The sequence below is a fragment of the Cydia pomonella genome, chromosome 3 (genome assembly GCF_033807575.1).
Source record: "Cydia pomonella isolate Wapato2018A chromosome 3, ilCydPomo1, whole genome shotgun sequence".
Lineage (NCBI taxonomy): Eukaryota > Metazoa > Arthropoda > Insecta > Lepidoptera > Tortricidae > Cydia > Cydia pomonella.
In genome coordinates this window covers 23,530,652-24,078,582 of record NC_084705.1, presented here as the reverse complement: position 1 = coordinate 24,078,582, position 547,931 = coordinate 23,530,652, and the positions used below count along the sequence as shown (strand labels likewise).

The 547,931-nt window shown below is 35.5% G+C and overlaps 8 protein-coding genes and 1 long non-coding RNA gene across 11 annotated transcripts; 5 read left to right on the top strand and 4 right to left on the bottom strand.

The window, feature by feature from the left end:
• Positions 1 to 37,377: 37,377 nt before the first annotated feature.
• On the top strand, positions 37,378 to 41,262 carry LOC133516368 (glutathione S-transferase-like). The gene is made up of 4 exons (XM_061849278.1): positions 37,378 to 37,550; positions 38,356 to 38,523; positions 38,666 to 38,805; positions 41,042 to 41,262. Exons 1-4 carry the CDS (start codon positions 37,415 to 37,417, stop codon positions 41,207 to 41,209), a joined length of 612 nt encoding a protein of 203 aa, XP_061705262.1. The 5' UTR covers positions 37,378 to 37,414; the 3' UTR covers positions 41,210 to 41,262.
• Positions 41,263 to 51,673: 10,411 nt separating this feature from the next.
• Positions 51,674 to 53,475, bottom strand: LOC133516666 (uncharacterized). Its single transcript, XM_061849685.1, has 2 exons — positions 52,432 to 53,475; positions 51,674 to 52,178 (listed from the first exon to the last, which is right to left on the bottom strand). The coding sequence occupies exons 1-2, from the start codon at positions 53,473 to 53,475 to the stop codon at positions 52,146 to 52,148; spliced, it is 1,077 nt and encodes a 358-aa protein (XP_061705669.1). The 3' UTR covers positions 51,674 to 52,145.
• A 1,584-nt stretch (positions 53,476 to 55,059) lies between these two features.
• Positions 55,060 to 58,570, top strand: LOC133516703 (uncharacterized). Its single transcript, XM_061849719.1, has 4 exons — positions 55,060 to 55,178; positions 57,252 to 57,428; positions 57,947 to 58,045; positions 58,226 to 58,570. Exons 1-4 carry the CDS (start codon positions 55,106 to 55,108, stop codon positions 58,534 to 58,536), a joined length of 660 nt encoding a protein of 219 aa, XP_061705703.1. The 5' UTR covers positions 55,060 to 55,105; the 3' UTR covers positions 58,537 to 58,570.
• A 14,011-nt stretch (positions 58,571 to 72,581) lies between these two features.
• On the top strand, positions 72,582 to 359,412 carry LOC133516366 (C3 and PZP-like alpha-2-macroglobulin domain-containing protein 8). Its single transcript, XM_061849275.1, has 26 exons — positions 72,582 to 72,993; positions 160,417 to 160,520; positions 178,444 to 178,622; positions 204,580 to 204,765; positions 208,577 to 208,702; positions 216,693 to 216,916; positions 225,973 to 226,128; positions 272,399 to 272,527; positions 273,270 to 273,424; positions 285,981 to 286,098; positions 321,429 to 321,568; positions 325,284 to 325,475; positions 330,142 to 330,370; positions 335,857 to 336,007; positions 346,465 to 346,623; positions 347,092 to 347,289; positions 349,640 to 349,865; positions 350,641 to 350,929; positions 352,008 to 352,406; positions 352,611 to 352,720; positions 352,856 to 353,001; positions 353,861 to 354,053; positions 354,964 to 355,120; positions 355,827 to 355,978; positions 356,538 to 356,697; positions 356,777 to 359,412. The coding sequence occupies exons 2-26, from the start codon at positions 160,456 to 160,458 to the stop codon at positions 358,517 to 358,519; spliced, it is 5,982 nt and encodes a 1,993-aa protein (XP_061705259.1). The 5' UTR covers positions 72,582 to 72,993; positions 160,417 to 160,455; the 3' UTR covers positions 358,520 to 359,412.
• On the bottom strand, positions 254,962 to 268,641 carry LOC133516365 (uncharacterized). Its single transcript, XR_009799207.1, has 2 exons — positions 260,241 to 268,641; positions 254,962 to 260,013 (listed from the first exon to the last, which is right to left on the bottom strand). It is a non-coding gene; the product is annotated as an uncharacterized LOC133516365 (long non-coding RNA).
• A 7,608-nt stretch (positions 359,413 to 367,020) lies between the features above and the next one.
• On the bottom strand, positions 367,021 to 422,690 carry LOC133516367 (uncharacterized). Its single transcript, XM_061849277.1, has 5 exons — positions 422,589 to 422,690; positions 400,092 to 400,246; positions 380,344 to 380,460; positions 371,804 to 371,852; positions 367,021 to 367,467 (listed from the first exon to the last, which is right to left on the bottom strand). Exons 2-5 carry the CDS (start codon positions 400,241 to 400,243, stop codon positions 367,423 to 367,425), a joined length of 363 nt encoding a protein of 120 aa, XP_061705261.1. The 5' UTR covers positions 400,244 to 400,246; positions 422,589 to 422,690; the 3' UTR covers positions 367,021 to 367,422.
• A 15,643-nt stretch (positions 422,691 to 438,333) lies between these two features.
• Positions 438,334 to 448,048, top strand: LOC133516364 (protein zwilch-like). Its single transcript, XM_061849274.1, has 14 exons — positions 438,334 to 438,551; positions 438,646 to 438,703; positions 438,805 to 438,946; positions 439,375 to 439,615; positions 440,074 to 440,238; positions 440,592 to 440,737; positions 441,234 to 441,448; positions 442,632 to 442,711; positions 443,534 to 443,757; positions 444,511 to 444,730; positions 445,738 to 445,861; positions 446,537 to 446,681; positions 447,290 to 447,426; positions 447,675 to 448,048. Exons 1-14 carry the CDS (start codon positions 438,426 to 438,428, stop codon positions 447,788 to 447,790), a joined length of 2,139 nt encoding a protein of 712 aa, XP_061705258.1. The 5' UTR covers positions 438,334 to 438,425; the 3' UTR covers positions 447,791 to 448,048.
• A 31,491-nt stretch (positions 448,049 to 479,539) lies between these two features.
• On the top strand, positions 479,540 to 542,457 carry LOC133516363 (chaoptin). 3 transcript variants are annotated; one of them, XM_061849271.1, is made up of 27 exons: positions 479,541 to 479,834; positions 515,651 to 515,734; positions 521,797 to 521,886; positions 523,969 to 524,173; positions 524,886 to 525,056; positions 525,860 to 526,068; positions 526,370 to 526,524; positions 527,092 to 527,194; positions 527,681 to 527,881; positions 529,293 to 529,429; positions 529,596 to 529,815; positions 529,903 to 530,124; positions 530,457 to 530,698; positions 530,773 to 530,945; positions 531,245 to 531,280; positions 532,866 to 532,947; positions 537,420 to 537,585; positions 537,730 to 537,872; positions 538,221 to 538,362; positions 539,020 to 539,154; positions 539,420 to 539,617; positions 539,703 to 539,846; positions 540,632 to 540,772; positions 540,861 to 541,103; positions 541,190 to 541,425; positions 541,545 to 541,671; positions 541,848 to 542,457. In XM_061849271.1, exons 2-27 carry the CDS (start codon positions 515,732 to 515,734, stop codon positions 541,950 to 541,952), a joined length of 4,029 nt encoding a protein of 1,342 aa, XP_061705255.1. In that variant the 5' UTR covers positions 479,541 to 479,834; positions 515,651 to 515,731; the 3' UTR covers positions 541,953 to 542,457. The 3 variants fall into 3 exon arrangements, with proteins under 3 accessions (XP_061705257.1, XP_061705255.1, XP_061705256.1); XM_061849273.1 differs by lacking the exon at positions 539,020 to 539,154 and having other exon boundaries at positions 479,540 to 479,834; XM_061849272.1 differs by lacking the exon at positions 531,245 to 531,280.
• Positions 542,458 to 546,077: 3,620 nt separating this feature from the next.
• LOC133516362 (sodium/potassium-transporting ATPase subunit beta-1-like) lies at positions 546,078 to 547,577 on the bottom strand. Its single transcript, XM_061849270.1, has one exon. The coding sequence runs from the start codon at positions 547,382 to 547,384 to the stop codon at positions 546,449 to 546,451; it is 936 nt and encodes a 311-aa protein (XP_061705254.1). The 5' UTR covers positions 547,385 to 547,577; the 3' UTR covers positions 546,078 to 546,448.
• Between the last annotated feature and the right edge of the window lie 354 nt (positions 547,578 to 547,931).

Sequence of the window (547,931 nt, the reverse complement as noted above, 5' to 3'; positions counted from 1 at the left end):
AAACAGGTTAAAATTACCAAATGTAATATTAAATAACGCACTCAAATAAAAGGGTATAAAATTAAATAAAACAGTTTTCAAAAAAGTTACCATGTATCAAGTCATAAAACTTTAAAGTCAAACAGGTGATATACTGGTAAGTGAGAGGTAAAGATAGGTTCGACGTGTTATTACGGTACCTAATAAAAAAAGAAAATACTGGTGACTTTCAGTTTTTTAATATTCTGTTATTGTATAGTAATAAGTCCCACTGCTCGACGTGGCGTAGGTACCTGAGTAGTTAATTGGATTTGAAACCTTAAGAATTGATAAATACACTGTCCGATTCTCTATTGATGGCATTATGATTTTAATCATCGGGGCGTGTACTAGTAGGTTTAATGCTTAGTTTTATTATTTAGTAGCCGTAGTTTAATAATTCAATTTCGCTTCAAAATTGAAGTTACGACATATCTTTGTTATTTCAGACAGAAAACACAGGAGATGTCCTAAATACGCAGGCCCAAGACAAACAACGTAATAATTTTCCTGAAGTGATAATTTATATCCTTTGTTATTTGAAGTTCAGGCGACAGGCGGGCTTGATAATATTGACTTTTATTGAAATTTACGGTACGTGCTGCAACCTTGTTATAATAGTATTTAATTTTGTCTTTAAGAAGCTGCCTTATAATTATTTCCTTCAGTATCTTATTGCCTTATAAGATGCTATAGGAAATTATTAATATATTGTCAACTCTGCAGTATATAGTTACTTATTAATTGTTAAAAATAAAGATAAAATTATAACACTATAGTTACTGTTATCGGATAGTCAAGTCTGATGACAAAAACAATTTTCCGGCACTTAACGAGAATTTACAGAATTTTCGGAGATAATCTAAATTTACTAGTTATTCATAAGTTCGCTTACCGTTTGAATAAGTGCCCGCGTGATATTTACATGCTGATCTAACTAACAGGCCAATTCCAACAACCAATGTAATGTGACTAACATAGATCTGACATCAATCCAATATTAGAAGATTCCAATCTCCTTTAGAGGACCTGCTCAATGCGCATTATGTCAACTTTAAACAAAAACCGTCACTTTTGACACTGAAAGGTCAGTTTCAGATCAGTAATTGGAATAAGATCTATAAACACGTCGTTTTGACACTGATAGATCAGTATCATATAAGTATTATATTGGAATGAGATTTAATTAGTAAAACTTGAATTGGCCTGTAAATAATGCTATGCTATGCTAAATAAAATCATGGAGGTGTTCAACCGTGAATTCGTTCGGAGAAGTGTGATTTATCGATGTATGTAGATGCGATTAATTCTGTTATGTTAATTTAATTTAAACGTCTCTAGCTATTAAGTGATGCATTAAACAAAGCAATGAACATTGATTAAGTAAGTTTTATGTTTATTAGAGATAATAAAACTGTTAAATAAGTTTGATGTTTATTAGAGATAATAAACCGCAAAACATTTCCCTTATGTGTTTTTGAAAGTATAATACCTAAATAATTACCTAAGCGTAAAATGTGATACAGTGTTTGGTGCATACGAGTAAATATGTAGTGATGTTTGGGTTCCCCCAATCTGTGAATTAATTTGTATACTCTAACACTATTCAAAATGCCAAAACTCAGATCCATTTCTATTCAAATATTGTATACGGATCATGGTAAAAAAAAAAAAACAGAAAATTAGTCAAAAATGCTGCGGTCTCTGATTGAAGTGATTGGCCAACGACGGTCAAATCAAAAATGATCGTAAAATACCGATTTCCTCGGGTGAACTCGAGGATGAGTAGTTAATCCCGATTGGTGTGTATACTTATTATGAAATTACAGTTTTGTTTTAACTGAGTTTACCTCTGTCTATGTTTCAATTCTGTGACGATAAAAGGAACTCGTTTTATTTCCTGCTACTTACTGAGTTAACAAGATCATCAAGAGCATCACTATAGTACATACTTAATGCAATTAGAATCGCTGCAGTGGGATACCATACAAAGGTTGTACTATAATAAGAGTTTTGTGAAGCTTATATGTAATAAAACTTATTAAGTATTCAGTTTTAAGCGAATGTAAAACTTATTATTAAAAGGTTTTACCATACTTCCCATACAACTTATTATTTACTAAGCCAGGAAACTGATGTAAGTATAGAGTGAGCACGCTAAGTGCGACCCCACACTAAGTAGCGTCGTTTCAGCGTCGGCGTGTAGTCAGCGCAATGGAAAATGGCGTCGCTGCGCAGTTGCGTCAACGTTGCGTCGAGCAGCAGCCATAGAGTTGATTAGAAGCCGACGCGTACGGTAGTAAGGGGTGGCCCAAAGCTTTATTTCTCTATGATATAACTTCAGAGTTTCTATGTAATATGGTAGTCAACAACGGACGGATATAAGGTGTTACATTCGGCAAATAACCCCTAAAAAGCTCTAAGTGCTATATTACTTGGAAGCTTGGAAATGAATCGTGGAGTGTATAAGTACGCAATTTTGTATGCTATTGATAGTCTTTATTATTTGCTTATCTGGTAGCTCGGACTTAGCTGCAGCTACCGCCACAATATCAATATCGTAAAAATAAATAGTAATGGTGAAATCAATTTCACGTGTTATTAAAATGACCACAAGACTTTTTGAACCGTTATTACAAGAGAAAAATGAGTGACTTTTTCTTTTATTTAATTTAAATGTGAAATTACGATTAAATCATTTGTTACCCTGAAAATTGGGCGATTAACAATAGTGTTTTCTTACCTGGTTTTTATTGTAAAATGAATATTCTTCAATCCTATAGCAGCTAATTTAAAAGTTGGTATGCTCCAAGTACAAAATACCCAGATGAAATTCTCGAAGAACTATCAATCACGGTAAACATCCTTTAGCGGCCATTTGATTGTAATTTCACCCATTTCATTCAGGTAGCATTAATGCGGTCATAATCAACGTTTATTACGCCGACCCTGTATAAAAGCATCTTTATTTACTATTTAATGGGTCATTAAATATAAAATGTGAAATACGACTACAGGGCGGGAATAAGTCAATGACTGGTCGTTAAAAGGTGGACTTGAGGTGATTAGTGAAGATTAACTTTAGGTGGGTATATTTCCATGTCCATTGTCCAGGTGTACAATAAGAACTCCAGCAAACCTTTTGACTAATTTATTACTAAGTTCACAATTTGAAAATTAAATACGGAATTATAAGACATTGACTCTGAGTGGTGAGCGCGAGCGATCCATCGTCAAGTACCTATATGTATTTAGGTACATACAGTGAAAGTAACCTTAAACAAAAACAAACGTCATTAAAACAGTTTAAAATACTAACTTTTATGGTCTTCATCAGCAGTCCACTTCACCAAATATGGACATAACTGTAGTGAATTGGGTATGTTCATTTATATAAATGTGGTAAATATTTGAGTACTTAGTTGCTTCGAATTTGCTTCGAATTGACTTACTGTCAAAGAGAACTGAGTGTACATGGTAGGTATTATACCTTTTTCAATAGCAGCTGTCATAAAGTATGGTGTTTTAAAGTAAATGGAATAAATATACCATATATATAATAGAATTGAGATCACTAGTGTCAAATTCAGGTGACGCGTGGAATATACGCGAGATGTCATTCTATTTTCTATTTGTGAAATAAATATATATGGTTTTTATGTACTCAGGTAAGTCTGTGCCATATCATTTACATCCTTACGTGTTTCGTATATTCAGGTAAAACTGTTCCATATTATTCATTTTTACACCCTACTTTGTCTCGTACGAGTCAAAAATTTAAAGTTTTTAAAAATGTATTTACACTTCGGTAGCTGTTTTATGTACACTCATTATCAAAAGTTTCCTAATTGAAAGTTTTAAGATTTAAGTGATTGCAACTTCTGCGCTTTCAATTTTTTTTATTACAAAGTTGCTCCACGATTTACTACTGAAGTTTTTCGAGTGCCACCCACCGGCTTTAAATTTACGTCCCTATTCTGATATTTTGTCACTTTACCCGACTACGACGATGAAGCCAAAAGAAATGGTTTTAGAAGTCTATATAGTTATGTATGTGGTCAGATGACAAATACTATACCTATTTAAAAGAAATGTTCTATAGCTAAAATAAATTCGTAGTCTTTATGAGTTCTTAAATTTTTTTTTTGCATTATTTTGTCACTTTACAAATCTATAATTTACCTATCGGAAAGATTTTGCTGCGATAAAAATCAAAATTTCATTGATATAGAGATGGGGGTAACTTGAGAGCTAAAGCTACAGTATATATTTATTATTTATCCAGTTTTGATATAATAATTACTTCCTCTCATTATTTGTTTCTAAAAGCAATGGTTACGTGACATCATAGAAATAGGATAGTATAGAACGACTGTCAAACTTGGAAAGTGTGACCAAAAATGAAATGCAAGTGTGTGCGTAAATTGTCTATGTGCGAACAAAAATAGTGATGTCATGTTACAACATATTAATAATCTATCGATGTTTAACTGCTTTATCGACTACTTTTTCAAATGTGTTTGAAAAAGTTGAAAATGATAAAGTTGAAGTTGTTTGAAAATGTGTTCGCAAAGAGTTGACTTACCAAAGAAAAGTTGAATTTCGCGCCTTTTCCTGCTGACAACTTGGGTTGGATGTGCATACGCTGTGTACAAGTATACGCCGTCTTGTTGTTTCCTTGTGTTGGCGGCAAAGCCGTGGAAAAGTGGTTAAAATGTAAGTACTGTGTTGGAAAGTGAAGTTTAAATTTATCACTAAACATGTACACGTTCAAAAAAGGTATTATAACAATCGTTATTATTTTAAGTCGGTTATAAAGGTAATATCTTAATGATGTCTTGTGAACAACTAATTCCATATCTACTAATATACCGACAAGTTATCGATACAGTCATATGAACATTTTGTCAAGCCCTAGCGTAAAGTAACAGTTTAGGTTTTTACACAAAATATTCTAAATTATTGACTAATATGATGAAATATTAACACACAATTGAAGAAAAATTTATAATGAACTGTTAGAATTGGTTTTTTACACTTTTTATGCTGTTAATTTGATAAAATATCGTTACGAAAATTTCGCTAGGAATATCATAATTACCTGTGAAATGAGTATTTTCCTGGGTTTTTTGGCCCTGAAACACTACAACCCGGCACACAACATGACGCCATCGTCACTAAATTACTTAATGTATAATTTTCTTTATGATTCGCTTATATTTTTCACGTTAAAAAATACGGCAATATGATTTTGGCCGCCTCGGCCGCCTTCGAACTCAAAATTGGTTACGTTTTCTCATATGTAGTCTGCCTCTTTTGCACTTATGGCTTGTTCATATACGTCATGGCTTCCCTTTCGCACACTTCATCTGTCTGTCAAGCGAAGCGACTGACATGTCTCTGCGTGACATTGTGATAATGATATTCTGAATTTGAAAGATTACTTGAAGTGGCAGCGCTTTAAAAATAATCTTTAAGCGATATAGAAAAAAAAAACCGACTTCACAAAACAGTTTGAACTTCCATTTAATTATTTACAACCATAGTCCAAAGTGCATCCCATAACAATAATAATTACCTTCCAGACTTTTGAAAATCTTTTGTCGTAAAGGAGTTCCATTCTGGTCTTCATAAGCAGTTCCATTTCACCAAATAGCACTATTTAAATGCAAATGCTTTATAATATAATTATTAGATAAAAAACTAAAACCTCGCTATAAAATTTAAGAAGTTCCCTTGATTCCTCATAGATCTCATCATAAGAACTGGGTTTTGACAAAAATCGGACCAATCTGTATGTATAATACCTTCAATACTATTCTTACAAACCTATATTTGCAATCAAAAAAATATTTTCACAATCGATTGAAAAATGACGTAGTTGTGGTATGCAGTAGAAAAACATAAAAAAAAACCAAAAAAGAAACATTTAACTGAATTTAGAACCTCCGTCTCTCAGGTGACTGACGTAACCAATCTTAGCAGCGAATATGCGGACACTCGCTGTAGGTCAGCACTCCTCCGACGTAATTATATGTCATGTCATGGCCATAGGTGGTCTGGCCTTTAGCTCGTCACGCTTAGCGTCAAGTTCTGTGCGTCGCCAGGATTCGAATTCACGCACCTGCGTCTGCACAATATGCCTCCACTGTGGACGGTCATCAGCCAGAGTCTCCCATGTTGTTGATTCTATATGTGCTCTCTTCATATCTTTGACACATCTTTGAACCGCAGAAACTGGCCGCCTTGCTTTCGCTTACCATTTTGCAGTTCGCAGTAGAAGATGCGTTTCGCGAGTCTCGGTCCTGGGACAGTAACCGCACCATCGTAGCTGTCGTCTCATTAAGTAGACCTCTATTCCAGCGACATCGGCACGTTTTAGGATCTCCGTGTTCCTAACACGGTCGGACCAGTGGACACCTATAATGTCGCGGAGGCATCTCAGATGGAAGCTGTCCAAAATTCTCACAATCACAAGTATAACAGCATATCTTGTTATACCTATACATGCTGGGGCTACATTGAATAACTTTCATTAAATAATTCATTCGTGGGAGTAGGTGGACTTCGTGGCTTTAGTAATTTTATCTACTTTAAATTAAATATATCGGATACAGTACTGCCAACTAAGGTGAACGACATTTTGACATAGTATTCATACATTGAAGTATTTGTGGTACTAGTTTTGTAGGCTTATTTTTAGATGTTTTTTTTTATTCGGTCAATATGGTCATTGTCACTCGGAATACAGCCACCTCTGGTATTATGAACTTGGCGCTACCAGGCACTTTTGAAAGTAGTAAATCTCATGGGGCTCATTAATTTAATGAAATTTCGATGCCTCATTTAGATAATCTCACGTTTGTTTACTTTAATATTAGGTTAAGTTGCTAATTAAATCATAAATATTTCAATGCAATATATATTATGTATATATTAATACAAAAATATTGATACCCTTTATTTTAGAGAACACTAAAAAACAACTTTTCATATCGTATTTATGATGAAGTTAAAAACGTACACTGTGTTGTCTTATATCAAAGTTTTTATTTTATTTTAAGTCGAAATGTTGATGGAACGTGTTTTTCTAATGCTGTCATAACAATTTTGACTTTTCTACAATTCAATTGCTCTGAGCGTTCCAAAAGGTGTTGACATAATGCGCTAGAACGAAGTAAATAAAATACCTACATATCGGCCAAGGATATACTAGCCAGATTTTATTTACGACATCGAAGTGGTATGTGTGTCCTACTACATCAGTGTACAAACACTACACTGATGTAGTGTCTAGTTAGGTTTAAAAAAATAGTGTATCACCTCATTATATTTACTGAATCAACTTTTTGGGTAGATAACGTTTTGATATGCAAGCGAATAAGTTTATTGTCGCTGTTACAAGTATAACATGAACAATGAACAACTGAACATAGATGCCTAAGCCAAAGGTCGGCTTAAGCCAATTTTGCGCCAGAAAATGTGATTATCTTTATCAGCCGAGTGTGCTTAAATACTTTTAATACAGGGAAAAACACACAGGTCTAAAAGTGGTGTTTTAGTTAATTTACTTTCTTATCTTATCTCCCGAGTGGCACGTCCTTCACAAGGATTAATCCAACGTGTGCACCATGCTCTGATTAAACTTGCCAAGACTGAATATAAACATAAAAAAATAGCTGCCTCATTTGGGATTCCCCTCGGCTGCAAAATAAACTAGAGCTTTTAAAGCACCGTCTGTCGGGGGAAATATATTTTGTTGAAATTAAATGCTTCGCAGTGGACAACTTTATGTTTAACGGACAGCTAGGATTCTATACGTGAGAAATTGTAAGGGACGTTGTTCGCAAACAGTTTTTTTGTTACCTACGAGTATCAATGGAAGAAGGTATGATGTTTCCAAAGTTTTCTGAAATAAATTAGATTTTATCATAAGTGCTGGTATAAATGTTTTTTTTTTTTTTAATTTATTCAATGGACATTTGAGAACTATGTTTCGCATTGAATATTGTTATATTTCACCAAGTAATCAATTTACTAGGACTAAAGGGACAGCTGCCACCCTCACTGATTTTAGCTCTATAAACTCAAAAAAATGTTTCGAAGTCACCGAAATTCTTTTTTAATTCCAATCTTTATTTGTTCTTAATTAGTTTTAGTATAAGTATGTTTGTCTTGTCCCGTCACGCGTCGCTTATGTTGTTTATTTTCCTTAATTAATGTAATTATCCAGGGAAGAAAACGGAAAGTTAGCATGGAAAAATCATTGTTCCCTATTCTCTAAGTTTGAAAAATACAACATACAATACAATACAATACAATACTCTTTATTGAATACCTCACATAGTTGACAATAAATGTACAGAAACAAACAAAGACAATTTGATAGAGGCAACAACAGGCGGTCTTATCGCTTAAGAGCGATATCTTCCAGACAACCTTTGGGTATCGGAGACAATAAAATTAGAATATACGGTAGTTGGCACAAAGAAAAACAACAAAATAACAATAATAATTAAAAGTCGAATAGAATATACCCAAACAACACAAGACATGAATATGAATAAAACGTCTAACCATAAACATACATACATAACAAATATTTGTTAAATAACGAAACAACAGTGTAATTAATAATAAAAAAAATAATAAAAAACTATGGAAGGGAAAGATAGTATTACTTAAGGTTTGATTTGAAGGAGGTAATAGATTGAGAACGTCTTAACTCTAAAGGGAGAGAGTTCCATAGTCAAATAGCTTGGAAAGTAAATGAGCAATTATAAAATTTGGAAGAGGAAGATGGCACAGATAGGAGCAAATTTTGAGAGGATCTAACAGAATTCAGATAAGAGAAACGCTCTTTAAGATAGCGGGGAGTTGCAGGATTAAAAAGTATAGAATAAAGAAAAGAAAGTATGTGGGAGTTACGACGATGACGGGTAGGGAGCCACTTGAGTAGGGATCGGAAACTGGAAATATGGTCATATTTGCGTAACCCGAATATGAACCGAGTGCAGTGCATTTTATACGTTAGCAACTTACAGACTAGGTACTTAAAATATATTATATACATTACCTCGGATGAGAAATGAAGCTTACGTGTAAATAATAAGCTCACATGTAAATTAACGAACGACGGTGCTAATGATATAAATCAATTTCAATTTATAAATTTCTGCTAGTACCTAAGGCATAAAAAACCTGGCAGGTATATGATGCACCCGATATACCTAAGCATAAATACCTAAGTATAAATTTAATACGTGAAGTGCATATTCGAGAATGATTCCCTAGCTTTTGAATTACATAATCCCTTAAAAGCCACACATTTCACAAATTAAGCTGTGTTTCTGACTTGCTTAGTGCTTAGACTGCGGTCTGTTTGACCAGACGCTGTTTCGGCCGGGCGACTGCCAGCCGCCCGCGATCGACTGCCAACCGCCCGCGACCGACTGCCAGCCGCCCGCAACCGACGACGTCAGGTACTTGACACATGTTGAATATTATAACAAAATTTTGATAAATGGATTGAAAATGAGCCATCTATTATAAAAAAGTGGAATTTAAGAAGACATATAGAGATTATAAAAAGCTCCAGTCTTTAATTTTTTTCTTAAACTTTCAAAAAGAAAATAGTATTATTCGATTCCTTACATTTTATTGAAAAATAAATTGTATGACAACTATATGCCTACATGCAACTTTTCAGGGTCAAAATAGCACTTTTCTTGATTTTCCATACATTTAGGACAAACTAATGTAATGTGACGTCACATTACATTACAATATCATTTTGTTAGAGGCGTTTCAATCGAGTCGAGTGCGAGCGTCAGACTTTAACTCTCATTTCTGACCTTTGTGTTGCTTAAATGCCATGAGTCCTATATAGACATTCGATCCTCAGGAAAATCAAGATTGATTGACATTATTTCGAAAAAATTGTAGACAATTCTATGTGCGCGTTCTGGCTCACCCGCCACACACGATGTCCACTTGTGGCGGACCAAAGTCACCCGCCGCGGACTGCGACCGGAATTCAAAATATAGGAATAAGACGTCCACCCGCCGCGGTGTCCAAAGTAAATAATAGAGACGATTTCCAAAGAACAGATGAGCTACATACTTATGAGTTTAGTGTAATCTAACTCTGTTTGCATGATACATGGCAGTCGTCCGCCGCGGACGACGTGTGTATCCAGGTGTGTATGAGGACCGAGGAGCCTAGACAACAATGACAGTCGTTGGTAGAAAGCACCAATCGAAACTTAGATAATGTATGGTAATAGTCACGTGACTTTTCGTAGCATCCGTCATCCCGTACATTTTTCTTTTCGTTTGTGCGTTGGTCGATGTACAATTGTCATCATGGCTAGGTTACCAGGCACCCGCGGCGGGCAGCGTGTGAGTCTCTTGCGAGTTGCGACGACGTCACTGCACGTGGTCCGTCTGCTGGGGTGGCGTTTTAAGCAGACCGTAGCCTTAGGTTTGCGGCGTTGTAAATGCGACTGTGCAAATTCGTAGTGGTCCATATCCTGCAGTTTGTGAACTAGAGATAACTTTTCAATCGTTCAAAATGTAAAAATTCTCTGTCATACATTTTAGCAGCACCCTCTGCTAAGTGTCAACTAATTTAAAATAATTACTATCGCTGATATATCTTTTTTTTAATGAAAATGTCAACTAAATCTAACAATTGGTTTTGGAGATAGCTTGGAAATATGTTGAATAATGAGATTAGCTGTTATTAGATGATAAAGATCATAATGCAGTGTAGTGTGTACCTGTTATAAAAAATACCTTCGGCAATTATCCCCGTCGGCATTCGCCAGAGGTAAAGCTTATGTCCTGGCTCGTGCAGCACATACAAAGGTGATTATTTCCATCCGGTGCTGTATTTTTCACTTAGAGTGGGTGGTTTAAACCATGGGGGAAAATATGTGACCGAAAATGAAAAAAAAAAATTTACGACACCAGATTAAACCGCGTTGAAAGTCAAAATTCATGTATTTTGAAGATTGGTAATTAGCGTAATTGACTATTTTATTATCTTCAATGGCCAGTTCTGAAATTAATAAATTATTAGCTAATCGTCTTTCACTTTTGAAATAGAAAACGTACGTACGTATTTAGGAATATTTACTTTTGCTTAAAAACTTACGAGTACAAAATGGAATTTCCCAATTCCTATAATTATCAGACACACAAATTGAACTTTTCAGAGATAACTAACTATGAGGAAACAAAGGCCGAATTTGCTGCTAATGAAACTTGTTTTATCTACATCAAAATCTACCCCATGTTCAGAAACGCAAAGACAATAAAATACTTAAACAATACTAATAATAATATGTCCCGCTCGCACGCATGTGGCTGGGTTTAGAAAAAGTGAGCGCAAACAAATGTATTTTTGATATAATTTACGTATACGTACATTTGAAAATAAACTTTGTAGGTATTATCATAATTTGATTTGGTATGAATACATTACAACTATAATTTAGTAGGTGTTTTGTTGGGTGCAGAGAACTTTAGCTTTTTTATTGTTGCACTTCATTGTCATATCAAAATTAAATATGAAATACTTAAGCAAGTACATACAAAAAAATCCAAGTTTAAAAAAAAAAAAAGGTACCATCCCTACACGTAAAGTGTAGGTGTTTTTTTTTGCTTTAACCCTACAGTTGGTGGGGTATTTTTGGAAAGGTCTTTCAAAAGTAAAAGGGGTCTTCAACAAATATTTTTTGATAAAGTGAATAATATATTCGGACACAATAGCTCCGAAATTAAAACAATGGGGACACATTGTTTTAATTTCCTCTAACTTTTGAACCATAAGTCCAAAAAATTCAGAGCTTAAAAAAGACTATAGCGGACATTATAAGTTTAGCTGTTTTTGAGTTACCGCAAAAAGTCTCCCCTTCATATTAAAAAAAAACGTACATCCATGCACAGTTAAACGCTCTTACTATACTACTAGCTCTAGTTTAGCTTATTGTGACGGATGGGTAATTACGGAACCCTACACTGAGCATGACCCGACATGCTCTTGGCCGGTATTTTAACTATACAATGATACCGGTTTGGTGTGTTTCTTAATACAATAACTTGAATAACTAGTCATTCTCAAAGGGGAGCTCGAAGCCGAAGCCTAGTCGAAGATACCTACTTTGCCATGAGGTTTTTAGGGTTCCGTAGTCAACTAGGAACCCTTATAGTTTCGCCATGTCCGTCTGTCTGTCTGTCCGAGGCTTTGCTCCGTGGTCGTTAGTGCTAGAAAACTGAAATTTGGCATGGATATATAAATCATTAAAGCCGACAAAGTCGTACAATAAAATGTAAATTTTTTTTAGGGTATTTCCCCTACACGGAAAGTGGGGGTGAACATTTTTTTTTGCTTCAACCCTACAGTGTGGGATATCGTTGGAAGGGTCTTTCAAAACTAATAGGGGTCTTCAACAAACATTTCTTGATAAAGTGAATATATTCGGAGATAATTGCTCCGAAAGAAAAAGCAAATGTGACCCCCCCTCTAACTTTTGAACCATAGATCATAGAAAAAAATCTTGGAAGTAGAGCTTAAGAAAGACATTAAATGAAAACTATAGCGGATATGATCAGTTTAGCTGTTTTTGAGTTATCGCAAAAAGTTTCCCCTTCATAGTAAAAAGACGTACACCCACAGTTCATCCCTTGGTTAACAATGTAACATACTTTAAGCTCCAGTTTAGCTTATTGTGACGGAAGAGTAACTACGGAACCCTACTTTGAGCATGGTCCGACATGCTCTTGGCCGGTTTTTTATACAAGACAATGCCTAGGTGTTCTGTAAAATACCGGATTGCCAGTACAGATTGCAGTATCATGTACAATCCTACTCGTATATTTGACATCATAATACAAATGCATGTAAATAGGAACCTACTTAGGTATGTGCGTACTTATAACTTTGATTTTGTTGAAATATGAAACTTCACCTCTACTCGTGATCAATATCATTAACAGCTATCCATAGACACTAGTGCCCACTGTCCTCAGCAAGTTCGTAATATGCATCACTAACAAATACAGTTATCCACTAGCAATATCAACTTTATGGCGCTTGCTATAAAGACGGCTTAAAAGATAATAACTTAAAAGCTTCTGAAATTTATATTTGGATAAGCGAGTCGGTATTGTAAATTCGCTCTTATTTGCAAGTTGTTAGGTCCATTTGGTATTAAAGGACAATTAAATTGTCCCGATGGGTCTCAAACCGCCGACCGCAAGCACCTGCTCTGGGCTTGACACCTCAGTTACATGAGTTTGAGAAATAGTTTTACCATTTTCAATGCTTTCTCCTTTTAGAATTGTAGTGAACAATTTCTATTGGCTCCGAATGACGAACATTCTCTACGCTACGTGCGAGGAAGCTTGTGGAAAGTAATAAAGGTGCAAGTTGAAGCTTGGCCATCCTGCAAGCGCGGTCTGGTGCAATATAACGATACTCGTATTAATAAATAAATATTATAGGGCATTATTACACAAATATACTATCCCAGAGTAAGCACAATAAGGCTTGTGTTGTTGTTGTGTGGGTATATAGTAATAAATACATACGAAGGTAAATCAAAAAGGTCTTAGAAAGAGGGTCAAAAACAAACGAATATTTTATTTTTTCAATTTTCTTTATTCCTTAAAAAGAAAAACGTTTTTTCTCGGGTCTCGGAAAACTCCTCTACAGCACGCATAACCGCGCTGTCGTCGCCAAATGTAGTTCCGTGAATATACTCCTTTAATTTTGGAAATAAGTAGAAATCACTCGGAGCTAAGTCTGGCGAGTAGGGAGGATGGTCAAAGATCTCAAAACCAGCCTGACGGATAGCAGTCAGAGTCATCTGTGACCGATGAGGCAGAGCATTGTCGTGATGCAAAAGCACGCCAGCACGCAATTTTCCTAGCCGTTTTTATTATTGCCTGCCGCATTTTCGGGATTCATTCCGTGTAGTAGGCACCAGTAATTGTTCTCCCTTTTGGCAGATAATCAATGAAAAGTATTCCATCCGCATCCCAGAAAACTGAGGCCAAGACTTTACCTGCTGTCGGAAAAACTCGATTTTTTTTATTATTGGAGAAGATGGACGCTTCCAGGACATGCTTTGTTTTTTCGTTTCAGGATCGAAATGATGAACCTATGTTTCGTCCATAGTAACGAAACGGCGATAAAAAGTATCCGGGTCGGTCATCCTTGTAAATTTCAAGATTTCGCTCTTTCGAACCTCCACCACGCAAGTCTTTGTTTGGCTGGGTTAACATTCGCGGAACCCATCTTGCTGACACTTTTTTTAAACCTAAAATATCTGTTATTATTGAATGTACACTGCCAAACGAAATCTTTAGGGTCTCTGGCCTCTGCTAGATATTTGATAGTGATTCGCCTGTCTTCTAAAACCATTTTTTTTCAACGGTTTGTTCGTTAACTGAGGTAGAAGGCCGACCGGAGCGGGGGTCACCTTCACAGCTTGATCTACCTCTTCTAAACTCTGCCACCCAGTAAGCGACAGTGGAATATGGCAAAGCATCTATCATCAAAAGGCTATCGTTTGCTGAATATAAAAAAAAAAAAACCTTGGTAGACATTTTCTTCGTACACAAGTACTTTATCATGACACGTAACTCATTTTTTTCCATAACTGAACGTTTTAGTGAGCTTCTTCCACAAAAGACTCATTTACATAATGGCAGGAACAATTGAAAAAATAAACAACTATCAAAAATTATACATCATAGTGCCAGCTCAGAAAAAAAAACCTCAAGTAAAGAGGTTTTACAAATACGTAGTTCTAAGGATTTTTGATTGTAGTTAAATAGATAGAAGACGACAATAACTTAGAAACTAATGTCCATGGTTTCACACGAATGCCCTTACCAGGATGTAACCCTGGGACCATCGGCTTCATAGGCAGGGTCACTTCCCACTAGGCTAAGCAGGTTGTATCATTCCTATTTTTTTTGTTAAAATGCAACACTTGGTTTAATGCAGATTATTATATTTCCTGTGGGTGTGAGGGTAAGTTATGTCATGTGTTCCACCCACCCACTCCCATCATTATTTATGAAACAGGTTCTATTGATTTTAAGACTTTAGCAGTGCAAGCAAGCAAGATCAGAATTTCACCCGTAGAAAGCTGCCAGGCGCCTGGATGGAGCAATAAGAAGAGCAATAACAAACTTAGAAGGGTTTTGCTGCTCCCAAAATTGAATAACTTTCTCGGAAATATCTCTAAGTCTAGCCAACGGATCTATTGTCTAGATGGTAAGCGGACACTTAGCCTATAGATGCTTATAACTCCAGAGGCGTAATCTGCCTTTGCTGACGATTTACAGTTTTTACTGTATAATTAATGGCCACATAGGAATTCCTCATCATTTTTCTGTGTAAGACTATCCTATATTATTTATTTATCAATTCTGTGGTTGTTCGGAAGCTCTAGCAAACTTACGAGCATGTGCCATCAAGAAAACATCACTACATAATTATTTGCAATGTTATTCATGATAAAATAGCACGACGTTACGAACGGAGCAGACGACACAAACATTGGTATTCTACTCACACTCTTATAATCATAACCTTACTTTTTGCCGTGCCGCAATCGGGTAAACAGTTAAAATAATTAACAAGTTATCTAATGTTATCATCCGAGGTCGGATTAAATTCATAACCACGCACGTGACTTTCTTCTCACGCTCGCAGGCCACGCTGCACCGGTCGGCACAGATTACCAGTGCACCGTTATGCCTTATAACAGCTTTTTGTGCTACAAATCATATGCAATATATAACACAACTATTTTTTAAGGCATGCATGTGACTTCAATTTCTATCAGAAGCAAACAAGCGGTTAGTAGGCTTGCTTTTGTTATAATTTATAATCACTATAACACAACTGAATGTCATAATATTTTGTATCATTAATTTCAAGCATAATATTTCATACTCAGAAGTTGTATATTTTCGCGTCAATTTTAACGTCAAATTAATAGTTACATACTTATGTATCTAGGTAACAAAACCTTGCACTGGTAATAATTAAATCAGACAATTCAACCGTGGCGGGGTAATTGCTTCTTTCGTTTTAATCGCTTACCTAATAACAGTTATTCACATAGTTATTTTTATTACGATAACACGATAGCCATTCATTATAAGAGCATGTTACCTACCATTCATGCATTTGCTAATTACAATAACCTTGAATATTTCTTTTATGACCGTTCTGCTACAGATTTTTGAACCTATAAAACAGATTGACACATGAAAAATTGTCACTAAAGAGCCAATTACATTCACACTTCCCCATGTCGAGCCCGAAATCAGTCCCGATTTCGGGCCTGATAATCGTTTTCCGTTTCACGGAATATCAGCACATCGCACAGCAATCTCTAATTGCCAAGAATGTTCAATGTTTGATATTTTTGCATATGAACCATTTTTTTACATTTCAGATATTGGAAACGTTGTGCTGATATTTGGTGAAATGGAAAAATACCTACTCTCTTTCGGTCTGATATCAGGCCTGATAAAGTGTGGATGTAATTGGCACTTAAGCTAAATAAAATAGTAAATCCTTTATACACAACGGTTATAAAACGATTCACTACAGCAGCTGCTACAATCACGCCTAATACGAGATATCAGAGAGTATCCTAGTGTGAGTGTCTATATTGACTTAATAATAACTAGTGGCACTGTGAGCTGTGGATCACGCAAACTCCCATTGCTCCGCCATTTTGAAAACATTTCAAAAACTGAATCGATAAAAAATCTACTTGAAGCACTGATCATGAAGCATCAGCTAAGGTGGTGTGGCCATGTCGTGCGTATGGAGAATGAGAGACTGCCCAAAGCAATTTTTTACTCGGAGCTCTTTTGTGGAAAGCGGAAGCAGGGGGGCCAATACCTGCGATATAAAGACGTTCTCAAACGCCACCTCGTCGCTTGCGGGATACCGACTGACTGCTGGGAGGGCATTGCATTGCAAAGATCGGAATGGCGTTCTAGTGTTCACAAGAAAGTAGCTCAATTTGAGCAGCAGCGTCTGGAAGACCTAGATGCTAAGCGTCATATCCGCAAGACGCGACCTAAGCCCTCCTACACATACACCTGCAACTCGACTGGACAACTCCATTGCGCATCGTGTGACCGCATCTTCAAAACAAAGTTTGGTTTTGCGAGCCACATAAGGGCATTTCATAATCCGGATAAGAATTGTTGATGGAGTCGCCATTGCCGGATACGGCAAGGAAGGAGATGATGAATAATAACTAGTGGCACTGTGAGCTGTGGACCACGCAAACTCCCATTACTCCACCATTTTGAAAACATTTCAAAAGCTGAATCGATAAAAAATCTACTTAATTATCGATACCAAACTTCGCCAAATTTTACGAGAATCGGTTGCAAAATGCGAATTGTAGACGAGAACATCCGGAAATACGAATCAATTTTTGCCAAAGCTGAAACGGAGACCTTCGGTCAATAATCCAGTCTTTATACGTTTTAATTCTGATCACAGTTCTCCTCTCAAGCACGAGAGGGATTAGTAGCCTAATACCTAAGTACCCTCACTGACCCAAAGCGGGTTGAGTACGTCAGACACACACTGTGAATTCCTTCGCGGGTGTATGCCTATTTTCTTATTATATCTTTCTTCACCGAAAAGCTTCTTGTAAATATCAAGTGTTAATCCGTACATAAGTTCCAAAAAACTCATTGGTGCTTGCCAGGATTCGAATTCGCAGCCTTCGAATTGAAAGTCGGATACTAGGGCTATAACCGTGAAAGTCGAAGAATTGCGGGCATCTTTCTTTGTTACTCTAATTACGACTTTTTTGGAGTAAAAGATAAAGATCCCCGAATTTGCTAATTTCGGGTTTCGCCCCCTGAACTACTCACCCACCACAGCTTCATATACGACACGAACTTACGAGTACATCTACAATATTAAATTCCAAGCCAAGTCATATAGTGAGTCCATAATGAACTGACCCTGAATAAATGATTATCGACGATTCTTACCGCCTTCTTCATAAAACGGAATACTCGTATGCCTCTCAGTCAGTTAAAATAGGTTTTACGCCTCTCTCTCTAACCTTCTCTTTTTTAATAAGCACCAAATAAGCAGAAACAAATTGGAATAAATTTATAACTTAAAAGGATTTAAAAGTTGTTTATTAGCAATAGTTTTAGGTTTTTTTCCACCACACCAGCTGGTAGAGGCCCTCCTGATTGTTCAAAAATTGATGAGAAATTTGCATTTTATCTACATGTGGGCAAAGTAATCTGATGCAAATTTTGAGTTGTTTCCTTATGTTAGCTGGCAGAATTGACTTTTACATGGTGATTTTGAATAATAAATATTTAATGACGTTCATTTCGATTTGATTTGATTTTGTTTGATACTTACAACTGATATTTTCTTCGGGTTAGTGTAGTGAAATTTTTTGTGTTACACTTGGGAGAAAAGTTTGTTTAACTCTCGTGCCTTGAAACACTCCACGCTCAAGATTCCATTTTTCGAACCACTTGCTCGTGGTTCAATTTTGGAATATTTCGCTTATCAATATACGACACTTAGCACTATTGGTTAAACATTAACTTTGCCCCCTTGTAAAACAAATAACTATTTTCATCTAGTTTACCTACTCTCAAATTTTGAATATTTGACCGCCGAACATGTTGGACGTGATTTTACGCCCAATGCAACTTATTTCAATGTAATTTTCATTAACATGGCAAAAGTGTGTAGGTTTAAATTAATACCTATAGGTATGTACACTCAGATCTGATCTGACTTAAGGTCTCGTCTCTTTCAATCACATCAATTAATATCCAATTTCTGTGGGCGGTCTGTCCGGTCCGGACTGCCCGGTGTCGGGACGGCTTAGTTAATCGAAGATCGCAATGAATTTAGTAAACACCTAGGAATAGTACGGTAGACTGGATTCAAGATGAGAAATCCGTTAATATTTGAAATATTGCGTTAATATGAGTTCACTAAAATTCAACCACACTACGTCTCTCTCTTAGTTTGCGAACGTCAATCATAAGATTTTTTAAAATACAAACAGGTTTTTCATTTTGATCCGATTCGAGCTATGGAATACCGTTTAAACAATATAAAATGCACTATGAAATGTGTTCGTAATCGATAGTTAAATAAATAAAAACTTATTCTAAATACTAACTACATATAAATTGTAAATGTTGATGGTAAGTATCGCAGGCGGGGAAATTATATTTAGTCAGTATTTAGAATAAGTTTTTATTTAGGTACATATTTAACTATCGATTACGAACACATTTCATAGTGCATTTTATATATTTTTTTTTATTTATACCTCGACGGTGGCAAACAAGCAAACTGCCCGCCTGATGGTAAGCAGTCACCGCATCCTATGGACGCCTGCATTCATTTAAACGGCATGAATGCAAATTTTACACTTGCTTGGACAAATTATAATTTTTGGGAAATGATAATTTGGGTATAATAGTTTGGGAAGTAATACTTTGGAAAACGTTTTTTGGCCATTCATTAGTAAACCAAAAAGTATACTTGGCTATAAAACACAAAACGAAGTTTCAATGGCCATTGATCAAACAAATAGCTTCACAAGTTACCAAAACATTGGGAATAAGGGCGTGTCGATGGCTCATCGGGATTTATGTCAAATTACCTAGCAATGGCCTGCCCATAGCCCATTGACCTCGATCGCAGGAGCAGCGCAAGCTATGGAAACAGGAAAGTCATATTTTACTCTGTAAGATCGTAAATGAAGGGGACCCCTTATAGTATTCTGTTTTTACGTCGGTTTCCTGTTGGTAGAAGAAAATATTATTCAGGATCTATTTTATCAATGCTACTTTTAAAATTTAATATTTCTAACGCTAGCTCAATGCGGATTCGAGACTCAACACACAACTTTGTAGTTCTTTGCAGAGGTAGGTATGCCTTTATTGAATAACATTTCGTAGGTGAATGAAACTCATCATTTTTAGGAACCAGAGTTTGAATCTAGGCAATTATTGAAGATAACCAAATTACCTAAGATGATAAAAATATTGGGCAGGGAAGTACTGTAACAAATAAGTGACAAACATCTTTATAAGGGTATTATTCTGGACCGGGCACTGATTTTTCATATTTTTATAGGTTATTTGACCAAGGGTAAGAACAACAAAATGACGATTCTTAAAAAGTTCGCCTTGAGATGAACCTTTAGTAGTTTCAATCAAACTGCAAAATATAAACATTTCGCAAACGATATTCAGCTAAACAGGCAACTTCAATGAGTTTTTGACAATAACAATTCTTTGTTTAATACCATCGCCTAACGCTTATGCCTTATTCGAGTGAATATGCCAAATTCCTTTTTTCCATTTATTACGAAAGGACGATGATTTATGTAATACGCCTTAGGCTTTATTGCCCCAAGTCCGAGGGAATTTCTTTGAACAACTCTAACTTTTTTCACTTTTATCATTGTTGCTGCCGATCGTGCATAATAAAAGAGACCGAGTTAGGAACCACCAGCCACCGGGCCAGTTATGAGGCGAGAAAAATATTTTTTCAGCAAGATATCTTTTTCCTTTGTAGATAGTAAACTAATAAGCTACATTAATATTTTATTACTAAAATATAATAATGTACGACGATTAAGGTTTTCTTTAGTTAAAATCGTGTTTATAATTAATTTTACAATAACTTATTAGTTCATATTTACTTACCGAGAATTTTAAGCAATATTTTACAATCGGGCGGTGGCGCGGTAAAATTTTCCGACAATATTTACTGATTACCGGAAAAAAATGACAGCTGGCATAGGATTATGCATAAGCTGGATTTGTTATAGATATGAGATGTGACGCCTTGCGAATCGTGTCATAGTCGTATCATCAACAAAAAAATAAATTCCGGTTTTTTAAACTTTGAGTAGGCCTCCAGTAGACTTTCTAGGTACAGTAATTATCGGCATATTATTAACCGGGTAACTAAAATATTAAACGGGAACTTTCATTGGGCATATAATAATATAATTTGGCTATGTTTTAATATTTAAGTGCCAAAAAATATATATTAGCCACAAATATAAGCATCATATTACTGAAAAGCCGGCAGAAAATTCAAGCCACCAAAATATTGTATTAGGAACTTGAAATGACAGTCTGGCATCTAAAATCATAAATTGGCACCTAATATTGTAACGCGTATGATTTTTAATATTTTTTTCATATAGTTGTTAACACCTAAGTAATTTTATTGAGCACATCGTTTCAGGTGGTATTTAAGAGGCAACAGGAAGAGGAGTGGTCATATCTCCATTTGAGATACCCGTGGTGGTTTATGAAGCTAGAGTAATAATTTTTCAACACAGATTATAATTTTTAATATCTGTGTAGGACCGATTTGCTTTTTTTGATATTTTTGTTTCTTAAGGCGCTAGTGCACTTCAAATATTTGCCACCGGCCTAATTTAGTAGGCTGCAAAGAGAAGCATGGTATCCAAAACTGACTTCAATTAGCCTAAAAAGCAAAACAGTCCGACTAAGATAATTTCATTATTATTTAGATCTCAAAATTTCGTTACATTTGGTTAAGATTTGGTGGAGGAAACAGTCGAGTACGATACATCGTTTGTTGAGATTTTTACGCAGGATTTTTCGCCTAACCTGGCGTTGTCCTTATCGCACAAGTTTTAGGATCCGCTTCCAATAGTAAGACGGATACATAATATTCGCCTAAAATATTTAAATCTTAGCTCCCATACCCTCTTAATACTCTTGCTCAGGCCCGACGTTGGGCCTGATATCAGGCCTGATAAAGTGTGGATGTAATTGGCAGTTTAGAAAAGAATGCAAACCTCATACTTTGTGCGTAAAGGTGCTCCCTCATTCGTGCTACAGATTATACAGATTACCACAGAACACATACATTAAATTAATCCATTTCAAGAAGGTAAAAATGTGTAGGTACATGTTTATGAACTCGACTGTACCTAGTCTATAGTCTATCAAGGCTATATAAAAGTGATGTTTGTCGACACTAACATTCCGTTATTATTTCATGAACATCATCTTAACCACGACCATAGATAAATAAGTAAGCATAGAGTGTTCACTCCATACAAAGACAAAAACCTATTTATAAGAAGTTTAACCGAGCTTTGCTAAAACTTATCTAAGTGTAGTATGATTTAAGCTCAATAAGTATTAAGTTTTAAGCAACTTTCAAACTTATTAGCAATGTTTTACCATACCTCCCATACAGCAATTTAATAAGTACGAAAACTCATGTATGGTATGGAGTGAGCACTCTATGCTTACTTATTTCTCTATACCACGACATAATCAAACAAAAGACGAAACCCCTTTTCATACAAAAAATGTCCTCATTTTCCTCTTTGGATTAATGGACATTATTGAAAATATTTAGACACAATTTCTTGGATATGAACCACAGCTATGCACATTTAATTTAACTTCATTTTTAAATCAATAGATAGTCGTTTTCTTCTTAAAATGTGCTTTACAATTAATTTCCAATATAATAATTCAGTTGCCAAATAAATAATTGGTACTTGCCTTCAAATAAACAAAAGCTGTAACGCCGTTAAAATAATGCTTATATTAAAATATTTTACGTTTCCGCTTTTGTCGCCAAACTATTAATTTTAGTATCTATTTCTATTTTATTTTAGCTACCGAAATTTGATTACTTAGTTGCCCGGTTAAAAAAAAAGTGCCGTAATTATCCTTACGTATAAACACAGCAGCTGCGGGTCAACCGCATTAAGCGGACAATATTTCGTTTCCATAATTTGCCTTTCCATTGTCTAGACGGTTTATCTTAATTAAATAATGCTTTTGTTGGATGCTGTTCATAATGTAGGAAACGTATGCAAATGACCCGGCCTGGATTTTTAGGGATTTGGGGTGTAATTATTTCAGCATTATTATTTAATATAAGATGCTTTTATTTTACGTTATTTGCACGTTTTATACATGGAACTCGAATACTAAGGAAGTAGTATCGCTAAAACACAAATAGGATTCCATCATCCACCAATTTTCTAGTATTTACGAGTGACACACTCACATTGACCGTTATCTCTACGTATGGCCTCATCCACCAATCGGCTGCCAGTTAAGGGAACGTCAGTGCAATAATTGTTGAAAAAAAAAATAGGTACATAAAAATATCCTACATGCTCCTGTCAAATCAAAACTAATAATATTTTATTTTATCTTTTTTGAAGTCATTTTACTTTTTTTGTAAAAAGTTTTTTTTTTATTACGACGTCAGGTAACTACCTAATTCAGTTTTATTTTCCCTTCTCACACTTAATTTTATAATTTGTGAATTATTTAAAAAGACGATTTTAAAGGACCATGGGTAACTTTGTATGCAGTCTGGTCCCAAAACCAATGGAAATAAAAGTTAGATAATGAGATGCAGAACTGAGATATTTGTATTTTAGTCAAAATGTCATCAACCTTATTACCTAGGTAATAAGGGTGATGACATTTTGACTAAAATACAAATATCTCAGTTCTGCAATGGATTCCGCTTGGTGCCCTTATAACGAAATGAAGTACATAGAAATACCTAACTAATTACCTAATTCTCAGCTTTGTTGATTCTTGGACCGTTTCGACGCATATTAATGCTGTGTAAATATATCGTAATAATAATAAATAATAATAATAATAAATATTAGGTAGTCCTTTTAACTTGTTACTGCTAATAAGCCAAGAGTCAGGATTATTTTTGATTGATACGTTAATATTGCAATACTAATAACAATATAAGGTTAAATTTACCAACAATGCTGCAGTTAATGTTAAAAGGCACATTGCTATTTTATTATACCAGGGTCTTAAAAGAAAAAAGCCTTCTCCATTATTTTACATTTTTTTTAGTAATTATAGTTCAACGGCGTGTCAACATTGATTATAGGTAGTTTCAACCCTTAATTTTTAGCTTAGCGAAGCTTAATAGTATTCCAATATTCACATTACCACTATGTTTCTGTAGAAAAAGTAGAAAATTGAAAATATTGATTTAAATGATGCGTAAATAAATGCCTCAAGATAACTGGCTTACTTATTAGGCTTTTTTGTGACTTTAGTTTACCGGGTAGAAAACGACTGCGTACAGGGTTTTATTTCAATTCATGACTACGTAATCGAAATCTGCTTATTCATAATAATAGGTAGGCGTAGGGATGTGACGACCCCATCGCCCGCCGGTTTTACCAGTGCAATCAGTCAACGCAGGGCAGCTTGTGGTGAGCTGAGCACCAGAGGTGGAAGTGAAAAATTGCATAAGACGCGAGTTGGCACAGTGGCTGCTCGCAGCGCTCAAAGCGGCGTACACCTCTCGACACCCCTGAGCCGCTCACACCGGTGTTGCCCTTGAGCCATCCTAGATGTCGCTTTTTGTGGGGGTCCATCTTGTGGGGCCGAGTCACCGTCTGCCGGAAATAAAATTGAATACCGTTTTATTAGGCAGGCGTCCGGGCTAGGTGTACCCCTTACATTTCATTAAAGTGTTAAAAGGGTCTCTACGCTACGTGATGGCTTCGGCTCCGCGTACGCCTCCCAAAGGTCCGGAACACCATTGTTCCGTGGTGGGAAAGACATAATAATAATACATAGAAAATCCAGAGTACCCGTCCTACGAGGGAATCACAATAATTTTATTTGAAATGAAAAATGAATAGATAAAATTGATAAAATAAATACGATAGATTAAATAGATTTTAAATACTTTCTGCATTCTCTTTTGTTGTGTTGGTCTGTTCTTAGAATCAAATAGATTTATACATAAATTAGATAAAATAAAAAAAGAGATTTAACGTAAAATTAACGTCGACCATGAACGACGTTTTGTGATTCGCGAAAAAATCACAACAATACAAATATTGGTTACAACTTCGACTTCAACATTTATTCAAATTACCGTTACATGTTCGTCTTCTTAAAGACGGACATGATGTTTTTGTCTGTGACCTATCACAGACATACGTATGTGTACCAAATTTCAAGTTAGGGTCCAGTCGTTTCGGAGCAAATGGGCTGTGACAGACGGACAGTCAGACGCACGCACTATAAGGGTTCCATTTTTTTTCTTTTCAGATACGGAACCCTAATAAGAAAAATGTCACCCTTAGATTTAACCAACAAAACGTGTGTTTTATATAGATCCCTCATGCGCTTTATTTATGCGAATTAAATTTCAATGAGAAGACGATTAAAAATGCTTCTGTTAGCAACTTCTGCTAGCCCGAATAGATAAACAATGGTGTTTTCTTGAGCTTGCTAAAGTAAACGAATGAACATTAGGAAAGCAATTAGAACTAAACTAATTTTCGAGTCTTCGCTGCGCGCCGGGCATACCGAGTTTTACCTGTGTTTATGGAACTTCTTGGAGAGAATGTTTTTACAAACACGTGCTACGTGGTTTTAAATGAATTACTCTTTCGTTTAACGTCAAATTGTATAAGTGTTACTTAAACCTCCAGGCATACATGCATATTTCCTTAATAAACAATATTAAAGTAAAGTACGGTTCACCGAACACTTAAGACCTTGATGTACGTAATTTTTTTTTAAATGTTGTTTGTATATTTATACGAGTATGATCAATAGTATATCTCCACCTTCCGCTCGTTCCACAACGTGCGGGGTTGGTTTGAAGTTTGCCGATAGTTTATTTTGTTTTTCCATTTATTTAATATACATACACTTTTGCACCTTTTCTAAATTGCGCACAGCTATGAACCCTGTAAGGGCACTGCAAATTACAATTATTCATTTAGTCAAAGGTTGGTTACTCGTACGTAACGTGACCGTAAGATCTGTAACAACCTTACGGTCACGTTACACCGTTACATGTTACGTTACATGTGTAATCGGAGGGCTCACTTGTATCGGTTTTTGTAGCTCTTACAGAGTTCATAGATGTGTCATAATCATTTTATTTCAAATGAAAAATGAATAGATAACCTAGATAAAATAGATAAAATGGCATAAATGGATAAAATAGATAAAAAAGTTAAAATGGATAAAATGGATTTAATAGACTAGATAGATTATCCAGTGCCAAGGTGACCATAATATTTGTGGCATTTCCACACTAATACACGATAAAATGGATAAAATAAATAATATTTTTTTATTTTATCTATTTAATTTATCGTATCTATTTTTTATCAATTTTAACTTTTTTCCATTTTAATTTAATTTTATCTATTTTATCCATTTTTCTATTTTATCCGTTTTATCTATTTTATATATTTTTTTATTGTTGATAGAAAATCCATTTCTTTTATCTCCTTGTCTTCTTTCTCACATTTGTTTGTTCGTCTGTCAATAGCCAGTTAATCTATTTCATCTATATTATCTACTTTATCTTTTTAATCTACTACTTTATCTTCTTTCTCACATTTGTTTGTTCGTCGTTTGATGCCAAACCACACAATAAAAGATTTGGCGTACACATGCGCAATTATAAAAGAACCTAAGGAAGTCAATAGGCCTTGGTATATCCTCTATAGGTACCTGTTATACCTAACTGCCACTAACCCTTCGTGATTCTACCCACTAAGCTTAGACCCGCTTGAGAATTTAGAAAGGACCAATAACCCCAAACAATGGGAATACGTAAGTGCTTGGGTCGTCCCTTTCGGTAAAGTGTCCAGACAGCAAACAAATCCGTGTTTCCATAGATATTATCGCCTTTTCTACCAATTTCCCTGGTATCCTGTGAGCGGTAAAAAAATTGCTGTGCCTCCTTTATAGTTAGGGCGGCGAATAGGGGAATTTTCAGTAATACTCGAGCGTGGCAGTTTAAGATATGAGAGATACCTTAAACCTAATAGAACAACCTTGTAAAGTTTTTAGCTCTATATGTAGTGACGCGCGCCTAGGATAGACGATCAGATTAGTAAAAAAAAATCGATAGTCTGAAATACTCGAGCGCGTCAGATTAAGATATTGGGGGTTGATTTTAGTGTTTTAAGATTAAATTTAACTAATCTGACGATAAGTCCTTGACGCCGCCGAGTTATAGGGTCGCGAACTTGTAAAAAAAAAATGTTAATCCGGCATTCTCGAGCGCGATTTTTATTTTTTTTATTTTGAAGAATATAATCTAAAACTTACTAAAAATACAAAATCTGCCGGTTTCCGTATGACCGGAAGTGTGGAGGAGCCATTTCGTCTTCCGAAAAACGCGTTGCGGCATATAAGTCGCGAACGATACATTTTACAAAAAAAAGTTTAAATAAACAAAAAAGGTAATTTTATTTTACACAAAAAAGGTCTCTTTACATTTTTGTCCAAAGTTAAAACTTTTGACTTGAAGCATCATAAAAACTCAAACTCCCGGTTTTTTGAGTATATCTCGAAAACTGAGGGTGTTAAAAAAAATTGATATGAAATAACGATGATTAAATTATGTGACTTTTATTATATATCATTTTTTTTTTCTAAAGCTTCTCGACAATTTTCGTGGACTCGGAAAAAGTTACGCGTATCTGTATACAAAAGTATTATTAACATGTACAGTTTCATGTATGTATATTATTCAATAGCCTGTTGATCCTCAAATTGTTTTTTGGACGTACCGTAAGCAAAACGAAGTGAAGAGTTGAAGCAAAAAAGAGGAATTTGCCATAAACATGTAATACAGACTGAGCGCTTCGCGGAAATATGCCGTCCTACCAGTATTTTTCCTTTATTTCGCAACTGATGGTGGGGAAAGAAGCGGTAGAAGGGAATTTTCGGTACACCCTAATATATATATATATTTATATGTTTATGGTCCCCTACCGTAGACCTATGTGCCCTCAGTATGACGCCGATTGAAGAGAGAGAAAAGACCCGACGGTATGTGCTGGAAACTTTCTCCCCTGTAACCTCGCCCCGCACTCGCTGTATCTATCTTGTTCCTCGGCCATTCCTCAGTCAGCCGGCATCCGGCACACGTGTACTTATACACTTGCGTATTTCAAGCTCACAGTTTATTCATTATGTTTTTGTAGTTTATCGACTTTTGTGATAAGATTTTGGTGATGAGTGATAATCAAAGGAAGTTTTCGGTCAGATTAAGAGAACCCACCAACATTTTTGTCAGATTAAGAAAATATGCTTTCAGGATACCGAGATAAACCTCCCCTATGAAAATCTGACGCGCTCGAGTATTTCGAAAAAACTTTTTTTTTTTGTATTTTCAAAAATTCATCGTAACTTATCGTCACGCCGAAATCGTCAGTTTTTTTAAAGGGAGCTTCCTTGGGGCCTACTTAACACCCCTTCCGAAAATCTGACGCGCTCGAGTAAATTTTTTTTTTTTGCATTTTTGACTACTTTATATTCCTACTCCCACCACGCAAACCGGCAGATTAGTATACCGTTGTTATCAGAGGCACTTGGGGCATACGTAGTATGCATATCTGACGCGCTCGAGAATGCCCAAGTAACTGTTTTTTTTTTAACATTTTTGAAAAACCGTACACGCCAAACCCACCGCTAAAATGGTTTTTACCATACGAGCTTTTCTTTTCGAAATTATTTTATCTTTCGATTTTGATAGGTCTCGACGGCGCCGTTGAATTACGCCATTTAGCTACCTCGCCTCCCTAACTATTAAGTCAGTCGAGTAACTCCATCTTATTGACTTGTATTTGTTTTATCCTCTGTTCGCTTAGTAAGCAATAGAAGAAACAATATGCATAGCCATAGCAACAAAAAGCCGTGAAATCATGATTATCGTAACGATAGCGTAGTCAGGCGTTTTAAAGACCGGATCGGAACGGATCACGCATTATGCATACTTTGCATGCTTGCTTTTTACATGTTTATGTGACCAGCTGACGGTATTTCCACCGCGATACAACCGGCTGACGGTTTTTTTATATTTTAAATAGCATCAATAGTATCATCTGACACAGTATCAATCGGGAGGCGATGACTAAAAAAAAACATTTTTTTACATGTTTATGTCATCAACTGACGGTCTTTCCACAGAGGCGGTACAACCGCCTATTTTTTAATTTCATGATAACTCCAATCATTGGCTCTACCCTGACGAATATTGAGATAATAGTGGAAGAGTAAAGTACAACTTAAGATACATACTTAGACAAACAGAGCATCATCCATAACATCACAAAACATATCCTGCCCACTGATGAGTTTAATATAAACCTTAGGGCGGTTTGATCATCCATTGGAAGTTCAGAATAAGTGCAGAGTAAACCTTTTATATTCGCGGCGCAATGTATCAGGTGCCTATTATGGGGGTATCCATAGGAAACATTGCGGTGCGATACCTTGGTAGAGGGAAAAGGTGTAAGATAGAAGCTTAGGGTGCATATTTGATCGCTTCTGATGAAAGTGATTTTGTTGGCTGTTACATCTAAATCCATACAACAGACGTGAGGTTCCCAAACGAGATTCGAGAAGGATCGGGTTCCTAAATGGATTTCGTGTGATAGCTATTAATACCAAATTTGTATTAGATAAATCAGCAACGTGTAAAATAAATTTAAACGAGCACAATGTACTTAAAATACAGTTTGTTTTACGAAAAACCTTTTATTGATTTTGTAAATATCTGGCTGACGACTGGGTGTATCTACTTCGCTACCTCGCTTGTTACAGCAGATGTCCGGTCGGCATGTATTTATTAAGAAAAATCTTCTACACTAACAAAAAACATTTTATAATTTAATTTGTAATTTAATCCCGTTTGCGGGTTTATTATCATTGAAATTCCTATGAGAGTACACTAAAGACACTTTTTTCAAATAAAATAAAAATTATTGAAATCGGTTCACATGATAAATAATTATCCCTGAAAAACCAACATACATACAGATCGCACAAATCAGTTAGCCAATTTGTCCATAGATGGCGCTGTACACAAATATGTTAATAGTATAATTCTGGTCAAAAGTCTTTCGTGATTATAGTTACATGAGAAAATTGAAAGTTTGTACGGAACCCTCGGTGCGCGACGCGAGGTAAAGGAACTCGCAGTTGACCGGTTTTATTTTTTATTGTATTAGATGAACCAGAAGTTATTAAATCCCTGCTATCCCTTCTATATTATTAATATTATAAATCCGATAGTAACTCTGTCTGCTGTCGTAATTCGTTGGATCAATTTAAGCCAGCGTTCATGAATCGGTCTGTACAGACGAAAAAATGTTTCCAGGATTAAGCAATAACTGTTCTGTTTTCAGATTTTAAATATTTACAATTTTACACGGAAATGAGATACGCAGTCATTAAGTTAATTTATGATGTAGCGGAGCGTTAATATCGGTAGGACTATAAATATTCATATGATTAATGTATGTACTCGAATATACGTTACTACGTAAAGCCATATGTGAAGATAATCAAACAGGAATAAAACGCTCAATCCGGAACACCGGATGGAGTGCCAACATTTAAAGTAGCTATTTAAAGTAGGTCCATATCATCATCAGTCTGTATATATAGATTACGAGTACTGATGTTTAATTGTGTTTGTCTTAAGTCAGTACTTTTTTATTAATTTTCATCATATGTGCTCGAAACAGATCTTATTTCATGCAGGTGTACTGAAGGACAAAGCCTATATTATTCCCGCGGGAGTTATGGATTGTAAAAAAAAGCTATAGCTCCCTAGGGAGATATAGCTTTTTTTATTATGTCATTGATCATACAAACTAAGTAGCATAAATGAGTTTTATTTTTAAAATACTGACGTTTATAATTTCATTTTTTTGTTTATGTTTAAAATATTTAACTTGATTAATTTAACAGCAGTTGAGAATATTTTATCATAATTCTCAATCGTGGCTGAATGCCGAATAGGTCTGTGCCTTCGATGCCTAACCTGTCAAGAAATTACAAATGGCGGACGAATGTTTGATACCTATGTCACATGTGAATTATTTCTCTTAAAATTTTGTTTTTTCTTCGCAAGTGTGATGAAAAACATTGTACTCCGGGGGTAAGAATATTGCAAACTGGGGTATTTAATTCCCTTCAGCCTGCGGCTGTCGGGAATGACCACACTCGTGTCCAGTATTTCACTTACCCCCCCCCCCCCTTGTTGCACAATGTACTTTTTCATTTCCTTCATCTTCTGCGGTTCTGGATATTTCGCTTTAGAGTACCAATTTGTAAATAAAAGACCCTTTGCTACTATTGCCATTCGCCAATCACGAGTCCCTTGGTTTAAACTCTAGCCTCTGGAACATCACAAGAGTCTCTCATCTCAAATACTGTCATAAATGGAGTAGGGTCGATACATGCGGAGTAAATTACACACCGCGTTAGTTACACGGAGTGCGGGGTATAAACGGGACCTTTTAGTGCCGTTCCACTCGGACTGCGGTGGCAAAGAGACGGTACGGCCTCATTGCAAGCGGCATCTTCGCTTGTACTTTTCTTCCAGCTGAAAACTACTTCTTAGTCGGTAACTTTATCTGGCTATGGCTGTGTAGCTACTACAAGCGATGTTTTAGTACTTATATTGTGACAAAAAAATGTTACGATGGTGAAATGAAAAGAATCTGTCTAGTTTCACTGTTACGAAAGTATTAAGATCTTTCTTTGTTTGTAGGGTTGTTCTTGTTTGAATAGATAGACATTTGCCCTTAATTTAAATTGACTGACTATTAAACCACATTTCTCAATACCACTAATTTTCATGCAATAGGATAGCCAAAGTCATGATTCTTGATAATAAATACTAAAAGGGACAGGAAATTAAGAGACAATCAGTCCCCCACTATACGAGACTTCTTTGAGTGGCTATCGTTTACGTGTTTACTTTAGGTACACTCCTGCTAATGATACGGCGCTGATCCCGGCAAAGTTAAACTGCGGTAGATGAACGCTCTCTACCATGTAGTCATTCAACAAAAACATGAGTTCACGTCTGGATATGCATCGCGTAGTAGGAGAGGGACGGATGTTAAAGTTCACCACCATCCGCTAACACTGGCAAGCCACCATAAACGCAATAGCGACGGCAAAGAGAGAAAACCCTAGTAGGTAATTTACGATGTAGTTTGTTGCGCCTAAGGAAACACTTTATTACACAAGGGGTCTCAGAAAACTGAGCGCGGCGTCATTACACTCGTACAATTTGTTCATTCTGGAATATGAATACAGATGACCTTGTTACTACAATACCTACGTGACTATACCCCAGGTCGATCGCAAGGTAACGTCAATGCATCGACTCATTTACTTAGTGAAAGTATACAAGGTGGCCAAAAATATGTGCATACCCGTTGCCAGCGAGGTTTTCGGCTTATACTGAGCAACTTTTACTACACGGGACCAACCCCGAAGACGCGAAAAAAAAATCCGCTATTTCATATATTTTAGCTGGTCCATTTTCTATGGGAAGGTAAAAAAAATTTTCGAGATTTCGGGGTTGGTCCTATAGTAAAAGTTGCTCAGTATAATCCCAAAATCTCCCGGTTTTTGGACCCGGGTACGTCCTTAAACTACGTCCACAAGAGAGGTATGGGCATTGTGAATGTCATCTCGCTTTGTGTGGTAGGGCACAGCACAGCGGATGTCATTCCAGATCTAGAGCAGAGCCCAACTGGGAAAGTACCTCCACCTTACAGAAAACCGCAGCCAAATAACACTAGACCCTACTCATAGTGTTGGGTACCTGCCGGTGAGTAAGGTTGCCAGAGCTCAACGAGGGGCAGGATGGGGTTAGGGTCGGCAACGCGCATGTAACTCCTCTGGAGTTGCAGGCGTACATAGGCTACTTATACTGCTTAACATCAGGCGGGCCGTATGCTTGTTTGCCACCGACGTAGTATAAAAAAACAAATGTATTATTTGTATGTATGAAGATTTTCGTTAAATTCTTACGTTATGTAGGTTCTCGTCGATTTGACACATGTGAGTTTTGTTACAGGGCATCACTCACAAAATAAATTAATGAAATATAATGACATATTTGGTTTGTTAATGTTTTAGTGTCATTCACGCCAGCTTATTTATTTGCTAAGGTGTAACGAACTGTATTTTATACAACTAATTAAAGCATTTTGACTTCATTACATCATTTCCTGTTTAATGTAGATAATGCATTTTGATCACATGATAAACTGTTTGCAAAATGTTGATTCCTTGACATAGGGACAAGTCGCTATATATACGAGTAGTACGAGTATGTGCATGTGGTGGTAGTGGACCTCCATGTATTTTTATTCCATACTTAATGACTATATATACCTATGTTTTTGAGAGTAGGTACCTACATTAAAGTAAGGTCATTTCGTTCCTTGAGAATTTCAAACAGTCAAAGTTATCCACTCACTAGATAAAGGTAAATCCCCACAAGGCCTAGTTTGGCCTCTAATCTCACTGACGAAAGTGGAAAATCCGCGCAAAAAAGGCTTTTCATACAAATGTAGTCATGATTTTCCTCTCTGGATATTAACGTTATTGAAAATATTGTAACACAATTTGTTGTATATTAACCATAGCTATTCCCCTACGTTTGATTTTCAATTATTATAAGAGTTAGGAGCATTTATAATTTAGATGATATCTGTTTTTCGCTCCTGGTTTTTTACAATACCTAATCAAAAAATCGGAATAAGTCAAACGTATAATGGTATAGCTATGGTTAATATATTATATCAAATTATGTAAAAATATTTTTCATATCGTCAAAATCCAGAGAAGAAAATGTCCCCATTTTCTTCTCGTTTGTATGAAGAAGCGGCCGTCCCCTTTCCTCAGCGTGTTCTAGAATGAAAAGGCGTGGCCGCGAGGCGAAATAGTTATTTGTACAACAAGAAAGCAAAGTTTGATATTTCTTCGAGGCTTATTTTGAGTCCCGTGCAAGAGAAAGTTTCTATAATCTAATTTAGAATCTTGAGCGTAGTAAGAGACTCATAAGCGCAGAAGATGTAAATAACTTTGATCTCGTGTTGGTCACAAAACTTTTCACATCAGCAGTGAGAACAGGAAGGTAAAAAACAAGCTGAAAAAATGTAATCCTTCTTCATCACTATTTCAGTCATGTTTTCTTAAGGTATTCAGACAATTAAGTTTATTTACCGCAATAAAACAAGAGATATTTGTACAATAAAATACTTAAAATATGGTGTTTTTTATCAAATATTAAACTTTATTTCATTAACAAATTATTACGAATGAATACTTGTAGGGTCATTTGGAACGATGCGATCCGACTTATTTTGGGGTTTATTATAAACCGACAATATACCGTTGAATTATGTTTCAACTTTTTTTGTCTCTTTCTTTTTGCTAATGACGTGAAAGGGACAGAGAGAATAGAATCCAAATAGTTCGAACTTGTATTAGGCCCATACGTAAAAAATACCATTTTGCTCACTGTTTTTAAGCAGCAAACTACACTTGTTCGAGCTGCTGAGGTGCTGAAAACATTTTGTTGACTATTTATAGTTGTGAAAAACAAGTTTACCTACTTATTAAAACTTATAATTGATAAAGCAGTATCAATAACATTTTAATCGAGTCAGTGCTTATTAAATTTAATCTTCATGTTATCATTTCTGACCTTTGTGATCTATTTATTATTAGTTACGTGCACTTTTCTTTGATGTATTTATTGATCTCTTGCTGCTTTACCATTCACCGTATGATTTTACAAATAACTGAGTATAAAATTTGGAATTAACTTTTTGTTTGTTTATTTCCTCTTCACGTTTAAAGCGCTGAACCAAATCACATGAAATATGAACATAATAGTTTGAGGCTTGGGGAAGAAGGACTCATCGCTACCTCCAAAGTGTGTGGCAAGTGACCATATTATTTATGATTAAAATACCAACTTTTACCTTTTACTGAAATTTCATGCTGAATTTCGTATTAGTTTTAGAAATAAAGTAACGTATATGGATGCAACGAACTATATTTTATATACTGGAACATCGTATACTGAGGCAAGTCACTTGGGCGCGGTACAGTTAACGTGGAGGAGGTGGAGGGTAACAAGTGTTGCATACTGATACAACTCACCGGGTCGATGTGGGAAAGAAACTGATAATAACAATTTGAATTACCATTATTTGATAAATTATAAATGTTTTGATTATTAGGTACATACAATTCTACTTTGAATCAAATTTTATCCTAAAAATTTCCATATTGAGGTATACTTGGTTCCGCTACAATACGCGTATACTGGAGTATGTACGAGTGCGTATAGTATACGTATCGTATAGTGTGTTATCCGGACCTATCCGAAGAACTTCTCAACAAATTGGATCGCCTTCTCAATAACTATATTCGATTCATTTTCTGCCTCCGCAAATATGATCATATCTCGGTTTTCCGCTATTCCGTGCCCAGCTTGGCTAGCTTCCCATCCGTCAACGACGCAGTGTTCGCATGCTTTGCTATTTATACTCTGTTCTCAACGATCTACATTCTCCTGTATATCTCAAGTCACTCTTTCAGTTTTACAACATTTCTCGCGACCGTCAGCTCCGCTCTTCTGGCAATATGTCTTTATCCATTCCTTTATGTGATCTGCCTTTATGTCAAACGAGTAAATTATAGTACTAATTGTCTTTAGATTAATGATGCTGTGCGTGGTGATTCCTTAAATAATTTTGTATTATTTTATTTCCTATGGCTTAGTTGCACGCAAAGTGCTTGGTGGGAGAATCAAAAGTGATGACAGTCAGTGCACGCGGCGGGAAAAACGTGAACGTTCACCGTTTAATGGGGTTGGCAAACTGTCAAAGGTTTGCATAGATGGTGCCAGCATAGGTGCTACCAGATTCTAGTTTTGTTCTATGAGATTTGGCTTAAAGGGTAGCCAGGCCATAAAACTTCGAACAAAAAACCATAAGTCAACACAATTCTAGGGATTGACAGGAAAAATCATGCTGGCGCCATCTGTAATAGTATTTTATACAATCGTGATATAATGGAGAGCTTTTCAGTCGAGTACCGTGTTAAGGCCACGAAGCTTGGTGAGTGGCCTTATTGGGTACGAGATTGAAAAGCTTGATTATATCACTATTGTTTGACAGTACTTTTTCTACAAATCAACAAAAATAATACTTTAAACTAATAAAATCATATACCAAAAGTATACAGCTATTAAGATACGTGAGCAGCCGCGATACCTTCATACTCGTACGCGCCCCGGCTGCCGGGGCCCGGCGGGTTGATCAACGACACCCTCTCGTAACTCATGAGGCAAAGAGTAAGGACCAACTTACTCTTTGCTAAATTCAATTTTTAGACAGTTTTATTTTCGATTTTGGAACTATGAAATACCAAATGAAATCAAATCCAAATGAACGTAATAAAAAAATAATCATTCAAAATCATCATTTAAAAGTCAATTCTACTAGCTAAAATAAGGAAACAACTCAAAATTTGTATCTGATTACTTTGCCCACATGTGGATAAAATGCAACTGTCTCATTAGTTTTTGAACAATCAAGAGGGCCTTTACCACTTGGTGTGGTGAAAAAATTATTAATTTAATCTATCGTTTTGTGTTTTCCTCTCGACCGCGGCGAGCTGTGATTGGTTAATTTCATTATAGTTGACTAAACCGTTTCGAAATGAATAGTATAGTTGAGTTGGGAGCCCATACATGAAAAGTACCCAATTACAGTTTCGTATATGAAATCTTAATTCAACCATTACAGTCGACGAGTAGAAAAAATACATATTATATATTTGTCGGCCGGTTGGTTAGTTGTTATGAATATCGGGTTCCATATAGTAAGTACACTATTTGGCATATGTCAACTGTAAAGGGTGTACGGCACAGTTACATATATGTATATCCCATAGTTGTAACCAGTTGTAACAATGTTGAAATAATACAGTGGAACTTATCTGACGTTGACATGTCGTTATCGTATTCCGACCGTGACCGTGACTGCCGCCATGATTAAATATCATGACTTACAAATTATTATATTTATGAATGTTAACAAAATGGTAAACTGATAACACACGCCGTGATCACTTTGCTAAACAATCAAAAATAATATTTTTTATGTTATATTGATTGTGAATTGTAAGGGCACTTTTCCCTAACGTGACAACATATTTAATCATTTTATATCTGCTTAGTGTCCGAATCTACAAAACGTTTGTGATACCATTCGAGTTGCAAGCGTTTACAAGCTGGGCCCCTTCGAAATCATTAATAAAAGTAATAGTCATAATGGTCATTATCTTTATTTGGTTGAACTTTTAACATTTCATCAACAGCGGACGGTTATCAAACCCATTCTTATTATAAAATGGGGCGTGCTGATGTTTACGCCCGTCATTCTCAGGGGTTGAGTGCATCAAGATGTCCAAGAAACTTCACTATTTGAATGTAAACGGCATTGCCGAGTCTATCAGGTACATCCTTCACTATGGGGGGCAGAGGTTCGAGGACATTAGGTACGAGCTTTCGGAGTGGCCTATTAAGAGTGTGAAAGACTGTAAGTACCTGCATCTATTCTGATAATGTTTCCAATAATACTCTTCTTTTTTTGATGATAAAATTGATAAACTTTAAATACCTACGTTATTATATTTGTTGTAATTACATCTGCACGCTACAAGAGTTAGACCAGGTTAACTCTGCAGCGATTTTAAGCCCAAAGAAGTTTGACATTTAAAATAACACTTACACAGTCTGGGCAATTAAATTCGCTGCAGAGTTATATTGGTATAACCCTATTAAATGGTTGTGGCCATGTCAGCGTCAGCTGGTGTATTCATGACACTCGCTCGACATCTTTATATTTGCACGTCCATTACCTACCTAGGTAATTGTAAGTTTTAGTTACAGTTACTTAAATCTCACTATGATTTATTTTAAATTGTTTTCAGAATTTTAGCTAATTATAGTAAAACGGGAAACTTTTGGGAACGGGATTAAATTTGTTTCCGCCCGGCTATATGTCTTAATAAATACTCCCACTGCTGGGCACAGGCGTCATCTGCGCGTGAGAGTTTTGAGCCCCCACGGTGGTCCAATGTGGGTTGGGGACTTCACAAACATCTGTGAATTTCTTCACGGATGTATGCAGATTTTTTCACGATGTTTTCCTTCACCAAAAAGCTAGTGGTACTTAAATATCAAATCATACTCTGTACATAAGTTCCGAAAAACTGACAGGATTTGAACCCGCAACCTTCAGATTGAAGGACGTCAAAGCCACTCGGCCATGACCGCTCTATAGGTCATTCTATACCTAGAACAAAAAGATTTTTATTAATTTCATCTCCATTGTATTCCAGCACTCCCATACGGTCAGTTGCCTCTGTACCAGGAGGGCAATAGAACCCTGAACCAGTCGCTGGCGATCGCCCGCTACGTGGCCAGCCAGCTCAAGCTCCTGCCCACCGACCCCTGGGAACAGGCCGTGCTGGACGCTATCGTCTTCAACATCTATGACTTCTGGAGCAGTAAGTGTGCACCTCACCAGGATTATTATTGGACCTGCCTGCCTGGCCTGCCTATGTTTTACTTATAAACATATTTTTGTGCAACATAATGAATCATACAACCAAGATTTTTTTATTAACAACATTGTATTTCGGTCTCCAGAGATCGTCACCTTCATCAAGGAGACTGATACTACTCGGAAGGAGGCCATTAAAAGGGAAATCATCAACGAATCAGTTGATTTCTTCTTCTCTCGCTTTGAAAAGGAACTGAAAGCCAACAAAGGTTTCTTCAACGGCAAGGTAAGCTAGTCTTTAACTACAAACTGCTCGCTTTCACTTTTTTAAATGTCAACTATTTAAATTGCATCATCAAATTATTGTTTATTATAAACAATTAGCGGGTTCTCTATTGCAATAAAAATAACTGCGTCCCAGTATAAAATAACAATTAAACTTGAAAATTTATTCATTTAAACTAGCAAGCAAGCGATACTATTTTATTTACTTTAACTTAAAAATATTAATTTTAAATTAAAAAAAATAGCACAGACTGTGCAAGTATGATTTTATTCACTTAAAATGATTTAGGGGAATATTTGAAGATTTATAGAAATATGAATATAATTATAAGATATTAATAAGATATAACTACCTACCTGTAGGTAGGTTTGATAGGTTAGGTGATTTTTATAACAATGATAAAATAGCAGCCTGCTCTCTAAATATAGTTGATTTACATACCTATCACTCATACCAACCAGTCATATTGACAGATTCAATTGAGCCTACTAATAAACATAATAATAAAATACTTTAGATGTGACCTTAGGTAAGTAAGTAAATATTCTTTATTGCACCAACAATTATACATTTTACATAAGTGTAAAACTACAAATGATTTTTAAAGGAAAATAGAACCAGGTAACAACAGGCGGTCTTATCGCTAAAAAGCGATCTCTTCCAGACAACCTTTAGGTAGCAGGAAATTTCGAACTCATACAAAAGTCAACAGGTAGTGCAAGGAGCTAAATATGGAGACTATTAAATACAAACACACATACTACTTATATAAGTATTAAGGTACTTTGGCAAGCTGTATAAAAATTTAAACTTGTTGCTTGCCCGAAGATTGACTGACAGGGATTACCTTATAACATTAAATCCCTATAAAAACAAGCATAGCACAATAGTACATTACGATACAAGTACGAAAAATAGGAATTACCTAATCGCACAACGTTTTACAGTACATATGGCCCTTAATTTTTTTGACTTAGTTACGTAATCTGCTAAATTATTACACTAGTGCGGTAAAGTTGCACGATATGTACTGTAATAGTACATTATGATACAAGTGTGCTAAGTTGCCATCATTACACACGAGGCGATATTGTGCGCGCGAGCTGTAAGCGAGCGCGCAATAAGAAAACCGATGTGGGTAAAGACCAATGCACACGCGTTTCATACGACGTTTTTTCAACACACTTGGGAGGAAAAAACAAAACTTCTAAATAAGTTTCTTTTTTGTCAAAACATTAAAAAGTACAATTTTCAAAATGGTGGCTTACAGTTTTAACATCAAATAATTGCACCAAAGCGTGCTGGGCTTGTAGGCACTTATTCGACAGTTCATTGAAATAAGCTACCAACACGTTTTCCAAGAAAGACTGGGCGTTTTTGCTGATTTTCCACTGAATAAAAATTTCATATGCCGCCAATTTTATGCTGCGTCAGCGTCAATTTTATGTGTTCTTCATTTTCAATGCTTGAAAAATATGTCAATGCTTGAAAATGACATTCTTATATAAACTAAAAACAATCAATATATAAACTAAAAACATGCAAAACCATTGCAAAACTATTCCAATTTTATGACAAATACGGAAATGGCTGGCGCGTTATTTGTTTTTTACGCACGATTCCAATGCGCGCGCAAGGCAAAGGCGTGAACGAAATCGACAAACAGCCAATAAAAAAATTGTAAAAAGCTAATATTTTCGTATTTCTATTCGGCGGATGTAGATCGAATCGATAAAATGTTATGTTTATTCATTAATGTAATTTTCGAGATAATTTAATCTATACATTATGTTTTGGTATGACAAATTTCAGAATTAAATTTCCATATTATATTAGTAACTATTACCTAATATATGACTAAACCTATGTTAATAATTATTTTATAATGTAGTACATTGACTATTATGGCCATGTCGGCTACTCCAGTACTGCCAGAAAGCGCCATCTACCCTGTCCTCTAATAAAACCTCTTTGAACTAACATTTGAAATCTAAGAGTTGGTTAAAAAAATGTATTACTCGACCAAATTAACGGTCCCATGCATATTATTAGCAATCAGTACCTTCTTAACTCAGTCGGATAATATAATGAAAAAGCACGAGTGTTATAATATACTGAAAAAGCACGCGTGTTTAATATCTAGGATTATGAGTCAAAAATCGGTGGAATAAAAACGTCGTTTTGAGCAACGTGTGTGTTGAATTGAAAATATCTTTACGATCATTTTGTTTTTCAGCTGAGCTGGGCCGACTTCATCCTGGTGGGCATCGTGGAGAGCGCTAACCTGTTCCTCGGCACGGAGATCGAGAAGCAGTACCCCACCGTGAACGCGCTCGTACAGACCGTGCGTGCGCTGCCCGGCGTTAAGGAGTACCTCGCCACTAGGAAACCTTACACATTGTAATATCATAGTCAATAACTAAATTATCACGAATAAAACACATATTAGTTCCTTTGCGCGTGGGTTTTTTCATTTTTATCTTCACGGACGACATAAATATCCCGGCAGATGAATTTTGTGGCTACTTAATACTATTTTATAAATAAAAACCGACTAAGTGCGAGTCGGACTCGCGCACGAAGGGTTCCATACCAACCATTATTTATAAAAACGGCAAAAAAATTATGTTTGTTGTATGGGAGCCCCCCTTAAATATTTATTTTATTCTGTTTTTAGTATTTTGATGTTTTATCGGCAACAGAAATACATCATGTGTGAAAATTTCAACTCTCTAGCTATCACGGTTCATGAGATACAGCATGGTGACAGACGGACGGGCGGACAGCGAAGTCTCAGTATTAGGGTCCCGTTTGACCCTTTGGGTACGGAACCCTAAAAAATCGGCCAAGAGCATGTCGGGCCATGGCATGCATAGCATGCTCAATGTCGGGTTTCGTAGTTACCATTCTGTCAAAATAGGCCAAACGGGGGCTATTATAAGTATCATGTACATTACAAGCAGGGAGTACCTTTTTAGCGCTTAAAATTTGTACAATAGCTCAAAAACCACTGGAGCGATCATGTTCGCTATAGTTTTCATTGAAAGTATTTATTCAGCTTTTGTTTCACGATTTTTTCATATTTTTTGGACCCATGCTTATTTCCGAAAATATTAACCTATACAAAGTATATCCATACTATTGGGTCAAAGCAAAATAATAATAATAAACATTTTGTATGGGAGGTACACAAACACTAACGATCACGGAGCAAAGCCTCGGACAGACGGACATGGTGAAACTATAAGCGTTTCTAGGTGGCTACGAAACCCTAAAAATGGCGGATTAATGACAACAGGTACCTACAAACATTTTTGGCAGTTTGCAGTTTTGCTATTTGTTCCCTTAAATAATTGTTATAATTGTAATATACGTTAAAAACGTAATATGTAATAGTCAAAATAAGAAATAATCTTTTTTATAGATTTGTTGCAACTGTTGCAAGCTATATTTAAGCCACTTTACTCTGAAGCTACTGAACCTACTTTACTTTAAATTACATATATCTTTCTGTGTTACCTATACTTAAAATAGTGACTTACCTATCTAAATTGTATTGTAACGGTACACTAATTTACAAGTATTTTTATCATAGTAGGTAGTATAATATACTATTTAGTTAGTGTCGGCTTAAGCGCTTCCTGCTCATGAAACAATGTTACCGGAGAGACGTTGCTGGCTTAATAAGCAATCTAGTTAAGGAGAAAACTCCAGTTAAAAAATAAAACATCTCTGTCCAATGTCTATATTTTAAATAACGGAGGTTTTTAGGGAGGAAAATTAGACCCAACACAAAAAAACAAAAATTAAAGCTCAACGGGGGGGGGGGGGGGTTAGGGTCGGCAACGCGCATAGCTTATGGACGCCTGCAACTCCAGAGGAGTTGCCTACATGTGCGTTGCTGACTCTAACACTCCGCACCATCGTTGAGCTCTGGCAACCTTAGTCACCGGCAGGAACACAACACTATGAGTAGGATCTAGTGTTATTTGGCGGTTTTCTGTAAGGATATTTCCCCAGTTGGGCTCTGCTCTAGGTTTGGAATGACATCCGCTGATCTACCACACAAAGCGAGATGACATTCACAATGCCCATATCTGTCTTTTGGACGTAGTTTAAGGACATACCCGGGTCTAAAAACATCATTATTTCTGGTTGAGTAAACAAAGAATACCAACATATGAAGAATCTCAGGGTTTGGACTTACATGACTTGCACACTGCTTCTCAGCTCGTCCGAAGAACGACTATAAGCATAAGGTTGACTTAGAAACTTGGCAATTGTTGGTCGGTCGGTGTAGTTATAGTTGTTTAATTTTCCTTTGGCGCATCAACAAAGCAAAAGTCGTGACTTCATGTACATATGCTATTGTATTATTATGCGGTTACGCTAGCTTGTTTTAGGTACGGGTACTTAATAAATTTAATGCATCTAGTACGTTATTAGTCTGTTGCAAGTTTAATAATATGTTTAGTTAGGATAGGTTTTTATATACACCGTGTTTTTATTGAATTGCGTTAACTCCGGGGTTTCGGTAAGTACGTTTAAGGAAACTAAATGGCATAGTTAATTTTCAAAAAAAATATTTTTTTTGTTTTTTTTTTTTTCCTATTTTTATTTTTATAAAAAGTAACTAAATGTTGCATATAGCGTTGTTGTAACACGGGCATTACATTTAACTCAACCAAACAATTGAAAACTGTGACATATCAATGTCATTTCTAACATCGATCGTCCGAGATAGTACGTACGTTTAGTAGCAAATGTATGAACTCGCACTAAACACTAACTAATAAGTAAACAGGTCCTAAAGCAAGTGTACACGCTCGTAAGGGTCTTATAATATAAAAATTTATGATTGATTATCTCTGAAATGGAGTTAGTTAGAATATCGGTATCTTTGAGAAAGTTACTTAATTTAAGCTCAGGAATGCACCCTCGAAATTAACGCAAATCAAAAAAAACACGGTGTATAGCTTACATTGTGTCCCACAGCTGGAAAAGGCGTCCCCTGTCTTCCGCCATTCGTCACGGCTTTGTACATATAAATATAACGATATGTAATTACATGAAGTAATTGTTGAAGAAGTAAGTGCGCTTTTAGATAGTTTTGAATATTGCTCATATAAATGTTTACTATTGAGAACTTTAACCTCATGCGTTTAAACTAATGTGTAGCTAGACCTTAACAAAGTATCTTATTAATAAAAGCGAATGCCTGCGTAAGGGATTCAATATTTCACCCCCCTGCCGAGATTATCAACAGGTGCGCCAGGTCGGCTCAGAGTCTGCATTCGGTGCTAAAATATAATCTTAACTTGATATGTATGTATGTATGTATGTCTCACTGTACTCACTTTATTGCCCATAAACAGGTTAACATAAAACAGACAAAACAAAACAAAAAAAATGTTATGTACAAAGGCGAACTTATCCCTAAAAGGGATCTCTTCCAGCTAACCTTTGAGAAAATGCGAAAGGATCAAACACTAACAGGTGAAAGATACATCAATATTTACAGTAGTAATATGAGAATTTTGGATACACATAAAAGTAGCATGCGAGCAATCAATAATAATATACTAAAATAAAAAGTAGACAACCCGTAGTATGAATACGCAAACTATAACATATACATAAATCTATATACGCCTATGTATATAAGTTAAAAATTATAAATAAAATATATGTATACATAAACATATAATATATATAAAGAGACCATAAAAAAAAGTAAAGTAAGTAAAGTAGTAGTATAAATCAAAAATACTCAGTTATAATATCAGGAGTCTAATAACCATAACGTTTTCAACTTCTCCTTGAGTGAGGCAACAGATTGCGATATGCTGATATGAACCAGGAGGATAACTCAAAAAAAGGTTCCAAGCGTGTTGCATTGATTAACAACGCCAGGTTAAGCGAAAAATCTAGCGTAAAAAATACAAAAAACGATGTTTCGTACTCGAGTGTTTCGTCCTCCAAAACTAAACCTAATGTAACGAAATTTTGATATATAAATGGTTGGTTGGTGGTGGTAAAGAGGCAGAGGGAAAAAAAAAACTACATGGATGGATAACCTTAGGAGTTGGACGGGAATGGACGCTGCCACGCTGGGCAGAAAGACTGCAAATAAAGAAGAGTTCCGGACTGTGGTAGCCGACATCCTTAGAGGATATGGTACCTGAAGAAGAAGAAGAAATGGTTATAAAATTATACGTGTCGGACTGTTTTGTTTTTTAGGCTAATGGATATCAGTTTTGAATACCATGCTTCTCTTTGCGGCCTAGTAAATTAGGCCGTTTTTTCGAATATTTGAAGTGCACTAGCGCCTTAACCCTTAAATGCATAGTGTTGCCAAATGTTTACAAAGCATTAGACAGCTCACAGATTTAAAAAAAAAGGCTTATGTTCTTGAAAGCACCTTTATACCAAACGTCAAGTAGTAGTCTTTGGAAATAATAACTGGCAACAGTAAAATTTGCGCACTTTTTTAAATGTTGACATTTGAGTTGGCGGCAACGTAGTTTTTGCTAAAGTTAGCGGATCGGTAAATTTATTTTTGATTTCACGTTAGGATAAGTGTTATTTCTTCAGTGAAAAAAATGTTATTTATTTCGGTTTCGTTATACTTTTCTCATAGGCTGTGAACCAATGTATTTAGATAAAAGCGTAACAATCTTGTTATAAACATGAAAAAATAAAATTTTAAATAAACGCGTACTGTTGCGATTTGGCAACTATGTATATTTTTGTATATAAACATGTAAATATAAAAGCTGGATTTTTTTATTTTTTTTCCTAGATCATACATTCAATAAACTAAACAAAAACATTTTTTCTACCAAAGAAAAAAATCATGCATTAAGGGGTTAAGAAACAAAAATATCAAAAAAGGAAAACAGTTCGACACAGATATTAATAATAATAATCTGTATTAAAAATTTATTGCTCTAGTTTCAAAAACTACGAAAATAAACAACGTTTGTATGGAGAAATGACCACTCCTGTTGGCTCTTAAATATGTACATATCTCAAAATTTAGTGCAGTAACAAAACTAAAATATAAACTTTTTTCACAGTTGTTTTATGCGGTATGCGCATAAGATCCAATTAGCAATGTTGCAGCTGCAATGCAGTCGTATAAATTTAATACTTTAATGAAGTAGGTACGTACCTATGGTGCTTATACAATTTTTTCGCTCTGAAATTTTGACTTTTAACCCTTAATTGAACTATAAGCCATATTTATGAAAATTAAGTTCAGAATAGTCGTTAAGACTAAGAATTATTCGTGCTTCTACATTGATGAAGATAGACAGCTGTACGGCTCAGCACATTATGCAGTAGCTCTAATTCTCAATTTGAGATATTTGTGAAGATATTTTTCCTTAGAATTTACTTATCTTCTGTAATCAATGAATTTTCCATTTATGGTAAGATAAAGTACCCAATAATTTTAACGAACAGTGTTGCCACTGGTCTGATTATGTCTAGGTATGACTAACTAAGAGATTCTCAATTATGAGAATTTGATTAATTGGCATTTCAGTAGTTCATATATTCATATTATCTAAAATCGGATTATATGATTAAATTTGGTTTTGACGATAATACTGTTTGTATGTAGCTAAGTGCTTAGTAAAGAATATCTGGATTATTCCATTTAGTGTTGATGTACATAAAATACTTACTTATTATTCAAAGAAAGCAATAAATTAAGACAATAGTATTAATTATTTACGATTACAAATTAACGTTATTTAAGTATTATTTTGTTTGATTTGTATGAACCTATTTCGCGGAAATGATAAGAAATAATTTGTACAGTGTCTGAGATGCGTGTTTTTTAATATTTTGTAACCTTTACTAATCTACCGGAACAAAGATGAAATTTGAACTTCTTCCAGCATTAACGCTAAAGCGCTTGTGACAACTATAAAAAAGTTTTAAAGACGCAAACTTCCCGAAACTCGAACCCTGGCCATTCGGAAAAAATATTCGAAGAATGTTAATGCCGAACTCCAGTGAACTAGTTGGAAACTTCTTGAACAGTTTACAAGGAGAGTTCATTAAGAACGTCGTTGGTTTTGATATTGGCGTAATTTGAGGAGGCGAGCGTGTTTAGTGACCGAGATCTATTTAAGTAATTGTACCTTTTGAATTACATCGGTGCTTCTCGAACTTGTGGAACTTTTTTACCGTATAAATTATACAGGATTACATTCTGTACCTATTAAGCTGCATATTGTTTCGCTCGATTTGCCTAATGCCTAAATATTTGTCGTGCTTATTTCTTGCGCAAATTTTTCAGTTTTACCTTAGCAGATTGGAAGCGTTAGGAACCGATTATTTCTTTTTTACAAGTTTTTTTATCAGTACATGTCCTAATACTTAGCTTAATCTATATTTATTTTAGATTATTAGCCAAGACGAGCAGGCTATAATTTTTAATTAATTATTACAAGGTATTTCTTTACTATACTCTGTATCTTTATTTTTTAAAATACTAAGTGTGAGATGTTTCAACTGTGATTTTATTTATATTTATACTATATAAGGACTATGAAAATGCAAGACTGAAATAGGCCTGTTGTCCCTCACGTTCAATTGTTTTGAATAAGTATATCCCTCGGGGTGCTCGCCACAATGATGAATTGTGCACATACAATAGGCTAGATGACAAGATTTTATTTATGCTGACGTCACGATTGAGTTGAAGTCGTTTTGAAGAATGGAAAACAAGAATGGACGCTAAAATATTGCGTTTATGTACAAAGGTTGTGGTCTGTAACAGGAGCAATAAACTAAAGGCTCTACTCCTAAAACAGACAAACATTTGTTCAGCTGCTTACTTTAAAAAATAATTTGTGTTTCGATTTGATTTTTAGTACATACAAGTTTTTTCTATGACGCAATGTTTTGCGAATTTTGTTATGTTTAGAGCGTGACAAATAACGTTAACTACACTGATGATAAATAGTGTACATTGAACATAATATTATTTTTTTATGAAAAGGAGAAAATCTTTATACTTCATTTTTTTTTCTATTAAACTAGACGTTGTTATCAAATGCAATATGTGTCATCATCCTTATATCCCCATGGCCTGGCTAAGCGGCGTGGAGAAAATATATATGCTTAGCTACGTATGACATGTATGTTTATTTAATACACTTATAATCTTAGTTGTAGCTCATGGGAACCGGGAAAACGCTAGGAATATGATGGTGGTGTATTATCTTGGTCTGAAAGAAAAACTGTATTAGGGGTAGTATTAAATCCGATTATAGACCTGGGTTAACATTCTTTCCGTTGTTTGTTTTTTGTCTCCAAAAACTGTGACGTAGTGTAGCTTTATTTTTCAAGTAAAATATAATCTACAGCTATAAAGACATGTAACAGCACTCGACTTTTCTTATTTATTTGGTAGAAGCCATCAATACAAGCGTGACAGAATAGTCAGAAACAAGACAATGAAAATAATTTGACCCACCTGAGGTGAAACCTTGGCTTTGTTGGATCAGTCAAGTTCCCACATAATTAGATTGAATAGTAGATAAATAAAAGTGGTAAAATACCGTAGAAAGACCCGTTTCGTGAAGCTCTAAATTCAAAACTCTCTTAAAACCGCCCAGTTTGAAAGTCGCACAGCCGAACTACTCGGGTTAAGTACTTAACAAGTTGCATTACAGTCCATCCGATTGTATCCCAGTAAAACTTCTAAATTTAATGGCGGCTTTAAAGGTCCAAAGGCTTTCATGCCCGCTAACCGCTTATTACCACACCAATCTACGGAAGAAATACTCCACTTTCTATAAAGTAAGGAAATGAAGTTTTACCCACTCGGGACTCGTTTAGACTTGGCTGTAATTGGACTTGACTTGGCATTGTTTGACGTCAGTTTTGAAGCGTCCTCCGATTGGGACAGTATTGTTTGCGACTTCATTTGAGCTGGTTTTTGGATGAAATATTAAATTGATTTCGGATTAATAAGCTTTAGACGCTTAATCAGAGTAAGAAATTATGTGAAATGAGATAAAATATCACAGGCTAGGATGATCAAATCGCGATAAGAATGAGATTTAACATATTTAATGTATGTCGTTTTTGAATAGTCAATGGTAAAGTCATTTCATTTTATAACACCTATGAAATCTTCTCGGAACAAATTAATTACTTTCTATGAAAATATTTTAATTTACGTTTTTTTTACAAGTATACACTATTATTCAAATTATAAACAAAATTAAATGTAATATACAAAGGAAAAAAAGCACAGGAAAACATTGTCATATACCTGGAAACTTCGACCCATACCATCGAGCACAGGTGGCCGAGCGGTTCAGGCATCTGTCGCGTAAACGGAGGACGCTGGTTCGATTCCAGGGGGGCCGATTTTTGAATTTCGAGTGCTCAATTTCGTGTAATTCCCTTCAATTTATCTCCACTACTACGCATTTAAATTCTACTAATATAATTGAAAACGAGTGGTCAATACCACTAGATTCCCAATTTCTATTGCTCGTATTTCTAAAATATCAATTCGCCGTTTTCCACAGATTTTCAAGTGACGAATTCGAGCGCTCGAAATTAAAAAATCAGCCCACAGCCTTGGGCATTGGAGGCCTTAGTAATTTTTTCCTTTCTATATGATATTTATTTCGTTTATACCTATGGAATCATCATGAATGCTGGACTGTATAATCCCAGGTACCAAATATCAGATAGCTAAAAATATAAATACTGTATAATATTAAGTCATCCCGATATATTTTTTCATTTCGCTTGGCGTTTGTCGATGAACGATTGTCATCTTGGCTATGCCACCTGTCGGGCTGACGACGGTTTCGTTTTCCATTTTTAATCTTTGTGGTTTAATTATTGGGAGCGTGCACGACTGTCACGCAACCTAGTGTCCGCAAGTCTAGGGGAAAACGTCAATTCACTACATCTTATAAAACTACTCCAAAACTAAAAACTACTGAACGGATTTTCATACGACTTTCATCTATCAATAGAGTGATTCTTGAGGAAGGCTTAAAATATATAGCTTGTTAAGGTTTTGTGTAAATTGTTTGAAATATAACGATGTTGTCGGAAAGAATCACGCTGGCTAGGAGCTTTAATCGAAAACGCTGCCTAATTCGTTTAAGCTATAACAACACAATGTATGGTGGGGTTGTTCCTCATTCATAGGTCTACAAAAAAGTCCGCGATGTTAAATGTCTATCTTTTAAGGATATCTTACTATATCCATTCTTAACTTCTAGAAAAAGATCACGTAATATGTGGCATTTGCAAAGCTATTTACATGGATACATTATTAACAATTATCAAAATAAATATGTTAGTTATATTAAGCATTTCATACAGATTACAATGGTCCCTTACACCATACAATTTAAATAAATAGTTCAAGAGTAATCGTAAATCAAAGTTTCATTTCGAGCCATATAATTGTACGAAATGTTAAAGACGCTATCCGCAGTTAGTTCAAATTTTTACCACCTTATGCGCTGGGATCGCTTTACTAACCCCCACCATGCACTTCGCACGGTCCCAATAAACACAAACTAATAAAATACTTCGAAAAATGCACTTAAATTAAATATTTCAATCATTTATATAGATATATTTAAATATTAAAAAAATGAATCTTGTAAATTATAATGGTAATTACTGTGGCACTATATAGATTTATGTAAGGTTATCCCATAATGTTTATTTGTTTATTGAAATATACCGTGTATAGAACATTATTAATTATTATTTAAAGAAAATATACTGAATTAACAACAATTTTTTAGACATATTTTAATTTTATTTAGTATTAGTTTTTAGTTTTATTTAATAAATAAGTTAGTTTATTTTTATTGTGCCCTACATTTAATTACTTTAAAAAAAATTAACAACAAACTTTTATTCCACTAAACTATGTTCGTAATTATAATATGTCACGTCTAAAAATATCGATAGGGACAAAGTGACAAAAATATGTATGAACTTACTTATTATGTATGTGGGCAATAAGGTTGTGTATACATATTTTTGGCCCTTTGTCGGCATGGATATTTTTAGACGTAACTGTACATGTTTTGGGAGAGAGTCAACAGTGGTCTGATAAAAAATATATATTTTATGTTAGTGTTGCAAAATTACGAAGTACTAGTCCTTGATTTATTATTACTATAGAGAAGCCATACCAAACAATGAAATTGTCCCAATCGCAACCTGTACCACGCGCCCAAAACGTCGTAAGCGGCATAAATTCATGGCGCTTACGCGTTTAGGTCACGAGATTCACTCTCTGTTTCTATTATTTATTTATTTAAACTTTATTGCACAAAAGAAAACATATCGTACAAAAGGCGGACTTAAAGCCAAAATGCATTCTCTACCAGTTAACCTTAAGGTAAAGCAAAGAGATTGTGGGCGGTGCTACTAGCTACTACTAGGTACTATTAACAAAATAATGCTTATCTAAGATTCAACATAAATAAACAACAAAATACATAATACATACAATCAGGACACGTGCATTTATATATATATATAAATGCACGTGTCCTGACCTATCTATGGTTTAAAATACTCATGCAACAACTCATGGCTTAAAATACTGGTTTTCTGTGCCGGTTCTATACATAGTAGAAAGAGAGGAAAATGAGGACTACGTTTGTATGGAGAAGCGGCCGTGGCCGTGGCCTAAAAGACACGCAAAGTACAAGCATTTTGTAAAACCTTCGCTGGTCTCAGGTGTTGTCGAGGTGATAAATAAGAGTGGACTGTATAGTATAGACGCTGGTTTACTCCCAAAATTACAAAATACAAAAGGTGACAAAGTGAATAGTCGTTGGGGGATTGCACAATAACCGTAAGTTTTTGAAAGCTCTGTAAACTGTCAACGTTTTTGAATACAAAATTGCCATACTTAAATTTGAACATGGAGATTTGAATTATGCTTGAATTTATACATTTTATTGAATATTTTAATTACAAAATATGCAAATTGAATATAATTAATTATTAGATTATTTGTTTACATGAAATTAAAATTATATAAAAATGTACAAGGATTATTTTTTATTACACTCCGTAATTAGTTCCGTTACAACGAACAAGGATCAAAAATGGGTGCATTTTTGAACGTTTCGTAACATGCTCCCGGCCTTGAAGTCTGAGAACTTCAATTGTTGGTCTTCAAGCGAGAGGAGAGATGTTGTTGACTACCCCGTCGGGTGGCCTCCTATCTTCGTCTGTATATGCTGTGCTCCGCGTGCGGACCCGTCGCTGCCATGGATGCCTCGGATGACTCGACCGAGAGAAGGCAGTTTTATCCGTCACGACAACCAGAACGCCGTCCAAGATTTCTCCTGTCGATGAGTGCCACGAACATTGAATTGATGAAGTCCTGGAGTCAGCAATCTGTGCGTGAGGCATGAAAATTGTGGATCGCCCTATAAGGAAGTGGGAAGGAAGTAAGGGACTGAAGCTATTTGAGACGTTTGACATTGAAGTCAGCGGCCTTGAGATTGAAATTGCCTGAATTTGAATCACAAGAGTAGATATTCTTTCGTAGGTCATGTACAAAGGCGGTGTAAAAGATAACTGGATGCTTTCGGTTACCTGCGATGACGTTGATGCATTATCAGACAATATTGTCTGAATGAATGAATGCGCAATGAATCGGCGCAAGGCTGCAATATAAGCATTTTTATTAAAATCTGAATAAAGTAAGAGGTGCGCTGCTTCCGTTGCAAGACACACAGATGCTGAAATAGTACTGTTTTGGCTGGATATCTTGACCAGATCACCACGCAAGAACGCGCTGTTATAAAACTTGAATATTAAACTGAGCAACACTGGATGACTGGGCTCATAATTGTAGCTGAAGTTGCTCAGTCTTCCCCCCACACAAATGAGTTTGCCATCACCGTGAAACGGAGGAGACCGTGTGAATGTGTTTTCTGGTTGTTGATTGACAACATGAGATTGCTCTGCCATTTCTGGCAAATCAACGATGGATCCCCTATCTGGATTGCTTTCTAAGCAACGCTCTATTGAAAGAAACGCAGCTGAAGTACGCTGAAATGAGTGCCCCAGAACCGCAGGCGACTCCTTGAACTGCATGGATAGTTTGAATTGCTCGTCAGGATCAGTCTTTAAAGGCTGCTCCTCACAAACGTTTTGTTCTGACTTAATTGAATCTGACTCCCATGAACTCGGGATGTCAGTATTTGAATATGACGGTATTTCAAGTGAATTGATTTTTTGTAATTTCATGAAGTCTGAATTGTGTGCCCTGACAACGGTATTAGCAGAGCTTACCTCCGACTCATTGATGGGAAAATTACGCCTCGAATACTTTTCAATCAGCACTTGCGCAGACGACATGCTCGCGAAGTAGGTCTTCTCGAAGAGAGCCCACTCCTCTCCGATATCCCCTCCGCTTGCAGACGCAGACAAAATCTCGATGTCTGTCTGTAATGCATCAAATTCATCGTATAAAGGCTCTGTATTGTCAAATCTTAACTGTAACTCGGCAAGCTGCAAATCACTCAATTGCGGCTCGGCTGCTACATTCGAAACGAACTTCTGAAAGGCATTAAGTTTGCTTTTAATAACCCCACGCTTGTAGTTAAGTTTTTTCAATTCTTGTTCAGAAGACATTGTGAAATAATGTAAATTAATCAATGAGCCTACTCAAAATAAATTTGGAATAAAATGAAATGTCTTTTAATAGAATTTGCTATGCGAAATTTTAAGGCGCTTAACTTATATGCAATGCAGATGCGAGATGCAATAAAGTTATGTAACCACTTAATCACTTTGTTTACGCCTTCCCGGCACACTGCAGTTTACTATAAAAATTGACTGATTAACGTGTTAACGTGAAGTTATAGTTGTTTTAAGTTGAAATTAGACTAGTGAATTGATTAATTAATGAATATTGTGATTAATGAACAGTTAGATATCAAGTTGGAAGTGAAATTATGAAATGAAATCTTAATATTACTGTGCAATGTGCTAAGAGGTTATATCTGCCTACAATTATGAATACCGCTAATGAATACTTTTGAATATCTACTTGCTACTGATCAAATGATGGCAATGAAGACAATTAATCTACTTTCTGCACTAGATGGAAAAGTAGTGAATAATGGATATGGTTGAACTGAATATGGATATGGATATGGTTGAAATGTATGGATGATGCAGCTACAAAAAACAAAGGAAATGTGGATTGAATAAAAGGAAATGGAACGATCTCACTTTTTCGTGATTCTCCTAGTTCTCCTTCTGTATAGACTGCTTCTGGATCTGAATCTGGATATTGGTTGCCGTTGCTCCCCACTGGATGCACCTGGACTGGTCTGGTTGGTGCTGGATGGGCTGGATTCCGTAACTGACTCCGGTTACGGCTGGATTCCCACTGCAATGGGATGCTCCGTGTGTTCGTCGATGCTGTGTTCACTCGTCGTTGATCCTGACTGCTGGGACGCGATGAGTGTCAGCTCTGGAACTTGCACGTAGCTGGATGTGCCCTACGCCAACCTGGATGACCCACGGCTTCACTGGAACCGTTGAATATGTGGAGCACGACTCGATGCCACAATCTTGCCTTCTCGTAATTCCGAGGCTTCGTAAGGACCATGTAAAATCCAAATTACGTATATGGATTCCAAATTGCAAAAAATCAAAAAAATACAAGAAGTGGCAAAGTGAATAGTCGTTGGGGGATTGCACAATAACCGTAAGTTTTTGAAAGCTCTGTAAACTGTCAACGTTTTTGAATACAAAATTGCCATACTTAAATTTGAACATGGAGATTTGAATTATGCTTGAATTTATTCATTTTATTGAATATTTTAATTACAAAATATGCAAATTGAATATAATTAATTATTAGATTATTTGTTTACATGAAATTAAAATTATATAAAAATGTACAAGGATTATTTTTTATTACACTCCGTAATTAGTTCCGTTACAACGAACAAGGATCAAAAATGGGTGCATTTTTGAACGTTTCGTAACAATTTATTGCGTTTAGGCCAAAAAATAAGGTATGGATAACAATTTACCACATTTGGTTTACGTCATAAAATTAACTTGAGAGAGAGGCTTAGATAACGTGATCTCTGTAAGTAAACGTGTGTTTTAATTTTTTCTCGTGACGTTTCCAAGGTGAACACTTGTTACTGGAAATTAAGATTGACGAATCAATTAAAAACTAATTATACACTCGTACTGGCTGATATTGTTTCGTGTTTTCTGTGGCTGCTCATCGCGCAGCAAGATGTTTTTCAAAATAAGTTATATTTTATTTTTCTGTTGCTTAAATTTTATACGTGCACATGGAACGAAAGCAAGTATGTTATAATAAGTATTTTTTGAAATCTATGATACGGTACTAAAGCATTTCATAACAAATGTTGTGTGACGTATATACGTTGTTTACTTAATTATGGTCAAAAAAATTTAATGCATTATGTATATATTTACGTTTAGCTACATTAATTAAGGTTATATTGAATGAATAAATATTTTTAATATCAATCAATATATTGTAATATTAAATATGTGAGAGCACATTCGCAGTTACATATTTTAATACTCACATGAGTATTAAACACAAACATAGTGATTTACCTAAGCTACATAGCTTAGGTAAATCACTATGTTTGTGTTAATGATAGTTTTTATAATTAAAAACTGTAATCAAATTGATCAATTAAGAAAAGAATAACTATTTCATTTAAGTTTAAATTATGAGATTAGGTACAAGGTGCAAGTAAAGAGAGGAAATATGAAGAATATGGCATAATTATATGTACAAAATGACATTGACACAATATCTGAAATTTTGCAGATTTTAGCACACAACTGCCGATTTTAAATAGTACAATTACATATAATCGTGAGCATTTTATTTATTAAATGTTTTATGCATGTATTGTATTTAAAAAAAATGTATGGACAAAACAACATACACGAATTAAAAAAGGTAAACACGATAAGCTGGCAAACTTCTTGAGCAAAAGAACGCGACTGCGCACGTAATAGCAGAATGAAAAAACTTCTTATTTCTACGTCCTACTTTAGCAGGTTACTAGCGCCTGATTTCTCTTTAGCTATTACACCAATAAAAACTAATGCTAAGAATCGACCCACAGCTCCTCCTGCCCTGCGTAAAAGAAATGCCAATAAAAAACTGTTTAAAGAGATGTTTAAAGAGAGAAATTGAATAAAAAAATTTCAATAAATGCTCTCATGTAAAACATAATTCTTTTTATATAATTTTTTTGCTATGAGAAAAAATATTCATGGCTATTAACAAAAATACTAAAGATAATTAGTGCAAACGTAGATGTTATAAGCTAAAAAACAAGATCCAGAAAAATAACCATAAGTATTTCCGACGACCGGTCTGGCCTAGTGGGTAGTGACCCTGCCTATGAAGCCGATGGTCCTGGGTTCGAATCCCGGTAAGGGTGTTTTCTATGTATTTAAGTATTTATATATTATGTATATCGTTGCCTGGGTACCCACAATACAAGCCTTCTTGAGCTTACTGTGGGGCTTAGTCAATGTGTGTAAGAATTTCCAAAATGTATTTATGATTATTAATATCTGGGAGACCGAGCTTTGCTCGGAAAACATATAAAACTCCAATATACGCGTTTTCCCAAACATAAGACCTTCTCGCCCCCGAAAACCTCTATATAGAAAATTTCAACGAAATCGTTAGAGCCGTTTCCGAGATCCCCGAAATATATATATATATATATATATATATATTAATATATATACAAGAATTGCTTGCTTAAAGGTATAAGATTTATTATTAACCCTTGGAGTGGTAGGCCGTTGACTCTCGACCGATTACGTCATTTACATTTGAATTTTGATTAAATGAAATAAAATCAAAATTCCAACAACTCAAAAACGGCGTATGCGACATGAAACAGTTAATATCGTTTTGTAAATACTTCCTCTAAACACTTATTAGTATTTTACCTTGTTTATTTCATCTCAAAATTGCAATAAAGGCATCACCTTAGGTGCAATTTGGTTGCAGCGACCGAGGACCAAGTATCCACGAGCCCACAGCGTCGCGGTCGGACGGCGTGGTTTCGCCTGTAAATTCCCTTGCGAACCTTTGTTGTTAGTGCAACCAGTGCATATTCCTCTTTTAGAGTACTAAGAACGAGGGAACTTGCCTATGTTTGAATATAGCAATAAGTAAATTAATAAGCATGTCACTGCACCTACTGAAGACCATATCGGCTTCCGACATAATTTCATACTTAAATACGGTACCAGCCGATGCCGAATAGCGTCGTCCGACCAGAGCAGAATGATGTTATATTATCGCTCTTTTGATGAGTATGTACTAAGTAACCTCCTAAACATAAGTTGTTTTGATAGAAAAACATTTTCAGTTGACATGGACTACTTTTTGAGCTTTCTTCGCAACTCTAACTGCTCCACCAAAGAAGGACTACAATACTGCAAAGAAAATTGTCATGGAGTATCCGTACTGTGTCACAAGGGGGAGTGTTACTGTCATCAAAGTGTCGTAGATACTATAAACTCGCCAAATGTAGTGGCCAGTGTGGGTAAGGACAAGTAGCTATTAAGAAGTTAAAAAAAAAATAAGCCATTTATTGGTGAACCCATCTTTGGGTGAAGGCCTCCTCCAACTCAGTCCATTTGCTTCTGTTCAAAGCTATTTCATCCATTGCTTTCTCACAGCCTGGGTTAGGTCGTCAGCCCAACGTTGCTGCGGCTGGCCAGACCGCCACTCCCCTGGTGGTCCTCTCCATTTTGTTGTTTCAATGGTCCACCTTTTGTCAGTATAGCGTGTTGTGTGGCCAGCTCAGCGCCATTTTAGGGGTAAAGCTTGTGTGAGAGCGTCAACTACTCTGGTCTTTTGCCTAGTTTTTTATACTGTTTATTTTTTGTATCTTCCTTATTTTTAGAATGCGAGAAGCATCCATGGCTATTTGAGTTCTTATGATTCTAAGTTGTATTGTTTTTGTGTATGTCCACGTTTGGCAGCCGAAGATTAAGAAGTCACAATTGACAATTTTACATTCAAGTGCTTTACTAAAATACCACTTTTAACTCTGAGCAGATCTGATGATAGCGCCGAAAGCACCAATTCCTCCGACAAATGAAGTTCAAATAAATATATCTCCACAAATTGTCCAGAAAAGCGATGAAGAAGTACCAGGTATGATATAATTAATTCATTCTTTGTAAAATAAAATAAAATGCTGTCTATGTCTATAATGTTTTTTTGTCAAAGTAAAAAAAATATATAAAACTATAATAACATGTAATTGTTTTTACATAGTAGTTTTTGAATAGTACTATGTTTTATTTGCATTGCGTGATAGTATTTTAATTTCAGTCCAAATTTCAAGTCGGAGACATCAAATAGCCCACTTCTGCCCAAGTCTTGACATAGCCAGAAAGTGTATCAGGAAGTGCATTCAGCTCGGCAAGGCTGCGTTTTGCGGAAAGGACCACCAATGTTACTGTGGTCACAAATATAGCTCCCACGATGCACCTGACAAACAAGACGCATTGGAAGTCTATAAGGAATTCTCAGACATGTACGCTAAATACTTTGGAAACGCTGAACCTGACACGGGAAGTGATGAAAATTACGATGAGTTCTTAAAAAAGAAAAAATTGTCGAATAAGGTTACTCATCATTAATCAAATGCATGGATTAAATGTATATTCAAACGTCTTTTGTTGATTAATAACCTAAACCGATCAGTCGTATTACTTAGTACATGTTACCGTAAAAACCCGTTTTAACTTTCAAAGCTAGTTTTCCGTATCGCCTCGCTGAATACGCGTTTTCACTAGTTAAAACTAGATTTCCGTGAGGCCTTGGCGAAAACTGGTTTTAACTGGGATTATTAAGTCAAAACTAGTTTTCACAAAATCCTCTGGTGAAAACTAGTCTTTAATAGTTATTCATAATTAATTTTAGTTAAAACTATAAGTAGTTTTGACTAGGGAAAACGCGTTTTTATTAGCTGAAACTAGCCTCTGCCAGAGTCAAAAAATAGGTATGATGACGAGCGAAGCGAGGAGGAGCGTGTTAGGTAGACCGTGAGCAAGCAGCAGATGACACCGAGCGAGCGAAACGAGCGTGCTACGGCAGCACCCGGTGAGTGCCAGAACTGACTTTATTGTATGTGCTTTAATTTAAAAAAATTGGTATTTCTGTATTATGTAATCGGTTAGTCAAAACTAGTTTCCATTGATTTTTTTCTTAACAATTAGTCAAAGATGTGTGCGATTTGGTAGATTTCTTATATATGCATTATATGTCATTTATATTCTTGTTTACATATTTATTATATTTATTTCATATTCCTATAGTATTTATATTGTAGATCTACCTATCCATTAGGAAATTAAATACATGTATATGCTGTTATGTACAGTATTGATAACTACCGTCTCGAATTCTCCCTCAATTGCTCAAAGCTTAACTGGAAGAGATCCCTGTAAGGGATAAGTTCGCCTATGTCCTAATTATGTATTTTTTCCTGTTTAATGTTTCTTTTTTGTACAAAAAAATGTTTTATTTACTACCACTAGTCTTCACCAAAGCACTATGTGAAAACTAAATTTGACTGAAAAATTCCAATTAAAACTAGTTTTCAACTTTTCACCAAGGCACTTTGCGAATACTACATAGTTTTAGTGAAAACAAATTTTCAATGAGGCGATATGGAGAACTAGTTTTAACCATGGAAAACGCGTTTTCACAAAAATCGGGGTTTTACGGTAACATATAGGTACAATATATTATGTTTTTCATTTCTACTTTTACCTTATTTTAAAACAAACTATCTACCCACTTAATGAAGGGACAAAGCGAGAGACACTTGCGGCGTGTACCGATTGGTTTTCAACCAAAATCTCCTCTTCTTCTTCAAACAGCGTACGTCCTAGATTCAATTTGGAAAATTCTGTTATCCGACTAAAGCGACAGAAATTGCTTACGCACGTAATCCCAGTATCGATTCGTCGAGACTGCCACGTTGTCTTGTCTCTGATTTATATGCCGCGAACAGAGTCCGACCTCGCCTGAATTTTAATTATCACAACCCTTTTGCCAAGGAAGTAAATAGCAAGAACTGTACTGATTTAATGCAAGTAAAAAGTACTTTCTCAAACTTGTAATGAAACGTCGACATAACTTACTTCAAATTAGGTCCGGAAATACTACATATCCGGTGCGATGAGTGCAGATGAACATACCTGTAAAGCAACCTTATTTTGTTTTTAAACGTCAAATTGAGACACAACGTCTCAGCATTCAACCATCAAATAGGTAGTAGATTCGGAGTTGGTTTTAGCCGTGTAAACCTACGAATAAAACAAATTGACTACATTTTTTATTATTTCATTCCAATTTTGGGAAAAGCACTATACGAATCTCGGCGAGAAACGGGGTTGCCGGCCGCGTATCCCTATCCGTCTATATCTATTTGGACTGCAACCCTTCGTTTTCCGGCCTGTATAGTAAATGTACTACGCCACTTGGACTTCACTGTGGATAATTTAGCATAGCATAACACATCGCTAATCGGTTACTTGATTAATTGAAATAATTATATGATTACAGAAACAATATTACGTAAACAGTTAGACTCGGGTATTTCAGTTTTATTATATCACTTTTTATGTACGAGCTTAAAATTTACTGGAGTAATGAAACCCTTAAAATAATGCTAGTGCAAACCAAGTAATTGAATACCGTTTTATTAGGCAGGCGTCCGGTTTTTTATCCCATAGCCCAGTATTTAGTCCATCGCTTTCACCCAATAGCCCAGTTCATTTTAGATTCCATCAACCCTCTAATAGTCCTTACATCCTGGCGGATGCTGCCTCTGCGTGCGTCCCATGACACGGGCAAGGGCAACCTCCGCTAGGTGTACCCCTTACATTTCATTAAAGTGTCAAAAGGGCCTCTACGTGTTGGCTTCGGCTCCGCGCACGCCTCCCAAAGGTCCGGAGCACCATTGTTCCGTGATGGGAAAGACATAATAATAATAATACTTCAGCCAATATACGTCCCACTGCTGGGCAAGGACTACTCTCATGTTCGAGAGGGCTTGGACTATAGTCCCCACGCTGGCCCAATGCGGGTTGGGGACTTCACATACACCTTTGAATTTCTTCGCGGATGTGCGCAGGTTTCCTCGCAATGTTTTCCTTCACCGAAACGAGCGGTGGTGACCGAGTGGATATTACGTCCGACTTTCAATCCGAAGGTCGCGGGTTCAAATTCTGGCTCGTACAGTCAGCATCAAAAGTAGCGGATGAAACAACGCACCAAAAGTATCTGATATTTCGGATAAATTTTCTAAATGTAGGAAAATCTCTAAAATTCAAGTCATAAAGTATATTTTTTACATTCTAAATTGTTTTACATATAGAATCACCACTCTTTGTTAAGCTGTTATATAATGGTAGATACTTTTGAAGCGTTGTTTGATCCGCTACTTTTGATGCTGACTGTACCAATGAGTTCGGAACTTATGTACGGAATATCATTTGATATTCACCACTAGCTATTCGGTGAATTAATAATCACAAAAATAATATAAGTAATCTTTTGTAATACATAATTTCTTTATAAAATGATATTTTCTATTATATTAGTAATACGAATTAACAATTCATCCCGATTATGTAAGACGCATCTTATTTATTACAAGCTTTTATTTAAATTGCCCTGTTAGTATGTAAGTTTGTTAGTTAATGTGGGTCAAATATGTAAGTCGGGTGACAAGGCAATACTATGTTACCATCGAACTGATCTGATGATGAAGACAGGAGAGGAGGTGGCTATTTTAACTATGTGATGAAACAACGCAACCAAATTGTGTTTGGGGTTTTTAGGATTGTCTCGATGAGTAATGGCCTGTGGTAAGAAAAGTATAGTCAGCGATATAAGTTTGTACCAAAATTTTATTTTCTGCCAAAAATTAATTTTATTCCATTGTTTTGCAATTAGCGTTTCCAGTTTTATTTAGAGCTTTGAATATTTCCTAAACACTTTAAATTAACTTTATTAAACCATCAAAAACTTTCTACTTCGTCTAAATATTTTGGATTTGTTTGAAATAAAAATTTCAAACTGATGAAATCTTGGTTTATTCTACAAAATATATGAGCTATTTTTCTCAATTTTATGTAGGTACTTAAAGTAAATAATAATGTACAAATTATGTAGTATTAAAAAATATCGAAATTTCCTTCTTATTATTTTGTTATAGTTATAATAATTTTTCAGAAATTCACAAAGCGCTCTTGTTTGCAAATATCAATACAAAAAAAAACTATTAAGAACACATTTAAAGAAAGCTAAAAAGTGATCTCTTCCAGATCCTTTAATAAGTTAAACCAAAGTAGTTCTATAAAATTAATCAATATCTTATATAGTATATTCTTCAAAAGTACAGTCAGCAGCCAAAGTTGCTTAGCGGACGATGTGTCCAAAATTATCTTAACAATTATTCTGGATAACTTGCACGCTAAGCTACTGCTACTGACTGTACCTAACGTTATCTACTCGTCATCGTCAATTATTTAAAATCAATAACAATCAATCTTCAATTTCTTAAAATGAAATATTTAAAACTAGACGCGTTTTAAAAACGTTTAGCTTTATCGTGGTTTGGGTACATACGAGTATTAAACACATTGAATTTCAATCCATTGTATGAATGCTCGCGTCACTATCATACGCAGCTCGCACCACTTTAGAGTGAGTGAGCGCATGTAATCAAATCGTTTTGTAATATCATTTTGACTTGATATGTCAAATGCATGAAATAAATCCCTGGGGTGTTTTTTAAAAGCCAGCCTGCGTGGAGCAGCAGATGTGCTCGTGAGAAATGATGTGGGATAAGTTTAATTTATAAACAGCGATGAATAATTTCGCGTTATCCATTTAATGTGGCTGGAGTTAGAACATTTCAATCTACCAAGAATAGGTACTTTTCCAACCAAAAGCATATAGCCATCTGCTACACTACTTACGTAGCAAGTAATAGGTACTAAACACAGGTGTTTTTCGCGTGCTGTCGTCCAGAAAATGTAGAGTGCAATTGGTTTAAATCTGGAGCAAAATAGAAAAATTTGCTGTGTTAGCTACTGCAGCACAGTCTAGACATATGTACATACAGCAGTATAAACGAATACCTACATAATACATACAAAGGAAATTTTCGTACCGTAAAACCATCCAAAAATAAGGAATATTACGCAAAACTCTAAGTAGAGAGCGCCACTAGTACATACTGAGGGCCTACCGCGAAACAGAAAAATCGAAATTTCGTTCTCCCTGTCACTCTTGCATATTCGAGCGATAGAGAAGCAGATAACGAAATTTCGATGTTGGCGTTTCGTGATAGGCTCTCTGTAAACAAACCGCCTTGATGCATCAATGTCATAGTGAAAACTTCTCAAATAAAAACCGTTCAAGTGAGAGTTCGTTTTACTCGCGCACCGAGGGTTCCGTACAAACTTGGAATTATCTCGTGTAAATATAAAGGTTAGGTATTAAAGCTTGTAAAAACAGATTTACAATTTAAATAAAAGTAAAAAAAGCTGAAAAGTATGTAAGTATGACGCTAACATAAAACAGACAAAACAAAAAAAAAATGTTATGTACAAAGGCATAGGCAAAGTATTGTAGTATCGGAGCTATATTCTTGGCATAGTAAGTCCCACACAAAACCTTTAGGTAAGGGTAAACTGATTTTAATCCACCAACTTCCTGGACAACGAGTGCCGAAATTGCCTGGGAAGACATTCACAGGTTTCGCGATTTAAGATAAGTCGGTTGGAGGGACGATTTGGGCCCCATTTTGGGCCTTTATATCAATTTGTCTGCTTCAATCTGGCTGTGTGTGAGCAGGAGGGAAAAAAGATTGAAATGCAGGGTGTGGGGTTCTGGATGAAGATATTGCGGAGTAACGAGCATTTTGGATGTGTTGGATAAAAGATAAGATAAGTATTTTAAAAGATCAGCTAACATTACATTTGACAACGTGCATACTAATCATAGACAGCTTATCTATGCAGCTATGGCAACGTTTCTAATAAGGTAAAAAGTGAACCTAGATTTACTGACTTGCAGCTCGTATACGTAATTTCTGCCTTTAGTGACCACATATTTAAAGTATTATATAAAGCATTAGTTGCTTCGTTGAACCCATTTTTACTTTCACTTGGTTAGGCTACAGAGATGTCAAAACAAATGATCAATAGCATTAATTATGTATTGATCATTATGAATGCTCAATTCTTAGAAATAATGAAATGAATTAAGCTTTACTGTTTAGATATCTATTTGTGTGATATTAAATAGTAAATATATCCTTAAAAATTTCCACAGGTTTTCACACATTTTGTCACTTATTCAATTTATTATCACCATTATTGACGAATAGATTAATCTGTAATATCATATACATAGCAATTAATATTCGGTAATCGGAATATAATACAATTAGACATAGTTACATAGACGTTGACAGACAATCGCACAGATTAAACCATTGAAGATACGAATTTGAAATTGCTGCACTAAGAAAGGATTTAATTTAAACTGTCACCATATTAAATAGAGATGCTTTCCAGGTAGATTTTCATACATTGACCCTGTTGCTATCTGTATTGCACGCGCATAATTATATTGCTGTCAAACTCGCACCGTGACATTGACAACCGGCATCATGGGCGGGACTGCAATATAATTATGCGAGTGCAATAGAGACAGGCGGGTCAATGAACGAAAATCTATCTAGAAAGCGTCTCTTTTTAGTGTGATGACAGTTTAAATTTTGATGTAGATCGCTTACTCATTTCCTCAAAGGTTAACTGGAAGAGATCCCATACAGGGATAAGTTCACCTTTGTTGTATTTAATTTACTCTGTAACTGTATTTTTCGTGTTTTTATTTCTATGTACAATAAAGTATATACATACATACATACATACATATATCCTAGGTTTTGTTATTTTGAAAAAAATAATAATAATTGTGATACAGTCAGCATCAAAAGTAGCGGATGAAACAACGCGCCAAAAGTATTTGATATTCCAGATAACTTTTCCAAATATAGATAAATCTCTAAAATTCGAGTTCAAAACTATATATTTTACAGTCTTAATTGTTCTACATATAGTACCATCCCTTTTTGTTAAGCTGGTTGGACACTTTTGAATGGTAGACACTTTTGAAGCTTTGTTTGATCCGCTACTTTTGATGCTGACTGTGCGTGCTATAGTGCCCTCTTAACATTAAACTAATTTTACGGTTTGACTCGCGTATTTTTAGTCATTCACGCGCTTATTAGACTCATATTGATCTGTGGTAACACACGTCGCTACGACCTATATTGAGTTAGTATCACACGTGTGATACTAAGCCGCTCCACGGGTTACATCATTAACTTTCACTCCTCACTCACTCTCTAAATATTTATAACATCTCAAGAAAATTAATGCCTACATCCAATCTAAAGGCGTTTTGAGTAAGTCGTTAAAAATTAGTAGGAAGAGGATAAGCGTAACCCCCGGGCCCTCAATATTAGCATTAACATCGCCCTCATAAAACCGGCGAGCCCATTGTTTCGCCATACACGCAAACTTACATAAGGGACGCATGCATTAGCTTTTGTTACGACTATATAAGGTGTGTATTGTCCAATTGTAACAGCAAAATGTATGTTGGTACGGAATAGTCTCGAAACGTGAAAGCAAGTTGATTTGATTATGCATTCCTTTCTCTATTTGACGGTCCTTTGTTCTTTTCGCTCATTGTGTGTCTAAAATGTATATCATAGTGTTTTAGAATAAATATCCAGATTAGATGCAAAATCACGAGATAGCTAACTATGGCGTGTGGATAGATCTTGAAGCACTTCACTTATTAGGTATTTAATGATTAATTGATATTTTGTCACTCAGGTTGGTACAGTTAGCAAAACCATTAGCTTAGCACCCCTGTATAAACATGTGTGCCAAGGTGGTGGTGGTGTGCAGGGGTGCCCAGCGAATAGTTTGGCTGACTGTACATAGTTGAAATTGAGGCCTGTACATAAGGCGTTGAACGCAATTTCGAACTTTTTCGCTAATGCTAAATACCCCGTTGTTATTAATTGTGGCACAATGTAAAATTTTATCAATTTATACTATGTCTTGAATATTAAATATAACTCAATTAATAAGGATGAATTCGATCAGTTAATTGTTAACTGATTATCTTATTCTAATCTAACTATCTCATATGCCAAAAGCATATTGATTCTTAGTTGGTAAGATTAATCTTGTGGTAGATTAATCTTAAAACAGTTAAAAAGGTAAATTTGAATTGGACATGTTATTTTTTGCAATAGAATACAATAATTGTAAAGAAAATTTTCTCCATGACGGCGTTTCTTAATTTTTTTTTGAACATATATTGCTTTAGAGCGTTGATATTTATTGGAGTAAATTTTAAAGAAAGTCCAACTTTTACTTATATTATTCGAAATTAAGGTTGTGACCCCCACTCAAAATTCGGACTTCAGTGTCTGTACATCCCACCGCGCATGTCACTCGTGGCTGGTAAAAACAACTGAGCATCGACAAGGCTGCTGGTAATTCCATCTCGGCACAGATTACCTAAAACGCAGATCCACTGCATTGGAATTAAACACGTGTCGATTTTTTATTAAGTGCTAGCTTCTGCCCGCGACTTTTCCTGCATGAAATGATGAATATGATGATATTGATAAAATCTACTATACTATACCCTTTCTCAGAGCCTAAACTATCTCTATAACAAATTTTGCCCAATTCGGTAACGGTAACAGACAAACAAACATACACACTTTCGCATTTATAATATTAGTATGGATTTCGCGGTGGTTGTGGTAGGCAAAACAACGTCGGCCAAGATATGTGCAGGTAATTTATTTTATGTATGTCCTTGGATTTCACGGGCCTATAAATCCCGGTCTTTTGATAGGCTTGCGTGGGGATATAGATCCAACACGTAGAGGCCTCTTGGAGAGCTTTAATGTAATGTATGTTACTATTAATTAGAGCCTAGTAAAGTCGTAGATGTGGCGCTATTTGGCATTAATATTTTTTCTACGAGTGGCCCAAATAGAACTGTAACGTTTTTGCATTTTAGATAAGTGCTAGGTATACTCGTATGGTATCGAAATGTAAAACCGAATTCACCTGTTTGTCTATTTTTTTTTACGCTCTATATAGATTTAAAATTCTTGACGGATTTAAGCGTAGATATTGTTCCAATATTTGTCTTGGACAGGAAACAACGATTGTGAAAATCAATACCAGTCACATTGATAATTAGTCAACATTGTAATTATCTATTGTAATATGAAGGTAAAATAACATTAAAAATAGTGTTATAAATCAGTTTTTGTTTGAAGTAGATTATCTGCCGCACTTTATGTAATCTGTTTCGGGCCCTCGCGTATTAGCAGCTGTCTATTGCAGATGTTTTCGGATGTATTTGAGCAGAGTGTAGGGCTGCTACTTGTTTCTATATTGTTTGCGTTAGTTACATATATGTTTACTTATAAGTTGTGGTATTGTCTGTCTGTCTATTATGAAATTTCTTAAGTTAAATTCCCAATGTCTAATTGGCCCAAAATTTGGTATATTTATTTATGCTAATGCGATATATCAGTTAGGTGGCCTATTTTCTATTTGTTTACTTTATTAACTCAAGTAAAAAAGGACCGCGGTTATTTTGTTATAAAAGCCGGGCCCCTGAAGAAACTATTTGGTGACCCATGTTATAATTATCTAAAATAAAATTCTTGACCGATTATTAAGTGGTAAAAATATCAAATGAATTGCATAAAATGTAGTTTGATTACCGGATCTAAAAACGTCATATTTGTATGTTGAGTATAGAAAATCCTAACACATTATGATTTATATGTAAATCAAGGTTATATGTAAAGTATTTACCGTAGGGATACCTCATTCATTGTTGGTGCCCAAACTCGCATTAAGTAAAATATTAAAAAAATAATTTTATCAGAAATATATACATCGATTGTTGAATTTACAATAAAAAGATCTGCATAAAAATGGTATATATAATAAGGTGGGCCAAGTCACTGTCTGCTGAGTACAGGCTTGAATGTGGTGTAAGACAGGGGGGCCTTACGTCTCCGAAACTATTCAACTTGTATATGAACGACTTGATAGGCGAGCTTAGCAGCATGCATGCAGGATGCTATATTGAAAACACATGTGTTAACAATATAAGCTACGCAGATGACATGGTACTGCTAAGTCTGTCTACCGGGGCCCTTAGACAGTTAGTGGCCAAGAAGTACGCCACCGCAATGGACTCGTATAGAACGCAGCCAAGAGTAAGGTGATGTTTTATAAGGCGGGTAATATAAAACCATATTTTATACCTCCAGTGTCGCTTGGCGGGGTTGTACTTAGAGTAGTAGATTGCTTCAAATACTTGGGCCACATTATAACTAATGATCTGTGTGATGATAGTGATATCGAGAGGGAGCGAAGGGCGTTGTCGGTTAGGAGTAATATGCTGACTCGAAGATTCGCTAGATGCTCCGTGGAAGTAAAAATAACACAATTCAAAGCATATAGCCAGTCTCTTTACTCTAGCGGTCTTTGGGTTCGGTATACGAAACGAGCCTACAACGCCCTTCGCATTCAATACAACAACGCTTTCAGAATGCTGTTGAGACTTCCAAAATGGCACAGTGCATCAGGAATGTTTGCCCAAGCATCCCAACACGTTCGGCCAACTTATATATACAAAAATTGCTCGTGAAAAGGTATAAGATATGAAAATTGAGTTGAAACGAAGAGATTTCAATACCTATTATATCATTCATATCATTCTAACTGGTATGCATAAGTCTCATTTTTCCTCATAAAAAAGTGGTTGTTAATGTTAACCATCTGTTGACTGAAAAGTGTTAGTTGCCTGGATGTAAGAGCGTGCGACTTTTAATCCGGAGGTCGCGGGTTCAAACCACAGCGGGTTTAATACCAATGAGTTTTAATTTACCAGTCGCTTTTTGGTGAAGGAAAACATCGTGAGGAAACCGAATCAATATTAATAAGGACTAGATCCCCTCTGGGTTGGAAGGTCAGATGTCGGTCGCTTTCCTAAAATTACGTCAATTCTTGTAAATAGTTTCCAAGCGGACCCCAGGTCTCCATGAGCCGTGGCAATAAAGGATGACTCGCGCTAGACCGGCCCGTGCCCGGGCCGAGGTGTCTGACACGTCATTTTCTATGACGGCTGATCGGTGATCACGTGGTTCTATCCATAGAAAACGAGGGCCGAAAGCTCCGGCCCGGCTCCGGCCTAGCGTGAGTCATCCTTTACCTGGGACAAAATCCTTAAACTATGGAAGGTAGAGGCAAGGAACAGAATCTCCATATACCAAAAAGTGTCCGACATGAAGCCATAAATAGGTGGCGCTACAATACCTAGAATACTTGAGAAAAAAATCTAGTCATAGACAGCGCACTTCACTCCGTTAATAACGCCTAGGTTCTTAGCTACTCTAGCGCTACTCTGGAAAGATTTGGAACTATTATTTATAGCTGACAGCTGGACACTTTTGCAACAGTTCTGCCTTAGGAGATTCCTTGCCTCTAGGCAAGGAACAGAATCCTTCCATACCATAAACATTCAAATAAAATAAAATATTTGAACTAAATTACCGAACGAAATATACGGCTCAAGAAAATTTATTTTATTGAAAGTCGGGTAAGGAAAATCATATAATTATTATCAACAACGTTTTCCAAAGTGTATTATTTAATACAAAGTTATAAAAATATATTAAATAATGATAAAAAGGAAAATATCTTCCGCCGCGAAAAAAATATCTCTTTTGTAAAAACTTTGTCATAATGGTTTTATGTACAAAAAATGTTGACTTATTCTTATAATCTCCCATTCTGGGCCAAGGCTATCCACTTCATAAAGAACAAAGTTAAAATTGAAAATACATAGACAACATATACTTAAGTATATTCAATTTAATTTGAATATATGTTAAGAATGAGTTGAAACAATTTTTTATTTTCGTTTATCAACTTTCATTGTAACAAAATACTAAGTACATAAGGCGGACTTATCATGTCAAAATATTTATTTTCGCTAATCATGGGTAACATCGCAATAAAACGGTATTATTAAATGCAAAACTTTTTCAATCGCCCTTTCAAAGGTAAATTTATGTATATTTCAAGTGTGAATTAATTATAAAATACCTAAGGCGTACAGACGAAGTCAATTACCAAAATAAAACATTATTCATTTCAATAATTCACAGAAGAAACTTTGCCCTCATCGTTTATCCCGCTCTAGGGTATCGCCGTCTCTCAACAGAGGCACGAGCTAATTGTGTTGTCTCTCTCTAACACGCGCATCGGATTGCCCAACTTTGCTTGTTTTCTCATTTCTGTACGTCTATGTTCGTTTGGTGTGGTAAATGGCTCCACTTGAGAATAGACTAGGTATTTATTTTGTATTATTAACGTGAATATGTATGTATGTATAAACTCTTTGTTGTACAAAAGACAAAATATAAATATGGCACAGGATAAGTACAAAGGTACAGTACAAAGGCGAACTTATCCCTTTAAGGGATTTCTTCCAGTTAACCTTTGAGTAGATGAGAATTGATGAAGAATGGTAGACAAATATGATGTAGACATATATGAAGATGTCATCCAAATAAACGTTAATCTAACTGTTTTATTCCATGTACCTGCGCATAGTATGAAAGGACAATTCGCGTAACTTTTGTACCCATCCTTTATAAAAATATGTATTTACCTATATTCAGCAAAATTGTTGTTGACTTTACTTGCTGACCTATTTACGGTTCAAGCTAATTTGGTTCTCCATGCTAACGTTATGACATCTACAATGTAAAATAAGCCCTAAACGACTCCGCAATGAACGTCTGTGATTGCACCTTATATTATAGACGGCATTTATGTAAAAAACAATAGTAAGAACAATACAGTCATAATTTTTTTTTCGCACTTTCAATGTTTTAGGCAAAACATTACACACCTCAATAGTAGATTGTTCACCAAGGGATGAAATCGTGCCTTTTACCCGAGTTCAACATTCACTTTTCATTTGGAATAAGAGGAAAGTAAAATACATTGTGGATTTAAAAAAAACACGGCTAAGTATAAACTTAAGTAGTATTTCTTAAGGGTACTTTCAATTAAGAATTTAGGTAAAAATACCGTTATTTATGGAATGGAGAGTTAATTATCAGAATTTAAAACCAATTTTTTATTTGCTTATCTTAAAAAAAGAGAAGAAACTTAGAAAGTACATTGCTCTAGAGCAGAAAGGTATCATTTTCTGCACACTTTTTAGAATAACAACGACCCACTTTCAAATCATGAGAAATAAAATATCTGTTTGCACTATAGGTGCATGGTAGTATGAAAGTTACTTACCACCGTAAACAAAAACCAAATATTTGAGAGGCAAAACCATGGAAACACAGGGATGTAAAATAATATTATTTAATTATTACTACGAAGAAACTAGACATTATGAGTCAGCTTATTGGAAAGAAAATTAATTAGCTATTAAAGTATTATTATGTTTAATGGAACGTAAAAAAATTCGTGTCGAGAGCTATAAATTAATGAAGTAAGCTCAACATTTATTTTACTGATTATAAATTAATTAATTGTAATGGTTATCTGGAAGCGATTGCTGTTTAGCGATAAGACTACCTGCTGTGTAACCTCTGTCCTGTATAACGTAGTGTATTTATATCCGGCTGTTGTTATTTAAGGTTAAATAAACAATCGTGATTCAATAGAGAGCTTTTCAGTCGAGTATCGTATTTAGGGAACGAAACTTGCTGAGCTCCCTAAGTATGGTACGAAATTGAAACGCTTGATTATATATCACTCTTGTTTACAATACTTTTTCTACGAGTCATTTGAAATAATACTCTTCTTAAGTAAGGAAGTTAAATAAGTATTTCAATAGGCAAAAATGTAGTATAAAAGACATAAACGGGCGACTATTGTTGTCTTTTCTATAAGCACGTGACTAATCAATTTTTTTTTTTACAGTTGACTATAGCGTATCGAAATGACTATTATAGTTGAGGTGGGAGCCCTAATTCTTAATTCAACCATAACAGTCGATGAGTAGAAAAAAAGATTTACTATACTGTATTGTACTGTATAGAGTACAACACGAATAGTAAAATATTTTAAAATATGTATTAAAATTATTTGTATTTTGGGTACCTTAATTTTAATGGACAATGGAATAGCTATATAACATATCGATATTTTGTGGTGCTTCTTACCTTGTAATGGAATAGCGAATTATAATTTGATTTTAACTTAATAGATTTGTGGAAAATGTTTGAATCTCTGTACAAATTGGAAATTATCAGGTGGTTTTGAAATCACTAGATCCATTTTCAATCACTTGGCTAAGAATAAATCACATTTTAGACCAAAAGTAAATCAAAATTAGTTTAATTTTCACAAAAATTGACATAGGCACTAGTTTTTACAAAAGTGACCTGACCTTCCAACCTCTGAAAGATCTGAAACACTTATCGGTACAGTTTTCGCCTTATTAAAAGGGAGTAAGGTGCAAACATTTTAATATATATTTGCCGCTTACTGTATAAGCCCGAATTTGAACCCGCAGCCCCAGATTGAAAGTCGCACAGCCTTATTGCTATAAGCTCCCAACGCTCTTAGTTCTTTTTTAATTATTTTAGTCTGTTCTAAATAACGTTCAAAATATTGATGTAGAGTAAACATCCTTACAGCGCAGCCTCACTTCGATTGGCCACGGATCTCCCCGCGTAGCTCGTAGCAACGTGAGCCTCTCGTACGGGAGACGGACCACGGAGCGGACGTCTACGGCGTAGCGCTGTTCGTAGCAACCTTGACACGATTCAGCTCTCAGACCCCGCTTGAGGCTCTGCCCGCGAAATTTTAAATCTCGTGTTCTATGAAAAACTATACTTTCGTGTGTGACTTTTAGTTTTGTACTGGTGTGATTGTGTTGTGGACACTGACTGACCCACGTGGAAATTGCTGGTGAGTTACATAGAAGCATGTATAAGGATTGTTTATTGACTAATTAAATTATGCACTGTTATTTCTGCTCAATGTTTGTCACGTTTTTGACACCGAGCTTTAAAATTGGTGAAAAACCCGAATGCAAAAAAACGGAGGATACAGCTTGATTAATAGGAGGATAGCTTGTTGGTGTTTATCTACCCTTAATACATATTACCAAAATAATAATCGAAAATTAATTATTAATTGGGTAGTGTTGTGTGTATATTTATTCAGTTTTATTTATATTTGAATAATATAAATTCTAACATACTGAAATGCGGTGTCAATTAGGTAGATTTTAATAATGTATACAGAGCAGTCAATACACGATTTAAACTAATAATTTGTACATAATGTAAAGAAATATACATGGTAGTACTCAAATTAGCAAGCAGTTTAGTTGCTAAAATAACACAACATATCTAACTGTAAAACAATATTTAGTACGCACTTAATCTAATTTATTAGTAGTATATTCATGATATATCTATTTATTTATTTATAACTAGGTAGTTACTTGATATTCTTAGCCCTATTATAAATGTTGTAAATCATTGAAAATTAGGATTGACAAAAATATCTCCTATAGGGAACCCTAACATGGCCGTTGGTGCCCAACTTCGCCCATGTAAGAAATCGATTATCATTGAAATCACAGTAAATAAATCTGGGTAGTTGAACGAAGTTGGGGACGGGTTGCAAAGAAAGTTTTTTTTTTAGTTTTTTACTTTTTAACTAAAATAGTTTAAAGGTAAAAATCTAAAAAAATTAAAATACCAAATCCAATACAATTTATAGCCGAATTACGATTTCATGCTAGTTAAGGCGAAGTTATGTACTAAAGGCGAATTAAGGGTGTGTTTTTATGCCAACTCTCAATTTTAATAAGCTGCAACATTAATAACGGGGTTTGTTGATATCCACAACATACCTTTACCCTATAGATCGTGTCATTCACGTCAATCAAAGGTTATATTTGACAAATCTGTGCGTCATCGTGGATGACACAAACTACACATGGATTTTTCAACATATTTACTGAGAGATAACGTATCGGCGAACTTAGAAAAATAAGAAGAACACTTTCAGATGAAATGGACATAATTATCAGATCAAAATGAAAATAAGCAACGAGTTTTATGAAAATAGGCCAATCAGATCTAAATTATGTCGTTAGGTATCGTACGTCTCTCTCGCGCCCATACATATACGGACAAGTATGATAGAAATATACGATAACTACACGACATCATTTAGATAACATCCTGATGTTAGTGTATGTTTGAATTGTCCCGGTGATCTCTGTCTATGCAGTCTGAGCTGCACTGAAAACCAATGAAAATGGGCCAGAATGTATGAGTCGTGCAAAATTGCTCCCTAATGTTGACTATGTTTGTATGGAGTACCGGTCCTCCATTATCCTCTTAACAGAAGATAAAGTTTGTTATCTAGAGACCAGAGCTTATGGAATATTACGTTTAGTAAGGTACTGCTCTGGCTTCTCATAATTACTATAAATACTCGTACTTCCAAATAGTATTTGAAAGTTGGAGCTTGGAGTTCCAGCTTTTCAAAAAGTTCAGAGTCCAGAACAACCTCCTATTTATTCTAAAATAGGTAGAATAGAAATAATAACTGTTTCCTCGTCAGTGTTAGTTTTAACGGAAATATTTAGATACGAGTATTCCTATAGTTGTACCGTTCTCGAGAATGTTCTCCGTTTTGTATGGGGAATGTTCTCGCGGTTCACGCTTAGTAAATTGAGAATATTCTCGAGAACGGCACAACTATAAATATTCCATTCACTTGACAATAAGGTTAGCTTAGGCAGGAACTGCATACCGAAAAATAAAGGTATATAATAATACCGGTTTAATAACGGTATAAATGAAAATAGAGGTAGCGTTATTTTATACCGGTACCGTACCTTTATATTTCAATCGGTATAGTTCTACATTAAAAACAAATCGGTATCGAAAAGTAATATCGCTATCATACCGTTAAATACAGTAAAGAATTCAGACCATGTGTTAAGGTTTACTACTTCTCTATCTCAGATAAATCTACTTTATTAGGACAGGAACAATTGTTTTAGCGCTAAACAAAGGGACGTCTTAAATCAGAAAGGACAGACGAAAAGGATATCTTGCTTAAGAAAACAGGTTTCCCGGCAATTTTAAGCCGCGGACGTAATCGAACACCAACGTTACTTGAGGTGAAAGGAAATGTCTTTCTAGGACTTCAATGCCCTATCTTTCTTAGTGTAAACGAACTTAGGTTAGATACGTAATGATTTGGCCTGACTGTGGCTGAGACAAATAGTCTCAGTATCTGTTAATTAAGCTAATCATCTGCAACGCTAATCATAAATAAGATTTGAAACCCGATACGCTAAGATAGAACCACCTAAGAACCACTCTAACTGTGTAACTGTGTGTGTTCTTAGCGATAAGACCGCCTGTTGTTACCTAACTTTTACGTGTTTTTTCATTTCCTGTCTAATTTTAACTGTATGGTGCACAATAAAGAATATTTACTTACTTACTTACTTACTGTAAGGAAAATCGTTTACACGTAAAAAAAAAAAACGAATCTGTCCATCCATTTGGAAGATACCATGCCACGCCACAACCAGACATACAGACAGACATTGACGTCAAACATAACACCCATATTTTTGCGTCGGGAGTTAAGATACAAATCTTAACGTCTGCAGAAATTTCAAAAAAATAATTAAGCCTTTCTTGCAAAGACATTCATAACATTATAATGTTGCTCAGGCATTCGCAAACATTACATATGTACAGACCGGGTCCATTTCTTTGTGCAATCAAGTAGACTTTTCATTTTACTCGTGGCTTAAAGAGCGACCGGTTAAAAATTCAAAAGGCTGTGCAAGGGTGCTGTTACAGTTACAGTTTATGGTTTACATAGGGGAGGCTCTTTCGTTTCATAGCCTTAAACCTACATCAAAAGACGAATACAGTAGGGAATAAAATAAAATGAAACACCTACCAGTCGATACCGAATCCAGCTCATTTATAACATAGTATGAAATTGATTTATTCAAAATTTAAGTCTACCACAAATATTTAACAATATTGTTAAACATGTTTTTTTTTAATATTTCGGACCAGGCTTCGTTCAGGTTCCACTGAGAGCATGGTTGGTGGATAAGGAGGCCGGTGGGTTTCTGGACTTTCACCATGTGCACCTGAACGTAGCCAAGTCTCTGTTCAGAGGCAGTTTTGGTCGACGGTGTACGAGTAATGCTTTAATACAATGGGTCACATATAGACATTTGATCTTCAAATCAAACCGGATCGCCTAATACTATTAATAAAAACTTGTCATCTATTCTATTGACAAGTTAGTGTTTACAGTATTCTCTGACGTACACTACTACAGAGATAACGCAGAAATTATAGAAAAAAAGAAGTATAATTATGATGATCAAACCACAATGTTATTAAAAAGTAAACTTAAGTATTATATTTTTCTCTCTCCAAACATGTTTTGCTTGCGCTGTGACATGAAAAAGCTTATGTATGTATAAAAGAAAAACTAGTCTTAAGGAAAAAGAATAATTCTATGAGGTAATTATCTAATTTAACAGATGAAAAAAATTGTTACAAAATAATATATTTTTCCCCAATAGGTAGATTGGTCTCTTGAATTTTCGTGAATTATTGAAAACTTCGAAATCTTGAAATTTACAGAGCCTTCCCTTCCTTGCACGACCGCACTGGGTCGACTTGCCGTTAAAAAATTCAAAAGGTACCATGAATATAAACTTCCTCGGAGGACTATAAAACCGGGTGAGTTTCGGTCGAAGCCGCTAGCTTCCTATAACGGTGCAAGTGAAAAACGGTGAGATCTAGTTCGGGATTGAGGTAGATTTTCCGCTTTAGCACGTGTGCGCCACGACAGTAGTTGGTGCGTGTGATAGAATACCCAATTCTTTCTTATTAAATTACATCTAAGAAAATAATGAAAGTCTATTTCGCGCATGAGATACTGTCGCAGCGTATCGTATAAACGCCGAATATCACCCCGAATTTGAAGTTTAGAGTGGAAAAACTACACCACGTATTAGAAGTTAACCTGTTGTTTAACAATCCATATTACACTGGCAGATCTATAAGGCTGTTTTACCAGTTTGTTAGGTCAATGTCAAGCTCGTGGTAAGCGTATTAATCTAAATAGTGAAATGTCAGAAAGATGTTGTAAACTGGTGTCTAAATAAAAATACGTACTACCCTAAGCTCACAAGAACCATCGTTCACAGCGTTATCTCATAAATCTCATAATTCATAAACTTCATAATGTCCACCGATGCTTAGTCAAACATGAATATGTTTATTTATTTCCCAAACTCAGCTTTTTGCTTAATTTTTTTGTATTGCACCTAACCCATAAATCATTTAATTAAAAACAGGAAAAGTTATTGCGTGTCACAAAACAGGAAAAACAACATGATTCAATTAACACTCCCGCTGCCCCTTATAACTTATTCACGTGCCGGAGCGTTCCCCGGGGTCCACGCAGCCGTGCTCATAAGATTTCCGAACGCCCGGCGGCGTAAGGGTTATCGGCTGGTCCGAGGCGTGATTATCACCAGAAGTGCGCCCTTTTTTAGGGTTTCATAATGAAAAGGTGGACGGAAACCCTTCTGTGGGTTACTTGTTTGCTGCTCGTGAGCTGCCTTTAGGCAAAAGCGATATTTAACTTTAAAAATATAATAGAAAAAATACTAAGTGCCTCTTTCCGATTTATTGTTACGATTGAATGGAAAGCTTTTATGACAAGAAATAAAAACAGAATACAAAAGCTTTTGCGGAAAGTAAATAAGTTTTATAAATAGAACTACTTTAATGTTTTTGAATAATTTATAAAAAAAAATGTTGTTCTACATTACAGGTTAGTCTAGATACTTGTATAAATTATTTCTAAATTTAAAACGAGTATATTGGTCTGCATCTGATGTCAGCAGTTGACCACGATGCTCTGTAAAGAGTACAACGACAAAGAAGGAGAGATATTGGTTTCGATTATTAATCATTCTTTTGAACTCCTATACGATGCCATAAGATCTTAGAACCACTAAATTGCCTGCTGCCAGAACTATGTTCAAATCCTGTTCTCTAAAGTGTTCCCTAAAAATGATCACCCGCATTCAACCCCGGCGTTATTTTAGCTCCAACTATAGCAAGTTTCGCTCTTATTTTGTATGCCAAGTGCTTGACTTACATAGCATGTTGCTAGGCCAGATTGCATCGTTAAAATAAAACCGTTTCGGGAACTATTTATGATGTCACTATAAAGTTTTAATGAATAACCACCACAGTTCTTTGCATGAAAATATAGAAAATATAGCTAAATGAAATATGAAAAATACTACATTTGCTAATATCCATGTAAATTACATACCACGTAGACAATAAAATAGCTTTGTTAGGCAGTTTATACATTTAATTATGTTTTTTGTCCACTTCATATAAATACAATCAACACAAGCAGAAAAATAAAGTACCAGTTATTGTGGTTATTGTTATTATATTCTGTCAGTTCAGCAGCACATGTTTTTCCTCCCACCGAAAAGGGGAAATATGGCCAAATTGGAGTATGCCGAGCGACAGTGGGGAAAAATGCGGCGTCATCCAATCATGCCACGACGCGTGACGCGCGTGGAATTTAGGTTAGTGAGCGTATGTTAAATAATATATTCCTGAAATAAACAAAATAAAAATAGAGAACATAATATATGCAGAAGAAATTTGTGCTGATTCTAGTTATGCGACAATCGATCCTGGCCTCTGTGTTATATTGACTTATTGTTCATTTTAATACTGGTAATTCTTAAATAAAGTAGGTATCCTGTACTCGTGACGGCGTCGTAATCATTATATCTGATTTTTATCGCCAAAAGTATCCTTAAAAGATATAAATGTTTATGAAAATGCGTAACAAACCATTAAATAGATTATGCCAGTGACACTTAATTAAAAATAAAAGAAACCTACTTCAAACGAGTACATCTTAAAAGGAGAAAATAATAATAACCGCAAAAATAACTACTAATCCCCGTTTAGAAGCAAGCCTCTCTCAACAAAGGAAAAAACAAAAAAACCTCACACAGATGCGTACAAAACGGCACTCAAAGGGAACAATAGCACTTAATTAATTTTCTTTTAGGATAACATAAAGGAAGCACGAAAGAAAGGGACAGTGTACTGAATACAAACATGAGAAAAGCGGATAAAGTTTTACAAAACTGTCCCATTAACAAACAAAGAGAAATGTCCCTTGTCTTCATCTTGATAAGGGCGGCGGCACTTGCATGGCTGCGTTGGTGAATCTCATAAGGCAAATGGTAAGCTTAGGCCACTACATTGAGGATAAATGTCAGGAATACCCCTAGGGATGCTGTGCGGTGTAATTATGGAGGTGGATAAGATAATTTCTTGCGGATTTGATGGGATGCTTTGCTCGGATGATTAATAATTAAACAGAAGATAATATGAAGTGCCAGATCAAGTTAATGAGACGAGAAAAGCTTATGATGGGATGTGTATTATTTATTTATGACCACTTGACATCATAATTGGTTTTATTTGCGAATTCACAAAAACTTGTAGGTGTGTACAAGTTTTTGTAGATCAGGAGAAACTGAAGCATTCCCCGTTCAATCAAGGTGCGCTTGACTCGATCTCTGGTATTTCTCGATCTTTGTATACGTTACCGAGACATGGAGCTTGAAAAGTCGCGACTGGGTAAAAATCGACGCTTTTAAGATGTGGTGTTAGCGAAGACTCCTACGCATACTCTGGCTCTGGACGACTATGACAACCAATAAGTCCATCCTAGAGGATCTGAAAATCCCCACACGGCTTTCTACAATATGTCAAGTACGCATACTCAGCTTTTTTGGTCATATCATGCGGTCTAAAAAGCATGACCTAGAAAGGCAGGTTATCTTGGGTCAAATGGATGGCAAGCGTGCGCAAGGAAGAGCACCCACGAAATGGTCTGATGTTGTGAAGAGGGTGGTTGGTGGCAATATGCAGAGCATACAATGCAGAGCATGGTCGCGATCCTCAGTAATGAGCGAGCGAGGAAGAAGAACTTTCTACTACAAAATACTTAATGCCTAGTTAACGTATTGATGATTTAATAATGGCATAAATGCTCGTGTTTCTTTCTATATACTTACCTACGTTATATGAGGAACATTTAGTCACGATCCTTTATCATGACGCAACGAAGAAGAAATAGCAGCATAACAGTTTTAAGTTACCAACAACTCTGTAACACAAAGAGCTGGTACGTTCTGTCTAGAAGTTTTAAATCTCGATTGGGAGTAACAAATGTTGCGAGTTACGCCACAAACGACACAGTTTAGGTACGAGTAAGGCTTAAAGTACGGCTTGGTTGAAACTTTCAGTGGTCGGACAAGTTAGCGTTAGGGCTATTTCGAAAGTCACAAACAAACAAGAATAAATAATAGACGAGTATTTCGAGTTACAAATTTCAAGCAACATTCGTTCTGTAAAACTACATTACATCAAACATTTAAGAATCTCCGTGAATAGGTTACGTGAAATGTGAAACGTGAAACTCTGTTATATACATAATGAATATAATACATAATAAGTTAAAATAAAATATTGGCTGTAAAATAGATAATAATCAAAAAGTTGGTTTTAATGAATGTCGTATAAAAAAAGTAACGCTTTAGTAAAATCATGTCGGTATGGTTTATTTACAAGTTAGAAATATTAAGCACCGACAACAATGAAATCGTAACGTTCCACACAATTCACCTGGCACTTTGTCGCGGAAGCTTTGTACGTGTTACTCCGTAGTTTATACCAAACAGTTGCAATGTTGCCACCCCAAAATATAAGATGACAAAGGAAAACTTGTAAAGTGGCGGCACTGGAAGATTGAGAAGATTAGATAGTTGAAACAAAGTTGCAAACAAGGTTTAAACAGAGTGTGTCACTCTACACATCAGTATTTGTGGGTTTACACGCGTTCTCCAAATCAGACGGAAGCTACATAACTTTGCAATAGGTAATAGATTGTAATGCAAAAATAACAACAGAGTGTAAAAGACCTAAACTTAGATGGACAGACGATTAAATGCGTATGTATGACGTAATTAAAACGTGAAAATCTATTAATATTAATATCGACTAAAAAGCAGCTGTAATGTAAACTTATTACTCATGAAAAATATTTATAAATAAGTAGATATTATTTGCATGTTACTTACTAATTATGTAACTGTAATTGATTGTATCGTTGTTGTAAATTGTATGACATATAGGGCTATTATTATGATTAAAAAAGTTTTTGGGCTACTGACAAGTACTTACCTACATTGAAAAGTGTTAAAACGTTGTCGTTGTTAACACATTGAGTGCCGGGAACTCACTCAGTGGGTTCTCTGGTCTTAGTATTTTCCTCTACAAAACGAGAAAACGGTGGGATTGGCTACGATCGTATCAAAAAGTTTATCCTTTATGTCCACGTGAGAAGAAATGGGCTCCAATAAGTTGGGGACAATAAGTGTGAGTAAATAATTTAAAAACTATTCCGTATACTCGTACATAGTTATATAGTTTGTACGGGTATTGCAACAACTTTTCCTTGTAACTAGTACCTAGCTGGCTTCTAGGCAAAGTAGGTATAAACTTTGCAGCATTCATTCCTTTTTTATCTGTTTGTTTCAGCTCATAGTCGTTGTTTTAGTGAAACACTTAATGGAATTTGCGAACAATCTGTATATAAATTTCATTGAATATGTGCACAGTTTCCCATTTCCATCCGATTAAGCGTGAAATATTTTGATATTTTACTCGTATTGAATACAAAAATAAGTATGTAAGAGAACTACAATACAAAAATCACAAATGAGATGTTTGACATGATGCCAACGGTCACTTTCTATCACCGCTCGCCGTCGGCATGGTGTTCACTGTTCATCCTCACATCCTAGAACCTAAATGGTCGTGTACTGTGCGGTTTAAGAGGAATTTCCTCCCGCGGATGCTCCGGCGGTAGAATGAGCTCCCTTCCGAGGTTTTCTCGAGGGTCTACAGTATGGGGTTCTTCAAAAAAGGAGTGTACAGGTAGTTAAAGGGTCGGCAATGCGCATGTAACACCTAACAGTTGCAGGCGTTCATAGGCTGCAGTGACTGCTTACCATCAGGTGGGGCATATGCTTGCTGCCACCGTCGTGGTATAATAATAATCTTTCTTCCTTACTATCCGTTCGCTTCAAGTTGGCCGTCGGTGACCGCTAATAATAACGTCACAGGTACAATTACTCGTAAGTACTGTCGACAAAAAATAATTTCGATAAATATTATGAACAATTAAATATTTGCATAAGCACTACAATAAAAAAAAATCCACGCATCCTTTTTTAAATATTCAAAACTCTATCAAAAATCCAATAGCTAATACCAATATCCCGGCTCATTGTCTCGGATTTTAATATTTCCTTTTTCTTCCCAGGATTGCCTCCCCCGTGACGCTCTGCGAAATGTTATGGAAGAATTCTGATTGGGCAACCGCTTTCCTTTGTGAAATATTTCGGTGGTGGATAATCTTTTCCTTTATTTTTTTGCGGCTCCGAGATAATAGCTGCCTTATTGTTGTATTGGGAATAATAATAATTGCGCTTCCTATTAATAACGCAATACTTATAGACAAAATTTAAATAATAACTTATAGAAGTATTGTTCAACTTCTATTTGACTGAAATAGACGCCATATAACAATATTACTATTAAAATAAAAATATTACAAAACCCCTCCGGTTATGCCAAATAAACTATTTTATGTCAAAAACGCCTTACAATATTTGGAAAAGAACTGACACTTTTTAAACTGCAGGGGGCCGATTTTTGAATTTCGAGTGCTCGATTTCGTGTAATTCCCTTCAAATTATCTCCACTACTAGGCATTTAAATTCTACGAATATAATTGAAAACGAGTGATCAATATCACTAGATTCCCAATTTCTATTGCTCGTATTTCTAAAATATCTCTTCGCCGTTTTCCACAGATTTTCGAGTGACGAATTCGAGCGTTCGAAATAAAAAAATCAGCCCTCTGGATCGATTTATATCAAACATATATAAGAACCACCAAAGGAAACTTTCACGTAAAAAAAACGCACGACGATGCCTACACACACAGACAGACATTGGTATGAAACATATAACACCCCTCTTTTTGCGTAAAAGGTTAAAAAAGGGACCAAGCCCTCCAGAGTCCAGTGGTCGAAGCGAGAGTGGCCGCTGGAGGGTTTCACGTTTTTCATACTAAACGTTAACGCCTCCGTTATAAACAAAATGGTACATGTATATTTTGTTGCCTCTAAACTACATACGGTATGTATTTTTGGTATAAGCGCAAACTTAAACTTGACATAGATTTTATTGCTATAAAACAATTCTGAATGATTTTTTAGTTTAGTCTTAATTATTATTTTTCCAGTGGCAATTGTATTTCGTACATCATAGTAACTTGTCTGTGACAGTTCTGACGTCGCGTCATTAAATGAGACGTTCTGAGTTAATAGTCGTACAACGTAGTTATACATTGCTTGTTAAATTATTTTATATGCAAGAATAAAAGTCGTCTGTTTTTTTATGAAACCTATGAAAGTATTCTCATTAAAGTCTAAACTAACTACCCTTTGGTTATGCGGTCGTATCAAAAATAGACGCTGTTTACTTAAATATATTAATATAAAGCTTTATTAACTTTATTATTTATTCTTTCTTTATTGCATCCATGGTTTGTACAGGTGTTACATACTCGTAGTAGTTGTGAGTTTCACATGGACCCTGATAGGGTACAGCAATAGTCTTAAATCTATGTTATGTACTTAATCAAGGTTTTATAACAATGGTTAGTGGATTTTATACTATACTATTCTATACTAATTCCAATTTTAAAACTATACGTACCTACTTAAGAATAATGCTCAACGGTAACATACCTAAATCTCAACCTTCCATTTTAAAAGCTTACCAAGCATTTCCCCCACTTCCTCACGCAATGTGTTTATGTTATAAGCTTGTGCCCCACCTGTCGCCAACTAATTGGATTCTTTACATCAAAACGTTGTCCCTTTAGGTACCTGCATCAACCAATCTTATTTGGTCCGTCTATCTCCCTCTGTCTGGTCATGTAAATAGCATAATAGGGAAATCAAATTGGTCGTTGAGTGTCTATCTAATCTGGCAGCGAGCGAACGGGTTGACCCTTACGCTTACTCTGGTTAATTTAGTACCCTATATGCACGTTTTTAGCAATAATAAATGTTACAAGAATAATTTATGTGACCTTCTCAATACCTTTGATATGGCATAAAGGTATTAGGAAGGTCATGCAAATCCATATTACATTTGAATATTTGTCTAAAATTTACTTATTATAACTACTAATAGTGTTTCGGTTAATCAAATTTCAATGTTTCAATAAAGTTCATCGATAAAACTTACAAAAGCGGGTGACGTTACAAGTTGGGGCCATAAAGTTTGAAGAGTTCCGGTGTCCTGAGGAAACATCTGAGATTGTCTCGTATTTCAATTACATCACTAGATTTATGACATAATAGAACAAAAATAATGACATACATCTATATAAGTAGCTAAAATGGAAAAAATATGGAAAAATCATACAAGCAATACAAATGCATACGGTACGGCAAACTTACACGTATTAGTTTGAAGAGTCGGGTATAATGATCAAACTATCACTAAACACTTCATATGTATAAAGCACAACTCGTAATTAAAAAATGTATAAAATCGATGATGGCTTTCTGATCTCAGTTATCACTGGAAACATATGTATTTTTTAATGCAATGATATCCAGGATAATTGACACCAAAGAGTATAAGTGATTGACACCATGACGCTTACATGACAGCCACCGAACTTATGTAAATGTTACACCGAACTACTTTGTAGTTGTCATTTTTTTTAATCGAAATATTTTAGTTATAAATATGCTCATTGGGTTCCATTTGGGATCATTTAGGCAGCGGATATTTAAGGTACTATTACTCATGCTAGTTACTAGCATTGTAAGCATGCTAATATTGAGCAAATGCTACCTACTAGCATGTGTATTTAGGGCGTGCTGCTTTTAAGCATACTTTTTAGAGGCAAATAGCAAATGTTAACGGTTTATAAGCTGGTAACATTAAGCATGTCCAATTATCAAGCCTATTAGCATGCTATTAAAGAGCACGTGTAACAGTTTCTTTAGAGAAACATAAATATATAAGTCAATCTTTACGAGCATGCCACGTTAAAATAGTTTTTAATGGTTATAAGGACATCACTTGGTTGAAGTCTAAATCTATGATACATGTTCAATCACGTTATGGCAGATGATGTCAAAGGAATTTTGTTGAATCGACTCTGTTTATATAAGTTATTATTATTTTTAAGGTATTTTCAGACATTATTATTATTTGTGACAGTTGAGTAACAAAATTGTACGTACAACTTAAGGTACTTACTAGTTAAGATATTCCCCGGGTAAATATAGTATTTTGTCATTGAGTATCATTCATTATCCATGAGTATAATTAACCAATACAAACATTTGATTACAAGTGACGTAACAATACTTATACAATTGTTTGTGCGCAGTCTGAAAAACTAAAAAAAAAATTCTATCTTTTAAGGTCGTCATTTTCGAGGTATGTTTTGACACCAGTACTTACTGATGTTTCAAGAGAATAAGATAGTGTCGTCCCTTGTGTGTTTATTAAGGCACGTTACGACATTCTAATGCAGTATTTAAAAAGACATTGGACACTACACCTCAAAAAGCAATATCGCCTACCGCGTCTGTCTGTCTGTATGTTCGCGATAAACTCATAAAATACTGAATAGATTTTCATGCGGTTTTCACCTATCAATGGAGTGATTCACGAGGAACGTTTTAGTTATCATTTGTTAAGATTTTGTATAGCCCGTGCGAAGATAGTTTATTCTAAACTATACTTTTCTTTAAACTTTAAGGGTGCTCATGTCGGGAATTGGCGAAAATTCGTGATGGCGTACCTCGCTAACTACCTAAGTAAAATTAAAGAGATGCCATCACGAATATTCACTGAACACTTGCATGTCTGGCTGCTCCATTACAAGTTAAACACAGTGCGCGTGGGCAAAATGTGTTTTTGCGGGCATTGTTCACTGTTTTGATTGAATAAAAAATATTATCCCGTATCGAAAAACCACGAGTTTACCTATCATTTTCATCCTTCATACCATTTTTGGTCGATGCATGGCCAGTTTGCCACAACAACAACATCATCTTCGAAAACTACTCCCACCAAAAACATTTCCATGTAAAATATTGCCAAGATGAAACCATAAGTCTCGCACTTTCAAAAAGTTATCAGATCTCCAAGTTATCAGATATACAAGTGTAGCGAGGATTCTAACTCTACAAGCCCTAACTTTACAAACTCTACACCTTAGTAAAAATATATGGCTTGTTTACCTAATTTAAAGGGATGGGAGTGATTCATTGAGGGGGTCAGCCGCATTCGGGGGAAGCCAGTGCTGTCAAACTGGTCTAACTTGACAGACATTCAGACGTACTCTCAGAGTAAACAACAATTGAAGCGTTATCAAAATCCTGAAATACGTATATGGAGCATTTTGTATACAATCTCTTTTTTTACTGATTCCTCATACCGTGAGTGAGTCAGTAACGAAATCGATATTTTTTTAGACATGAATAAAATCGAAATTAAAAAAAGCTATGCAATTGAATTTTTTTATGCTTAATAAGTCATTTTATATTTCCAGAATTTTGTTTATCTGGTATAATCCAAACACCAGTTATGAGTCTTAAAAAAACGATGAAGCGCTTCGCGAGAAGGTAGGTAGTGCCCTTGCGCTTCGCTTTGCTTGTCTTGGCGGGGGCACCACTATGCCCTCAGATTTCGCCAGATTTCGAGTTGGTTGCTTTTATTGTTCTGGAAAACGGAAATGTGGAATGAATAGGCACTTATTACTAATTTTGATCGTATTTTTTCCCTGCTGACTGTATTTGACGACAGTGAATGATCCATTAGATTACTTATTTCATGGAATAAGAGTCAATTCATACGTTATATCAAAGTGCTATTTAATATTGTCATAAAATTATCAGAGAAAAATCACCACAAAGATAAAAAAAGAAGTGGTAATATTCGTACAAATATTATATTTTGTAACCACAGGTTAAAAGCTTACGGCAAACGTAAACAAGAGAATCCTCTTCTGATTGGGTGATTTTAAAAATGCTCGATCGGTCGGCTCAGTGGAATTAGGGGTGACTTAAAGCCCGTTCTGAAATTGAAAAGTGGGACAGTAATCCGTTATTTTTAATCCTGCCACATACGTAAATTGCTAATGGAATACTCAAATCCTATGGATTTATTTTAAATCGATTAATCCTGACTTTGGGATACGTGGAAAGTAAAATGTTATGTCACTTGGATGTGTACAGTCGCCTGCACAAATATGTTATACAACGAAGTTCGCAAAACAATCTGACACGATCTTATTTGTAGAACCATAAGAGCATGTTACATATTTACGCGTTTTTCAAAGAGTAACATATTATTGTTGGTGACTGTGACTAAGTAACTTATTATGACTAAGTAACTGATTATTTACTTATTTCACTTATTTGATTATAATGTTTCACCAGTCAAAACGAAATCAAATTATAACACTTAAACTCTCGCGTTTTGGACAATGTCATCAACGGGTCAAACACGATTCAACCAAATCGAAGGTAGATCAATTTAATTGTCTACCCTGAACATTTGTATAAACTAATATGGGGTCGTTTAGTGTTGTTTACTAATATCTTAATTGACATATTGATGAGACATCAGTCTTTCGTGACACAGCTAGTGCTACCTGGCTGAAACGTCATACTTTATAATATTGTAAAAAAATCTATTTATTTTGGTATGATCTTTATAAGCATAATTTTTGACTAAAGTTAATTGTGAACTCTTCTTTTCGAACTTATATTTCTTCCTAGATTTATCTACGCAGTTTTTCCCTAATCGGGTAAATCGTACAAATGAATGGATTGTCCAGAATTAACGCTAAAATAAATGTTTTTTGACTAATTGGTAAAACTCTGGTATCAGCTCCTTCAAATCCACTTACAGGTCATGTGATGTCCAGAGTGTACAGTTTTCTACCCTCTAGTCAAAATATCAGTCTAACTATAACGGGTAAAATAAAACTCGAACTAACAAAACATATAGCAGTTTTAACACATCCCTAAATCTAGTTACGTTTAACAATGTAGTGTAAAAAAGAAATATGTTGGTAACATTTCTCCACTAGCGGAATAATATTGTGCAAACAGTTATTTATGCAGAGCGCCAAAAGTTCGCCATTTTCTGGGCTGCGACCTATTTTTGCGGAGCAAAATATGTTTGATATGCCCAGAATGTCCGGGTGGCATGTGCCTTTTTACAGTTTTTATCCGACTGTGACAAGGAGTATGACCATTTTGGTATTCATGTCAGACTCGAAACGGCGTGACGCTTAATGATTGTTGTGTACCCGAACATTATTTGAATAATAAAATGCATACGTATCTATACCTAAAACGTGTGAAGATTTTTTATAAATTTTTTTTCTTTGCTGTCATAAATTTATAAAAAAAAAAATAAGATCTAAGTTATCATATTTTTCAGTGAGCGTCAGGATGGCGGGTGGACCTCAGCGAATTTCAACGAAATATTTATAAACATATTGTACTTTCTGTGTACCTCAGTGAACCTTTAATATAAACTAGTGTACCTCTGCCTAAAATGAGATACTTAACAAAAAAGGTCCACCCGCCATTCTGACGCCATTGTCCTTAAGTATCTCGTTTTAGGGAGAGGTACACTAGTTTCTATTAAATATACACTGAGGTATACAGAAGGTACAATACGTTTATAAATATTTCGTTGAAATTCGCTACGGTCCATCCGCCATCCTGACGCTCACTATTTTTCTCCATGTAACTAAGCTACGTTAAACATTATTTGAAGTAAGTTTTGTAATTATTTTCTTAGAACTATTAAACATATTTAATAAAATATTAATTTAAAAGGCACATATTATTCTGAATTATTTAAGGAAATATTATCTATAAAATATCACTACAGTTAAAGTTAAACTTCAATTTTAATTAAAACATGCCTTCAAACAGCTAGTTTTAATTTGAAATGAGGCCAATTAGAAAAGTGTACATTATTTTACCATATCGCTGCTTCCACATTCACTTTATTCGCGAATATCTTTAAAGCTAAAAGCCACCGGCTCTAAATGGAAAACGCAAATTTATTTAGTCAAATGCTACTCAGACCATTTCGGTTTTTGCCTCTGCAATTCGCTGGATGATGATTTTATTCACGTAATTGGTTAGGGCGAGCGTTTTGTGTAGAGATGGTTCTTGGGCTAAATTGGAGATTTATTAACATAATAAGTATGTACTAAGGTTAATGATGATATGGCATTTCATGAGGTATTTTTTTATATTGATAGATAAATCGTCGCTAAGTGTGACTTACATGCCAATTTGAATGTGTACTTGACAGGCTGACATCAAACCGATATTTGAATCATATTAGAATCTTATCGGCTAGCTGTCATTCGCGCGAGCGTCTTGCTCGCACTGGATAAGTTAGAGCAAAATGAGCGGGCGAATGACAGTTAACTGATATAATTCCAAAAGTTAGGTCAAGTGTACTACGTTCGAATTGGCCTGTGGACGGCAAAGGAAGGCATATTTAGAAACGACAGCGAATAGGTTTTTAGTTATTAAGTGTGATTTAAAGCTTAGCACTTTGTTATAAGCTAATCAGACAAAAAGATTAGCACGTTGACTAATTAAATATGCCAGAATGAATCTGCAAGTACTATATAAGGCTCCTTAAAAAGTTAAGCCAAGGACTTAGGCGACTAAAGTCGCTCAGGCCCATCAGTCGGATTGAAAAATGGCTATTAACCACACGTTTCGTCGAGCGTCTGCATAATATTAGTACGGCGTGAGTACCGCCTTAATTTTCAGGAGATTCTAAATGCAGGATGTTTCAGGAGACAAGCCTGCGTATTCAGTAAGTTATTAGCAACTGTTTCGTACCAGTATTTGTGAGATTAACGTAAATTTATTTTTTGCTGTTCAAAAAAAGTTTTAATTTACCTATTTACGACTTATAAAGGTCAAAAAATTACAAAAAAATATTGCATTTAATTTGTCACTTTTTCTGGTCCATAAAAAGTGATAAATTGAATGTCATCGGAGTCCCAACTATTGAAAAATCGTATCTCACTCAAGGGCCACATTTTTTTTTTCTTCATAATCCAAGTGCTGTCATAACGGTTAAAGAGGTTTTATCTTTGTTAATTAAGTTTTGTGGGGTGTCCATGATTGTAGATAATCAAATTTGTCCTTAACAAAAATTAAAAAAAAAAAAGCGTGATTGTTTTACTTAAATATGATGGTGAACGATTCATTAACAGATTACTTATGTAGGTTTAGTCCTGCTCATGTCTCATGAATCAACCTTTACATTAAAATATTGCAGAAAAGTTTTCTTTAATGTTGATTTTGAAACAAACTAGAGTATTATTCAGCTCTCTTCAATTAAGGTAAATTTTATAGAATACTTTCACGTTTTGGATTCATAGGTAGGTACATATTGTTGTGTCCCTGAAAGTACCTATACCATGCGTGACTGCATAAGACCATGACTCCAAGCTGTCTCTTTTCTTGAAATGCTGTTTTAAAATGTATATAAAACATGCTTGCTATTATTACAAACACTATTTGGTCAAGATCAATTTTGCATACTCGGCACGGGCTCAAGACGAGCACTGTTAGTTAAATGAATAAAAATGAATGAAAATGAAAGTGAAAAATGAATGATAATGAAAATTTATTAATAACATAAAAACGGCGATTTTTATCTACTTTTAAAATTATGGAAGGAAGATTCATGCTTGATACTTTTAAGTAGCTATGTATATATGTTGCGAGAGCTCCATTCGAAAGAGCATGAGTCATCCTTTAAGTATAGACAGCTAAAGTTCCCTTCAGATAGACCGATAACGCTAAAAGATTTATTCATAGTTACAGTGAGACCGCAATATATTCGCTCGTTCAGCTGAATCCGGTCACTCGCATCGCATTAGCATAACTAAGGGTACGATACAAAAATTCACCCCTTCACGATTTTATGGACGTGGTCCAAGTTAAGAGTTAAAGTGGGTTTTATATTGTTAATAGTATTTTTCACGTAGATTGGATACGGTGATTGCTTGACAGCAATAAATTAATAATATTTATAAGTACCTTAATATATTTTTTTGCGTCAAGGTTAAAATAAATTGTACCTTAAACATACTTTTATTTAATAATTTGTCACTGTTATGTGTTTCAGGTACGGAGGGTCTAGGAGATCAATCTCTTATGTAAATACTGTTGCTAAAGTGTCCAGCTGCTAATAATAGTTGCGGCAGCTGTAAATAATAGTTCGAAATCTCTCCGGTGGCGCTAGGGTAGCACAAGGACATGACATGAACTTAGACGTTATTGACTGAGTGAAATGCGCTGCTATTAGTGATTTGTTTATTTTTTTTAATTAAAGTCAAAAATTTGTTCGCGATGTATTGTGGCTGACCCCTGTTTCAGGTGTTAACATGGTGTATAATGTAAAAAGTAGGCATTTCATCACTTGCACATGATAATGCATGTCTCATTTTTAGGGTTCCGTACCTCGAAAGGAAAAAACGGAACCCTTATAGGGTCACTTTGTTATCCGGCCGTCCGTCTGTCTGTCTGTCAAGACCCTTTTTCTCAGGAACGCTTGTTTATATCAAATACTCGGGTCTTACTGTCCCTTGGAGCTGTGAAAAAATCAAACTTCTAAACCAACGCAATCAAAAGATACAGCCGTTTATGCCGCAAATTTTCGACACTCGCAAGGGAATTAAAACCTACAGGGTATTTCCCATGAACTTAGAATCTTGAAATTTGGTACGAAGCAACGTCTTATAGCACAGATAGGTAGGAATAAAGAAAAAAATGCGAAAACCGTAAATTTTTAGTTACATCATATAATCAAAATATTTTTAATAATGAATATGACCCGAATGTCGTGATGGGTGAACTTTTACTTATATACCTAAAGGTTTTTACGGAACCCTCGGTGAGCGAGTTTGAGTCGCACTTGGCCGGTTTTTTCCGTCCTGTCTTCCGAATTGCTTTCCAATTCAGAGGGCCTACCGCGAAGCCCGAAATTCGCAAATTGCGGCATCTTACTCTGTTACTCTTATTAAGCCTTCATTGGAGTAAAAGAGACAGAATCCTCCTATGACAGTCGCTTCTCCTCGTGCCTTACAATCGCATTGTGGCTTAGTTGACCTCTGACAGGATCGAATGGGAGATTTATAGGGGTCACCATCTAGCCTTTACTTTACACAAAGGGCAAAGTAACCCGATCGGAAATGGGTAGACACCTATTTACTTGAAAAACATTTACTTGTATGAATTTTACCATGATTTCCAATATATTTTCATAATAGTATTTTATACCTGCAACAGTCATCGATCTACATTTTAAGAACCCTTCTTGTTTTATTAAAACAGGAAGCCTTTGTTATGGTATTGCATATACCTAATAATATACCTACGAAAGTAGAAAACTTATATAAATAAAAAAATTGTGTGTATAGTGACAGAATACGGATGTTGCTGCTTCTCTTAAGGCCGAATTGTGTTCACGGCACTGTGCGGCACATGTATATTTCGCAGTACAAAAATGCTTGTGCCGCACCACTATGCGGAACACAGCAAAGGTTGAACAGATAAAAATCAGTTAAAGGATTATCATCATCATCATCATTGGCCACAGCATCTTGACAGATGATTGTTGCAGCGACAGGTTATTAAGAAAAAGAAGAAGAGGTCCGTGCGCCGTCGGAGATCTGAGGTGCGGCACATCTTTTCCTGTGACTGTATAGCCCAATCGCAGCACGGCACTTTCTGCCACAAAGATCGCAGGTGAAGCGCGAATCTGTTGATGGTTCCTGTGCAGTCCGAAGTATTTTCTGCTTTAAATCATCGAGCCAGATTTCATCATGCTTCGCTATGCCGTCATGTAGCAGGTTACGCCATTCCCCTCTTTTAAGGGCTTCCGTTTCCCAGGTGTTCGGGTCGATGCCGAAGGACAACATGTCCCGCCGGATTATAAATACTGTAATATATACAGTTTCGAAAGTAGCTAGTTAGTTATGTTATGACACCTATAAAACTCAATGTGGTAGTTTAATTTTAAATTATCTAAGTCAGTTATTTCGGACCGTTTAAACAGAAACAAACTTCTGACAATTTCATTTGCAAGGTTACTTTTTATGCTGACCGTACATACTAAATTTAATAATACACTTTCAAATGTTGTGGCAAAATGTATGCGGTCAGTAACTACCAGTGTGCTGGCCATTTTGTAATTTAAATTGAATCGCCAATCAACTGCTGCTGACGTAATGCTGATTTATATGCATTAAAAACAAAATATTATATAATCCGTTAATCATTTGCTTTTGTAATACAAATATGCTTAAACATGAAATTGTACCTAGTATAAAATCCGTCAGCAGAATCATTATTCTGCTAATTAATTTAATATGATGAATTATGGGCGTTACTATCATATGATAACAGGTTTGGTGAATTTAAATTTTATAAACCCGAATGCAAGTGATGAAGATCATTCATGCATTACAGTCAAAGTCAAAGATATTTTTACACTTGTGCACCTTACTCCTTTGTGCTAAAGCGAAAACTGACGGTACTTATATAAACCTAGGCACTTGCCATGCGTTGACTAATATAAAATGTTAATAAACTCAAACTTAGCATTTGAATTGTTGGTATAGTGTAATGATGTTTAAATAAATAAATACACAATGAAAATGGTAAAACTGTAATTTAATAGGATAAAATTATCAAATTAAAACGTACGTTTACTTTGATATAATTGTACATGAAGTATATCTGCTAAAAATATATTAAATGACTAAGTATTTTCTTGACTTAAAATTTCGTTAGGTCCATGTTTGTCAATTTAAATACAGTAACTGGTGACCAAAGAGCTGGCCGCTTCCTCGCACAATGTATCAGCATAGCGATACAACGAGGAAATGCCGCCAGCATCCTGGGTACAACGTCTCAAGGGCCTGTTTGTGATTTAAGCTAGTTATTAAATAAGTTTAGTATTTACTGTAGTACCTCTGTATACATCTTCTTCTTCTTCATATTTCAGAGCTGTCCTCTTGTCGGTGGAGCAATCTCCAACTCGTCCGGTCCTCTGCCAACTCCTTAACCTTCTGGTTTGAGACGACCTGAACCTTTTCTTTTATTTGGTTGAAATATTTTTTCTCGGTCTTCCTCTTTTTCTCTTTCCCTCTATTTTACCTTCTATGATGCTCTTAAGGAACGGATCGTGTCGTAGCAGATGTCCAATTAGTACCCCTCTTCTATTTTCTATTGCCTTTATTATATTCCTTTTCTCTTTAATCCTATCTAGAACTCTCATATTTGATATTTTTTCCGTATATATCTATTATGTAAATAAATAATTTTCCCATAAATACAGTGAAAGCTTCATTTAAAATCTCACATTTTGCTTTGTTTATAGAATCGCTTAATTTATTTGCCTCCGTAGTTCTAACAACAAAAGGAATATATATTACAATTTTAATTAAAATATCCTAAGGGTATACAACAATACGCAACAATTTTCCGGCTTAACGATCGTATTCCGTAAAGACATGAATTTCCAGTGTACCCCAATTATGTGACCCCAAAATGGATTATTACGCCACATGAGCGCTCAAGCGTATTTTCAAGTAAAAGTACATTTACATTTTTGTGCTACTGAATTATTTTTAGGGCGGTTGTCTCACAGATGTCGGAAAAGATGGAGATTCCTGGAAAAGGCCTAGATTAGAGAGGGGAAAGGTCATACACTGGTATGCCGTTATAAATAAACTCATCCCTACTAATTGTAATATATAAATAAATATTATAGAATATTATTACACAAATTTCCTAAGTCCTTAATAAGTTTAATAATATTTGTGTTGTGGCTACTTAGAGAACGATATATATAATAAATACATATTTATAAATACTAAAATACATAGAGAACACCCATGACTCCGGAACAAATATCCGTGCCCATCACACGAATACATTGCCCTTACCAGGATTTGAACCCGGGGCCATCGGCTTCATAGCCAGGGTCACTACCTACTAGGCCAGACAGATCGTCGAATTTAAAAAATATAAATGCGAAAGCAGTCTGCTAGTCTGTCGGTCACCTCATCGCGCTAAAACCACTGAACTAATTTAAATGAAATTTGGTATGGAGATAGTTTAGGTCCCGGGAATGGACATAATAGTTTTAATTTCGCTTAAATCACATGAATGTAGATATCAATTCTATAATTGGGTGATTGGCATTTTTATGTATTATTTAACTACAAATACATGTCATCATCAAATAAATTACAATGGCAACATTATGATAGTAATATTTGGGTGTTAAAAGCTTGTATATTGTTGGCCAGTTTTCCCATAAAATTGACATGAATAATAAGGAAATACGCTTTTTCTCAAAAATGAGTGCTTAAAACTCGAAAATTTAAGCGATTTCACTTTGCGTTTATAGCTTGGTTTATATGGAGAAATTGTAGAGCATATAGTACATATAAGCACGGATATAGGACATATTGTTGGCTGCATATGTGCTGCGGAGCTCAAATGGGCCATGAGATGTACTCCGTAGAGGCAACGTCTGGTAACTGCTTTCGTTGTAATATGTATCGAAAGTGCCCTTTTAAAAATAAAAATTCCCCACACAATTTAGAACCAGTTTCGGTATGTTAGCGAAGATATCCGTTTCAGCTCCGTTTCAGATGTTGTTCTCTGCAGGTTGCATTTCTTAACCGATTCTGGTGAAATGTGCAGGTTCGGTATTTAGATATAATATTACTGTCGTTTGGAAAATTTTCAAAATGGTGGAAATTGGCATAAAAAACTTAGTAGGGTCTATGGCACTTAAGTACACTAAATTAACTAACAGTGTCCCCTTTCTTTTATTTTCTGTAATATCAAAATAATTTCTGCATATCTAAAGAGTCTATGCTGCACATGGAGCATAAGGACCCTTTAGGCATGCAAAGTCACAAATACTCACCACTCGACTAAATTACTAATGCAGTCCCAACTAACCTTTAGTGACACACATAACGTAACGTAAGTAACATTTGTAAATGCGTGAGTAAAACCTTAAAATTTTAATGTTATAGATGTTCTTAATCGACATCTTTTTAGTTTTTATACAAAACAAACTTTTCTCACGTTTTTCAACTTTTTGTAACATGACGTCAACATAACAGATAGCAACACATTTAAACAAAATTTTCCGGACCTAATAATGAGGATTACGTTCATGCTTTTATGACGTCGCAATGTTATTTAATGTGCCGAGGCTCCGTTAAACTTCACTAAGTAAAATTTCAACATGATAACGTTTAGTACACGCATTCGTTTTATCACCATGTTAAAGCCAGTGGCTCATTTTACACTTATTTTTTTTTTTTCATTTTTTTTTGTGTGCCTACTTATACATACGCTAGAAGAACTTGCCTATTTACGTTGGAGTAAATCCGGTTTAAGTCCGCCACAGACGGAGCGATGATAATGTATATTAATATATAATTATATATTATTAGCTTCGTCTGTCAAATGGTAAGATCGTAAGATGCCTTGCTATAAGATATCATTTCGTATTCGGTGCGATAATGCTCCGTCTGTGACGGGTTTTAAGTAACAAATAATAATAATAAATAGATTCATTTATTCACGAGCAACTTGGATCGTTTTGTATTAGTGTCATAAATGACGGTAGTAAAACAAATAAAAAAATCCTTAGAAAGTTTTTGGCAATAAGACAATAAGGTAGAGTCTTCCCTTCCTATTAAGTCAAATAATACCTGTATAGAAGATAGTAAGTTTTCATGAGAGCGGTTATTCTTAATTTCAAAATGTTCCTTCGGTGTGCGAGCGAGATATCGCTATATACGTCCATAGCGCTCTCATGCTGATACAATGGAGCGGATAACTGCGTAAACTCGACTGTCCTCCCATTGTTCCCCCAAGATCTACCAATGCCTAAGATCTGCTGGAAATAAAACATTACCTTCAACCTCGCAGAAACAGACCCTCAATGAAATTAACCTATATAAAGTACAGTAGGTAAATAATAACAAGTGGTTAAAATTTAAAAATAAATTGTTAACAGACAGCTGTAGTATTTGGTATTTTACCTTTTTGTATTTTAATATATAAACCACTGTTAAATTCCAATGTTTGATAAACAAACTTAAATTAATACCATTGGAAGAACTGTGAAAGTTACATAACAGCTTGAACAAAAAAGTTTGAAACTTTCCCTTGTAATTGTTTCTGTTAAATTGTTATATTTTTCTTGTTACAGCAATTTAAAAGTCTTTTTCTTCTTCAAAGGAACAAACGAGTGTGTAAGTTGCTCAAATCCAATTGACGCAGTCAAGTGAAAATTTCATTTGTTTAGCGACAAGATAGACGAATTTACCTTTTGCATTCTGTATCAACTTGCCATTTATGTTTAGATATTGATTATTTAGTCAGTCATTCAATAACATCTTGAGTAAAATGTAGAACACACATAGCTGATAACTTGATTTAAATAGTCTGTTTTTTTGGTCACCTGCAATAATGTACGGGGTGAATATATAGGACCCGGGTACGTCCTTAAACTACGTCCACAAGAGAGGTATGGGCATTGTGAATTGTGAATGTCATCTCGCTTTGTGTGGTAGGGCACAGCACAGCGGATGTCATTCCAGATCTAGAGCAGAGTCCAACTGGGGAAGTACCTCCACCTTACAGAAAACCGCAGCCAAATAACACTAGACCCTACTCATAGTGTTGTGTTCCTGCCGGTGAGTAAGGTTGTCAGAGCTCAACGAGGGAGGGAGGGTTGTTAGGGTCGGCAACGCGCATGTAACTCCTCTGGAGTTGCAGGCGTACATAGGCTACGGAAACTGCTTACCATCAGGCGGGCCGTATGCTTGTTTGCCACCGACGTAGTATAAAAAAAAATAGGTCATACTGAGCAACTTTTACTATGGGACCAATCCCGAAATCGCGAAAAAATAATTGCGTGTTTCATACATTTTGGCTGTCTGACCTTGACATTTTCTATGGAAGTGTAATTTTTTTCGATTTCGCGGTTGGTCCCGTAGTAAAAGTTGCTCAGTATGACCTATATATATTCACCCCGTAAATGATTGCAGGTGACTAAATAAACATCCTATATAATATTATTTTTTTAAGTCATTGCCGAAGTACATTATGTAATCACTAGCCTCTACCTGTAAATTCATCTAACTTGTCGTTATACAAATCCCTCCCCCTACCCTCTTTGTTACTCTCTTGCTTACTTTTACCCCCTATTTTACTCCCTTAGGAAATTATTTATTACCGATTTCTTAAACGCAAATTTATTTGGAGCATTTTAGTATTAATTAAACCCAAATCTATCATTAGAAAATACGAAGTTTTAAGAAATAACACATAAGGATACTTTCATCGCATTTAGAAACTTACACAAAAGGCAAAGTTGAGTTACGACATGGCCGTCCTCCGAGGAGGCCTCTGTAAATTTTCAATCTTTTCCTCCAATTTTCGTTGATATTTTTCTTTTACGAGGACTTCAGTTGGGAGCCCCAATTTCGTTCGACCAATATTCGAGGGCTAATATAAGAATATGGAAAGGTCCCTTCCTTGAGTCCTTTTGTCCTTTTGAGAATATATTGGCTTCTAATTTCCGGATATTATTTATTTTTATCGTATCATTTATTTATTTATTTAATCTTTATTGCATAATACAAGAAGGTACAAATGGCGGACTTAAGGCATTCTCTACCAGTCAACCAATGGGTTAAACCAGAAAGATTAAGTAGGTGCAGTGTCTTTTAAAGTAAATGAATTTGTAACCGAGACTATATATGAATATAAACTATATATAGATAAACTTACAAATATACTTAATACAAATAACCATACATAATTATATTAATACATACACATAATTATACCAAGTGTGAATCATTAAGTTGATGAAGAAGGAAGTTTGTCAAGGAAATACTTGCGCAACATGCGCTTGAATGTGAATTTGGTCTGCGCTTGTCTGATAGAGAGTGGGAGAACGTTCCAAAGTCTGATTGCCTGAACAGTGAAAGAATTGGACATGAAACCCGTTCGGTGTTGGGGGACAATGAGCTTAAGACTACGGGAAGAGCGAAGATCTGTACCTGGACGTGGGGTAACAAATTAGTTAACAATTTAAAGTGTCTTCTGTTCTATTGCCTACATCAAATAAAACATCGGCAAAGAGTATGTCGGGCCATGCTCAGTGTAGGGTTCCGTAGTTACCATTCTATCAGAATAGGCTAAACTGGTATTTAGGAAAGTATCATGTTCTTACATTACAAGCGTAAGGAAACTTATCTTCGCTATAGTTTTAGTTGAAATTAATTATTAAATAATTAAATAAATAAATATTATAGGACATTATTACACAAATTGACTAAGTCCCACAGTAAGCTCAATAAGGCTTGTGTTGAGGGTACTTAGACAATTATTAAGCTTTTGTTCTACGATTTTTTCATTTTTATGGACCCATGGTTCAAAAGTTAGAGGGTTGTACATTTTTTTCTTAACGATTATATCCGAAAATGTTCACTATATCAAAAAACATGTCGTAGATCCGTATTCGTTTTTAAGACCTATCCAACGATAACTCACACCATTGGGATAAAGAGACAAGAATCTTCTGTCAGGTTAGGAAGTTTTTTTCTTGAACATATAACTAGTTATTTTAATATTCTGTATGGTTTTTTAGACTGTAATCCCTGTCAAGATTTCAGATTTGGATTCCTGCATTTATCTAGTCATGTGCCTTCAAGAAAAAAGTTCCGCATTTCGAAAACAATTTGCGTTGCTAGCGACGTCTGCAACCGCAAAGTATTTCAAGTGAGTCTACAAATTGGAAAGCAGTCACTTATTAAATTCCAAGATTTATACATGCCTTTCTTTAGCCCAGTGCAGATTGCAGAAGGATATTGCTAATTAAGTGAAATTCTCGAATAAGAATATAAGTAACTAAATACTGCCTAAAACAGGTATCCAAAATTTCTTCATTTTTGGTAAATTATTCTGCAACAACATGTCTCAAAAAGAAAAAAAAAACTATTGATATTGATTCTGCTATTTCTTTAGGCGCTGCTGGTCGCCATGGCTCCGCCATTTTGTAATGTTTTCAGAAGCTGAATAATTTAAAAATTCCATATAACTAATTACTGAACTTGGTTAGAAACTTTCACGACAATCGTTTAAGATATGCGACCTGTAGAGGAAAACAGAAAAACGAAAGCATTTTTGCCCATGCTGAACTGAAACGGAGACGATCCGTTCGCGCTTTGCGATCCCCCAATTTTATGAGATCCCCCAAGTGATTTAATCGAGCGCTTTGTGCAACACGATCCCCAGAGTGATTTTAGTGGATCAATATATCCAGTGGATTACTTTAGAAAATAATTAAAAAAATCAGGTGATCAAAGGATACATCTAGGGAATCGTGCAAGTGCTATGTGCTCTTGTGAAATCATTTTCGTAGGTTATACACCTAGGTTATGAACATTCACGTGATCTTAGTAGGTTCATCGTTATTTTAGTTTAAACTGTGCTTATTCATTTTCATTGTCCTTTTTACTGTCCAATTTGCATATAAGGTAAACCTCCTAATGCTCGGCAGCCTTATTCCAATAGTTGATAGCCCGGTTTTCACCTCTATTAATTGGATTCAGATTGAACTGCATATTTAAATAGTACCTAGCACTGGGTTGCTGGACACATGCTGGACGTTATGCTTAGTATTCAAAAAATGCCTTCATTAGGCAGTATTGGTGGCACATGAAAACTTCATCAAATGTTTTTTTTTTTCGTAAATGATTGCTGTAATCTGTTTGTCTTAAATAAACATATTATTAGTATCACATTACATTTGCAATATGGCGCAGTTTCACAAGTGTATTTAGTTTGAATAAGCACAGAAGCGTTTCATGAATGCATTTAGTTCCAATAGATTTACCCGCACGCTCCATCCAGCGTCTCGGCATATGCGCCGCTCTAAGCCTCGGGGATTTGTCCTGCACCAAACAATACTGCCGCTAAGCTGGTACGGCGCGAGGTTGCCAGCGGAGAGGAGTTTTAGGGCGGGCGTACTCGCGTTTCATCCGCTGTCATCCTGCGACAGCATATTGACAACAGGGTAGGGGAGACCATGAGAGAATTGTCTAAACGTCCTGATGTACGGTAGTGATGTGCTTATCTCATAAAAATAGGATTCAATAGTAACTACATTCGATTTTGTATTGTACCTTTACCTGTCTTATTTACAATAAAGTGTTTACATACATACTATATATACATAAAATAGTCAATAAGTACTATTGAAATATTATGTTAATGTGATATTTGTAGAATCTGGTTACGCCTATTTTAAGGGGCCACAGTACTGGCAGTAGACGGAACCCTGTCAAATTTGTATTTGTGTAGCAACGGTTCTATGAATTGTTTGTTTACTTTTATGTATGTCAGTCGGTCAATAACAGTTCTCATGTAAACACTGAATAAATTTCTAGTGGTTTAACTGTGCTATAGATCTCTGCTAAATAGTGATAGGTTCTTCCCCACAGTGGTTATGGGCCCAGCACGCTTCCACTGCGGGGAAGGACCTCGTAGGACCCATGCGGCATACGTCAATAAATGGAGCGAAATATTTCGTAACCTTTATCGACGATCATACGAGATGGTGTGAAGTATATTTTCTTAGCAAGAAAAGTGAAGTCTTCACTACATTCATGGTATATAAAAATCACGTAGAGAATCTATTCAGACGTAAAATAACTTATCTCCATACAGATAACGGAGGCGAATACTGTAATCGGGATTTCGACGAGTTCCTGAAGAAAGAAGGAATAGCAAGAAGATTGACAATTCCTGGAGTACCCCAGCAGAACTCGGTCGCGGAAAGAAAAAACAGGACCTTGTTAGAAATAGCGAGATGTATGCTGATTTCGTCAGGACTTTCTCCGGGTTTCTGGGCAGATGCTGTAGCAACAGCTTGCCATGTAAGAAATCGTTGTCCGACCAGAAGTCTTGAAGGTGAGATACCTTTTGAGAAATGGTTTGAACGACCTGTCAAGTTAGACTACTTACACAAGTTTGGATCTAAGGTACACGTCTTGGACAAGTCAACCGGGAAAGATAAGTTCGCACCAAGAAGCCTGGAAGGAATCTTTGTAGGCTATCCTAGAGATCGCAAGGGTTACAGAGTATGGATGCCAAAACAACGACAAGTTATCATGTCAAGAGATGTGAAATTTCACGAAGCAACTTTTTGCTTCACTTTTGAAGGTAAAGAAAACGTGAACCTGAAGATTGACCCCTTTGAAATCGACTTGGGAGAATCGATAAATGTTCAAAATCAACCTGTATCGGTAGATGTAGAGTTCCATCCGAATCAAACTAGTGAAAATCCGGTAATACATATCTCCAATCACGAGGATGAGTGCATCGAGTCATCGAGTAGTCGTGATCCAGAACCTGAAGGAGGAGATGATGTTCCCGTTGAAACCCGCCAAATGACAGACGATCCATATATTGTCATGGAACCATCTCAACACGATCATCATCAAGACGATGTTCATGTTGATGGGGGGAGGATAGTAAAGATAGGTCCAGGGCGACCACGACTGGAGCGAGGTCATGTTGGGCGTGCACGGAAGATATACAACATGGTTGATGTAGAGCCACAGGTTTCCACGGAAGAAGGCGTTGAGTCGACTGGAGAGTATGAAGACTGTGTGGATTTCGTTGGAGTCGCCGAAATAACTCTAAAGGAGGCCTTATCCGGTAACGAACGAAAAGGATGGAAAGACGCAATAATTTCAGAAGTTCAAAGTTTAATCAAAAACGATACTTTCGATGTTGTCAAGAAACCTATGGGTCGAAATGTTGTTGGTTGCCGATATATATTAACAAAGAAGTTGAATATCGATAGAACTGAGAAGAAGAAAGCCAGACTAGTGGCAAAAGGTTTTAGCCAACGTTACGGCATCGATTATCAGAAAACTTTTGCGCCAGTCGCTAGGCTTGACTCGATAAGACTATTAGTTGCACTTGCAGTGGAGCTGGATCTTAAAATTCATCAGTTGGACATTAATACGGCATATTTAAATGGATTATTAGAAGAGGAGATATATATGAAGGTGCCAGATCTCCTAGATGAATGTTTGCAAGATCTAACACGATTGGAGCAGCCAGGTTCACTTATACATGAAAGAGCTAGCAAGATGTTATGTGATCTGAGGTCTGGAGGCAGTGTGTGCAGGCTCAAAAGATCGCTGTACGGGCTTAAACAAGCTGGTCGACAATGGAACATCAGACTGGACGAGCAGCTGAAGTCCATGGGATTACAAGCATCTTTAAATGAGCCTTGTCTTTATTTTAAAAATATAGATTCGCAAACTAAACTCTTTGTATTAGTTTACGTGGAGTGGATGACATTCTCGTCGCTTCACAAAGAGGTGAATGCATCGAAGATTTCAAAAAGGAACTGGCCACTAAGTTTGAATTGAAAGATTATGGCATTGTAAAATATATGTTAGGCATAGAGTTTGACAGATGTGACAAAAGCATGAAATTGTCACAAGAAAAATACATTGATGATTTATTAATCAAATTTAATATGGATAAAAGTAAACCAATATCTACGCCTATGGAAGTTAAGCAAAAGATTGAAAAATCTGTAAATAAGTGCAGTGACAGTGAACAGTACCCATATCGTGAGATTATAGGTTCACTGATGTATCTCTCTACGGGAACAAGACCTGATATTACGAATACCGTGGCTGTATTGAGTCAATTCTTGGATTGCCCTAATGAGGAATGTTGGAATGCTGCAAAGCGTGTGCTGCGATACCTAAAGCATACAAAACAATATGGACCTGTTTACAAAAAGACAGGTAAATCTTTGCATGGTTACTCGGATGCTGATTGGGGAGGATGTTTGATAGATAGCCGTTCTTATTCCGGTTATGTTTTCATGTTAGGAGGTGGATGTGTGTCGTGGAAGTCGCAGAAGCAGAAATGTGTCAGCACCTCAAGCTGTCAATCAGAGTATGTAAGTCTAGCCTCATCAATGAAGGAAGCTATCTACTTGAACAGCTTACTTACTGAAGTTGGGTTACGTAAGTTTGCACCATTATCTTTACATGTAGATAATCAGGGGGCGATTTGCCTTGCGAACGATCCAATGTTTCATTCTCGGAGTAAACACATTGACATAAGGTACCACTTTGTACGAAGTGTATTAAAGGACAATAAGAGTATTGAGTTAAAGTACTTACCGACCGACTCAATGCTCGCCGACATATTAACGAAGGCTCTGCCTAGAGAAAAGCACTATATGTGCATGCGTGGTTTGGGCATTGCTTGTTAATTGTTTATTTTTTTTATAGTTGTTCTTTGATATCACTTTGATTTGTTTTTATATGTTTTATTTGTGTTACCGTTTATTTTGAATATGCACATTAAGGGGGCGTATTGAAATATTATGTTAATGTGATATTTGTAGAATCTGGTTACGCCTATTTTAAGGGGCCACAGTACTGGCAGTAGACGGAACCCTGTCAAATTTGTATTTGTGTAGCAACGGTTCTATGAATTGTTTGTTTACTTTTATGTATGTCAGTCGGTCAATAACAGTTCTCATGTAAACACTGAATAAATTTCTAGTGGTTTAACTGTGCTATAGATCTCTGCTAAATAGTGATAGGTTCTTCCCCACAAGTACATATTATAATTGTGTTTTTTCGAGGTAATTGAAACTCGTCTGTACCATTAAAAATGGTAAGTTAAATGGTAGACTTACACAACTTGCATTTAAAAAATGAAATCGGTAAATGAGATGGGCCGTTACATTAGTAATTAATTCCAGTTCTTTAATGGAAAGATTTTGGAACTTAATAAATAAATTACCTAAAAAGAAATTTACTTAAAAGTGATCAGCTTGCAAATGAAATATTATAACTCAAAAATATCTCAATATTTCATGACTTGCGCCACTCCAAAGCCTCACAATAGGAGAACTTGGGTCAATTCATGCACCTACATGAAGATTTCTTCCGAGAGATTTGCTTGGTACGCCTCAATTGAACGGTATATGAGGGGGAAGAATCTTGATGGACTTTGTGTAATCACGACTGTCTTTTTGACATGCCACCAAAACATCGCAGAAAACGCTGAGCAAACTTTTTTAGATAACAGTAGGTAATAATTTTATTCGCAATCATGAGGCCTTTTTCTAGTAACTTCTAGGATTCGAAACTTGCGTTCTTGACTTTCGCGCTATAGGAAAAAAATCACGAACATTGGTCAAACGCGCCAACAATTTTTTCACACAAATCATACTTAGTAATTAGTAGGTGTACGCTGGTGGACTGATCAAAATGTGTAAAGAATATTTTATATTCGTATCAGAATGATTGAATTTAATCCTGATTGGCAATACGAATTTGAACCTAACAAATATTAATTATACCAAACGTGTTCTTCTAATTTCAATCATTCTATTTAGCTCCAGCTCATTCGGCTAATAGACGCAACCTGATACAAGGCAACTATCGTTCAATATCAATTACTGTCGAACTTAGTATCAAGACTAAGGACAATTAGATAGATTTAGCTAGAGTTACGTGACCTCTGAAGGTGTCGCGAAAAGCTAAATATTGAAGAATCACTGAACTCTCCCGTGTGCTAGGAATCTCCAGATAATGATTATTTAATTATGAGTTTTGCTTTTTGATATTTTAATTGCTACCTTGACATAAAATATATGGACAGCGCATTAAAACAAGAGTTGATAAAAAGTGTAATGAAACGCCTCAACTCAATAATTGTTTAATACCTGGTAAATGTATATTATTCCTTGAGATTATCTTTGACCTTGAAATCAACGTAAAAAAATATGTTTCAATAGATAATGAAATAAGAAATAACCATATGAACTGACTATGAATAAATACAAGGTGCCCGTGAGCATTGCGAGAGATTTTAACGGTGCATTCCTGATGTAAACTGAAGCAAAAACATTTTGTGAAATTCGACAAAAAAATATTTTTTTTTGTTTTTTTTTTTTCCCCTTTTTGAAAACTCCTGTACATAAAACGTATTTTTTATTGATAAACACATAACCTAAAACTAACTAAAAAGTATTTTATTTTATTTGGGGATAGCCTTTCGAATACATTTATTTAATTTTTCGATGTCAATCAATAGTGTCCAGACTCAAAGTGGCAATACCGCAGTCAAAAATGTGTTTTGTACCGACTTATGGCGAAAGAATGATTTCGAAAAACATTTAATTATCTCTGAAACTAGGCCTCATCCAGAAAATATTATATGACATTTTAGTTTCTAAATATTACTAGGAATGCTTAGTTAAAATGTCCCGCAATGCTCACGGGCACCTTGTATAGTAAAATGATGCAGCGTAATCGTAAATGAAATTAAACTAAAATTAAATTTCTTACCCGTATTATGCAAACCAATATTTCATCAAATGAAATTGTAGCTAGTTAGCAAACGTTGCACACCCATTGCTTGCGCTATAATTGGGACAGACGCCCGCGACGACCCGGCCAAATTTCTCTACAGCGAAAATTGGAAAACTAGGCAACTTCATGAGAGTAGTTAAGCTAATTTTGAATTCCTACTGTTTATTTTAGTTTCTAAATCATGATGCTTAATCGAATTTAAACTGTCGTGAGTCCTACCAACACTAAGCTAATTATACGGTTTAACTCACGTAATTTTAGTTACTCGCGCGACATGTTTCGGAGAGACTAGTCTCCTTTTCCAAGCACTTACAGAACGAGTGGCGTTCGCGTTCACGATGGCCGCGTTTCGCGTACTGCTTAGTTATTGAAACATACTTAGGTATGATAGCTTGATAAGATAATATTTATTTCATTTTAAAATATCCAAAATTATAACAATCATAATCCACATAAATAGGTATCTATATATAAAAGCGAACTGACTTAAATTAATTTTATTACAATTGTTAATCTTTAATTTCATGCATTAAACTGATGACAAACATTAAAATTCAGGTTAGTCGCATTTTGCAATCAATTCGTGTACTGTCTCGAGTGGATGTGCTTGTGCAAATTTCATACAACATTCCTCACATATTATTATATTGATTCTCTGCACTGGAATCCTGGGTACTGACATTTGAGTAATATGTACCTTTATCTTCTCTTCACCTTCTTCTTTGCTTACATTTTTTTTACGTTTATTACATTTCGCTCGAGCACTTGTTTGTGCGAGTGAAAGTAAAAGCGCCGACGCGTGGGGCGCGGGAGGCCGTCGCTTGTCTATAGTATCATAATAGCAGTGTTATTATGAATATGCATACAATATAGTACAGCTGTTGTATATTTTAACTTATAGGCAAACATCTACAAACCAAATTGATTTACTATTGTATAGGTATTTACTTTGATTTTATTAATCATTAGATGTTTGCTGCTGTCTTAGAAAAAATATTATGTGCAACGGTTATAAAACTAGACGAAGACCCTTTTTATGTACCTGCTGCACAAAATAATATATTTTCACTCTGAATTCACTAAAAAACCTTTTCTTGACGATCAGTGATACCTTTCTACAATATGTTTTTCATTAAGTGTAATTAAAGTAATTTTTTGAGGCGCCATTATGAGTCGAACTATGTATCAATTGTATCATTGTTGAAATTTATTCAAAACAGATGCTGTGCCACGATAACATACCACCGAGTGAGTTAATAAAAATAAAAATATTGTTTGGTTCTCAGTCAATGTCCTAAATTAGAATTGAAATTGAATATCCAATTTTATTCCCTACAAAGACAAGACGAGACCCACAGATCACCTCAACTACTAGACGAAGTACATAAGACAATCGAGGTCACCACGCATACGCGCTTCTGTACAAATTGTGTATGGGATTGTAATCGCTTATAAAAGTTGCGCTTCAATTACGAACAGTACTCGTGTAATTTAAAAATATTAACAAAAACTTAGCTTAAGAGGTGTACCTGAGTTGTTATAGTATAAAGTGGTGTAGAATAAAACTGTTGTGTTGCTCAAAACGGAGCATTTTACAAGTAAAATTGTGCGTGGTGTTTATATGTGGTGACTTCGTGCTCTTTGTAAACGCTTTATAATGCGGTGTCGGTGTAATCTTCTGACATTTTTGACTGACTGTGTGTGAATACAAGAGGTGGAATATTTTGCAGTTATTACATTTCTTGTTTAAATGAAACACTGTCCAGTGGTAATTAAGCTCTATATAGACGTAATATTTTATGAATTTTTCGTAAATTTCAACACATTTTACAGAATTATTTGGGTTTTGTGTAAAATGATGAAACACCTTAAGTTAAATCACACCTTCCTTTGGTCGCTAGTCGGCATGACCTCCCATGACGTCCACGTTAACGATAGTATTTGGGTCATTCTCCAAAAATCTCATAGGAATTTTTAAATAGGTATAGCCAGGCGAATGAGATTGACCCATTTAGTAATTTCCTTCCGCGGACGCTCCGGCTGTGGAATGAGCTGAATGAGGGTTTACAGTATGGAGTTATTCAAAAAAGGAGTGTACAGGTTTTTAAAGGGTCGGCAACGCGCATGTCACAGCTCTGGAGTTGCAGACGTCCACAGGTTACGGTGACTGCTTACCATCAGGTGGGCCGTATGCTTGTTTGCTACCGACTTGGTATAAAAAAAGTATGCGCATAAATTACAGTCAGTCCACAAGGCAAATGTTGCCAACAGATAATTTATTATTAGAACTAATTCTCAGATAGCTTCTTGCTTTTATAATTTGAGGACATTAAGGTTAACGTCGAATATTGAAACTAAGTGATCGGTTACATTTTTTAATTTTAATTATGGTCAAAGGATAATTTATGTTCCATCCATTTATTCCCTTCCAAAAAATTATCAAATTATTAAGTTTGACGGGTCTTCGTAGTCGCAGCGAAAATGTATCCAAAATTCAAAAGGAGGCGTTCCACAGCGTAAATAATAAAAGTGGTTTGGATTTGCGGCTTTGCAGAATGTTTACGCCCGCCAAGAGAATATAGATTGGTCTAATTTAAAAGCATACGAAATGAGCCCATGTCTCGACTGCTTTGGATATGGAATATATTTTAGTTGAATGTTTTATTTCAGCATACATAAGCATTACAGTAGTGTAACAAAGCGCTTATATAATAGTTACATCACATCAGTAAGTAAGTAAATATTATTTATTGCACCAACAATTATACATTTTACATACATGTAAAACTACAAATAAATTATAAAGGAAAATAGAACCAGGTAACAACAGGTGGTCTTATCGCTAAAAAGGGTTACCTAATGATTCTCCAAAAATTAATTCGCAGATTATCGATTCGCAGACAACGATTGGCCGAATATCGTTTCGCAGAGTGATTCATTTGTAGATGTAACTTTTGGTCGACTAACGTTACGCAAACTCTTGGTTCACATACAGTTCAGTTCGCTTCTGTGTAAATTAGCAGAATTATTATTGGGCGATTTTCATTTGGCAGAGTAATCTTTTCGTTTAAGGAATGTTTAGTTGATTAACGTTTCACATTTGATACATCGTTATTTTTGAAATATATATTTTTTTTTACATAAAAAAAGGAAACAGACTTCAAAAAGGATGAAATAAAATATTATAACTTTTTAAGTTTAAGTATAAGTACAGCTGTCAGGCCATATTCATTACCGTTTCATAACAAGATTTACTATCCGAATAGGTTTTCTTAGCTTGTTGTTACTATCCTCCAAAATATTGTCACTATATTCACAAAATAATATTTGCAAGATGGTAATTTATTGTTATCGTCATTTAAGCTTTGTTTCTTCGAGAGAGAGGGCGTTACAATAAAACTAGTTCTTTACTCGGTCGTTTGGTAACGTGAGAGACATCAATTGAAAAAAGATTTAGAAGGGTCGGCCTTTAAGAGCCCTTAATCCTTGGAGCGTCCTCCGATTTCACGAAATAACGCTCGATAGATGGCGTTGGCGCTCGGTACGCGAGCGCCGGCAACGCGACGCGCGTTTCAATGCAGACTAGAATAATCTTGATAGTTTTCAATATAATTTCAAGCAACATTAATTTTAGTGTCATATGATATCATATGGGCACTCTTTATTTTATTGTATATGCACAGTAGTTTTTTTTTTATGTACACTACTACTAAGTGTACAGACTACAGAGTGTACTATAACCCTTGCTCTTTATTCTGTCTCTTTCACACCAATGGAAAATGAAGAAGTTACTAAATGACTGCAGGTATAAATAAAGTATATTAGTGCGATAGAGAGACAGATAGTGTTTCGTTGTCGTATCGTAAACGATTGGCATGTTGGCCACACACTTGCTTAGTGCCTAGCCAAAATACCAATCGTTTGCGTATATTAGTGCGATAGAGAGAGAGTAGTGTTTCGTTGTCGTATCGTAAACGATTGGTATGTTGGCTACGCACCCATGATACCTAGCCAAGAAGCCAATCGATTGCGCATATTAGTGCGATAGAGAGACAGATAGTGTTTCCTTGTCGTATCGTAAACGTTTGGCATGTTGGCTACGCACCCATGCTGCCCAGCCAAGATGCCAATCGTTTGTGCATATTAGTACGAGAGAGAGAGACAGATAGTGTTTCGTTGTCGTATCGATTGGCATGGTGGCTACGCACCCATGCTGCGTAGTCAAGATGCCAATCGTTTGCGCACATTAGTGCTATAGAGTTTCAGTGTTATTTGAAATCACGTTAGGGTTTGTATTATTATTTTTGACTCGAATGAAGTCCATCCAGGTTCTTATGATGGAGTCAGGAGTTGGTCACCAGAACTCCTAATCTACTCATTATAATTCCATCGTGCTTGGGCTCAAAAGATTTGCCCTGACGAACACCATCGATCTAGATGAGGTCCAGGGTCTCATGACGGAGTCAGGAGTTGGTCACCAGAACTCCCCAGAACTCCTAATCTACTCATCATAACTCCATCGAGTTTGGGCTCAATAGATTTACCCTGATGAGCACCATCGATCTAGATGAAGTCCAGGGTCTCATGATGGAGTCAGGAGTTGGTCACCATAATTCCTAATCTACTCATCATAACTCCATCGTGTTTGGGCTCAATAGATTTGCCCTCACGAGCACCATCAATCTAGATGATGTTCAGGGTCTCATGATGGAGTCAGGAGTTGGTCACTAGAACTCCTAATCTACTCATCATAACCTCATCGTGTTCGGGCTCAATAGATTTGCCCTGACGAGCATCATCGATCTAGATAAAGTCCAGGGTCTCATGATGGAGTCAGGAGTTGGTCACCAGAACTCGTAATCTATTTATCATAACTCCATCGTGTTTGGGCTCAATAGATTTACTCCGACAAGCACCATCAAATTACCATTATGATGAATAGATTAGGAGTTCTAGTGACCAACTACTGAGTCCATCATGAGACCCTCGACTTAATCTAGATCGATGGTACTCGTCAGGGCAAATCTTTTGAGCCCAAACACGATGGAGTTATGATGAATAGACTAGGAGTTCTGGTGATCAACTCCTGAGTCCATCATGAGACCCTGGACCTGATCTAGATTGATGGTGCTCGTCAGGGCAAGTCTATTGAGCCCATACACGATGGAGTTATGATGAGTAGATTAGGAGTTCTGGTGACCAACTCCTGACTCCATCATGAGACCCTGGACCTCATCTAGATCGATGGTGCTCGTCAGGGCAAATCTTTTGAGCCCAAACACGTTGGAATTATAATGAGTAGATTAGGAGTTCTAGTGACCAACTCCTGACTCCATCATGAGACCCTGGACTTTATCTAGATCGATGATGCTCGTCAGGGCAAATCTATTGAGCCCGAACACGATGAGGTTATGATGAGTAGATTAGGAGTTCTGGTAACCAGCTCCTGACTCCATCATGAGACCCTGGACCTCTTCTAGATTGATGGTGCTCGTCAGGGCAACTCTATTGAACCCAAACACGATGGAGTTATGATGAGTAGATTAGGAGTTCTGGTGACCAGCTCCTGACTCCATCATGAGACCCTGGATCTCATCTAGATTGAAGGTGCTCGTCAGGGCAACTCTATTGAGCCCAAACACGATGGAGTTATGATGAGTAGATTAGGAGTTCTGGTGACCAACTCCTGACTCCATCATGAGACCCTGGACCTCATCTAGATCGATGGTGCTCATCAGGGCAAATCTTTTGAGCCCAAACACGTTGGAATTATAATGAGTAGATTAGGAGTTCTAGTGACCAACTCCTGACTCCATCATGAGACCCTGGACTTTATCTAGATTGATGATGCTCGTCAGGGCAAATCTATTGAGCCCGAACACGATGAGGTTATGATGAGTAGATTAGGAGTTCTGGTGACCAACTCCTGACTCCATCATGAGACCCTGGGCCTCATCTAGATCGATGGTGTTCATCAGGGCAAATCTATTGAGCCCAAACACGATGGAGTTATGATGAGTAGATTAGGAGTTCTGGTAACCAGCTCCTGACTCCATCATGAGACCCTGGGCCTCATCTAGATCGATGGTGTTCATCAGGGCAAATCTATTGAGCCCAAACACGATGGAGTTATGATGAGTAGATTAGGAGTTCTGGTAACCAGCTCCTGACTCCATCATGAGACCCTGGACCTCATCTAGATTGATGGTGCTCGTCAGGGCAACTCTATTGAACCCAAACACGATGGAGTTATGATGAGTAGATTAGGAGTTCTGGTGACCAGCTCCTGACTCCATCATGAGACCCTGGACCTCATCTAGATTGAAGGTGCTCGTCAGGGCAACTCTATTGAGCCCAAACACGATGGAGTTATGATGAGTAGAGTAGGAGTTCTGGTGACCAACTCCTGACTCCATCATGAGACCCTGGACTTTATCTAGATTGATGATGCTCGTCAGGGCAAATCTATTGAGCCCGAACACGATGAGGTTATGATGAGTAGTTTAGGAGTTCTGGTGACCAACTCCTGACTCCATCATGAGACCTTGGGCCTCATCTAGATCGATGGTGTTCATCAGGGCAAATCTATTGAGCCCAAACACGATGGAGTTATGATGAGTAGATTAGGAGTTCTGGTGACCAGCTCCTGACTCCATCATGAGGCCCTGGACCTCATCTAGATTGATGGTGCTCGTCAGGGCAACTCTATTGAACCCAAACACGATGGAGTTATGATGAGTAGATTAGGAGTTCTCGTGACCAGCTTCTGACTCCATCATGAGACCCTGGACCTCATCTAGATTGAAGGTGCTCATCAGGGCAACTCTGTTGAGCCCAAACACGATGGAATTATAATGAGTAGATTAGGAGTTCTAGTGACCAACTCCTGACTCCATCATGAGACCCTGGACCTCATCTAGATCGATGGTGTTCGTCAGGGCAAATCTTTTGAGCCCAAACACGATGGGATAATAATTAGTAGATTAGGAGATTGATTATTTCCTTGTAAAGCGAAATAAAATCAACTGTATCAAGGACATTAAAATCATACCAGGGGAACATCTTACTTCACAGCATAGGCTCCTCGTAATCGATCTGTATATAAAAATCCATTCACTTAACAGAAAAGAACGGCTTCCGCCAAAGATACGATGGAAAATGCTAGAGAAGAATGAATGTGCCGAAAAGTTCAAAGAACGTGTGATAGATAAAATGATAGAGATGAAAGATATGGAAGGATTGAATGCGAACGAATGTTGGAAAGAAATGGCAAACTGTATACGGAGAGTAGCGAAAGATGTCTTGGGAGAATCGAAAGGCAAAGGTATCATAGATAAGGAAACGTGGTGGTGGAATGAGGAGGTGCAGGAAATATTAAAGCAAAAGAAACAAGCATTTAGAGAATGGCAAAAGGCTAAAGCTGGACAAGGAACTGAAGAAGCGATAAAAAGAACGACATATATAGAATGTAAGAAGATGGCAAAACGTGCAGTTGCTATAGCCAAAACAGCAGCACAAGACAAATTGTATGACTCCTTAGATAGTCCTAAAGGCGAAAAGCAGCTATACCGCCTTGCCAAAGCAAGAGAAAGGAGTTCCCGTGATGTATCTTATATAAAATGTGTGAAAGATGATGCAGGAAAGGTGCTAACGAAAGATGAAGTCATAAGAGAACGGTGGAAAGGCTACTTTGAAAGGTTAATGAATGAAGAAAATGATTGGAGCAGGGTACTGCATCACAAATTGATAAATATGGGTGTAGTGAGAGAAATATCCATGGATGAAGTAAGAGCGGCTGTGAGAGGTATGAAAAATGGAAAATCAGTAGGACCAGATGATATACCAGGAGAAGTATGGAAGTTATTGTGTGAGGATGGATGTAAGTGGCTGACTTTGTTCTTCAATAAGTTGTTGCATGAAGAAACCATTCCCGACGAATGGTGCGACAGTTTGCTGGTGCCCATATTTAAAAACAAAGGGGATGTGCAGGAATGCAACAACTATAGAGGAATAAAGCTCATGTCACATAGCATGAAAGTATGGGAAAAAGTGATAGAGAGACGCCTGAGAGACGAGAGTGATATAACACAAAACCAATTCGGCTTTATGCCAGGAAGAGGTACAACAGACGCCATTTTTGCACTTCGCCAACTGTGCGAAAGATATAGACGTGGAAAAAAGAACTTGCATATGGTGTTTGTGGACCTCGAAAAGGCATACGATCGAGTACCCCGAGAGGTTTTGTGGTGGGCTCTGAAAGAGAAATGCGTGCCTGGGAAGTATGTGGAGCTAATTCGGTCAATGTACAACCGTTGTTGTACACGCGTCCGGTCAACTGCTGGCACCACCGACAGATTCAGTGTCACGGTAGGCTTGCACCAGGGATCGGCTCTGAGTCCCTACCTCTTTCTACTTATTATGGACGCTCTGTCGTCGGATATACAGGAGGAGGCACCCTGGTGTATGCTTTTCGCTGATGACATTGTGCTTGTGGGTGAAGACGGACTCGAGGTACAGAGCAGACTTGAGGAGTGGCGGCGGAAACTGGAGAATGTTGGCCTGAAGATCAGCAGATCTAAAACTGAACATATGTTCTGCGACTTCGGCGGTCTCTCCGGTTTCGCTGCCATAGACCTCGATGGCGTTACATTGCCGGTCTGCTCCGATTTCAAGTACCTCGGTTCGCTCGTGCAGTGCGATGGCGATATTGACCGTGACGTGAAAAACCGGATTAGCACAGGATGGATGAAATGGCGACAGGTCACGGGAACAATTTGTGACGCCCGGATGCCCCTCCGACTGAAGGGTAAAATTTATAAAACCATTATAAGACCTGTCGTCATGTATGGATCAGAGTGTTGGGCCCTAAAAGTGACGGATGAAAAGAGATTGCATGTAGCGGAAATGAGAATGTTAAGATGGATGTGTGGTGTTACAAGAATGGATAGGATAAGGAATGAGTATATAAGAGGAAGTCTGAAAGTTGCACCCATAATAGAAAAAGTAAGGGCGAATCGCCTAGCGTGGTATGGGCATGTGATGCGGAGGGATGAAAGTCATGTGACGAGAAAGGTATTACGAATGAATGTGGAGGGATGGAACGGCAGAGGAAAACCTAGGAAACGGTGGATGGATTGTGTGAGAGATGACATGAAACGAACGCGAGTGAACGATGAGATGACGGGTGACAGAAAGATATGGAAGGAAAAGACATGCTGCGCCGACCCCAAATGAATGGGATAAGGGCAAGCGAATGATGAGGAGTTCTGGTGACCAACTCCTGACTCCATCATGAGAACTTGGACTTCATCCGGGTCAAAAATAATAATGCAAACCCTAACGTAATTTCAAGTGAAAATGCGTTTTTCAGAAAATCGCAGCCAAATAACACTAGACCTTACTCATAGTGTTGTGTTCCTGCCGGTGAGTAAGGTTGCCAGAGCTCAACGAGGGGCGGGAGGGGGTTAGGGTCGGCAACGCGCATGTTACTCCTCTGGAGTTGCAGGCGTACATATGCGGGCCGTATGCTTGTTTGCCACCGACTTAGTATTTAAAAAAAAGTAACACTGAAAATCCATCAATAAGCGAGTCTGTTAGGCATACTGTAAAAAATGAACTTTTATTAAGATTTTCTAATCGCAGTATATAGCACTTCTCGGAACTCCGTAGCTGATTACGATCGCAACGAATGCCTGACAATCGAGCACAGGTCCGTCCTCTAAGCGCGCTCCGCGCGAACTGAGAGCGGGGCGTCGCTGCTGCGTGATTTATACGTGTTTTAACAAAATATAAATTTACGGCAATGTAGGTCCCATAGTTACGATTTTTTTTTATAGGTTAACATAAAGTTACAGTTTGCTATAATATTATTTTTAAAGCAAAATATGCGTACAATTTGCGGAAATAAAATATAATAAAACCCTGTTTTCGCCAAAAAAATGAAGAAAACTCGGAAGGTATTTTATCAGTTTTTTCAAATGAATCTTCGATTGTTAATCATTCCAGCCCCTCGTACGAGATATGTTGAATCAAATTGTAGTCATTCATGTACCAAATGATTCTTGTTTATAGCAAAATTGAGAACCGAAACGCCACATCTCACTGCAAAATTTGGAAAAGACTCCCAAAAAACCTCATTAAAAAAGAGGTTTAAAAGAGAAAATGAAAATTTGAACTGTTGGAGCCCCTAGTTTAGGAAACGATTATTTAAGTACGTTATCAGTTTTTGAATAAATACTAATAGTTACGTCGTAATCTTGAATGAAAAAGGAAGCATTTTACAAAATACGCTCGTCTGTAGGAATAAGGACTCTTAAGACCGTAAACAAGTAGTACGAAGAAGCATACTCGTACAAATAATATAAAAAAGAAGAAAAAGGTAGGGATATTTAGGTACCAGCAATATTTGGTAGGTAAATATAATGTGATATATAAATAGGTTTCTCCCTGAATTTTTTTTTTCACCTAATGTTTACGGACTAGTTCCTTTCACCAAAGGGGCATTTAATCGCATAGATAGCTCGAGTTCATTTATCTTAATGTTTGAATAAATTAGTTATTCAGATTATTTTCTGATGAACCTCAAAATACCTTACTTCGAATACGGATATCAAAAAGAATTCTAAACATGTTGCGAGTAAAGCTTAGAAAATCAATGAATCGGAATTTACAGAAAATTTTAGAGTGATCCTTAAGTATTTTTTATAAGTGTTGGCTCATTAAATTATCTCAATTGGTAATGTAATAACTATTTTTGTGTGGAACATTTTGGTAATAAGTACTTTACGGTCTCTTATAACTTTTACGGTTTGAACTCTGCACTGAACATAACAACACATGGGTTGCTTGCCAGAATCAATATCGCGCGAAGTGCTAACTCCCTGTTCTTGCATTATGGATAAGTTCATTTTAAGAATAAACCTGAATATCAATTACCGTCTCGCGCAGCGGAACTGTTACTGAAATCTAAATGGAAATGTACAAAAAGTTGATATTTGTTCTAATGGAACTTTTATATGCTTCCTTTATTATTCGTAATAATAATAAACCTGTATTGGTTACAATAAAACCCCAAAAAAAGCGCTGGTGGCCTAGCGGTAAGAGCGTGCGACTTGCAATCCGGAGGTCGCGGGTTCAAACCCTGGCTCGTACCAATGAGTTTTTCGGAACTTACGTACGAAATATCATTTGATATTTACCAGTCGCTTTTCGGTGAAGGAAAACATCGTGAGGAAACCGGACTAATCCCAACAAGGCCTAGTTTACCCCTCTGGGTTGGAAGGTCAGATGGCAGTCGCTTTCGTAAAAACTAGTGCCTACGCCAAATCTTGGGATTAGTTGTCAAGCGGACCCCAGGCTCCCATGAGCCGTGGCAAAATGCCGGGACAACGCGAGGAAGAAGAAGAAGAGGTTACAATAAAACCCCGTTTTGTAAAGCTCAAGTTCACAATCAATCTTCATTTAATAAACATCTAAACAAATAAAAATTAAAACGGGTACCAAGCCAATTAGCATAATAATTACGAAATTTAAAATTATATGCATGTGATTACATAAAGGCTTATACAAGTTGTGAAGTAATTTTAATATTAAAGCGGGATGAAAACATGGCATTAAATTTATTCTGCGCACAAACTCATTAACGAGGGCTTGATTGTGTAGTAACCTTATAATCAGTGTAATCAAAATTTCTTCTATTACGATTATCGTTATGTAAATTTACAACACGAAAATCATTTATTATCCGTCGTCGGGTAGGACGGGCTCAAAGTCCGTCGGTAGATAGGCCTATATTGCCCACTAACTCCAAAATTAAATATCCATTTTGGCATGAACTGAAAACAAATGACCCTTCGCCCCGCCCTACTCCACGCTCCCATGGTGTGCATTAGTCTATTAAAAGTGGTTGCCGGTCCCCACAGGTGTCTGTAGGTGACTAAAAAATATGTATTGAAAATAATGTCAAATACGTCAAGATATGTTGATTTTAAAATTTACGTAGACCTTTTTTTGGGGAACATTATGAAAGCATGTTGTGTTGCGTAACAACAGGAACTATAATATAAACTTTTGTACGGTTTTTAAGGCTCCTTGCTTTATAAGTACCGTAAAATGGGGTGAGTAGGGACGAAACTGACATTCAAACCTCGATAAAACTTTATTTTTACACGTGGCAAACTGATTTTTGTACATTATAAATGTTCCGGTCGTTTGATATTTATAGATTTTTTTTTATGATTTTGTGTAGATTTCATAACTTCAAAGATAAATAAGAAATAGTTGGAGATCCCGGCTCACCCCGTAGTAGGGGTGAGGAAGGATTTCCTACTAAGTTGAGTTTTGAAAATTATTAGATCGACACTTTGGGATTATGAACAATTATTAGCTTGATTTGTTATTAGAATATATAATTTACTTAGCAGTAGCCTGTAAAAATAAACTCACCCCTCTGTCATCCCACCTCACCCACCCACCATTCATAACCCAATTGCCCTCGTAATCCCTACTCACTATGTATTTCAAAACTACACTTTAATATTCTTGTGATAAGTTTTGTTTTAACGCTACTTTATTGGTACTTGTTCAAATTGCTACGGCTTGAAAGATTATTGGTTTACTCGTCCAAGTGCTACTTATTAAAAACATAAAAGTATGAATGGGCATTATTAAATAAAAAGATCGTACTTACTACAAATAGTTGTAAATAAATTTAGTTACAAATAGCATATTTTAACTCTAAGATTGAATCCCTTTAGTTAGGGAGGCGAGGTAGCTAAATGGCGTAATTCAACAGCGCCGTCGAGACCTATCAAAATCGAAAGATAAAATAATTTCGAAAAGAAAAGCTCGTATGGTAAAAACCATTTTAGCGGTGGGTATGGCGTGTACGGTTTTTCAAAAATGTTAAAAAAAACAGTTACTTGGGCATTCTCGAGCGCGTCAGATATTCATACTACGTATGCCCCAAGTGCCTCTGATAACAACGGTATACTAATCTGCCGGTTTGCGTGGTGGGGGTAGGAATATAAAGTAGTCAAAAATGCAAAAAAAAAAAAAAATACTCGAGCGCGTCAGATTTTCGGAAGGGGTGTTAAGTAGGCCCCAAGGAAGCTCCCTTTAAAAAAACTGACGATTTCGGCGTGACGATAAGTTACGATGAATTTTTGAAAATGCAAAAAAAAAAAGTTTTTTTGAAATACTCGAGCGCGTCAGATTTTCATAGGGGAGGTTTATCTCGGTATCCTGAAAGCATATTTTCTTAATCTGACAAAAATGTTGGTGGGTTCTCTTAATCTGACCGAAAAAGGTTTTTTTGGTTTCTTTTTTTTCCTTTCTTTCTCCTTGATAAAACGGGGATTTTAAGAATGACAATAAAGCGATAGGCAACCAACGTAAATGTAGATGTAATATTGTTTGGATATCACAACGATCGGACCCTACATCAGCGAGCGCTTTTTGAAAGATCTCAGATTTTCTCAAAATATCAAAAGGTCTCTTTTTGCCTCGTTTATACAATGCTGGATTAAAATCGCATCCTGTTAAAGCGTGGAAAGCAGGCAGTGCGCGTGAAAGCATTGAGCCTAACTGAACTGACAGTGCCGAAACATCTATATAGCGACGTGCATTACCGACTCCAAGATCCATCCACGCTCTAACCGATTCGTTCAAATGCTCCACATTGGCCAACACAATGACCAGAATATCTGTGTCTGATGTTCGAATGATTGTTGTAGAACCTTGTGGCAATTGACAGGCAAGGAAAACTGTCTTCGTGTCGGCTTCTTCGTGACTTGAGCATGAGAGCTTATCATCGATTGTTCTCTGCACTATTCCATCGACGACTTTGAAGACGTAGCACAAGTTGTGGTTTAAATAGATTGTTTTGTTGGGAATAATAACGGCCATCTCTTGACTATTCCAATGATCAATGAAAAACTTGACTAGAGCTTCTTTGAACTTGATATTTTTCAAGTCCTTCGCAAAGTCTACTAATCGGATTTGCAGAGGACCGCTGATGTGGTAGTCCTTATCGTCATTCATTCGTATTCGTATTCATTTATTCGTATTCGAAAATTGTCGAGAAGCTTTAGAAAAAAAAATTTTTTGACATATAATAAAAGTCACATAATTTAATCATCGTTATTTCATATCAATTTTTTTTAACACACTCAGTTTTCAGATATACTCAAAAAACCGGGAGTTTGAGTTTTTATGATGCTTCAAGTCAAAAAGCTTTAACATTGGACAAAAATGTAAAGAGACCTTTTTTGTGTAAAATAAAATTACCTTTTTTGTTTATTTAAACTTTTTTTTTGTAAAATGTATCGTTCGCGACTTATATGCCGCAACGCGTTTTTCGGAAGATGAAATGGCTCCTCCACACTTCCGGTCATGCGGAAACCGGCAGATTTTGTATTTTTAGTAAGTTTTAGATTATATTCTTCAAAATAAAAAAAATAAAAATCGCGCTCGAGAATGCCGGATTAACGTTTTTTTTTTTACAAGTTCGCGACCCTATAACTCGGCGGCGTCAAGGACTTATCGTCAGATTAGTTAAATTTAGTCTTAAAACACTAAAATCAACCCCCAATATCTTAATCTGACGCGCTCGAGTATTTCAGACTATCGATTTTTTTTTACTAATCTGATCGTCTATCCTAGGCGCGCGTCACTACATATAGAGCTAAATACTTTACAAGGTTGTTCTATTAGGTCTAAGGTATCTCTCATATCTTAAACTGCCACGCTCGAGTATTACCGAAAATTCCCCTATTCGCCTCCCTAACTACTTTAATCCACTGTTATTTTTGGACCGGCATTTCACTTCGATTTTTTCGCCACCGAACAGTGAACGTGGCTATTATTTATTCATTAGCATTTGTTCAATCTCTTATTTTAAATCTGTGGCGTTAAAAGGAAATAATGGAAAAGAATGTCGAAGGGAATAAAATGTTGAAACGCATTAGGATAATGTTTTTGACCCATTTTCGAGGAGATCGAACTTAGAGAGTCCATGAAAGCGAGCGTAAAAGCTGTATAATGTCGAGATTTACTTATCCAATGATTGTGGTTTAGCTGGTGTTTACAAACACATAAAATGTGAAGTGTCCAACATGGTGCAAAAAATAATCTTACAAATGAAACAAATACGCTAGCCTAACCAAATCCGCCTGCGTGGCAAAATTCTCCTCTCAAGCACAAGAGGGATAGGGCTAGTACGATTAGGTATAGTATGTAAATATATACTTTACCTACTACATATACATATATGATAGAGGTATCACTACACTTTATGAAACAAAATCCACCGCCGCATCCGTCTGTGTCTTTTTAAAATATACTACGTATCCGTAGGTAAGCAGTCTCCGTAGGCTATGTACGTCTACAACTCCAGAGGAGTTACACGCGCATTGCCGACCCTAAACCCGCCCCCCCTCGTTGAGCTATGGCAACCTTACTCACCGGCAGGAACACAATACTATGAGTAGGGTCTAGTGTTATTTGGCTGCTGTTTTCTGTAAGGTGGAGGTACTTCCCCAGTTGGCCTCTGCTCTAGATCTGGAATGACATCCACTGGCTAATGGCTATGCCCTACCACACAAAGCGAGATGGCATTCACAATGCCCATACCGCTCTTTTGGACGTAGGTTAAGGACGTACCCGGGTCCAAACCCGGGTCAGGTGTGTATGTATGTTCGCGATAAACTCAAAAACTATAAAACGAATTTTCATGTGGTTTTCAACTATCAATAGAGTGATGCTTGAGAAAGATTTAGGTATTTATTAAGGTTTTGGGTTAGTATTTAATATAGGTATAGTACCTAATGTAACTATGTTGACCAAAATTGGGGACTTCACATACACCTGTGAGCTATATACATTTTATAGTTAATTTGCATCAAATAAGGCCTTATATTTTAAACTTGAAGTCAATTATAAATGGTTCCTAATGATGCTTTACAGATTATTTTTCTTTATGCTTTTTTTGTTTTGTAGTTTTATTATCTGTATACCTAGGAGTACACAATAATCTCGGCACATAAACCTTATTCTTTAAAAAAAAGTCGGAATGACTAGACTAAAGTAACTTCAGTATTTTTTCCCAATACAGACGCGACTATAAAAGAAACATACAGTAAATAAAAAGTACAAAACATATAAAGTGCTCGATAAATTAAAAATTATCGAATGACAATAGATGTTGAACATTAAGTACCTAACACGGAGCTGTACTCTGAACAGTTCAATACCTTGGAAACTATTTATTTTATGACCGTTGGTTAATTGGGTCTTATTTTTTGAAAATTAACTCCGCTATTAACTCCTTGAAAGAATACCTCGAATGACAAATCTGCCAATTAAAAAAAAAACTATTTAGAGGTGTCATACGCAGCGACTTCTCACAGAAATATAGTCTTACTTATTATCCTAATCCTCTATTACTTCGCCGGAGTGTAATAATTGGAAATTGGGTAACAGTTAAAATATCAGGTAACCTTAGATTAATAATAACTCACCAAGATGGAGTATATGAGCATCTCTAGTGAAGCCAGTTCAATTTTGACATAGTGCCATCCTCGTGTCATCGTTTTTAAACGGCGCCCGCAGTATTCAAAGTTGAGTAGAATTGAATTTTTTACCTCCCGTTTTTAAAAAAAATCTAGAAGATGGTTGTTGTGCGGTGAATGGGTGTTACAATTATAACAAATCAATGCACAAGAATGAATTGCCTGACATAAGATTTCAATAAATAAAAACATATAATTGATAACTCCTTATAAGGATGCTGTTAAAATTCATCTAAATAAGTAAATAAGGAAATACTGGCAACATATCTGTGTCTGCATGTTGCTGAGCGAAAATACGAGCGTCGTATGCACATATCTATCGTGTTTCGACTTCACTTTTGGCAGATTAGCCGTATGGCAGTACAGTACCCCTAGTGTAAATTTGATCGACATCATAACGTGACGAACGCGTTTGCGTTAAGTCTCATTTTGTATAGGATTTTGAGTTTCCAAAACGTCCCGCTTGGCGCGCTCTTTCTAAATCCAATACAAAATGAGACTAAACGCAAACGCGTACGTCACGTTTCGAAATCGAATTTATTTACACTAGGGGTACTGGTCTATGTGTAATATGTTTATGTAGGTAACAGTTTAGCCAGAAGGAAATTTAATACTCATGGATGGAAGTTTGGCATGTCAGTTTTGCTATGATTAAGTAGTCGTGCAAGAGGACTAACTTATTTAAACCATAATGGCAATTATGTACTCGTATTATTTTAATAAGTCATTTTTTACTAAATTTGTTTTGTGGGCATTAAAATCTGTGAGTTTCGCATATTATAGTAGTATTTACTCAGTGTATACGAGGGTCCAAGTGTTAAAGACAAATGTTTCCTCACGTTTGTTTACCTGAAAAACTTTGTCCATAAAACTACGGGTACAGATGAAGGGGGTAGCTTTTGCCCTGTTTTATTGGCATCCTCCTGATCTATGTCTCGCAACGACTGTCATAAAATAAAGATAGGGTTTATTTCGTACGCTATGTTTTTACAAGTCTTACATATCCTGAATTAATCTGAACTATCTGCAGGTCGATTGTTTCTGGAGCTTTATTTATTTATTATTATAAAAGCTTGTATAGATAGGGTCAAGGCGGAAACAGTGGCTCGGATCGAACAGTGGCTCAGTCTCCCAAATATTTATTTATTTAAACTTTATTGCACAATATAACAAATAAAGTACAAATGGCAGACTTATTGCCTAAAGGCATTCTCTACCAGTCAACCATCAGGCTAAACAGAAACAGTAGCAGGTGCAGGCATTAAACAAAAAAAAAACAGAATAAGTAACTTAAAACAAGCAATATAGGGATAAATATATTACAAATTTACATAAATATACTATAATTAAATATTCATACATCTATATTCAATATATTCATTTATGTACCCAGTGCAAAAAATACTATGACTAATTGCCTTTCTCGTGTTGATATCAACCTAAGTGAGCCACTTGACTTTTTGAGGTAGGTTAAAATCGTTTTAATTTCAGGATTTGTTTTCATAATTAAGTAAATCGCTTTTTAAAATAATAAATTTGAGTGATATAGAGATTGCTGTGCTGTGGTTGAAGTATATATTATATCTATCGCTATTGAATAGGTAAAAAAAAATATATTTTAATGTTAGAGGTATAGCCAGAACTCGGTTACAATCTCTATAGTTGGAGATTATCTTAAATAAGTTTAGCCTTAATTATATAAGTATTGTTTCCATTTAGTTAGTTAGTGCTTACATGTTATTTTAATATTAGTTGTAGCATTAATTCATGTTAATCAGTACTTTCTTAGGTGTACTCTTTATTATATTACTACTGTTTACTTTTCTGTCGCATTGATAGCTATGAAATAATCCGACACCGACTATCGTGGCCGCAGTGATCATTTCTGTATCGACTAATATCAATCTGACTCGATTCCATGGTTCTGACTCGATACTATTGGCTGGAATGGAATCCGTTTAGGCTTACTCCCTAAGCTGAATAACACTGAAGTGAATCAATTTTTTCAGTCTTATCAGCTTAAATCTTTATCAGCTTAACTAAAGCCGATATCGATGTTTTTAAACCATGAATTGTTTCCTTATCCCGATTTAACAAAAGAATTAATGACCTATTGTTTTATGCTTCTGTGTAGGTATTGTAGATAACAAACAGTATGTCTTATTCTTCCTCGCGTTGTCCTGGCATTTTACCATGGCTCATGGGAGCCTGGGGTCCGCTTGACAACTAATCCCAAGATTTGGCGTAGGCACGTTTTTACGAAAGCGACTGCCATCTGACCTTCTAACCCAGAGGGTAAACTAGGCCTTGTTGGGATTAGTCCGGTTTCCTCACGATATTTTCCTTCACCGAAAAGCGACTGGTAAATATCAAATGATATTTCGTACATAAGTTCCGAAAAACTCATTGGTACGAGCCGGGGTTTATACCGCGACCTCCGGATTGCAAGTCTCACGCTCTTACCGCTAGGCCACCAGCGCTTCTATAACAAAGAGTATGTAACTATGTAAAATATGTTCAAAGTGAATCACTTATAGCATCGCTCAGAACAATGTATGGTAAGCCATAAATTTAATGAAGAAAGAAATTCAAGTAGTAAATTAAAATATAAAAAAAGAACTTAGAGGGGATATGGTATGTGAGGCTTTTCCCATAAAGCTCATTAAAATAGAGGGCATGTAGTTGTTCACCAATGTAAATTATACAATTCAATGTCATCTCCGGGCTCATATTATTCTCACAATGATTACCAAATATTCCCTCGTTGCTGTAAAAATAATCACACAATATTTCCAGCGATAGGTACGGAAAACTCGCTTTAAAATTAACAGTTCGGGATGCATAATAAAACGAGCGGGAGATAATCGCGCCTTTAATCAAGCGCGTAGATTATTATACCATAAAACAGATATCGACTTCGATTAGTTAGCGCTGTCCCTTACTAAAGCCTATGGTTAAAGCAAGCAGGCAAGAGAAATGTCGCATGATGAAGATGTCGAATGGCTCGATAGGAGGGGGCTAGGGAGGTATGCATAATTCATAATAGGCTCTGTAGAATCACCGTTCACTTACGCTTCAAGTGATGATGTGGATGGTAATTTATAAGTTTTTATGACGCAAGATAAACAAGTTCCCGGGAAGCATCTTAGCGATATCTAAGAAGCATTTATCTTGGGAATGTTTTTAAATATGTTTTTGGTTGTGGCGATATGAATATTATATTATACAGCTTTTAGCGAAAATTTATACTCGTGGAGGATAGGTGTTTAACTGTTTAGACATTTAGCTGACAAATACGTAGAAATAAGGCACGAAAAAATAATTTTAGGAAAATCACCTTCCTTTAAAAATTGATTATGTTTCTAAAATGTTACAGTAAGTAAGTGACAGAAGTTGGCTTCTGTTTTTAATAGGTATGCAAATAAAGACAAAGACAATGAAAATAAAAGTTCATAATGTATTTACGTCACAATAAATGACAATTGCAGAAAAATATTAGTTTAGCAATTCGTATTTTTGGATTTTTTGGTTTATGGCATTAAAGGAGAAGACCCCTTCGGAATAAAATCATCACTCCATTTTAAAACACTTTCTTTTATTAACTAAAATGGATTAAAAAATGTATTTATCTAGACACATATCAACTCCTAATGATGCGTTCTAAAACCGCAATGTATCTGTATCGATCAATTCAAGTTTCGAACAGCTCTGGAAAACAAAGGAATTTTATTTGACGTGGCATCTTACGTTACTAAACACATCATAAATAGCGTATATAAAATAAGCGTATTTTTGGACATGTCTAAATTGTGAATGTATTTAATTAAGTTAAATAAATATATCTTGGATTTACATTTATAATATGTGTAGATAAAGCAGTGTATGTAACTGTACATAATTAGGCATGAACACACTAATATGATGTTTGTATGAAACTTGTTTTAGCGCGTTTCGTAAACCCACACTCGTATTTTAATGCCTTTTATTATGTAGCAACCACAAAAACTTATATTTTAAAACTAATATTCTATATTTCTTTTCAGGTAGGTACCAGTATCAGGGCAATATTCAGCACATTTTAATACGACCAAATTCAGTGAGAAGGTACCATTTTAGCAGATATCAAACTGCGAACATTTTGCTACTCGTCCAGTTTTGTCCTGATATTACTCTAGTATATTACTCGCCGATATTTGGATTATCTAAGTGCTTGCCATTTGAAAACATTAAACGATAAGGTATTATATTAGATTTTCGAAATATTACTAACATTTTATTAGAATCTAAGCATATTCCCCAACTGAGTGCGTAGGTAAATACGTATCAATAAAAATATAGCTAATAAACAAATATTGTGAATTCCTAATAAATAAATGATTGGAATATTCAGTATTCATAAATCAAAAGAACGTAATATTTGCTAGTTTAAATATCCTTTTTTGGCAGCTTGCTACATTGTAGGGTAGACCGAGGTGAATGGTATCAGATTAAAAATCTTGTGATATTTATAATATTTCTTACAATTGACGTCGTAGGCTAAGAGAAGTCACGTACGGCGAAATTTTAATGTGCTCTTATCAATGCAATATTTCAGATATCACCGAATTTCTCATCGTGATCGGATTCGTCTGTGAGGTATACATTGTAACAAAACGAAAAAAATAGAATTAATTAATACCCATTTCAAGGTTCTACGACTACACTCATAATGCATTTCAAAGCAAAGTTTGATGTTTGCAAACTGACATAGCAACTTTGCACAACGGTTGCCGTGTTCCCGTCATGTTGCGAACTACCATTAAAACAAATTTAATTGAGTACCTACCCTATGTTACAACATCCGGACGCAGGCAATGCGCCAAATAGATAGAAGTTAGTAATTGCTTAGGAACCCACTTAACGGATATGTAGCATGACGTCTACTGTGTCAATGGCTTGGTAGTATAATTTTAATACCAGCAGACGCAGCACCCCAGCTAATAGCAGCTCAGAGATAATAGTACCTTTAAAGTGCCTAAATACAGATTCTATGTTTCTTTGGAAAACATTATTGAACCATCATGCTGTGCTTTTTCGAATCGCTACCATAATCATTGTTTGTGTTAACCAGCGTACTAACAGCGTTGCACCCAGTAACCTTGTTTATTGTTGTTTATTTATTAACTAACTTACACTAACAGGTATACCAAGAGCATGTAAGTTACTATACATTGAACTTAGTTTAACAAGACAACACTATACGAAACGGATAATATTTATAAACATAACAAATTATTGTATTACTACTATATACTATATAAATGACTAATAATACTAATATTATGACGGTGTAGTCGAGGGTATGGAGATCGACTCTAAATACCTACTTATACAGGTATGTATAGGATGGCCAGGCCCAATTGCTTAACATTTTTAGTTTTTTGTTTATTATTAAATTATAAGAGCTAGGCGTGTATCGCCACACTTAATAAAACAAAGTCCCTCGCCGCGTCTGTTTGTGTGTACGGATATTCACTCATGTATGTATACTGAAAAACTACTCAACGGATTTTCATGCGGTTTTCACCTATCTTCCAATAGAGTGATTTTTGAGGAAGGTTTAAGTATATAATTTGTCTAGCTTTTGTATAACCCGTGGAAAGCCAGGACGGGTCGCTAGTTCTATACAAAATTTGAAATGCTCCTAACTCTTACAATATTAAAAAAATTGAAAAATCAAACAAAGGGGCATAGCTGTGGTTATTATACATCAAACTGCATTATGTTTTTTTTAATCATTTTAATATACAGAAAGGAAAAGGTACACTACTTTTGTATGGAAAAGCGGACACGTGACTTCGTCCTCTTGTATCATGTTAAGGCGCAGTAGGTTCAGCAACGTTCTTGAAAAATCGTAGCGCTTTTGTAGATTTACACTACAGTTGTCGAATCATTCTTGAGGCCTTTCAGTAGTAACTTAATCGATTCTAAATCTGATTTCTTGACCATCGCTATACAAGAAAATTACAAACAGGTCTAAAATGCACCTTAAAGATTAGTAAAATTTTTTGCACAAACCTAAAAATATAAAAATTGCTTCTAAAAATGCGCAATTTTGTTTTGGTCCAACTCAACGAGTATTTTATTTTGTTGAAATGCTTGCACTCAGTGAGAGTGAAAGAAGATCCGGTACCCACGGGGCTTTAATATATTATTATGATTATACATAGGTATTACACCTAGATGAATTTATACGTTTGTAGTTTTATGGGCCTAATAAATGTTCTACTTCACTATATAGCGTTTTCAGAACCATCTCCAAGGATACAATCAAGGCAACGGGCACATTGTTCAATATGTAAAACGCGTTGCGATTCGAAAGCGCCTTGAATTTGTTACGCGAACGTGTTAACGGTTTTACGTAAATTGTGGAAGAAAATCCTTAAAAACTGTTTGTCTTACGTCTGACAAATAAATCTATAGGCTAACGTTTTTTGTATTATTCAATAATTTTATATTGTTCTATATACTTTTATAGTTTCTGTGATCTTATTCAATAATATTCAAGCTGAATGTTTCCAAAAAAGCTTTGTCACAGTTTTTAGGTTATTAAAAAAAATATATCTATTGATGTCCAACACGTTGATATTTGCTGAAAAATATTTTGTGGTTTTTTACTTAACGTATATGGAATTACTTTTGTAATATTTTTATGAAGGATTTTAACTTTAAAACAAAGTAGCGGCTTAGAAAAAACCTAGTTTCCAAGTTTCGTCAATACCTCTATATATTTTACATACGGATAGACAGATAGACGGATATGACTGAACTATAAAAGTTTCGTTATAAAAGGCGTAGGTATATAGGTATTGAAGGCAAACACCAACCTTCGTTGCTAATACAATGACAATGTTTTCGATCCTTCACCATTTAATTGCTTAATGGAATCGAAATATTTTTTTTAGACAATAATCGACAATAGTAGCTGAAAAGCATATTTCCAGGTAACCAGTTGATGGCTGAATTTTTAAGATATTTTGTACTGGTCAATCCTACCGATTTCGCCAAATAATATAAGAATAAGACTAAAAATAAAAACCATTTACTCCCACACAATAAATATATATTCATGCCATGTATAGGGCGATATATGAAAAAACATATACTTTTTATGCTTATCAGTAATTACACTGTCTTTATATCAATATCATATTGCTTTTGCTTATGATTTAATCATTAGTAATTAACTTTCAATGTTAAAAAAGGAATTGTATAAAAAATCCTCAAATACATTTTGATTAATGTATGTATTAAATAATTAATTAGTGTTTGCCATATTGAATACGATAAAGAAACCACTTACCAACTTAAGACGATAGTGGACGATCGCTTCTCTATACAAACGTAGTCCCCATTTTCCTCTTCGGATATTGATATTATGGAAATTTTAGTTAATATAAAATGTGTTGTATTATATTAACGCCACGCCACTTCGTTTGACTTTTTCGAACTTTTGATTATAATAGTATGAAAGTTACCAGGGCAAACAAAATCGATACAATTTTTTAAAAGCTAACTCTTAAAACAATAAAAAAAATGTATAAAACGAAACGGAGAGTATAGTAATATACATTAAATTGAGTAAAAAAGGTTCTATAATAATGTTGGAGAGGAAAATGTCCAGAGAGGAAAATGAGGACTGCTTGTCCTCATTTCACCTCATGCGGTCACGTGACATGGTCCTGTATCCTCTTAATTTGATGCAATTTGGGGACTTTTCAAAATGATTTCATATTTATTTTTCTTTAAAAGATTTCTGTCCCCATCATAATGACATTAGTACCCCGTTACAAATAAGTGTAATTATAGCTAGGTACTTTTTATAGTAACATAGAAACCGCTAGTCAATAAAAATGTAGACCTCCTATTCATTTGGCACTTCCAATTTTTGAACTTATGTTATTCGCTAAGATCAAAAAAAAATTGGAAGTGCCAAATGAATAGGAGGTCTACATTTTTATTGACTAGCGGTTTCTATGTTACTATTAAAATAAATAAATAAAAAAAAAAAACAAAAAAAAAAGTACCTAGCTATAATTACACTTTTTTGATCTTAGGCAATTCGCTACCTAAAAAAAGCGCTGGTGGCCTAGCGGTAAGAGCGTGCGACTTGCAATCCGGAGGTCGCGGGTTCAAACCCGGCTCGTACCAATGAGTTTTTCGGAGCTTATGTACGAAATATCATTTGATATTTACCAATCGCTTTTCGGTGAAGGAAAACATCGTGAGGAAACTGGACTAATCTCAACCAGGCCTAGTTTACCCTCTGGGTTGGAAGGTCAGATGGCAGTCGCTTTCGTAAAAACTAGTGCGTACGCCAAATCTTGGGATTAGTTGTCAAGCGGACCCCAGGCTCCCATGAGCCGTGGCAAAATGCTGGGACAACGCGAGGAAGAAGGTAATTCGCTACCTGATGGTATATTCAGTTATTGCCATTATTCATAATGCCCGGGCATTATATATAATGCCCACATTCATCACTTGGTCCATGACATATATATATATATTAAACAATGGATTATCGCTTAATAGAAAAAAAAAAAACTTTTTTCGTTTTACCCTAATAGAAAAGTCCACGATAATATGTCACAACTTTATTTAGTTAGGGGTTAAAACCCTTTGCGTTAATGCCCGTTCTGTTGGACTTCAAAGGGCTTTGTTTACGCATTCAACCCATGTACCGATATCGATATGCGTAAAATATTAGTGGTAAATGTAGGGCTGTCACTTCACAATGCAATCATTTCCACGTTTTTGTTGTCCTGTGAATTTTGAAAATTATTTAAAAACATAAAAGTACTTATAGCCTTATTTATTAACTTTTGTCAAATCAGACATTTTGACATTTCTGTTTGTTACAAAGAGACACAATTTAATAAAGGACTGTAGAGTCCGACCAAGACAAGTCTCCAACAATTTTGATAGCACACGTAGTGCAAGTGTAATTTTCAACGTCAAACTTCGATGAAATTATGACGTATAAAAAAATTGCACTGCGTGCGCTATCAAAATCGTTACAGACGTGGCTCTAAGTTTTATGAATAAGGGCTGTAATTTTAGATTTCTATTTTTTATGTTTAGGCGTAAGCAAACGACCTGTAGCAAGGTCTAAGTTAAGTGAATTTTAATCAATCTTCCGTTGTAGGATTATGTTATTTATTTAATTAAACTTTATTGCACAAAAGAAAACTTATCGTCCAAAAGGCGGATTAATGCCAAAAGGCATTCTCTACCAGTCAACCTTAAGGTAAAGCAGAGTGAATGTATGTGTAAATAATTATTTGTATTTCGGAATGCGAAACGATAAATAATATTGCAGTAAAATTGCTTTAGCTTATCTTATTTTACACATAATTGGACTTGTTTTTTTTATTAGTTATAGAGAAAAAAGTAAGCTTCGAATGCTGATTCCATACATAAGTTTCCTTACTTAATAAATAAGTACCTGGGCGACCGAGCTTTGCTCGGTTATAAAACTATTTATTGTAATATGGTGGTGTATAGGTGATAATCTTAACTACATTTTTTTACTAAATTAAACTTGTCTAAAGCAATAAAAATTAAAAAATTACATATAAACATGAACATATAAAAAAAACAAAAGTTAGCCACCGGTCGAGATTCAAACCCGTAACACTGGTTTCTAGCCGTCCGCTTCTTAACCCGCTGGACCAGACGGACAGTGGCCGGCAACACGAAATTAGCGACCATATTCTGCGTCGAAAGAAAAACGCATGAAAACTCGAAAACACGCGTTTTCCCAAACATAAGACTAATCTAGATCGATTGTATACCCCCAAAAACCCCCATATACCAAATTTCAGCGAAATCGTTAGAGCCGTTTCCGAGATCACAGAAATATAAATATATATACAAGAATAGCTCGTTTAAAGGTATAAGATTAGTTGTATGGGAGGTATTGTAAAACGTATTTTTAATAAGTTTTAAACTCGCTTACAACTTAACAATTACTAAGCATACATTTTATTACAAATAAGTTTTCATAAAGTTCGCTTGAAAGTTATTATAAATGATATTTTTTTATCTATACACACACATACACACACTCGGTATACAGTAAGCAGTTGAGAACTCCAGGCTGACTTGTTTCTTAATGCTATTAGTCGAATAAAACATGATTTTATTGAAAGCGTTCTGCTTTTATTTAACAATTATTGATAATAACAAACTTGACGTTCTAATATCGAAATCAACAGAAAATTCGTGAACAAAAGCGTCAACTAGCCGTAGAATGAAGCAAACGACCCGACCATTCACTGGCAGCCCTGCGTGTCCGTTGGGAGAAGTGACGATAAATATGGATGTATTGGGTCGACAGCCTTGTGTCACCTGGGATATCGTAATTGCATTTTGGTCCCAAATTATACATACAATTTACCCGTGGTTAGAGTTATACTACAAGTTGATGGGCTTGATGTCATGGTGGGAACTTTATTAATATCTGTGGAAGGGACGGTGTGTTTGACGTCTCGGATGATTGACAATGTTTATCTCGAGTTTGGAATTCGGTTAGTTAATTCTACTGTTTGAGTTTAGTATTTAATATCTACATCATATGTATGCCCTAAGTACACTTCAAAGTCGAACTCATGGACCAACATAATGTTAATGTCTAGCCAGGCAAATAATTCTAAAATAGTTTTCTTGTGTAATCAAATTAACATGGCTGAACATACTGCTTTCGGTCTTTGGCACCCACCTAGAACAGCTAATCTTAGTTATAAAGAGAAAGCCATCATAACATAGTTGTATGCTGAGATGCTTATCTAATATCTTTGCTGAATGTAAATGAAAACTAACTAAAAATCTGTGACTTGGGCCGGATAACGGTGCATATATAAAATAACCTTAAAATAAAATAACCTACTTGTTAGTAAGGCAGTTATCACATATGTGCTTGACATGGAAACCGCATGTGTGATTACCGCCTAAACCTTTCAATCAAGTTATTAATTGTTTGATCAGAATGTAATCTCATTAAGAAATTATGTGTTCACATAATCAAATTTAACTCTTTATCAAGTAATTTCCTCTCTTCAGTACATAAATTAGCAGGGTATGAGGTAATCTTCGCGTTCTCGAGAAATAGGGCAAGGCTTGTGATTTTATTACGACATGTATGAAATTTATGATTTAATTCACTTGTGTTCCGCTCCATAATCGTCTCACTTGTAAACTGGAAATTAGAACATCTGAATTAAATACAATTATTTTTAGCTCCATATTTGCATGTTTTGAATCCCTTTACAGGCTTCACAAATCCATTACTTAAATGTATGAAATAAAGTTGAATGTCGGGCCTCGCCCTACCTTACGGTGTTAAGGACGACGTAGGCGCCCTGTATGTCAGAGGCCGCAAAGCTTACCAGGCGCCCTGTATGTAAGAGCGCGCGAATGTCGGGCCTCGCCCGAACTTGCGTTGTAAAGGGCGCCGCAGGCAAAGCAAAGCTTACCAGGTGCCATGTATGCCCATACAAACTGTATGAGATAAAGTTGAATTCCACTTCTGTAATATATTATCCGCAAGCATGCTCGGAAATGCTCGTATTTTGTTAGCAAATCAAACGAACGAACCATTTTTATAGGTAAGTCACCAAATATTGTTTGCAAGTTATTAGTTTGAGAGTTATACTATGTATATATAAGTAGAAATAGGAATTTTCGAACTGAGATCTTTTCTCAAAACTACCTCGTCAAAATGCCTTTCTTTCCATCCCTCGGCAACAATGTACTAAAAACATTCACTACACGGCTGACACATAGGCTGTTACATGTGTGTTTAATAAACTATTGTCATAACGGTTATTCAAACGGAAAACAATGCGTGACAGCCTCCCTTATGCCAAAACCAGTTCCCCTTTGTAACATAATACTCTATCGGTAGCTAGGTATCAATTTCATAACGTTGACCTTTGTTGTGCCTCGTAAAATGTTTCATCACGATGATTTTTTTCTTAGAAATCCTATTATTTTTTTGTCATTATTTTATAATGAAAACCAACCTTAAGGTTTTTATACTACTTCCAAATTGTAAAAGGATCTGTATGTTTTTCTAATATTTTTTTAGGTTTTATTTTCAGGTCGCCATGGTTTCTACACTGATAAAAATAATTATATAGTTTAAATTAAAAACCATTTCTTTCTTTCATTATTTATTTTTACATTCGTTACATTTTAATTTAGTTTTCAAAATGGAATCTATGTATTAGAATTGGACTAACATTAACGTTACTAACGTTTCAAATGTTATCCGCCAAAAAAAAATAATGAAGGATTTTCTTATAAAATCAAACCCTTTTATCAAATCAATTTGTGAAGCCCTGAAGTGGCACATTCTGAAAAATATTGGTCCACAAAATATAAGAATTTGTAGGCAAAGTTTTAATGAATACTACGTGAAAAAAGCAGTATCGCGCCGAAATAGTTTCAACTTCAATTGAATGTTACAAGTAGACAAAAGCTACCACATTTTGCATCAGCATTTCCATTTCAGTTCCCTCTAGTTATTCGACATACGATCAAAAAGTTCTGAAACGACCAACGGAAGTCGACTAAGCAGAAATTCAGTCCAATTTCCTGGTATGTCATATTTATTGGCCCTTCGCCGGTTCGTACGGAAATGCTGAGTGTAGGCATCCCGAACGATCCATGTCCCTATTCTGATCATGAGAGTTTTGTATAAATTCTCCAAATAATATCATGCCGGTAATTACATTGAATATTTACAATAACAATATAAATAATGGATGTAAACAAAGGATTACTACAACTAGTATATAATTATTTAATTTTCAAGTTTAATTGAATTGTGTTATTATTAATGTATTTTAGGAATAAGTACATTGTATACCGTTGACCGGTTGATTGTGACACTTGCTATTATAACATACTATCGTAACATCTGTACTGACATGCACAATCTGAAAATAAATTATTACCTACTTACTTACTAGCTTAAATCTAAAATAGGCCCTTTAGGCATTGTACCAAGGATGCTCGCGGCATTTCCTCGTTGTATCGCAATACTGATATGTTCTGCCGGGAAGCCGCCAGCTCTTCGGTCACCAGTTATGTCTACCAGACGTTTCGCGATTTCTGCAATAAACTTGTGTGCGCTGGGACCCCATGTACCTAGAGTTTTTTCATTACGGTTAAATTTTAATGAGGTAATTATCTGTATGTCGGGTAACAGGGGAGGTTTTTAAAATACGAAGTAAAAAAAATGTCTTAAATTTAGTCAATATTAAACCTATCTATAATTGTAAAAAAAAAATGATACACGTATGTACTAGCACTTAGTTTACAAGAAAAGTGATACAGGTAAAAACAACCAAAGTAAAAAAATATAAAATGAAATAAATCGTCTAATAATGCATAAACCATAAATGAAGTCTTGTTCCAGTCCTTTGTCAGAATTAGATGACAGTACTGAGTTAACGAACTGACAACCTTGCGGGGTTTATGTTCACTGAAAATATGCTTTTGGAATTACGAGCGATCTTTACACGCGACAGTTCATATGAAATTCTGCGCCACGTTTTTTTAAAGTTAAATAAGTAGGCTCATTTTGTTCAAAGATGAAGTTTCACTAAACAATGTGAGTAAGGGCTGTGAGTACTTTGTTTCCCAGCGACTTAAGTTTTATTATATAAGACTCATCACATTGTGGTTGACAAGTGATAAGCAACACGCATTTTTGTAAAAAAAAGTTGATGAATTTATAATGTAATAGTAAGGTGCTATCATGATATTTATAATATTATCATCGTGAAGGTCTGATTATCGTAAAATAACAATTGGTAGGTAGGTTTCTAAAATAGGTAAGTACGTCCGAATGAATAGGGGCCCATTTCTCGAACCAGTATTAGAGTAATATGTTTTATTAGTTTCTTGATGTATCTTCTAGTAATGATACACGTTGAATGTCCGATCTAATATCGAAACTGTTATATAATGAATGTAAGTTTTGGTTACAGTCTGTTTTTTTTTTTTACTATAAAGTTAAATTTTCCATGCAAGAAACAAATTTAATGAGCGTTCCATAATATTTTCTATGAGTAGTACTTTTGGTGAGTAGGTACCTATTGTAGCTTAAATTATATAAATATATGATTAAATGACATATTTTAATTGATATACATATGTAACTATAGGTATATATATGTTTTTATTGAAAATATTGCATACAATTCTAACTATTAGTAGTTTTTTTGTACAACCTGTGATTGACCTGCCTGCACCACAAAAAAAAATACAATAGACTTAAAAGAGTAGATAACAACATTAACAACATTACTAGGATTATATGTGTTTTGATAAGGAACATAATTTTTATTTTAAAGATACATACTTATTAGTGGTATTTTCTTCCAAGTCGTGATTGTTATCTAATGTCAACGACACACTTTAACGCTTTGATGGTTTTAAATATAATGGATTTCTATAAACTTTTCTCATATAAAACGAAAACCTTACAGAGTAATTGCGTAATTTTACAGCAAATAGGTACCTATTCCTTATCCAAGGCATATTTTATCCGACCCGCAAGTTTTTACCAGCAAAGATTCTGCCCGGAGCTATTGGCAATTATAGCAGCCTATCGCACCTCAAAGCGAAAGCGGCTAGATGAGACGCTTTTCACGCGCTAGTCACTCGCTAAATGATGCCCCGCAAGGGTTTGCTGTCGAAGGCGCTTTTATACTGCTTTTATACGATTACCTACGTAGATAGTCTGTCTGTTGTTGTGGTAAACATTTAATTGTGAATGCATGTTAATTAAATGTTCTTGGTCTTTGAATTAATTTGAATATTTATGTATTAGCAATGCAGACTATAATTGAAAATGATATTTCACTTTACCCGAATTTGCCATTATTTATTTACACAACCGTAGGTTATGCATAAATAATGGAAAAATAAAACCAAAAAGACGTCATTCATTGTTTCTATTTTTAATACGTCTAAAGATCTTCTTTATTTTACATTAATTATCACTTACCATTAGGTGTGTTCGTGGTCAAACGCCAAAAAAAAAAAACGCAATGAGTGATTTATACTGAATGAAAATGTATTTTTTAGGGCTAAAAAGTAAAACGGGACCCTATAACTAAGATTCCGCTGTCCATCCGTCCATCTGTCCATCTGTCACCAGGCTGTATCTGATGAACCGTGATAGCTAGACAGTTGATAGTCAGGTAGTTTCACAGATGATGCATGTCTGTGGCCGCTGTAACAACAAATACTAAAAAGTACGGAGCCCTCAGTGGGCGAGTCCGACTCGCACTTGTCCGGTTTTTTTATATTATTGATAATGATAGCAATAATATGAGAATACGTTTAAGTATCACTATTAAGGAAAATGAATAAAATATTATGCTACAATCACACAAAAATCGACATAAAGTCACAGTAAGCTCAATAAGGCTTATGTTCTGAGTGAATGAATGGGTATAAGGCCGACAATGTATATATTATATATATTATAGGACATTATTACACAAATTGACTAAAGTCCTACAGTAAGCTTAATAAGGCTTGTGTTGAGGGTACTTAGACAACGATATATATAATTTATAAATACTTAAATACATAGAAAACACTCATGACTCAGGAACAAAATATCCATGCTCATCACACAAATACATGCCCTTACCAGGATTTGAACCCGGGACCCGGGACCATCAGCTTCGTAGGCAGGGTCACTACCCACTAGGCCAAACCGGTCTTCAGTCACCGGTGACAAGCTAATTTAATATTGATGCTGGTTTTTATATTTTCGTCTAAATCAATTTACTTGCTTCGCTCACCGCTCTCAATTAGGGTTTTACTTTTGTTTAAATGCTAACAAAACCAATGGTCTAAAGGTTCTTATTATCTGAGAACAAAATGTCAGACGTAGGTCGTAGACGGGCACCTTTAAGCTTATCTAAGTGCGAGTCTTAGTGCAAGCAGTAAATTTCTTTTGTTTCGAGATAGCATCTCTTTTCATTTCATATTAGGTATTATTTGTTAACCAGAGTCGCTTGAGTTTACGAATATTTGATGTGAGAGGGACATAAAGTTTTATATCTTGAAAGAATAAAAGATACGGTAAAAGAAGTTAATTTAGTATTTTATGCAACTGTTGTTATAAGAAAGGTCAAAAAAGGCGAGTAGGCAACTTACTACAGGCTACCTACGACAGGCTACAATATTGTGAGCCGGAGCCTTTAAAATATAACATTTTAAAGGAATACGCTACGAGCATTTTTTAACCTACTTATACAACGTTGCATCAATAATTTATCTACGGCAAACTTAATTTAAAAAATACGTAATACGTCAAAATGAAAAACATTGTCTATGGAGAACTTTGTTTTTATTTGACGTTCACTAGACGGTGATCGGCGATGACATAAAAAAAAGTTTTTGTTATTCTGCAGCAATGTACTTAGTTTGGAAACTGTATATTAATTTTGATTTTGTTAGGTTGGTAGCCATTATAGTCGCAGTATCATTTTAGCTATTTTAAAGCACAAGTGCTGTTATGAGTGATAGACAATATAGACTTTTCTTTAAACCTATTATGTATGTTCTTATATTGGTGTTCATGCATAGTGTTCATAAATGGCAGATAACCAGCAGAGGAGTAGGAAAAAAACCATTATAGGACATGAATATCAGATTTTAAAATGGAGTTTGTTTTGCCTTACAAAGCAAACTAGTCCTTCAAAGCTATGTCAAAGTTTCAATCGCTTAATGAACCTAGTCAGCGTTTAACTGCATAGATAAACTAAACTGTGATAGTCCTCAGACTGCAGCGTCTCTGGGGAGCCAATCAAATGTCTAGCCAAAGTTTGCTGTGCGAGATGCGAGCTGAGTCCTCTAGAGATTTAATAAGCTCATTAACGGGCCCTAAAAAGAAACGCAGTTTTGTGAAAATCTGCGCAGACTTGTGCATTACGAGTATATATTTTATAAGATCATAAAATAGATTTGGAATAATATAAGGAGAAGAAAATGTAGGGAAAGTGGGGAAATTAAGAATGGCGGGTAATTTGGTACAGTGATAGAGTACTTCTAATTGTGCTGCACAATATTGAATAGCTTTAACACAAAATTAATTAATTAATTACTAATTGAGCTAATTACTAGTAATAATAGTTTTGTCGAGGTCTAATTTATAAATAAAAAATATTTAAACATTTGGGGACAATCGTACACAGATCGACCTATTCCCGAACTAAGCAAAGCTATACATACATAACTGTGTAGATAAATAAATACTTAGATAGGTACTTAGATAATATTCATAACTGGGAACATATAATCGTTATAAATACACAGATAAATACCCATACCGGGATTCGAACCCGGGACCTCCTGATCCGTAGGCAGGGCACCGACTAGGCTTAGAGGCCGTTGATCAATCACTCTTTTTTTGCCAAACATAATTCTCGGCACATTTATTAAATTGTCTTTTAACTGACTGACTTTCATTTTTATTTGATTAGCGTTAGAGGCCGTTTAGAGGTATTTTCTGCATCGGTCTATTTCAATTTTTGTGATAGTAAAGTTTGCGTAACTAACATACAAACCAACAGATACGTTGAGTGCTTAAACAACAAACATCTTTTCGTAATATACTCGTAATTATAAGATGTTAATGTTTTCACCGGAAATCCACGTTGATATGTGATAATATTTTATTATAGGGGATGAATCTAATAATAGCTCCTTATTATCCTCATTATTTACAGGGTTGTGGTTTGTGTTACATAACAGAATATCTATCTCATAATATATTGTGGTGATGTCAAATCTATCTTTCTTATTCATCGATAATAATTGGGGTAAGATAACTGGCAACTAAATAAAACTTGATGTGAGACTTGGTGGGCGTATTTGTTTTAGCAAAATCGATGTGTATAGTTTAACTGCCTAAAATTAGATAAAAAGTAAGAGGATGCTGAGGCAGCGGACTCTCTGACTACAAGCCTTGCCATCACTAGCGGAGCAAACAATCGGCGGCTAACGAACCCCAATTAGATCCCGGCGTAGAGCTATAAAATTGTAAGACAAGCGGCTTGTTAAGAAACATGGCTTCCTTGGATAAATTAGTGAATATAGTGACAAAATTATGAGCCATTTATGACAAACAAACATACACCTTAATGAATATGTAGGGTGTTTATAAAACAAATCCGTTATACATGCATATTTTAGTGACAGCTTTCAATATCGCTGATCAATTATCCCATTAAACCGTCATTGTACTTTCATATAAAATTGCGATATCACTAAAAGTATTGCAATTTGCGTCGATTAAATTGTTTGCTTCTGTTTTGCAAATTAACTAGTGAATAATCAATAAATACATTAATTGCAATAAATGAAAGCACGATAAAATCAATAATGCTTTAGGCTCTGAATGTTACCTGCGAATTTACCGTAACCAAAACAATAGTTGACTTTGTTCGTTCCATTTAATCGACTATAGTTTGACTTGTCTCAACTAAAGCTATCTTACATAAACATAACGTGGTCTTGGCAAACAACTCAAGGTAATCAAACACGGCAAGGGTTTCCTATTGACCCTTCACGGTTAACCGGCACTCAATGCCGCCCTTTATTGTAGACTAGGTAAATTAGTTGCCGTAATGACGTGCAATATGAAGTGTAGTTGTGTAAATGTAGGTAAAATTCAGACGGTAGGTAGATTAGCTGAACTGCATGCTCCGTTGATATTTAAAAACAAGGCTAGCTTTTTGCTGTTTGGTAAGCTATTAAAAATGAACCTATTATACTTAATATGCTTTGACAATCTGTATGTCTTCAACATTTTTTTTCGTTAAATTAGCTGCTTGTAGCTGAATATTAGATAAACGAAATGCATGGATTAAAAAGTTGTAGGGGAAACTATGAAATTATTTGAGTATGGATTTGTGTTTTAAGTGGCAATACTGATTTTCTACAACCCGCAGAAAATCAATATTGCCAAGTAAAAATAGAAGCCGGGTCGCATTCCTGAAACGTAAGTACAGAACATCGGATTTAAAAAATCGGGCTAAATTTTTTATCCAACATTTAAACTTACAAAATCCAATTTAAAAATTAACCCTTCTATCATACTTCTTTAATAACATATATGTGTTTTATCGTGATCATATAAAATGTTTCTGCTTCTTCTAAAGCTCAATTTATGTAAAACCATATTGTATGAGCTGGCTCGTGGCAACATGCTGTCAATTAAGCGCGAATCCCGTGTGAGCCGCAGTTGGAGAGGCTATGCGTAATCAACACCAGCCCGGCTTCTGACGCTTTACCTACTTCATGCCTCCAGGGAGAGGGCTAATTGAAATAGCTATTTGTACAACAAGAGAGCAAAGTTTGATATTTCTTCGAGTGCTTATTTTGAGTCCCGTGCAAGCGAAAGATTCTATAATAGATTCATGAGCGTAGCGAGTGAATCTTATTTAGAATCTTGAGCGCAGTAAGGGAGTCAAAAGCGCACGAGATGTAAATAACTTTGATCTCGTGTAGTACACAAAAAATTTCACGACAGCAGTGTGAACATATTCGAAAGGTAAAAATACAACCTGAAAAAATGTAATCCGTCTTCATCATTATTTCACTCATGTTTTCTTAAGGTATTCTAACAATTAAGGTTATACCGCAATAAAACAAAACGAAAAAAAATTCAATAAAATAATACGGAAATAATGAAGTAACGAACATCAATTGACAGTTCAATCGACAACTTTTTTTTGTAAAAAAAAGTTTGTAAGATGCGGTCCGAATTGCGAATACAACTATTTGTCAACTAACTATTTGTCAGTATAGATCGTTAAAAGTAGAATTATTTACTTTGCGTAACAATTGCGTATTTTTTTAAGTTCATTGTTTTGATTGTATAATAAAATAAGTAAAATATGGTGTTTTATTAAATTTTCAACTTTTATTTCATTCATTCATTATTACGATTGAGGACTCGGGGGTTTTTCGGGGGTCTAATATAAACCGTCAATATACCGTTGCGTTACGTATGTACTTATTTTTGTCTCTTTTTTTTTGCTAATATTTGAACTTGTATTAGGCCCCGCACGTTGAAATTACATTCGAATATAAAGGTCACTTGAATGTTATTTTGTCTCACTCAGTGAGCAAAATGCAATTTCTCTCACTGTTTTTAAGCAGCAAATTACCCTTGTTCCAGCTGCTGATGTGAAAATGATTTTTCAGTTCAGATGAAAAACCACATTTTAGTGTGTGGTGACTGACTTCACTGTGCCCTATTCTCAGAGGAGTAAATACATAATGAAGCCGCATCAATCAATTAAAATTTGATTCCACGACAACCTATTTGCAAAATAATTCCACGTGTTGTTTCCACTGCTTTAATTTGAATAGAAGACTTTGAAGCTTAGGGGAGCCATTTAATGAGTGGTTTACTTACCTTGTAGTTTGGGAACCTTACGGTGAAAAGAGTAGTATCTCACGATAAGTAGCTATCGGAAATGATGTTTAATGTATAATGTGTTGTGGGAAAATCGTGGGGTAAGGCTCGTAAACGTTTTGTAATAGCCATGAGACATGTAGACGATACCAATGTAGACTTAACGCAGAGTACGTTTTCAACCCATAATATATTGTGAGGCATATATAATTTTCACTATAGAAATAGGTAACATAAATAATCATGTTATCCCATATAAAATAACAAAATCTGCATAGCTGACTTACATGAAAAGCAATTTTTTTTCACGATTGCTCCCATGATAAAAGTCGTACCTATATATTAACTTGACAAGGTAGGGCTAAGGGTTGAAACGCGTCACTGAGATATATTATGTCTTCATATATTTTGGTTGTCATAACGGTAACTCATACAAAAAGTTTCAGGGAAAAATAGTTGAATGAAAATACAATTTGCAAAAAGAATCAGTAAAGAAAATCTACAAAATGAAAACCTATTTTCTCATCGTTTACCAACAACACTATCATAAGCGTAAAGCTAAAATTCCATCCAGAACGTATCAATACGTTATCCGTTTGACGTGAAACAGATAGTAACGAAATTTATGACTTGATAAGGGAGGCTATTCTCTTAATGGATTGCCGCGTAATACCAGAATGGCGCTGAAATAAAATAGGGGGACGGAAATGACTTTTTTCTGTGACAGGAAGTAGGGTTGTTAATTTTTTCCAATTCGCTCTTGATGTAGTCTTTATTGATTATTTAGACGTTGCTTGGTAAACTTGGCAATTTTTGAAAATTTAACTAAAAATAATGTATTCAATTGTGCAAATTCGGTAGTAATTTAAAAAAGCCGGCCAAGTGCGAGTAGGTCTCGCGCACGAAGGGTTCCGTACCATTATCTATAAAAACGGAAAAAACCATGACCTTGTCAATAGTTAATATACTTAAAAAAATTATTCATTATTTTTATAAGTTAAAATATATGTTGATTATTCATATTTCAGTGAAAACAACCTTAGTAAGAATTTTAGGTTATATGTCCGGGTAGGTGTAATGCTAAATTTGTCATATTTGTTTACATTATTTGCATTTCCACTTTAAATAAAATATTTTACTTACCTGATATATGTGCTCAGAATATGATGTACTATTTAAATTCAAAATTCGTATGTAGGTATAAGTAGATTGTAATTTAAAACATTTTTTATTTAAGCTTCGTTTAGTATTTTGGTACCTGAAAGGGTAATGGGCCAATATACGGTACGGTATATTTATATAGTTATACGGTTGTAAATACGCTTAGGTGTATTGTGAACAAGGTATATCGGAGCTCGGTAATCAGGGGTGAATCGGAAAGAGAGGTCGCACGCAGCGGAGCAGCAAGGCGCGTACTTGCGCAGTTAATCGTGTTAGAGACGCACTCGCTTTGTTCCATGTGCGCTAGTGACGAGCGATATACTCGTGATATCGATCATTTTGACGATGTTCAGTAATCAGGGGTGAATCGGAAAGAGAGATCGCACGCAGCGGAGCAACAAGGCGCGTACTTGCGCAGTTAATCGTGTTAGAGACACAATCATTTTGTTCCATCTGCGCTTGTGACGAGCGATATACTCGTGATATCGATAATTTTGACGAGGTTCGGTAATAAGGGGTGAATCGGAAAGAGAGATCGTATGCAGCGGAGCAGCAAGGCGCGTACATGCGCAGTTAATCATGTTAGAGACAAAATCATTTTGTTCCATGTGCGCTAGTGACAAGCGATATACTCGTGATATAGATCATTTTGACGATGATCTTTAATTAAAGGTGAATCGAAAAAAGAGGTTGCACGCAGCGGAGCAGCAAGCAGTAAATCTTGTTAGAGACGCAATCACTTCCATGTGCGCTAGTGACAAGTTTCGATATACGGTGTGACTGATAATTTGGAACACTATTTAAACTTATGTTTCAAAGTTAATATTCGGTTGTCGCATTGAGACGGGAGACAAATTTTATTTACCTGTATTAATTTTAGTAATAAGTTTGGTACCTACACCCTACTTTCCAATTGCTTCGTGTGACGGATTTTGATCAGTGAGAATTCATAATTATGGTCACTTACCTGGGAGCGACATAGGTTGTATAATAAATTGATTCGTTAATTTATTGCAAAAAAGCTAAAATGTATTCACATTAAAGGGTGTAGCAGGATAGCTTAGGAAAAATTGCCCCCAGTGATTTTGGGCCGAAACTGTAATCAAACGATGCCTTTTGGGGAGGTTATACTCTGCACAAAGTTTCATCCCTCTGTTACCCCCTGGGGGTGAAAATCACCCGATTAACCCCAAAACTGTTTTAATTATTTTTTCCTAAACTATGAAAGTGACGAATTTCAAATTTTGTACAAATATTAATAAGACTAAAAGGTATGTGCAAAAAAAATATTAACCCCCTAGCCATTCAAATTCTTGTAAAAAAAACAAAAATAAAAAAAGAATCACCCTGTATATCAAGTTTGGCTCATGGTACACACACCATTTTTTTTTCAAAAATGAACCAGTTTATATTCTGCATTATACAAAAGTTTCATGGACCTACTCCAGAAGGAACATTGCGAAATTAATATGTATTGGCTCTTTGGTGCGTACTATTCATTGAACTCCCACTAAGAGCCTTGCATTATTAATAAACAATGGCTTGCGATCGGACCGCTGCTCGTGCCCGATTTGAAAAAGGTGGGGATAAAGAAGTATGAATCAAACTCATTTGTATTTATAAAAACATTTTTAGGGTTCCGTAGTCAACTAGGAACCCTTATAGTTTCGCCATGTCTGTCTGTCTGTCTGTCCGAGGCTTTGCTCCGTGGTCGTTAGTGCTAGAAAGCTGAAATTCTCGGCAAGGATATACGAATCAATAAAGCCGACAAAGTCGTACAATAAAATCTAAAAATTTAATTTTTTTAGGGTACCTCCCCTACACGTAAAGTGGGGGTGAATTTTTTTTTGCTTCGATCCTACAGTGTGGGTTACCCGTTGGAAAGGTATTTCAAAACTAATAGGGGTCTTCAACAAACATTTTTTGATAAAGTGAATATATTCGGAGATAATCGCTCCGAAAGAAAAAAAATAGTCCCCCCCCCTCTAACTTTTGAACCATAGGTCCAAAAAATATGAAAAAATCGTGGAAGTAGAGCTTAAGAAAGACATTAAATGAAAACTATAGCGGACATGATCAGTTTAGCTGTTTTTGAGTTATCGCAAAAAGTTTCCCCTTCATAGTAAAAAGACTTACTTTAATTAGGTACTACCTATATATGCAAATTTGCCTATTTATTTAACTCGCGTGAAAGGTACCGTTTCATCCCTTGGTTAACAATTTACTATACTTTAAGCTCCAGTTTAGCTTATTGTGACGGAAGAGTAACTACGGAACCCTAGACTGAGCGTGGCCCGACATGCTCTTGGCAGGTTTTTTTTTAATTATTTTGGTTTCGGGACCGAGACGTTGCGTATTAAGCATGATACGAGTATAATGATTAGTGGCTACGAAATAGTACGTTTATTTTAATTTCGCAATGTTCCTTCTGGAGTAGGTCGATGAAACTTTTCTATAATGTAGAATATAAATTGGTTCATTTTTGAAAAAAAAATGGTGTGTGTACCATGAGCCAAACTTGATATACAGGGTGATTCTTTTTTTATTTTTGTTTTTTTTACAAGAATTTCAATGGTTAGGACATTCGGAAAATTGCGGGACACTTCTGGATGCGATTAGCTCAGGATCGGGACAAGTGGCGTACTGGAAGAGAGGCCTATGCTCAGCAGTGGGCGATAAAAGGCTGATATGATGATGATGATGATGATAGCTTTTAGTCTTATTAATATTTGTACAAAATTTGGAATTCGTCACTTTCATAGTTTAGGAAAAAATAATTAAAACAGTTTTGGGGTTAATCGGGTGTTTTTCACTCCCAGGGGGTAACAGAGGGATGAAACTTTGTGCAGAGTATAACCTCCCCAAAAGGCATCGTTTGATTACAATTTCGGCCCAAAATCGCTGGGGGCAATTTTTCCTAAGCTATCCTGCTACATCCTTTATCGATAATGCCCCATCCCCACGCAGCCCCACGTTTCAGTACAGGTGAGTGGTTGTAAACATGCCTCTGAAAAGTGATATTAGCCCGCCGTGTCGCGCTGCCTACATTGTGGTATAATGTAACGAAAGAATAACAGGGCCTCGCTGTATAATGAATATCCTGTGTAGATTATTTGCGTGTGACATTGGCTTAAAATGTTTCTAACCCGCTAGCGTAATTTACTATATGAATCTGACTTTTAGTAAAAAATAATACTTAGGGTATAAATACACTAATCGAACTAGGTTTATGGTAAGGTTACGGCATTTTATTTGTATCATACATATATTGTACAGGAATATTATTCAGAAACTACCTACGTAAGTATAGTAGAAGAAATTAATATTCCAAATTCTGAAATTCAATTTATTTAAATAAATAATGAATTTATTCTAATTTTTCTAGACATAAGTAAAGAAATTAGTACCAAATACTTACAAATAGCAACGAAGAAAGATTTGGTGAAGAAATATTATTTAAAGAGTAGCCAAATATTATTTTTGCGTCGAATTCCAAGCGAGAAAAATTCAATTCTGTAAGCAAACACGCCGACGTGGATTGCCAAATCCAACAGGGGCGGGGCTCGATTCAGACTAGTTGGCAAACAACTGCACTCCAATATCCAGTGAGTAAGTACTAACAGTAGGAGACATTGTCGTTTAAGTGAAATAGTTTTCTGGGTACTTTTGTAGACTATGTGTAATACGTTGACAAATGATAGGTGTTTAGCTAACAAAAGGTTTGCCTAAAAGTAAAAAGTCTGCTAACATATCACATTTCTATTATAAATATTCTGATTTTTATTTTTGGATTGGTATGCGTCTTATTCACCACACGTATAGCTACCTGAACTTCTTGTTTTGTCGCATTCATTTGACAAATCGCGCGATGCAAGAAGATGTGACTTGCTGGTCAAATCTTATTAAATGTTTGTTTTATGCGAAAGGCACTAACTAACGTTGCCAATAATTAGGTAAATAATATGTCTGTTGAATTTACGTATATAAAATAAAAATAATCTGAGGTAGGTAGAAAACGTCATTAAAAGTTCTTCAATGATGCGCTAAATGTCATCGTAATTAACTATTTGCGACACAAACCTGCAATAATAATAATAATATATAACATCACTCATACCAAAACTTTTTTTACAGCATTCATACCAAAATTTACTCTAATGGAATCAGTGCAGCTATTCAACTGTGTAGTTGTAAAACCACTCGTCAAAAACCATTAAAACTATATAATATATAATGGGAATATTTTCTAATAATTATATTCTGTGATATCAGCGTAAGAAAGACAAGTTACATAAACAAAGTAATTTAATTCAACAGTAGACCAAACACAACCTTGGTTCACCTCTAATGAAACTTCAAGAGCACCGCGTGTTACACACATTGCTGCCATTAAATCAGACGTCGACAAAAGTTAGCAGTACTCATAACAATAATATCGTCGGGTACCGCATAAAGCTCTTGGGTTTATGTGCGTATAACTCTCGTCGTCAGCGGTGCAATTGATGGGCGGCGGAGTGGCGACAACGTCTCATTAAGTGTGCCGTTAAATCGTTCTAAGATTGACTCGCGTAAACCTTATCGGCTTATCAGTGAACATTTAAGCGGCGGATTTCGTACATTTTCGTATGGAAGATTTAGTATAAGTATATAGTTGTAAGCTTGGAATTATATAAGACAATAAGACAGTGTTATATTTTCTCGCTTCGTGGCATAAACACCGTACTCGACTGAAAAGCTCTCTACTATATCACGATTGTATAAAATACTATGTTTTGAAAGTCAGGCAATACTCTATGCAAATTGTGTCTATAGTCTGTGGTTACTCTTGTCAACTATTTTGCTAGCACAATGTTGCGTTATTGTTATTGTTGTGCTAAGGCACCCCAGAGGTACAGAGGATATCCACAAGCTCGCGCTATGGCTTCCTATCTACAGCGACCCTTCCGATCTCAGTTCATTCCAGTTCAGTCCGACCGCTCATAGCTTGCCCTTGACAGACCGTCGCCAAGAGTGAGCAGGACGTCCGGCGCTACGACTTCAGTTCATCGGTTCCCAATGAAACCGAAACGGGAACCCAAAACTATGGTTGCATTATTCGTTTCCTTTCTTCGAATAGTACCTATGTCCTGTCCATCTCTATTTCCGTGTCGCGATTTTTAGGTCAATAGGTATTTGTAGATATATACTCCACAGTTTTCGTTTTGTATACTTTTTGGCCAGAAAACGCGAAGGCTGACTTGTTGACGAAGACTTGAAGTTTGGTTATTAGGCCCTTGGTCATTCTCCATGTTTCGCAACTAGGATCAGCGCAAGGAAAGTGGTACCTTGAAACTGCTTTTGAGATTCATATAATAAATATTTTATAATATATTGTTTTACTTGCGCCACACTGCAAGGCCTTTCTGTAATTGGGCACATCCTGATATCCTTGCAAAAAATGTAGACAGAACTCCAAATGGCCCCACTGAAAAATTTATACGGCCACGCTTGACGCGGGCCATGTCTCGCAGCTCCCATTTTTCCCTCCTAAATTAATGGCGGGGTATGCAATAAAAATCTTTCATCCATTTTACAATGGGATTGGATTTTTGATAACACGGAAAAGGAGTGAAGTCTCTTGTGATGTATGAGCTCGTTCCTGGAATGGAATGTTCTTGAGTGCTTGCTACTTTGGGAGTTGGTTCCCGTCCAATTTTGATGTAAACGTGATGTAACACAATTCTGTTGCATAAAATATATATAATAATAAAACAAAATAAGTACCTAACAGCATCACCTTAAATTTCATTAGTAGTAGTAGTTAGTAGGACAAAATGCACAGTGGAACACGTCTGCTAATAATATTCGAAATCTTATATTTAAATAATCACTGAATAATATTACGGCACATATATTATTATTTGCACGTATACCAAATAATACTTGTAATTACAATCAATGTACAAAAATGACAAAACGCATGAAAAGTTTTGTTTAAATATTGGATGTGAACATTTGCTTTCCCGCCAATATGTAACTAAAATATGCAACCGAATTCCTTTCAAAGGCAAATTCAATACCCAGCCCGGAACATCAGCTAAAACAATGTACATATGTCCGTAAACGTTCCCGAATCTTTTGTCAAAAAACCCCAGCTTGGATTTAATCATGCGTCAACCTATACGGGTCATAGGTCGCTCATACCTAATCGGGGTAATCCATTTGGTAGACAAGTTTCACATCATGACCATTTTATCGGGATCTGTCCCGTGTCTTCAGGTCGATACGAAAATCCATTTGATGCAGGCAGCGCAGTATACCGTCATAGCTCAACTATACGTGGTGATGTTTTATCAGGTCGTAAATTGTACGGGTATCTGGTGAACCGTCAAACCGTCCGACTGACTTAGTAGAAAATTTTAGTACAAAAACCTTTTACAGCTATTTCGTGACTACCTAGCTATATTTATTTTAGCTAATTTGTCATGGGATTTAATATCTGCCGAGATGACAAGAGTTTTTTTAATTGATTAAAATACACTTAACAGGCGCTGGAGAGTTGTTCCGTTGTTAGGTAATAACGAACGTTGGATTGTCAAAAAAAATAACAGACTATCATTATTCGATGTTCGCGACCATTATAGAACAGCAAGTTGTTTAGCATCAAGGCAACATTTCACGAATGACTCATGATGAAAATTTCAGAAATAAATGGTAACACATATTATACTTATATTCAAGATAATAAAAAGAAATATATATTTAATGCATATAATGGTGTATGTATGTTCAACGATAATATGAAATGTTGTAAAAATCCGTCTTCCACTTCACCGAGTTGGGACCTGAAGCATCTTACAAAGTCGCAATGCCGAACGGTAGATTACTGTAAAAATTAGCCTCAGTAACTCAAATACCAGCTTTCATCATATTTACAGAAATTACACAAATAACGTTGCAGGACTCACAATTCACGAGAAAGATAGATAGATAGATAGAGAGAGAGAGACAGAGAGAGATACTTTGAAATACTTGATGAAATTATGTTCGTTTGTTCTAAAATGTACGTAGAGAAGATGGTAACTTATCGCAGCACATCTTTGTTTCTACAAACTGAACCATTTCAAAAGCATATCTTTTATTCCGTTTTAATATAGCAGCGGTATCATGGTCTCATTTTTATCACCTTTCAAGTCATGCGTCACTTTCGCACTTACATACTCGTTAGAACGTGACAGGCACGGTAACAAATGATAAAGAGCCGAGTATATTAGCCCTACTGGTCACTTTAAAAATACAATATTATCTTAAATTAAAATAATATCAAGTGAGTACATAACAATACTAAACAATTAATTACTTTAAACAAGAACGTAAGAATTTAATACCAATTTGTTTAAAGCTCAAACTTGGTTCAACCCCTTTTGCCCTTCCATTTCAAAATTGGCTTCCAAACATAAATTTAACAACAAGAATTTCCTCGGCTGTATTTTACATTTGACAGATAACTTGAATTTATATAACAAGATAAAACGCCGTAGCTAGTAACATTTAATGCTAATCGTTTTCCATTGCCTACAGTAAGTTTTCTGTAATACGTAGGTTTGACAAAAAAAATCTTCATTTATTTTATAATGTTGAGATATAAAGTTCTCTTAAGGCGGGATTGCACCAGGCGGTACAAGCATATTCTTTACAAAAATGCTTGTGCCGCACAGTGCCGCATACTGGTGGAATCCCGCCTTTATTATATAGCTTATTTGTAAGTATTTTGTTATAAAACTCAAAAACATTATCGGTATTTGATTGCTACAAATTGAGGTTAATTTGTCGTTCATATATGTGAGAAAATGTGTGTTCCTTTGTAATTGTGTTGAATTGTTACTTAATTTTAATGTAAATAATTGCCTATTTTTATATTTATGCCATACGATTAAATAAATTGTGTTTAAGGCATTAGGTTTTCCTAGTAAGTAGAAATGAAAGAGACAGGGCGTATACATACTAAAATGTATACCTACTATAAATATTTCTCTAAGTACGAGACGATCTAACATAATTCATCTTTCACTAAAACTTTTAATAATTTTCATTCGCCATCCCTAACTTCTAACGGCCGCAAGCTACTTATAAATATTACTCAAATTATGCTCAGCAAAAAGTTTCGCAATGTTTTAATTACCGGACTCTTGGGGCTTTCCGACTCTTATCCGCCATAACCCAGAGGATGCTTTGCAGGTATTTCATCCTTCAAAAGGGTGTGAAAATTAGTGTGTTCCGCGGTACTAGACAGTCTAAAGTGGTGCTTATTTTCAGGAGAGTGTGCTAGGGGTAAAGTGGGTATTTGAATATACGATACGGGGTGATATTTTGGATTAATCATCACTATTGAAAGTGGAATATTATGTTTTAGAGTTTGTTTCAAACTTAAGTGATTTAACATTGTAATTGTAAGTGCAAAAAACTTTTAAATATATTACTAAAACATTTGCAAAGGTTATCTTAATTGAATTATAGCCTGATGAAGTTTCTTAATAGTATTATAAAAAGGCGAGCAATTTAAGATATTTTAGTATAACGAGGGGTAAACAACAATTTTGCCTCCTTGAGAAAAAAAAAATTGTAGTTTGATTATTTGAAAAGATTTTTACTCTAAGCTCGGTTGCATTTGGATTAACTACACAATATATAGTAGATTATTAACCAAGGGAGGAAATGGTGCTTTATAACCTCGTTAAACACTCTACTTGTCGTTTAAAATACGAAGAAACTAAATAAAAAAATGCAAAATCAATAAATAAAGTCATAGATCTGATTTTTTTGGACTTACTTGCTATCGGAGACTGCATGTCTAGGGAAGTCCCTTAGGGAAACTACAATGCACATGCAGAAATTTTGTTTAATTAGTTTGAAAATCGTAGGGTTTGCCTTGTACTTTTAATTTTTTCATCCTGCAATTGGCAACACTCAATCCCATTAGGTACTCATACATCCAACTTAACACATTCGCTACCAACGTTTTCGTAGCCCTACGCTCGTAGCCGATCCCAGCGTTTTCCCGCTTTGTAGAGGAAAGCGACTACCAACAGAGAACCCGCCGAGTGGGGTACTCAATGTGTTTGAAACTGTTTCAAGGAATTTAGATATTATATAGTAATAAAATTAGTATAGTAAGTAATTTTTATTTTATATTTTATTCAATTCACATGAATGACAAATAATGAAAAAAAAAACTATTTGATGTTGTAAAAACGTTTTAGTGTGGCCATGAGTTTTCGTCGTTTGTGGTATATTAGGGTTATTTAGAGCAATACATTGGCTTTCAATATCCAAAACGTAAGTAAATAAAACTAATATTTATCCAAAAAAACTTTACCTCCATAAGACGATCATCTGTGTCGAAGATAGAAAAATACGACAGCACTCAAAAACTTTCAAAAGCTATATCGTACAGGTTGTCGCCAGAAAAGCTTTCCGTTTTATCCCCTGTATAAGTGTAAAACTTCGAGTGTACAGCGTCAGGGGTCTATTTAGCGCTGGATTCCGTTGTAGGTACTTCTTACACTCCGGATTTCGTATTGCCATATCAAGTTTTATAACATTTGTCTATCAATTTCGTTTTTAAATGTAATTCTTATACATTTATAACATGTTGTAATAATATATGTCTGAACTAAAAAAACCTTGCTTAATGTTTGTGTAATTTTCTTATTCTTCTAATTAATTTGTGCACTACCTGTTTCTAAAAACTTACTGTTCTTTATATCCTGCTACCCTAAGGTTGTCTGGAAGAGATCGCTTACAGCGATAAGAGCGCCTGTTGCTACCTTTCTTTACATTGTAAATCTGTTTTTAAATTTGTTTTCTTTGTGGTGCAATAAAGAATATTTACTTACTTACTTTATTTTGAAAAAGATTTTATACAAAAAACTAACCTGTTTAACCGAATTTAAACTGTCGTAGGACATTAGTATTAAGTTAATTTTACGGTTTCAGTCTCGTGTTTTCAGTCACTCGCGCGAAATGTTTTAGAGAGCCTGGGTCTCCTTTCGCATGTCACGCCAGTGACTAAAAACACGTGAGTGTGAACCGTAAAATTAGTGTAACCTATTTAACCGCTAACTGTAGTTGTAGGTAATGTTTGGATATTTACATAAAATATAAACAAGGAAAGCTTACATTAATTAATATTATATAATAATTATAAGTAATTAGGTCAATACGGGTAAGTGTGGTATACGCATACAACCACACTTGTCTTAACCGTATTGACTTTATTGTATTGTATATTATGATCCTGAAAGTTAGCAGTAAGGGTTGTATTGTATCCATGTAAGTATTCGATTATAAATGAAACTTTTATTTTAGTCACTGATTAATGATATTCCGTACATAAGTTCCGAAAAACTCATTGGTAGGAGCCGGAGTTTGGACCCGCGACCTCCGGATTGCAATCGCACGCTCTCACCGCTAGGCCACCAGCGCTTCCATTACCTACATAAGTGCGAGTGATTTAATTAAATTATGTTCATGTTTTAAACTCAATCAGCCCGGTCTACTAACTTTGTAATCCTTGGCCACCACTTTTGTAATTTGTGTTTCAAAAGGGTTTCCAGAAATTTATGTTTTACCTGTCTCTTGCAGCTGAGGGAGGACCCTAATTCAAGCCCATATGGCGCCGAGTGCCAACCCTAACTGTTTAGCACCTTTGTGTGCTAAGGTTTATGTAAGGGCTCTCAAGTGGAGGGTGCCTTGTAGACGGGAAATTCGGTGTTCAAGTGTTTGATGGAAATTTAGGTTTGTGGGAAGAAAAATACGGTTTTAGTTAGAACCTGATGTTTGTTGAGTTCTATTCTTACACACATAAGAAAGTAAGTCAAAGAGTCGTTGACTATTTTTTGTATACCGGTGGCAAACAAGTACCTACAATAAATAAGTATAGCGAGCGGATTCAATTCGTTTTTTATAATATTATTAGGTATATTTAGAGCCACCCCACACTAAGCGTCTTGAGCGTCGGCGTTTAGTCAACTCTATGGCTGCTGCTCGACGCCGACGCCACGTTGGCACAACTGCGCAGCGACATACGGGTATATTAATTTAAGGTTTGAATTACTACTTTAACATAAAAAAAGTCGATTTATAATATAATCTTATGAAAATAATGCTTGTATTGTGATAGTGTTATTTAGAATACCAAAATGTATAAGAACCATTTTTTCTATTGCAAACTAGAGGTACTTTATCGACATATGTGTAAGACTATAAGTTAAAAATAAGCATGATATCTTAGGAGTATTTATACTATTTGGTCGCAAATATCATACATCTACAATATTTATCTGAACTTTTGCATTACTAAATAAAGCAATAACCGTATGAACTATTCGAACTATACTAACTCTTTAGTATGATGATAACCCAACAACCGCGGGAATTATACCTATAGTAAACCGGAGACCTGAACAGAACTGTCATTTCTAACATTGTTAAGGTACAATAGTATTGTAGAGGCCTATTGTTATCCCAGTGATACCACTGATCTGAAGTATCAAGGCTCAGATGAATGGCTTCAAGCCTCTTGGCTCGATAGACAATTAGTATCTATGTTGATAGGAGGTAGGTTTCGTAGGTAAATATCAGATTAATTAGCCGCAAACTTGTAGACATAATAAATACTCGTACATTTACACACCTAATTTATTTCACAAGTCTAATTTAATTATAAATGTAGTGACGAGTAATATAAAGGTACCTACTTTTTACTTTTCTTGTGACTTGATGCCAATGATTAAAACCGAAAAATGTGGCTTTCATAGGCTAAAATAATTTTGATAATGTTGTATGACGGGACACACCATGGATTTCATAGACCTCACGGACGGTGCTATCGATTAGGTACTTACGGAAAACTTAATTTAAGTTATAATTGGGTACTTGACACATGTTGAATATTATAACAAAATTTAGTTAAATGGATAGAAAATGAACCATCCATTATAAAAAAGTGGAATAAAAAAAAAATTGAGATTATAAAAAAATACAAATCTCAAAAAAAAAAAATTTGTCTTTCAAAAATAGAAAATAAAATGGTTCCATTCGATTCCTTACATTTTATTGAAAAATAAATTGTATGACAACTATACACATAAACGCAATATTTCAGGGTCAAAATGGCAATTTCCTTGATCTTCCATACATTTAGGACAGACTTATATGATGTGACGGCACATCAATTTTGTTAGAGGCGTTTCAATCGTCGAGTGCGAGCGTCAGACTTTAACTCTCATTTCTGATCTCTGTGTTGCTAAATGCCATGAGTCCTATATAGACATTTGATCCCCAGGAAAATCAAGATCGTTTGACATTAACGTATAAATGTAAATAACTAAAACACAGTGTAAATGTTCCATATGATACATAAATAATGGTCCGTTTCAAAATAACTTGCGTATTAATCATGGATGGAGGAGCCTTCAAGCGTTATGCGAACATCGAGTTAAAGTGTTTTATTACCCTAACAAGACCTATTTTCTAGACTAAATGTCTGACGGCAGTTGCTGTTAAAACTAGTGCTTATAGCAATTTATTCGGAGAGAAATTGTCGTAAACTGTTAAAATTCAAAACTGATGAAAATTACATTTCATAGCATTAAAGTGTTTAACGTACGTAACATAAATAATTCAATACGAGCAAATAATAATTACGCCACCACTCCTGGCTTAAGCAGCTCTTCAACTTTCCCTGTTTAATGTTACAAGGTTCGCAAGATCTCTAACAAATTGTTCTTGTGCTTTAAGAGTCTACGAGTTGTTATTATACTCGTCACGTAGTACGTCTCGTACCGAAATAATAATAAGGTCCGCGAATTGTAGCTACGGGAGATAACGTTTTTATGACCTTTGACGTTTTAGTGCCTGATATAGAATGCAGCTTACGTATGGAGTTGATATCTGGGCCCCTAGTGTAAACTTAGTCGATAGCGAAACGTGACGTACGCGTTTGCGTTAAGTCTCATTTTGTATGGGTTTTTGAACAGCGCGCCAAGCGGGACGTTTTGGAAAGTCAAAAATCTCATACAAAATGACACTTAACGCAAACGCGTACGTAACGTTTCGCTGTCGAAAATATTTACACTAGGGGTACTGATATGTTTGTGTAGCCGACAGTGACATACTTAATTGCATGTTTTCTTAAAAAAATAGGTGAGTTTACTCTTGTTAATATAAAATATGTTATGTTTTCTCTCCGGATGATAAATTAAGCTGATATTACGGCTCAACTCACGTGTTTTTAGTCACTCTTTAGTTTCGGAGAGTCTAGGTCTCCTTTTTCAAGCACTAACAAGTGCGACCATTCGCGATGGCGGCACTTTGTCGCGCTTCCTACTTTATATAACGCAAAGCGCGGCAATCGTGAACGCTCGCACTTTTAGTGCTTGAAAAAGGAGACTTAGGCTCTCCAATACATGCCGCGCAAGTGACTAAAAACACCTGAGATAAGCCGTAAAGTTAGCTTAATGTTAGTACTTATATGTCACGACAGTTTAAATTCGATTGATAAACTATATAAAATAAAACTTTGAGCGTTTTTTAACAGAATGATAGAACATGACAGGAAAACTTGTAAATATTTATTAATACCTATTAATTAGCATGATTTTTCTTTTTTAAGTCGTCATTATCTTCCAAGCTTTGTCCCGACATTTTTCTTAATAGAGTGAAATATTAATAAGATAAATAAATAAATATTGAACATTCTTAAACATATTCACTAAGCCCCGCAGTAAGCTCAAGAAGGCTTGTATTGTGGATACTCAGACGATTTATATAATATTTAAAAATATATATACTAGATCAATTTCTCTTCAGTATAGTCGAGTTCATAAATATATATATATTTCACCTTATTGCAATGGATTGTGGTGAATAAATGTATACATAATTATGAACTCGACTGTACCTCATACTTGATCAGTTTTCTGCTAAACTGGTGAAAGTTCTATGAAACCTCTATGAGAGGCCATAATAACCCGCGCTTTGGCCGTCAGGCTTACGAAGTTGTTGAATGGCTTTTATACGTTATAAATACGAACCTACCTACAAATCATTACTTTAATAAAATTATACCTACTTAAATGTATAAATTGTGCATCACTTGTCCCGTAAGTCAAATATATTTCACTATTGTATGCAATGTAGATATTTATCAGTGTAAGTAAATGTGTAATTCTTTTATGGGAAATAACTGTATCCTGAAATACAAAGATAATCTTGGTGTACCTCATATTAATTGGACAGGTCTAATGTGAATAGGTGCTTGAAAATTTTGTTTTTAATGGCAGTTAGGAACGAAGTATTTACATCATCGTAATATGGGTTTGGAAGTAAATTGGACTGGTTTTAATGATAACGCGTGACTCGGGACTGTATATAAGGTGCCCACGAGGAACCCGAGAGATTTTAACCACGCATTTCTGAGGCCATAAGAAGGAAACAATGTAATATATATATATTTAAAATTATTATAAGTATACTTTTTTATTGTTGTTTTGCACTGCCCAATAGCTTATTTCTTGCCACCGATTCGCTATCTGAATGTTGTCTGGCACATGGTACATAAAATGTAAACGCTATTTGTAAACTTGTAACTCAAAAAATACTTGAATTCTTTTTTGTAAAACCTATGTTTTGCATAATATTACTTGTCACTTTTTGACATCTAAAAATAAGGATATTTGGACTCAGCCCCATAGTGGCAACATCGCCATCAAAAAGGCGTTTTGCACTAAGTAACAATAAAAAAATGTTTTTTTTTTGGTAAGTGGCTTTAACTCTGAAATTGGGTGAATACCAAAAAAGTTTATAGGACATTTTTGTCTTTAAATATGATCAGGAATATACTGTTAAAAATGTCTCGCAATGCTCATGGGCGCCGTGTATGGTTTCTGATTTTTTTACCCTATATAGAAAATAAAATAAAATCAAATTAACATTTTTATTTGTTTATTTGCATTTCTAACCGACATGTGAAATGCTTTACAGCAAATTTTGTACCATTATTTAATTTTACTACATACTAAAACCAAGATTAGTTATTGGATAGCCAAGATTCATTTTTTCAACTAACAAAGGGACAGCTACGATATTATCGTAGCGCTACGTGGCTGCTCAGCTGTAGCATGAATTACTACTTGCTACGTACTACGCACCTACAGGTAGTGCTGGCTCTGTAGGCAAAAACTCGTAGAGCCGTAAAGACTATCAGATTACCGCTGAATAGGTAAATGCGTTATTTAATTACCTGCCAGTATTAATGATGCTCAATAAAACTGTTTGTGTTTGTTTCAGGCCGTGCTGAAATGCGCTGACGTCACGGTGGTCCGCAAGATGGCCGCCGCAGCGCTGCTGTTTGCGCTGCAGCTGGCGATCGCCAGCGCTGGCAAATGTACCACGTAAGTTTATAATATCGATTGGCTTTCAACGTAAACATATTTTTTTACAGCTTATCCCAAGATACCACAGATCTTTATTTACTTAAGCGACTAACCGATATGCTCCTATTATGCATTCTACGTATTTTTTCGTCGTCCCGCGTTGTCTATTGTGGTTGCATAGTTATAAATTGTTTCTCTTTCGAAACTATAACACGTTATGTTTTTTGTTACTGAAAAAATATTTTTCGTCGTAAAAGCTTCGTATAGGTGTTAAAGCGAATCTGAATTTTCTCACCTCGCGTAATACACAAAATACAGAGCTTAGCACTTACACGAAGAATTTACACAAAAAAGGAAACTCGACGATTGACCTTCTCAAAGCAAAAGCGTAGTGCAAAAATGAAAGCCGCGCTCCACTCATGTGTGGGAAAGGCGGGTTTTATTCGAATTCTGGGGCACGCCGCTGGAGCGAAAGTGAAAACGTGTCAAGCGTCGAGCGGTAAATACTGTGCCTATTAGTGATGTTTACTACGTCATTATGAGATGTTCGACACTCAATAACTAAGGACGTTCGGCCCCATTCGAAGAATGATTAAGCAACGTTTAAGATCTTTAAAAGATCGACATGTCAAAATTGACGTTTATTTCGATTTCGCTGTGATCCCAATAAGATCTATCTACGATATTTCTAACGTCAAAGTGACATTGGTTGCCCGAATCGAGCTGCTTCTGTTAATTATACGACATACAACAGATATCTAAATGAGAACTTATCTAAACCAGAACTTATCGTTATCGTAACTCATTCTTCGAATCTGACCGGTTGATTCGAAGCGTCCGTAATGTCGAGATGATGTTTCATGCAATGATTTTGGGCAGTAAGTCTTTCACAGAACTTATACTACTTTGTTTTTTTTTGCTTTATATTTGGGAAAGGCATATAGCTGACGAGAATTTTCAACATCTATTATATTGAGTCTTGAACAACTAAAGCACTGGAGCAGATTTCTCAATAAAGTAGAATAAATCCCTTGACAATGAACTATGTTCGTCGCCTTGAATGAGCAAATCTTATAATTATATACCTTTAAACGAGCAATTTCTTGTATATTTATGTATTTCGGGGATCTCGGAAACGGCTGTAAGGATTTGGATGAAATTTGCTATATGGGGGTTTTTGGGAGCGAAAATCTATGGGTCTTATTTCTGGGAAAATGCGCATTTTTTAGTTTTTCTCTTAGATATTATATTTATTAGATATGAAGAGTAAGATAAAAATCGTATTTGTTTTTTATACGATTGCCCAAAAAAAGGAGTGTATTGTTTTTCTCCTTTAAGATGTGTCAAAGCAACGTTTCCTTTATCCTATCTACTTCATGTCGATAACCTCGCACGTCACAGTGACAAACAGTAAAGCTGTTGTAATAGGACTCTTAATATTGTTGTCACTGTGACAAGGTAAGAAGTGGAAAAGAAACCAAATTCCTTGACCGTCCATCATACTCTCGCTGACAAAGTCAAGTAACAATCACTTATTTTGAAGCCTTTATATATTAAGCCATCTCGACGGATGGTTAACCGGTAAATAAGAGCTCACTGGGCAAGCAGAAAATGAATGAATAATAAGTTCCAGTTAGAAGGGAACTTCAATAAGGTACGACATTACTTAGTTAAAAAGTTAACGTCTGTAAACGGCTTAAAAAGTTACTGTTTTTTTCTGTCTGTCTGTCTATAATCTGGAAGTAAATTTGACGTTAGTTTTAAATGTCAGAATCCGTTATACAAGATGTAACAAAAATAGCGGAAATTCGTTTAAGGGCATATTTGGTATCCTTTTATACTTGGGAAAAAGTAGATTTTTTTAATGCTATTTTTTTCTATGGGCAGGTTGCTGAACTCTGTCAACAAAGGCCAAAAATGTTTCGCGTCAAAAAACTTTTCTTCTACTTTTTCCTAATTAGAACACGATACCAAATAGAGGATTAAAGGATCCCCACTATTTTTCTTACACCTTGTATAAACTTGCCAGGCAGAGTTAATAATTTTTGGTAAAATAAAGTGTATAATTATTATCCTTACGCAGCAGAAACGTCAAATAGACTTATTATAACGAGGGCGGTGTCATTGAGCTCTTGTCTCGAAATCATTAGGGAAGCGGTCGTCACGGGAAACGCTGACTCAGGACGTAACAAAAAGTCAGACTTGTTTCGGAATATGGATTTTCTTATGTATCATATTACAGAGGAAAGAAACGCCTTTTATAGCAGATTACAACTGTCAATAATGATGTTAATTAACCTAACTCGACTTGTTTGTTGTTCGAGAACAATTTGACGAAAAAGCAAACTACAACATAAAAAAAGTTATGTATGTAGGACGCAGTATTCATTTTTTTTAAGAACGAGGTTACTAAGAGAAACTCTACTCAGTAATCATCCAGCGGTTTCTGTTGTTTAGTTTTGTAACTTTTACTACAACTTACAATCATTTTTTTTTTAAATACAAAGCGACAAAAAATATTTGTTTAACGATAAACTATACACAATTATACGACATAATATTATAGAATAATGGTTTAAGAACTTTATTCTCATTAAGAATTTACAAAATTCACTTACATGAGAACACAATATTTTTATAAATACTTAATACTAACGTGCAGACAATGCATAATAACATTTCATTTATATTACTGTTAAACTATTCTTATACTTCTAATTAATGTGGGTAGCAATAGTTAGTTAATAATGATCGATAATTAGCATGCCTTTTTGCATGACTTTCATTTTTAGTCATATAAACAGTCACCATTTGAGTTAGGTGTATTTATTTTTGTATTCAACCACACACTGTAGAATTTAAACTTATATAAAAAGACGTTGTTTGTCATCTTCTTCACGTCGAGGGCTACGACGCCAAAAATCAATTAATCATTTTCCCCTTGGTAATAAAATTTACTACTCGACATCACTTCAGCGGAGCTTAGAAAACTCGATTTATTTTCGAAAGTCATCTATTTAATTGAAACAAGTTCACGAGTTTGCTTACAAAGGAACTTAAGACTGAGAGGGATTTAGCAGTTTCAGGGTCCCGTATCACGATCAATTTGTGGCACGAATGTATTACCTTTTGGTAGCTGTTAACTGCTGAGATGCAGGAACGACCACGTAGGCAGTGAGGAGCGAAGACAGACAAAGCTTATTTTGCCATTTGGCTAGATAAGATCCTTTGATCCCTTGATATATGATTTATGAATTGTACAAAGCCAACCCGACTGTTTGATTAACTTTTGGTTGTTTATTTTATAAGACATTTTTTTTATTTATTTACACGCTCTTCTAAATAAGTACTAAAACTGTAAAGAACCATTTAAAAAGTATTATATAAGCTACTTAAATGTGATAATCATACGTCGGGGTTTTCGGTGCGGGAATGTTTTCTTGTATTTATAACTTTGTCTATTGTAAAATAATTACCAAACTATGAATTAAAAATAGAAGGTATCTAAGCTTCAAATGCGCTTAAAAATATTAAAATAGTATTGGTTTTTATAGTTTTAACCTGTTTTTTGGCTAGTGTAAAACATTCCCGCACCGAAAACCCCGGGGTATGGTGATAATACATATTCCTAATGGCGTTGTGCACGTATATATAATTCTAACTTATATCATTTTTTGATTTCTACCTAAATAAATACTAAACTTGTACATTTCTATACACTTATCAATTTAAAAAACGGAATTGACTTTTTGTCGAAGCTGCATTGCTACTACACATTGAGTTTGAGCACCATAACAGAACCCGCGACCGCCCGACCCTTCGTGTTTTTTGCTGCAAGGGTTAGCGGTGACTTTGACTGGGTTAATGATGGCCAAACTTTTGGCCGTAAAAGTTTTTTCATAGCACTTTCCACACAAATTGTTCGTGGTGAACGCTTTGCGACTTGCGTGATGCAAAGGGGATCAAGTGATACATTACAAAAACTTCCAGATGGAATGAAGGAGAGAAGTCAGATATTTATTTTTTATAGGTACACAGTGATTTTGAACTACCGAACAGATATTAATAGCGTAATTCTAACCTCATAATGAGTAATCCTTAAAAAACTCAAAAGATTGTTGTCACTGGTGTGAAAACTATTTCTTATGCCGGGGCCAGACTAATGGGAAACGCCGCTGGAATTATCGCAATAATCAACCGCGTTTTCCGTTAGTGTGGCTCAGGTATTAGAAAGAATCAGTTGATAGTCAACTTTTATAAAATATAGATTACAAGAGTTACGTTACTCCGTTCATTTATTTTATAAAGCAGGGTTTATTTGAGTAGATAGGTATATATTTTGTTTATTTACTGCACCTTAAACCCTTCTCCATAATGTTAGAATCAGTTACAATGTATCTTAAGGCGCCGGGTAGGGCAAGGCATTCTCCATACAAACCTTGTGCAAGTTTTATTCGTTAGTTTTGGCACTATAGCATTTAATTTCATTTTTTGTTTGTATATATTGGATATGCGCAGAACTTGATGTAGAAATTTTTCTTTATTAAAAAAAAATAAAAAAATACAAAAAACTAAAATAAAAAAAATATTACATCAAGCCAGCTAACAGAAAAATAAGCATATTTACCAAAAATAACAACTGTAGCGCAAACACAAACGAAGAAAAACGCGCACAAAGTTTGTATGGAAAGAGCTTGCCCTACCCTTCGCTTTAAGTAGGTACGTTACATATTTAGACCCCGGGCTGGCCAAGCAAGCCCTGGTAAAATTCCGGAAAAACACCGGGAAGATGATGACATGCATAATAAACATTTTAATACATACATAAATAATTATACAAGGTGTTTATTTAGTGTCCTGCAATAATTTACCGGGTGAATATATAGGTCATACTGAGCAATTTTTATTTTTGGACCAAAGGACCATGGGCAATTTTGTATCGAGCTTGGCCCCAAAACCAACACAGCTGAGAGTTAGGTCGTTAAATAGGTCTTGAAATCTACTCCATTTAACTCTATGGGCACCAAGCGGAATTCCATTGCAGAACTGAGATATTTGTACTTTATTTAAAATGTCATCACCCTAATTACCTACGCAATAGAGTTCAAGAAAGTAAAGCAATTGCTGCAGGGTAGATGTTTGCGCACCGCTGCGAGCGCGGCAAATCATTCGCCGCGCTCGCCCAGCGAACGACTCAATTGTCTAGGACTCTACTGTTTAAGAGAGCCTAGGTCTCCTTTCACATGTCACGCGAGTGACTAAAAATACGTGAGTGTAAACCGTCAAATTAGTTTAATGTTAGTATGTCTCACTACAGTTTAAATTAGATATTTTAATGTTTTTTTTTTTTTATTTAAAATATATGTATTTTTTAAAAACGTATGGGAAGTAAAAAGTTTAGTTGTATATACGCCAAACCTCGCTCTTTCGCTTAGTACGCCCGTGTTTTCCACCCTAATTTCAACCCCTTAGAGAATACATTTCGGGATAGAAAATATCCATGTCATCTTTTAGGTTATAATCCACCTGTAGGTAATGTGCATTCGGGTATTTCTGAACATTTTTGCACTAGATAATGGTATGGACGTTTATAGGTAGATTTTTTGAGACCCTTAAAGAAAAATAATAAAAAATTCCTGGGTGGAATATCCTTGTATCCATTTACACGAGATTTTATAAATAACATTGGATTTATTAGATCAGTATTACGAATCTATTAGTTTTTTAGTTATTAAATTTTCATTTTAACATAACGGTAATAGATAGTGATTTATCATTCCAAATTAGCTCAGATAAATCTGAATAAAGTTAAATTACGTCCTATTTGCTTGAAACAAAACGTGCTCGTGCTTTGCTTGGAACTTTTTTTCCGTTTGTGCCTGTTGAAATAGGTACCTAAACAAGTCTTAAACAAACTTTTAGTTCGGAATTATCCGACCTGAATTCAGTATAGTGATAAATATCGACAGTACCTTATAACTTAACAAGATGAATGAAAACAAGTGTTTCTTTCATAAGTAATAGTTACTGATTTTTATATAACGTTTTTCAATCACAAGACATGTACAGATTGTTTACCTTTTTTTCTAATGCAAAAAAAACGAACTATAATATTTATCTCCATTTTTGCGCTGACCCTTGTCTCAATTTTCGGCCAGGGGCCTGACCGATTTCTATTTATAAACTGTAATGATACTATTTACTATTATACTAGAATAGTTACGAAAATTACTATTCATAGTACAATTGTTTGAGAACCATTAGCTGTTCCTATGAAATAATAAAATTGGGCAATTCCGAAACACCCTTTGATTCGGAATTCTCCAGATGATTCGGAATTCCTCAGTGTGGGTAAATCCGTAAAATTCAAAATATTCGAGCTAGAATGTTCTTAGCCCATTGAATAGTAATAAAAATCAAAAATATAGGTAGCATAAGTCAAAGGAATAAATCCATTTACTTAGCCGATTTTCTGATGTGCGGCCAAATCCAAAAGATCTTAAGATTAACTGGTAGAAAACGCCTAATGACATTAAGTCCGCTTTTTGTACTGTAAGGTTTGTTTTTTGTGCAATAATGGTCAAATAAAATGAATAAATAAAAACACAGGAAATAGCACTTGCTCACAAAAATGGCGCGCCACTTAATAGTTTTGCCGGTAGCGTTCCAAGCCTACTGAGGCGGGGGCAGTTAAAAAAAGTGTCAAGAAAAAAGTTGTCAGCGCGCATAAAGGTGTCGCGTTTAGTAGAAAATTTGCATTTTCGAAATATCTCAAAATACCCGAATAGTTAATACACCTTATGCCATATCTCATCAAAATTTTCATTCATATGATTATGTGTGGTTGTGGAACAAACATTTAAACACCTGTTTAGATGATAATTGATTAAACTTACTTTCGTAAATAATATACTTAATATTATAAGAATATGTAAATGTACGCTTCCATAAATCTTTTAAGCACGACGTACTAATATTGAAATCAATATTTAAAACAGGTGTTTAAATGATAATTGATTAAATTGATTAATATCACCGATCAAAAATAAACAGTCCATAAAAATAAACAGCTCGTTTTCTTGCGATTACCCTTCATTCGTGATATGAAGCTTCCACTCTAGGTCGCTTAATGAGATGTACTATTATACTTAGAAAATTTTCCTATCTCACGATCTCAATAATTAGTGTAGAAATGAAACCTTGCGAGATACAATATCAGTTTAGGGGTTATCGTGATTTGACGACCTCACCTACCGTTACGATTTCACGTTACAGCCCGAGGGAGGCAATAATGATAATACCTTAGAAATTAATTATACAATCTAATTAACTGTCTGCAGTGGAAATTACATAAAAGTGTCAAGTTTAATATGAAGTAATGTAATAATTAAAAATGTCAATAAAGTCGAGAGAGTTAATTAAGTGACGGCACGGCATAAAGGTCTGATTATAAAAGTGCCAATACTGTTTATTAAAATCAACGTAACGTTTATATTTAAAAAAAATGTTTGTAGATGCATTTATTCGGAAATTAAACGTATTTTCAAGATACATACATACACGGTACTACATGAGGAACCCGAAAGATTTTAACCATGTACTTCTGAGGCCAAAAGAAAGAAAAAATGTTATATGAGTTTCAGTAAATTTCGCCAAAAAAAAATTTTTTTTTGTTTTTTTTTTTCAAATTTTGAACGTATTTGTACATAAAAAGTTAATTTTATGGGATAACTGGCACTGATTTTTTTTGTAAAAACTAGTTCTTGCAAAGGTTACTTGTCACTTTTTGACATCTATCAATTAGGATATTTAGACTACGCCCCATAATGGGATCATCGCGATCAAAAAGGCGTTTTGCACTAAGTTACGATAAGATGTTTTTTTTTACATGGTTATTAAGTCTGAAACTAGGCGAAATCCAGAAAAGTTTATATGACATTTTAGTCTCTAAATGTGATCACTGTCAAAATCTTTCGGTTTCCTCATGTAGCACCGTGGCAATAGGATGTCTTTTAAAAGTAATACATTTGGAAGCACTGTATATAGCCTCTTGATCTAACACCTTCAGGTCACTGGGCTTGCTCCAAAAGTGGGTGGTGGGGGGTTGGCGGGAGAAAACTTCAGTACGCCAGTTCGTGGTGTGATTTAATGGATTGTTCGAACTTCCGCCAAGTCAATACATTCAAGTCAGCTGCTAAAATGACACCGAAACTTGAAAGTACTTAGTCAAGAACAAATGACTCTGGTATGAGTACGAATATTAGTCGATGAATTAATTTAATATTTTATACAGTTGTTGTCTTTGTATTTATGCATCTTTGGGTCAAAGTGTAATAAAGCAGCAGTTTTGAAACGCTTTGTCCGGGCGAACTACGAAATCTGTTAAACGATTTTTTGTAAAGTTGACCTGCTATACTTTACCTATATCTCCAGCAAAAGGCGGGTTGCCAGGGCTGGCAGCACATGAATAATTCAATACGGCGTAATGAGCCGCGGGCACGTCTTCAGTCATACTGTGGAGGAAATCTATGGAAGCGGGCTCAGCCCTAATGATTTTAACAAAAAAGTGTCCGCGCAAAATGGAACGTTAACGGTTGGTTACGTTGGGTTTGCTCGGCTGCCTTTTTACTTTTTGGTTGGAAATGTACGTACATTTCTGTTTTGATTCTTGTTTTCAGGTCTAATTTAGAGAATTTGTCATTTGCTTGAGAAGAAGGAAATTTAAACATATTCCAGTGTTCTTTTAAACGTTTGTAAAGTAATTAATATTCTAACCCCCTTATTCCTAAAACTTTCCAAGCCTCAATTACTTAATTTATGTTTTATCCCTTTCTTACAAATTCATAAGTCAAAGTGGCAGATTAAGACAAACGATCATAGCGATTTGAAGCTTGTAGCGCTTGTTTGTGAATAACGCCATTCAAATAAAATAGTCTTTGCATAGGGATTTTATTTACACTCTTTAGTCTGGAGATTGCAAAGTAAACTAATCCAGTATAATCAAAGTAAAATTTGTTATTTTCTTAATCCACTCAAGCAAAGTAGGTCTCGTGAGAAGTAGGTGTAAGGTCGTAGGTAGGTGTAGGTACACGTGTAAGCTGTATAAGGGATCTCGAAACAAATTTGAGGTGGCACCTCATAAATGAATAAAACTATGTAGCTATTAATAATCATTTGTTACCTATTAATGATAATCAGAATACATATTTTATGCTAAGATTCGCAATACCAAACACCTGACCTAGACTTCATAATATTAATACTATTACGATTCAGTCTACATAAATGTTCCGTCCCAATGGACGCGCAGCTTAATGAATTCCGCACTAAATTGTCGACATCGGAGTGTCATTTGATCCACAAAAAGCTTGGAAACAAACCAGATGTTCCCCGAACAATTCCCCGTTTGTATTCAAGCATCGCGGTAGTTGCGTGTTCGTTACATTGTTTTATATTGCTTTTTCATTATTTTTCCTACTCCGCATGTTTCATTTACTTACTTTATTAATATAACTACGCTTAATATAATTTTTCTTTATGAAGGATGCCGTTGAATCTATAAAATATATTATTACTAACTCATGTTAATAAACTGATAAATCTGAATTATTTTAACGCAACCTACATATAGTAATTACGACAGGGTTTTTAATTGCCAAAGTAAGCTTAGTTTTTTCTTTTGATATTAACTACGAGACTGACTATTGTAATATGTTTCACGATACGTATCATATTAACTTCAATGGACATCGTTCAATAATCCTATATAAGTATAAATAGTGCCACCTGAGAAGGTACGCCACATTTTTTGTGTTTCATTACCAATTTCAGCAATGTTTTTTCGAAACTACGGGTAGGATTCGTACGTCGCACTATATATAATATAGCGATATACGGAACATTGCAGGAAATTGAGGCTTTATTGTTTGGAGTAGTTTTTACTATTCGTTTTTTCGTTATTTATATTTACCAAATCGAAAATTGCCTAAGAAGTATTTTATATTAATCAAACCTTTTCCCAAACCCGTACGTGCCCGTGCGTGTCCCATTAGCGGCACGTTTTAGACCGACGCATAAACAGGCAGCGATACTACATTAAACCCGGCTGACAGAAGCCAATCCCGGATTCGGTTCTCACGTATCGGCCATTACCATTTTCTATTTATTTGTTGCTTGGCTCGCCCAGCCACGCTGTCGGGACAATGAAGTCACGCGCCTACACCACTTTACTGGCACTCGACCGCTGAAAATATGAGGGAGCACCTTAAAAATATATTGAGCATATGCAAATGTCTTTGAGGTTTTTTTTTTTAACTTCATAATTTGGTATTTTTATGTTTATTACCTATAGTTATAATATAACGTTATTTTGTAATATTATTTTCTAGTAATACTATACTTCAAGCACTTAATTAATAAATTCCTCTCCCCCCTAATTCCCCTCTATTCTTATTATTATGTATTTCCATGTACATTTATTCTCAGGTTGTGCAATAAAGAGGATTTGTATTCCGTAATATACCTACCTATAGTCACGTGCATCACGAGGTAGAAGTAAAAGTAAGTAATAATAGCAATTCATCCTGCCAGGTAACTTTCCGAATGTTTGTAAAGAATCCAATTTTATTTTTCAATATTTTTCTACAGCACCCAGCCCCAAATCAATATCCGAATCAAATTCTGTTTACCACCTTTCATCATGGCATCCTCAGCTATAAATTAAAGCCGCAGAAATGCAATCACATCTCAAGAGTTTATCGATCAGCGGACGCCGCAAGAGTCCACTCGTAAGCTTTTGTCGCCTGAATTTGTTCAAACGTACAATAACGTCAGTCGCATCCACGGGAATGGATGTGGACTATCTCATTATGAAGCTGAGCGTTTTAATATTATTTTGGGAGCTTTTAACTCGTACTACAGATTTCAGAATATTTAAATTTCGGGACAAAGTATGAATTTAACATGAAAATAAAGACAAAAGTATATTAAAAGAATTATTTTTGAAGCTTGTTAAAAATAGTCAACTATGACTAGCCAACTTTTATTTAGGAGAGACGATGCATTCATTTTATAACATTACCTTTACATTTTGAAGTAGCTTTTGTAATTTTGCGCTATTGTTACCTATGACATCCCGTAATGAAAAGGAAGTACCTAAAAATCGCTATTTAGATCTACAAAACACTTTCACAGTTCAAAAAGGCCTTACATTTTTTATAGGTAATATTTGAAAACAGGTATTTATGACTTTTGATGGGTAGATATTTCGTGCAACCCGTCACAACTGTGCAACCTAATAAAGATCTGGAATTGAAAATACTATGGGTCTAGAGCCGCACCACTGACTTGATGGCCAGACGACATTTGTTTAACATTTGTGACTGCGATTGGCAAGCTATTGCCAGAAATAAGAACTTTGGCATATCATTTTATCTCTTCCTTAGTACCTGCTTATATTTATTTACTTCACTTTTATGGCTGACATTGCCAGATGTATATTTATAATAATTATAATATCTATATATTTGTATTCCTAATTAACTTTATTGTATGTACAGTCGCCATCAGATATTTCTATGCATCCAAGGTGCCCAAATATATCTGAGCAATACTAAATTTCAATAAATTCTGCACACTGCAAATGCCATATTCATCTGAACTGTTGGAATGAGAAAAAAATTTGAGCATGTATTTTTTCAATAAATTCTTAGCATACTTCCAGTCAAAAATATCTGATCATGTAAAATGTCAATTGTATCTAAGCAATAACTCAATAAGAACGTTCACAAAGATCTGCGCATTAAAGCAAAACATGCCTTTAGCCTTTGTGTTAAGGTTAAATATTAGAACAATAAATGAAATTTTTGACACCTATAAATACAAAATTTGTTCAGAGTTCGGAAATCGAAATTATGCGTTTTCACTTCGTTATCGAGTGGACATAAGGGTGTTATGAGCGTGGCAAAGTAGTTTTGATTGATACTTGATAAATATGCGTGATTCCGCCAATCGTTGTCAAACTTGTCATAATCGAAATGTATTGAACGGTTTAGATAAACTACGAGTATTATTTAATGAATAATAAATAATTTATAAATGATTTACGAATAAATGGGTTCAATATTAAATACTACGAAGTTATCATCATCATCATGAGCCAAATAACGTGAACTGATGGATACAGGCCTCCTCCATGCAGTTTTATGGAGGGAAATGGCATAATCGCCGCGTTTGGCAGGCGGGTTGGCAATCGAAGTCAGATGGCTTTTGTTCCACGAAGTGTGCTGCTGCCTGCCCTCCGGTCTACAGTCCCTTAAGCCACTATTTCGCATTTCCGATTTAGGAAGCCAATTTAGAAAATTAGGATGTGAAATAGCTGATTGGGGTGAAGGAGAGGTCGAGGGAGGCAAGTTAAACCAAACCAAGGTAAAATAATAAAGAAAAAGTGGCGTGATTTTACTGAGGGCCGAGACATTAAATTACTTTACATAAAGTTAGAAAAATGTGTTTTTAATCACTGATCACAGATCATAATATTTTTCTGTGTATACTTAGACTACGGTGACTGCCTAGCTGGGCCGTGTGCTTGTTTTCCACCGTCATAGTATAGAAATCGCCAAGTTATTTTGAACGTATTTAAATCTATTTTTAGGTTCCATTTTGCAATTTATGCTACGGTACCCAAAAAACAGGAAAAGTTTGTTTCAGAAAATATGATGCTCTGGCGGGAAAGACCGAATCTGCGGTTTGCTTTTGAAAAAGCTGTTGGTATAATTTAGTTACTCAAACTCAACACGCCAAGCAGTTCTTAACAAAGACGCTAGTATTGGGAGTAGTTATTACGTTGAATGGTATGGTATATATGTGGTCAGGCAACATTGATTGGGGCAGTTTCCTGCAATTTAGACTTGTCAAAACTATGAATGTTGAAGTAGGTATTAGTTTATTTCATCCTATCTGAAAAGGCACTTGAAAATCGTGTCTAATCAACACATTTCTGCGACTATGCTCTACTATAAGTGCTACTTTAATGACACCTAAGTTTCAGCGGCCAGCATTTGACTTATACATATAGGTCCCGCTTCGCAGGGTTCACGGCAATTTTTAGTACGGATCCCTAATATTTCTCTAATTAGTTTCAATTTTAGGTGCACACAACTTAATTGTCAAATAAAAGTTAAATCGGTGGTCAGGTGTGTGACGACAATTAAGCATGAAATCTTTATGAGGGTCAACTTTATTCACGAATTTATAGTACAATAACGCATAATGTTTATGAATTAAGCACAAAAAAGTAGTTTAAGTTTAAATTTAAAGCTTAATTGTCGTCACAACACTGACCACCGATTTAACCTTTTTTTGACAGCTAAGCTAATTGGGTGACCCTGAAAGTGAAAAAGCCCTAATATGTATAGCCTATGATACTCGCAAAGAGTGTAGCTTACCAACGGTGAAAGAATTTTTCAAATTGAAATAGAAATAGAAACATTTATTGCAAACCATGGTACATACAGTAGTTACAAATATAAAAAATAGAATCACATGGCACCCTGGTAAGGTATGGCAAGTATTCTTGCTACAGTTAGTCCAGTATTTTCGGAGCCTATTCAATACAAACAAACAAATCTTTCTTCTTTCTAATATTAGTATATATAGTACAGTCGCCATTAGATATATGTGAGCTTTTTTTAGAAGTACTCATAAATATCTGAACACGTCTCTATTTCCAAAGCGTTAGAGTCCATGTTCAGATATTTATGAGCACCCTGATAGCTCACATGTATCTGATGGCGACTGTACTAGCGGCCCGTCCCGGCGTCGCACGGATCGTAGCTTTCCAATGGTGAAAGAGTTTTTGAAATCGGCACAGCAGTTTTTAAGTTTATTCATTACTAAACGTATAAAAATCTAAAAACATAAATCTAACAATTATACGACGTAAGGCGTAAATATACAGTATATTCTTCTCAAATGAACATATATTTGTGAACGCCTTTGTTGCTTAGATACGTTTGGTATTTTGTTCGATCAGATATTTTTGACTGGACGTATGCAAAGAAATTATTGAAAAACAGCATGCTCAGATGTTTATGGCATTGCAGTAGTTGCGATATAAATGGCATTTGGAGAGTGCAGAATTTATAGAAATTTAGTCTTGCTCAGAAATATTTGGACACCTTGGCCGCTCCGATATATCTGATGGCGACTGTACGTAATTAGATTATGCTACTGCCAATAGATAAATAGCCTCGGAATTTAGCGAGAAGACCGCTTGTCGTCTACTTTTAGTTCTTGATTTCTGTAAGTATTGTATTATTTTATTGAGATGTGAATAAAGGGTATCTGTAAAATAAATAGTCTTAAAATGGTTTAACTTAATGAAAATTTTATTGACCCTGTCAAATACCAAAACTTGATAGTTTCCGGATGATGTCAACACTTTAAGTTTAGCTTCGGAGATGTCAGGAGTTGTCATTAAAACGTCGAATATCGTTCTAAGTAGTAGACAAGAAGCATAAATAAGTATGGATATCATTTTGTCAACTGTCTAACGCATTGCTAGCAATAAGAAACTGTCACAAGAAAACAATATCGTCACTACACAAGTAGGTATCCAATGTAATATACATTTCGGCAAATATACAGGATGATTCAGTTCTACAGGCCTCCAAGCCAAGTCTTTGACACTTACATAATTTCTACTAAGCTTATTTCAGCTTATAATTAAAATTGTATTTTCTTTTGTTAAAAATAATACATGTGAATAAAAGATATAGGTACTGCAGTACACAATAGTTAACAAATTGATTTGTAGTTTAATAAGCCACACAAAAAAAAAAGAAAATAACATTAAAGTTAGAGCCTACCAAAAAGCTCGGCATCAGACCAGCGCCGCTAGAACTCCTTGCCATCAACTGGTTGTCAAACACGTAACGGAAGCGACTCAAGGCTTCGGAAATGTAGGCAAGGCTAGGGCTGATCAACATCGCGCATGCGGCCGAGCGATAGTGAGCTTACAGCGCCTCGCTTGTGTGGCAGCGGCGCCTAGGGGTAAACCGCGGACGCTAAATGCACTGTCCACGAGCCGACAACGAGACGCAAGTGCGGTGACAACCAGTTAAATGCACGGTTACTGCGAGGTGTCAATTCTTTTATCGCTGTCTGTACTTTTCTTTTCTCAGGCAACTAATACTTATCAAGACAATTCTAACAACCCCAAACACAATTAGGTTGCGTTGTTTTATCACAGAGTTCCTGTGGCCACCTCCGGTCTCTATCATCAGATCAGCTCCATGGTACCATAATATTGCATTGTCACCTCACCTGACTCCAAACCAAACTTACCAACATTTGTTCAGCGATTTTTGAAAATTATGAATTTTTTAGAATTCCTATTTTTCATACAAATTAAATAAATGTCATCAGTGTAATTGACGTAGATTGTCACGCTTTAAACAAAATTCGCATTACATTGCGTTTCAGAATAAATTTTAAAGTGTTCTAAAATTAAAAAATTAAATGATTTTTTAAAGTTGCTGAACAAATAAGCCTACAGTTTAATTTTTTTTCTCCTGTTACAGGCCACACCCAGCATGTATTAAATTCGGCAAAAGTAACTTGAAATAGACCCTCAGGCGGCAAGAAGCCGGGAATAGGCCGCTCTCCGACAGCAGCACATGCAGCGCCCGCCATTTTTACAAACATGGCGGGTTTGCCGTGACCCCTAGGTAGCCAAAGCCTACCCTTTGGCTACCTTGGGGTCACGGCAAACCCGCCATGTCGTAGACGTCAGTTAGTTTTTTTTTACTGCGAGTTGCTTTAAATAATATTTTTTTCAGCATTTTTGTATGGCCACTAGTAAACATTAAATTAAAAGTAGAAACTTACGCAGAACGGTCCGGTCTGATCGAACGCAGAAACTTAAAAAAAAAAATTAAAATATTGCATTGCCGCTTGAGGGGAGAGGATCGATAATTAATAAGTTTTTCCGAGCTAAAGTCGGTTGTCAATATCTACAGCAAGCAAAAATCTACTTTATGATGTAAAGTTTTTTTATTGGAAACGTTATTGAACCTGTCAGGATTGAAACAAGCAGTACCTATTTTGCATTTAAGTTTCACAAACTTTACGTGTAAAACGATTGCAATTATTAACATGTGTGCCTACTTTGAAAATAAATATGTACGTAACAAAACAGAATAATCCCCGTTCATGGGAAAGTCCCTCGTACTGTTCCATTCTGTATATAAAGCTTGAGTCGAAGGAAGAATTTTGTGCTGGATATGTGTTCGACATCGACTTGCAACCCTTATCAAATAAAGCCATTATGTGGCCATTTGTCTCGGAATTTTAGCTTAAAATAAATACTGGGTTCGGTACAATTATGTATAGATTTTACCACTTTGGAAATGTGTGTCTCGCGCAAACTATTTAGTTTAAAAAAAAATGATATTGGAAACCTCAATATCATTTTTGAAGACCCATCCATAGATACCCCACACGTATGGGTTTGATGAAAAAAAAATTGAGTTTAAATTGATGTACGGGGAACCCCCAAAATTTATTGTTTTTTTTTTCTATTTTTGTATGAAAATCTTAATGCGGTTCACATAATACATCTACTTACCAAGTTTCAACAGTATAATTCTTATAGTTTCGAAAAAAAAAGTGGCTGTGATATACGGACGGACAGACAGACAGACATGACGAATCCATAAGGGGTCTGTTTTTTGCCATTTGGCTACGGAACCCTAAAACGTGCCTCGAAATATTAAGAACACGCTCGAATAGATGGCGATATACCTTTGGCCTATACTCGAGTAGATGGCGATACCGTTTGATATTTAATACATCTCAGTGAAAGAACACGAGTCAAATAGCCCATTTCATTCTAAAAGTTTTAGTCCTGTAACGAAAGATGGCAGTAAATTTTGTTGACTACAAAATTTACTATGGCAATACGCCTCTATACTCAATCCTCTTTGATACAATGTAGTTATTAATTAATCATTTCAGAAATCGGAATGCATCTCATCATTTTTTATATTGTTACCTGGTTGTTAATTTATAGTACTTACATACGGACAGAAATGAGGTTAATAAATAGATACCTACCTATTCCAGTAGGTAGGATACTTATTAAAATTAATGGACTAAAATTAAACATGTTAATTACAGAATTTAGATCTAACTTATGTTAAATCTCTGTCAACCTTTGAATCATTATACCGTATAAGACCATAAGTTTCAACATTTGGAGATAAACCTCAAAGATTTTCCTGCATTATTTGCTCCCGCTGACTCATTATGATCATAAGCCCCGCCTCAAACTAAACACAAATAGCACTCCAGCCACAAAGCATACCTACTTAACAAATGGTTCTTGAGCTCTTTCAAGAATAAAGAGGCAAGCGGAGACACTTGCAAACAAAACAAAGCGATAGTTTCAAATGGGAATTCTAATGAAGATCCCGGTTCATTCCACAGTTTATAACTAACAAAACAGTATCAGGAAATACAAACGCTGTTTCGCAGAGACACGTTCAAACAGGAAGGAGCGCGACTGGTTCCTCCGAACTATATATTTGAGCTTGTGTAAACAGAGAGAAGCCCAAAAACGCCCGAACGTATTGCGCGTCGTGTTAACGAAGTTTTGGTCAGATTTTTCCACGGTTTAGTTTATTTTGTTGTCCGGTTTTCCATTTAGATTGACTTTTCTTAAATATTGTAATAGGAATAGTCCATTGGAATTTATTTAGCTAACCCATATACCTACACAGACAATATTTCCTAATATTTGGTATTTATCTCTCAGAAGTTTCTTTCTCATAATCCCATTTACTTTCGATTAAGCGTAAACGAGTGTCCACGAAGTAGGTAATATCTACATACCTATATAACATTTTATGATTTTTATTGAAATATTGTCTTTTTTTTCTAGTGGTTTCTCGGTGGTCGCGCCAGAGGTGGCGGTGCCGGGCAAGACCACGGCGATCCTCGTTACACTGCACGGACGCGCTGGAGACCAGCCTGACCCCCTCAACGTCACCGTGAGACTGGAGACTCAGGACGACGACAATGAGGTGAAACTTCTGACCTCGGCCAGTCAAATGATAACCGGTTAGTATAGTAGTATTTACTTATACTACGTTAAAAACAAGCACAAACATTCCTGATTTATTTACAGTAGGAGACATCATATCCTATGGGCTTAAACTTCCACTTTCATTTCGATCCGGGCTTCGTCAGGTACGGTTCCGGGCCATTGAAGCCCTGGGGGTCTAAACAAGATGACAATCGTTTGCGGCATAACGAACGAAACGCCTCTCTCCCTCCCTCTCTCTCTCTCTCTCTCTGTCTATCGTACTTATATGGAATAGCAATAGAGAGACATTAGCGTGTCGTTCGCTACGGCGCAAACGATTATCATCGAAAGTCTAGCCTTCTGGTAAGTACCTACCCGACGAAAGTCCATGAAAAAAATGGATTCGAAGAAAAAACTAGATCTTTATATACTTATATTTGAGAAAATTGTAGAGTTCCGTAATCAACTACCCTTTCCCTTCATAGTTTCATTATGTCTGTCTTTCTGCCCGTCTGTCCATCCGCGGCTTAGCCCACTGACCGTAAGTGCTATAAAGCTACAATTTGGCATAGGTAGGTATATCAATCAATCACGCCGAAATACCGGTAAAAAAAAACAATTTATGATACCACTCCTATATTGCGTAAATTAGGGATGTTTTTTTTTCGCTTTTGCACTACGGTGTGGGATACCGTTGGATAAGTCTTTCAAAAGGAATAAATATAGATGTTTAAATATTTTTTTTTGGTGAAGGCAATATTTTCTAAAATGATCAATCTGCAAGGAAAAAAAATATTCTTCCCTCTAACTTTTTAACCATGTGCCTAAAAATATGAAAAAAAAGATCATTACGTATGTAAAGCTTTAGTAAAAACTTTTAACGAAAACTGTAGTGAACATGATCGACTAAGTCGTCTACGAATTTTCGCAAAAAGTCTTCCCTTTTCTTAGTAAAAATCTTGCAATTGCTGCGAACATTTTACTTATGTACTCCATTTTGTTTGTTACTAAAATAATATTAATTAGTAGCCCCCGTTCAAAGCGGCCTATTGAGACGGATGGGTAACTATTCAGTTGTACCCTTCACTACTCGACATGCTCTTAGCCGGTTTTTATTAGATATATTTTGTGGGGTCATCATAACTAATTTTTTTCATTTATTTTCATTTAGCCTGTAAGTTCAAATTTATTGCAATAGGTACTAAGCAAATGTATACCTGGAATCGTTCGACATTGCGGTTGATGTTATTGACCAACGGACCAAGGGTCTAGATTGTTGTTGACAAGCGTAGGTACTGTAGTAAAAGACAAGATGCTTGGTCAAACACTGATTTATTTCCCTTACCCACATATGAATATATCTAACATGAAGATCTACCTACATTGTTATTGTAAATCTACAACATCTTTCTGCTCATATAAAGTTTTGTTTGACAAATTATAAATGCCATACTGACTAACAAGTATGTAAAACATATGTATTTCAACCATAGAAATATGAATATAAAATCTCAACTTTTACTTGAATATTCCCTTACCCACATATGAATATATCTGACATGATTCATAATCAATTAGTGTTAGGCTAATCAGTATTATTATGATTTTTAAATGCGTATAGCCTTTATGGATCTTGAGGGTTAAATTATACTAGGAATATCTTTAAGTTGAGATAACATGCGTTGAGTCAGCTGAAGTTACTGGCGTAGAATACGTACCTATATGTTTCCGTTGACAACGTGCCAAGTTCTTAATGGATTGCGAGATATACGATTATGTATCACATGGAAAATGTTAATATGATTAACTGGAAAAGCTGTTATTTATCTTAAATCATTAGGCTTCGATTGTGCGTTATCTCCTGTATTGATCACATCTTACGCTCTTACAGTTAAACGGATTGTACCGATTGTATGTTTCAACATACAATCGGTACAATTTACAACATAGAGGATTACGAATTAACTTTTATTCTAAGGGAAGAATACTTATTTAAATTTTCACGTTCTTGCAAAAAATGCTAATAACTTTTATTATAACATTAGCAGTAAAAATAAAATAAAAAAATATATTGAATCTGGCCAAATTAAAAATATTTCATTAGGATCGGTAATTTTCATCCATTTAGCCAAATATTTTGATATAAAACTTTGACTTTCAAATAATAATCACTCCTGAATGAATATATTTGAGTTAAATTTGGACCCTAGTTGGGAGCTTTTGAATTACATAGGTATTACGTTTCATACAATTTTTATTAAAATAACACTCCGAGCATCGCTTCATTTAAATTTATATACCTATTCATATAGGTATGTATTCATATTTGTCAAATCTAATCTAAATTTAATAATATGACAATACGAGTCAAAGCATGCGTCGTCGTGAATGACACCATCTGTATTCTCTTAAAAATTGCATTTCTAACCTTCATAAAAAAAAAACAATTTTACCCCATTAGGTAGCCCAACATATAAATAAGTATAATGTACGCATGGTTGTATTCATGCCGGCTGTTTCACATTTCCACATACTATTCATATAGCTTACATGGGTTAATCTGCACTTGTTAAAGCAGTAAATTTGGCCACGGATGTAGACAATGTGCCCGCGTATGTGGGCCGAATGCAAAGCAGTGTGAACAAATAACAGAAACTAATCGCAAACCTGTCCACCATTACTAGTTAGTTCAGGATGTTCCTGGTATCGGAGACAGCAATTTACTTTACACTACGATGCAAATATTGAATATATCAAGGATTATAATATTGCTAAATTGTATGTTAAATAATAAAACGGTTCACTCACGTTTATCACTTAGAATATTGTTGAAGTTATTGGCTCCATAACGAGAAGTTTTATTGAGAGTTTTTTTAATACATTTAATGCCTGTGTACGGGGAGTTGTTATTACATACAATAACCCATTCTTTTACTAGTCACAAAGTTTTAAAAGGAAAAACCATTCATATACTTACGTAGCTATTTTCACAAAAATATATTCTATAAATTGTAAAGTACCCGACTTCTAGACATCACAAAAGTATATTTTTCTTATGACACGCCATAAAAACTTATACAGACGAAACTTCTAAATGTAAGGAAGGATTTTGAATAAATATCAATTTAGTGCACTCCATGCCATAAAGACGATTCGCATCGCCTCGCCTGTCACGCTGAAGTTCTGCCATTACAGTATTCAAATGTAGAGGCAATACCTACGACACGAGCTATTAAAACTTTGTAAAGTGGAGGAGGCTTAGATTGTTTGCTATAGTTAACTTAAGGTACGAGTATATTCACGACCGGTCTGGCCTTGTGGGTAGTGACCCTGCGTATAAAGCCAATGGTCTTGGGTTCGAATCCCGGTAAGGCAATTTATTTGTGTGATGAGCACAGATATTTGGTCCTGAGTCTTAGGTGTGTTATATAGATCGTTATTTGAGTACCCACAACACAAACCTTCTTGAGCTAACTGTGGGGCTTATTCAATTTGTGTAAGAATTTCCTATAATATTTATTTATTTTATGGGCCATTTTTTTAGCTTAGCCCAAACGCCCAAAACAACTATATTCGAAACCTACATAAAATAATGTAAAATGAAACATGATTTTGAAATATGTCTGCGGTTCAATATAAATTGTAGCGTAATGCGACGCTAATGAACATCATTCCAAATATTGCATTAATGAGATCATTATTACTTACAGATAACAGAGATAAATGCAAACAGAATGACATCGAGTGGTAATAACAAGATTAACTTTTAAATACATGACAGGATATCATAAAAGTACAAACATACATAGTAAGTACATAGCGACAACATCAAATTTTATTTCAATGGAACTACGTAAGATCAAAAGGTAAAAAATACTTTAATACCGATGTAGCCCGTGTTACACTTTCAGGGGATTACGAGGGCTGAAAATCAATCTAGCGGAGCTTTTTTCCTAATTTCTCGTAACTTCTAAGAATGCTATTTTTATCTGTACACAGCCAGATATTTAGGTATCTTTTTTATCGAATTAAACTATGTACCTTCAAAATTTTATTGCTTAATTTTAGTTTTTTTGCCGCCTCGCAGATTAAGTATTTTTTTTTATTTAACTTAGAGTCAACCTATACTAGCATTCTATTTTCAAACTTTTTTTTCTTGGCTTAACATCGCGAGAACCGGAGAGAGATGGACTTTTGATAAGTTTCCTGGAACAATCTCTAAACATTTATCCCCGTCGCGTCGAGACAGCGTTTGTACTTCTTCTGCAATGCAGTATATCTTAATTGTTATTTAGTTCCCACAAACGCAAAATTAAATTCCATTGTACGTGCCTATTTTCTCGTTATACCTATTCACTATTATATTGAAAATTGAAAACTTGCTCAACATGACTAATACATTTTGATTTTTTCTTATATATTAATCTTCTTTGTTGTTGATTTTTTTTTATACGCTATGCTGTTTAAAGTTTAGTAATATAATTACTGGTACTAGTCTTATCCGAAAAACTTATACATTTCATATTTATGTGATAATATATCTCTTATGAAAGATTTTTACAGATATCAGTGACCTTACATTTATCATTACATAACCAAATACCAATAAAACGTATCGGTTTTCATGTTCCAATGTAACCTACAACTAGACTTCCAGCTATTTTTTAACTAAGAAATATTCTTATTTAAACGAAACGTACGATGTGTTAACGAGATATCTACGATTAGTGAAATCAACGAATCTCAATGAATTTTGAATCACCATCAATCTGATTAGTGATTAGCAACCGGTGAAGAGAAGCGAGCGTCCGGTGTTAATATCTCAAAGCACTTCAGCCCTTTCTCGTGCCCTTAATGAATCACGATCTCCGATAACTAGTGAACCAGACCGTGTTTTCGCATTCATAATCCATCGTTAACGATTCTAAAACTTCGGTGAACTAGTATAACTGGAAACTCGAGGTTTATGACAAATTAAAGGCGTACTTATACTGGTAGGTCTGTGCGTTGGCCTCATTTGCCGTACGTAAGCGGTAAGCGATTGAAACAACACCTCAGACTGCTAAGCTGTTCCGATATCGTTAAACGGGATCTGTATTTGCTGACGGAATGTTTATTTTGGCAACGTTAGACTAATTAACGCTGTATCTCGTTAATTGATGTTTATATTTTGAAATGAGAAATGTTGGCTGTTTTATTAAACGTTGCCTAATTTAAATCAATCATCGTTTGTAGTTAATATTTATCTTTTTAAGAATCAACATAAATAGGTAGATGTAGTAAAATATCCCATGGAAATTATTAAAATTGACATGATAGTACAGTCGCCATCAGATATATCGGAGCGGCCAAGGTGTCCAAATATTTCTGAGCAAGACTAAATTTCTATAAATTCTGCACTCTCCAAATGCCATTTATATCGCAACTACTGCAATGCCATAAACATCTGAGCATGCTGTTTTTCAATAATTTCTTTGCATACGTCCAGTCAAAAATATCTGATCGAACAAAATACCAAACGTATCTAAGCAACAAAGGCGTTCACAAATATATGTTCATTTGAGAAGAATATACTGTATATTTACGCCTTACGTCGTATAATTGTTAGATTTATGTTTTTAGATTTTTATACGTTTAGTAATGAATAAACTTAAAAACTGCTGTGCCGATTTCAAAAACTCTTTCACCATTGGAAAGCTACGATCCGTGCGACGCCGGGACGGGCCGCTAGTACAGTCGCCATCAGATACATGTGAGCTATCAGGGTGCTCATAAATATCTGAACATGGACTCTAACGCTTTGGAAATAGAGACGTGTTCAGATATTTATGAGTACTTCTAAAAAAAGCTCACATATATCTAATGGCGACTGTACTATATATACTAATATTAGAAAGAAGAAAGATTTGTTTGTTTGTATTGAATAGGCTCCGAAAATACTGGACTAACTGTAGCAAGAATACTTGCCATACCTTACCAGGGTGCCATGTGATTCTATTTTTTATATTTGTAACTACTGTATGTACCATGGTTTGCAATAAATGTTTCTATTTCTATTTCAATTTGAAAAATTCTTTCACCGTTGGTAAGCTACACTCTTTGCGAGTATCATAGGCTATACATATTAGGGCTTTTTCACTTTCAGGGTCACCCAATTAGCTTAGCTGTCAAAAAAAGGTTAAATCGGTGGTCAGTGTTGTGACGACAATTAAGCTTTAAATTTAAACTTAAACTACTTTTTTGTGCTTAATTCATAAACATTATGCGTTATTGTACTATAAATTCGTGAATAAAGTTGACCCTCATAAAGATTTCATGCTTAATTGTCGTCACACACCTGACCACCGATTTAACTTTTATTTGACAATTAAGTTGTGTGCACCTAAAATTGAAACTAATTAGAGAAATATTAGGGATCCGTACTAAAAATTGCCGTGAACCCTGCGAAGCGGGACCTATATGTATAAGTCAAATGCTGGCCGCTGAAACTTAGGTGTCATTAAAGTAGCACTTATAGTAGAGCATAGTCGCAGAAATGTGTTGATTAGACACGATTTTCAAGTGCCTTTTCAGATAGGATGAAATAAACTAATACCTACTTCAACATTCATAGTTTTGACAAGTCTAAATTGCAGGAAACTGCCCCAATCAATGTTGCCTGACCACATATATACCATACCATTCAACGTAATAACTACTCCCAATACTAGCGTCTTTGTTAAGAACTGCTTGGCGTGTTGAGTTTGAGTAACTAAATTATACCAACAGCTTTTTCAAAAGCAAACCGCAGATTCGGTCTTTCCCGCCAGAGCATCATATTTTCTGAAACAAACTTTTCCTGTTTTTTGGGTACCGTAGCATAAATTGCAAAATGGAACCTAAAAATAGATTTAAATACGTTCAAAATAACTTGGCGATTTCTATACTATGACGGTGGAAAACAAGCACACGGCCCAGCTAGGCAGTCACCGTAGTCTAAGTATACACAGAAAAATATTATGATCTGTGATCAGTGATTAAAAACACATTTTTCTAACTTTATGTAAAGTAATTTAATGTCTCGGCCCTCAGTAAAATCACGCCACTTTTTCTTTATTATTTTACCTTGGTTTGGTTTAACTTGCCTCCCTCGACCTCTCCTTCACCCCAATCAGCTATTTCACATCCTAATTTTCTAAATTGGCTTCCTAAATCGGAAATGCGAAATAGTGGCTTAAGGGACTGTAGACCGGAGGGCAGGCAGCAGCACACTTCGTGGAACAAAAGCCATCTGACTTCGATTGCCAACCCGCCTGCCAAACGCGGCGATTATGCCATTTCCCTCCATAAAACTGCATGGAGGAGGCCTGTATCCATCAGTTCACGTTATTTGGCTCATGATGATGATGATAACTTCGTAGTATTTAATATTGAACCCATTTATTCGTAAATCATTTATAAATTATTTATTATTCATTAAATAATACTCGTAGTTTATCTAAACCGTTCAATACATTTCGATTATGACAAGTTTGACAACGATTGGCGGAATCACGCATATTTATCAAGTATCAATCAAAACTACTTTGCCACGCTCATAACACCCTTATGTCCACTCGATAACGAAGTGAAAACGCATAATTTCGATTTCCGAACTCTGAACAAATTTTGTATTTATAGGTGTCAAAAATTTCATTTATTGTTCTAATATTTAACCTTAACACAAAGGCTAAAGGCATGTTTTGCTTTAATGCGCAGATCTTTGTGAACGTTCTTATTGAGTTATTGCTTAGATACAATTGACATTTTACATGATCAGATATTTTTGACTGGAAGTATGCTAAGAATTTATTGAAAAAATACATGCTCAAATTTTTTTCTCATTCCAACAGTTCAGATGAATATGGCATTTGCAGTGTGCAGAATTTATTGAAATTTAGTATTGCTCAGATATATTTGGGCACCTTGGATGCATAGAAATATCTGATGGCGACTGTACCATTTAATAAATACCAAATACCACTCAACACTTGACTATAATAGACAACATGTGAGAAATAATTGTCTTAGAGCGTTCTATGTTGGGAAAAGATCCAAAAAATTAAACACAGCTTTTAGCAGAAGATTCTTTGGTTTCAATGGACCATATATTTATAATAAACTTAATAAAACACAAAATATTAATCACGAAACCAAAAGGGAAAGCAAAAATATTCTTACATAATAACTTAACTATCTGTTGAACATTGCTGCATATTCATTTTCTCTCTTTGACACACACACACACACACACACACACACACACACAAAAACACACACACACACACACACACAAACACACACACACACAAACACACACACACACATGTTTAGATATATAAGTTAATTTTTCAGTTGTCAGGCCTTCTTTAGACCTTGTAATTCCTTGGCTACCTTGATAGGCTTTTGACTTTGACTAACCGTTCAGGGTATGCCCAAGGCAACGGGTCTTTCAATACGAGTATTACACATTGGTAAAGCAGAAAACAATGATACCCGTAGTTATATGTCTTTAAATTAGAAAGTCCAAAGTACTACGTTTTTAAGTTGAAAGTTTTTCTTTAGTATGCAGTACCAGTAACCGTAACAGTAAATTCGGGTATGTAAAGCTTAATACAATTATTAAAAAAAAACTATCATAGCCATTTGATATATTATTATATGTTATAATGTAATTTTTGGGTGTGTAATGCTCATATAATTATAAAAAAACTATCATACATTTGTTATAATGCCATTTGATATAATATTATATGTTATAATGTAATTTTTATTATACGTTTCTTTTGATATATTGTGTTTTCACCTAAACTGTCATTGATATAATGACTATTTATAATATAATTTTTAAGTAGTATATAGACATGTTTTATAATGACTTTTGTTATATTGTAATTTTGTATAACCTAATGCTTTATACAATTTTATCAAGTATAAATACATATATTCTCCGCACACTCACACGCACACTCCGTCACATTTTTCGGGATAAAAAACAAGAAACGAAACGAATTTTGACCCAGTTTTTAGTTTTTACGAAGTCGCAGTTGCAACCTAACCTAACCCATTTATGTCATGCAACTAATTATGCCGCACAAATAATTATATGATGTCACTTGTTAGAACAAATAATATGCTGTAGAGTATGTAATAATTATGGTAATGTATATTTGACAAAGTGTAAATATATCCTATGACCATTATACCAATAATAACAATATGTATGCCGTTAATTAGGTATTACGGTAGTATGCTATTTATTACGTTATTCAAAATAACCATATACCAAACTATAATATATGAAAAGTAATTATAAATATAGTGCACCCATTATATTTATTTTATTATATGTAATAATCAAAGTATTTGCTATTTTTATTTAATCATGAAATAACTTAAACATACCATACCTACCTATAGGTATTAAGTTATTTTAAGATAATACCCACGTACTCAACTCTATAGGTCTTATCCAAATATCTGTCCCAGCACCTTCCTGCCCGCCATTTCAATATTCAGCATCAGGTGTTAACGAATCAAAGCGATTGCTAATTCCGTCTCAAAGAAATCGGATTTGCTGCAGCGACTAACGAACCGGTGTCAGCTGCGCGCCGTCTGATGAAACGGAAAAATTAGATCTTGCCAGGCCTTCCTGCTGGTGGGATGGATATTTAAATAGTGTCACTTATACAGAGCCTTTTCAACTTCAGAAGTATTTGAGTAGTTATTCTTTTGGCTTAATGTACATCATATGGATGAGCACTCAAAACTTTGTACAAAATCATTTTTTTTTGTTTCATTTTATTGTTTTCGGTTACATTATTGATATAAACGTGGCGTTTTTAAATTTCTCATTTGCATTTCGTACATCGGTAATTGACAATTAATTACATTTTATTATAAGAAAGGTAATTTATACATATTTATTTATTTATTTATACAAGGAATTCCAACAGCTATACAAAATACATTAAACTTTTTAGATAGTAGTACAGAGCCAATTACAGGTAATTATAGGTATATTATAAAGTACTTTCGTGTACTTGCTTATTATTTTTACTAAACTATTGCTAAGCTAAGCAAGACTTAATAGAGACGGCCAGTAACTAAACTACATAAAATTATTATTATTATTCTCTTTATTTCTCTTTCTTCTTAGGTTATGTTTCTTACAATATGGATATAAAAGTAAAATATAAAAATACATCAAAAAATACTATACAAAACACATATAAACACATTGTAAAAAACTTAACCTAGTGTGCCGCCAGCAGCGGGGCAGGGCCCAAGCTGCCGGTGGTCAGGGCCGCAGAGAGAGGAACCGGCGGACTATCCGCGCCGTGTCCAAGATCACCGCCTTCTGCATCTGACCCTTGATCCAACCACCTAGCGAGAGTCTCTCAAGGTGTTGGTCGAGACTCTTCGCTATGAGACCATTCGTTGAAACGACTATCGGGACAATGATCGTCGAATCAACATCCCACATGGCGGTTATCTCGTGAGCCAAGTCTAGGTACTTACTGGATTTGTCCTTCTCGGCTTTCACGAGATTCTCATCATGGGGGATGGTGATGTCGACGAGCACGGCCCGGCGTTGCGATCGATCTATTATCACGATGTCAGGCTTATTGGCTACAATAGTCCTGTCAGTAATAATAGATCGATCCCAATAGAGCGTTATTATTATTATTATTAACTTATTCCTAACTTATTACTATTTTATTTTAAAAAAAGCTTGGTAATTAAACGTGCCAATATGGTCAGGCCAAATGCACGGGAGTAAGTAAGATAACAAATTTTGAACTGTACTACTTTACAAAATGTCCGCACAAACCATTCCGTTACATTATTAAACCCAGTTTCTCTCGGTGTACTACTGTACTAAATGTACTAAAAGACAGAATTAGTACATTTGTTAAATTGCACTATTTAAGAGCGATCATTTGAGTGAATAAACACGCACAATTCTAGAAAAAAGAAAAAGATTACCTAAGAAAGATTTGAAGCTCGCACCAATTGCTAAATTCAATACATCAAAATACAAACTCTGAAAATATATTTGTTAGTTCACACAAAGGAAGTATCCAAATCTTCTATGCAAAGGACTTCTTGCGAACAGAATATTATATTGTTGGTACTTGTATAATAATATCGCTGCTTTGTACTTATGGAAATTTCACGTCGCTCGCCACCGAAATAGGAATACTAAGTAGTCAATTTAGATATTCTTTGTCTTTTTAAAAAGTGTTTTTGTCACCAGCAAGGTTAGTTCGACAAAATATTTTTGCGTGCTAGATAAACGTAATACCTAACGTCGTCAAGAATTATGTCCTCCTTTATCAAAAACTGATTTAAACTAAGATGAAGCTTACTTAAAATTTTAGTCTGTTTATTTTTTTCTTTAGTTGTTTGTTTCTTTGTGTTAATGCAAATACACACATCTAAAACCAAAAGTCATCTATCAGAACAAATCCCATGTTAGCTTCTGGTTGGGAACATACACATAAGTAAATACTTGTCGCATTTCCACCGCTGAACTTGCAATGCACTTGTAAATCAAACATGGTAAATAAAATTTCCTGCAAAAGGTTCCAATTTTCCGGCGCACAGACAGATTGGCCTAGCATTCGTAGACTTGGCAAGCATCAAAGACTAGTGAGTAATCTTTTTCATTTTCAAGAAATGGTGGTTTTTCAATGTCAATACAGCACTTATTCAGGAATAATGTCGTAAGTATTTACTAGGTACAGCGAACTGCAAAAGTGCAGCGCTAGAAGCTGTGTGTACATAGTTACATACATGCGGATGTAATGTATTTCCTTACATTATTTAACGACTGTATGGAAATGTTGTGAGATTCCTAGCCACAATTCTGGTCACCGTATCTATTTCTAAATTATCCTATACTAAATTTAAAGTATGTTGACGGTTTGTACATTGTAATATAGTATGTAGTTAAATTACTAACGTAGCCATAAGCCACACTAACAATTTATGGATAAACTTTATCTGAAATCAAGAATTAACAATAATAATTGTACCCAAAGAGTGCCTTCAATATCCTAAACAGTCCATCTGTCTGACATTTAAAAAACTGGGCAAGTGATTTTGTAGTCGTGATAGGTAGACGGTTAACGTTTGGACATTGTAACATGCATAAGATTAGATAATTGAGATTAACAATATACAAGTAAATAACTAGTGGTACTGTGAGCTGTAGACCTCATGATAAGATTTTAAGGTTAAAAAAATACGACTAATAACATTATCCGTCGATCTCTTGAAACCATCGATGTGCCTGCTCTTCTTGAGCCGACTGGCATTATCAGGGATGATGGCAAGAGGCCTGATGGGGTGTCCTTAGTTCCGTGGAGCTTGGGACGGATGTTAGTGTGAGATGCTACTTGCGTAGACACACTGGCATCATCCCACCTCAAACGGACTAATGTAAAAGCGGGCGCAGCGGCGGAAAGCGCCGAAATTTTGAAACGTAATAAATATAAGAGCCTCGGTAGAGAGTACCATTTTTTACCATTTGGCGTTGAAACTCTAGGTCTATGGGGTCCCAGCGCGCACAAGTTTTTTGGAGAAATCGCGAAACGTCTAGTTGACGTAACTGGCGACCGAAGAGCTGGCGGCTTCGTCGCACAACGTATCAGTATTGCGATACAACGAGGAAATGCCGCCAGCATCCTTGGTACAACGCCTCAAGTCCCTATTTTAGATATAAGCTAGTTAGAGTAATCATTTATATATATCCATTGTTATTGTAAATAAAGAATCATAACACAGCTTAAAAATATATTTAAAAAAACTTCATTCAGTCATTATCGCAGCGCACTCACACTGGTTTTAAATGCCATAGAGCCTAATGGCTTTTAAGTCATTTATGCCAATTTTGAACATTTGAAAATAACGAAACGACAGAACAAACGACAAAATTATATTTAACTACTGAACCTGCTCACAAAATTTCACGAGAATCGGTTGAGAATTGCGACCTGTGGAGGAGAACATCCGGACATACGAAAGCAGATTGAGAGTCAAAACTTAGACCTTCGCTAACGCTTTGGTCAATTATAAACACACTATATTGCATGATTAACTGCTTACAAATAATAAACTTAAAATGTTGAGCGAGAAGAAAATACACATAAAAGTACATACACCTGTATCCCTGTATGTTTAAGAATCGGAAACGTTGAAATGTTTTTTTTGTTCTTCTGTGAAAGACGGCATCAGTGACTAGAAAAAAATTCAAGAACACCGAGAAACAAAATATAACTCCAAGATAAAAGTCTTATAAAATTAAAGTGAAGAAGAGATCCTTATTGATATTATATTCACTGAAAGGCGAATGAACATTTCTTAGTGTTTCAAAGGGAATAAATAAGAGTATGAATAAAGATGATTTATAAGTTACTTCTGTACCTACTTCTTGTTACTTATGTACTTGTTGTACTATTTGTTAGTTATGTAACACATCCACCTAGACAAACCTTAAATAAAATATCGATGAGGGTATTACAAAATTAGTCAACCCCTGAGAAACGGACCTATATTTTTTGCTTAATACAAAAAAGTAAAATGTAAGAGTGTACAAAACATAAACGCAAAAAAGGTACTGTATACACCGTGTTTTTATTTTTATTTTCATTAATTTCAAGGGGCATACCGGTGCTTACATGAAGTACCTAACTTTCTCAAAGACACCGGTATTCTAATTAACTCCATTTCGGAGATAATTAATAATTTATTTTTATCTAATAAGGCCCTTACAAGCGTATACAAATACCATAGGGCCTGTTTGCATATTCAGTAGTGTTTAGTACGTGTGTATCCATTTGCTACTAAATTACATGTTCGAAATTACATTGATATGTCACAGTTTTCAATAGTTTGGTTAAATTAAATGCAATGCCAGTGGTACAACAACGCTATATGCAACATTTAGTTACTTTTTATAAAACTAAAAAAATATATAAAAATTATAAAAATATATATTTTTAGCAAATTAACTATGCCACTAACTTTCTTTAAACGTACTTGCCCATATCCCGGAGTTAACGGAATTCAATAAAAACACGGTGTATAGATCGTGTCAGTCACGACGACGCGTACCTATTGTCATGATATTACGGTAAGATTTGACAAATCTGCGCGTCATCGTGGATGACTCGAATATAATTAAGAGGGAAAAATAGCTTTGCGGTCCGAGCGAAATAACGGTATGTTTTCTATGAAATTCCATTTCGGGAGAAAACGTTTTCCACTAACTAAATGTTAACAAATCACTTTGATTTTGATGTCGTTCGCTTCAGCATAGTATATTGAAGGTTAATAAGTTTCGCTTTAAAAAAAATGTTGTTTAGAAAATTTTGCAAAAAATGTCAATAAAATACTAAAAAATCATGGAGAATATTCAGAAGGGAAAAAACGTTTTCCCTTTTTACAAGCTTTTATTTAACTTGCCCTGTTAGTATGTATGGGACAAATCTTGCAAGTTAAATTTGACCCACTTCCTGGTTTCCGATGAAGCTGAAAATTTGCGTACATAATGTAAGTCGGGTGACAATGCAATATTATGGTACTATCAAGGTGATCTGATGATGGAGGTAGGAGGTAGCCATAGGAACTCTGTGATAAACCAATGCAACCTAATTGTGTTTGGGGTTTTTAGAATTGTCTCGATGAGTATTAGTTGCCTGTGGAAAAAAAAGTACAGTCAGCGTTAAAAGCTTGTACCGAAAATGAAATTTTTGCCAAAAACTTATTACATAAACGATCACGTGGTATATTTCCCACTTAAGGAGATATTAACGATTTACTGGTTTTAAGTAGTCTGTATGTACCTATGTAGGAATACATGGCTTGCTCAGAAAACAGTTTACGTTATGCAATTTGAATACCATTTCAACTTTATTATTCATACGTTTTTGAATAAGTAAAGCAACGGAAAGGATAAAAAAAAATGCCTACAAATAAAAGTGACTAATACAGATTCAAGTGTAATTAATGTAATTATCATTGAGATTAGCGTTGAGCTTAACGGCCGTGGTATAACGCCAAGGACATTACTCACAGAGACATAACATGATGATTATTTATTTGGTCCTTATCTGTAAAATAATTGTAACTATTTTTGCACAAAAGCAAATAATGAAAATTCTAAACATGCACAATTTTTATTTTATTCGATTACTTTTTTTGTTAAAACCTACATCAAAACAAAATTTAAAAACCATATCCGCGGTTCCATGCATACACATCCATTTCGCTCACGCTTATGCTCAGTGAGAGTGAGAAAAGAACACGAACCTTAAGCACAATACTCTCGGCTATTGAGTTGCGTTTTACGAGCCATTCTTTTTGCGCAATAAAAACTCCTTAACCATCCCTTTGGTTCGTTGGCAAGCGGTCTGCTCGTTCAGTCTGTAGTTTTTTTCTCAATTGAAGTACGGTCTTGAAACGCATAATGGTTTTCTTATGTCAGTTCTCGAAAGCCCGTAGCGGTTCATATTATAATTGAGGTGAGATAATCATTTTGGCTTTGATTTTAAATGTATAATTATGATATAAGTACCTATTATAAAATTTAAAAGTGTATCACCTATCAATAGGTATATGGGTGTTTGTGATTAATTTTTTTTTTCTGTAGAACAACACAATCATTACTTAAAATATTATTATTTTGAATTAATTTGATGATGCTTCACATAATACGTTATCTTCAGTAGACGTATTTCTTCATTTTACTCGTAAATCCCTTACACTTACAAGTAACCGTTTATTCATTCTTTTATTTAGAATTTTAGCTAACATTTCAGTGGTTTCTGGCCATTATGTTTGATTGTTAACAATTTATTCATCAAAATTCTTTTTTCCAATATTGAGTTAATAAAATTAGTAATTAAAAAAAAAACGACTTTCTTTTTAATTGACTTTCAAAATTACTTATTGTTAACGGTGTGACAAGAACGGGGTTACTGAATGTCTTCAAATAGTCATTAGGTAAGCAATGCGATACCCTCCGCGAAAGTTTAAATTGAATTCACCTGAAACTGAGCATCTGATACTTTTCTAATTATTTCGAGGGCAAAACAGATCCACGTGCCGTAAGAGTAGCTGAGACAAATTGGTGAGGAAGTTCGGGGAATAGGATAATGGAAGAAGTTGTAAGTGTTATAAGAAGTTATAGTTGGTTTTTAATCAAAATAATTATAATAGCTAAGCGAGCGGTGTAATGCTAAGCGCCATCTTGGGGGACTCGTTAGGTGACTAGCTCAAGGGCAAAATGCAGAATGCGAAATTCCCGAACTAGGTAGCATAGTCACGCGGCCTTTCTCTTGGTTACCTACTCGTAGATTACAGTCCAAACATATTTTTTTAGAATATTTAAGCGATTATTTCCGGTAATCTTTAGATTATGAAATCAAACTTTATAACACACATTCTACATTTACATATCTATATAGCGCTGATAATCAATTGAATATATAAGGGTCATGATCGCTCTTTGCAGCAGTTTTATTAGGTACCTAATTAGTGATTAAGTAAAAAAAATGTTTAACTATTTCTTAAATAATACTCGGTGAAATGAAATAGAAAACTTTTAGCTTTTAGAATAATAATAGTATTTTCAGAGAGTACAGACAGCTTGCAAATTTATTTTTTTCCAATAGCTTTAATGAACTATCCTTTACTGGGTGTTTTGTTATTTACTTGAACCACTCCCGCCGTGACATTAAATATTACTATATAATAGCGTTGAAACGAGTACCTACTATATTATTTCAGAACTCAAATATTTTGTTCATGCTAGTAAAACAAGTTTCAAACATGATAGATATAATTATAGGCTTTGGTTTCCACACTTTAGATTCATTGTTTGATGACTATCGGTCTAGTGGGTATCTTTGTCTAGTACCAAAGAAATAATAAATAATAACCGCTAGTCGGTCCGTTGGTCTGTGCCTGGTACCCATACCTAGTACAAGATTTGCTTAGTTTGGGGCTAGGTCGATTTGCGTATGATTATCCCCAAATATTTATTTATTTTATTGACATTCAATTGTGAGTCACATGTAGGTAACTTACGAGTAGCGTCGTTCACAAGCGACATGGGGTCTGGGGTCTCGTCAGCGGTAGAACGCAGTCGCTGTGGTCGAAAACGGCTAGGAGATGATGATGATGATGATGATGGGGTCTCGTAGGTTAAGGTGTAGGGTGTCGGTATAGTGTAGGTGTTATTTTCATAACCGTCAATTTCAATACACTGCAATACACTTTCATTTACATAGAAATTGTTAAAAAATCCATTGCGTTTTATTTCCAAATTCAGCTACAATTATCATAAAGTGAGCGAGGAATATTTTTCTCTGCTATGAAATGTGAATTTATTATTTTATTTTGCACAGTTCATAAGTTAATTTAATCTTGGCCGTTGCTGCTGGCACTAATTCTAGCATTTGAATTATAATATAAACCGCAAAAGTATAGTCTTAAGATTATTATTAGTTTTTCAAGGCGATGATGCAAATAAAGTATAAGATTTTATACTAAATGTAATAAAATAATTGAAGAAATCATAGTATCTACTTTGGTAGTATATTTTATTGCAAGTAACAATATGATATCAATTCGATACTATATAATTATTTTTATTAATACTAGTTCCAATATAAATTCTTTTTTGACTTAAGTACCTATTTAATAAATTTGATAACCACAAATAAAAATGATTAAATTAATCAAAATGCATACAAAATAAGTCAATTAAAAGTTTAATATTTTAAATAGAAATGAGCCTGATGATTAATGTTGATAATAGCTTTTCCTAGTTTATTATGAAAGTTCTGGCTGAACTTAGCCAATCTAAGTAAACATAATTTATTTGACTTAGTATATTTACTGCTAACCTGTTTTTTTTACTTCTAAGTCTAACTAGGTCATATTTCTTGTACTCGATATGCCTTCGAGATTAAAGCGCAGTGGAGCGCATTGCTACTCTAATCGAATTACCCATGCAGTGCGAAATTAACCTAGCTTCCTTTGTGCTTCATGGATATCACAGATGAACTCCAAAACACTTAGATTTTCATGGAATGCACCATTTCAGGAGTAATTATTTTATTTCAGGAGGAAGCAGACGAGGTGTTCAAAATGATTCACAAATGCCCTAATTCTCTTAAAAATAAAGTTTTTAATATCTATTTAAACATCTCGCCCGCTTAGTTACTTCTGTTACACACTATCAATCTTACTCAATCAAAAAAAAAAAGTTGCGTGTAAACAAAAATTAACTTACGATAGGTATGTTATAATTTGGAAAATCAAAACGTAGGAAAAACTACAACCCGCCTACGGATTTTTTCATAGACTTAGAACCTATTACTTTTTTATGTATTTATTTCTTATTTAATCTCTTGATATTTTATCAGAACGAATTTCTACGTTCTCATGACATTTCAAAAATATTGAAAAAATAGTGTAAATTACCTTTAGAATATTAATTAAAAAAAATTTCAAGTGCGAAACGGAGAATATGAGAAAAATTCTAGAACTATTATTTTTCAAAATAAAGTTTATAAAATCGTGGTCGCAGGTCGTAGACCCAATAGGCTAAAGTGTTGCCTGTAAATAATATATTAGACGTATATACCCCACAACAATAACTCCGCGTTTTGTTAGTTAGCAAATAGTATCTGATAATACTATTTCGAATAGTAATTCCGCAATCCTGAGAGCAAACAGGAAGATAATAATTGGCCCCGTTTCGCGGAGCAGGAATAGGTATCATTCAAGCTCCGGTGATTTTGAGAAAGCGGGTGGAATTGGTTCATCTTGGCCCAAACATTAAATATCTACAGCAATACCACTTAAATTAATTAAAATAATTGTAGCATTTCGCCACTTGCTTTTACAATCTGTTTTGTGTGTGTATTCTTATTAAAATTTAGGATCATGAGGTTCGATTCAGTTTTTTTTAATAATAATACAGTAAGCTCAATAAAGCTTGTGTTGAGGGTACTTAGACAACGATATATATAATATATAAATATTTATATAAATACTTCAATACATATAAAACACCAACAGATTTGAATTAAATGTTATGAAAAGGTTAGGATCATATCCATAACCGTTTCATAACAAGATTATAAAGTTTAAATCGCTCTCCTATAGTCTAGCATGCCTATTCAACCTTTCTTCTACCTGATGATGATTATATATCGTGCATTTCGCTCGTACTTGTTTTTACATGTATTAGCGCGAGCGAGGCGCACGATAACTAAATGACACCATTCAAAAATTATTTTGATTTCAGGGTACGTTCAGATAGGCCTGTAATTCAATTTGAATATACTATTTTTTACACACTACAAATATGCATCTCAGTTACCAATTACAATAGTTAAACAAGGGCACATTTGGCGAGTGCAATCATTTAGTTATATTTGCGTACTTTCTATAATTAAAACATTGACCTGGACCTAACTTATTTATATACTTAATTGTACCAACCTTTCTTAGCTGTTTTCTCCTCCAAGATTAAGGTAATTTACGTTCTAATGACTGGCTTCCAGTAATACTTTTGTTTTGTCACTGCGATGCTGCGTTTAATTTAGTAAGGATTTAGTTTGATTTTAATTACGTTTGGGGTTCGTGGGGTTTGGGCCGATATGGTTGGTTTTACGACCACCACACACATAGTAAAGTAACTTAGTAATTAAATTGCTTTAGAAAATCCCTACCAATTAACATTACCACTAAATATATATGATGTAAAGTGAAGTTCAATAGAAAAGGCAAATAATGTAACCAAGTATGACAGATTTTGTTAGCATTTGGAGTATAACCTAAAAGTTTTACGATGGTAGTTTTTATTGAAATATTAATAATGAACATATATTTTAACTAGTAATTCATATTAATAAAAGGTTTAAGTATACACTGTATAAACTGTTAACGAAGAATTAATAATAATCATTAAATAAATAAATAAAATTATAGGACATTATTACACAAATTGGCTGAAGTCCCACAGTAAGCTCAATAAAGCTTGTGTTGAGGGTACTTAGACAACGATATATATAACATATAAATATTTCTAAATACTTTAATACATAGAAAACGCTCATGACTGAGGAGCAAATATCCGTGCTCATCACAGGAATAAATGCCCTTACCAGGATTTTAACCCGGGACCATCGGCTTCATAGGCAGGGTCACTACCCACTAGGCCAGACCGGTCAGGCCTTCAAAATAATTGAAGGTAAATTGGTTTGTTTACTTTTTTTTCTATTGATCTCCAGTTTAAGTAGATTAATTGTATCGTTTTTACTGGCGGTAACTTCAGTCAGCTGAACTATTAGCTTATCACCCCTGCATATATTTTGTATGCAGGATTGCCAATATAATAGTTTTGGCGATATATTATTTAATTTACGGGCCAATTTCGAACGTGCACCTGTGAAACAAACTGATATTTTAATCATGTTCGCTGCGTCTCGCTCACACTAATACATGCATGGACAAGTCAGAGCAAATTAAACGCGCGAATGACAGCTAACTGATAATTATGATTACGATATGATTCTAATATCCGTTTGATGTCAGGTGCGTACTCGAATTGGCCTGTTATTCATGCGGTGCTTCGCTCGTAGCATTACGTTGTAGCATGTCACCTTATTTAGTCCTTGTGAATTAAACATTAGGTCGTTAGATTCTACATATTACCTTGTTAAATGAAAATGAGACTTAAAACGAATTGACATGTGCAATCACCATTCATTTCTATTGAAGATATTTTCATACATATGTAACCCGCTGCTGATATAAATCGTACTTAAACTTTTTCTCAAACATAAACGAAAAATAAATCTAAAGTCACTGAAATATGGAGAACATTTCATTTAAGCAGCGAATGCTATTCGATAATAAAACCACTTGGTGCATCTCCAAATGGAAAAGATGTTAAAAATATCTGCTCGATCTTGTAGCACTTAAGTGAACTAGATGCCATTAGAGGTAAGACTTATTATATTGTGGAAAGGAATACGAGTTGTTTGGTTTTTCCGTTTTAACTCAGATTAATGTTAAGCCTTTGAATATTTACTTGCATCGCGTACAAACATTGCCATTACATATATTATTATTAATATTCAATTCATTGCAATATCAAACAAGAAAATAAGTAACAAAAAAAAGCACATAAAGAATTAGCTCAAAACAACTCAAGTTGATACCTTGCTTACTTAATTTTCATAAACGTGCTATAACCTTAAACCACATTATCGTTTGTGTTAAGACTTTCAGTGCCAAGTGCCCCATTTCTAGTACAAAATAAACACATGTATTTATACGTCGTTTTGACTTATGTTTTTCTAAGAAATGGTTAAAACTTGGTACAGGTAGCCAGTATTCTTGGCGTCTACATCTCAATTGAAGTCCAGTTCCGCGGCCATTTAGAGACTAAGGCCAAACTAGCCTCGAAAAAGCTTGGTGTGCTCAACACATCGTGACAGTATTTCACACTGGCCTACCGCCTTAAGCTTTACAAGGCGCAGATTCGCCCACATATGGGATACTGTTCTCATCTGTGTGCACCGGCACCCTAGTACCAGTTTCTTTGCATTGTTGGCTGCCAGCATATATTAGATCGGCTTGACTCCTTGGCCAAGCATCGCCTTTAATTTTATATCGCATGTATAACGGGAAGTGCTCCGAGGAATTGTTCGTATTAATCCCTGCTGCTTTCCGCGATCTCTCTACGCGATAACATTTCCTTAGTCACCAATTAGATGGTTGGAAGACCTCATCTGTGCGTTTCTCCAGAAACTTCCTAGAAATCATAGCTGAACTAGCGGAACTGTGGAATGAAGTGGTATTTCTGGACCGATACACCGATCTTGAAACCTTCAATTTAAAAACGTACCATAAAATAATGAATAGAATCAGACGCTAATTTGCGGAAATCCATATAAATTAAAACAAAAAATACTACTTTGCTTATCCGCGAAAAGATAACGTGCTAGTCAATCAGTACCAATCTGTTATACTTGCTTTCGTATTTTTACATACAATTAATATTCCCACCCTCCCACCGCAAAAATACACTACCGTCAAAAGGTGACCAAACCAAAACCAAAATATGCAAATAATCAACATTTTAATGATTTTATTACGAAAATACTACTTTGCAGTAGATACCTACAATCCGAAAGAGTAAGCGTTAAATAATTTATAAATCAGAATTTATTAAAAAAAGGCATATATATACCTCATAATAAAAAGTTTCTTTCACAGTTTCTCATCGAAAAATCCTCGACGCTATGGAAGGTGGAGGTAAGGAATGAAATCTCCATGCACCAAAAAGTGTCATCAAAATACCTTAAATTGGTGGCGCTACAATACCTAGAATACATGAAAAAAAAATCAAATCATAGACAGCGCACTTCACTCCATCAATAACGCCTAGGTTCTTAGCTACTCTAGCGCTACTCTGGAGAGATTTGGAACTATTATTTATAGCTGACAGCTGGACACTTTTGCAACAGTTCTCCCATAAGAGATTTCACTCCTTTTAATTCCATACTCCATACTTCACGCTTTTCCACTACAGAGTAATCTTGACTTTCTTTCTACAAGTTTGTGTAGTAGCGTTTCTTGGATTATGGATTTCCACTCATATTGCAGTATCTCCCATAGAGTTTTTGCTGATGTCGGACATTGTTTTCGGACCCTACGGTCGAGTTCATTCCATGAAAGCTCGATCAGGTTAAGGTCTGGTGATTGCGGTGGCCGAATCATGTTTTTAACACACCTCACTGTTCTTTATTAGCTGTGTAGCCTCTATAGATCTATGCCGAATGTTTGGGATAAATGACTTCTTCAAAACAAATAGGTTACCGATCAAATGTGTTCCTGAAAATGAAACTAAAAATTGTGTTTGGTCTTAAACTTTTTGACGGTAGTGTAAATACGCAAAGAAATATGAACGCACACCACCGGGAATACAAAACTAGACACGTGTTTCGCCTCTCTAGAGGCATCCTCAGGAGATGTACATATTTTTGTTTTAAGTACCATAAATGGTGCTACTTTGCTCGACGCTGGGTAACTATGCTCTAATTCAGTAAAATTACTTAACATCTAATCTAATATATTCAAATATAATATATATGTGTATGTTATTATTTTATACTCAGATAAACGTAATTGAGTACAAGAGAGTAACTGTATGCCCCTAAATAAACTATAGGTAGGAGCAAAATACCCCAAACAATGGGTATCTTTTGCTCCTTATACATCGCTTCATATATATTAAACAATATTTTATGACGATTTACCGATAAAATTGCGTGAGATAAGATGTTCAGCTTTATATCACTGCGTCTGAATATTTAATAATAAATAGTTTAAAAATATTTAAAATTTCCTTAAAGTGGAGCAACTATTAGAGCAAAGTAGTTAGCACCATTTTACGGTAGTCCTATCTTACAAGCCGACAACGCACAACCCTCAGGCGATTCGTATGCTCGTTTTCCTCCTAATTAAATAAAAAAATCACATCAGTGTGATGAATACATGAATGCAAATAAATATAATGAGACGCCGTGAATGGCATAAATAAATGCAGAAACGAAAACTTCCCATAAAAGTTAGCAAAAAAGTCATGAATAAGTTATTGGAAAATAAGAAGCGAAGATGTTTTTCTTATATTCCAGCAGTCACCTTGGAAAGGCTTTGTGTAATCGGATGCCTTCTTTTGTAAGTAACTATAAACAAATCCATACCTAAATGAAATATTAAAATAATTTATATTTATGAAATAAGTAATTTAGTGAAATTCCTGGTAGAGATGATTTTTTACATTAGTTTCGCTGCGCGCGTGTAAATATTTCATACTCCAATGTTAACACAAATTTCTCAAATTAGCATTATTCCTATTTTATTGTTAAAATTTAAGAAAATTGAGAAAATTATGACTTCGGTACTTATTGATACTATTGAAACAAATCGACATCAGACGTACCGCGACCTGCAAAATTGTATGGACAAAAATTATGACGCCATGAATTGAATTCATTCATAAACTTACTATCAATGATATTATATAACTAAAGATGGGTTATAATCATACATAAGGAGCACAAATAATACTTCCATATTTATTTCTATACCTACGAAGAAATCTGTTATTTTTGATTAATTTTCCCATTTCGTTCATCTTTGTCATACTCGTAGTTAAACATGAGCTTATCTCTTTCTGTGTGCGGGAGCTTATTAGCACGTGCACATTTCTCGCTTGCCTAGATGCGTCTTAAGGCAACTTGTACAATATTTACAAGGTAAGCGCTTCAATTCTGGAACGCCTATGACCTATCTTTAGTTATAATATCATTGCTTACAATGCAATTTTGCGACTAGGTGTACCTAGCATAAATTATCAATTTAATATACCTATTTACTAATATGTTTGGTTGAGTGGGAATTGCAACAAGCACACTTATTACTGTATATCAAATGTGTATTATAATCTGGCTTCATACAAGGCTTTAATTTGAATTCAATTTTATTGATCCTAGTGCTTAATAACTGTCACGTTCATAATTGCCTGCCTATCATGCGTAATATACTACTTTATGCCATCAAAAACATAACTCGTAAAAAAAAAAACAAGTCTCGCAACTCAGTTCTTCTACCGTAAAAGTTGTAAGATCCATGTAATAACCAAGTCGATTAATTTATTCAGTCTCTTCTGTCTTAAGTTATTTATGTAATTAGCTTACCTAACAACATCTTATAGTGACCATATCAATATTAAAAATCTTTTTGATTGACTGCGATTGCCATCGCACTAAATAGTCTAATTTAATATAATATGTATTACTTGTGAGATTCATTGTGTTTTCATGCGATGGCCAAGTCATTCTGTTTATTTAAAACATAAAAGATTTTTAATATTGATATATGGTCACTTTAAGATGTTGTTAGGTTATCTTATTACGTAATAACTTAAGACAGAAAAGGTCACATACAACGGGACAAGTGAAACTAAATAAAAGCTTATAAAAAGATCCCAAAATCGTACAACTACTCGTAAAATGTGTACAGAAAGTGTTTGATTGATTACTTCATCCAACACTCGAGAAAGACCTTTGAACCCTCTTAACGCATCACTTGAAAACGACATGTTTTTTTATTATTCGTAGATTTCATGAAAAATGTTCGTTAGGTATCACTTTTTGACATAAATATTTCTGGTTTACGAGGGTGGTAAGTGGAAATTACTGGTACTGTTTAACTGAGGCTTAATTGTGGTCAGTTATAGACTGATTGAAGGCTTTGGTGCATGAAACTGATTTTTATAATATTCAGTATGTGAAATGATTTATATAAACCACTTAGTTTTAGATCCAATATAAAATCACTGTGCAACTTCTGTACCAACCGCCTGCAATAATGGCTAAGCATGAAGTTGTTGCAAAACGCATTTTGTTTAGCTGTTTACAAAATCATATTTTCAATCAGTTTGTTTACTTAGTTATTTTGACAACTACGTGTGATATTCTCGCAATCATCAAAACGGTGGATTTCTTTTATCAGTTATACCTATCGCGTCGAATGATGTGATGAAAGTCCGTGGACTACTCAATAAATTTACTTTTTTGAAAAATCTAGAAAAACGATGCACTATGCACGTTGGAGCGCAAAATTGCACCTGTGGTCTCGGAGAAAGACTGACAGGCCTATTCAAACGTACACTGCCATAATGATGCCTATTTGAATCGATTATTAATTGTACATTTCGCTCATAGATACATGTATTTGTTGATTTCATTGTAAGTTTTAATTGACCTGTAAGTTAACAACAATAAATAAAAAATAAGGTGCGAAACCCCCCATTACGCGTGATCCGAAAGGCACATGGTTATTTTTTCATATCAGTAACGTATTGAATTGTTTCAGGTTACGGCATCATACCGCTGAAGATACCGTTATCCCCTGCTACTCACTGCACCCTCCACACCACCGTGGGGTGCGTTGGGAACGACGAATGCACTGCGAAGAGCCACAGCGTCATTCGGCTGCTGGGCCCCGTCAGGGATGTCATCGTGCGGCCCGCTAGGCACCACTACAGGCCAGGGGAGACAAGTGAGTTTTTAGTCTACACAAAAGATATATTAATTGTAGAAGTGTTAGTTGTAAATTAAAAAAAATGTCCCAGCACGTTTGACAGCTCTATGGCGGCGTATAATATTGAAAACACGTACAAATATGTTTTGTGGTAATTGGATTGTCTAATGTCGGATTTAAGCTGTCAAATTTATCTAAGGACAGATTTATTAAAACTGATACAATCTATAACTTTATTAACTTTAACTGAGGGTGTGATACCCTCACATTTTTTACTTGTTTGACCACTTTCAAGAACGTGAAAAACAAAGTCTACAAAGTTTAGCCTTTTGCCGATAAATCCTCATCTTAAATACGTTTGTTTAATTACAGTGAACGACAAGTAGGTATGAGTACATTTTCGTAGAGACAAACAAATTAACAAATTATTTTCTTGGGCTTTTTTGGAACAATCCATAACAGATGAAATACTCACAAATACCTATTGGTATAGGCTCTATTTTTTTTTCGCTTTATTCCTTCAAAATGTTAATAAATAAATATAAGCGGACATCTTACACAGATCAACCTAGCTCCAAGTTAAGCAAAGCTTGTACAATGCGACGAAATATATAATATATGAATATAAGTATTTATTTATCTATTTGCTCTATAAAGCGCACATTACACTGTATCTGTCCCAAGTGATGCAGGTTTTGATTCATCGAGTAAGCGCGGAAACCGGAATTATTTTCCATGCATTTCATGCAAACCAATTTGAGTCTGAAACTAGGTAAATTCTCACCGCGGACCGTTCGTACGTCTTACTGAATACCTCGTTAGCTTGCATGCAAAAACGTTATCCCGCTGAAATTCCCATAATCGTTACGAAACTTGGACCTTGGTAACTTTCTGTTTATTGTCCAACTTGGGTACCTACTGGTAACTTTGTATAATTAATTATACCCCATACATTATGGAAACTGCTTTTGTACCGTTTAGTAATAAATGGTACTACGGGCGATCCGAATTTGGTATTGTGTTTTGCAACTGTAGGTACTTATATGGTTTACATGTCTATTTTAACTTATAATATGTTCATCATAAGCTTTTGTATATTTTATATTACTGTACAGCAGAGTTGTATACACATAAATATATCTAACAGTAGGTATACATACATATTAAATAAAATTAAAAACGGGTCACTCACGTATTTTAAGTCGAAAAACGCTCAACACATTTCATTCCGTACCGTATGGAGTGTGGTCAGTTGCGATGGTTCGGTTGGTTTTATTATTATAAAGAGTTATACAGGGTGTTTTTAATGCCTAGCTGTAGTTCGCGGCTCTTCTATAGAGAACATCACCATCTGATCAGCCAAATGTATAAAACAGAGTTCAGACAGTAGTTAGAAAAGTCTTATTTTACGTTTACAAATTGTGAATAGCAAATAGATGGCAATTTTTATGTGAATATAACTAATACACAAAAACAATAATTAGCGCCTCTACAACAATGAAGCACGCGGCATTATTGACACCGTGCGAAGCGCATGGTGGGTGTTAGTTAAGCGTCCCCAGCACATAAGGTGGTAAAAATTAGAACTAACTGCGGATAGCGTCTTTATCATTTCGTACAAGTTATATGGCTCGAAATGAAACTTTAATTTACGATTTCTTCTGAAATATTCATTTAAATTGTATGGTGTAAGGGACTATTGTAATGTGTATGAAATGCTTAATATAACTAACGTATTTAATTTGATAATTATTAATACTGTATCCGTGCAAATGTCACATACTACGTGATATTTTTCTAGAAATTAAGAATGGGTAAAGTAAGTTATCTTTAAAAGATAGACATTTAACATCGCGGACTTTTTTGTAGACCTATGAATGAGAAACAACCCCACCATACATTGTGTTGTTATAGCTCAAACGGATTAGGCCGTGTTTTCGATTAAAGCTCCTAGCCAGCGTGATGTTTTCCGACAACATCGTTATACACCGTGTTTTTATTGAATTGCGTTAACTCCGGGGTTTCGGTAAGTACGTTTAAGGAAACTAAATGGCATAGTTAATTTTCAAAAAAAATATTTTTTTTTGTTTTTTTTTTTACTATTTTTATTTTTATAAAAAGTAACTAAATATTGCATATAGCGTTGTTGTAACACGGGCATTACATTTAACTCAACCAAACAATTGAAAACTGTGACATATCAATGTCATTTCTAACATCGATCGTCCGAGATAGTACGTACGTTTAGTAGCAAATGTATGAACTCGCACTAAACACTAACTAATAAGTAAACAGGTCCTAAAGCAAGTGTACACGCTCGTAAGGGTCTTATAATATAAAAAATTATGATTGATTATCTCCGAAATGGAGTTAGTTAGAATATCGGTATCTTTGAGAAAGTTACTTAATTTAAGCTCAGGAATGCACCCTCGAAATTAACGCAAATCAAAAAAAACACGGTGTATTTCAACCAATTTTCACAAAACCTTAACAAGTTATATACCTAAGCTTTCCTCAAGAATCACTCTATTGATAGATCAAAGTCAATTCAAAGTAATTTTGGAGTAGTTTTATAAGATCTAGTGAATTGATGTTTTCCCCTAGACTTGCGGACGCTAGGTTGCGTTACAGTCGTGCACATAGCGAATATAAAAAACATATCAGTTAAAATAATTAACATAACGTTATCATTATTGGAATACTTAATCGTAAGAGAGCATACAAAAAAAAAAGAAAATATTTACGCCAAGTAAATGTTTAAATAATTAATTACGCCATGTAACAATCTCGAGCCACTGTTTTACGATTTACGATCTCTGAGTCATTAATTTTTGTTTTGCTTTATGTTGGTTTTACGATGTCTTTTATGTCCTGTGCAGCTCAGTTGTTTATGGGAATCCTTAAATTGATATGAGGCAAAGCTTTTCAGAGAAGAAAATAATATAGTGCTTCGCGGTTAATAAGCGGTGACATATGTAGATAAATATATTAGAAATAAGTTATTATTTTAATTTTGAGTCTGCATAAAAAAATTGCTAACAATCTTAATAATTTAAAACGCTTAAAAATAATATTTTTACTAACTTATCTTCTAAGGATAGACATGAAGAACGATTGTACTGTACCAATATTAACACATTGAGTGCCGAGAACCCGCTCCTCTACAAAGCGAGGAAACGCTAGGGTCGGCTACGAGCGTAGCGCTATGAAAACGTTGGCAGTGAATGTGTTAACACCTATCAAGGTACCATAGTAAGCGTAGCAGAGGCGTAAGATGCAAGTATTGCCAAACTTTTTACCCCCTTACTCATAAACGTGTACCTACTAAAGTTACGAGCTGATAATCGTTTGTCCCTTTCCGACGTATTGGTATGATGGAAAGGGACAAACGATGATTAGCGGCACCGTAACTTTAGTATACGTACGTTTATGAATAAGGGGGTTAGTGTTTACAATTTACTAGATATGTACTTATACATGCATATTTTGGAAATTAACCATTTTCCGAAGTTACGCTAACGCACCGTATTAAATTTATCGTATCATCGCTAAAAACCTATAAAACAAGCTCCCTTCTTCGTAATCGTATATTCTTGGCAGAGTAATCGAAGTCATGGGATCGTTTCAGAGCTCTTTGCATTGTGCCCCGCCACCTCTCTGTATGATGCGTTTCTCTCACACAAATTTAGGGGTGAACCGATGAGAACCTTTACTTGATTAAACGAATAGATATTCTAGAGGGTGCACTTTAGGTCCTTTCAGAGGCTTTAGGTACTTACTTCTACAATTTTTTGTAATATAGGGCCCTAATATTTGATTATTGTTACAGTAACTTTCTGGATTCTGGCCCTCGACCACGATTTGCGCCTGGTCCACAGAGAGCTGGCGTACGTGGCGCTGCGAGACCCGGCCGGCACCAAAGTGGCCATATGGGATCAGCTGTCCATGGATGAAGGTAAGTGTTTGTAGCTTTAAATATAAGCGATATTTTCAAACAACTAAAGAATAATATTATGTATACAGGGTGATTCAGGAGACGTGAGCAGGATCAAGCCTGCGTATTCAGTAAGTTATTAGTAACTGTTTCGTTCCAGTATTTGTGAGATTAACGTTAAATTATTTTTTTCTCTTCAAAATTTTTATTTTATTTTATTTACGACTGTTATGGTCACCCTATTTGTTTTATCCATAACAAGTGACAAATTGAATGTCATCGGAGTCTGGTTACTTTAGAAAAATCGTATCTCACTCAAGTGTGACATTTTATTTTCTTCATAATCAAAATACTGTCATAACGGGTAAAGAAGTTTTATCTTCGTTAATTAAGTGTTGTAGGGTGTCCATGATTGTAGAACATCAAATTTGTTCTTTAAAAAAAGTTAGATAACAGAAAAAAGCGTAATTGATTTACTTAAATATGACTGTGAACGATTCATTAACATTTACTGATTGTGTAGGCTTGGACCTGCTCACGTCTCATGAATCACCCTGTATACGAAATTAATTGATGTAGGCGTTGCTTTACGATATGAATTGAAACCGAAAATATACATCAGGTACTTATATATTATTTTGCGGACAGCAATATTGGAGGTCACATAGTAGCAGTGCTTACTTTTTGCATGGGCGGGCGAACTTATAGAAACCTAAAACATCTGTTATTAATTAATGTTACCACTGCTTTACGTTTGCGGACATGTTTTCGTAGTAGGTATTTAAAATGTATCTTATTTTAAAATGTAAGTGCGCTCGCAACTCCTGTTACATAAACAAGAGCTAGAGGTGATCATTCTCACACTAAAAGCGTTTTCTTGTTATACCCTATACAGCTTAGAGACCTTCCGACTTTGACAGATTCGATTTCCAGACGGCATGTTGGGATAGACTGGTCTACCGTGTGATGGTAGGAATTCAAATTACTTTGAAATTTCCTCGAATGTTCCTTTCCCAGAAAATAACTGTAAATTCCCACTATATGGCAAAAAATACATAATTGTTTTATGCTCAAAGGTATAAAATTTCTGTTTCAACCTCGTTTTACCCTACAGAGTAAAATAATTCGAATCATATACCGTAGATATAGCCGGAAGGTACCTTACTATCATTTTGTCATAGAACAATATATTTTTGGTGAGGGAAGTGAGACTAAAATTTTCTCAATTACGGACTGTAAAGTTTGAAGACAGCCGGCAAACCACTTTCGAACCATTCTTATCAGGAACTTAATTAACTTTGCCTCCTTAAATGAGCTTGCGAAGTCCAAAGTAACTATTCAAAGTAAATAGTTTTGTGTCATGTTTGAAACAAACTTTAGCGAATGGGTCTTCTGTGGATACGGTTGGCAGCGCTACTTGATAAATCAAATTCCACGAATAATTACGGAAACCGGTAGACAGGTGTAACGAGAATATAATTTAGATTTTAAACAGGAACTTACCAAGAGTATTCGTGAAATTAACAATTGTAATTTCCTATCTATAAAATTTTATAATAATAATGAAATTCTTAAAGCTCAATTAAGTCAAATATCAAATACCTATGTTGTTAAACAGTTTATAACACTCGTCGCGGTGAATGATGGTACCTACATTTAACATTTTATTTGAAATAGCTTAAAGTGATTGGAAATAGTCCATACCTTCTTACTTATTGCTAAAAATTAAAGGGAAATTATGCCTGGTACTTAAGAGATGCATTTAGCCAGGTCGATATAAAAGTAGTTAGGTTGGTGCCGTAATATTTACAGTAGAAACAATAACTCAAGTATCATTTATAACGTAAGGTGTAAAATATTAAAATTTTTCGTTATTTGTTTAGTTTACGATTGCATGGATCTGCAATTTTTTTTCGATTTGTGAAAACTAGTTTTGACTAATTGGCTGCACATAAATTGGCAAGATGGCACCTGTTTATTAATTGACAGAAAATGAACAAATTACCTTCAGATTGCATTTAGCATAGATTAAACTACGATAGATCATTTATCAAAGGCTCGACTTATACAGGTTCAGATCTGAACCGTGAACAATTCTTTCTAATTGCTTGCCAACTTTTGTTATTTGCTGCCGACTTTGAGCACGATTGAAGTTATTTAGATTCACAAATTGTGTTTGTTTTACGAGTAATACCTGCAACGAAAGTTAAATTAAAACTCTCTTTTGCCTTTATTGTGCAAGGAAGACTAAAGTGCAACGTAATCAAATGAAGTAGGTATTCATTCGGGAAACGAAAACAAGTTGTCAATTTTCTCTCATCTCAAATAGGTACTTTCACATGGTGAACTATTAGAATGTAGAAAACCTGACCTGTTTCAATTTCCAGAAATGTAATAATTTAAGTAAATTAATTTTTTAAATTAATTCACTTTCATTCATTTAGTTTTTTAAATATAACAACATGTTTATTTCGTACTCGTACCTACTCTTGTTATATAGGGTAGTTGTCATAAAGCTAGGAAATTAGAATAAAACAAAAGATTTGGCGCGCCGCGCGAAACTTGCGACAGAAGATATGGGCGTCGCGCGAATTTTTACCTTTTATCTCAATTAATAAAATATAATACTTCTACAGTTAAAAATTTTGCCTGCCAGATCCCTCGGCATATTAAGCTATTTTATGCTAAAACTATTCATTATACATATTCTCGTGTTTAAGCTTCTTGATTAAAATGTGTAAAAAATAATAATATAAACACTACATTTAAGCGTTAGGTCGCTAATAACAAAATGTAATAGTTAATTAGTTTTTTTTTTTTTGTTTCAGTGGCCCAATTTGAATATTAAGAATGATATTAGGTAATTATGATTACCTAGTGTGTTCTCATAATACCATTTAAAATTTTGTGTCTGTGTCTTAATACCATACGGATACTTGTAAATGGGCCCCTTTTTAGAAGTAAAATAACATTTTTGAATTTTCAATGCTCTAGCATTTCTCATTGAACCAGGTGACAGTCTTGCATAAAAGCCTTTCGCTGTCAACTTGGTGCCTACCCCTGTCAAATTATGATAGATTGGATTTCGCCTTGACACGCGATTGACTTGTTACTCGCAAAATCTGTTGCTTGCCAAGTAAATAAATTTGCATGGGCTTCAAAATTCAAATATAATTAATGTTTTTAAGAGCCATTTTTAAATAAAATCAACTCCAGTTTTAGAGTATTAATCACGAACAAATTGAATTGTTCTAAATATCAGTTTTGACGACCGGTTTGGCCTAGTGGGTAGTGACCCTGCCTACGAAGCTGATGGTCCCGGGTTCAAATCCTGGTAAGGGCATTTATTCGTGTGATGAGCATGGATATTTGTTCCTGAGTCATGGGTGTTTTCTATGTATTTAAGTATTTATAAATATTTATATATTATATATATCGTTGTCTAAGTACCCTCAACACAAGCCTTATTGAGCTTACTGTGGGACTTAGTCAATTTGTGTAATAAATGTCCTATAATATTTATTATTTATTTATTTATTTATTATCAGTCTTTGTTTCGGTGTATCTACTAATAAGTATAGGAACCTGACCACGTTTATAATGAGAGAGAGACATGAGGGAGCCGCAGGCTGAAGGGAATGAAATACTCGAGTTTGCAAAATTCTTACCCCCGGCGTTACACACAATGTTTTTCATCGCACTTGCGAAGAAAAAACTAAATTTTGAGCGAAATAATTATTAAATACGGTGACATATCAAACATTCGTCCGCCATTTTATAATTTCTTGGCAGGTGAGGCATCGAAGGCACGATTGGATATTATGTAAAAATATATTAAACGGCTTATAAATTAATCAAATTAAACAAAAATATTAAATTATAAACGTCAGTATTTTAAAAGTAAAACTCATTTATGCTACTTGGTTTGTATGAATAAGTGACATAATTTAAAAAAAGCTATAACTCTAGGGAGTTATAGCTTTTTTTCACAATGCATAGCTCCCGCGGGAAAAAAATTGGCCTTTGTCCTGCGGCACACCTGCATGAAATAAGATCTTTTTCGGGCAAGTGTGATGAAAATATATAAGAATGTCATGCATTCATACATTATTTAATTGGAATGAAATAGTTATATCGCTAATATATACGAACTTTCTTTTCGACTCAAATGAAATTTACATTCACTAGGTACTAGCGACGCGTAGGCTCCACAGCCACGGTAGGTACGTGACCAAAAGACGCATAACCACTGTCCAAGTTCTGGCCGACCATTATTTATAGCTCGTGACTTTTGAGAGGGTTCACAAAAGTAATTAATCAAACCCACGACTGTCGCCCGTCTAACGCGATGATAGCCTGCTATGGAGCTTCTTGCGTTACGTGTTTGGCGTCATAATTTTGAGGACCTTTAGGATTGAGTAGGGAGAAGTTGGAAATATGATCGTTGACATCTTGTAAAGCTTTATACATTTTAAAAATTACTATATATATACCTACGAAAGCCATTTGTTCGAACTGGTGGATGGAGAATTAATATACTTATGTAATTACATGCTTTTTATTAGCTTATGTATCTGTTTTGTGGCATACAATTATTACATTAATTTTTCAAGTACCATTTTTTGCACAGGGTTAAAGGTCTTTGTAACATCCTGTAAAGCTTGTTTGCATTTTTGGTTAATGACAGTGAGTCTAGAGGCAACTGATCAACATTTACGTTCTTATTGACAACGTTCATGCGGTACGTATTATGGAGGGTAGAGGTACGAAGAACAATCTATGTGTACAAAAAGTATCCATCAAAAATCCTTAAATAGGTAGCGCCACAATACACCACGATTTTTTTTTTACTTTGATAGAAAAAATCACATCGCTAATAGCGCACTTCACTCCCCGAATAACGACTAAGTTCATGTCATGTCCTTGTGCTACCCTAGTGCAACCGAAGAGATTTCGAACTATTATTTACAGCTGCCAGCTGGACAGTTTAGCAACAGTTCTCCCATAAGAGATTGTTCTCCTTACCTCTACATTCCACAGTATGTGTGTTGTTTATTTTTAACAGGCGGAAATTCAAATTTCATCGTGAGGTTTGATGCCTGTCATTCAGTTGCGATTGTAAACAAACAATAAAAGATGGTTTTAAAATACTATCAAAATATTTTTTGACCCACTGTAAAAATAGTCTGTATTGAAATAAAATAGGTAAGTACAAATCTCATATTTGTGACCTGAACATTAACGGTTTGATTAAATAGTTTTAGATTAACTAAACAAGTACTGTATATCCAGCGTTAGAACTCTTGGTTCGATGTCAAGCTTCAGATATTACCTTTTTAAACATTCAAGCTCATATTTTACACCTCATCGGATTTGCCAGGATGAAACGTTCAGTTAGAATGAATGGTCCTTAATTCTAACCGTGATTATAATACAAGATTTCTCAAGGTAAAAGACACTTCAGTAGAATACTTCATTAAATATAAGTGGAATTGTGTCTGATAATAAAACAGAATAAGTAATTAAGATTTCTTGTTTTGTTTCCCTTCTCGAGCAAGACGGAGCTGTTGCCGGAAGTATTTATAAGGTACATGTAATCATAACGGCGTAAATACGATATTTACATTTTTTTCTCGGATCGGATAAACGAAAGTAACATTTGATCCAATATGCTTGTGATAATATAATAATATTTACGACGATAACATCGATTTAATCTGTCACTAAGTATTATTCTTCTTCTTCGCGTTGTCATTCATTCTTGCCACGGCTCATGAGAGCCTGGGGTCCGCTTGACAACTAATCCCCAGAATTGGCGTAGGCACTAGTTTTTACGAAAGCGACAAGGCTTATTGGGATTAGCCATAGTAATAAATATCATATTATATTTCGTACATAAGTTCCGAAAAACTCATTGGTACGAGCCGGGGTTTGAACCCGCGACCTCCAGATTGAAACTCGCAAGTCGCACGCTCTTACCGCTAGGCCACCAGCGCTTCTCACGAAGGATTATTAATTAGTCTAATACTTAAATAGGTATTTTTCAGAAAGGATATATGTATGTATTCGACATAGTACAAGAACATATAGAATATATATGTATAACACCTTTTCATTGCGTACCTCACCTATTCACCACTTTTTTATTAAAGGTTGTCTGGAAGACATCGCTCTTTAGCGATAAGGCCGCATGTTGTCTGCGTCTATCTTTAATCATTTGTTTTTCTTTATGCTATATCTTTTACAGAGGTGTACCAATGAGGAGTATTAGGTATAATCTCACTATTTACTCCAGCTTATTAAATGCATAAGGCAATGAGCACAAACCTTTATACCTGCTAAGCACCTTTTCAGTAACAAAAAATAGATATTATTTAAAAATAAACTAAAGCACACAATATATACTTATATTAAGCCAATAACTTTATTTATAGCTTTATGACAATAGAGAATAAAAGAAATTGAATGGTAAAGGGAAATCCGGGAAAAGGTCAGGCTTGAGAGATAACAGGGGGTCGTATATTTTATTCGAGTATATTTAACGACAGTACAATAGTAATATTGTAAGGCGAGGTTCAGTCGCACTCGAGTGGCCCTTGGGCTAGCTTGATAACTACTTGTGTTATTGTTGACTATGAACTAAAGTGCTGAATGTTGACCCACTTTTATACCAGAGCTTTTATTTGACTGCGCTAGTTGGCCACTCAGTCTTTGAATTTTCAATTGTTTTAAACATCGATCGTCTTCCGCTTGGAGTAAAATTTTCAACTTTTTTTTCTGCACCTTAGTTGAATAATTCCTAGGGAATCCGGCCAGTTTTCCGTCATAATAGTTTATTTCTTATTTCCGATTATATCATTAAGGGTTACGGCTTTAGTATCAGTATCAAAGCCGTCAAGTAATAAATAATAATTATTAGAACAAGATTTGCATACATTATAAACAGTAGGTAGGCTTCCAGCGCTTCGTTTTCTATGGACAGCGCCACGTGAAGTGAACACCGATCAGCCGTTATAGAAAATGCCGTGTCGGGCGCCTCGGCCCAAGCACGGGCCGGTCTAGTGTGAGTCATCTTTAACTAGAAAAAAATACTTGTAATATTAAGAACGATAATCGATTACGATACTTTAATACGTGTGTGTTTGGTGTATTCCTTTTTGTGTTTTGTTTAAAATGTTTAACATAACACTAAATGGTGAAATTGTTCAGTTAACTAAGTATTCATGAAGTAATGTTTATTATTCTCCTAAAAACATTGAAAAAAATTAAGAAAATTGGGGGTTACATAATTTCGAATATTAATACTAAAATTCATATAGCCGCTGGCATAATGTGAATGGCTTGTAATGTCCACTCAATCCATGTAAAAAGTGGTCTGAAAATTCACATTCATATTCACATTCGCTAATGGGCCATAACATTACTCCTCTTTACCCGGGAGCTTGGTAATGTAAAAAGTTACTTGCCTCTTTTATTCCGTAAAAACTAAAAAGTATGGGCAATTTATGAAACTTAGTGTTCAAAACTGGTTGAAGTGATAAAAAGATTTAGTTTAGGATGAATTGCAAAAAAAAGTAAGAACATAAGGACCTGTAATTAGTATTAAGTAAGTTAAGTGATTCCATTATGTGTTAGCGTACACTACAAACTTATATTATGTTCATGAATTATATATGTATAATAAATACAATACAATGAAATTTATATGGTCAATTTTCTTTTCACTATGGGATCAATTAACTTAAAAATAATCACAAGTGACATTGACCATGACCTGCAGTTAATGAACTAAGCTTAATTTTATACATGTTTTTGCAATTCACCCTATAGCAAGTCGAGCCACTTTTGTCACTAGGTCAAAAATAATTAGGTAGGTACCTTCTTATGTTGAGTAGGTTTTTATTTGGAAACAAACCGATTAAATACTAGAAGTCCCAAGGACTCTCAATTGTAGCCAACGAAACCAGAAAAAACTCAACTGTCGCTTAAAGCTATTTGAATTTGTCTGTAGGTGTCCGCAAGCTCAGCGCGGCACTCGCGAGCGGCGCGCGAGCCGGTACATGGAGGATCGAGGCGCGCTGCGGCGGCAGCACCGCGCGCATCGATCTGACCGTCGGCACGGGCGCCGGGAGCTCGGCCCCCGCTGCTCCGGCCGGTGAACAGCACTACGTCGAGCTGCGGTTCGCGGACAGCATGCGGAGGAGGTACAAGCCCGGCCTTCCGTTTGTTGGGAGGGTAAGTTTTTCGTAACTATTATAATTACTACGAAAAAAATTCCTTTTTTGTACCACATTAGACTACTTGAATGTTAGCATGAACATCTCACAAATTAATAGGTGTTAAGCTGACCAACATCTAGTAAATATACTTAAAAAGATTCACATTTTTTAATTGTCATGTCTATTTATTAATCTTCTGTATGGGCCGGTAAATACAGGGTGTTAATTTAGTCACCTGGAATAATATACGGGGTGAATATATAGGTCATAGTGAGCAACTTTTACTATGGGACCAACCCCGAAATCGCGAAAAAAATTTGACGCTCCCATTAATTTTTGTTAGTTGATGTATTTTGTATGAAGAATACGAAGTATAAGTACCTATGCTGCAGTTTCCTATGTCCGAGATAGCATGTCTTTTCACTAACCTTTTTGGCTTTTGTGAAACTATTTCTTCTCACACTTTACTGTTACAGCAAGTTTTATAGAAAAAAAACGATCGCATAGGTACCTACTCTTTGACCTCGTTCGCCGCTTAGGTTCCTCGTAAATCTTTGGTAAGGTAGGTAAGTACTTAGAAGCGACGAGAAAATAATGGTAAGAAGGTAGGTAACGATTTTAGAGCAAAAATTTAAAATGAATAGATTTAGTCGTTGAAATTGTACACCTTTTGTTACGTAATATCTATTGATTTATTAAAATGAAAGAGAACAAGACGTGCTAATAGAAACCAGTACTTGTTATTTCTAATAGTTAACAAAAGGTGTACAATTTCGTGCGCTAAATCTATCAATTTGACATTTTTGCGACTAAAATCGATAACGGTCTCTTAAGTGCACCGACACCCCCTCGCTTTACTTGTATCGATTGTCTTGATCCTGAAATAAAATCGTATAGAGAATTATGCAGGTAGTTCCATTGAGTACTTCTACTTTTTTAATTTCCTTTACTTTTCTGGTTCGAATTCATGTCTACTTATATTATATATTGAATATTTATTTATTTTTATTTATATATATATGTTTGCATTATTTAATGGTTATTTTTCTATCTATGTATATTTGTATCAATGTGTAGGTATTCAAAATGTGCATTTCATTAATTTCAGTGATTGTACACTTTTGTTTGTCTGTCATTCATTCACCGTTACTTCTGTTTTACTCATTTCCTCAAAGGTTAACTGGAAGAGATCCCATACAGGGATAAGTTCGCCTTTGTTGTATTTAATTTACTATGTAACTGTGTTTTTCGTGTTTTTATTTCTACGTACAATAAAGTATATACATACATATATACTTATAACTATGTAAGTGTATACACATTACAAAAATAACGCTCTAGCAAAAAAAACCGGCTGGCTTTACGTAGCGCTAAATGTTTAATACATTCTGCAAAATTATAATTAAACAGGCAACCAATAATGTATTCAAAGAAGAAATTGTATTACAAAGAGAAACAGAGAATTTTTGTATGAGGAAAAGTATAACGTAAAGTTTAAAAGAAGAGAAGAAAATAAGACAATTCTTTTAAAAGAAAATGTTTTTCGAATGAAAGAAAAACTTAATTGAATTTTTACTATGAAAACAACTATATAGATTGTTGATCTCTACCAATTTCCCGCCTGTTTCTATCGAATAATACTGCATTTAGCTTGCCGGAGTATCAATCTTTATCAGTGCATATTCTGTCATGTGTCATGTACGTACGGCAAATGCAGCCACGGCTTTCAACATTAACCGAGAGTCACGGAACGCATAGTGTGCAAGCTCGACGCTGACGCCGACCGTCATACATTTGTTTTAATTTACATATGTGAACGTATATTTCATGGTCGAAGCGTTGAAGTTTAAATTTTTACAAATTCACCTACATCTGTCACCAGCGTGTAGATGGAACTCTAATTGTCGACGAGACGCGTTCATACAAAATAGTTGTCGCGTCAAGGTTTATAAGTGGACGATAACCTATTTATAGATACAACAACAATATTAATTCGTGTGTTGATCAAAATTATCCCAACATTTAATTTGACTCGTGTGCTGGTTCACTTTCATTCTTACGTGGGGAGTAACAAATAGTTATAATATTATTAAAACGATAAAATAATATTAGTGTACATTCACTTACGCTAACACTTGTCCAAGTGTGTAAATAAGAACCAGGAACACTAAGATTTAAATTAAATAAATAAAATTGGTTGTAGCTGAATACAAGCCCTAAGGGTGTTTTTTCGTTAAAATTGCAATCAAAAGATAAGCGGAAAGCATTCTCCACGAATGCCGGCGACCCTTCGCCCTCATTTGAATTACAAATGTTCGGTGCTGATGAATTAATCTCAGCAATAACAACAAGCAGTGTATTGAGACGTTTACATTGAAAGAATATTTTTTTACTTGTGCAGGTGCTTTTATCGTGAAGTATGAATATTGATCATATTTTTTTTTTGTTTTTCTTGATTTTATTTAATTTAAAGGGTATATTTGAATTAAAGGAGTTTACAATATAGACGCTAACTATAGTAAGTAGCTAATAATTAATGTTTTTATTATTATTATTGCATTTTTAATAACGTGTTATTATTTGACGTAATATTTTATATTAATCCAACTTATAGGGTTAATATCAAAGTATTATGTAAAGTATTATGTTAACACCAACTTTACTAGGTAATATACTGCTCAACTATAGACCAGCGTACTTAGCCAATCGTTTACGTTCCACAGCGAAGGAAACTCAACTGCCACCATCGGGGCGTCGCACTAATATGGAAGAGTGATAGACAAAGCGTTTCGTTATCGTAGCGTAAACGATTGTTGCCTTAGGCATCCAAAAGGTACCTACTACAATTTTGGTATCTACGTGCTTATTGTACTAATTATTTAATGACTAAAATCATTTTTATAATATATTTAAGGTTTATTAGGGTTCCGTAGTCAACAAGTTGTGTATAAATGGTGGACTTGAGAGCAAAACACGTATCGGAATTAGATTGAAAACATGTTGTTTTCTTGCGCTCATGTTTACATTTTTATAGCATTGGTATATTAAGTATTATTCATTGGCAATTATCAAAAAAAATTATTGTTAAATCATGCAAGATTTTACATTTGTTTACACAACCTTAAGACTACAACATAACTAAATTTATTCATTTTTATTGGTGGTTGCTGAATGCAATCCCAGAATTATTACCTTGAAATATAATACCTGGCCGCAAAACAAATATTGCATTTCAGCCTCACAATTAAAAATGGCTCTAAACTTACTAGCAAGGGCACCCACCTCCGTGTGGTACGATTAGACCCTGAGCACACGGAGTGTAAGCGTAAGCGTCGTCAGCGTATCATAAAAACGTTACGAGTACGAGACGCGTAGAGTTCTGGACATCAAGCGTGGCGTAAACGTAATTGTGTTATAAGTGAAATCCTATTAATTGAAATCATGGCGTCACTGGCGTTAGATATCTTCGGCGGATGTATCGACGATTTTACTTTCTCGTCAGATGAAGATTTTTTGATTGTTTGATGATGTCAGAAGTTTTGTTTTTTACGCCTGTATTACGTTACGCCTGTCGTAATGATAATAGAAATCTCATACGCTACGCTTCGTGTGCGGACCTATTTGAACTTGGAAGGCTCGTAGCGCTCTCGTTCTATGCGCGTATTACGATATGCTTACGCGTCTCTTACGCTTACGCGCTGTATGCTGAGTGTATGGATACGAGACTGTAATTTTTTTGCGCTAAAAATATTGAAATAATTGTGGTAAGATAAAATATCTTAAATTTAAGTATTTAACCGTTCTTAAAAGGCAACTGTACTGGCAAAATAACAAAAAAAATAGCGTTTGACGTAGTCAATGTTATGTGCAACCCATCATTTGACAATAATGCCGAAGACGAGGGTATTTTTCTCATCTCACCTACTGCCGCAGCCTCGTTTTATCATGAAAATTAACAGTGACAGTAGCGCGTCAATTACGCAGCAGAGATGCCGCAACAGTAATGCAGCTGCAGATGCCATCCGAATATCACCTTAAGAAACTTTTTTCAAAACAGTACCTATAGTTCAAACAATATAGATAGAAAATATTTTTACAGTAGATATGGGGCTACTTTATAGCACTAGTGCGAGAAGTAGCATATTACGTTACTGTGTCGAACATTTAAAGGGCCATATGTACTGTAAAACGTTGTACGATACATGTGCGAATAGGTAATTCGCAACTCGTGTCGATTTAAAACACTCCCTTCGGTCGTGTTTTAATTTATCGCCACTCGTTTCGAATTTCCTATTTTTCGCACTTGTATCGTAATGTACTATTTACTTAAAGAATAATTGCTAACGTAACATTTTACCCACATCGAATTCATTTTAAACATAGTGAACCGACAATCATAAATCATAATAGAAAAATAAAGAATTAATGTGCAATTCCTCTGTGGGTAGAATTTACTGTTAAATTTAATATCATACCAATAGGCCAATTTGAACTTATTTTTTATTTAAATCTATTTATTACTGATGTACGTCAATCTCCAAGGAAGAAAGGAATTAATCGAAAATTTAAATTTTCATATTTATTAATTATTGATGTGGTACCTATTATTGATAAATGTGTATCTCTTTTGCTCCACTAAAAATAGGGTGTAAAACAATGTTATTGTTCAAATATTTTTGTCTGCAACTCCTTAAATGGAGTACCTTTTTACACAAAATCAATAAGAGTAAAAATGGAAATATAAGACGACGACTCAGGTTTCTTTACAGTAAATATTATTTCCTCAATAACGTATTACTTAGGTACAGTTGACGTCAAAGATATGTTTACACTTTGCACCTTTGTATTAGGGCGAAAAGTGTAAATATTTCTTTGACGTCGACTGTACCACCCATACACGCACGATATATTTCCGCAATAAAACGACTTCCTGTTACTTTTATAGAAACGATTCCCGTTTCTGCGTAAAATCTTATAATAGAACTTGAAATGTTACTTTATTTACGGACAACATTAATTGAATTTTTTTTACGGATATATCGAGACAAAATCTACGCTGGTAAGAACCCTTACTATCAGTTCATTTTTCGCAGATGTTTTACTAGTCGCATTTATTCGAAAAAAATCATTATTTTAGTTTTCCATTGTAACGATTAACGCTGCCTGTTGCTGCTGAATGAAAAATACCTACATAGGTAACTAAGACTTATTCACCGATTCCTTTTATTCCTACTTTGACGAATACTTAAACGTCATCTGTACAATCCCAGTGTTGATGTATAGAACAAATGATAACAAATGTCGACTCGTTAGTCTCGGCTTCGTTCGGTGAAACTTTTGAGAGTACCTCTTTATTCGAGCTTGGAACTCCTGTAGATGTTAGTGTTGATAGGCTTTCGACACTTTTACATTTTATTTCTGGAAAATGGATGTTAGCACAGTTAATACACTATTAATAAGCCTAGAGAAGGAAAATTTTCAAAAATCAACTTGTTTCTTAAGTTCGATCCTTTAATTGAGATCGTTAGAATGCAACTTAAACAATTAAGAAATGTTGAAGGGACGAAATTTATTTAATTATTTTAGAAAATTTAAGCGATTGAAATTCAGATGAACAACATCAATGACAGGTGTAAGATAATTTGTAGCCGGGTTATCGACAATAATAGTAAGTTGGTTAGCGATATATTAATAAAAATTCAAAGGATTTTTTTTACATGTTATCGATGGGTTTCATTAACCTACGTCCGTTGTCAATTACCTGGTTACTTGTTGTCATTCACCTGGCATGGGCGTCATTCATGGGCTCATCATATAATTTTCAACGCCTGCTATGCTGAATGCAAATTTTTGTTATATTAAGTCAGAGGTCTACTAAATGACAGTTATTTAGATGCGTGAAAAATTGACGGCAGTAATATTATATGAATAAGTTAAAATGGATAACTATGAGAAGCCAGTAGACTTCATTCCTCCTTAAATTACAAGTGTTCGATAAGCTTTTCACTCATATTAACAAAAATGTTCCCATCGTTCACCTGCCAATGAGTCATTCACTTGACTTTATTAGACTGCTGAGCAAACGCAAGGCAAAATAGCAGAAAAGATCAGGCCGGTCTACGATGTAAAACTGGCTCTAGCTGAAATTGGAGCTTTCTTATGTGCGTTTATTTTTCTTATCATATCATATATCTCATGGTCATTTGCATTTTGCCAAATTTTAAGCTTAAAATGCTCTTGTTTTAGAAAAAAAGAATTTTGTAAGGCTTGTCTAGTTTTCGACTATATAAATTGGTCCCTAAATATTTTTTACTTTTTATTTGACGGTTACTGGATAGAGTGTGGCTTGCAAATTTTTGTATTTCTGCAAAAATTTACTGTTCATTTCATAATTATTAGCTACCAGCAATACAGGTGGTCATAAAACTTGCCAGCTTTTGACACAAGGAGACAAAAAGTGACTGACACGCATTTTTGTGTTTAGGTACAGTCAGCATCAAAAGTAGCGGATCAAATAACTCTTCATAAGTATCTACCATTCCGTAACAGGTTAACAAAAAGTGATGTGTTTAATATAGAACAACTAAGACTTTAAAAGATATACTTTTGAATGTGAATTTAAGAAATTCATCTATATTTGGAAAAGTTATGCGGTTTATCAGATACTTTTGGCGCGTTGTTTCATCCGCTACTTTTGATGCTGATTGTACCTATGTCAAAAAGCTTAATGTTAGCTATATATTTAAATGCAAGTAATATAGGTAAATATTGAAGGAGATCACTCATACAAACAATAGATGTAAATACGTTTCATCTGATCCGCCTTTTGATTAGTTGCCTAAGTGATCGATATTAAATGTGGTGGCCAGTTAGCAAGGTAAAAAATATTCTTCAGTTTAATTATAATCATATCATTTATTGCATTCATGTACAACATACAAAGTAATATATATATGAAAAATTAACCCTGACAGGGTGCAGCAAATTAGTTATATATATATATGAAGAAGCACCAGGAGGCTCGGCGGAACGTTTGTCATCATTTAGTAACACATCACGAGTGTTGGCATCATCGTTTTCATCATTATCAGCCATTGTCGTATAAGGATGGAGAAAACGCGGAAATAAAAGAACGTTCTACACGTTTACGGATCACTGATTTTATTTAAATACACTTTAGATTAAAATACAATACGATTGACACGATAAAATTAGATTAGGAGCCAATAGGTTAGAACACGTGCACCGCCGTGCGCAGCTATCAACAGAATGACAGCTGCCGACCGGTCGGCGCCATCTTGCTACCCTATTCGGGGGGGAAACCCGCTCCTATTTTAATGCTACCTTCAACTTTTCGTAACTATCAATGTCAACATAATTTCAAAGGTACCCTAAATTTTATAATAATCAACAATCTTAACATTTTGACGTTTAAGCAATCAAAACAAACAATTAGCTGTCAACTGTCAATATGACACTCAATCAACCACGATATTTTGACGTTTAACCAATCACAACAAGTTAGTTTAGAGAATACCCACCATTAATACCAACATTTAACTACTAACATCCTTTACCATGATTTTACGTGCTATTATTAATCAAAACAAACAACTAAATAACAATCATTTGCAAGTAATTCAAAGATAGGGACAAGTGCTGGCGCAATATCAAACGGCGCGCCGTCATATATATATATCTTAATATTACGTACTAAAGTTTTATCATGCTTTTTAAAATTCCCTCCTTAACCTAAGAAGATCACGTACTAAAACAATTTAATTTCTCTTAGTATAATCTATATTCCTCTGGCTCGTTCCACATCATTCTTTCCCACGTCTTGGCAGCCGCACAATGTAATAAATTACTAAGGTCTAACGAAGAGCTTTTATATCGACGTGATTTTCTCTGCGCCCGCATTATATCGTTCTTCCATTTTGAATTTGTGTTACTGCGGCATTACAAGTGAGCCCGTCAATGACAATACTGAGTTTTATTGATTCAGAGACAAAAGTGATAAAGACTTTTGGGCGAGTTGCAACAATTGCATAGTGACGGACTGGGGAGATAACCGATAGGTAGGTATCATCTCAAACGGTTACTTACTTACTTACTTTACCTAGCCCTTGGTTCAATATTCCTCAGACGTAATTTATTTTGACGACTTCAAAATGGTATTACTTCAATGACAAATCATTTCAATTTATTTATATGACTATAGGATTTTCACTCGAACTCTGTGCTCTAGGGATTATAAAATATAAATTGAGAATACAGGAGCAGAAAAATATTTCAGCCGATCACGTGCACTAAGACGAGAACTTTAATCAAATTGTCAAAGTATAAAGTAAATCTCGCTTTCAAGATAAGTTAATTACCGCTGTATTTAATATCGGAATCTGTCGCCGCTGGTTTTGGGCGAGAGCCAGACGGGTTGACTTAACCTAATGACTTAATTAAGATCTGACTTGCCGACACAGTTTCACAAGTGCCTAAATTGCACAAGATGACTATTTGCTTCGTTTCGGGAGAAACCTACATTGAGCGAGAACCAATTCGAAATTCAAATTCAGTTTTAATTATCATCTCATCCCACGGTAAACTACATGTTTCATCACGAATGCTAGCGGTTCAATAAATCGAATTCGACGACCGGTCTGGCCTAGTGGGTAGTGTAAAATATGCCTAAAATGGAGCTGATGGTCCCGGGTTCAATTCCTGGTAAGAGCACGGAAATCTGTTCCTGAGTAATGGGTGTTTTCTATGTATGTGTCTTAGTACCCACAACTCAAGCCTTATTGAGCTTACTGTGGGAATAGAGTCAATATGTGTACTAGTGTCCTATAATCGTAAATAATAATAAAACAATAAATACCCTTCAATTTCAAAACAAAACGAAGTGAGTCACAATACTTTACTGCTGGCCGTACATGATTACAAGGCAATTTTTATATTAAAGTTTCGTAGTTACCTAACTGAAAATTCTATTATAATTCTTCGTCTTCCCATCTTGTGTAACCAATTTCGCAAGCCAATTTCTAAAAGTGAATTAAAAATAATTGTCTGTTGCAGGTAGAAGCAATGAGTACGGAGAAAAGGGTGCGCGTACGAGTGAAGTTGTACGATGACAAGACCGACATCTACAGCCAAGACATTGACATGTCGACGGGCGAAGGAGGCTTCATCGTACCGACTGTTATGGCTGATGCTCCTTACGTTAATCTGCAGGTGAGATGGGGTTTTATACGGCGTTGGTTTCTTCTTGTATGTGTATTTTTCGATCGATAGTTTTGGTGGGCATGTAACGTATGAAATATAACAATTTTGCCCTTACATTCAAAATAAATCAAAATCGTCATTTGATATGCATTATCTGTATGTAGTTAAGTATTTATAGGTATATTATATATATCGTTGTCTAAGTACCCACAATAATACAAGCCTTATTGAGCTGAATGTGGGACTTAGTCAATTTGTTTAATATGTCCAATAATATTTATTTATTTATATATGATTTACACATTTTTTGTGAAACAATAATATATTTAACCGGGTACCCAGTTTAAAACCTTTTTTCTTGTACGAGTATGTATATCTCACACACACACAGTCAATATTACACGTATACACATAAGTATTTATATTTTTTTCGGAATAATCGAAAATAAATATACGTGCCTCTTCGTTACGGATAATATGATTAAAACTCAAAACTAAAATAGACTGGCTGCAGTGTCAAAATAATCATTAACGCACTTTAACGACTGACACTCATATAAATTAAATTAAAGAATTACGAAATAAAAAGTTTTCGGCCATTCTCTTAATGGCATTTAAAGAACGCAACGAAACGCCAAATTAAATTTTCGCACAATTCCACAGAGACCGAACAACTTGTTATGTTCGCAATGATTTCATACAATAGCCTGTAATTGTGTTTAAAAACATTAATTTAATTATTATGAAAACAGTATGATGTAAGTACGTTCGTTAAGCTTTTTAGAGTTCACAGTTTCACAGGTTCATCAACGGCATTTCATTCGACGTTAGGTATTTAGTATTAAATAATTTAAATTGCATTAGGTGGTGGTGTAGTGGAGGTAACATTCGGTGAGCTATTTTCTGAAATCATTTTCAAAATTTTGGGTTCCAATGGTAGTACCTACATTCAAATGAGTGTCTCTAAATTTATGTATGGAATGTAATTTGAAATTTACTACTAGCTTTTCGCTAAAGTAAATTATTGACACATTGCACCCAATTTATGTAGTGACACATTGCACCCAATGCAGGCGTGGCTCACTCCGTTGTACCAATTTACGTTATACCATTACAAGCACATACTTCCCTTTAAAAGTTAAATTCAGATATTTCGGATTGAAACTGCGTCAGACCTGCCATACTGTTGCTGCGTTTCTGCTGCTGCAGAAAATGATAGGTGATACTTCCTGTAGCAATGTAGTCGGCAGCAATGCTGGAGCAGTCACGTTGGTGCAGTTTCATACCGAACGCTACCTTTATTTGCTTTATTAACGCCACGTTTCGATAGGTCCAAGGTTGGTCAAGGGTTCATTTCGGTTGATTGTTGGTAAATAGGTACGTATTATGAAGCCCTATATAAATGTTTCTGAAAGAATAGTTGTGCTAACCTGCGTACTGTTTCGTTTTTATGGCCAAGTTCCAAGTTTAGCTTTCAACTTGGCACATTCCTTCACGTAACAATATCTTGTACGGGAGCCAAAATAGGAACTAGAAAATGAATGTTATTTTATGTTGTGCCCGTCCGTTGCTTTTCGAGCATAGGCAATATAAACCATCGATTTTCTTACACAATTCTTTCTTACGAGTTTTTAATAGGAACTTTCTGTTATTATTGTAGGACAAGGTGACTTTAACGAGGTAATTTCGTTTGTGGCGTTTTGATACACCGAGGGCGTTAATAACCCGAAATATTTTAACCACGCATTCCTTAGGTAATAAGGAGCAAAAAAAATTATGCGTTTTGGCCAAATTTTTTTGCCGAAAAAATTTATTTTTGCGTTTTCTCCACACGGCACGATATTTATTTCTACACCGTGGTGAAAAACAAATCATTACAACGAATAAGTAAAGTTATTTATTATTTACATTTAAAATTTCGAGTTTACTTTACGACTTTAATGTCTGTTCGAAACCAAGTCACATAGTGGCAGTGTTACATCTAAAAATATGTTTTTCTCTAAGTTATAACAGATACAATTTTTTATAAAAATTTAAAATATCTCTAAAACAAGACCAATTTCAGAAAACTTTGTATGACTATATTGCCTCTAAATGCGGTCAAGAGTACACCCTTATAATACTCGAGCCCACGGTGTTTTACATGATTCTTACAGTAAAAATTACAATGAAGGTTGCCACGTTTTACCTAGTCATTTTTTTATTTTTATTTCAGTTATTTGGACCTATTGTTTCCCAATCCATATTTCATTTTCTATCCAGTTAATATCACGAACAAACTACAAAGGTTTTCTAGTTAAATATCAAATGGATTCAGTGCACGAGCAAAATGCTTTTATGACAAGATTTAGACAAAGCCGCCATAAATGTGAACATAAAGTGCGTTAAAATGAATGAATGGCATGCTAATCTCAAGCCAGCGTTGTGTTCACATTACACGGGCCATTACTGTTTGTTCTGATTTGTCTAACGAAAGTGGCAAATATAAAGAAATATAATATGAATGCCGGTTTATATAAACGCACCTGCCCGATACTTTAGGCAGTTGTATATACATACATATTTACAGGTGCTTACAATTAATTATAATTATATTAATATTTTTCAGTTTATAATTTAAAAAGTAGTGTTTTATTTAACTTTTTTCTTGCCAGTGTATCTTACGAGATACATAATTTTACACCATCTTATTGTATTTTTTGTATAAATTTTTTTTGCTCTACTGAGCGCAGTCGAGGCACGAACTCACAGTTTCTATTTCATTGTGTCAAGACAAGGGTTAAAATAATATTAAACTAAAATAATTTCATTATTTGTACCATCGTTGAATAAGTTGTTCTAGGCTAAGCTCCATCTCGGCCCGATTGCATCATCATCATCATCATTCGCTTGCCCTTATCCCATTCATTTGGGGTCGGCGTAGCATGTCTTTTCCTTCCATATCTTTCTGTCACCCGTCATCTCATCGTTCACTCGCGTTCGTTTCATGTCATCTCTCACACAATCCATCCACCTCTGCCGAGTTTTCCTCTGCCGTTCCATCCCTCCACATTCATTCGTAATACCTTTCTCGTCACATGACTTTCATCCCTCCGCATCACATGCCCATACCACGCTAGGCGATTCGCTCTTACTTTTTCTATTATGGGTGCAACTTTCAGACTTCCTCTTATATACTCATTCCTTATCCTATCCATTCTTGTAACACCACACATCCATCTTAACATTCTCATTTCCGCTACATGCAATCTCTTTTCATCCGTCACTTTTAGGGCCCAACACTCTGATCCATACATGACGACAGGTCTTATAATGGTTTTATAAATTTTACCCTTCAGTCGGAGGGGCATCCGGGCGTCACAAATTGTTCCCGTGACCTGTCGCCATTTCATCCATCCTGTGCTAATCCGGTTTTTCACGTCACGGTCAATATCGCCATCGCACTGCACGAGCGAACCGAGGTACTTGAAATCGGAGCAGACCGGCAATGTAACGCCATCGAGGTCTATGGCAGCGAAACCGGAGAGACCGACGAAATCGCAGAACATAATTATGTTCAGTTTTAGATCTGCTGATCTTCAGGCCAACATTCTCCAGTTTCCGCCGCCACTCCTCAAGTCTGCTCTGTACCTCGAGTCCGTCTTCACCCACAAGCACAATGTCATCAGCGACATCAAAAAAATCCTAAAGATAATCCATATCAGATTGGATATATCAGTGTCAAAAGTGACGTTATTTTTAAAGAAACGTCATATTTAACACTGGCATATGTAAATTTAATCTAAGTAAAGCAATACGTATAAATGTAGACATTCATAAATACGTGTATTTGGGTAATTCCGTATACTTAAAATAGTCGGAAAGCTCCAAAAATTGATTCTAATTGAATAGAATTAAGGGTGATATTCGGAGTTACCCTATATTCTGAAGTATTCGGAGATACCCGAATACACCCTACACCAACAGTCCAACACTATTACGCGGTATGTAAGGTTTAGAAACTCGCATGATGAACTCTTAAGCCGACCGCACTCATTCTTTCCCGTCCTCAAGCGGCTAAACTACGACATCAAGCGAAACCCTCAGCCCAACAATATGTCAACAGAGCACAACTAATACGGCTCAGGCCGTCCAAACAGGCCGTTCGCGCTTCAAACCTAATTTAGTTTAATCGGCTCATTAATTGGCCCTCTAGAAACTTGTGAAACTTCAATACCCCCGGGATACTCGGAACATAGAATACAAATGGGCAGATTTAGGGCCCGCTTTGGCGCGTAGACGCTGCGTTAAGAGCCCTTAATCCTTGGAGCGTTCTCCGATTTCACGAAATAACGCTCGATAGATGGCGTTGGCGCTCGGTACGCGAGCGCCGGCAACGCGACGCGCGTTTCAATACAGACTAGAATAATCTTGATAGTTTTCAATATAATTTCAAGCAACATTAATTTTAGTGTCATATGATATCATATGGGCACTCTTTATTTTATTGTATATGCACAGTAGTTTTTTTTTTATGTACACTACTACTAAGTGTACAGACTACAGAGTGTACTATAACGCTTGCTCTTTATTCTGTCTCTTTCACACCAATGGAAAATGAAGAAGTTAGTAAATGACTGCAGGTATAAATAAAGTATATTAGTGCGATAGAGAGACAGATAGTGTTTCGTTGTCGTATCGTAAACGATTGGCATGTTGGCCACACACTTGCTTAGTGCCTAGCCAAAATACCAATCGTTTGCGTATATTAGTGCGATAGAGAGAGAGTAGTGTTTCGCTGTCGTATCGTAAACGATTGGCATGTTGGCTACGCACCCATGATACCTAGCCAAGAAGCCAATCGATTGCGCATATTAGTGCGATAGAGAGACAGATAGTGTTTCCTTGTCGTATCGTAAACGTTTGGCATGTTGGCTACGCACCCATGCTGCCCAGCCAAGATGCCAATCGTTTGTGCATATTAGTACGAGAGAGAGACAGATAGTGTTTCGTTGTCGTATCGATTGGCATGGTGGCTACTCACCCATGCTGCCTAGTCAAGATGCCAATCGTTTGCGCACATTAGTGCTATAGAGTTTCAGTGTTATTTGAAATCACGTTAGGGTTTGTATTATTATTTTTGACCCGAATGAAGTCCATCCAGGTTCTTATGATGGAGTCAGGAGTTGGTCACCAGAACTCCTAATCTACTCATTATAATTCCATCGTGCTTGGGCTCAAAAGATTTGCCCTGACGAACACCATCGATCTAGATGAGGTCCAGGATCTCATGACGGAGTCAGGAGTTGGTCACCAGAACTCCCCAGAACTCCTAATTTACTCATCATAACTCCATCGAGTTTGGGCTCAATAGATTTATCCTGATGAGCACCATCAATCTAGATGAAGTCCAGGGTCTCATGATGGAGTCAGGAGTAGGTCACTAGAACTCCTAATCTACTCATTATAATTCCATCGTATTTGAGCTCAATAGATTTGCCCTGACGAGTACCATCGATCTAAATGAAGTCCAGGGTCTCATGATGGAGTCAGGAGTTGGTCACCAGAACTCCTAATCTACTCATTATAATTCCATCGTGTTTGGGCTCAAAAGATTTGCCCTGACGAGTACCATCGATCTAGATGAAGTCCAGGGTCTCATGATGGAGTCAGGAGTTGGTCACCATAATTCCTAATCTACTCATCATAACTCCATCGTGTTTGGGCTCAATAGATTTGCCCTCACGAGCACCATCAATCTAGATGATGTTCAGGGTCTCATGATGGAGTCAGGAGTTGGTCACTAGAACTCCTAATCTACTCATTATAATTCCATCGTGTTTGGGCTCAAAAGATTTGCCCTGACGAGTACCATCGATCTAGATGAAGTCCAGGGTCTCATGATGGAGTCAGGAGTTGGTCACCAGAACTCCTAATCTACTCATTATAATTCCATCGTGTTTGGGCTCAAAAGATTTGCCCTGACGAGTATCATCGATCTAGATGAAGTCCAGGGTCTCATGATGGAGTCAGGAGTTGGTCACCATAATTCCTAATCTACTCATCATAACTCCATCGTGTTTGGGCTCAATAGATTTGCCCTCACGAGCACCATCAATCTAGATGATGTTCAGGGTCTCATGATGGAGTCAGGAGTTGGTCACTAGAACTCCTAATCTACTCATTATAATTCCATCGTGTTTGGGCTCAAAAGATTTGCTCTGACGAGTACCATCGATCTAGATGAAGTCCAGGGTCTCATGATGGAGTCAGGAGTTGGTCACCATAATTCCTAATCTACTCATCATAACTCCATCGTGTTTGGGTTCAATTGGAACGTTGGAATTATAATGAGTAGATTAGGAGTTCTAGTGACCAACTCCTGACTCCATCATGAGACCCTGGACTTTATCTAGATTGATGATGCTCGTCAGGGCAAATCTATTGAGCCCAAACACGATGAGGTTATGATGAGTAGTTTAGGAGTTCTGGTGACCAACTCCTGACTCCATCATGAGACCCTGGACCTCATCTAGATCGATGGTGTTCATCAGGGCAAATCTATTGAGCCCAAACACGATGGAGTTATGATGAGTAGATTAGGAGTTCTCGTGACCAACTCCTGACTCCATCATGAGACCCTGGACCTCATCTAGATCGATGGTGCTCATCAGGGCAAATCTTTTGAGCCCAAACACGTTGGAATTATAATGAGTAGATTAGGAGTTCTAGTGACCAACTCCTGACTCCATCATGAGACCCTGGACTTTATCTAGATTGATGATGCTCGTCAGGGCAAATCTATTGAGCCCAAACACGATGGAGTTATGATGAGTAGATTAGGAGTTCTGGTGACCAACTCCTGACTCCATCATGAGACCCTGGACCTCATCTAGATTGATGGTGCTCGTCAGGGCAACTCTATTAAACCCAAACACGATGGAGTTATGATGAGTAGATTAGGAATTATGGTGACCAACTCCTGACTCCATCATGAGACCCTGGACTTCATCTAGATTGATGGTGCTCGTCAGGGCAACTCTATTGAACCCAAACACGATGGAGTTATGATGAGTAGATTAGGAGTTCTGGTGACCAGCTCCTGACTCCATCATGAGACCCTGGACCTCATCTAGATTGAAGGTGCTCGTCAGGGCAACTCTGTTGAGCCCAAACACGATGGAATTATAATGAGTAGATTAGGAGTTCTAGTGACCAACTCCTGACTCCATCATGAGACCCTGGACCTCATCTAGATCGATGGTGTTCGTCAGGGCAAATCTTTTGAGCCCAAACACGATGGGATTATAATTATTAGATTAGGAGTTCTGGTGACCAACTCCTGACTCCATCATGAGAACTTGGACTTCATCCGGGTCAAAAATAATAATGCAAACCCTAACGTAATTTCAAGTGAAAATGCGTTTTTCAGAAAATCGCAGCCAAATAACACTAGACCTTACTCATAGTGTTGTGTTCCTGCCGGTGAGTAAGGTTGCCAGAGCTCAACGAGGGGCGGGAGGGGGTTAGGGTCGGCAACGCGCATGTAACTCCTCTGGAGTTGCAGGCGTACTTATGCGGGCCGTATGCTTGTTTGCCACCGACTTAGTATTAAAAAAAAAGTAACACTGAAAATCCATCAATAAGCGAGTCTGTTAGGCATACTGTAAAAAATGAACTTTTATTAAGATTTTCTAATCGCAGTATATAGCACTTCTCGGAACTCCGTAGGTGATTACGATCGCAACGAATGCCTGACAATCGAGCACAGGTCCGTCCTCTAAGCGCGCTCCGCGCGGACTGAGAGCGGGGCGTCGCTGCTGCGTGATTTATACGTGTTTTAAAAAAATATAAATTTACGGCAATGTAGGTCCCATAGTTACGATTTTTTTTTTATAGGTTAACATAAAGTTACAGTTTGCTATAATATTATTTTTAAAGCAAAATATGCGTACAATTTTCGGAAATAAAATATAATAAAACCCTGTTTTCGCCAAAAAAATGAAGAAAACTCGGAAGGTATTTTATCAGTTTTTTCAAAAGAATCTTCGATTGTTAATCATTCCAGCCCCTCGTACGAGATATGTTGAATCAAATTGTAGTCATTCATGTACCAAATGATTCTTGTTTATAGCAAAATTGAGAACCGAAACGCCACATCTCACTGCAAAATTTGGAAAAGACTCCCAAAAAACCTCATTAAAAAAGAGGTTTAAAAGAGAAAATGAAAATTTGAACTGTTGGAGCCCCTAGTTTAGGAAACGATTATTTAAGTACGTTATCAGTTTTTGAATAAATACTAATAGTTACGTCGTAATCTTGAATGAAAAAGGAAGCATTTTACAAAATACGCTCGTCTGTAGGAATAAGGCCTCTTAATCCGTGGCAAAGATTCGGGCGGCCGGCGATAAGATTTGCCTTTATTAAGTGAAGGGAAATGCGTAAGAACGTTACTAAAACCATTAGACATTTTAAGTTACTTACTTGTAAAACAGATAGAAGAAGCAGTCAGCCCTGAAAACATTTATTATACGTGACTGTGATGACACTGTTGGAGTAGATACTAACGTATTAGTAGGGTAAACATTGCGTGGTGTTGCGAGACATCAATAAAATGCCAACAACATTATAATTCCCTTTTGTTCCTTTAATTTTCATTTCTCCGGCGACTAATTGAATTGAATAATGCAATATTACCAAACCAATAATAGAATACTAAATTAGGCCTGTTTTAATATGCGCTATCCTAACATCGTTGCGTTGGGCAATTACATAGATTCGAAAATGGTTATGACGTCATCATGCAAATTCATCACGATGGTGAACGGAATTGGCAATCCAGCTAAAGTGCTTTTAGGCCGTGATAACTATCTTATGAATTATTATACGAGCGTAGGTACACGCGTGCCTGGCGCCACATTTCCGAGAACATTGGTGAACTGTACAAGCTGGTTTGTTGATTTTTGAGTATTAAATAGTATTCTAATTAACAAAATCATGAAAGCGGATATTAATTGCATTTACTTTACATTAAGCTGCTGCTGTTTCCAAATGGTTCAGGCGTGCATTATTCTAACCAAAGGATGTGAGTTGAATGAAACCTTTGAGTTTCTCGGAACTTAGGTATAATGGAATATCCTTTGATAGCGGAAATCGGTCTAATCTCATTCTGGCCTAGTTTCTGTTCTGGGTTGGAATTTAAAGATTCAAAGATTCAAAGAATTTATTTGCGCAGAATACACGTATATACATGCAGATCATATTGGTACAAAAAAAAAACAATGTTCCAGTGTATTCAGTCTGCGTGCAGACATGCAAAGATTATAGATTATAGAGGAGCACATTCTAACATCAAATCATAAATCAATACAAACATGATTAAAGAATAATATAATAATTAGTAAAAAATATGAAAATGTCAATGAAAAATAATTGCAAAGTCAGTTATTCAAATAATCCTTAATACTATAAAAGCATCTGTCCAAAAGCCAGCTAGTCAACTTACGCTTGAATATGTTGCCTCTGAGTATCTTTAAGTCATCAGGTAGTCTATTATAAATTAATATACACATGTTATATACATTTTTTTCATAAATCATTTTACGTCCACGTGGTTTAAAAAGTAGATTTACAAATTTCTGCCTTTTCTGCCTATGCATAACATCACTACGTTTAGAAAAAAGTGCACGGTGGTTATTAACAAATAAAGATATTTCTCTTATGTATAAGCAGGGTAAGGGAAGAATATGCAGCTTTTCAAATAAGGGAACACAAGGATCATCAGGACTAGCATGACAAATAGCCCTTACACATTTTTTCTGTATTTTAAAAACTCTCTCTACATTGACAGACCTACCCCACAGAATTAGCCCGTAGTGAAGAACAGAGGACACGTATCCATGATAAGCCGTCAGAGCAGCCCCTAATGAGACCGTGTCCCTGAGTCTTCGGAGAGCAAACACAAATCTGTTTAGCCGGTTGCAAATTTGTTCGACATGATCTTTCCAGTGCAGATGCTTATCTATGGTAAATCCTAGAAACTTGACAGTGGATACTTCATCTACTTTATCATTGTTGTACTGAGCTGTAACAGGTAAACTATTTGAATTATAAGAAGTAATTTGCATAAATTTAGTTTTGCTTATATTAATTTTTAAATCGTTCATATCCATCCAATTTATAATGTCAGTTAAAGAATTATTTACATCTTGATTAAATGTCAACCTATTATCACATTTCACCAATATTGTCGTATCATCTGCAAACATTATTACCTTGTTAGGAGTTGCATTTGGTAAGTCATTAATATAGACAATAAAGAGAAGTGGGCCCAAAATGCTTCCCTGAGGGACACCGCGGAGGTTGAGTTTGTACTGAGATTTAAATACTTTCCTGATCATTACATTATTTGATTCAGTAAATCTACTGATCTCTGTACATTGAATCCTATCTGTCAAATAACTCTTGATCCAGTCGAGCGCTCTGAGTTCAGCGCTTAAGGTCAGGTGGCAGGTATCTAATGCTTAATACTATATCTTAGGATTATGTGGCAATCTCAGGAAACATCCATGCTTGCATGATTGCATGCTGTCTGTGTTCGGAGCGGTTTTAACGGCCCGATTCGAACAATGCTTATCAGATGTTACACCGATACGATCATCAGTGTCAAAAGTGACATTTCTTCAACCAAAAACGCTGTCTTTGACACTGACAGATCGGTATCGTATCGATATGACATTTTATAAGCATTGTTCGAATTGGGCCGTAAGAACTAAACTGATTCGGGCAAGCTGCAACTAGGGAGTGCAAACATGATGCATAACAAAGCCCCTGCAAAGAAGCCAGCTTGAAGCCTGCTATTGCTCTGTGTCTCGAAGTCATACTTAGCAACTAATGGCTTTACTCATATCAAATTAGTCGGGTTATCGTTGACCGAATACGAGCATGTGGCATTTTCGTCCCAATTCAATTATAGTTCAGTTTAAAGGGATCAGCTGGAATAATTCGATAAATTACAGAAACTTCATGCGTTTAAACGTGACCAAACGTGTCGCTAATGGGGTATAATTGGATTAAAAGTTATCGAGTGATTTAGTTTCTGTGATTTGGGTTGGAACAGATCTGATTGAACCGCCTGCGTCAATGACTTCTAAGTATTCCTATCCTCTTGAATATTAAAATGTTATAAGGACATTATATTATATACTAGCCTATGTACAGTAAGCAAAACTGTTAGCATAATACCCCTGCATACAAATATGTATCCCGCGAGCTAGTCTCCTGTCTCTTCTTATTGCAGGCACTAGAGGTCTTGAGAATCTACACCGAACTATGTCATTTGCTCGCCAGATACTTGATAATATTTACCGACCATAAAGTGTTACGTACATGAGTTCCGATAAACTTTTCTGTGCGAGGCGGGCTTTGGGCACATGACCTTCTGTTTAGAATCTGCACGTCTTACGGTTTGGCTCCAGTGCGCTGTATTTTGTATAGTTCTATTTTGCAGTAATTCACAAGCTACATTGTTTTATATAAGAAAAAAAAAACATTGTAGCTATCTGATTTCTAATTAGTATTAGATATTTTTTCGAAAACTAATTATATAATTTGCTACGAGGTATAACTCAAACCAGTAAAGCTTAGCCGCTCATAATTTTTTTTAATAATATCTATCTAGTTAGTTTCATTTTGAAACTAGTTTTGATTTGACAACCCAGTTTTATCGGTTAAATTATGTCTGATATTTTCTGTCCCACTCTTAATACGCTTAGATAAATTATGCCAAGATAGAGACAAATAATCCTCCACTCCATTAAATCTGAAAAAGGGAATGCTTTTAAGAAATTAGCTAACTAATCTCTGTCTTGACTTAAAAGGGGATTATGTCGAAGAATAATGCTTGCTCTTTTTGTACTGTTCTTTTTCTACATTGATAAAAAATATATAGAAACATCTCTTAAGCACATTCATAAACTTTTTTCAAAGCTAATTGGTTTTTGTTTCTAATCAATCATTTTAATTAGCGATGTTGCTCCTTAAAAAATAAATCACTTTCATTTGTGGATTTAAATTATGGTCATTTTCTGATTCCTATTAGAAAAAACATTGTAGGTAGGCAAATTAAAGTTTCTTGGAATCTATTTCAATAAATTTATTCCGTTTGCTTACTGAAGTGGAGGTGCTACAGAGAATTAATATTGAACGCAAATTTATTTTAGCAGTAAACTTTGCTAATTTATTAACGTTTACTTATATATAGTTATTTACATTTAGGTATATTTGAGTTCCCTAAAAAAATAAATTAACAAACTAAACTTAAAACATAACTACCTAATCCTATCGAAAAAAGCTTCAAATTAAATAAAAGGTTAGGTTTGACAGTATTTTAATGTTTCTTCCGATATTAAACAACAAAGGAAGCTAATTTCAGAATGATAGGTACCAATATAAGTGCTGCTTCGTTGAACCCGTGTGTTGGAGTTAAACAATTACTCGTAGAATATGTGGTAGTGATTTCTCCAATGCGAATTATCTGTGAATTAACCAGAAAGCCCGCATTTGGTTTAACTCGTTGATTTACAACTAAGCGGGGACTAATACGTTAGTAAAAGACGTAATCCGTCAGAGCTAGGCGGAGTCGGTGAAATCCTCGTAAGTAAAGGGGATGAATTGAATTAATGTTGAAACTAGTTAGCTCGTCTGCGTTACTGAAGATCAAATCAAAAGTTGCAAGCCATTAACTACTCATTAAACTTATATTTATTTCTGAGAGAACCTGAAGAATATTTGCGTATTATATGTACTAGGTGGGTAATTTTTTTCATAAACCTGGAAAAACTACTCATGTTGCGAAGCACACGCACGTTAAATAAAATAAAAAGGTTAGTAATTCACTAATACAGCCATAATATTATTATGATTATTGATTACTAGCATTATAACTTACACAAGTAAAATTTAAAAGTATTGAAATTAATTAAATCATTTACTTGTAAATTTAGCGAGAACGCTTATACATAAATCTCCCAATAATAACTTTGAAGCGAGATTAACAGTTTACGAAATTGTCACCTGTCACTTGACAATTGTCACTGGCAAATGTCGGCGTGGTGAAATAGGTGCCAGGAAGTATATTCTAAATTAACAATTTGTTATGGTTTAGAACTGGTTTTGACACGACCTTGACGATCGTCTTGGAGATTGGCGCACATCTCACGCACGACTTTCATTTCATTCCGCATGCACAGTCAACGTGAGCAAATCTTCGTATCAAAATAAAATCAAAGCCGTAATACGTTGTTTAATCTGAATCGGACTCCAAGTACAAGCAATCCAGTGGATGACCACGATGACGCGCAGATTTATCAAATCTAACCTTTAATAACATGATATTACGAGTCAAGGCACACGTCTTCGTGACACGTTTTATATATACAATATTAATATTTCATTATTAAAATCACAGTGTCATTCAATTAGTTAATAGCATTATAGATGGACTCGTATCTTCTGGGACTTCCTTTGACGTATCGACTTTTCAAAGGCCTCATCCATCAATTGCTTGTTCTCCAGCTTTTTCAAAAACGTAAGAGTTATATTATTTATATTTTAATCAAAAGAATTATTGTCGTATGCTTAAAATTAAAATAATGTTTGCATTTGGTAGGTACTTAATTTTGTGAGGGCAAAGTTTAAAGCAAAACTAAAATAGCCAGTGATAGATAGGATTAATGAAATTAGTCTAGGGGCTGAGTGAGCGCCACTGCCTGCGGGATCTTCTAAACTAACAGCCCGCATTAACCGAGATCTCATGTTACACGATTAAGTGCTGAGTACTGAGTACTTAATTCACCTATAGTTTAAAACTCGAACATAGGCTCTTCAATTATTTTTATTCATTTTACATCAATGAGCGTCACTACAATTTTTTTTTTATTTGGATTGCTTAACAGAGCCCCTAGTGTACATTTTTTATTCGATTTCGTGACGTGACGTACGCGTTTGCGTTAAGTGTCATATAATATGGAATTTAGAAACAGCGCGCCAAGCGTGTGCACAGAAAATCAAATATATTTTCTAGTATCAAAACTATAAGCGGGACGCTTTGGAAACTCAAAATCTCATACAAAATGAGACCTAACTCAAACGCACGTCACGTTTGGCTATCGAATAAATTTACACTAGGGGTTCAAATAACTTTTTGGGTTTCTACCTCATAAAAATATAAAATTATGAGATCTTTAACAGTCCTTTTCTTTTAAATAAAAGCAATGATTTTTGGTACCCGTATAAATAGACGTTTAACAATCAAACCGTTATTTGAGTACTATTGAGTATTAGAACTAATTAAATTATTTTTATTTCAAGTAGAAACACTACTACCTATATAAATTATAAACTGAAATAAATAACATATTCTCAGAAAAAGTGGCCAAGGTCTTCAGTGCCCCAGGCTGGACTCGAACCAGCGTCCTCTGCTATCGCGGCAGGTGCCTGAGCCTTCAGTAAGAAATGCATACTTGGAAAAATTCGACCTATGCCGCCGTGACCCCGGTGGCCGCTATACCGGCCGCGACCAAGGATCCAAAGCACCTGGACCAAGGCACCTGCCGCGATTCCAGACTGAAGCACTGGAGGCCTTGGTCACTTTTTCTGAGTATATGACATTTATTTTAGTCTGTTATTTGAGTATTTTGACATATTTTTAACTGGTAATGATAAAATACGATTCTCTAATACGACTATACGAGTGATTTAAAGTGACGTTAACTACTTACATTTTCGACTTTAATATTTATAGTGTTGTATTAAATAACAAAAGAGAATCAATTATTACTAGGTCCCATCTGAACTTGAAATTTTGTTGGGTAAAATGAATATTGAGTGGGTAGAAAAACTTTGAGGCGGGTTCCATATCAATCACCCTTGTTGGGCGTGGATGTACGTACGGCGTACGGTAGATATCCAGTTTATCCAGGAACACTTTGTGTCATCAATCTTATCAAATTTCGATTGATTTTGGAGCATATTGAGAACTGTGAAATACAATTTTGTTATAATGCCCTTATGTGCGAACTCTGATTACACTCTTACACGGTGTAATCTGAGTTCTGATGTGATCATAAGTAACTTCCAATACTAGGTATAAGTAGGTATCACTACTTATTATAAAACAAAGTCCCCGGCCGCGTATGTCTGTCTGTATATCTGTATGTTCGCGATAAACCCAAAAACTTCTGAACATGCGGTTTTCACCTATCAATAAAGTGTTTCTCGAGGAAGATTTAAGTGTATAATAACGTATTAAGAATATATGTAACCCGTGCAATGCCGGGGCGGGTCGCTAGTTTATGACAGATCCAACTAAACCTAAGAAATAAACTATTTTATAGAAATACCTGGTAAATATTATAAGCTGACGTTTTTGTATTTTTTGTTATTATATTTCGTTTGATTTTTACAATTTTTTTATCAGTGACCGACAAAACTTACTGACTTGTCAGCATATCTTCTGCATAATTCACGTATAAGAAAATATTCAATGCTCATAAATAATTTTGAAGCTTATCACCGATATGCAATTGTTTAAAAGTAAAGTTAATTTGTTATAAGAATAACCACTTTTTCAGAGTGTCGGAAAGCTTACCACAGTCTGTTATAAATTTAATGAAGTTTACGTTCCAGGTCCTGGGTTCCATGCGGTTTGCGTACAAAGACACCTGCTCTTGACTTACTTAATTTCAGCATGTTAAAGCAATTAATTACCGCTTGAAATAGCTTGTTGTTAGCGCTTTTGCAGCGCTATTGCGGGCGCTCCCGCTAGTCGCATGCGGGGTCTAGACTGCAAGATTGAGATTTATAGGTACGTGGAAATTGCGAGGGTAGCTTTTACGAACGTGTTTAGCCTTGCCCCTTTATACTTTGCTGATTTTGAAATATAAACCCGTATATAAGGTGCTAACAAATTAGTTACAGATATGTTTATAGCTGGTAGTTCTCGGCTCCTGGAGTATATTTAAGTATGAAACATTGTAGGTGTTATGGTGTTTTTTTGGAGAAAATTGGAAAACAAATTTGATACGTAGAAACACATTGATAATGAGATAATTAAATGAGATCTTTTTTAACAAATTCTAGAAACTCCTATACCTAATACTTAACTGGCCACTTCACGTTGATAAATCAATCGTCAATAACATGTTGACAATGAAATTTAAGACAAATAATTGTGGTGTTTTCAGCCAAACGGGTACTTATTTTCGGTTGTCAATAACATAACAAATTGTTTCTACCGACAATATGGCCAGTCCTTTTAGTTGAAAACGTCTCAATTTTTGACATGAAAGAAAGTGTTTAACATCTTGTCAGTTAAATGCACATGATGATTATTTTTAGATAGAAATATACTTATTTATATTGTGAAATTAAAATGAAATATTTTCTTAATTTATATTTAAAGTTGTTTTAGTGTAAAGTACCATCTCTTAAAATAGCGGTAGCTAATTTGTTAGTACTTATATAATATAGGGAAGGGTCTACGCGTTGTTAAGTGATGCACAAGGTGAATGATAGTCAAGCTCTGGTCACATCTGTATTGGACAAATAACAAAACAAAACATTTACTTATTTTTTTAACTAACTATTTGACTCAAAAAAATACTATATATGGATTTTTCGGGGACTTGACGTGCCAGGGTAATGAAGTTTAATTTTTTTTTCTGTCTATTATTAATTGTTATTATATAAAAGTTGGAAAAACAGAAAAACAGAAGTCGTGCCCCAGTTTGTTTAGAAGGCAGAATAACGAAAAGAAAATATTGGTACTTTTACCATCTGGACGCGGAAAATTGGCCTTTTGAAGCATGACGATAAACCGATTTGTGACTTTTATTTCGATTAACTTATTTCTTTTGATTTGTAAAAAGTTGGCAGTTCCTAGGGCCATTACCTTACCTAATCTACCTATGTAGGTATTTATTTTTATTCTTCGACATTTTTAAACATACGAAACATTTAAAATATCAGTTTGTAATGTATACAAAATAACTTTCTAACCAACTGTCTACTTGACGACTGCTCTGTCTGGATGTACGTAACTTCGAAACTTTTATATGAGAGTCGCAATAAAACACAGTTATTGTAGTTTTATGAGAGGAATCTGCGTTTTATACCATCCGCTATGGCGGATGCTGCCATGCCAGACTACTTTAATAGTTTTTTTATTCATGCTCAACATAGCAAAGAGACTTGTCAAGAAGAATTTAAAATAATTCTACGTCCCAAATCATTACAAAGTAGTTATATATACGAAATAGTTAATATATACTACCTACGACACTTTTTAAGATAAAATAGTTATACATATAATACCAAGAACATTGCTTTATATTTTACTATGGTTATTTATTTTAATCTAGACACGCGGTAGCGTGTCCAACCAAGTTTAGGTACACATAACACAAGCAGGTACAATAATATAGATCGTGTCATTCTCGAAGATGCTTGCCTTGACTCGTAATATCAAGTTATTAAAGGTTAGATTTGAAAAACTACGAACTATATACAAATTGTTCTGAAATAATATTTGTTTTTGAAAATTATTAATTTCCAACCATTAAACCAAAGTAAAACTGAGCAAAGATATTTTCTGCTTGTATTATATTAACAATATAAAACTTTTTATTAATGTGCCGATAATATTGCATTTTATCATTCCTACGTATATTATAATGCATGTACAAAAAAAATCATATTAAAATTAAATAAAACTCACTGCGAGCGTTAATTTGCAATCTATCGAAATCCAAATAAGTTCATTGTTTACTAATCTAAATGAAGCATGAAGAATGAATCTGTAGCTCCATGTTATTTTGTTGCTCGAGCGTCGACTGCTGACAGCTTTTGGAAATTCAAATTTTAAATTAAATTTAGGTACTACTACGCTTTACGTTTACACTTTATTCGTAAGAAATATAATTGGAGATACCAGTTTCTAATTCGTAATCGTTAAGCCAGCTTAACAATAATAATATCATAAATTAGGCAGTTATAGTTCGTGTCATCCACGATGACGCGCAGATATGTCAAATCTGACCAGGCACGCGTCCTAGAGTGTATCAAATATTAAAAAATAATGAGAAAGGTGTATTTTATAGATAAGAATGGTTAGAAATCTTGACTTATTTCCACATGTGTTGATTTTAAATGATACACATTAAATACCGGTCATTTGGATTTGATTCGTAATGTTTCAAAGTTAGTATTTTCCTCGCGTTGGTCTAGTGAAAATTATTGTGTTTCACTCGGAAGCAATTAAGCTTCGTGCATTGAAACCCTAGGAACGCTCCCTTCGGCCGCGTACGCAACCAGAGGTTCGTAACCAGATGCGATCGAATACTTTTTCGGTCTTGTACGAAACCGGTTGCGATCAAAAACTAATTCCGTCTTACCCGTAACCAGTTACGATCGAACACTTCTCGTTCTTATACGAAACCAATGTCTAGGCCATCTAGCTAGTCTAGCTATAGGTTTTTTCAAAACTCAATATAACATATTTAGATTTTATATGAAACCTTTACAGTAGGTAATATAACAAATCACTGGCCACTTAAACAGTACTTCAGGTGAGTTCTAATCTGATTACTCTAGACAATGTCATTATATTGTTAGCTGTCATTAGTTATTATTCGCATATGTGCAAATAATGTATGTACGTAATAAAAATGAATGATATAAACGCTGCAATTGATTTTATTACGACAAGAAGAGGAGGGCGTTCGATGTTGTTAGCAGGACGAAGATATCATCACAAGAAATTTTATCGTAAAGGTTCGTTCTGGTTGTGCTACTACAACAATGAAAATGGATGCAAGGGAAGTGTAACATTAAACGATAGAAATGAAATAGTAAAAGAGAGAGAACATCATAGTGAATGTAAGCCTAATTTTGTTCAAAACAGAATTTGGAAGGAATTGGATAATCTTAAGGAAAGGTCAAGCACAAATTTTGATTCGATTCAGAAACAGTACGAGGCTATGGTTTTTAATCTTGAAAATGAAGGGTTGGATTTGATAGAAAATATGCCAACATACGAGGGAGTTAAAACAGGACTGAATAATGCAAGAAACAAAGTCCTGGGTGTCAAAAAAATTAGATTTTCTGCAGGAAGTGAAGTGATAATACCGAAAAAATTCCTAAACTTTCTATTAAGAGATTATGATAATGTGGAAGAGAATAAAAGAATTATTTTATTTTGTGGGGCAAAAGTTAGAACATCGATCGAAGAAGGAGGTTTTAAGCATATTTTAGCTGATGGAACATTTAAGTCGTGCCCGGTGGGGTTTAAGCAACGGTGTACAGTTGCTTAAATACATGGTCTAGACGAAGAAACCCGTTCTATAAAACCTTTAATTTTTTGTTTCCTTCCTGACAAAAAGGTAGAAACATATGAAACTATGTTGTATCTGATTAAATCAAGCTTTCCTGACTGGAAGCCGACAAAGGTTACAGTGGATTTTGAGATAGCAGCTATGCATGCATTGAGAAAAGTTTATCCAAAGATAGAGATCAAGGGATGCTTTTTCCATTTCAATAGATGCTTATTCCGAAAAGCCAAAAAGTTGAATATCTCATCACGAGTTAAAAAAAGACATGTGTCTAGATGTGCTGGACTGGCACGGCTGCCAAAGCACTTCATACAAACCGGTATGCAGTATGTAATGCGTAAGAGCCCTAAGGGCGAAGATATTAAGAAATTTAATAATTATTTTAAAAAACAGTGGTTCACAAAAACAGCCTTTTCTAAAATTTGCTGTTGTGAACAGGAGGAAATAAGAACCACCAACAATATAGAAGGGTGGCATAGCCGCATCAACAGGTTTATTGGCAAGAAATATCCGACGATGGCTCACTTATTGGACGTATTATTAAAAGAGAGCAAATCTACACGGACATTCAAATGCAACAACAAAAAGGCAAAAACTTATTTAGAAATTGATGAAGAAATTGCTAACGCTGTTAAAGATTTGAAGGCCGGATGTATGTGTGTGGGCCACTGTTTAGAAATTATATGTCCGTATGCTTTTACGTTTTAATAAGGAACAATGTACAGTCAGCATCAAAATATGTACTTATACATTTCATAACTTATGTCTGTCATATTTGACAGTCAAAATTGTAAATGTACATATTTTTGGTGCTGACCGTACCTACATATTAGAAGAAAATATAAGCGATTTTGATTTTTACTGTGTGATGAAAAGCTGTTTAGTTTATTTCAAACAAAATTACTACAAACTTTTTTATTTTTAAATAAATATTTTTTTGAACTTTAAATAGTTTTTCTTTAGCAACCTTCTATTTTGATGCTGTCGATATCGTTGTATTGTTCCATTGTTGATCATAAATTAACTACAGCAAAAGAAACGCTTAATAAATATATATGTAATTTAATTATAACAGGGTGCACCTAGTACATTAGATACTGTCGAATGAATTACAATTAATGCTTGTCGCATAACATTCACAATTTCTTGCGTATGAGCTGGACTAAACTCATCGCAAAGAGGTGCCTCCATCAAGTCCTCCCAGTTATCAGCTGATAAATGGTCGGCACATACATGAGTGTTACCTGGTATAAAAAAGTTTAAGTCACACAACATCCGTACCCTTACCATGTCGGGTATCAATAATAAATCAGTATTTGGACATCCAATAAATATGCAACTATTTATGTTCTCGTATGCTCGTACCAGACTCATGGCTAATTAATACTTTGTTTATATTGACGAGTAACAACTGTAAATGTCAAGCAAATTAAGTCATAGTAGTTACTGTCAAGGAATGTCAGTGCTTCATGTCTCTTAAGCCAGTGTCTTTTAAGGAACAAGGTTATAATATTGTATTTGCCAACAAAGTATTTGAATATTATCAGATGGTACAAATTTTGTGTTCTGATTTTTGACTGGATATATAACGTGTACAGTACTTATACTGTATAACAAGGTGTATAAAATATAATCTTAGCTGACTGAAAAACTATTTTGTTCTTTTTCGTAACCAGTTACGAACGAACACTTTTCATTGTTGTACGAAACCTTTCGACCGTTGATAAACTATAAACTTGATAGTTTCGTACAACAATGAAAAGTGTTCGTTCGTAACTGGTTACGAAAAAGAACAAAATAGTTTTTGATCGCAACCAGTTACGTACAAGACCGAAAAAGTATTCGATCGCAACTGGTTACGAAAGTCTGGTTGCGTACGCGGCCGAAGGGGGAACGCTCAAGATTCCACTTTTCACACCACTCGCTACGTTCGTTTAATTTTGGAATCTTTCTCGTGCTAGGATATAAATATTAGCACGAGCGGTTAAGGTGCAGTAGGTTTAGAAAACCGAGTTTTAAATAGTCGTAGCGCTTTTTTGGATCAAAATACGGCTGCCTTAAATATAATTAGCAATCTTGATGCCGTTTTCTAGGGGCAGTATTGATTCTACTCTTGAGTTTTTGAATTTTGCTCGATAAAAAAATCACGAACATAGGTCTAAAATGCACTTAAACTTTTCGTAACAAATTATGTACAAAAGCTAAAAATATGAAATATGCTTCTCAAAATCGGCAATATCATATTTGAGGGAACGTATTGATTACTTTTTTATTTATTTCAACTCACAAAAAAAATAAAATTAAAAAACATGATATATGCGCTCCCAGACGCGCACTTCTATCTCGCTCACGCTTACGCTCAGTGCGAGTGAGAGATAAACACAAACTTACTGGGCCTTAAATAACAACTTTGCCCCTTGTTTAAAACAAATAACTGTTGTATACGTCTGTTCTATCGGCCCGTATAAATATTTACTAAAGATATGACATGGATTAAGATATGCCAGTATCAAAAGTGACGTTTCTTTAAACAAAAACGTCACTTGTGACACTGACATATCATATCTCCTAATATGGCGCGCACTGTCAAAAAGTTATCAGATCTCATGTAGAGCCAAGCATCTAACTCCACGCGAGCTCCTGCTACAACTTTTGAACAGTGTGAACCATATGGTCTCGTCTTGTCTTGGCAACATTTTACAACAAAAATGTTTTTGCTGGGTTGTTTATTTATTCAAGTATGGAGATGGCCATGGCAAAAAAATGATTTTCCAGATGCCCTGTTGAGTAATAAAATAACAAACAAGCACACCAGAGGACTTTTATCAAACTTTTTTTTGCAAATATTGAGGATAATAAATAAGAAATCTGCGTAAAAAGTTTGCCCCGCCGAGACTGAACATGAATACTTTAAGGAAATTCGAGAATTTTGATCAATCTCATTAGACCTGACGACACTTTGCAAACTTGGCAACGTTTTTTTGATGTATTTTAAAGTATTTGCGTAAGTGTCGGATTACAAAATTAAAAACATTGTAGCCTGATTAAGGGTTTGATGCACATTTTTGGGGCGCAATTTCACGTTGTATTTTTTGTCATTAGTAACATTAGCAATTCTTACGACAACTGCATTAGTATCATAATTCATAAGATACGTTAGTATGCGTCTTTTATTTTTTTTATTTCAAAGGTTTTTTTTTTATATTTGTTGCAGATTCTCATTGTTATAATTATTTACTTCCACTTGACTCATACTCACACAAACACACACACTTACACATTTGTCATTAAACTAAGTTAACATTAACAACATCTACTTATTGGAAATTTAAGTTAGAGTAAGTAATAATTATTGCTAAAATAAAAATTGCTTAAAAAAATTCAATAGTCAAAAAGTCGTTGATTACCATTATTACCAATAGTTTTTGAACTTAATTACATCCTTTTATATTATATCCTCTATAATAGTAGAGATCCTATTAAATTAGATCCATATTGTATTATATTATAAACATAGCTTGACGCAACGGTTCCCTTAAATAAATATATTCCAGTTGGTGATTTAGTTTTTCTAAATACGGAGTTTCCCCTATGCGCTCAGTCACCAAACACATTTCCTTTGAAGTAGATTTCCAGTAAATTTAGCACGAATTTGTTCAATATCTATGATGTGACCCAAGCTACAAAACATTCTTCGTTGTTTATAAGTACACAAAATATTTTTTTTTTGTTAATGTTTCTACAATTTTATTGAACAAGTAAGTGAGAATATATACTGATATCTGGAGGAAAGCACACTTAGCAAAGTGCAAATGCAGACACACATAAAGCTCCCGACAAAAAAAAAGACGGCAACAATTTATATTAATTATGTACAAAATATTGGTGAGACGCTTATCGCTTGTACCACGTATTTTAAGGTTGATATTCATATTCACACTGCAAAAAGAGGCCTTTTTCTCTTTAATAATCGTAGTCAGTCTGATGGAAATAATTGAAAGGAACATGTCCTTTAGCATAGACTACTCGCATGCTTATTGGGAATTTTGAATCTCTCCTTATACAATGCAGCCTTTAGAAAGATACGCATTACTACTTTTTATCATCATTTAATACCAAAAAAATAACTACGAAGTAAGGACTTTGATTTCATAAATAAGTATGTGAAATTTATGTCTTTCCCACACACGGCACAAGCAAAATTGTGTTCCAACTGTCCCTAATATTTAGGACGGCCTTTCGAAAATGTGGTGAATCGTGAGGACTATACCAATACTAGTTTAAAAATTTGCTATGTGCTTTTATTTACAAGCGAGCCTTTCTGTGGCAATTAATGTTTAAAAACACTTTTAGAATTATCTAAGCGTTTTATAAACCTGTCCTCCCTAAAAAAATTACTATGTAATAGTATTTTATGCAACAGTTGTATAAGAAGGGTCAAAAAAGGCGAGTGGCGTGAGTTACAATGTGAGCCGGAGCCGAAGGCGTAGGCGAAGGCGTAGGCGAAGGCGTAGGCGAACATTGTAAAGGAATACGCCACGAGAATTTTTTGACCTACTTATACAACGTTGCATACAATATTTTTCCTACGAGTCAACAAAAATAAATCTTAATTTAGGTAAACAAATTACAGCAAAAGTATATAGCCAAGACGCGCGAGCATACCTTGTTACGCGCCCGGCCCGCCCCGGGCCGCGGCCGGCCGGTCGGCGACACCTCCTCGTAACTCATGAGGCCCTGGTACATGCTACTTGCTAAATTAATTTTTTGGACAGTTTTTTCTCAATTTTGGCCACCGTAGCCTACGGAGACTAACAAGCAACGCTAAGCGGTCTTCGTAGTCTATGGGTGTTGCTATATTACGGGTGTCACATGCGTGTTTCTGACTTATGAAGTAATTATTTTTACTATGCAACCAAATGAATATTTTGTAAGTTGGCATCAATGCACTTAGTTTAAAACTGTATTCATTTTGGTTTTGTTAGGTTGGTAGCCATTAATCGCAGTAACATTATAGCTTATAAAAGCACAAGAGCTTTTAAGAGGAATAGACAATATAGACTTTTCTTGAAATCTTTTATGTATGTTCTTATATTCGTGTTAATGAATGCATAAATGACAGATAACAGTAGAGGAGTAGGAAAAACACATAAAATATACCACCTTTTAGGAAAATCTACCCTAAGGAGAAAAAACCTATCTAATGCTTATGACATAAACACAATTCTCTTCTAGTGTACCAACTGCACCGGCAGAAAACCAGAAATTCAATAAACATAAAAATGAAATGTAATAAAGCCGCTTATCAGTCAGAAGCAGGCGAGGCAATATTCTTTTCGATCCTTGCAATAACGCCGTAAGCGACATAAAAATATATTTTTATTATTTACGCGTGTTTTATAATTTTCGTAAGCCGTCAAGCTTATCCTTTACCACGAACAGTTTTGTCGCTTTGGGTGTTCGGCTTTTCCTTAAATTATAGGGGCTCTGGGGATCCGATGAGAGAAACTGGGGGCGGATGATCTATATCGAGTACTGGACGTTTTATTCAAGTGATTCTCGAGAGAAATATTGTCTTGGAATTCTTGAAAATATACGAAAGGGTATGTTTTGAATGAATACTTAGTATGCATTATTGAACTCTGAAGGGCAACTTATTTTTCATACCTATGGATATACTATATCTTTTGTGTTGAAGCTGTACAATTTTGGTCATACATTTGTAGATTAAAATTTTGCAAAAAATCGAGGCGCCACGAATTTTTCCTGTAGTTGACTCTGTTCACCCAGCTCAAATCACCTGGGTCAATTAAGTAAACTAAAAATACACTTTATTCACCTTTACGTCATTGTCAAATTTGTGACATATTTTTCGTTTACTTTGTTCACCCAAGGTGCATTAGGTAAACTATTAGTTTACTTAATGTACTTGTGACCAACTGCAGGTGAACTAAGTTTTTTTAAAGTTTATTTGATGTATTTATGACCGAATGCAGAAGAATTAAGCCGACTTAAATTTAATGTTCACGATGAATTTTATTGCCGATGCACCAAGTATATTTTTTCTTCGATTTAGTTTTTCTAACAGGGTCAAGTATTATGTTAGTTCCTAAATATAGTAAGTTTACCTGAAATAAATATATTCAAGACAGGAAAGGACTCTGACTTCGCAGTAGAAAACTAATTTGTTTTGTTCTACTACTGAGTTCCGAATAAAATAATCCGTTAAATCCTATTGCAATGTATAAAATTTGATTAAAAATTATGAGATTAGGCCAAACGGGTCTTATAACTCTTATAATATTACCAGGAGAATGAATGCAGTGTATAATTGTTTAAATGAAACGGCCATAGCATGCTCATTGATATATTCAAAACGAAGGAATTTCAAAGAGAGCACTGATGGCCTAGCGTTAAGTACCACGTACCACAAAATGAGCAAGTAAGTAGTTTCTGAAATTACTGAAATGTTTTAAGTGCAAGAAAAACGTGTAATACTAGACACAAAAACGATTCCAGTCTATAGTTCCTTAATACTGTACAGAAATATCAGTGAGACTGCAAGTTTTCTGAATAATAAGTAATTTACAAACCGAGGAAAGGTTTATAAAAATTCCAAATGAAATGTTTAAGCTTTGTGTCCACTTTAGCTAGTGACATCTCGTATGCGATAGAAGAACTCAAACTGTAAGGTGGCGAGTAGCCGAACTAACCATAGGTATATCTGTCAATAATGTTGGCTCCACATGATAACTTTACACGCTCGAAAAAAGTATCTAAAGGACTCAGCAAGGAGGTTACATTGTTAAATACGACTAAATTACGTAGGTCGTTTTCGAGTATGTTGACGGCAAAGTAAAAACTTGTTTTTAATTTCGTCGTAATGCTTATATTCTGTCCCTCGCTCCCTGTCACGCATATAGCAATTCAATCCAGTATTTTGGTGGCATTTGTAAAATGGGACAATTTTGCCAGCGTCAAGGTTGAACGATCAAATTTATATAAAGATTTCACCATATAAAAATGTGCTCGTAAAGCATGACGTTGTACGGTGATTGCTCATAGTAAAGTGATAGCAGCGGGCTAAGCACGGTCGCATTTTTATCGCCTGTCACCATGCTTGTCACGTTCTAATAGGTATGTAAGTGCGAAAGTGACAGGCATAGTGACAAATGATAAAAATGCAACCATGCTGCCACCGCTGGACTTTACAAATTTAATAGCTACGATGGATTGCCGGGCTTCCTATAATTCCTTACTAATACCTCACTAAAACCTCTTTAGTTAATAAAACATTCATATATCATTCAGATACTTTATTTAACGTATATAAATTTGACTAACATTTGCTTGACATTAGAAAAAAATCATAACGTTTGTGTTATAAATATTACAATAATGTACTTCCCCTCCAAAGTGTGCCAGCGCCACTAGGTAAACACCACATTTTTATAGGAATATAACGCTATGGTGGCGCTTAACTCTGTCGCAGTGTGAATGCAATCAGTTTTCGTGTGCTGTCGCCATTTGTATGGTTGGTGTACACACTGTCGTGTCGGATAGAGCTAATTCTGCTTGACATTTGCAATGTCAAATTGGGCTAACATAGGTCAATCTAAAGTATGGACGGTAGAGAAAGGACGACAATCTCTTATGGCAGAACTATTGCAAAAGTGACCAGCTTTCAGCTTTAACCCTTTGAACGCCAAGAAAATAAAATAAAAGCGTCGTTATCTAGTCCACAGCGCCAAGGTAACTATAGGTGTCATGACGTACGCTGTCAAAGTAAACTTTTTTCAAGTAAGGGTTAGGTACAAAAGGTTAAATTATAGTTCCTAATAATCTCTCCAGTGGCGCTAGGTAGGCTCGTCGTAATTTGGTCGGGTTATTTGCTGCCCCTCCCCATTTCATCTCTATATTATTATAGGTATATGATTCATGTAATATCCATGAGCCTACCTAGCGCCACCGGAGAGATTAGGAACTATTATTTAACCCTTTACCAGGCTGACAGTTCAAAAATGACAATCGAATGTCAGTCTTACTCATCGAAAATAGAACACATGTTTGAAGAGCCGCATGTGGGAAATATATATTCCTTAGCCTGGTAAAGGGTAAACCTTTTCAACGCTTTCTCCCTCTTATCAAAATGTGGCATATACGCCAATATGTCAACTATTGAGAAACGAATTTAAACCTTATCTGTCAACAGTAAAATTGCTTTGACAGCGTCTGCCATGACCTCTTTAGTGGTCGTTGGCGTGGTAGGCACGACAGCACACGAGCACTTTAGTGGCTCTTGGCGTTCAAAAGGTTAAAGCTGAAAGCTGGTTACTTTTGCAATAGTTCTGTCATAAGAGATTTTCGTCCTTTCTCTACCGTCTATGGACGTAGGATGGGTGATAGGTTAGGATGAGCGAAAACGAGATATGCAGTACAGATTAACATTCTGAACGCCAAAAATACCTAAAATCGTCGTTACTTGTCGTACCCACAGCGCCAAGGACACCTATATAGGTGTTCTGGCAGACGCTGTCAAAGTAACCTTCACACTTTCGAATACCTAAGGTTTACATTGGCCCCCTTGCGCCCGGGATTTTGGTGTTTGACTGATGTTGTGTTTATGACATAAAGCATTCAAAGGGTTAATGTATGGGTATCAAAGAGAATTTGAAATAGAGGTGGATTGTAAAAAAAAAAAACTTTGTAACCACGATAAATTACTGCCATTTTCCGACACATGATTAAAACTTTTAGAACGCCATTTGACTTTGATCATTATTCTTTCACTGATATATGTTAAATTTGTTAATGAATAAATCTAATAGATCAAAAGCCAAATGCATGGCGGTATCGTTTCGAGCGATGGCGCCACAACCTTTAGCCGATGCTCGGTATGATGTTGCCACTTTTTATTCGTGCGTTCCAAAAGTTTTAATCATATGTCGAAAGATGGCAGTAACTTTACTGTGGCTACAAAATTTGCTCTTTGGTAATATGTAGTCGCCATTATATATATCGGAGCGGCCAAGATACTCACAAATATCCGAACATGCCTCTATTGTCAAGGCGTTAGAGTGCATGTTTCGATATTTTTGTGCACTTCGGCCGCTTCGTTATGAGCGGTTTCAGCCTAGCGTATACGGCCCTTACAGCGATACGAGCTTATACGCGCGTTACATTTCCCTGCATTTGCTTTTTACGGGCATACGCGCGCGTTACTTTTACCTACATTTAGTCTATACCAGCTTACGCGCGCGTACACGTACGCTTGTATAAAACGCTAATCGGAAACGGCCGTATACCTCATGGTGACACGCGACTATTAGTATATCTAAATTGACCAACGTAGACCCGATACGTACTTCGGACGTAAGTATGGAGTTCTCTACCGTCCATAGACGTAAGGTTAATGTACTAAGGGGGTTAATATTACGGCTTTGTTGATTAATGCGTTGTTTATGGTCACCAAAAACGATTTTCACGGTAGACCATCGAGGTCTACCGCGAAAATCGAAATTTCTCTATCCGCCATTGTATCGCTCGTTTATGCAAGAGTGATAGACGGATAGCAAAATTTTGATTTTCGCGGTAGGCACTTCATACTGATTTTTTTAACCCTTTGAACGCCAATAACACCTAAAGGCGTCGTCGCTCGTCGTGCCCACAGCCCCACGACGCTGTGGGCACGACTAGTAACGACGACTTTAGAAATATAATAGTGCATTCCCTTTTACCATAATTATACCTTATATAAACGATTTTGTAACGCTACTATGTAAACTAAATAAAAAAAGAGTTTAAAAATCTTGCCCTTGGTTCCACTCTAATAATAGGATGTACAGTAACGTACGTCTGAAATATACACCACCTTAATATATGGGCAATAAAGTCGTGTACACATATTTTTGGCACTTTTTTTGTATCGATATTTTCAGACGTGCCCGTACTATTATAGCAGTTTGTCATCCGTTTGCATATCTCACGTACACAGACCATTTGTCACAATTAAAGCTTTCACTACTTAAATTTATTTTTTAGGAAATTTCATGTCACCGGTGAGTGACGTTAATCAGTCCGCTAATTGCGGTTGGTGCGACTGGCCCTTAGTATCGCTTTCAGACTTCGGTTACTAGACATCTCAGTCATTCATTTTCTTCTTGGTCGAATCATCAATTACATAATCAGTTTACCTATTCTCTTTCAGCCTTTTACATTAATATATTATATTATCTATACGACTTTGTATTGTCTCGCCGACTGCATCACATTTCCTTACGATAAGTTTCCTTCCTGTCTATAAGTGATCGATATACTCGTACCACAGGCCATTTACATTATATACAGCTTATATAAGTATTACATTTTAAGTGCAATTTCCAAGGCCTATGCATGCTGCTATTATTTTTTACGGTCACCAAAAACGTACCAAGAAGTTATCTGTAACCGTACGCATTGTTATCCAATCCATTATTATAGTTAACCATCTTCTACCTGCGACTTCGTCTGCGTGGGATGATGATGATGATTGATAAAAACTATCCTATTATCTTCCTCGGGCCTCAAACTACCTCCAGAACTAATTTTATCTAAAGCGGTTTAAGCGTCAAGTGGTAACTGAGAGAGAGATAGAGAGAGAGAGAGAGAGAGAGAGAGAGAGAGAGAGAGAGAGAGAGACAGACGGACGAAAAGCCGAACCTAATATAGACATAAAACAGCTCTAGAATAGCTACATACTCGTAGTCTTAGCCTACAGGTACAGTTGACATAAAAGTGTTTAAGAGGTTCACCGAGCCACAGGTAGCTGTATTGGTCGCTATAATGCATGCTACTTGTAAGAAGTTAGTGTTACAGCTTAAAGTGAATCGTACAACCTTAACATCCATACACGCAATAAGCAGCTGCTATTTGCGTTTTCTGGGTCTAAACAGGCGTAAAAAAGTCTTTTTCCTACTCCTCTACTGTTATCTGTCATTTATGCATTCATTAACACGAATATAAGAACATACATAAAAGGTTTCAAGAAAAGTCTATATTGTCTATTCCTCATAAAAGCTCTTGTGCTTTTAATCGCTATAACGTTACTGCGATTAATGGCTACCAAAGTTTTAAACTAAGTGCATTGCTGCCAACTTACTCATTTGGTTGCATAGTAAAAATAATTACTTCATAAGTCAGAAACACGCATGTGACACCCGTAATATAGCAACACCCATAGACTACGAAGACCGCTTAGCGTTGCTTGTTAGTCTCCGTAGGCTACGGTGGCCAAAATTGAGAAAAGACTGTCCAAAATTTTAATTTAGCAAGTAGCAAGTACCAGGGCCTCATGAGTTACGAGAAGGTGTCGCTGACCGGCCGGCCGCGGCCCGGGGCGGGCCGGGCGCGTAACAAGGTATGCTCGCGCGTCTTGGCTATATACTTTTGCTGTAATTTGTTTACCTAAATTAAGATTTATTTTTGTTGACTCGTAGGAAAAATATTGTATGCAACGTTGTATAAGTAGGTCAAAAAATGCTCGTGGCGTATTCCTTTACAATGTTCGCCTACGCCTTCGGCTCCGTTCTTATACAACTGTTGCATAAAATACTATTAGAGCTCCTTATATCGGAAAAGAAAATAATACTTCACCCTTATAAGACGCTATTGTAGATCCTGTAGTTACAAACGAGTTACATCTTAATAATGATGTTACTGGAGTCTTACAAGCTAAACCTATAGCTTAGCAAGTACCTATAACGACATCCTAAGGTGACTAATTAATCAATAAATAAAATAAAAACTATACATTATAACGTAGGTACTTAACAAAAATAGATAGAATTATTACACAATATTGTCATTATGTTGGTATTTATGCACTTAGTACAGAACTTCTCGTATATTGTTTCTTCTTCTCTAAAATTTAATAAGGTGGGCAGCAAATATTAAAATGGTATACTTTATGAATTGTATATACAGATGTCAATCACAATGTAATAAATTAACTGTGATGATGAACTGTGGCCATCGTGGGACTCGAACCCACACCTCTGGATTGCCGATCCGAAATTTGTATCATACTTTTATAATAAGAGTCCCTTTAAAATATGAATAATAAAATAAGTATATAGTTATTGACAGTGTTATTAATTTCGCCGTCAAAATCTGCAGAGAACGTTATCAATGGACAACAATATTTACATTCATCTTTTCGCCATTATATTTCACTCCAAAAGGCAAGCTTGGATCACAAAAAAATGCAACCTGAGTAGATAGTAGCAAAGGAAAAAAAAATGTACAATAACCTCATCAAGTGTTACAAATGTTGTCCAAAAAAAGCTGAAAGGCTCATCTATATAGGTCTAATACTGAAGGAGTAATACTTATAGATACTTAATTTACGCTATTATAGCATGCACTCGTCTACATCTTATTTCTTCCACTAACCCTATTGTCATATCATATATGTAAGTAAGTAGAATTAAACCCTCAAAAGTACCCTAGAAGTGACTTTAATACTACATACAAGTTTAAGGTTGACATAATATATATGAGGACGATACAAGAAAAAAGGGCCTTTCTCAAATTGGTAAAAAGGAATGCTTTTCTTACTACTACTACTAAACACATACCATGGGCAATCGTCATAGTCTCAATTTATGGATCCCATGAATTAATCACACAATAAAAATGTCTGTGCATTAGAACAGAGTATATCCACAGAACGTAACATTCTGATATACCATGTCCGGATGATACTGTCTTCTAATGCACAATATAGTTGTTTTATTAGGCAATATGGAGAATTAATAATAAATAGGCAAACTTATACTAATACATTTAAGGGTAAATTGTCTTGTTTGCTTCAGGTTCGATCTTATAGGCTGGTCACACATATTGAAAGTAGATACCCGCATCTATGAAAAAGAAATTGTGCGTTTTAGTTTTGGTTACGCTTACCTAGGGTGACTGCTATGGTTATTGGCCACTCCTAACAAATCAGGAAGAAAGAAGCCAATTGAAGTCTTATTGTTATGAGTGGCCAATTCCTATGTAGTGGCCAATAACTATAGCAGTCACCCTACTTAATTTATTTTTTATACATGAAACAAGCGTTTCAAATTTAGTGCTCTCTAAATATTTTAATTTCAAATTATTTATTTTCAACCATGTACAGTCAGCGTCAAATACTTCGTAGCAGTCAAAGTAGCCAAATAGTTCGGTACACCATATATTTAGTATGGTGTACCGAACTATTTGGCCACTTTGAATGCTACGAAGTATTTGACGCTGACTGTACACAAACACATACAATACGTACCTACATAAAATAAAGTAACACACAGTCATAATACCTACAACTTTGGGAACAAATCAAATCATATTATTAAATATTTTGATTTGTGTTTTTTTTTATTAAGTAGTCACAGTAGTAAGTCGACATAGTAAGTAGTATAATATAAATTATAAACTGAAAAATACAGTCTGTGGCATGCGCAAAACTCAACGCAGTCGGCGATCATTTTAGACTGCTACTCGCTAGACCTGATCGCTTCAGTGAGTGTAAAATTAAAGGGAGTTAACAGCGACGAAAGAGCTTGTCAGACTGTCTTCTCTTATAGATGGACTTCCCGACATTGACCTTTACCGAAATTCAACAGCGTAAAACACAATAAGTCCAAATTCATTTAAATATCAGTAATTACGTACCACAAGGCAAAACGGCTCCTTGTCGATATATGTGGGCCTGGTCGCAATGGGAGGGCACAACGTGTCGTCATGGAGGCCCTCGGGAAAGACTTTCAGTAAATCTCCACGTTCACTTATTTATTACAATATGTACACAAGTACATCACATTATATTTGTTTTTCTTGATTTTATAACAATCATCTTAAAACCGTGGCATACTTTTGGATATTCTGTCATCTTGATTTATAATTAAAAAAAATAACTTTTCGCATTTTCGGGCCCAATTTTTAGCTGGTCAACTTTTTTTTGTATGAAATATTAATGTCTACCTCTATGAGTACATAATATAATTAACGGATCGTTTATTTCAATGAAATATAAAATAAAAATACATATTGTATGTGTTTGCGCCATACGACTACATATAGTTGAACCGAATTCTAAGACTGCCTCTTCGTCTTAGACGCTAAGAGTCCTGGTTGCACAATAAAGTACTTAATAAGAAAGTATCTAATAAATTAAAAAGTTACTTAAGAGAAAAATTACTGCCTTATGTAAAACGTTTCTGTTTAATAATAATTTTTAATTTCGTTGTTATGTTATGAAATGTTAAGAACGCAAACATTTGATTTATATAAACGTTATTATGAATGTCTGCCTACATGGAATGGGGTCCATTTGACTTTGAGATTAGAGAACGAGTGATGTAGCACGGTAATATTACCTATTAGGTACCACAATATGTACATATTTATTAATAAACATACCTTATGACAGCAATCTTTTTTTCAGGAGCAGTTCCGCTGAACACTTAATTCCTCTGGTTTCGTTTGCATATCATTACACAAATTTTCACTGCAAGTATTATACAATATATATTTAAGTTATCATGTTTATATACATACAAGTACATATAAGTTTTGGGTCATTATATATAACAAGTAATATTTACAAATGATAGATGTCCATTAGGATATAATACTAGCGTCTCTAATTATCGAATCTTGTAAATTACAATTGTTTATCTCGCTTTTGAATTTATTAATGATCTGCCGGTAGGGTGCAGAGTAAAATATACTAACTTTGTAAATCAGCAGCACCGTGGGTCTTGGCCTCCAGTACAGGATACGCAACTCGCGTTGTTTTGCGCGACTTCTCGCATAGCATCGTTGCTCAAAATTCGGAATCTTCCTCCAACGAAACCTGATTTAATATAAAACTGTTTTAGGTACCTATCGAAGTCTAGTTATTATTTATGTTACCCTCTTAATTAAGTAATATTATTTATATTGCATTTATTTAAGTACTAGTTTCTGCCCTCGACTTCGTACGCGTAGACGTAGAATGATGATGAATCATAGAAACTATCCTGATGTCCTTCCCCGGCTCTGAAACAATCTCCATACCAAATTTTACACAGAGTTTATTTTTTATTTTATTGATTCAAAAAATTTACACAGCATTACAGCAAACTAATACACTGTGAAATTTTTAATAGACAGTATGTATACAAACTAGGTACATGATACAGTCTAGAAAGGAAAAAGAGAACAAATGTAAGAAAGAAAAACAAATAAAAAACAGAAGATTCTCGCTTATCCATCGTCTCACAGAACTTCATACATTCTTTACACATATCCATCCTACTACTTGCAAATACATTACATTCCGGTGCTGATGCGAGGAGCGCGATATATTGTAGAGCGCGGACAAGTGGTGATTTGCCATGGGACATAGTGCGTGTTTTAGGCACCGCTAATAGGTGACGAATTCGTGGTCGGAAATTAAATTGGGCCTTAGCCACAGATGGAACGAACAGGCGTACGAGCTGTGCAACCAGTTCAGGCCAGTCTGAGTTCCACCGTAAGACGTTACATACAGTAGTCAATAGCCCGTAGTTACGTCTCACCTCTAAGGAATTAAACCCTAAAACGCCAAGCAGGAACTTTGATGGGTACAAATATGGGTAATACCCGTAAACCTTTTTATATAAGAATCGCAGAAACGCTTTCTGGATTTTTTCCATAAGCAAGACGAGTGATATAAGTTATTATCGCATTTATAATATTTATAATATATATAGTAAGAATGGTAGAAGTGTGTAGATTATCGTAAAAAAATAAACAAAATGAAATAGATATTAAACAATGGCGACGCCTTTTCGAGAGAAAGAAACCTTTTTTAATTCTGAGTTCTAAACTTTGACTAGCACTCAATTATACTTTAGGCTCCTGGGCGGAAAATGGATTACCTACACAATGATACTTGAGACCGTGTGATCGACAAGAACAAACTCATCTCCACTTTAGGAAGTTGTAAGGTAATGCCCTAATATATATTTTTTACATCTAATACCATTGGTATTGTTTCCTTGTATACCTATATACCACTGTAACTTGGAATGCGACTCGCAAAATGCTATTAGACCAACCCACTTGTGGGGCTATTTAGAATATTGATAACGGGTATCCATATTATGTAAAGCTTACCGTTTGTATTTTGTACCATCGTAATGGAAGACGGGAGTTAAATCAAAAGCGCAACTACATACATACATGCATAAGCAACATATGGATGTGTTTAATAAGATAACTTTGTCAAGTTTACATGATCAGTAAAAAACCTATTCTGGTCAATTCTATTCAGTTTGCGAAGAATGCCTATTCAGTATATATTATGTATACTTTTTTATTCACACTGATTAAATTTACGAAGTTTATTTAATTTCTAAGAGTGGCGAAAGTACGTCCAATAAAAACCTCTCAAGTCTCCACATATAAATTAGTTTTCTAACAAGGATTCGAACCCAGAGTCGCTTTTTTCTTAGCCAGGGTTTCTATCCAAAAGGCAACAGTTATCTTAGTTTCAATTCTGCTAAGTGGTGCAGTAAGTGGATTGTAACATCTATATTTTCTTACCAGGATTCGAACCTGGGACCGCCTACTTATTAGATAGGGTCGCTTAGGCTTAAATTAGGCTTAGTCTTCGTCTCAGTTTAAAGTAGTTTGTAGGGATCCTTCTTACAAATATCAACATCTTCGTCACATGTAATATACGAACACACATACATACTTAACGATATGATTCCATACTCGTACATACCTACGTGCACGGCAAATACTTCGCTTTACATTATGATACAAAATCAATAGATATAAATAAGGCTTAATTAGTACCTACAACACAAGCCTAGGTACCTACAACACAAGCCTTATTGAGCTTACTGAGGGACTTAGTCAATGTAATAATGTCCTATAATATTTATTTATTTATTTATTAGTAACATAATTAGGTACTTATTATAATGAAAGGTTTTTTTTTGCAATGTTTCAAATTGGCTAAGAGGTAGTTAGTTAAAAATATGTATTGCGTACGCGATCCAATATTCCCTTCTCATCTCCTGTAGACAGGATTTCAGGATAAAACTAACCTACATCCTATCTCCGAGGACTCCCTGAATTGAACTTCATTTGAATCAGAGTTAGATACTAATCGCATTTATAATATTAGTATGGATTTACATTTAACATTACACTTATTAGATATACCTAGTCAAATGTTCCGAACTCTACAGCCGCTACTTATACGTATAGTCAGCATCAAAAGTAGCTATCATTCTACATACATTCATACACACATTGGACATACATGCCTACGCATGTGTAGTCTTTAAGAAGCTAATACTAAGTACTATAAGTTTAAATTAAAAAAAAAAAAACAGTGATAATTACAACAATGTCACCTCACAACCATCTAAAGTCCCGGATAGACGTGCGAGTAAGTTCGCGAACTTACAGCTCGACGACCTTTTTCGCTCGTGTGTGAGCCTAAGTACGCGTACTTTACAAGCGAAAAAAGTCGTCGAGCCATAAGTTCGCGAACTTACTCGCCCGTCTATCAGCCACTTATGAACCATCGCTGGTGTATCACAAATGCTTTACATATAACTTAACCTAAAGAGATACGTCTCTATACACAAAAAACCGGCCAAGTGCGGGTTGGACTCTACGAAGGGTTCCGTACAATTATCTATAAAACGGCAAAAAAATATGTTTGTTGTATGGGAGGCCCCTTAAATATTTATTTAATTTTGTTTTTTATTAGGTATATGTATGTATGTATGTATGTATATACTTTATTGTACATAGAAATAAAAACACGAAAAACACAGATACAGAGTAAATTAAATACAACAAAGGCGAACTTATCCCTGTATGGGATCTCTTCCAGTTAACCTTTGAGGAAATGAGTAAAACAGAAGTAACGGTGAATGAATGACAAACACAAACAAAAGTGTACAATTACTGAAATTAATGAAATGCACGTATATTTTGCTATAGCGGCAACAGAAATACATTATCTGTGCAAATTTCAACTTTCTCACTATCACGGTTCATGAGATACAGCCTGGTGACAGACGGACGGACGGACAGACAGACAGACGCACGGACGGACAGACGGACAGATGGACGGACGGACAGACGGACAGACGGACGGGCGGACGGAAGGACGCACAGATGGACGGACGGACGGACGGACAGACGGGCGGACGGACGGACAGACGGACGGACGGACGAACAGACGGACGGACGGCCGGACAGCGGAGTCTAAGTAATAGGGTCCCGCTTTACCCTTTGGGTACGGAACCCTAAAAAATCAACTGCGACAAAATACTTTTGAACGCGAACTGTACAGATATATTGGAAAAGTGTTCGATGGTGGCAGATACTTTTGGCGCGTTGTTTTATCCACTATGATAGATGCTGACAGTACCACTCTGAAGATTATTTAAATAAGTATTTAGGTTAAAACTACACACCTACTTACAAAATAAAAACAAGCCAATATTGTCACCAATATAATTATAAATTATCTCCGTTTCAATTTGACAACATCGCTCCGATGATACCTGATCACCGCCGTAGCCAAACTAATGAAGAGCTTTTCGTCTAAGCAATGCAAAAAAAAAACACACACACATTAAGGTATGATGAGTTACACATTAAAGTTTCTTAGTACCTATATAAGGGAATATGACATAAAAAATATTTTATTTCTGTTACGCACGACTCATATTTGGTACCAACTATTTATGTATATTTGTAGCCATTGTACTATAGTTCTCTACCTTGACAAAAGTACTTACATTAATTTTAGGTAACAGTTCTCACATCGTAACAAAAAGGTTACCAAGGTATTTGCAAAAAACATATCAATTAAATTCCCGTACGAGGATTCGAAGCCAGGCTCGCCTACTTCATAGACAGAGTATTGGGAATACGAGTATGTACTCGTAATTAGTGGTTCTTCTCTAAGCTAACCCACAGACATAACTCGGCAATATTATGCGATTATTTTTTCTGTTTCTTGGGATATCAGTATATTTGTAATTTATTCATTTATTTAATCATATGACACTATTACAAATGTTGGTCGAATTTCAAAACAAATAAAAAAGTATCAAGGTTAATCACTCAGTGGGTTGCGTTTTCATAATGAGAAAATCGAGACTTTTCGAGGATAAATTCATATGATCTTAAATACTTAAAGAAGATATAGGCTTACATATCTTTGACTTACTTGTTACGAACATACATGCCTGCGCATGTGTAGTCTTTAAGAAGTTTAAGTTTAAATTTAAAAAAAATCGACAATTATAACAATGTCACCTCAAAACCATCTAATAACCATCGCTGGTGTATCACAAATGCTTTACATATAACTGCAACTAGATCAGTAGAACTGATTTGGAAATAATTGGGAATATACATTTCTATGTATACACAATATCTTACCATAAATGCATTGTAATGTGTCTCGGTTTCGTCAGGCATAAGTTTCCGACTGTTAAAATAAGGATCGCCCTCCACTTCTTAATTATTATAAGAAGGTAGCTCAACATGGTTGCTCTGGTCCATTCATGGTTTGTCTCCTTGTATATCCAGGCCAGTTGAAAGCAGATTTGCAGTTATGAAAATAAAAAACATTATCAGTCACAATCACTTATATTTTAACTGAAAAATACACTCACATAATTAAAGATAACTTAAATAACTTTAAGCCCCTTCTTACCCCTTAAGGGTTAAATTTCAGAAAATCCTACCTTAGGACACCTTTACACCATTTGTACTATATATGTAATGTTTTAAATTTCCTAGTTTTAACTTCAACGATTTATTAAGCTGTATGTGTTGTCTGTCAGTATATAAGTAACGAAACTGTTTTATAAATAGGTAAGTTTTTGCCAAAAAAAAAAAGTTTTTATCTTTTTTGGGTACAAACCTTTGTCGCTGACTGTACTTTTCTTACCATAGGTAACTAAATACTCATCGAGATAATTCTAAAAACCCCAAACACAATATAGTTCCGTTGTTTCATCACAGAGTTTCTATGGCCACCTCCTGTATCCGTCATCAGATCAGCTCGATGGTACCATAATATTGCATTGTCACCCGACTTATATGTTATTATGTATGCAAATCTTCAGCTTAATCGGGAATCGGGAAGTGGGTCAATTTTAGTTTCCAAGATTTGACCCACCCTAACTAACAAACTTACATACTAACAGAGCAAGTTAAATAAAAGCTTGTATGGGCTTACATAAACAAATAAAGATATCCGTGTTCATCATGCTAATAAATGCCCTTATCGGGAATCGAACCCGGGATTTGCAGTTTTGTGGGTAGAATCACCAGCAACTACTCGTAAGCTAAGCGACCGTCTTAGATTGCCGACTTGCTGTAACATTACTAAAACCTGGTGCTTATATAAATACTTTGTCAAAATTCAAAACTAGTAATTCATTTTTCATTTTCTTCTTCTGGAACTTACTTTGCATAAGTATCTAAACAATCGTTTTATAACGGTTAAGCTAATTTAATAAAATGAAACCTGTAAGTATGTGATATGAATAAACTAAACTAAACTATCGGACGGGCCGGGCCGTACGCCTGGTTGCCTCTGTAAAAAAGAGTAGCTTATACGTTTTTACTACCTACATCCTCAATGTCATTATCATTATTATACCTATATACACTCCTAGTCTAATGGCTCTAACATACAAATAGACAAACAGACAGACAGACGGACGGACGGACGGACGGACGGACAGACAAAGGACGGACAGCTGGGAACGGACGGACGGACGGCCGACGAACGAACGGACGGACGGACGGACGGCCGACGAACGAACGGACGGACGGACGGACGAACGGGCGGACGGACGGACGGATGGATCTTTATTGCCATTTTGGCTACGAAACCATTAATTCTAAATATTAGAACGTCGTGCTCGACTATAGTTAACTTATAACAAATAATGCTTATAACCTCGGAATACAACAAGTATAATAATAATAATAACTTAAGAGTAGTGAAAATACCTTTGAAATCATTTATTACTCACATATACTTGTGCATCTTATTTCAATTGTTCCAAACATGACTAGGATAGGTAAATTGGTTTATTATGGAGTTCCGTTGATCATTATACGATCTTAATGAGCCTCTTTTTCAACAAATAAATCTAATGATCAGATATGGAATATAAAGTATCTACCTAACTACAGTATTTATTTGTAAAGAATAAGTATAGTGTTTTTACGTGGTAGGTGGCAATTGGTTGCTTATTCTGCTATTAGTACTTTACAGGTTATACCAGCATGCTATCTTACGAACGACTATAAAGCTATCATCATAATACTTATAAGTAAACATTGACGGTGTAATGTTTTTTAGGAGCAGCTCCAATTCATCAAGAGTAATTTATTTTTTAGACACATCAAAGACATGCACACAAAAACTGTTAAAATCATAACTCTATCTTTTTGGGTTTGTCGTTATCTCGTTAAATAAAATCAGCCGGATGGAGAGCCTCCTTCTTTTAAAAGTCAGTTGGAAATACAATAATAATTATCGCAGGTCTGCTAGTCCGCTATACTTATAGTCAACAGCAGCAAACGCATGCAATCTTAGTAGAATAAAAGTCAACTAACCTTGTCAATAGGACGGAACACTGATCAAATCTTGGGAATTTATGGTTTTTATTGTAAATTAGTTTGGTAGATTTTCTTTTAGAATTATTTTCTGTAAATAAATTTATGATTTTAAATGGCACCCGATATAAAATGACAAATGTCACTTTTATTTTTTAGTGCTTATTCATAGACTATGATGACGCCTTTCTAAGATGTTTGGACTAGATTGTCGATTTTAATCCTGGAGGATTTGACAATTGGAGACGCCTTGCCTGAATTTTCTGTACAAAACAAGCCTGTTACAGTCTACTGATTTTTGCGGGGGAGGGGCACGTCAAACATCTATGAAATTATGACGTAGAAAAATAACACTTGCTCTGCGTGTGCTATCAAAATCGTTGCAGACTTGTCTTGTTCCGACTGTAGTCGTGCCCACAGCCCCATATCGCCAGGGACGACTAAAAATGTCTGTCATAAGACACTCAAAATAAACTTGACACTTACAAGTTAGGTATACATTAGCTTGCTTGCGCCCGGGACCTTGGCATGTCAAAGAGGTTTTTGTTTATGATGTAAATAAACCCTTCGGCCGCGTATGTAACCGGAGTTTTGTAACCAGTTACATAAAAATAAAAAATGATCCTCATAGGATACTGGTATCCAAGTAATAGGATTTTTACCTTTACTGATACCTGTATGATTGTTCGTAACTAGTATCCAGTAAGGAATAAATAATACTCTTATGAAACCATGAGTCAACCGGACCCATGCTTTACCGAGGACCTATACCATATTATTTTTTTTGTAATTGAAGACATCTGGAATAAGTGACGAATATCGTGGTGAGAAAAGAGTGAAAAGTACCAGGGCAACAGAAAGTATTACGCTTAGTTCATGATATTTGAGTTGCAAAGTTATGCCCGTTTCACACGAGGGCAGAGCAGCGGGGCAGAATAGTAGGCAGCACAAGCTGAGACAGAACAGTACTATACTATTCTGTCTCAGTTTGTGCGTTCAGGTTGTAGCAGTACCGTGCTAGGTGTTATGAAAACGTCAGTTATATAAAGAATGTGGAGTGCATGATATCAAAAGAGGTTGATAATACCATACCTATCTTTCAAGCAGTTACCTGCGAGGAATATAAAGTACTTACTCGTAATCATTAGGAAGTTTTCCTAGGTTGTAACTCGGTTACGTGAAAGGAAAAAAATATATCACTTGGATACCAGTATCCTATGAGGATCATTTTTTCTTCTTAGGTAACTGGTTACAAAACTCCGGTTACATACGCGGCCGAAGGGGATGTAAAGCGTAAATGAAAAAGCTAATTTAGCCTTGCAGCGCGTTTATAAATAATATTGAATGGCGTAATATTATTTCTATGATGCTAGAGTTTTGTAATCAATAAAAACGTAAAACCTAAATAAAAAAATAAATAATACTAAAGTTGAAACTAAGTATAGAAAATAACAAAGGAAAAATAAAAATATACTTACCTACAAAATAATAAAAAAACCCAATCACAAAGAGAACACCCCGTCCAATAAATCTGCCTGCGGCATGGACCCCATGAAACTGGCGGCGTTACCTCTCTGTATCGCAAGGAAGATACGTTTAGAGAGGTACGCGCCAGTCCTGGGGTCCCCTGTTGTGTCGACAAGCCGCGCCGACAGTGCCCTCATAAATGCTTTCATGTCGGCTGACCAGGGACCAAAAGTCTCAACCGAGAGCGCCGCGCAAACTCATAGACTTTGAGTAAGGCCGAGTATTTGCGGCGCTTGAGCATCTGGGCCTGGTCAACCGCAGCGCCGGCCTGATTGCGGGCTGCCCCAATGTGGGACTGTGGAAAGGTGTCGACACACGTTGCGTCCCACACCAGTACGATAGACGATTCAATAGATTAAATAAATAACCATATGCTGTTTTTTCCTTGTGATTGACATCTGTATAATATACAATTTATAAATAGTATATTGTTAGCCAAGAGATGAAAGGCACCCATTTGAATTGGTGCTTTTCACCCGAGTTAAACACTTTAATTTTCATTTCATATTTGAGGAAATTAAAAGACTTGTACATTTCACAAAATACTGCTAAGTAGGTATAAACTAAAATAATAGGTAGGTAGGCATAAAGTTGAAATAATAATAATAATAAACTTCAGTAGCGTACTTTCAATTAACAATTTCGGTAAAAATATCGGTATTTATGGAATGGAGAGAGACAAATCCATTTAAAACCAAATTTTAATTGCTTATCGTACAAAAAGATGAACTTAAAAAGTACAGTGCTCTAAAGCAGAAACTTATCATTTTCTGTACACTTTTTAGAACAACGGCCCACTTCCAGAGAATGAGAAATGAAAAGCATATATAACAAAATCCCGCTGGACTTAAAACAAACCACTGGTGACGAATGTTTCAATAAAAACTTAAATCCAAACTAGTGTCTGACGCGTACTGATCAGTCGATGCCTTTTACGAGACCTAGCATTATATCAAGTAAGTGGGTAAAACAAAGTATATATAAAAAAAACACTTGCTCAGCCTTGCCTCTCAAACAAACATAATAAGTACGGACATTTGAAATTTTATTTTAGGTTTAATTTTATTAAAGAATAGAATTTGCAGTTAAACAGTTAAACCATTCTATTTAGAGGCTCATGGTTACTGTTCTATGGTAAAAGAATGAATATGTATATACTACTACAAAATACTACAGACAGTACATCAGAACCTTCAATCGTATATGACGAGGGCTTTCAATGAAAAACGATATTCAACTCACAGTCTTTCCTGGACAATACTGATTACAAAATCATAGTACACGTTACATTACTTAGCCTAAGCAAACCAGTGGGTTTGATTTGATCCCAAGAACCACCACTAACGCCATCTTCTCCCGCTTCTTTTCGTCTGAAGATTGATTTAGCTCTATTTGTAAAAGATAGCGTGATTATACACTTGTTAAAAGCGATTGATGGCACAATTCAGCCGTTCTCCGACATTTATATCACGCAGCACAGGTTTTGCATACGCCAGACGCTTAGCAGCAAGGAATCTGCTGTCTGGTTACACGCTCTTCCGTCTGTACACACTGAAACTCTCTTCGAATATCACACTTAGTGCTTTGCAATCTGCCTGCGACTCGGTGCCACTGCGGTAATGATGTCGACGCCGACGTGATCGACCACCCGAGGTCCTCGCCACGACGCCTTTGAACACAACAGGCACGCCGCGCTCAACGATATTCTCAGTCGGTCTCTTATTGTCAGCGTCAACATGCTAGTTCTACATCAACTAATTTCAATATAGCCCAACATTCTCAGGGATGATGGGAAGAGTGACGGAATTTTTAGCTAGACTTCTTGAACGTAGCCACAGCGTTTCAAGATTATTATTATAGTTATAATATAAATGGCACAATGTTTACGAAGTCGTGGTTGAGTATTTAATTTTTTTCATTTATACATTCAAAATATCATGACTGTATTAGCAAATTGTTCACTAATGATTGAAAATGTCATTTTTGACAGAAGGTGACAACTCTATTTTTGTTCATGCATAGACAATTTGTTATAACTTATCTATATACGTTTTAATAAAATGATGGAGTAAGACCGACGGCATTAACGTCACAATAACGTCGTTCTTAAATGTAAATATTTAAGTACAATTATGACATGTAGCGGCATCTATTGTTGAGTAGAAAACATATTTTGTAGAGATTCAAAAGAATTAAAAGCACAGATTTGTAGGCTTTTACGACGCTAAAATTCTCTCTTCTTCTCAGAATATATGCGTCCACTGCTGAAGATATGCCTCTTTCATGGATTTCCATGTTGTTCTGTATGCAGCGGTTCTATTCCAGGTCGGTCCTGCCGTCTTTCTGATATCGTGCGACACTTATGAAGATACGAAAACTATCCATCACCCGAGAGGCATTTGACCGATTTTTAGGCTTCTGTACCTCGGTTAAATACGTCTATCTGTCCAGCTGTAGCCTATTTTTCCCGAAACTATGTAACCAGTTAATAACTACAGTTAACATTTGGTACAGATATTGAAGTACCTAAGTCTGTAACCCAAAGACGGCCATGAAACGTATATAAATTACTCTTAAAAATTAAAAAAAAAGTTATGCAAACAATATCGTGTTAAAATATTGAATGAAAGGACTCATTAAGAGAATCTCTTTATAAATTAAAGATAAATAGTTTAGAAGTTATTTAAGATATGGGTAAAAAATAACCATTCCCCCACCTTCCGGCCTAGAACAGGAGTGGCGCGCCAGGATATCGCCCGCGAAATAGACTACCCGTATTTTTGAAGCGGTATTCATTAGAGAGGGACTGGTAATTTATCTCACAAGTGAAATACTGTCGCGGCACTTCTGTGCTGAAGTCTTCTTGTCTCCGAAACTACAGTCCTTAAATTTTTTGAAAAAACAGTTCTTTAACTATAAATTATTCAGTTCAATAAGGTGTTTTACTACTACTAATTAGGTAGGTACACCACAGTAGATTTACAGTATTGTACACTAAACGTACTTTTTATACCCACATAAATCCCATAATGGGTCACTGATGCATTAAATTTGTTAACATAGTAAACAAAAAGTAAATTAAAGTATACTTAATGCACCCATAATTGGTCACAGGTGCATTAAATTTACTGTCTGTTAGCTTTGTGCACCTCAGGTGAACAAAGGGGAATCAAATATACTTAAAGTTTACTTAATACCCCCAAGAAAATCATAGGTGAACTAAGTGTATTTTTAGTTTACTTAATTGACCCGGGTGATCTGAGCTGGGTGAACAGAGTCAACTACAGGGAATTTTTTATGCGGGTAGGTAGCTGTCTATAGTCCGACTCGTAAGCTCAAAGTACAGTTCCAACCGGAAGAAAGCATACAACTTGGCATGCACAGGGACCATAAGGAGCGTTTAGGCATGGAACTGTAGATTTTGGCTAGATAGATTTTAGATTCTATTTTTTTTCTAACCTGCATAATCTACGTGGATGTCAAGTTTGATGCTTGATGATTTTTTAGGGAAATGAGTAAACTAATTAAAATCATTTTTTTGGAGGTAAATGTCTGTATTTTACGCAAGAAAATACAATAGTCATTTTCTGTCTATTCATGACCACCAATCTAACATGCCAAATATAAAGAATTGAGAAATAGGTACAATATAGTATGCAATTTCAATTTGTATGCTAATTTACAAAACCTGTATTAAAATTATTGTTATTTTGTTATAGGCTGAACTCGTCGCAGTTGAAGGCAAGGAAATTGAGACACACTACGTTTTGGCTCGAGAGAGGATTCGGCGATGGAATTCTACCTCTAAGTGTTACCTTCTTGTAGAAAATCTACCAACACCGCTTCAGGTTAGATAAAATATTGAAATTAGATTTACGTTATCTTATAGAGCAAACATAATTAAGTGCCAAATTGTTTCAATGTAGGCAAGCCGGTTGGAAATTTAAACGACTTTGTTAAATCCCACTCCCAGACATTAAAATGATAGAAAACTAGCCAGTTTATTATGCAATCATTCCTATTGATATTTAAGTGTCTACAATATAAAAATAGAGCTTATTTTTAAAGCTACCCCGCTCATGCCATCAGCCGTTATCAATGAATTCATTCATAATTTTGGTAAGTATATGTGTGTATGTTTATGCTGTATTGTTTTTATTCTTTGAAGTTATAAAAGGCAATTGATGACAAATTAAAATTCATCATTCATATTATACAGTGTCAATGATAATATTATATTAATTTGTCACATAATTATTCCAAAAAGTGGAAATGTCAATCGAATATGTCCGTTAATAACTCTAAATAATTCTACGGATTACACTAACGTATTTTTAGTCACTCACACGACATGTTTGACTGTTCTGGTGGTTATCAATATATTTACAACTTCAACGATTTCTCTGAATAGGTACATTTATTTTCGCTGAACATTTGGGTTGTCAAAACGGTAGCCTTTAAGGTCCTCTATCATTAGCCTTCGTTTGATCCGTTCTAAATAACACTGAGTATAATCTTGTAAAAACATTTAACGTAAAGAGTATAATGACATCCAAAGTGAATGCCTAAACGTGCCTTCGCTTATAACAGGCGGGCGGCGTAGCGAGCGCCAGCGTGTGGTCGTCCTGCGGTTGCCGGCAGAGGTTGCTGGCAGCCGTGACGACCGGCGGGCGCGCCGTGCACTGGGCGGCCGTTCCGGCGCGCGACGCTGCCAACAACGCTGACCTATGCCGCTTCAACTATACGTAAGTTTTTTTATTATAAAATGTCGCGTATTCAAATAGGTACTTTTGATATGTATTTGAGTAATTCAGAAAATTACGAGTGACTAGCAGTTTCCTTATAATTAGTACTTCCGTATCCGACTTCCATAGTAAGCAAGTACTTCACTCCCTTAAAGGATAATTTACATGAATGGAATTACCCAAATACACCTTGCGGTTATAGCAATTGTTGTCGTTTATCGATGACTCGATATGTATATGAGACGAATGGGAGAAGCAATATGAGTGATAAAGTTTGTACGGGAGTACTAATTGAGGCGTGAGGGAAAGGAATGAATAAATTCAAATTCAAGATGTTTATTGCATATCATTAGGAGGACATTGTAGGTGGTGGGTTTACATGTAACACCCTGCAAGGGCACAGCAATATGCTTATGACCAACATATATGCATATAATTAACATTATAGCTAACATGTTTATCCTTTAAAAATTCATTAAGAACATAAATAAATAAATAACAGTAATAATAAAAAAGTAGTAAATCGTAAATCGAATGATTTGTATTCTCTAAGATAATGAGCTGCATGTAAATTAAGTATAAGCAAGGTATAGCGTCTTTATTTTCTGTTGTTAAAGTTTAATAATCTTACCTAAACCTACTTTACAAATTCATAGAAGTTAAATCAAATTGTATAAGTCTGGTTTGAGCAGCAAAGAATGTTATTATTCTATAAGTGGAAACTGTTATGGCTTGTGTGTATTCTATATTTGTTGTGTTAAACATATGTATTATTTTTCGCTGTTTGTTTCCCATTAATAAATAAATAAATTAATTAATTAACATTGTAATAACAATTGTTGATTAAAAATGTTTATTAAACACCGGCAGTTACCACTAATAATACCATTAATACTACTAGCCACTTCTAAATGCTCAAACTTTCGGGTAAAGGAGCTGTAATCGTACCTTCTATCGGCTCGATTCGTAATACGATACGTCAATTATTTTTCAAGCAAAAACGTCACTTTTGACACTGACATATCCGATCTATATCGTATATAGACCTAATATTTGATGTATCTTAAAATTAGATCTGGACCGTGTGTCTACATAACATAAATATAGCTTTCAAGATTGGATGGATTTGCCAATCTGAATGGATAAGTACATACTTATACCTATGAATAATAAACCTACATAGGTTTATTATTCATAGGTATAAGTGATCTACATTTAGTATCATTTCAGAATAATATTGTTAAATTTTTGGAATATTCTTATAAATTTCCAGACAATCATTTAAATAATTTCTTAACTTTCTTTACTTAAAAAAACATAAAACGTCCAAAACATTCAAAACAACTTTTATCTCTTATGAAAAGTGAATAAATAATCTTCATACAAATTTGGAAACTAGAAAGTCATTACAAACTTTTAAATGGCTCTTACTGGCTGATAATAATTAGTTTCCAAAACCAATTAGCTTAAAGTTGAACTTGCATAAAAAATTAGTTTATAAACTAAGTTTATTGGAATTAAATTACGTTTTACAGTCAATTACAGTCAATGTCTAATAGCACATAATGGCACATAATGCGAGTAGCAGTAACAGTAATTTATCATATTTTAGGTTTTACAAACCAAGAAAGTAATACATAAAAACAAACTTGTTATTCATAATTTGGCATTTTTAACTGTAGTAAGTGAAAAGAAAAAAATACTTAAATAAAGATCTGGGTTACGAAAATGCTTCCAACCTGTAATCGCTGCTAGTCTCTTTTCCTTATATTTATAGTTGTGACAAACAGCGATAATAGAATAGAAACTGTTTATTAGGTATTCAAATGAACTAAACCTATTACATATCTTATTGTAGTACAATCTGACACCAACATGGATGCAAAAATATTATGGGAGATTTTTTTAAACACAACAGATTGCAAATATTTTACTAAACTTTTTAAATACATTTACTGGTTACTTGAAACTTTTTTGATCTTCATCGATCTATCTGATAGTTTTTGATTCCTTCTTAAGCCTTCCTATGGGATATCATGGTTAAAAAACGCCGCTCATCTCTGTGTTGGCTGAACGTTAATTAGAATTGACCGTAAAATGTAACGGACGGCTTCAATTTATGGTTCAATTTGTAATGGTTAATTTTCAATTCTAATTAACGTTCGGCCAACACTGGCTCACATACTATATTGACTATTCACAAATTATTCTATTCAAACAATTGTGTTAAATACGTTAGTGCCTGTTTATTTACCTACTGAGGTACAACTTTCTTGAAAGTCCCTTCGAAAAAACCTCTGATTATAATTTTAATAGGTTCGTATAAATTAAGATTCGCCCAAATCTCTCCATTCAAGGGTCATTAACTTTTTAGAATGTTCGTCACTTTACTGCGCCAAAATCTTTGCTAAGATTACGCCTGTTGTGTTTTTTTTCTAATTTCCTTTAAAAGTCGTTTTAATGTCCGCGGAAGAAACTCCAGGAAAACAAGGCGTTTCCAACAACGTACACGGTAACTTTTCGTGTCGGTATGAGTTAGAATTTCGCAAGAGTTTTAGACACAGAAGAACGCAGGAAGTTTCGCGTTTAGAAGTTGGAAAGCGGACTGTAAAAACTTCCTGGAAGTCTGCGCGAGGCTTAGTCTGTGTGATTTATATGTATTTCGAGGATCGTCGGAGTGGAGTATTTAAATGCTGACCTATTTATTCTTTCGCGGGGATTGTGCTATTCAGGGAACCGGGTAAGAACAGCGTCAAAAATATTATATTAGTGGAACATTACAATTATAAACATTCCGTTTCACATAGAATCTGTTTCCGACTTTGATATTGATCCTTTATTGAGATATATATGTAATACCGAAAATACGGGTATTAAATTGATGGTAATTGAAATGGCGTTATTATTATTTATTACCAAGAATCGATAAAAGTCAAAAACTAAGAACTAACAAAAGTAACAAAACCATATTCTACCTTGAAAAGCAGGCAAGACGTGGTATTGATGAATGGGACCCGTGAGCGGCAATAACTCTGTACTAATTTGCGCTCCTTTCTACGAATGCCTCATAAACAGAACCCTATTAACGGCATCTTTGTGAACCAATTGACAAGGTCGGGATTTGAAAAAAATATCGGCTTTTCATTGAGCCTTCAGGTTCTTTCCAAAAGTGGGGCTTTAAGAGGAAAATGTGAAAAGCGAAATAAACAGGGAACATTTTAGAACGAATTGGCCTTCGTAAAAAAACTCGTTAAAAGTTTTTCTTTCCTAGTAGTTTCCTATTTTTGGGAAATAGAAGGTTGTATTGGAGGTAATGATGATAATAAATTAGGGCTTATCTTACTCGGGCTAACAAATAAATCTTCATAATTATTATAGAGTTTGTTTTCTATGTGAGATATGAGACTTTTTTTTACTTTCCCGGGTACTTTTTTTGCTTGATCTATTTGTCGACTTTGTAAATTAACCGAAACAGTTGAAATCAATATTAATTTACAAAATCTGGTCGTATTTTAAATTTCATAATATCAATGTTTTATAACAATCGCTAACAAAGTGTTGTTCGCTGTTTACCTGCATCGGTATTTTTACCCCTTACTCTAAAAATATTTAGGTCGAACGAAGGGTTCAAATGTCAATTTACCGATGCGAGCTAAAAGCATCACAATTGCTTTACACAGCGCTGACAGTGTTACGTGTAAAATGCTCTTTATTCGAGTAATATAAAATGCAGCACCATAATGAAAGGATGTGGGATTACAAATAATATTAGTGTAGAAATTGTAATAGTTCTGAGGGTGAAGAAAGTTTTATTATAAGTAAATTAGTCTAGTGTTCTTTCTCATTGCTTAGTCGGACAAGTGTACGACCAAAAATTAAAATAAATATACGCTATGTGCATAAAAGTAATAATACTATCACTACTATCAGTTGCTTAAAGGTAAGCTGGAAGAGATCTCTTCAAGGTTAAAATTCGCCTTTATACACATTTTTTATATATTTTCTATTTGTTATGTACTTGTTTTGTGCAATAAAGTGTTTAACTACTACTAATACTACTTTTTTGTGTAAATCTCTCCCCAATTCAATTTTTATAATAAATGAAACATTTTTACTCACCGCTTTAAATCAACAGCCAATAACGTAGTGCTACCGCTGCTTAAATACGTACCTTTTATTGCCAATAAAATTCCTAAAAAGTGTGAAATAAGGTTTTTTTTTTTAACTACAGGTTTTGCCTGACACCATCTACACAGGAGTATTCTCAATTGAAACCAGGCCAGCGGTTTCCGAAGCGGAAAAAAATGATCATTTTGCCGGGAAACACGTTTTCCGTTAGTTCACCGATTTGAAAGCATCTGAAACAACCAATCGGTCGGCCTGAAACAGATTTATTTGTCAATGTTATTTTTGGGTTAATATTGAACATGTACATTTAAAAGAAGGAATATAAATAATCAACATGATACTTTAAATAAACATAGATAACTTTCAAACAAAGTTCAATAACATAAATTTAATTACGGTAATCATTTATTTCAGGCATGACCCATATACATGTTAGTAACAGACATATTTATAAATTAATCTAAGTGCGTACTATTTCCTAAAACATAACATAAAAACAATTATGTACCTAATATGGCTAGGACAAAATAAGGTGAGCCTTATACGTTTAGCAAATACAAAGGTTGTGTTTACTTACATTATTAATTCTTTACGACAATTATATGAATACACAACGGGTTTAACACGATTAAATTTCATTATTTTACCTTTTATCTGACGTTTTAGCCACTAGCTGTGGTCACGGAAGACTGACGTCCCATCAAAATGTCAATGGAAATATTGGTAAACAACACTAAACTACCCGAATTACACACCGCTTATATAGTACCTAATTTGATATATTACTGTAGGTTTTTTTACATAAATATTATCATGAATAATAAATTTAAGGTTATCTGTGAACGTCCTCTACATAATATTATACAAAACTCACCAAAACTTCTCCGCTATTTTCCAAAATAATTTATACTTTCAAAAGTTACCAAATTAAGCGTACCACAACATGTCCACCGGGGATAGAGCTGGCCTAATACAGACACAATTCACGAGATGTATAAAACTGAATACCCACCGGCGCTATACATCACAGCCCCTGTCAGTGAGTTCTGCCCGGATTAACATTTGCTGCCGATCAGTTTGGCTTATTTCTAAGTATTAGTTTATACGTAATAGTAGTTTATGTGACTGCTACATAATGAAAAGCATTCAAATACGAGGGTGAGTGAGTTTCTTAAAAGCACCACACGAGTGTTTTAATGCCTAATTATGTCAAAATACATACACTATTTTATTTACACACATATTATAAACTTCACTAACCTCACAGCCGACATTGGGGCATCGTTGCTCTGTGGTGAAACTCGCGGATAAGGGGTGACGTCTCCGAAATATCTTTATCGCTCATTTTACACGAAACTTTAGCTATAAATAATTTGAAAACAACCAAACAAATACATTTTTTTTTATATAGACCTTTGTTCTGAACATTATTGTTCTTTTTGATAGTAAGTTTTGAATAGTTATATGAAGTCTCTTAGTTCAGTGTGCCTATCGGCAAAGGCCTCCTCCAACTCCTTCCAGTATCTTCTCTCTCTTGCCACCCTTGTCCAGAGTGGTCCCACTGTACGTATAATTTCGTCTTCCCATCTTGTTAATTGAGGGCCTTGCGATCTTGACCCTTCTGTAGGGTGCCACATGAGAATTCTTTGGCTCCACTTTTCTGTCTTACATCTTATAGTATGACCTGCCCACCTCCATTTTTGCATATCTATGTGGGTGAGGATATCTGCTACTTTTGTTCTAGCTCTTATGCCAGAGCTGCGGTTTCAGTTCTGTAATTTTACACCGAGCATGCTTCTCTCCATAGCTTTCTGGCACTTTGCAAGTTTATCTCTTTTTTAGTAAGAGACCAAGTTTCGCAGCCATAAGTTAGACACGGAAGGACACATGTGTTGAAAGTTTTGCTTTTTATCCTTATACCTAGATTGCTTTTCATGATTTCTTTAAGTGACCATTATTTGCTCCAGCCGGATGCTATTCTTTTTTCGATTTCTTTGTCCATTTGGTTCTTGAAAGATATTTTTTGACCTAGATATACGTATTCCTCAACGTAAACTAAAATGTATCCATTGACTGTGATTTCTTGAATCCTAGAATTTGTCATCAATTTAGTCTTGTCAGAGTTAAGCTCCAGTCCCACGGCCTTGCTCTATTTTGCTAGATCTGTTAGCATGCATTCTAGTTATTTTGGGTTTTCCTCAAACAAGACTATGTCGTCGGCAAACCGTAGGTGATTTAGGCGTATGCCATTTATGTTGAGGCCAAAGTGTTCCCATTGGAGTTTCGTGAGTTCTAAGACAGCGGCGTTTGATGATTTCTACTTATACTTCGTGTACTCCTTGTTGTTTCAGGCTTGTCCATATACAGGTGTGGTTAAGGCTATCGAACGCTTTTGAGTAGTCGATAAATGCTATAAACAAAGGCTTTCTGTGGGGCTAAGATGGTCGGCTCTTTATCATTTGTCACCATGCCTGTCACATTCTAACAAGTATATAGGCGCGAAAGTGACAGGCTTAGAGACAAGTGATAAAAATGGAACCATGCTGCCACCGCCGAACTCTTTATATTTCTAAATAACTTGTTTTACCGTATGGATATGATCAATTGTAAGTCTTTACTAAATCCAGCCCGTTCGATTAGTTGGCATTCGTATAATGTTCTTGATAATCTTTCTAGTATCACCTTAGCAAAAGGCTAAGTACTAAGGTGATACTAGAAATACAATTTTATACTTAAACTATATACTTAAATTATAAGTTAAAGTATATGCCAAATGGTGGTAAATAGAAACTTTTTTCACGTATCTCACGCATCTGTATTTTTTTTTAATTAAGAGATAATCTAGAGTCGGGGGCCGATTTTCGTATCGTTCGATACCAACTAACATGCGCGATTTGTCAAAATTTCCAGTTGGCATTTCATTTCGAATAAAATGTCATCTCGTCTGATATTAGAGATGTTAGAAATTTGAATGTCATTACCAAATCGATTTTGATAAAATAATTATGGAGTTTGGAATTAAAAGGAGTGAAATCTCTTATGGTAGAACTGATGCAAAAGTTTCCAGCTGTCAGCTATAGCTAATAGTTTCGAATCTTTCCAGAGTAGCGCTAGAGTAGCTAAGAATCTAGGCGTTATTGACGGAGTGAAGTGTCTGTGTCGCTGTCTATGGTTTTTTTTTTTCAAGTATTCTAGGTATTGTAGTGCCACCTATTTAAGGTTTTTTGACGACGCTTTTTGGTACATGGAGATTTCATTCCTTACCTCCACCTTCCATAATAATAATGAAGCAATAACAACATTTTCATTGGCCATTATTGCCATAAATATTGGCCATTATTTACGGATTTTGAAGGCATCATAGAGAGTTTGTGATTTGTGTGTAGATAACATACCTAGAGATTATTCTGCTACGAACAAAGGTAACTAGTGAGTTCATATTTTATAAGTGTCTGAATTCAATGTGATACGTTTGTAATCCTAAATGAGCAATTCAATAATTATCTACATAGCCTGGAATATTAAATGAGTACACGTTTTTAATTCCTTGCGTTGTTATTAAAGCGGAATGAAATGAAAAGCGTGTTAAAAAATTTTACTGCTTTCTTATTAGGTACTTTTTTTTTTCTTTTGCTCCGTTGGAGCTGCCTACTTCCAGTAGATACAAGACGTTTTGAATATATTCTTAATACCTGCATATTTCTTTTTGACGTTAAAGAAATAAATACGTATTCTTGTTGATAACAGGATGTTATTATTAAATAAGTTTAGCTATAACCATATACTTAACAGAGTTAAGGAGTTGCGCTCCTGCCAATTACAGCAACAGTTAATTTACGAATAGGTATATCTAAAATGACTTCAGTGTTGGAAAGACTGGACGAGGGAGTCAAACGAAAATAAGAAACGTATACATCGTGTCATTCACGAAAACGTGTGCCTTGACTCGTAAGGTCATGTTTTTAAAGGTTAGATTTGATACACCTGCGCATCATCGTGGATGACACGAACTATGTCGGGATGACAGATGATATGAAAAGTCACGTAACTACATATTTCCCTGCATTATATTTTAAATTTCGATTCGTATTTTTTATCAACAATTGACAACATTTCAGTTTTATAAAACCTGAAATTTTACATATGTTTTGAAAGAATTCTGCTTCCTGCACACTCCAATATATTAATATAAATTGAATATGACTTATTATTATTACAAAAAATACAAAACAAGGAGCAATTTATTTACATAATTAATTTAAGTACTATCTACTAATCGTTTTTAAAATTTACAAAGCCGAATAGATCGATGGGGTATATACTCCTCCAAAGTCTACCAAATACTGTTTAGGCGCTTACCTACAGCAAAAATGATTCGTCGAAGACATCAGACAAACATTTAATTACATTACATTCGTTAGTGTTTATCCGTCGGTCCGTTCTATCCGTATGAAAGCCTGGTGTTGTATTAATTCATCAGTATCCGTTATAATATCCAAATTGTCGTAGAAATCTGATATTTTACCGAAATTGTTTTAATACTACAACGGACCAGTTTAAAACATTGACAATGACAGACAACGACAGATTAATTAAGTCATGTTTTTTTTCTATCGAGATGTGACTGTAGTAGTCAGTAGACTGTAGTAGTAGCGTAGAACTGGAGTTACGCCGTTTTAGAATAAGTACACATTAAAAAAATCGTTTATCGACCTACGCTACGCCAATCGAAAAGTAAAAAATGCTACGACGCTCGACAGATGCGCACAAAAAGTTACGTGATCATTCCTTACATTGACGTTAACCCCTAAAAACTCACAGTTATATGAACACAGCTATTCTTGGAGCTATTTATATGATTTATGAAAAAGTAAACAACGTTAGTTCCTATTTCGCAAAGCAGTAAAAGTATAGGGTCGGTGAATAGGTTAGTATTGAGCGCGTTTAACATTTTTTATGGCTGTTTCGGCATTCTTCTACAATTACTCGATATTAAACAATTAAATGATTATAATTCGAGTAGTACCGGATCCTAACTTCTGTCGCCACCCAAAAAGTAGGTACCTAATATTAAATAAAAGATAAATTGCAAAACTAAAAACATCACAAAGATGTTGCTAAACCTTTTCTAACATCCAGGTTTGTCAACCTTTTTACGTTTACTTAAATCAAACGTACCTTGAACTCTTCTCGTTTTAAACCTTGTCCATACCCTGGCATTCATCTTAAAGTTGAACTTTAAAAGTAATTTAAGTTTAACGGACTTTAAACGCCAGGATCCCGCAAATGACCTGAAGTTCGTAAACGATGGATCATTGAATGTCGCCCATGCTCGCAGAGGTATATTGTTGGCGGAAGGGTGCTTAATGTTTAGTTCAATAACTTTGTACAGTCATAATTTGGATATTTTAATACATTCGTTAATTTTCATTACGGATGATTAATCTACTCATTGTGATTTTAAGAAGTAGTAATACTGATCTATTCTTGCAGATCCAACGATTATTAATTCTAACAACATGCAGTAGCTGTTAAGTAAATGTGCATTTCCACAAGTTAATAGTTATGGTTAGGTACGCTTATTAAAGTAATATAAATTTCCAATAAAAAACATCGCATGGCTGTTTGTTTCATCTATAAAAAGGTGCACTATATTAAAGATGTACATTCCTTTTTTATAAATAGGTATAGTATTCATAAATACATATTATGTAGTTCCGGTCCTTATCTCTATTTGTAAAATTAACTAAATACTTATACAGAACCCCTAGTGTAAATTTCATTCGAGAGCGTGACGAGCGTTCGTGTTTGTGTTATGCGTATTTTTGTATGGGATTTAGAACAGCGCGCCAAGCGAGACGTTTTTGAAGTTCAAAAATCTCATACAAAACGATACTTAAAGCAAACGCGTACGTCACGTCAGGCTATCGAATAAAATTTACACTAGGGGTACAGATACATGTAGACAACAAACATGTCGCAATAGTGAAAACGCGTTTTCACTAGTTAAAACTAGTTTTGCGCAACATGTCTATTTTACAATTACAATTATTAATACCTAGGTACTTAAACACGGCATTAATTATTTAAGAGTATATAGGTCTGCCTAAACATAATTTCGGTAACTAACACACGTATGTTCTTGCTAATGCGCCTATTATCCTTTACTGCTACATACTATTATAATAAACTAGAACGCGATATAATTGCTTGCTGTGTTTGTTTTAGCCTATACCAGACAGACATTACATTTCAACAAATTGAAAGCAAAACGATTTATATCGCAATGAACAGAAAATTCGAGAACGAGTAATTAAAAAAAGTATGTTCGTTTATTGCCTTTGTAGATTAAAAGGTCGAAAGTGTACTCGATTCCCGGTACATGTACATGTTCCTACTTGGAACGTTAAAACACGACATCATTAATTTCAGCACCGATATATCAGGTTCCGTTTGGTTGGGAACCGATCATTCTTTATTCAAATTGAAATGTTTCGTCTGCTTTATATATTTACATTTATGTAGATATGTAGATATAGCTAAAGTTTACGCACTACCTACCCATCTACACTGTGCTCTGAGTAATTTTTTTTAGCAAAAAAGACATATTTTACGGTTCTAAATACCACCACAATTTTAAACAGAGTCAGCTCATCGCTAACTATTTGGTGGCCGATAAGTACTCAGGATTTTTTTAGTCCACATCAAAAACGAAGAAGACCTCACTTCGGTTGAATGCTTTTTTTCATATACCTATGTTACCTCAGAACTCCGTAATTTTTCAAGCGATTTAGAAAAATATTTTTTCGTTTGAAAGTATTGTACCGGTCTAAGTCCAGTTCTGATGAGGAATCCATGAGGAATCGAGGGAATTCTTTAAATCTTATAGGATTATTATAGTGATTTTTATTTTAGTAAGTATTTTTATAAACAAACTAAGCATTTACTTCAAATCTTATAGGCTCATAGTGATTTTTAAAGTATTTTTTTATATTTGTAAGGTTTTTTATCAACAAATTAAGCATTTACTTAAAAAAATAATTATCATTATGTTAGGTATTGGTACACGGCCGTAATTGATCTTAATAGCATTCAAAACTGTTTTGTGAGCTCGGCTTTTTTCTATTAAAGATGATTTTGATTTAGAAACTAGCTTACCCAATATTTTCATTCAGCAAAAAACGCTTACCCGCTTAAACATACCCGTTACGTGAAATTATACTTATTCGTTACACAATACGAGATAAATATAAAAATCGTTTTACGACGGAGCAAACGACGGTATATTCGAAAAATAAATATTTCTATATTGGTATTGGATTTCATACGATAGCGGATTTATGGAGGGTCTTATTTCAAATGACAAGGAGGTCCAACAATCTGCAAAAGCCATACTCATCGCTACTAAAACTTACATCAAGGATCATTACTACTACTATATTCATACTATTGACAAACTCAGTCATTTTATATATTTAGAACTCATAGGTCATAAACAGTTTAAATGTGCTTATGAAGCTAAGTAAATAATTTTCCTTGTGTATTTTATACAAATTAAAATGTACCTAGGTGCTTTAAAATAAATATCTACAGTTATTTGGCATAGATATGTACCAACTATCTGGAACGGAACCTCGATGAAAGAGGAGTATTGAAAGCCGTTTGGCACAGGTCTAACTGCTAGGAGTTTCCTTCCGCACAGCTACAGAAATGCACGTACAGAAAAATCCGAATAAAATTTGGCTGAGTATCAATATTGAGTCTGTATCGCTACCAGAATCTAGAAACCGAGTCGAAATTATAATTTTATCTAATATTGATGTCACTCGCCCGGGCATCTCACTGGTACTTATAAATATTTTTACGAGCGAGATGCGTTGTGAGTTATACTTGTATTATAGCATATCAATTTATAAGCTTTGTTTAAAACTAGTATCCGCCGATACAAAAACTTGACTGCCATGTTTTGTATTACCTCATTAAAAATCAGGGCGTCACGGTATGCCTTTCTTTCTAACCTGTATAGTTAAGTGAACGTTATAAGTTATTTCTTAACAAATCTCCATATGCGATATGTTCCCATAGTTCGTGTCATCCACGATGACGCGCAGATTTGTCAAATCTAACCTTTAATAACATGACATTGCAAGTCAAGTCACACGTCATCGTGAATGACACGACCTATACTTAGTTTTAGTTGAGTTTTCCTAAACTTAAAAGAATGAAAACAGGGAACTTATCCCAAGAAGCAACTTTCCTCTGGTTTGGTTAGTCAGATGACAGTCACGTTCTCGAGATATTACGCTAATTCCTCAAATTAGTTTGCCAATCAGTCCCCAAAGCTTCTTTAGAATGCATCAAAAAAGCGCTGCGATGAGAAGAACAATCCTGTGCTATTGGTTAATACATACATTGTTTTGATACGCAGGTTTCCCGTGACGGCAGATATGGCACCCGTTAGCTCGCTGCTCGTCTACTACGTGACGGGAGAAGGCGAGCCAGTCAGTGATGTTGCCAGCTTTCACGTGCGACTGCTGCATAAGGAGGTAAGTTCGATATGATAAGGTGCGAGTGGAAGTAATCAATAGACAAAGATATTGCGTGTCGGGAGATTATGAGAGGACTCCGCGACATCATGATCATAACAGTTAACTTTCGTACCTAGTTGGTTACTAAGTTCTGTTAATCGATTTGCAACCTCTTTATTTCCGTTAAAACAAATGCTACCGAAAAATAAAAATGACATAATGTGGTGGATTTGTGAGCTATAATCATATACCACACATAAAGCTTATCGTCGTATCTATAATGAATTGGGGCCTCAAACAGAATCGTATCGCAGTAATTGCGTTGCACAAATATGGGCACCCGCCAAACATGATTTTGAAGTTGCTTGAAAACCTAAAAATCAATAAACAATTTGTTTATCGCACAATTAATAGATACAATACTACTCAGAGCTTCGATGACCTCAAGAGGTCTGGAAGACCACGCACCGTTCGGACCCCAGCCCTAATAAAGGCAGTGAAGGCTAGAATTGCAAGAAACCCCGTCCGGAAGCAAAAGTTGTTGGCAATACAGATCTCTGTGAAGGGAAGCTCCCTAAAAAAAGTTATCAATGAAGACCTTGGACTACACGCTTACCGCAGACAACAAGGTCATTTGCTTAATGGACGATTAAAGACTATGAGGCTAGAGAGAAGTCGCGTGCTATTGAAGCGGTACGCACAAAATGGCCACCGAAAAATACTATTTACAGATGATTTTTTTTTTACCATTGAAGAATGTTGTAACCGACAGAATGTGTATGAAAAACACAGTCAAGAGGCGATTACGGCTGTTCCGAGTGTGTAACGAGGCCATCATCCTTCTTATGTGATGATTTGGCTGGAAGTGTCATACTCAGGGCTAACAGGTTTATTTCTGTGAAAAAGGTGTGAAAACTGGGGCCAAAGGGTCTTTCAACAGGACTCAGCTCCTACACATAAGACAAAAACAACTCAAGCCTGGTTTCGAAGGAACAAAATTGCCTTTATTGTCCACGAGGACTGGCCGTCCTCCAGCCCGGACCTTAACCCCCTTTTTTTAACGTTGGGTAAATGCGTTTACGCATGCCACCTAGTCCGGGGGAAACCAGGGACGATGACGGACTAACTAGTAGAGGACTACCGTCTAAAACCACCAAGGAATGCCAGCTCCGCCTTAGATGAGGTGCCGCAGGGTCGCTATCAGCATTCGACCGCGTGCAAGGACCTTAACCCCCTGGATTATGCCTTATGGCAGGTTATTGAGGAGAAAGCCTGTGCTAAACCCCACACAAATCTTGACTCCCTCAAGCGGGCCATAGTTAAGACAGTGACAGAATTAAAGATAAAGATAAAAAGATAAAAAATGTTTATTGCCCCAACTACCAAAGATACAAAATAAAAAATAACATACAACGTGAGATAAAACAAAATACACTTAACTGCACAAAATAATTTATCCAAAAAAAATCACAAACAATTTAGCTCCTAAATTTTTAACTACTTATCTGGTTTTTTGGTATAGGCAATGGGTACCTGTCTCAGCTTTATTGCTAGATATATACCCAGCGCTGATTTTCAGACGGGTCCCTTTTTGACAGGTCGGTCATTATATAATTAGACATGACAATCGTGCGTGCCGCTATTGATGACTGCTTCATTTGAGGGCCTGTGTCAAGGCCAGAGGAGGTTATTTTGAATGAAATTGTCATATGTAATTCCTGATTTTGTGTATTTCATTTGAATATATAGTTTAATCAACTTTCGTTCGTATATTTTACGTAGATAATAGTACATTACGATACAAGTGCGAAAAATAAGAAAATTCGAAACGAGTGGCGATAAATTAAAACACGACCGAAGGGAGTGTTTTAAATCGACACGAGTTGCGAATTACCTATTCGCACATGTATCGTACAACGTTTTACAGTACATATGGCCCTTTCAATTAAATGCTAATTTTCGCACTAGTGCGGTAAAGTAGCACCATATGTACTGTAAAGATTATTGCAGTAACAGAATTTAGTAACCAACTAGGTATACATAATACAGTCAGCCACATTGCCAACTTACCCGCTCATCTATTTATATATCATAGCAAAAGCAGGTGGGTCATACAGATTTTATTGAATGCTTGTCTCATAATTCCTGTAGACATCGCAAACTAAAAGTAATAAAAAGTTATTCTTTGCTGCACCCTTTCAAGCGTGATGCATTTTCCAAGTCTTGAGACTCAAATAAAACAAACGTGATATATTTATGTATACGTGTGACTTCTATTTGTAATGTCCACAGAATTTTTCTTGTTATTTGTCACAGGTACGTGTTACAGATCTTTAAACATTTTGTGGGAGAAAACGGCATTTTTTTTAAAACATGTTAAACGAAATGGGCATCAGTTAATTAACAAAATAATGAATGGCTACAGCCGTCCAATCCAATATACACTTTTCGACTCGATTCAATTAATCGAATGAGTTATTGGACTAAAGGGTTACTGTCATGTTAGGTTCATAGGGAGAGTACCTACGCTAAATAAATCCATAATACCGTTATGCGGACTGTAACGCGCAGTGTGAAACATTTTATATAGGTTTCCGCTGAATAAAATCAAACGCAAATGTGGCTGAATATAAATGGTAGGCTGAATTATTTAATCTATGTGGTGTGGCAGTGGCATTTATCCTTTTGGATCCGGGTGGCTGATACGTGCGTGTGACAGGGCTTTATCGGGCTGAAAATATATTTTGACGGCTAGCGCTTTATCCGTTTCGGAATAGCATAGTTTATATCGAAAATGAGATATAATATCACTGTCAATTGTTTCTTACACTTTATAACCAGTGGACAGAATTCTCGTGGCAGTTTGAATTGTCATTAGGGACTTCTCATTTATCGATTTACAATATACCTATATCGATACAATGTCATCACATCATCATCACAGGCCTTTGCGTCTATTGCAGACGATTTAAGCGTTGCTGTTTAGACAACGGGTTTGGTGACTGTGGAGGCCGATGCGTGAGCGGCACGACCTCCCACATTTTTGACCATTGTGGCATTATCTAAAGCTCATGCCACCTGAGGTTCCAGTTCCGGTTTGCTTTCTGCGACACCTTCCGCTATTTAATGCATTAAACCGGGCTTGGTCGCATAGCCTTTTTCCCTCCACAACACGCTTGCGCAATAAATCACGGTCTTCAGCTAAGGTTTCCCAGGCATGGTTGTCGATTTCAAATGCTGACATGTCTCGCTTAACAGAGTCTTTAAAGCGCAGCATCGGTCTTCCAACGTTCCACCACGTTGCACCAAGCAAGACACGTCGAGGTATTCTAGAGAGTTCCATCTGGTGCACATGCCCCAGCCACTGCAAGCGTCTCTGTTTTAGAAGAGCGGCAAGACTGGGCAGCTGCGCTTTCTCAAGAACCCTTTGATTTATCACTTTGTCCTGCCAAGTTATGCCTAAAATGTTGCGTAGACAGCGCATGTGAAAAGTGTTGACAATGTAGAATACAACATATTAAAAAAGATTAAAAGTAGAGGTAAACAATAAGCCATCTTATCGCTATCTCTTCCAAATCAATTTTGAGTAGTTGAAAATGCGAAATAGAGATGTACAATAAAAACAATGAAAACGTAATAGTTACCTAATAGTTTCACATTGACAATGACTTCAGTTCCCTGTTTTTAAGCTATTGCATAGCTTCTATCGCGGGCCTTGAGCGCGGGGACCGAATCCAGAAATTCCGTAACGAAAAAACCTCACGCTCCCCACTTCGTCTAACGTCGTTTCAGTTCGGCAGTCTTCGACACGGCGTTGTGTGCGTGCGATTAGACGTATTGTACTACTCAGAGACTTGTCATACGCTTCGCTTGACAGACAGATGAAGTGTGCGAAAGGGAAGCCATCACGTATATGAACAAGCCACGAGTGTGAAAGAGGCAGACTACATATGAGAAAACGTAACCATTTTTTGAATTCGAAGGCGGCCGAGGCGGCCAAAATCATATTGCCGTATTTTTTAACGTTAAAAATATACGAGAATCAAAATCAAAAATAAATATTAAGTAATTTAGTGAAGATGGTGTCATGTTGTGTGCCGGATTGTTGTGTTTCAGGGCCAAAAAACCCAGGGAAATACTCATTTCACAGGTAATTACGTATACGGTATCGTAGCGAAATTTTCGTAACGATATTATATCAAATTAACAGCATAAAAAGTGTAAAAAGCCAATTTATACAGTTCATTATAAGTTTTTCTTCAATTGTGTGTTAATATTTCATGATATTAGTCAATAATTTAGAATATTTTGTGTAAAAACCTAAACTGTTACTTTACGCTAGGGCTTGACAAAATGTTCATATGACTGTATCGATAACTTGTCGGTATATTAGTATGTATGGAATTAGTTGTTCACAAGACATCATTAAGATATTAACCTTTATAACCGACGTAAAATAATAACGATTGTTATAATACCTTTTTTGAAGATGCACATGTTCAGCGATAAATTTAAACTTCACTTTCCAACACATTACTTACATTTTAACCACTTTTCCACGGCTTTGCCGCTAACACAAGGAAACACAAGACAGCGTATACACACCCAACCCAACTTGTCAGGCGGAAAAGGCGCGAATTTCAAATTTTCTTTGGTAAGTCAACTATTTGCGCCTACTGTTAACACTTAGCATGTGTTTGTGTTAACGACATTGCACATGTTACACCACTCACACCCGCATACGACAGAAACCTGCTTTATCAACGCGAGTCACCTGCTTTACCGACAGCGCCGGGTTCCATAATGCTTGATCGGACTACGTTAGTAATTTAGTCAAGTAAAAACGAAAAAACGTAAAAAGAGCGTACCTGGGTCGCCTAGCAGGACGTCCTATCGGACGCCCTAGGTATCGCTGGAGCGACATGGTGGAGGCGGATCTGCGCGAGCTTCGAGTCGACAATTGGCGAGAGGTCGCACAGGACCGAGAAAAGTGGCGCTGTCTTGTGTCGGAGGCCAAGTCTCATTTTGGGTCGCTGAGCCAACGGAGTAAGTAGTAAGTAAGTAAACGTCCCAGAACACCAAACCAGGTGAGAAAAATAAAAAATCGCAATGAGTGGCGATACGATTTTAAGTCGACACGAGTTTCGAATTAACTATTCGCAAATGTATTACAATACATATGGCCCTTAAAATGTTCGATATAGTTACGTAATGTGCTAATTATCGCACTAGTGCGGTAAAGTAGCTCCATATGTACTGTAAAATAAGTAACAATATATATTTGACCATTGTGACACATGTGTACCTATATATTTGACCATTTTGATGCTGACTGAAACGACTGTAACTGTAGCCTCGGTTATCACTATCAGTATTGTTATTTACTATGCGTCCGCTGTAAAAGAAAATTAAAGGTACTAAAGGCGCTAATAAGGTCTAATAGTAGTAATTGTTAGCGACGCGACCAGAAACTTAGATGACGCTAAGATTAGTTAAGTTTAAATACGATTAAGGCTGTATTCGAAATAAAGATTTTATCCGTTAGGTAGGGCAAGCAGAAAATTAGATTGTTATTAGACATAAGAATTATGTAATCGTTCGTTATATCAGGTATTATTCGATATTTAGGTCACGCAAACCCTAAATCCCAATTCCTTATTCGAAGAGCGAGATGAACGAAGGAATAAGAAAATAAAGAAAACTTATTCATTGGTTCATAATTATAGCCAATCACACGCAAATAAAGACAAGGAAAGGTAAAAAACAGTGAGACAGAAAATCTCGATCGTGATTGGTCAGTCAATTTCCCGTACAGAATTCGATTACGCTCAATTGTACTATGAGACGCATATATTTAGGTTATTATCGCAGTAATTACTTCAATTAGACTAATGAATGTTACATATAATCGTAGAGCGTGAATTGCTTAACACCCTAATATAGGTCATGTTATCGTAATCCTAGCTATTAGATAATAGCATGCCGTAAACCGTCGAGAAACGGGCTATTGTTCCGAGCGCGGGCGAACAATAGGCTTTGTGTTCGTGAAGTAAGCGAGTCGGACAGGTGTTATTGTTTTGTTTCACTGACCTAGTAACCGAGTTAGCGTGTTATGCAATATTTAAGTCAATAATTAGATATTTGTGAGAATTATAGTTATGTAAACGATAACGAGATAACACGATTTAACCCGAACAAAGCCGAATCAAGTAACCGACCAATCAGAGGGCTTGATTCAGAACGAATCGAAACGCGTCTTATCTCCTTATCGTAAGGGTGTTCCTTTTCTACGAAATTCGTATATAAGCGAGGAAGGAACGGAGAGAAATGGTAGTCAGTCGTCGAGTGATCCAGCAACAAGAAGCCTCAAGAAAACCAAGAAGAAGCCAACCGGAAGAGAACCAGAAGCGGTTCAATCGCGTAGTAGGGATTGTAGGAGTATTTTTATACCTTTGTATCGCGTTTAATAAAAGTGAGTTTGTGCGTAACAGTAGTTTATTTAGCTATCTCCTCGCGCATCGTATTCGCTCCTCTTCACGCGGCGACGTAGAGGGCCGTGGTCACGGTCTTGGCAGTAGGAGTGGTGGCGACAGCCCGGTGCCTTCTCCATTGAGCTATCGTCGGCTGATATAGCGCCGCGGGCTGCTATATTTTCCTGGTCCTTCGAACCGGATCAACTGTCAGCCCATCAAGACCGTCGAGATCAGCTTCTACTCTGCGTGAAGAACCCCATCGTGCGACATCGTCAAGATGCCGATAATTCGGACCAAGAAGGCTACGTCGGTACAGAGCGACGAAGACAGGCAGCGTTTCCTAGAAGAAGGCGCGGCGGCGGCCCAACATCGTGAGGTTGCCCGCGAACACGCTGAGAGGACTGAGGACGCCGACGCGGAGCGCCCTCCCCTCCCCCCTGGCGAGTCGGCCGACGCAGCAGCGGTCACCCATCGAGCTGCTAGTGCGGAACCGTTAGGCGCAGCGGCTACATTATCGATCGACGACGTCTACCAGAGGCCACCGAGGTCTCCCTCACAAGATACGATGTTGTTATGGCGGAGGGACCTGAACCAACGCCTGCGACGTCTTGCGAGACCTACACCGATCCCGTTACGTCATCCGAAGACAGTGGTTAAAGACGTTACCACATCGCAACGACCGAAGGATACTCCAAAGGAGGCGAGCACTCCGGGTAGGCACACCCGTGCGCAGTCCGTGTGCTCACAAGCGAGTACCGTCATCGAGGCCAGACTCTCGCAAGCCGAGCTGGAGGCGAGCGAGCGGCTAGCGGAGATACAGAAGAAGGAGCTGCAGTTAGAAGCCGAGTTAGTGAAGAAGAGGTTGGAAGCCCAGAAGCTGCAAATTCGTGCAGAAGCCAGTGAATCCGACGCGGCATCCGATAGGAGCGAAATCGGACCGCAACACCAGCGCATCCTGACATGGATGGACGAATCGCAGGACAAGACGCTAACCGAGCCCGTCAAGTCCAAGAAGAGGTTAGCCAACGAGCCCCCACCGGATTACGAGACTCCAAGGCGCTCCACGCGGGAAGAGAGGCATATTCGACGTCGCTCACCGAGCCGCGAGGACCGTCGGCGATCGTTATCGCCACCGATCGAGCCCCGTACGCCGCACACGGAGCGTACACAGCTCACTCAAGAAGGAACCGTAGCGGAGTCTATGTTGCAGTTATTCGAGAAGATGCAAATGGCGGCTCGACCGGCACCGAAGGATATCTTCGAACTTCCTCACTTCTACGGAGATGTGAGTGAGTGGCGAAGTTTCTACAACACGTACACCGAGACGTCGAGAAGATATAAGTTTACCGACTACGAGAACGTCGCTAGACTGCGTATGGCGCTACGCGGGGACGCGAAGACATGTGTGTCACACGTCCTATCGACCGCAACTCGTCCAGATATGATTATACGAATACTGAAAAAGCAATTTGGTCGGAGCGAAGTATTGCTAGACAGAGCAATCGAAGATTTGCGCAAGCTGCCAGCGTTGGGACCTACAGCGAACGATCTCAACAGCTTCGCAATCAAAATTATGAACATAGTGTCCACTATTATGGATATAGATCGGAGACACTACGCCGACAACCCGTTGCTGATTCGCGAAGTAACGGACCGGTTATCGCCCCATATTCGAAGCAGGTGGTGCGACTACGCACGCAATCATCGTGATACCGACGAACCCGAGATCCTGCAACTTGCTGACTTTCTGATGGAGGAAAGTGAACAAGAAATGGCGTTTTGTCATGCCCGCGCAGCCCCGAGGCGTGCGCAGGTACCGTCAGCAGCACCGAACGCGCGCGCGACCGGCACTCGTACGAATACATCCGCGCCGCGTTATCCGATTCCCGCTACCACACCCGGAGGTCGATACGCCACAGCACAGAAGGTGACGTATGCGACGCGTCAAGCCAGTACATCGAAGTCGACGTGCCTGTATTGCGGCGGCAATCATTCAACGCCGGAATGTCGCAAGCTAGCCGCACAAAGCATAGGCGCAAGATGGGAGTGGGCAAAACTCAACCGTATATGCTATAGGTGCATGGACGCGAAGCACCTCAAAATACAGTGCAAGGCGAAAGGGTGCGGTGTGGCAGGCTGTCCGCACGTGCATCATCGTCTGCTCCACGCGGAGACGACGCAGGAGCTCCGTGATAATACCGCGATGGCGATGATTCATGCTACGCAACGAGCGGCCGTAGCGCGAGTTACTACGGCATCGATCGAGCCGACGGCGGCACAAGAGACGCAATCTACGCAAGTTACGCAACGAGAGGACAACGAACCACGAGTCTACGTGTCATCGACCCCGAACTACAACGTGTTGTTGAAAGTGTTGCCTGTAACGGTAACAGGCCCGCAAGGAACAGCGCATATTTTCGCTTTTATCGACGACGGATCGACATTGTCGATGATCGATCAAGACGTTGCTGATGAGATAGGTGCAGTGGGTCAAGACGAGCCGTTATGTATTCGAGGAATAAGGAATCTCAAGCACACGTCGATAACACAGACTGTTAAGGCCACCGTGAGACCGGCGAAAGGAGGTACCGAACACGAGATTACCGTCAAGACCGTAGATGGCCTAGGAATCAGGTCACAGTCGCTCAATAAGGAGCAACTACTCAAATATAAACATCTGGCGGACTTAGGCGACGAATGCTACGTCGGAACAGGCGTACCACAGATGTTAATCGGAGGTGATTATAGTCACTTGATTACACCGACGGAAATCAGGCAGGGCGGCGAGAACGAGCCGTGCGCTATGAAAACACCACTAGGTTGGGCGTTTTTCGGTAGAATGCCACGCATCATTCGTACGAACGAGCAAACCGTGTTACACTGCCGTATGGGGGATGAAGATCTCAACGAGCAAGTGAAGAAACATTGGTCGATCGAGGCGTTAGGCGTAACGCAAAAGGAGAACGTGAGTCCGAGCGATCAACGAGCCATCGATATATTTAATAAAACCGTGAGAAAAGTTGGAAATCGCTACGAGGTTGGTCAGCTATGGGCGTCAGACGACGTGAAGCTACCACCGAGCTACGCTATGGCGCGTTCAAGATTACATAGCTTGGAAGCGAGAATGCGTCGCGACAAGGACTTCGCGGAGGACTACGAAGCCCAGATTCAGAAGTTGCTGAAAAAAGGATATGCCGAGCGTATTATGGAACCACCGCAAACCGACAAGACTTGGTTTTTGCCGCACTTTAGTGTTTTCAATTTGAATAAAGGCAAAGGAAGAGCCGTATTCGATTGTGCCGCGAAAAGTCAAGGAAATGGTCTGAACGACTATATTTTAGCGGGACCAGACCTGCTAAAAAGCCTACTGGGTATACTACTGAGGTTTCGCGAATGGAGCTTCGCAGTAGTAGCAGATATACAGGAGATGTTTCTGCAAATCCAGATTCGAGCCGAAGACCAGCAGAGCCAGCTATTCTTGTGGCGAGGTACGAGAAGAGACATGGAGCCGCAAGTCTACAAACTAAACAGAGTTTGTTTCGGAAACGTATCGTCACCGTTTCTCGCGCATTCAGTGCGCAATCGTAACGCAACCGACAACGAGGACAAGTATCCAGAGGCGGTCTACGATATACACAATAATCATTATATGGATGATTATGTGGCGTCCTACAAGACTGAAGACGAACTACTGAGAGTGTCATCGCAGGTACGAGACTCTCACGCCGAGGGAAACTTTCACCTACGAGGCTACGCGAGCAACAGCGAGCGACTGTTAGCGAGCATCGAGCCAGAGCTTCACGCACAAGAACCGACGCATCTAGGCGAGAAGCAACAGACCGTTCTAGGAATGACTTGGGATCCTAGCACCGATACTCTAGGATACAATACGAAGATGCTGCGCGTACCGGACGCAGTAAAGAATCACGAGCGACCACCGACGAAACGAGAGTTACTCAGCGCGATAATGTCAATTTACGACCCGATGGGTCTTATCGCTCAATTCGTGATAAGCGCGAAGATAATATTTCAGCGAGTTTGGTCAAAAGGAACGGATTGGGACGCACCGCTACCATACCAAGAAGCTGAAGACTTTTTTCAGTGGCTGAATGCACTGAAACATGTAGCTACGCTACGCATACCGCGACAGTACGAGACACCGAGAGCTGCTACGAAATATACTCTGCATATTTTCACCGACGCGTCAACGGAAGCATATTGCGCTGCAGCATATTGGCGCATAGAAAACTCAGAGCAAGAGGTTCGAGTAAGTTTAGCAGCGGGCAAAAGCAGAGTTTGTCCACTGAAGGTGCTATCCGTACCGAAATTGGAGCTAACAGCGGCAGTCATCGGAGTACGGTTAGCAGAAACGATTTGCAACGAGCAACGATACGACATCGACGAAGTGATATATTGGACGGATTCAAGAGTCCTACTAGGATGGATTAAAGACGACGCACGAAATTATAAGCCATTCGTATCACATCGATTAGCCGAGATCACCGAGAAATCGAATCGTCAAGCATGGAGATATGTACCGACCGATCTTAATCCGGCAGACCATGCTACACGAGGCAAGCCTACAAGGAGGATCGACATACAGGATGATTGGTACAGAGGACCGCAGTTTCTCTACCTAGCCGAGGTGGAGTGGCCGAGCCGAGATGTCACAGTAAACCGCACCGAAGATCTTCCTGAAAGGAAGCTGAAAGTTAAGTCAGGAATCGTTTTATCGACTACGACATCGAAAATGGAGCCATCAAGCGTATTACCCGATATACGTCGCTTCAGTAATTACGATCGATTGATTAATTCGACAGCCTACGTGCTACTTTTCATCGATAAGCTGAAATCCAAGAATAAGGGACTACAGCTACAAGTGCAACACATTAAGCGAGCAGAGCATATGTGGATACAGAATAGTCAACGGAGAAGCTTTCCAGACGAAATACGTACTCTGCACATCGGACGCGAAATCGACAGGAAATCGAAGCTATATACGCTAGCACCAGAGTTATGCGACGACGGCGTGCTACGTATGAAAACGAGATTGGGCAACGCTCCAGTACTCTACACGTCACTACATCCGATAATACTGGACGGCAGAGACTCGTTCAGTAATAATACTCATACCTATTACATTTTTTATAAAAACAAACACATTTGAAAAAGTAGTCGATAAAGCAGTTAAACATCGATAGATTATTAATATGTTGTAACATGACATCACTATTTTTGTTCGCACATAGACAATTTACGCACACACTTGCATTTCATTTTTGGTCACACTTTTGAAGTTTGACAGTCGTTCTATACTATCCTATTTCTATGGTACTACTCTACGAAACTCGCACGAATCGAGACGAGCTGCTCCGAAATCGGACAAATACATAAGCAGCTGTTTATAGTAATCTGTATGTATCATTGATGTACGTAATAGGGGTAGATGAGGTACCAGGCGGTCGATCGTGAGCCACAAAATATAGGTTCCGGGACCTATATTGAATTAGTCGTATGGGTGACGCTGAAGTGTCAACATTGTCATCAAATTCGATAAAATATTGCCAAAGAATGCCGTGTTGCGCCTTTTTCCAGTGCTTCAATAGCTCCAAGCACAAAAACAAAGCTCACGGTATCACTTTTCATTCGTAAGTACTATTATAACATTTGAAAACATATTTTTTCTAAATAAAATTAAAAATTTCCTTGTTATTGAGTGAGCGCGACAGCTAAATAATGCATTACCCATGTGAGAAACACGTTTATCCGAGTGTCAAGTAGGCATGCCCGCTTCATGCAGTGCATGCATGCCCGAGTCAGCAATTTTTTTTATAAATAATGCAACTTTTTAAATCATGTGCTCCTATTCCTTGAAACTATAGAATGTAACCGGTTTTTATTTTAATATACTTACGAATAACCGGTTGTTAACCAAAAATCCAGTTTTTCTGATAGTATTGTTAAAACAATATCTTGCATTAACTTGAAACCCAAATATCGGGAATAGTCCATCAAAAATTACTAAATAGTACTTGTACAACAATAGGAAAACTATGGACAACATTTTTAACGAGAGCTCGGATTTACAATTTTAATATGCGAGTTATAGTGTAGTTTTAAGATGTATTTATGTATGTTGAAAACTGTGTAAAAAATATTTAGAACAGATATTTTTATAGTGCTTCTTATTGCATGGTTACCCTAAAGTATTACTACTACAGCAATCGGGATACTTGCAGGTACTCTGACCTAACCAGTTCATTACGATGCTTCCTCTTTGACAGCCTCAACCCAAGTGAACGAGCCTGTCCAACATTTACCGTGTCCCCACCACCTGCTAAAACTACCGTGTTTTGACATAATGTTAAATCGTGTTCAGTATAATGTTATTTTTCCAACTACCCCTGTATTAATCGGGGTAACATAATAATGTTGTCACGGTATAATTATTATTTAACTGCTATCTTAAATGTAAACATAAATAAATCATGACATTCGGCCATCCAACTTCGTGCATGACTCCGGCGCACGAACCTTCTCACTAAAAGCTAGATCGATTTAAATCTTACACCAACCGTGAAAAATTATTTAAAGCGTCAAAACAGTTTCTAATGAAGTAAATTTAAACTTAACTTATCACAATTGATACATTTACATAATCAGGAAATGTGTTAAATAAAATTATAATGAGATACATGAAAATAATATCATGACATTCGGTCTTCTGTTTCCCCTTGTTCATATAACTTACTACTATGCCGTGACATTAGCATTTTGCTACGTTAATGAAAAATCTTAATACCTGTTGTTAATTTCGTATAACTAAAAAAAAAAACAGACAAAGCTCAGTTTTTATTATGTATAAAGTTTGTTTTGTTTTCTCAAAAAACCAAACATTACTTCTGTCCGTTAAAACTTGTCTTTGATTTAATTCAATACCCGTTGTTTTACAGGCAAAAGTGGTTTGACTTCAGCACTATCTGTTTCAGTTCTACATTTAACAATCAAACCTTTCTTGACCCAATATTGTATTATACTACATTGCGTTAATGTAGACTTCATCTTACTCCATTCATGTATTAATCGTTACGTAACGTAGCAACAGGTTAGAGATAATATTTAACCCCTAAATGGCTTTAACTCTGAAGTCGACGTGACAATCTTTATAGTCATTAGTCCTGTGTTCAGCTCAAAACTATTAAGTTCAGTTGAAATTTTACACATTTACAATATTATGTCTCTGGATCCATATCTGCACGTGAAGTGTCAAACTTATATAAACGTATAACTGGATTGTTATAGGTAACAATACCTATAACAATGTTCAAGTTTTTGTACTTTTTTATTTAAAAGGTTGCTCTGATTGTTAATAATACTACTCATTTCATAATGGGTGTTCGTATGACAATAACACACGACAATTTCTTTATTCAAATGCCACCTTGAATAACATCGCTTTCAGAGGCTATTATACAACTCTGCTAGGGGTGATACTAAAGTGTCCTTGAGGTAATTAAATTTTGTGTCTTGAAATTTCAAAGGATGCCAAACATTTTGCAAAAGTTTCAGTTTCAATAATTGGTTGTATTTATACATTAACATAAGATTCCCGTATACTGCTTTTAAGGTGACTAAAGCACTGCTAGATACGCCTTTGACATCAATGTAAAATGACAAGTGTCAATACTAAAAACTCAAGTTCATTTAATTTAAACAATGATTGAAACTACCAAATCAAATTATTGTCATATCCAATAAAATCCATTTTTTTCTTTATATATATATTTTTTTCTAGGACTACATCTATGCCATAATATATTGTTCATGTCATTGATCGAAGTTCACATTTTTATTAATATTATCTTGCCTTAAACCTCTACGAGCTTTCTTTTTTCTTCCAATATCTTGTATTACTTTTGTAAACAATATAAATTATGATAATTAGCAAACCATAACAGATATATCTTTACTAAAAGGACAATAACCCCAAATGTGCCTCATGGCATTAAGTCCGCCTTTTAATAAATAAGGTTTTCTTTTGTGCAATAAAGATTAAATAAATAACTGTTCTGTCAAACCTATATCTATAGCTTATTTGGGCGTTACTTGTTATTATCGTCAGGTAAATACTATATTAACTAACTATCCTCATTAAGCTTATTACATACAATTTATTGCGTATTTACCTTGTAACGCTACTAATAACTCTACAGATACGTCAAATCTCTATCGTCTATGCACTCTTTTCTCACACATCTCTTTTTCATTCGTTTTTTTTTTATAAATTATACATCGTTTTTTACTACTTCCACTTTTGAATTTCAGGAACTACGTAGCAGTTTAAAACGTTTTCTGGATATCTGTATCATATTTTTATACTTTCAACTTGCGAAATATGACCATGTACATTTGCGTTCAACTCAATTATCTTATCTGTCCCGTCGTAATTATCTAACTTTAACATCGCTACTAACTGATGCTGTTACAACGCATACTCCCATAGGTACTACAAGTACAAATTATATTGAATCGTTCGAACTGAACACCGCGTTTGCTAAGTTTCAAACGTTAGTTATGTAAATATAACTTCCAACCAATTCTAGATAATCACCATTCAATCTGCAAACAAAAGATTCGTCTCTCTATTGATCTTTCTAAATAATTGTTCCTTTATCTTCCCTGTTTCCCTACGTAATCTATATTTAGGGCAATTATCATCATCTACACTCAAGTGCCTACTTTTTTTCACTTGTTAGCCTTTGTCACAAATCCCATGGATACAACAAATCGTTTGCAATATGTCCGATCTGTTGTTTACTTTACAATCTCGACTACTCAAAATCTGTTTACCTGAGATACTCTTGTACTGTCTGAAGTCTACTCTATACTATATTTGTTCTATATTTAAGTCGTACAGTAAAACATATTTATTATACTATAACATTTGGTATTTTGGTAATCTCCATAGGTAGGTATACATATGCTTATATAGGCACTATCCTGTTACTGTTTATTTGTTAGCACTTATCACTTCAACATTATGCGTCCATCTGCATTCATTAGTTTTATTAATAATAATTAGTTTTATTTAACGGAATATCTCGTTTAATCCATGATAATTACCTCTGATCTCTTATTTAATGCATTTCTATACATTTAACACCTTTTTATTCGAATAATAATTAAAGTTACTTCAAAATTATGATAGTTAGAACTTCGTGTGCATAAAATATACTCATACAACAATGTCTCTATTGTCTAATGTCTGTACAATATCTCAAAATGCAATATGAATATCGTCTAATCTATCGAAACATGAAAATAATTAACAATTATTTAAAATTTCATATATATATATAAAGATATTTCTTCTAATACTGATCATCAACAACATCGAGTTAATTATCCCAAAAGTTTAATCAATTTCACGAACTCGCTGTCACAAGAGTTTGCGACTCAAAAATTCAGTCAAAAACACTAAACATCCATAGCCAATATAAGATGTCAAATGTTATCACAATTTCATTTTACTATTTTTAATACTATCATATTTAGCTTGTTGGATACTAAAAAGGAGCTACAACTCTAACACATGTATCTTTCCTCAAGACTGCGTATAAGTAGTCATTTAGTCAACTATGTTGTTCTGAGTGGATTAAATTGAACAAAAGTTTATTTTTACATCGATAAAGCGACGTGTATACTATAATATTTACAAAAGCTCAACTAAACATGGATAGGTTTATTAGCATCCACTTCATTTGATAAACTCCTGATCATCAGCTAACTCGAATCAGTCAATCGTGTCATGTCTTTTAAGTATTTGATAGGATACAATCATCTTTCTATACTCCTATTTTGTTCCATATTCCTCTCGATATCAATTATAAAGAAACAGCTGTATGTTATAACATACCCAATCTCTCTGCTCTATTGTTTTTTGTCTTTTTTCAATAATTTTAATAATTCCTTTCTTTTACTACGTTCAACACTTATTTATTAGTTATCCTATTGTTCGAACATATGCGTTAAATTTTTTCAGGCATCATATTTTCAAATCTTCTATTATACCTCTATCTTGTCGCCTCTCTTTTTTTTTTTTACTGTTTGGGTCATTATTTACGTTTCTGTTTCTCATTTCACTATCGACTCACAAGAGATCACGAATTGTTCTACTATAAGTAAGCTAACAAACTACAGCAAATTTTTGCAATACTGTTTCGTGTCTTAATTATTGGTTGCATTAAGAAAACCCAGAATTCATTTATGAAAATACTACTAGCTTGTAGTTAATTTCATGTTCAAACTGGGTAACTTGATACTTTAGTCTGTAATGACATCACCTGTACACAGTTTGTCAATAAAATATTTCTATTCTATTTTAACTATGCATTTTGTCCACCTCTCAAAAAGATTACTCACACTGCTCTGGTCTATCCATTATAAGTCTCTTTATCCCGTCAAATAACAATTAATTTCTGTTATATTTATCAATCTCGTATAAACTTTCAATATCTTTTTCTCTAGTATATCGGCTTCTGCTTACCTACCTAAGTACCTCGATACTTTTCTTTCTTCGAAATCTCTTTACTCGAAAGAAAGAAAGAAAACCTCGATCTGTGTTAGAACTCAGTCACTTTACGTACTTGCTACTGTATCATTACTCACGACGGTTTAAATTTCTGCAGTTCAGTTTTGGATCACTATATCAAACTCAAGAGCCTTAATCAATGCTCAAGCATTAAACGCATTCATGTTCAATTACGTTCTTCATCTGGCTCAACACCCGAAATTCAAACAACTGTTTTTTCCTAGAAAAAGAGAAAAACTTCCCCAAATTCTAACAATTTTTTTTGTAAAAAATATTAATTGTAACACACATTTCAATCGAACAATAGTCACAGACATACAGTATCTGTTCTCTATGTACAACTTGTCTCTCTTTTCATTTTAGCATCTATTAATAGTATTAACCATTTCAATCGGACAATGCTCACACACATACAATATGTTTTCTATGTATAACTTATCTCTCTTTTCATTTTACCATCTATCATTAGGTAGATGTAAACCATTAGGTTTTGTTATACTTTTTTTTTTTTTTACTTCATTTCATAAAATAAAATATTTGATACTCTGTATTATAGAATTTAACGGAGATCAAACTTAATTTCGATCTAACTTGTAATCAAGACGCTGTCTTACATTTTACCCACTTATACTTTATATTCTCTTCTCACAAGGCCACTGTAAATTCTATATCTAAAAAAATCGCGTAAGTATATCTCCACAGACGACAGTCGTGAAACTGCCAGTGTCGATAAAAATCTATAATTCTTATCTTCATAAGAGTGTAATTTCACTAATTCATCCTTCGTTTGATTCATCTCTCCAAAATTTGAGGCGTATGCTCAGGGTTATTTTAATTTCAACCATATATAAAATAAAAAAATATATGAACCATTTCAAGAGAACGAACGTTCGCTACTAACGTTCCGTTTTTTTCATATTTCACTTACAGCTCTCACAAGTCACTATTGTGATTCTGTATCTCCGTTTAATCAATACATACGTATGCTTGTTGGAATTAAAAATCAATATAAGCTACAAATTACTTTTTTTTATTATCATTCCATCAATAACCAGTTGCATTCTCGTCATCGTACTAAATACTGTAAATATTACTTGCAATGTCACGTTAGAATATAATTTATGAACAATCAAAGAAAAGATTAGTCATCTTATTTGGACTAAAAAAAACATCCGTCGCGTTCTCGCGACCACCATAGAGAATTCACCATTCGCACATTCGCATTTTATAATTCGCAATTTCAATGTGTACACTTCCGTCAAAAAACAAACAATTTCATCTAATTCTCAACATCCGTGACGAACCCTCACGTCAAACAAAAATAAAATATTAAGATGTACTCTCACGTACTTTAATATTTACTTTCCTTGACGCACGCTCACTTCACACAAAAATCAAATTTCAGATGTACTCTCACGTCAAATAACTTCTAACTACCTTGACGTATGCTCATGTCAAATAAAAAACAATTTCCTTGACGTGCTCTCACGATAAACAAAAATCAAATTTAAAACGCACGCTCACATCAAATAAAAATCAAATTTAAGACGCACTCTCTCGTCAAATAATTTTCAACTTCCTTGACGCACACTCACGTCAAGTACAAATCATATTTCAGACGAACTCTCACGTCAAAAATTTCCTACTTCCATGACGCATGCTCACGTCAATCGATAATCAAATTTTAGACGCACTCTCACGTCCAACAAAAGTTAAATAACTTGATTGAACAATAGTTATTTGTACAACAAGAAAGCAAAGTTTGATATTTCTTCGAGTGCTTGTTTTGATTGTATAATAAAATACGTAAAATATGGTGTTTTTATTAAATTTTAAACTTTTATTTCATTAATTAATTATTACGAATGAAGACTCGTAGGGTGTTTCGGAACGATGCGGTCTGACTTATTTCGGGGGTCTATTATAAACCGTCAATATACCGTTGAATTACGTATGCACTTTTTTTGTTCAAATATTCCGAACTTGTATTAGGCCCCGCTCGTTGAAATGACATTCGACTCTAAAGGTCACTTGAATGTTATTTTGTCTCACTCGGTGAGCAAAATGTGATTTTGCTCACTGTTTTTAAGCAGCAAATTACCCTTGTTCGAGCTGCTGACGTGATAAAATATTTTCATCAGTGAAACAAACAAATTCGTTATAAATTATATTTCTTTCGCTCTTTGTTGTCTTTAACAAAACTATCATCTGGCACTGACACTGAATAGTTCTGTATACAACAAACTCTCAATACTCGCTCTCATGCTAATAAATATATTATTTATTTTTGTCATACAAAAACTTGAGTTAACTTCTCTTAAGTTACCTTCGCTTATGTTAAGCTACCATAATGCTCTCTCACATTGTTATTATATATCGTGTACCTGCGTAACTTTAAATCATACTAGTAGACCATATGATTGACCAGCAATTTTACACAGACTCTGCATGAGTTTAATTATCATAACTTCTTTCCAAGTTCTATTTTGTCGTTTAATACTAAATAAGTGATTTAGAATCAATGCATTTAAATTTACACACTGTCAAAATCCATTGTCACATTATACATAAGTATAGTGTCATTTAACCCAATTAAATTATCTCATTCATAAAAAAAAAAGGATTGTCTATTTCAGGCTTCTAGCCCATAACAAATCTCTTTATGTTTCATTAAGATCTCTTAGATACGCTCATTTAAAATTACTAGTACCTGGGCGACCGAGCTCCGCTCGGCTACAACTATCCATTGCAATATGGTGGCGTATAATAGGTGATAATCTACATAAACTTAAAAAGTAAAATGTGAACTGACAATTATTATTATTTACAATCGAATTCAACCTTACAGCACTTGTCACAGAGTAACGCCATCTATTGCCAATTTCTCTTATTACATAGCTCATTTTTTTACCAAACCAAACCTGTCCAAAACAATAAAAATTAAAAATTATATATAAACTTGAACATATAAAAAAAAAACAAAGGTTAGTCACCGGGCGAGATTCGAACCCGTAACACTCGTTTCTAGCCGTCCGCGTCCCAACCCGCCGGACCAGATGGACAGTGGCCAGCAACACGAAATCAGCGACCACATTCTGCGTCGAAAGAAAAACGCATGAAAACTCGAAAACACGCGCCTTCCCAAACACAAGACTAATCTAGACCGACTGTACACCCCCAAAAACCCCCATATACCAAATTTCAGCGAAATCGCCAGAGCCGTTTCCGAGACCACAGAAAACTATATATATATACAAGAATTGCTCGTTCAAAGGTATAAGATAATGCAACGTCAGAACGTTATGTCAAACTATCATCTTCTAATTTACATACGCTCATGTAAATTTACCATAATGTACGCTCACATTATGAAGAACTATCATCATCTAATTTACTTACACTCAAGTAAATTTACATAATGTACGCTCACATTATGAAAAACTATCATCATCCAATTTACATACGCTCATGTAAATTTACCATAATGTACGCTCACATTATGAAAAACTATCATCATCCAATTTACATACGCTCATGTAAATTTACCATAATGTACGCTCACATTATGAAAAACTATCATCATCCAATTTACATACGCTCATGTAAATTTACCATAATGTACGCTCACATTATGAAAAACTATCATCATCCAATTTACATACGCTCATGTAAATTTACCGTAATGTACGCTCACATTATGAAGTACTATCATCTAATTTACATTCGCTCATGTAAATTTACCATAATGTACGCTCACATTATGAATCTGCTATTCTATTTATCTCATCTTTCACGTCCAAACTCTTAATATTACCCTCTTAATATTACTCATGTTATTAAAACTACATAAGTATATACTACACAAAAACGCTTGTTTACGTTGTTGTACACTAGCTTACTTTAAATAAGTATCTGTATTTACTTATATTTTTATGCTAGCCCGCTTTCAACTGTAAGGCTTTCATTAGCATAAATAAACTATAAGTCTCATACAATTTTAGCTAAATTGGAGTAAAATTTACAGATAACATGTGTAACACTGTCACCTGTATAACACTGTCACTGCCACCATTAAACGTAGGTATTTATTTCGACAAAAATATGTCTATAAATAGGTACTAATTATTTCGCATTTTAGTGCTGTCCAATTCACTGATTTCGTATAGATTTAACTAAAACTGCTGCATTGAACATAAATCATGACGTGTACAACAATGAAATACATAAATGCTTTTAAAAATTCTTATCAAAGAAAAAAATATATAGGAAAGCATAACCTACTCCATGTGTAAAAATGACAAAACTAATTTATTTCTGGTCATGATGCCTCATATACTGATGTCTTAAAGGAACTTTTATTATCATAATATATATTTAATTAACTTTCTTGGGCCATCATATGACTTACAACAATCATTTAATATTATCTGTCTAAATTATCATAAATTCATTATCTATCACAATAAACTACCAGCCAATTTATTGTTTTCAGTTGCTTGCAAAGAAGTGGTAAGATATACTTCTTAATGACTATTTTTACTCACGACTTTTAAAGCTACCTGCAACTTCATCATGCATTTTTTTTAATTGCTAATACATATAATAGTTACTTACAAGCAGTCGCCAAAAACATATATCTGAAGCATGTAAATCGTCCTAAACTCATGAAATAAAATACTTTTTATTTCTATAACTTACGTTTCATAAAACTTAGGAATCAAAATAAATCTCAAAATCCCAATGTGGGTTAGTGGTACGTTAACACTTCTGATTTATAGTGCTTCTTATTGCATGGTTACCCTAAAGTATTACTACTACAGCAATCGGGATACTTGCAGGTACTCTGACCTAACCAGTTCATTACGATGCTTCCTCTTTGACAGCCTCAACCCAAGTGAACGAGCCTGTCCAACATTTACCGTGTCCCCACCACCTGCTAAAACTACCGTGTTTTGACATAATGTTAAATCGTGTTCAGTATAATGTTATTTTTCCAACTACCCCTGTATTAATCGGGGTAACATAATAATGTTGTCACGGTATAATTATTATTTAACTGCTATCTTAAATGTAAACATAAATAAATCATGACATTAGATCAATCAAATTTAACCTTTTATCATAAACAAAAGAAATAAATAATAATCATCTCTATTTGTCAAGTAAAATGTATGATGACTGGTCTGGCCTAGTGGGCAGTGACCCTGCCTATAAAGCCGATGGTCCCGTCCCGGGTTCAAAGTTCTAATGATGGAATCCATGAAGAATTGAGGGAACACTTAAAATCTTATAGGTACACATATAGTGATTTTTGTATTGTTTGTCTACAAATTAAGCATTTTCATCCAAAAACTGGCAATTAGTGTAGTGGAACTGCTGATGATAAACAGAACGAAACTCCCTAACTACGTATTTACCGTTTGAGTATTTGTATTAATTTGTCCTCTTTGTAGAGCAACTAAGGTGATGAAAATGAAAACGATGAAAATCAGAACGAATACTTTAAATTGAACATTCTAATGTAAGGGCACGCTGCCGTCTCAAATCGAGAAAAGTGGGACATTGCTAATTTCGCCTTCGATAGGGAATGATTTAAAAAAATATAACCTCAAAATCAGTATTAACGTTAAAAAAATGAAAACTATAATGTTTAGAGAAAAAACTTTCACTTATTTCTATTTTAAAACGAGCTGCAGCTGTGGAAATGCCTAGCGATTGAATTGTGAAAATTAAAAATGATGCTCGGTTTCGTTTTTGATGAAAAATTTTTTTCTCCATACATTATAATTTTCCTTTTTATACCGCCCTCTCCGCATATTTTTAAGCTATTGCATAGCTTCTATCGCGGGCCTTGAGCGCGGGGACCGAATCCAGAAATTCCGTAACGAAAAAACCTCACGCTCCCCACTTCGTCTAACGTCGTTTCAGTTCGGCAGTCTTCGACACGGCGTTGTGTGCGTGCGATTAGACGTATTGTACTACTCAGAGACTTGTCATACGCTTCGCTTGACAGACAGATGAAGTGTGCGAAAGGGAAGCCATCACGTATATGAACAAGCCACGAGTGTGAAAGAGGCAGACTACATATGAGAAAACGTAACCATTTTTTGAATTCGAAGGCGGCCGAGGCGGCCAAAATCATATTGCCGTATTTTTTAACGTTAAAAATATACGAGAATCAAAATCAAAAATAAATATTAAGTAATTTAGTGAAGATGGTGTCATGTTGTGTGCCGGATTGTTGTGTTTCAGGGCCAAAAAACCCAGGGAAATACTCATTTCACAGGTAATTACGTATACGGTATCGTAGCGAAATTTTCGTAACGATATTATATCAAATTAACAGCATAAAAAGTGTAAAAAGCCAATTTATACAGTTCATTATAAGTTTTTCTTCAATTGTGTGTTAATATTTCATGATATTAGTCAATAATTTAGAATATTTTGTGTAAAAACCTAAACTGTTACTTTACGCTAGGGCTTGACAAAATGTTCATATGACTGTATCGATAACTTGTCGGTATATTAGTATGTATGGAATTAGTTGTTCACAAGACATCATTAAGATATTAACCTTTATAACCGACGTAAAATAATAACGATTGTTATAATACCTTTTACAGGAGGGTAGGCATAGAAACACGAGTACACATCAGCTGATAAAACTTTTATTTAAATTATTAAATAGTAAATATTTTGGCCTTAAATCAAAATTAACTTAATGTTTAGTTGATATTTTCTACCTACCAGCAGTTCTCTTTGCTAAATTCACTTTTAATAAGGTTGACACTGTTTACTGTCCTAAATCACCTTCACTGCACTTTAAACTGACAATGGAGTCCATCAAGCAGTCCGTGGCTGAGATGTCTGCAATCTTCAGCGCAAGGATGGCGGAGTTCCAGGGACAAATAGATAAGGCTACTCCGGGGAGTCCCACCATCTCTTCTGTTGCTGCGCAGTTTGAGGCTTTCCGATCATTTATAATGAAATCCTTGGAGACACTTCAGCAACAAGTGGAGTTCCTCAGCCATCAAGTCGACAGCCTGGAGATGCGGTCGAGGCGTAAGATTCTCCTCTTTCATGGTGTTGCTGAGGAAGATGGTGAGGATACTTCGGCGAGAGTTGTGGGATTGCTGAGGACCCATTTGAAGAGCGAGCTCACAACTGATGACATATCCCGGAGTCACCGTATGGGGCGTCCTCGTAAGAACCTGACCAGGTGTGTGTTAGTGAAGTTCCGCGACATTTCTCATCGCAACGACGTATGGTTTAGCAAAACCGCCTTGAAAGGAACGGGCGTGATAGTGTCAGAATTTTTGACCAAACCACGGCACGACGTCTTCATGGCTGCCCGTGAACGCCTCGGCGTTCGTAACTGTTTTACACGGGACGGCAGTGTTTACGTTCAAGTTAAGGAAGGGGAACGCCGCTGCGTGTCATCACTCGCTGATCTCGACTCCATCAAGCCTGCGCCGGCGTCTCAACCCGCTGTAAGTACAGCTGTTGAATCAGGCCCGACTGCTAGCAAGCCAGACAGAAGGGTGAAGCGTCAGGGAGCTATCAAACCCCGTGTTTAAAACTAGTTTTATTATTGTGTTGTTAGTTGTAGTGTAAGTTGCTTGTCTCTCAATTTGACTCTTGTTTTTGACCGTGTAATATCTTGTGCGAATTTCTTTTTTACCCTCTTCTTACTTTAATATTTTTTGCAACTTCACATCTGTCGGTTAATAATGTTAATATTTTATTGTGTCAATTTCTTGTATACTTGTTCGCTTGGCACTGACAGGTAGTGAAAAATTGTCACAAGTGACACTTGACATGTATTAGTGTTGCCACTTTGTAAATTGCGTTTCGTTGCTTACTTTAATTTTTTATTGTATATTCAGTTACTGCTGGCGGGTAGTTGGAAATTGTTTTAGTGCATTTCTTAGTCTTAGTTGTTTTTATATTTATTGTAGTTTGATAATACTTATTCATTTCTATATATATATATTTATCCGTAAATGGCAAACTTTAATGATTCTGACGAAAATAGTGATTTTGTTTCTGCTTCCTCTGATTGTGATGATAGCTTTCATAGTCTCCCTCCCTCTCTTCATGACTTACTTGACCTTCAACTTTCTGAAGTTCCCAAAAATTTTAATGTCGCGCATATAAATGCCCAAAGTATCCCCGCCCACTTTAATGATTTTTTATTAACTTTTGAACTAAGTCGTATTGACGCCATTTTGATCTCCGAGACTTGGCTCAAGCCTTGCCTCCCTTCTACCTCTTATTCGTTGCCCGGTTTTTGTTTAATACGTAATGATCGCTCTGGCAGGGGAGGTGGGGGTGTTGCTATTTATCTCCGTTCTCATATCCCGTATTCCATTTTAAGTATGTCTACTCAATCCCCTTCTTCTGACACCGCAGAGTATTTATTTCTAGAGTTGAGCCTATCTCACTCTAAAGTCCTTTTAGGGGTATTTTATTCTCCCTCCCTTCAAGTTAATTATTTTGGGTCTTTTGAAAAGCTTCTCGAGGATTTAATGCCATCATATACACATCATATAATTATGGGGGATTTTAATACATGTCTTCTAAAAAATGACTCTCGCTCCAAGTCTCTTAAATCTCTTTCTGAAGCCTGCAATATGTTCATCCTGCCATCCGGTCCCACACACTTTTTTCCTAACTGTTCTCCGTCGCTTCTCGACCTCACTTTTGTCTCATCTCTAGATCATGTTGCAAGGTATGTCCAATACTCTGCGGACGCCTTTTCATATCATCATCTGCTTTTTTTGTCTTATAAAATCCGTCCACCTAAGGCCAAACCTAAAATACTCTTTCAGCGCAATTTTAGTCGGATGAATGTTGAAAAGCTTCGTGAGGATGCCTCGAAGTTCGACTGGAGTGGTGTGTTTGAGGCTGTTTCTGTAGATGAGAAGGTATCGCTCTTTAACTCTGCTCTAACTCATCTCTACGATGTTCACGCTCCTATACGCCCGATAAAAATTAAGCACCTTCCTGCTCCCTGGCTTACTGCGGACATTAAGTTATTAATAGCAAAAAAGAATTTGGCTAAATCTAAATTTAAGTCATTCCCTTCAGATAAAAACAAGGCTAGGTACCATGCTTTGCGGAATCGTTGCAGTACAATATGCCGAGATGCTCAGAGGCGACACATTCACAATTCCGTGGAAAATGGTAACCCTGCCAAAGTTTGGAAGTTTCTAAAGTCACTTGGAGTTGGGAAGCAACCTCAAAACTCAGTCGATCATAGCGTTGACCTTGACCAGCTTAACCTGCACTTCTCTTCTTTTGCCTCCTTTTCTGGGTCAGTTAAGTTGGACACCCTTAACTTTCTTTCAAATATCCCAACTCCTGACTATCCCCCTTTCTCTCTTGCTCAATTTACTGACAGTGACGTTAAGAAGAACGTAATAGCCATCTCGTCTAATGCCGTTGGAGTCGATAACCTGAGCCGAAACATGATCCTTCCTCTCATTGACGTCATAGCTCCTATTATCACCTGTATCCTCAATAGCTCCATTTCTTCTAATGTTTTCCCATCGCTTTGGAAAGATGCCGACGTTATTCCTTTGCCTAAAAAGTCCAGTCCCTCCTCCTTCTCAGACTACCGTCCTATTTCCATTCTTCCTTTCCTCTCAAAAGTTCTAGAGCGTCTAGTACATCAGCAGTTTACTTCTTTTTTGAACAGACATGCGCTCATGAACCCATATCAATCCGGTTTCCGTTCAGGCCACAGCACAACTACCGCTCTTGTAAAAATTACTGATGATATCCGGGCTGGTATGGATAATCGTAAGATCACGGTATTATCGCTTTTGGATTTCAGTAATGCTTTCAACACGGTTGACTTCGATATCTTGCTAGGCATATTGCGTTCACTTAATGTATCTCCTGCGGTAGTTGACTGGTTTCGCAGTTATTTAGTAGGGCGTCGGCAGCGTATAAAGGTGGATTCCTCTCGATCTTCGTGGTGCAACACGCTTGCTGGTGTCCCACAGGGCGGCGTGCTGTCTCCTCTTCTTTTCTCTATCTTTATAAACTCTATCACTTCCAATATTTTGTCCTCCTACCACCTTTACGCTGATGACCTTCAAATATACTCTCAGGGCTCTGTTGCCGATCTACCACAGACTATCTGCGCCATGAACACTGACTTGGAGAGCATCTTAGATTGGAGTAAGCGTTACGGTCTCAAGGTAAACCCTACTAAAACTCAGGTTATGGTAGTAGGTAGCTCAAAGCTTACTGCCCGGATTGATTTTGGCTCTCTACCTGCTATTGTGTTTGACGGTATTCAGATTCCCTTCTCTCTCCAGGTAAGGAATCTCGGTGTCATGATGGACCAGAGTCTCTCTTGGGCACCTCAGGTGAGTGAGGTTAGTAGGAGGATGTTTACTGCAATTGCATCGCTCCGCAGACTTCGAAATTTCTTGCCTTACGCCACTAAAATTGCGCTAGCTCAATCTCTCTTACTGCCCATATTAGATTATGCTGACATTTGCTATCTTGACCTTACGCAGGATCAGCTGAATAAGCTTGAGCGCCTCCAGAATCTCTGTATAAGGTTTATATTTGGCTTGCGCAAATATGACCATGTGTCTCAGTTTCGTTCTCAGCTCAAGTGGCTTCCTATTCGTCTTCGCCGTGACTCTCATGTTCTTGCCCTCCTTTATGGCATTCTCTTTAACCCCGCTACACCACCTTATCTCAAAGAGCGTTTCAAGTATCTCTCTTCTATCAGATGTTCTCAGACTCATATTCTTGCTCCTCCCTTATCTACTTCAAAATTTTATAATAGCTCTTTTACCTTTCGGGCTGTTCGGTTATGGAATGCTCTGCCAGTAGAATTAAGATTAGCTAAATCTCTCCCCATTTTCAAAAATCAGCTGAAACTATACTTTCTATCTCTACCTTAAGTTGCCATTTATATATTGTATATGTGTAAGTATAAATATATATATATATATATATATATATATATATATTGTATTATATTATATTGTATATTTATTAGTATATTATTAGGTATTGTTTTAATACTTATATAAGTAGTATGTGTGTTTGTATTTAATAGTCTCCATATTTAGCTCCTTGCACTACCTGTTGACTTTTGTATGAGTTCGAAATTTCCTGCTACCTAAAGGTTGTCTGGAAGAGATCGCTTTTTAGCGATAAGACCGCCTGTTGTTACCTGGTTCTATTTTCCTTTAAAAATCATTTGTAGTTTTACACTTATGTAAAATGTATAATTGTTGGTGCAATAAAGAATATTTACTTACTTACTTACTTACTTTTTTGAAGATGCACATGTTCAGCGATAAATTTAAACTTCACTTTCCAACACATTACTTACATTTTAACCACTTTTCCACGGCTTTGCCGCTAACACAAGGAAACACAAGACAGCGTATACACACCCAACCCAACTTGTCAGGCGGAAAAGGCGCGAATTTCAAATTTTCTTTGGTAAGTCAACTATTTGCGCCTACTGTTAACACTTAGCATGTGTTTGTGTTAACGACATTGCACATGTTACACCACTCACACCCGCATACGACAGAAACCTGCTTTATCAACGCGAGTCACCTGCTTTACCGACAGCGCCGGGTTCCATAATGCTTGATCGGACTACGTTAGTAATTTAGTCAAGTAAAAACGAAAAAACGTAAAAAGAGCGTACCTGGGTCGCCTAGCAGGACGTCCTATCGGACGCCCTAGGTATCGCTGGAGCGACATGGTGGAGGCGGATCTGCGCGAGCTTCGAGTCGACAATTGGCGAGAGGTCGCACAGGACCGAGAAAAGTGGCGCTGTCTTGTGTCGGAGGCCAAGTCTCATTTTGGGTCGCTGAGCCAACGGAGTAAGTAGTAAGTAAGTAAACGTCCCAGAACACCAAACCAGGTGAGAAAAATAAAAAATCGCAATGAGTGGCGATACGATTTTAAGTCGACACGAGTTTCGAATTAACTATTCGCAAATGTATTACAATACATATGGCCCTTAAAATGTTCGATATAGTTACGTAATGTGCTAATTATCGCACTAGTGCGGTAAAGTAGCTCCATATGTACTGTAAAATAAGTAACAATATATATTTGACCATTGTGACACATGTGTACCTATATATTTGACCATTTTGATGCTGACTGAAACGACTGTAACTGTAGCCTCGGTTATCACTATCAGTATTGTTATTTACTATGCGTCCGCTGTAAAAGAAAATTAAAGGTACTAAAGGCGCTAATAAGGTCTAATAGTAGTAATAATACTCATACCTATTACATTTTTTATAAAAACAAACACATTTGAAAAAGTAGTCGATAAAGCAGTTAAACATCGATAGATTATTAATATGTTGTAACATGACATCACTATTTTTGTTCGCACATAGACAATTTACGCACACACTTGCATTTCATTTTTGGTCACACTTTTGAAGTTTGACAGTCGTTCTATACTATCCTATTTCTATGGTACTACTCTACGAAACTCGCACGAATCGAGACGAGCTGCTCCGAAATCGGACAAATACATAAGCAGCTGTTTATAGTAATCTGTATGTATCATTGATGTACGTAATAGGGGTAGATGAGGTACCAGGCGGTCGATCGTGAGCCACAAAATATAGGTTCCGGGACCTATATTGAATTAGTCGTATGGGTGACGCTGAAGTGTCAACATTGTCATCAAATTCGATAAAATATTGCCAAAGAATGCCGTGTTGCGCCTTTTTCCAGTGCTTCAATAGCTCCAAGCACAAAAACAAAGCTCACGGTATCACTTTTCATTCGTAAGTACTATTATAACATTTGAAAACATATTTTTTCTAAATAAAATTAAAAATTTCCTTGTTATTGAGTGAGCGCGACAGCTAAATAATGCATTACCCATGTGAGAAACACGTTTATCCGAGTGTCAAGTAGGCATGCCCGCTTCATGCAGTGCATGCATGCCCGAGTCAGCAATTTTTTTTATAAATAATGCAACTTTTTAAATCATGTGCTCCTATTCCTTGAAACTATAGAATGTAACCGGTTTTTATTTTAATATACTTACGAATAACCGGTTGTTAACCAAAAATCCAGTTTTTCTGATAGTATTGTTAAAACAATATCTTGCATTAACTTGAAACCCAAATATCGGGAATAGTCCATCAAAAATTACTAAATAGTACTTGTACAACAATAGGAAAACTATGGACAACATTTACATTACAATTTTAATATGCGAGTTATAGTGTAGTTTTAAGATGTATTTATGTATGTTGAAAACTGTGTAAAAAATATTTAGAACAGATATTAGATCAATCAAATTTAACCTTTTATCATAAACAAAAGAAATAAATAATAATCATCTCTATTTGTCAAGTAAAATGTATGATGACTGGTCTGGCCTAGTGGGCAGTGACCCTGCCTATAAAGCCGATGGTCCCGTCCCGGTTTCAAAGTTCTAATGATGGAATCCATGAAGAATTGAGGGAACACTTAAAATCTTATAGGTACACATATAGTGATTTTTGTATTGTTTGTCTACAAATTAAGCATTTTCATCCAAAAACTGGCAATTAGTGTAGTGGAACTGCTGATGATAAACAGAACGAAACTCCCTAACTACGTATTTACCGTTTGAGTATTTGTATTAATTTGTCCTCTTTGTAGAGCAACTAAGGTGATGAAAATGAAAACGATGAAAATCAGAACGAATACTTTAAATTGAACATTCTAATGTAAGGGCACGCTGCCGTCTCAAATCGAGAAAAGTGGGACATTGCTAATTTCGCCTTCGATAGGGAATGATTTAAAAAAATATAACTTCAAAATCAGTATTAACGTTAAAAAAATGAAAACTATAATGTTTAGAGAAAAAACTTTCACTTATTTCTATTTTAAAACGAGCTGCAGCTGTGGAAATGCCTAGCGATTGAATTGTGAAAATTAAAAATGATGCTCGGTTTCGTTTTTGATGAAAAATTTTTTTCTCCATACATTATAATTTTCCTTTTTATACCGCCCTCTCCGCATATTTTTTTTAATTGTATAGATAAACTATCGGTTTTACATATAAAATACATACAGTTTTACATATTTTATTTAATGTGTTAGCGAAAAAAAATCGTTTTCCATAAAATAAATAAAGTGCCTATTTATTTTAATTTCGTATATTTTTTATAAATATTTGTTTCCTGACGCTACCTAATAAAGACCGCCGTTGAAGGCGCTTATTCCCATGACTTACAACTTGTCCAATATAAGTGAATCCGTATACGTATCGTAACTATGAATAAACAAGGTTCACACTTTTATATTGGTTATCTTGAGTCGTGCGCTCGGTGAACGATTGGAATATATAAATACCAGGAGTAACTACGAATTACCAGTGTTTACATTATCTCTTGTCAAGCGTACTTGTCTTTTCCGAAAAACCATCAGAAGTGAAACCTCGAGATCCCTATCAACTGAGATCATATCGTTATACTGGTTTACTGGTGGTTGGTTATGGTGGTATTAATATCAAAGAAAAAGAAATACTGCATAAATAAAATAAATAAATAATTATAATTGCATAAGTTGATACAAAATGCTATGCAATAGCTTTACCGCGGCAGTCCCCGAGTGCCACACGTCTTTTTTTTTTTCAATTTCACGTTCAAAGTCTGTTTTAGTGATAGTAAATATTAGTTTATAACAGAAATATTAAGTAGTCATTTTTTTCCATCATAGTCCCTAGTCAATTTAAATATTTAGGAAATTTGATGAACGCTGACCTTAAAGATGATGCCGATATTGAGCGCGAGCGCAGAGCGTTGTCCGTCAGAGCGAATATGATAGCCCGTATGTTTGCTCACTGCTCTAATGAAATCTGTCAGTTTTTTCAGAGCCTACTGTACTAGTTTCTACACATGCAGCCTGTGGGCAGACTATATGTATGATACAAACGGTACTGCGCGTTCAATATAACAACGCGTACAGGGTGCTGATGGGGATGGCCAGATTCTGTAGCGCTTCAGGGATGTTCGCGGAAGTGCGGGTAGACTGCTTCTACACTACGATGCGCAAACGAGCCACATTCCTGATGCGCAGAGTACGGGCCAGCTCCAATAGCAACCTGACCATGATTGTGGACAGGGTTGATGGCCTGTATATAAATAACTGCAGCATGATCCATATGCGCAGGAATAAGGAGATAAGCGGTTTTTCTTTCAGTTGGTTTTCTTAAAGAAAATTAGCTTTTTTATTTATTTATAATTAAGTAGCAGTAAATAATTATGCATATACTAACATTAGCCTTAAGAAAAAATTTTCACTAACACTAATTGATCCAAGTAGGTCGTAAATAAATGGATTTATTATTATTACAGTCATAGTAGTATTTTTTTTCTCCTTAAATTACTGTTTTTACAGTCAAATATCCACTAACTATTAAACCGTTTTAATATTTTGTGTTCTACATTATATCGATATGTGTGTATCGGAAGTCGAAAATACGCACTCCATAAGACAGTTAAAAGTGCCACAATAACTCTAGTCTCTGTTTATAAATGACAATCAAAATCAACTGTGATTTTATAAAAAAAAAAAAAAAAACAGAATAACGTATTTTATCGCGACTTTTAAATTAATAGATGTAGATTTATTGTGTTAAAATGATATACAGAATTCAACTTCGAAATATATCGTATGATAACGAGGGGGGTGGGGTTAGGGTCGGCAACGCGCATGTAACTCCTCTGGAGTTGCAGGTGTACATAGGCTACGGAGACTGCTTACCATCAGGCAGGCCGTATGCTTGTTTGCCACCGACGTAGTATAAAAAAATAAAAATACTTTTCAAAATGTTATTAAATCTTCTACCAGCAATTAAGAATTATTATGCAAGGAGCCTCCAAAGGCTCTTCAAGTGTTTTATTAATCAGAGTACCTCATCGAGACACTGATAACTAGGAAATATTAATAAAATGTCCAAGTAGAAAGGCCGTAACTGCCCCATTTTAATTAGTCCTAATTGCCCCCTTCCTTGATGATGCCATTTCCTGGGACAAATTTTATAATCGTCTGCGTACATCGCGGCTGTTAGCTTTATTGAGCTTTTAAATGGACGGAATAAACGTGGCCTTGGCAGCTTATTGCTTCGCAAAGTGCCCCAATATTGCGAAGCTAATCGAAGTGTATTGCTATTTAGTACAACATTTTCTCTAGCAGGTCAATTCGAACGTACACTGACATCAGAATATTTACTTATTTCGCTCGTACTTGCCAATACATGTATTGGCGAGGGAGAAACACATGATAACTAAATAACATCGTTCAAATATAACTATGATATCAGTTGTGAAGTTCGCGACCACATGAGATCCTTATTTTGTGTACTTTGGTATAGCTCTCCTTTTTGTACGATTTTACAGTATTAGAATAATAGGCACCTGTGTAGATGCCTAGCAGGCCTCCTTTACTATAATAGCGATCCTACTTTTAAACTAGGTATACAGCTGGATCCACACTTGTATCATTTCGTCGTATCGTATCTCCGTCGCGTAGCTCCGACGCGTATCATGTTCGTTGGTGTGGACGCAAAAAGATCGCGATCATACAACGCGCCGTATTTGGTCGCACGCAATCCATGTTGCTACGCGGTTATTTAATACCCCGCATACTCTCAATCGGATACGCGTATCATGATTAGTAAGTATGGACATGTTTTGACACTGTATCGTGATATGCGGTTATGATCGGGTATGTGATAGGTACGTTGCGATCCATGTCGAGTCGGTTTTCTCTGGTCATCAAAGGGGATTCGGACATGATCTTGGCAAGTTTGTAGGTGTACCGATCTAAGCATCGATCAGATCAGTGCAGTGCTGTCATAGCAACAATTTCTTTTGTGTATATATTGTATTGTGATATGATATGGATATCGTTTTTTTTACCTTCTAGTTATAATAGTCTGCCAAACAAGTTAGTAGAATAAGGTGGAAATTCAAATTTACTATGGGACGATAACCCTTCGCGCCTAATTTTTTTTCTTTGCCGCGTTTTTTACCGACGGAAATGGCTTGACAGAGCGAGCGATCTCAGCAGGCGACATTTTTGAACAGCACGCAGCGCAAGTGCCTAGCCAAGTTGCCAGTCGTTTGCCCTACCACAACAAAATGCTTTATGTCTCTCTGTTACTCTTACATATTGGTGATATATAGAGAAAAATAGCGGTTCGTTGTCGTAGCGCAAATAATTGACATCTTGGCTAGGCACCTTGTACAGACGAGCGATCGCAGAAAATAAAGGCAAAATGATACGGTGTTACTATACGATGCTAGTGATACGGTATGCCCAAAGTGAGCGTCCATACTTAATGATACGGCGTTATGATACGATACGCTGATACGGCATGTCCAAAGTGAGCGTCCATACTTAGGAAACGCAAGTTCGATACAAGCCGCATGATCGTGATCGGAAAATGATACAAGTGTGGACCCAGCTTAATATAACTACCTGCCAGTGAATATGGTTGTACTTACCTATACATATCTACGCTATGCACATCCGTTCATATAAGCTAGGTACCAATATAGCAGTAGGTAACCCGGTTTAATCGCCCAAGCTACTAATGAAAGGCAATTTATCGTCCGCTAAAGGCCACAATTAAGATCGCCTGTAATTCCGCCGGCGAAATCTGTACGATTGGTTTACTTGCAAATGTGCCCATTTATATTCGTTAATAACCTTTTATAATGCCTATATATAGAGAAATTAAGTACCTAACTTAATTTAGATGTTTGTTTTGCATTTCTATGCGCATTCTATTTACATGGGTATCTATTGTTAACATAAGTATAGGTTTGTTTTCAGTAAATCTAATCTAATTAATGTTTAAGTATCAAAGTAAGAATAATAATCTAACTTTATTAGGTTGGGAAGTCCAAAGCGTTCCAACCTGATTAATTTAGGTAGTCATTGTCTAACTAACCTAACCATTTACTCTAGGTAATAATTTCTCACAGAGGTGAATTTTTACTGAAAAACAACAAACAAACATATAAGACTTTTTAGGAACTTCTTTACTATTGATCCTGTAGTATCCATTAGATGCAAACTCCTCCTCTTACTGGACATAAAGATCATCATCCTCCTCCTGTATCAACATATATCGTTGACATTGACCTTCGGGTACATATCTTTAAGAACTTTTGGATTTTTAAGCCCATGTGCACGCTGATGTACATGTTTAGTATATCTAGAACAAATGGACAATTTTAACCATTCAACCCTGTGTTACCAAGGTCGCCGTGGCCGTGGAAGAGAGACGCTGGTGGTACCCGCGCGCAGCGCTGCAGCTGCGCGTGCTGGCCCCGCCGGACTCCACCATGTGTCTCATTGGAGCTCGTGCACCGCCTGACGCTAAATTTGATCCTCATCAAACGTGAGTATTGATGACATACTTCCTCATAACTTTTTGTTATTTAAACGTCCTGACGTTGAAAAAAAAAACTTTATTACTTGATCGCCTGAATCTCAAAATATTGCCTTAACTGGAAATTTGTATGCAAACTATTATGGCAACAAGCAATGACAAAAGATTAAGTAAAATCCGTGTTCTATAAGCTGCGCGTTCAATTTCCAAAAATTCCTACAGATAATTCAGAAAGCGCTTTATGAGCAGGATGTTAGATGAAGTTAATGATATTCCCCCGAATTCTAGTGACTAATAAATTTTCATTCACAATAAACTCCCTCCTTCATAATTCTTGTCATGATTTCGCGTCATTAATCTTGAGCTCGAAGATTTCACGTCAATGATATGATAGTTTCTTTTTATACCAACCTCTCGAGACGAAAAATGACCTTGTTTGTGTCACTTTTTATCCACCATGAAAGAAACCCCGTGATAAATGGGAAGAATTGCTTCGGAAAGTCGTTTGCCGTTGTTGTTTTGGTATTGACTATCTGTAGGTAGTATACTGACAATGGACCTTATTTTTGCTTTATGACTGTATATTTACTCCTTGAAGATGGTGGGTATCTTTTTTTCATAGTGCCAAATTATCGAAATAATTGTATAATTGTAAATATTGTTTGCTTCTACTCAGCAGCAAGCGCGGTTCTCCATACAAACGTAGTTACGCTCCTATTTGAAAACGACTAGCCAGATTACTCTGAAACTTTGTACTTACTACTACGTATTAGTTTACGTAGCTTTAGATACCACAGTTAAAAAACACAGCGAATTTAAGTTTTTCATGCAAAACTTGTTTTTGCTCTATTTAGGAGCTATATAGGTAAACTAATTACAGGCATCCTACATCATGTCATTGGACGTGCAAAGTCTCATTACTATCCAACACCACACCAACACGTAGTTTTAAAATGAGAGCGAAACTCCGTTTGTATATGAAGGTGAAATTGGGCCGAGCTTGCTGCGGACTCTTAATAAATTTTTTCCATAATTTGATATTAAAGTACTATATTCAAATTGTATATTTCGGAAAAAATACACTATTATTTATAAAATTAAACATTTCCACTACCAGTACGTTAATTCTACTTGCGTACCTAGTCAATTAGCGAATAATTTAATCTAGTACTTTGGTAACGCTAAAAGACACTCCATTAGTTAGACGAGAAAAATCTAGTAATCATGATTGATAAGAGCCCCTAGTGTAAATGTATTCAAATTCTAAACGCGACGTACGCGTTTGCATTAAATCTTATTTAGTATGGGATTTAGACACAGCGCGCCAAGCGGAACGTTTTGAAAACTCAAAATCCCATACTAAATGAGACTAAACGCTTACTGAAAACCAGATCTAAGCGCTCATTAGTAGCGTAACATTAAAGGTTGAAACATTTCAATCAAACGTAACGACAATACTTAGCGTCATTCAAAGTGAAATACATCATCTCATTTATGCGTCTCAAACGAGCTGAGTCGCGTATCTGTCACACGATTCATCTTCCTGGAAACATACGGAAGATCGTTAGAGTTGACAAGAGCAGCGTTTAACATTTTCATGTTTAACCAATCGACATTGTCTTATTCACTAAATAAATAAATATCATAGGATATTAAGGGTGGCTCAGTAAAAAAGTGGCAGTGAATTATCTAGTATATTTTTATTTATTTATTTATAATTATGAAGCAGTTAATTTTTTTCAGTAATCTGTAGATAAACACTATATAATAACAATAAAATCATATTGAGAAATATCAGATTGTTGGAGTTTTTTCATTTTTATTGCAATGTACTTCATAATTTTTTGTACAACATAATTTGACAATCTTCACCTGCCGTTTTCCACAATACCCCACCTTTTCAATTTTCACAACTAGTTGTATGCTTTTAGGAATATCATCTTACGTGTAAATTATACCAATAAACTGGAGTTCTTCTTCGGTAGTCAGGAAGTCAAGTCTCTCCAATCTAACCTCTGACAGAGGTTTTTCTATGGGAGACAAATTTCTGTGAAAATCGCAAATACATAAAAATGGAAATTCCATGTAACTACCTCAAAGTGAAGTCAAATAAAAAAGTGCAATATCGAACATAAGATAATTTAATAATGTATTAATTAGCTTATCAAACTTAAAGAAAAAACTATGTTTATGAGAAACACCTCATAAATTCTCTCAGAAGACGCTGTTATAAAAGTCTTAGGAAGCATGTCATATAAAAGGCGAACGCTTCAATTCGCCCTTTTATTTTAAATACGATTGTATTTAATTTTAAAGAATACGGATTACTACAAAAATGCGCTACCTAAAAATTATCACTAAATAAAATGAAAAATCCACATAATGTGCTGCTATTATTTCTGAACCACTCCTTATTACACAAATTGACTAAGTCCCACAGTAAGCTCAATAGGCTTGTGGAGCTGTAGAGAATTGAAAAAAATATGTATTTTTCTAATTTCTAAGTCCTACTTTCAATGGTTATATAACGCGACTATTTTATATATTTTGAGAATACTTACTAATATGAAACACGATGAGTGTCAATGTGAAGTTATTCCAAATGTTTACACTGGCACTGTTTCAAAGCGCGTCTTGTTTGGGGCATGTCACTCGATTCATCTTCCAGTAGGCTTGTCGAAGGAAATTCGCTGGAAATATTGGCTCACATCCCACGTCTGTATGTAGGACACGTATGCATAGTTGGTTCTTGCGCCATGTTTCCAAGTTGTTGTTTTCGAGACGTTTTTATTTCCTTGTCACTAAAAAGGACTCACAAATTTTTTTCGGCATACGATAATTTGGACAAATTTAAGTTATTGATATGTTGTGTAATTGTATTACACAACAATGTAATTGTATTATAGTCTACGTTATCTTAAATACGCACCTTATATAGATCATTCTCATTTTCTCAGGTCACTTTCTTAATAAACCTGCTAGTGCCCAAGGTTCCTTCCTGATTAGTGATTTGATAGGCAAGGTTGTTATGTTGAGCGAAATCGTAGGAAATAGGGCTAACTTCGATTTCCGATATTATCAATAGCTCCTAAGACATATCGTACCATCTCCTCAGAGCCAGAGTTAGGGAGCGGAGCCATAGGTTTGCAGGTTCAGATTTGTATAAATCTAAAAATATTCAAAATTCTTCTTAGATTGGTATTATTGGAGCTATAATTTTATTTCATTAATATTGTTATTATTTTCATTTTTATTTTATTTTGACGATCATGATAGAAATTCTTTTATTTTTGACATCAATGCAAATTTATTATGTAATTGTCTTTCATGAAATAAATCATCTAATCTATTATATGTAGGAATATGACGTACATGACCAATAACAATAAGTTCAAACTAGGTCCTGATTGAATCATTCCGATACCTAGTAGCTAGGTAATGAAATGTTTTCACACGTTGATTAATTGACCAACTAGGTCCTAGTTAGTTAAATAACCTGCAGCAATAATAGTATTGCCACCATAGTCACTTCATATCTGTTAGGTGCTTTTTTTTTCTCAACTGACTACGTTTTACCTGGTTTAATTAGATATTATATTTAAATCTAGCACAAAATTGTCTAGTAGACAGGATTCCATGGTAACGAAATTACCAACACTGGGAAAGAGCTGACACAGGCCAGGCACCTATTGGTGATTATTTTCAGCCCTGATGTTTTCAACAGATTACCTGAACACGACGAGCAGCCGGGACCCGAGTTCGTGTCGGCGGGCGTGTCGCTATTCGTGGGCGGCGGCGCGTGCGGCGGCGGCGTGCTGTACCGGCAGAGGACCGCGCCGACGCCGCGCCCGCCCGCCCACCTGGTGCCACCGGCTACGCACGACCGCCTCTGGATGTGGAAGTGTTTCAACTACACGTAAGTGAACGTGCCCTGACATGCGGTATACAAGGAAGTGTCTTCTGATTATAATAACAGGGTATAAATTCGATCTGGATTTATTATGTGTTACCTTAGAGTATCAAAAGTGACGCTTCTTGTTAAATAAATGTCACTTTTGATACTATTATTACAATCAGTATACGGGTAAAGGTATATTGTGTAAAGAGGTCAGTAATAGTCAGGGTAGTCACCAGCAACTCCCACCAGTGGTCTGACGAGAATTTTTCAAACCTTTTCTGCATAACTTTCGGCAGTTCGACAAAGCGATAGGTAAGTAGAGGAAATTTTTCGCCACACCACTTTTTCTTAACAACACGGGATCTGATAGCAGCCCCCGCTGACATGGCAACGCAGTTCGAAAAGTTTCTGCAAAACATAATTATCCAAAATTATAAAAGCCCCTAACTCTTTAAGGATTCGTCAACGGGAAGATTATAAAATTAACTTAGAAAGTAAGCTCTTGAACTTTTTTAGGTTTTAAATTCAAGCATTAATTATCCACGACATTTAAATCGTCTTTAAAAAAAAAAACATTATTGTATTTAACACGTTTCAACATATGTACCTAAACTGATCTATTGTGATTTCCAAACGTAAATACGAAATTCTGGTCATTTTGGATGAGATACTTTCAATGAAAGGAAAATATAATAAATAACTTTTAGCAAAAAGGTCCTCCCGATTTAATACATTAAAAACGTAAATTACAGAAGTCAAACTGTGAGCTAAACCCCATAAATCCCGAATACCCTGATTCATATGTCGTGAAACATAAATTATGTGCTCGTAAACGCAATGACATACTGCTAGTGATAACGTGAAATAGGATTAGGTTACACTACGTTATGTTTGAGTGCTCAAAATGTATTGTGATCGTAGAAATGTAGAAATATCAAATAACTCTAAAGGGAAAAAGCGGTTTTCGGATAGGTATCCAGTTTGTTTTGTCATCATCGGGGAAAGACTTAGCTTTAAAAAGTGCGTACTTTCATCGAAAAACGAAAATGACCATTGTTATCATAGGCCAACATTATTGGTTTTGTATCCTGCCTAGTGGTCAGTACTGTTGTTTTTTGTTTCAAGTCAAAATTAACCTTCAAACACATTCCAATAGCTCAAGTCAAGAGTAAGATAGCGAAAAGTCAATAAATAGATAATTGAATTGTGGACTAGTACAGGTCGCGCGTTAAAAAAAAAAGGAAAATATTTTTAAACTAATGTGATGTATCTGCTATAAGAAAGAAGAAGAAGAAGAAATATCTTTATTTACACAATAACATTAACTTATTACCTAAAAATAAAGACAACACCTACACAATATGGGTAAAACAGACAGCCCCATGTGCAGAGCGCGCATGGAAGAAGAGGAAACAACAAAACACATTCTCCTAGACTGCATACAGGTAGAAGTATACAGGATCAAATACCTAGGGAGTCCGTACATCTAAAGGAGGCAGTTAGCAACCTGAAAGCTTTGTTAGGCTTCGTGGAGGAGCTGGGGTGGTTAGAGTAGCCCTACCTCGATTTCATACAAAATAGGCACAATGGTTGGCGATTTGCGGAAAATGCCCAGAAGCAATAACTAACTAACTAAAAATAATAGCACAATAGAGTTGCTCTAAATGGTCCTTATTCAGTTTGGTGTCACGAAATAAGACACAGCTTACTCCTCGATGTTTATTTTCAGTAAGGACTAGGTATTAATGTTATCATTATTGTAATCTAGGTATGTATAACTTTATTTTGTGAATATACTTTGTTTTACTAATCTGACATGATAATAATAATGAATGGTAATATTGGTGTAATAACTGGTTTACGCATACGAGTATATTATCATAGTACCTATAATTTACAACCGGACGGGATGACAAACTACTTTAGGATACCGTCCATTCCTGGCGACAGAGACAAAGCGATCTTATACTCATATTTTAGCTTTGTGCTATATGCTTCAACTCGATTAAGGTCTTTTGTTGAAATTTGGGACAGCGAATGAAAAATATCGCTGTGAAAGGATGTGAAAAATGTCATTACCTACTTTGTACGAGGGCGCGGACAGGTTTCAAATTATGTGATAAATGGTCTTTTGTTGTTCTCATAATGCAGTATTTGTAGGATATTGTTTTCGTTATTTCTATTTATTTGTGTTATTTGAACTGCAAAATATCCAGACAAATCTACCTTTACGAGTATGTATATACAAACGTCATTCTCTCCAACGAAAGGGCTGAAAAATTGTCTATATTGTCTATATGGTGCAAAAAAAACTAACCGTGGTATTTTACTTATAGCAGATTTGTTAACTAAGAGATGAAGGACTGGGTGCCTTTCTTTTATGACTGCCTGGTTGTCTTTATTTTGGTGCTTGAGCGAAGGGACATATTAATTTGGAAAGTGGCTGAATGGGAAGTTGAAAAGATTGTGAATTGTAAAGCTTAGGAACTCTCACCTTCACATGTTTCCATAGTGCTGCTAAAGCTGATATAGCTGCAGTTGCCATCTGAACTTCACAAAACGAATAAATAAAGAGTTTAAAGAATTTGCAAGGAAGTTACAACACTACGAGTTGGCGAATAGAAACCGGTTCATTATATAGCCTCCCGTATTAGTCGGCGGATTTAATTAGTATTTCCCACTTTTTTAATAAAACTAGATTCGGTTTAAAGATTTCTTAAGAATTTATATAAGAATTCGTACAATATTCTCATAAGAAGAACTTAAATATAACACACAAAATTAAAAAGTTGCGGTCGAAATTATGTATTGTAAAATTATAAAACCTACCTACCTGCTCATCAATTTAACTGAACTATAAAATTTAACATTTTTTAAATTTAAATTTATTAAATATTAGGGGGCCTTTTTTCATTTTCCAAGTCGATCAAATTGCTTGAAAATCCTTTGTATGTTCTCAGTTTCTTGTTTATGTTTCGGCGCTCGTCTATACGATATGTGTGCTCAGTGAAATTATCTCGAGACCTCCCACATCTTCGTCACGCGGAGGATCTAATTAAATTTAGACGTATTTTGCTTTGTGCTTGGAAGAAATAGGTTACTATGGAGTTTTTATTTAGCTGCTACAGGCATGACCCTTCTTGAAAATTCCTAAGCAAGTGGTGCATTTAACTTACAGACTCAGCAAAAAAGTGCGCTCTTTTGCCAAGACTGCGTTTAAAATGTAAATAGTAGTTCAACAAACAAAATGTATTTTTCCAAGATTCAAAACGCATGTAAAAGTAGGTAAGTACGTAATAGGTACAATTATTACAGCTAGTTAACAGGTTATATCGTTTGAACTAATCCGATGCAATAAAATAAAATAATAGTACTTATAATAAAACGACCAACTACACTATACATTTCAACTTTAGCGCTATGGAAACAACGTTGCATTTACAAGAACTATGCGAGCTTGCTTTGGCTGTAATTTGGAATGTAATATTGTCCACTGCAGTTAAGGGATATATGTATTTCACGGGCATTATTAATTGTTACCGCTGGAAATCGGACAGCGCCGCCTGATTGTGTCGAATATTAGTATTGTTCATGTAAGGTTAAAGTGGTACATTTACCTAAGTCAATGTGTTTAAGGCTTTACCAAATTAAAACACCGTTGCATCAACTGTCGATAATCCTAATTCTTAATGGGATAACATCTTCATTTTTTTTAAACAGTTCGTAGATTACTTTTGGTTTTTGGTTTGGAAATTGTGATCTGTGAATATTAATAGGTACTTACATAATATGATTAGGTATTTGGTTGTATGATATCAATTATAATACTTTGATACGCACTTGTGCACTCAATCAGAATACGACACCAAAAACGATGTTGGACAAACAATTGCTTACTCATTCATTTTCAACATAATATATGAACGACTTTTAAGATCTAATGAAATGCATGGAAATGTTATCTTATGGAAATTCCGTGCGATTTTTAGGATTCCGTAGCCAAATGGCATAAAACGGAACCCTTATGGATTCGTCATGTCCGTCTGTCTGTCCGTTTATGTCACAGTCACTTTTTTCCGAAACTATAAGAACTATAGTGTTGAAACTTGGTAAGTAGATGTATTCTGTGAACCGGATAAAAATTTTAACACAAAAATAGAAAACAATAAATTTTGGGGGTTCCCCCCCATACTTAGAACTGAAACTCAATTTTTTTTCATCAAACCCATATGTGTGGGCTATCTATAGATAGGTCTTCAAAAATTGAGATATTGAGGTTTCTAATATCATTTTTTTTTTAACTGAATATTTTGCGCGAGAGACACTTCCAAAGTGGTAAAATGTGTCTTACCCCCGTCCCTGTAACTTCTAAAATAAGAGAATGATAAAACTAAAAAATATATATGATGTACATTACCATGCAAACTTCCACCGAAAATTGGTTTGAACGAGATCTAGTAAGTAGTTTTTTTTAATACGTCATTAATGGTACGGAACCCTTCATGGGCGAGTCCGACTCGCACTTGGCCGCTTTGTTATTCTATAACGTCCTATGATTTCAGGCTATGCAGTAGTCTCAACCTGTTTATTATTTAAGTCATTGTAAATACTTTGAGAAATGTAAATCCTCTATTGGTTTCTTACCTGCTTAAATAATTTAGACTAAAGTTACCCACAATTTCAGGAGCCAACTTTCAACGGACGGAGTCACAATAACGGCTCCATCAGAAGCCGGTCGCTGGTCACTTTGGGCCCTGTCTTTGTCCAACCGAGGCTTGCGCTTCTCCGCGCCGCGCACCATCAATGTGTTCCGGCCGATTCAGCTGGACTTTGCGCTGCCGCCGGCTCTCAAGGTTGGGGAGACGGTGGAAATCGATGTCAAGATTACTAACAATATCAACAACTGTATGGACGTAAGTAATTTTCATATATTTTTGAAAGGATATATAAATAGGTAAATAAAAACTGGATGTGCGCTCCTTTGGTAACAAATATAAAGTAGAATAAGATTGCGTCTGAAATCTTTTGTACAAACTTCACAAAATGCGGGCAAGCTAATTTTACTTTATTAAATCGCGTGTCGGCTGCCACAAAAAAAATCTAAGAAAAACTCATACTGAGGCAGAAGAACCCATCTAGAAGGAAGGATAACAACGCCGAGAAAGCTTCGTAAATAACAAATGATACCATCTGCGCACAGCAAAAATAATTTTTCTACGTAAAAATATGCATCAAAATTCTACTAGAACACGGTATTATGGGATGAATTGTTAGAATAAACAAACAGGCCCACCCACCTATGTTTGCGAGAAATTCGCGGTCCAATAACACAGGAGACTAAATTATGTTTGGTTAGGACGGACCCCTTCATAAATATTATCACTCTTATTTGTTTAACTTGTAATCGGACAGACTCACGAATTAATTATGTTATTTATGACCTTTGTAAATAATGCGAAAGTATTTCCTTTTCACCTTAGGAAACCGGATTGGAGTGCCAGTAGGGACATAATTTATTTGCATAGTGCATAATTAGTTAGATACATTGAAAATATTAAGAATACATTCTTCTGTCACCCACGATACTTAAGTATACTTAAGTTGAAAAGGAAATACTTTCGCATTATTTACAAAGGTCATAAATAACATAACAAGTTTCTTTTTGCCTTCGCCATGTTGCGGATTTCCAGTGGTAGGTACTCGTGTATTTTACTGGCAAGGAGTAGTACTCTTTGACAACAGACGTTGAAAGTCATCTAATGGCGCCGATGTAAATAAGAAAAAAAATATTTTCGATTTTACCACAAAAATGCCAATAAAGGGTCCTAAAGATGCAAGAAAAAATTATTTGAATACAATAAAATATTTACATAATTCAACGGAGGATTTTTGGAAATTGGTCGTCAACATGACCAATAGTGACATTTTATTTGACTATACATGACGTACGCACATAATTGCCATATGTCAACTATTTTAGGGCCAAATAGGATCTTGTCAGGCTTTAATCGGGTTAATTTTCATATGTTCGAAAATTTAACGAAACATTGCGTTGAAATGAAACAGAGTGTATGTACATTGTAGGTAAAGCACTTGCACATTGGACGGTACATGGAGAGTTAGGTGTAGTTACATTATTACTTATTTCATTAATATTAAATTTATTTTATTAATTATTTAATCATTTTATTTATTTAATTATTTTGAACTTAATGTAAACAACAAAGCTAGGAGTGTATGGTAATTATTTAACCACTTTTAAATGTAAACTAAAATAAATGTAGCACAATTGAACTAAATTTCAAACTGTTACTCCTATTTATAGGCCGTCAGCGTAAACGCGAGCTCTAACGTAAATCGGGTATGGATTGCCTAATCGTTCCCGTTTACCGGGCTCCAATATCCCGGGATTCGCCGGAATCCCTAATCTAGATTCGATGAGAGACGCCAAATGCAAACAAATCAGGATCGCGTGTGGCCCACGCGGGTAAAGCCTTCAACAAACATGACAGCTGTATTGAACAGTTAGAAATAAAATAAAGTGTATACAGTGTGTACCTAGAGACGCTGCTGGTAGCCTAGCATTGAGACTTTCAACCAGGAGGTCGCGGGTTCAAGCCCCGACTTGTACCAATGAGCTCTTCAGAACTTATGTACACTCTATCATTTGATATTCACCAGTCGCTTTTTGGTGCAGGAATACATCGTGAGTAAACCGGACTAATCCCATAAAGCCTATAGTTTCCCCTTTGGTTTGGTCACTTTCGTAAAAACTAGTGTTTTAGCAAATTCTTGGGATTAGTTGCCAAGCGGACCTCAGGCTCCCATGATATTATTTTCCTACTATTTAAACTAGATTTCGTACTTCGAATTTGACAAGTAAACAAGATGGCGCTGTACAGCTCCATACATTTTGCGGTAACTCTGACTGTCAAAAGTTGACGTTTGACAATTCAGTGACTGCAAAACATATGACGCAGTTAATCGCCATCTGTTTTGTGTGACAAACTAAGAGTGACGTTTTTTCTTAGACTTTACCTCTCTATTACAAACAATTCTCTTTGCTAACCAGTAAAGGAGGATATATATATGCTGTAAACAAAAGTTAATATCCCCATGAAAATTTATATTTGAACTCCTAACATTAAAAATTCCCGATTTTTGAAAATAGACCGTTAGTTTGTTGAATGTAAAAATGGACGTCTGTTTGAAAATAAAATACGTATGTCAGTCTACCCATAAAATACTTATGTCAGTCTATCTATTTTAACCAAGTATTAAAAGCCTTTTATGAAACAACCATGGTTTGGACATTGGAAATTGCCGCTAAGATCTCCCTCTTTCGACTGTTGTTCTCAGAGAGAGGGAGAGAGAGAAGAGGGAGATCTTAGCAGCAATTTCCAATGTCCAAACCATGGTTGTTTCATAAAAGGCTTTAAATACTTGGTTAAAATGGATAGACTGACATAAGTATTTTATGGGTAGACTGACATAAGTATTTTATTTTCAAACAGACGTCCATTTTTACATTAAACAAACTAACGGTCTAATTTCAAAAAATTAAAAGATAAAAGGTTCAAGTGATTTTAATTAAATTTCAATACCTCTCGTATTAGACGACCAAAGACGGCTTTGTAGCCTGTGTTGTTCTGTGTTGTTGTGTGTGTTGTTCTGTTGTAGCGGCTGTGTTGTTTGAACCTTTTATCTTTTTATTTTTTTGTACTAAGGTAAAATAATGCCACAATTTATCACGATATAATTATGTAAATAGAAATATAGAATAATGAGATTACGTATTGTGCAATAAATTGCATAAAATAGTAACGTTTACTATAAATTTGTCCATCAAAATAAGGACAGCCAACCAACTACAAATAAAGCAAGAGGCATCGTATCAGGTACTTCCACAACTCCCTCCTCTACTGGCCTAGATATTGGACAAGCTAACAATAGCTAAAGATTACATTTCAGAATGAAAAAATGTAATTATTCGGAACTTGTTTGTCAGTAGAAAAAGGCGGCAAATTTTAAAAATGTAGGCGTAAATAGTTGACTTTTCATAGAAAATTTGAATTTCGCTCCTTTCTATTCTACTGTCAAAGTGGATGTGTCTGAGTATATTATATTTGCCACAGGTCTTTTTCTTTATTGTAATCAAAAGTTATTTTTAATTAGACTAACATCCCTCTGGTCTCGATCCTTCCTAAATAAGATGAACGAGAAGAATGAAATAATGATTATATGTAGTATGTTAAGCAATGTTCTGATGCTGAAGCCTAATTAATGAGATGAGATGTCAAATCTAAGTACTGAATCCCTTTTCAAGGTTGGACTAAAAAATAAAACAAAGAACTAAAATATATTTCAAAAAAGGACATTAAAGCAAAAACTTATTTTAATTAAAGAGCCTAGGAATTATATATATTACGTAGGTAAGAGATGCGATAGGCTTAGAATTTGGCTTGAAAAAGTTGCATTATATATAAAAACAAAACAAATACTAACCGAAATTTTAGCTTTCGCATATTGCAACATAAAGTAACGGAGCTCAGGAATAAAGGTACGAACAAGCTGCCCCCCTGTGGCGCTTCCTTTACCTTCGCTGAAATTTATGTCCATATATCTTACTACTTTATGGAAATAGACGATAGGTCAAATTGTTATAGAGGGTGCGGCCTGGTGCGCCCAAACCCGAACCAGGGTTTTTATCTGCAAAGGCCAATGAAGGCGTCATCCCAGCAAAACACTCAGTACAAGTGTGATCTTGAATGTATTTCAGGGTATGTGGATTGAAAAGTCTAGTTAGGGTTGAGGTCAGTGCAAGTATATATTTTTGCGAATTAAATAGGTAGGTGTTCATTTTTATTTATTCATATTAAAAGGAGAGTATAGGTGTTATATTTCGAAAGAGTTTGTTTCTGTGTTTCAATCTGTTTCTGTTTTCCTAAAAATAGTATTTGGTTTTCTATAGAACTATTCTTAATAATGTTATACCATTTCAAGAAATACTGCTTGATTATAGATCTAATCAAGCCTAATCAAAAGATGAACCCAGTTTTAAACTTAGATCTGCCATCCTTTCATGGTTTCTTGAGCACTTACAAACATTTTAACCTCAATTTTAAGGCTCTAAAAATGTCAGTTATTTATCATTGTATTGTATAACTGTAATCAAAATGCTCACTAATTTCTAATATTAACCTATTGGGATTCAAAGTCCTGACACTAGTACAAAATACTTCCAATGAAATTTGAATCAAAAAAAAAAAAAAAATCGTTTATTAAAAGAAAGATTAGATTAAGAAATGGAAGAGTATATAGTCATTATGGTTGTTGGTCCCGGCCTGCGATACTTACCATCAACAACAATATTGTTGTGGGGCTTGTTTTCCTCTTTTTTAGTGTAGGTACAGTCGGGTGTTTGGTTTTTTTTTTATAATATTTTTTTTTTAATTTATATATTTTTAGTTACCCCCAAAAAAACATCCTATGACACTCCCGTGATCACGACGAATCTAACGATACCTCATACATCAATATCCATCGAGCCGTTTAAGCTACAGGAGGCCACAAAGAAACATACATACATACATACATTCGAAAAACATTACCCTCCTCCCTTTGGCAGTCGGGTAAAAAAGACAATGCGAGTATACAATTTTTTGTTCCTAAATAATAAATATTAATTTGTGTATAATGATTTATGTGCTAATAAATTCTTCTTATCTTATCTTATACCTAAGTACATTCTTTTTTCTTACTTGATGTACCTATTCCTTAAAGTTTGGTAACACAATTAACGCGGCCGAGTATTATTGACATAATACGTATGGGATGACTCCCTAACTGCCGCTAACCATATCTATATACGCCATTGTACAAATATACAGGCATTGATGTTTGATCATACAATAAAAGCTACTGCGATTGAGTTACAAACAAAGTGATATGCTGTGTGAGCGAGTCAATATGAAGAAATGGACCTTCCGGTATTGTGGCGTCAATATTTGCGCGTTGGTTGTAGTTTTAAAAGGTGTACTGTTGGTAGTGAATCACTAATATCGAAGAGTGTATTGTCAAAGAAAACTTTGAAGCCATGTAAATTTACTGCTATCTTTCGACACATTATTAAAACTTTTAGAATGCCATTTGACTTTGATCCCTATTCTTTCACTGATATGTGTAAAATTTGTTAAATATCAAATAGTGGCGATTACGAAACGACATCGAACATATTGACGTCTGAAGGTTATTGTTTCAAGCTAGTCCGCGACAGTTGTACTCGATTTCTGAATTTCGAGTTATTCTAAAGACTACATAATTATGCTTTCAGCATTCTCTTATTTTCGATCATCAAATTTTATCGTGGCTATGTAAGATAATTAAACTGTCTTTCCAGGTCACGGCCCTCCTGGCTCTAAGCGCTGGGGCAGCATTCGCAAGCACCGGAGCTCTGTATGTCACCGAACGTCTGAGGCTGGGACCGCGTGGAGGAACCCAGCTGGTGGTCAGGGTTGCCGTCAATACTCCGGGCAGGAAAAATATAACAGGTATGTTTGAGACATAGAGAATGTACTACACAAATACAGCAATAAGTATATCAACTTAAAACGCCATTTCTTTAAGCTGTTAAATTAGGTACTACAATATTAACAATATTTTGTGTAGTATTTTTCAATTACAAAGGGTACGGTGACAGGTGTCGTCTCCATAACTACTACTACTACTATATGTTTATAACAGATTATAAGTCATCTGTTATAGTATTTTATATATTATCAAAGCCTTACACTTATCAGAGTGAGCGAATCCAACAAACGTGGTTTTTTGTTTACCGTTAAATACGCCAACTTTGCCCACTTTTTTGGGAAAAACTAAAAAAATTCTAGTTTTTTGTATGAAACCTCGGAAATATTTATGTATCTGTGGTAACACCGAGATCATGCGCATTTAAATTTAACTGCAAATTTAACTTTAGTCATCGTTTTCTCCATCATATGACCGATTTTGAGGTCGGGTAAAGTTATCTGGACTTTTAGCCAACATTGCCCACCGTGATTTTTAGCGCAACTATAGACCTTATTTGGTTGCCATAAAAACCAATGAAAGTATTTTGGCAATGAAGGCGATCGGTTCAAAAATTTACTCGACATAATAATACATGCTCGAAATACTTTCCTATTAAAATGAGTGGGCAATGTTAGCCTGTACATTTTTTCTTCTTCATACAAACGGCGTGTAGCGATTTAAAAGTGCTAGGGTTGTCAAAATTGAGAAGATAATAAAAACTGAACATTAATTTGCACAAAGTTGGTAGGGTAGGTAAGAAACAAAAAATATTAATAAGGCGCAAAGTTGTTTATTTCAATAACGTTATATAAAAATCTAATAGCAGAATCTAATAGCTTTTTTTCGCTGACTGTGCTTTTTGTTGACTGTACTTGTATTGTCAACTGAGATCTATATATGTACCAACCAAATTTCAATTGGTTACCTTAAGTTTTCTGAAGTGGCCATTACTATATATTTTTTTTAATAGACACATAATGGAGTTCAGAACTCTAGCTACTTTTTTAATTACTTGTGGTTTTGTAAAAATATTTTTTTGAATATTTATTTTGACATAACACACGTTTGAACGCATTTATAGCTTAGATGCCTTAGTCTGTCGTAAAAAAGTAAAAATGTCGAGTTGACAGCTGCCAGTTGCCAAATGTCACACACACAGCTGAACCGCGTACAAACAAAGTCGTAGTTGTAACCAATGAGGAAGCAATATTTGCCAACTGGCAGCTGTCAACTCTACGTTTTTCACTTTTTTACGGAAGACTAAGGCATCTAAGCTATAAATGCGTTCAAACGTGTGGTATGTCAAAATAGTTATTCAATTTTTTTTTCTGAAAAACGGCCAGTAATCAAAAATGAAACTATAGTTTTCGACTCCATTATATATTAGAAAAAAAAAAGAATTCCTCGTGTGGAGACGATCCCGGTTGAACCAGAATGTCACTACCAGATTGTATTGTCACTGGTAGTAGAAGTAGAAGTAGTATGCTATAATCTCAGCTCAATCGGATACCAAAAAGTGGTCGAAAAATGGCTTGCAAGATTTGATCCGAACATATGTACGTACATACAAATATTGCAAGATTTGCACATTAATAAAAAAAAAAGTTTGTAAAAAAAAGTGTCAACCCTAAGCATTTTTTTACTGCGGGCAATGTTGACACTCATACGACGGTACATTACTGGGTAATTTTGCCAATCAGCATAACTTTTGTAATATACTAGTTACAGTAACGAACCTAGCATCAAAATACTCAGCTCATGGTTTTACATTACATACAATCGATTCAACATACCTGTGTATTCGCCATGATGTACAATTCCCTTCCAAAATTTCTCAGTAATTGGCCCGCAAAAATACACTCCGTACTCGACAAGTCCCGACTGGTTACTGAATGAAGTCAGGAGTGCACGCGCTATTCTGTGTTGCCACAGGTATAGTTTACTTTCTACCAATGTCATCAATGTTGCCATAATTTTGTAACTTTTTTAGATATTAGTAGATTTCCTTAGAAATTGTGTTTTGGGCAATGTTCCCCCTGGTGGCAAAGTTGGCGTATTTAACGGTACATTTTGTTAATAGTTACATATACAATAGACTTTAGAGTTTATAAATATTTAAGTTTAACATTGTTTATTTGTTTATTAAATTATTATTTCGCATGCCTTATTGTTAGCTCTAAACAGATGCCGCTTTTCCCAATTTAGATACTTAGTACGTTTGCCGCAGCAGTTAAGGCCTATGGCAGGCCACAAATGAAGACAATTCACGGATTTAATTTATTAGACCTGTTGTTTTCTTTCTTATCAAACACAGGTGTGGTCAGTATTAAATCATTATAAAGTAGGTAGCTATAAGTTCGGAAAGAGACAATTTAAGCCATTTTGTCGTTAAAAATATGTAAGTAGGTACATATAAAGTATATAATCATGACCTTCAATTATGCTTTTAACGTCTCCAAAACGGAATTACGAGTATCTAATTTATTTAAGGTATACAAGTAGGATGGTTCCTAAAGGTGTTGTAATGAATTAAGTCTTAAATAGATAATTTAGGAAATGACTACAATAATATCCGTATTAAACTTAGAAATTTGACCTCAAAAAGTATTGTAGTTTTAATAAATGAGGCCACTGTTATAAAATATTCGAAATGTTAAACCAAGAAGGTAATTTGCGAAGCAAAATATTTTAATGAACTTGCCAAGACGAATTCTTGAAATGCGTCCCAGACATAATTGTGAAATTAAAATCTCGGCAAAGTTGGTGGCTCTTGGCGTAACAAGCTTGATCGTCCCCAGGGCGTAAGAGTCTTAGATTTGTTAGAGCAATTTCCGAATCAACTTAACAAGTCTTTGAGGGACTGTTAGAATTTAAATCTTGGAAACAATATCTGATACAGTGACTCAGAATCATAGTAGCTTCTAGCACAGTTGATATGATACACCTGATCATAATATTTTGGTTCCATATTGATTCGGCAGTTTCAAATACACAAATAAACGTCTGATAATTCACGGGGCTCCTACTTGATGTCAACGTCCACGTCCAACAAAGGTGTAATGTAACCTGAAGGAAAAAAATGTGTGATATGCTTAAACTATATTTGGTTGTTTAAATTTTTTTAACATTGTTAATTAAGTCCGTTTTATGGATCGACATTTACTTGAAAAATGCCTTTAATAAAGAGAAGAAAAAAAAGATGTAATGTGACATAATCAAAATGACGACTCATATACAACGTGTATTTTTAATACGACCACATGATCAAATGTTAGTTAGTCTAGACTGTAATTTTAGTTTAGACTTACATGGGTTTTATAAAAAAATTGTCGATTTTTATTTTTCCGTATAAAATAATCCAGCAAGCAATGTATCACTACATTGTTTTAACTCACAACGTCGCACTTAATGACGCGACGTCACAACTGTTACAAGTGACCATGATGTACAAAATACATTGCCATTCGAATTTTTTTCAAAATTATGCTCTGGTGGTTAACTCTAAATTAAAAAAAAAAACATTCAGAATTGTTGTATAGGACTAAAACCTACGTCTAGTTTAAGTTTGCGGTTATATCAAAAAAACACACTGTATAATATGGGTATATGTAAAAGTGGCACCACTATATCCAAGATTTTCTATTACAATTTACTCTTATTAATCTTTAATCCCACCAAAAACATTTCATGTCCAATTTGGTGGCCAAGACTGTTAAAAAGTTATCAGATCTCAGCAAAAGCCAAGGACGTAGGTAGTGCCTCGCCTTTTTTGTTCGTCTTGGCGTGGGCATTTCTGTGCCTCCAGATCATAAGAATGAAGTCATATTGTTTCGACACCATAATGAAAAATATTAGGTAGCGCCAAGGGAACTATGAGTATACTCTAACTTGATTATTACTGTCATAAAAATACTTTGATCAAACATTTCCGCAATATTTCCGGAATCGTACTCCAAGTGACTGTCGACCTTATAGGAACCGCATTTCGTGTACTAGTGGAACACAATTCTGCGATAAAATATTGCTGGTGGAAAAGAACCGTGTCCCGGATAGTATGGGTCCTGGGCCATGACGAGTCCCGAAGTAACTTATATATCATTAGATAGTGCATAGCCTATATCGATAGAATATATCGTCCTTATGAGCGTATTTGGTGGGCATACATTGTTAGCAAAAATTCATCTGCGTTATATTAGGGTGGCAGAAACCCATTTCATTTGTAAAAATATCGTCTATTATTTGTCTGTGAACTATTACAGGGCACTGTAGTTCTCCTTGCAACCAGAGCACCTCCTCGTGGTGACAGTGGTAGCGGTCAAAGTTTAAACTTTGACCCGCCAAGTCTCTGGAAATATGACATTGCGAGGAGATTTAGTGATTTAATGCGTTCTGATGCCTCTGGAGTCTGGGTCCATCTTGGCGGGGGCAGACATGTGAGCGACGGAAGTACCCAGGGGTTCGTGCCAGCCCCTGGTACGGGATCAATCCGAAGATGCAACTGTCATCCATATATTGTTTTTCTACAATGTCAAGAAAGCTATAAGAAAATACGCTTTGACTGGTTCTCATTTTAGGAACTGGTATTTAGGGTATTCAAGGCATCTAACAGACAAATAAAACCTCCATCAACACACACGGGAGACCTATTTATAAGATTTGACAGTACTGATGAAGAATCTTCACAGATATAAATGTCAATTAAGTCACCATTGTCGGTTGCCTATAAACATACGCCCACTTCGAATAACAATGAAACAATTTTTCCGTGAATGCACTCGTAAATCCCTACCTGTTAGTATGCGATTCATTAATGGACGCACCATGGCCCAAATCGGGACACGGTTCTTTCATCTTGGCGCGCTTCAGTTTGCCTTGTCAACAATCCCGACGTCGAGTCGAACGATCGTTGTAGGAAGTTGGTGGATGCTCTTATGTTATTACTTGCTGGTACCTTGTTTAATGTTCATGCATGATAATATTGTTAATAGACGTCTTGAGATTCAAATTATACACGATGCTGTACTATCTCAGAAATGGCTTGTGTACTTTTGAATTCTAACAGTCAAAGTAAAGTAAAGTCTGCCATTTCTACATAATTGTATATCTTTGTGTAATAAAGTTTAAATAAATAAAGTTATATCGGTATATTTTGCCGTTCATGTTTTTAGATAAATTAACATATGTAACACAAATCTTAAAATAAAGATCATACCACGTAGTGATTATATGCTCTTTGCGTCATACTTCAGCTTGTGTCATGAATTTATTATAAGTAATGATTTACTCACAAAGATTAAAAGAAAAAACGTGCATCAAATTTTTGTATAACACCCGAATCGTGTCGTTTAAGTCTCATTCTTTTTGTTTAATCAGGGTTAATTGTTACATATTATTTAATTAAATTTATGTCAGATTATTATCTCTCCTAATATCTCCGCGGGTTACGTTTAATTAAGTTACCCTGGTCAACGTCGGCGTGGCTTCAATTAGCATTTAGATTGAATCCAGTACGCAGATCATCAGATGCAAATTTGTAAATTATGCATATAGATATTTGCAGTATTGCGATAACTTGTTGACGTATTCGGGCATCGATTGGATACGAGCAGTGCGTTGCGATTTAACGGGCAATTTAAGCCAATAATTGGATAAGCTCTGCAAAGGAAAATTTAATCAATGTGAAATCCAAGCCATACTTATAACATTAAATATGCGATTTTTTTAGTATTTTATATTTATTTATTTTTATAACTAAATAGTTTATACTTAGCGGTACCCCGTAGCGATATTTTAGCGTCATTTCAACGACTTTAATAGGCCCGGCCATTGTATCCACGACGCGGATCCGTCAACGTGAAATGACGCGACGCCGCAGAAATGAATAGCTATATACCGTGAAAATTAGACTGCGCCACAGAAATTCACGGAGGGCCCGGCCACATGTCCACGGCGCGGCGACGTCGCCGTGGAACGGCTCGGCAACGCAAAAATTAACGGCGCCGCACCGTGGATATACACGACGTCGTAAAACTCACAGTGCCGCCGCGCTGCGTCGCGGAGATTCACGGTGCGCTCCATGGAAATATGAAACAAAGGAGAGCTAAAACTACACAAACTATGATTTATATAACATAAATTATAATTGAGATTCAAAGGCATTGGTTCGAAAGATACGTCTGAATGATTGAGGTCTTTAATACATATCAGTCTTTAATCAGGAAATATGTCTCGTTTACTAACTAATAGGTGATGGTTGATGGGTGAGGAGGCTGATGGAAGATTAAAACCCTTCACTGTGTCGCCGTTTATTTCCACGGTGCGGCGCCTTGAATTTCTGCGTTGCCGCGCCGTTTCACGGCGACGGTGCCGCACCGTGGACGTGTGGCTGGGGCCGGAGTCACGCGCCGCGTCATGGAGATTTACGGCATCGCGGTTCACGTACCACCGTGCCGTTTCCATCAATCTCTATAATTAAAATAAAAAATATTAAAATTTACTCAATCGACTATGATGACACAACGACAGGTATTATATTTGATATTTTAAAAATCTGCCTTTCTTTCTTGCGGTGGTTTTTAAATTTTTTTAATGTTCTTTTATATTTATTAAACTTTTCGTCGTCTTGAACCAACCAACTTTAACATTTTTCAATTTCCGATAACGATCTAGCCTTGATCAAGCCTGAATATAAAAATAGGTATCGCTTATCTGTTGTTCATCACAAACACACCCTTTGCGTTAGGATATTTTTCTTTAGATACTTATAATATACACGCTGGAAATAATACAAAATCTACTAATATAAAAGTCAACTTTGAATTGCTTTCCCGTATATATCGCAAGTGTGGGTCGGCAATAAACCTGCTAGATTCTATTACCTCAGCAATACGGCCGTATCCTGTAGAGCCCATTCATAGCCCCGGGCTGTAGGACAAACGAGAAACAGATAGCGAAAACGGCTACCAACTGCCGTTTGATTTCAGTTCCGAAGTAGGACTTTGATACAAATATGTTGGTCATTGAACAAGTTAGCTAGTTAATACAGGTTGTAATAAAAACATGCTACTCGTACCACAGAATAAATAATAGCACTACCGTACAAAAATGACACTTCCTAGAAAACCAAATTTTTAATAGCGATTCAGGGACGAATCCCTTTCTAATGTATGGTACTGTCCCTTTCGGCTATTTAGAGATTTAGGGTTGTCAAGTTTGCGCGCTGCCAACGTCAAGCAATGCCACAGACTTAAATAATATTTGCATAAGTCATTATACATATTACCTGTGCTTATGACGCAAAGGAACGTCAAGTTATGCCAACCCTAATAATTGCTCTTTGCAACGCTGAGCCGAACGGAGCCGAGACCCCACTGCTTCTACGTCTGAAAATATCGATACGGACAAAGTGCCAAAAATATGTATACACTTCCTTAATATATGGGCAATAAGGTCGTGTATACATATTTTTGGCACTTTTTCCGTATGGATATTTTCAGACGTGACTGTACAGTAAAAAAATGTAACGCGTATAAAAATATTAATCGTGTAAAAATCTCTGATAGACTTATTCTGATTGTAATCAGGTTATGCATTTGATTTCGATTTGTTATGGACATGATCAGTCAGCTGTCAAAAGTGGTATGTCACTGTTGACAGCTGACCCTTTTTTTAAATATTCTGTATAGGGACCGTGCGCGTTGGAAGGTCTGCCATCTTCTGGCCTGAATCGGAAACATAAACATGTACATTGATACTTTACGCCAAAGCAAGTGCTGCCATCTACCTTTCTCGTATGTTTTCTTGTGCATAGTAGGTTCTGCCATCTTGTGGGCTATATTGGAAGCATAAACTTCACATTTACACCTCGCACCAAAAATCTGACGTCTCCTGTGCCCCCCAGAGTTTATGCACCCTCCCTATATGTACCTAAGTTTTGGTCTCCGCTTTAGCTTCTAACTCACGTTAGGAGAAAATGGTACCTATCATAAACTATAGAAATAAAAATCCTCTACAGAGAATGGGTGCGAATAGAGCATGGAAAGAAAAGAAATTGTTTTCTGGCTTCCTGGTAATAAGTTGAAAAGAGCATGGAAAGAAAAGAAATAGTTTTTTTTTACTTAATACCATAGGATTAATATTAGAATTACATGTGTATCCAATGATATCGTATTATAAACTCGAAGAGAAGAAATTTAAGACTTTCAAGCTTTATCTAGGTAGAATAATTCGCTTTAAGGTCCAATGTATGCGGTACCTAACTTTGACAAAAGTTGACGTGACCATTTTAGTTCCACAAAATATATAGGTACCGCCACTCTATTATTTTGTTACACAATACATATTTAATTTCATAATTTAATTATTATGGTATGGATTATCTGCACAAATGAAAGCCTGTAATAATAGAAACGTAAATACGCAATTACGCACGAGTATTCTCAGACATCAAAGAACGGATGGCGGATGCTCTCTGAAATCACGTAAATATAGCAGCCAAGAAAAGATTTTTGGATTTAGTCGGGCGCGGCCAATTAACATATAAGGGGTACACTGTTGAGTACTTCCACCAAATCCAAACCTTTGGTATAGGCCTGCGCGTGTAGCGCGTCCGATTCGATAAGTAAAAATACGATACGAATTAAGGTACGGTAATTACCCTATAAAAGGCATGCTTAAATTTTAATAATGTGACAATTTGCGCATATATAAAAGTGCTAAGAAGGTCTCAAACCCCAAGGTCTTGAAGCCATGAAACAGTTCCATCGCAAAATTTTGTTTTGGTCAAAGAAATTTGGTGCTTAAGTTAAAGGTTTTATTTCCCTAAAGCGGCTTGAACTAGGGTTCTTTGATAGCTACCTACTTAAAAAAAGCAAGTTAAATATTTGGTTTCGTCTGATTTGAATGGCATTTCAAAGTACGAAATCTAATTAATATCGCAATGTAATACTTGGATTCCTCCAAACATGGTTTTTGTATCGATTCTGACTTTGACCGGCCTCCGACTGGGACTGGCACAGCAACTGGAGGGCACTTGGTTTCACTTTGACTGGGACTGAACGTTGGAATGGAGGTAGGAATCTAGGAATAAGGGTTGGAGTTGGAATAGGAACGGGAATGGGAGTCGGAGGGAGGATGAGATCTCTTAGAGTTTATTTATTATTTATTATAGGTAAACTAAGGTAAAAGGTTTTAATACGTATTTAGGGGGACTTTTCTTCAGCTGGCAGAACCAAAAAGCTTTGTAGGTAATTTTATTTTATTGTTTATTAATTATGCCTATTTTGTTGTCTCAATTTTCTTGTGCTATTTTTATTTTGTTCCTGTAATAATTTGTGTTCTTTATGATGATTTAAACTATATATTGTGTGTTTTTGCAGCTGCCAAATAAATGATTTATCTATCTATCTATCTAATTAGTTGAGCTCTAAAGACTACGAGTATGTGAAAATCTATAAAATTAATGATTTCCGTACAAAAATGCAAGCATAGGAATTATCCGCGGGTTATTCTCGTGGCATGTTATACTTCTAAAACATACTAAACAGTTTCTACTATACCATTGCGATTATAGCGAGGAAATCTGTAAGCGGTAATCTTCCATTCGCTTTGAATTTCAACCCTTCAAAGGGTGTATTGACATTGCGATGAATACGGCAGTCAATCGTTTAAATACGCCATCAAGCGCGAATTTCTGAGCTTATTTTACATTAATTTCATATTCATGCATACTAGGCGAGAGGCATCAACAGCAGTCCTAAGAAATATAAAAGAAAACTGGTAGGCTGTATCAGAGACGTAACCTCAGTGGAGTATTTGTATATCAATTTAATATACAAATGTATGTATGTATATTAATTTGTTCGTGTGGGTTTTGAAGATTTAAAATAAAATAAAATATATTATTATTGCCACATAAGCAAAATTAACGATTTATGAAAAAATATAAAATAACTTTTTGTTTTTAAAGCTAAATTAGACCCACTTAGTAATTTAGATGATAATGCAATATTATGATGACATGATGGAGGTGGCCATGGGAACTTTGTGATAACGCAAAGTAATTATGCTTGGGGTTGTTAGAATTGTCTCATTGAGTATTAGTAAAGTTGCACGTGGAAAGAAAAGTAAAGTCAGCGATAAAAGCTTGTACCAAACACCAAATTCTTGCAAACATTTATAGTTTTGGTTTTGTTTTACGCGCTAGTCAGGGGGCCCGAACCAATTTGGGCTGTCCTGCAGCTTAGGGTTCGGCCTCGACTGTAGTCGGCCCCGAACGCGTGACAAGGGTAAGGAGCCTATATAAAAAAAACCCTAAAAAACGCCGGTGGGCAATATACTCGTAATTACATTTTTTTTTGTTATTTACCTACTGATCGAATATAAATACCATTTTCTGGAAAAAAAAACAATTCTAAACATCTATATGTTTTATTTCCAGTGGAAGTGACGGGCTACAGCGCCGACAACTGTTCCGTGTCGTACTCGTCATTCAACAACGAGACACTGGTGGGCTCAGTCATCCGCTCCGCGAGCGTCTTAGTTCTGCCAGAAGGATTGCACCGGAGCGACACACAGAGCGCATATTTCTGTGCCAACGGTAAGTGACCACTTGCACTGATACATTTCATACTCAACGATTAATTATGCAATGTTTGGCATCGACATCTATTCTGGTCAATAATTGTAGGTATTTTTTAATTTGAGGCAATACATATCATATCACTGGGCACATCATCTGTTGTAGATGCTTGTTGCGGCGTTCCTTCCGTCCCGTTATTGGGTTTCGCATCGCCGTTGATGGCTATAATGTTCTATAGCAGCGCGACATTTCTTCCCCCATATTTTTTCTTGTTCCATACAAAAGTAATACGTAGCATATTGAAAGGAAAACATAGCCAATAACAGATGTTCACAAAAGTACCCATTCTGTCGTATAATAATAATATTTATTCTGTCGTAAGCATATTTTAAGTTCGTAATGTACATATATACAGCCTGCCAATGTTTTGTATTTTACTATCAGTACTGGAATAATCTATAACGCCAAATTAAATTCAAATTCCAGAACACCTAGCGGTATCATCCCGAGGCTCGTGGGAGTGGCAGTGGGTGGCAGCGCCGCGCAACCGCGCAGGACTAGTTCTGGAGCTGCGTGCACAGGGCGCCGCACACGTTGCGCTGTCTTCTGTACGCGAGCCTAATGATGACATGTATCGTGTGGTGTTTGAAAGGAGCCGCGTGTGGATCGCTAGAGGGAAGCATGGTGAGCACTGCAGTTTCATGTATTTGATATATACCGTATCGTAGGGCGCCGCGCACATAGCGAGAAGAATTGCTAGAGGGAAATATCGTGATGAACGTTTCAGTTACCTGATATTATCACAATTTCAAGCTTCGACTATGTTGAGCATTTAACGTTTCGACTATGTTGCTCCAAAGACAAGGAGGACATTATAGTAGGCAAGAACAATAGTGATCTGCCTGGAAAAATCTGTATAAAAATCGGCCAAGAGCATGTCGGGCCATACTCAATGTAAGGCTCAGTAGTTAGCATTCCTACAAAATAGGCTAAACGGGGCCTAAGGCTAAGGCCTAGGGGGGCTAAGGTGTGTAAGTATCAAGTACATTACAAGCATAAGGGAGTACCATCGCAGCTCTTTGTAGGTACGTCTTTTTACTGAGAAGAGAAGACTTTTTGCAACAGTTCAAAAATGGTTGGACCGATCATGTTCGCTATAGTTTCGTTTTTATTTTACGATTTTTTTCCATTTTTTTCATACCCATAGTTCAAAAGTTAGAGGGAGGGCACATTTTTTTCGAGGTGATTATTTCCGAAAATATTCTGTTTACCTAAAAATGGTTTTGGAAGACCATTATTCATTTTAAAAGACCTATCCAATAATTCCCCACATCATTGTATTAAAACAAAAAAAAAAATGTTAGTTTTTGTTTTACCATTCTGTCGCCATGTAGGATTTATGTATTCATGCCAAATTGCAGCTTTCTAGCACTAACGATCATGAAGCAAAGCGGCGGATAGACAGACAGACGGACATGGTGTAACTAAAAGGGTCTATAAGGGTTCCTAGTTGACTACGGAACCCTAAAAATGAATCGTTGCTTCCTATGGGAGAAATATCAAAGTGCAAACTTTCAGTAATTAGAAATCCTAATCTTTTGGAAAAAAATTTTTAGCTTTTACACATAGCTCGAGTAGTAAGCCACGACGACGAGTTCCAACAATTCGGTTCTAACAACTACCTACGTATTTATATTTATTCTTCGTCTTGTTTAAGAGGAACCTAAGACTCTACACCGTCTGGATTGCTATGGGATCCCCAGAGTATTTACATTTCGACTTGCCTACTACCGCTACACTTTTAACTGATTACATGAGTTAAATTAAACTTAACAGGCGTATAATAGTTATTTGTACAACAAGAGAGCAAAGTTTGATATTTCTTCGAGTGCTTGTTTTGAGTCCCGTGCAAGCGAAAGATTGTATAATAGATTCACGAGCGTAGCGAGTGAATCTAATTTAGAATCTTGAGCGTAGTAAGGGACTCAAAAGCGCACGAGATGTAAATAACTTTGATCTCGTGTAGTACACAAAATTTTTCACGTCAGTCAGCTATCAAAAAATACAACCTGAAAAAATGCAATCCAGACGGACGGATCACTATTTCACTCATGTTTTCTGAAGGTATTCTAACAATTAACTTTAATTACTGCAATAAAACAAAACGAAAGAAATTTCAATAAAATAATACGAAAATAATGAATTAACGAACATCAATTGACAGTTCAATCGACAACTTTTTTTTTTGTAAAAAAAAAACTTTGTAAGATCCGGTCCAAATTGCGGATACTACTATTTGTAGTATCCGCAAGTAGATTTACTGCGTAACAATTGCGTAAATTTGTATAAGTTCATTGTTTTGATTGTATAATAAAATACGTAAAATATGGTGTTTTTATTAAATTTTAAACTTTTATTTCATTAATTAATTATTACGAATGAAGACTCGTAGGGTGTTTTGGAACGATACGGTCTGACTTATTTCGGGGGTCTATTATAAACCGTCAATATATCGTTGAATTACGTATGCACTTTTTTGTCTATTTCTTTTTGCTAATAACGTGAAAGGGATAAAGACAATAGAATCCAAATATTTCGAACTTGTATTAGACCCCGGACGTTGTAATGACATTCGAATCTAAAGGTCACTTGAATGTTATTTTGTCTCACTCGGTGAGCAAAATGCGATTTTGCTCACTGTTTTTAAGCAGCAAATTACCCTTGTTCGAGCTGCTGACGTGAAAACGATTTTTTCACTCTGTTCTTATGTATAAAAGCAAAATGTTTCCTTTGAGCCAAATATCCAGGTCGTTTCCCCTTGAGTTGCGGCTCGTTTATTCCCCTGTTTACCATTCTATTAATATGATGGATAATGGGCTGATCTCTCATCCACAGGATCTACGAGATCCTTATTATGTATTATTGTTCTACGTGTTATATGAATAACTATTTGTACTCAAATGCCAACTATAAAAAAATTTTTCTACTCCAGCACTTCAATTTTATTTATAATACATATCTACAAACCTTACAGGCTACGACGTACACTTGGCTAGCGCCGAGCAAACTGAAGACGACTCTGAGTGCACGGGCGCGGAGTCGTGGTGCGCCTGGTGGGTGTGGTGGGAAGGCGCGCGGCTGTCCGTGGGGCGTGGGGCTGCGCCCTCAGAGCGGAGACTACTAGTGTGGCCGTTGGCTGCCGACATGCGCGTCAAGTTCGTCGGCTTCAGTGCACTGTGGGGAGACAAAGCCGATTTCAGGTTAGATACAAATACTTGCTAACACATATAACTATAGTAATGGCACTAAAAGCTATAGTAGTAAAGCTTTACATCTCGAATCAACAAACGTAGAAGCACTCTGAAAATGTGGATGCGAAGTCATGGTGGGTATAGTGGGAAGGTGCGCAGCTGCCTGTAGGCCTGGGGCTGCGTCCTCGGAATGGAGGCTACGAGTGTGACCGTTTGCTGCCGACACGCGCATCAAGTTCGTTGGCTTCAGTGCGCTATGGGGAGACAAGGCCGATTTCAGGTTAGATACCTACTAACACATACAACTCTATTAATGGTACTTATAGCTATAATAGTATAGCCTAACATCCCGAAACAACAAACTGCGAATATGTGGATGCGGAGATTGTGGATGAGACTGGTGAGTGTAGTGGGAAGGCGCACGGCTGTATGTACCAGAGGGCGTAAGCTACCGACACGCGCGTCAAGTTCGTCGGCTTCAGACAAGGCCGATTTCAGGATAGATACTACTAACCTATGCAACCCTAGTTGTATCTATATACGCAGCCGATGCGTCTGGTATGGTCGCTGGAAGCAGATACTCGTCGTGTCGTGAAGTTCAAGCTTCAATACGTTATGAGGCAACAGAACCGATTTCAGATAAGTTGATGACAAAACTTTTACGAATTGTATACTTTCCTTAATTGGTATTTCAAATGTATGTATTTTACTGACACATATATGTATGCTCCTTTACGCTTATTTTTCTGTATTAAACAATCGCACTTTCCAATTTAATTTCCAGAATATGGAACTTCAACGAAGAGGCCGGCTTCTCTCAAGTATTAGAACTTGGTCTGCCTCACGGCGTGGTCCCTGGCTCCGCTAGCGGTACCCTCCTAGTCTCCGGCGGTCTCCACCTTCCCCTTTATAGCCTACAGTCAGACCCAACCGACCAGTGGTCCGAGGTGTGGCGAGACTCACAACTTTCCGCGGCGGCTGCTAGCTTGGCCCCGCTATTGGCGTTAGAACACATTCCGCATTTGGTTGACGATGCTGAACGGGACAGGATATTGAAAAAGTTGCCGGAGCAGGTACGATGTGACAAAGCCTCCTCATTATTTGCAAATTAACCAGTAAATATGTAGAAAGTATTGGATTCAAAACAAAAGACACTATTAATATATAAAAACGTGGCAAGAAAAGTAATACTACGGTAAAGTAGAAATTGTACGCGGTCATGCTCGTCTGACACTCCGGACGATGCCACATTGCTGTGACTTGGTCATGAACGTGATAGAAAAATTTATGGAGATATCTATTTTGTTTTTATTTATGGCTTGTGAAACAAATAGAAGTAAACGTAAGCTATTTAATTATATTTCAATTCGAACAATGTATCTAGGGCCATTTATGTTGTTAAATAGGAGGATAATAAATTTAGAATAAAAAGAAATATTACTGGAAATAAAACATATTTATTTAAATTACTTACATGTATTCTGACACTGCCAATTTCACAAAATCCAGATCACCACGTATTACATAAAATCCGCTTTAAACAATATCACAATGCGACACAAAGGTAAAATAATAGATTGAAGGTGTGGAGTTTAACCTCCTAGACTTCCGTCTCCAGCTACGGTCAGAGCAAGAATGTCCCCTCCACTGGTGGACAGCCCATTATGTGCTAAAATCCCCACCTTCATTCGAACTAAGTTTGTACAAAACAACCAAGACAACTTCCGGTTATCTATATTAATTAAACTTACTTTAAACTACTGTTATAGCAATTCATAATTACTGTTATAGCAATTCATAATTGAAGATAATTCATTTAAGATTTATTCATAATTTATTACATCACAATACTCTAATCGAAACTAAAATATACAAAGTGTACTTCCGGTTATCAAAATTAATTATCTATTAGTTTAACTACTTTTTATTACTGTTCGTATTGCCGAAAAATATTACCTAGGTCTCTCTTTGTCACTTATTATCTAACAAACGCAATGCTAAGCTAGCTCCGTATACTCGCGCATAATATCACGACCGATTACCTATCAATCAATATCAAGTAATGAATCACTTAGTAGTATGAAGAAAGAATAACATCCTCGTAATAAGGTAAACTTTTTAATAAAATAAAATATAAATTTATCTTTTCAGGTTCAAGTCCTTCTGTCATTCCGCAAAAGTGACAATTCGTTTAGTGAGCACCCAGGGATGAGCAGTCACTTGTCGACTATCAAAATTCTAGAAATCCTTACAAAAATACAATCTTACTATCCAATCGACCCAGATCTATTGCAGTCTATTAAAAGGTGGATTCAAAACAGGCAGAATCCTGACGGTTCTTTCACACCTATGGCAGCAGATAAAGAAGTAGATTATTATCCATCAGAAGTAACCAAAACAAATGGCACAACCAAAGACATCGATGTGAATGAGTATTACTATTATGACAAAGACGGCAATATGACAGAGGAAGAAATTGAATGGGAAAGAAGAGTCGAAGTTACTGCGGAGACGTTAGTTGCTTTGCTGGAAGTCGGAGTGGAAAGTCAGGTAAATAGATAATGAACTGTGTTTTTTGAGTTTTTGTGACCACTTTTATTGAGACTTTTAAAAACTATGCCTAGATCGGTCTTCACGCTGGTATAACTGCCTCATTTTTTGAAATAGATAAGTGATATTTGGTTCCATTTCCATTGTTGTTTAAATTTCAAATTAAACCTCTGTGCTTGATTAATGTAGAATTTATCATTTTAGATGGATGCAGAAATCGCAAAACGAGCGCAAACATATTTAGAGAAGAATGTTTATAATCTAACATCTCCCGCCGCCCTCGCGGCAACAGTACTGGGACTTGTATTGGCAAGGTAATGTTTAACGAAACTAGTGTTTTTATTGATCTACAGATTTATATTGGTTCTATACAGACTTATTTTTTCCACTGAGGTACTAAAATGTGTTGGTCTTTGAATTTATTAATTCTTATTTGTTTCGTTTTACAGGAGTCCAGTTGTTCCTGAGGCGTTATTGATTCTGAGGAACGCTTCGACCACTGAAGAAGGCGAATTCGGTTGGCCGGCGCCCAGAAAGGATGCTGCTGATTGGCTCTTGGAAGAAACATCCAGAAGTATCAAGACAACATCATACGGTAAAAACATATCATTAGGTATTTTATAGTTGATCTGTTATTCTTTCTCAGGATGCTATAAATGAGAAAGGCAAAGACGCATTAAGGTTAATAGAGCAAGGAGCGTGTGTTTGTATGCGGAGAAGCGAAAACTATGGTTGCTTAAGTCAGAGTGTATAACTAGCTACTTAGTTGAATACAGAAGTAAAACTGAAGATGAAGCTTTTATTGTTAGAGTCAGACCAAGCTAACTCGGCACCGATTTTGATAGCACAGAATGACGTTTAAAATAATGCACAATCTGTGTTATCAAAATCGCTGCCGAGTTAGCTTGGTCTGACTCTATCTCAGCACGTGATAGATATTTAAATTGATAAAAGACTCGTCATATACGAGTATGCTGGTTTTCACATTTCACATTGGATATGGATGCCCACACCGCTACGGTGCGGCCCTGCTTTGAAAACCATAATCTCACTTTTTTTGGCGTTATATTATAGGCCATGACTAGTGGCAAATTGTTCACAGAGAGTTATGAGTTCTCGAAGCCCCCCGACGGACGCACTCAGTAGCGCCATGTCGTCCGCGTAGCTAATTTTGTTAAAGCAAACCCCATCGATGTGACAACCGACAAGGCGGCTACTGAGTACTTCGATAAGCTCATTAACGTACAGATTAAAAAGTGTGGGCGAGCTCAATTCCCCTTGTACCACGCCACACTCTAATCTGTACTCATCCGAAATGGCGTCCCTCCACTTGACGTGGTTGACCTGATTGCCATACCAATACTTAAATATTCGAATAAGCTCTAGTGGTAACTTAATTTTCTCAAGCTTGATAATGACAAGCAATAATGCCACTTTGATCTTCATATATACAGAGGCAGTAACAATGGAGCAATACGTAGCGGGCGTACGGGTGTTACTAGCGGCTTGCGCGCGCGGCGCCCTTGCCGAGGGCGAGGCGGCCGCGCGGTTCCTGTACTACCGGGCCTCTACACTGCAGCGCCATCCGAGCCTCGCCTACCAGGCCACTAAGGCAGCTGCGCAGTACGCTGCGCTGGCTCATGACAGGTAGGTCGCACGGAACAAACCTGTACTGGTCCCTATTACCGAGACAGTGACATTGGGGCAATACGTAGCGGGCGTAGGGCAAGATGGCCGCGCAGTTCCTGTACTCTAAGTAGGTAGGCTGCAGCGCCATCTCAGTCTCGCCTACCAGGCAGCTGGGGCAAGATGGCCGCACAGTTCCTGTATACTAAGTAGGTAGGCTGCAACGCCATCTCAGTCTCGCCTGGCAGCTGGGGCAAGATGGTCGCGCAGTTCCTGTACTCTAAGTAGGTAAGCTGCAGCGCTATCTCAGTTCGCCTACCAGCTGCGTAGTACATTGCGCTGGCTCATGACAAGTAAGTCGTACGAAACAAACCTGTACCGATCCCTATTACAGAGGTAGTAACATTGGAGCAATACAAAACGGGCGTCGGGCGAGGCGGACGCGCGGTTCTTGCACTACCGGGCATAAACCCTGCAGCGCCATCCGAGCCTCGCCTACTCGTACTAGGCCACTAAGACAGCTGCGTAGTACGCTGCGCTGGCTTAGACAAGTAAGTCAAAACAAACCAGTACCACCCAAAGTACAATGACAGACAAGTTATATAAAATTGACTGAGCAAGGTGTGTAAAGTCTAAGACAATATCGTGCCTTCAATTTGACAGGTGATATATGTAGATGGTGCTGTACGGCTCCGTACAATTTGACAAAAGTTGATGCTTGACGATCCAGTTTCTATAACATATTTGACACCGGACATTGCCATCTACTGCAGCTACTAAACTCCATAGCACATTTCTTTAATAAATTTAATTTTGATAAAGCCAAACCGTATATAATTGTCATTAAGACAATTAAGTCAAATTAAGTGGCTCACGTCATGGCGTAACTCACTGCAATTCTAGATAAACTTTACAATTATTTTTGTCATAGACACCGCGCGCTTACGGTGTCGCTGGCAACAGCCGGAATGGAGCTAACGGACACCTTGGAGTTGCGCGCGCGCTCCACGCCGCGGCCACTGCAGCTGCCGGGGCTGCCCACTAAAGTGTTCGTGTATGCCACCGGCGCTGGTTGTGCCACAGTACAGGTGATTTACCCTTACCATTTAGTCAAGTGATATATCTAGCTCTCACTTTACGCCTTCACGCAACCTTGGAAGAAATGATAAAAAGAACCAAGTTTTGAAAATTACGTTTAAATATTTAGGCTCCTTTACCTTTTCGCCGCCATTGACTTGATATAAAGTCAGTACATTTCGTGCCTCACATACCATGACTTCATATCAAGTCGTGGTTTTGTTCAGGTTTGTATACGTGCAATTCTTGACGTGGCGTTGATGATTACTTCATTGACGTGGCGGCGAAAAAGTTAACAATATGTTTTTTTTTTATCTGAAAAGCGGAGGTCGTCACATTATGATATACTTTATTATAATATAGTTCGTGTCATCCATAATGACGCGCATATTTGTCAAATCTAACCTTTAATAACATGACAATACGAGTCAAGGCACGCGTCGTCGTTATTGACACGATCTATACTCATCCAATCACTAGCTTACCTGAAAATGTAATACTTAATCCTTATTGAAAAATTTTTGTTGCAATTTGCGTCTCCTTCTTCATGATCTATAGTCCTCAGTATAGGTAAATTCGACATCAGATATAATAGAAGGGATAAAGATACATGAATTGAGCACGCATCAATTGCAAAAGTGTTAGAGAGTGCGTCTACTTATTTAAAAATAATGCTTATTAATTATTCTAAAACATAATTCTTAAATTTTATTGCAGGGTACCATAGCATACTCTACGTATTCACCGAAACCAGAAAACGCTTTGCTAAATATACAGGCTGCTATCATTGAGGAGATTCGACCCGAAAGAAGTAGCTTAGAAGATCTACAAGGAAATCTGCCAACTATAATTGTCAAGACGTGTTTCCGGTAAATATTCCAAGTATCACTTTTGAAATATAAACATACCCCGGTCTACCCACGGTCTACCGGAGGCAATTTTGGTTTGACTTTATATAAAATAAAATTTAAAAATTTAAATAAAATTTAAATAAAATAAAATAAAATATAATTTATATAATAAAATTTGCTTTTTAAGTTGATGTCCATAAAAAATAACATTTTATACCACCATTATTCATAAGTAATTCTAAATTATAATCGATAGTACAATAAAATTAAGTGATAATTAGATTTAATCTTAAAGTATTGTTTGTGCCTCGAGTTTATCTTAGATGTCGTCGAATTAATGGAAACGGTAGGAAATTAAGTGATAAAAACACACACTCTTAATTAATAACGTAAATCTCGTTTCTTAAAGATGTTATAATGACTTAGAAATTGCCCGGTAGAGATTTCGATAGCACGTGAGTCAATATTTAATAAATCGCTATCACTTGTGCATTTATGCGCCCATCAGACCTAGGGTATTAATATAAATTTACTAACATTTAAAATGATCTTATAAACTCATTTTTGGTATTTTTAGGTGGAAAAGTAAAGAACGGTCGGGAATTCTGCGTCTCGAAGCCTCTCTATTCTCTGGTTATGAACTACATTCCGTCAACCCAGTCGTACTCGATGGAGCAACTTTTGCTGATTTGCACTATGGATCCAGAGGAGAGTCTGTGTGGTTCGTCTTTGCTAATGTAAGTTACCTACGTAGTTGTATTTTTATTCGATTGAGTCACTGTAACGTCATCTAATTTTGTTGTTCAAATATTCCAGATAAGTTCGACCTGTCCAGTTTGTGTGACATATGAAGCGAGATCGAAATTTATAATCAGCAGTCTACGCCCTGCTTTTGCTAAAATATACCCCTCCACTAGACCTGACCTCGCTGTTGAAACATTCTTCCACGCAAGACCTGGGAGTCCTTTACTACGAGGAATAACGGATGACGACTTCATTACTTGGTTTGATAAAACAGAACTAGCAAGCCTCAAAACAAATGCTAATATCGATAATATTTGTGAATGTGGACGTATATGTAGTAGAGACTATGAATTCAAAAGAACTAATGAAGCTGTTCGTTATAACAAAACAGCCCAGAAACAAACTGAAAAAGGACCCGTACTTGTAACTACAACAAAGATTTTGACTACGACCCAGCAACAAACTTCTACTGAACGACCTAATACTATGAAGAAGACAACTTCTATTGGACAGGAAACTACTAAGCTAGAATCAACTGCCGAACAAGAAGTCACTACTGAACAACATACACCTACCGTATATCAAACAACTGTTGATCAACAAGTTAACACAGAACGGTTACAGAAGCTTATAACAGAATATGAAATCACTACAGATGTGTCAACATCAGAAGCCAAAACTCAATCGACATCTGTAAAGGAAATTCTACTAGGACAAGTTACAACTTCGCAATATATTCTAAATACTAAATTACGCGATAACAATATTAAACAAGCAGACAATCCTATTATTATACCTACAGCTATGTACATAAATAAATCACATGATGAAAAGATCAGAAATAATATATTACCGCTTACGCCAAAAACAAATGGCGAACTGGTAGTTCAAAAACTGCCTATGTCTAAATTAATTAACAAAAAGGAAGAAATCAAGAAAAAACCTCTCCCTAGGCGAAAAGGTACACTAAAAGCAACTTATGGTGACAAACAAGACAAATTCTTTAAAAAAATTAAATCTTCTAATACTAGTGTTTCAGTAGTAAGCACTACTGCCACTGTACCTCAAGTTACTATATTTGATTTAACACTTAAATCTATTACACATCTGAACACAAATGACGACGTCGGCAAAAAATTGGTTCATGATAATACTGACTTTTTAGATAAAAAGGCTATTACTGAAAATAAATCAAATATAAATGCAGAAATACCGCCACCCAAGCCGATCTACCCGTCTCAAGGGTATTTTCCTAATGTAACCATATCACCTACTTCTGCTTTAACTAAAACATTGGTACCCCATACGATAACTGCAATAACTAACAAGAATATTAAAACAATGCACGACCGAACTATTAAACCTAAAACAAAAACGCAATTAAAGAAGCCGACAGTTAAAGCAAGTTACAATATCAGAGAAAATAGTGAAAAGAATGACACCGCAGAGGACAGCCAGATAAATAACACACAAAACAAAAATATTTCTCTAGATAAATACTACACAAAGACATTGAAATCGATCAATAAAGAAATCCATAAAATACCACCCACACCAATATCAGAGACTTCAAAAACTTTAGCTGGAGTACCTAAAGCTGACATTGCTCCAGAAAATCGGGGTGGTTTTGAAATTTTGGACAAAAACAGTCTGTGGGAGCTCCTCAAAGAAGGACCTGATACTGAAGTCTCCAAATTAGATGATAAGTTACAAGTGCATAACAGACTTAATTCCCTTGCACAAAACATGTCGAATTCTACTCACTATGAGTCAAAAGATGAACAAGATATGTCAAATGACAATCGGTCATTATAAACTTTATTGTTATATATTGTGTAAGGCACAAAGATGTCAGCGTAATATTTTTGTAACACACTGATGCCATTAAGCTTATCGAAACCCTGTACTGAATTAAAATTGTTGGTAATACTTGATGTCCCGATCGACACGCACTCAGAAACTCCTGATGCACTCAATCTTATTGTTGATTGTTAGAACGATGTATTTTGCACTCATTGTTTATATACTTTAGGAGATTAATGTGTGTCAATGTAAATATTAATAATAAGGTTTTTAATGTTAAGAAGCGCGCTGTGTGACTTAAAATTAAGTTAAATCTGACATTACTATGGTTTATAACCATTGCTCAAAGCCCTAGATTAGCTTTTATTTCAATTCCTGTAGTATTTTAGATATTAACCTTGCCAAACTAAAATTAACTACCGCTTCGTAGTTTTCCAGAAGTATCTAGAGTAAACGCTGAAATGAATAGAGAGCTAGGATTGCTAATGACTCGTAGGGCTACAGATTGACGTTTTTTCCAGTTCTATATGATAATTTTAGAATTTATATAGATCTATTTACCCGGTTGTAATCTTAGTCCTTAAATAGAAATTATACTTTGTAAATATCAAAAGCCAAACAGAAAATATTTTGACTGTAACCTGAAATAAGATTTATTCCCAATGAGTTTTCTTAGACTAACCGTTTAGTATAAATATAAAAATAGTGTCCTAGAGAATGTAATTAATGCTAACGCCCCAGAATTTCCATCCGTCTATTCTATCGTCTTCTGTATCTATTGTATGTAAAATGTAGTTTCTTACCCTAGCTACGTAGACCTTAAATGTATTTCTTTGAAATTGTAATTGAATAACGCATAAAAATAATAGATTACATTAAAATACTAACGAAGTTACTGGAAGCTCACTAAAAAAAACATTTCTGCATTTATAGTTAATATGAAAATCAATCTGAAATATGTCACTTCGCCAAAGAAACGTATTGCCCATTGCTACCGCTGCCGTTGTTTACTTACAATTTCCAGTTTGTAGTGAGACTGATTTTAAGTAAAATTTTGATGTATGCTTGCCCTTTATAAAAATATCATATATGTGTTAGCTTTCTGTTAAGTTAACAATAACTATCTTCCTAAGTGTGTATCCTTTAACTATACTTTAACTATGTCTATCCTTTAAGTCTGCTTTCTTCTAGTCACAAATTGATTAAAATATTGATAATGTTACGTATCTACCTGTAATGTACTTTATTATATTTTTCCCTTGTATTCTTGTGAGATTTTTGAATGGATTGAATTGTATTTGGTGTTTTTTTAATTATTTAATTTTATATTCGTTTTTTTTTATCTATGTATAAATGTATGGTTGTATAAAACTAGGTGCTTGAGCGAAGGATTCTCGTCAATTTGAAACTTGTAAAAATATTTCAACAATGTAATGTATAGTTTTAATGAAAACATGAATTAGTATTTGTGCTTACCAAATAAGCTAGATATTCGTTAAGATACTTTGATGTACTGACACAGATTCATAAATAGTAACTATTAAAATTATTACACCAAGTCATTCACTTTGTTTGATTTGTCTACTCTAGCACTTCAATTTTTTAATTAGATAACTGAATTAAATTCATTTGAGTGATGGAATTGAAGCCTATTCTTACACTGAAAAAAATAGATAGCCGAACTGGTTTTGTAACTTTACTAAATAACTAAACTACGGTTATAAGAAAATAAACTTTGCATAAATTTACAAACTTATTTTGTAGTGTATACCCAGTACCTGAACACTGATAGCCAAACACGTACGGTTTTGTAACATATAACACATAGTTCGCAAGTCCCAATTTTTGTGTAAACAGTAACCAAAATTTTGTTACAGTTATGCAAACCATTTCTTTCAGTGTACTTACTACTCGTAATATTAATATCTGGGAAATCGAGCGTTCCTCGGAAAACATATAAAAACAAAAAAATTTGCGTTTTCCCAGAGATAACACCTAGATAGATCGATTTTTCGCCACCGAAAACCCCCCATATAGCAAATTTCACCGAAATCGTTAGAGCCATTTCTGAGATACCCGAAAAAATATAATAAGTTTGGAAGAGGCGATTACGCAGTATCACACCACAACCAATTCTAGGCCACGATTACCACGTCCGCCTACGAATAGACGCAATCTAACGCTACTACGGATATCAAAATACTCATGGCTAAGAGGAATCGTTCTCGACCCCTCCGACTCTAACTTACAGACCTTTGTATCCCTGCGTAATCGCTGCAACAAAGCTTGTAGATTGGCACGGCGGCGTTATATACACGATTCCATTGATAAGTGTCCTCCTACAAAACTCTGGAAAATTCTAAAATCACTTGGAGTGGACACAACATAAACTACATATATTAGATACTTAAGCAACAATCATACACTTCATAAACCTACATAAATACATATTGAGCATTTAAGAAAGAGCAAATAACGACCAGGTAACAAGAAAGGTAATTTATATGAGGGAAAAGATCAAGATATACTCTACAAGAATTGCTCGTTTGCGATGTCTGTTTTCGTTTTTTAGTGGTTAAAATAATAGTTAATGTATTTTTAAAAAATTTCTTGTTTCGTGATCACCTGCGGAATTGCAGCGAAAACATTGTTTTTCTTAACTAATAAACTACTAAGTATAAAAAAGTTCAACATTTAAACTTTCGGGTTTGAATACATACTAAATAATACTTATTGTTTATAACGGGCCTAATGGGTATTAATTTTTACCTTTAGGTATTTGCAACGTAGAATATTTCAAACAAAATGGAACGCCGACACGCTCCGTATGTAATTACCTTACCCCGACTCACTATGCAACGCTTATTAACTAATATTTCGGAAACCGAGCTTTGCTCGGAAAACATTAAGACTCAAAAATGCGCGTTTTCCCAGAGATACAACAGTAGTTTCCATTATTTATGATAATTTCCTGACTTAGGTGCATTAAATACATATTGTTCTAATATCTGGTAAGTGGATAAGTATTATTTGACAAATTATGACCATATATTACCATAAGCGAAACGCCTTAGAAATGGGCATAACGCCCCTTCAAACAATTACTTACATTTTTTTTCTAACGACTGAAACTCAAAAAGATTTTTTTTTTGTAAACACAAAATTTGTAAATGTAATCTAATAATTATGCATATGACACAGTTCTAGAGATCCTGGTCTAATACAGATTATATGTGCAACGAGGGACGTAAGTCAAATTTCGTAAACGAGGTCTTTAAATGCACGACAGCCGAAGACTCGAGTTTGCAATATTCTTACCACCGAAGTTACACACAATGTTTTTCATGACACTTAGAAAAAACTAAATTTAAGCGAAATAATTCTTTAATACGGTCATATTTCAAACATTCGTTCGCCATATTGTCATTCTTTGACAGGCTAGGAATCTGTAGGCTACGTAGGCCAAGAACTATATTCTATGTTCTATTCCAGCATTCAGTCACGATTGAAATTTATGGCTATTAAATTAATCAATTTGTTTACCATAAACAATAAAAATAAATGATAAACGTCAGTATTTTAAAAGTACAACTTATGTATAGGTACCTAACAGGTTTTTATGAAATAGTGACACAATTAAAAAAAAATGGTCAAGTGCGAGTTCGTTTTACTCGCGCACCGAGGGTTCCCCGTACAAACTTTGAATTATCTCGTGTAACTATAAAGGCAAATTGTCTGACTAATTTGCGCGATGTGTATAAAAAATTCATCATTTTTCGTCAATAAACTTCGGAAATAAAGGAGGACGGGAGGGTATTTTTTTACATTTTCATTCATAAACCAATTTTTTTCCCTATGAAAAAAAAACGAAATAAATGTTTTTGTATGTACAATTTGAGCTCTTTCAAAATAGATACTCCACTTGACCTAGTTACTAGACTTTGAAATTTTGCCCTCTCTTCATATTGGGCATTTTTAATTTTTAACTATAAATTAATAAAATAATACTTTAAATTTGTGTTTTTTTGTATTAAAAAATAAATTAATAAAATAATACTTTAAATTTGTCTGGGTTAGCGTTGTTCATAACTATTCCAAATCTCAAATCGATAGCTTAAGTGGTTCTCGAGATATTTACCGATGTGACAGACAGACAGACGGCCGGACAGAGTCGCACCATAAGGGTTCCTTTTGTACCTCCTTGGTACGGAACCCTAAAAAGCTATAATTCCTCGGGATTTATAGCTTTTATTTTTTTCACAAGCAATAACTCCCCGGGAACAATACACGCATTTGTCCTTCAGTATACCTGCATGCAATAAGATCTTTTTCGAGCAAGTGTAATGAAAACAGAATTCCAGTTCGATTAGCAACGTGATAGCATAGTTCAAAAGATTTTGTTCAGAATCAATTTAAGTCCTAGTGTCAATTTATTCGATATCGTGACGTGATAAAATGAGACTAAGTCTCATTTTGTATGGGATTTTGAGTTTCCAAAACGTCCCGCGCGGCGCGCTGTTTCTAAACACACACGCTATAGAATAAATTCACACTAGGGGTACTGATTTGTTAGCGAGTGAACATTCTGTAGATACGTAAATATACTTTACTTATTTTCTACGTTTTGGAGAGTTGCTTGATTTTATTTGATTTCTTTACAAAAAATGAAATATGACAAAGGCTTATTCCAATGGTTGAACACAGATATTTGACCTGTTTTGTTTCGATTTATTTCCTCTTCTTACGAGTTTTCCAGTCTGATGAACATGTATAGGAGTTTATTTCTTTGATTTATCAACGATGCAGGCAGATTGTGTCTTTAGATCCTTTTATTATATTTATTTTAACACCTACAGTAGTCTATGTGTTTTACGACTAATATTTTCATTTTGTTTATTTTTACTATTGTACGCTTTTGTCGACAACAAACAATTGTTGACATGACGGAAAGTGTTAAACATCTTGTCAGTTAACCCTTATCTTGGCATTGTAACACCCGTGATACATGGAACATTAAAAAACTCTAGCAGGTTCACTTTCCTACCTTAAAAATAATTCTACTATAAATCTGTCGAGCTACCCTCCTTTATTATAGATAGAAATAATGCACACAAGTGTCATTATAAATTAATTAGTAGTATTCGACACAGTGCCGCGGAACCAACAGATGTAAGTTTTATGGTTTAAGACATTTATTCTCAAACAGAATACAAGTCACTTGATATGAGAAATACAAATTACATTTTACAGTAGCTTACACAGTAACATGCAGAGAACTATTTACAATTTCTTAACACTAAAAGCATATGAGTAGCAGGAAAACATCAGCAAATTATTTTATCATAACAAAGTTAGACAATGAGAATGAGGGTAAGGCATTATTTTAGGTTGGAGGTAGATGGATGCGGATGACGCTTATCGGCCGGTTAATATTGTAATGGCGCGGGACTTATTACGTGTGCATACGATAGCAATAGTAATAAGGTACTACATATAGTAATTAGATATCTAAACTTGAAAAGCGATTAAGGATGTGCTGTTTGAGAACTTTTTTAAATAATTACTGTAATTTTATGTCCTTAACATCATTTGGCAATCTGTTATTATATTTTAGCTCCTTCATACAAAATATTCCTTTTGCCGTAGTTAGTTCTAGGTGAAAATAGGAGACAAATATTATTTGCGCGCCTAGTTAGTCGTTTTTATATTTGGGATTTTTTTTTAACTTTGATTCGTACGCGGTAGACCGTGCTACGCCGCAGACCGTAGCGCGGAAAATTATATTCAGGGTAAAAAATACCAAATAAGTAAAAAAATACTCTTAATTATTTGTTTACTTTTCCTTTCTCTCATAGATTTTGTTGACATAATATTTTCTGAATTTTATGAAATAAAAATTTCCCACTATGTGATCAAGTAGTCGTAGATGTCATAGTCATCTGATGCTTTAGATTGCATTTGATTAGCAATAAATGATGATTTCTGTTGCATTGCATGCCTTATTTTTTATGAAAATATACATTTTTCTTATTAAAAGGAGGCAACTAATTTATCGAGGGATTAACATTGGATCATGATACGTAGTATTTACCGATTCTGGTAAACCCTGGATTTTTTCTTATTTTTAATAGTCTACTATGCGCGAAAAAAAAGTTAAAAAAAGCCAAGATAATAACAAGATAAAAAGTTTCCTTAATTTCTATTTATAATTAATTGTTTCAATGTGAAGTACCATGTCTTAAAATATCGGTACCTAATTTGTTAGCACCATATATAGGTAGGTATATACATATTACTATCCCAATATAGTCCAAACCAAGCGAAATAAAATTATTTTTTCAGATTACAACTCAAAAAAAATAACATGTTGGCTTGCAGAGTAACTAAATTTTTTTCGATCAGGACAATAGTTTGTTTTGAGCTACATAGGTCTCTACATTAACCTAAACGTTTTACCTAAACATCTTCACGAGTAGAGGCTGCTTATTCATATTTACCAAAAATATTTAGAAATGATAACAATTTATACAAAAGGGACTCGGGCAATTTTAGAAACTTTGTGTAGGTATTATACAACCGGTTTTTTAAACTATTGACCTAAAAAAATGGTTGATTGTTTACCTACACAAAGTCTCATTGCATAATATAAGCGCGTTTGTTTCGATAATATACTTACTTCAGCCCTGCTCAAAAGCAGATTTTTCACTTTAGGCTATTAAGTTTTTGTATAAGTACAATCTTCCTTTCCGCTTCTAAATAATGAAGTAGTTTTGAAGCTTAGTCATTTTAAAGGTAAGCTGAGGAGTCAGTTACGCAAATTGAGCATCGGACAGATCGCATCAAATGGAGCTGTTAACGTCGTTAACCGCTCAACCGTCAATTAACGCATTCACTGTCAGCAACTCGCCAGGCGGACGCTCAATCCGTAGTGGCTTTTCGCCACATACGCATTTTCCCATGCTATCGGCTACGCTCGTAGCGCGTAGCTAGCGCTGGCACTGAATGTGTTAACGTTCTGAGAGCCTACCGCGAACCACGTTCGACGTGTTGCCTTCCTGTCACACTTACGTACGAATTTACAAGTGCGACAGAGAGGCAACACTTCGAAAGTGGTTCGCGGTATCCCTCTGTTTTTGATCAGCGTGCATAGCCAACATGCCAAAGCCAACGCTCCGTAGGTGAGCGAAACCCTACTGTCACTGTCGCCATAATATGGGCGAGTGATAGTAAAAGTATTTCGCCGCCTACAGGTAGTACAAGATTTGGGGTATTTTGGGACTAGTTAGCAATGGTTCTGGCGTAAATCGAGAATGGGCCCTTTTGGAAATATGGTGTTTTGGGGCCTAGTTTCTTATGAGAAGAGGGGCTTTCGAAATTAGAGTGTATTGACTAATAGTGCGTTTTGGGACTAGTGCATTCGCCACCGGAAAGTAGATAACTACGCTACGCTACGGAACGTTAAGCACCGCGTTAAGTACGGCGCGGAGCGGATTTGTATGTTGGCTAAGCACCCTGATCTGATTCAAGATTTATGACAAATTAAGCACCAATTACGCAAGGCATTTAGATTTTCTGAATGCGTTGCTGGTTTGATTTAGATATACAGTGTGTTTATTAACTTAAAACGTTTACACAAAACCTAAATGTTTAAGTCATACTGAGTCAGCTGAGTACATTTATTGTTGAACAAACTCGGTAATCACGAAAAATAAAATTTACTCCCCCATAGAAAATGTCAACGTCAGACCAGCCAAAATGACGAAATAGCCTTTTATTTCGTGATTTCGTGGTTGGTAAAAATTACTCATTATGACCTAAACATTTAGTTTAAGTAAATGGTTTTAGTTAATAACCATACTGTATTAAATACTGCTTGCGTTTACTTGGGTATTATACCAGTTTAACTAATTTTCTATCCAGTTCAGAGTCTAGTATACTAAATTCGATTCCGTATAAACCCTTTTTGTAACGAATTACAAACAACAGTCTAAATTAGTCTTCAAAGTCTTATTGGTTGTAGAAACACCGTGTTTAAATATTACATGATTGATTACATAGGTATGTTTCTAATTCATAATTTACCGTATCATAAATGGAAATATTTCCAAATTAATAACGTATATAAACATAGGTAAACTGAAATAATGGATCATAACTTTCATTAACTGAACGAGACTCGGACAAGAAACAAAGTTAAGAAGATAATATGACTCCGTAAATTGTACTTTATTATTATTCCCTATTGGGGCGGGCGCCCTTCTGATTCTTAGGTAGAAATTACCCAGCCTCATTCAATAGGTAGCATCATCGAATGGGTAGCCCCGTTCTCTAGTTTAGGATCTCTCGAGTTAATGGAGGCATGCCAGCTTACACTTTCTCGATTCTATTTCATGGAGTACTTTAGGTAAGGTTCAGAAAAGAAATATATGTATTTTATTGCTGGGCGCATTTTATTTTATGTTTACGTTCTTAAATTAATATTTCTTTTTTATGAATTAAAATAAAACTAACAATTAACTGTTACGTTTTCTTAATTGCTTTTATTCCATAACGTTACATTGATAGTCCTGTTACCTCCAGGCTCAATTTTCATACTTCTCAAATGATTTTAATTAATTTTATATTATATAAATATTTAAGAATGAAATCGGAATGGGTGAAACGAATGGGTATTTATCTACATCCAACATTTACTACTGTGTAAAATCTATCATTATAATAATAATAATAAAAGTTTAACAGGGAAAGAATCAAGGAAAAATTGTATTTATGTAAGTACTTGATAGGTATACGGGAATAGTAGGAGATATATGATAAGATAAGTAATTTATGGTGGTACAACAATTGTTTCATTAAATGGTATTAGCAGTATGCAGAAACGGCTCTAGCGAAGGACCCGGCTTCGGTTACTCTCCTCATCTCCTTCTGGCATATTGCAGCCAGGCGGGTATATCTGGCTTCTGGAACAAAATAAGAATAGTTTATTTTCGAAGTAGGCATATTACAATTCGATTATGAACGTCAAATAAAGCTACGCCGGCGCTAACCCTACACCTCTGACCCGAGAAGATTTAAATCCCTCCTAAATTGTAGGAGGCTATCCCAATATGGGACCGACAAGAAACTCGGCGGTAAATAATAATAATATTATCATCGTTTTGTTATCACCGTTTTCTACTAATCGTTGTAATGTCGTAATCGTAAGACAAACTAACATTAAGATAATTTTACGGTTTCACTCACGTGCTTTTTAGTCACTCGCAAACATAACACAAACGCACATCAACACAACATGTCGGCCGAGTGACCAAAAAACACAAATGTAACCGGATGAGGAACCGTAAAATTATCATACCGTTTCCTATTAAGTCAATCTAATCTTCAATTCCCACTATTTCTTTTTACTGGCAAACCTTGACTGCGTTAGCGAGATGACCTTGATACCTTTGACAGGCAGGAACTGGTGGGAAACTGAATACGTGGAAAGGGAGGAGGGAGACCCTAGGGCCAACAGTAGAACACTATAGGCACATATAAAAAACAACTAGCAGCGTTCATAAAATTAAAAATCTTAAATAAATTAGTTTATAGTAAAACAAAACCTCATTCGAAGTTTTTTTTCGCTCTGTGAACGAGTTTATAGCTAATAACCAAATCATTTCGTTTCTTGCACGTTTCTTGAAACCTATCACCTATCTGATTTTACTACTTTACTTTATTACGTTAATACTTGTCAACAAATAATAAAACACATTAAATAAACAAAATACTCAATTGAGTAGTTCTATTCATTTTGGTGAATAGACATGTATTGAGTACGATTAGTACGAAGGTCGTAAACACAAGTGCTATCGGCAAGGCGGCCTTTTAAGAGAAAATTAGTTATGATGAACTAACTACGAACACATAATTACTAATAAATCATTAGTAATGATTAGTTAAACAGAAATATTACAGTAATCAGGATTAAGGTATTAATCGCGCATTATGGTGGCACCTCGTTTAAACTTTCGAAAAGGAAAAGGGACACAATAATTTGTTACTCTGAGCCTCTTTTGTTATTAAATAATTCCAACAAATTTTAACTACGAATAGTCGAATCATAACTTCTCAGTTCTCATACTAAACGAATAAACTGACGTGGGTAAATCCCTGGATACGTCAACGCCACTGCACAGCGATATTGGCATAATATCACCGCTTCATATCGCTCTTTCTATACATAAATCGTGAATAAAAGATGCTGGAATTTAATGGAATACTTGAGTATGAAAACTTCAATTGAAATGCCATTTTGAAGTCATAAAGGATAACTACTTGCAATCTATAAATAAAGAACATTGGAGTTTATAAGAATTGAACTGTTAAACTAACAATAAGACATTGCCAGCAAAGACTTTAATATATAAAATCTTATGGAAATAATTAGGTTTATACTGTTTATATTTAAAAAAAGTTAAATAAACCCTGTTTTATTCAAAACGGAATATGAAATGAACGAACGAATGAACTATGGAGGTATATGTGAACAATTCATTTATTTTCAATCAAATAAGAAAATCACGAAATAATTCGCGATCGGTGCTGAATATAAATATCTCTATATCAATTATTACACCCAACGATGTACGAGTATATATATAGCATCCCACTCATTAGCAGTTAACTATCGGTTTCCTTTCACAAAAAAACGAATGGAAACGTGACATGGAAACAAATTATGGGAAATTAATGCTTAAGGCGATCGTCAGAGAAAAATAATAATATGTGTTTGCTTTAATAACTCTTTTCATTAAACACAAAACACGATTACGTAGCAAAAAGTAGGTACACACATTATTGGCAACCTTTGTTAAAACATTACAATTTTTGGTATCTCAGTAATATAAATGCATTTTTAGAATATGTGTTTACTACGTACAGTCACTTACAGAAATAGTTGACCTCAACTATCTCTGCAGCTAACTGTACTATAGTACGTGTCATCCAAAATGACGCGCAGATTTATCAAAACAAACCTTTAATAACATGACATTAAGAGTCAAGGCACTCGTCTTTGTGATTAAAACGATTTATACCTAACTACAACACCTAGAAAACGATATCCATGTCAATTTAATCAAAAAGTATATGTCAGCCATCATGATAAAAATGCCATAATTTTCGAAATCCATACCGCCGAGAATCTAGAAGCAACTTTGTTTTATATACTTACAGCGTGTATTTTTGATACGACCACATAATCAAAGGGTAGTTAGTTTACGCTTTAGTGAACACACTTTTACGTTATGAAAAATGGACGACTTTTATTTTTCCATATAATTCAGCAAGCAACACAACGTCATATTGTGGCGTCACAACTATTAAAATGCTCCTCAAATTTTTTTCAAAACATAATTATGTTGTTGTCGTTAATAGGAATTTTTTTGTTTCATTTCTCATGCTCTGAAAGTGCGTCGTTGTTGTTCTAAATAGTGTGCAGAAAATGATACGTTTTTGCTCTAGAGCACTGTACTGTCGTTATTTTCTTTTTTTACGATAAGCAAATGAAATTTTGGAATTAAATTGATTTGTTGTACAATTTCCATTCGGATAATTAACTCCCCACGCCATAAATAACGATATATTTTACCTAACTTCAAGTCTTTGCTTGCTTTGCTTGAAAATTTGGATTTCTGACAAAAGACCTATCTCTGTGTATAAAAATATCCGCGTACAATATGTACCCATAACGTGCCATAACATACTCACTTAAACTTTTTAATTGAGTTACTTAACTTTAGTTGTGACTCTTGTTGGTTTTTAATGCAATTAAATCATCCCCCTGTAAAATTATACAAGTTTATTAAATTCGTTAGCTAATGGGATAATGTTACATTCGGCCGGATTCGCACTTTAAGATACGTCAGATACTAGGTCTACATACAATATTGATCGGATATGTCAATGTCAAAAGTGACGTTTTTGTTTGAAGATACGTCACTTTTGACACTGACATATCCGATCCATATCGTATCTAGACCTAATAATATTTGACGTATAGTAGTTCGAATCGAGCTGATTATGTCGGTCGCTAGTTATGCATATACTATGTAATGAGAGTGCTCATTTTTTTTTGTGTAACGGTTATTAGTGGTAGCAGTCTAGTAAATAAAGAACACTGATAACTCCTATATAACGCCGAGAGAATCTTCAATTATGAAGTTTACATTCAATGTAACATTTACATTTTATTTGCGTATGAAAATTGACACTACTACTATTTATAGTTTCACGATGTAAAATTGGACTTTACACACAGTTTAAGTCAGAAAAAATAGATTTTAAGTAAATTATTTTGAGCCCTTGGCCCTTACTAAAGTTTTTAAAATGTCAAAACTAGATGGCGCCAATAAATAAGAATATGCCTACATATGCCTCTTGTATTAATGATAGTAACTATTACAGTTCATTTTTATATGGAGTAGCTATCATGTAAAAATAGGATTATGGAACAGAATGTCTGTTTTGTATAAACGGAATATTCTGCCTATACATTCTAAACCTCTAAGATGTCATACCTGGCATAATTTTTTTAATAAAACTCGAATTTCACTATGTAAACGCTTACCTATGAGTCAACGTGTCTACTTGAATAATAAGTCACCAATATATCTGATTTTATACCGGTAATTTTATTATTAATTTATATACCACGACGGTGGCAAACAATCATACGGCCCGCCTGATGGTAAGCAGTCACCGCAGCCTATAGACGCCTGCAACTCCAGAGGTGCGCAAATAAAAAATATTGCTTTGCTAATCCGCGAAATAATAATATGCCAATCAATCAGCGCTAGCCCGTGATACTTACTTGCGTATTTTTTTTTTATTTCGACCAAGTGGTTTTAATTCCTCGCTGTCCAATCATTTACATGATCATAGTTCGACAGTCGAACTCAGAGGAATAAAAAATTCCTTAAAAATCGAGTTATCGGGCAGCGAGGAATTAAAATTCCTTGTCGTCCGACTTGTCGGATCACGCGGCCGTTGGGTTTTTTCATGCAAATGATGTTCAATCGGACACGAGCAATGGGACCAAAAACGCTGTGCTAATTATTTTTTTTATACCGATATTGTCTAAAGGCAAATGTATTCACTGCACTTACATTTTATAATAATATATTTATATTATTTAAAGGGTAATTTATTAATGACAATACAGCATCATTTGGGTACTGTTTTACGAGTATCATTATGTAATTTCAGTCCTCATCCGCTATTCATTATTTTTAGTAAAGGAGAGAAAATACTTACTTCAAGATCCTTGGCCCAGTTTGTGAAGGAATCGGAGCGTTTCCCGAACCTGACGACAAATAAATGTATCAATTAAAAAGATAGAATTCATAGGGCGTAAAGACACCACAGCACTTCGCCTACATATTAACTGCACCTATAAAGTACTTATAATTTGATGTGGCGATTTACAGAAAACAGCAGCGAAATAACACTAGACCCTACTCATAGTGTTGTGTTCCTGCCGGTGAGTAAGGTTGCCAGAGCTCAACGAGGGAGGGGGGTGGGTTCAGGGTCGGCAACGCGCATGTAACTCCTCCGGAGTTGCAGGCGTACATAGGCTACGGAGACTGCTTACCATCAGGCGGGCCGTATGCTTGTTTGCCACCGACGTAGTATTAAAAAAAAATATAAAAAAATCGATTTGATAATGTGGCGATTTCATTGAACTTTTTTTGCTATTTTTTGGAAGGGAGATATTAATGAATAGTTACGAATTTCTGTAACAAGATAAATTGTGCGAATTCAAAACGGTATAAGCAACGCGAAAATAGTACATTTCAATGCTAGTGCGGAAAGTATGTCATTACTTCACGAGTACAGAGATATCGAAGACTCAGGACGAGTGAACAATGACATTTCCACACGTGTATCGAAAGACGTTTTTTAATACGGTTGCGAAAAAATAAGAAAAACAACAAGTACTTTATTTATGCATGTTCTATAAGACAGAAACAATTGTAAATATATAATATTATACTATTATTACCTAAGTATCGATTGAGTGATTATTTGTGTATCGCAAATTTATTTGTATGAAAACAATATCGAAAGTTGCCTTTGGAAACTTAAAACATTCTTGCAGTAAGAAAAATCGCCTCTGCTTTGACAGGCGTTTCGGCAGCTATTCCGTTCCATTCAGACAACTTATTAAGAACGGTTTTTCAATATTCAATATTAAAAAATAAGAGTGTTATAATGATGAAGAGGTAAGTAATAAAATATGAAATATGCTTATATTTATTATTTTTACATTAATAGTAGGTTTTTATGTTAATTACGACTTTTAAAGGAAACTGTTAGTTAACACTCATCAATAAGTAGTCATGAATTGGAACAAGTGGAAAAGTAAAAACCACTAGTTCGCGAAATCCAACTTGCCGCACGCTAAACAGCTACGTAAAGTAGCACTTTTTGAGCAACTGTATTAAAAAAGGTTTATACGCTACTGTTTTTTAGGGTTCCGTAGTCAACCCTTATAGTTTCGCCATGTCCGTCTGTCTGTCTGTCTGTCTGTCCGAGGCTTTGCTCCGTGGTCGTTAGTGCTAGAAAGCTGAAATTTGGCATGGATATATAAATCAATAAAGCCGACAAAGTCGTAGAATAAAATCTAAAAATTTAATTTTTTTTAGGTTACCTCCCCTACACGTAAAGTGGGGGTGAATTTTGTTTTTCGCTTCAACCCTAGAGTGTGGGGTATCGTTGAAAAGGTCTTTCAAAACTAATAGGGGTTTTCAAGAAACATTTTTTTGATAAAGTGAATATATTCGGAGATAATCGCTCCGAAAGAAAAAATAAATGTGTCCCCCCCCTCTAACTTTTGAACCATAGGTCCAAAAAATATGAAAAAAAATCGTGGAAGTAGAGTTTCAGAAAGACATTAAATGAAAACTATAGTGGACATGATCAGTTCAGCTGTTTTTGAGTTATCGCAAAAAGTTTTCCCTTCATAGTAAAAAGACTTACTTTAATTAGGTACTGATTATGCAAATTTGCCTATTTGTTTAACTCGGGTGAAAGGTACCGTTTCATCCCTTGGTTAACAATTTACTATACTTTAAGCTCCAGTTTAACTTATTGTGACTGAAGAGTAACTACGGAACCCTACACTGAGCGTGGGGTGCGCCAAAGTTCATATAAAATTGCAAACTCGATTATTGAAACTCCGAAAATGTATCTCATACAATTTTACATCCTAATGATTATTATACTTTTTAATTTTAAACAATACTCATTGGAACTTCGAATTTATTATATCCATAATGTCATTCTACATAAATATCTCTAATACTAAAATTTATGCATATATTATTACTCGAAATATCGATTTCAAGCAATAACATTTTGGATCCTAATTTATGCATACATAAAAATTTATGCATATATTATTTATGAATATTTGGGTAAATAACAATAAGGTTTTTTTTTAACATTTCACAATAGTATTCATTAAACATTATCAAGTTTATGCTAACAGATATAGGATATTGCTATTTAAAAATGACATACAGTGCCAGAGTCAACATTAGGTACGACGACGAGCGAAGCGAGGAGGAGTGTTAGGTATCTTGCGTTCACAACACACCTGACTCGCTGACAAAAACGAAATACAGTGCCAGAGTCACCGTTAGGTACGACGACGAGCGAAGCGAGGAGGAGTGTTAGGTATCTTGCGTTCACAACACACCTGACTCACTGTCAAACTAGACTATGTTGGAATAATGTAGTGCATACCCTCCAATGTAAATCATAATCTCCGTGTACGTTCCGATATACGTTCACTTAAAATAAGTAATATAACTTCTGATCAAACAATTGTATGAAATAAGTTTATAAATAAAGAAATTCATACAAATAACATTATGAGCGCCGATACATTCTCAGTAATAACATTATGGGCACCGATACATTCTCAGTAATAACATTATGAGTAAAAAAAAAACGGAATATGTATCGTTATGAATAATGTAGGTAGTAGTATAAAAAACCATAAAAAAAATATATGAGAAACAATTTTCGGAGAAACGATGATTATGACTACAAAGCGGTATCATTAAAAATATTCGAATAATAAATTGTATATGAGCCAATATGGACCCCTGAGCGTGGCCCGACATGCTCTTGGCCGGTTTTTTATTAGGTATGTAACGAGAACATAATTATAAGAAAGTAAAGAGGAATGTTGAAATGGTACTCATTAAAATTAAAGGGGCGTTCGATAACTATATATACATTTACTAAGTACAATATTTAAAAACATTTCGAAAACTACTACTACTAGTTCATATTAGCGTGAAGTTGTAAAAGAACTACGATTTGTGTCTTTATTTTTGTAACGAATTGAAATCAATAAAAAAATAACAGAACAAAGTGGTATAGGGAAGTTTTTTTTAAAACTGCACTATAGTACTAATACAAAAATGATGCAAATAATGTAACGTGTTTACTGAGCGCGGTGAGTGGTAAAATATACGTGTCCGGTTGAGTAGCTGAGGCGATATAAATTATTTATTTATTTTTCATCACACTTCTTGCTCGTTAACGGTGTTATTGTATGCCAGTATATTAAGAAGGAATGAATTATATTATGATCACGGGCGTAATAGATTTTTTTCTGCCCATGGGCATATTGGGTATAACGTTTTTTCAAAGTATATCTGAGTTTTACTTTTAAAATACTGACATTTACAATTTATTTTTGTGTATGTTTATAACTTTTGCCCTTAATACACAATGTTCTATTTCACCGCACCAGCCCGTAAAGGCTCTCTTTATTTTTCAAAACTTGATGGGAACGTTGCATTTTACTCACAAGAGTGGCAAAGTTTAAAATGCAAATTTTGAATCGTTTCCTTATGTTGACTTGTGGAATTGACTTTTGAGTGATGACTTTGAACGGTGCATATTTAATAGTATTAAATTGGATTTGATATGTAATTATTTACAGATAGTATTTCCATGTGTTGAAGTAAAGAAAAATATTGTGTTTCACTGGGTAGAAAGTTTGATTAACCTCGTGCCTTGAAATTCTCCCAACGCTCATAATTCCACTTTTCGAAGAGATTTCAATTTTAGGATTTTTCGCTAGCTCAGGTATTAATATTAACACGAGTAGTTAAACAAAAACTTTGCTCCCTCGGATTACAATAGCACATTGTCGTTGCACAATGTAAGTGAAATATTGCAAACGAAAGTCTATAAATTCACGACAGCCGCAGGCTTGAGTGTATTAAAGAGTCGAGTTTGCAATATTCTTACCTCCGGAGTTACACCACACTTGCGAAAAAAAGATCTAAATTTGAAGCAAAATAATTCTTAGAATACGGTGACAATAACATTTCTCACCATATTGTCATTTTTTGATAGGTTAGGCATCGAAGGCACAGGTCTACCCGGCATTCAGCCATGGTTTAAAATTGTGTAAAAATATTTAAAAACGGCTATTAAATTGATGAAAATAAATATTTTAAAACATAATCTAAATAGTTATTTATTATTAGTTAGTTTTGACGACCTGTCTGGCCTAGTGGGTAGTGACCCTGCCTATGAAGCCGATTTTCTATGTATTTAAGTATTTATATTATATATATATCGTTGTCTAAGTACCACAAGCCTTATTGAGCTTACTGTAGGACTAAGTCAATTTGTGTAATAATGTCCTATTATATTTATTTCGTTATTTACGATACAAGTGCAGAAAATAGGAAATTCGCAACGAGTAGTGACAAAATTTAAATCGACACGAGCTAGCTCTTTAAGGTTTCGACATAAGCACAGAACGAGCACTCTTTCCCGCACCCGTGCGAGAAAGTAGCACCATATGTGCTGTAAAAAAAAAATCGTCAATATTTAAAAAGTAGAACTCATTTGTACCTTGACTACAAGTATTTTACTTATAACATAGTTATGTTCCCACTGAAGTTTCCGTGGGAGTAAAATGTTCTTTAGCTTCCTCTGTACTTGCGCGACATAGTACGCTTACTGCGCAAGTGTGATGATATTGTAGATTGTGTGACCAAGGAGCAAACTGATATATTTACGCCGAGGGCGTACTTTTAATCCTGAGCGTAGTGAGGGATTTAAGTGTTTACGCTCAAGGTGGAAAAAATTTGTTACCATGTGATACGTACTGGTTTTCCACATCACCTATGAGAAAATTATTGTCTTAAAATATTTAAGCTAAAAAAAAGAATGCAAAAAATCCTTGCACATAAATAAAAATGAACTATCTATCATAAATTACGAATTATATAATTTACCTTAATAATTACCAAAACAGTTTAACTTGATTTTGATCCCTTTTTCTATATAACATAATTATTTCTTGCCGTAAGCACGAAATTGATACACACGAACCTTTTTCAATTAATCCAATTATTCGTAAACGGTACCTAATTTTATTACTCGTTAGCACCGCTTGATTTTAACTAAATAAGTATGGGAGACTGGGGTACGGTGGATCAAGCGTAACAGAGGATATTTAGCAGAATTTTGCAAATATTATTTGTACAGAGCTTTCAAATTCGCTGTGTTGAGCACCAGCCACACAAGTAGCAGTATTTTAACAATAAAAAAAATAGTTTTCTTTCCAATAAAATATTTCATCATTGTAAATCTTTATTTGGTGTATAAAAATAGATGTATTCCCATAATAGCTTCCTGCCCATGTCTTCGTCTGCGTGTGATGATGATGATTATTGATAATAATTATCCTAATTATGTCCTTCTCCACGCCTCAAACTATCTTGGCACCCTTCGGTTCAACTGTTTAAGCGTGGGACACACACAAACGGATTTTAACATTAAACCGAATATTAATTTTTTTTTTACAACTGCTATCAATACAGTGGATCAAAGTCGCCCGAAATCAAAAAATCTCTTTCAGAAAAAACACGTGAATATGGAAGCATAACACTAATATAAATCCCCACGCAAATACGAAATTCCCTGTTAATTAAATTGTATCTACTCAGAAGGCAGAAAATAAGATAAAAAATCATACCACACTCTAAAAAATCAAATCAACAGACATGATCAAAATTCTGCACATATATAATACAACTTCACATATCTTAACGTATAAACGCTCAAACAATGTAGCAGCTCCTTCCTAGTGGTGCGGTGATGCGTGGATCTTTGTTTTTTTTTTAAACTCATCTTATTTTATATCTACGCTTCCTTGCACCTATTCCTACTAGTCTTAAGAGAAGAATTGAAGTAAATGGCGCAACAGCTCTTTAAAAAAGCGATCGACGTGTCCCCCTCTCCCCTATTTGTTTGTTTAATTTTTATGTGTATCTATCACCTATAAAAAGATGTGAAAAAAAAACTCCTTATTGTAGTTTATACTTCTATATACTGCAATAGCCTGACCACCACTGCCTTAGCAGTGTCAAACTGACATATTCGCTAACGTCTACGTAACTTACTATCTATACATCTCGCTCGCATTATTATGCGACTACGAGCCAGATGAAGAAAGTAAGTCACGCACATGCTAGCAAATATCTTACTATCAAACTCGTGGTAGCCGTACAGGTTCGTAATATTATTTGTTTTTTATTATTTTTATTTGTTTATTATTTATTTACGTTTACAATTGTACCTTAACAGCTAGAGCCACAGCGGCACAAATTGGGAAACAGTAATACTAATTTTAATAATAAAATTATAAAATACTAATTACAGGCATATCTCGCTCTAGCACTGTTAGTGCTTGGAAAAGGAATCCTAGAGGCTCTCCGGCACATGTCGCGCGAGTGACTAAAAACATTAAACTAATTTTACGGATTAAACTCACGTAATCCGTAAAATTAGTTTAATGTTAGTGTGGCTCACGACAATTTAAATTCGATTAAGTTGATTTCATTCATATTGACTGAAATGTGCGTATATGTGCAGAAAATTTATCTTAAATTATTAAAGAGATAATCGGAATATCCTACTTTATTACGTACGTACTAGTTAATGCTCTTAACACCAAAGTTATTGAGCTCCATCTTCGGAGCATAGGGTCCGCTTACAGTTCATCATTTAACTTAAAATTAAGAAATTGTCCGAAGCTTCATGTGTCTTAACCCTTTACCAGGCCCCGAAGAACCAGCGTGTCTTAATACGTACTTTATATGCTGTTGCAACCGTATTGAACGCCTTGTAAAAAATGTATTTATGAACGTCGGAGATCTTCCTTTAAACCAGACATAAAAATGTGGGTTAAGGTTATCCCATCGCCTGTCTAAGTAATGAACTGTCATACTAGATTTTGTCTTATTATATTCTTGATCAGGCTAAGGGATATATTCCACCCACATCTTATATCGGTTATAATAGTCAAGGTTTAACTCCAAATCTCCTACGAAACATTATATCAATCACTGAAAAAAAATCACTTACTTACGTGAGTTTTTATGACATGACAAGACAATTTACCGGGCCATGGGAAATATAGCTCCCACACAGTTAAACTCTAATAAGGCCATGGGATAATGTCAACCCACATCCTAATTCTGGTCATACACAATAATGCATGAATATTTAGCAATATTTCCGATTACATTAGCTTTCAACACTCAAAATCTACAAAATATCAAAAAATTGTTCGACCTATGTACTTCTGTTTCATAGAAATTATGAAAAGTGTTCGAATTTATCCGTAGTTTACTGAAATTAGCGTTCAAGTGAATTTAAACGGCTGCCAAAGATATATTACGCAATTTAGAAGCGTGTTGTGAATGAAGATCATAAAATAATATTTTCAGGGATTGACAAAATATTTTGTAGGTGGTTTGGAGTTAAAACCTGACTACGGTAACCGATATAAGATGTGGGTGAAATATATCCCTTGGCCTGGTAAAGGGTTAATAATGCCAAATATAATTTTAGGTTATTTTTAGTTATTAAACACGTTGATGATTAGATAATCGTGGTTTTTATGATCAAATCGGCTTACATTCAAAGTCAAAGACTTTCTGTTAATGAGATTCGACATCTTTGGTGATCAAAAGGTTTATTAAATAATTGTTTTCCTTGCCTACAGGAAATGATAATGTTGTTTCAGTTCCTGCTGGTGACTACTTATTAATACCATCGAGCAACTCTAAAAGTCCGTCTGTTAGGGAATACCCGTCAATTTCCCCGTGCCTACTACTAATGGATTTTAACAGTTTATACCAAGTTCATTAGCATCGCGCAAGCGTTAATTGTGTTTGGAACGTGATATTTTTTAGAACGCCTTATTTTCGTGGAAAATAATAGGTAATTTATAAGTTCAACATTGTCGTCTTACTTAACGATGTAAAAGATATTCAAAATAAAATAATATGGAAGAATAATTTATTAAGTTTATTTATACTATATACTATATTTACACTATAAATAAATGAAAATAATTTGATCGCCATATTACTTTAAAAAATTGCACCTTGGATATTATTTAAATAAACAATAGGGGTAGAATAATCAACCCTTTAGGTGTTAAAGATATAAGAATTAGGCTAGTGAAGAAATAAGCTACTTACAAGTAAAACTACACCAAGATAAATAATATAGGTACCCAGCCGTGGCGACATGGAAAAAGATCGATCGTGTTTTTCCGTTACAGATATTTACATATTATATGTTTACTGCGTTTAAGCGGAAGCAAACGCACAAGAGTCTCGATTAGGAAGAATATATAAGTCATACAGACATTGTATTGTCCTATAAATCTAAAGAAGAAAGCACAAGACACATTTGACTACGTCGAAAAGACGTTTTATCGACACTGCGGACATCGATCGTACCTTGGTCGCGTGTGGTAGGAGTAAAGACGGTCTAGGGTTTGAAGTTGTAGGAGGCGAAGCGCGCGGTCTATCACATGTGGGTCGACGCGGTCATCACCGACGTCGCGGCGGTCGATCCTGCCAATTATCGATATCGATATAACAAACTACAAGCAACACTAAACGTGGCAGTGGTTAACAGAATCTGATTAAATACACGTGTATACATCGACCTCCTTTCTTTCATTTATTTATTTATTCCTAATAACACTTTCTTTCATTCTTTGGAGTAATACAATATCAACGAGTTCCGCAATTTGGGCACAATATACAATTTCATAGGGAACCAGGAAATCAAATCATTTATACCACATTGATATGGTTTGCGTTTCAAGTAGGTACAGTGAAAACATAAGTTTCATTTTTACGGATGTCGCTATTAAGGAAAAATTGTACATTACGGTAAATAACTTGCTATCAAGAACTGGAGGAAAATTATGTCAAAATATTTGCAAATATTGAAAAGAAAATATTAAGCCTATTTAACGGCGCGTAGCCTACTCAAGCATTTTTTTTAAATATGTTTCCTACGTATTAGTAATATTTTGTTAATATGGTTATTCTTTTTATTGTAATTTAATATAATAAAGAAACATAAAATAAATAAAATATTGTGTATGGGTTCCTAGCCAATGATTACCCATCATAATTATCGAACCGTATGATTACCAAGCAGTTTCGACGATTCACGCTTACTAATCTTAGAGTTTACCTACTATCGATCCGCCCCTACATTGTATGGGTTATCGAATTATACACCTGAACCTTACCGAGAATCACTCTATTCATAGGTGAAAACCGCATGAAAATCCATTCAGTAGTTCTTGAGTTTATCGCGAACATACTGATAGAACAGACGGCGGGAAACTGTTTTAACGACCGGTCTGGCATAGTGGGAGACCCTGCCTATGAAACCGACGGTCCTGGGTTCGAATCCGGTAAGAGCGTTTATTCGTGTGATGAGCACGGATATATTTACGGGTGCTGTCTGTGTTTAACCCTTTTCCAAGCATAGTACGATATATTATCCACATACGCGCCATTAGAATTTCAACTTTAGCATTCCGATTTAAGGTCTTCAATTGAATGATCAAAGCTGGATTAATTGGAATATAGGTATTTGGATGTTTTGGGAAAACCTTGTAGATTGGTGCGGCCTGAAAAAGGGTTAAGTTTTTATCCCTATATGTATCGGTGCTATTATTATCTTTAACCTTCTTGAGCTTACTGTGGAGCTTAGTCAATTTGTGTAATAGTATCCAATATTTATTTATTATTTTGTATTTAAATTATAAGAAGTAGTGATAAAAGTTTATTGTTATTTTAACAGATAGCACTTATTTCTGATCACCGCTCGGACAGGTTGTAACGATGTGCTGGACGATCACTTTTCCATACAAACGTAGACGAGCGAATACATATGTAGACCGACACTGATTTGGGCTATGACCGCGAAAATCAAAGTACGCAAATTGCGGGCATCTTTCTCTGTTTCTTTATTACGCCTACATTGGAGTAAAAGAGAAAAATCCCCGCAATTAGCGAATTTCGAGTTTTCGCGGTAGGCACCCTGATCACGACATTTAAACTTCATCCAAAAATATCGGCTATAAAATCATAATATAATACTTTTATATCATTTTATGTTATACGTTAAAACAAGCGATTTTCTCTCTGATATTAAATAGGGAACGAGTTCTGTTAGTAACTCCGGAGACATTTTTGGTAACGCCAGTGATGTGAAAAGTGTCGGTCTAAAAGTTGATTCGCCCAAAAAGCGCCAATCACTTCCACACTTCTCGATATCGGGCCCGAAATCAGTCCCGATGTCGGGTCTGATAATCGTTTTCCGTTTCACGAAATATGAGCACGTCGTTGACAATATTTGAAAAGTAAAAAATACTTTGTAATTGCCAAAAATGTTCAATGTTTGAACTTTGCATAGGAACCATTTTTTTGGGTTCCATAGCCAAATGGCAAAAAACGGAACCCTTATAGATTCGTCATGTCGGTCTGTCTGTCCGATTATGTCACAGCCACTTTTCTCCGAAACTATAAGAGGTATACAGGAGGTGTTCAAATTTGGTAAGTAGATGTATTCTATGAACCGCATTAAGATGTTTACACAAAAATAGAAAAAAAAACAATAAATTTTGGGGGTTCCCCATACTTAGAACTGAAACTCAAAAAATCTTTTTTCATCAAACCCATACGTGTGGGGTATCTATGGATAGGTCTTTAAAAATGATATTGAGGTTTCTAATATCATTTTTTTCTAAACTAAATAGTTTGCGCAAGAGACACTTCTAAAGTGGAAAAATGTGTCCCCCCCCCCCCCAACCCCGTAACTTCTAAAATAACAGAATGAAAAATCTAAAAAAAATATATGATATACAATACCATGCAAACTTCCACCGAAAATTGGTTTGAACGAGATCTAGTAAGAAGTTTTTTTTAATACGTCATAACATTTTAAAAAAATTTTTTTCATCAAACCCATACGTATACGTATGGGGTTTCTACGGATAGGTCTTCAAAAATGATATTTAGGTTCCTAATATCATTTTTTCCTAAACTGAATAGTTTGCGCGAGAGACACTTCCAAAGTGAAAAAAAGTGTGCCCCCCCCCCCCCCCCTGTAACTTCTAAAATAACAGAATGAAAAATCTAAAAAAAAATATATGATATACATTACCATGCACACTTCCACCGAAAATTGGTTTGAACCAGATCTAGTAAGTAGTTTTTTTAATACGTCATAAATGGTACGGAACCCTTCATGGGCGAGTCCGACTCCCACTTGGCCGCTTTTTTCATTTCAAATATTGTTAACGATAAACTGAAAAATACTTTTTCTCAAACTTGCTATGAAATGATGACATGACTTACATCAAATTAGGTCCGGAAATACTACATATCAGGTGGCATGAGTGAACATGATATATAAAGGAATCTCATACAGCCTTACACACCTACTACACCTAGGACTGTAAAGCAACCTTCTTTTGTTTTGTAACGTCAAATTGTGACACAACGTCTTGGTATCCAACCATCAACTAGCTTCAATTAGCTTGGTACTCTCTCGTACTCGCGGACTTACGGGTTGTACACCGCTGGTAGAGGGCGGGCCGAGTAGGTCGCCACAAAACAAATTGAATACAATTTTTTGTTTTAATTGCAAGTTTGAGAAAAGCACTATACATATCTCGGCGTGAAACGGGGTTGCCGGCCGCGTATCTCTATCCGGCTTCGCTACGCTCAGCCGTATATATCTACTTGGCCTGCAACCCTACGTTTCCCGGCCTCTATAGTAATGTACTATTTCTCAAACTTGCTATGAAATGATGACATGACTTACGTCAAATTAGGTCCGGAAATACTACATATCAGGTGCGATGAGTGAAGATGATATGTAAAGGAATTTCTTACTGCCTTACACACCTAGGATTGTAAAGCAACCTTCTTTTGTTTTTTAACATCAAATTGTGGCACAATGTCTTGGCATTCAACCATCAACAATAGTTATTTAAGATACAAGTGCAGAAAATAGGAAATTCGCAAGGAGTTGTGATAAATTAAAACACGACCGAAATTTAAATCGACAGGAGTTGCAAATTAATTACCTATTCGCACGTGTATCGTATAACGTTTTACAGCACATATGGCTCTTTAAAGTTTCGACACTTGCACGAAAAGTACTCATGCCCGCACACGTGCGGGAAAGTATCACCATATGTACTGTAATAATACATTACGATACAAGTGCGAAAAATAGGAAATTCGAAAAGAGTGGCGATAGATTAAAACACGACCGAAGGGAGTGTTTTAAATCGACAAGAGTTGCGAATTACCTATTCGCACATGTATCGTACAACGTTTTACAGTACATATGGCTCTTTAAATGTTTGACACAGTAACGTAATATGCTAATTTTCGCACGTAAAGTAGCACCATATGTACTATAAATAATATTTTTCAGTTAGCTTGGTACGGTGATCTGTTATGCATTTTCGTTGCTAAGCAACGGCGGTGGCGCTTCGCGCAGGCGCGCGGACTTTACGCGCGAAATGCACCGCTGGTAGAGTGGAGAGCCGAGTAGTTCGCCACAAAACAAATTGGCTACAATTTTTTGTTCTAATTGCAAGTTTGAGAAAAGCACTATACAAATCTCGGCGAGAAACGGGGTTACCGACCGCATATCTCTATCCGGCTATATCTACTTGGCCTCCAACCCTACATTTCCCGGCCTCTATAGTAATGTACTATTGCTGGAGCCCGGCGTCGGACCTGATATCAGGTGTGTGGATGTAATTGTCACTAAACCGAATACGACTGCATGTTTCTGCTAAGTTGTCTACTAGGGATATCAGGAATAATAGTCATTCTAATTTCAATTAGGCACCACGAGGGAAACGTTAAGGTGCTGTAGGTTCTAGTAATGCGCTATTTGATTTTTGATCGAATTTATCGATTGCTTTATTTTTGTTAAAACTTGCTAAAAATAAGAGTTTAAAACATGATATCCGCGATCCCGGGCAGGTTCAGCCGTCTAGCTCACACTTGCGCTTAGTGAGAAAAGAATTTGAATCCACGGGGCCTTAAAAGAATCCACTAAAGCAAAAATAACTCGCACTCCACTGGTTTAACGATGTAACCATTGTTGTGAAGTACAAATCTGAGTAATAATTACTTTGTTTCATATTTAGATTTATATATTTGAATGAGTATAATTATGAATTATTTTCAAATTTAATAATTATGAATTTTACCTTTTGTTTTGTTTAGATAATGAGAACGTATTACGTAAATCATGTTTTGTTGCTGATTGCTTTAAGTATATACTGAAGGGGGATTGAATTTAGTTACGTGATTGAAAGCTAATCACAGATTATTATTATTGAAGCAATCGATTGATTGTTACTCAAGGTCAGACAATCGCTTCTTATTGTTCCGTTTTTGTCACCTCAATTTGGCAGGATTGAAGGAGATACTTCAATCAGGATTTTTAAAACGGGACGTCTATGGACTGAAATAAAGGAACTGTATTCCAGATTCAGTGTATGTGAACACTTGAACTGTTGCCGAGCATCTCTTTTTTCAAGTTCCTACTCAGATGTAGTCCATCTGTGTTAAACCTAAACAATAGGTAGGTACATATACGATTTCGTAAAAATATATCCATTACCTTAAGATGTAAGAATAGCTTTGCGGTCCTAACGAAATAACGGTACTTTTTCTATGAAATTCCATTTCGGGAGAAAACGGTTTCCACTAACTAAATCTTAACACATCACTTTATTTTTGATGTCGATCGCTTCAGCATAATATATTATAGGTTTATAAGTTTCGCTTTTTTGAAAAAAATATGTTGCTTATTTGTTTCGAAAATTTAAAAAAAAAAACGGAAAACCTATAAACCTAGTTTTTCATACTCTCAATACGAGGGTGGATTGAAAAATTCGCGGCCTGAATATTAAAAACAAAACAGAGGATTTTTTAATTTATTTTTATTTTTCTACATAGTCCCCGTCGAGTTGAATGCACTTGTTCCATCTGGATTCCAGAGCCATTACACCACTTTTGAAGAAGCTTTCCTTGAGACCTTCAAAATAGGCATCCACCTCAGCTTGGACCTTTTTTTTTTAATTGGCCAGGCCGCGAATTTTTCAATCAACCCTCGTAATATACTCATAAATCATAGAGAATGGAAAATATTTAGAAGTGGATAAACATTTCCTATTATTACATGAGCAGGTACTTGCTATACTTCCCTCTTAAAAGCCGAGCCGAGCCAATAAATGATTTAAAAGTAATTATGACTCTTTCAATGAATCTTATGCCAATAATGAGAGAAGAGGAATGACTGATGATGAGTTTGCCTTGAACTTAGATTACTTCTGGTGAAGCTGATTATTTTAAAGTGAAATTTTCAAAGTAAATAATAAAAGTCGTATGAAAGTCAGCGCTACGTCGCATTATCGCAGCATTCGCTGGGTCCTTTTTAGGTCACAGGTAGGTAGTATAAAAGCGAGAATATATCTATGTCTGTCTTTCTGTTACTACTGTCTACACGTTTACTCGGAAGCCGTGAAGGATCATTCTCTGAGAATATGTTTGCGTTTGCGTATAATTGTCACAACTCTTTTCATTTTGTATGTGTTGCGGTAATTAGACCGCAGACATTTTTGAGAATGACCGTCAACCGATCTAGACGAAATTTGTTACGGAAATACGAGTAGCTTGAGTCCCGAGGAAGGACATCACGGACATCCAGAATGCAAATGAAGTCGCAGGCAGACAGAAGCCTCTGTGTGCAAGTCTCACTCATACTTAGCTGATTTTAACAAACGTTAACATATTGAAAGGAAATAAATAGCTCGTTTTTATCTTATTCCTCAATAATATGTGACGTTTCAAGGGTAAAGGTACCTTATGGTTGGTATAAATTTATGCATATCCCGGTAATCATAAGCTATCGATAACTCAAAAGATGAACCTCCTAAGTTGTTTTTATTTTTTTTATTATAATATGAGCAACGTTACGAAAGAGACGTTTTAAGTTTAGCCACCAAAAAAAAACAACTTTGCTGAACACTTTACATAGTTGACCACAAATAATAACACCTTAGACTCCTGAGATTAAAAAATAAAATGTTGCAACATGTTCTGTACTACAAATCGATACCTTTGATATCGACTGATTAACGTATGTGCATACTGACCAATTTCTTAAGTGTTTTTATCGATTAGGAAATGATACTGAGAGTGAGCTGAGAAAGTTTACGCATAAAAATACATTTCGCGTAAAATCACAAAATATAATATTTTTTACTTTTAATGTACTTAACTCACAAACAATTTTTCCGAACACATATGAAATAAATTCTTTCATTCAAATTCAATTCACTATATTTAACTTTTTATGCCACTTTAATCTTACATAACAATAAAAGGTACCTAATGGGAATACATTTAATAATCACTACAAAAAACCAATAAATTTAGGCTAAGTTACATGATTAGACATGATGATAATGTTGTTGATGTGTTAAGATAAAATAATAATATTTCGAGGTTAAGATGGTATAAATCGTCTATTTCTTATCAATAATATATTTTGGTTGCCGTAGAAGACAACCGGCTTTGAGGTTCGATGACTTCAGATATTACCAATGGCAAATGCGTCGGGTATTGGTATTTTCAACAATCCAATGCAAATTTATTACATGCATCTGAACCAAATGACGATTTAAGTATACTGCTTAAGAAAAACTTGATGAGAGTAACGTTGATATAATGATGTACGGTTATAATCAGAGGCCGGAATTCTCGTGACATTTTTGAATTGTCATAGGGACTTCTCACTTATACACTACCGATATACATATATCGATACAAAATAGAACACAACATATTAAAGAAGATTTAAATTAGAGCTAAACCACAGGCGGTCTTATCGCTAAAGAGCGATTTCTTCCAGAATTTTTTTGATTAGTTGAAAATGTGATATAGAGATACACAATAAAAACAAGAAAACTGAATAGTGTTTTTAACATTTAATTACTTCAGTTCAGTATTTTTTTTCATCCACATGTTCAAAGTCTGTTTTCGTGCTAACAAGTGGTTGCATTAGTTTCTTTATAAATGAAATAGATAGTCATACTTTTTTCTATATTATCTTGTTAAATTACTTTTATTATAGTCAAATATCCATTAACTATTAACTTTTTAAATATGTTGTATACCTAAATTGTATCGACATATGTATATCGGAAGTCGATAAATGAGAAGTCCCTATGACAGTTCAAAAATACCACGATATTTCCGGCCTCTGGTTATAATATTGGCTAAACCCCCCGACCAGATATGAAATTATTAAATTCGTCTTTCAAAATGCTAATACAGTTCCTTACCAAACTTCTTTTACCGCATTTACTAGTTTTTGGGTATTTTCCATTACTCCGCCATAAGGTAGCGTACTCGTATAACTTACTTAAAAAAGTTTGATTCAGACCAGGTGATCCATAATTTTATAAGTAAACTAGAATAACTTACAGCCTATGTTATGACCCTATGTTATAATAAAAATAAAAACAGGTAAACAGAGACGTAAGGTAAGCATTAAGGTTTGATATCACACAATAAAAAAAAGTATTTTTTTCACCTTTTTACAAAACATTTAATATCTCCGAAACTAGAAACCAACATACCATACCTTTTGCCGTGGGACGTCACATATTACCGTATCAATTGTTGACTAGAGGTCAGTGGAGCGATTAGAGTGATTTCTTCAGTGGACAATAACATCATGCATATCCGGAACATATTCAGGTACCCGGAAAAAGGGTTACTTGAATTCGATAAAAATCCTGTTTACCGTAAGAATAGCTTACAAAAATGAAACAGGTGGTCATCCTTTGGATAAGCCTATAGTTTGCATAAAAAACGGTAAACCTATTAGCATAGCTTACAGCGATGGACCATTGATATTATAAGAGTAGTGACCAGACTATTGAAAAATGTTTTTATTTATAGATCTACCGTGTAACTGAGGGGACATAAAATAGTAGAAAATAAATGAGGAGATGTTCTTCGTAACTGTCATATTTTTGAAGTAAAATGCTTAAACATGGCATTTTATTTATATTCTACTCTTTCATTAGGCACCGGACTAGTTACAGCCTTGACTGAATTAAACTGATTTCTATTAGGTTAGGTTAGGTAAGTAAAAATATAAACTAGTTTTAAGCCTAATGAATTTCTTGCAATTTGTAGGAGAAAATAATGATTAAAACGCACTAAACAGATTCAATAGGTGTTGTCATGGGCTACGTACTTGCAACCAAATTGTTTGCCAATACTTTGTACTTTATCTGCACTTGGGGCGCCATTGTGAAAATTAATTTATATTTAAATGTGGGGATAGAGAAATAAACTCATGAAATATGCATAGACTTAGAAATTCAACTTGGTTTTATTCTTTGTTAAACTAGTCACTAACGGCACGACTAAGATCAAATGGGATTTTCTTGCTTCGGATGTTCTAATTGTGTTCGATCCTTTTTTTGTTAAGCATAACAGTTAGTTAGGTATTTTTTTAAGCAAGAGGACCTTTCGTGAGACCTATTTAAAGATGGTTATAATCATATAAATTTCTCGTCCCTCTTGGCGACATTTTTCGAACCCATCGGAGGTCCTTCCTCAGGCTTGAGGGCTCGCGACGGCTGCACTCCGTACACTGCGTGTGTAATTTACGTGAGTGTAACCGTTGTTTCTTTAGATATTTTAATGTTTTCTTCGCTGACATCTGCTAATTACGAAATCATATTTTTAACATAAATTCCGAAAAGCAAGTTATTGATAAGAATCGGAAGTTCAACCCACGACTTCTGATTTGGTAGCTACACGCCTTACCAGCTAGTTTAAGGAAACATTACTTTCCTATTTTTTAGGAAATTTCTGCTTGTAAGATATAATTAGCTGCTGATGTAGTTTTAGTTTCTGTTAGAACTGGGCTTGCTTACATACTCCCATACAATCCGCTGAAGGGTTTTAAAAAAATATAACAATATTAACACTTGAATATTGAGTGACAAATGGCATTAAAAGCATACCTATCTAATCTTAAAATTTAAATACACGCTCGAGCATCCAATTATCGTGATAACATTTAACGCCATATCACCAATCAATATCGTAATTAGTCCGACACTTCAACAACTCATTACTGAGTGTAGGGAAGCGTGCATATCAGATCTACGATTAGTGTTTCAAGTCACAATTCGTCAGGCTGAATGCATGCAGCGAGTTATTTAGTGAAGCGTAGGTAGTTAGTCTGCCTCTTTCAAATATTTATCCGTTAGTAATTATAATAATATGCCTTTGTAGACGTTAAAATTAAATCCGTACATTTATACAAAACTGCACGGTTTCATTTTTAGGGTTCCGTAGCCAAATGGCAAAAAACGGAACCCTTATAGATTCGTCATGTCCGTCTGTCTGTCCGATTCTGTCACAGCCACTTTTTTCCGAAACTATAAAAGCTATACTGTTCAAACTTGGTAAGTAGATGTATTCTATAAACCGCATTATGATGTTTACACAAAAATAGAAAAAAAACAATAAATTTTGGGGATTCCCCATACTTAGAACTGAAACTCAAAAAATCTTTTTTCATCAAACCCATACGTGTGGGGTATCTATGGATAGGTCTTTAAAAATGATATTGAGGTTTCTAATATCATTTTTTTCTAAAGTGAATAGTTTGCGCGAGAGACACTTCCAAAGTGGTAAAAAGTGTGTCCCCCCCCCCGTAACTTCTAAAATAACAGAATGAAAAATCTAAAAAAAATATATGATATACATTAAAAACTACTTAAGTTTTTTTTTAATACGCCATAAAAATTTAAAAAAAAAATTTTTTTCTTCAAACCCATACGTGTGGGGTATCTAAGGATAGGTCTTCAAAAATGATATTTAGGTTTCTAATATCATTTTTTTCTAAACTGAATAGTTTGCGCGAGAGACACTTCCAAAGTGAAAAAAAGTGTGCCCCCCCCCCCCTGTAACTTCTAAAATAACGGAATGAAAAATCTAAAAAAAATATATGATATACATTACCATGCAAACTTCCAACGAAAATTAGTTTGAACCAGATCTAGTAAGTAGTTTTTTTAATACGTCATAAATGGTACGGAACCCTTCATGGGCGAGTCCGACTCGCACTTGGCCGCTTTTTATTTCCTACTTTGGTCAGCAGCTTAAGTTATACTAAAATAAAGCAAAAACCATAGAGAGAATTATGTAAGTAAGCTTAGAGTGCTCATTCCATACATAGTTAGATAAAAAAAGCTTAGAAATGCACTAAAAGTGGAAAATTTCACTATCTCGGGCAAAGCTTGAACTCGCGACTCTGGATCACTAGCCCATCGCTCTGCCAACTGAGCTAACGAGACTTCACTGGAGGAAAGGAAATATTTCCACCATATTCGACAACTACCGTAAGGGTAGGGCACTTCTTAAACGGCTACGCTTAACGCGGCGGCTTGGTGGTTATTTCTTGCGCTTATCCTCGACGGATTTTGGGGCCGAAAGGTAGAACATAGCTCATAAGATATAGGAGACTCAGGGTTTTGAGAGTTATTACTTTGTTTATTTAAATAACCCATTAAAATTTGAAATTCAAGCTAAAAACGCTAATAACAATCGGGAAAAAATTATACACAACATGAAAAGACAATCTAAGTACCGTACAGCATGCCTTGTGCTTTGACTCGTATTGTCATATTAATAAAGATTAGATTTGAAAAACCTGCACGTCATCGTGGATGACACGAACTATAGGTACCTATAGGTAAATACAGCAAAATTTTTAGAGCTAAAATGTTGTAATCGGGCATGGACATGGTGAAGTAGTCCCCAACACGTAAAATGGTAATGTTTTTACGTTTGCTTTATCCTCATGACCATACATCGTGGTCTTTGGTGCGAGAATGTTTTACTCTAGCCAAAAACAGGTAGGTATAAACTATAAAAACCGATACTATTTTAATATTTCTAAGCGCATTTGGAGCTTACTGTCTATTTTTAATTCATATTTTGGTAATTATTTTACAATAAACAAAGTTATAAATAGGTACACGAAAACATTCCCCCACCAAAAACCCCGATGTATCAACATCATTAGGAGCCGAATTCTGATTGTAATATCAGATAATACATTTGAGTCAAAAGTGGCGTTTCTGGTTGGACAGTAACAGATCATATCCGTAACATATCCAAATAAAATTCATAACCTCAAATGCATTGTATTGTACATTCAGAATATGCTTCTGGGTCTATCCAACACTATCCTGACCTGCACTGAAAAAACTTAATGTTCAAACTACGAGTTCACGAATCAACAGCTAGGGATAAACGTACAGATGTATCCGTCAGATCTGTCTGACAGATGTCTGCTGGGCCAATCTCTTAATGTATGGCGGAGATTAGGCACAGATGCACAGCCGCCGTCAGAGTGGCCGAGGTGGTCAAGACTAGCTATACACGCACTCTACCGCCTTGATAATAAAGGCGTGGTCGGATATTTGTCAGCACCTAGGCTGCTCCAATATATCTGATGGCAACTATATCTGTGGACAGATATACACATATGTGCTTATTCCCCTAAACCATGATTCAAATAATCGGCCAATTTCGAGCCTTATTATGGAACTTTTCTGGAATTTCTAAAACCTTGGTTTATTTTAATTGTACTTATTTTTCAAACAGGTAATTGTTTGACAAGTTATAATTTGCTTGTCAATCATCCGCTGGTGGTCGTTACAAAACATTAAGAATTATTTTAAGTATTTAATTACTTGTTCGCTAATTTTAAATAGAGTTTTGACAACTGCGGTGCTATTGTGTATTGAAAATTGTGTCAGAATACTACATTTTCTTGTTTAATGTTTCTATATAGTTGTACTGGAAGTTTTGCCCTTTCAAGTTTAAAAAGCTAACTTTAGCTTTGATACCTTAGGTTTTCAGCTGGTTTCAAGTTTTAACTGGCAATACCTACGAGTATTATTATGAGGACTTCGAAATTTAAATTTTGATTTATCTTTTAGAGCTACGGTAAAGTTTAAACCAAGCTCGGCATTTTTATCCGTTAGATAAATACCAAGAATTCATTAAGTAACTAAAGCATATAATATAAATAATGTCGGCGTCACGGTCTTCCTTTACGAACAAATATTTGCAGCATTTTCTTTGCAAGCCGTGTTTTCTGGCATCTCATTTAGAAGAGTTATTTATCAAAAGCTGAAGTCAAAGCTACAAGGAAAATGTCATTTTAGTATGCTATTTTATGCAGGTAGTAAAGTATTTGAGAAGTAGTTGTTATTTTGAATTTGTATTTTTTTTTGACACAACCCTGAAAATTTTAAACTTATGAGGGATGAATAGCTTTGCGATCATAATGTAATAACCTAATAACGGTACTTTTTGTATGAAATTCCATTTCGGGCGAGAATGGTTTCCACTAACTGAATTTTAACAAATCACTTTGATGTTGATCGCTTCAGCATAATATATTCTAGGTTTGTAAGTCTCGCTTTAAAGAACTTTGCGTTCACCATCACTTGCTCATAAGCGAATTAAATTCGCTCGCCAGATAATGTATATTAAATGCACAATGGATGCATCTTATGCATCGTTTTGTCATATTTACATAATTTATTGAAGATTTTTTTAAACTTGATAGCTCTGTTTGAGACGTAAAGTATAGCGCTCAGTTAGAGTCGAGAACAAGAGGCGTTAAAGAATTTGTCACGTACAAAACATTGTGAAATACTGCGTTCTGCCATTAGTTCTACTAAACGCCAGGAATTTCAATTTGTTAACAACAACTTCAATTGGATTGTGTAGCTTCGGAATAAGGCGTTATGCTTTAAAAACAATTAAGGTACTTATAAGTTTCAGATAACTTCAACTACTAAATCACGAAAAAATGTAGATAGACCTAATACCTGTGTCATATTATTAAATAAATAATAATAAATAAATAAATATTATAGGACATTATTACACAAATTGACTAAGTCCCACAGTAAGCTCAATAAGGCTTGTGTTGAGGGTACTTAGACAACGATATATATAATATATAAATATCTATAAATACTTAAATACATAGAAAACACCCATGACTCAGGAACAAATATCCATGCTCATCACGCGAATACATGCCCTTACCAGGATTTGAACCCGGGACCATTAGCTTCGTAGGCAGGGTCACTACCCACTAGGCCAAACCGGTCAAAATTATTAGATTTGTGTATTCTAGTTTTGGATATTAAGATAAATAAATTGAGCTAAATTACTTGCAATACGTTATGTAACGTATATCATTTTTGATTTCGTTCTTTATTCCAAGGCTACGAAATAAACTATAAACCCAAAACATAAATTTTGAACAAATCAAATAAATTACACGGACGCTCATTAACAGGTCTATTACAAATTAAATTTATAGCTAATATAAGCTTTATTATATGGCCATATTTCACAAAATGACTTAGTAATAGAAATACATATTTTAAGACAGCTCTCTTTGAACATAATAGTACATTACGATACAAGTGCGAAAAATAGGAAATTCGAAACGAGTGGCGATAAATTAAAACACGACCGAAGGGAGTGTTTTAAATCGACACGAGTTGCGAATTACCTATTCGCACATGTATCGTACAACGTTTTACAGTACATATGGCCCTTTAAATGTTCGACACAGTAACGTAATATGCTACTTCTCGCACTAGTGCTATAAAGTAGCCCCATATGTACTGTAAAATAACATTTTCAGTATGTATCAAATTCTTTACCAACCGCCTGAGATAAGTGGTAGACCTAACATTACATTAAGACGAGAGCGGCGGTACCACGGCCGCATTTTTATCGCCTGTCACCATGCCTGTCACGTTCTAACAAGTATGTAAGTGTGAAAGTGACAAGCATAGTGACACGTGATAAAAATACATCCATGCTGCCACCGCTCTCGTCTTAATGTAATGTTAGGTCTACCACTTATTTAGGCGGTTGGTAAAGAATTTGAGCGATAATTTTCTACCATGTTACTGAGTTTAAGACTAAAACATACTCCTTAAAACCAAATTATTTTAAAGTTCCATAGTCAACTAGGGACCCTTATAGTTTCGCCATATCTGTCTGTCTGCCTGTCCGCAGCTTTTCTCCGTGACCGTTAGTGCTAGAAAGCTGCAATTTAGCATGAATATATAAAATCAATCATTCCAACAAAGTGATAAAATCAAAACCAGCAAAACTGCAAAATATTTATTTTTGTGGTATCTCTTTACGTCTACGTAACGTTTCTGAGTTATAGCAAAAAGTCTTCCCTTCATAGTAAAAAGACGTACAAACCACTGTGTAGGTACTTTTGCTTATTAGCTCCCTTTCAGCCTATTGTGACAGAACAGGAGGATAACTACACTGGGTATGACCCGACATGCTGTTGGCTGGTTTTTAATTCCTTAACATAATACAAATCATCTTCATTTGGCGAAGTCATCGAATAGTCCGTAACTCATACCAACGGCCTCAATTAAACGAGCATTAGAGCATTTAACTACTGGAGACGCCTGCTCTGAAATCTGCTGTACAAAACAGTCTACCGATTTTTGCGGGGGAGGGGCAACTAATAGCTATGTCGATTACAATAAGTATGACCATTGGGCAAGGTTTTTGACAGAGAGGGGTAAGCTCTTAAATGGTGAGTTTATCGCGAATAAATGCGATGATTTCTGATTTCTGACTCCAGTATAGATTAAAATAGACTTGTAATGTTAGCTGCAAGAATTTTCTAGGCCCTATAGACGACATATAGGTATGTTACCTAAAAATAGTAATATCGTCATGCTGCAGAAAAACCTATTCACCATTTTCTTTGCACATTAATTCAAACGAGTTGTTTTACTAAATGTAGCCATATTTATCACTAATAAATGTATTATTAAATATGAATCTTACATAAAAATAACTAGCAACAGAAAGTAGTTAGAGTGCCATAATAAAGTTTCAAACGTTGATAAGTTTTCTACAGAAAGATCTTGAATAGTTTAAAACTTTTGAAAGAGAGTTAAAGTGGTTTCGTTAAGCAAATAAAAAAATTATTACAGTAGGTAAGTTCCTCTTTTCTTTGAGGTCTTTGTAAAATAACAACTATGATGACAGCATTACACATTAATTTGTAACATTTGTTAGAGACTAACGACCGGATCAAAACTTATGATACGTTATATATTATGTCTAGATACAATATTGATCAGATATGTCAAAAGTGACGATTTTGCTTGAAGAAACTGTCACTATTGTACCTGTTATTCTATTACAGAGACCTTACATATTATGAAAAACGTTTTTATCTGATTTTTTAATGTCATCTGTGGTGGCAGCATGGTTGCATTTTGATCACTTGTCACTATGCCTGTCAATTTCGTACTTGTTAGAACGTGACAGGCATGGTGACAGGTGATAAAAATGCTACCATTCTACAGCCGCTGTATGGCTATCAATTTGCGTAATCACGAAGTGTAACGCGTCAATTAAGAAAGACTGTTTACTAAACATTGCGGTTAATTGTAAGATTTCGCTCGCGGAACGCGGAAGACTACAAAACGGAGCTGAATTTTACTTCTCAATAATAAATATAAGTAGTTACATCGCGGCAATTCATCTTACTATAATTTATCTTCATAACACAACATTCGACCTATCACTGTACCTTTTTGGCTTTACCTTTAATAATATTTCATTCCAGCTACTGACCAATTCCTAACGGAACTCTCCACTCAGTCCTCAGTAAATAGTTATGTTATATACTTGTATATGTAATGTGCTGCAGCTTGCTGGATACATCTCATGGAAAATTATTTTATCATTTCTTATACAAAGTGTCGTGTCAAACGCAAGTCTAAGTAAATAAATATTATTTATAAATACATGTTGTCATGAAATCGAGTCGCGAAAATTGTGTTAAATACGGTAAAATTGAGAGGGAACGTGTATATTTCTGTATGACAAGCGTAAATAATGAGTATTACTTCTAAATATATATTTCCTGTGAAAGTCTCAGACGGCCCACTTCAGCTACATTTTTCTATTCACATTCTAGTGATATTTTATTTGAACTTTGTACAAATCAACCGTGTATACCTAATACTCGTATTTTATTTTCAGATATTATTTAAATACGAAAGATCTAATGTTACCTGTCACTTAAGTGAAAATAGTTATTTTGAATGATTTTACAGTATTTTAATTACTTGAATGTTACATTTGTAATTATATTTTAATAAGGGAATTAAAACAGTTTGCTTATTAAATAAAAGTAAGCAATAAAGTACAAGTTAACGAAGCCTCGGTACCTAAATTTTTGAGACAAACTGATGCTTCATCTATCAAACGAACGATGAACGAACGCATCACTCATATAGTAGTAAGTTCAAAGCTAAGCTGCGCACATTTCCCGCTGACTGATTGTCCTCGGCACTGTAATTTGCCTCTGGACAACCGGCTTTGCCTTCCCCTTTGCCGTGAGACACGCCTTAATGAACTGGAGTGACATATTTTAAATTGCCTGCGACCATCATTGAAGTGCATTGAAATGTTTTCGTCTCATACAGACAGGACAATACAAAAATGCTTACCGCCGAAAGAAAAAAACCTCACGGAATAACCTTTCATATAATATTACTTTATAAATTATCACGTTATTTACGTTCTTGTATATAAAATCGATATTATCAATATTGATAATATAGCAGTAGCAGTATGACCAGGGCCCATTGCTCGAACGGTATTAGTCTTTTTTTTTATACTATGTCGTTGGCAAACAAGCATACGGCCCGCCTGATGATAAGCAGTATCCGTAGCCTATGTACGCCTGCAACTCCAGAGGAGTTAAATGCGCGTTGCCGACCCTAACCCCCTCCCCCCCTATAATATTATTAGTGTATTGCCATGGAAACCCATACGACTTGACAGTTCATGGACTAATATTATTAGTCTAAAGGATTTGCCACACTGGATACTTTCTGCGGTCTGCGGTCAGGTCAGGTCAAATTGCGCTGCGTCTTCCGGTACGTGGTCACTACTCGAGAACCTTTCTGCACCCTCGGCCATCGCCATGTGGCCCGCCCACTGCCACTTAAGTCTGGCAATTCTCTGAGCTATGTCGACAACTTTGGTACTCCTGCTGACCGGTATTAGTCTAATACCGCTCGAGCAATAGCCCCAGTAAGTTGAATAGGGTAATTTTCCGAAACTAGGGTGTTTTTATTAATCATAGTCATCATACTCGTATCAATATGGTGGATTTCGATAAATATTTAGCTAAATTATATATTTTTCCTACTCCTCTACTGTTATCTGTCATTTATGCATTCATTAACACGAATATAAGAACATACATAAAAGGTTTCAAGAAAAGTCTATATTGTCTATTCCTCATAAAAGCTCTTGTGCTTTTAATCGCTATAGGTAACGTTACTGCGATTAATGGCTACCAACCTAACAAAACCAAAACGAATACAGTTTTAAACTAAGTGCATTGCTGCCAACTTACAAAATATTCATTTGGTTGCATAGTAAAAATAATTACTTCATAAGTCAGAAACACGCATGTGACACCCGTAATATAGCAACACCCATAGACTACGAAGACCGCTTAGCGTTGCTTGTTAGTGTCCGTAGGCTTCGGTGGCCAAAATTGAGAAAAAACTGTCCAAAAATTTAATTTAGCAAGTAGCAAGTACCAGGGCCTCATGAGTTACGAGGTGTCGCTGACCGGCCGGCCGCGGCCCGGGGCGGGCCGGGCGCGTAACAAGGTATGCTCGCGCGTCTTGGCTTTATACTTTTGCTGTAATTTGTTTACCTAAATTAAGATTTATTTTTGTTGACTCGTAGGAAAAATATTGTATGCAACGTTGTATAAGTAGGTCAAAAAATGCTCGTGGCGTATTCCTTTACAATGTTCGCCTACGCCTTCGGCTCCGGCTCACATTGTAACTCACGCCACTCGCCTTTTTTGACCCTTCTTATACAACTGTTGCATAAAATACTATATCACGTTTTCCGATCTGAATCATTATTTTCTCTTAAAACCACTAGTGATAAGTATGGAAGAAACATGCGCCATGTGCAAGCAAAATTACTTTCGCATTAATATTATAATAGAGTCAGACCAAGATAATTTGGCAGCGATTTTGGCAGCCCAGACAGTGCAAGTGTTATTTTAAACGTCAAACTTCTATGAAATTATGACGTTTTCTTAACACTTGCACAGACTGCTTTAATTTATCTTGGTCTACCTTAAAAATAATATAGCTATGGATTAAATTAACTTTTTTATTTAATCAGTCAGATACATTTACATAAATTTTGAGGGTCACACTAGGGTAACCCTATCCCGTGACTCCACGTTTGCGCATTCTGTTAAGAGCGATTTATATACAGTGTGGAAAGATAAGTCGGGCCCTGGAGGGAAACTAGCTTAAATCCTTAAGCTGGCTAATGTCTCCTTTAAGTAAAATGTTACTTAAAGGAGACATTCCTTTATTTTTTAAAAGAAACAAAATTGCATTCAAAGATTTTCTAAAACTCGCTAGCCTCGCTCGGGACTCGAACCAACTAAAATTAAAAAAACAAATACTCCCTATTTTATTTTTACTAATCGATAGTATTATTATTCAGGTTAACACTTCTCTAACAAATATTTGGTCTTAAAAATATATATGGTCATTCACCCTAATCTAAAGTACGATTAGAAACATATATTGGTGGGCCTGTTCTCTGAAATAACCTTAACCTTTTTTTGTAATGATTTGATTGATTTCTCTATTTTTTCGTAAACAACTAAAAGATACATTATAGGTAGGCACATACATCAGTCTGATTTACGTACAAAACTAATTTAGTTTCAAAGTTATACATTGTGAGAAGAATGAGTCATTATCTCCCCGTACTAGTTAAATCTGTATCACGGTGAAGTAAGCTTTGGCATTAAGTATTTAATATATTTTGGTAATTTCGTTTTTAACACTTATAAGAATGATTGGTCGGCTATATTACTTATCAGACCTTTATATCGAATATTTCAATGCTCCATATGCCTCACACAGTTTCACGTAAACGTAGTTTAAAAGTAAACAGCATACCTCGGTCTGGCAGCCTGGGTGTAGTAGCGGTCCAGCTCCTGCAGCATGCGCAGAGCGTCCGCCATGTCGTGCGGACTCTCCTCGCGCGCCTCGGCGAGGCACACGCACGCCAGCACCACGGCCACAGCGATGGCGATGTTCTTGTTCAGCATATTCTGTCCATTTCGTTAAAATAAATGAAATTAAATCATTAAGTAATGAACATAATTCTCCTACAGGTGTCACTCTTAATAGCTAATACGAATCTAACGCGATCATAAAAATCTATAAAGCCTTTAAAACCGTAGAACGTGCCGAAGAGTTACGGCCCAATTCGCACAAAAGATGTCACACCCATACGATACCGATTTGTCAGTGTCAAAAGTGACGTTTTTGGTTGAAGAAATGTCACTTTTAACACTGACAAATCTGTATCGGTATCGCTGTGTCATCTTATAAGCAGGAGCTTCCGGTTCAAGCGCCATCTTAATAGGTAGCCTCGTGATTAATTCCTTTGTGTTTCTTATTAATACTGTTTAAATTGTAATATCGATAGCTTATTTATTACACAGTAAACTAATTTGGTAGTGTTCAGTGAATGGAGAATTAATCTTGAAACGCGTTTAACCACCATTTAAGAATCAACGGCCGGTAGTCCACGTGCTACTTGTAAAGTCTAGCTATCGCTTTACAAGTAAACTGTCTTGTAATAACCGTACAACATTAGGCGTATTTGTGGGCCCGGGTACGTCCTTAAACTATGTCCAAAAGGGAGGTATGGGCATTGTGAATGTCTTCTCGCTTTGTGTGGTAGGGCACAGCACAACGGATGTCATTCCAGATCTAGAGCAGAGCCCAACTGGGGAAGTACCTCCACCTTACTGATGATAACACAGTCAGCAAAAAAATACAACAATTGTGAATCTGTTTTTGCTTTAAAGGGTTTAAGACAAAATCGTTTTACAGTCAAATAAAAAATTAAGAGTGATTATAGCTAGAAAAAGTTGTAAAGTTCAGGAGTTATATGAGTCAGAAGTAACATACGGTTAAATGTATCAGATTAATCCCGTAGGTATATCATAGCACAACGCGTTTTGCCTGTGCATTAAATGAACATTATAAATTATTTATCCACGTTTAAATTTTTTACTTTATACGGCGAGATTGAGGGAAATACGAATTACATTCTTTAAACTCGTTTAGTTTAACTTTTGTCTTTGTTGGTAAAAAATAATTATATCCCTACAAAATTTAGTTTAGCAATGTACCTACAGTGAGGAAAACTATTGGCTTGGCAACCCTGTATAATATATAAAAATTTATGCAGGGGTGCTAAGCTAATAATTTTGCTAATTGTACTATCATATGTAATACATAGGCACAAATTATAATAAAGAACGTAAAATCAATAACGCTCTCATAGCAAAAAAGAGGTAAAAAATTATTATTGTATGATAGCTCCCTTTCAAATCTATCTAAGTGATTGGATAGGATTAAAAACGCAAACTAATCCGTCCCTATTGATTTTGCATGCTACGACGAAAACGTTAAAATATCTGTATCTATATTATGTAGCAGGTCGAAGCAAATTTTAGAAGATTTGTAAGTAGGTATGTACATTTTGAAAAAAAAATCTATTAAAAAAAATAACATGATTATTCAAAGATGATCATGTATAAGTATATAATTTGATATTAGGTTTCCATCGTGTAAGCCATTACGCCACGATAATAATGCTGTTACCGAGTTTGTATTAAACTTTGATTAATCTCACTTATACTAATGGAGTTATAGTGAATATTTTATTAAGTTACCTACTGCTAAGACCTTGTCATTTTACTCTCCGGCCACTTTGGGTGTCGCGTCTGAAGGCAAGAGATATGTTTGAAACTTCAATGAGATTTAATATATATTTGTGTCGTTTTCAAGCAAAAAGTCCTACTTTTTTACTTACCATAAGGAGGCTATGACGGGTTATTCGTATAAAGATACTAGCAAATCTCGTCCTTATGGTAACTGTCAAAGTGGGACCTTTGACTAGACTTCGACCCATTTGTTATTTAAAGTAGCTTAGCAAAGGTCTATAAGTGTTACGAGATTTTTTTGGTTGGACATATGAATAAATCAGTTGCGCCAAGACAAATTATGTTTTACTGCTTTATATGTCACGGTTATTTTTCGGAAAAATAGTGGGACCGATGTGCACAAAATATATTATATATATATAAAAAATCACACACTGCAGACTACGATGATGATGAAGATGATGGTATCCTCTTATTCCTCATCAGGGACATAGGGCTCTCAGAACGGATTTCCATTTTCACGGTCCAGCGCGGCCTCCTCCAGCTCCGCCCAGCCGAGACCAACTAATGCAGACTATACATTATTTTATTTCTTAAATTGAAGATAAACGGTAAGAACGTTAAGTACATGTAGATGTAAACTTAACTTTAGATTAAAAGTGGACCTAGTTTAATTTAATTATCATAAACTTTAATAATGACATTTGTAACGAGGGCTTGCTGTTGGACAGTTGAAGGGCGCGCTCCCTTCAACAGTAGGTATACATTATAACTATTTTACATTTCCCATACTCGCTACTTATAATATAGCTGTGTTTCAGTGTGACCATATTCCTATGGGTGTGTGTTTGTGATACTAATGTTTTTGATCAGTGTAAACTACATAGTAGCCCCAAAGTAAAAGTCTGATATAATAAAATCACACTGTATGTATCTATATAATGATATTCATATAATTTGAAATGTGCACGATGGTAAAAATGTGTAGTAGCTTAATTGAAAGGCAAATTGACTTTCAACTTGTAGCCGATTACAGAAGGGCTCAATATTTATTGTGCTATAAAATACTTACTGTCCACAGTCCATTGAAATTGTTTGAGTTACAGCTTTGGCTGGTTTGACTTTAGCCTTAAAGTATTCATGGGATAAAAAGTTTCATGATTGAAGAGTGACATGATAAAAAGAGAGACAGGAATTTTTAACTTGGGCTAGCTATTGGGTCTAGTTAATATATTGATTCTCGTAGATCGAAGTACATATATCGATACAATCGATAATTTGTTAAGCAATTCTCGCAAGGACGATTACTTTTGATGTAACTTATAAGCGCTAAAAGGAAATAATTTAAGTGCCCTTATTTTATCTAAGGTGAAACACCGTGTAGGGCATAACTTTTCTTTAATATACACGGAAAAAAAAATCTATTCAGATATTTACATAATAATATCACTTTCAAACATTTTTATACAAAATAATACAAGTACGACGTGTACCTACCTGTGTTCTAAATACCTATATGATAATAGATAGGTAATTTATAATCTTTTAATTTTGCAGTCAGAGGCGAAACCATAAGTGTTTTTTCTCGTTATTGTAAAAATTTAATACATAGTATATATTTTTATAATTTGTTAAAATGCCACAGTTTTAAGTTTCATTTTTTACTTCTTTACCGTGCGTAGGTAATAGTACATTACGATACAAGTGCGAAAAATAGGAAATTCGAAATTAAACGAATTAAAACACGACCGAAGGGAGTGTTTTAAATCGACACGAGTTGCGAATTACTTATTCGCACATGTATCATACAACGTTTTACAATACATATGGCCATGTTCGACACAGTAACGTAATATGCTAATTTACGCACTAATGCGGTAAAATAGCACCATATGTACTGTAATAAATATTTCTATTATTATAACCTAAATCTAGAAGTCACATAGGTCTCCCGCCGTTGAAGGATTTTATGTTATTTTCTTTATAAATATAGAGTAACGCATTACCCAGACACAAAAGGTCGTGGTTTCTCTACAATACACTGTCTAAGTGAGAAAGCTGCGTCAGGCAGGCAAAATAAAAAGAAGCGCTTTATAAAAGCAGGCAGTGTCTGTTTACCAACAACATTCCTTTGAATTTGCAAGACAATTAGCCTGTTTATTATTTAAACAGACTCTTATTCATAGCCTACTAAACACATAATTCTACAGGAGCTTAATGTTAAATAAGATAAGGATAGCGCTATCAAATAAACACTAGAATAAATGATTAAAGGTCTAAGAAATTATGATGGTGATAATAATAGTCATCATCGCAGCAAAAAGGGCCAAGTAAAAGGGGGACTGGCTTGTGTGATGACATTACCGTAATCCTCTTCAGCTTACGTAGAAATTGTCAATTCATAATGCTATTGTTACGTCAGTATTTGTTTTTTAACCCAACTGCCGAAGAAGAGTAAAGTTTTACGTGTATATATTATTTAAATTATAATCTTTAACGAACTTTTGGCCAATTTCATTTTATTTACCTTGATTTCCGACTTTTCGACACAAGTTACACTGCTCTTGTTTGCGGATAACTGATGTCCCAGTAAAATGTCGAAACAGCAGCATACCTTTTATGTATTTTTCGAAGGTAATACCTACGTATTTAAGTAGTATGTCTTAAGCCGCGTTTTCAATTAGTGTTCTGAGCATTTTTTTTGAGCAAATGTTTGCTCTTCCCATTTATTTTCTATTGGACCCACATTGGAGCAAGTGTTTCCAGTAACCGAACGAACTAACGATTGCTCGCTCAGGACAGTTCAAGGTGCTTAGCCAACGTGCATATCGTTAACGCTCTATAGCGTTGCGTAGTCATCTCTCTCTATTAATCTTCACGATTGGCACGTTTGGCACGTTAACTACGCACCCAGAACACTAAGTGAAAACGTGGCTTAATTCTTTGGCTTATGGCGTAAAATGATGTCATTGTAAATACTTAACCTAAATGTTGTAAATAATTAAATTAAATAACTAACCTAACCTATACCTGTAGAAGGCATCGGCATCAAGTCAAATACAACGTGTCTCTACCCTCTGAACATAGATGAATAGGACGTTTCGATTAGGGTATTTCTGACCTATGTGCAAAGTCTCATTCCAAACGACACAGTATTAACGGTGAAATTAATGATTTACGATTTAATACTTCGGAACAGCCTGTATGTACAGTCAGCATCAATAGTAGCGGATGAAACAACGCGCCAAAAGTATCCGATATTCTGGATAACTTTTCCAAATAAAGATTAATCTCTAAAATTTAATTTCAAAAGTACATCTTTTACCGTCTTAATTGTTCTACATATAGAACCATCACATTTTGTTAAGCTGTTACAGAATGGTAGATACTTTTGAAACCTTGTTTGATCCGCTACTTTTGATGCTAACTGTACTTATAAATACACGGTAATTAAAGAGCATGTCATGTCACTAGTGTTACTTTAATATTATCGTCATTGTGAACGACTAATACAGTAATTGATGATTTTATTGGAATTAATTGAACTTTTTTTTGTATGTTTATCTAATCAAATAATTTACCATATTAGAACATTCCTGAGAAGGAACTCTACTTGGGATTTCAATGTCTAGAGAGTAGAGACACGTTGTATACTTTAAGCGCTCAGCTTCAGTGCAAAGGTACAACTTCTTGCTCTTATATTATGCGGTAATGTATCGTCGAAACAATAAAAATCAATAGTACCTATGTTAACTATTTAAAAGGAACTCAAGAGGAAATCTCGTATTCGTATACTTACATTAGTCAAAGCGAAAATGCCCTTTGATCTAACATACGAACTGACAGCAAAGCGTACAAAGGATTATATTTCCGTTCTTTTTTTAGCGCTAAAAATAAACTTAATTTCTTCTCTTACCTATCTCGCTTGACCACAATATAGGTAAAGCTACTCCACCGCAATTGTTAACTATTTTCAAAGAAGTTGATATTTTCTTTATACCTAAATATTTACATAATTTCCCCAACACATCTATGTCTATGTGTATGTAGAAACTCACCACATGTTGAAACCTTACTTCTTATGAAGATAATACAACCTAAGTCGATTGCATTTTGCTTAAGATACGTGTTTTCATAAATGTTGAAACGCTTTTCCTACGCCATCGTCGACCTTTAAATATTCATTCTCAGTGATCATTAAATTTGCTCTTGCCATGGTATTTAGGCGTCTGCCTGCTGTGTGCAATATAACAGAAGTCAATGAGAAAATGAAAATTAAGGGCAGGGCTCGTAACCGGTCATGATCGCTATAGTTTTTGATGAAAGTTTTTACTAAGATTTATTTTCATGATTTTTCATATTTTTTTGAACCCATGATTCAAATTTTATTTGGGCACAATTTATTTTACTCCACACTAGCTGGTAAAGGCTCTCTTGATTTTTTTAAACTGATGAGAAAGTTGCATTTTATCCACATGTAATCAGAGGCAAATTATTAGTTGTGTCCTTATGTTAGCTGGTAGAATTGACTTTTAAATGATGATTTTGACTGATAAGTATTTCATGACTTTCATTAGGATTTGGGATTTGGTTTGATTTTATTTAATATCTGACAGTTAATATTTTCTTCGGCTTTGAAGAATAATATTATTTTTACCGCCATCAACTGAATTCCCGAGACAAACACCTTAAATGTAGGTCGTTTTGTGTCATTCAATTAGTATTAAATTTCACTAAGAAATTATTTAAAATATCATTTTTTCCTGCCGCTGCCGACATTTTAAAAGATTTTCTATCGATAAACTTGTAGTCTATGTATACTAGTTTAGGGATAACTAAGTTACTAATTTAACTTTTTAATAACTAACTGGCGCATTCTGATTATAATAACAGGATATGAATCAGATCTGGATTATTTACGGATTTGATCTGTAAGTATGAAAGGTGACATTTTTTCAAGCAAAAGCGTCACTCGACACTGACAGATCAGAATCATAACTAATCAAAATCTAATTCCTAACCTGTTATATAAATCAGAATACGCCTGTAAGTATTTTTATTATTTTGTGTCAGATCCAACAAATGGATATGTATGAAATGTTACATAAATAATACAGTTAATACACAGTTACATATAGTACATATACAAACAGCAACACTAAGTGGCCAACGGTGGACCTTATGCCTTTTGTAATAAGATCCACCGATGGATAGAAGAATAATATATATGTACTTCAAATATTGAAGCTGAAATTTGGAATACCTACTTCCGTATATCCGATGACAATGCAATAATATGTTAACTTAGAGCTTATCTGATGATGCAATCGAAAGATAGCCACTCCTCGGAGAAAAAAATATAAACACATAGAGTTTATAAAGATCTTGAGTACTTGATAGAAATGAAAAGGAGAGCAAGTAGAAATAGAATAGAATAGAAATAGTTTATTTGGTGTATATGAAACTTAACATCTTATTCTAGAAAAATCTTACACTTAGTAAGTCGGCAATAAAAGTGTGTTTAATTTGTTAAAATCTTGAGGATAAGCATGTATATACAATTCATTACTCTCTGTACGAGAATGCGGCGGCAGCAATGATTTTAATATAGAGAACACGATTATTATGAAAATATGAGAAACAATAGTGAACTATGTCATAGTTACATAAACCTGCGAATTTTCTGCCCTTTTCTGTTCATGTGCTAGTGCCTACCCAGTCTACCCACCCTTTTATATGGCGTTTTACGGTTTCACGTAATAAAAACCATTTTATATTATTAGCTCGGAGAAAACCGTAATAAATGTATATGTGTAGGTTAACTGGAAGAGATCCCATACAGGGATAAGTTCGCCTTTGTTGTATTTAATTTACTCTGTAACTGTGTTTTTCGTGTTTTTATTTCTATGTGCCTGTTGTTACCTGGTTCTATTTTCCTTTAAAAATCATTTGTAGTTTTACATGTATGTAAAATGTATAATTGTTGGTGCAATAAAGAATATTTACTTACTTACTTACTTACAATAAAGTATATACATACTTACATACATAAATAAATGTAAAGTATCATGGTTGCGTTTAATACACAAATAATACAAATCTGTGCTTCCAAATTACGTGATCCTAGTGACTAATATTACTTGCGATATCGGTTTAGATAGTGCTATCAATGATAACCAAATCCTCACATCAATACATTAGCCGCCAAAATGAATAATCAGAGAAAGTCCCAAAGTACGTGCCTCAGAAAAATCTAATAGGTACTGTTATTAAATGTTTTTACCTTTTATAACAACTAGAATTTGCTAATATTTGAAAGGTTCGGTTACTTTTTTCAGTGTCCGGATTTTTAATTTAATATAGGTACTCGTATTCGAGTAAAATTCGATTTTGTACTGACTGGAATCAGTTTGTTTCGCAAATCATTACCAAAATGTACGACAAAGAGCTGTCAAGAAACCATAGTACCAACATAACCGATTTAAATAGTGTAGTACGCTACACGCTTGCGATTCTTATCGATATCGATAAAATGGGGAGGGTTGAAACATAGACTCCTGTCTACAAATATTGTACTCGAAATCAGGTTAGCATCGAGTCCACATTTAAGTTGTATGTTATATAGTGGATAGTTCTTTGAGTGGACTAATACGTGGTGGGGCTTAATGTGGACCCGAATTATTTAAATACAGTTTTTAAGTCGTGTTTTTTTTATTAAAAGCTCTATTTTCAAAATGATCTGCACATACATGTTTCAATAAATGTAACTTTTCTATGGGAAGATGTACCAGGTCTTCGTTCCCAACAAATTTGACCCACTGCCTGCATCTGAAAACATACAGCCTTAGACAAACATGACTGTTTATATTTCAAGTGTTTGCTAATGAGATGATTAACTGATTATTTAGCGCTAATATGCATCTATAAATCATGTTTTCGGCATCCAGTTATCAACAACCCTTTATCAATGCTCTAACTTTTTATGTGTTTATATGTCTGTTAATCATGAGAACCGGTCTGGCCTAGTTGGCATTGACCCTGCATATGAAGCCGATGGTCCCAGGTTCAAATCCTGGAACGGGCATTTATTTGCGTGATGAGCATGGATATTTGTTCCTGAGACATGCGTGTTTTCTATGTATTTATAAATACTTATATATTAGGTATATGTAATATATATATATATATATATATATATATGTATATATATCGTTGTCTAAGTACCCACAACACATGCCATGCATACTTTAGTACTAAGTCAAATTGTGTAATAATGTCCTATAATATTTCTTTATTTATCATAAAAACAGAGATCATCACCGCCGGCGAAATATAGACCGCACAAAGTGGGAGCCATAACGTGCCAGAGTCTGGCTAGCCAAATATTGTTGACAGATATTTCCATGTTGTATCACCAATTGTCTATGATTTTAAAAAAAGCTAAAAGTCTGTTGTCAATTTATGTCTGCTAGAAGTTTTGGAAAATATCAATAAAATCAAAGCATTGGAACGTAACGAGTTACTGAAAACTAATATTTAGAAGAAATCTGTGGAAAGACTGGTCAGTAGTAAATTGATATAAAAATATCCTGGCGAAACATGTCTATATAATTTGCATAGAGGTAGAAATTACGAGAGCTGACTTTGAGTGCATGTCAACGTATATTAACATTATTAACTTATTTCCTTAGGTACCTTACGTGTGCACAGAAAATCAAAAATATTTTCTAGTATCAAAACTATAATTCCTACTACACAAAGTACCACTCCAAGATTTTTTGAATTTCCCGCCAAAATATTGTGTAATATTTCAGTAGCCAGACTCTAAACCAATATATAGGATCTGAGGTTCGCGACAGTCAGGGCTGTGACTGCTGCCTACTGGGCACCCATGACACGAAAATAAGAGGAATATATAGGCAAATAGTTTTCTATTAAAAATAGCATAATTATTGTAATTCCAATTATACAGGCTGGTAAATAATATTTATGGAGTAAATAAAAAAATATATTTAAATATTTCTGTCATATTTAAATTCTTGGCTTAATGCAGTGACCATCGTCTGCGGTCTAGCGCATAATCGTCACTATCCATCCTTCCTCATATACTGTGTATTATATGATAAGTTTTATAAAGTTTAAACTTTAAACCTACTTATATGTTACTTAACATACCAACTTCGTTATAATAACTTTTAACAAATCAATGCGATTTATAATTATATTGAGATATTATTTGTGAGCTTCTCCATGTTAGTGTGTAGTTCTCAATGTTGTTACAACAAAGGTATTAAAAGTTACTTAAGTAGCGTGTAATTTGTGTAACCAAAGTTTGATTGACGTTGACATCACACATAGGAACTCGTTATTGGTTATACTTATACCGTGTTCTGTAACACGAGCAAAAAATTAAGCTGTAGGCGGTACTCTCAACTCACCAAAATATGTTCAGGGATGTTGGCGCAACATAATAAGTACTCATACAAAGACGGTTGACGACAAATGACGTCACACACATACGTCACGGCTCCCCGCTCCGTGTACATACATCAGACTGCACCGTACAGCCGAAACGGCTACACATATTTTGTATAGATTTCCCAAATACCTAAACGTTACCTACTTGTATCTATTTATTAAAAAATAACAAGAAGATAGTACTATCTTGGAGTTTCTTCTTCAGAGCTTAATTTAGGAGTACACCGTACAAGCGATTTTAAAAAAATAATTTTATTTTGATTTTAAGCACACTTTAAAGTCTATTCTAAGACGCAATGTATTGCGAATTTTGTTATGTTTGAAGCATAGATATCTAGCTTAAATCATGACGAGCAGCGTCAATTACACTGATGACAGACAATAGGTATTTAATTTGTATGAAAAATAGGAAGTTTAGACTTCATTTTTTTTTTAAGTCGCTGAACAAATGTTGGTCAGTTTGCCTACAGTTTAATTTTTTATCTAATTTGCTTAATTAACTTTAATTGGGAAGTTAATTTAATTAAATATGGCAAACAATAAACAATGTATGAGAAAAATAGACTTAGTTAGCCACGAAGTACCCAGACATCAAGATTTTAACCACGCACTTCTGAGGCCAAAGGAAGGAAAATATGTTACTCGTACATGAGTTTAAGTAAACATCGCCAAAAAAAATTTTGCTTTTTAATTTTTGAATATATTTGTACATATTTTTACATAAAAAGTTCATATTATTTGTACATATATTATGATAAAACTTATGATAAAGCTACTAAAAATTACTTTTTTTTAACCTAGTTTTTGAAAAGGTTACTTGCCACTTTTTGACATCTATCAATAGGGATATTTAGACTACGCCCCATAATACCATCATCGCCATCAAAAAGGTGTTTTCCACTAAGTTACAATAAGGTGTTTTTTTTAAATTGATATTAACTCTGAGTTTATATAACATTTTAGTCTCAAAATGTGATGGGAATACACTGTTCTTTCACAAATCTTTCGGTTCCCTCATGTTACACCGTGCATGTAAAAATAGTACTTATTAACTAGTTTCATAATAGAAGAAGAACCAAAGTAGGTACTTAAGAAAATAACTGTTATCGAAATTTTGAACAAATTTTAGACAACTTCACACTGGTTTATTTCATTTTATAATTGTTGTAAAATAATTTTACTTTTTCGCAGGAAATTAGCCAATTATTTGTAAACCCACACCTGAACTGGGGCTTCACTCTCGTATACATTATAATTAATTTATAATTTATACGAGAGTGAAGCCCCAGTTCAGGTTCAGTTAGAATGAATGTTGTATTAACTTTCATCATCTTGGAAATATTTTAAACAGGTTTTAACCTCATAAAAGATGTTAAAGTATGCTGTTGTCGCTTAGTTTTGAATAATTTCAGGAAAATATTCATGGATAAGAATAATTGGACATTTTGTTTCAAAAACATCATTACAATAAATTTTCACTGTTAGACATGAGACCTATTACCCTGCGACTTATTTATTTACATGGACATGGCGTCCACTTCGTTCGATTTTACATTTACAATCGTTGTTATTTTCGTAATCAGCGACCCGATAAAACATATAACTAATACCCATGTTGATTTTTAGACTTAGTCACGATATTTCCCCCTTTTAGGGGTTGAATTCTCAAAAAACCTGAAACACGTGTTTACTCATTTATCGTTTGGAATACTCTGGTAAAGTTTCAAATAAAATAGTCTAACTAATCTTGTTTCCCCTTAGAAATTTTGGACTCCCATTTCACCCCTTTAGGGGGTGAATTTTGAAAAATCCTTTCTTAGTGCATCTCTAGACATTGTAAAGAACCTACTTGCCACATTTGGAATCTCTAAAACCAGCGGTTTAGGCTGTGCGTTGATATGTCAGTCAATCAGTCAGTCAGTCAGTTCCTTCTTTTATGGCAAAAATACTTTCAACATTTTTCATGTCCACAATATTACATTTTAAAATAATCAATGTCATTTTCAAAAATCAATGTCACTTATAAAAGCGGCGGAAGGACTTCACAAATAGATTTCATACTTGGAGATAAAAGTCTAAGACGTTGTTTCCGAGACTGTAAAGTTATACCTGGTGAATCTTTGACCGCACAGCACAGATTATTATTAACAAAATTTAAGCTTCCCAAACCTATCCGACATATAACCGATAAAACAGAAAGAGTCAAATGGGTAAATCTGATCGGCGAAAAGGGCGGCATACTGATTAAAACACTGAATAATTATTTAGAGGAAGATATAAATGTAGAATATAAAGTAAGTTCAGATATGTGGCTCAAGTTTGAAGAGAAGTGTAAAGCACAAGCGAAAATTTGTTTAGGTGTCTCTAAAGGTATTATCAAAGATAAAGATCCCAGTTGGTGGAACAGAACCACTAAACAAGCTATCCAAAACAAGAAAGACCTTTTTAAGACATGGCAAAGTAGCTGCTCTAACGAAGACCATGAAAACTACAAAAAAGCTAAATTAGAAACTAAAAGAACGGTTGCACAAGAAAGAGCTGCTGCCAGGGTGGGTTTCTATAACAAAATCGAAACGGCTAAGGAGGACACTGAACTATTCAAAATTGCAAAACAACGTTTTCGAAATACTTTGGATATCAAAACTAATAAATATATCAAGGACAAATTAGGGAACCTTCTTACCTCTGATGAAGCCATAAAAACGCGGTGGAGGGATTACTTTGATGAACTCTCAAATGAAGAATTTCCTAGTGAGGCACTACCAGATTTAATACCTACCTCTGGACCGATTCCAGCTATTAGTGAAGATGAAGTGATACTCGCAGTAAGAAAGATGAAGAATAGGAAAGCAGTTGGCCCCGATGAAACCCCGGCCGAAATCTGGAAAATGCTGGGTAATATTGGAATTAACTGGCTAACGAAATTATTCAACCTTATTCTCTCAACTGGTAGTATTCCTAATTCCTGGCGAAATAGTTACTTGGCACCTTTTTTCAAAAATAAAGGAGATGTTAGCGAATGTGCAAATTACAGAGGAATCAAATTAACATCACACACCCTCAAAATTTGGGAGCGAATTATAAGTAGACGTATACTAGACCAAATAACACTATCTGAAAATCAATTTGGCTTCACAGCAAATAAGTCGACTTCCGATGCTATTCACGCATTGCGAATCGTTATGGAAAAACACAGAGCAAATAAAGAGAACCTGCATGTTGTCTTTATTGATTTAGAAAAGGCCTTTGACAGAGTTCCCCGAAAACTAGTGTGGCAAGCGATCAGGGCGCAAAACATTCCCGAAAAATATATTAGCATAATCAGGGACATGTATCACAACTGCACAACTCGAGTCAAAAGCCCAGCTGGCCTTAGTGAACCGTTCGAAGTCCAAGGTGGTGTTCATCAGGGATCCACTTTAAGCCCTTTACTGTTTAATTTAGTAATAGATTATTTAACCAAGGATATACAACTGCCGGTGCCATGGTGTATGCTATACGCGGACGACGTAGTACTCTTAACCAAGTCAGCTGAAGACATGCAGACCCAACTTACATCCTGGACTAAGGCATTGGAACAAAATGGCCTCAAGATTAGCAGGAGCAAAACCGAGTACATGCAATGCAAATTTTCTACCGAAGTCCAAGACGACAGAGACGTGTGCATCGGAAAACATCCTGTACCTAAGGTAACAAAGTTTAAATACCTAGGATCTGTCATCTCATCCGATGCCAATATAGATGCAGACGTCTCCCACAGAACACAAGCGGCATGGCTCAAATGGCGAAGCTTATCAGGGGTTCTATGTGACAACCGTATGCCCATTAAAGCGAAAGGAAAGGTGTATAAAACGGCCGTGAGACCTGCCATGCTATATGGCTCTGAGTGCTGGGCCATAAAGAAATACCACGAGCAAACCCTTCACGTAAATGAGATGAAGATGCTACGCTGGGCTGGTGGTGTCACAAGACTAGACCGGATAAGAAACGAGTACGTTCGCGGAAGTTTCAAAGTGGCTCCAATTCAAGACAAACTCCTTGAATCTCGTCTACGATGGTACGGCCACACTCGAAGAAGAGGAAAGGACCATATAGTAAACATTGCGCTAAGCCTTCCCGAACGCCCTAGAGGAAGTGGCAGGCCAAAATCCACATGGTGGTCCAATATTAGAAACGACCTGAAGAACCTGAACATCGAAGAACAGACAACCCAGAACCGACCACTCTGGCGCAAATTGACAAGGAGACCCGACCCCACATAGGTGGGATAAGGGAAGGAAGAAGAAGAAAATAATCAATGTCATTTTCGTAAATAACGTCCCAAAAAATCATAAAGACGACACCCATATTGACACTTGAGTACTTTCAACCTCATCGCACCCCAACAGGGGATTTGTATTTCACGTCCACCGCGTTCGATTTTAAAATTGTTGTTATTTTCGCAATCAGCGACCCGATAAAGCATAGAAATAATACCCATGTTGATTTATAGACTTAGTCACCATATGTCCCCCTTTTAGGGGTTGAATTCTCAAAAAATCTGAAACACATTTACTCATTTATCGTTAGGAATACTCTTGCAAAGTTTCAAATAAAATAGTCAATCTAATCTTGTTTCCCCATACAAATTTTGGACCCCCATTTCACCCCCTTAGGGAGTGAATTTTGAAAAATCCTTTCTTAGTGCACCCCTAGACCTTGTAAAGAACCTATGTGCCTGGAATCTCTAAAACCAGCGGTTTAGGCTGTGCGTTGATATGTCAGTCAGTCAGTCAGTCAGTTTCTTCTTTTATATATTTAGATTTAGATCACATAACCAGGCATACAAACTCGTTTTGAACTGATTGAGAAGTAGATTTTTTTATATTTACAAGAAATATATTATATATTTAAAAACATATTTGCCGTTTGTTTCAAGCAAGCGTTAGGTAGAGTCAGACCAAGCTAAGTTAGCAGCGATGTTGTACCTCATAATTTCATAGAAGTTTGACGTTTAAAATAATACTTGCACTGAAATGGTGCCTTTCACCCCAGCTAAACACTCTTTTTTTAATTTCGAATACGAGGAAAATAAAATACATGTGCATTTAAAGAAACAAGGTTAATTATAAAGTTCAGTAGTATTTCTTGAGGGTACTTTCAATGAAACATTTAGGTAAATATGGAATGGGGAGTTAATTATCAGAATGGAAATTATACGACAAATACATTTGAAATCATAATTTTAATTGCTTATCGTCATCATGATTGATTGATTAATTGATTGAAAAAAAAGAAAAAAAACGTAACTACTTAGAAAGTACAAACAGCAACACTCTTTAACTGTCCATCGGTGGACCTTATTACATATAGCACAAGTTAACAGTGTGGGCGATGGTACAGTGCTCTAGAGCAGAAACGTATCATTTTCTGGTCACTTTAGAACAACAACGACCAAGTGAGCATGAGAATAGAAAAATAATTTCCTCAGTAAATACTCCTTAATAGAAAAAGTAATTCCTTAGTAAAATTACTAATCTGATAACTTATACATAAAGTAAAACCTAAGTAAAGGGTGTAGTAAGTAGTTTGCAACCTGTTTAAGACCTGGATTTTAGGTCGTCGTGTAAGTAATCTCGTTGGTGAAGTTCATTCTCGTTCATTTAACTTCAAACTTGTTTTCCACAGCAAAGTTCCCTACAGCTTTCCGGTTTTATTTGCAAAAACTATCACATCACAACCCAATAGATACGTACATATTACGATACAGGATGGATTTTTACAGGTCGGTTAGGGCAGCTACTGAATCACGTATATACCTACTGCTACGCGAAAATTACCTTAGGAGGCGTTCCCTAATTTTTCGATTTACGACGAACGATGGGTAAGAAACCGACAAAGTGGCGCCAACTCATTGTGGAGGTTGTGACCCTTCAAGACGCGAACCAGGTTTGTGAGGAGACCTGGGTGTTTAACCAACGTGTCAATCATTTACGCTCCGTAACGTAGTGTAGTCGTCTCTCTCTATCAATCTTCAATTAATATTGTGAGTAAGTGTCACTAATGTGCGATAGTGACAGACGTAGCGTTAACGATTGGCACGTTAGCTTCACACCCTGCCCGTGTAGCCAACGTGCCAATCGTTAACGCTCCATAGCGAACGAAACGCAACTGTCACTGTCGCACTCAAGTGGAAGAGTGATAAAGAGGGATAACTACGATACGCTACGGAGCGTTAACGATTGTAACGTTGGCTACGCGGCCTGGTCCGCTGAAGTAGCCGACACAAGACAAAATAACCATAAGGTGTTTCAGTCCTATTCTCCACAAACTTCTGCTGTCAGGCCTGCGGTAAACCATGTCCGTCATTCATCAGTCTATTTAGTCGCCGATAGACGAAAAGGCCCATTAAAGCAAGAAATAATACTTTGCTAATCCGCGAGAAAATAACATGTTAGTCAATCAGTGCTAACCCGTTATACTTACTTGCGTATTTTTACATGCAATTAATGTTCCCACCCTCCCACCGCAAAAATAAATACGCAAATAAATATAACAACCCACCACCAAAAGTACAAAACTCGACACGTGTTTCGCCTCTTTACGAGGCATCCTCAGGAGATGCTGGAGATGTTGACAGTCTGACACCCGACAACTGAAACTGACTGTTTTAGTTGTCATGGATTTTTGGGCATTTTTGTCATGGATTTCCGCAAAGTAACGCCTGATTCTATTAATTATTTGAAAAGGCCCATGATAATGTCACCCGACTGTACATTTTTCAAAAAATATATAACAATAAACGTCGTTAATTACAAAGGTAGGAAAGGTCTTCTGAGACCATTTTAGTGTAGCAGCATTGAATTTGGAGACAGCAGTCACTGACCCATTAAAAACTCCATCCTGTATAACAGCTTTTCTCAGAGATTGTAATTTTAAAGAAAGAAAGAAAGAAAAGTATTTTATTTGCGAACATACATAAACAATTATGTTTACAACAATTAAATTCTTTAAACTAAGTGTGCCAGAAATAGACTCAAGCTCAGAATTGTGCCACAGCTCGAAGACTGCAGCGCTAATTTTCAGCTGCTCCTTCTTCGTGGCAACTAACCACATACACAATACAATCTTTAAAACATACAAATATTTTTTTTGTAATTTTTCCTCTGCTTCAGTATTTTGCCAATTGTCTTAGCAGTTTGGTGAGTAATTGATAATGTATTGTTTATTATGTAAATACCTTTGGAGTAAAAAAACGCTTCACGAAATATGGTGCGATATCAATTAATCGTGAAACATATTGTGAAATGAAACGCCCAGATAAACTTAAGAGAGGTGTAGACTTTTATTGAGTTTATGAAATTAGCAAACGAACCACTTCGTTTTTGTATAATCATCCAATACTTCGCAATAATGATGATAATCGAAAACATCGACTTTTACAGCTTCTTTATGCAATATTATTACCCAAAATGGAGCCATTAATAATTGAATGGATAAACCAATCTCTTAGCAATAAATAATTCAGATGATAGTCCTTACCTTGTTTTATTAATTGTTTTTTTTTTAACAGAATTGTGATAATCTAATTGAGCGAGCTTCGGCTGCGTTGGTGGATAAAAGGAAATCAATTTAAGTCTATTCTGAGAAGAACAATTCTTGCTTTGTAAAACGTATTTTTACCATCGACCTCATTGGCTCTTTTATAAATTACTAGCTGTGCCCGCGGCTCCGCCCGCGTGGAATTCGGTTTCTGTTATTAAGCGGCTATTTCGCCCCTAATTTCTCTCCCTCTCCCATGGAGGTGGAACTTGAAGTAAAGTTGACAGATGGATACGCTAGAGGACTATAGTCCAGATAAAATATTTTACAATTAGGTACCACTTAGACTACACTCCAAAATCAAAAGTTTTTTTCGCGCTTATTCAAATTTTTTATCGGACATATTTATATCGGGCTTATTTATATCGGACAATACAGTACCATTTTTGTATTTTTACGTGCTTGACTGTACCTATCCAAATCATGTCCATGGCAAATATCATCCAAATCGGTCCATGAAAAGGTAAGAAATATACACATAGAAATCCATACTTCCTAACATACTTTCGGATTTAGGTGTAATGTTAGTTAGAAGTAAGATGAGAGGAAAGGAGAAGAGATATCAAAATCTTGAGGCCGAGCATTTGCATTTTATTTACAGTTATGTTTATGTATGCACACCCAAATATATACATACAATTATATCTACAGTTACATACAAATAAGTAGGTATGTAAAGTATAATTATTTACTTAACATTGACATTTTACAATATTTCTTTGTACACCACATTGTAAGTCTTCCTGGCGGGTATTAGCACGAATAGCTCCGTGCAGCTGGTAACGCGCAAACACGCCACGTAGAGCTGCCCGTGCGAGAAGCAACCCGTGCGCAAGTCCATGCCGGCGGCGCACAATGTCTGCCCCTGCGACTTGTTAAATGGTCATGGAAAAGCAGACGCTCAAGGATAACTGTAGGTACTTGAAGCGGAACAGGAACTTGCTCAGGATGAGGGGCATGCGCGGGATGAACACGGCTTCTCCGGCGCCGCACCCCATCAGGATCTGCGCCTCGATGAGATTTCGCTGCAGTTGCACTACTTTTAGCCGGGTTCCGTTGCATAACGTGTGCTAGGAATCCTGAAGCACTCGATGAGTTTAGCAACTCCACCGGGTATGTTGTGACGATGCCTTCATCCAAGACAGTGTTAGAGAAATTATATACTGCATGTTCACCTTCGATTTCCGCGCATTAACTGCCGCTGCCTATTCCTTTTTTTTGCGTGAGTATGGCTCTCTCACAAACCCAAGATTTCTCACGCTGCGTCACCTGTGTCAGGTCTCCGTTCCGAATGAGGTTTTCACGGACGGAAGGAACGATTCTGCATAACGTCTCTGGTAGTCGCGGCTACGTTTGAAATCACGATCGTCGCTAGTTTCGAAGCGGCCTGCTCGGCTAGAGCGCCACTGAGTCTCTTACCGTGGTCTTCCTCAGACTCCTGAGACCGTGCCCCTTGTAGCCTTAATGCGTTGCGAGACTTTCGCGAAAGAATTCATTTTTTCGGGAAGGCATTTAAACGCGTATAAAATGCGAGTTCTAAATCGTTTGACATTTACTCCGCAAACGTCAGAGAAAACTGTTTTTTTTTCAAAGTACCCACCTTCGTGGCCATCATTAAGTGCTTAAAGAAGGCTATACGTATGAATATGGATGCGATATAATTACGATTAGGTATAATTCATGACGGAGAAAAATAATATTTTTTTAAATAATTATGCAGTTATGCGCGTGTTGATTTTACCACTAATTCGTAAGTATTTAAGTCAACTCATTTTTAGTTTACTTGAATACTAAATGTTTACTCAGTTCCTCAAAAGATGGCACTGTGCAATGTGTGACAATCAATTTACTGTTAAATACAATTAAATTTGTTGATATCCGTACCCCCCTCTTCTAAATTTAGAGTTAATTTGGCAAAATCCTTTCTCGGAGATTTAATTTCAGCGCCATCTGTTAGTTTAGCAGGGTACTCGATAGTCGTAGCATATATTTGAAAAAAGTTTGCACCTCCTTCAAACCAAAAAAAAAAACAAGAAAAGTTTGCACCTTCTTCTTTCCTTTTTTGTAGCGCCATAAGACTCAGGTGCAAACTTAATCGAGTGTAGTGGCTACGCCCCCCCCCCCCCCCTTGACTTTTTTTAGCCTATAACTTGGCCGGGGATTTTCTCGACAGATTAGTAAAGTTTGCATCAAAATCCGTTTAGCCGTTTTCACGTGATGCGCGGCTAAATAAACAGACAAACAGAAAAACAGACAAACAGACAAAAATTCTAAAAACTGTTGTAACGTGTTCTGTTATCGATTCTAAGTATCCCCAGCCAACTTTTTTTCGAATATCTTCCATGTACAGACTTTCGACCCTCTTCAGCTTTATTATATGTATATATTAAGCCAATTTATGTTTCAAAAAAAATAATGCGTTTATTGTTATTTTAAAAAAGTAGAAATAACCTGTTTCGCATTTTTGTCAGTAGGTAATGGTAACGGTCATATTATATAATTATCGATCTAATTATTATTCTATTCGGAATTTCGTAACAATGATGCAAGGAAATATTATTTAAATAATTAGGTACTGTAAAAGGTAAACAGTTTTACAATATTTAATTCCGATTCCGAACGTCCCTGTAATCCGAACTGCCGAGTGACCCCTTACTTCGAGGGACACATTCTTTTCTTGCTCAATAAATGGATTCTACATTTTAAATCACAATTATGTAGTGTTTAGACGAAAGTGGAGAACCCGCGCGAAATCACCTTTTTATACAAACAGAGTCCTCATTTTCGTCTCTGAATATTAACATTATTGAGAATAGCTATGCTCCGATGTTTGTGTTTTTTCGAATATTTAATTATTATAGGAGTTAGAAGCTTTCAAAGTTTTGTATGAAATCTGTTTTCCCTCCTAATTTTTATAATAATATAGCTATGGTTAATATACATCAAATTATTTAAAAATATTTTCAAATATGTCAGTATCCAGAGAGGCAAATGGGGACTACTTTTGTATGGAGAATCGGCCATTCTCTTTCCTCTTAAATTACTTGGTTAATAAAGTTTCTCTGATTTTGATATTCTAATTAAAAAAAATTTTTTAGAATATACTTATGTTTATATCTAACATACTATAATGGGGACGCTCCGTGAGTCCGAACAGGGGTTGTTTTATTGAAGTCCGGATTATCGAGGCCGTACTAGGTACAAGGGTGGTTCATGTTTGTATGGTAAATTCAAACTCTAGCTAAAATAAGCGGCACCTCCTTATTTTGTTACACTTATTATGCCGATTAAATACGCCAAGATTTATAAATAACTTTACCTCAACGACAAGAGGGTGCTCAATCACATTGAAATTTTTCAACGTCGAATGAAATCGAAATATATTTTTATTTTATTTTATTCGTTTTTGTAATTGTTTTCTCATTATTTTAAAATGTGATTTTTTAAGTGATTAAGTGAATAAACTTCTTTATTTCAATTTTTTATGATTTTTTAAGTTGGAATTATAATAACCTAACTTATGAAAAGTTATAAAAAATAGAAATAAAAATGTTTTTCTACCTCAGAATTTATAAATCACATGATCATTATTATCTCATTAACGGGCTATTTTTACGTAGCAAATTTCTTCTCCAATTTTCTCCAAAAAACATTATAAAACCTATAACAGGTATACTCCAGGGGCTGAGTACTATCAGCTGTAAAAATATCGGATCGGTAGCTAATTTGTTATTACCTTATTAAAAAATGCATGTTGCTGCAATGCTAGGTTTTACATAAAAGAATCTACCCCTACGTTACAATTTATTTAATTTAAAATAATACCATGACGTGTGTTTATAACAGTGCTTGAGGTATATAGAACTAATGACATGAAATGGTTCAGGGGCCATAATTTAGAAGGCGGGTTTTAGTTTTTTTTTAGTTAGGTTAACTACATTCAATAAGTACTTCGTAATGAAATAAATAGGTATGTATCATACCCAACGTTGGACTACTTGAAACTCTAATTAGGTCATAGAGATTTCAATTGAGCTTTGAACCTGTTATGTGAAGTGATTTTATTTTTCATGTTGGCAACTACATCGAATGTGCTATTAATTTAGAAGTGCTCCATTTCTTTTCTAATTTATAAATTCTGGATGCAATAGAATGATACAGTATTTATTTGGAATAATAATAAAATTATGACGTAAATTTATTTTAAGTCCCTAAATATTTACATGGCTTCAGCCTTTAGTTTTTCATTTAAATGCTTAATTCATAGGCCATGGGATATTTACCACCCCTTTTACAGCAAAAAAGGTAAAGGTATTTCTAAAATTCTGATCATTATTTCACAAAAAAAAATTACACTTATCTAGACACAAGCACCTTTAATTTGCCATAAAATATATACCCGCGACCCAAATACTAAAGGTTATACCTCTACCTTGTTAGAACTGATTTTAAAGCTAGCACATCCTTGATTCTTTTAGAATATATATGCAGATGCCATCTCAATTAATTAATTATAGAATCACCATGTATCGAAGTTTTTAATTCATGCTTTGTTTTCGTTACTGCCTAATTCCAAACGATGCATCTCAAAACACGCAACCCTGATGTGCATTGAGCAATCAAAAAAAAAAAAAATCATAAAACATCAACTTACCTCAAAGTCTTCCAACGAGCTTTTGGAATCGGGAACTTTTCGAAGTTCGAACGCAGGAAGTCGCGAAAGGGCGGCAAGTTCGAATGTAGCTGTCCACAATGAAACTCCAGCATTTATAGGCTGGGCGGGAGGCGGGGCCACGCAACGCAGGCGTGGGCATCGCTTCAGCTTACGTGGGTGATTATGTGATCTGAAAGAATTAGGTACCTATACGATAATTAATAATAATTTTAGCATGATGAACCTAACTAATCGGCATAGTCCTACATAAATGATAAATATACCTACTGTTTTCAGAAGTAAGGAACACTACAACCACAATACACAAACAAGAAAGGTTTTTCTTTCCATACTTAAGGCTTGATTCGAACAATGCTTATAAGATATCACAGCGATACGATACCGATCTGTCAGTGTCAAAAGTGGCATTTCTGTGACCAAAAAACGTCACTTTTGACACTGATAGATCGGTATCGTATCGCTGTCACCCAGAGAAGCATTGTTCGAATCGGACCGTTACCTTAAACTTTTGGTATAGGATTCGGCAGGTTCCGGAAGACGCCTGTACTGAATTTAGTTCCAATCAAAAAATCCAGTTGCATTGCAAATTCCTCTTAAACGTATTAATTTCTGGTTTCCATTGGTTAATTTATTTATGAACGTTAAAGATCCGGTTAGCAGTTGTATTCATAAGTTCATAATAATTTTCGTCAGAAACCGAAAAGTTAGTCATGACTAATTGAGCTCAACTCAAGCCTTTTTGCGTATTATACTAAGGGACTAATAAACTGTGTTTGTCCCATAAATAAAAAAAGAGATATAAATGAAAATAACCACCTCCCTCTTACCCAGATGAGCAACAAGGAAACAACCCTTTTGATTACTCGTAACTGTGTTTCTGTTTTTGAATACTCTACCTACAGAACAGGCTGTGCCTAACATAGGAACCTTTGTAGAATTTGGTCTTCATACATTTGCTACTAAACGCAAGTAGCAAATGTATAACTCGCACTTAATTGTAATCAACGTAAATGAAGTTTATCATTGTTGATTTTTTATTGTGGTCGACATCTGTATATACAATTTATAGATTGCAATGTGGTACCTTCCACAATAAGAAAAAAAATATTTACATTTAAGGTAATCAACGTGTGAATCGGGCCTTATTGCCGCCATAAATAGGTACAATGCCTCCAGATATATTATTATACAGTAACTGCTTATATGTGTCCGATACCTACTATGTATGTTGTGTACTGATATAAACTTAGTTTACATTATTCTACAGCTTTGTTATTCGAATGGCTACGTGTATTTTCAATTATACTGACACCTACAACATAAATTCTTAAATTCCTTAGAAGCTTCTTGGGTACCTAATTCTGTTACAGAGCAATAGAAAGGATAGGGTACACTGTGTCAGAAAATTCTACATATACATCCTTTACATACATAATTTTAGTGTGCATCGCTGTAAGACTACATTTATATTACAGTAGGGTATTTAATTAACATGATCTTATGTCACCATTGGGAACAAGAAGTTGGTCAATTAATATTCCGAACTTGTAAATTGAACCAAGTCCAAACAATTGATTAGTTCTGACTTCACACCTGAAGACGTTGTTAGCGATATGACGAGCACCCATACGATACGTTGTTTGACTTAGTAACAATGTAATTAACTAAGAATAGACTCTATCTAACTAGGTATTATGTCTGTAACTCTTAATCTCATATTACGTCCTTATAAGGCCTGTACCGAAAAAAAACTGTAAATTTCAAGCCCTTGTAATTTGGTTTCAAAGCAAGATTACAACGGCATTCTTACCGCGATAAAGTCTTATTATTATATTATATATCCCAAAATAAATAATTCTGGTTTTACGCTGTTCGACTTTAAACCGGGAAATAGAAGAGATCACTGAATATTGGTCTTTTCCAAAAAGCAAGAAAATTTGCAACATTCTACATGCCTGATTTCGAAAGACTTAAAATTACCTCGAAGTTTCGTGTATTTCATAATAAATAACTAATTTAGTATGTTTTCTCTTGAACAGAGGCCTCGAAGCGGCAGATCTCTAGGAACAAGTGACCCTGGGTCTATCACAAATATTGCTAATAGAATTTGCGAAAACGAAGCATACCTGTCATAATTATCGTAAAAACTGGGGTACATATGCGGCTAATAAAGTGCAACGCACTACGATGAAAGTCAGTTCAGTTCTTTGTACGAAGGTTAGGATAACTAAAGTCACAGAAAATATATGTTACTTAATTCTAGGCCAAGTCGAAGCCTTCGTACAAAAATCGCATTTGGTAATTGACATAGAATAGAGTAAGAGTTCCAAACAAGAGTCCTGCAGTGCCGTTCTCTCGCTTCTTAGCTCTTGTACACTTTATAAATGCAACCTAGTGTGTAAATTTCAACTTTCTAGCATTTGTAGTTTCGGCTCTGCGTTGATGAGTCAGTCAGGACAGGACACGTGCATTTATATAATATATAGAAGATATAGATTGTGTCATTCACGACGACGCTTGCCTTGACTCGTAATGCCATGTTATTAAAGGTGATTTCACAAATCTACGCGTCATCATGGATGACACGAACTATAGCTTGTGTAGGTAAGAAAACAAATAAAACGGGAAGGACTTTGTTTCCCACGTTTGTGTCCTTATAGAGGTTTTTCATTGTTATTAGAAAAAGTAAGAGCGAATCGCCTAGCGTAGTACGGGCATATGATGCGGAGGGATGAAAGTCATGTGACGAGAAAAGTATTACGAATGAATGTGGAGGGAAGTAACGGGAAAGGAAAATCAAGGAGAAGGTAAAGGATGGATTGTGTGAGAGAATGATGAGATGAGGGGCGAAAGAGAAGTATGGAAGAAAAAGATATGCTGCGCCCACCCCAAATGGATGGAATAAGGATTGGTTGCAGTTCCAACAAAATTGCCAAAGGATATTATGGAGAGTACCAACAGCCTCCTGAGTGCTGTTCTTGAAAAATATGAGTGCCCTGTTAGGAGGCATTTGAATTATGTCCATACAAGCGACAGACCTTTCATTTTTAATGATAAATAGGAATAAATAACTGTATAGGATATAAATATGATTCAATGTAATGTTATTATTATTATTATTTGTATGTTGCTGAGTTTTGATTATTATTTATTATTTAAATATATTTGTAGCAAGTAGGCACTAACTACTTGTAATACTAACAATATTATTCTATGGACCCAGAGTCTGAAATAATTGCATTGAAATTGGAATTATACTTCATTAAATTCCCTACATTACTTGCCTGTCAATTATGTTATTAGGAATTATAGTTTTTAAAGATATATATACTTAGTCAGATCATAAGTTCTGTCACAAAGATCTTACTTTACTGATAAAAAAGCTATACCTAGGTACAGATCCCTTTTTATTCATATATATAAGTTAAAAGCTAACTTAATTCTGAGTTACATACAATATAACGATTTACTGTAACTTTCTGTCTCTGTTTTGCATAATTCTATGTAATATTCGGAAAAATGTTTTTAAAAACATGCAAAAATACGCGACCTGTTCAAGGTTATTTTGATCCCTATTTATTTATTTTTCTTTTTTACATGCTTGAATCGTACATAAAATAATCTGTATCTTTTATCTTTTTTAAAATATATAATTCATATGTAATGGACTGCCAAAATTGCAACTTTACGTATTTTAACCAACCTACTCGTTGAATGGCATTGGCAGTCAAATTTAGCTTGGCGCTGAATAGTACCCTAAGTTTGAAGGGCTTATTAGCTGAAATATATATAGTCTTGTCGAAGACCTAAATGCTGGTGATAAAATAACGTTCTAATAAAGTAAGTTCATACAAATAAACAATTATACCTATTTTATTAAGATGACACTGATTTTTACTCCCTTTTGTAAAGTATAATTTTTTACAATCTAGCCGCGTATTCGCGTCTAAAGAGAATCCAAACTAAACAAGTAGTAAATAAAGACGCGATCTAAATTTTATAAATAAAATTATATTTTGTTTTGATCAGTAAAAAACAAGCTTTGAAATCATGGCAATTTTTTTTATTAAAAGATTTGTTACATTTTATCAGTTAAAACCTTTGTGACAGAACTTATGACCTGACTAGCAATGCTGTGGTATGCAGGGTAACGATACCTTACTATACAATTGAAAATAAATGAAAATTAGACATGTTTTCGTTTGCTTTTTATATCCAGCTAACTTTAAACATTTTAATTTTTTTCTTGGTATTTGCCTTTGTAAAATCGTGTAGTTCAACGTAAAATCTACAATCGGCCCGATTCGAAGAATGAGATACGTTAAAGATTTAGACATCGTTTGTATGTCGTATAATTGACATAAGCCGCACGATTCGGGCAACCAATGTCACTTTGACGTTAGAAATATCGTAAATAGATCTTATTGGGATCACAGCGGAATCTAAATAAACGTCAATTTTGGCATGTTGATCGATCTTTTAAAGATCTTAAACGTGTCTTAATCATTCTTCCAATCGGGCCGAATGTTGCGTTGGCCCCCTCTTAAAACAGATATCCACTCACGTGCTTGATATTTTTCAGTGACTTCTATTATTATAATAAAATAGGGGTGACAGCTAGCAACTACAGTTGCCAAAAGCACGTGAGTATATTCTATTCCAATATAAAAAGAGTGACAATGATTTGACATGTCTTAATGTGGTTGCACTTGCAATACAATTCGGGAAGTTACTATAAGAAAAGTGGAAAATGTTCGTTCGTCAAATAGTTTCTTTCAATGCAGTTATAATAGTTCATCGTCTGAAGAAACTGAAACTAGACAGAAAATATCAATGAATGGACGGAAAAAACCAGACTACCTACTATACAACTACACCAAAACCAAGAGTTACGTATACCTACCTGTTTTCAATAATAGTATGCAAAATGAGGTATGAGGCATGAAGTAATACCCTCTGTTTCCTCCATGACGATATATTCTACGAAATTCAATATCACTGTAAAAACTATCAATTGTTTAATGACACGTAGAACCGCCTGCCCACCACACAGATTTTCAAACACCGCTTTTTGTAGTGACACATGTTCATTGCTGGCTTAAAGCCCACGTTTTATTCTGGGCTAAGTAAAAAAGAAGTTAATAGGTATGTGCCAGTTATACCTAGTCTAAACTTCATTATTCATTATGTTGCAATTAGTATGACGCTTACAAATTGAGTAGGCTGAGAGTTGAAAAAACTGTTGTAGCACGACTATCAGCGCTTTAAAAGCTCCTTTTATACACATTTGATTGTATTTTATTTAGCGTCAATTCATTTAGCTTTTAGAATGGACAATCAAAACCCCATTTATCTTTTATAAAGGTTTAAAATTTGAGTAATTTTGTGTAATATTTAAGGAAAGCTCTAGTTAGTTGATTTTTATACAAAATAAATTGTATACCTATGGAAAAATTCTTAAAGCCTAACATTATCTACTTATAATAATAGGAGAACATAGGTCATTTTTTTTTGTTGTCTTTATTTTTCTCCCCAAAAAATTTGACGGAGTATAGATTTTTATTTGTATGAGATGAAATTTAGTTTATATTTTTTCTCATGGTAAATGCATTTAATCTACAGCTAAAAAAGACATGCAATAGCAATCGTCTTTTTTTATTTAATGATAACATACAGTAATACAAGCAAGACGAGGGGTCCAAAACAAGACAAGGAAAATAATTTCAACCCTCTGCTTTCAACACCATAAACAATATTATCATCCTATGCATAAATGTATGTCCCTATCTTTGGCTCAAGACAGTTTAGTAGTAGTAAAACACTTTATTGTACAAAACAGGGAAAAAACAATCGTCATTAATATACAAGGACGAAAATAGTTTAGGTTTTTTATGAAAAAATTCTGTTGACACGTGCGAACATTATGAACCAGTAACCTCACTTTCTCTGGGCGGGGAACGCGAAGTATAATTTATAGTATGTATGAAAGTGCAAGGCAAAGTCATGATAATATTAATAAGTAATGTATGTTTCAGCTCAATCGGATTGAAAGGTATTCTGCAAATATTGACAACTTACACACCTACGATACGATACATAGTTACATAAAAGCTAGAAACCAATAGCAACTAACGTAACAATGTTTGAAACAACGAAAAATCTTAAGGTAGGGTAGACTGGGGACAATTGAAACACTTTATGTTTAAGAGGGAAGAATAGTTTTGCAATCCTGCTTGTAGCGAAATAACGGTTCTTTTTCTATTAAATTCCATTTCGGGAGAAAACTTTTCCACTAACTAAATCTTAACAAATCACTTTGATTTTGATGTCGATCGCTTCAGTATAATATATCCCAGGTTTTTTTATTGCAAATTTTGAAAAAAGGTAAACCTATAAATGAAACAAAGAATGGGTACGAGAAAAAATTGGGAGACTTCTAAACTTCTTTGTTGCGATTACCTTATATATATTGCTTTATCTAACGAGTTTCAATGCAACAATATAATATGACGATAAGGAATTTCAATAGAAAGGCATACTTTTGTTTCATACTAATAATGCTTGTTTCAATCGTAACCATAACAAATACAGTATACAGTATACAAATACTACCGTACTTTTAGTTGGTTATATGTGGCGACGATTGAAACGTCCCCAAGTAAGAGTGTTTGCCGAACGTTAATTAGAATTGACCATATTGAAAATTAACCATTAGTCCATTACAAATTGAACCGTAATTTGTAACTGTCCGTTACGGTCGGCCAACACTGCCAAGTACGTTGTTTCTACCGTCGCCACATCGCAAGTTTTACTTTAAGGTCAAATATGATTTACATATAACACTCTATTGCTGTTTAATGGTAGATAAAATATTCCATGATTCCCATCCAAAACTCCAAAAGAATTCAAGCACGTACTCAAAATACACACGTAGACAAAAGCAAAATTTTTGAACGGAGGACTAAAAAATGGCTGGCCGTGTGGCCTAAGTATTGCGTCATATCATAATTAATATGCGTAACTATTGTACTTTTCAAAAAATTTGACTTGTTTCAATTGTGCATATTCTACCCTACCTACGCATTATGGCAAGAAAAAACACTCCCAATGGCAACAGCCAATGCATTTAACCTCAAAAACAGCGTAAGGCACTTAACGTTGTTTAACAACATTGGAAAGGGAAAGATAAAAAACAAAGGCGAGGATTTTTATTGGGAGTGAGAACAGCATCCATTTCGTTGATTGGATATATCCCGTCAGATTTTATGTGATCACTCGCAGTTAATGAAGGTGGCCATCAGACCCTAGATTAAAAAGTACTAACTAGTATCAGATATTGCATTCCAAAATAATAAATGGCCAAGTGCTTGTCGGGCGACGTATAACGGAGGGGCCTGAACCTTCATACGAAATAAAAGAGCCTTACTTGCTTTGCCGCTCTGAAGTGATTTGATTTTATTTCTTACTTTCAAAGCGATATTTTAAAAGTATTCACTAATTCAAAAATCTTTTTTAGAAACCTAAAGGTTGTTTTTGAAGACGTTTTGTTTCACTTTTAGTTATATGTATGGATTTATTGAATAGATGACTACGGAATCCTACACAAATACACATAGGCATCGCTATTTTTTATAATTCGACCTAGTATTATTAGTAGGTATCAAAATTATTGTTTTGTTACACTTTAGCATCCTATCTTTGAGTTGAGCCAAAAATAATGTTGCTATAGACTAGCAAATACAACTTGTCAGTCACTAAGAAAGAACCAGGACTAACGTAACGACAGTATGATTCTCTCTGTAGTCCTGGGCCAAACTATAATTCTAAGTTATGCTAGCCAATTGTCCAATAGAATCCATCGCCATTCAAAGATTGAGTCAACTCACTGTGGGCTGAAACGGCAAAAAAGCGGACTATCGAGGTTTTTTTGCGCATGTTATCTGTTGTGGCATCACCGAATGGGCCCTACAGAAAACCACCGCTGGCTTTAAGGCTGTTAACTATAAGGGTGCCGGCACACTAGCGTTTTGCGAGCCAGTTGAAAGCGAGGCGAGCGCGCAGCGAGTTCGTAGCAAACTCGCTGCGCGCTCGCCTCACTTTAAACTCGCTCGCAAACCGCCAGTGTGCTGACCTTTAAAGCTAGCATTATGCTGAGTTGGGTCCATTTCATGATGCGCACCTTATGTTTTAGTTAACTGCTCTTGTTGTCTGCACATGTTTGTACGTGTTTTGTGATTATTACCAATAAAAGACAACACAAACAAATACCCTACTATTGTAGGTATTTGTTTTCTTAATCCAGTCAAAAGACCACACAAATTCGTTTTTTAAATTATAAAGTTAAGTCGTTTTCAATATTATTTATGCAATTTTTCATTAAATAGTATTTTTGTATAATTTTTTTTTACAAGTAATTGGAAAGGCCGCTTTTCAGTCGTTTCAGCCCATAGTGCGACGCCAACCGCACGATAATAATAATATGTGAACGGGGGTGATTTTTACAGTGCCGTATCTGCTTTATTACCTTGTAGGTAATCCATGATTAGGTAACGAAGCGAATAATTTTGCTCTGATAATTTGGTTAAAATCCTAATTTCGAATTTCGTAAACAAAAATATCTGTACACCTACGCCTTCGTTTAATTAACAGGCGCATTTTCAGATACGAGGAAATACACTTAAATATGTACAAAAACATTACATTTCCATTATTTACCTAGTCTAGCCAACAATACAAAGTTATCTCTAGAGACTATGATTTTAAAGTCGTCTCTAGAGACTATAATTTTATAGTTATTTAATAAATTTATACCTAATAGTTAAAGGGACAAATACCAAATCAAAAACGTCTGATAATTATTCCATTTTGTCAGCCCTCACCTTAATACATGCATTTTAAGGAGCAAGCGAAAAGGGCCCAATTTACACACCATTTTTGGCGGATATATGACAATCTTGTTCAGAAAAAAAATATTCAGGGGACCAATTAAAAACGGGTCTCTCACGGATTTTAAGTCGAAAAATGCTCGACATGTTTAAATTTTTTTACGAGTTTCAATGCATTTCTTTTCTGAATACCTACGGATCCAAGGAAGTGCGGCAGATGTACTTAGTCAAAAAAATGCTGCGAGAATCATCCCGTGTATTTTATGTTTTTGTGAGCAGACCAGATAAAACGATAACTGAGCCCAATTATTGCGAAAAAGTCATCCATCTTGTCTAAATACACGTGCCCAAGTGTAACAAAATGCCGTATTAGACGCTTAAGTTTAACCTATTTGCAACACCGTATCTCAGGATAAAATAAACATTTATTTTTAATAAAGCTCATGCGTAGAAGACGTAACTCCTACTCAGCAAACCTGGACATGAATTAATTTTTCAAGGTTATTGAGGCAACTTACTGACTCTCGGCAAGTCAGTGTTTGATCCTTTAATAAGAATGGGGCCAGTACAGCGGTGTCACGCACACGAATTCGAGCCAATCGTGCAGTCTAATGTCACAACACGATTGGTTGATGAGTTCACATCACGCGCAAGATTGGTCGCGAGTTGCGTTAGACTACACGATTGGCTCTAATTCGTGAGTGACACCACTGAACTAGCACTAGGTACCCTTAGTGCCCGTAAGGCCCGTCCTTAGATGTATATGTCAATGTCCTCTGGACAATAAAAAATGTTATTTATCTTAGTGAACAAGGCCTGTTCTACGCGACATATATAAATACTTTTTTACATAAAGTCTTAAGAGCTATGGGGTCGAATTCCCAGGCGAGGAGGTTAAAAAGTCCTGCGTATATTTGAGGCACGTCGCTGCTTCATTAAAAACTATGTACTTATTAACGCAAGAGATGACAAAATCGAATAATCATTACGCATTTTTAATTCGTAATTAGTTTGTCTATTTAATAAATAAATTGTAATTCAATAACTTTTAATTTACAGTTGTTACGTAATACAAAATTGTGTAACAGGATTTATGGCTAGACTAAACTGTTTCCCCTGTAGGCCTATACTTCGTTTTTTTAACATTAGGACGAATTTCGCGGAAGTCTGGTTGTGGTTCCAAATCAGATTTTTTTGCGGTAAAATTTTGAAGTAATTTATAAGTATTGACCATGCTACATTAGATTATATATAAATCATTCATCTACAAGATAATGGCGAGATACTGTCGCACCCTTCCTGTACTAGCCCTGCTTGGTCTCCGTCATCGCACAATTTTTGACAATGATTTTTTTTATCTTAAGTTATACTAAATTTTGACCTTCTTATTGTTTGTTGTTGTATAGTTTTCTTTATCATCTCACGTCCAAGTTTAAGATTTGTTTTGAACCATTATGGAGATACAAATACCGGTCAAGTGCGAGTCGGACTCGTTATTCAAGGATTTACACATTACACATTTTTAACCGACTTCAAGATTTCAAAAGGAGGAGGTTATCAATTCGGGTGTATGTTTTTTTTTAATGTTTGTTACTTCATAACCCCGTCATTTCTGGACCGATTTCGAAAATTATTTTTTGATTGAATCTACAGGGTGATTCAGGAGACGTGAGCAGGATCAAGCTTGAGCATTCAGTAAGTTATAAGCAACTGTTTCGTACCAGTATTTGTGAGATTAACGTTCTTTTATTTTTTACTGTTCAAAAAAAATGTTTTAATTTATTTACGCCATGTATGGTCACCCTCTTTGTTTTATCCATAACAAGTGACAAATTGAATGTCATCGGAGGCTGGTTACTTTTGAAAAATCGTATCTCATTCAAGTGTGACATTTTGTTTTCTTCATAATCAAACTGCTGTCATAACGGTTAAAGAGGTTTTATCTTTCATAATTAAGTATTGTAGGGTGTCCATGATTGTAGATTATCAAATTTGTCCTTCCCAAAAAGTTAAATAACAGAAATAAAGCGAGATTGTTTTACTTAAATATGATGATGAACGGTTCATTAACATTTACTGATTGTGTAGGCTTAGTCCTGCTCACGTCTCATGAATCACCCTGTATACATACATATTGGTCCCGTTTTGTCAAAACTCAGTTCTGATGATGGGATCCATGAGGAATCGAGGGAACTCTTCAAATGTAAAAGGCATACATATAGTAATTTTTATATTTTCATCACCAAATCAAGCATTTACATTTAAAAAAAGTGACATTTGATGAAGTGGAACTGCTGATGCTGATCCGAATGGAACTCTTCAATGACGCATAGTTCTTGCTTGGCGACTTGTCATCCTCTTTACATAATATTTGTTAGGCAAATTAGGTTTTCAAGATACATTTTTATCAAGCTCGAGATCTCATGGTAGAATCTATGAGGAATCGAAAAAACTCCTCAAATGTTAAGGGCATACATATAGTGATTTTTGTATTTTCTTTTACAAATCAAGCATTTACATTTTAAAAACGTGACATTTGATGAAGTGGGACTGCTGATGATGATCAGAATAGAACGCATAGTTCACGATTGGCGATTTGTCCCCTTCGCGGTGTTTGTTAAGTAAATTAGATTTTCAAGACATTTTTTTAATATAATATAATAATCTGTCTTTCACCGGTCTCCCTCATTGAAGTCGGTTTTTTTTCTTAAAAATTATTTTATAATGTTTTATTTTTGTATGTTAAACGTCTCGAATGGGTTGGATCAAAAACCAGATGTAACGGTAAGTGTTATGGCGCGGTGGCTATGTCTCTGGAACTATAATAGCTATATGCATAGTTTTTATATCGATCTTTAGGAAAGAAACCATTACTTGGAATTGAATGTACCGCTGACAGAGATATGGCGCTCATTTTGCGCTGGAAATGACGCATTTGGAGCCAAAATATTTACTTAGTGATCTTATCAGTCCATGCACGTACTATTTAGAAAAAGTGATATCATTTGTTCAGATCTTACTTACTTAATGTAAAAATATAATTCCTGGGGTTATTAAAAGTTGTAAAAAAGTTTTTGGCAAAAAGTTATTTTTGGTACAAGCTTTTATCGCTGACTGTACTTTTCTTTCCACAAGTAAATAATACTCATCGAGATAATTCTAAAAACCCCAAACACAATTCGGTTACGTTGTTTTATCACAGAGTTCCGATGGCCACCTCCTGTCTCCATCATCAGATCATCTCGATGATACCATAATATTGCATTGTCACCCGACTTACATGTGTGCAAATTTTCATCTTCATTGGAAACCGGGAAGTGGGTCAAATTTAATTTGCAAGATTACAGGCCGACACACATAAAGGGACAGGTAAAACTAAATAAAAGCTTGTAAAAATTAAAATGTGTGATATTTCACAGATATTTTACCATTGATCTTGTTTGAGGCCACTGTGTGCGAAAATATATGTACAAAACTGATGCAAAGTAGCTCGTATAGCACGTAGGGCCGAAAGCTCGGAGTGTCCGACCGGGCGCGCTTCCCACAATTTCTCCAGTTAGGTATTTTAATAGCGAAGGTCGAAGAGAGGAAGTTGCAGGAATGTAGTACTCGAACTCGGAACATTGCGGCTGCGTGCCAGGTACAGCCTAAAGTCAGACCAAGATGCGTTGGCAACGATTTTGATAGCCTTGACGTTTAAAATAACACTTGCACTGTTAGGGCTGTTAAAAATCACTGCCAACTTATCTTGGTCTGACTCTAGTTTTTCTTTCTCCAGTTCGACTCACGCTTGAACCTAAAGGTACGCCTCTCTCGGGCATTTCTGGCCTTCTGCCCTACGCGGTGCTCGGTCTTCGGCCTTCGCAATTAGGATACTTTGACCATTATTCTGTGTTGAAGCACTAATCTCCCGCAGCTCGCGTGTAGGCTTGCCTCTCCTGGGCGCTTCTGGCCGTCGACCTTCGCATTTAATACTGTTGGAATTTTAGGAAGCATGCACCGATCGGTCATCAACTTCAGACACTTGTTGTTCTTTGTCTGAGCACTAACCTCCCAAAGCTCGGTCTCAGTCATGGTATTTATTTCAATATTTTAGTTTCAGAGATAAAGGGGGGGATGGTAATTTTTTGGCTATTTCCTTGAATAACTTTTCGAAACCGCGAACGTACCTACTTAACGGCGTCGATTTTGGAGATTGTTCACGCCTTCGCGCCTTGTTCCCAGCTATTAGTTTATAATGGTTCCGATTGTCAGCATAATATAACAACTTGTTGGCCAACCTTTTATTATTCCATTAAGTAAACGTGCTAATGCAATATTTTAATACAAACCTATACACTATAATTGGACAAAGGGCTCCAAACTGAAAATGTAATTAAAACTTTGTTTAAACTTCTACACGCATGATATGATATGACAATGACAACGTCGCATTTGGTCTCGGAGGAATAAAAGGTACCCCCTACTAAGAGCGTTTTCACATTGTCCAATATCGGATCTCGAAAGGAGCTAAATTGTAAGATTTATGTGTTTCTCTTTATTTATTTATGTATGCGAAGCTGCAAATAATATATTTTATTTTTAATTCGCTACTTGCACAATATTATTTTTATGTAGATAGATCTATTGTTTGGATTGCAATAAGTCCAAAATTGTGTGGTATAGTAGGTTTATACTCAAATTATACGCAATTATTTTGTAGCAACTAGCGCTAGACGATAACTAGCCAGAGCACACTAACCCTATGTAAGTTAGAATTAGTTCACAAACAAAAATTCTAAAACTTCAGGATTTTTAGTAAATCATCCCCAATCCTTTAAATTAGAGGATGGAAGGTTGTCATCAAAGAGCATATAATCACTACTAGCTATGTTAGCCCACCTATCCGAATGCATGCGATAGACGTGGCCGACCCAGTCCCATTTGAGCCTGGCGGTTTTTTTGCCAACGTCAGAAATGCGCAACGTAGTGTTCCGCACGCGATCGGTCCTTATAACATCTAAAATACACGTACTGCGCTCCGTAGCGCGTTGGCAGACCTTCAGTTTGGACCAGAGACATGTCAGGCGCTTCGCTTGACAGACAGATGAAGTGTGCGAAAGGGAAGCCATGACGTATATGAACAAGCTATAAGTGCGAAAGAGGCAGACTACATATGAGAAAACGTAACCAATTTTGAGTTCGAAGGCGGCCGAGGCGGCCAAGATCATATTGCCGTATTTTTTAACGTGAAAAATATAAGAGAATCAAAAAGAAAAATATATATTAAGTAATTTAGTGACGATGGTGTCATATTGTGTGCCGGGTTGTAGTGTTTCAGGGCCAAAAAAACCCAGGAAAATACTCATTTCACAGGTAATTATGATATTCCTAGCGAAATTTTCGTAACGATATTTTATAAAATTAACAGTATAAAAAGTGTAAAAAACCAATTTATACAGTTCATTATAAGTTTTCCTTCAATTGTGTGTTAATATTTCATCATAATAGTCAATAATTTAGAATATTTTGTGTAAAAACCTAAACTGTTACTTTACGCTAGGGCTTGACAAAATGTTCATATGACTGTATCGATAACTTGTCTGTATATTAGTAGGTATGGAATTAGTTGTTCACAAGATATCATTAAGATATTACCTTTATAACAGACTTGAAATAATAACGATTATTATAATACCTTTTTTGAAGGTGCACATGTTTAGCGATAAATTTAAACTTCACTTTCCAAGACAGTACTTACATTTTAACCACTTTTCCACGGCTTTGCCGCCAACACAAGAAAAAACAAGACAGCGTATACTTGTACACAGCGTATACACACCCAACCCAACTTGTCAGCAGGAAAAAGTGCGAAATTCAAATTTTCTTTGGTAAGTCAACTCTTTGCGAACACATTTTCAAACAACTTCAACTTTATCATTTTCAATGTTTTCAAACACATTTGAAAAAAGTAGTCGATAAAGCAGTTCAACATCGATAGATTATTAATATGTTGTAACATGACATCACTATTTTTGTGCGCACATAGACAATTTACGCACACTTGTATTTCATTTTTGGTCACTCTTTCGAAATTTGACAGTCGTTCTATACTATCCTATTTCTATGGTTTGGACTTCAGAGGGCCTACCCCGAACCACGTTCGACGTGTTGCCTCTCTGTCGCACTTATAATTTCGTACGTAAGTATGACAGGGAGGCAGCACGTCGAACGTGGTTCGCGGTAGGCCCTCTGGACTACAACCGCGAAAATCGAAGTTCGTCAATTGCGGGCATTTTTTTGTCACTCTAATTACGTCTTAGTGAGAGTAAAAGAGAAAGATCCCGCAATTTTCAAAATTTGGTTTTCTTTGGTTTTTGGAACCACGTTCGACGTGTTGCCTCCCTGTCACACTTACATAAGAATTTACTAGTGCGACAAAGAGGCAACACGTCGAACGTGGTTCGCGGTAAGCCCTCTGATTCTCTGTTAAGTTCCAATTATATCCACACTTTATTAAGCGTCAATTACATCCACTCTTCCCGATTTCGGGCCCGAAATCAGTCCCGATTTTGGACCTGATAATCGTTTTCGTTTCACAGAATATCAGCACATCGTTAACAATAAATACTTTGTCTCCAATTCTTATAAATGTTCAATGTTTCATATTTTTGCATATGGACCATTTTTTTACATTTCAAAAATCGGGAAGTGTAGATGTAATTGGCGCTTTGTGTACTCTTTTTTGTTTAGCTTGTATTTAGCTACTAAATAAAAACAACGATTTTAACAATACCTTAAATATTGCTGCTCAAAAACTTGGAATCGGGCGCTCTGTCATTTGTTAAAAAAAAAGTATACTTTTATTCTTATTTCAAAATTAAATTTAACGTTACGAACCAGTAAAAAAATTGCATTGTTTCTCGTTATTAAATAAATTATATTCAATAAAATGAATACCGTTCTCCAGCCAGTTCTAGATTTGTATCCAAAGTATTGCATAGAAAGACAAAAATGTCCAAGCTACGTTGAAATGTATACAAAAAGTTCTAGTGATGTTATTATGGTGTATTTAAAGGTAAGTAATAAATTAGTTTGTCCTAATATATGAGTAATAGCTCAAACAATTGAATTGATTAATTGAACCTGCAAACATTTGTACTTTTTCACAGACTAAACAAAATTTGCTGCCTGCTGATACTACTGGAAAAGCAAGTCAAAATCCTAAAGGTAAGATGCATAAACTTATATTATCGATCATATTTTTCGTTTGGCTTTACATAATGTATTTACTACTACTAATTTTCATAATTTATTTTCTGAAATTGCAGAAGAATTAGATTTAACTGGGTCTCCACTTAAATTGGACTTGAGTCTGCACACAATTTTGGATGATACACTTATATCAGAAGAGGCTCAGTTGTGGAATAAGGATGAAAGCAGCCATGTACCAATTGGAATTGATAAGGCTAGGTTAGTTATAGGATTTTATTTGTGTTACATTTTTTAAAAGTTTATTTGTTACAAGCCATATCAGGCTCAAGCCTGTGAAGCACTGCAATGATTCCTAGTCATTGACATATATCTAAGGACTGGCCTTACGGGTACTAATAATAGTGCAGTGGTGTCACTCCCGAATTCAAGCCAATTGTGCAGTCTAATGAAACTAGTCATGACCAATCGCGCATGATGCAATTTATCAAACGCTTCGTGGCATTAAACTGCATGATTGACTCGAACTTGTGTGTGTGACACTGCTGTACTGGCCCTATTCTTATTGCCCATAAGGCCCGTCCTTAGATATACATATGTCAATGTTTCTAGTCTTCATTGAAAAAAGTTTAGAAAATTTGTCATTTGTAGCTTTGTTTTATTAACATTGTTGTTTGGTTCTAATACAGAGAAATAGCCAACCTTTACAATATGGGTATATCAAAGCCGCATTCTGAAGAGAGCATACCTATGTGGATAGTATGTAACCCGGAGTCCGAGGGTAAACCATTGTTGTTAACTATACAATCAAATGAAGAACAGTTTGCTAGGGGAATTGTGACTTATGATGGAGCTATGTGCTTGGAAGAAGTTGATGTTGAAAATATTATGGAAAAATTTGTTAAGGAAGAAGGGCTAAATGAAGATTTGGTAAGCATTCCTTTTCATTTGACTTAAAGGTTATTTTGTGTGGTGGCTTTGGTACAGTCAAGTAAAATTCAAACGGCACTATTAACTAGCATATACACCTTGTTTTTACGTTTGGACAGCAGAGTCTATTTGGCTCCGTTCACTAATGGAAGCAACCAAAAAACAGGTCAAGTCCAGAAAACTTGATACAGTTGTTATTGTGTGTTACTTATAAGTCACCTTTAAAAAATGCTGACAATAACAGTGTGACATGAAAAAAATATTAATGTATGGACAGACAACACTGCCTTGTTGTGAACTCAGTGTGAATCAATTTCAGATGATAAACTTTCTAAAACAGTGAAATCAACATACCAGTGTCAGCTGCCTGTCTAAAATTTACATTCTTTTAGCCTGAAAGTATCCCACTGCTCTGTATATTTCCTCTTTCAATTTATATCTAATTTTATCAATTCCAGGTAGATATATCAGTGGATTGCAAATATGTGCTATCAGGCATGTCATACAGCTCTCGCAATACTGATGAGTTGCTGAATGCACCTCATGGAGGAGTCACAGAGTTACACTGTGAGTGGACAGGAAACACACTAATAACTCCCTTTATAAGCTGCAAAGTTAACTTTGTAAGTGCATTTTTAAAATATCATAGTCGAACTGAGTATATTTTAACCCATTTCCTTTAAAAAAATGACTGTATATTTTGAAAGCTTACATTGTTATTAATAAAGCTATTTCCAAAACCTTCCGAAAACTTGAAAACTGCTGAATTAATTAGAGTTTTGTTTACATTGTGTTATACATCTTATCTTATATTTCTGATTAAAAACCTACATACATTTGTAAAGGTTTACTTGCACATATCCATATTTTTATGTCCAACATGAGTTTGCTCTTGGGAAAGATATAGCTGCCGAAATAGAGACTTTATCTTTAAAAAATATTTAAAACTAAAACATTATAAAATGATCTTCTCCAGGAGCAAGAAGTGATAGTAGGGCATTTAGCAAGCCCCTGCAATGCAATCTGGAAATCTGTGTATGCACTGCACAATATCAACCAAATCCTAGTTGACATGACTGCTGCTGGCAGCTCTTCAGTCAACTTGGAGACTGCTCAAATCAGGTAAAAATACTAGTCTTTTTTCAACGAATGTAGTTGCACCAGTGACCGTAAGGGAACCAGTAACCCGACACTTCAACTTTTATTTAAAAAAACAAGGGTAGGGAACCGATCACCTAATATGGGCAACACTATGTAGCTACTGGACAGTGTAGTCACATTAAGAAATTGGCTTCATTTCCTACCCTTATTCCTTAGATAAAAATTGAAGTGCCGGGTTACCGGTTCCCTGTCGGTCACTGGTGCCACTATGTTACTACTAAATACACAAAAGTTCGAATTAATTGTGCTTGTCTTGAAGAAACTATTCAAAGAAGGAATAAATTAACAATTCTTTATATAAAGGAAGCATGGAAAATCTCAATTGGCTAATGCTCAAGCATTGCTAAAGTCAATATTTTCAATACCCATCCTTGATTGTCTTATACACATGTAAGACATCAGCTCTACCCCATCTGTTGTCCCCTAATTAAAAAAAAAATTAAATTACTTATTTCAGATTGTCCAACCCAAGCCTAAAATACCCGAACAACTCCAAGCGTCTGAACCAGCTGCTAAACGAAACGGAAGCTTACGCATACACCGCGCAGTATCCCGAAGGCGGCTGCGTTTGTGTCACAGAAAACACCACCTCGCTCAAGCAGTGCCTGTCCGTCATGAACGCGGAGGGTTCCAGCAACGATTTTATATACAAACTGTGGGACATATTGAGAGGTACAGAAAACTTAAACTACAATAATATAAATAATTCCTGGAAGATCCTGAGCAAATTATGGATTTTGGATTTAGGATATGCAGTGCAGCATTTTTGGTGTTAACCTTTTCGACGCCAACGACGGATATATCCGAACCGCAGGCTCAACGCCAACAACGGATTAATTTGTCACATACCATAAACCAACATAGGCTTAAGTACATATGCATAAAGTTCAATTTCAGATTTGACACTTCGGTGACGTGGCATCTAAGTGACAGCTTTTGATTAACACGGCGTCGAAAAAGTTAATAGGACCGATCGCGTTCGGAATACTACGCTGCGCTCTAAAATTAGCACTAGCATGATGTTGGCAAAAAACCGCCAGGCTCAAGTGCAACTGGGTCGGCCATGTTTATCGCATGCATTCGGATGGAGAGCGTGCACAAACTGTAGGAGACGTCACATTTTTAGCGCGAGGTGTAAATGTCAAGTTTATGCTTCCAATTTAGCCCACAAGATACTACGAAGTACTATGCACAAGAAAACGTACTAGAACGGTAGATGGCAGCACTTGCTTTGGCGTGGACTGTCAATGTACATGTTTATGTTTCCGATTCGGGCCACAAGATGGCAGACCCTCCAACGCGCACGGTCCCTATACGTGGGCTAACATAGTCACCTTCCGGCCCGATTCGAAGAATGAGATACGATAACGATAAATTCTGATTTAGGTAAGTTCTCATTTAGACATCGATTGTATGTCGTATAATTGACGGAAGCAGCTCGATTCGGGTCACCAATGTCACTTAGATGTTAGAAATATCGTAGATAAATATTGTGGGGATTAATCATTCTTCGAAACGGGCCGTTCCTTTGTACCTAATAAGCCGGAAGAAGCACAAAATCTGGAATTATGGAAAATGAGGGGAAAGGCCTTTGCCCAGCAATGGGACACAAATAAAATAGGCTAAAGAGAGATGAAGAAGAAGAATCTAGGGTAGAAAATTCATAAATGGCCAACAATAACACATTGTCAGATCATCAGTTGCTTCAACCTTGGTCAACCTTGTCCAAAGAATTAGCATAGGCAATAGAGTTTTCATCCTTATACTTTTATATCACAGGTTAACTTACTTTCGCTGTAGCTTACACCCGTGACGTTTATAAATACTGAACAATCTTGTGTTTTGTTTATTCCAGATTGTGAAACAGCTGAAGATGTGGTGACGTTACTGTTACAAGCCCTCAAATTCATATCCAGCGGAAAGATAAGACCATTCGTAAGTAAAGCTTAAGGTACTGATTGACTTGAGCCTTCACTTGTAATGAGCATTCTTGAGAACAGAAGTCAGCAAGCAATCGAGCAATTCGTTGAATCTGTTTAAAAACTGCGAATGCTTGATATGTTGGTCGAGTGAATGCTTAATTTTATTTTATTTAATGTTTAATAATTTAATTTAATGTCTATAATGTATTTTAATTGTAATTGTGTACATATTGTGTACTCTTTGGGTCTATGATCCTTGCTGGTCGAAATAAAGATTTTTTTTACTATTAAGTCTCTTTATTAGCAACTAATACCGATAAATACGTTATAACAAAAAAGCTAAAGTAGTAAAAACACCAAAAGGTGTTATCGTTAAACAGACAAAAATAGGTAGCATGTTAAAGGCATCGTCGAGACAATGACAATGCTACATACAGCCAAACCGTCTGTCACCGTTAAAAAGTTTGCAAAATTATATTGTATGGGATGTTTCGTAGTTCGCTATTGATTGAAATTGATCGGCTCGTCGATTGTGGTCGGTACAACAGACACTTACTGTAACAAAAAATATTTTGTCCTGCTCTAACGCATTGAGTCGCACGACATCTCTTTTTTGAATTTGAGTAATACCACGAGCTTTGTATCGTCCCGTCAAAGAGGCCTTATCCGCTGGCATGCTTTAAAAAAATGTATATGCATTTTTAATAATAATTAATAGTAAAAAATTGAGGTTTTACTCACGATTTTATCAGACATCGATACCGACGTATTTATATCACGTGACATTTTCTAATTGCCCGTTCCTAATTAAAAGCCTAACAATGTCTTTTTTCAGATAGATGCAAACAACAAAACGTACCTATCCAAGTTGGTATTAAAGCTATCCCGAGGTCACTCCCAAGCGTCTAAAGTCCTGAAGAACTTGCGCGCCAGCCCGCCGCAGGCGCTCTCGCTCGTCGCGCAAGTCGGCACTGAGAAGACCATGTGGGAGTACACTAGAGTCATGAGTCTCTTGGAGCATTCCTTCTTCATTGCCGGCATCTGGACGAGCGATAACAGGTACTAAAGTTTTGTCTATCAAGATGAATAAAATTGGTCATCCAAATTCGTCTAAGTGCTTAAAACGACCATGGAATGCGCTTCGCAACCTTCGATGCGACGCAGAAAGAAGTTTAACGTATGGTAGAAGTACATGTAGAGGCAGTACCTCCAAAGGTTTCATGTCGCCAAAAGAGAGCATTTGCTGCATCTTCAGAAAGTATAGTCGCGCCTACTATACCAAAGGACAAAGTTCCTTAATTTCTTCAAGTTTCTTAATTTTTTTTATATTATGTTCGCTTTTCCCGTTGTCTGTATGTTTTTAATAAAAACTTCCTAGCTAAAGACCCTTTTTCCATTATTCGATTGATCTAAAACTTCACGTATTTACGAAAGTTAGGTGGCAATGCAATATTTTGGAACCATCAAGCTAATCTGATGATCGGGACCGGAGGTGGCCGTAGGAACTCAAACAACGCTACCTCATTGCGTTTCGGTTTGTTGGACTCATATTAGTTTACTGTTGAAAGAAGAGTAGTAAGTGATTGAGCTAAAACTTCACATATTTATGAAAGTTGGTTGATAATGCAATATTATGCTACTATCAAGCTGATCTGATGATCGAGACCGGAGCTGGCCGTAGGAACTCTGTGATAAAACAACGCAACGTCATTGTGTTTCGGTTTGTTGGATTCATATTAGTCTACTGTTGATAGAAAAGTAGTAAGTTTGACAAACTGAACTACTGGCTTATTTACTGATGGTTTTTTCCAGAACTCACGAATCAATAGAGCAAATAAACCAAACCATTCAAGACATGACAATGTGCGGCGAGTTCTCTCTGAACCCGTTCGAGACGCTGTCCTCGGGGGACCACTCCATCCGGCTGGACTCGCAGTCGTTCTACGAGGACGACCCTCACGAGCTTACTGTAGATGACTTCGCGTCGCTCAAGAAACATGGACTTGTGACTGAAAAGAAAGACGTTAATGAGGTAATAATCAAAAGTTACGAAATTCTAGTTGACCACTAGTGAGATTATTTAATGGAATAAATATTAGACATTTCGTAGTCTCATATCTCTTAACAGATAGCGTTAGTATGTACGGCGAGCTGCAAAAGTGCATACCCAATTTATGAATGAGTTCCGTTCATAAGGTATGCATTTTTGCAGCTGTGTGTATGTCTAAATTGACCTCGATCCACACTGGACCAATCACTTCTTTACATTAGGTACTTAACCTTTGGTATGCTTAGGAGCAGATCTGCTCCATGTATATTCAACCAAATTCAACTTAAACATAAAGATGTCATGGTTGCTGAAAAATAGGTAATTTTTTGACAGGCGCATACGAAAGGTTAAATGGCATTTTTACGCTTTCGGAGCGACCAGGTCAAGTTCTTACCAGTGGTTACCAAATTGTTACCTTTTCGACGCCTTGTCAAACACAAAAGCTGGCACACGGATGCCACGTCATCGAAGTGTCAAAACTGAAATTGAACTTTATGCATATGCAGCACGTAGGTCTATGTTGCTCTGTGGTATGTGATGGACTAATACATCATTAGGCGGGTCCACACAGAGTGAGCATACGCGCGAGGCAATCTCCTCACGCACAAAATAGCCAAAGTAGACGTGCCTTGGCCGAGACGGAGCGCTATGGCGAAGAAAACGCGCATTGGACGTGCGGTTTGGATATATCCCTCGTTGATGTCGAAAAGGTAACCCGGAGCTCTATTTTAGACCCAAGGCATAAGCTCCATACCTACCCACACCTTCCACAACTAGCTACACCTACCATAACCACCTGTTTGCAGAGAAATTTCGTCTACATCCTCTTCTACTGTCATGTTTCCCTAAAACATATACCATCTGGATGAATATTTGAGCCGTTTAGCCGCCCATTTTAACATTATTCTCATTATGATACACGTCCCTCAAAGAACACGGACTTGTGATTGAACAGAAAGGCGTCAAATATTTGTTTTTTTTTTTTTCAGGTACCTTTAATATCAGACGAAATCGATATCAGCCCTTGGAAAAACCTGTTAATGAAATTTGCACAAGTCCATGTGTGCCTGGAACATTTGTACCGAGCGGAAGTTTGTTCGCGAGCTGATTTCAGTAAGTTACTATTACATTAATCGTTACATGTAACACAACAAATACAACGTTTTTTTTATAATACGAAAATTGCAAGCAAGCGTATGATCCACCTGATACCGATTCGCGGATAGCGTTCATTTTTATGATGTCCGTAGGACTCTTTAAGTAACATTTAGACATCTTAAAAAAGTTGCTTATGATTGAAAGATGGTTTTTAATACAATGTACATATAATCAGTGGGGCGACACTCCTCCTTTCGGTTTTTCTCGGCTCCTTGCTCCGAGCAATTATTAGGGTTGGAACAACTTGACCACAGATAAGATAATGACTTGAATTTTGACAACCCTAAATAGCCGAAAGGGATCGTGCCATACATTAGAAAGGGACAGCATAATTCATCTCTTTTTAGGAAGTGTCATTTCTGTATGGTAGTACTATTACTTATTCTGTGGTATAATATAATTTCGGATTTTATCCTTGCCCCTATAATATATATAATATAAATAAAATATAAAAATATAGATAAAATCATAGTTTAACTACCACTAATGAAAGCTAAAATCACTATATTTTGTGTTGAGATCGTTAATGTGGATATTTTACTTATCTACACGACTACTGACCATAATAGGTTAGACTTGGTAGGTACAGACTTCCACACGTGAAATGAAATGGGTCTATTTTTTTTTCAGCGAACCTAAAGCCCATTGCAGCCCGCCTGTTAGAACACTACGTGTCAGAACGATCCCCTGTCAAGACCGTCGGACAGCTGATCAGCGACCCGGTGCAGAGGACATCCATGCCCATCGCCAACAACGTGGTCCAGGACCATCTGAAGTATGTTCACATTTCCTATTTTAGAACACTACCCGTCTGATAAATGCCTTGTTAACACAGTCAAACAGCTGGGTGCGTAGCCAAGGCAGGGTAACAATCGCTTGCGCTACGACAACGAAACGCTTTATCTATCACTCATATTAGTGCGACAGTGGCAGTTGCGTTTCGTTCGCTACGGAGCGTAAATGATTGGCATGCTGGCTACGCACCCTGTCGCAGTAGCGTGGGGAATGGGGCCCTCGCCAAACCCAACCTTTTTATTACCTTGGGAATACACATTGAACAAAAAGGTCTTCACAGATGTGGTTTCGCCCACGGCTAGATTAGTTCACGTTACGCCACTACAGTTATTGCACCCTGGTCAGTGACCCGGTGCAGAGGATATCCACGCCCGTCGCCAATAATGTGGTCCAAACCTGTGAATTAGGTATTTTCACAATTTGTCCGTTAGAACACCATAAAGAGGTCCTCTAATAAATACATCTTTGTTCACCGCCAACAACTTTAATATAAATAAGCCTGTTTAAGTAATTAAAATACAAAGTTGCTTCCGTCTGGCGTATATATAAGTATAATAAAAATAACCGTCTTTACTATATTTGCCTCAGGAAATCAGCATTCTGGTACCGCATGGTGTTGCAAAGAAAACCGAAAGCAGCGGATATGGGAGTGAAAAGAGAGTCTAAAAGAGTGTACGTATTCACTCAGCTACCAGTGTTTCCCCCTTCCGTGTGGCAGAATTTAGGTAAGTAATATTTGAATTTAGATTAGTGAATAGTTTATTTAGTTGGACAGTTTAAGCAAATATAATATTTGCCTCGGCTGAGGCGGCGTGCTCGGGCGAGGAAAACGCACGCGCCGCCTCGGCCGAGGCACGACTACACTGGCCGTTTGTGCGTGAGGAAATTGCCTCGCGTGTATGCTCGCTCTGTGCGGACCCGGCTCATTACGGATACGTAACCCTAAAAGTATTAATTGAGTTATATATTTCAGAACCACCGGCAGATGAAGTTGGCGAAGTCACTAATATCGGGATGGAAGAACTCAAGTATCACATCACGAAATACACATACATTTGCAACAAAGTCAAAAATAAACTGCAGGTTTAAATTTTAAATGCACTTGCATTTAATATTTTACAGTACATATGGGGCTACTTTATAGCACTAGTGCGAGAAGTAGCATATTACGTTACTGTGTCGAACATTTAAAGGGCCATATGTACTGTAAAACGTTGTACGATACATGTGCGAATAGGTAATTCGCAACTCGTGTCGATTTAAAACACTCCCTTCGGTCGTGTTTTAATTTGTCGCCACTCGTTTCGAATTTCCTATTTTTCGCACTTGTATCGTAATGTACTATTCTAGTATCAATTATGTGCCTTAACCCATTCATGGCCACGAACCACGAAGCGTACACAACACGCCGGGCCACCATACAAACCGTTTTCAGCTAAAACGTGTGACTCAGCTTATGGGTCTCGTGGCCTGGTGCGAACGTCAAAGAAATTGCCGCTTATGAATCCGGTCCGTTGGACAATATTATGCAACATTTTTACTAACCAACTGTTTACTGTTCATATTAAAAAATATATATATTTACTAATTTGTTGATATTTGTAAGAAACTAAGAAGAAGAATATTTGAAGAGCACAGAGAGGAGCATAAAGTCGCCAACGAATAAATCGTGACTAAATATAATTTCCCATGTTACTCTAAAATACATCCTAATAGAGGGGATGGGGTGAATCATTTCTTGAGTTTATGTCAAAAATACCACGTTAAAGATAATACCGCCGCTAAATCCGCCGCCGCCCAGGTGCATCCATTGTTTATTGTCCAAGTGTCTCCGATAATCTTACATGTGGCCGGTCATGAACTTTGTTTTGGTAAACGTCATTATAATATAAACAATAGAGCACTTAAAATGTATTATAGTACTTATTACCAAGAAAATGTTTAGAAAAAATCTTTTCTTTTAAATATTTCTCACACACTATTGCGATAATACAATATACCATTTAGTTGGTGACTGTTTAAGCCGCCCTGTTTTTATAATGAAACAAAAAAAATTGGAATGGTAATAAGTTTGGTCCTTAGAAATGTTGCTTGCTACCATCCACAGTAATCCATTGTAAAAAGGTACAATTTGCAACGAGTTTCGTCATGAAATAAGCTTTAAAACCAAGTTATAAAGTTTATTTTTGCGTGCTATGAAGATATGTGTAGTTTTTACAATTAGCGCCAGGCCACGGTGACCCATACCTTGAGTCATGTCAATAACTTCAGGCATAAATATATTTTTGATATTTTTGAAATGTAGATTTATCCATTTGCTTGGGACACGTATGTATCTCGAATTTCAGAATATTTACTATATTACACTTCCAGTAAACCAAACTTGAATATTCTAGACCCTGTTTCACTAAAAAAAACATGTTTACAATTATGTTTTTCAACATGCCTTATAAAGATGGTTGTTAGCTCAAATTATACTTATATTATTTCGTCATATTACGTTTTGTTAATGTTTAAATCAGAATTTATTCACGACTCACATGTGAGTCACGGGCCCTGCGCGACTGTTTGATCATGACCCATACGCTGAGTCACGGGCCCTGAATGGGTTAATAGCATTTTTAATAGAAAACATACTTAAATAAAGGAATTTTACAAATTTTTATTTTAATGTTCATTATTTTTCTCCAATTATGGTTACCAACAAAACAACGACTTATCCAAGCAAGTGGGCCAAGATCGCCCACGTACCACCTTTCTTTGTATACTACGTCGGTGGCAAACAAGCATACGGCCCGCCTAAAGCAGGTAGGTAAGCAGTCTCCGTAGCCTATGTACCCTCCTTGTCCACCTGCAGGCGCTCCGTGGACAAGGAGGCTGCATCGCTTGGCCTCGGCTGGGCGGAGCTGGAGGAGGCCGCGCTGGACCGTTAAATTGGTAATCCCTTCTGAGAGCCTTATGTCCCTGATAAGGGATAACACGATACCATCATCACATCCTCATCAATTATGGTTGCCTGAAAATGATATCAACTATATTCAATCCTCGTTACAAACCCGGTAATTAAAAAAAAAAACCATTTCCTACTATTCGTCGAAGGGTTCAATATTACAAGACCTGTTCGGCTTTCGGTCTACTTATATCGACACTTGTTTTAAAGACAATGAAGCCGACGAGAAACCCTGATGTCATAGAAAATCTTAACGGTGATATTGAGCATTTTGGATGCGTAGCCAACGTGCCAAACGTTTACGCTCTGTAGCGAACGAAACGCAACTGTCACTGCCGCACTAATATGGCAGAATGATAGAGAGAGATGACTAGTATGACTACGGGAGCGTTAGCGATTAGCCGGGTCCACACAGAGCAAGCATACGCGCGAAGCAACTTCCTCACGAACAATACGGCCAGTAGACGTGCCTCGCCTTTAAGAGCTTACCCCCCTGTCGAAAACTTCGCTCAATGGTCATATTTGTTGTATGGACTGAGGTTTATCTGACATGCCCCTACCCAAGGCGTCTCCTGTTATATCCTCCAAGATCATATCGATATAACGCCACCATATGTCTGCTGGCACTACTTAATTTTATGAATGTAGTTATTGTAAAATTACTTGAATGAGTACGAGTAATCTTCAAAAGAACTCTACCTAAATGCAATCATTTACCGCATCGTAAAGATCCAGGCTTAGAATACCATAATTAAAGTCTCAATCAATATAAAATAAACCGATACAACGTCCGTTTAACCCGAGATCAAAGAGTCGAGTTTATTTCTCCATTTGTTTATGTCCTCATTCGTTACGCCGAAACGCGAAATTTGTTTAACTTGTGCTTGTGAGTTTTAAAGGAAACTTCCTTTATGCGTATTTAAAATGTATTTTTGTAAAATGTCGAAATTCACATTTGTTTAATTTAAGTATGTTCACATGGAAGCTTAATTAACATACTAAATACAATAGCATACAGAAAGAAAAAGTTATTCTTCTTGTGAATGGTTAAATGGGCTACGAAAATACCTTAAGTATAAGGATTTATTAGGTGATAAGTAGAAAATCAGTTTTTTTTTTAGTCAAGGAAAGTGTGGCATGGTAGGTATCTGAGGAGTTTTATGCTAGGTTGGACCTTTGTTTACCTCACACTATTTTTCTATTTGTCACCTGCGTCAAAAATTATACAAGGTGTTTGGAAGCCAGGCCCCCGCCTACCGCAAAAACCCAAATTCGCAAATTGCGGGGATCTTTCTCTTTTCTATCACTAAGACGTAATTAGAGTGACAGAGAAAAATGCCCGCAATTGCGGAACTTCGATTTTCGCGGTTATAGCCCAGGAAGTTTAGCTAAGGTATTTCACATATTTAACCATATTTATTTTAGACGAAATTTGGTATTATTATTTAGATAACCCTTGTGGTAGGCCGCCGACTCCCGACCGATTATGTCATTTAAATTTAAATTTTGATTAATTGAAATTAAATCAAAAATTCCAGTAACTCAAAAACGACATATGCCACTTGAAGAGATAAGTAAATAAAATCCAATTAACTAAGACATATATGGTTTAAAATTGTTAAAATATACCTCAGCTATCACTCTCTTAAAGCTTTTTTGCACCAAGCTACTTAACACCTGCAGACAGTCCAGTGTCATAAAAACGCATTTATTGAACATTTCATTAACTAAAATTAGTTCAATACCCTTGATAGTACGGAAGAGGAGTCCACGAGACAAATATACATAGATACATACCTACATGGGCTGCCAAAATCATATTCATTCCGGTGATGGTCCTAGCTGACAACTTGCTTATCAACAAAATAATTCTAGTTAAAACGCAAGTGTCTTGTTATGTTCTATTAAATTAACAGTAAGAGCACTAGGTATATAGATTTAAAGAAAATCGAAAAACTTTCAAGTGAAATGACAAATGATCTTAAAAAATAAGCACCTACTTACTTTCGTGTAGAATGCTGTGCCAATTGGTACACTCGGCCGTTAATAACTCGCGCCGCTTCCTGTGCCCTCTTTTTCCCAATATCTGTTATGATCGATCAATGACTTGACGATGTACACTTTCTGCAAAATGTAGTGTCGAATGCAAAAGTGCTAAAACCGCTTCTTAAAAAGTTGACGTGTTCTCTTAAAAAAGTATTAGGTACGTTACCTACCTACTTACTATTAAATTTTTAAAACCTTACTACGGTATCATATACTTAGACTTCCGAAACTCAGCACACTCAGTTGGTAACTAGTCATGTACTATTTCGTTGAAAAGTATACCTACTTATTCAAGTTCTGTTCTAGTGTTGGAAAGAACTACCGTTTAGTATATATGAACCTCATTGTTACAAGAATATATCAGATTTTCTAGCATCTTATGTAAAAAAAATCCCCGCACCATGTGTTTCACTGGATTTTCAGTCGGAATTATACCGGTACGGGTACCTTTAAGTAAGTACATCATATATATTTAAAATTATGCTTAAAGCTTTTCACTTCGCATACGTTCTCATTGATGCGTTCAGTTTACAACCGCGTTGTTTATGCTAAGAGCCACGTGCGCTAATTATCCCTTGTTACTCAATCATATTGTGCAGCTATTTCGGGTTTTGCATCGCCTACTGGCGCTTATTAGTAATACTTGTAATTTTGGCACAGGGATGGAATTATGAAAATAAATAACCAGGTAAAATAGGTCCTATTTCGATGTTGGTACCGGAGATTTATGAGACGGTCTTAACGGTTCTTTATGGGATGCAAGCTGCCGGCATTATAGTCAATCGGATCAAGTAAGTACTGGTTTACCTAATAACATTCGTTTGATCGTTCATTCGACACTTATAGCCTCTATCGTTCTTGCTACGGGAACGTAAGAAAAAGTTAGAGATAATGTTTTTTTCAGCACGGTCGACCCTCCTCTGATAATGTTGTCACGAATAGAAAAGATCGTACTTCCATCTTAAAGGCCGGTAACGGACTTACAACCCCTCTGGTGTTGCAGGTGTCCATGGACGGCGGTAATCGCTTACCATCAGGTGATCCATCTGCTCGTTTGCCTCCTCTATCAAAAAGAATAGGAACAGATAATAGTTATTTGTTTTACAAGGGGGCAAAGTTGTTGTTTAACAGGTCGTGCTAATATTGATACCCAAGCAAGCGAAGGATTTCAAAAGTGGAATCTTGAGCTTTGCGAGGGTTTCAAGGCACGAGGGTTAAACAAATGTTGCCACCGAGTGAAACACAAAATTTTCACCACACCAGCGCGAGGAAAATACTAACTGTAATACATCAAATAAAATCAAACCAAATCAAAACTAAATGAACGTTATTCGATATTTATATAAGTATCGTTCAAAATCATCATTTAAAAGTTAATTCTATCAGCCAACAACTCATAATTTACAGTAAATAATTTTGCCACACCTGTGGATAAAATGCAACTTTCTTATCCGTTTTAAAAGTACCTACCAAGAGAGCCTTTGCCAAATGGCGTGGTGAATATTGATTTGAGCTGTTAAGTAACTTCAAAACAAAATCCAAAAGCAACCTTCGTCAGATAAGGACCTACTTACGGCCCGATTCGAAGAATGCAATACGATAACGATAAGTTATGGTTTAGACAAGTTCTCATTTAGATATATCGGTTATATTTCGTATAATTGACAGAAGTAGCTCTATTCGGGCAACCAATGTCGCTTTGACGTTAGAAATATCGTAGATAGATCTTATTGGGATCACAGCGGAATCAAAATAAACGTCAATTTTCAAATGCCGTTTTGTTATCGATCTTTTAAAGATCTTTCCAAGATCTTAAACGTGTCTTATTCATTCTTCAAATCGGGCCGCCTGTCTTTTATCTCTGGCTTGCGTCAATTCTCGTGAAAAATAAGCTTTTAGCGCAAAATCTCTTTGTAGAGCTTTACGATAGTCTGTTTTTGATCTAAAGAGAGTGTAATACTCCCTCAAAATTCTGCTAGTATTATTACGCATGGAATAGCGAAATGCTGGAATAGTTTAATTAACAAGCGGGTTGAATGCATCTCGACGGTGCGCGACCTCGTTGCGGACTACTGTTTGTGCAAGTTTGCATTTCACAAATACTAACTTCGCGTATATAGACATTCATTATATGCCTAAACTTTAAATGTGGGTTCCGTCGAAAATAAGTTTCTGGCAGAAAGATAATGTATAAGATCATTTATTGCAGACTGTATAAATTTAACGCCCTCAAAGTATTGAACACGTCAAAATGAACCCAAAATGAGCCCAAATTCAACAGTTTTACCAGTGGCTTCTGGCTGCTGAAGAGTTTCGTTATCACCTTCTGGCTTCATTATATATAAGATCATTATCAGAAAAGGTAGGTACCTATCTAAAAGTTAGACGGGTCAAACTACGGGTTTAGGAAGGGAAATGCATAATCGGTAGTGAATAGCCTAGTCGGTGGTGACCCTGCCTACGGGGACTTCTTATGGGTTATAGATTATGCATGTTTACTATGTGTTTAAGTATTAATCTACATCTATTTATGATACATACACCGTGTTTTTATTTTATTTCCGGTAATTTAAAGGGTGCATTCCTGAGCTTAAATTAAGTAACTTTAGTATTCTAATAAACTCCATTTCGGAAATAATCATTTTTTTTTCTTATTAGGCCCTTACAAGATTATACTATACACTCGCTGTAGGGCCTATTTACATATTTATTAGTGTTTAGTACGAGTTGATACATTTGCTACTAAACGTATGTAAGTACTATTTCGGACGATCGATGTTTGAAATGACATTGATATGTCAGTTTCAATTGTTTGGTTGAATTAAATGTAATGCCCGTATTACAACAACGCTATATGCAACATTTAATTACTTTATATAAAAAAAAATTGAAAATAACTAAGCCACTTAGTTTCCTCAAACGTACTTACCCATACTCCGGAGTTACGAAATTCAATAAAAACACGGTGTATATATCGTCAAATAACAAAGAACCGTCAAACTAGCCAACTTTTCCTCCAGGGGTATTTTTGGCCAAAAATACATTTATAAACAAATTCGTTTAAATAAGTACATATATCGTCAATGTATAACATTTATACTAACACTACTACTTATATTTAGTAGAAAATAGGTTAAGTATATATGTGAGAAAACTACCTTCTATATAAGACACATGTGCTTAATTTGACTTTGCGGGCAAAAAATTGTTGAAAAATTGATGCAAGTATAAAAAAAATTTAAACCTTTTGACAAAATTTTCGGGGTTCCAGTTATAAAACATGAAGCATAGAATATTTCTATTTAGGTTTAAATTAAAAAGGCTTAAAATAACAAACGTGTTGACCGTGGACAATGTAATCCGGTAATTTATAGACCTATGAAAGGCAACATTACTCACCACCAAAAACGGCTTAGGATTGTCACTTTCGAATAATTTACCAACGGAAGTAAAAGAAGGTAATGTCTGTACACTAAATTAAGTATTTAATATACCTACTGTATTTAATTTTCCTCCATATCTTTTGTTTAGATTTTTTATTCATTTTAAGTATGAAAAATGCAGCAAAAAACTTACTTTCGTCAATTAAAGTATTGTAACAGATTTTCTCGTAAGTGACTACTTGTGATGACAATCCTAACCTTTTGCAAATATTGTATGCGAGTTGTATAATCAAAAGGCCAAAAACGGCTAGGTAACATTGCCTACCCATTTAGTAAACGTATTTAAAAATAAGATTTTAAAAGAGAACGCTTGGATTACCCTTTATTATCTCTAAGTGACCCTTGTTACAACGTTTTAATAAAGATAGTTTATCATTCAAGTAGGCATATTACAATGCGCTTATGAACGTCAAATAAAGCTACACCGGCTCTAACCTTGCACCTCTGACCCGAGAAGATTTAAATCCCCCCTCATTTGGAGGAGGGTATCCCAATATGGACCGGCAAGAAACTCGGCGGGACACATCTTTTCAAAACATTACATTTTTTTTTAATAGCCTACATTGTGTCCCACTGCTGGGCAAAGGCCTCCCCTGTTTTCCGCCACTCGTCACGGCTTTGTGCATGCTCCCGCCAGTCGCCACGAAATGAGTCCAGGTCGACTCGCCATCTCGTTTTTGGCCTTCCTCTGCCTCGGGTGATCTGTGGTGCCCATTCGGTCGCTATTTCGGCTATTTTATATTATATTTAACATACATTAAATAAGAAGAAAAAAAATACAATTTGGATTACTATAGAAATCATGCAATTACATACAGTAGCTACTTTTCTTTATAGAAATTTGATAAAAAAAAAATATATATGTTATATCAAATCATACAAATACGTTGACTCTTTCAGAAAACATCGAATTCTTACAAAAGGAAAAGAAAAATAAAATTAATAAAGTGATGAGAATATAAATTATATAAGTCTGACAGATTGCTATACCTACAAAAAATATTTGATGTGCTTTCTTACCCGTAACATCTGTATTTCATTTCCATAAGAAATCGACGTGGGCAATGTTAGTGAAAACCTCTCATAACGTTACCCGCCCTCAAAATTGCCAAAAAAGTTGATTTAGTGATGATTTAAAAATATTTTTCAAATAAAATGGATGCGGTAACCCAGAGTAAATGTTAGCCTTTCATCGATTTTTTCCTAGTTGACGGCACCGCGTCATAAATTACATCTTAACTTAACATCTCTCTAGCGGGTGTAGGGCTTTTCTTCTACTGACTCCAGTCCTGGGCAGCTTGGGTAAACCTCCTCCAACCCCATCCCCAATACACCCAACTCTTGCTCCACGGAACGTTAAATTTAGGGCGACCATGTTTCCACCATGTTTCCAGGTGACCATGTTTCATGTTACATATTAAGATAATGGTCAAATAAAGAAGGCTTACAAAATAAATTTGAAACGAAACCCTAAAAAATCTCAGACCGGCTTATTAAAATACAAGCCTGCGAAAGGCTCGTCTAGCAAAAGTACTTTTAAAAGTCTGAGTACCTATGAGTTTTCGAACAAATCTTACAGGTTGTTCTAAATTCGTATTTGGACTCGATATTGATATCGATTTTGTTGATTTGCAGGAGCCTGACTTATAAGAATGCATCACATTAATACGTACATATAAAAAACTTACTCATACATATTTTGATAAATATTTACCTAATATCCGGGTCTATCTGTATACTGTATTATACTTATTGTGATATAATACAGTATAGGTACAGACAGACCCAATATACATATACCTAGTCTTGATCTGAACATATTAGACCGTTGCATATATTTTCTCGTTGGCAGAAACAAGTGTCTGCAAAACAATCGATTTGGATACAAATATATTTATTCATAAACAATAGTTGATATTTTTAACAGACAGAATTATTATTTAAGTTACTTGAAAGGGTTTGAAGAGCCGGCGTAGCTTTATTTGACGTTCATAAGCGCCATTGATATGCCTACTAGAAAAATAAACCATCTTTACTGTTAATCACAAAAATAAAATTCCCACAACAGAAAAGCGCCTTCTTGTAGACGACTACTGTCCAGCATATTATAGGTAGGTACTACTCTTTGACGACTACTAAGTTACCAACATCGTCTTGGGCGTTCATGTTTAATAATGGCAACATTTGAAAGAGTGCCATTATATCGCTTATTAGTGGAGAGTTAAAGGTTCAAACAAACCAGTTTAAACGTCAGTGATTAACACATACTTGTTAATAAGGTTCCCGATGTCTTGTTTCACTGGCTCTACTAAGAAATGCCGGCTACAAGGTAGGCATTATCGCGGCTATTAAAAATCTTTGCAAGTACTCAGTAAGTACAAATGTTTTACGGCCACTTTAACATTTCAAACGATATAAATTACTGGTGCTAACTCTGTGATTTTAAAGGTGCTGAACCAGTTTAATATGGTTTACTAAGACAAATTTTCGTAATCATTTAGTTTCTTTACAATAATTCTTGTTTTCTTAATCGGCCGCTCTGTGCTGGGACTGCTGAGAATCATGACATCGCCGGCATATTTTTCAATAACAGCTCTCCTGTCGACTTAGCTTAGGTAGGTAGTGGGACCTGTCTATAAAAGTTTAATGTTCTCCAATATTTGAAATAACGAACACACACATCACTGAATCAATTATTATTCATAATTTTATTGAAATCAAGAAGAACCTATTATGTAATCAATATTTTATAAGTAATTACTTTAGGCTATTTTATTTCGATGTGCCACGATGATTTAAATAGCACGAAAAAGTCTTCAACACAATGTAGGTAAAAATTGCATGGGGATGTTTTATTTATATTTAAGTAAGTTCCCAACTCTCTTTGTAAGCTGGTTATTGACATTATCAACATTCATTAACACTGATTATATTGACAAAACGCTAAAATTTAATTATGTTCTATCGCGAAAGAACAAAGCGAAGCCATGCAAGCGCTTCTTCGAACAGGAAGGAGGGCAAACCGGATTTAACATGAATTGCCTGCTTACTGAACTAGGTAATTGTGTAACATATATACCTACAACTTTTTGTATGGGTGCTTGTAATGGTTGGAAGTAAACCTTAGGTACTCGTCGTACATAGACAAGTTTAAAATATTAAATAAATGTGATAAATTAATTATCATTTAAATAATTTATTGACATGTTAATCTAAATTTATTATCATTTTGTAATTAATTATTATTATGTAACTGACAGTGTATGATTAATACCAATAAAAATTCTATCTATATCTATCTACCACGAGTTCACGCAGTCGCCAACATAAATGTCAAAAGCCAACTCGTTGTAGCCATGTAAATAGATTGTACTAAATACAATGTCGGACACCTATGTGTTTGCGAATAGGTATGGAAAGATAAACTTGTCAACTACTAGTAAGTACTGTGTGTAATACTTATAGTAGGTACGATTGTACGAAAGCCGTTTGATAAATAGGTAATACCCGTTTTTAGAGAAAAAAATATTTTTTTGGAAATGTATTTATTTATTTTTCTACTTTATAATCTTTACTTTAGCATGGAGCTAATGTACACATATATATGCCAACGGTATTCATTCCTCTTTCAGCAAGCCGCCTAAATCTTTTGAGCGATTGCTTCTGGACTTAAACCAAAAACGGCGACTAGTGCAAACGTCGGGTTTTTATCCCTAGTTTCTCGAGTGCCTATGGAAAATTGTGGCCATTTGTTTTTATGACTTGACAGTTCCTACGGCCATAATACAGAACAATTTGAACGTCCACTGACATCAGAATGATATGTAAATGATGTGATTTAGTTATTGTGCATTTCGCTCAGACTTTTGAATAGGTATATGGACGCGAGCGAGACGCACGATAGCTAAATGCCATCATTTAGATATCATTCTGATGTCAGTGTACGTTCGAATTGGCCGGCTAGACGCGATAAGTGGAACTGCAGTGGAAGTCCGACTTTGTTTTGCCACCAAATATGTATTATTACTGCTAAGCACCTATCAAGCGCAAAAATATACTTACAGTACATATGGTACTACTTTCCCGCACGCGTGCGGGAATGAGCACTTTCCGTGCATATGTCGAAACTTAGAGTAATATGTACTGTAATACGTTATACGATACACGTGCGAATAGATAATTCGCAACTCGTGTCGATTTAAAACACTCCCTTCGGTCGTGTTTTAATTTATTACCACTCGTTACGAATTTCCTATTTTCTGCACTTGTATCGTAAATAACTATTTCACCATACCAAGCTCGTAAAGGTTCTCTTTGATTGTTAAAAAACTGATGAGAAGATTGCATTATTTAATCAATAGGTGTGCATGGCAAAATAGTTCGATGCTAATTTTGAGTTATTTCCTTATTTTGGCTGGTAGAATTTACTTTAAAATCATGATTATTGATGATAAATATTTCATAACGGTCATTCATTTGGATTTTAATTGGTTTGATTTCATTTCATGGTTTACAGTTAGCATTTTCTTCACATTGCAGTGCCTGGTGTCGTGAAAATGTTTCACTCGGTTGCAAAACTTGTTTAACCCTTGTACTTTAAAACCCTCGCAACGCTCAAGATTTCACTTTTCGAAATACTCGCTACGCTCGTGGTTCAATTTTGGAAAACATCGCTTGCTCGAGTATCAGTATTACAAATTAGCACGAGCGGTTAAATAGGTAACAACTTTGCCACCTCGTAAAACAAAGAACTATTTCTTAATAGTATAGTTGTTATACTTAATACTTAGTTGTAGGTAGTTAAGTATAATATTTTCAACTCATGCTTAGGAAATACTTCGCACTTAGGTAATAATATTTCGCAATGAATAAAATTGGGTAGTACTTGACACATGTTGAATATTATAACAAAATTTACCTAAATGGATAGAAAATTAGCCAACCATTATAAACAAGTGGTATTTAAAATGAAATATTGATATTATAAAAAAATACAAGGCTCCAAAGTCTTAAAATATATTTTTAACTTTCATAAAGAGAAAGGAAAACGGCATTCGATTCCTTACAATTTTTGAAAAATGAATTGTATGAGAACTATATTCATAACCATATTGCGTTTATGTATTATTCAGGGTCAAAATAGGAATTTTCTTGATCTTCCGTACATTTAGGACAGACTAATGTAATGTGACGTCACATTACAATATCATTTTGTTAGAGGCGTTTCCATCGTCGAGTGCGAGCGTCAGACTTTAAAACTCTCATTTCTGACCTTTGTGTTGCTTAAATGCCATGACTCCTATATATAGACCTTTGATCCTCAGGAAAATCAAGATCGATTGACATTATTTACAAAAAACTGTCAAGTAGCTAATTGAATAAATCATATTTCTATTGCAACAATGCATGCCTTATCCGCTCTGAGGATTAACAGAAAAGCATCGGAAAGATTAATTTTTCTGTAAGCTTATTTGGTGAACTCGGTTAATAAAAGTACTGGAATAGGAGCCAAGTTTACATAAATCAAACTCCTTTCCCACTCTCGTCGCAAAAAGTAGCAGAATTACCGAGGCCAGCGTCGTGGTTGTTTATGCAAAGAGCACGCCGGAGTACTGTTCCCGTTTCAACAATTACCTATTTGGCAGGATTTCTTAAAAAACACGCTGTATTTTATTTTACTAAAACAACGAAGGGTGCAATGAACGGTCATATTTGCAGTATGTTCTAGTTGAATAATGAATAGTAGATATAGGTAGCTAGCGAAAATAAAAGTAGCTGTTTACATTCGTAAACAATATCTGTACTATTTATCTAAGCACACAAGGACGATTATCATGCGATAATGCGTAAAAAAATCACGTCGCTAATGGGTCGCGTAAAGGAAAGAAATTGCGGACAAAAGCTGCCCCATAATGTGGCATTGGATGGAGCACATCAGATCCACTTTGACCTATGTCAAGTATGTAAGGACTAGGGCTAAAGTGTTTAAAAAATGTTATTAAAAATACTAATTGTAACTAATATAGCTTTTAAGTTAATGCAACAAACCATTATATGGACTGCTGGGTCTGAAATAAAGATATATTTATGGCATGTCTCATGACTCTTAACCCATTTAAGTAATACGAGAATGCACGTGTTTCTTCATCACGCCTAACTATTAAAATTCGACTAAGAAAGAGTAAACTTCCCTATGGTCGGCTTTCCTATCTATACTTAGTTGGCACGTCTATCTTATGACTGAGTATTTTTCGGTGTCTGTCCCACCCATCACCCACCCTTTACTTTATCCCGTTCTTTTAACCAGCATTATAGATCACGACACATCCGATAAACAGTGAGGGAGTAACAGAAAGTTAGATTTAAAATTTGCCATCTCATCTAAACTCACAGAAAAATCTAAACTGCTCATATGTAGGATAATTGCACTCCACCCCGAAACAAGTTTTTCAATTGCTTTCTAGGGGATTACTCAATTTCAGCTAAGTACCTACCTTATTCAAAAATGCTTTGCCCCCGAAAGCTTACGCTTTTAATAACTTGATCTAGTAACCAATAACAACCATGTGGGATTGAAAGTCAGGCTTGTACTGGTTCAACTGATGTGTGATATAATTCGTTGCGAATAATCTCAGAGTTTCGCTATGTAAGCAATTATTTTTGAAAGGCAGCTCAAATTTGCTTTAGTTACCGACCATGAAATTAGGACTTCGTGTGAGTTCACGAAGGGAGCTTTTTCTGCTAAAAGATTGCTTTTTGATTGAAATTGATCAAATTGCATCATAATTCAAAATATAGTAGGGTCAGCATCAAAAGTAGCGGATGAAACAACGCACCAAAAGTATCTGACATCCCTGATAACTTTTCCAAATATAGATAAATTTCTAAAATTCACGTTCTTAAGTATATCTTTTACAGTCCCAGTTGTTCTATATTAAAGACATCATTTTTTGTTAAGCTGTTACACAATGGTAGATACTTATGAAGCGTTGGTTGATCAGCTACTTTTGATGCTGACTGTACCTATCTTGCATCTTTGTAGGCAGGGAATAGTTATTTGTTTTACAAGGGGGCAAAGTTGTTGTTTAACCGCTCGTGATAATATTGGTAGCCCGGGAGCAAGCGAAATATTCCAAAATTGAACCACGAGCGTAGCAAGTGGTTCGAAAGGTGGAATCTTGAGCGTTGCAAGTATTTCAAGGCACGAGGGCACTAAATTTTTCATCACACCAACGCGAGGAAAATACTAACTGAAATCATCAAACAAAATCAAACCAAAACAAATCCAAATGAACATTATTTATATGTATCATTCAAAGTCATCATTTAAAAGTCAATTCTACCAACAAACATTAGGAAACAACTCAAAAATTGCATCAAAATTACTTTGGCACTCTTGTGGCTAAAATGCAACTTTCTCGTTAGTTTTTGAATAATCAAGAGCCTTTACGAGCGGCTATGGAGAAAATAATTATCAGACGAGTAGGTACTTAAAACTGCCAAAGCTTAGCTCCAAATAAGTAGGCACCTAGTCCCAGATGTGTAAACTCATTTTAAAATTGCATCCCCAACATAACAGATGATAACTGATGATGGTATCAAATGTTTTACTAGTCGCCGAATCCTTACAAGACGCAATATTGGAGGGATTGATGAAGCCCCAGTTGACGTGTGAGTCAGACGACCTCAACCTGGGACAACGGGGTGTGGTTGTACATAATTACCACTAAGTATATTTGTAGTAGAAAAAATTAGAATGAAAGTTTCACATGCCTCCGCGTTTATATTTTTTAAATACTACGTCGGTGGCAAACAAGCATACGGCCCGTCTAATGGTAGCGGTTGCCGTAGCATGGACACCTGCAACTCCAGATGTGTAAAATGCGCGTTGTTGATCCTAACACCTCGCACCCTTCTTGAGCTCTGGCACCCTTACCGTCAGGAACATAACACTTCTATGTATGTAGGGTCTAGTGTTAATTGGCTGCGATTTTCTGTGTAAAGTAGAGATATTTCCCCAGTTGAGCTTTGCTCTAGGTCTAGAATGACATCCGCTGCCCAATGCCCATAAATCTCTTTTGAAAGGACATACCCGAGCAATATTAGTAGGATTAGTACCTACAAATCTCATGGCAGCTCCTATGATTTCACTTGTATTGTCCTAGAAACATAAATTGTTGACTGTATTAATAATCATGTTGTCTAATCCGCAGTAAGACAATGTCAGGCAGGACGGAATCCGCAACCCGCAATGAGTCAGACGGATCAACAGTGACAAGTTGACTTCTCTTCCCGGGCGGGCATCCTAGGGTTAAGTATTTCCGAAGATTTAGCCAATGTTAAAGTGATAATAAAGATTTATTACAGTTAATACATAACAGAAAATTAGGAATGGGTAAATATATATAATAAATAATGCATCAAGTGTCATTTGAGAAGTGTAAGATTGGTTCATAGCCGGCGTTTCAATTAATATGAATGCTGCAAAAAGAGCCGAGATGAACTCGATTCCGTTTATACTACTCATACTCATTTTATTCATACAACCAATTTATATGACATATACAATATGGTACAATATTATGATAAGAGTTCAATATAAAATAAAATTACAATACTAAGATTAGGGAATTGAAATGGCAATAGGTACTTAGTTATACACCATGAAATCTAACCAGTGATCAGGAACCAATTTTTCTAATTCAGTCATCGATGGCAATCACATGTAACTCTGAAACCAAAAAAAAATTATTGATATTTTCTATGATTGTGTCATTTTTTTTTTCGTGAGGTTGGGGTTGTTACTATACTTAAATTTCATCGTGTATTAAATTGTTATAGTTAGGCAATATCAATTTTTAATTGATTCGGTACCTATACATATAAATTACTATGTTAATGACTTTGACGACAAATAGAATAGCAGCAAACTCAGATGTTTCCCTAAACTGTCATTGTAAATCTGACTTACTTAAGACACTTCTTAAAAAAAACCTGTTATTTATCGCTGACCGATTAACACTTTCATAGCTTCTTATCCTTCTTATCCCCAACCTTGACAGGTTGTGAATAAACCTTACAAATACCGAACCAAATACAACTTAAGTGCCACGTTAGACAGACTGACTGAATAAATTAGATTAATGATTGGATACTAATTAGACTGGCGTGGCCGTTTAAAGCTAAAGTCAAATTAATGTAAAATACTAAGACCAAGGGAAAAACTCTGATCCCTTTCCTTGACATAACTATTGAAAGTCATATTGTAATAATTGTCAGATTATCATTAGCCATAATTCTGAAACCGTTAACATCTCAGAATTTTCGTTACCCTATAGATAGGTTAGGTTATGTTAAGTTTGTTTTATGCCAATCCTGAAAAGAACGCGTTTCTGAGAAGAAGCAAATTATGACTAACAAAAATACGGGCAAACAATACATTACGACTTAAAACTTTATAGAAAACAATAGAGACCCGGAAAAACTAAATAAGGCACCGATGTTTACCCCATGGCTTTTCTCTTTAAAACGTACTTAAACGTTTTTATTTGCTTCTCTAGGTGTAAGCTTTTAGTTGCCGTTGATTTTTCTATAGACGTTAAGTACATTATCATTTTAAAATATCGACATTCTCCAAAAGCAGCATAAAATTAGACAAGCAAACAAGCAAGAGACAACAAATTAGATTAGTTCTAGGGTCCTAATTAGACAGGAACCGGGCGTCGCCACTTGAGACAGTCGCAGTCACCTCCGACCCTTTAATTGGCGGCCGAGTTATTATCCAATAGCGCACGAGAGATGAATGACAGGATGATGCGCGTGCGCGGGTTCAGGCCACTTTTTCACAAAGCGTTCAGTGTTCACTAGATTAACAAAAAAGACAAGCTTAAACGGCTGAGATGGGTTTTTCAGGTGTCGTCATATTCGTCTTTTATTTTAGGCCAAATAGTTACCTACTATATAATGACACGTGAGTGTGACAGTCGAGTGATCCAAAAAGGGTTCTGTTTTTACCTTTTGAGGTGCGGAACCCTACAAACAATGTAGTAGTAAACTATGACGTGCTGAAGTAATTTAATTTGGCTTGGGATTGCACATCGGCGAAGCGGTGTTTAAACAATTATCAGACAATTTATTAATTATCTCAATGGGACAGCTGCACTAGCGGTCAAGGCAGCTGATAAGCTTGCAGTAACTTCCTATCTACCTATATCATAATTATATGTTGAAACGTTGTTTTATGTTATGTAATTTATGTTAACAGGAACAATAGGAACATATTTAAGAGAATAGTGGACGACCACTTCTCCATGCAAACGTAGTCATCATTTTCCTCCCTGGACCTTGACGTTATTTTACACAATTTATTGTAACCTTTTTCAATTATTAGACCAACTCTTCTGATAATCGAAAAAAGGGTACAATAAATTATGTAAAATATTTTAAACAAAAAACAAATCCCAAATGCAGTTTTTCAAAGGTCCTAACTCTAATATTTAATAATAAAAATATGAAAAAAAAAGAATTAATTAGCTTGGTAATTGAATATTTTTTCATTTAGCGCAGCGCCGTAAACTTATTCAATCCGCGATGCAACTTAATCCGCAGTTAGACTTATTATTATCCTCAATGTCTACGTAATGTAATATCGGATACAGATATAATAATAAACAGTCTTATCTGGAATGAAAATAAAGTTGAATTTTGAGTAACGCAACGTTTTGTTTGATACGAGATTGCGAAACATGTTTCAGTTAGTATACGATGCAACACGTAATCGGAAGATTCTCTTACAATTGTATGTATTCCATAAGTCCCTAACATACCCTTTCCGTCGTTGAAAGCGATTATCTGTACTGATTCGAATGATATATTCTATTTCAAAGCTATTAAGGTTGAATACTATAAGTTTAGTGCCCTCTGTACGTGTTACGTTTATTAATAAAGGCATGTGTTGTTAAACTTGTGCGACTAACATGGCGGGGGCAATGGTAATATCTTGTTCATATATTTCTGGATGAGTCCTATGTTCTTTGCGCATGAGATTTTTGAGGACAACTTACTTTACTAGCCTTACTTTGCCTTGTAACCATCATCAAATGATCAACTATAGGTAGTAGATTATTAGCTTAGAATAAATTTAAAAGTGGAAAAAATACTCTCTTGGGTGGGACTTGAACTCACGGCTTCTGGAGTATCGATCCAGCATCAAAAATTAATTTAGTAGATTATTAACCATTTTTGCCGAGGTAGTTTTTATTCTACTTTTCATTTAGAATACGAGGAACGATGCTATAAAAAATATATTTAGTATAAATATAATATTTTATAGCATTTCTTGAGGGCCACTTTCAATTAACCATTTAGGTAAAAGTATCGTTATTTATGGAATGGGGAGTTAAATATCAGACTAGACTATCGTAACAAAAGTACTTGGCAAGTACAATGCTTTAGTTCATAAACGTATCACTTTCTGCACACTTTTTAGAACAACAATGACCCTTTTTCAGAGCATGAGAAATGAAAAAATTAATTCATCATCATCAACTTATTAACCGTAAAACTTACTAGCTGACTACCGTACTGTGTCCATCATTCATCAACATATACTTAATACATACGAATACAGTGTGTCCCTAGCCATTGGACAAAGCCGAAATGTACATATGTGACGTTCCACGGTAAAAGGTACCTTATGGCGGTTGGCGCTTACGTTGCATAGCATGGCATTAGTATTGGAGCGTCGTAAATAACAGCGTAAGCGCCAACCGCCATAAGGTACCTTTTACCGTGGATCGTCACATATGCTTTAGAGTATTTAGAATCAGTGTACAAAGTATCCATAACAACCGGTGTAGCGGTTTCGAAGAAATTAACAAATTACCATTTTTTACTTTGGAGCAGCCTGTATGTGTTAGTAGCTCCTAATGTAATATCCTCAAAGAATAGTATGGAAATTTCTTCTTTATTTATGACCAGAGCCCGTACATTTCATGCCGTTGACAGAAAAATACGTCATACGTCGTCATTTCACGCTACATAATGAATCGCTATCGCTTCGACATCGAATCGCTTTGTGTCTCTCTATCCGTCTTCCATATTAGTGTGACAGTGACAGTTGCTTTTCGATCGCTACGGAGCGTAAGCGAATTGCACGTTGGCTACGCGGCCAGTATAGAAACGTCTAACTGACTTTCATTTTATTGTCTCACAAATAAATAATAGATTATTAATTTATGAAATAATACATATTTTTGGTATTTAGCAGCGTAACAAGCTTTTATTCACGTAACAAGTATTTATTATGATACCCATCAATAAGTAAGTTATCTAAATTTGTAGTAACTCCCTGTATGTTAAATTAAGTCATTTTTGCGTCAACGGCATGAAAAGTCCGGGCCCTGTTTATGACACTAATAAGCTTCTGACTTTTGAAAAATGTCATTATTATCAAATATTTCGAACAAATTGTCAAAAACACTGCCAAAAATTTACACAGTGTGTTTCTTTTTGTTGTCGGTTATTGCAAATAACTTTTGTTCGAAAAAAATATTTTTTTATGTTTTGTTCTAATAAAAAAATATTAACGTCAGAGCATTCCTGAGAAGTAACCCTACGTGGGATTCCAGGGTTTGTCCAATGGCTAAGGTCACCCTGTATATAGTATAGTGCCTATTAAGGGATACCTATAAAATCCGGGATAACAAAGTTAGTACCTTTCTAAATTCACGTTTTGTACTATTGGTGTGCCGAATTGTAATCATATCTATATCGTTGTTTCTGCAAGAATGTAAGTGATTGAGCGAGCATAGAGACCAGTTGAAGACCGAACTACCCTAAGTGAAAAAATCATTCGAATTTAACATTGTCATATACTTGTCACCTCCGTTTCCACGTTTCTCTAATTCCTTGCAAACTGGACTTCCGTTCAGAGTGTGGCTTCAGCTAACTCGATTTGCGAGCTATACCTAACACAAATTAGTATGGTTTCAGCTCCAGGTTCACCCTCGGCAGGTTACGTGACATAATCTAGACTATCCTTATACCTACGCGTTTCTTTGTTACCTGTAAATAATTAACATCATATGAGGTAAAATTGAACACACTTTATTTACAATTCAACAGTCAGTTTTTAACCCCCGACGCAAAAAAGGGGTGTTATAAATTTGACCGTGTGTATGTGTGTATGTATGTGGCACTGTAGCTCTTAATCGGGTAAATCGATTTGGGTGCGGATTTTATTATTATTTGAAAACAGGTTTTCTAGTAGCTCCATCGGTTTTATTGTGTAAGCTACTGCTCTCCATACTGACTATAAGCACTTTGATATTAAAATGAAATAGCAACCTAAAAGATATACTAGACTTCAACCCAATTTAGGAGAGCTTGAATAAAAAGTAAAGCGTTACTTTTTTTTTCGACCTATACCTACTTGTATATGATATTGTTCTTAGCTGTAACTATTAAGGTATTCAGGAAAGAGCAAGTTTCCGAGAAACCACGGAATCCTTATTAATAAACCGTCTTCCCCAACCCAACTGCAAATTTGAATTCGAAGCGCCTACCCTTGTTGACGTAAAACGGTAGTTCGTTTCCTCCAAATTTAAATATACAAAGATCGATCCGAGATGGATACAATGGTAAACAGTGTTTAAAGTTGACTCGGTTCACAAATATTATTAATATCCGGTATTTGACCGTTCTTCAGGTTCTATTAACAAAATACTAGTTTGGTAGCTTTACGTCACAGGTAGCTAATACCAGAGCAACGAGTAGCTACAATGGGAATTAAATTGTAGGTACCTACCTAAATGTTGGACCATTTGGTACTAAAAATCTAGCAGAACACGGGCCCAGTTTTGTACATATTACTCTCTTCAGCAGCCACAGCGTACGGCGCGAAAATGATTGTACATTGCTTCGGAGCAAACCAAAAATAGTTTTATTTTTGTGACTATGATAATACTCCTAATATAATAATATGGTCGCGCACTTTGCGGTTTAAGAGGAATTTCCTCCCGCGGACGCTCCGGCTGAGGAATAAGCTCCCGCCGAGGTTTTCCCGAGGGTCTACAGTATGGGGTTCTTCAAAAAAGGAGTGTACAGGTTTTTAAAGGGTCAGCAACGCGCATGTAACACCTCTGGAGTTGCATGCGTCCATAGGCTACGGTGACCACTTATCATCAAGTGGGCCGCATGATTGTTTGCCGCCGACATGGTATAAAAAAATACACAAAGCATATTATTATATTAATTTAAAAAACCGCAAGTTAATCGGTAGGTACCAAGTCTCAAATATCCTTTTAAAATGAAGAAGAAGAGAATTGAGCAATTATTTTGTTTCGTTTTACAAACAAAGCATGGGAAAAGCATCGATAATTGCGTTAATCTATAATAGGAACTCCATACCTGACATACATGTAGCATATTGATGGTGTACTGTTTAAAACCTTGTTACTGCGGCACGAGTCCGCGCAAGATATCGGGAAACTGTCAGAGGTAACTTATGCCTTTATTCGACGTTCTATTAAGAGCAGAAAACTTGAATTAACTTAATCTTGACTCCTGGCAAACTGCTTGAGATTTGAAAATTCTCGATTTATAGCTTGAACTCATAAGACTGAATTATCAAAAATAGACTGACCATACCAGAAAAAATTAAAGTCAAGCTTTAAATTCGTTTATCTTACTGCAAGGGTTAATAGTATAGTACAATGTGCAACGAGGGGGGTAAGTGAAACTTTGGATACGAGGGTGGTAATTCTGGACAGCCGCAGGCTGGAGGGAATTAAATACCCGAGTTTGCAATATTCTTACCCCCGGAGTTACACACAAGGTTTTTTATCACACTTGCGAAGAAAAAACTAAATTTTATATTTTCTTAAATACGGTGACATATCAAACATTCGTCCGCCATTTTTTAAATTCTTGACAGGTTAGCATCGAGAACACAGACCTTTTCGGCATTCAGTCACGATTGAAAATTTTGTAAAAATATTTTAAACGGCTGTTAAATTAATCAAATTATTTAATTTTAAACATAAATAAAAATATTAAATTATAAACGTCAGTATGTTTAAAAGTAAAACTCAGTTATGCAACTTGGTTTGTATGAATAAGTGACATGATTAAACAAAAAAGCTTTTTTTCCCAATCCATAACTCCCGTGGGAACAAAAAGGCCTTTGTCCTCCAGTACACCTGCTTGAAATAAGAACTTTTTCGAGCAAGTGTGATGAAAATATTATTTAATTACGGCTATTTCAGCTACTGACTACACTAACAGGTAAGTTCGTGTCGTGTTATTATTTAGCGAACGAGTTGAATGAGTTAAATCATCGGTGAAACAATAAACCCTTAAAGTCAAAAAACGAATTTTCCTTTAGAATCTAGGTATAGGTCAACTTGCTACGCTAAATGCAGTTTCGACAGCAGGTAACAAGGTATTTGTATACCTACTTATTTCCTTATATAGTTAGTAGCTACTTCAAAGAATACCTACGGACAAAGGTATTCTGGCACGGGCAATCAGTTCGAGGCAGCAACTATCGACTTCCAACTTTAAACTTAGTTTAGTAGATAGCAACTCGGATATAATCGAGCGGCGTTTTGCTTAAATTGGCAGGTAATGAGTTTCAGTTACTTGAAAACGCAAACTTTCATAATGTATTTCGTAACTTGCGAACTATACGTATACATTAAGAGCACAAAATACAAAATAAATCAAACATTACTTAGAATATAAAATTTGTTAAACAAAATTAAGTCAGGCTGGAAGTTCAGAACCCCTAGTGTACATTTATTCGATTGCGTGACGTCTCATTTTGTATGGGATTTAGAAACAGCGCGCCAAGCGGGACGTTTTGGAAACTCAAAATCCCATACAAAATGAAACATAACGCAAACGTACGTCACGTCTCGCTATCGAATAAATATACACTAGGGGTACAGGAAAACGCATCCAACAAAGTAAACCGATGATTTGGTGAAGATTGTGAAAGCCGCAATTTTATTGTTCCTTTTGTACCCTGTATAGCGATAACATCTGCGCTAATAGATATGTAAGGTGATATTAAGTTCAAGGATTGTTGATATGTTGAGACTTCACCAAATGCAGATAAGACAAATCGAGGCTACTTAATTTGTCAAAACTCGCGTGAATTTCGAACTCTCTTGTGGGATAAAGTCGCTTTTCCTCTACTATACCTAAATAAGAGATCATTCATGAAAAAGGAGAACACAGGTTTTAAAAAAAGAGCTGTAAGTGTCCATAGATATAACTTAATGTTGGATGACGTGATTATATTTACGTCATAATTACCTAATCGAGGAATAAACGTGCAGGTACCTATTATTATAACGAAAAATTTAATAGGTATAATTATCGAATAAATAAAACTAAAGACACATAACGCCCAATTATGTAAGTAAAAGTATGATGGGATGGAATGTTGTGATTAGCGATGGGCAATTTCTGAAACATTTCACATATTTCCTTAACGGTGACATATTTCCTCTGTTGAAAATTACATAATTGACAGGAAATGTTTCTGATATATGTTACCGTATAAATTTCACTTAAATTTCATGCAGCCTTTTCGCTATCCCGGCTAATCGTACCCGGTTGTTATACCATAGACGGAAGTTCAAGACCACGTTAGGTACGCTACGTCTTCTTTTCTTTTTTTAATTTTTAACCATATCTACTATTTGTTTGGTTTCGTATGTGTATATTAAATTTGTTTAATTTTTCAACACACTTGCTCAAAACGACGTTTTTATTCCACCGATTTTTGGCTCATAATCCTAGATATTAAACACGCGTGCTTTTTCATTATATTATCCGACTGAGTTAAGAAGGTAGCTGATTCCTAATAATATGCATGGAAACGGAGCCTTCTTAATTTGGTCGAGTGATAATTTTTTTTTTAAGCCAACTATTAGGTTTAAAATGTTAGTTAGTTCAAAGAGGTTTTATCACACCAAACATAATTTATCAGTTAAATTATCTCGTAAATTACATTAATGAATAAACATAACATTTTATCGATTTGAATTCCATCCGTCGAATAAAAATATGAAAATATTAGCTTTTTTAAATTTTTTTAATTGGCTGTTTGTCGATTTCGTTCGCGCCTTTGGCTTGCGCGCGCATTGGAATCGTGCTTAAAAAAAATTTACGCGCCAGCCATTTTCCGTATTTGTCATAAAATTGGAATAGTTTTGCATGTTTTTAGTTTATATATTGACGAAAATGTCATTTTAAAGCATTGAAAATGTAGAGCATATAAAATTGACGCTGCCAGTAATACTAATAGAGGCAAGAACCGAGAACGATAGCCTTTTACCATCAAAATCGGGTGAAAAATAATCGGCGGCATATGAAACTTTTATTCAATAGAAAATCAGCAAAAACGCCCAGTCTTTCTTGGAAAACGTGTTGGTAGCTTACTTCAATGAACTGGCGAATAAGTACCTACAAGCCCAGCACAATCTGGTGCAATTATTAGATGTTAAAACTGTGAGCCACCATTTTGAAAATTGTAAGTACTTTTTGTTTGTACTATTTTGACAAGAAAAAATCTTATTTATAAGTTTTGTTTTTTTCCTCGCAAGTGTCTTGAAAAACGTCGTATGAAACGCGTGTGCATTGGTCATTACACACATCGGCTTTCTTATTGCGCGCTCGCTTACAGCTCGCGCGCACAATATCGCCTCGTGTATAATGACCAACTTAGCACACTTGTATCATAATGTACTATTAATCTCTTATATATGAATTGCGTTTTACTTTCTCTTATTCTTTATCCAAATACACCATAATATTCGTAATGTCTTTATTGAGCATTATAGACTCCGCTTGACGTTTCGTTTTATTTGGTATGATGTTAATTCCGATAGAAATAATTATGAACAGTTTTGAGACAGTAAAGCAGGCAGAGCTTTAACAAATTCTTTATGTAAACATATTATATAGCAAAGTCTCCCCGTCCCGTCTATCTGTCAGTTTGCTAAAAACTCCAAAACCAAGAAAAATTAAAAGAAATATAAGCGAAATTTTCAATTTGAAACTTACAGAAACTTATATGAAATTTAAGTGTAAGTTCCACTTAGGACGCGAAGTTATATTGTGCTGCAGCAACGATTTTGTTCTGTTTTATTTTATTCTACGTAGTTAAAAATTTTATATGGATCAATGGATTCCATGGAATTAAATCGTGATTTAATTCTATAAATAAAGACATGTCCACTCAATCGTTTTCTATTGGAATCGTGACCTACTTAGACTCAAGACCATTAAAAAAAATATATCTTCTAAACTATTCCCGGTCTAGTAACGAATATTTATATAAAAGTTAAGCATATCATTTACAATACTTGTGTTTAAACGCTGTTTCTATATCCCATACAAGATGAGTCTTAACGCAAACGCGTACGTCATGTCACGCTATCAAATTACACCAAGGTTCGATAACATCAAAACGAGAAAGTTTTGCAAAGCTGGAGTTCTTGTGAGCTGCTTAAAACGATTAGAACTATTCATTTTTCAAATAAAACAAAATGAGACAAACTGAGGGTTTTTAACACACTGCCTTGTTACCATAAAATGACAACTCAACAGCGACGGAAGCTTAGTGCATCCAAATACAGTGATAGATTTATAGTGTCAAGCTTAATTTTCTTGGATCGTAATGTAAAATTGATAGATTTAGTCGTTGAAATTGTATACCTCTTGTTACGTAATACGTAAATAACAAGTATTGGTTTCTATTAGCACGTCGTCTCATCTTGCATTTTAATAATGAGGTCGCAAGCGTGTCCCTGGTAATATGTAACAAGAAGGGACAGTTTATAAAAAAATCATTTAAAAAAATTTGGTGGTAAATTATATAAAATGATTTATAAGAACAGTTTCAGGAAATGTTTTAGATTGTTTAAGTATTAAAATAACGTAGAAATTAAGTAAATTTTCAGAGAAATTGTCACTTGTTTTGAAGTAATTTCTGGAGAAAATTGATTTCGTCTAACATTCATTTACATTACTTCCAATTAAAATAACAAAAATGTAGTTTATTAAAGTTAAAGTATAGGATATGTGTAATACAATATTACCATTTTTAGCAATCCAAACTTTACGAAATTTACTAATAAGAGCTTTAAAATCAGTGCTTTACGCGCGTTTACCTAAACGTTTATCAGAAAAAAATCATAATTAAGTGAGTCTATTTAAAAAACAATACCTAACGAAATATAACAAGTAGGCAAAGTGACAACCCTAGCGTACAAGTGAATAATCAAGATCAAGTGTGGGTAGTTTGCAAAACCCGCGCAGCAAGATGTTGATACAATTCCTCGCCAGTCTGCCTGTGACTACGAGCGTAACGTCACGTTCGAAACGTCAGGCTATATAATAAACGTAAGTTTACGCGATTAAGTCCCGTATTCGTCTTAAAACTATGTATTTCACTTTGTCACAGGTACGTCATTCGATCGCTGTTATTTATGAAATTCAATAATTGATCAACAGAGTTTACCTCCTCAAATATAATTTGCCGGCGAGTGGTTTTCCTTAATTGCCGCCGTTGCCCCTTCGTCAGTCTTGGCTTATTTCGATATCTTCCGAGCTCGGGGGGAAGCAGCCATGAACGGATTTACATTTTAATTGTGCAACTTAATGAATTTACGAGCAAGATAAGATAATCCTGTGTTTATTAATATTATAGTGAGAAGCAGTGACATACTGTATTTATGGGGCTATTTGTTTAGTAAATATACCATTGAAAAACTTGTGAAAACTAGCTAGGCTGTCTAGTAACCACTCTGGGCGCTGTCTTGTTTACACAGTCCTGGATTAGAAAGAGATTTAGAGAGAGAGCTGTTGTGTTCAAGTATAACCTCACTGCGCATACGCTGTGTCAAGCTCCAATGTCATAGACCTTTTAATTTAGAAGTGGTTGTTGCTAGGCCTATTTTAATAAAGAATATAATGACTTCGAATGTTTTTTCTAAAATTAAAAACTGCGATTCGGGGCAAGGAGGGTGAGGGGAGCTTAAACAAAACATGCACGCCAAGTTTAATTCATTCTTCTGTACCCCTAGTGTAAATAAATTCGATTTCCAAACGTGACGTACGCGTTTGCGTTTAGTCTCATTTTGTATTGGATTTCGAAAGAGCGCGCCAAGCGGGACGTTTTGGAAACTTAAAATCCTATACAAAATGAGACTTAACGCAAACGCGTTCGTCACGTTATGATGTCGATCAAAGTTACACTAGGGGTACTGGATAGGTATACCTACTCAATAGAATTTTACACGTGTGATTTTATATTTCACTAAAAGGGGTGCGCCAAAGTTCATATAAAATTGCAAATTCGATTATTGAAACTCCGAAAATGTTTCTAATAAAATTTTACATTCTAATGATCATTACACCGTGTATTTATTTTAAACAATAATGATTGCAACTTCGAATTTATTATATTCATAATGTCATTCTTCATAAATATCTCTATTGCTAAAATTGATGCATATATTATTGTTCGACATATCGATTTTAAGTAATAAAATTGGAAATTCGATTATTGAATCTCCGAAAATGTTTTTCATATTATTTTTACATACTAATGATCATTATTAATTTTAATTTTAAACAAAAATGATTGGAAAATCCTGTCACAAAGGTGGGTTAGGTTAGGTTAGAATTGCGACCCTCGCAGAACCGTAATCCTGCTAGAAAGGTGGGTTAGGTTAGGTTAGAACTGCGACCCTCGCAGAACCGAAATCCTGCCAGAAAGGAGGGCGATATGCTAGTCCTCGTTTTGGGGTTACTGGGGTTATAAAATAATAACATTACATTGCTTATCAAAAACATCGATAAATCCATTAATATGTAATTTGGCGATAAACACATACTTAAAGATTCACACTTCTCGATCACAGTGGAAAATAATTTATGCATATAAGTAGTTATACAAAGTAAGTTTATGATTATTTAGTTTATATAAAACATCGTTATGAGTCATGATGAAGAGTTGGAAATGACAATATTAAAAACAATTTTCGGCCAACATACTGTTAGGAGTAATGTTGTTAGTAATAAAAATAAATGGATATTAATAATTATAAGCAAAAAAATTATGACAAATGATCATTCTGATCACAAATCGTTATTATAAACAATAATATGACAACTAATTTTATGTGAGCCAATATGGACCCCACTAAAAGGCACAAAAAGAAGTGGCTGATTGAATACATATTACTTAGGTGCCATCAACCGCAAAAGTGCATGGCGACTTATCAATAACTTTATTAATCATTTCTCCATACAATTTCGCAGCTCACTGTACAAATGGCTTACTACATGTGCTTCAATCGAAGCCTTCTCGACCTGGAGAAACCTAGCAGGTACGGGCAATCGGGGGCCATACTTATATTGGTTCACTTGCGATGCACTAGGAAAGCGAGGGTAATAGCATACTTGTGCGAGTGTGCGTACATACATATGTCTATATTTTATATAGCACAATTAATTTTGCCATGGCATTACTTTTTACGAACTCTCGCCCCTTGTTTTTATCCGCACCTGTAATTATTGCTTTAGGTGCCCTCTTTTATGTTCCCGTTAAACTGGCACAATAGTTAATTAAATTTAATCTTTTTGCATGAAATGTACCTATACCTATATGACAGGTTATTGCACATAAATATGCGATATAAAACTTTTTTCATGTTATAAGTCTAATTATCAAAACAAGTCTTATCAGAAAATACACAATAAAAAGACATTGTACACCTAAACTTTCCTCAAGAATCACTCTATTTATAGGTGAAAACTGCATGAAAATCCATTTAGTAGCTTTTAAGTTTATCGCGAACATACATACAGACAGACAGACGTGGCGGACTTTTTTCCTCAGAAAATACATAATAACACGACATTATCGCTATGCGCCTCTGTTTTAAAAGGTCATAAATACTATGCATCAATACACCTTATAAAATAAAGTCCTCCGCCGCGTCTGTCTGTATGTATGTTCGCGATAAACTCACGCGGTTTTCACCTACCAATAAAGTGATTCTTGAGGAAGGTTTAGACGTATAATTTGTCAAGGTTTTGTACCGGGGCGGGTCGCTAGTGTCAAATATATAAACATTCACAGCTAGATGTAGTTAAGCGGGCGAGGTGTTCAAATTATTTGCACACGCTCTAACTCTCCTAAGAATGAAATAGTCTTTAGATCAATGTTTACACGATCCTCGCGTAGTTAATTTAGCTGTTGAATCTACATATTATACTTAAGTAAATCGGTAATGTGCAGTACGAAGGAAGCACATGATGCATGATATCAGCTGGATGTTAAGAAATTGATAGTCAAATTTTACCAAGATTTCGAATGTCATTAAAAACTCACTAAATCTCACTGTTAAAACCCAAACAAATCGCGCGTTCCAGAAATGAAGACGAAACATCGACACGCAATACAATAAAGGATACCCACTCCAAATTGATAAACAAATTACGCACTTGATGAGTTTTATTTCCGCAGACAATGAGGTCTAAATTCCCGTAACCCAAATAGAAGGCCCAGGCCTGGATCGGGAGCTAAGGTTTTCCAGCAATCGAACTGTGTTAAAGTTTCCCTTAGAATATTAACGTGACCTTCCTGCTAATACTCCCAATATTTCTTTTTTCCTACTTATTGCACTTCATGAGATCCTAATAATCGTAATTAGATGTATTTCAAGATCTTTAAACTATCTCGATAAATTGTGAGAAACCAAAAACAAAACCCGCTTATCTTCTTAAAATTTCCTCTATTTCCCAAACGCGCGTTCGTTTGACGTTCTCGCAAAGTTCGCGTGTTCGCTCTGTGCTCAAGTTAGAAATGGCCGGGCTGGGGGCTTTATTGCAGTTGCTTATTATGTGCAGGCTAATCGAATGCTCAGACGAACCTTTACCAGCTTGGTCTGGGGCTACGCGTCGATGTTATGGATGTGTAGACCACAGGTTACGCTAGTTCAACTAAGCGTTTGGATTGCCAGCGCTCGGGAAGCATTGGAAATCTACGGATAGGGGTGCGTGGCGGGGAGCGCAGGCTCCAGGGCCACCCGTAACTTACATAACGCGGGGAAAGCGGATGTACAACCCCGGCTATTTGCCTTCTCGCTCACACTGTGTAAAGATGCGTGTTGATTGGCGAGAGTTTTCCTTTAATACAGTACTAGGAATTTTCTTCATCTAGGAATTAACGGTCCGATTCGAAGAATGATTAAGACGCGTTTAAGATCTTGGAAAGATCTTTAAAAAATCGATAAATAAACGACTTGTCAAAATTGACATTTATTTCGATTCCGCTGTGATCCCAATAAGATCTATCTACGATATTTCTAATGTCAAAGTGACATTGGTTGCCCGAATCGAGCTGCTTCTGTTAATTATACGACAAATAAACGATATCTAAATGAGAAATTATCGTTATCGTATCTCATTCTTCGAATCGGGCCGTAATTCCTAGTGTGAGATATAAACATACCTGTTTTACGTCATCAGGAGGCATAAATATTCAGATTTTATAAATACGATACCGGTTATCACGCTCGCATGAAACATAAGTACAAGTGCAATGCATTATGAATCCCGAATACAATATATAATTAAATGTTGATTCAAGGAAAATACTAAATAATTTAACAAAAAAAACTTTAACAACAACACAAATTACAAATATAAAATAAAAGTCGGGGCCGTCCGAATAGTCGTTAAGTTATTTTTTTGTTTTTATGATTTTTAATGGCTTATTTCTGTGCGACCGCTGGAGGTCTATTCAGGTAAAGTAATTCCTTGTGATGAAACAGTCTGTTTAAAGAAACGTCACTGTTGACAACTGACAGGTCAAATCCATAATCAATTGGTAACATGACATTACTATCTGAATAAATAGACCTCTCATTAGAAGAAAAAAAAAATGTTTTATTTATAGGTATAAAAACAGATATATAATTTTTATTTTTTTATTTTACGCCGTTATGTTCAATATTTTTTAGTAATGTTATGATAGGGATTTTCCGTATGGAAAACGAATTAACATAAGTAGGATTAATAGGTTTGTACATATTCAGTCATCATTTAAACTACAAATGTCTGGGAGGAAAACTAGAAATGCGCGTTAGATAAGACTAATTAGATCAATTGTTCGCCCCCGAAAACCCCGATATAGCAAATTTCATCGAAATCATTAGAGCTGTTTCCAAGATCCCCGAAATATATGAGATAAAAATTATACATTTAAAATGACAATTGTCTCACCTTTTTAATTAAATTACTAAAAAAACAATCGCAAAGAACCAATCAGCGCGCAGCCTAACCTTCGCTCGCACATGTGCCGATTGCGCTGACATTTACGTAGTGCGCCCCGTGCCGTCGCGTAGCGCGTACCGAACGCTGCCGACGAAAACCGAGCGAATATAAAAAACAAGTTCCAAATTCAAATGCTTAAAAATATAAAAAAATAAGGTGCCTAATTTATGTAATTTTTTGTGATTTTTTATTTATGTTTATTGTGTGTTCGTATGCTAGCGAGCGCTCTCCCTGGGAATTGCTATAGCAACGAATGACGTCAAGTTCAGGGTTGGTGCATTTTCGTTCAATACAAGTTTGAGATTTTCATTCGACCAGTCGCCGAGGATTTGAGGTAAATAATATTTATAACTATCATAAAATGTATTTGTTTGTGAATAAACTTTGATTATCTCAATGAACTGGTAACTAAACGAGATTAAAATGTAATCATTAATTAATATGAATTTATATTTGAAAAACCATCCGAAGGAAAGGAATTTAATATTGTATTTTATTAAGGGTTGCGTGGCCCATTTTGCTCGAGAAATTTATTAGGTAGGTTCATATTCGGATTGTGGCATATTGATGAGATGAAACAGATTTTAAGCAGAGATTGTGTTTCTAGGGGAAAACTGATTTTACGTGATTTAAAAGGAGAAATAAAATATGTATGTATTGTATAGGTATATTGACACAATAATTGAACCAATACACGGTACTGTTTGGATGAGCAACTGCGCGCGAAAGTACTCGTACTCGTACCTACCTACGTACTCTAGATAAATTAATGTTTTTAAATTCGATAATAATGTATAGATAGGTAACTTTAAGTATTTAAATTTCAGGTCATACTTGGTTATATACAGTACAGTATTTTTTTATTGGCATCTATTGTTAAACATAGACTGAAGATCTTTTTGAGAAAATAGTTGACTGACCCCCCCTGCGTAGAACTTGTTTGCATAGGAGTTTTGGTACCTACTAAGAAAAATAGGATTTTGCCTCATTGGCTTTGATTTGTCTGTTCGTTTTATAAACAACCATAGTACATTGTGCAACGAGGGTGGTAAATGAAACTTTGCAAACGAGGTCTTTAGATGCACGACAGCCGCAGGCTGGAGTGCATTAAAGATTCGAGTTTGCAATATTCTTACCCCCAGAGTAAATAGGTATCTCATAGGTAAGCGTGCTCCACCGTAGACCGCATCATCACTTACCATCAGGTGTGATCGTGGTCAAACGCCTGCCTATCCTCCATAAAAAAAAAAGAGTTACACACAATGTTTTTCATCACACTTGCGAAGAAAAAACTAATTTTTAAGTTACTTTTAAGTGAAATAATCCTTAAATACGGTGACATTTCAAACATTCGTCCGCCATATTGTCATTCTTTGGCAATTTAGGTATCGAAGGCAAAGACCTATCTGGCATTCAGCCACGATTGAAAATTCTATTAAAATAATTTAAACGGCAATAGCCAAACCAAAATTAATCAAACTAAATATTTGTTTACATAAACAACAAAAACAAATTATAAACGTAATATTTTAAAGTAAAACTCATTTATACCTATTTGGCTCGTATGAATTAGTGATACTTTTTTTTCACAATCTATAACTCCCGGGGAACAATACATGCCTTTGTCCTTCGGTATACCTGCATGAAATAAGACCTTTTTCGGGCAAGTGTGATGAAAAGTATATAAATACCTTACTGTTGTGAATTGTACTATAGGTAGTACTTACTGTTTTTTTTTCTTGATACAGTCACCTGCAATAATATGTTACTCTTCAAAGGCCACAAATATATTTGACAAGATCTTATTTGTACAACCATAAGAATGGCTGTACAAATAAGATCTTGTCAAATATTTTTGCGGCCTTCGTTGTGTAACATATTATATTGTTGCAGATGACTGTCCCGAATTATATACTTTACTTTTTTCCCTGTGATATTTCACTATGAAATTTCATATTAGCCATTTCCATAATATTCGAATTCTTATGTAATATCTGATTCTATGTCACGATCATCGAAACATGCACAATGTTGTCACATACTTGATGAAGCAAAATTAACTAGCTATATGTCCACTTTATATGGATTGACGGGATGCATTAATCAATATAAATTTTATATAAACAAGACTCGACAGTTTACAGGCAACATTACGTTGGCATAAGTTGTTATATGTCACAATATGTCATTTTAAAGACACTAATATACCGCTTCTGCTGACACGATCAATGTTAAACGTCCGAGACCATTCAAAGTGACCGAATGCCAGAATTATCAGCACCAATTCAAAATCGAATGTAAATTATAATTATTCGACTATCATCCAGCAAATATTCGATTAAATCACAACTCAACCAATTATTTTCAATAATGTTACAAGGTAAAAGGTACTTTTAGTAAAGATTGTGTCCTTGCAATGGTTCCGGAGTCATGATCTGGAGTACAAAAAGTGACTAAGATGTTCAAGATACTATATAGGTAACTTTTATTCATTGACCATACAACTTCGCTCTTAGGACACAGCATCACTGACGTATGAAACACGTCCCATATACAATATTCACACAGACATGGAGAGATAGAGTATCCCGTGGGATCGATGTATATGAATATCACGAAAAAACACCGCTGTCTCTATTCGCTGTTCGGCTACTTTGAGCTATTTAGGTTTTTTTTGTATATCCTTCTTTTAGGAAAGTTTTTTAGTATGATGAATATGATCATTCATAACATCATCGCTGTCACTCGCACATTCGCTCATTCCAGATTATTAACCAGGAACGTTTGATATTGGACTTAAATTCCGCATCTATTCCGTAAATATGTAACTATATTTTTTTACGCTTTTCTTAAAATTTTCCCTACATATGGGTACACCCATTCAAGTCTCATCTCCGTTCGTATCTCCATACTCTTACATATGATAAGGTATTTGCTGTTAATTGATGAACTGAACGTGATTCATATGTGTTTACTACTAGCTAGGTGTGATGCTGATGACGTGACAATTTGCATTACTAATTATTTTCCTATTCCTTGTAAACTAGCAATGACTCTTCGATCAAATATTTATTTCAAATAGAAATACATTTATTAATTGGCCTAATTGTACCTTTAAACGTTAAAAATTAAAAATTAGTATCAATAAGACTGTTAAGTTCTGTAATTAAGTAATTAAAGAGCATGGTAATAGTACTTTTCGTAGAGTTTATACATTATTTTAGTTCTTGAAGATATATCGAAAGATAAACAGTCAGAGAGAAGAAATTTCGCTCCGAGCACAAATAATTCATCTTTTGCTACTTTATTGCATTTGGTAACAATGCGAGCAATGTGTACTTTTGCTCCACGCTACAAAAATGTATTCATCATATACTTACTTATTAAACATTAGGTAAGTTAAAATCCAGTTTTAAAATCAATCCACCAAATTAGTCCAGTTGAGGAAAGCCATTAGTTGTAATACGTACTTGCACTTCTATAAGCGGTCTGGAGACGTTTTTGTAAACGCCCGAAACACTTACTCATCGGTCATCGCTAGCAAGTCAAACTTCTAGGCTAACTAGTCCAAATGCGCTCTCCAATTACGCATAGTGGTTACGCATCTCTAGGTCTCAGATATACTAGTTCTTCTGAGTCGCTTATTGCCTGTGCTGGTCAGCAATGGTAACATGGCCTGGGCGAACTAAAACACATTAACTTGACGGCCCACTTGGCAAATCGTTTGTTTCGATACTGCCAAGTGGAGGTCGACAATTTAAACTAGGGCAAAAACTTTATTTACTTAGTTGTATACCAATAAGTGCATGCCATAATATTCATTGTGCTTGTGAATGGTGTGTTATATATTAATATTTTCTCATCGTGAATGAATGAGAATATTTACCAATCAGGTGTTCTTCCATACTATACAGGAAGAGAGCCTTGTGGATTGCTTTATATGTATATGGAATCACTACAATATTCAATTGTTTATTTCTCTCAAGTGATAGACATAACAACTTACCCAAGGATTTCACAAATATTTGTTCCCGAGTTATAAATGTTATCTATGTATCTAAATATGTATTTATATATATATATATACGTATATATAGTGTCGCCTAGTATAGTCAGGTTCAATAGTAGCGGAGGACTAGCAGGAAAACTATCTGGCACACTGAAATAATACAGTTCGCATTCAAAATTACCTATATGTTTAATATCTTTAATTATTTTATACATATAGACATATATGTTTTTGTTAAGTTATTGGAGAATGGTAAATAAATACTTTTTATACGTAGTCTGATACTTGTGGTGCCTTTTTTCAGATAAGATGGGACTGTATTGCGGATTTTACATAAAAGTTCCATACGTATTATCCGACGTCCTATTTTAATTTGATGACACATGATTGACACCGTCCTATTTACCATGACTATACCTTCAAATTATTCTCTATCAGTCTACCATTAGGTTAAAAAGAGACAGCCAGGTGCAGTTGCTTTGATTTCAAGTATATAAGAACACGATTTATATTTCCTGTCTAACTTCCGGTATTATCGTTACCAGTAAACGCCATTACCAAAGTACTTAGTACTCGTAAGCCACTGTGTGAAAAAGGGAAAATTCAATTGATATTCTCTCCACGTGCCACTATTGTTGTCGTCTGCAGCGGCATGGGCACGAGCTTCTTGCCGCTTTGTAATACTATCACATCATTCAATACACACATAAACTTTCCTCAATACCAAGTGGAAAAATATATTCCTATAAATACATTTTTCACTCTTGTTCGAGTCTGGATAGTTTAGGATTGCCATCATACTATAATATATAGTATCGTACTATATTTTAGTCAATTGTACTATATATTATACATAAACTATATAGTATGAAAAATACTGTATTTTAATTACTAAAGAAAGGGGATTACCAAAGTCACCGACATCGCATCGTATGCGACTTAGATTTTTAAACGCCGCTATTCGCCTCAAATTGGTGTCCTATTTTTCCCATTTTCCCAGTAAATACTATTTTTTTTTTTCAATATTTTGACGAAAATACTTTTTTTCTGTAGAAAAAAGGTGACAACCCTAATTCAGGTACACCTTACACAATGTATTTAACTTGTATGTTTAGTAGGTATCTATATTTGTATTATACCTATTTATTATTCTTTTCCCTATTTATTTATGTTTTATCATAGGCTAGGTTTTTGCAATAAGGATATAAAAGTAAAATACAAAAAGTTACACGAAAATAATACAAAATATATAAATATTAAACAACTAAATCCTATCATTACATTTATAGACTTTATGTCACGCATTTAAAATGTAATAATAATTTATACATGTATTTAAATTGGAATGTTTTGTTATTATTAAAACGAAATATTGTTTTTGGTATAGAATTGACATAGATATAACGTACATAATTATAATCAAATTGACATGTAAGTAAACGATGAGTAAAGTAATTGATTTATGAATGTATTAACCAGTAGCGTTTGACAGTCCTAAAATATCTAGATCCATTGAATTATCCAGGCTTAGCAATAAATCAAGACTTTAGCCACATAGTGGACGCAAATCTGTGTGCAAAACCTGTTGTAGCTTGAAATACAGTAGCTGCAACCGAGCAATAATGATCCCTATGTACATGTCTTAAAAACTAATTTGCTGGTATGCGGCTCTAATATACGAATGAGAATAACTGACCCTTTCTAATAGGGTAATAGGTAATTCGCACTTGCAGAGTTGGATTTTATGTAATTACATGTTATGTGATCGAAAAATAACTTTACACTACCTGCGCTAACCTAATTTGGTATTTTGTTTTTGTTTAAAAAAATAATAAATATTAAGTCCTTATTGGACACCGCTTATTGGCATGAAACCCCTTAGATTCCTAGGCATACTTAATTTAATTCTTTTTGAGGCATGCAATTTTTTCATTTTTCATATTTTATTGTCAATAAACGTATACTAGTAAGAAGCTAATATTCTTTTTTAACAAGTAAACCTTGTTAAGTAATTCCCTAGGAATTCATAACTTTACTTCCCCTACTAAGGTAGGTATATTAATTACTGCACATAATAGCCCGGAAGAAAATGAAACCATGCAAGATATCACTAAAAACACAACGGAATTTTACACGCCATGCCAATTCAATAGTAAGCTCGAACAGCTTCCCATACAAGTTGCCATAATGTTGTAATAACATTAGTACAGCCTCCAACAGCCAAAAGTGCATGCTCTTCTGCCAAGCTAGCTTAGACTTTATCTAGTTGTAATAAAGATTTAATCGTGGCTCTAGCGGGACTGGTTTAAAACTAGACATTTTCTTCGCGAGGTCTGCGTTGCGTAAGCTACGTTGACACAGTTTCGATGGTGAGGTGGGGCCTACCATAACAAATAGTAACTTTCTGGCTTGAATGAAGCACATATACTTAATTTGTTTATATTTTTTGTAGAATTCACAGAGGCTTTTAAACTTCATACTTATATTAAAATTATGAATAGACCATTCCCTATATTATATATTTATATGTTGCAAGCACGTAATAATTAGGTATGGCTTTAAAGTTTAAGGCAATATGTAGGTATGATATTCAGAAAAATAGTTGAATTTCACTGTCAACAGAAAAAAAAAACCTATAGGAATGAAAAATCAGCGACGATATGTGACTCCTTAATAGGAATGACTAACCGTCAAAGAGGTCGAATTCTATGTATGCCACCTTTATTCATAAAAGTACATATAGCTTTGTTCATCAAGTTGCCTTTTATACTACGTTTTATTTGAAGCAAAGCTACCTCATATTGTGAAATTCCCCACGCACTTTTACTATCGTTACCATCAAAGGGCCTGTTGGCGGTACGAATGCACATTAGTATGCCCGATTTCTTTTTGTGAGGACCGAAAGCTAGCCGCTTATAAACAAGCCGCAAAATATGTGGAAATTGAAAACGAGCGCGTAACTTTATTCCAAACCAGTTACTGGCTAGTGGTTTTGCCAATCCGAGTACAATTTACCGAATAGCAAATAATAAGTAGCATTTCATAATTATAGGCATTTATGCAAACATGTCAATCTCGCATGGCATCGGTCTATTCAACCAACAAAAACTGTGTCTCTCCGGCGTTACACCATAAATCGTCTGCAACAGACGCAAAGGCCAATGATGTTAAGCAAACAATAGTAAAAACAACCATTTAAATAGTAGATTGTTAACCAAGGGATGAAATGGGGCCTTTTATCTGAGTTAACTTAACTTTTCATTCGAATACGAGGAAAGTAAAATACATGTACATTTAAAGAAACACGGCTAACTTCAGTAGTATTTCTTGCGGGTGAAAGTACCCTTCCTTCATTAACAATTTAGGTAAAAGTAGCATTATTTATGGAACGAGGAGTTAATTATCAGAATGAAAATTGTACAACAAATCCATTTAAAGTCAATAATTGCTTATCGTAAAAAAAGAGAAAAACCTACTTAGAAAGTACAGTGTTCTAGAGCAGAAACGTATCGTTATCTGCAGATTTTTAGAAAAATAACGACCCACTTTTAGAGCATGAGAAATCAAAAACAGGTAGATTTTTTTAAATATCTTGTTTTATCTTCTGATTGTGTTAATATGATTACTATGAAAAGAGTAGTCATTAATATCAGTAATAAAATATAAAACGGCGCGTATAGTACGTCGGTTCCTCTCTCTGCGGCCCTGACCACCGGCAGCTTGGGCCCTGCCCCGCTGCTGGCGGCACCCTAGGTTAGGTTTTTTATAATGTGTTTATATCTTGTGTATTGTTTTGTAAGTGTTTTTATATTTTACTTTTATATCCATATTATAAAAAATCCTAACCTAAGATATCAAATGAATAAAATATAATAATAATAAATAAATATTATAGGACATTATTGCACAAATTGACTAAGTCCCACAGTAAGCTCAATAAGGCTTGTGTTGAGGGTACTTAGACAACGATACATATAATAATTATATAAATACTTAAATACATAGAAAACACCCATGACTCAGGAACAAATATCCATGCTCATCACACGAATAAATGCCACCAGGATTTGAACTCGGGACCATCAGCTTCGTAGGCAGGGTCACTACCTGAAGGCTACAACTCCAACTGTAATTAGCATTTACAAACCAATACGATTCCGATTTGTTATTTCTATTCAAAAATTTCCTCATGTTGACTAACATCGTTTTAAAGCTGACCTTTAAAATTGTATCAAATAAAAAACAAAACTATTCTAAAACATCACCCAAACCAGTTCAATATCTAATGCCTGTCCTATACCTATAACTTCGACCGTTCCTTACGTCATCTCGGGCATTACCTTCTCACCAGCATAAGCAAGTAAAAGTGAAATCATTCCGATCCAAGCAGTTATCCAATCAAACGGTGTTAGCTCCTCCATGACGCGGAACGCTAGGCGCTGACCCACAAAACAGCCATGTATTTATTCTATGGAATGTGCGAGTCGTACTCGCGTCCTATGGTCTAGCACCAGGTGTTCTTGAAACCCGTAACAACGATGAGTAGTTGGAGAGCGAACTTATACTGGTTTTCTAATCACCTGTTAGCGGTAAGCGATTGGATGAATACCTTTGTACTGCATTCCCATAGCAAGTACACCACGTATACTTACTTACCATTGTTAACATGATATCTCAATACGCATTGTTATTATAGAACTCGAGGTCATACTTATACTGGAATAGAAGCGATGCACTCATATTTGTTCCTAACAGTACAGACATTTGTCTTGAATGCAAATGCCGAAGGTGTCTCATAACAACACATGTAAGCGCTGAGACCTGGGTGCCAATATTAGCCTTGAAGACAGGCTACAACTGATTAAATAAAGTCTAGATATTGCCTGTGTGCAACTATAGGTATAGAGTAATAAAGGACCTAGAACGCGACACCGACACAAGGACATAATGCCGACCACCGATGGCTAATGTAATTTTGTACAGTAATATACGATCTTGGGATTTTTTTGTTAGAGTCGCAAATCCACGTTGTTCTAACAGCTCATGACATCATAAATCTTGTGACTTCTATGCTACCTTACAAAATTCCTACCTGCTTACTTATACTTTTTTCTCCGCTTCAACTTTTGTATAAACGAAATTAATGCATTTCAATTAACTAAAATTAACAGTACGCATATAAAATTTTAGATCCCCGAATTCCCCGAACATATACTTAACTGTCATATCACAAACCTTTATTAAAAGTAGTTGAAATGCTCTCTATAAGTTCAAGGTCAAGCCTTTTGATCTAGGTTTGGAGGATAAGGGTGTAAGAGGCTTCAAGCCGAGCTCGAGAGCACTCTCCTACGAGTATGATATTAATTATGATTAAGTCCGGAAAGGGTGAGTTCGCATCACTTTTCAAGCTTATACTCGTCCTACTGCTGGGCCCAGGGTATCTTATTGTATGCTCGACTAGGTTTTGAGCTTCACCTACACAGTATAATGCAATGCGAAGTGGCTTCATACGTATCAATATGCAGAGTAGATTCATTCCGCAATCGGATGCGACTGTACAGATGTGCAGATATACCTATCTTCTCTCTCTATCAATTTATTAGTTTCCACTGTTCAATAATGCTTAGACTCAGAAAATGGCTATTGTACCTACAATATTCTTTCAGAACGGTGCGGTGCGCGCCAAACATACTCATATGTCACGCCAAACGTACAAAATAACTGACAACCAATTGGGAGAAAAAAGTTTACTAGTTTAGCATTTTTGAACATACAATGTAATGAACTACACAATTAGCGCCAGCGGCATTATTATTATAGTTACATGACAGGGGAAATAGTATTTTATGTTGCACATACACGAAATAGTTACAATGACATTTTCACCTCAGCAGCTCGAACAAGGGTAATATTGTGCTTAAAAACATTGAGCAAAATCGTATTTTGCTCACTGAGTGAGACAAAATGACATTCAAGTAACTTTTATATTCGAATGTCATTTCTATGCGTATGTCGTCATTAGCAAAAAGAAAGAGACAAAAAAAGTTTGTACCGTAATTTAACTGTATATTGACCAATTTAAGCCATACTGCATCGTTTCCAATCACCCTACGAGTATGATTCCTAATACTAATAATCAATTAAAATAAAAAATGTTTGAAATTTGTTCTAAGCAGCATATTTTAAGTATTTTATTGTATAATAAACTTAAAAAATACAAAGATTTCTACTTTTAACGATCTCTACTTATACTTATCCGCAATTCGGACCGTATTTTATAAAGTTTTTTTTTACAAAAAAGTTGTCGATTGAACTGTCAATTGATGTGAAAAGTCTTGTGTACTACACGAGATCAAAGTTATTTACATGTCGTCCGCTTTTGAGTCAATAATAGTGTACTGTAAACCTGTTTGTAAACTACACCTACATTCAATTTACAAACATTTAATTTGTATCAGCAACAACAACCGTTTTATTTGTAAAGGTAAAACTTCTGGTTCAACTTCATTAAGGCTCTCGCATAGTTCCTTCTATTTGTATGTTTTTAGTCGGCAAAAGTTCGGACCCTTGCGTAACTTGCAACTAGCCACTCGCAAACCAAATAAAATGTGTTCGGTTCGGACTTACCGAATGCGATTTAATTCGCTCTGAATTTGTTTGTCTGCGCTCAGTTCATTTATTACGAATGTTTCTATTCAATTTGTCTGCATTGAAGATTGGCAGTTTGTAAAGCATTCAAAATATTTTACTTAAAAAAAAGTACACTCAGTAATGAAAACAAAACAAAATATGAAAGTTTCATATGACATGTGACCGTTTTGCAATATTCTTGAAGTTGGTTTATAAATTATCTTTTAGAAAAGTGTTATTTGTTTATTTTTTTATGTAGCTAGGTATATGTTACATTAGAAGTTATTGTCACTATATTTATGTATTTCGCAAGGAAATTTGTGTTAGGAATAGTGCTGTGACTATGTATTAAGTAAGGCCCATGACCTTTCCTAGCACACTAACGGTCATGGCGATACGTATGATATGGCATTTGTCTAGAATACAAATAGTCTGGTTATATAAAATCCCAGTAATATGTCGTAATAACTGAAGTAAAGTTTTTTTTAAGTAATACACTGTAAAGATGCTGTAAAAAAAAACAATAATTGGACAACTAAACCGACTGCACCGTTGCCCCAAGGCCGCTCTCGCTACGTCTTTTACGTCTTTGTTTACGGTCCAGCGCAGCACGTCGTCACGACATTATTATGACGTATCAGTATCACGGCGAAGCAAAGGACCTACCGCGAACATCGCAGTTCGCAAATTGAGGGCATCTTTCTCTGTCACTCTAATTACGCCTTAATTGGAGTAAAAGAGAAAGATGCCCGCAATTTCCGAATTTCGGTATTCGCGGTAGGCCCTCTGATATGAGCATGTTACGTAGTGCTACAAATACTATATAAACAGTAAGTGGCTTATACAAATGTAAACTATAAGCATCTAAGCATATTTAAAATCGTATCCTTTAACCAATAACTTGAAATAAATAATTAATAATGGTTCCATATGACAAAAAAATATGAAACTGTACATTTTACGGGTAATAGGTACAAAAATAAATATGTAAATATGAGAGTGGAAACAAAGCAAGACCAATTTAAATGAAACGATAAGGTAATATGAGATGCAACAATATGATAACATACCTTTGTTTTTTATTATATAGTAGACACTTAAGATCTTTTCAAACGGCTGTAATTATAGTGAAATTTAATTTTCTGCTGCCTTCAAATTATCGCAAAAACGAATTCTGTAGTTAGCTTATCTCAAAATCTTTCTTTTTGAATCCTTATAGATATATCTATATTCTATATCAGGGGTTCCCAAAGTGTGCGCCGTAGAAAGTAAAGAGGGGCGCCGTGAGTTCTATCATTATCCGAAACCACAAATATTCGCGGGTACCTATTTGAGCGCTCGCATAGGTAAATAATATAGCGTCGTGTCACTCTTTTTCGACCGTGATTTTAAATTTACAAGGGCGCCGTTGCAAAATACTAAACTTGTAACTGCGCCGCATGTTGAAAAAGATTGGGAACCCCTGTTGTATATTGATAGCGATGGCCCCTTAAATGGCAAAGTTCGTAACTGTCTTGAACTATCGTCCTAGTTTGCAGCATCGAGGGGAGACAAGTAGGACATGAGGAATTGCTACTCATTCACCCCAGTTTACCCTGTCTACATAGCAGGCTATTAAATTTGAACACTTCTAGCTGTATGACTATATTTTTCATTTGTATACGTTTATATTTTACAAACTTTTAATGCTAAACTAAAATCAATACATCAGCGATGAGTAGTTACTCGACCATCGTAAAGACCTACTGGGAATCGAAAGATTAGATAATAGGAAGAGAAAAATGTTATATAAAGTTTTCTTTTCCAGCGATCAGGAAGGCTTTTTCAGATTTTTTTAATTTCGGGGGGTTGGTGCTATCTTTTCTATAACTTAATCTGATACGCATTATCTTAATCTGACGATCACAAGTTCCACGTCCGATTTCCACATTGTAACCGTCAAATTAAGAAAACGCGTATACTAATATTTGTTAGATTTAGTAATAGCACAATAAAATAATTAACTTGGACCAAAATTACCAAATCTATAATCTGCTTATCGATTTGTTAAATTAAACCGCACCAATCAATGGATCAACATAGACTGCTAAAAGTGGTTAAGGTAGACTCCACGGGGATATCACTCATATCTTAATCTGACGCGCTCGAGTAACTACAAAAATCCTCACTTGGACTCCCCAACCATAAGGAGTGAGGGCGAATTTTGATTACATTATATTGAGTTCGACTTCATAAGAGGCAGGTAACCTTTGATTACAATAATTACAAAATCCGGCTGTGGAGTCCTTTATACGACTTTACGAAATCTTATGGTTTTCCCCTTAAGTGTATTTATTGTGAGCTATAAATACTTATATAGGCTAGATATGTAGAATTGCCTTTAGGATATACTGGGCTTGATAATACATATCTAACTACTTCACTTATTCATGACCTTTGCCCGGAATGGAGCCGGGTGAATAATGGATAAGTTAACATGTAATTTGACGTTAGCCCCATATTGCTGACAGGCATAATACTTCGTCATCCAGGAGGGATGGATAAGCTCAGACAGGGCTTCTTTCCATTACGACCACGATAAATTCTTCGCAAAAGGAATACTGCAATATTGTTCTTACTATTTACGTCTTATAATAAGATGGAAAAAATGTTTTTCGGCTTGATTCTAACTTTAAAATACGTCAATTATTTGCTAAAGATACGCTATCGATTAGAAATGTCAGTGACACTGATATATCCAATCCATATCATATCTTTAGCAAATTTTTGACGTGTGTTAAACTTCGAATCGGGTCGTTTGACACCACGATAACCAAACCCTGTAATACATTTTGCAGTTCATTGATAAAAAGGGTTGGCAAAAATACGTACCCTAAATTCACCTTTAGTACTACATAACTTCACCTTAACTAGCATTTAATCGTAATTCCACTATATCATGGACGTCCAGTAATTCAACCTTTAGGAATAAGTTATATTAAAAAAAATTATAATTTAAAAAATATCAGGCGAAGTGTTTTTATTTGATTACTTTAAAACTACTTTTACGCAGCTTTATTTATTGTGAATTCGATGTACATATTTTTAGCGTCTTGACAAAATTATTATTTTAACATTTTACTTGGACGAAATTGGGCATCAACGGTGAAGTTACAAATACAGTAGATAATGTTGCCAACCCTAAAACAAAATGAATAAATTGCAATGTTAAAAACCGCAAGAAATTTAAAATACTTTAATTTGTTCAAATATAATTGCCATATGGACAACGAGGATTGACGACTACGTCGCCCGAGATGACCGCGGCTGTAGCACGGTCGTATTTTCATTGCCTGTGACGTTCTAACAAGTAGATAAGTGCGAAAGTGACAGGCATAGTGATAAGCGATAAAAATGCAACTATGCTGCCACCGCTGGCCAATAGTTAGCAGACACCATATGACCTATAGACTCTGTACTGTCACGTTTTTTGATAATTTTATGCTATCAGAAAATACGTGACCGATAATTAGTAGACTACAGAAAGAAAAATCTTTCTCACTCGCCGTTAAGATACATACAAATATAATAATTTAATTGAAAAATTCATCTCATCATCATCATCTTCTAAGAACTCATATTTTCACCTGTTGGTTCATGGGATATACCAGGTACGTGTGCGTTGAAACGAAAACTTACGGCCCGATTCAAACTTTAAGATTAGGACTAGATATGGATCGGATATCTCTGTGTCAAAAGTGACTTTTTTGTTTGAAGAAATGTACTTTTGACACTGACATATCCGACGCATATCGTATCTAGTCCTAATGTTAGATGTATCTTAAAGTTCTTTTCGGGCCGTTAAACAGTATTAGGATATTATTATTCCACTATTATGACGTAGAAAACCTGTTGGCCCGCGTCAACAACCAAAGTGCCTAGCGAGAGGCTAATTCTGGCAACACCATAAACCACGTTTCGATGCGAATCTGGGTTGTGTGAACTGATTAAGCGCTAATTTCCCCATTGTTCCCGATACCGCTAACAAGGTTTATATCACACCTCGCGCTAAAACTGGACACGCTGTTATAAACTCGCGGGCAATTTTATTTTCATCACGCTTGCTTATAAAGGCTGTTATTTTTTATGGCACGCAAGTTTTCAGTTATACTCGTATGTAGAGTCCGCGCGGAAAGAGAAGAGTCGTGGAATATAAGGGCACCAATACATTATATGACTCTTCTCTTTCCGCACAGACTCTAATATCTCGAATGAGAAGGTGTCATCGTTTTTTTTTTAATCTGACTACAGAGATCAATAATTATATGGTTGTTTTATTCACTTCTATTCATAACATTTTAATTTCACAAATTATTTATGTTATTTAATTTAATAATAATTTCTTAGTTGTTAAGATTTTGACCATACCGATATTTGTTTTCATAAATAACAAGTAATTCTGTTTTTTTTATGTTAATTATTATTATCGTAAAAATAATAAATCACAAATGAAACGTCAAAAAGCTAATAAAAAACATAAATTTGTTTCCATATTGCACCTCAATTCAATTTTCCCAGGCGGACGAAATAATTGCGCGGCACGTCATTCACTAGTACTGGATAAAATATTTTTCGGGCATCCTCGTAATTTTGTTAAAAGTGTCGCAAATGTTTTCCTTTGAAAAATGTATACACTTTATGGAAAAATTCGCCCATCTTTATGATTATGAGCTAATTTGACAACCGCTGGATGGGAGAAAATAATTGGGAATTAAACGAGTATCACACATTAATTTTGTAAGTAAAACATTTTACTCGCACTACCTCATAAAATATTAGCTTAGATAATCTTGAAAATCACAATGACAAGTCAACTTTAGAGTAGATATTTATGTAAGTATAGATCGTCGGCCTGATTCGAAGAATGATTAAGACACGTTTGATCTTGGAAAGATCTTTAAAAGATCGATAACTAAACGACATGTTAAAATTGACCTTTATTTCGATTCCGCTGTGATCCCAATACGATATTTCTAACGTCAAATTGACATTGGTTTCCCGAATCGAGCTGCTTCTGCCAATTGGCAATTCTTGCAATTATCTAATTAGACGACAAACAAACGATATCTAAATGAGAACTTATCTAAACCAGAACTTATCTTTATTGTATCTCATTCTTCGAATCGGGCCGTACGTCATTGACGACGACGCGTGCTTTGACTCGTATTGTCATGTTATTAAAGGTTAGATTTGACAAATATGCGCGTCATCGTGGATGACACGAACTATATACCACATAATATATTCTAATAATAGCTATGTGGGTGAATTGGACTGGGTAGATTTATGTACAAAGATATTCCTCAAGGTGGTTAAATAGTTATTTATTTCAGAGAGATGTATAAATACTATTAAGTACTATTTTTCCGGATAACGTAGGCGGAATCAAAGTAATTTCCTGAGGGAGCCAGGCTGAGCTACTGATGCAGTGCCGTAATGTCTGTTAAATGTTCGGAAAATTGTATTTTCTTAAGTTGCTCACGAACTAGAACTTTATTTTATTCCCGGTACCGGATAAAGCTTTTTTTAATTTAGTATTTTCAAAATTAAGATATCCTAGTATTATGTATACATACTTTGATAAAAATAATTAAATTTGAAACGTCTAGTACCGTATTTTTTCTGGTTTACCGAGAAATATATACCGATATCAAGGTTACCGAGAAATTTAACCCCAAAATAACCCCAGGCGATTTAATCGGCTAATATAACCCCAGGCATTTACTGCGAATTTGTTATAAGTAGGTGTATTTTTTTTGGAAATGAGACATCGATTAGAAACCCTTTTTAACCCAGAATAAAACACTAACAAAAAAATCAAACTTTTCCCCGGAAAATGCAGTTTATAATTGTTCGGGTGCGTCATTCAATGTGGTTGACCCGTGATTCATCTTAACCGCACTCAATAGATGCACCACTGCACAATGAGCCAGGGCAGCCAATTAAATCTGACCACAATCCCGGTGCTCAAAAATCATATTCGTTGGAAACAATGCTTTGTATTTTAAAATTGCATAATACTTATAGGTACAGAACTGCAAGCTACAAACAAATTTAAAGTTAACCCAAAGGAAAAAAAATACACGTAAATATGTTTTTAAAATAGACATTATCTTTAAGAGGCTGTCAATACCTAAAGCGCGCACACTGTCTATTTGTATCGGAGTAAATGAGATAGCACTGTCGCATATTACTGGGCCTGGGCAAGGGAATAATAAGAAAAATATTTAAATAAAAAAAGTGGATTATTAGTGTAATATTTTACTCAACAGCGGTTTAGATATAAATGTTTTGAAATTGTGATTTTAATTGCAGACCCATAAGTAAAAACAATAAAGACATAAAACCGTTTAATTGTGATTTTAAGACCAATCTTTGCAATTATTTTCTATCGAGCCGATTTCGTTCAATCATGTATCGAATACAACCACGGTCTTTGAAATATAATTAATATGAACATATATTTTTCTTACTTGACTAAAACAAATAGTCTTTCTTAAAAAACTGTTTAAGTAACATCAATTTCAAGGACGTTGGGTGTTGACATCCTCTTAATGGATAATCAATATAAAACATATATGGATATAAATATAACCTAATTGACCTCCTTGACCTTGTTGATAATATAAATTTACTATATAAAAAAAAAAATCGCAACAAAACAAAAGTAGATACCTAAAGCTCTGGTTTCCTAGGATAAGTGTCGTCATACAAGGTGTTTATTCTGTAATCACTGCAATAATGTACGGGTTGAACATATAGGTCATACTGAGCAACTTTTACTATGGGACCAACTCCGAAATCTCGAAAATTTTTACTCTGCCATAGAAAATGTCAAGGTCAGACAGCCAAAATGTACGAAACAGCCATTTTTTTGCGATTTCGGGGTTGGTACCACAGTAAAAGTTGCTCAGTATGACCTTTATCTATATATTCACCCGTAAATGATTGTAGGTGACTAAATAAACATCCTGTATATCGGCCATCTCCTTATAACAGTCTAACTTATGGCATAAAGGATGCAGTCAGTGTGAGCGACACTGAGTCACATTTGCTTTCCAATTCAAAAAATATTTTACCTCGACTACGAGCTCGTATGTGTTATAATTTGACCTTAAGTTCCTTCTCAGCTACACGTCATCGGATGTCACACTTTTACTGGTTCACTTAAGTGTAGCGTCTGTAAATATTGTGAATGACGTGGTGCATGTCGCGCCTTTAATTGAGGGTTCGCGCGTAATGAGGGCCGTGGGCGACCCCAGCAGGTGCCACGTATTCTTTTAATGACTAGTTTCTGCCCATACCTGATCTAATTTTCAAGATTTTTCATTTCAAATTCAACAAAGCTACAATTCTCAAATAAAACTTGAATAATAATCTTACTGAGTTGATTTTTATATACTTTCTTTCCGTATTACCTAAATCTGTGATGTAAGTAATGTTTAATGGGATGATTCTATCTTAATAATAATAACTGATTATTGGAATAAATGTTGTGAGGAAAAATCCTACGATAAATCCTACTTCAATTAACCAACTGATTAGAATCAAGAAACTTCGTACAGCTTATTGAATGTATAAATAATCTAAGAATAACAAAATTCATAGTAACAACATGTTTTGATATTTCATGTAGGTATAATAGCTAATTGAACTGTTTAAGGAACCAGCCTGTTGTTGTTAAAATTAGCATGCTCCTTCATGGGTCACCTGCAACAAGGCCGATAGATCACGTTCAGTATGTAGGCCATTAATTGGCTGCCTTTTTATGACTAAGCTATGCGGCACCAGTGCATGCTGCACGTAGTAATTGTAACCTCCAAGAATCCATGACTCACATAAACAACAACCACCGCGACAAATCTATACCTGTCGGAATGTGAACCTTATCGTCTTAAACATACAAGTCACGTCAAAATCGCGATTTCTAGAAACAAAGAGGCACCAGTCGACCTTAGACATTCTTACGTAATATCCAGTCAGCACTATCGTGAGAACGTTTGACAAAAACTGCATTTGAAGTTAGACCTTGCATGATACCAGATTAAGTTTGAAATTGACCGTTGCTATCTGGAGTACCTGGTTGTGGTGACCGGTGTTGTGCACCGCTGCTGCGACGTGACCGGTTGTTATTCCATTCTTCAATGATAAATATTCAATGTTGTTAATTTAATAACTTCCAGGGATAAATTGACCTTATTATATTGCTAGCGGCAATATAAAGTACACTTTATTATAATTCCAAAAACTGGCAATTACAACATTTCAATATTGAAGTGTTCAATTTTATGAATAGTAATTTGGCCTTAAATTGGCACATTTTATGAGGTATTTTTGAATAGGTATGCATTAATGCTAGATAATTAGCCAAATAATCTGCGTGTTATGTGTAATACCTTGTCCCTGCCACAGGCTACTACCCTGTGGCAGTTTGTGACAAGGTATATTTAATGAACATTAATACAAGGAACCCGCAGGGCACCTAACCCCAACCTAACCTTCGGGCACGAAACCCTAACAACATGTAGCGTAGTAATTTAAAAGTGATGATCGTGCACCGCGCTTGTTGTGATCTTTCATAGGCTCTTTTCACACTATTTACTCGTACTATCTCTTGACTGGAAACTGTCAATTATTGTGGCCCGGTGGCCAGGCAGCCGATTTTTTTTCTATAACAGGACAAAGGCGTTCTCTTAGGATCTCCACAACAATGATCATGATTGGTGCCGTTACTATACATTACTTTCTTTTGTTAACCAGATTGCTGTGTTGGTCATCATAATCAACTAAGTATACTTATAAATATAGCTTCGTTACTGAACAAACTGAAAACCCTTTTACGTACTTACACAATTTATGAGGAAGCATGCAAATTTATAATAAGTATAACTGGCCACAAAACCATGTTCCAGCGCTACACAGCTATTTAGGTGTCTAGTTATGACCGTATGAATTACGATCTAATAAAATAAAGGTTCCGGAAGAGACACTTTTCACGTGTTTATAACTTCAGACAAATATTATGCTATGGTTTATGTCAGGGACTTTTTATTTGCACATAAAATTACATTTTTATTTACAATAGTGAACATGTGAATATGAAGGGTATCGGAAACAATATTATATGTTGGTCCGCGCAAATGCCTACAGGAGATTAGATTGAGAGGATTATTGAGAGCACTATCAAAAATTTTAAAGTCAACCCAAGTATTGATCAATTGGTGACATGACCGTCGGGCTTTGAATTTTTTGATTTGGATAGCTATGGTCACCCAAGCGTGCAATTGTCGAACCGGAAGGCAAGATAGTGAAAATTACGATGAAGAGGCTAACTCAAGTAATGACTCAAATATTCTGAAAATCAATTCTAAATTATTATTATTAATACTAGTGCATCTCGTTAGCAACAATGTATTAACGTTAGTTGAGATGTACAGATATCAATAACCGATTAAGATGGAATTTTCAAGGTTCGATTAGGCATCAAGTTCCTGTCCCTGAACGGCAGAGATGGGCATTTCGTAATTGATTCCTGATTTCATGATTACTCGAAATTACTTTTGGAATCTGATTACCGGTTCCCAGATTACTTTGTAATCTGACTAGCTGATTACTAAGTACAATTACATTTGAGGAATCAGGAATCATGTGTTGGAATATTAAAATTACTAGTAATTGGGAACCAGTGTAGATTCGTTATTACAGGAATGGATTACTTGATTCCTTTCAGATTACTTCAAAATATATTTTGTTATACATAAAGCTATATTTCTGACTACAGACGTAAAGTATATTTCGATTTACTATATAGATGCATCTTATTTGTATCCGGTGTGCAGATTTCAAAAATTATGCCCATTTGAAATCCAAAATGGCCATCATTTTCGAAATCTGTATTCCCTAAAACCTATAAAACGACATCCATGACGATTTTTATGGCATACTGCAAGGCCGCCATCTTGGATTCCAAAATGGGCATAATTTTTCGAAATCTCCACTCCCTAAAACCTACAAAACGACTTCCATGTCGACTTTTATGAGATACTGCATGGGCGCCATCTTGGATTACAAAATGGTCATCATTTTCGAAATGTGCACTCCTGAAAACCTATAAAACGATATCCATGACGATTTTTATCACGTAGTGCACGGCCGCCATCTTGGATTTCAAAATAATCATTATTTTACAGTAATTATAGAGTTTCACACATAAAATGTATTTGTCTTCTGGGATAAAAACGAAGGAAATTATTTTGACATTAAGTAATTGTAATTTAGTCTGGATAATATTACGTAATCAGATTACTCGAGTAATTGATTACCGAGGAATCACGATTACACTTGTAGTTAGATATATTCAATTCCGAAGGAATCAATTACGCAAGTAATCGGCGGGATTGAATACAGTAATTTAGATTACCAAAGGAATCGATCACTAAGGAATCATGATTACTGTAATGTAATGTGTAATTTAATTCCAAAAGTAATTGATTACGCCCAACTCTGCTGAACGGCGTGAACGAGTTTCAGTTACGTCAGGATGGCACGCACGCTTTGATTTTATCTAGACACAATATGTGTAATTGTTCTTTTTTATCACAACAATAAAGTATCATGTTCATGGATCGTGAATGTGAAGAATAATGTTGTAAATTATTGTTTAGTAGCTGTGTTTATTGTTCAAAGCGAACAATAATGAGGTTAATGGTCTTTGCAAAAAGGTTAAGTCTCATGGTCTTTATTTACCATCAATTTTCTTTAGCTTTCGGTATAATAAAAGTTGCTAGAATGCATGTCCATTAGGACGATTGATCACTAAGAGTCCCGCTAAACGGACGAGGCCAATATCGCAATTCTTGTGACATAATGATGAACAATCAAGTCAATTTGGGCAAAATCATGTGACACCATACTTGGGCAAATGATATGACATGACATTGGTATTTTTAGGGTTCCGTACCAAAAAGGTACAAAAGGAACCCTTATGGTGCGACTCTGTCCGTCCGTCCGTCTGTCACATTGCCAAATATCTCGAGAAGTACTTAAGCTATCGATTTGAAATTTGGAATAGTAATGAATAACGCTAACCCAAACATATTGGATGTGTAATTTTGTTATTTTATTTGTATTAAATATGGAAAATTCCCAATATAAAAAGGGGGCAAAATTTCTAAGTCTAGTTACTAGGTCAAGTGGGGTATCATTTGAAAGAGCTCAAATTGAACATTACAAAACATTTTTTTTCTCATAGTGAAAAAAATTGACTTATGAAGGAAAATGTGAAAAAAATACCATTCCCCCCCCCCCCCCCCCCCCCATTTATCTCCGAAGTTTACGAATATAAAATAATTGAAATTTTTACTTAATAATAACATTGTTAGAAAGATTACAGGAAAAATAAAATCAGACCTCTATCTTGATAACTTTTTTTTAATTAACAAAAAAACATTTTGTAGTTTAATTTGCAATTTAATCCCGTTTTCGGGTGTTTATTATAGTTGAAAGTCCTATGAGATCACACTAAAGGTACCATCTTTCAAATAAAATTAAAATTATTGAAATCGGTTCACATGATAAAGAATTATCCCTGAAAAACCAACATACATACAGATCGCACAAATTAGTTAACCAATTTGCCCATAGATGGCGCTGTACACAATTATACTAATAGTATACTTCTGCTCAAGTCTTTCATGAGAAAATTGAAAGTTTGTACGGAACCCTCGGTGCGCGAGGTAAACGAACTCGCACTTGACCGGTTTTTTTATTATAGACAATGATTACCTACACAAATTGACTATTAAACTCCACATTAAGCTCCACATAAGACTTGTGTTGTGGGTAGGTACTTAGACAACGATATACGAGTACATATTAAATAAATATCTATAAATACTTAAATATATAAAAAAACACCCATGACTCAGGAACAAATATCCAACCTTATCGTACAAATAAATGCCCTTACCGAGATTTTAACTCAAGACTAATCGGCTTCATAGGCAGAATAACTAGACGACTAGGCCAGAGGTCGTCAAAACACCTAAGCTCCTCTAAGTTTGATGTTATGATGTAGGAAAATAAAATTTACGTTATGTAAATGAAAATACAACGTTAAAACAAATACCAAAACATAAATATAACCACAACGGATTTCACGAGGATCAAATCATCTAATGGATTACAATCCATCAAGATGTTTGAACTGCAGGGTGTATCTATCAATCATAATAATATAAAATTAAATGCAAAATATATTTGCCTGATATCAACAGTATAACATCACATTTTAAATTTAATTCCTGGCGGTAATATCATATATTATATATGTAAATAAAGCAACGCACCCGATTGCAGTTCAGGTTGAATGGTTAAACAAAAAGCGCATAATGGACATTGTATGAGCTGCACCCACTCTTTATAGGAGTATATACACTGACGTCTAAAGGACGCAGAGAATGGTCGTGGGGCCGTGGTAATGGATTTGTACTCGTACCTACTGCAGCGTAGTTAATGCAAATCTGAGCTAAGTGGAGTTATGTATGTAGTAAACTCAGTTAAGATCATAGTCTTAGCTTGAGTATGTACGTAGAGAAATAGACCGATAACTGATGCTTAGGTACACACAGACTTTTTAAATACATTTTCATTTCTCATTCTCTAAAAGTAGGTCATTGCTGTTCTAAAAAGTGTGCAGAAAGTGATACGTTTCTTAACTAGAGCATTTTACTTTTTCAAAACGTTTTTTTATTTATTTTTTACGATAAACAGTTAAAATTTGGTTTTAATTTTTTTTATACAAATTGTATAACCATTTGATAAATAATGATATTTTTATCTAAATTGTTAACTGTAGTCTTGTTTTTAAATAGTGTAAAAGCCACCATTTCAGTCTCGGACTAATGCACGCTCGAACGCAGTGAGAGCGCCAAAACTACCTCGACAGAAATGTGTGCCTTTCATCCCTTGGTGAACAATCTACTATAAACTTATTCCTGGTCTTATATACACCGTGGGCTAGTAAAACCCAACAGATTTTAAAGGTGTAATCTTGACCGCATATAGATACTAAAATATCTTACAATGTTTTCTGAAATCGGTCTTGTTTTAGAGATAATGACAATTAGTCAAAAACGCATTATTGGCTGCGACGCTGCCAATATGTGACTTGGTTTAAACATACCTATTGACAGGCATTAAAGTTTTAATTAAGAAACGCACAATTATTATCTGTAAATAAAAAAAACGACTTATTTTTCGCCTTGATGTAAAAAGAAATAACATGTCGAGTGCAGAAAACGCAAACAATGAATTTCTTTTGGCAAAGAAATTTTTTTTAGCCGAATTTAAACAAAACTCATATAACATTTCTTGCTCCTTATTACCTCAGGAATGCGTGGTTAAAATCTATCGGGTTTTACCAGCCCACGGTTTACTTTAGGTGCAATTAAAATATAAAGATTTCATAGGAATATAACTTAGAAATCTTCAAATATGACGAAATACTTCAAATCATCAAACATCAATAAAATGCTGGGTTTTGGCATAAATACGTAATATTATCTGAATAAGGAGTTATTTAACTGAACTCGACCGAATTAGGGCCAATTTAGAGGGGTCATGAAATTTACGGCTATGGCAGAAAGGTAAAGGTTAAATTGTCATATTAGGTAATCTTGTCCGGGTCAACGATTTCGTGAGATATGGCTTATTTAGGGCCCTGATTAGAAGTCAACGGTGTTATTTTGGGCGGAACCATAAATTTGGAAATGTGTCGTTTTATATAGGCTGTCGCATTACGCATGTTGCTCGTTGTTAATTTTGCCATATGGCCTTGATGATGCCGATAAATTACAGCGGAACTTTCATAGTGTATTAGATAAATTTATATATATATTTATTTGTGCTGTTTTTTTCCCTGCTCTGCGATAAGATTGTTGCTTAGTTTTTTTATGTTAAATTGCTGTATTTAGTCATGTTTTCATTGTGCACAAAGAATATTATTATTAAATCTACACACTGCGGTGATTTCCTGTCCCGTAGTTATGTGTCACACTCACAGCTAGTGCGCTCTCCAAAATTATTCTCAGTTGGACAGTGGACTCGGTGCCTTTGTTAATTATATCCAAATGCCAAAAGCAATGGAGCCAGCAATTTCCAGTTTGAGCGACTAAAAGGCTTTTCCGAAGTTCTCGTAATATGAAAACTGTTTTACAACGTCACGTCGCCGACAACCGTAACACGTAGCTTCTACTAAAAGGAACAAGCTTTCAATACATTTTATTCTAGCGTCGACATTCTCTTCTGTTATTGGACCTGTAGACACGTAGCAACAATGCGTTATCGGAGATCATACATAAAATGGCCCTCTTGACGATTAGCTTACTCGTTGTGAATAGCGGCCAAAGTATTGACAGCCGTCGAACAGCTAAACGAGTATCGTTAAAGTTGCCGAACTGTACCTCCTTAATTACCTACGAATAAATCATTGTTATCTTGCTCGTTAAGTCATTAGAGGAACTCTTTCCAACTTTGCAATACTGACAACCTTGATTCAATCTCTCAAAGTTTACTTTCGTGTAGCATTTTTTTTTTCATTGTTTAATTAATAAATGGTGCTTAAACGCTAATGAGCTTTTTAATCTTATCGTCAGATTATGCTTTCCTGGTCGCTTTCATAGAACATATAAACGAATCAATTTAACATTTTGTATAATTTGGGCAATCGTTTTATACTGTGATAGGTACACTATGTGTATTATGACTGCGTTAAAACACATATTTAGCAATAACTAAGTGCTAAATCCTCGAGAGAGTTAGCCACGGACCTGCTTGATATTTTTATCTGAACACCATTGTAGTTACTTTACTCGGACGTACTTATCATAATTTAGTTGTTAATTTTTGTCGTTTTGTGGTACGTATTGTCTGTAAGCTGGTGTGTTTTTATAGCTTAGCAGCACGCTGCCACTACGTCTCGCACAAAGTCCATCAACGACTCCATTCTAATTCCAACCCTGACCCGTATTTTGTAAGTTTATGTACCTAGTCAAGTTGTTTTACTGGATGCCCGCGTATTTATTCGAGCGACATGTACTTAATCAGAGACTGAAAGTACGTGTAAATTGAAACTAATCTGTTTAAATGAAGCCTTAAAGTTTGGTAACACAAAGCGTCTGGCGAAGGACGCGTTTACCTACAGCTGACTACGGCATATAAGGCTGCCGACAAGTTTTCAGTTGCTAAATAAGTAGTATCGAAGAAAACACTCGTTTGCAGTAATGCAAAATATAACCCCATAACTAGTTTTTATTTAATTCCCTGTCCACTGTGTTCGTGTGTGACCACTTTTTTGGTAATTTACCATAAGTACAATAAATAAAGTGTAGGTATACAATACATAGTCCGCGATAGTGCAATACGTGATATTTTGCCAGCGATCTGGCCTGAAAATAGATATGAAAAATGGCGACTGAAACATTGAAATCGTCTTGATTGATTAACAGAAGCTTTTTATTAGCTTTCCGCACAGTTGCTTGATCAGGTGCTTGTAACGATCGACGAAGACAGTTTTAAAAGAAGACCTAAAACTTTGTAACTGTATGCGACAAGTAATTTTAAAATATAAATACGAGTAGGTGTCCAAATAAGTTTTTGGCAAAAACTTTATATTTCGTACATCCGTCCGCCTTCATCGCTGACTGTAGTTTTCTTTCCATACTGACAGGCAACTAATATTCATCGAGGCAATTCTAAAAACCCCAAATTAGGTTGCGTTGTTTTATCACAGAGTTCCTATGGTCACCTCCTGTCTCCGTCATCGAATCAGCTCGATGGTACCATATTAATAATTACATTGTCACCCGACTTTCATTATGTATCCGAAATTTCAGGTCAATCGGAAAACGGAACGTGGGTCACATTTAACTTATAAGATTTCATTTAAATAAAAGCTTGTTATTATTGGAAAAGTATTAAGACTGGGTTAGGAAATGGCGTTATAAACTTGCGTGACGCTTGGTAACTCGTAATCATCGCGTCAGAATATAATTTCCGAGTCAGCCCGCAGAGTGCGATTCCGGCGAGTAACGACCCGGGCCCAATTGGTTTCGTTATGATAAAGATGGCTGTAAAATAGAAACAACCCGCGATGTTCTATGTATTAAGTAAAGCCGACTTGTTTACGTGCGAATGGATGATTACTCTTTCTTCTTTCTTGAAGTTTTATAACTCAAGTGCATAGGGCACGTTTTGTTCTTAGCGAATGTAACCGTGAATAATTGTGTCTCGCTCGCTCACCGGAGCGGCGTGCGAATCCGCATCGATGTTAATACAAAATGCACAATTGCACACGCAGCATGCTAATTGATTTATTGTTGTGGTAAACATAATTAAACGGAAATGTGATATAATTAAATTATTAGCTAATTATACAGAACACGATACAAATTGTACCATAAATATTTTAAGCATCATATCCTATAAGTTCTATAAGTTATAGTTTGTATTAGACAACTCATTGTGTACCACTGGGGTGCTCGGACTATTAATACGCGAACTTGCAAGTGATACCGTTTTGTCTCAAGAAAGTTTTCTAAAGGTATTAAGAGGAAAGTGGGCATCCACGCACGACCGCTTCTTCATGACAAGCGTAGGTCATATTTTCCTCTCTGGATATTAACGTTGTAGGAAAATATTTTTACAAAATTTGTTCTAAGTATAATAATTACCTACAGCTATTTCCCTTTTTTTCGATTTTATTAAGTTTTAAAAATTTATCTTGGATTTGTTTTTCTCTCCTAACTCCTATATTAAAAAGAAGAATTTCAAACGAAAGGGCATAGCAATGATTATACTCGTAATACATGAAATGGTGTTATATATTTTCCATAATGCGAAAATCCAGAGAGGAAAAAGGGGACTACGTTTGTATGGAGAAGAGCCTGCCCACTAGGAAGTGGAAAACTTTCTTAGGTACTAGGAATAAGAATAAGAATTCGTTTATTGTTTACCGCGTCAAACAAGATGTTAAAATGATACAGAGTCACAACGGCTACACTAATTAATTTTAATCAGGTACACAATTAAACTTCTGATAAGGCCTAATGTAATGTCACATGTGTCCTACGATTTTTACCGAACTCTCGTCACGAAGAGCTCCTTGAATAACATAGTAGATTCAATTTCCATGTAAGTAATTCAATATTGTTTTCGTACTCGGCTCCAATCCAATAACTGAATTCGGGGTACTTCAGGTATTTTCCTACGCACATAGGTACCTACATCTAGTTTGACATACAGACAAATACGTATTATTGTACTTTTCTCTTAATTTTAATCATCGCATCACAAACAAAGTACGACATATATTTGTGGATATTCTCTTTTTCAATTTACAATATTATAACCACTACTTAGTTTAAGTTCGTAGATATATACATGTGAACCGAATTCAAGAAATATTCTTTTATTTGAAAGGTAGGTGTTTTTAATGTAATCTTATAGAAATTTCAAGTGTAATAAACACACATAAAAATTGGTTAAATTGCAAACTGAATTCGGATTTTTTTTTTGTTAATTAAAAAAAGTTGTCAAGATTGAGATCTGATTATATTTTTTCTGTAAAATTTGTAGTAATGTTAATATTATATAAAATTTTCATAATTTTTCATCAATAAAAGAATTCCGAATTTCTCATTCGGAGATCAGGGGGGGGGGGGTTATTTTTTCACTTTATCCTTCATATTTCACTTTTTTTCACTATGAAAAAAATGTTTTATAATGTTAAATTTGAGTTCTTTCAAATGATACCCCACTTGACCTAGTCACTAGACTTTTAAATTTTGCCCCCCTCTTCATTTTGTGCATTTTCCATAGTTACTAATCATATCAGTAAAAATACTTTCAATGTGTCTGGGTTAGCGTTGTGCATAACTATTCCAAATTTCAAATAATAAATTAAGTGGTTCTCGAGATATTTAGCGATACGACAGACAGACAGACGGACGGACGGACAGTCTCACTATAAGGGTTCCTTTTGTACCTTTTTAGTACGGAACCCTAAAAAATGGATACCAATGGTTGGAAATTTTCTTTCCGCAATAGGTCTACTTTGTTTCAACCTTGAACCATGTCGGTAATTGCCAACAGGGTGGTAATAGTAACACGCTACATTGTAATTTGTACGGTTAGGATTTTTTCTACTTACTTAAAAGTAAGGTCACATAAATAATTGTCGCCTAATTTCAAAACAGCCAGACGATTTTTAACAGCAATATTTGAGCATATTGTCATTGTACCATACAACGTAAATTGGCATGTAAAATTGGTAAATATGAACTGGTCAGGGTGCTTAGCCAACATGCCAATCGTTTGCGCCGTAGCGAACGATACGCTAATGTTTCTTTGTTGCATTATTATGGAAGAATGACAGAATGAGGTTAAATTGGCTTCTTAGCTAAGCCCCCAGTACACATTTCGATAAGCAATACCTCTCAAGAAGGTTCGTTCTTTTGTTTTTAAACGTCAAATTGGGACACAACGTCTTGGCATTCAAACATCAAATAGTAAAAGATTCGTAATTTGTTGTTAACTGTGTAAACCTACAAATAAAACAAATTAAGTTTGAGAAAAACACTATACAAAACTTGGCGAGAAACGGGTTTGCCGGCCGCGTATCCCTATCCATCCTCACTCGCTCGGCCGTCTATCTATATCTACTTGGCCTGCAACCCTTCGTGAGGACCACGAAATATTATAATAACCTTATTAATTACCTAGTTATGTGGGGAGGACTGACTCACAAGTAATTAAGGCACTTAACAAGTTTCCAAGCAGAGTTGTGTTGTTATCGTAACAGCAAATAAACTTAAGGATATTCAAAAAAGTTCATTCAAGTCGTTTTATTGTAGTCGAGTCAGAAAAATTCAAACTGCAAAATTGGAAACCGGTTAGATTTTCCTCATAGTAATTGTATTAGGTATATCAATGACCACAACACCTATATCTAAACAACCATTCATTCAAATCTAGCGTTTACATCTTTGTGATAAGGCCTAGTAAACAATATATCAATATGTACCTACCATAACCTTCGTGCAGCAATCTATCTAGGTATAAATGGAAGCACATTCCTTCGTAGATTGTATAAACGCCTAGTTCTATTTTAGAGCAATTATCGTTCCAACACTACACGTTTTTAAGAGGCATTTGTTTGCGCAAGCGCAGCGGTGAACCTGTCAGACATAATATTTATTTGTTTTACAAGGGAGGGGGCACCCCTCGTGCTAATACTGATACTCAAACAAAAGAAAGATTCCAAAATTTAACCACGAATGAATGAATAGGTGAATCCTGAGCGTTGCGATGAGGGTTTTATGGCACGAGGGTCAAACAAATTTTGCCACCAAGTGAAGTATTTATGTATGTAGACCAACGCGAGTAAAATACCAACTGTAAAATTAATCAAATCAAATCCAAAAGAACGCTATTTAATACTTATCATTTTAAATTATCATTACATTATCAATTCGATACGACCAGCTAATATGAGGTAATAGCTCTAAAGCATCAAATTACTTTACCACCCTTGTAGATAAAATGCAGTTTTTGAAGAATAAAGAAAACCTTTACAAGCGGGTGTGGTGAAAAATACCTACCTGCCACACTAAGTAATAAGTAACTAAATAATCAGTCATAGCCTACCATTAAAATTAGTAGTAGTAAAGTAAAGTAGTAGGAATATAATTTAAATTTAGATGTAAAATTAAATATCAAACAAATTAACTTTCGTCAATTTCTAATATTTAAGCAAGCTTAATAAAGGCTATGCAAATATAATTCACTTATTCGTATCGTAGTGGTATTTGATACATTTACAGGCACGAAAACATCCAGTGTAAAATAATATTATGTATTCTGTGCGAAGTTTTGATAGGTATATTTGCTAATGGTACGGTAATTGAAATCGCGTTGGGCAAGTAATTTTGTCGCCTTGAAAATTAGTACTGTCACGTTACCCTAGCTAAATTATCGCTTGCTCTATGTGCCTACTTATACTCGTAGTTGTGTAAAAAAGTCTTATACTTACGTAGTTTTTGTACCAATATTGTTAATAAATATTTTTTAGAACTAGGTATAAATGTCGGACAGACGGCGCTTTTGGAAAATCTAGTACCTGCTCTAGGTTTAGCTCGGTCTCATTTACAAATTGCAGGCGGAAATTACTGAATAACCTATATAATTAATAATAAGAATTCCCGTTCTGTAAATATATTAAATGTATTCAAAATGCTGCATTCAAAAAGTTTTACTGGGTCGTCAACTCAGGATATCCGCTTTATGTCCGCAACAGACCACCCATAAAATATCACGTGTAGAATAACTTTACGCGGCCCCCAGCAACCGTGTGCAGTAGCCCCAGATCACCTTAACTGCAAGATGGAGCTTAAAAATGAAATATTTTGCAGCAACTGAACGAACTATTCAATTTGATGCACCTTAATAGTCGACAATCACAAAGAATAATATATAAATTTGATGCTTAAGGCAAAAAAAAAAAAACATTTTTGGTACACACCTTTGTCACTGGCTGTAAAATAGAATAAAATACAATTATTTTTATTCGTAAATACACACGAGACAAATTACATAATATATAACAAAAACAGAAAGAATAAAGTGCCACTAAATGGCCTTATCTCGGCATACTTTACTTTTGTTTCCACAGGCAACTAATACTCATCGAGACTATTCTTATAATAGTTGTTTTGTCATAGAGTTCCCATGGCCATCTCCTGTCTCTATCATCAGATCAGCTCTATGTAGGTAATTTTCGTATGTATGCGAAATTTCGGCTTAATCGGAAATCGGGAAGTTGGTTAAACTTAGCTTCTAAGATTTGACCCACACTAACTAACTAACAGGACACTCTCTGAAACTGACACGGATGCAGAGTAGGTACATATGTAGTAGCAACCCTAGACGACACTTCCTAACTAACCCGTTTGCCCAGTCAGTTAATCATCAGTGACCAGTGCACCCTCAGTAAATTCTTTTAAAAAACAGACTCGATGAACATTTTCCAAAAGCTCAAATCATAAGTGGACTTTGATGTACGCGTATCAGCTGTAAGTTGCCGGTGCATTCATATACATAATAATAAAGATCTGAACGCCATAATAATGAAGACGTGAAAGGAGATAATCAGGAAAGTAGACCTCGTCACAGTATGGGACAAACGCTGAGAGAATGATGAAGATGGTTATACTACAAATGTAAATTTTTGGATGCAAATCATTGATGCTGCTCGCAACGTGGCATCTTACAGGTGTAATTTGCACATAGGCATATGTCCGATGTCTGTGGGCTTAGGACGAGAGCGCCGCGACTTTTTAAAACTGAATTAATTGAAGTATGTCTATCTCATGAACGAGAGAATGTCGCTGCGCTCTCGTACTAAGCCTAATACTATTTAGTCTATGATAGTAGGTTTTGGGTTTCCACCAACGACGGTACCTGTCCCATTACCTTCAAGAATATAACTAACTATTGATCATAACAGACATAAGTAGGTATAGATACTGTAGAAGCGGTGCACAAGTTGTATTTAAATCGCTGACCAAATATTATTTCCACTACCGGCTTTTTCTAAAAGCTCGCACATCGATATCGTTTTTCGCTAAGGATCAGTGTGGGACTACTGCCTAAGGCGGTGCGGAGCGGAAAATTTCATATAAGTAAATAGTCTACATGAAATTTCAATTTAACCCCGGAATAAAGAAGAAAAAGAAGTAAATATATATTATCAATACCTATATCTACATATCTTACCAAAATTATTATTTTACCAAGCCCAATTAAACTTGAAACACCATAGTTTTTTTAAACATGCTCAATTTTTCCCGCCTACGGAGCCCAGGAACTATTTGAGTCAGTTATGGGTAAATAAATATATCTGACATCTAGGTCGATCTAATTTAAAAAATATTCATTTTTGACGGAATCTCATATCCTGATATCGTTCGGTATACAATGTAATCCTTTTGGCATCCCCTTTTGCACGACAAACTTGGCTAAGTTTTAAAAGAACCTAGGAGCAAACGTGATTTGATTTGTACCTTTAACTATTGGTTTGAATCGCATCAAACAAAAGGCAAAACGAAATTTAAAATATGCCTTGTTACACGAAAGATAAATAACATATCTATAGCTCTTTCTTAGAAAGAGTCTTCCCCCGGAAAAAATAATATCAATAGAAACCTGCCACGTAAATCATTGCCAATCAAAAAATAAAAAAATGCTTTGATTCATATATATCTTGTCTATGAAAAACAGGACTCGTTCCATTCTGATTTGTACGGCTACCACCAGTTTGACACTGACACTAGCGTGTGCGTAACTTATTTTCTATGCATCTCGCTCGTACTCGCATATTAGTGCGAGCGAGGTATATAGAAAATAAGTTACGCAGACGTTACCGAATATGTCAGTTTGACACTGCTACTTAAGGCAGTCGTGGTAAGGCTACTACTAATCTCGTCGGGTCTGGATGTTTGTGAGGATCCCTTGAACTGTTATTTCGATTATTATGAATTAAACGTGTATTCATAAAATCCAATCCAACAATCCTATTAATTTGGTACGAAGTCTGGGTAGATCGGAAATTGGCCGTATTTCCTGGCTACCGGCTTTAGTCCGCGCCGCGATTGGCTTTAGTCAAATTTAATTTAAGTTAGACCAGCCCATACGTAACGGCTTCGCGTACATACTACATATATGGATATTGTAATCGGGACGAGTCACAGTTTAGCATGTTGTAGGATAAAGCTATGTGATCGAAACGTGAAATACATCAGCAAATGTAATTAACGCAATAAAATCTTTTCAATTTTGTTCATCGTTTCCAATTTCGTTTTGATTATCTATCTTAACCCTTATCTGTACCCGTACCATGATTCACAGACAATGTCAAAACTGACATATACGCTATCGAGAACGTAATTTACTTTCTATACATCTCTCTTGCACTTATATGCGAGTACGAGCGAGATGCATAGAAAGTAAGTTACGTTCTCGATAGCGTTTATGTCAGTGCCGAACTGATGGTAGCCACACAGGGCTGACAGTTTTAAAACGACAATCGAATATCAGTCTTGCTCGTTGTTTTTAGGACCTGTTTAAATATTGATTGAGTAGTACGAGTATTTAATGCGAGTTCATAATACATGTTCTGCTTACGTTTAGGAGCAAATATTGAGGTCGCACTAAATACTAATCAAAGTGTAAATACGCCCTTACCCTGTAATGTCGGCCCGTTATCTTTGATGACAAAGATGCATGTTTTATCTTATATCTATCACGTAAATGCCACTTTCTAAAAGGCCTATTATTAGGCCGACAAAATGATAGCCTTAAAATTGCGAAGCATTTTTTAATGAACTCTATAAAGCAACAATATCAAGGGCTCCATTCTCTAGACATTTCTCTGACACCTTAACAAAATGAGACTCGTTTAAGTTAAGAATAATGGAAAACATAAATTACATTTGAATTCGGTGGGCTCATGACGATAAAATATTTGGTTGTAGCAATTGAGGACAAAACATAAGTACGTAACTAAAAGTTATGATTAATTATATTTTACAATCTTAGGTATCATAATAAATTGTTAGTTATGTAACTGATTGCTCGCGTCAATATAGGCAAAAGTTACAGGTACAGCAGCAAATTTCCGATTTCAAAATGTCTTTAAAAAATTAAAATATATAAATGATAACTATTAATTTTTAAGAAAAGAAGACACTTAAATGCACATTTTCGTTTTTGAAAATCACATTTTCTAAATGTCGACTTTCGCTGTGTACGTATTCCCCCAAACTTTTTAGAATATTACGAAATTAATGCAAAACTTACTAAGTAAAATGTCCTTGGTTAGATACTTACGCCTCCATTTACCTATGCACACTGCTCTGCTGGCCAGCAATCCATTATTACTAATCAATCCGCAACACTCGAAACTAAAGCACTCCTCCTCATCTCACTTGTATTCCGATTGAACATTATTTGAATTTGAAATCGGAAATCTGCCGCTTGATACTCTGTATACATATATAATAATACATTTATATATTTCATAAGAAATACGAGCACATACGAGTATATAATCGTTACAATATGCGTCCCGCCGGAAATTACATAATATAAGGTGTACTTTACCTCGTCATTCACGGAACTAAACATTACCTCATATGCTTTTATCCGCCGCGGCCCATTCTACCCTGTTCACCGGGCCCGGAAAAATAACCCGCCATCACATTCCTGCCATGAAACCTTTCCAACCCGACACAATACACATTTAATTTAGCCGAAACTATATATCTCTGTTATATTGTTGTAGTTGATTTATTTTTAAGTTTGTTGTAATGTTTACCAACTTATGTCATTATATATACTTATTAATATTTTTATGCTTATAACAGATTCATTGAAAGTAGGCCTTGTAGTATAACACCACGGAGTTCCTATTCTTTGAATTTTCGGGAATGAATTTAATGTAAGTTTAGAGTCCATATAACGAATCATTCTGTATAAAAAAATCATTCACAGTAACCTAGCTATTATGGAAGTATAAAATACTCGGACTTAAGCTTTACAATACTAAATATTAGGATTGATTGAAATTACACTTAAACAATTATTCACAAAACAACATTGATTTAATTTTAAGTAAATATAAAAAAAAAAATAACATGGGACATCTTACACAGATCATGCTAGCCCCAAACTAAACAAAGCTTGTACTATGGGTACTAGGTGACGATAAACAGGTACTTATATAGATATATGCAAAATATAAAAAACACCGATGACTCAGGAACAAATGTCTGTGTTCATCACACAAATAAATGCGCTTACCGGGATTCGAACCCAGGACAATCAGCTTCGTAGGCAGGGTCACTATACCCACTAGGCCAGACTGGTCGTCATAGCTTATAGCTTATATAAGTTCTCTGACAAGGATGAGGATAAATGCTACCACTACCAAATTTACTCTTATTTAATTGTTTTCTATATATTTTAAGTAGGTGCCAATTCAGTGAATTGTGCCCTGATTATTTACTTGATTAAATAGAAATTGCTTATTCCTGAAAATTACACAAGATAGATTGAACAAAAATTGTTTTGAATATTTTGTAAAAAAAATTACCTTGTACAGTCGCCACAAGGACAAGAAAACAAGGTGATCGCAAATATTTGAAAGCAACTTATTCTCAAGATCTCTAAGTGTATCCGTGTGCATTTATGTTTACGTTCAGATATTTTTGAAACTATGAAACTGATTTATTTTTTTGCTATCGCAATCGCACGTAACCACCCCACTTTCCGAACCACCGACGATATCCTGTGATAAATATATCGTTGATATGATACATTTTTTAAAATTCTTATCGGTATATTTGTTTTGTCCGCAGTGACCACTGACCAGTCGCATTGAAGTGAACGGCTGACCCGAATGTAGCGGTTTATGGAGGAGTGCACTTACTTCGCGAATCATGGTGAGTGTTATGGTAATGTTACGATGAGAGAAATAGGTGCCAGCCGTAATTCAGCTGTTTATAGCTTACTCTTAATCTAGTTATCGATGATTGGTGGCTGAAGCTTTATTTTATTGTAAGTAGTTACATTGATTTGTCAAAATAATTCTGTGTTTTAATGTTTTTTTTTTCTAGTAAAAAAAAAAAAACAAATCTAGATTTGAGAAATAGAAGAAAACAAAAACCAAGGTGTATTTTGTTACAGTGTAAAAATTCGTAAAATAGTTCCGCTCTCAAGCATAGAACGATCTCGTTAATATGAGTAAAATAACATATTTCTCAAATATAGAAAGTTGGATAGTTACCTATAGTTAATTGTATAGCTACCTATCGAAATTAAACACAGATTTTCGTATTCTATTTCATATGGCGTGGAATAACAACGTAGGTATTAATAATTCGCGACAATCAAATAAAGCGTTCTGAATACACAATCAGTGTACCACGTACAAACATAGAGGTACACGGATGGTGTGCACAGTAGGTAATGAGAGAATTGTTTCGTATAATTGGAAGTCTACATAATAATATAAACTCGTAGTTTTTGGATCGGTTGGTATTAAAATGGTCATACAATTGTCTGGATACAGTATCCGTATAATAACACGGATATCACAGTTATTTTATGCTTTTAGCTTTATTCTTCAGTCAGCATCAAATAGTAACAGTCTAAGTGGCCAAAAATATCGTAAAACGCGTTTGTTACCCTGAAAAAGTGATCCAACATATTTAGTTCCTTGGCCATCACTATTTATTTGATGCTGCCTGTAGAATAAAGCCAGAATCATAAAATAACTTACGTGATTTCTGTGTTATTTAACTGTGGGTATGTAAAAAACGGTTTATTCGTTTTCTGGATGTATGATTATGTGCATGATAAGGGATAACAGGATACCATCATCTTCATCATTATGATTATTATATAGTTAAATTAATAGAAATATTTTCCATAGTCCGGGTTCAAATCCTGGTAAGAGCATATATTTGTGTGATGAACACGGATATTTGTTTCCGAGTCATGGGGGTTTTCTATGTACTTAAGTATTTATAATTATATATTATATATAACGTTGCCTAGGTACCTACAACACAAGCCTTATTGGGCTTTTACTGTGGGACTTAGACAATTTGTGTAATACCTAATGTCCTATAAGTAATATTTATTTATATTCACGTTTTGAACATTCAAATTCTGTTCATATATATTCCGCACTGAACAGAATAAATTCAATAATGTTCAAATTTCACAGCATCCCGAGGGTGAAAATATATCTTCTCGGTCGCAATACACTCAAATATAACCGGATTGGATGTCTCATTTCATAGGGTCTAGTTTTTAGCGGGTTCAATTTTGAACTGTTGTCTCGTACGACTAGGGTCGTCGACGCGATGTGCGTGCTTTAGTGTTAATTCAAATAGAATATATCCGGCCAATTTTCCAGCCAGTTGAGACAAACATGAGCGTTGATTCGAGGCCAATTCGAGTTTTGGTTATTCGATCTTTCCGATATGATACTGATCTGTCGGTGTCAAAAGTGACATTTCTTCAACTAAAAGCAGTTTAAACTGACAGATCAGTATCAGAAGCAAAGATAAACTTTAACCATTTCACCTTAATGTAGAACTTGTCTGATTATAATATTGCTCACAAATTGTCAAAAAGGGCCTAATGCAAAGTCCGATATTTCGAAATTCTGCTTATCTTAGGGTCGGCAACGCGCATGTAACACCTCTGGAGTTGCAGATGTCCATAGGCTACGGTGACTGCTTACCATCAGGTGGGCCACATGCTTGTTTGCCACCGTCGTGGTATTTAAAAATAACTGTCTCACGAATTATACAAGAGCGATATACTCTGAGAGCTTTGTTTTCGTTGTCGGCAAGTAAGTAGTTTGTGTATTTTATTAATATTTGATTATTTGCCACTTTTTGCCAATTTACCAATAAACTTTGGGCATACTTTAGACACGGGAGAAATTCAAGAAACGTTTATACGATCAGCATAACCAAATTTACTAACTTTTTTATTAATCAATGGCTTATATCTTTTTAATATTTAACATAATGAATTATAAAGATAATGTAAAGAACTAAAATTGGTCATATCATTACATAATAATATTTTAATTAAACACATAACATTGCATTTTTATAATCTGCACACAGGTTTAAAAATTAAAGCAAGTGTCCCGGGACTGGACGAGCACAGCTGCAGTCTAGGTCGGCTGCGGAAACATTGATAACACAGGCGGGTTAGGTCCTCTTTGAAACGTTACATAATGCAATAAAAAACCAGGCAAGTGAGAGTCGGGCTCGCCCACTGAGGGTTCCGTAGGCACAAATCAAATTTATAGTGTCCGGATTCTTGTCTGTATTTGTAGTATAAGACGATAATACTTGCCAAATTTTCTAGGCCTTAGGTTCTAGGTTAAGGGGAAGTACACTATAAATTTTGATTCCCTCGAGAGTATCGAAATATACGTTTCGTGCGGCATATCTTTTTTTAAAGTTAACTTAGAAGTTTCAAGTCTTTGTAGACTGGAGTATATGGTTTTAATTTCAACTGGATACCTCCACGCGTTCCCGAGATAAAGCGTCTTGACAGACAGACGGACGGACGGACAAACGTATGTACTATCAATAGATTATTGCTACTATTATGCGCAAAACCTACTAAAATGAGGCTAAAAGCGCTAGCTTGATATACAAATACAATATAGCTATTTTGAATTGAAATTGAAATTTATATTAATAAATCGTGGAAAAATAATGGTGTTTGTTTTGGGTAGATACTTCAATGTCAAATAACCTAATTTATAGTATCATCCGCCTAGATACCAAATATAACCAATTTAAGTGAAGGTTAAATAAATTAATCTTAGTCCCGAATGGCATTTTATTACCCTTTTCATATTCTGCATAGGAACTTATTTCCTTTTACACAAGCCCGGTTAGATTTAACGTCGTTTTCATTACTTTCTACATCCTAGTTATTTTACTCATTGACTATAACTTTTTATGTATAAGTTCATAAAACATATTTATAAAAATTAAAATTTTAATTTGAATTCTTCCCTAAAAGTTAGTTGGATCCGCCGCCTAATAAAATGCGGCGCGGCGGAGGCGGCTGCCCATTCATTTCGCAAGCTTTTCAGAACCTCGCCTAATTTATTCTCTTCATGACTAACGTTTCACGTAGAGGTCTACAGCGATGAAAAATATTTATATACTTATTGCTACACCGGTAGAAATTATATTTTAATTTTAACCTAGATAAAACAAAAGTAAAGCTATTTAGTACATTTATCAGTGATTTGGCTATGATATCTAAGCATCGTGTCTAGTTCAACGTTAATAGTACAAATGCTGACATTTCAATTTTCAGACACAGCATTCTTTTCAGCATATCACCATCTGTTTATTCATATTATAAAAGGAAGTCGAAAGGTATCCCTGGACCTCCTGTGACATTTTGTTTCCCATTAATTTCTCCTTATACTTGACGCGGCCAATGATGATCCGTATGACAGTTTCTCGATTTCACTATTGGATAGACTTATTTAAGAAATAATTAAAGTAATGGATTTTTACCGTATTTTTATTACTAAATTAAGTACCAATAAAAATCTAAAACATTTGACATTGACAGTTACTCCATACAATAATGAACTGTCATGGGGGGCATCATTGGCCGCGTCAAGTATAATAAATCCATTAACACATTCAATCCCAGCGGCCAGCTAGTTGGATTCTTCGTTCGTAGACGCTTCACGCTACAAACGGGCAAAAACATGTTATCGGCTACGCTCTTAGCGCGTAGCTTGCGCTACCAAAAAATCTTGCGTATCGTGTGATATCATGCTCATTATTCGCTCATTAAAGTGAGCGATATCAAACCCCGAAATTGAAGCGCGGTGGATTTAAATCAACCTCACGGAATCGGGCCGTCGAAAGGTCCCCAATGTCCCCGTTGGGCGGCGTGGCATAATTAAATATTCATTATCTTTCCATATTCGTTTCATAATAAACTTCGGCTCTGTCCTGAATTTAATATTTTATGTTCCAACAGATTTCACGACCTATATTCTGCATTAAAAGTTTGAATCAATTCAAACTCCCACAACCAAGAACACTGTTTAGTCTTATTTAGATAGTACACTTTTTGACCTAACGTATTTTAACACGGTGACAATATTTGTACAATAAACAGTATTATTTATGAAATATCAAATATTTTTTTCGTGATTATGACTAGGTATTAAAGTACGAAACTATCAAGTCCTTCTGCGTTCCCTACGCAGAAGAATGCGCCTATCCTATGAAGAAGTATTCTATTACTTCATGAATACTTAAATGTGCTAGTTTTGTGTTGTTCTTAAATGTGGTAGTTGTGTGCATGCTGAATATAAGGAAATCCGAAGGTCGCTACTGTCGCTAGTTCAAATTTCGTCTTTAACCAATGAGTTTTTCGAAACTATTGACGATTTATCATTTGATATTAACCAGTAGGTTTTCGGTGACCGTGAAAGCGGACTAATCCCAAAAAGCCTAGCTTCCCCTCTGAGTTGGAAGGTCAGATGGCATTCGCTTGCGTAAAACTAGTGCCTACACCCATTCTTGAGATTAACTGCCAAGCGGACTGCAGGCTTCCCTGAGCCGTGGCAAAAAGCCTGGATAACGCGAGGAAGATGACGACTTAAATGTGTTAGATTACGACTTAGGAAAAATAAACACATATTAAAACTAAATATCTTAAAGATAAAGATATTTTATAATTCAAGTAGGCATATTACAATGCGCTTATGAACGTCAAATAAAGCTACACCGGCTCTAACCCTACACCTTAAGCTTATCAACATGTCTACGTATGTGTTATGTTTGTGTTGTCCAAATTTATTATTTAAAAACTCATATGCCAAAATTATTTTGCCCTATAATTACTTACTTTAGGTAGAAGTTTTATCAAGTTCTACCCGCTGCCTACTTGTTTATCCGGTTACCCACCTGATAAAAATTTACAATCCAATCAATATAAAAATATACCTTGTATCTACTGGAGGAAGGAGTGTAATTAAGTTGTTTTTTCTTCATATGTATTTTTTATGTAATACATCGTAAATTATACACGCGAGAAAATACTAATAACCCTTTTCTACATATTATTATACGTACCTATAAATGAAATGACTTTAAAAATTCGCAGAGAAAAATAATCAGACCTTGCGTGATTATCAATTTTTTATGGCTTTAAAAGCTTGTTAAATGCGTTTTATATTCTTTAAACTTAATCCTCCTCTTATCTATCTATCTTATTAAGATAAAACTTGTAATATTATATCACAAGTAATTTTAACCGTAAATATGCTAACACTCGTGCCCAGCGGCTGAAACTTCTGCCGCTCGAACGAAACGAGTACCTGGACTAGAGTACTTGTAGAGGCGCGCGCATGTTGCAGTGACCTTGACCAAATGGGTGCTCCGTGAACTTCTGCATAGGGATGTAATGTGCAAAATTTAGATCGTGAATATTTTAATCTGCTATGCGTGTCTCAGCTTTGCATTAAGTATCGATAGTGTCTGCTCTAATGTTATATAACGTATTATGTGCCCTATGGCGTCTGATGGTTACACTTCACGCTGGCATGGCAAAGTGGACTACTGCTACTCCATACAAACTAGTCTAGGCTCCATTTTTCTCTTTAGACATTGACATTATGGAAAATATGTTTCAGCAGTTAGTTTGACTATTATCCATGGCTATGTTTTAATGTTATTATAAGAGTTAGGAGTGAAAAAATGTGAAAAAATATTTAAGAAGCTCCTCGTCGCTCCTCATCGTCCCTTTATTATCCTAACACATTCACTGCTAGTAGCCCACTAGGCGGGTTTTGGTTTCGTAGGCGCTTTTCGCTACAAAGATGAAAATGCACGACATCGGCTACACGCGTAGCACGTAGCTCGTGCTAGCAGTGAACGCATTAAATTACACCAATGAACACTAATAATATCAATGTTTGTTGCAGAGTTTGATGACAATCATCAAGTTCGGGTACACCCTAGTGGTGGTCACACTCCTGTTGATGATATGGGCCTCGCTATCCAGAGCATTAGAGGTAAGTCAATCTTACAAAGATAATACGTTTATAAAACCATATTGAAATGCTTCAACTATCAATATTATGCCGTTAATTTAGAAACGGACATAGCACAGCCTATACAGGAACAAAGAGTAGCGCTACCTCGTTTTCACACAAAGTGGCACAATGGTTGTCGATTTGCAGAAAATGCCCATCAAAACTAACTAGCACAGCCTAAACCGTGGCTTAAAATTTGAAAAAGAAATAGTTTTTATACCTCATATATATAGGTAGTAGGTGAAAATGGTGATGAAATGTTTTAATGACTTTTTTTGAGTAGTTCCTCAAAATAACCTTTGCACTTTACTGTGTTGGCCCTGAAGGCAGCGAAATATTACTGCTGTACATTTAATATTCACGCAAACTTTCCGCGCCCATAATGAATGAAATGACCTTGCACTCGACCCGTAGTCTTTCTACATATACTCGTACTTAGGAGAAAACATCATGAATGAGCCTAAACAACACTTGCGATTGCGTGCGATGTGATTTATACATAATATAACCCATTCGAAGACTAGGTACTTAATGTTAATTTGATCTGATTTAGACCTATTGGCCGTACATATCGCTCGTACCACGCTCGTAGAATATACTATTGGTGCGATCGAGATGCTCAGCAAGTAATATTGATTTATTGATAATAAATCAATATAACAGTTCGAATGTCGCTCTAGAGTTACCGCGTAGCACGCGATATGAGGGTATGCTGGGTCCGTATCGCTCCGCAGCGAACGAAACGAAACGAACGAAACTGTCACTGTTGCACAGCCTCATTTGCACTTTTACAATGTGCGTTAAGTAAGCGTTTCTATTACACAAATGGAAACTTTATTTATTAACACGATGGCGATGGCGCTTTTTTATCGAGTATTGTTGGATTTTTCACTTAATAGAGCGTTGGCCGTTAAATGAAAATTAGCGTCAAGAACTTTTACGGTTAGGGTTTTAACTCGATGCTTTTTAAACTCTCGTGCGAATGAGGTCTTATATGGAAGAGTGATAGAGGGACAACGAATCCTCGTGCAATGCGTTTCGTTGTCGTAGCGCAAGCGATTGTCACCTTGGCTAGGCACCCAGCTAGCGTTCTACGGGTACATCCCTATCGCTACAAAAAACAAAGTGAAAGCGGCAGCAGCAGTGAACATAAGAGGTGTGTTGTGTTGTGTGGTGAGGAGTGTTCAAATCGTGGAACAATAAGCTAATTTTTTTTTTAAAGTTACATTTACCTGAAATATTACACTTGCCTACGCGTAGTAGAGTAGCATTTTGAAGTGTTTTTTTTTTTTATTATTCGAAAAAGGTAAGCATTTGACCACAATCTCACCTGATGGAAAGTGCCGATGTAGTCTTGGATGGAACATGCTTACCTAAAAGATGTCTATTCACTCTCGATTTAAAAAGGTCCAAGTTAGAAAGAAAGTGTCGTCAGATATGGAGTCCATAAAATGTCCACAACCACGATCTAAACATTTCTGTATATAAAGTACAGCACAAACATTTAATATTATAATTAAACCAAAAAATCTGTGAAAATTCCATGAATATCCTGGAAAAATATTTTAAGCCACTGACGCTAACATATAAGTAATCACTACGTTCTATGATTGACAACAGTAAACAAAATAGTTTTTAGTCGGCAGGGCTGAGGATCTCATAATAAGTTTGTATTTGGTTTGTATATTGTTTCTCGACTAATAAATAATTTTGTATTTCAAGTTCCCTTATTAATCCCGTTCTACCACACTAACTTCCCGACAAGTACTCGTAACTTTGCAACTTATATAAAATTTTAAATTTGAATAGCAAAAACAGGGCAAAAACTAGAACTATCATATTTCTATGATAGTTTTATTAAAAGTTAGTGTCATACGTCAAAATCTCATGAAAGTCATGAATTATTGTCATATTATTATTTGATTATTATGTAAACAAATTGTTTCCTGATCTTGATATAAAATGATTTAGAAATGACATATGTTTTACGGCACAAGCCGCACCCAACAGAATACATTGCTTTTGAAGTCCCTTTTAAACTTTACCAAACAATGTCTCCAGATCCACGTAGACACCGGGCATCCGCCGTGCCTGTTCCAGGCGCTCTGCACGTGCTCGAAGCCGGCCGGAGACCTTGGCATCATGACGTGCAAGAACGTGCCTATCCTGCGCGTGCCCGCCGCCGTCAACAGCTCCAAGGTGTTCACGTTGCAGCTGACTGGGAACAGGATTAGAGATCTTGAGCCGCATTTCTTCCAGACAACTGGTATGTTGTGGTCATAATCCTTGTATTATTATTTGAACTGCTGCATTTTCCATTAAATTTCGGTATATGTGAAATTTACATACATAGTTTTAAAGCCTATATGTAAGCTATATATCCCCATAATAATTGGACATTGGGCAAGAAAACGGTGTACCTAAATATCGTGTCGTGTATGAGAAAAAGTAGTATAATGTTATAATACTTCAATTATTATTGTATTTGAATTATTTGATTAAGTAGTAGTATTAGTAGTAAATACTTTATTACACATAACAAATACATAACACAGATAATATACAGTAAACGTGTACAAAGGCGAACTTATTAACCTTATAATATTAATAACCTCTAAGCAACTGAGAGAGATACATACGAAATGGTAGTCAAACTAAGATAATATGTACATGTATATATTAAATATTCTATCGATGAGTTTTTTCGGAACTTGTGTATCATTTAATATTTACCACTAGCTTTATAGGTACTGAAATACCTGCATATATAGATATGCGAAGAAATTCAATTCAAAAATTAGATCAGATCAGAGTATCTTCCGGGAACTTATAAGTTTCACTTCATTCGTTGTAGTAAACAACGTGTAAACAACTAACTTATTTTCATAACAAGTTTAGTTTTAGTAAAAAGTTGTATAAAACCTGCGCAGGATTCTACATGTTAATTTCATAACCAACTCATACGTGTCACGTTGCAGGTCTATATAGACTTGCTATAAACCATAACCCTCTGGAGACAATTCAAGAGGAAGCATTCTACGGGCTAGACAATACGCTGTGGGAACTGGAGCTCAAACATGACGAGCTCACTGCCGTCCCGAGTCGCTCTCTACGCTATCTGCAGAAACTTAGGCTGCTAGACCTCACCGGTAAGTCTGACCACTTAGGTTACTTTACCACGTAGGATCAGACGGTGCACTGGAGTACAACGTGTTGACCGCTGTCCCGAGCTGCTCTCTGTATTTTATTGAAAAGCTAAAGACTCCACTTCCAATTCATCCACTTAAATTTCTTTAGATAGCAATGGTGTCCTGGTGTCCTACATTATCTTAGATACTTCATAGCATACTCGTACGTGTCAAATAGGTAATAGTTATATGTTTTACAAGGGGATAAAGTTGTTCGTTAAGCCCTCGTGCTAATAGTGATATTCGAGTAAGCTTAACATTTCAAAATTGAACCACGCGTTGCAAGTGATTCAATGCACGATGGTTAAACGAAGTTAGCTCTTGAGTGAGACACATTTTTTTTCATGCGAGGAAAATCCTAACTGTAAAATATTACAAAAAAAAAACAAATTACGTTATTAAATATTTATTATTTAAAATTATCACTTAAAAGTTAATTTTATACACCAACATGAGCAAACAACTCCAAATTTACATCAGATGACTCCACACATGAGGATAAAATACAACTTTCTTATCAGTTTTAGAAGTATGTACCTACAAAGAGAGCCTTTACGAGCTGGTGTGGTGAAAATTATTTTTATATCGTATGCTGAAATATTTCATTATAGTATCTTAAATCCATGGCATTCATATTTCTCCTATTTGATTGTTCTAGACAAACACCGATAAAATAATTTTGAAGGGAAACGAAATGTCTTAAATCTTATTAAAATTCTTATTATTGATTACTTCTAACACGATACTTGTCTCCACTTTTCCAGGTAACGAAATCACAGACATATCAGGCGACAACTGGCGAGGCTTAGAGAATACGTTACAGACCCTGGTATTGGCGGATAACTCCATCGCCAACTTACCGGTGGACGCGTTCGCCGGGCTCCCTATGCTCGAGACCCTGGACCTCAGAGGAAACCACTTGGCCATCATCGAGGCGGGCGTCTTTAGAGATGGCATGAGCAGGCTTAATAAGGTAACATGTAACACGGATAGTATTCGCTATTTTTAAAAGTCGAACTTCGCGTTATAGGTAGTTGTTATCGATAAATATTACCTCTATTTAAAAAATGCAACGTATTTAAAAATGAAACTTTTATTTAACAAAACGGAGATGAGAAGATGGTTCTATCAAATCGGTTATCGAAAGATCACCCAGGGGTTGCTGGAACTCCTAAAATATGGGTTCACACGACAACACGACATGTACCTACCTTATCAAACTTTTATTGATTTAATGACTGATCGTTAAAATAAAACATAATTTCTCATTACAGCTGTTGCTTGGCGACAACCAACTGAGCTATATCCCGTACGAGGAGTTGGCACCCCTACGGCAACTGAGAGTCCTGGACCTTTCCAGCAACGTCATCAAGCAAGTTCCACCGCTGCACGACATTAACGGCGTCAGACTCTCTTTAGATGTCTTAAAGTAATAACTACATTTAATTAATTGCCAAACTCTTTCATTAAAATTATTGTATCAGGTGTAAACTTTGTTTCTAAATGAATTTTCATGGAAAGTATTATAAACAAGCGGGTACATTAACAAAAAATTGTGAGATTACACAATACAATATTTATTTATATTAAATATGATGAAGGATTGTGTAGCATCACAATAAACATTACTTTAAAATTGATCGTTTACATGACCGGTAATAACATTTTATTTGACTATAGATCGTACGCACATTATTGCCATATCATTAAAACTGTTTCCGAGCCAAATAGAATATTGTCAGGTTTTAAAATTCCTCTTAAATAGAATAGATTAATTCATTGAGAAAACCTCATTGCTAATGTTAGGTACATTATGCGTAAATTTTGCACTTTTACATATTACGTACATTTTTATGTGCGCCTGAAATAGGAATGTAAGTCCTGTATCTCAGACAGAGAAGTTTATACTAATTTAAAGAACAATAAAACAAAAACGAATTGAATTACCTTACACTTAATAACTACGTACCCATGGATATATTATACTATGTTTCAGGTTAGACAATAACGTCATCAAGATGCTGAATCCCGGGTCATTCAAGAATTTCTACGTTCTGAATCAAACATCCCTTGATGGAAATCCCATTTATTCCCTTAGGGTAAGTTTAAGAACATTGGCAATTCGTAATATTTCAAGGTCACTTAGTAGTAGAAGTCAAACAATTATTCTGCAGTAGGTACAATTGCAGTAACGAGAGAGAAATCTGGAAAAAAGAAAACTGAGCTATAGAGCCGAGTTAGACCTGGGCACAACCGGAATAGACGTAAGAGCTCCACTGACATGATTGGATAGAAAACCATACAGATATCGTAAAATCAGTACCTAAGCCTAAGTCTTCCAACCATGATGGCGCTGAGAAAGACCTAAAAAGTTATGTAAATAAGACGCTGGAGAGAAACATCTAGAATAGAGCACAATGTTCGACCAGGTAAAGGCCCCACATTAGGTTCTAGCGTCTTGAATATGATGAATGGTCTATTTATTAAAGAACATTAACACTGCTTTTACCGTTAGGTTTATTTTTAGTTTCCTTCATTTGGTTTAAAACAATTACATGCCTAAATCTTTACACATGATATTACAGGAAGACGCCTTCCGTAACGCGAAGATACGGACCCTGTCTCTCCGCGACTGCGGCATCACGGAGCTCTCTCCGGCCGCCTTCGCGGGTCTGGAGAACAGTCTGCAATCCCTCGACCTGGCCGAGAACAACCTCACCATGATCTCCAAGTTCATGCTCAACAAACTCGATGCGCTGCGGTTCTTGAACCTTAAAGAAAACAAGGTGGGTGAAAATATATGTCTATGGTTTTTATTTAAATCATTGTCACATATTATTTAAATGAAGTTGACATCAACGTCTTCTAGCTGAGCGAGTTTTTCGAACTTCCCGCACTGGGTCTTGTTTATCATCTTGAATGTTCTGCACACCAGGGATGTGACTTGGTCGACACACAATACTCACGATGTTTGGTTTTCCAAGCGGCGATATTAGTTCAAATTGATAAACAAGACCATGTGCGGGTAATTCGAAACACTCGCGCAGCTAGAATATGTTGATGTTAACTTTAACCAGTCTTCTCCGAGACCACGGAGACGACTCCGCCCTCAAAACGTCGGAGTAATTTTAAAACGATATTTTACGCAATTAAGTCCCATTTTCTTAACTAATAACTATGGTTTTCATAATATATAGTTTTCAAGAATTGCGTGCCTGCTAATTTAGTAAAAATTTTAGCATGGTCTCCAATGTTGTTATTCTTGACTCTTTTTTATATTTAACCCATTCACTGCTATTCACGGCACGTTGTCGTTTTGCTTCTAAGAAGCATTTTCGCTACATACGTATGCTTGGAATGTAAGGTGAATACAATATTTTTTGTACAAGTAAAATTGTACGAATCCAAAACGCCTTAAGATGCTTGGCAGCGCTCCATCGAGTTTTACCCCCTTATTCATAAACGTGTACTAAAGTTACGATGCCGCTGATCATCGTTTGTCCCTTTCCATCATACCAATACGTCGAAAGGGACAAACGATGATCAGCGGCATCGTAACTTTAGTACACATTTATGAATAAGGGGGTAGTGTCCAACCAACCAGTAGACCAACCAAGATTCGTGTCTACAAGACTGTAATTAGGCCAATTTTGATGTATGGGTGTGAAGCTTGGACTCTGACTCAGAAAGAAGAGAGCAAGCTCTTAGTGGCGGAGAGGAAAGTCTGGCGGAAGATTCTGAGACCTATCATAGATGAAGATGGAAATTGGAGGCGTAGGAAAAATAGAGAGCTAGAGGAGCTGGTTGCCATGCCCAATATAATTGACGAGATCAAAGCCACGCGACTCCGCTGGCTCGCTCACCTAAAGAGGATGGGAGGGGATCGTGCTGTGAGAAGAGCGTATGTGGGCACCCGGGTGGAACATGTCCGTCTGGGCGCTCCAGATACCGCTGGAGTGACGAAGTCCTAAAAGACCTGTTCGCCGTCGGAATACCCAACTGGCGCGAATTGGCGCAGGATAGGGCAGAGTGGCGCTCTCTTGTGTCAGAGGCCAAGATCCTGTTTGGGTCACTAAGCGAGTGAAGTAAGTAAGTAAAATTGTAACAAGACAACCGCTTGCAGTCACACCAGATACTCACTATCACTGAATATACACAGAACATACAAATCAGCGTATACAATAATTTACTTTACAGGTGGACATAAACTTGATAGCCACAAACACGCCCTCGGAGTTTTCGCAGGCGAATTTCAACAATTTCCAGTACAAGTTGTTCTACTTAGATGTCAGCGGGGCATCTTCTATTGAAATGAGCTTGCAGGACGTAAGAAGGTAAAATCATTATTTTATTGTAGTGTCATATTATCTAAGAAACTCCTGAAACATGAGATTTTTTGGTATAAGTAAGCGATAATTAATAGGGATTAAGTTAGTTTATGTATTTAGGACCATAATAAGCAAAACTAAGACATCTTTTAACTAAAATAAAATGTTTCAGGATGAGATCCCTGCGATACCTAGCTGTAGGCAGGCTTATCAGACGCAGTATAAGATCGGAGGACTTTTTAGAGTTCGGAGTGGAGTTGGAAGATCTCAAGATATACGGGAGCACGATCAATAGAATCGAATCGAGCGCCTTCGAACACGTGCGGTCTATCAAAACCTTAGACCTTTCTGAAAACGATATCGACTTCATCGACCCATTCGCTTTTGCTGAGGTAAACTTAATTGAAAATAGTCTGTGATACAGTGATACGTGTTAAATATTGCCTATAAAGACAATAATATAAACTTTTTATTTCTAGTTGCACAGTTTAACTACGTTAAAAATAGTCAACGGTCTAGCAGACAACGTGAAGATTCTGCCTTTTGAACCACTTAAAGCTCTGATCGAGCTTCAGTATTTGGATTTCAGTAATAACAAACTGAAGAATGTTCCTGACACGTCGTTTCATTTCTTATACAAATTGAGATCGTTAAATTTACAAGACAATTATATTGACCACTTTTCGAAAGGGACACTGCAGGTAGGTGAATAATACAATCTCTTATGCACTGTACGTTATTTATGTTAATGTGGCCCAAATTTTTGAAGCAATAGCGTGATGGAAATTTATCTGCATCCTTCTGAGCGGTTATCTTTTCATAATAATTATATTTTTTAACACGTATTTTAAATTTCTAAGTCCTATTTTACTTATTTTATCTACTTCGCCTCAAGGGGCGTGAACGATGAAATCACTTTTATTTTTGGCCATAGTTTAAGCTCCAGTCAGTAGCTCCAGAATGCAATTAAACTTCTATAAATAAAAAATTATGTATAAAAAACGTATGTTTACTTGAAATCATTATTTTTCAGGGTGACATTCACAAACAATTGGAATCTGTTTACATATCTCATAATCAAATGAGACAAATAGTACAACACACATTTGTAGATCTGAGAGAACTCCAAGAAATTTTCATCGAGGACAACTTAATTGAAATAATCCAAAGGAGAGCATTTACTGGTTTGGATAACTTGAAAGTTATAAAACTTAAAGGAAATATAATCAACGACATCACTGACGAAGCATTTCAGAATTTACCCGCACTTGCCGAGTATGTTAAATTTACATTTTCTATATAGGTATCAAAATGAAATAATAGAAATTAATAATATTTGTTTCTTCCAGGTTGGATTTATCCTTCAACAAACTGTTTATATTCAAGTTTTCAGTATTTGACCAAGTGGGGTCTGCAACAGCGTTGAAAGTAAATGCATCATATAATGAAATTATTTCACTGGCGGATTCAAATGCGCCAAGTTTCTTCACGTCAAATTTCTATGCGCCTCCTAAAGCACTAAGTGAGTAATTCCTACGTTTTATTTAGTGTTGGTCATCATAATCAAGACACATCAATATTAGTTGCGTACCGTTTACATTTCAGTAGTAGTTTTTTTTTCTAACAGTAATACTATTGGAGCATTGCACTATTGACTGTTTTACATATTGTTTAAATTTTCTATTTATGCATTTCAGTTTAAATACTTAAGTAGAAGTAGAAAATTATAACTTTTTGCATGCTTTATTTGTATTCTATTGCCTCATTTTCTTATCATTAAAGCTTTATTGTGCACATTTTTATTTTTTGTTTTGCAACCAGGACTTATTTCGGATGAGGAATTTCCTTCCGAACAAGGTGATACTGAAGTTGTATTTAAATAAATGTGTTGTCCCTCTAATTATTCGGTAGGTAATGTAAATGATAGAAGTACATGCATCAGCTGTATATCCACCTCATCATAATTTATCGATTTTAACCCACTTTTAAACAATTTTACTGCGTTTTATTAATGTTCTCCGGCATTATTAATGGATTTCAAGTATTTTTTTAAAATATAATAAATAAAATAAAATAATGTTTGAGTCGTTTTTTTAGGGTTCCGTAGTCAACTAGGAACCCTTATAGTTTCGCCATGTCCGTCTGTCTGTCTGTCTATCCGAGGCTTTGCTCCGAGGTCGTTAGTGCTAGAAAGCTGAAAATCGGCATGGATATATAAATCAATAAAGCCGACAAAGTCGTACAATAAAATGTAAAATTTTAATTTTTTTGAGGGTACCTCCCCTACACGTAAAGTGGGGGTGTTTTTTTTTTTTGCTTCAACCCTACAGTGTGGGGTATCGTTGGAAAGGTCTTTCAAACCTAATAGGGGTCTTCAACAATCATTTTTTGATAAAGTGATTATATTCGGAGATAATCGCTCCGAAAAAAAAAAATTGTGTCCCCCCCTCTAACTTTTGAACCATAGGTCCAAAAAATATGAAAAAAATCGTGGAAGTAGAGCTTAAGAAAGACATTAAATGAAAACTATAGCGGACATGATCAGTTTACCTGTTTTTGAGTTATCGCAAAAAGTTTCCCCTTCATAGAAAAAAGACTTACTTTAATTAGGTACTGATTATGCAAATTTGCCTATTTGTTTAACTCGCGTAAAAGGTACCGTTTCATCCCTTGCTTAACAATGTACTATACTTTAAGCTCCAGTTTAGCTTATTGTGACGGAAGAGTAACTACGGAACCCTACACTGAGCGTGGCCCGACATGCTCTTGGCCGGTTTTTTATGTTAAAATCAGTATTAATCCACTATAAAATATAATATACTTACCTTGGTTACTCGTACTTCGAGCTAATGATTGACAAATGGGTTTTATACTTTTGATTTTTTAACGTATCTGAATAGCTATTCATAATAATTCTAAGATATACATATACAAGTATCTTAGAATGAATCATAAATATAATAATAACTAGCTTCTGCCCACGACTCTGCCTGCGCTGTATGATGATGATGACTCATAAACATACCCTATGTGCTTTCTCGGGCCTCAAACTATCTCCATACCGAATCATCTAAATCAGTTCAGTGGTTTAAGCGTGAAGCGGTAACAGACAGACTAAGTTACTTTCTCATTTTAAATATTACAGATCGTGCCAGTCACAAAGATGCGTGACTTGACTCGTATTGTCATTTTATTAAAGGTTAGATTTGACAAATCTGCGCGTCGTAGGGATCATAAGATTCAAATATATGTTGCCGACATGGTACTATTGGAAAGCATGTTTTAATTACTTACCTACTCTAATTTGTTGTGTTAAATAAAATCGAATGTACCTACTTCTAAATACATTTTACCCGTACTTAACTACATCTATTTTCATTGCAAGTCTGTTTTTAAGTACCTTAATTTTTATCGATGATACTAAATTGCTTATATCTTTCAGATCTTGGAACTGTATCCGTAAATATTAGAGTATTGGATTTCTCTCACAATAATATTACATATATTGCTCCATATTACTTCAGGTAAACATTACTATTAACTATAATATTAACACGTACCGCTTAGAAGTTGATTTTGACATAAACGTGAAGTTTGACACAAAATGTATTGAAATGACTAGTGTCAAAATGAACATCTAAGCGGCGGGGAAAAAATATAATATACAAATTCGAAATAATATATTTGTATATTATACCAAAGAGAGTTGATTGTAATAGACTTACCATCAAGTGATTCGTCTGCTCGTTTGCATCCTCTATCTTAAAAAAAAAAATAGTGGTACAGTCTAAGAAGAATAACTGGCCAACTTTTGACAATCAGAGTTACTGCCAAATGTATTGAGCTATACATCGCCATTTCGTTTACATCAAAGAGCATATAATCACTACGTTTTAAGAGACGGGACTTCCATACTAGCGAGTGGAATCAGGTTGTTTCGCAAATCATTACCAAGATCTACGAAAAAGAACTGTCAAGGAACCATAATACCAACATAACCCATTTAAATAGTGTAGTACGCTACACGCTTGCGATTCTTATCGATATCGATAAAATGGGGAGGGTTGAAACATTGACTCCTGTCTACAAATTTTGTACTCGAAATCAGGTTAGCATCGAGTCCACATTTAAGTTGTATGTTAATAGTGGATACTTCTTTGAGTGGACTAATATCTGGTCGGGCTTAATGTGGACCCGAATTATTTTAATACAGTTTTTAAGTCGTGTTGTTTTATTTAAAGCTTTATTTTCAAAATGTTCTGCACATACATGTTTCAATAAATGTAACTTTTCTATGGGAAGATGTATCGTCAGGTCTTCGTTCCCAACAAATTTGACCCACTGCCTGCATCTGAAAACATACAGTTAACATACCTTGGACAAACATGACTTTATCTACAGTTTATATTCCATTCCAAGTATTTGCTAATGAGATGATCAACTGATTATTTAGCGCTAATATGCATCTATAAATCATGTTTTTCGGCATCCAGTTATCAACAACCCTTTATCAATGCTCTAACTTTTTATGTATTTATATGTCTGTTAATCATGAGAACCGGTCTGGCCTACTGGGCAGTAACGCTGCCTATAAAGCCGATGGTCCCAGGTTCAAATCCTGGTACGGGCATTTATTTGTGTGATGCGTATTTGTTCCTGAGTCATGTGTTTTCTATGTATTTATATGTATATATCATTGTCTAAGTACCCACAACACATGTCTTATTGAGCTTCCTATGGGATTAAGTCAATTTGCGTAATAATGTCGTGTAATCATTGATGTAAGTAAAAGGGGTAGATATGTGACGTATAGTTGACAAAACTAAAATCTGGTCCAGCACCCACTCATTTGCAAATACTACACACCATTATAATGTACATGTGCACAACGAGCAACAGGGATAACCAAATATAGTTAACAGTGCTGCGCAAGCGAGACCCCTATATTTTGCGTATTCCTCGAGGTGCAACAGAGAAAAACTAATAACATTATACAAATGTGTAGGCGAGACGTAAATACTTCTTACATTGTCGTCTTAAAGTGATATTAAGTCATTTCGATTTTTAAAAAATATCAGTGATTTGATATTACCTAATCTTAGACCGTCTCTCACAAGCAAATATCTGAGCGAGCGAGTTACACTGAGATTAATATCAAATGATTGACTATCATATTTTTAAAGTATGAAAATGACCCTCGTTTTTTACTTCTGAAACCCTGGTCGACTATTCACTATGTTCAACTAACGTGTCGCCTCGAGAAAACCAGTATAACGATATGATCTCAGTTGATAGGGATCTCGAGGTTTCACTTATGATGGTTTTTCGGAAAAGACAGGTACGCTTGACAAGAGATAATGTAATCACTGGTAATTCGTAGTTACTCCTGGTATTTATATATTCCAATCGTTCACCGAGCGCACGACTCAAGAGAACCAATATAAAAGTGTGGACCTTGTTTATTCATAGTTACGATACGTATACGGATTCACTTATATTGGACAAGTTGTAAGTCATGGGAATAAGTGCCTTCAACGGCGATCTTTATTAGGTAGCGTCAGGAAACAAATATTTATAAAATATATACGAAATTAAAATAAATAGGCACTTTATTTATTTTATGGAAAACAATTTTTTTTTCGCTATTACATTAAATAAAATATGTAAAACTGTATGTATTTTATATGTAAAACCGATAGTTTATCTATACAATTAAAAAAAATATGCGGAGAGGGCGGTATAAAAAGGAAAATTATAATTTATGGAGAAAAAAAATTTGTATCAAAAACGAAACCGAGCATCATTTTTAATTTTCACAATTCAATCGCTAGGCATTTGCACAGTTGCAGCTCGTTTTAAAATAGAAATAAGTGAAAGTTTTTTCTCTAAACATTATAGTTTTCATTTTTTTAACGTTAATACTGATTTTGAAGTTATATTTTTTTAAATCATTCCCTATCGAAGGCGAAATTAGCAATGTCCCACTTTTTTCGATTTGAGACGGCAGCGTGCCCTTACATTAGAATGTTCAATTTAAAGTATTCGTTCTGATTTTCATCGTTTACATTTTCATCACCTTAGTTGCTCTACAAAGAGGACAAATTAAAACAAATAGTCAAACGGTAAATACGTAGTTAGGGAGTTTCGTTCTGTTGCCAGTTTTTGGATGAAAATGCTTAATTTGTAGACAAAAACTACAAAAATCACTATATGTGTACCTATAAGATTTTAAGTGTTCCCTCAATTCTTTATTTCTTTTGTTTATGATAAAAGGTTAAATTTGATTGATCTAATATCTGTTCTAAATATTTTTTACACAGTTTTCAACAAACATAAATAAATCTTAAAACTACACTATAACTCGCATATTAAAATTGTAAATCCGAGCTCTCGTTAAAAATGTTGTCCATAGTTTTCCTATTGTTGTACAAGTACTATTTAGTAATTTTTGATGGACTATTCCCGATATTTGGAATTCAAGTTAATGCAAGATATTGTTTTAACAATACTATCAGAAAAACTGCATTTTTGGTTAACAACCGGTTATTCGTATATTAAAATAAAAACCGGTTACATTCTATAGTTTCACGGAATAGGAGCACATGATTTAAAAAGTTGCATTATTTATAAAAAAAATTGCTGACTCTACAATGCATGAAGCTGGCATGCCTACTTGACACTCGGATAAACGTGTTTCTCACATGGGTAATGCATTATTTAGCTGTCGCGCTCACTCAATAACAAGGAAATTTTTAATTTTATTTAGAAAAAATTATGTTTTCAAATGTTATAACAGTACTTACGAATGAAAAGTGATACCGTGAGCTTTGTTTTTGTGCTTGGAGCTATTGAAGCAGTGGAAAAAGGCGCAACACGGCATTCTTTGGCAATATTTTATCGAATTTGATGACAATGTTGACACTTCAGCGTCACCCGTACGACTAATTCAATATAGGTCCCGGAACCTATATTTTGTGGCTCACGATCGAGCGCCTGGTACCTCATCTACCCCTATTACGTACATCAATGCGTGTAATATTTTTTATTGATCACAAAAAGAGAGATTCATTTACTTACATTTCAGATTAATATATTAAATAATTACTAGATTAAAAAATATATATCAAATAATGACCATTAATGCATAGATGATAGATAATTTTCCATTGAAAATCTTCGACGAATTAATTTTGTGTCTAATTGCATGAAGTTCTCAGGAAATTTCACATATTTTATTTAATTACTTACACTGATATACAAATAAACATACAATTATCGATAGTTTTAGTACATCCCTAGTTCACAACTAAAAATAATATAAAATATCAAATTTTCGATGTGTTTAAAGCCTGCTGCACCAAAATAAGGTCAAAAGTATCTAAAGCAATACGTACCGGTCTTTATCCAAGGGAAATTTCGCCATAAATTTCCTTTTTTCGTGATTTTCTCGAGTGGCTCGCTTGCCACATATTTCACACTTAGTAAACAGTTTTCTCGGTGGCATTGTAACAAAGTCGCTTTTTACTCTGATCACGGTTCACTATTTTCGATATTTTCACTTAATAATAAAGAAATTGCACGAAATACACGAACAAAACATTGAAGGCTTCATAACAAACAAAACAATTAGGCTGACAGTTGACTTGATGTAAACTTGACAGAATAAATAGCACTGACGTTTTATTTTTCTTCGTTGGCAAAGATTTGCGAAACAAGTTCCATACAAAACTTATTTTGTTCCTAGTTGCGTCAGCCTGGTTTACATGTCAAATTTTAAGCACGAAATTGTCTTAGATTTTACTTTTCTTAATCAAAGCATTTTTGATTATACCTAGAGTTGAAACAAGATGTCTGCAATTTTGATAGCACACGCAGTGCAAGTGTTATACGTCATGATTTCATAGAAGTTTGACATTTAAAATAACACTTGCACTGCGTGTGCTATCAAAATCGTTGCAGACTTGTCTTGGTCTGACTGTATTTGACATTTTTACAGGCATGCGGACTTAACCCTTTCGGAACTTAGGCTTTCACACAACAGAATTCGTAATGTTACTCGTGATGTTTTTGGATCTATGGTCATGCTGCAATATTTGGATTTGTCGCATAACGAAATATATGATTTGGAATACGATTGCTTCAAAAAAGCTAAAAACTTACAGGTAAATTTATTACCTACGTTTATTTTATTTTATTACACTTGCAAAATTATATTGTAAACCTATACTAACTCTACTTTTTTCATTTGATTTACGACTGGTGTTTCATTCTGTGTTTTTTTTCTTCAATTTATGATGTATTTTCAGATATTGGATTTATCTCATAACCATCTAGTGGAGATTCCCATTGAGATATTCCACGACATGCAGTATCTGACATCCGTTGACTTGTCCCACAATCGCCTTAGAAATCTCCCTGACAATTTGATTATTTCACCTGCGTTGGAAAGGTAATTTTAAAATTATAATTTATGAAGACGGGTGGATCTGAACAATACCCTAACCTACCAAATAACGATCGATAAGATGTAGGATCAACCTTCTTGAAATACAAGTAGTCGATCAAACGTTTTCCCTTATTGCCGATGCCGATATAAACCGTTTATATCCGAATCGTTTTTTTATAGGTCATCTGCCAATTTAGTGATTGAACTGAACTAATCTTTAAATTTGTTTGTAGAAATATAAATTTTGAATACCTAAGTAAGAATAATAAATGACAATTGAGGTATTTTAACTAAGAACCAATAAATATTTTAAATATCAATAATTGATATAAAACACTGCATTCCTTTTAGGTTTGACTTGTCCGAAAATCAGCTATCGAGGGTCCCAACATCTTCTCTATCGTCTTCAGCCGCAGCCAATCTCGTCGAATTCGACCTCAGCGGTAACACCATTCCTTCGATTGCGATATCGGACTTAGTTCAGAGATTTAAGGTACAGCTACTTATATAATTTTAATTCTGCATTGTAGTGTCAAAGATTTGGTTGAGACAGTTTGAAGTAGTATATATTATAAACTAACAGCTTGATTGATTATGGAAACAGTACATTTCGATTTAATGGATTGTAAAAGTATTTACTTATGAATTTAAAAAAAATGTAAGGGCTAATTTTACAACCTTGTTAAGTGTAAAGATTTTATATAAGAATGAAAAATCAGCCCTTAGTCCATCCTCGTAGGTCCGCTTGGTTTATATTTAAAAAGTGTTTAATCCTGAAGGGGCATTAGACGATCTACATCGTATAGCAATATAGCTGTAGGTATTCCTTTGCTCTAAACTCAACAACAACAATAAAATGCCACACACGTGGTATCAATAATATAAATATTATTCGCCTAGCTGGCAATTCATAGAAAATGGTTCCCAATTCAAGAATCCAGGACTTGCGAGGCTGAGACATTTTTCTTATGACCATTTGATGATTTTCCCTTTTGCCGTAAATCCTTAGTTGGTTTCTGACTAACAAGATTGGTTTGATTGCCATAAAATAACCGCAACCCTGTGTGCTTGGCGACTAACGAGCTCCGTAGTCACTGCCAGCGTGTGCGTAGTTGCTAATGTGTTGTCCTATCCCTGCATGTGTTGCCAGAACCCCGACCAAGTGGGCGAGTACTGGCCCGACGAACAGGACTACAGCGATGAGTACATGTACCACACGGCTAGACGAGATCATCAGAGAGTGTACCACCAAAAAAAACAATATACGCAGAATATTCTGTATAAGGTAGAACGTTAAGAATTTCAAAATTTTATTTAAAATAAGGTAGATAATCTACCTACATTCGATACCTATTTGATATTCTATAGTTCGTTGTATATTTAGATTTTTACCACATTCGTCTTCATGCCATCCAATTGCTTTCATAGTTGTCATTTGTAGTCGATTCATTAATGGTTGCTTAGATCATTGTTTCTATTGAAGGAGATGAGGTTTCTTTACCTCTGTGGCTCCGTTACTTAAAAACGACATTTTTAACATGTGTTTCCAGTCTCTGGCATGGCTCGATTTGTCGGACAATCACCTGGTTCGTGTAGAAGGCGGTACATTTACAGCATTACCTAAGCTACGATGGTTGGACCTTAGCAATAACTCTCCATTTAATTCTGGAGACCGCGAGAATAACGCTTTCAAAGGATTGGAGAGAAAACTTTTGTACTTGGGTTTAAGAAATGTCAGTCTATTACAGGTACTTACATGTATATCTGTATTTTAATCATCCGGGTTTTTTTTAACTAAGAAGTTTTCGTCTTATCATATAACATGTATTTTAGGTGCCAACGTTGCAGTTGCCAAAGTTAAAGAGTTTAGATCTCTCATATAACAATCTGCCATCAATTGCACCAGACGCAACAGCCAAACTAACTCATTTGAGGAAGCTGGATCTTTCCTACAACGACCTTAGTACCGTGCCAGTGGTAAGATGAAACTTATTGTATTTAATTAATTTAGTAAAGATGTAGTAACAATAAGAGGTATGTTGAAATGGTTTTGTCATGTAAAAAGGATATATGAAAGGATACTAAGGGAAAGCTTTAATGATCTGTTTCTGATTAAATAGAAGAAATTCTAACAAAAAAACAGGTAAATGTACCCTAAACCAAAGATAATTGATAGAGACGTAAAGTCTAAGAAAAAAACGTGCCTCTTAGTTTGACATCCAAAACAGATGGCGCTGTACTGCGCCATATCAAAGAGCATATAATCACTACGTTTTACGCCATATGTTTGTGGCCACGATTGTCAAACGTCAACTTTTGACAATCAGATCAGAGAATCAGACAGCGAGAGCACCATGTCGACGAAATTGTCTTAGATTTTACATTACCTTACTCCATCAATATATCTTTGTCTAAAATTTGAGGAAGTATGCATCTATGAACACTAAAAAGAAACTGCAGTTGTAAAAGTGCATGGCGACTTTATCAATGAATTCATTAATAATTTCTCCATGCAATTACGCAGCTCACTGTACATGCGTGATTTTTAGGAACATGCCTATCAATTATACGTCCGTAAAACTTCCAAATTGCGAAAATAAATGTGGCGCGTGCATCGCCAGTTAAACTGGGGCAGCACACAAAAAAAAATACACATAAGCTTATGGAATTACAAGAATCGTTTGTGAAATGAAAAATTGCGACGATACAGTAGTTTGTGATTATTCTAGTATGTAAGTGTCTTATTTTGATATTTATTTCAGGCGACACACTCCTTAAACGAGTTGCGATGGCTTTCTTTATCCGGAAATCCCATAACGGCGTTAATGAATACTAGTCTTTACGGACTATCACCGAGGCTAGAATATATTGACCTCACACATCTTCGATTGAAAATACTTGAGGTATGATTCCATAAAAAAGCAAATTGTTCATTGTTTCGGACAGGTATTTCATCTCGTGTATTTCAAATAACAATTTTTTTATTTCCAGCACGGTGTCTTTAACAAAATGTATGGACTCAGAACACTAAAAATTACTGTATACGATAACGTCAGAGACTTTAGTGTTCCAAAAATGTTGACACATAACGCGGCTTTGGAAAATCTTTTACTGGAAGTTGAAAGTCCAGCTGTTGAACTCGGTAAAGAACTAAGTGGCCAGTTGCCGTGTAAACTTAGTAATATTACTATAACAGGAAGAGGAATGAAGTACCTTTCACCATATCTGCTTAGCGTATGTACAAAATAATTCTCATTCGTTTAATATAAAACCAGCTTTATTTATGTACTCTTAGTGTACTAAATATGTTTTATCTTTAGGGCGTACATTCGAAAGTTCTGAAGCTTACGATTTTTAATACGAGCATAGAAGAGATACCACCTGAAGTGTTCTGGGGCCCAGGGCGTGTCAAGAATATAACGCTTGACCTGAGGTCGAATTATCTGATGAGGGCGCCTAATCCCGGCACAAGAGAATGGCCCGGAGTTCCCAACAGCGTGTTCCTTCAAGACATTTTAGTAGCTGATAATCCGATTTACTGTGATTGTGGAATTGGGTAATTGGAATTTATGTTATTGTTATGCGCATATTAATCAGAATCAAATGTAAAGGAAATTTAGGTCAAAGGCTTTGTTTTTAAATTTGACGAAATAAATTTTATTTATTTTTTAATAGGTGGATAGAAGCATGGGACCGCAAGAGGAGACAGTATCTTTGTGAGAGTCCCTCGAAGTGTGTAGCAACGCGAGATGATGTCAGATTTGCGAGGTGTTCTTACTATGACAACAGAACGTTTAGTGATGTAAGTTTAGTGACTTTTTTTCTTAGGTACCCGTTACATGCAGTGAACATTTCTGTTCACAGGTTACATGAAGTTAATAGTTACTAAATGAATAAAATTAATATATAACTGAATAAAATTAAAATTGCAAATTTAAAAAATGTAATGAGGATAATTTATTTGCATTTTTTTTTCAGGTACTGTCTCGAGATTTAGACTGCGGCTGGAGTAGTGGAATTAGAAGCATGCCCAATTTGCTTATCATTGCAGGCATGTTGCTCCTAACCTGCCTTTACGTATGAGGTCTATATTGGCTCCTTGGGGTATATGAAGAATTCCACCTTATCCTGGCACGAATATATGGTATTTAGGAAGTGCCGTGCCGTGATATTTGGGTAATTATTTTAATTGCTCAACTGAGAAATATTAATCTACTAGGACATCAGAAATTGTCCTGTACCGTTATAACCAAAAAGTGCGATGGTCTGTAGATTTCGGAATCAATTTTCTATGTGAATGTATATATGTATGAATGGCCTATACTTCAAACTTCGACCCACTGAATCTCCCAAGATGTGCTCCCAAATAGCCAAATATAGATCATCTTAGTAATATTATGTGAAACAGACACTTCGAGATATAAAAGTGAAGCTGAGTGAGATACGCGATTGATTAGTTATATAAATGACTTTTGTAATTGATTGCATACCTACAACTTTAGTGTTGCCTACTGTGCGTGATTAATTATAATTTTAAAAGAAGAGGCACCTGATGTGATCTCAAGGGATTAAACGTAACCTACTGAAATGTTCTTGTTTCTCTTACAACTTGGTATACAAAGTTGGAACCTTTTTTGAGTGTGCGTAGAATTAAGAGTATTTTTTTAGATTTCACTCATTTCGTGCACTGCCTTACAAAAAATCTCTGTGATTTTTGTCCGGAGAAATGTCCAACTTAAAGGTGCGCTTGTAATGATGTCGAATAAAAAGATTAAAACATTTTAATCGTTTATGTGTGGAAGTGCACTTAATGCGTCTAGGAGTTGCATTTACGTCGGTTTAAGATTTGTTCGCAGGAAAGCAATGACTTAATATTTGATGGTATAAGTAGACTGCATTCACTGGAATGAGATGTGTTCGTCCATTAATAAGGTTTACAATATTATTTTAGGTGTATGGTTTGTGTATTAGTAACCTTTAGATGTAGGTTGTTTAATAGATACCTTCTAATAGCCAATTAGATGAACAAGTCTTGCATTTTTTTATAATAACTGTGCTTAAACATTTGTACAAAAATAAATTTTTAGATATTTTATCTATCTTATTTCAGAGTCACTATCTATCTTAAAGTTAAAATTGTTAATTCTGTATTCATTACATACACGTTTGTTTTAGGCTTTATGAACTAATTTCAAAACAAATGGAAATTATTTATTTATAATGAATACAGAATTTATACAAGTTTCCTCTTTATACTGTTTGGCATCATTGTTTAGTTAGGTGTCTACAAAGTTTATCAGGTTAACTATTAAAAGATATTTTATTGCATATTCAATGTCGGTAGCTCTAATGGTATCTACGAACAATGTTCTTGTTTAGTCAAGATAAGACTAAGGTAGGATAGGATAGGAATGACTGATCTGAATATTTTAGAACGGCTGGCAGGTTTTGTGCTACGACCAGATTGATATAGCTAAAATTAAAAGTTTAATACCTATCATAATTATTCATTTTATATGTAATACACAATTATATAATAATACATGTTTACATCTTAAATACATTTTGTTCTCTGTGACGACTGAGTAAGTTGTTGTGATATTTAGGCTTCACAGTACTTAAGTTACAGAACGTGCTTGCCGGTCTAATAATGACGTGAAGACGAACTGCTAGTATACATTAAATCAAAGTAAATTGCGTTTTCAATATGTACCCTAGCTATGAATATATTTTATAAACATGCTTGATTTTCCAAAATTATTTTAAAGGTTGTTGAGGTTATTTATAGTTACTGCTTTAAGTCAAGGCATGTACAGTTAGGACACTTTAAGTAGAAACACCTTTATATTGTAGAAAATGGCAATAATACATAATGAGAGATTTTTTTAATAATACATAATGACCTCTGCACTAAAATCTCCAGCCATAGGCACCTTTTTTTTGCTGAATGGCTGCTTTAAATCAAGTTGTCAATAAGTATTCGAGTACCGGCAATGAGTAGTTTACCCAAATATCACTTTTATTGGTTATTGTCCTTTATTAATGAACCTGCTTCCGAAGCTGGAGGTCCCGGGTTTGGGATTCAAGATGATAAGATGGGATAAGATGTTTGTTCATCACAAAATATTTGTTTTCCGAGTTGTGATATATATATATATATATATATGTATATCGGAGTCTAGTGCCCACAACACATTGAGTTTAGTGTGGAACTAGATAGATTTGTGTAAGAAAGACCCGTAATATTTATTTATTTATTTAATACGTCATGAAGAAAAATGCCTCCTTTCCTGTATAGTTTCTGTGCAGGGACGTACTTTTAATGTAGCTACATATTTTAATAATTTTACTAAAGAAAATACCTACCTACCTGTTAAATATCGAAAACGATATTTTACAAATAAAATTTTGTGTTTTCTTGCAATTCTTACAGTAGGTCAGCGTCAGTGATTTCAATCGTATACCTCTTCTTCAGTGGTCCAGTGGAGGCGATGTCAGGCCTACAAGTCTACTTTTGTTTTCAATGTCTTTACCTACAATGTTAGATAATTATATTAAAAAAAGATTTTTCAAAACCTGTTTAATTTTAATTAAATAAATAATTACTTATATAAGCATAACAAAAATAAATAATAAATAATTATAATATAATAATTATGATAATGCATTATCATTTTGTTTTTATGAAAGAATAATTAAATTGTCGGAAGTACCCGACAATTTTAAAAAAAGCCTGTTAAAAAACGGTCTCGGCATTGAAAACAAATGAATATCGTTGAAACAATGAATATATTTTGTGATATATATTGCTATAATTCTATTTTTGATAATGCCTATGATGGATATTGCTGAACTAATAGGGATCGGTAGCTGAATTTAAATAATACCTATCTCTTATAAAGCTTCTCTCTATAGATAATGTAGCGTTCAGGATGTCAATTGCTAATTCAAGCGCGTCGATCAAATATATTATAACTTTTAACTATAATTATAATCGTTATCATTAGCTGAAATACAAATGTGCATCCCCACCTATTTTTTATAAGCATCAATGGTTTTGTTATTTTTATTTTGTAAAATATGACACTCAAGTCAGCGCTTTTACTGATTATGAAAATATTTGATATCTTACATAATACTACTTACCTGTTAAATCTACCTATGAAATGACAAAAGTTCAAAATTTAATTCAGTTTACGAACGATTTAATAAATAATTTGTCAAGTAATAAGACATATTTCAAATACTTATGTAGATATTTTTTTCGCTTTATCTTTAAATTACAAATCAACGTAACATAAGTCTACAATGAACGGCTTCAAAAATATGTTTTGCGACGTTATGATAAAAATAATTTATATTTCCACTCTGCAAGGTCCCATTGTGATAGATATAGCTAGTGCCAATCAGTTATATAAATACAAGTGAAGAGCAATTTTAGATCGTCGTAGATATTATTTAAGCTCAGTCTTCCTTTATGGGATTGGAATAAAAAAAACTTAATTTTTAACGTCTTTCGGGATTTAAGGTTATAAATTTTAAGATTCGCGTTAAGAGTTACTAATTCATGTCATAGATTAGTCGTTATCAATTGAACATTGATTATTCCAATCGCAGAAAGGAACAAAATGCATAATTTTGTCGAACGACTATTATAAACATAGAGTGCTGTAAATAAAATTCTTAAAATTTAAATATATAAACGATATTATAATTTTCTGTTTTAGGTACATTTTATAAAATGTATTTATTTAATGTGAATACTATTTAGAACAAGGGAAAGTTATTGTCTTCACTACTTACGAGTCTATAATAGTGTGAAATAAATAAATTATTGAATTATTAGAGTATCAATAAATTATTGCGAAAGTTGTTTGTTTCATTTTGTACATGATTAATATAGTTTTTTTCTTATTTATTCTTGTTTGCTTTCTATTTGGACTTTTGTTTTGATTACAAATCGGCACTGAACATATTGTAATCTAAAAAGTCAACCCATCAAAGATCATTCACGTAATTTACTTGCTGGCTTAACAAATGTACATGACACGCCCACAGTAATTTTTATTTTTATTGTCAAATGCAAGGCTGAAATCGTGCACCCCGTTGTGACATGAATTGAATCACCCAGCCAACACAATGGGATCTACGGACCAATCAACAAAATGGTACAGAATGCAATAACACGAGTCGAAATAAACAACAATGTCGATCTGCCTTTATTTCTATTTTATTAGAACCATTTCAGTTACTGCTTAGTGTAAAAACAACTTATCGCCCGCTATTACTTTATATTACATGTCGAGCAAGAAGATGGAGCATTATTCCTACCTGTTATCAACAGGTTTTTACCACTTGTTACAACTGATATTTATCTTTCTCATCTGTTACCACTAGAAAAAGATGGGAAAGAAGTAAATAGTTAACCTCAAGATCTTTTTCACGTTCAATACTTTTAAAAATATATCTGTTGTTAGCAGTAGCACAAACTTGATGGTAACGGGTGGGAATAAGCCAAGCTTGATTAAAAATACCTACGCAATGTTTTTGTTAACATTGTAAAAAAAAAAAAAAAAATCTTATGTTACTTTTCTCGAACTGCTAACGTAAAGAACAAAGTCCACCGTAGATTTACCACCTTCATAATACAAACTGCACTCAATTGATAAAGCCATTCCTTTAGTAAAATTGGAGAACTGCACTCCAATCAGACCAGTGCCAGAGACGTTGCCCGGAGCATATATTCCTGGGTCGAATCCTGGAGGGTCTGGATAGTACTTAACTGTGCCAATATGTTCTGTATCATAAGGACTGCTGCCGCTACATTGCAACCAGAGCTTGGAAGCCATGCTTACCAAGGGCTTAATTTTACGCGAAATCTCGCTAGAATTAAGACTTCGAGGTTTCAGAGGTAATGCGTTCGAGCCGTAATGTTTGTTTATTTTTACAATAACACAAGGCGTATCTCCGTATCCGAAAGGTGCTACTCCGCACGGTCCTAGCTGCTTGGTAACGTCCGAATGCTTTTTACTGACGACATTTTCTAGGGCGACCACATATTTCACATAATCACTATCTTTGTACGAAATTAGTGACATTTTATTCACAGCAGTCGGTATGGCAGTTAAGCCTATATTACTAGATTCGTGACATAAGAGTAATTTATCAGGGTCGTTATTGTAAACTTCGATACTTTTAATGATGCATAGGGATGCATAAAGTAAAATCAATGTGAACACGCACAAAAATATGATGTAGAAAATGGAGTACGACAAAATATATAACCAGCTCGTGCAAGATCTGTCGCAAACAGTTTTATTTTGTTTATCGTAGCAGAATTGATACCATTTTCTTTTATGATGATCTTGCTGCTGAATGTGAGGGGGATTGAACTCCGGAGGCTTAGGAGGAGGAGGAGGAGGAGGAATAGGAGGACCATCACGGATACCACTCGTCGCGATACGAACAACGTTCAACGGCCGAGAGGGATCCCTATTTAACTCATTTAATTCCATTTTACTAATAGACGAACATCACTTATGATACTGCTTAAAACTATTTCAGTATACGTTATAAATCTAATTAGTAACAGTGACTGACGTACATGACTGACGTTCTCAAATATTTCTCTAATCTAACTGGCCGTGGTGTGGCTTATAAAAACTCGTACTAGCTGCAAAGAGCATGTATATAAATAATCACTAGAAAGCAAAGAATATAATACTCACTAGGAGAAGAACGCTAACTCCATACAAAAAATGCCTCTTTCAAAAGTTCGTTTATACTAGTGGCGCTCTCTTTGTATCTCAGTACTAAAATTGACAACCGGTTTAGCCTGGCGGGTTTTGGTAGGTAGTGATCCAGTTCTAGCTAGTAGTTCTGGGTTCGAATCCCGGCGACGGAAGATCTTTTTGTATTTTTTCATTTTTTGTTTTTGTTGGGGTGAGGTTTTTAAATTAGTATTTATAATAAATAATTCAGCCTATATACGTCCCACTGCTGGGCACATGCCTCTTCTCATGCGCGAGAAATTTCATGATGGGAAATTAGTATTTATCAAAT

Excerpts from the sequence above, each read along its gene's own strand:
- LOC133516368 (XM_061849278.1), top strand. The coding sequence starts at position 37,415 with ATGTCCAAGAAACTTCACTATTTGAATGTAAACGGCATTGCCGAGTCT. Across the intron at positions 37,551-38,355 it reads TATTAAGAGTGTGAAAGACT|CACTCCCATACGGTCAGTTG; the intron begins GTAAGTACCTGC and ends ATTGTATTCCAG. Across the intron at positions 38,806-41,041 it reads AAGGTTTCTTCAACGGCAAG|CTGAGCTGGGCCGACTTCAT; the intron begins GTAAGCTAGTCT and ends TTTGTTTTTCAG.
- LOC133516666 (XM_061849685.1), bottom strand. The coding sequence starts at position 53,475 with ATGTCTTCTGAACAAGAATTGAAAAAACTTAACTACAAGCGTGGGGTT. Across the intron at positions 52,179-52,431 it reads ATGCATCAACGTCATCGCAG|GAGAAATCTTGGACGGCGTT; the intron begins GTAACCGAAAGC and ends ACTCATCGACAG.
- LOC133516703 (XM_061849719.1), top strand. The coding sequence starts at position 55,106 with ATGTTTTTCAAAATAAGTTATATTTTATTTTTCTGTTGCTTAAATTTT. Across the intron at positions 57,429-57,946 it reads AAATGTAGTGGCCAGTGTGG|ATCTGATGATAGCGCCGAAA; the intron begins GTAAGGACAAGT and ends AACTCTGAGCAG. Across the intron at positions 58,046-58,225 it reads AAGCGATGAAGAAGTACCAG|TCCAAATTTCAAGTCGGAGA; the intron begins GTATGATATAAT and ends TTTTAATTTCAG.
- LOC133516366 (XM_061849275.1), top strand. The coding sequence starts at position 160,456 with ATGGCCGCCGCAGCGCTGCTGTTTGCGCTGCAGCTGGCGATCGCCAGC. Across the intron at positions 273,425-285,980 it reads CTATGCCGCTTCAACTATAC|GTTTCCCGTGACGGCAGATA; the intron begins GTAAGTTTTTTT and ends TTTGATACGCAG. Across the intron at positions 356,698-356,776 it reads TGTGGTTCGTCTTTGCTAAT|ATAAGTTCGACCTGTCCAGT; the intron begins GTAAGTTACCTA and ends CAAATATTCCAG.
- LOC133516367 (XM_061849277.1), bottom strand. The coding sequence starts at position 400,243 with ATGCTGAACAAGAACATCGCCATCGCTGTGGCCGTGGTGCTGGCGTGC. Across the intron at positions 380,461-400,091 it reads ACCCAGGCTGCCAGACCGAG|GATCGACCGCCGCGACGTCG; the intron begins GTATGCTGTTTA and ends GATAATTGGCAG. Across the intron at positions 367,468-371,803 it reads ACTGGGCCAAGGATCTTGAA|AAGCCAGATATACCCGCCTG; the intron begins GTAAGTATTTTC and ends ATTTTGTTCCAG.
- LOC133516364 (XM_061849274.1), top strand. The coding sequence starts at position 438,426 with ATGAATACCGTTCTCCAGCCAGTTCTAGATTTGTATCCAAAGTATTGC. Across the intron at positions 438,552-438,645 it reads TTATTATGGTGTATTTAAAG|ACTAAACAAAATTTGCTGCC; the intron begins GTAAGTAATAAA and ends ACTTTTTCACAG. Across the intron at positions 439,616-440,073 it reads AAGGGCTAAATGAAGATTTG|GTAGATATATCAGTGGATTG; the intron begins GTAAGCATTCCT and ends TATCAATTCCAG.
- LOC133516363 (XM_061849271.1), top strand. Across the intron at positions 531,281-532,865 it reads GGAATTTCCTTCCGAACAAG|ATCTTGGAACTGTATCCGTA; the intron begins GTGATACTGAAG and ends TATATCTTTCAG. Across the intron at positions 537,873-538,220 it reads ATTTCACCTGCGTTGGAAAG|GTTTGACTTGTCCGAAAATC; the intron begins GTAATTTTAAAA and ends CATTCCTTTTAG.
- LOC133516362 (XM_061849270.1), bottom strand. The coding sequence starts at position 547,384 with ATGGAATTAAATGAGTTAAATAGGGATCCCTCTCGGCCGTTGAACGTT.